The sequence below is a fragment of the Homalodisca vitripennis genome, chromosome 7 (genome assembly GCF_021130785.1).
Source record: "Homalodisca vitripennis isolate AUS2020 chromosome 7, UT_GWSS_2.1, whole genome shotgun sequence".
In the NCBI taxonomy this organism is placed as follows: domain Eukaryota; kingdom Metazoa; phylum Arthropoda; class Insecta; order Hemiptera; family Cicadellidae; genus Homalodisca; species Homalodisca vitripennis.
In genome coordinates, this window is record NC_060213.1 from 137,228,095 (window position 1) to 137,715,681 (window position 487,587).

Below are 487,587 nucleotides of genomic sequence, written 5' to 3' on the forward strand. Positions count from 1 at the left end.
GGCCTGTAATTTATTCCACTCGCCCAACTCAGGGCCCAGTAATGACACGGCGAGTGCTGCAGTATCCGCCACTTACAAGTGCTAATTCCACCCTTGCCTTTTACAGTTTTAAACGAAAACTGTATGTATGTTTTTAAAATATAGCCAAAATAAAACTCAGTCAAAATAAGAAAAAGTTAGTTCCAATATACGTAAAATATCTTATGTTGTGACTTTTAACCAGTTACTAAACTATCAAAAATAGATGTAATTTTACTCCTCAATCGTATAAAAATTGTATTTTTTACAAAATGTATATGAAACTAAAATTTATTATTATCTTACTTAAACAGGAGATCTACAATTTATATTCCTTTTTATTTTTCGTCCGATTCTAACAAGAGGTGTCTGATAGTCAACTAGCCAATGCTAAACTGTCCAACTTATCATAAATTAATTTCTACATTTTTTTCTTATTTAAATGGCAGAAAATGGACTAAAGATTTATAAAAATAAAAAAAAACATTTTTTGAAACTTCTAAAACATATAATAATAATAATAAATTTATTTTTCAAATAACATAAATAATTGCAACAAATTTAACAGTAATACAATAATTCGAAATAAAGACAATAAATAAATATAAAAATTATAATAATTATTTAAATAATAATTTAATATAAACCAACATTAAACATTTTTTTAATGGTTTTTCATTTTTGTATTTAAGTAAACAAAATTTAAATCACATGATTTTATCCTACCAACCATCCAACTCCCCTTAAAGCTTTTAGGGATACAGGTCTTGAATTCATTCCTTATCATATCGGTTTTAGTAAAGTTGGCAAACACCTAAGGTTTAAAACTTAATAAAAATGTAAAAACAACGAGGGAATTTTCTTACTTTTTCGATGTTAGATCCTAATAATACGACTATGAATAGACATTCGTACGTATAACTGGTGCTGTACGAAAAGAGCCAGGACATGTTCGTTTTTGCACAAATTACATAATTACCTTCGGTAGTATACGTGATAAAATTTTAATTCACTTTCAAAATGTTAGGCAACGTATACGCCAGACTATGTGTCACTTTGGAGGCTTGGCTAAAGATAGAATGAGGGACGTGTACCTTCATCGAACACAATTTTACTAATATAAAAAATAAGCTTGTAAAACTTCAAGTCTTGTCAAATCCTAGCACCCTTAGTAATACGCTTCTGTAACGCCAGAGTAATAAGATTGTGTAACGCTCGGCCAAATGACAGCCGCCAGAGTAATAAGCTTCTGTAACGCTCAGCCAAATTACAGCCGCCAGAGTAATAAGCTTCTGAAACGCTCAGCCCAAATTACAGCCGCCAGAGTAATAAGCTTCTGTAACGCTCAGCCAAATTACAGCCGCCAGAGTAATAAGCTTCTGTAACGCTCAGCCAAATTACAGCCGCCAGAGTAATAAGTTTCTGTAACGCTCAGCCAAATTACAGCCTCCGGAGTAATAAGCTTCTGTAACGCTCAGCCAAATTACAGCCGCCAGAGTAATAAGCTTCTGTAACGCTCAGCCAAATTACAGCCCCCTGAGTAATAAGTTTCTGTAACGCTCAGCCAAATTACAGCCGCCAGAGTAATAAGCTTCTGTAACGCTCAGCCAAATCCCAGTCCCCAAAGTAATAAGCTTCTGTAACGCTCAGCCAAATTACAGCCGCCAGAGTAATAAGCTGCTGTAACGCTCAACCAAATCCCAGTCCCCAAAGTAATAAGCTTCTGTAACGCTCAGCCAAATCCCAGTACCCAAAGTAATAAGCTTCTGTAACGCTCAACCAAATCCCAGTCCCCAAAGTAATAAGCTTCTGTAACGCTCAGCCAAATTACAGCCGCCAGAGTAATAAGCTGCTGTAACGCTCAGTCAAATTCCAGCCCCCAGAGTAATAAGCTTCTGTAACGCTCAACCAAATCCCAGCCTCCGGAGTAATAATTTTCTGTAACGCTCAACCAAATCCCAAGCTATGGAGTAATAACCTTCTCTAACGCTCAGCCAAATCCCATGGATGTATATGCACCATCATTGGACTCGATTTTGACCATGTAAAAATGAAAGGTTATATTATACTAGATTTCAATTTAGGTTTAAATATGATAAATGATATAGTTCTATACCTTTTGGACACAGAAAGTTTGCCGGTCTTTTGAGTACTTGGCTTTGCTAACGCTCAGCCAATAAAAATCAAAAAGATCCGCCCGGAATGATTAGTTAAACAAAGCGTAATACAATGAATTAAATATTAAAAACCGCTGATAAATTACAAAACTGATCTTTACTATTAATTTTGGAAATCGGAATAATAATATTTAACAATATAATGAGATTGTCGTAAAAGCAATTACTAAATAAATGAAGGTATTAATTAGTTGGCTTGCATACATATGTAATTGAAATTATTTTCCATGTGACAAAAGCAAATCATGAAAACTTCGCGCAAAATTAATGAGGAAATCTGCACATAGTTGCATTTAATATGTGTAAATTAAATACCGTACTTTGATTATACAGTTACTGACTTGTAATCAGAAAACGCGAAGGTTGTAGTTATTGTCAAAAGCTGTAAAATTTATAATCAATATGCTATAGCACTATTGATTACAAATTTGTATTCCTGTAGGAATAGAATTTTTAGGAACTAATTTTTGTGCCCCGGCGGAGGAGGAAATTACAGTTCCGCCAAAGATATCAATACGTACATAATTTCGTTTCATGCAATCTCCTTGTTCTGATTCGAACCGTAGAAAAAGCCATACAACATAATCGGTTGATCGTAAAATATTCATAAATAAGTATTGATTCCTTTACTATATGATATAACATTTGAATGTAGGTAGTATCGTATAATACGAGACATTTTAAGTACAAATACAATAGAGAATGTGTTTAAAGATATGGCTGATAAATCAAGGATACATATATCTTTAACCTACAAAGGATATATCCATGTATAAATGATCTCGCCATAGAATTTAAATCTTGCTATCAAATAAGGGAGTAGAGGTGGTGAGAGGAGAAAAATTAGTCCAAGAACAAGAGGGTTGGCCTAATACTGTTAGACAATTGTTTAGTTTTTAACCGTGTGGGGGTAATTTACCGTGATAGTTTTCCCTACAGGTGGCAACACTGAGAGAATGTTGAGTGAGACCTGGCGGCGCACAGCTGGCACACAGTGGCATTTTTGGTCTAATAAACCTATTTAACTTATTTGAAAATGTGGTATGGATCTGTTTAATGGATAAAATGTCACGGTTTTCTATCCATTGTTTATCATTTGTGGCATATTGTACTTTTCACGTTATGTATCCACCAAGTTTCATAATATTGGTGTTATTATATATTAATCATAATAAATACATTTATGGAATAAATTACTTTAAATTAGTAACAAGGGTACAAAGGTTACTAGTCACTAACTCGTCACACATTTTTCTATGACTTGGCGTCCAGTCGGATAGATAAATAAATGTATAATTGTTGGCTGAGCGCTAGCAAAGTCGAGGGACTGGAAAAATTAATTTCAGTCCTGTCTGTCCGCACGATATATTGAGAAAGAACTTACCTGTAGCCTTGTAATTTTGTAAGAAGCTTCATTTCTATATGAAGAACCCTGAGTTTAATGATGGTGCATGTCACTCAATTGAATCTGGGTGAGCGTTAGCAAACGTTTTTGCATGAACAATTATGGCAACGAGAAACTCGCAGAGTAAATAATTGTCTTAAAAAAACTTAATAAAACCATTTTCCAATGGCACAGTGTAGCGGGTACGGCAGTTATCGCAAGATAACCAGATCAAGCAACGTCGAGCGTGGCTGCTGCTTGGATGGGTGACCGCTGAGCGATCCTGTCCTTGCAAGCAGCCCGCCTGCCCGGCCATTGGTGGTTCTTCGGAAGTCACCTTTTAAGCCGTTGGTCCCCAGGTTAAGTGTTAGAGAGGGCTTCTTAGCCCTAACTTCGCCTGGTAAAATTAAACATCTTTACTTAACTTTTACTTTACAATCATACGGTATTTTAACATGTTACCAGTAAAACATCCAAAATACTGAAATGAGCTATACTTTTGAATGCAACCTCAGCGAAGACTGTTACGCGATACTTGGTGTGGGATATCTCTGCCTTATTTAAAAAGTAATGTAACAAAGCTATTTATACACCTATTATTTTAATGTGTGCAAGACAAATTTCAAATTTGTTTCCCAAAAACATTTCAATGGCATAATGTTAAATGCTTGGAAATATTTCACTACCACTCATTACGTGTTCAATGAGCGTTATTGTTAATTCTCTTTGGTTAGCATATTATATCCATGTGTAAGTTCATGATATAAAACTAAATATAATTTTACTAGTAGTCAAGAAATGAATGCGATGAATTTAAAACTAAGTTATTGTTAAAAACTTTTAATCCTTGGGGCCAGAGAAGGTATTGCAGTGTATGTACAACATACACGTGTAATTTTACAATTCTAAATAAAGCTTTAATGACAGAAATGTATGTAAATAAGTGTTAAAAGCTCCGACAAAGACGAGCTTTATTAAAACTCACTGTTATTGATTCAGCATTTGAATACCTTTGTATTATTTATTGCCCTCGGCGACATCCGACGTAGCTACATTCGGTTTGACATTTAACAGTCGAAATAAAGAGGAAAACAAACCCGTCAATGCTTTGAGATGGTAATTTTTCTCGCCCTGGCCCATTAAAGGGTTACGAGCCCTTCTGGTTTATTCAATGTGATGTCCCCTTCCCTCCGTCCCCTGTCGATCGAGTGAGTGAGTTCGGTGACAGTTGGAACGCTGGAACATGGCGATGTCGATATATCTATAGTCCGGTGGAACAAGGGTCTGTGACAGGAGGTTAGATGGGAAGGTTGTATGGACCTGCACAAAGCGAGTTTTAGTGAAGCTTTGTACTAACTGACGCAGTTCAGTGTAGTGAAAATAATACAATGGTTAATTCCAAATGCGAAATATTATGTTTTATGTTTGTATGGTTAGTGAGACAAAGTAATTGAAATTCCAATTATTATATATCCAAAAACTCTGTTTTTAAGCCAAATATCGGGAAAAACCGGTTCAAATAAAAATCTAATTACAAAAAAGAAAGAAAAGTGCTTTATTTATACGATAAAAATACAAAATATTACCCTTATTAACCTTAATAGGAACTAGCTTTAGCTCCCTAAAAGTAAATTAGTATTTGTTCCTTACATTTATTCCAAAGTAAGTACTAAATACAATTGTCAAAAATGTAATTAAAACAAACTTAGCTATACAATTTTGAGTGGGAACTAGAAATTATTTGTTTACTTAAAAGCTTATATGTATTTGTAAACGTAGAACACAAAAACACATATTTTGTTTTGTTCAAATTCATATCCTGTATGAATGGACACTATCCTAGAATTTTATATTTACCAAAATCTATGTTAAAACTATAAATTAGATTATAACTATCTTTGCAAAGTATACATAAACCATGATTACATAAGTACTTACGGGTATAATTCAATACAAACGATATTTAGTTTTAAAACTAAATATAATTACAAAATTAATTGTATAAGCTTGGATCGAGTCATATTAAACTTTAACACAGTGGTTTTAACTATAGTGATTATGGAATATTTTGGTAACAGTGGACTAATGATGTAGAGATAAAACAGATATATTAGCCGGCATTATAATTTGTGGTAAGCTATTGGTTCAGTGATGGTCAAATAAGCAGGGAAATGCTCTAACCAACACTCAGTCAATTCGGTAACCGTTACGCAGTCCTTATACAGTTAATTTATAGTCAATATTAACTCACTGCATTAGTCAATACACAGAACTGTCATCAATACACTAGTCAATGCAGTAGTCAATACACAGTGAAAGTATTAGTCAATATGTACTGAGTACATTAGTAAATTGTCAGTACAGTAATCAATACGCCAGTTTATCCACAATTAATGTATTAGTCAATACCCATTCAATGCATTATTCAATGCAAATTCAATTCAATTATAAATACGCAGTCAATATGCAGCTACTGTACATATTCAATACTCACTGCATTAGTCAATACAAAGTCAATTCAATTATCAACACGCAGTCAATATACAGCTAATGTTTACATTCAATACTCACTGCATTAAGTCAATACAAAGTCAATTCAATTATCAACACGCAGTCAATATACAGCTAATGTTTACATTCAATACTCACTGCATTAGTCAATAAAGTCAATTCAATTATCAATACGCGGTCAATATACAGCTAATGTATATATTCAATAATCACTGCATTAGTCAGTATAAAGTCAATTCAATTATCAATAAGCGGTCAATATACAGCTAATGTATATATTCAATAATCACTGCATTAGTCAACAAAGTCAATAAAATTATCAATACGCGGTCAATATACAGCTAATGTATATATTCAATAATCACTGCATTAGTCAACAAAGTCAATTAAATTATCAATACGCAGTCAATATACAGCTAATGCATATATTCAATAATCACTGCATTATTCAATATACAGTCAATGTAATAATCAAGATGTCAGTCAATGTAATCATCAAGATGCCAGTCAATCCAGTGGCCAATCCGCATTTATGCGTTAGTCAGTAAACATTCAATGTATTAGTCAATATGCAATTGATGCAAGAGTCAATGCGCAGTAAATACATAGGGAATGGAGTAGTCATTTATTAGTCAATATAATAGACAACACGCAAGAGGTTCCGAATCTATGTGATAAAAACGTCACGATGCTTGATCTGAGAGGGCAGTGTTTATAGCAAGATCAGGATGTCAGCCAACACCGAGTTTAAAGACTTCTAAGATGGCCGACCTTCTGAAACATCCTCATCATCGTTGCAGGTAGTCTTGTCTCTTGGTGTTAGTTTGTGATTTTGTTAGCTTTTGTTCCACAAATTTGAGCGAACAGAGTACTTTGTAACTGAAATGTCCGCGTATTAAAATAAGGTTTCTTTATTTTTTTAATTTTACTTTTATCAATCCGTTTATTTATTGGTTGTTACTTACAATATAAATGTATTTATTGCAGGATTGCTGAAATTTAGTATGTGCCTAGAGTTTACGACTGTACTCTTTCAATTTAGAATAAAAATTAATAAATTTAAATGTGTGTTGGTGGAAATTTACGCTTGTAAAAATAACATCATATATCATCACTATTTATAGATTATGGTTATTAAAAAAAATAAGTCGACAAATTATGTAGCGAGTCATTTTTTATTTATTTGTACTTCTTGATAAACTAACAATTTCGTTTTTCACCGTGGAGTTTTCGTAACACAACTTGATTTATAAATGTAACACACTATCTGATGATTAATCCAAGTTTATTTCCAAGTACTGTAGTTTTGAGGCAGATTTTTTACAATTTTAGAAACTTGTAATTGCCATACCCGAACAATAACATTTCATACCAGAATGTTTGCTGATGGAAATCAGCATCTAAATGAATGTACAATCAAAATACCTTATTAAAAAAAAAGATTTAATCAACTTGTGAACATTTTATTTAATTAGATTATTATTTTAAAGTTCTCTACGTTGTAAATCATTTCTACTATTTCCAATATAATTGTACATAATTATAAGACACCGACACAACTTTCGTTTGCCTTTCCAGAAAAAGTTACCTTCAACCTTAATCAGTAGATAGAAGCATAAAGAATGTATGATCTCAAGAAAATTATCAATTGGTCACAAATAACTAAATAAATGACGAAGCAGATCAAATAATTTATTTTTACTAATCTTGAATTTATCAGCCTTACGTTGGGCACCAATGCTGCCAACCTTCTGTTGTTCCTTTTGCCCCTAGTAAGGGCGCATTCAATGAGTTATTAATAAGCAGGTTTACATGCTCAGGTATTGCAATTCAAACCCTTGTTTTCCAGGTGAAGTATAAATAAGAAGTTCACCATTCAGCAGCCATATAGTCCACATAGAGAGAAGATTGACCCTAATTTATAAACTGAAATTGTTCAAAGTCAGGATCTCAAGTAAGATTTAACGATCCGATGAGGACATCAGCAGAAAGAGTGTCAAACCAAGGCCAAGCGTGAGGCTGTTGCGCCATCTTGTCCCATGAAGCCTGCAATCTTCCAATCTAGACTTCCTGCCGCGTGGTCGTGGATACCCATACATCTCTCAGAGCATTAGTGATGTTCAAAAGTGGAATTTGAGATGCTTGACGAGAACTGACTCCATAGTGGACACCGCAGTTTCTCACCTTGGGTATCCGGTGGTGTCAAAAATTTGTGAGGACCATTTTAAATGCCTTGCTACATTATGATGTTAATTGTGATTAATTATGATGCCTTGCAGTGAATTTTAAACGGGGGATGGCGCTTCTGGCAAAGAAACTAAAATAACTGTCTGTCTGGCTAAGAAACTGTAAAACAACTGTCGGTCTGGCCAAGAAACTGTATAACTACAATCTTTCTGGCCAAGAAACTGTAAAATAACTGTCTGTCTGGCCAAAAAAACTGTAAAATAACTGTCTATCTGGCCAATAAACTGTAAAATAACTGTCTGTCTGGGCAAAAAAAAACTGTAAAATAACTGTCTGGCCAAGAAACTGTAAAATAACTGTCTGTCTGGCCAAGAAGCTGTAAAACTACTGTCTTTCTGGCCAAGAAACTGTAAAATATCTGTCTTTCTGGCCAATAAACTGTAAAATAACTGTCTGTCTGGCTAAAAAAACTGTAAAATAACTGTCTGGCCAAGAAACTGTAAAATAACTGTCTGTCTGGCCAATAAACTGTAAAATAACTGTCTGTTTGGCTAAAAAAACTGTAAAATAACTGTCTGGCCAAGAAACTGTAAAATATCTATCTGTCTGGCCAAGAAACTGTAAAATAACTGTCTATCTGGCCAATAAACTGTAAAATAACTGTCTATCTGGCCAATAAACTGTAAAATAACTGTCTGTCTGGCTAAAAAACTGTAAAATAACTGTCTGGTCAAGAAACTGTAAAATAACTGTCTGCCTGGCCAAGAAGCTTTAAAACGACTGTCTTTCTGGCCAAGAAACTGTAAAATATCTGTCTGTCTGGCCAAGAAACTGTAAAATAACTGTCTGTCTGGCTAAAAAACTGTAAAATAACTGTCTGGCCAAGAAACTGTAAAATAACTGTCTGTCTGGCCAAGAAGCTGTAAAACGACTGTCTTTCTGGCCAAGAAACTGTAAAATATCTGTCTGTCTGGCCAAGAAACTGTAAAATAACTGTCTATCTGGCCAATAAACTGTAAAATAACTGTCTGTCTGGCCAAAAAAACTGTAAGATAACTGTCTGTCTGGTCAAGAAACTGTAAAATGTCTGCCTAGCTGTTATACGTTTAACATTGAAATGTCTATAAAAGATGTAAATGCACATAAAATCACATAGGTACTGAGATATTATAAACTATTCGGTTATAGGAGACGATCAGTTCAAATTACACTGAAGAATGAAGAATCTTGTAGCATTGGGAAAAAGTTAAATTTACTATCACTGGTTAATAAGTACAAATTTTCCAATATTTATTTTATTATTGCAAGGCCTTTCAGATTCAATGATTCCATCATCAGTCATTTCACAAATGACACTGGTTTCAAAAATAGTTTAATGAACATACGTCACACGTATGTTATCTCTGAATGCCAAATTTTCACCAGAATTGGGATATTCATTGGCACTTTAAGACTGAAATTTAATTTTTAAAAGCATTTCAGATTGTATCATAAACAGAGTTTTATGGCTAAATAGCCAAACTCAATATAGCAATTTATAGAAAAGATTTATTTAATTATATAAATACCATGAGAGATTTTAGAGGTTAGATTCTATATGGTGTCCCCAAAACTGAAACTTTTTTTAAAACGTTATGAATACTTGCATTCGTGATCAGATTTCTGGATTTTAGATCTGTCACGACATCGGTACTATCGCAAATGATGTCTATTGCTCGTATTAGGATGGTCCAGCATGTAAAGAACTAAACCATTTAAGGCTAAAAACGCTTTAAAAAGTGATGAAAAGCTGATGAAAGCATTTTATCTGTTTCTCTTGATTCATATAAAAAAACTTTCACGACAAAAAATTGCAACCGTCGGTCAGATGTGATGCGGTTCAAGGCTAAGTGACAGACAGGAGGGAAAATAAACTTCGCTTGTTGAAAATGTTAACTACCATATTAAGTTTCTGCCAAGTACAATGAAGGGCCTGCCTAAGGGTAGAACTATACGTTATAAGGACCATAACAGGCTTCGCTGGGGTTTCATGCAAATTTTCAAATCAACAACTGGAAAACGACTAGTTTTAAATAACGAAACGTTATCCACTGAATACGTACATTCAGACTACGAATGTTATGACTTTTCTTAGAACTGACTGCGAGTTAGTCACGTTCAACTTCCTTAACTGCCAAGAACTCGGGTGCTTCTCTCCCTCCACCACTCCCCCTCCCCGCGCCCATTACTCCCCTGTTCAGCCCTTCCTCCCTTCATTTTGTCAATATTGATTAGCACCCGCAAGTCCAAACCTGGCTCACGCCAAGGGAGGAAAAACGGGGGAAATTCTCAAAAACTGACCATTTTCTTCGGTGTCAACTCAGTAATTCACGAGTGACCAGTAAATCAAGCATAGTAGAAGAAAATTCTAAGTTTATTGCAATTAACCTAAAAATGTTTATCAATATGGTAGCTTTAATTGGTCTGCATTGGTTTTTAAAGTTACTTTTTGCTAACTTAATAGATCTTGACTTCTTTGTCCAACTGACAAAAGAACTTTCTTCCATGACATGAGGCTTCCGATGGTGTTGAGGTACCTTAAGGGTAATTTGGGGTTGAATTTGGCATTTGAAATTGGCAGTCTCACCATGCAGTCAAGTCCACTCGTGGGGTGGGAAAATTTTATTTCTGTCTGTCTTTTCGCACTATATCTCGAAAACGAACTGATATAAACTTGAAATGGTGCACGAATCTTCATATCTATCTATAAGAGTACCTTTTGTCTGTGATACAAGGAACCATTTTCTTCACCATTGGAAAATGGTCAACTGAGTTCGATGATGATGATGTCACGCCATTTGATTTGGCTGAGTGTTCACGAAAACTTTTACATTTACCTTATTGTTAACCATGATGGCAAAGAAAAAATAGCACAATTAAATAAATGTGTAAATAAAGTAGCACATTTCTGTCTGTCTGTCTTTTTGCACTTAATGTTGTACAAATCTTCATTTCCATACAGGCAATGCTGAGTTCTATGATGGTGAATGTCACTCCATGGGATTTGCTAAGCGTTAGGGAACATCTTTACATTGGTTTTACGGGAAACTATGATTGTACGTAGAAACTAGCATAATAAATAAATGCATATACTTTTAAAAATAATCATATGAGATTTTAAAGTGTGACGTATTTTATGTAGCTAAACCTCCCCAACACTTTAGAAGCAATATTTAAATAATAAAATATCTCTGTTTATAATAACGCAAGCGTACGCTGAAATCAAATTACCGATTTTCAACAAGAACTTGCCACTCTATTTTTTTCCTTTAACACTATGAATAAAAGTCTACACACAAGATATTGGAATAGGTGCTTCGAGTAGCTTCGCTAACGCCCAGCCCAATAATCACTATAAGTTAATATTTCCAGACGAATCGCTGTTTCTTAAAATGAAAAAATAGCACTAGTGTGATTAGTATCAATAAGTTAACACTTATAAAAGTTGCATACGTAAGAAAAAATCAGTTTAAATACTGATCACAAAACTAAGTAATCCATTAAATCCCTTTTCATGGTACAGTAACTAATCTTTAGCGAACACAACGGACAAACAATCTAATACTCAGTTAATAAATTACTGTATCTGGTATTGATTCCGTAAAGCCACCCCAAACCCCAGATCTCCCTTACCCCAAAACCAATTAGATCTACCTATCACACTAACACCGCGATACGTCAATGTCTGAGTCAGCCTACACAATTATCTTACTTTACTGGGGACTCCAATAGCTGATGTTATATCTCTAGATAATTGATTGTGTAAGATGATTATCTATCTATCTCACTGTCATCTATATCCGTCGATGACTCAGTCAGCTAATAGTATTGTGTTAATTTACTGAAAACTTCAATAACTGATAATATATCTCTAGATAATGGATTGTGTAAGATAATAATCTATATATCTCACTATCGTCGCTATCCTTGAATGTCTCAGTCACCTTATATGGTTATATCAATTTACTGGTACCTTCAATAGCTGATGTTATATCTCTAGATAATTGATTGTGTAAGATGATTATCTATCTATCTCACTGTCATCTATATCCGTCGATGACTCAGTCAGCTAATATTATTGTGTTAATTTACTGAAAACTTCAATAACTGATAATATATCTCTAGATAATGGATTGTGTAAGATAATAATCTATATATCTCACTATCGTCGCTATCCTTGAATGTCTCAGTCACCTTATATGGTTATATCAATTTACTGGTACCTTCAATAGCTGATGTTATATCTCTAGATAATTGATTGTGTAAGATGATTATCTATCTATCTCACTGTCATCTATATCCGTCGATGACTCAGTCAGCTAATATTATTGTGTTAATTTACTGAAAACTTCAATAACTGATAATATATCTCTATATAATGGATTGTGTAAGATAATGATCTATCTATCTCACTATCGTCGCTATTCGTGAATGTCTCAGTCACCTTATATGGTTATATCAATTTACTGGTACCTTCAATAGCTGATGTTATATCTCTAGATAATTGATTGTGTAAGATAATGATCTATCTATCTCACTGTCATCTATATCCGTTGATGATTCAGTCAGCTTGTATTATTATATAAATGTACTGAGAACTTCAATAGCTGATAATATATCTCTTGATAATGGAATGTGTAAGATAATGATCTATCTATCTCACTATCATCGCTATCCGTCAATGTTTCAGTCAGCTTATATTATTATCCTCATTTACCGGGAATTTCAATGGCTGATAATGTATCTCTAGATAATTGATTGTGAAAGATAATGATCTATCTATCTCATCGTCGCTATCTGTTAATTTTTCAGTCAGATTATATGACTATCTTAATTTACTGGGAACTTCAATAGCTGTTATTATACCGCTAGAATGAATTGTGTAAGATTATGAATTACCTATCTATATAGTGGTGATAGCACTATCCGACAATGTATGAGTCCGCCCAGATGGTAGTATATATTTAATGCACACTTCTACACTTATATTAGTTCTCTATGTATTAGATATTTTAGGCTCTTCAGAATTGACTGCTAGGAACTTCTACACCTTATTTTATATCGCCTGCTCTACATAACATAGTTCTTTGTACCTTACATTGTGTAGTCTCAAAGTTAAGGGCAGGGAACTTCTACACCTTATATTAGTTCTCTATGTATTAGATATTTTAGGCTCTTCAGAATTGACTGCTAGGAACTTCTACACCTTATTTTATATCGCCTGCTCTACATAACATAGTTCTTTATACCTTACATTGTGTAGTCTCAAAGTTAAGGGCAGGGAACTTCTACACCTTATATTAGTTCTCTATGTATTAGATATTTTAGGCTCTTCAGAATTGACTGCTAGGAACTTCTACACCTTATTTTATATCGCCTGCTCTACATAACATAGTTCTTTGTACCTTACATTGTGTAGTCTCAAAGTTAAGGGCAGGGAACTTCTACACCTTATATTAGTTCTCTATGTATTAGATATATTTTAGGCTCTTCAGAATTGACTGCTAGGAACTTCTACACCTTATTTTATATCGCCTGCTCTACATAACATAGTTCTTTGTACCTTACATTGTGTAGTCCTCAAAGTTAAGGGCAGGGAACTTTCTACACCTTATATTAGTTCTCTATGTATTAGATATTTTAGGCTCTTTCAGAATTGACTGCTATGAACTTCTACACTTATTTTATATCGCCTGCTCTACATAACATAGTTCTTTGTACCTCATATTGTGTAGTCTCTCAAAGTTAAGGGCAGGGAACTTCTACACCTTATATTAGTTCTCTATGTATTAGATATTTTAGGCTCTTTCAGAAATTGACTGCTAGGAACTTCTACACCTTATTTTATATCGCCTGCTCTACATAACATAGTTTTCTTTGTACCTTACATTGGTGTAGTCCTCAAAGTTAAGGGCAGGGAACTTCTACACCTTATATTAGTTCTCTATGTATTAGATATTTTAGGCTCTTCAGAAATTGACTGCTAGGAACTTCTACACCTTATTTTTATATCGCCACTGCTCTACATAACATAGTTCTTGTACCTTACATAGAATTGTAGTCTGCAAAGTTAAGGGCAGGAACTTCTACACCTTATATTAGTTCTCTATGTATTAGATATTTTAGGCTCTTCAGAATTGACTGCTAGGAAACTTCTACACCTTATTTTATATCGCCTGCTCTACATAACATAGTTCTTTGTACCTTACATTGTGTAGTCTCAAAGTTAAGGGCAGGGAACTTCTACACTTATATTAGTTCTCTATGTATTAGATATTTTAGGCTCTTCAGAATTGACTGCTAGAACTTCTACACCTTATTTTAATATCGCCTGCTCTACATAACATAGTTCTTTGTACCTTACATTGTGTAGTCTCAAAGTTAAGGGCAGGGAACTTCTACACCTTATATTAGTTTCTCTATGTATTAGATATTTTAGGCTCTTCAGAATTGACTGCTAGGAACTTCTCAGTCTACATAACATATGTACCTTACATATCGAACTTCTACACCTGCTCTATCTACCTGCTAGGGAACTTCTACACCTTATTTTTAAATAGTTTTTGTAACCTTACATTGTGTAGTCTCAAAGTTAAGGGCAGGGAACTTCTACACCTTATATTAGTTCTCTATGTATTAGATATTTTAGGCTCTTCAGAATTGACTGCTAGGAACTTCTACACCTTATTTTATATCGCCTGCTCTACATAACATAGTTCTTTGTACCTTACATTGTGTAGTCTCAAAGTTAAGGGCAGGGAACTTCTACACCTTATATTAGTTCTCTATGTATTAGATATTTTAGGCTCTTCAGAATTGACTGCTAGGAACTTCTACACCTTATTTTATATCGCCTGCTCTACATAACATAGTTCTTTGTACCTTACATTGTGTAGTCTCAAAGTTAAGGGCAGGGAACTTCTACACCTTATATTAGTTCTCTATGTATTAGATATTTTAGGCTCTTCAGAATTGACTGCTAGGAACTTCTACACCTTATTTTATATCGCCTGCTCTACATAACATAGTTCTTTGTACCTTACATTGTGTAGTCTCAAAGTTAAGGGCAGGGAACTTCTACACCTTATATTAGTTCTCTATGTATTAGATATTTTAGGCTCTTCAGAATTGACTGCTAGGAACTTCTACACCTTATTTTATATCGCCTGCTCTACATAACATAGTTCTTTGTACCTTACATTGTGTAGTCTCAAAGTTAAGGGCAGGGAACTTCTACACCTTATATTAGTTCTCTATGTATTAGATATTTTAGGCTCTTCAGAATTGACTGCTAGGAACTTCTACACCTTATTTTATATCGCCTGCTCTACATAACATAGTTCTTTGTACCTTACATTGTGTAGTCTCAAAGTTAAGGGCAGGGAACTTCTACACCTTATATTAGTTCTCTATGTATTAGATATTTTAGGCTCTTCAGAATTGACTGCTAGGAACTTCTACACCTTATTTTATATCGCCTGCTCTACATAACATAGTTCTTTGTACCTTACATTGTGTAGTCTCAAAGTTAAGGGCAGGGAACTTCTACACCTTATATTAGTTCTCTATGTATTAGATATTTTAGGCTCTTCAGAATTGACTGCTAGGAACTTCTACACCTTATTTTATATCGCCTGCTCTACATAACATAGTTCTTTGTACCTTACATTGTGTAGTCTCAAAGTTAAGGGCAGGGAACTTCTACACCTTATATTAGTTCTCTATGTATTAGATATTTTAGGCTCTTCAGAATTGACTGCTAGGAACTTCTACACCTTATTTTATATCGCCTGCTCTACATAACATAGTTCTTTGTACCTTACATTGTGTAGTCTCAAAGTTAAGGGCAGGGAACTTCTACACCTTATATTAGTTCTCTATGTATTAGATATTTTAGGCTCTTCAGAATTGACTGCTAGGAACTTCTACACCTTATTTTATATCGCCTGCTCTACATAACATAGTTCTTTGTACCTTACATTGTGTAGTCTCAAAGTTAAGGGCAGGGAACTTCTACACCTTATATTAGTTCTCTATGTATTAGATATTTTAGGCTCTTCAGAATTGACTGCTAGGAACTTCTACACCTTATTTTATATCGCCTGCTCTACATAACATAGTTCTTTATACCTTACATTGTGTAGTCTCAAAGTTAAGGGTCAGGGAACTTCAATATCTGATATTAGTTTTATTTTATTTAATAAGTTCTGGGTATGGGTCGCTTTCTGTCGAGATCCCATGTTACATCCACCATGAGGGGAGATAATGGCCACTGTCATGTCACCTTGGAAAAAAGGGTGGCAGCTCGGTTCCAGATTCTTCGCGTGTCAAAGCGTGTAGGAGACGGTATTCTCTAATTTTTAGGTTTACAAAAACCTTTATGTCTAAGGTGGCTTCACCCGCTCCAACCATCATTTCCCGCATTAAACCAAACCTTGCGATCAATCCTTTTACCCAATATATCGAAATTTGCTAACAATGCCCCTGAACATCTCTACTCGTATCGGATCTCTCTCGTTCTCGTGTTTTGATGAATCCAATGTAGATTCTACTAAAACCCGACAAGATGTGAACCCTCCTTGGACTCTGTGTATATTAGTGTGTAGGGGGTTAGTAAAATTGACGAAGAACTTCAGCACCTGATATTAACCCACATTCTTCTACTGGACACACACACACGCACATCTCAGAGCAAGTCAATGAGAAGGTGTTCAGCAGTTCACTGCCCACACACATTCTAAAGAGCGGATCCTCCCGAAGAATGCCGACTCTTTGAAGATGCTTCCTCTGGTGACAATGCCCCTGAATTAGGTCCACAAAAGACGCCGATTTACTTAAGGAGAGAAGGTCAGACGCCACTCTGGGAAGAATGCAACTGTAGGGCCATTCTGCTGATCTTCAGACCCGGAATCACACTCCACCTTCTCTCATGTTCAGCGTGAACCCTCATCGAGACAGCCCCAAAGGGTTTACCACCTATAAATACCACAGAACTGCTGAGGCCCCGTCGTGCTCTTTCAGAGTCCAAGTTGACCAGAGGATCAGCTCTTTCATTCACAGAGACATTGTTGATTCTGGCAAGGGAAGAAACGACTTGATAGCAATCCCAGACAAATTTGGAGATAAACACACGACACAGAACCGGTTTACGATACTCATAACACAGCATACTCAGTGTAGTGATATGTGTACAGCAAGACAAAGAACTCAGCAATACTGTACTAGCAGATGTAATTTAATTAATTGTCTGGTTATTTCTGTAACAGATTTAGTACACATGTGAAATCGATAGAGTTTGATATGCCAAAAGAGACGTCATACATGTATCGTGCGTGCCTCTGCAGCGAGTATAGGAATTAGTTGTCGATTTTATTTGCCTTGGTGTAGATATTGTTCAAGGATCATACTCAGGAACGCGGGCATTTCTCTTAATCCGGCAGGAAACGTACAATGCTTTTTTATCCTTAGAAGTTCTTAGATACGTGCTTCTAAAAGTGTGATGTTAATTTATTGGGAATTTATAGATGTTGTTGTGAAGTTTTGTAGAAATTCGATAATACGACGAAAACATACTCTTAGAACAGGGATATTATATAAAAAGGATTTTCTTTATAAAGAAACCATGTTTTTATCTTTAGCATACGAAACAGGTATTCTGATGCTTCAAGTGGTTGATTTTATAAAAACCTTTTCATAAAGTATATGTTTCTTTATGTGCCAAAATTTTTACGTTAAACCATGTGTTTTAAATTTTCTACCGCTAGACTTCCGAATTTATTCGTATCTAAATAAAATTCAAGACAAATTTTTGTCATATTGCTCTTTTGGTCTTTTGAGTTTGTTTTATTTTGGTGGTTTCTATTCCCAAGATTCGCATGCGGATAAATGAACTATCGATAACTCTTGATTTTACAATTTCTAAACATTTGTTATGGTTTTATGGAGGTTACAATAGAATGGTTATTTATTAAGTTAGAGTAATTTTTATAATGAGACTAAATAAACACTGTAATACACATTACAGTAGTTTGAACTGTTTTTAACCATAATAACTAAGAAATACTTACATATCTTCTTCATAATCTTCTAATACAGTAATGGTAATCAACCATTTTTCATCAACTTTCAAAGTCAACATTGATATAAAAATTGTTCGATGTTGAATCACTTAGGGTTCATATCAACCTGACCTCAAGGTGTACCTGCACTGCTATTCTGTATAGCTAGGAACTGCGATAAACCTACTCTAAGGTGTTTCAGCTTATTGACAAGAGACATAAGGTTGACGCAGAAGGTTGACTCTGCACTTGTCATGCGTCCCTCAAGGCTCCCTTTGAGGGATTTCGGATCCCTCCCTAGGCTATTCTCCCAAATTCATCCCTGCCTGATCCTTGTCATGTTCCTATGGTCCCCAATATCCTTCTGTTCCCGAATGAGACTGAGTGTACATCCGTGGGGAAAAAGATCCAGTCGAGGTAAGTGCAAAGCTTCGCTCCCAAAAGTGATATAATCATTTATGGAATAAAGTAAAAAGTAAAAAATGTCTTATTTCCCCTGGATGATTCCGTTTAATTTGGGAGATAGTTATTACTCAGGAAAGGATTCGGCTCCTTAACTCAAATAGTTCCTAAACTGACTCTTAATGCAATCAGGAACGGCAACGTAGAGCTCGTTAGTCCGTTATGGAGCTCACGTAGAAGCAGCAGCCCATTAGATCTGCTGCGGCGGTTTGGGGTGGGCCATGTCCTGTAGAAAGTAGGAGCGGATATTCTCTTCATCCACTCCAAACGTTCCAGACCACAGAGAAAACAGGACACAGAAGTTTCACTGGAACACTGTTTCCAGCGCCGTCCAGCGGCCAGATCTAGAAACTATTGTCGGGATATAACGCAACACTAGTTGACAGGTACTAGTTACTAATCTTAATGAGAGGTTAAGATTTGGATTTTCTTAAGCCCGTACAAAGGTAATCTCTACCGATGTCATCCTGTGGAGTGGAGATTGTTTGATCTTTTATCATGGATTTTACCGGTACAGAAGCTACAAGTTTTGGTAAACAAGCTGCTTGTGTAAACTAGAAAAAGATTCCTTACAACCCTTGGTCCATCGTGTAGTATTTAACACTATATAGCGTCAATGAAACTACAAACAAAAAGTCCAAAAGCTTCATAGAAAAGACACGTGAGAAGGGACTCAAGAAACTACCAAATAGAATGCCAGAGCCATATAAATTCATTCTATAACTGTAATAGCAGAGCATTTCGACCTATTTGTCACCCAACCACGCCCTTTTCCAATACCTATCGCGTCTCTAAAGTTTGTGATTTGTCCTTCCTTTGAAATTTGACAGTCCATGAAGGAATTCTAGTTGATAAGAAATTCTAGTTGATAAGATCTCTTTCTTATCTACAACAGGGCTTGATAACATGGCGGTAACCCTAGTCACAGAAACTTGGTTCCTAGAAAATCTGTTGTCCATTAGGGTTATTTTTATCACTGGAATGTAGGCCTAGATTAAGTTCCGGCAGTCATCTTTCAACACATTAACTTCACTTCTGATCGTCAGGTTTTTCACAAGATCTTGATCCAACGCCTTCAGGAGGCGGACGTGTTCGATATGTAAGAGCTTAACGACTTTTGTGGAGCTGAGAACGTTATATTCTTAAATATTAACTTATATTTTCAGAAACACATACGATATTAGGTTAGCTCTACGTTTGTTATCGTGGGTAAACATACGCATAGCCCTCAGCGAGGGGAAATGACAATATATGTGAATGTATGGTCATGAGGAGTAAAAGTTAAGTATGGGGATTCTATAAATACGGCAGAGCATTTGACAACATAAAACTCATAATTTCAAAAGCGGTGTTTGAAGTGGCTGATTTACCGTGTGCGCCCTGAGCATAAGTACATGGCTTTTGTTTTGAGGCTTATACTTAGAGAAATAAGCTTTGACATTCAGAAAGAATTCTTAAAAAAGAAACAAATGCCTTGTTTTGTACCTTGTCTAGAACTTCCTTTTCCACTTGCGGGAATTTTATTCGATAAGAAGATACGAATATTTGCTTCTTGAAGTGGTCTTATCTTGGCAAGGATGTCAAGATCCAGTCGAGGCAAGTATAAGGGGTTTGATGTTACTTAAGTTTGAACAATAATAATGTATTACATAATTTTTTCACTTTTTTAAAGTAAATTGCCTTTTGAACATAAGTCTGAAATTCATTTGCCATTTACCACTTTAGACGATATGACATCAAAACACGTGAAAAAATATCTATGAACAAAAAAAATTAATTAATACAAGACAAGTGATAGCTGTAAAAAATATGAGTACATGATCCATTTTGAATCAATAGCTACAGAATTTGATACAATACAATCGATCCTTGAATTTAGAGAGAAATTCCGATTACCACCTTCAATTTAAAGGTATCTACAATGAAAGTTAAAACTGGTTTAATCTTAAAAATTGATTACTGAAACATTACGCAAGTATTATATAACTGTACATACACATCCTACAACTCTAGACAATAATCTTCAACTACATCCAATATTTGTCAGAATTATATTATGGTATCAAACGCATAAACCTATGTGGACAAACAGACCACCATACACGATTTCCAAAATTTTGCCAAAATGAACGTTTTCGACAAAGACATTGAGGTTTAACCCAACCAAGTAAACAAGCTACATTTAACCATCGATATATTACATCGATGCATTTAACCCAGGACTTAACTGCCAGTAAAACAAAGGAGACTGAAGTTCTAATAATTGTGGTTTTATATCATTTCGGCACCTAGAAAAAATTACAAGTAGGGAAAAACCTTGGAGGAGTCACATAAACCTTGGAGGAGTCACATAAACCTTGGAGGAGTCACATAAATCTTGTAGGAGTCACATAAACCTTGGAGGAGTCACATAAACCTTGGAGGAGTCACAAAAACCTTGGAGGAGTCACATAAACCTTGGAGGAGTCACATAAATCTAGAATGAGTAAGTTGAATGCCAGATCTACAGGGTCTGTGTGGTGCTAAATAGAATTGATTGATCAATGTGAATGCTGAGTCCAGTTCCAGTTCTTCCTCTTAGTGCAGCGTCTGGAAACTGACGCTGTCCCAGACGTGACTCCTGGAATCTGGAGTCACGTTCGTCTGAAGAACAACAAACCAAACCTTCACTTTTTTATTTCGTGTCAACACCAGAGATTCAGTGCACTAACAAGTGCACAATTCCAGACTCTCCACTAAGAAGAAGGTGAATTGGAGCTGGACAACATTCACATTGATCAATCAATTTCACTTATTACGAGTTTAGAAAAAATTTTAAAAGAAATAGTGAATAAACTGCAAAAATAACAACACGTTTTGTACAACCAATTTGAGGACAGACAGCTGAAAGGTTATCTCGTAAATTTAATATTTTAGGAAGAACAAAACTGATTATGATCGAGATGGCGGTCGGCCAAGCCAGCTGTGTTCAGCGCCACATTAATTTAGTCTCCGCGTAGGCTGCGTGTGCATGTGCCACCTAGATAAATAAACAGAGCCCTTTTGTTCGCTGTTATTCCACGTTCTGATGGACACTTTATACAAACCTTGACAAACTGTGTGGCAAATACACATGTTACTGTGATACCTTTACACAACTTAGTATTTAATCATCAATGTATAATACAATGATATAAGTCTTTATACTTATACGAAATACATCAAATTAAGTTAACTAGACTCTAAAAACATTCGCCGACCAACCACCTACGACCTACCACAGTCGAAATTATTTATTTTAACCTAGTTTGTAACTATGTGTTAGGTTAATTATTTTACCTGAAGAAGATATGAGAATGCAGATCTCGAACGTAGTGCTACTGATTGCTTGTATCACTGAACGATGGCAAATGCCCTGAAAAATCCTGCTTCCTTCACAATCCTTCCATTGTCAAAAACAAATGTCAAACAAAGTACTCACACAACCTATTTTATTGAAATCTATGGAGGAATTTGTCTAAAAAGAAATCGATCGTCAGGTCAAAATCGGATGGTACCAAAAGGGCTAAAAGTAGTATCCTAAAAATATTTTTTTCCTAGATTGTACTTTTCTAACACAAGTTAGTTAAGTGAACAATACACTTAAATTTGACCGACACACATCACTGTCAAGCACGTACTCAAACTGGTTTTTCGGATAATTTTACCGAGCTCGGGCCTCGCCACACTTATATTTGAAGGAACTGCGTCGACGCTCAGCGCGGTGGCTGCACATGAATATCTTTTCTACACCCCCCTCCCCAAAGCTGAGTACGGCCCTGATCACTGTTCAAATAGATAAGGACACTGAAATTCATCACTTTAAGGGTCTGTATACAATTAGCTGTTGCTGATTTTACAATTATTTGCGTGTCTAGTGTCGATTTTAAACGCGTCAATGTAAGAAAATTATGATCCAAGAAAAATTATCATTTAACATTTTTAACTCTTTTTGTATCATTATACTTAGACTATCGCCAAAATAATGTGGCTAACGATCAATTTTATTCATTGGAGATTGTTCTCTACTGATTAAAAAAGCCAGGATTTGTATTTATATAACTCAAATCGCCCACCTGCTTCTTGACCATTACACTACAAAATATGGCGATTTAAATTAACTTCATTTAAGGTATTTAATTTTCATAGAAAATATAGTAACACGTCAGATTTAAAATAAATGTGATTAAAGAAAATTCCATAGAGCATTTACCATAGATGGTGTCAAAATGTGGGATAATTTTTCTCGCTTAGCAGAGTGCTAGAAATTGCCGTCTCTCTGATATTTAGGTCGAAAGTGCAATAATGTGTTTTAAATATCATAGTTACGTTTGATTGTTTAACAAAAACAATGTTCATAGCAATTTGTATGTAGAAAATGTAAAAATATGTGGGATTTTACAGAAAGTAAGTTATCATAATATGTAAGAATAAAAACTCGTTACAAAAATATGAATAAGTTGATCTGTATTTCATTTAAATTACATTATGCTTATGGGATGGTTAATACACGGTTCAAATTAATCATTTTTACGTTTTTATAAAACATGACAAGTTTTTAAAAATTTACAATATTTAAAAATGTGTTGCAAGAAAAGACGACTGACTAAGTTTGTTATTTTTTAAATGTGTTATTTGACAATGTTTTTAATTTTGCACAACACAGTATTCACAAAATATAATGTATATAAAAATAAATTATACCTCGTGTTTATTAGTTAGAAACACTCAATATTCCCCTTTGAAAATAACCACGATTTCAGCTCTCTAGAAATTTTACAAACAACCAGACGATGTAACATTGAGTATAGATAATTATAAAATATCAATTAACAAAAAGTAAAAAGGAAACTTCTAGAAGCTTCAACATTTACTTTTAGTAATACAACCCGATTTGCGATCTTAATCGGCTTTAATAAATATTGCTGTTCACTCTTATGTCTTGTGCTGACATAAGTCCGTCTACTAGAGTAATCAAAAGTAAGAGGATTACATTATTGTAATTACTTCACGACTAAAGCTTTTGTAATAAGATGAGTTCACGTCAAATTCAACAAGATTCCAACGCTACGCGTTACATTCTTTGAGTATTTGATTTGTTTCGTGTAAACAAAATACCCACCGCACAACTTACAGCTCGCGTGACTGACTCACGCACTTTGTTAAGTTGGCAAAACTGTTTGTGGGCTCAGCTGGTCGGGCTGGGTAATCTGGCGCTGAGTAATTTGTTCAGAACTCCATTACAACTGTGTTACAATTACAACACAGCTGTAATTGTAACACAGTTGGATTATTCAACTTTTCTTGTTACGTTTATCAGTATTTGCTTCTAAAACGACGTTATCTTCCATTGGTTTGATTAGGTAAGCTTATCATTATGTAGTATTTGTTTATCTAGCGATTTCTTTGCGTTTAAAAAAACACTGTAAATGACATTTAAATTTATTGAAACTGTTTGATTTTCGTCAGCGTTAAATTATACCTTCGCCATTTTATAATGTATAATTCAATTACATTATAATACAATTTAAAAGCAATCAGTTTTATTTTTAATATTCGAAATAATTAATTACAGTGTCTTCTCTACGACAGGCTTACATCGTGAATTAAAAATTTGGTATTTGACCATTTTTATTTAATTTTACACACACAATTCAACAAAAGAGTAATTACACATTTATGAAAATGAAACACGACGTTTAAATGACTAGTTAATGAGCTCTTCTTCATGCTAGAATTGGATTTCATTGATTAAATGCCATCATTGGTACAATTTGTATATTACGAGTATTGTTATCTTTTTTTTTTCATTTTACAGAACAAAGTTTCCACAACAATCAACAATAGAGTAATTTCGTAATTAAATTAGGTCTATATTAATAATTTCGTGACTAATAAAACAAAAACAAGACATTTCGGGTATTAATTGTCCCTTATTGTGAAAAGGTGATTTGAAATACTCGCGTAACATGGTTAGGGAATTCTGCCAACGCTCAATTTTTATAAAATTGTAACACGACGTTTCAATGAATTGTTCATGACCTCTTCTTCTCATTATTGATACCATTTGTATATTACTGTTACAATTTTTTTTTTATTTTACAGAACAACATTTGCACAGCAGTCAACTATAGAGTAATTTCGTTGTTAGATTTGGTCTATATTAATAATTTCAAGACAAATATAACGTTTCGCTTATAATTAAGTTTAAAAGATGTAATGGCCGCTATTTTGAAAACACTAAAGATTATTTCAAGATATAATTTTCAGTAACTGGCCTTGTTATAATAAACATTTGAACCAAACTTGGTATAATTTAATTTATTAGTTTTTAAGATATTATTTTTTTTAACACACATATAGACAGACAGATGGGAAACTAAGCATCGGAGACCCATGTTCAAATGGTGAAATATGTTTGTCTTGACCTGAGCAATAACGTGGTATACCTTTGTCCAGAGAGTTACGGGACACCCTGTATTTTTTACGATTGTTATATGAAACCCGTACAATATATCTTAACAAAATTTGCTCTACAGATTAATGGAACTAATACCTAGTTCCCATCACGGGGATTTGTTTATATATACTAAAATTAAAAAAAAATAACACGCTTTTAAAAATTAATCTTTATCATAAGAATGTTGTATTTATTATTTTCAATAAAATCTCATGATAAGAACTAGATATAGGACCAATCTAAAAAAAATATCAGCTTAGCTTAAGTAGAACTTGTATAATGTATAATATATCTAGAATTGTGGTTAAATGTGATTCAGAATTCCCTTAAATGTTTTAAGGGAAATTGTCGAAAACCATTATCAAAATTGTATTAGCCTCCACTGAATCCAAGCGTGACCCCTAAAGCCACGGTGTAGGTCAAACATATCAAAGCGTGGCTACGTCTTATCATATTATATTAGAATGTAGCAGATGACAACTACATCTGGATGTAATTTTTGTCTCTGTATGTGCATCTTGGTCTGTACCTACGTCTACACGTACAGCTCGTCGTAAAGCTCTACCATGCAGTACTATCTGGGCTACAACTTCCAGGCAATAAACGTTTCCTGAAACTACTAGTATATCTGGCAAGTGCATACGAGGTTCTTATGGTTCTCTTCTGTAGTATTAAGTTACGTTGAACATATCCTGCTGAGATAGGAGTTATCAAAACATCTGTTATAGCTTCTTGCATCTGCATGGCCATCTATCTTATAATACAACATATGAATATAACGGTCTTTCAAGGACGTAGCCAGCGGGCGATTCTGAACGATCCAGAATCCCCCAAATTTTTAATTTTCTCAATTACTTTTTTAGTAAACGATTATTATTATTTAAATAGTTCAGTATTACTGATATATACTGCTGGAAGTTCGTTCTCAACATAGAAACGGGTCAAGAACTTTTTAAGTAACAAAATGGAGCCCTACTCTCTGTCCACTACGAGTAAAAATATCAGTTGGACACCGCCCCCCCCCCCATATTTTCCTGGCTAATTTTTTACGATATTTGTCTGTGTTTTCGTGTATATGTATTATTCAATCATGTAAAAAAATACCAAACCGATTGTACTGAAAAATGTACACGCACATTCCTACGGTCCCTGGTTAACATATAGACCTACTCTTATTTTGATAATCCTTCCTGGCTACGCCCCACTGGTATCAGAGTTGCGAAAAATCCCATTGTGGTCTCTAAAGTTGCATTACAGCAAATAAATATTATGTATGTTACATTATTCAACTGTTTTATGACAGCACAACCATGTGTTTAGTTAATTTAAGCACTATATTCAATTTTTAGACTTGAAACCATAGTTTCATATTATCAAAACTTCTCATTTCAACATTTTCTGCAACCGCTGTTGAGTACAGAGTACGAAAATAGCCAGTTTTGCAGTACGCCTGCAGTTTCAAAATACTGAGTGAACTGCTCTTGCTAGTTTAATAAATCAATGTGAGCATACCAGATATGTTTTGGCAAATTCGCAGAAGTTTTTATTTTCCTTCAATACTTAACTGATGTGATGGTCGACTTTGAAGAATTCATTGCTGTGTTTCTTTGTTTGTTTTAACATTTCTGTCCGCCGTGTTTTAGATGATTACGCTTAAAATAGTAACACACAACATATCAAAACAACTCTTTGTTGTTTGCTTCACGTAAAGTAATAAAAGTTTGAAACGTTCTTGAAAACCATTTTGTAACGTACATGTCAGAACCACACAGCAAGTTATGTGCCATTAGTATAGCGAATGTGTAAACAATTTGGATGGTTTTATTTTAAAACTTGATATCAGCCAAAGCCATAATGATAAAGATGGCGGGCAGCCAAAACAGCTGCGTTTTATTCCTCATTAATTTCGTCCCTTGGCTACTAATGCCTATGCTCGTATAAATAACCACAATGTTTCCGCTTACTGTTTCCAGCATATTTAAAAACGTTACATTCTTTTAATATGTGGTTGTTCTATTACTGTACAGTTAAATAAAGCAACATGCTTTTATGAAGTTTCACGCAAAGATTTCAAATCTAGGTAATTTTATTCGGCTAGATGTGATATTAGTTAAAACGTTTACAAATATATTATTCTGTGATTTCCTCTTTGCCAACTTGGTTACCCATAAGACAAATATAAAATGTTTGCTAACGCTCAGCCAAATTTCATTGAGTGACAAGCACCATCATTGAACTTGAAGATGCTTGTATAATGAAACTTCATGCAAAATGTTGTCCATAGGTCAGTTTGTGCTTGAGATATTGTACGGACACTCAAATTATAGTGTTTCCTAACGCTCAGCCAACATACATATATATACTGAAAAAATAGGAAAAGGTATGAACTATCAAACTATTTTTAGTATTTTTATTGGAATCTTTGCGTGATACGTTACAATTATTGAATGTATGACAAAGTATCCATATTGAGGTTTTTATACAAAAATGACTTATTTTCGACAGTTTTGAAGTACCCAAGGGACCAATTTGATTGTAGGACTGTAGGTCCACGCCTAGTTTTGACGAGGGTGGCTGACGTCACCTTTCTGCAGGGTAGGACAGTTAGTCCACAGGTATCGGCGTGGACTAACTGTCCTACTTTTCAAAACTGACCTGGCCGTGCATTAGTTTTTATACCTGCGCTCATTCTTCATTGTGATCAGTGATGATTCCACTACACTCGCACAGCGTAGACTGCTAAGGCAGTACATATTAACAACAGTTTACTCAAACCAAAACTCAAGCTATCACATATGAAGTAGATTGCTAATTTGAATTATATTTAAACAAATTCCACACATCACTATATTACTATCTGAGTAATTCGGCATTATCCTAATGAATCATAAACATCTAAAGTAATTAAGTATTAATTATTCCTTCTTTTGGTCCATAGTTAGTATAGGCCCTAATAATGTATCTACGAGTAGACACTTCACGTAGTACAAGTTAATATAAATAGAAAGTTTATTTATTGTTTTATTAACACTTGATAATTAAAACAACCAATAGGTTATATCTAATATATCACATTTATAGTCGTTTAAAATTACTTTAAATAGGTAACGATACGAAAACAAAATATTTTATTACTTTAAATAGTGGCTCTTGCCTATAAATCAAAAATAAATAATAACGAAACGTATTTCCTAAAGAGATATACTAGCTTACATAATGCCGCTAACGATAGGTTTTAAATGAACAATATTTAGCAGATATAGAGTATAGATCTGGAACACTCGTTCAAGTGCTGCAGAGTGATTACGACGATCCCCTGTCAACCCCTCGTCAAAAGAAACCCGTGAGTCGGACAGTGGGTCCACGATCTCGGCCTGGGACCCACTGTCCACACCTTAAGAAGCAGGTAGGAAATGCTTCCGGCAGTTTTACGACGTGGACCTACAGTCCGTTTACCGACCAATTTAATGTGTGGTTGAAAATGTGTTTCTTACTTTATTGGCCGAATAATTCAGTTTTACCAATTAATTTAACGCTTTTTCAATACTTAAAGAAAACGCTTTCTTCAAGAAAATACTGTTCGGGCTAACTGTAATATCCTTATTTCCTAATCCAGATTTTGATAAATAAAACCACTTCAGATTTATAGAGTTAACAATAATGCCTTCATGAGATAACAAAGGAGAACATAAGTATAATATGCACTGTAGACCACATTGTACCAATGGCAGTCAGTATACCTTATGTAAAAATATTAAACATAATAGCTTCAAGAACACTCCCTTGTGGAACTCCTAATTATGTAATATACACAGATTCATACAATGCACTCCCAAAGTTTGACAAAGACAGTTTTATATGTGACAGTATTCTTACAATATTACGTTGATAACTGGCAAACTAAAATGTAGAACGGTCGGAAAAGTTTATTGCATTATGTCACCCACAAACTCGAAATTGATTTAGCTTCGTAGTTAGATTAAAGTGACTTATTGCTATTCCTGCATTCATATGGACCTATTTATAGTATAATTTAATTTTCCTATTCCTACATTAAATCCTTATCAGAGCTTAGAATGTATACAAGAAATGGAATTAAGAGTATGGACTTTTAATTTTAACATATGTTTGTAATACTACTATTCACATAAAAGTTAAATTTATTACACAACACACGATCCTCTTGAGCTTTCTACTTTGACGTTTGCTAAATTTTTAACCCATATTTGAAACGTGTTTGGAGAAAAATATAAAATTATGCAAAGCCATATTTTATGTACGATGTCAGTTCCAATCTCAGCGGGAAAGTTTTAATTAATTTTTCCCCGGAAAGGGTGCGGGGGGGGGAAATTTACCCAGTGACAGCTAAGTAACGCGTGATTGTATCCGTGGTCACAACAGACCGTTCATTTTGATGTTCGCAGAGTTTTGATATTTCTGAAAACTGCAATCTGAACTTATTTTAAACAAAATTACTAAAAATCCGTTTAACCCTTTCAGGACGTTCAGGTGAGCGGACGCTTTAAAACATCCAAAAAATGTCAATTTTTGCTTCCTGGGTGTATAAAAGAAATGTGCTACAAACTGTAAAATTCCATATTTTTACTCGTATCTAAGATGAATGAATATTCAAAACAAAACATTTTTTCTGGAAAACGTGTTATACGGGTGAATTTTATAAGCACAGCTGATTAACCTGTAGTGATGGAATTTGGAGTAATTTTTGTTCATGAAAAAGAGCTATAACATCACCATTTTTGGAAATAATTTGATAAAATTTATTAATACCAAAATTTATTAGAAATAAAGTGTTATTTTACTGTGCTTTATTTCAATGAACGTGAGGATTTTAGGTACTTCTTTGAGTATTAATACTGAAAATTCACTATTTTAAAACGTTTTTGGGTATGAAATGTCAATATACACATTCTTATTAAACAAATTATAAAAATTGGCCTATACTAATAAACGTATGGCACAATTTACGCAAATTGCTTAAATGGTGGCACTTTTAACTAACAATCCTGGAAAATATTTCGGTTGTCTACGGATTTTGCTAGTTTTATCTTCAAGTTCGTTCAGTTGAACCTTTCTTAGAAGTTCGCAGTCAGTTTTTAATTGTCCAGGATATATTTGTACCAGATGTTACAAAATTAGAATATCTCGTATAAAATGCTTACTACGTAGAATTTAAATGACACTGTATGATGTTCGGCTCACCCATGTTTCACAAAATGTTTCCAAAGGGAAATATCAACAACGCGAGTCTCACGTACTTTGCGTGAGCTGTTCGCGTGATCTCCAGACACACAAAATTACAATGTCGTGTTGGTGAATACTGCTTGCGTCCCGAACTGGATGAACTGTTTGGGTGAACAGGTGCAAAGTAATGTGTTCCGAACTCCATTACAAACTGTGTGACAACTATTACATTATTCAACCCCATGTTTCGCTAGGAAAACAAGTTTTTCGTACTTCTCCCATCATTTATACTAGTCACACTTAGCAATTTCAAGGAGTAGAGTACGATAAGCGGACCCGGTTTTTTATATCGAAGAATGTAATCATCGATACCTAATACCGCATCTCAAATCCTAGACTATCAATCGATATAAATGTATCTATAGTCCTCAATAACAGTCATATGTTTTAAATTAAAATATGAATTCAATAATATTAAATATTATTTACAGTGGTCAAACAAATTATTACAACCAAAATTAGGAAAACTGAAGACGACCATATTTGCTCCTCTCACAGTTACAGTTGTTTCTTTCCCACAAATTTCACATAATGGGTTTTCGGTACGAGTCCAACATGTTGAAACCACGAAAAACATGTCTTATCATCTTTCAAAGTAATGTCTTGTAGTTTTCTAAATTTGACTGCCATTTTCAATAATCAAATGTTACTTATGTAAAATTGAAATATTAAATTACGTGTATTATTTGAAAGTGTTTACAGTTGTTGATATAGATTATTTAAGTGAATTTTTCAAATTAATTAATCAGTATCGATTGATTATATCGATGGTTATGATTAAGTAATATCGTTTGCCAATTTCGTTATAAAAAACCGGGTCCGCTTATCGTACCCTACCCATTTCAAGTTACGTTCTGATTTCTGACGATACTTACAATTGTGAAAATTCTTAGTTGTAGGATTATTGGTTGAGAATTACTTACTTATCCTTTTATCATCCAAAAGGATGAAAAAATCTGTCCGTTTATGCGATATCGTGAGAATGAACTTTAAATTTTGCATGAAGTTCTATGTAGGCAACACTGAGTTCCATGGAGGTACATGTCACTCCAGGGGATTTGGCTGAGCGTTAGTGAACATCTGTTACATTGCTATTACGAGTAACCATGGTAGTAACGTGAAAATTTTTAATTTACCACTTTGTTACGCTTCGTCTTGGCCTTCAGCCCTCTGCTGTATCGATTTAGTTGTATATAGAAGTTCGGTTATTGCAAATTTCTTCTTCTGTCAGCCTACCTTGTCTGTGTGCCTATTTTCCACTGGCTGTCTCAAGAGCGAATTGAGATATGGAATTGAAATTTGGAATGTAACTTCATTTCTGCATATGCAACATTGTGTTAGATGATGGGCATGTGAATGGTATGGTATTTGGCTGAGCATTGACTTAGCCTAACTTTTCGAGGATATCTCAAGGACGACATCATCTGTAAACTTTTAAATTGTTTTAAATTCTGGACTCACACTGGGACAAAAACAGATAAATTAACTTTTTTTTTATTTTCTTCTTTCCTGGACATTTCTCGACATAAAAACATTCATTTTTCATGCATTACTCACTTTATTTTATTTAAGGAAAATTAATTCTTTTATTACTAAGTATTAGATGGACACGGGCGACAAAAAGTGACCTATTCGATACGCAGTGATTTATTTATAAGGAGAAGCCGATCCCCTTTTTAAGCCTTATTCTGACCATCCTCATGGGCCACTGGCCTGTGCGAGGATCTTATCAGATAGAATAAGGGGGGGAGTCGATACAGTACAAGGTCGATGGTACTTATAAAAAGTGCAAAGGTCACAGACAGGGTCGAACCTACGCTATCTCTAACTCAGATCCAAAGTCCAACGTCTTAGACCGCTCGGCCATCGGCTCTCCAAAGAAGATGAAGTCCTATGTTCACATTATAGTACGTCTAGTATTTATACTGTTTGTTTTACATGTCTTTGAAATTTGTATTACATATATGTCATAATACAATTTCGACAAATCCCATCTTCGCCAATCCAGAAAAAAAGAGAAAAAACGTAGCCTACAGGAACGAATTGAAGCAAGCTCAGATGGAAGAAGAGGAGAGGTGGAAAGCAAATTGTCCTTGTAATTTATGTCTATAAATGATAATATTCAGTTTTATTAGGCCGATGGTAACACATTGTTTACTGAATAAAAACATGTATAGTTCGTGTTTAATCTTGAGTTTTTTTTTCTTCAAAAAAAACGATAGATGCCGTTTTCCGTGTTATGTTTTATCGTGTTTTGGAAAGAATCAATTTGAATAACTCAGTTAATAACAGAGTAGGAGTTTGAACTTTTTCTGTATAATTAACGGTCATTGATGGATTTAAAAAAATGTTATGAAGGATAATTGGGAATTTTTAGTAAAAAATGTTTCTAACATTGGCTGGGAAAAAATATATATAATATGAGCAAAAAGTACCCAACAATATAGATAGTATCCATAGCAACAACATGACACCAATTTTAAAGTTATTGGACATATATTGATCAAGTTATATCAATATGAACAGAGTTACACTTTGCTTACAACGATTAAAAAAATGGTACATATACTCCTTTTGTTTGCACTACGAGCATAAAAGTAAATTGAGGTAGATAAGGATATCAATAGAAGGTTGACAGACTAGATTACCACGCGCAGCACTTGCAGCTCTGGCGGTAGAGTTTATACCATCGACTGAAGTTAAGGAGGCATGAATAATCCAATCAACCGAAATGTTTAGACCCACACCCATCAAGAACTTCCACTATATGAAATGAAAAAATGTTGCACCAAACGATTACACACTGGCAAACTTGGAATTATATAGGTCTCCTCAATGGTTTATTTTTGGTGCTCAAATCTTACAATCGACATATTCCCAAGAAAATAATATACCAAAACATAATTCACATGAATTTAGTCTTAAACTAATTTAGGACAAGAAATAAACCAACAGATTTTATCTCACAACTCTGATTGAGTAATAGATAACAACTGATAATAATCAAGATGGCGGTCAGCCAAGCCAGCTGTGTCCATGCCACATTAATTTCGTCTCAGAGTTGGCTGCAAGTGCTGTACCACATCAATAAATAAACATACCTTGTTTGTTCACAAGTCATTTCACTTCTGTATCTTCTATATGCGGGAGTGCCGATGGTCGAGCGGTCTAAATCGTCGAACATTAGATAGTGCAGGTTCAAATCCTGTCTGTGACCGTTGCACTTTTTATCAGTACCATCGACCTTTGATAAGATCCTCGCACAGGCCAGTGGCCCATGGGGACGGAAAGAGTAATGCTTAAAAGGGGATCGGTCTCTCCTTTTTATTAAAAAAAGACCAGTTATTTTTATACAGCATCATTGAAAAAAGGATGGCCCTATCTCATAAAACAACGAAGGTAATACGAAATTTCTGTATCGCAGAACGAGACAATCAATATTGTTTTCCAACCTCTGCATTTTTCAGTTATAGAACCTTTGGATGCTCTTCACACGTCGCTTCGTTCCAAGTTCGATTGGTAATATTGAGTGAGACTAAAACAATTGCAGAAGTAATTCGTCAGCAAAAAATCTACATCTTATGGTACGACGTACTCCAATGTAATAACGATGTTATACTAACTGTTGCCAAATTACAAGCAAGTAATTTTCCAGTTTAGTTTTATTCAAATGATTATGAATGTATCAATTTGTATAATATCATATTTTGTAAGATATCCAAGTAATCACAAACTATAATAAGTAGTATGCTCAACAAAAGTGGTGCAATCACTAGACCTTGCAGTAGTCCAAACCTAACGGTCACGTTTGTGAATATCGAGCATTCACTTCTCTTCTGGTTGCTGAGATCCCCATGTCCTATATTAATATTTATTTGACAATTTAGATCAATTTCATTCAAATGATCATAAATACGTATCAATTTATATAATACCAAACTTTCTGAGATATCCAAGTAATTACAACGCAGCAGTACGTTTAACAAAAGTGGTGCAATCACTAAACCTTGCAGTAGTCCGCACCTTACTGTCACTTTTGTGAATATCGAGTATTCTCAAAGATTTCATCTGGTTGCTGAGATTCCGAAATCCTACATTAATATTTTTTTCAATTTAGGTCAATTATATTAAAATAATCATGAATGTATCAATTAGTATATTATCATACTTTCTAAGATATCAAAGTAATCGAAACCCATCAGTACGCTTAACAAAAGTGGTGCAATCAGTAGACCTTGCAGTAGTCCAAACCTAACCGCCACTTTTGGGAATATCGAGCATTCTCAAAGCTTTCATCTGGTTTTGCTGAGATCCCCATATCCTAATTAATATTTTTTTATCTAGGTCGATTTTCTCATATATATTTTATACCCATGGAGACGTAAAAGTTGTTATGGAACTTTTTTCCTTTGTACTGGAATTTCTAACGCTGTAAACCGCGAACCAAATTATTGTTTTATATTCAGATTATCCGTTCATTAGACATATGTCCAACCACAATTTTATGTTGCTCACAGAAAGAGAGCCTTTGTGAAAAACGCGCTAAAAATTCCATTGAACCTGGTCACGAATTTGTGATCTACTATTCAGTCAGAACACGCAATGTATGCGCCACCAGTGCATTACAGACTGACACAGGGCGCTCTGTAATTGCAACGTATCGATCCTGAACATACCTGGTCACGGCAGATGGGCATTTTATAAGTTTGTTAAATTTGCAGTTTGTTCATTTACTTGACTACTTTGGTAGTTATGATCTTTTTAATCTCCAATCTTTTCAATTATCATGTATGAGTATTATTGCAGTATACACAGTTAAATACAGATAAAATACTTTGAACTAACCACCATATTTTAACCAAAGGACCATGGAAAAGTTCAAATTATCCAAGATTTACAATTACAAAGCTTTTATATATCCATGTTCCACGTTATTGCCTTGACTTTCAACAAGTACTGTGGCATTGAAGAAACTGGCCACAAATGAAAGGCGGATGGTCAATACGTTCGATTTTGTGGCCATAAGAAAATCCCAAACTCCATCCGAAAACTCTTAAAAGCCAGGTTATAATAAAGAAGATTCGAATTTTAACTAGGGTTAGAAACATTTCCTAGCTCTAGTTTATTATTTGACTTGAATTTCTCGGACTTTTAGCAGTTTTGTGTAAGAAGATGACTGACTTTCTCAACAAACTCTTTGGTGTTTTCAATGATGCTCGATCTAAAGATCGCTACTATCTTCAGGATTCCTTCGATGGAATTATCGTAAGAACTATTAACAAACTACGGTATAACCAAGTTAGTGAGGAATGTGCCTTTTGTAGAACTGCAGCAGCTTGACATTTTAATAGTAGACCTTGTGGACTTTCGTGATGCACTTCTTTTGGCACTTTTGTGTTGTAGTACCCTCCCTACCTCACTAGAACGTTTATTATTTAACCACTGCTATGAACCCTATCTTAATGAACAAAAATTTGAATGTATCGTATGGCACGATAACCCAAGAAAGATCATCTGCAGACATTAATTTTTGCATGAAACTTCATTTCTACATACACAAGAATGAGAGATGGTGCCTGTTCAACCATGGAATTTTGTTGAGCGTTGCTTTAGTGTATCACTAGAAGGCTGACACAACGTTTTCTGTCGGAGGGATGTAAACATGTATTTTCTGTACATCTGTCTATCTGACCGCAGACATCTCGAGAATGTAATGAGCTACAGATTTGAAATTTTGCATGCAACCTCAGCGAAGCCTGTTGCATGACACGTGGTGTGGCGTACTCCTGCCTTGTCAACATAAGTATTAATTTTTTTCCTACCAAACTCCTATAACAGTTTATCTAATTTTACTGGTATGTTACTGACAGACTTTTATATCAATCTTTTCTTAATCAGTGTTAAAGTTGTTTTTATAAAACGCCTCACCAGTTGCTAATATTGAGGTCCAAACGACGTTTCATCAGTCACTTAGGGTTTCTTACCACAGTAAAACAAACTAAAAAGGTTAAATGTTCCTCAGTTATAAATTTCACAAGAACAGCAGATCGTGTATTTTGACCGAGATAGGAAACACTAATTAATTTACATTTAAATCCAAAATAAGTATTATCTAACGCATTTTTGTACATTATCTCAATATCTATCAAAATCAGCATTTTGATCAATTGTTTATTTTTCCCATTTTTATATTTTTTAGTTTTAGAAGTAGTTTTTTTCCTCCAACGTTTTAGAGACTAGAAAACATTTTTTCGTTCTATTTAGAATAATTTTAAAATATAACCATGTGTTGGGAAAATATTTTCTTGTCGTGAGCGAAGCCCGACCCCACACGTTATCCTCCTTCAGAATACCATCTATTTAGCATAAATAAAACATCAACCACCCAGATTGAAGCGGTTCTCAACGTGCGCTTCTCATAAACTTATACAATATCTTCACCCTCCTCGGTGTATTTTCACCCCCAAAGTTCCATCATAAGCTCCGGTCTCCTTCAACAATAGTTCTTTACTTACTCGTATATACTGTGAACTATTGCAATACAGTATCCTCTTCAGGTTGTTAAAGGTAAGAATAGCAATGTGCCAAAGCGTATTTTTAGGAAAAAGACTCAAATGTCATGTTTTTTTAAGATTTTTATTTTTATATTGTGAACATGCGAAAGGATCTTTGTAACAAGGTGTATTGTTGGCAGTGGGACTAAAATGTTCACTTTTCTCAATTTTCAATTTATCTACAGTGCTTCCGTCATTTATTTGGTGCTTCCTCGCTATAATGGCAACGAACGAAAAGTATTTCACGGGATAAATCTGTCAGCAAAATATCACAATATACTTTCATATCATTGTGTTTGTATAAAATGTTTTGAGAAAGCGGTTGTACAATAAACGACCATTACTGTTTCAATGTTGACTTTGAATGATTGGATAAAACAATTTCAGATAAATATTTAATCTTGTTCGTTGTGTGAATGTTGAATTTATCTCCAGTCCACCTTCCTCTCAGTGCAGCGTCTGGAATCTGACGCTGTCCCAGACGACTCCTGGAATCTGGAGTCATGCTCGTCTGAAGAGGTCGTCAAAAAAGTCGGCAACGAAGAAGCTCAAAAAATTCTTTACATTGTCCAACATCAGAGACACAGACTACAAGATACAGTGTAATCTAGGTTAAAGGGGTATACTCATTGTCTCATCAGGTACACAATTGATTGCACTGCGATGTTTTAGACACGATCTTCTAAGATGGTGGAGGAACCGAGTTTTATTACACATAACGGTAGGAAGGCTTGATTCAGTGTAAGTGTAGAGTTTATATACTAACACATTTAATATTTATTTCTCGTACACAATATGACGGGGGATGTCCTCCATGTTAAGAAGTCTAGTGGATTACACACTGGTAGCTTCGAATTTCTTTAGTTCTTGACGAAATTCTTGCCGATATACTATGTCTATTACTGTCTACTATAAAATTATATACATTTATCTTGCATTTCGTTCCCATTAAAATCGTAACAGAAAGCTCACATCGCCGGGTTTCATCAGAAACGATTTCAAACCGTTTAAAGCGCTCCTTTTGTGGAACTAACAGATTCAAAGGATGCAGAAGACTAATCCCTGTCGTGTACCGCGGCGGCGGGGGGCAGGGGGAGGGGGCGCGGTTCAAAATTACTTTTCCGGATGAAACGGTTTTATGAGTTCCATGCTGAGGGCCTCCCAAACAAACCAGACTTGATTAAGGGTTCCCTTTCTATCAAACTTTGTCCGCACAAAGAAAAGTATAAAAATGTGGAGTTCATAACAACTTAGTGTTTCACTATTTAATTTACATATCTGTCCGTTGATTTTATTTCAATTTCTCATAGATTAGTTGGTATTTCAACACAGAAAATGAATTATACAACTAACAACTAAATTATCGATTGTTTTAAACATTTTGTAGACAAAAATTCTGAGATTACTTAGGTGATAATTTAGCAAAACATAAAATAGAATGTTTTCAAATAACTGTATTAATTTCCATATTTATTAAAATTATTATTTATTTCACTAACAATACGAGTTCAGCACGCTACACAACACACAATAAGTTATCACATGACTCTATTTTGCAATAAATCAGTGGTAAAAGAGATTAGTAACACTACGTTTCGAGATCTGCAATCTGATCTCTTCTTCAGGTGATTAACTAACCTAACAGGTAATTACAATCTGGATAGCCATGATGAATTGTGTTGCCGTTTATATTGTGTCCAGTTATCGTCCCGTTTAATTAAAGATGCAAATTCTAGTCATATATAGAAACTTTGGCATTCAAACACTGTTAAATCTGTTAACCCGTTCGAATGTGAATAAATAAATAAATAGTAATCATTATTTGGATAATTTATAATCTCAGAGCTTCCTAAAGTATATAAAGCGTACGCAATCATTGTAACACTTGTATGTATCAACAAAATACATTAAAGGTATTGATTTATCTTCTTCAATGTGGTACATTTTCTTCAAGTATACCTGACAAGATTTATTATTCGTGCCTTGGTTATACTTTCGTAACATTGTTTTACATTGCATCAAGGGTGTTATAGCATATTCCGTTAGTATATTCATAACTTACTTCAGTATTTCATGAAAGTCAATCAGAATTTTCACAAACGGTATTATTAAATTTATGTTAGCTTATTGCATTTGTCCAAATAACCCTTTGGATCCGTTGTGGAAATGAAACAGATGTTTGTGCGTGTGCGTGTCTGTGCGTGTGCGTGTGCGTGGAACAGTTTCATGACCAACCACAGTATATGTGAATTAAAACGTCTTGTTGGTAAATACAGTTTGAGGACGCGTAGCTCCGCTTGGGTGAATAACAGCGAAGCAATTTGTTCTAAACTTTATGACAGCACTTTTGTTATAAAATTAAACCGTACGGTTTTAGTAATTACGATATTACATCCCCTTCTATACCTCCTTCCTTCACGCATTGCCCATCAATGCCTTTGCTAGGAGACAAATGCTTCTACTTCAGAGTCGGCTATTTTCTTTCACCCTTGTAACTGATACGTTACATTATAATAAATAGTAACAAGATAGGTTTTGTGAAAAATATATTAGCTTTAGACTCTTTGTCTTTACAGGGTCGTTTTACAATGGGTGCGGCGTAGGGCAGCTATGTGTGGTAAATGAAAATAAAATTTTGATAGAAACAAATTTTAGATTTATTGAATAAAAACTAATACTAATGAAACATAATTTTGATGAAATGAAATTATGGCTATGCTTAAAATAACATCCTACAACACAAAATCCAATTAGCTTGAAATAATTAATTAGAAAATACCCCTACTCCCTAGCAGTTAAAATTTAGAGTCTGATTAGTTAAAAATGTTGATCAAAAAGGTTTAAATACTCTTAAACATATTCACCAAATCCCATGATGGCGACACGGCGGTCCTCACAGATAATTGAAAAATTTAAATTTGGATCACATTGAAAAAAGACTGATTAATAATTGAAAAAATTTTGAAAACTGTTTCACAACGTACTACATCATCAAGAGGTCGAGGAAGAAGACTCTCTCTTTCCCAAACTCCGCGTCAGTAGCGCAGAGAGGGAAAAGTGATACCCTTAAAAACGGAAATTTTCCGTTTTTCTGGTCGAAAAATGATCCGCTTTTACCTCTGGCTAACAACCCACTCGAATTCGGTGCGCAGAGAACGAGTTTGCGTTCCCGCGGGGTCGCTACCCTCCAATGAGAGTAATCCTTACGTTAGCCAATCGTGGCACGCGTTTTGCCGTGTTTACCTTTGTTCTTTGATGTTGATGAGGAACTATCGAGTTTTATTAAATATGGCCGCTTTACCATTTGAGATTTATGTTTGAGGTTACAAAACTGTCAGTGACGGACTATGTCACCATGCACAACTAACCTTCATAATAAATTGAAATTTGATTATTCTCAAATATGAGAATGATAAAATTAACTAAGCAATTAAATTGTCGGTTTGGATTCCTATTCATTTAGATTTATTATTAATAGAAAAATATTGTTTATTGTATTATATTATTCTCGAATTTATTATTAATTGTAAAAGTTGATTTAGGTTACAGGCTAGGCCTATACCCGTTACACCCTCGTAGGAGCAATATTGTAAACATCAAATTCTTTTACGATTTACATTTTTGTTTTTAAATTAAGAGATATGTATCTTGTTTAATATGCATACCAACTCTTTTATCTTTCCCGATATTTTTATTGGTTATACAGAAAATATCTCAAACTTGTTTGCACCTAATTTGATTAAATATCTATAGAGCATAAACCTTCCAAAAAGAAAACAAACACGTTTAGATTATATTAATTGGCTGAGCGTTAGAGAATAGATATTCAGAGTCTGGGGAGCTGAGAAATTTAAATAGCTTTGCCAATGGTGCAGTGTAGCGCGTACAACGCTTATCGCAAGATAACCGGATCATGCACGTCGAGCGAGGCTGCTGCTTGGATGGGTGACCGCTGAGTGATCCTGTCCTTGAAAGCAGCCCGCCTGCCCGGCCATTGGTGGTGGTTCGGAAGTCACCTTTAAGCCGTTGGTCCCCAGGTTAAGTGTTACAGAGGGCTTCTTAGCCCTAACTTCGCCTTGTAAATTAAGACATCTTTACTTTATATTAATACCTCTATTTAATATCTGTTAAGACAGAAGTCCGCCTTTTTGTCCACACGATATCTTGAAAACAAAAAATATTTTTATTTGTTATAATGAAAAAAAATCTCAAACTTAGTTTGATTAAATATCCAAGAAGTATGCGCTCTGCAATAAAAACTAAAAAGCATTTGGATACGTATTAATTGGCTGAGCGTTAGTAAATATTTATCACTCGTGGGGTTGCAAGATTTTAATGTCTGTCTGTCTGTCTGTCCGCACGATACCCCGAGAACACAATGACTTATAAACTTGGAATTCTGCATGATAGATCTCTTTCTAAAATATATTCCTCTAACGCTTTCAAGCAAAATTAAGCGGTGTGCTAAAACAATCCAAATTAGCTTTCGGTTTCTGGACTGTAGCACTGTAGCATACACTCAAGCTTGTATGGACGAACAAGATGCATTAAAACTACTGATTTACTTTAAGTATATGTGACAGCTGAAAATGAAAAATACATTTATTATTCGTAACTTACTCTTGTATTATTGAACTATTATTGTACACTAACAGTTACACGCGGCATCGCACGCAATTTACAGGCTTTGCACCTGTATGAGCAATTCTGATTCGAGTGAATTATATTTCCGACACCAATTTTGAGTTTGAATTGTTGCCACGATCAAGAAAATAAGTCAAAAAGTTTATAACAATGGCCATTGTAGTTTACTTCGTTCTTAGTACGTTTTGTTCCACAGTTGATTTTGTTTTGTTTCTCGATAAAAACAAATATGTATCACAGATCAGAGAAGCCTTCTTCTGTCAAAAAAAGAACAAAGAATAGGTTTCATAACAGTCTTCAAAATTACAGTAACAGTTTATTAATATGTAGAACATATTGAACTAAAATTGGTACATTAGTTCAAAAGAACAGTCCAGCGAAATTTCATATACCATAGTTCTTGTTGACTGCTTCACAGGGAGTCTTCTGAGTCTTTTTCTTTTTATGTTTTATTTTAATAATTCCTAATTCTTTTTATGTTTTAGGAAATTTTCTAAAGTACATGTTTTTAAAGTAATTAATAATTACTTACCTAATCGCTGAAATCCAAATCGGCGTTAAAATTAAGGTTACTTATTAAAAAAATTGACTCACTACAAATGTAAACAAATAAAAAGTAATAAACAATGTTTACACAGAACAATGTTTACATTTGACAGGCTCATTCAATTAATGTTACACAACTTTAGATACCAAAATGGGATTTTTTCGAGTCCAGTGGGGCGTAGCCCGGGGGGATTTTCTAAATAAACCGCAAAAATGTCCATGTAAAATCGATTGAATAGTTTACACGTGAAAACAAAATAAACAAACAAAGGCACTTTCGCGATTATAATATTATTAAGATGGCATCGAAGCGGTTCGTTCATATCTGTACGTGACTTATTTCATTATTTCATGACATTAAATTAGAATGTTTACAAATTAACTTATTAAATGTATGTTAACTGATAGCAAAATAAATAATCGTTTAGACCCACTGTGGAAATGAAGCAGATGTGCGTGTGCGTGTGCGTGTGTGTGTGCGTGCGTGTGCCCATCGCGTGATTCCCCAGTATCTCTGAATTATAACGTCTTGTGGGTGAATACAGTTTGTGGGCAGGACGTAGGGCCACTTAGGTAAATAAGAGCGAAGTAATTTGTTCTAAACTTTATGCCGGTACTGATGACGTTGTAAAATTATACTTTACGATTTTCGTAATTAACGATAATACACCCCCTTTCCTTCTTCGCCTAGCTACGTACGTGAATTGTCGTTGCATAGGTACAAGTATTAATACTTATGTACTGGCTGCTCCTTAATGAACACTTTTAAACTTCGAATACTATTAAAATCTTATTTTTAGTTCTATGGGTATGTCTAATTTTTAAAAAATCCTTAATACTCACCAAAGGTTTTTGGTACTTCGATACTTTTACTGGCTATTCAGAAGTTTTTTTTTTAACTTAATTTGTTTAAATATTAAAAAGAGTTACTGTATATTTTTTTCAATAAAACTAAACAGCGTTTAGATACATATTAACTAGCTGAGCGTTACCAAAGCCTATCCACTCGAGGGGCTAGAGAATTTTCATTTCTGTCCGTCCGTCTACACGATACTCCAGAACAACTGACCTATAAGCTTCATTTTTGTAGGCTATCGGGAAAATCCAGTTCGATGATGGTGCATGTCACTCCATTCTGGCAATTGCATTTTGAACAAAATAATAGAATTATAGAACGTTTTTATATGGAACGTAATTATCCGCAAGATGTTTCAAGAAAGATTTCAACTGCAGACTAAATTTTGTATGAAGCTTCATGTGTGTAGGCTATCGACAACACCAAGTTCGATGATAGTGCATGTCACTCCATTCTAACAATTGCATTTGTGAACAATAAAATATAATTTAATGACGTTTTCATATGTATCAAAACATAGCAATACTATCCACAAGATGTTTAAAAAAGATTTTTACTGCAGGTGAAATCGTGCATGAAGCTTAATTTCTAAATAGATAAGAATGAGTGCATCATTGTCTTCTATCAATGAGATGTGCCTGTCTGTCTTTCTGTCAGTCTGTTCGTGGAACATCTCAATAGTTAAGTTTTTTTAAAGGAGAGGCCGATCCCTTTTAAACCTTATTCTGTCCCCCCTCATGGGCCACTGGCCTGTGCGAGGATCTTATCAAACAGAATAAGGGGGAGAGTCGATACAGTACAAGGTCGACATCCTTGGTACAAGGTGCTGATAAAAAGTGCAACGGTCACAGACAGGATTTGAACCTGCGTTATCTCTAACTCAGACCCAAAGTCCAACGACTTAGACCGTTCGGCCAAAATATAGTTAGTTATAGATTTGAAATTTTGTATTAAACCTCCAGAAGCCTGTTACGCAACACGGGGTATGTTCGTGTGCACTACGTAATAAGACATATTTCTAAGACCAAAAATAAAGGCGTTAACGTGTTTGATGTTTAAAAATATTATTACGCTGTAAAACTAAAGCTCGTCTAACTACAGCCTGTTCGTAAGAGGCAATTAAACTGGCAGCCATCTTGGAGTTAACACTGCAAAAACAAAATTTAATTATCAAACCCTTTTACACTCTCAATAATCGTTGAATTGAGGACGGGTATCGTTTTAAAGATAAGTATCGATAAACATCCAAACTCTTTTTAGATTTTTCAATATTGGTACAGGTTATTCAAAAAACTTGACATTTATTTCATTATTTAAATTTCATTTACCACAATTCCACGTACTAACATAAGGACTAACAATTTTTAAGTTTAAATATTCTTTTGGTTTGAAACTGAGGGTTGTTGTTTTTCACTACTATCACCTGTATTCTGTCTCTTAATGAATATGCAATTTTAATTTGTATTTTAAGACAGTGGAATTACAATTCAATCTATTTGTTTCATACATAAATATTTGACTAAAAGAGAATCTAAAGCCTGACCAAATTAATAAGGTTTCAGTTGATAAAACACACTTACCGAACGTCAGCCAGTAATATAAATGTTAAATAAGAGTCAGCTAACCATTTACAAGGTCGCCTTAAAGTGGTAACTTTCAGTTAATATTCGCAGTCACTATGTGGTTTTAAGTGTATGAAGCTAGGACAAATATAGAGAAAAATATCTTATCACATATTTAACCCTTTTGATGCCTTCTCATTTCGACCTATAAAAAGTAGCATGGCTGACAACCGATTTCTTTCTTAGGAAAAAATATCTTATCATATATTTCACCCTTCTGATACCTTCTCGTTTCTACCTCTATAAAAGTAGCATGGCTGACAACCGATTTCTTTCTTAGGAAAAAGTATCTTATCATATATTTCACCCTTCTGATACCTTCTCGTTTCGACCTCTATAAAAGTAGCATGGCTGACAAACGATTTCTTTCTTAGGAAAAAATATCTTATCATATATTTCACCCTTCTGATACCTTCTCATTTCGACCTCTATAAAACGTAGCGTGACTGACAACTGATTTCTCTCTTAGGAAAAAGTATCTTATATTTCACCCTTTTAGTACCTTCTCATTTCGACCTGTATAAAAGGTAGCATGGCTGACAATCGATGTCTTTCTTAGGAAAAAGTATCTTATCATATATTTCACCCTTCTGATACCTTCTCATTTCGACCTCTATAAAACGTAGCGTGACTGACAACTGATTTCTCTCTTAGGAAAAAGTATCTTATCATATATTTCACCCTTTTAGTACCTTCTCATTTCGACCTGTATAAAAGGTAGCATGGCTGACAATCGATGTCTTTCTTAGGAAAAAGTATCTTATCATATATTTCACCCTTCTGATACCTTCTCATTTCGACCTCTATAAAACGTAGCGTGACTGACAACTGATTTCTCTCTTAGGAAAAAGTATCTTATCATATATTTCACCCTTTTAGTACCTTCTCATTTCGACCTGTATAAAAAGTAGCATGGCTGAAAACCGATTTCTTTCTTAGGAAAAAATATCTTATCATATATTTCACCCTTTTAGTACCTTCTCATTTCGACCTGTATAAAAGGTAGCATGGCTGACAATCGATGTCTTTCTTAGGAAAAAGTATCTTATCATATATTTCACCCTTCTGATACCTTCTCATTTCGACCTCTATAAAACGTAGCGTGACTGACAACTGATTTCTCTCTTAGGAAAAAGTATCTTATCATATATTTCACCCTTTTAGTACCTTCTCATTTCGACCTGTATAAAAAGTAGCGTGACTGACAACTGATTTCTCTCTTAGGAAAAAGTATCTTATCATATATTTCACCCTTTTAGTACCTTCTCATTTCGACCTGTATAAAAAGTAGCATGGCTGACAACCGATTTCTTTCTTAGGAAAAAATATCTTATCACATATTTCACCCTTTTAGTACCTTCTCATTTCGACCTGTATAAAAAGTAGCATGGCTGACAACCGATTTCTTTCTTAGGAAAAAATATCTTATCATATATTTCACCCTTTTAGTACCTTCTCATTTCGACCTGTATAAAAGGTAGCATGGCTGACAATCGATGTCTTTCTTAGGAAAAAGTATCTTATCATATATTTCACCCTTCTGATACCTTCTCATTTCGACCTCTATAAAACGTAGCGTGACTGACAACTGATTTCTCTCTTCGGAAAAAGTATCTTATCATATATTTCACCCTTTTAGTACCTTCTTATTTCGACCTGTATAAAAAGTAGCGTGACTGACAACTGATTTCTCTCTTAGGAAAAAGTATCTTATCATATATTTCACCCTTTTAGTACCTTCTCATTTCGACCTGTATAAAAAGTAGCATGGCTGACAACCGATTTCTTTCTTAGGAAAAAATATCTTATCATATATTTCACCCTTTTAGTACCTTCTCATTTCGACCTGTATAAAAAGTAGCATGGCTGACAACCGATTTCTCTCATAGGAAAATAAGCCTCAATTTCTTTCAATAGAAATGGGGTTGTGTACTTATAAAGTGAAAATTAACTGTTGTCACCTAGTCTATAAGCAGTACATATCTATTAAATCAAAATCGATTAGTCAGTAAACTCTCCAATCATGAAATTAATTATTTGCGGGATCAGGATTAATGACGCTGATTGACTACGTCAATTAGTCTGGCCGTCACTTCAACAACCAGTCATTGCACTTTTGTATTTGAAGACCGTTTCATTCACTTCACGTGCAATTTTTTAAGTTTACTAAGAAAAAAAACCCATGTTTATAGAGTAATAGAGAATGGAGAGAGAGTTCATCCCCAATCTCGTGCAATCTGTGTTATAGCCGTCACACTGACTCTAATTAGCGCAAATATATAACATTGGTCACGAATAGAACAGTTGTTACAGTTTATAATGACTTCCAACATGTGCCATGCCAAACTTTACCCATTTTTAACATAGACACTGTAAATATATGCAGTTAGATTTTTATTTTTCGAATCAATTTTTAATTATAGATACCCGAAATCGGTCAAATTTTTATGTTTATGTAACTGGAAACTTGTTTGAAATATGAAAATGTTGGTTAACAAATCATTTGACATAACAGGAACCGCTTCCACTCCCACATAGTAAAAACTACAGGACACGTACAGGAACCTTTTCCACTCCCAACATCGTAAAACCTACAGGAGACGTACCGGAACCGCTTCCACTCCCAACATCGTAAAACCTACACGCCACGTACCGGAACCGCTTCCACTCCCAACATCGTAAAACCTACACGCCACGTACCGGAACCGCTTCCACTCCCAACATCGTAAAACCTACAAGCCACGTACCGGAACCGCTTCCACTCCCAACATCGTAAAACCTACAGGACACGTGCAGAAACCGCTTCCACTCCCAACATCGTAAAACCTACACGCCACGTACCGGATCCGCTTCCACTCCCAACAACGTAAAACCTACAGGACACGTACCGGAACCGCTTCCACTCCCAACATCGTAAAACCTACAGAACACGTGCAGAAACCGCTTCCACTCCCAACATCGTAAAACCTATAGGACACGTACAGGAACCGCTTCCACTCCCAACATTGTAAAACCTACAGGACACGTACAGGAACCGCTTCCACTCCCAACATCGTAAGACCTACAGGATACTTACATGAATCTCTTCCACTCCTAACATCGTAAAACCTACAGGATACGTACATGAATCTCTTCCACTCCTAACATTGTAAAACCTACAGGATACATACAGGGACCGCTTCCACTCCCACATAGTAAAACCTACAGGACACGTACAGGAACCGTTTCCACTCCCAACATCGTAAAACCTACAGGAGACGTACCGGAACCGCTTCCACTCCCAACATCGTAAAACCTACAGGACACGTGCAGAAACCGCTTCCACTCCCAACATCGTAAAACCTACACGCCACGTACCGGAACCGCTTCCACTCCCAACACCGTAAAACCTACAGGACATGTACAGGAACCGCTTCCACTCCCACATAGTAAAACCTACACGCCACGTACCGGAACCGCTTCCACTCCCAACATCGTAAAACCTACACGCCACGTACCGAAACCGCTTCCACTCCCAACATAGTAAAACCTACAAGCCACGTACCGGAACCGCTTCCACTCCCAACATCGTAAAACCTACAGGACACGTGCAGAAACCGCTTCCACTCCCAACATCGTAAAACCTATAGGACACGTACAGGAACCGCTTCCACTCCCAACATCGTAAAACCTACACGCCACGTACCGGATCCGCTTCCACTCCCAACAACGTAAAACCTACAGGACACGTACCGGAACCGCTTCCACTCCCAACATCGTAAAACCTACAGGACACGTGCAGAAACCGCTTCCACTCCCAACATCGTAAAACCTATAGGAAACGTACAGGAACCGCTTCCACTCCCAACATCGTAAAACCTACACGCCACGTACAGGAACCGCTTCCACTCCCAACATCGTAAAACCTACAGGACACGTACAGGAACCGCTTCCACTCCCAACATAGTAAAACCTACACGCCACGTACCGGAACCGCTTCCACTCCCAACATCGTAAAACCTACAGGACACGTACAGGAACCGCTTCCACTCCCAACATCGTAAGACCTACAGGATACTTACATGAATCTCTTCCACTCCTAACATCGTAAAACCTACAGGATACATACATGAATCTCTTCCACTCCTAACATTGTAAAACCTACAGAATACATACATAGACCGCTTCCACTCCCAACATAGTAAAACCTACACGCCACGTACCGGAACCGCTTCCACTCCCAACATCGTAAAACCTACAGGACACGTGCAGAAACCGCTTCCACTCCCAACATCGTAAAACCTACAGGACACGTACCGGATCCGCTTCCACTCCCACATAGTAAAACCTACACGCCACGTACCGGAACCGCTTCCACTTCCAACATCGTAAAACCTACACGCCACGTACCGGAACCTCTTCCACTCCCAACATCGTAAAACCTACAAGCCACGTACCGGAACCGCTTCCACTCCCAACATCGTAAAACCTATAGGACACGTACAGGAACCGCTTCCACTCCCAACATCGTAAAACCTACACGCCACGTACAGGAACCGCTTCCACTCCCAACATCGTAAAACCTACACGCCACGTACCGGAACCGCTTCCACTCCCAACCTCGTAAAACCTACAGGACACGTGCAGAAACCGCTTCCACTCCCAACATCGTAAAACCTATAGGAAACGTACAGGAACCGCTTCCACTCCCAACATCGTAAAACCTACACGCCACGTACAGGAACCGCTTCCACTCCCAACATCGTAAAACCTACAGGACACGTACCGGATCCGCTTCCACTCCCACATAGTAAAACCTACACGCCACGTACCGGAACCGCTTCCACTCCCAACATCGTAAAACCTACAGGACACGTGCAGAAACCGCTTCCACTCCCAACATCGTAAAACCTATAGGAAACGTACAGGAACCGCTTCCACTCCCAACATCGTAAAACCTACACGCCACGTACAGGAACCGCTTCCACTCCCAACATCGTAAAACCTACAGGACACGTACAGGAACCGCTTCCACTCCCAACATAGTAAAACCTACACGCCACGTACCGGAACCGCTTCCACTCCCAACATCGTAAAACCTACAGGACACATACAGGAACCGCTTCCACTCCCAACATCGTAAGACCTACAGGATACTTACATGAATCTCTTCCACTCCTAACATCGTAAAACCTACAGGATACATACATGAATCTCTTCCACTCCTAACATTGTAAAACCTACAGGATACATACAGGGACCGCTTCCACTCCCAACATAGTAAAACCTACACGCCACGTACCGGAACCACTTCCACTCCCAACATCGTAAAACCTACAGGACACGTGCAGAAACCGCTTCCACTCCCAACATCGTAAAACCTACAGGACACGTACCGGATCCGCTTCCACTCCCACATAGTAAAACCTACACGCCACGTACCGGAACCGCTTCCACTTCCAACATCGTAAAACCTACACGCCACGTACCGGAACCTCTTCCACTCCCAACATCGTAAAACCTACAAGCCACGTACCGGAACCGCTTCCACTCCCAACATCGTAAAACCTATAGGACACGTACAGGAACCGCTTCCACTCCCAACATCGTAAAACCTACACGCCACGTACAGGAACCGCTTCCACTCCCAACATCGTAAAACCTACACGCCACGTACCGGAACCGCTTCCACTCCCAACCTCGTAAAACCTACAAGCCACGTACCGGATCCGCTTCCACTCCCACATAGTAAAACCTACACGCCACGTACCGGAACCGCTTCCACTCCCAACATCGTAAAACCTACACGCCACGTACCGGAACCGCTTCCACTCCCAACACCGTAAAACCTACAGGACATGTACAGGAACCGCTTCCACTCCCACATAGTAAAACCTACACGCCACGTACCGGAACCGCTTCCACTCCCAACATCGTAAAACCTACAGGACACGTACAGGAACCGCTTCCACTCCCAACATAGTAAAACCTACACGCCACGTACCGGAACCGCTTCCACTCCCAACATCGTAAAACCTACAGGACACGTACAGGAACCGCTTCCACTCCCAACATCGTAAAACCAACAGGACACGTACAGGAACCGCTTCCACTCCCAACATCGTAAGACCTACAGGATACTTACATGAATCTCTTCCACTCCTAACATCGTAAAACCTACAGGATACATACAGGGACCGCTTCCACTCCCAATATCGTAAACCTACAGGATACGCACGGGAACCGCTTCCAAACCCGTTACGTAAAGAGTATTTCTGTAGCCCTTTTTCTTAAAAAATTTTCTATTTCAAGAAGTTTTTCTATATAAATGTACACTTATTATAAATGATTTACTGCTGTTTTTTTAATTTCTGAATGAAGCAAACCTACCAATATAGATGAAACGTTTGCTGTTATAAGAATGAATTTTCAGTATAATTTGTTCACAGTAGCAAGCATAAATACACTACATTTTTCCACAGCATTAATATAATAATAAATCATAGATAAATTTAAGATATCAATAAAAATATATTTTTCACCACATTATAACTTGATATCAATTTCAGACAGGAACAGATAATCATCAAGATGGCGGTAAGCCAAGCCAGCCATGTTCTATGCAACATTAATTTCGTCTCCACGTAGCGCGTTGGCTGTATTGGCCACCTAAATTTGTCGTAAACAAACAAGGCTGTTGTTTGCTGTCTTTCCTGCATTAGAAGACCGCTTAAAGATTTATTTCATTATTTAGAGATTCTGTAAAATTAATATTAATACTTTAAGTACACTATCACTTTTTATATAACGTCTTCAAATATTCTATATTACCAAAAGAATTTATTGATTTTGTTACGGCGATTTAGGTATCTAAAACAGAAAACATATTCTACACTTGTCATTTGTTTTAGCTCAATGAATACACATTAAAATAAATAACCAAACTCGTTAACTGATTATTTTGTGAATAGTTAAGGGTTGCCGCAAGGAAGTCATTTTTTAAGTCTTATTGTATTATTCTGTTATTGTTATACTATAACAGAGGTAGGTATCTAGCATGTGATAGCTTTGTCGTGGCTTTATCATCGTTTAACATACGATCGTTACTAGTCTAGAAAATGTAGAATGTTTTAGTAATGCAATGCGAAAGGCGTTGGCCATAATTTTTCATTAAACAGATAATAATTTATTTTTTCAGGGAAGCCTTTTTTCTAAATTGAGAAATACGAAAAAGTTTTATATCTCTCAATACCAATGGCGTAGTGTAACGGGTAAGTCGATTATCACAAGATAACAGAATCAAGCAACGTCGAGCATGGCTGCTGCTTGGATGGGTGACCGCTGAGCGATCCTGTCCTTGCAAGCAGCCCGTCTGCCCGGCCATTGGTAGTGGTTAGGAAGTCACCTTTAAGCCGTAGGTCCCCAGGTTAAGTGTTAAAGAGGGCCTCTTAGTCCTATCTCCGCGTGACAAAATAAGACATTCCTTATCTTTTAACTTAGAAAAAGAGCTAGGGTGCATACCAATCATATAAATCTGAATGCTCGGTTTTTGTAGTACAACTTTGCCAAACTGAACCAAAAATCAATAGGTTTTTTCATTGTGCCATAAGACTTGTGCCTTTTCTATCAACATTTATCGAACAGACGTACAGGCAAATAATGAAACAATTTTGAGAACGCTCCGCCGGGTCTTTAATAATTCATAATAGCTCAAAAAGCAAAATATTTGGCTATTCATGTTCAAATTTAATATTTGCTAACAACATACAAATGTCTGTGACATAGAGCGATACCCAAATCCTGACTCGTTTTTTACTACTGTATTTTTCACTTTTCATCTAACACTTTAACAGGTTTTACATTGTTGTAATTCTGCATAGTTAGTGATTTTCTTAAGGAGAGGCCGCTCCCCTTTTAACCCTTATTCTACTATCCTCATTGTCCACTGGCCTGTGCGAGGATCTTATCAAACAGAATAAGGGGGAGAGTCGATACAGTACAAGGTCGATGGTACTGATAAAAAGTGCAACGGTCACAGACAGGATTTGAACCTGCGCTTTCTCTAACTCAGACACAAAGTCCAACATCTTAGACCACTCGCTATTGGTACTCCCAAAAGATTAGTAGTAGGGCTGAAAATATGTAGTCGTAGAATGAAAACAAAACAAGTATTTTTACTGTTTCACATTGATGTTGGATATGGTGACATTCTGACCATTAAAACCGTTTTTAGACAATATATACTGTTCTGAATATGGTGTACCATATCTTGTACTGTTCTAAAATCAGGCAATAAAATCAAAATTTATCATTCTTGTGTAATCAATGTAAATAATTTGTCATGAGTTGAATAGTAAAATTCATGTTCATGGGCAAGTTTATTCGATCCTGATTAATTATAATTCGAACGTTCTCCCTTTACAGAGCTATTGAGTGTTTCTTGGCATTTTTCACGTTTATTAGCCGCAAATTAAAAACGTTTAGAGCCGTTTTCGGCACTGGGTTTGAAACTAAGTTAAAACCCAGTAAAGTACGTATAAATATAAAATAAAAACAGTATAAATCTCAACTAATTAAAAGTCATTAATTTGTATGTGAAATACAGACGACGACAAGACAAACGAAGTGTAATTTGGTTGGATTTCACGGGACCTTTGAAACAATTACATGAAAACAGAATAGCAAATAACGACGGGAATCCTGTTATCCTTCAAATCAGCCATTGATGAGCTTTAAACAAACCGTGATGTGGCCCAGTGGCGTAACTAGGACTTAGTTTAGAGGGAGGATAAATGTGAGTGAAGGGCACAATACGAGTATATCAGAGGTTACGGAATACATATAAATTTGAATACATTAAAAAGGCCTAAGTCTAAAAACAATTAAAAACAATTTGGAACTGTTGTATATTCGTATAATATTGTTTAATGTTTTCAACTCTAGAGGGGGGTTCTATCCCTTCACCCCCTCCTCTTAGTTACGCCACTGACATTACCTTGAATGTATGACAGTTTGAAGTTCCAATAAACTGGCCAGAGTTTGCTTTTCCTTTCTATCACGCATTGGCAATGTAGCGGGTACGGCGGTTATCGCAAGGTAACCGAATCAAGCAACGTCAAACGTGGTTGCTGCTTGGATAAGTGACCGCTGAGCGATCCTGTCCTTGCAAGCAGCCCGCCTGCCCGGCCATTGGTGGTGGTTCGGAAGTTACCTCCTCTCTTTGGCGACTACATGCAAATTTTCATTTTCCAATTTTAAATTAAAATTCCGCACTATAATTTTGTTATTATAAATTAATTTGTTCTTTGTTTTTTTTATATACGTCATATTCTACTGTTATATCTAGCTTACACATTAGTATTCTGCAATAAAATCTGATGAAAATGAAAGGAAAAACAGAAAACATTGCCCACAAAGGTGTTGCTATCCATCGTATACATTTCGTAATTTTTCCGGGATATTTAGTCTTAAGTCGTTGGTCCCAAAGTTCGGTGTTAGAGAGGGATTCTTAGGCCTAATTTCGCCTGGTAAAATACTCCACCTTTACTTTTTTTACAAATGGAAGAGGGCCAATATAGGATAACCATATGGTTGCCTCCGATACCTCTAGTTGTGGTTCCGAAAAGGAGCCGAGACCTTAGGCAGTAACTCACCAAGGTCCTGAACCTGTAACATACCACACTATCAACTGACTCAGCACTCGAATAATAATTGACTAATTATAAAGCGAGACATCGAAGTACCAACAGATCCGATAGCAGGTAACAAAAGAGTTATCACAGTCAGACTGCCTTTTGACTCCAAAACCAATATAGTTCTTCCTTGGAGTAAGAGAACCTTGTACTACGTAAGTGTCAGGTCTCTAAGACCTTTCTATGAATAGTTATCATACAGACAGATGGACAGCCCTTTGGTCTTTTTAAATCAATAAGGTTCTTCCTTGGATCATCAGAAACCTCTACACGATGATTCAAGAATATGGAGCTTGCTATAAAGAGTTATCATACAGACGGATAAACTACCCTCTAGTCTTTTTAAATCAAAAGGGTTCTTCCTTGGACCATCGGAAACCTCTACACAGTGTTTCAAGACTGTGCAGGTTGCTTTGAAGAGTTATTATACAGACGGATAAACTACCCTCTGGTCTTTTTAAATTAATAGGGTTCTTCCTTGGACCATCAGAAACCTCTACACAATGTTTCAAGACTGTGCAGGTTGCTTTGAAGAGTTATTATACAGACGGATAAACTACCCTCTGGTCTTTTTAAATTAATAGGATTCTTCCTTGGACCAACAGAAACCTCTACACAAAGATTCAAGACTGTGGAGGTTGATTTGAAGAGTTATCATACAGACGGATGAACTACCGTCTGGTCTTTTTTAAATCAATAGGATTCTTCCTTGGACCAACAGAAACGTCTACACAAAGTTTCAAGACTGTGCAGGTTGCTTTGAAGTGTTATCATACAGACGGATAAACTACCCTCTGGTCTTTTTAAATTAATAGGGTTCTTCCTTGGACCATCAGAAACCTCTACACAAAGTTTCAAGACTGTGGAGGTTGATTTGAAGAGTTATCATACAGACGGATAAACTACCCTCTGGCCTTTTTAAATTAATAGGGTTCTTCCTTGGACCATCAGAAACCTCTACACAAAGTTTCAAGACTGTGGAGGTTGATTTGAAGAGTTATCATACAGACGGATGAACTACCCTCTGGCCTTTTTAAATTAATAGGGTTCTTCCTTGGACCATCAGAAACCTCTACACGAAGTTTCAAGACTGTGGAGGTTGATTTGAAGAGTTATCATACAGACGGATGAACTACCCTCTGGCCTTTTTAAATTAATAGGGTTCTTCCTTGGACCATCAGAAACCTCTACACAAAGTTTCAAGACTGTGGAGGTTGATTTGAAGAGTTATCATACAGACGGATAAACTACCGTCTGGTCTTTTTAAATTAATAGGATTCTTCCTTGGACCAACAGAAACCTCTACACAAAGATTCAAGACTGTGGAGGTTGATTTGAAGAGTTATCATACAGACGGATGAACTACCGTCTGGTCTTTTTAAATCAATAGGATTCTTCCTTGGACCAACAGAAACCTCTACACAAAGTTTCAAGACTCTGGAGCTTGCTATGACGAGTTATCCCAAAGACGGGTAGAAAGACAGACAGATAGAATAAAGACTGCCCTTTAGCATTTTAAACCCTCAATCAAAGGGTTGTCCCTTGGATCAAAGTGAATGTATGTTCCAAGTTGGAAGTCCCTTGGAACTTTCTATCAAGAGTTATCATACACACGGATGGACTGCACTCTTGTCTTTTTAAATCAACAGGGGTCTTCCTTAGACCTCTACAAAAAGTTCCAAGACTCTGAAACTTGCTTTGAAGAGTTATCGCACAGACGGAAAGACACAGAATAAAGACTGCCCTTTGGCATTTTAAACCCTCAATCAAAGGGTTCTCCCTTGGATCAAGATGAATTTATGTCCCAAGTTGGAAGTCCCTTGGAACTTTCTATCAAGAGTTATCGAACAGTCAACGAACAAACGGACTCTAACTCGATTTTAAGGAGGATCTGACGGGTCCTGTATATTATGCTGCTATCGACAGCCATCATCTGAGCACCTGTCTCGGGCGGTCTATCTGTGTGGTAGGGAAGGTAAATTATTCTCTGCTAAGGAGTAGAGAGAGGTATTGATCACAGTGTTGCATGTCACACTCAAGTGGTAAACGTCGACTGCTCTGCCAACTTTAGAACTTGTCAAACCAAACCCATTGCTAAGTTATCTCCAGGGAGGCGAAGAATATCTTGTAAAACTTTTGGAAAGTTATAAGAGATTTGCATGGGATGTTCCTTATAGTCCAAGGATCCCGACAGAATATTGTTTTTAATTCTCCAGTGGACATTTAAATGTTAATTGCTATATGACTGAGAAACAGCAAATATACAACTTGTTCCACTACAACTAAGAAATTCGTTGCGTTTTTAAAGAAGATATGCGTCATCATGAGGACGTTCCATGGCATTCAGTCTCAACTGAGGACAGTGTTGTCAATTTTAGCTTTAGTTCAATCTGTCACCCTAACCCAACCCTGATCTATAAGATGATTGTGCTGTCCATAAACATATTAAAGCTGTTCTTATTAGCGATTCAGGAAACAGAGACCAAAGCAAAAAAAACATTTTAGTCTCTAAATTTTGACAAACGTGGCATCTCAGAATCATGGCTAAATCCAAGTATTCAACCCAAACTAGGGGCTCTTCTTGGTCATGTGCTTTTGAGTAATAACAAAACATTAAAAGAAGGAGTCTGAAAAGTGAAATTGTAATAAAGAGTTATCCTTGATTAGTCATTACCCCCACATGCGTAGCTTTTTTCATGCTGTGCAAACTATTCGACCATGGAAACCTCTACCTTAGGAACTTTTCGTAATTTGAGTATTTGAGTACAAGAGGTTGTCATCTCTTTCCAGACAATATCAAGATTATGGTGCCTCTCATCGGTGCTGCTTTGTAGTTCAATCCCTCTGAAAAACTGTAGCAATTGAGGTATCTACCGAGAGGTCACGAGTTCGATACCTGAGGAGATAAATACAAATTTAAAGATGGGTTTGATGCCATTGATGTAGAGTGAATCTTCTTTGAAAAAAAAACATTGTAATCTTAGCAACTAAATTAACTTAACGTTGTTGCTCAAGAGAAGGGATGATTTTTCTATTATCCCTTCCCATTCTCTCTTTAAAAAAGGTAAGAAATTCCTTAAGCTCCTGTGAAACAAATTCAAGTTAACTGAACCTACCCTTGAAATAAACCATTTTTTCGAAATTCAAACAGTAATTCTTATCATCTAGGGTGTTGAGTAACAGATTGAAAAAGAAAATACGAAGTACTCAAGTGAATACAGTTGTTGCTAAAAGTATACAGTCCAGAGTAATAAGAATAATGAATAACGTGATCTTTTGGTATCAGCATAAAGAGATAATTTTAGAACGATTCACGTCTCCATCCAGTCCATTTGATTATTCAAGGCTGATCAAACGGTAATGACATAAATACTGATCGTGTACTGGATTATCATTCAGATTATCTTTCTCAATACTGACAATAAGATTTCTCTTTCAGAGGCCAGCGATTTGTTTGTTTAAAATTTAGAATGAATTGAATAAAACAGATTAGTAAATTGTATATTTAGTGTAAGTAAATTTAACCCTAACTTTCACGTGGAGGTCTTATCATTTTGGTATAAGAGGTTACGGGTTCAAATACAATGCACAAAACAATAGGCAACAAAAAAATTATTAGTTAATCAAAGCGTGATCGCTAAGACATCTGTCGAATATAGAGTACGCTGAAATGCACTCGGTAATTGCTGATAACATTGTTCCCGCGTTTTAGTAGCTACATGATTTGCGTCATTTTAAATATTGTTACTTTACAGTGCACTTTGGAATGGTAACATTCAGCAAAGGCTTTTAGTGAAAAATAAAGCATTGCCAAATAACCCAGCGCTAAAGTTAAGAATGTTCCAGCGCATCAGTACAAAACAATAATTATGAACGACTCACAAACACTTGGGAATCAATAGCGTCGTTAATCAAGTCGTTGGAAACACAATTACGAACATTACAGCAGCTGAAGTAGAGTAACTCCACCCCTCCCACTGCCAACATCAGCTGGGTTATTGATTGTCAGCTGTGAGGTGAAAGGCGCGCCTTGGCGGGAAACTGACTGAGCCACTGCCTCCATCATTGCTTCCACTCGGAGCGCCAAAAGTACTATATGACATGCCATCTGTTTCCTTCTTTAACTCGAGAATCACTTCAAGCAAAGTTCTTCTTAACTTTAATGTTCTTTTAATAGATTAACGTGTATGATATGCTAACATAAATTGAAATGCTTTTATTTTATTTTATCTAAAACTGAATATAACTGTTGATTTCATACGTTTGCATGAAAACACTGATACCTAGGTATTTACAGGCTTATTTGAAGAAAATAAGTACAACTAAAGAATGAAACTATACTGTTGTTTATTATAATAATAAAGCTAACATTAAGGAAACACATCTTGGGTTAAGATTTAATTTTAACCACAATTAGTTAATAATTAAGAGTCGCGATAACCGAGCGATCTAAGGCGTTGGACTTTGGATCTGAGTTAGAGATAGCGCAGGTTCAAATCCTGTCTGTGACCGTAGCACTTTTTATCACCCTTAATGTACTGTATCGACTCTCCTTATTCTGTTTGATAAGATCCTCGCACAGGCCAGTGGCCCATGAGGACGGACAGAATAAGGCAAGGGAATAGTCCTCTCCTTAAAAAGATAACAGTCAAGTTTCTAAGGATAACACAATTTCCCAGCATTTTCATAGTGGCCTAGTATAAATAACTAAAACTGACTTTTTGAGATTTGTTACGTGCTATTCTAGTATATAAATACAAATTATCTCATTTTTTAAATATTATTCACTTGATCTTTCGACATCTAGACGCCCCATGATCATGTGCGAATCCAACAACACAATATAAAATACTGATATATTTATATATTATCAAGATGTGAGGCAATAATATCAACTTGATATTATAGGCAAATAAGAGACCCGGGTTTCCAGGAGGAAAGGAAAATATATTAACAGGTGATTGTAAACTTAAAAACGAGACAAAAGTTCATAAAATAAATATGTCTGGAAATGCTTCGTTAGTGAGATAAGGCTAGCGAAAAATTTCGTCCACTTAAGGATGAACCCGGACTGAAATCATTGTAACGGTAATTACAACAAATATTTGATCGTTTCATGTGAATTTTGACCTGAAAAATGTAATAAACTAGGTCTCAGAACTGTAAGTACCTTGGATTTGCAAAACTTGCCTAAAAAACAAAAAAGTACTGTCAAATACACGTTTTTTACATTTGAGACTTTATATATTAAATGGGTAACAAATGCATAAAATCCACCCATCAGAAAAGTACAATAAGATGACAAATTTATGAGTCGGAAAATAAAAAAAATATACTAACTAATTTAATTATCGGTGCAACATAAAACGATACAACGAAATATGTTTTAAACTGTCTACCTGCAGAAAACGATATGGTGTGCAATGTAAGGATGGAACTGTGGTGTGCAGTGACCTCCTTATTTGATTCATCCTTTATTGGGGTTTGGTATCAGAAGATGGATTAGTCTGGGTATTTCAAAAGGTAACCATTTCATCCAAGCTCTATCTACCAACGTGTTCGTGGATTTAAAATGGATTTTGCACTATTTTATCCTTTTAGTCTATGTAAAGGATTTTAAACATAGTTTTTATTTTTTGGCATTTATCTTTAACGTTAGCAAATCCGATTTGCTTACCTTTGGTGACAGTACAGGTTTAATCCTTCTTTGCCAACGAGTACCAGTTGGATAACAAATTCAAAGGGCGTTTGTCAACGAGTCTCGTTTATTGATTGGCTCAGGTTTAAACTATGAATGTGCGTATCAGTTTTGTCTTTGATGTTTCAGCTGAAGTTCGTCAGGGAGGCTGAAACATTTATTTACATTGAAATTTTTGAACTTATTAAGTATACAAAGCTTGATCAGTAATGTAATGCAGATAGCAAAGACAAAGTTACCGTCTAACTTTTATTTCAGATTGCTCCAGTGACGAGTTAAAAACATCTAAACGCATCTAAACTTTCTCTAGATTTTTTTTTGAAACATCATTAAAAACTTTAATAAACCTACCTTAATGAACAAAAAGTTTTGAATTCTTGCAAATAAGGTACTTAAAAACTGGTTGCTTCCTTGGACTTTTCTAATACTTATGTTTATGTCGATGATTCTGTTACCATATTATTAGTCACTGGCTGTCTTGTTGCAGTATTGTATTGTTATAGTTAAGGTGCATTTGTTATTTTTAGTTATTAAGTGGTTTTGTTCGCATTATATGTACCTGTGCAACTTCATATTACCTAATTTATAGCTGACAAACATGATAGCTTAGTTTTATTTTTTTTATTTTAGTACAGTTTTGTTCCAAAATCAGCACCATAATGCAAGTTAAGACTGACTGTATGTATTTACAATTTCTATAGTTCTCTATGACTCGGCTGATAGTGACAGCAGTACTGGCTGCTCTGTATATTTCCTATTCTGTCACTCGCACCTTGCATATGCACGTCATATTCTATATATAAATGGTGCATGTAACCGTAAGTGTTAAATAGATAATTAAATAATAAAATTGTACAGATTCGTTAATTATGATTTATCATTTACTTACTAATCAATGGTTGGTTGACATTACTAACTATTGGGTAATACCATGATTTGAACCTATTGTCATTTTTATTTGGTAATTATTTAATACTACTACAATTCGACCAAATACAATATTAATATATTTAAATTTCATGTGGTATTGGTGCCTGACAATAGACCAACTTCTGTGAGCTAGAGAACCACGCGAAAGGGCGTGCAGTCCCATTCCAACATGGACTTCCACTTTGCTTTATCATTTACTCTATAATGTTTAATTATGTTTCTTCGTTTGTTAGTTTTAGGGCATAATGCTCGAAGAAGTGATTAGATATAAGTATCCAAAACGTCGTTTTTCATTTTTGTTTATCAGAGGGATCTGGGGGAAGAGATGAAGAGGAAGAGGGGAGGGAGGAGGATGGAGAGAGAGAGAGAGAGAGGGAGTGGAAGAGGGAGGGAGAAGGGGAGGGAGGAGGGGGAGAGTGAGAGAGAAAGAGTGGGAGGGGAGGGATGAGGATGGGGAAAGAGGGAGGGGGAGAAGAGAGAGCTATTTTAATAATTTTTTTTCTTGCAACTGCACACAAACCACGGGTAAGTTTGATTCCTAGGGTAAATTGCCGATTAACCACAGCTGAAAATCCGTCTTAATAAATCACAAAGACAGGAAGTCAACTCATGGAGAAACGCCGCCGGCCTTTAATTTCTGCCAAGGGTTGTGCGGAGATTAAACCAACCCTCATTTTAAAGTTCCCGAACCGCCTTTAAAACTTCGACCCTCCGAAACAACTTTCAACTGCCCTCCCCTCTGCGACAGGAATCGGTTTATCGGAGGCTAGACCAGAATAAAAGACGAGACGGTTTGTTAAAATCGCCGCGACCAAGGTAAAATGCTTTTATGTTTTGTCAAAAAGGGTTGCACGATTTGGCTTCTTAAAAACGCAGGGATGCATTAACAGAAAGGCAAAGAGCCGTCGAACATGTATCACGCGAATGTTTTGCGTACTTCGTGATTAAGCTATTCATTTTCCAGGTTAAATTCGTGATTTCGATTTTTTTGTGTTCTGTTTACGGAATGCTCCATTTGTACAAGATAATTTCATTGACAAAAATAATAGCAACAGCGAAAGATTAGAATAACAACCCCAAAAATGGTTATATACGTAATAATCAACAATCATCAATTGAGCAAGTTATAACTAAAATAATATATGAAATAATAATAATAATATCACTGATCAACAATACTTGTATTAATATCAAAATAAACAAATAATGTAGAAATATGACCAAATAAAGGAAACTTAAAAATGCAAGAATGAATCATGACACCCAACACACTTAATAAATGTTGTGAATTTAACAAATAGAAAAATAATCTGTTAAATGACTCCGAATACTAAGAAATTTATTACCACATTATTAAACATAATTATTTTTATCTTAAATTTTATTGTTAATCTAATGTGCACCACGTATAAATGCAATTATTAAAATATTATAAATACATTAAAAATCGAAAATTGTGAAAATTAAGTTAACATTAATAACTATATCCCTTTTTAGTAAGGGGTTTCGAATTGTGTAGCAATGTTTCTTAGCAGAGATATCAACATCTTTTTACATCAACAAACTTGTATTTTTAATTATGTTTAGTAAATTTAAAACGATGAAAAGCCAGGACATCTCATACACATTGCTTAACATACAACCCTATCCTATGGCTACAGAATACATACTGGATCTACTGGTTTCCTTCAAATTTTATTTCTCACTGACCGCTAAACCCGATCCAAAAAATCTGTAAGTAACCTTTTTAACACTGTGAGAATAATGTTTCTAAATACTTGAAGTGCAGTACTCCATATTTGGACGCTTCATTTCCAAGCAGCAAACTCTCGACAACGATATCAGTCGTTACCATCACTGAAAACTCAATTCATGACTATGTATGGTTGGAAGTAGCGGTAATTCGGGCGAGAGCTGTTAAAGTGTAAATTACCACAACTGTGTGCCCCCCCCCCACCCACCACCACCACCAACGGTCGTACCTCTCCACCAAACATGACACACGGTTTATCAGATCCGTTCTCCGCAAACACTCTCTCTTTCGCTTCGCTCACTACAATTGATGGAATACATACATGTACGTGCCAAAATTCCTTTGCAGGAGGCAATATTATTTTTATCATTACCAAGAAACTTCCTCGTGTCATAGAGTTTTATGACTCTGGGGGCTGAAAGATGTCTCTTATGTCTGTCTGTCTGTCTGTCCGTAAAATATTTCGAGAACGAGTAGACTGGAATGTTGCTTGAAGCTTCATGTCTACACAAGCAAAGTCGAGTCGATGATAATACTTCGTGGAATTTAGTTGTGCGTTAGCAAAGTCTAACGAGAGCAATATATTTCGAGGAAAAATTGAACTGTAAACTTTGCATGAAACTCCTGGAATTCATGTTATGCGACATGTGGTGTAGTGTACTCTATCTCCAATGGAAAAAAACCAAAATAATGCATTAAATTATACATGTTTGTTCAAAGTCTTGTTCAACTGAAGTTTTTCACGTCTTTATTTAAAAAAGTGATTTCTTGATATCAATACAGGACTTTAAAACTACTTTTTTAGCCTTGAGGGACTTTTCACGTCCTCAGGTCCGTGGAGTTCGAGACAACCTTTGGTTTACACATTAGTCAAGTCGGGTGTGTATCATTTCTACATCTTATATCCGTAAAAAATGGAGGTCATTTAAACAAAAAAGTAAAAGTGATCTTTAAAATCAAATTTGGATAAAGATAACTAAATAAAAGAGCAAGTTTTATTACAGAGAATCAATGACCCATTAATATAACCTTTGCCTTCATACAGCTTCCCTTCTAAAAGAATAAAAACGCATTAAAGTCGAACAACCCAGACCTGAATTTAGGTAACCGTCTTTCTTTAGCATATACGTTGCTACATTTTTAATAATTAAATCTTAAAGGCTTGTGACACAGTTTAAAAACTTAAATATCTTTCCCTCTCAATTCACAAGTTAATGAAATACAAGTATTATTTCAGTAAATAGCCAGAACTGAATACCATCTTTGAAATCAAGGTTGAAACCATAGGCACTAGCTTTCCTTTCTGGTATGAAAGTACGAAATACGACCAATGGCGTAGTGTAGTGGGTACAACGGTTATCGCAAAATAACCAGATCGAGCATGGCTGCTGCTTGGATAGGTGACCGCTGAGCGATCCTGTCCTTGCAAGCAGCTCGCCTGCCCGGCCATTGGTGGTGGGTCAGAAGTCACCTTTGAGTCGTTGGTCCCCAGGTTGTGTTAGAGAGGGATTCTTAGCCCTAACCTCACCTGGTAATATAAGACATCTTTACTTTTTACTTTACTTTCTAGTGTGAAAGTCCATTAAATCCAGTAAATATCCAAATCTGAATATCTTTCAAAATCACTAACTTCAAAACAATTATTCATTGCAATACACAATTAAATTTCAGTGAATAGTCCCAATATCTATGATGAAACTTAGACTATTGTCCGGAAGAAATTTCCTATCCAGTTTAAAACGGTAGTACTTTGTTAACTTATACGGGTATACGTTTGTTTTTTAGCATCTCTTTGAAAGATCCGATCTCCAATTCTACAACAAAAAGCCAAATGTGTCACAGTGTTTTACTAATCATACAAACAAACTGTTACATATACTGTTATAGGGATTTTCAACATACCAAATATCAATCATATACCGGATGAAATCTTATGTAACGGATGCCAGCGCATAATTTCCGACCATCATAAATGCAACTAGTATCGCACTCCTACCTGGTAATGGCTCCTGATTGAATAACACCGCCGCGCCGCGGCGATCCACACATTAACTGCTGCTTCTATATGACTGCAATGTTCACATGCTCTGTGTGGTGCGGTACTAACAGTGTATCACTGTTGTGAGTATGGGGCCGTATCACAAGGTCACAATGTCACCATTCCGTACCGGGTTTATGTCACATCACACTAATATCGTTGTAAAGGTGTGATACACTGTTATGAGTTGAACGTAAAGCTTAACTGCTTTATTGTTGTAGCCGAATGAATATTCTCACCAAATAGGCTACCGCCCTTTATAGCTTAAGCGGTCCTTAATTAGTTAATAGAGTTAGATCTGCAACAATGGCATTATGATTGATTTTATGGAAGTTTTGCAGGAAAACAGTAAAACGTTTTTGCTTAAATTAGTATTGGACTTCCCGAGAATCGAACCCGTGACCTCTGGTTTAAAGGTTAGAGGATCGCAGCCTTACGCCTACGCTACGGTAAACGAGGGGTTTGTAGATTTATTCGGTTTAAACCACTGTATAATATAATAAGGAACTTTCACCTACTACTCGACCACACTCACTGATGTATTTCCAATCAAATACTCGAGATGACTGCTAGTACAGCCTGTTCTTTAGAAATGCTATTTAAAAGGGTCTAATGTATATTTTTGGATTACAAATTTAGCAAATGTGCAACAAAAAAGCAACAGTGTTCGTTGATTTTGTGTAAGAAAAATTAAACTAAATCAGGTACTATATGATACTCTTCTTCTGATCTAATCATACCAGTAACAGTCTGATAATAACAATGATAAGAATCGATTTGTTGTTTTTAATTCAAACACATCACATTTAATACGCTCTTAGTTTTATTATTTTCTAGAAACTACAAATTTGCAGTGTTTTAAACTGTTAGAAATATTTTTGGGAAATAATGGAATAATTTTGTCTGTTGACCATTTTAAAAGTAGATCGTTCAAAACCGAAGTATAGACAATTGAATTGATTAGAAATCTCGTCAATCGATATAATATGTAAGAATCGTTCCTATTCTTGTAGTACCTTTTGTAAACTAAATACTGCAATTTAAAGGTGTATTACGAAGTTAACCAGACGAAATTGTAATAAACTCAGAGTGTTTCAAAAAAATAAAAAACACTGCGAAATGACCGAAATGGAGCATTATACCGTATATTAAAAATCCATTTTGATACAATACAGTAATGGAAGATGAACATGTTTAGGGCCCATTTACTTTAATCTAGATTTATACACATTCTTTACAAATTTATTATTGGTACCTTAAAAATCTGCATTACAAACTCTTCTACACAAATATTTGCAAAAAATTACTAATATCAGAAATCTACTGTTGTGAAAAATTCAACTGCGTGCTGGGATAAAGTTTTAGAAATCAAATGTTTGCACAAAAACGTATTTAGAATTTGCCATGCTCCCTCTGTCTTCTATTGCCAAAACTGTGTTACACTATACGTCATCACACTTGTCAGAATGGAGTATGACGTCACCTCCCTCCACCCTCCCCCAGACCTCCCCCCAGAGTCCGTGGCCATCCCTATCGATTATATCAGGTCGGGTTGGGGCCAAGCAGGGGTCGAACTACATTGATCATCGGATGGGAGATAGGGAGAGTGGCCATGGCTCGAGGCCACAGTAGGGAGACACTCGATGTACACTTGGAACTAGCGCGGAAATTGGGAGTTGGGAGACTAATTTAATTACAAACTTTAATGAACAAGACTACATAAAGGGGGGGGACTAGTTAGAACACGTACATTATTGTGCAACTTTAAATGAGACTACGTATTTACCATATGAAAGAGTCGAAAATAAAATAAATACCAAGAATTACACAACTCGTAAAAGCCCAATTTTAAGGTGAAAGTGCCACACTTTGTGTAAATACTAGTTTGTTCAAATGGCTACACTAGGTTGTTACAGGTTAAACCATTGATACATCAGCTAGTTTTACACGTAACATCCCAGATTGTTAAAGTACCACACTTTGTACAATTACTGCAAGTATTACTGTGTTATATTATTACAACAGGTTATTTTGCACGTAACATCCCAGATTGTTAAACTACCACACTTTGTACAATTACTGTAAGTACTACTGTGTTATATAATTGCAACAGGTTATTTTGCACGTAACATCCCAGATTGTTAAAGTACCACAATTTGTACAATTACTGTAAGTACTACTGTGTTATATAATTGCAACAGGTTATTTTGCACGTAACATCCCAGATTGTTAAAGTACCACAATTTGTACAATTACTGTAAGTACTACTGTGTTATATAATTGCAACAGGTTATTTTGCACGTAACATCCCAGATTGTTAAACTACCACACTTTGTACAATTACTGTAAGTACTACTGTGTTATATAATTGCAACAGGTTATTTTGCACGTAACATCCCAAATTGTTAAACTACCACACTTTGTACAATTACTGTAAGTACTACTGTGTTATATAATTGCAACAGGTTATTTTGCACGTAACATCCCAGATTATTAAAGTACCACACTTTGTACAATTACTGTACCGGTAAGTACTACTGTGTTATATAATTGCAACAGGTTATTTTGCACGTAACATCCCAGATTGTTAAACTACCACACTTTGTACAATTACTGTACCGGTAAGTACTACTGTGTTATATAATTGCAACAGGTTATTTTGCACGTAACATCCCAGATTGTTAAACTACCACACTTTGTACAATTACTGTAAGTACTACTGTGTTATATAATTGCAACAGGTTATTTTGCACGTAACATCCCAGATTGTTAAACTACCACACTTTGTACAATTACTGTAAGTACTACTGTGTTATATAATTGCAACAGGTTGTTTTACACGTAACATCCCAGATTGTTAAAGTACCACAATTTGTACAATTACTGTAAGTACTACTGTGTTATATAATTGCAACAGGTTGTTTTACACGAACATCCCAGATTGTTAAAGTACCACAATTTGTACAATTACTGTAAGTACTACTGTGTTATATTATTACAACTTGGGTTAACAGAAAACGTCAGAACTATTGGTGCCACTGTATTGATAATTTTGAACTAAATTGAGCCCTATTTTTTATCAATGCCCTTGTATTTTTAATTTTGAACTAATTTAAGCTCTATTTTTTATCAACGGTACAACCATTTTGATAAAATAAACATATTAAATGCAACAAGAATAATGTCAAGTACTATAAGCTCAAATAGCAGACATAACAACAAATTTAACAAAAAAATACCCAGTCAAAATGATGAAGGAGTCTTCACTCACGTGTAACTGAAACTAGAGAACCTTCCTCTTAAAAGTGACGAAACTCGTTTCTTCAAAGAAGTCCAATTCAGGGGAAACTTCATTGCCAAGGAGTTGGAGTCGAGGCAGAGTAACATAGTACTCATAGTTTCTGTCATGTTGCCTGCGACCAAAGATGTCTCTAGGGCGAGTTCCAGTAGGGATCCAGAAATCGATCCTACTGTGATGAGGAGAGTCAATAAAATGGTTAAGAAACTTGAACACAAATGTGGTGTCCTGAAGTCTTCTTCTATTGTGTAGGTACACGAGTCTAAGATGATTAGCTAGGTCTTCAAAACGCACTTCACGATAGGGAAACCAATTCTCATTCCAAAAAAAAAACAAGAATTTTCCGAATTAAGGTGACGTATAGCATTGTGAGAGTCTGTATACTGAGTGCATTTGCAGGAAGTCTGTTAAGGAAGGTGAGCTTCTTGCTGGCTCTCGTATACACTTCCTCAATGTGGATATGTCGACAGAGAAAGGTATCAAAGACTTTACCTAGATCACTAACTTCAGAGCATCGAGTAACGAGGTCACCTCCTACGGAATAACTGTGAAGAATATGCTCTCTACATGGCAAAAAGACATAAGGCAACATTTATTTCTGTTCAAGATCGTAGAGTTGAGACCTGCTACCACTCTTACTACTGTGATAAATAGTAATAGTAAACTGGAACGCCGTATCTATACTGAATACAAGCCATGGAATCGTTAAACAATCTGAAGTGGGAATTTAAAACTTAACGAAAGTAGGAATAAAAGGTTCTCAAACATCTCCAGCATCCAATGCGACCTAACTAACTCGCTGTCGTTGATTGAAAAAGGTAATTCACAAAGCTTTCCAGCTAACAGCTCTACATATAATTGATTGTTGTGTATCTGACACACGCTCAGTACATTCCGACAGGCGAACGCCAAATGAAGGGAAAGGTGGAAAGTATTTTAGGAAAAATTGTATCATCAATTGTACCTTTTCTTAAATACCGCATAACTTACACGGGTTGTAACTTATCCTATATAGTAGTTTCATAGCAGAATATTTAAAATTGTAATGTAATAAGATTCACTTATTTCCCGTTTGAGGTTTCTTATCAAAAGTGGTATCAGACAAGAGGATAACACTTGGAAGGATAACATTTCGGACATTTGCCATCGTTATAGGTTATAAAAGGTATAATACAACGTTTCGAGGGTTGGAATTTATCCTCTTCGTCAAGTGGGAGAGTTATTAATACATACAAAAATAACGAACAGAAAGTAGTAAAGAAGGGAAAGAAAAGTACAGTATCCTACTGTAGCCTGTGCTAGTGTGATGTGTGATTGTTATCCTCGATTTGTGTTCGGGACTTGCATCATGTGCAGTGACCACGCCTGGACTGGACTACAAGCAGTCTTTGGGTATGTTTGAAACCTTTTCTTTCCCTTCTTTACTTCTTTCTGTTCGTTATTTTTGTATGTATTAATACCTCCCCCACCTGACGAAGAGGATAGATTTCAATCCTCGAAACGTTGTGTTATACATTTTATAACCAATAACAATGGCAAATGTCCGAAATTCTGTTATCCTTTCAACCTTTCCATCTTCAATAACAAACTTGAAACAAGTGGATCCCTTTATCAGCACTAGCGTGGACCTGCTTATCTGAAGCAGTGAGGTTTGAAGAATAGGAAATATTGATAAGTGGCTCCTCGTGCTTACCAATTTAACATTCGAGCACAGAAAGGGTTACGTTCATTGATCTTTGCTTCTTATAAAATACTCCACCATTCAGAAAGACTTGATGTGCTCTAAAACTCGTATCAGTCACGTCTTAGAATACGTGTCACATTTAAGTTAGTCTAGCTAATGATTAAACCAGAATAAAAGTTTTAAAAAATTGTATTACAGTACAATACCAATATTTTGTAAAATTGTATCAAACCTGGTTAATTACTTTTGGAACAGTGTTCGTCAAAACACAACAATTTTGGTCTATTAATTTCCCCTACAATTAGTTTCGGTTGTAAAGTTAGTTTCACATGATTCTGCTTTAATATTGTTATGTGCAAACATGTGACGTAACTCAAGCCTCATTTTGTCTTTAAATACGATAAACTTGTAAATGCAAAATATTTTTTAATCCGATGTTGTTATTTTATAAATCGACTACCCCAAATTAAAACCCCATTATCATTCTGATGGGAGAGTTCCGAAGGAAATCTCGGTAATTTGCATCTACCAACATTTCAATAACTCACTTATCACCTCCATATTCATGGGCAATTAACTCGGAAACTTGTCTTTCTGAGGCCGCTACATTTTCGCCCTCGATAAAGCAGATTTATCCCCCGACCAAAGCCCCGTTGTCGGAGCCGAACTCCGCGATGTCAAAGTTTAGGCGTAAATTAACTCCACGCCGTTCTGAACCGACTGAAGAGGGAGTGGCGGAAATCGATGAGGCGTTGGTTTGTGTGTTGGGTAAACGGCGACGTGGCGTTTGACTCCGCGAGTTGGAACGTTCCAGATGTCACCGTGATTCTGACGATGACTCCAAATCGTCTGACCTGAACCGTATGTAAAAAAAAGGGCGGGAACTAATCCAAAGTTACAAAAACATTTAGCACATTGGAATTCTCTGAGGTGGTATATTTAAAAACGTTTTAAGAGGAAGGTTCTCCAGTTTTTGAATCACACGTGAATGAAGACTCCTTCCTCATTATGACTGGATTTTTTTTATTAAAATTTTTGTAATGTCTGCTACTTGAGCTTATTTTGTTTTACATCATTTTCGTATTTAATATGTTTATTGTTAGTTATGTATTGTTGCAAAATGGATGTACCGTTGATAAATAACGTTGTAAAAACTTAAAATTTAATTACTATCATATATGACATCGATGGGTGGGAAACACCCGGCGAAGTTATCAATGTCTTTCTTTGTGATAATGTGCAACCATTAAGTACGAAATTCAGTTCCAAAATTTGATTACGTGGCAGGTGAACAGAAATGTGATGGAAGAAGTGGGACTGTGATTGACCAATACACCAATGGACTATGAACGAATATCACCCACATATCAAACCCAGTCGTGCATTTAATAAGATCATCTATCTATACAGAGTGCCCCGTAACTCTCTGGACAAAGGTATACCACGTTATTGCTCAGGTCAAGACAAACATATTTCACCATATGAACGTGGGTCTCCGATGCTTAGTTTCCCATCTGTCTGTCTGTATGTGTATTTTATAAAAATATTAATATCTTTAAAAATATTTAACAAAACTATTCAAAATTCGGCTCAAATGTTTATGATATAAAGGCCAGTTACTGAAAAATATATCATGAAATTATATTTGGCATTGGCCCACATTTAGGTTCTCAGTGAATAGCCAACAATACAAATAATGAATAAACGACAGCTCTCAATATGGGTCATGTCTTGTGGCAGTAAATCTGCTCAAAGTCAGCTATTTATTATTCTATTTAAATAATTTTGCTGCCATTAGATTTTGTGTTAGAATCTTATAAAACTGTTATTCTTGTAATATTGAAGAAACATTTAAAGTTTTAATGGCCGCTAATTTGAAAATCATAAAGCTAAAGATAATTTCATTATATCTTTCAGTAACTGTCCTTGATATTATAAACATTTCAGTCACATTTAATATAATTTACTTAATTTGTTTTTAAGATATTAATGTTTTCATAAAGAACACTACAGACATACAGATGGGAAACTAAGCATCGGAGACCAATGTTCATATGGGGAAATATGTCTCTCATGACCTGAACAATAACGTGGAGCAATTTTGTAGAGAGAGTTACGGGACACTCTATATATTTGCAACTCCCAGCATACTAAAAAAACAAGACTAACTAAACAGATTGCCAAGCAAACTGTTAAATTGATTGTAAAGCTATTCATAAAATGTTATAAATCTCTTGGAAGTTTCAACTAGGTATATCTGCGGATTCTCTGAGAACCAACAAGTAGAACTAAGGGTCTGCACCTACTCCGTTATGCATGCAGTATTTCAACTAAGTTTGTCAATTGATTGCCCTGCCAAACAGTAATTTGACAGTAATATGAGGTGTCAATCAAATCCCACTAGCCTGGCATGCCCATTTAGACATTGGAGAGCTCAATAATATGATGTCAATCAAATCATAACCATCAGCTCGAAATGTTCTGCCAGACAGACAAGAGCTCAAAAACATGACGGTAGTATAACATGCCAGTCAAATCCAAATTACCAGTTTGTAATACCTTCCAGACAGACAAGAGCTCAATAACATGACGGTAGTATAACGTGCCAGTCAAATCTAAATTACCAGTTTGTAATACCTTCCAGACAGACAAGAGCTCAATAATACGACGGTAGTATAACGTGCCAGTCAAATCTAAATTACCAGTTTGTAGTACCTTCCAGACAGACAAGAGCTCAAAAACATGACGGTAGTATAACATGCCAGTCAAATCCAAATTACCAGTTTGTAATACCTTCCAGACAGACAAGAGCTCAATAACATGACGGTAGTATAACATGACAGTCAAATCTAAATTACCAGTTTGTAATACCTTCCAGACAGACAAGAGCTCAATAATACGACGGTAGTATAACGTGCCAGTCAAATCTAAATTACCAGTTTGTAGTACCTTCCAGACAGACAAGAGCTCAAAAACATGACGGTAGTATAACATGCCAGTCAAATCCAAATTACCAGTTTGTAATACCTTCCAGACAGACAAGAGCTCAATAACATGACGGTAGTATAACGTGCCAGTCAAATCTAAATTACCAGTTTGTAATACCTTCCAGACAGACAAGAGCTCAATAATACGACGGTAGTATAACGTGCCAGTCAAATCTAAATTACCAGTTTGTAGTACCTTCCAGACAGACAAGAGCTCAAAAACATGACGGTAGTATAACATGCCAGTCAAATCCAAATTACCAGTTTGTAATACCTTCCAGACAGACAAGAGCTCAATAACATGACGGTAGTATAACATGACAGTCAAATCTAAATTACCAGTTTGTAATACCTTCCAGACAGACAAGAGCTCAATAATACGACGGTAGTATAACGTGCCAGTCAAATCTAAATTACCAGTTTGTAGTACCTTCCAGACAGACAAGAGCTCAAAAACATGACGGTAGTATAACATGCCAGTCAAATCCAAATTACCAGTTTGTAATACCTTCCAGACAGACAAGAGCTCAATAACATGACGGTAGTATAACGTGCCAGTCAAATCTAAATTACCAGTTTGTAATACCTTCCAGACAGACAAGAGCTCAAAAACATGACGGTAGTATAACGTGCCAGTCAAATCCAAATTACCAGCTTGTAATACCTTCCGACAGACAAGAGCTCAATAATATGACGGTAGTATAGCGTGCTAGTCAAATCCAAATTACCAGCTTTTAATAACTTCCAGGCAGACAAGAGCTAAATAATACAATCATATACAATCTAAATCATTACACATTTTATCAGTTTTAAAGACGCCAGCTGGTGATTCCGGATCAAATTCTTAAGATTGTGATGGGTTTAAATTGCGAGTACACTCATTGAGAACTGTTCCAATATTCAGTGGGTAATACGAGCATATTCCTCGACCTATCCAAAGCTTTTGACTGCGTGCATCATGAGACACTGTTGCACCAGTTGGAGAAATGCGGCGTGCGGGGGCTCTCGCACTTGTGGCTCGCTTCTTACCTCAAGGATCGAGACCAGTGCGTGGAGATCTCGAACGTTGTTTCAAACAAAATTAAAATGACCCACGGTGTCCCTCAGGGCTCCATCCTTGGGCCTCTCTTGTTTCTAGTTTACGTCTGTAGATTGAAATCAGTGATCCAGCATGGAACGCTGGTTCAGTATGCTGACGACACTACTCTCTGTCTCAAAAACAAATCAACCCAAGATCTGGAAATCAATTCTTTCATAGAATTGAATGCATGCATTCAGTATTTTGCTGAAATAAACCTGAAAACAAATCAGTCTAAAACAAATGTCATACATTTTAGCCTTCGACAAAATGATCACACAGCGCACCCTGCTGTGTTTGTGGATGATGTTCGTTTAGAGGAAACTGATTCCACAAAGTTTTTGGGAATGTTCCTAGATAGAGGACTGACCTGGGCTGATCATGTGGACAATGTATGTGCTAGAGTAGCCTCAGGCATATATGCCTTGCGGCATTTAGCAAAGTTTTGTTCCCTCAGAGTTTTAAAAATGGCCTATTTCGGCTTAATCCACCCACACTTTGCGTATGGAGTGAGACTCTGGGGAGGTTGTGCCAGAAACAAAATGGAAAGAGTTTTCAAGCTCCAAAAAAAAGCAATCAGAATCATTGCAAAGTTGAATTATAGAGAGTCGTGTAGGGAATCTTTCAGGGAGCTGGGGTTGCTGACTTTGCCCTGCCTCTACATTCTTGAGGTGATCACGTACTGCAAATCAAAGTGTGATTTGGTTCGTGGCGGTGACGTTCACCAATATGGGACAAGAGACAGGGACAATTTTCGAACTAGTCAATACAGATTGACGTTATCACAACACCTCCCGCAACAAGTTGGTGTCAGACTCATCAACAAGCTCCCTGAGAGTATAAAAAATTCCATCAATCAAAATCAATTAAAAACTCGTCTCAAATGCCTTTTGGTGTCAAAAGCGTTTTATTCTGTCGATGAATTCATGATGAGCCGCTGGGAGGTCTAAATTTGCACAGTATTTAAATAATCAGTTTGTATGTGTTTGCTCTGGATCTGGAGTCGGTATGTATATGTTTGCTTTGTATCTGGAGTCAGTTTGAATGTGCCTGAGCGAATGTATGAACTGTAAGTGTGAATGTGTATGAAGGTATAGTTGGGACTATTTATTTTTGTTTATGACGATTGCGATACAATGTTAAATTGTTTTAAAATGCAATAAAGAGATTATTATTATTATTATTATTACGTTGACTGTGGTGGACGCACGTTCCTAGTATCCCCGCTTGCTCTAAAGTCAGTACATGACTCTTGTCGCAGTGAAAGTGCAATAACGTATTTCGGAGCTGGAAATGCATTATAGTTTAAACATGTGATCTAAACCCTCGTCTACTAGCATCATAAGTTTAAAAATACCAAACAGATTTAATGGCATGACTTTAAAACTAGAAAAATACTAATAACCATCAACGTTTGTTCCTTCAAACTGCAATAGATCGTACATCAGATCGGACTTGGTTAATGTACTCGTATGTGTTACACGCGTCTTCACCAATGGGATACGGTGCAACAACAATAGCACCTCTGGTTGTCATGTTCACACATCAGGCTTTCAGTAGGCTCTAAAGCCCCGATTCTAGAGATAGGATGAAGGATTCTTTCAACACTTCAACAGACTCAGTTTTGAAACAAACTCATCGAAATTAAACGTGTTGAATTTCACACTGCGACCAGTGGACTCCCAATGTTCGGCCGTCATGATGGCAGATTCCATATTGGAGGAAGCCCCGACCTCAAAATTCCTTGGAAAATACTTCGATCGAGGGTTGACTTGGAATAATCACATCGAACCATGTATGCGCCAAACTGTCCTCATGAATGTACGTCTTGAGATCCTTGTATATTATGGGTTGATTTAGCCCCACATTTCTTACGGGGTGATTTTGAGGGGAGCCTGAGCAGGCAGTCATTGCCTGAGAGTGTTCAGATTGCCAAAAAGACGAATCGCGTTGCCGCCAAGTTGAACTTCAGAGAGTCGTGCAGGACAGCATTCAACAATTTATAACTGTTGACTCTAATCAGTCTGAAAATTGTTGAAACTACTTTATTTTATACGTCTAAATGTCAGGGGCCGAGACATACATGGGTGTGAGACAAGAGGGAGAGACAACTACCGTACTGGAAGACACAGAACGGTAGTTTTTGAGCACTTGCCAGGCAGTTGTTCAATTCATCCTACACCCAAGTGCCCCTATACACCCAAGACATAAAAAAACTCGTCTGAAGCGCTTCCTAGCGTCAAACGCGTTTTACAGCGTTGACGAGTTTTTTGCATTTAACTGGGAGTCCGCCCAATTCAATTACTAACTCCGGCGCTGGAAGTGAGTTGATTGGAGATGGACAAATGAGAATTGAGTGTATGAATTTCATGTAAAATTGAATGTAGTAGGATTGTGGTGTACATGTTCCAACTCTTAGAATAAAAATTATATTTTCCATGCAATTTCAATTGTAACGAGCAAATAAACTATTTGATTGGATTTGATTTGACAAAGAGAAGTGGTGCTCAAAATTTCAATTTTCACTGACAATAGGCATAAACCCCAAGCCATAGTCTTTGACATGCTTAAAATTAATCCAGAATGTTTTAGCTGATTATGCTAACAAATCCATGAGTTTCGTCTATAAATACCTTATCTATACTTACTGTTATATGTAGACCTGTAGAATTGAAACCCTACAACCCAACATTAAAATACTGTACCTACTACGGCCTTCGCACACCATAAAATTTTCAACAATTGTCATTATCTCTAAACTGAAATTTTTAAAATAACGCAGCCTCAGTTACATTCGCATAACTTTGACTTGAGACCTTGAAAATTATGATTACAACATATGTTAATAACCGCATTGATAAACCATTTCCACATCTTCCTTAGATGTCTCCCTCGCCAAGCGCGTTAGGTCAAAGTTTACGATTGTCCAAAGGGTGCTTCCCCCATAGCAGTTTTTAACGATCCAAGTCGTTATTCCTGCGAGACTTCTTGCACAAAAGAGTTTCGTCGTTGGCGTTGCTGCAAATCGAGCAGCCATCGATTTGGCAGTTGAATACACAAAAGTCCTTAACTTTTGGAGTGATCCCAACAGGGCATGAGCCTGCCAGTATTGAATGATTTCTTTAAATATTTATTATTCCTACAATTATTTACTTCTCTTTCAGGACACAATAGCGGACTTTTGTTCAGTTTAAGGCGGTTATTGATAACTTAACCATTAACGTAATCCTTTCTGCATTTGATTTGAACTTTTCGAGACAAACTATATCTATCTATAATCAGTATGTTAAGAAAGAACCAAGATTGAGTTATAAATGTTCACAAAATTACCATAAAGTTTCAATCACTTCTTATTCTTGACATTTAAACGTGTAAAACACTTGAATTACGTTCTTAAAAATGGAAAATAAAAAATTGTTAAAACTCCATGACTACACTATCATAAACTGTTGCTGCTTTTCCGTCTTCCATATAGTCCTTCCGACTCAGTCGGAAGAAGTGTGTAGAATTCGTGGCAGCTGAAATATTTATAATTTATTCCTTATGTGTAGTCCATATTTGGAAAAGGTTTCGGAATATAAAATAATGGTTTATTACAAAAAGTTTAGGAAATGTTATAAGCAACCCAGAACACTTTCTTCTTTAGGTTCATACATAACGGAGTCGTGAAGCTATAAACGTTTAAACGGCCGTCACATTTAAACGTGATGGCGTAACGATCTATCCAGCAAACAGGACCGAAAAAGAGTCGCAAAACTTGAACCTATCAAGAGAATTGGGCAAAAGTTTTGTTTTAAAATATTAATCATAAAATTAATGGAGTAACTCATGTAGTACAGTTCTTGATTCTTTTGAACCTTTAATATATTTTTATACGCTCCAGCTTGGTGCTGATTTCATATTGTATTGCTACATATGTCATTACAAAAAGACTGAATTACGGAATACTCCAGGGATCAATAGTCAGTTTGATTTTATTCCTGATCTGCGTTCGCATATGTGCGGGAGGCTCGTTCAGTAAGCAGATATAGTTCTTTGTTTTAACACGCATTCAAACGAAGTACTGAAAAGGTTGACATTCACAGAGCTCAATAGCTCTAATCAACATTTTCTCGGAATGGATATGAAAACAAACCAGACAGAATCGAATTTTAATAGATCCGCTATGCGACCGTTTGACTTTAAAATTGTTCAAAATGCAATGTTAGACGATGCCGAAATTGCAGTGTAGCCTAATCGACAAAACTCTTCGAAATTCACCTCGATCAAAAGTTGACATGAATGATCACATTATCTATGTCATGTGAAATTTCCGCGAGCATTTTTATTTTCAGGAAATACTGCATGTAACGTTAGGTTTTGGCGTACTACAGTGAAATCTATCCTCATTTCACCGTGGGTCGATCCTTTGAGGAGAAAGCTCTTGTTCAAAGTTCTTGAGAGTTCTTATACTTCAAGAGGAAGCAATTATAATTGTTGCCAACTGCAGTTTGGAGAATCGTTCAACCTAGCGTGTAGGAGTTTCAAACTGATAACTGAATTATGAGCTTTGCTCTATTTTTACATTTTGAAATAGTTGATTACTGCAAGCTTCAATGTGTCGTCAGAAGATTTCGGGATTTGCTCGTACGCGGTTATGAAAACTGCAGGAAAACTGCCGATCTGGGCATCACACCTTCCTCCACAAGAAGACTCGCACAGTCAATACGAATGTACTAGAATACACCAGAAGTGCTCAAATACCTTAGGATTTACGGATAGGCGTCATATTTAAGGATAGGCTCATTGCAGGTTTGGTTAGCAAAATCTCCATGTTGCTGTTCGCTGGATAGGTCTTTACGCCATGACGTTTCAATGTGACGACCGAGATTTTTTAATTATCAATTTTGTACCAAATTTCAACTGTTTTGGCTGTTCGAACAGACTGCTGAAGTCCAATTTCCTGTACCTCACCCCATCCTTCGAACATTCAATGGTGATTTGTCACTCTTATCCTTCGTGACATCGAATGGTTTAGTCCATGCACCAGTTGACAAAGGAAACCCAAGTCTGTTTCAAATCATCCCAAAATCTGATCCGTGGACTGTAAAACCATGCACAAGTTACAATGAGCAGAAGAAGAAGAATACCTAGCAGAAAGAAGTGCAGGTTACAGCCCATACAGGAACTACAGGCGCGCAACCAAGCGGACAATAGCCGAGTTGTCAAATGAAGTGGCTCACTTCCTGTTTACTTCTGCCGTCAGAGCCTTTGAGTATCGAACGCTCATCTTTCTTCATCTACACTCTGTCCGGGCGGTGGCAACAACAAGATGAGACGACTCCGTAATGTTCACACTCTGTTGACTGGTCTTCCTTTGGTTCTTGAAGAAGGTATACTTAAATCAATTTTGGTTGCATCTAGACAATACCAAAATGCGTCACAATGATCCAAGTATACATATAAATTTGCAAAATGTACAGATAGAGCAATGCTCATAATTCACTTACCAGTTTGAAACTCCTACACGCTAGGTTGAACGATTCTCCAAACTGCAGTTGGCAACAATTATAATTGCTTCTTGAAGTATAAGAACTCTCAAGAACTTTGAACAAGAGCGTTCTCCTCAAAGGATCGACCCACTGTGAAATGAGGATAGATTTCACTGTAGTACGCCAAAACCTGACGTAACTGGCAGTATTTCCTGAAAATAAAAATGCTCGCGGAAATTTCACACATATCACACAGCCAAAATTCATGTAAGCTTTTAATCGTGGTGGATTTCGAAGAATTTTGACGAGTAGGCTTCACTTCGATTTTGGCATCGTCTAACATTGCATTTGGAACAATTTCGAAGTCAAACGATCTCATAGCATATTTACAAAAATTCGATTCGGTCTGGTTTGTTTTCATATCCATTCCGAGAAAATGTTGAATAGAGCTATTGAACTCTGTGAATGTCAACCTTTTCAGTACTTCGTTTGAATGCGTGTTAAAACAAAAAGCCGTGCCTGCTTACCGAACGAGCCTCCCGTACATATGCGAACGTAGATTAGAAATAAAACTGGAATCAGTATTGATCCCTGGAGTATTCCGTAAATCAGTCTTTTTGCAACGACACATGTTGCTGCATTACAGTATGAAAGCAGCACCAAGCTGAAGCGTATGAAAATGTATTATAAGTTCAAAAGAATCGAGAACTACAATACGTGAGTTACTGGCTCCAAAAATGTTACGCTTGATATTATATTTTAAAATAAACAATTCGCCGAATTCTCTTGATAGGTTAATCCTTCAAGTTTCACGACCCTTTTTTGATCCTTACATCTAACAGAGTGGTTCTGTTCGTCTGCATATACTTTTAAAAGTATTTTTTTACCAAATTGAATAACTTTAATCCATACAATGTGTATTTAAAATCTTGAATAAAACTGATAAAAAATAAATTTATAAAACATGGTACTTTGGTATAATCTGGAGCCCACTCTGTCCCTATTTTCTACTTGTTATTACCTTATATAAGTAGATTAGGTTATTATACACACTCGTAGTACCACTCTAGCTCGCACTGATGGCCAGGGGCATTTCCGATCGGTACTTTCCCGACCAGAGGAGTCAGATCATTCAACGATCTGACGTTGGAAAAGTTGGATGGTCTAGGACGTGATCTAACGTCAGGAAATTGGAATGAAGATCGTTATTGTTAAGTTTTTAAATGTCAATTTTCGTAATAAGAGGCGGATCACAGTAAATCGTTTTCCTTACTTTAATGTAAGGAATACAAACCAATTTGATGAGTTATCTGTTGATTTTAATAACAACGAAAGTGAGCACTTGGACTGCCATCTGTAGAGTGAGGGGTTAGGTAACAATCAACAGTGGCGCAGCCCTAGCCTCAGACCACAGAACTAACCCAAATGATCCCCCGAACCTCAACACATCTAGACTGTATGAATGATTTATCCCCCGTGTAACTACACAATCAAAATCTGCAGGTTTAGTCTCACAATTCGAATAAAATCAATACCTTGAACTTTACGTCTTACTCTTACATTTGTGAGATTTTAAAATCAAAATTGTCAACCACAATAATTTTATTAATGTACTAACCACTAAGTAATGCCGAAGATGAGGTAACAATTGAGCGCAGCGAACCGGTATGGTGTTGCCCCTCCCCCCACCACAGTTCAAATCAAATCAAATCAAAATCAAATTTATTTCAAAATTTGCAAACAAGCACAGTACACATAATATAAATGAAATTAGTCCCACATGGGCCATAGAGGCTTGTGCGTGGTGACGAGTCAGTTTCTAGTTGCTGTGCACAGCGGTATCATACATATAATAGTTATCCTTAATAACAATGAATTATTTTACATCTATTTTCAAAACAATTATTAAGTATGAAATCTAAAATAATCTGTGTAATTTGTAGGCCACAGACAACATTAATTATGCCACAATACCCAATAGTCTAATTATTTGATATAAAAGATCATATAAAAATAAGGTAGGCCTATGTTATTTGCTATAGTGCAAATAATTAAAATGGAACAAAAATTAATTACTAACGATACTTAGGTTAAATTTGGTTTATTAGAGGTGTTCCAATCCATCGGAGAGGCGAAAAGGCGCAAGACGGCCATCGCAACAATAGTGAAAAACAGTTTGTTACGTGTAGTAAAGTAAGTTAGTCCAGTTAATAAATTCATCACAATATAGAAGGCAAGTACTCTGCGCAATGGCATTTTTTTATATTTGCATACTTACTGTTTTACAGATTGCACGCTTATAAATATTTTATCGGTCATCATTTCTGTTTATGTAAGTCTATTTTAATTTTTAGTGCAATAATCCTAGCCTTATTTTTAATTAAACTTGTTGAGAAGAGTTCTAAATAAATAGCCTGTTTTCCACATAAACTGAGAAGAATAACTGTCCTGCATAAAGGACTAACATTTTCATATGGAGCAAGCGATAATTTATTGAATAATAAAATGTAACGCCATCTGAATCATCACAAATGTTGAAGTTGACTGACCACTGTGTTCGAAGTAGTGACCCTGAATTGAAGCGGTCAATCATTAAACTGCCTAACAAAATTTCTGGGCCGTACCTGGGTGAAAATTGTATCGTACTGTTTCCTCAATATCAAATTAACACTATAACGTTGCACTTGCACACTTCCAACCACAAAATAATAAATATTCTTACACATCACGTCAAATGAGGTGTTTTTTTACTCAAACTATAATAACTTTGAATAGCTTAAGGAAATGTGTGTATCTAAATCTGCAACATATCTACCTATACATGTAGGTCTAGTCAGGCAACTGACTTAATTTTAATTAATTTAAGCTTGATTTTAAATAAAAGAACATGGATGTATTATATTGTACTAATTTAAGGTTAGTCGAATAATAAATACTCGTCAAGTTTAAAAAATCAAATTGGTACGAATGTGCGTTTCTAACCTATTAAAAATTTCTCTGATACTTAACAGCTTCAAAATGAACCCTCTCAACTGGGCAGAATTAAAATTAAAATGCTCGGCATTTAAAAGTAAGAGACTAACTACGATGCTCACCCTTATTGCGTCAAACACTCCCTCTGACTCCTTGCACTACGGAGCATCACCAACACTCAATCGGACCCAACAGCGGAAACACAAACACTGCACTGAGGTACATTGCGTCAGAGAACTACCAACAACTAACAGCAACACTGACCGAACCACACGCGAACCTCGGACCTAGCGCACGCTACGGGGTCGAAACTGGACTGAGGGACCAGCAACTTTCCGGACAGGACAGCGCATGTCAGATAACGCTGGGCGCAATCACTGGTCGCGCGTGGGCAAACCGTACAGCTAGCGCTACCTTGCGGAGACGCACGGAACTGCTATCAGGTCACTACTAACAACAGTACTTATTTATCCAATAAAACGATCTTGTTCTTTTTATCATTTCTTTGCAGAATTTGTAACCATATTTGAGGGCATGGAGTAGAGATGGTAATACCCTTTGAGCACTGTCAACTTATGTATTTCTAAAAATCCTACTGAAGAGAACTAAAATTAATGTTTCATCAAAGCTATTCCAAAACTTCTTCCATTACTGCATAACTTGATACCGTATTCGTAAAACTACTAATTTTTTAGTACTAAAGAAATGAAAATAATAAACGAATAAATAATAATTTTACTAAAATATACAAAAATTAGGTAGGCACATTTTTTTTAAACAGCCAGCATGATTGTTTTATAGTGTTTAATATTTTTTAATTTTTAGTACGTACAAGAAAAAAAATAGAAAATGATTTTGTTGAATTTAAATGGTTAAAATCTTAATAATTTAACCAAAATCCACAATAAGTCAAATTTCTTCATATTCCATTAAACTCCTAAAAAAACAATAAAAACAGTTCTCCTGTTTTTAATATAAGTATAACGTTTTTTTCTAAGAAAGAAAACAAATAAATGGTTGCCTTTTTTAAAACATTTAAAATAATACAACAAGGTAAGGGTACTCCACACCATGTATCGTGTAACAGGCTTCACTGGGGTTGTTTGCAAAATTTCATAGCTAAAAAAATCTAACTCATTTCACTCTCTAGATATGGTACACCACGTGGTACATTCACATCATTGTTCAATACATTAAGTTTCATCGCAGTGTTCAAATAATAAAAGTTTATGTGACTTAGAATGAATACTACAACACAAGTGTCCGCTAAAATCAAATGTCACCAAGCATTAAAAGTCTTTCCATTCTATTATTTTTCTTTTTACTCTATAAATAAAAATTTCACATTTTAATACCTCATATGATTGGACTCAGTTTGTTTCCTCATTTATTTATTTGTTAAATTCCATTCATTTATTTTTCTGAATAGGTATGCATTTTATACAATACATACATGAGTTTGTTGCAAAGCTGGGAAATGCAAGGCAACCATGTTAAGTTATTATCGACTGTCAACCCCAAGAATTTTACTGAAAAGCTCTCAGTAATACCAAAGTCCATTGGATTTTTATTACTAGTCAAAAATTGAATAAAATAAGTTTTATTTGTATTTAACAACAGATTTGTTCGTCAACCATGGTTGAAATGTTGAGATCTATTAGAGACTGGATTGTAAATCATGCTCCGAACCACCAAAAATTAAGGTGGTCATTTGCAAACATTACGGGTTTTGACAGGGGTAAACTCTGGATTACATTATTAATATACACGATGAAGAGCAGAGGCCCTCTAAAAGCTTACTGAAAAGAATACTGTGATCCACCCGATCAAACGCCTTGCTGAGATCACAGAAGACTCCCAGAGCAGGCTCACAATGCTCAAGATCGCAAACTATTTCCTGCAAGAAATCAGAGATTGCATGAATTGTTGATCGCCCGGCTCTGAAACCATATTAGTTTGGAACGAGGATGTTAAACTTGTTTAAGTGGGCTAGAAGTCATTCATACATTATTTTTTTCAATACTTTCGATATGGTGCAGAAAATAGATATTGGGCAGTAATTATTTATGTCACTTTTATCATATTTTTTGAAGATAGGACAATCTTTGACTCCTTGAAAATATTAGGAAATATTTCCAAACCTATTGAGTCGTTGAAAAGAGCTGTTAGTGGTGTGAGAATAGTTTTATTTGAGAAAAACCGCTTCAGGACTGAGCTAGACATTTCATCAGTAGTGTTATTTCATGTTCCATCAGTAGTTTCAGTGTTATTTTCTTGTTGCCATCATGGATACCTATAAGACATGGCGTAATGTGCACCATTATCGAACTGTGTTGCCTATATAGAAATGAAGCTTCATGCAAATTGAAAAGTCTACAAGCCAATTTTTTTTAGATATCATGCAGACGGACAGGATTGAAATTTTTCCAGCCACTCCAGTGACAGTCTTCACTACCGCTCAGCCAATAATTTTAAAATTGATTGTTAATGATGGTGACAGATCCTGTCCTTATTTAAAAACACAATCTAAGTATACAACTAGGATTACTAAGGTATTCTTTACAACCTTTGCCTACAGTAATATGGATGGGAACATTTCATGAACCATGCCGATCATACAATTCTACTGTACTCTGGAGCATAGCTTTGCAGGAATCTATAACGACTAACATAGAACCAGTTCATTTCCTCTCCGATAAGGCATAACTCAAAGAAACACGATGAGAAAATCACATTTGGATTATGAAACAAGCCAAAATTGTCCTATTTTCAAGGTTAGGTGTAGTACTGTATCTAGAAATGAGGCATAAACAGAAAAAAATTAATTTTACCTTACTTGAATTCAAACTATACTTATTTTGTATTCCTTTGCAGGTATTGGATTAGGATGTTTTAGAATACTTCCAAAGCAATTACTGCGTGGTATAAGAGGTGACCTGCCAATGAGGGCAGAAATTTTTCATTCTGGATCTTTATCAGCAAAGTTATTTTTCTGTGGTTACGTTTGTACTCTTCTCATTCAAATCCTCTTAGTACCTGACCCATATTCACAAAAATTACTAAGTATAAAAGAGAGGGAAATAATACTCTCCTCATCACTCATCCATTTTTCCTAATAAGATAAATTGCACCAGTTTAGGGTCTAAAATTCTAATATGTCATCAAATTTATAACACATCATGAGACCAAATTATACATTCATCTTCAAATTTATAACTCAATATCATCAACTTCACTGTATTTTTTACAAATAGGAGAATTACATTTAAACCTTTCTACTTACTTGGCTGAGCTGATGCGAAGCCTGTCACTCGGGGGCTGGACAAATTTAATTTCTGCCCATCGGTCCAGACGATATCTCCAAAATGAACTGACTAATAAACTTGAAATTTGGCACAAAGGCATAGGTTGAGTAGTACATCAAAATAAAGGTCTGTATTAGTAGGGTACAATGCCGCAAATATAATTTCAAAAGGTTCACTCTTTAAAAAATTACGCTGGTTTAAAGTTTGAAACAATTACAATGTAGGTCCTGTTCTAGGTGGTTTAATATTTTTGTCTTGGCTCTATTTGTGAAAGTTAACCTTAGTAAAAGAGTACTGGACTTCAGAAATAGTTTTTAAGGTAGTCATTGACTCTTCGTATAAAATATTGTTCATTTTAAATAAAGTACATCTTTGGCTATGCTTACGTTAACATTTTTTGCCAAACCCCTGTATACCATCCTCCATTGGATTTATAGGTGCAATAATAATATACCAAGTGTTATTGCTTTACCTGTAATCGTTCGGGAATTATTAAGCCCGTGCAGGACTTTTTTACCCTCTGTATATCAGCAACACTCAGTTTGAAGATGGTGCATGTCACTCCATGGGATTTAGCTGAGGGTTAGAAAATATTTTTACTTCGATTTTATGGGTAACAATGATGGCAACAAGGAAAAGTAATTATGTATTCTATTTGTAAAGAAACTGAATACTGTTTAAGATTTCAACATGTGACTTTTATTCATAGAGTAAAAAGAAAAAGATTAGAAATTTGATGTTAAAAGTTGGTAAAATGATTTGATTTCTTGCCTTGCAGTACCCTTCTTGGCTCACCTGGCTTCTTGAAACCCAATTTAATGAACAAAAATGAGGATACATTACGTGGCAAGATGTTTCGAGAATGGTTCGCATCAAACACATGAGTGTTCTATGATGGTGCATGTCCAACCATGGAATTTGGCTAAGCATCATTAAAGACTGACACAGTTTCTCTTTCTCTTTGGTCTGCTGGAGGTGTTGTAAAAATCTCTTTATGATTGATCGTCTTTCTATCTGTCAGCAGGACATCTCGAGAATGAAATGTGCTAGCGTGATTTGTGACACATGGTGTGGTGTACTCTATCTCACAGCACAAATTGAAAGAAAAACATATTTTTTCACATCAAAGCTCATATGCGGAGATTTGGACTGTGGAAATTATAAACAAAACTGGACTGAACTCTGATCTTCGTGGGACACCATACTACAAGCGGTTTTTTTATGACGACAGATTTTATATTCAATTATTCAAAGAGATTGTATTATAGGAGAATATGTGTGGAAGTTATAGGATAAATATTTTCAACTTCAAAGGAAATGAAATGGTGATTTATATTAAACACAATTCTTGTTAAAAATATTTAATTTTAACATTACTAGTTAAAACATAAAAACATAATACCAAACAACATAGTGTTAAGAGACAATATAGCATAGATTGAAATTTAATTTAAAATATTTGGTCAGTGAATAAGCAATAAAAATAAAACTTATATAATGTCTAAAATAATCTTAATTCCAAGAAAAAACACCATCCTGACATTCACTTACTGGAAGAAAGTTGTTATATTGAGATTTATGATATAATAATCTATTTTGATCAATAAAAACACCTACCAATGAGAAGCTAGCTCCAAAATTAATTAGAAATGTTAAAAATACTCAATGAATGTTGACCTTTTTTCAACTATCAAAACATGTCTTAAGAAAAATGTAAAATTGTTTTTGTACTTTGTGCGATTTGAACACAGCTGTCAATTTCCTGTTATTAAATTTTTGGGATCTAATTATTGACAGTTTGAAATTTAAAGTCAATAATTTGTTTTAGAACAAATATTTCTTGTGTGTAAAATACTCATAAAAACATGATGCAAATTAGTTATGATGTAATAAGACCTAGTAAATTAGTTGCAAAACTAAAGAAATCTCTAATTAAGGCACTACTACTATTATAATTATAAAATTAAGAGCTAGCAACAATAAAAATTCACTGGGTAGTAACTAAATTATTTACATAGATTCAGAACTAGCACCAAAAATCGCAATAAAAGAATGCAGGAATGACACGAAATAAAAGCAAAACATTTGTGCGTCTCAAATTGTATCTGTTATGAAACATTTGTACATACAATCTGATAACAAATAATATGAAACTGAAAATTACAATAAATTATCCAATATTCAATAGTAGTTTTTTTTTAATATTACTTTGATTTAATTATTAACTGTTCATTTAATGTTTGAGTACTTAATAAATGTTTAAAGTTAAGAGTTACATCAGTGTACTATAGAAAGTTTAATAGTTGTAGCCACAAACAGCATCATTGACAAAATTTATAAACAAAACTGGGCTGAACCCTGATCTCTGTGGGACACCGGTTTTTTATGAGAACAAATTTTTTACTCATTAAAAAACCCATTTAAATTTACCCATTTTAATTTTTTATCCATTTTCTGTTCCAAAGGAATGAGTCAAGTTTTTCTATCCTTAATGTTAACACTACATTTAGAATTACATTTTATAAAAAATAAAGTTTTATATAAACATTAACTTAGTGTAAATTAATAAACTTTGAAAGAATTACTCTAAGCCTAAGGTACTACTATAATTGCTTTTTCTAGCTAAAAGAACATTGTATGTATTATTTCAATTGCAATCAAAAATAATTGTGACTCAGAAAAAGGAATCTTTGGAGAAACAATAAAAGTGTAGTACGGTACAACAATTTATAAAGGTAAATATCATTAATATTTTGTCTTAGTTATTATCGTTTACTTTGCCCTTTGCCTTGAAAGTGATATGAATCCACAAAATATTAATATTTTATTCAATGTAAGTCTGTAATAACTCGAACAAAAAAAATATTTCCTGACTCTTGTTTTCGTCTTAGTCAGTCCCTGTAATCTGTTAATCATTAAGATTAATTATCTCTTTACATTGGTTAGATTACAGTAATTTACAAATTACTTGAATTATATTACATCATTAACAACTTACAACCTAAATTAAATTTAAATATTGAATAATTTAAACTGTATATTAACATAAACTGTTAAACATCAAAAATAGTAACACATTTTGTCAAGGCACTTTCAAATGCAATACTATTATAACCATGCTTCTTGGGTTTCAAAATGTCTTTTTTTAATAATATAACAAAGGATTATTTTGTTGAAAATTAGATGGAATGTTTAAGTAATATCGTAAGTGACTTCAAGACCTAGAAAATTATTTTCGAGGAAATTAATAATTCCTTCTCTTAACAAGAATTTTCCGGGTTGATACTTTGAAGCTACCACTTCCTACTTCCACTTGAGAAGGAAGAGAGCAAACAGACCCATAAGGTGGGTATTTATGAGCCACCGTCATGAAGAAAAGGTCTGGTAGTCCATTTTACTTTTTCACAAGTATGACTTTATCCTCGAAAATATTGGACTGAGCAAGAAGAAAACTGAATTAATATCTACATTGTTAACATTGTCGCTACTCTGTGACATGTAAATTTTCTGCTTGACGAATTTGGGTTAGGATGTTTACACTTTCCGTTGCCTTTGCAGTTATTACAGTACTGCTGATACAGACTTCAAAATTGTTTATTTAAGATTAAATATGATTGGTAGGATTGATTGTACATGACAGGGATGTTGTAACTTGCCAAAAATTCCGACATGCAAAGCACTATGAACTGTAGCTGTATAATCATTTTATAAACTTATATAAAGTTCTCATCATCAAATGTTGATCTTCCCAAGTAATTTCATTTTCTTAATTAGAGTTTCATGAAATCTTGGTGGGTTATTATTTCCAGAGCATATGTAATTCATCCTTACCGAGTCTATGCATGAATAAAAGTCATGGATACAAAGGTTAAGAGCAATAATTATAAGATGGTTGAAAAATAGATTCAAAATTACAGTATTTAATATTTCATTTGAAAACCCTATATATACCGTCAATGCTAAGAGAATTGTAAATTACAATGTTATAAATCTGTAAAGAGGCCTCTTCCATTTTTGAGGGGGGAGGGGTGGAAAAAGCAGTTGGCTTTCATTCACCGTCTTTAGAAAACATGACACACTAGTGTCTCAGTCTGCCCAAGATCACACATGATCGTGCAAGAATTTTCGTGAGCTTCTATGAGAAAATAAAGTAGTAAAGAGTTTGTATTTTATACTAGGCTAACTATTCAACAGTAACCCTGAATTGTGTACTTAATATAACAAACAATAGAGTAAATAACATCAAGTAAATTATATGGGAATAAAAACTAAGTTTTTATAGTACGGAAATCATTTGTTTTTTTAATGTTTTCACAGTTTTGTTTTTTTTCATTCATGAGCTTAGGAGTTCTTTACCTCTTACTTATGTGATCTGTCTGAATATGATAGCCTTGCTTTGGAAAGGCATTCCTCATATGAATTTAGTGACCGAATCAAGAAAGCCAATATAAGCTCAATTTCAAATATTTTATACAGCTGTGCTTATCTTAAACATCTACCATAATGTGTGAAGCCAAAATTGCTCCTTGCCAGACAAATGGCCTGTTAAATTCGACGATATGACTCTGGTACAGCTTTTATTGGCTACTACATTAGCCGTTTCACGATACCAAAACACCCTAGACTTAGTTTTAACCGGTCCTTGCTTTTTATGAATATACCAAACTTTCCTCTCAAAGTATGGGAGTATTGATTTTCCATCTCTTGGATTGGATATCCAATCTATCCAACCAGGAAACCAGGCGTCCGAGTCTCCACTAGACACAGTTTCCCTATTGTCATAGATATAATATTTCCCTCCGATAACAGAGAATCTCTGCGTGTTCAGCCGGGTAAGGAACAGATCTTTATCAGGAGCTGAGGGATCGCAAGCAAATAGCATATTGAATGAGCGAAAATCTATCAAATTTGGACTTTCAATGAAGACAAACAAGTCATTCAAAACTTGAGGATCAGCAACCACTTTTTTAAAAGTTTTGATTAACTCACACGTTTTATAGTTATAAATGTACAAGTTAAAGTTGAGCCTGATCGCGATGTAATGACCATGTATACAACATTTTTTTGATATAATACCATATAACTTGTGCCTTGATCTGAACGGAAGGAACTCTAATCGATTTAGGTTGTACACATGAAAATTGTAAAAGAATCCATTTTCCTCACAAGCATCAACTAGAATGTCCTGTGATGTTTTGGAATGGTACAATTCCTTAATACTACAATTGACATTGGTTGGCAGTATTTCCTCCTTCAACTTAAGTCCCGTTTCCAAATTCCAAACGTGCATAATCTGTCCATTTTTTTGACAACCGACAAAAACATTCCCGACTACGGCAAATCTTATGGAATAACTCTCGTCTTCCTTCAACACTGGCATTGCCATATCCTCTACATATTTTTCTGGCCTTTTTTCAGGTTCATTGAAGATAAATACAAAATCTAAAGGCCACTTTGTCGAGTGAACTTCATAACTAAATACAAGAACTGCAATGTTTTGGACAACCACGACTTTATCCTTGCCGAACATTTGGCACAAATCCACATCCCACTGCGGAAACAAACACATCGGCTCACACAAGTCGCTGGGATCTTTGTAAACATCCCAGACTCCCACACTATTCCCGTAGATTCTCAAGACAAGGTCGTCAGTCAGGAATGTGCACTGAGGGTGTGCAGACTTGCTGCTATCAAATTGTTGACGAATGCACCTCCCGAGACGCCAGTTTTCCCACAGATGAATCTACAGGAAAGATTAATTAGATACACTTGATTACTTTAAACTTAAATTCTATTTTAATTTTGAATAATTTTATTAACAAACGTTTCCCTATGCCAGTTCATAAGTAACACCAATAAGTAATTGGATTAATATAAAAATGGGCAGCATTTTTAGGGTTTAGTATAAAATTGGAAATAATATGTCTTATTGTCAGAATTATTACAAAATGATTAATACTTAGATTCATTTAAATTGTTCAATAAAAATACAGTATAAAAGCTGTACAAATGAATAGCATCAAGTTCATAAACTAACAGCAAACTACATTTATTTCCATCAAAATTAATACAACATTAATAAACTAATTAAGTTGAAACATTTATTCTTAACCCAAAATAAAGAAATCATCAAAAGACCACAATTTCTTCTTTAATAAAATATTGTTATACTATGTTCAAATTATTATAGTGATTGCAATTTGATTAGATAATTATAAAATTTAATTCTAGTATACAAAGGTTTTTCATAGATATTTAATTTGAGTTTTTCACGGGCAAGAGCATTTTGATTCCAGTTATGGGTATTATCTACTTTTATTAGTTTGCCACATCTTGGGGACAAATGGAATAATCAGATTTCCCATTATATTATAATCTACAGTGTGGATTTACCCAAAGCCTTTAACAGTGTAAAACATTCTGTATTAATCATGAAATGTTCTGAATTAGTTTATATCATATGTACTTGAAATGCAGTAAAACATAAAGTCAGTTGTGTTACTTACTAACAAATTTTCGTGAAGACAGCTTGTAAAGTTTGGCATACAGGGTAAGGTCCAATCTTACGTCAATTGTTTTTTTATATGCATTCAAAATGCAATTTAGCAATACTGCATGTTAATTTCGTTGCTACACACCACATAGTACCTAACTTAAAAAATCTGTACCTCAGAAGCTAAGAAAAAAACAATTTGAAAAATTGAAATTTGTTTTATTGACTTGGCAGTATAGAATAAGTTACAAAGTGTATGGAATTTTATTCATGATTCGAAATTCACTGTGTTGAGAACACAGTCGTCAATTTTCTGTTATTAAATCTTTGTGATCTAATTACTGATAGTTTGAAATATAAAGTCAATCATTTGTTATAGACCAAATATTTCATGTGCGCAATATACGTGTATAATAAAAAGTTGCAAATTAGTTATGATGAAATAAGACATAGTAAATTAGTTGCCAAACTGAAGAAATCTCAAATGAAGGCACTACTACTATTAATACTATAAAATTAACAGCTAGTAACAATAAACATTATCACTGAGTAGCAACTAAATTATTTACATAGATACAGAATTAGCACCAAAAATCACAATAAAATAGTGGACAAATGACACGAAATAAAAAAATGTGCGCATCTCAAATTGCATCTGTTATGAAACAATTGCACACACAATCTGATATAAAAAATATTAAACTGAAAATTACAGTAAAATATCCAATATTTTGTTGTACAATTGCAGTTTTATTATCACATCAGTTTATTAAAATTTTTCTTTGATTTAATTAATAACTATTCTTTTAATGTTTTTGACCCTAATAAAGTTTTAAAACTAAATCTCAACAGAGAGTCATCAGTGCAATATACAAAGTTTCATAGTTGTAGCCATGACCAGCATCATTGACAAACATTATAAACAAAACTGGACTGAACTCTGATCTCTGTGGGACACCATACTACAAGCGGATTTTTATAAGAGCAGATTGTAAATTCACTTATCCATTTTCTGTTCCAAAGGAATAAGTTATGTTTTTATATCCTTAGTATTTACCCTAAATTGAATTATATTTCATAAAAAGTTGCAACAATTCCTAATTTAGCGTAAATTAATAAACTTTGAAAGAATTACTCTATATAAACTAAGGCACTATTGTGATTGGTTGTTTTAACTAAAAGAATATTGCATTTATAATGTCAATAATAAAACAAATAATTGTGACACTGAAAAAGGTGTCATTGGTGAAACAATAAAAGTTTAGTACAACAATTTATAAAGTTAAAAGTAATTACTAATATTTTGTTCTTAATTAATTATTATAGTTTAATTTGCCTTTTTCAAGCTTATACTGAAAGTGACATGAATCCAAAAAAAAAACCCCCACACAAAAATACTAATATTTGATTCAGTATAAGTCTGAAGTAGTAACCTGCTAGGCAAAAACATATTTTCTACCTCTTGTTTTTATTTTAATCAGTCCATGTATTCCGTTAATCATTAAGTATAATTATCTAATTACATTGGTTAGATTACAATAATTTGAAATTTACATGAATTATATTACATCATTAACTAATTACAACCTAAATTAAATTTAAATATTGAATAATTTTAACTGTACATTCACATAAACTGTTAAAACTTCGAAAATAATTACAAGTTTTTGCCAAGGCACTTGTAAATGCAATACTACCATAATTATGGGTTTCAAAACGTCTGCTTTGGTAGCTTGGAATTGGTTGGGACACAAGAAACTATCATATATGATATCTTATTTATTTCGCTTACTCTCTCTAAACAATTTTAATCAGGAAAAGCCTCTGCGTGCACATTACTGCAAAATGTAGTGTTACTGATTTCCTATTAATCCAATTAATCTCATTACTTTCACAAAAAAAACTTTAGATAAGTGATGTATAAAGAGTTGTATTGAGTCACTAAGAAATACAGAATACAAATACACTGAAAAATAATAAAGGATTCAAATGGTTATTTTGTTGAAAATGAGATAGAAAGTTTAAGTAATATCGTAAGTGACTTGAAGACCTAGAAAATGATTTTCGAGGAAATTAATAATTCCTTCTCTCAACAAGAATTTGCTGGGTTGATACTTTGAAGCTACAACTTCCTACTTCCACTTGAGAAGGAAGAGAGAAAACAGACCCATAGATGACAGTATTCTTAAACCACCATCATGAAAAAAAACGGCTGGTAGTCCATTTTAATTTTTCAAGAGTACGACTTAATCCCCGAAAATTTTGGACTGAGCATGAAGAAAATTGAATTTATTGATATCTACGTTGGTAACATTGTTGCTACTCTGTTTCATGTAAATTTTCCAATTTGCAATATATTCCTGGGAGTAATTTTTAGGTTAGGATGTTTACACTTTCCGTTGCCTTTGCTATTACAGTACTGCTGATACAGACTTCAAAATTGTTTATTTAAGATTAAATATGATTGGTAGAATTGATTGTACATGACAGGGATGTTGTAATTTGCCAAAAATTCCGACATTCAAAGCACTATGAACTGTAGCTGTATAATCATTTTATAAACTTATATAAAGTTCTCATGATCAAATGTTGATCTTCCCAAGTAATTTCATTTTGTCAATTAGAGTTTCATGAAATCTTGGTGGGTTATTATTTCCAGAGCATATGTAATTCATCCTTACCGAGCCTATGCATGAATAAAAGTTATGGATACAAAGGTTAAGAGCAATAATTATAAGATGGTTGAAAAATAGATTCAAAATTACAGTATTTAATATTTCATTTGAAAACCCTATATATACCGTCAACGCTAAGAGAATTGTAAATTACAATGTTATAAATCGGTAAAGAGGCCTCATCCATTTTTGAGGGGGGAGGGGTGGAAAAAGCCGTCAGCTTTAATTCACCGTGTTTAGAACACATGACACACTAGTGTCTCAGTCTGCCCAAGATCACACCTGATCGTGCAAGAATTTTCCAGAGCTTCTATGAGAAAATAAAGTAAAGAGTTTGTATTTTATACTAGGCTAACTGTTCAACAGCAACCCTGAATTGTGTAATTAATATAACAGACAATAGAGTAAATAGTATCAAGTAAATTATACGGAAATAATAACTAAATTTGTATACTACGGAAATCATTTCAGTTTTTTGAACGTTTTCACAATATTTCCTTCATTCTTCAGCTTAGGAGTTTTTTACCTCTTACTTATGTGATCTGTCTGAATATGATAGCCTAGCTTAGGAAAGACATTCCTCATATAAATTTTGTGACCGAATCACGCTCCATTTCAAATATTTTTTACAGCTGTACTTATCTTAAACATCTACCAAAATGTGTGAAGCCAAAATTGCTCCTCGCCAGACAAATGGACTGTAAAATTCGACGATATGACTCTGGTACAGCTTTTATTGGCTACTACATTATCCATTTCACGATACCAAAACACCCTCGACTTAGTTTTAACCGGTCCTCGCTTTTTATGAATATGCCAAACTTTCCTCTCAAAGTATTGGAGTATTGATTTTCCAGCTCTTCTGGACCTCAAATCTCTCCAACCAGCAGACCCCATGTCCGAGTCTCCACTAGACACAGTGTCCCTAAAGTTCTTGTCATAGATATAAAACTTCCCTCCGATAACAGAGAATCTCTGCGTGTTCTGCCGGGTAAGGAGCAGATCTTTATCAGGAGCTGAGGGATCGCAAGCAGACAGCTTATTGAATGGGGGAACATCTATCAAATTTGGATTTTCAATAAAGACAAACAAGTCATTCAAAACTTGAGGATCAGCAGCCACTTTTTCAACAGTTTTGATTAAGTCACACGTTTTATAGTTATAAATGTACAAGTGAAAGTAGATCCTGATCGCGAGGTAATCACCATGTATACAACATTTTTTTGACATATTACCATAAAACATGTGGCTTGATCTGAACGGAAGAAACTCTAATCGATTTAGGTTGTACACATGAAAATTGTTAAAGGGTCCATTTTCCTCACGAGCAGCAACTAGAATGTCCTGTGATGTTTTGGAATGGTACAATTCCTTAATACTACAATTGAAATTGGTTAGCAGTATTTCCTCCTTCAACTTAAGTCCCGTTTCCAAATTCCAAACGTGCATAATCTGTCCATTTTTTTGACAACCGACAAAAACATTCCCGACTACGGCAAATCTTATGGAATAACTCTCGTCTTCCTTCAACACTGGCATTGCCATATCCTCTACATATTTTTCTGGCCTTTTTTCAGGTTCATTGAAGATAAATACAAAATCTAAAGGCCACTTTGTCGAGTGAACTTCATAACTGAAAACAAGAACGGCAATGTTTTGGACTACCACGACTTTATCCTTGCCGAACATTTGGCACAAATCCACATCCCACTGCGGAAACAAACACATCGGCTCACACAAGTCGCTGGGATCTTTGCAAACATCCCAGACTCCCACACTATTCCCGTAGATTCTCAAGACAAGGTCGTCAGTCAGGAATGTGCACTGAGGGTGTGCAGACTTGCTGCTATCAAATTGTTGACGAACGCACCTCCCGAGACGCCAGTTTTCCCACAGATGAATCTACAGGAAAGATTAATTAGATACATTTGATTACTTTAAACTTAAATTCTATTTTAATTTTGAATAATTTTATTAACAAACGTTTCCCTATGCCAGTTCATAAGTAACACCAATGTAGTGTTAAGTAATTGGATTAATATAAAAATGGGCAGCATTTTTAGGGTTAAGTACAAAATTTGAATACTTAGATTTATTTAAATTGTTCAATAAAAATATGGTAGAAAAGCTGTACAAATGAATAGCATCAAGTTCATAAACTAACAGTAAACTACATTTATTTCCATCAAAATTAATACAACATTAATAAACTGATTAAGTTGAAACATCCATTCTTAACCCAAAATAAAGAAATCATCAAAAGACCACAATTTCTTCTTTAATAAAATATTGTTATACTATGTTCAAATTATTATAGTGATTGCAATTTGATTAGATAATTATAAAATTTAATTCTAGTATACAAAGGTTTTTCATAGATATTTAATTTGAGTTTTTTACTGGCAAGAGCATTTTGATCCCAGTTATGGGTATTATCTACTTTTATTAGTTTGCCACAGCTTGGGGACAAATTGGAATAATCACATTTCCCATAATATTATAATCTACAGTGTGGATTTACCCAAAGCCTTTAACAGTGTAAAACATTCTGTATTAATCATGAACTGTTCTGAATTAGTTTATATCATATGTACTTGAAATGCAGTAAAACATAAAGTCAGTTGTGTTACTTACTAACAAATTTTCATGAAGACAGCTTGTAAAGTTTGGCATATAAGGTAAGGTCCAATCTTACGTCAATTGCTTTTTTATATGCATTCAAAATGCAATTTAGCAATACTGCATGTTAATTTTGTTGCTATTCACCACGTAGTACCTAACTTAAAAAATCTGTACCTCAGAAGCTAAGAAAAAAACAATTTGAAAAATTGAAATTTGTTTTATTGACTTGGTAGTATAGAATAGGTAACAAAATGTATGGAATTTTATTCATGATTCGAAATTCACTGTGTTGAGAACACAGTCGTCAATATCCTGTTATTAAATCTTTGGGATCTAATTATTGATATTTTGAAATGTAAAGTCAATTACTTGTTTTAGACCAAATCTTTCATGTGCACAATATACGTGTATAATAAAAAGATTGAAATTAGTTATGATGAAATAAGATATAGTAAATTAATTACCAAACTGAAGAAATCTCAAATGAAGGCACTACTACTATTAATACTATAAAATTAACAGCTAGTAACAATAAACATTATCACTGAGTAGCAACTAAATGATTTACATAGATACAGAATTAGCACCAAAAATCACAATAAAATAGTAGACGAATGACACGAAATAAAAAAATGTGCGCATCTCAAATTGCCTCTGTTATGAAACATTTGTACACACAATCTGATATAAAATAATATTAAACTGAGAATTACAGTAAAATAACCAATATTTTGTTGTACAATTGCAGTTTTATGTTTTTGACCCTAATAAAGTTTTAAACTTAAATCTCAACAGAGAGTCATCAGTGCAATATACAAAGTTTCATAGTTGTAGCCATAACCATCATCATTCACAAACATTATAAACAAAACTGGACTGAACTCTGATCTCTGTGGGACACCATACTACAAGCGGATTTTTATGAGAAAAGATTGTATATTCAATTATCCGTTTTCTGTTCCAAAGGAATAAGTTAATTTTATATATCCTTAGTATTTACACTAAATTAAATTAAATTTCATAAAAAGTTACAACAATTCCTAATTTATTGTAAATTAATAAACTTTTAAAGAATTACTCTATATAAACTAAGGCACTATTGTGATTGGTTGTTCTAACTAAAGAATATTGTATATATAATGTCAATAATAAAACAAATAATTGTGACACTGAAAAAGGCATCATTGGTGAAACAATAAAAGTTTAGTACAACAATTTATAAAGTTAAAAGTAATTATTAATATTTTATTCCTAATTAATTATTATAGTTTACTTTGCCCTTTTCAAGCTTATACTGAAAGTGAAACGAATCCAAAAAAAAAACACACACAAAAATACTAATATTTGATTCAGTATAAGTCTGAAGTAGTAACCTGCTAGGCAAAAACATACTTTATACCTCTTGTTTTTATCTTAGTCAGTCCCTGTATTCCGTTAATCATTAAGTATAATTATATAATTACATTGGTTAGATTACAATAATTTGAAATTTACATGAATTATATTACATCATTAACTAATTACAACCTAAATTAAATTTAAACATTGCATAATTTAAACTGTATATTCACATAGTTATTCACAACTGTTAAAACTTCAAAAATAGTTACATGTTTGTGTCAAGGCACTTTCAAATACAATACTATTATAACCATGCTTCTTGGGTTTCAAAATGTCTGCTTTGGCTGGTTGGAATTGGTTGGGGCACAAGAAACTATCATAGTAAAACTTGGAGATCAAAGATCGGACCTGAGGATGGTGACGAGGGGGGTTCCACAGGGCTCTGTCCTTGGTCCCTTTCTTTTCATAATTTTTGTTAATGACTTACCTAATTTTCTTCTAGAAAAGTGCCTTCTTTATGCCGATGACACCACACTTTATACATCTAGTCCTGATCGAGAACGTAATGAATTGGTAATTAATTATATGAAGGAGCGTTGTGATCTTTGGTTTTCATCCAATAAGCTTATCTTAAATAATGATAAAACTGAAGAAATCATCTTTAGCTTAAGTAAATCTCAATTGGATCTATTGGATGTAAGATATGATAGACTGAGTAAAACCCAAAAGTCTTTCAGCTTTGTTTGCATAAGACAGTTAAACTTCTTGGAATTAATTTGGGTTCTAAATTGATGTGGGACATTCATGTACTTGCCTTTCTAGAGTTTTATTTCTGATCCGTAAATTAAAAATGTGTACTCATTTAGATTTAGTGACCCAAGCTTATTATGCATTTTTTCATTCACGTTTACTTTATGGTATTACTCTTTGGGGTAATTCCAGTGGAGCTCAAGAAGTTTTCATGTGGCAAAAAAAAGTGGTCAGGTGTATAAAAGGTCTGGGGGATAGAGATTCATGTCGAACTATATTTCCTGAGCTTAAAATACTCACATTACCTAGTCTATTTATCTTCTACAGTCTCACCCATGTCAAGGAAAACTTAAATAGTTTTATTTCAAGAAGTTCAATCCACTGTTACAATACCAGAGGTCAAGATCTATTGGATGTAAGATATGCTAGACTGAGTAAAACCCAAATGTCTTTTAGCTTTGTTTGCATAAAACTTTTTAATAAATTGCCCTTGAACATTAGAAACCTTCCAATTAACGCTTTTAAAACAAAAATTAAAAATTGGCTGATTAGTCAGGCATTTTATAGTGTAGCTGAATTTGAAAATGGGAATTTCTATTCTGTAAAATTGTAATCCAAGATATTATGTAAATATGTGTTTTTTACTTGAATATTTACATTTATTTGTGTATTTAATTTATTTATAGGTTTTATTCATTTATATGTTTTTAACTTATTACACTTATTGTTATACATTTTAAATGTAGATTTACCATATCTTATTCACTTTTGTTGACTATAGATGTATTCTATTTGACCCATTTAATTTGACATGTAACGTTTAATATCTAAGATTAAGGCTACACTAAGGCTGTGTAAGTTTGACTATGTCTATTGCAACTAATGTTGATTAATGACAATAAACATATTTCATTTCATTTCATTTTATATATGGTATCTTATTTATTTCGCTTACTCTCTAAACAATTTTAATCTACTAAGAATATATCAACCACAAACACCCATTCTCTTTACAAGTACTTTAAAACACAAATAACTGCAATACTCTTTCTGGATGTAACAGCTTTGTAACTAGAACAATTATAACAATGAAAATATAGAGTTAACTCCAGATGTATTATCAGTACTAGATCAAATCAACAAGTGAATGATTGTGCAAGCGAACATATTAGTTAAATCTATTGAATAGAACACATGACACACTAGTGTCTCAGTCTGCCCAAGATCACACCTGATCGTGCAAGAATTTTCCAGAGCTTGTATGAGAAAATAAAGTAGTTAAAGAGTTTGTATTTTATACTAGGCTAACTGTTCAACAGTAACCCTGAATTGTGTACTTAATATAACAGACAATAGAGTAAATAACATCAAGTAAATTATATGGGAATAAAAACTAAATTTGTATACTACGGATATCATTTCAATTCTTTAAACATATTCACAATTTTTTTTTCATTCTTGAGCTTAGAAGTTTTTTACCTCTTACTTATGTGATCTGTCTGAATAAGATAGCCTAGCTTTGGAAATGCATTCCTCATATGAATTTTGTGACCATATCAAGAAACCCAATATAAGCTCCATCTCAAATATTTTATACAGCTGTGCTTATCTTAAACATCTACCAGAATGTGTGAAGCCAAAATTGCTCCTCGCCAGACAAATGGCCTGTTACATTCGACGATATGACTCTGGTACAGCTTTTATTGGCTACTACATTAGCTGTTTCACGATACCAAAACACCCTCGACTTAGTTTTAACCGGTCCTCGCTTTTTATGAATATGCCAAACTTTTCTCTCAAAGTATTCCAGTACCGATTTTCCACCTCTTTTGGACCTCAAATCTCTCCAACCAGTACACCCCGCGTCCGAGTCTCCACTAGACACAGTTTCTCTAATGTTCTTGTCATAGATATAAAACTTCCCTCCGATAACAGAGAATCTCTGCGTGTTCTGCCGGGTAAGGAACAGATCTTTATAAGGAGCTGAGGGATCGCAAGCAGATAGCATATTGAATGGGCGAAAATCAAAAAAATTTGGATTTTCAATGAAGACAAACAAGTCATTCAAAACTTGAGGATCAGCAACCACTTTTTCGACAGTTTTGATTAACTCACACGTTTTATAGTTATAAATGTACAAGTTTAAGTCGAGCCTGATCGCAAGGTAATCACCATGTATACAAAATTTTTTGTTGGTCAAATTGCCATAAAACTTGTGCCTTGATCTGAACGGTAGGAACTCTAATTGATTTACATTGTACACATGAAAATTGTAAAAGGATTCATTTTCCTCACGAGCAGCAACTAGAATGTCCTGTGATGTTTTAGAATGGTCCAATTCCTTAACACTACACTTGACATTGGTTGGAAGTATTTCCTCCTTCAACTTATGTCCCGTTTCCAAATTCCAAACGTGCATAATCTGTTCATTTTTTTGACAACCGACAAAAACATTCCCGACTACAGCAAATCTTATGGAATAACTCTCGTCTTCCTTCAACACTGGCATTGCCATATCCTCTACATATTTTTCTGGCCTTTTTTCAGGTTCGTTGAAGAAAAATACAAAATCTAAAGGCCACGTTGTGGAGTGAACTTCATAACTGAAAACAAGAACGGCAATGTTTTGGACAACCACGACTTTATCCTTGCCGAACATTTGGCATAAATCCACATCCCACTGCGGAAACAAACACATCGGCTCACTCAAGTCGCTGGGATCTTTGTAAACATCCCAGACTCCCACACTATTCCCGTAGATTCTCAAGACAAGGTCGTCAGTCAGGAATGTGCGCTGAGGGTGTGCAGACTCGCTGCTATCAAATTGTTGACGAACGCACCTCCCGAGACGCCAGTTTTCCCACAGATGAATCTGCGGGAAAGATTTAATAGATACACTTGATTACTTTAAACTTAAATTCTATTATAATTTTTAATAATTTTATTAATTAAATTCAACCTACTCCAATTCATAGACAGTATCAGTGTAGTGTTAGCTCCTGTATTAGAATATTTTTTACAGCTGTTTTTAAAGTTTTCATGTTACTATATGAAACAAAGAAAACTCCACCAAGTATAAATCATTGTCTTCAGAAAATGTTATAACATACAATTATAAGTTTGTAACTGGCAACATTTGCGTCACATTTATTTTTAACAGTGAATATCAATTGACCAATTTATGATTGATCGCACTTAAGTAATTGAATCAATAGAAATATGGGCAGCACTTTTAGGGTTAAGTACTGCATTTTGAAACAATAAGACATATTTTCAGTATTATTACAAAATGATTAATACTTAGATTCAAATTAATTTTGCAATAAAAATACGGTATAAAAACTGTACAAATGAATAGCATCAAGATTGAAAAATTAACAAAAAACTACATTTATTTCCATCTAACTTAATACAAAATTAATAAAATAATTGAGTTGAAACATTAATTCTTAATGTAGGATAAACAAGTCATTAAAAGAATATAATTTCTTCCCTTATAAAATATTTTTATACTATGTTTAAATTATTATAGTCATTTCATTTTGTAGATTATTATAAAATTTAATTCTAGCATACAAAGGTTTTTCATGAAACATATGTTTTTCAAAGGCAAAAGCATTTTGATTCCATGTGGTGTAGTTATGGGTATTCTAATTTTTTTTTAATTTGATACGTTATAAAAAAATTGGATTAATCAGATTTCCCATTACATTTTAATCTTCAGTATGGATTCACCCAAAGTCTTTAACAGTATAAAACATTCTGTCCTAATCAAAAAGTGTTGGACCATCAAAAACTGTTCTGAATTGGTTTATATCATATGAACTTGAAATACAGTAAAACATAAAAGTAAATTGTGTGACTTGCTAACACAATTTCATAAAGACAACTTGTAAAGTTTGGCGTACTACCAGGTTATGTTAATTTTGTTGTAAAAATCATAAGGGCTTGTAACAGTAAGGCTTTCGATTGCCTCTCTCTGAAACAAGTCCTTGAGAAACTGTCAACACTTGGCATACAAGGTACTTCAGAAACATGGTTCACCAGCTACCTGACAGGATGAAGCCAAGTGGTTGAAATAAATCACACAAGCAGAGGGAGTATAAAAAAGAAGATCAGTACCTAAATTTATCTCACGCGGAGTCCCACAGGGATCAGTATTGGGTCCAGTTTTATTCATCCTCTTCACAAATGACTTTCCTAACTATATACAAGACTACAGTAAAGGACTTATGTATGCTGATTACACAGTTTTATTACTAGGAGAAAAATTACCAAAAGATCTCGAAGTAAACACATTTATAGCACTCAACATGGCCATTTAATATTGCCATAGAAATGAATTGGTTGTCAATGAAAGGAAAAAAAACAGTTAGTACTAGGAAAATACAAAGAGGATACAGGGAGGCTGACTGAATTAGAAGAAGTTACTTCCACTAAATACTTAGGTATAACCATAGACGATGACCTCTCATGGACTCCACATATTGATTCTGTGTGCAAACAAATCAGCACAGCACTGTATGTAATACGGCGAGTGAAAAGCATAGGTGACTTAGTTACAGTAAAAGTTGCCTACTATGAGCTGCTTGAGATACACCTCCGATATGGAACCATCGTATGGGGAGGCACCACAGCAGGAAACATACTAAGGTTACTGGTGCTTCAAAAATGAGCTGTAAGAATTCTGGGAAGTCTTCAATACAGGGAAACATGCAGGTATTCCTTCAAATAACTTAGAATACTAACTGTTGTAAATTTATACATCCTAGAAGCTGTGATGCACGTTCACATCAAAGCACCAGAGGCAGCAAGGATCTATGCACAAATGCATCAATATAATACAAGACATGCATCTGATAACTGCCTGCCTCGCCATAGGCTCACAGCAACTGAAGAGTCCAAGCTATGCTAGTGCCAAGATGTGGAACGCACTTTCTGAAGACTTGAAAATGACGGACTGGAAACACTTCAGACAAACCCTCACTCAAGAACTGGCTACTGGATCGACCATTTTACTCGCTAAACGAATTCTACCGAAGGAGGACTTAAGACCAACAAGACAACTAGACCTAAACCTTTATTTGTTGACGCAATCACTAAACTTAAAGTTTATGTAAATAAAGATGATTTAACTTTGCTATACACCACATAGTATCTCAACTTAAAAAATCTATACCTCACAAGCTAAGGAAGAAATAATTCTTAAAATTCAAATTTGTTTTATTGACTTGGCAGTTACAAAATTTATGAAATTTCATTGATTATTCAAACTTTACATAACAATTTCAAAAATACATTATTTTTGTAAGAATAAAAAAAAAATACTAATGAATTACAGGCTACTAAGCTACTAGTATAGACATCTAAAAAGTGATCTATCGAGGATCTAAAAGACTGTACGCTCTAGATAATCTAACAGTAAAAATATATCCATATGACCATTAATTTACTGATTCAAGTATTTGGTAGAACTGTTATTGAAAAGTTTCTACCAATAACCACCTTAGCGTAGCTATGGTAGGTAGAGTTGATTCAATTGAATTTTAAGTTTAGCTCCAGTTCACCTTCCTTTTATTCTGGTATCTGATGCTGTCTCAGACTTGACTCCTGGTATCTGGAGTCATGTTCGTCTGAAGAGATCCAAAGATGAAATCGACGACAAAGAAACTCAAAACAAAACATTTACATCGTTTCAACTCCGCAGACACCTATAAATAGGAAAAAAGGTAGTCTCATTATCTCATCAGGTACACAATTGAGTGCACTAATATGTGATAGACACGATCTCTCAGCATTGTGGAGTAACCGAGTTTTCTACACATTAAGTAGCTATGGTAGGAGGCGTCAGATACCAGACTCTGCAATAAACGGAAGGTGAACTGGAGCTAAACTAAAACTTCAATTGAATTAACCCTTCACATAAATTTCCATGGCAAAAGTCTAATTTAAGATCAATAAAGAACAACATTTTGTTCATGAAACTTACAAACCTTACTTCAGCCGTTGCAGGTAAAAGACAAAGGGCCTTGTTGGTCTCAAAAAAATGTAAGTAAATATGGTGTGTCACAGGGCTCTGAGCTCAACCCCCAGTTGTTTTTAATCAGTATAATAATAATAATAATAATAATAAATTCGTTTATTTGTCGTAAAACATGTATAATGATTTCCCTAATTCAGTTTAATAGTTGCTTTTGATTTAAAACAAGGCAAGAGAATTTAAATTATGCATGTTTACACAAAGAGCACAAGGCGAGTTTTATATACTTATAGCGTGTAACAATAAGGGCTTGCCATGTGAAATGTATGTGCAGCAGTTAAATGGTTAACAAATCCTCTTTTCTTTCAATTACTGTCATCAACCATCTAACAAATGTTTTCTTTGTTCCTAGTTTTAATACCTAGTCATTACTTTCATACTGTGGTGAATAAACTTATTTTCATACTGCTTTATGACATAGTTAATGACATATTTTATGAAAAAGAAAGTATATTTTCAAAGACTGAAGTTTGATTAACAAGCGAGCAAGTGTTCTAGGTTTTGCCTGCAAAGCAAAGTGGACAGGATTGTGAGCAGCAAACATTTGGTCTTTTGATAGCTATCAGCTGTTTTACATTGGTTATAAAAATTTTAATAGATACCAACTATTTTACAATTTTTATAACAACTCCAACAGTATTTTTTTCATCAAAATTCATCAACGCATAAGCAAGCATGACCACCTTACACATACGCTTGAACAAGCTGGGAGCACTAAACATATCATTTTTAGCACGGCATTTGCCGTTTGGTCCCATATGAGGGAGCACGGCATTTTCCGTTGCAGACTAATGACTGTTAGTTCGTTCTCACTGACTTACTGTAACGTCTAGCAGAGATTTTTGGAACTTTTCAGTTGTTCCTAATAGTGTCGCTGTACAGTGTTGCCAGTCCTGTATCGTGGTGGCACCTGGTGATAACTTTTAAAACTATTTTATATTTTCATTCAGGTTAAGAACTTTGGCGCGCTTTTAGCCTGCTTGTTATAGGTTACTGTACAGTCACCACCATTGTGCTATTCGTAAGAGTAAATGTTACTTGTTTTTTTAAATACTGTGTTCGCCTAAAGTTGCATCATGGAATTTATTGACAGAAGTGATGAAATTAGATGTGAACTGTATAGAGACATAAGTGAAGGTGATGTGTTGGAGTCGGATGAAGAGTATACTGACAGTGACTCTGAAAATGAAGCTACAGACTTATTTGAGAACATTTCACCTTCTACTGAAAACTTAACCGTAAGTACAGAAGGCCAATTTGACAATTATAACAATGATAGCCTTCCTACGAGCCCTTTACAAACTGACCAGTCACAGCCATGCCCTATTTGTAAATGGGAGCATAATGGCGAATATCATCCTCGAAATTTGCAATTTTACTCTTCAAAATCAGGAATTATTATTACAGATGAGATTGTAGGCAATGAATGGAAAGAGGTTGACGCTTTCTATGAATTTTTTTATTATGATCTGGTGAATCATATTGCTACAGAAACTAATAAATTCTACAAAGAATCTGTTATTGATGTCCGTTCTCAGTTTTCTAAGCTAAACCAGTGGGTTGACACAACAACTGATGAACTATTTTGTTTTATTGCAGCTTCACTGCTTATGCCTCACACGAAGAAAAATTGTCTGAAACAGTACTGGTCTACAGATCCACTCATAGAAACACCAATTTTCTCTAAAATATTTTCCCAGGACAGATATCTAAATTTAAGGAGAATGCTCCATTTTGACGACAACTGTCACAATACGGATGGTGACAAGCTGTATAAAATTCGGACACTGATCGAAACATTGAGAAAGAGATCTTCATCTGTACTAAATCCCTTTCAAAATTTAGTTGTAGATGAAAGCTTGATGTTGTGGAAGGGTCGACTGTCTTTCCGGCAATACCTTCCCAACAAAAGAAAGAGATTTGGGATAAAATTGTTTGTGCTCTGTGACTGTAAAACTGGTATGGTGTTAGATTTTATAGTTTACACAGGAAAAGGCACTAATGTTGACATTAATCAAACAAATGAGAGTGGGTTGTCTTCAAAGGTAATTAGGACTCTAATACAACCATACCTGGGTAAAAGTCATGTATTATACATGGATAATTGGTACTCAAGCCCAGATTTTTTTCTTGGTTGTATGACAGAGATACTGGAGCATGTGGAACACTGAATGCCACAAGAAAAAATGTACCATGTCTACCCAAAAAAATGAAGAAAGGTGAAGTGGTAGCTCTGCATAACGAAAAAATGCTAGTAGTAAGATGGTGTGACAGGATGCCAGTGACAATGTTGTCTACAGTTGACACAAGTGAGATGACTAATATGAACACCAGGTCATTTGAAAACAAGCTAAAGCCAAAATGTGTCACAAATTACAATGCAAATATGGGAGCTGTAGACAAATCCGACATGATGATTTCATTTAACGATACGACAAGAAAAACCATCAAGTAGTAAACTAAAGTGTTTTACCATTTACTTGACATCTGTGTTTTGAACTCTTTTTTCATGTTCAAGGAATACCAGAAGAAAAAAAACCCTTCTGTAAGATTGCATATAATGGACTTTAGGATAAATCTGATCCGACAACTATTAGAAAATCATTTCACAGCAAAAAACAACGGAAAGAACATGGCACGCCCGATCGCAGGCGGGACACAAGACCCGCTACGGCTCCAAGGTCGCCATTTTATAAGGCCACTCCCCCAGAATGATTCAAAGAAGCGTAAACTACTGAGGCAGTGCTATGTGTGCAAACACACCACTCGAACTGGACAAAGAAGAAAAGAAACCAGCTATGAATGTTCAACATGTGAGGTCGCCCTTTGTATATATCCTTGTTTTGACCAGTATCACACACTAGCAAAGTTTTAAAACGAAATTATTGCTTTTAACAATCTGCAATGTATTTTTATATAAACTTAAACTATTATAAATAAGTTTATTAACATTTAAAAGTTTTTTTATTTTACTCCCCAAAGGTCTGTCACTGGTCAATGAGGCACTCACTATGGACCGTCATAGCGGCACAGCAAATGCCGTGCGCACTCGTCAACAGGTTAAAGTGGTTGTCCTCGCTTATGCCTTGACGGATTTCGTTGAAGCTATTACTGTTGGAATTGCAATAAAATTCTCCAAATAATTGGTGTCTAGTACATTTTTATAACTATATTTTGTTATTTGACTTTAAAAATTTTCAACAGACGCCATTTTGTTAATATTAAAAAAAATAACACACTTTATTTTCCTCTTACCTATTCAAATGTATGACGTAAATTGTTTCTTCAGCATGACTAGTTTTAGAAATAATAATTTGTTAATAAAAAATAAACAATCGCAGCTAAACAAAGTAGGAATTGGAAAAAGTTATTCTTTATTTTTAGCTTAGAATCACACATAAAATATGAAAATGAATGGCCAGCCCAACATTATTGTTACACCCTGTATACATCTAAACAAAACACACCTGTCGCATGTAGTTGAGCCTCCATTCCCCAAGAGGGCTAAGGGTACTGGAGTCTGGCAGGGGAGAGACAAAATGAGGTTCCACAATGCTATCAGTTTTCCTCAAATACTCCGCTAAAGATTGGTCACATCGTGACCTCCAGAGGAGATCGTAACCAAAGATCTCTCTCCAACTTTTGCAGATAGAACAACAAGTTACCAACTCGTCAATACTCAAATATTGGGCGATAGATGCAACAATTTCCACTGGTAATATCTCCATTGCTTATTTCTGAAACAAATTATTTCATAACATATAAATAAATTGTATATATATATAGTAAATAAATTATATTTTTGTAATATTTATTTATTGTATTTTGTGCTGTGTTTGTAAATTTTCAACTATGATTATGCCAAATGGATAATCCTCGCTTTTAATACTTATTGATGTCAGAGGTTGCCTTACTAGAAGTCGGAACTGTAGTAGCTTTATGACTACTGTTTGATCTGTTTAAGGAATTGATGTTTGATGTGTTAATATTAATTGTCTATTTGTAGTTTTAACAATATGGAAAATAATATGCTTCCATTGTTTGCCCAACCTATATCCAGTGGGATTACACATCCAACGATAACAATCGTACAGGTCTTGCCAGTTGGGGTGAAGATAACAAATTATCTCTTATCATTGATTCTAAAGACGCAAGTACTTTCTACTCAGCTCTGTGGCAAAGAGCTTACTCCCCTGACTTGTGCTTTTGTTTACGTGAGTGATCTTTGAAGTCACGTATCAATGTTTGAAGTGAGTGATTGTGAATAAGAAACTGTATGTTACTTTTACACACTTCCAGCCAGCCATGTTATGATTTCAGTTGGGATCTAAATTCCTCTGATCCGATCATTTCTGAGGCTTAAGATTTCCATCAGCAAGGCGGACTGAGAAACTCTTTCCTAAAGTCTCAAGCGTAGTATCAGGTTCATTCCTCCTACTGCATCATTTTACAAAGTTAATATTGTTAACAGCTAAAAGGTAAATTCCAAGGGAGTTTAGAAAAGAATATATTCAAGTGTACAGTCCAGAATGTGAAAATATTTACAATGAGTATAATGATAGAATCCTGTCACTGCTGATCTCCTGCTCCACAACCTGGCTAAAGCGAGAAGCATGGAATGGATAAAAACCGTAGAAACTTTCTTTTACTCACAGGAGCCGGAAAGCTTGGCTTCTATTAAAAATCTCTCTACTGGCAAACCTGTGACTAAAACTGCACTAATACAACAGAAACCTGGCGACACAGTGAAGCGTACTTTTGCTCTGTACAAAACAAATCGCCAACCCCCTGATAAATACGTTTGCTACAAGCTTTATGGTGTAAAGAGTAGTTAGCAAGCTTCCTTGGAGGTTTTCCAGAAACTTAACTTTGGAAGAGCTAGAGGTGGCAATCACAACTCTGTCAGGAGGAAAGGCGACTGGAGCATTTTCCCAGAATTAATGAAGAACTGTGGCCGAAAAGTAAGAACATAGCTTTTGACTGTTCACAATTAGATCATAGCAATTGGAAGGCTACCTACATCTTTTGAAGTATCTAAGGTAACCACAGTATTGCCAGGCAAAGAGGAGTAAACTACTCAAAGCAAATAACCAGTCTCATCTACAAGTTTTGAGCGGGTTGTTTGACTACAAACTCGACCCCCGGGCAGGATGCTCGGTTGGCTGTATGAATTATGACAATTCATATATATGAAATATGATTTGCATCCTGCTCTCATTATCATGGATCAAAAATATTACATTACATATCTCCAATACAGTAGGTCTACAATCATATATTTTATTTAATTAATTACCTTTAATCCTATTAAAGGTAATGAAACATATGAAGACTTCTTAAACAAGCACTTAAAAGAAATGTCAACACTACAATGGACCCCAAGCAACACTGCCAGCACATCATCCTCTCCACCAATTACCTCTTTAGGGATGAACAAAACCTCAACATCAGCTGCATTGGCCAGGACTTTACCCTTTCAACCACTACACCTACTACAACTCCAAATATATCTTTTTTAGAATCAGTTACTCTGAATAAAGGCAGACAAAAGCTTCAACCACAGGAAGACTAACCATCCCTCACCAAGAAAAAACAACATCAAAAATCTCAATTTTCCACCAAACGATAAGAGGACTGTCTAAGAAAGTTGAAAGACTGAACCATTTTCTTGATCAACTACATCCTTCATTGCTTATATTAACCGAACATGGACTTGATCAAGATAATTTAAGCTCAACATTAATTTCTGGTTACAAACTCATCACCAATTTCAGCAGAGAAAACCATAAACTTGGGGGAGTTGCGATATATCTTGACGAAATGACCGACATAGAGGCAAAGGCAGTGGATATTACCAACCACTGTGTAGAATCTGTATGTGAAGCAGCCCTGGTGGAAAGATCACAAAAAGTCGCTCTATGTACTGGGAGTATACAGATCACCAGGAGGTCAGAGCAAACACGCAATTGAGATGATAGCTGAAATCCTGGATAAAATCCAAACAGAGGCAAAGCAAATTAGTCTTAATGGGGGATGTCAACTTTGACAGGCTTACAGACAACACAGAAAATAGACAGTTGAAGATGAACTACTAACGTATCGAGTAATCCGCCTCCCACTTCCAGCAACCCGGATCACAAGCACTTCCCAATCATCCATAGACTGCATATGTACCAATATACCTGATACACCAATTGAATTCAATATTCACCAAGCTGGCTTATCAGATTACACAGGCCAAACCTGCCTTTTAAACTTGATAAAAGCGAGCCCGGCAACTTCAGTGAGTACACTAAGAAGAAACTTCAATAAACAAAATCTAGAAAGCTTAAGAAATTAATTGACAAAAGAAGACTGGAATACTGTGTACAAGATGCCTGATGCTGAGGGAATGTATAATGCTTTCTATCGAATTGTAAGGTTGAATCTTGATCACACTTGTCCCAATAAAAAAGCCCTAAGCTCAATGTCAAACACAATGAAGAGGCAAAACTCCTAAAAATGGACTATCTCAATGCTTTTCAGAGATATGGAATGACTGGCAATGCTGCTGATAAAGAAGTAATGGACAGCAAGAATAAAACCTACGATCTTAAATTAAGAAATCTAAAACGCACAGCAGCAGCAGAACACATAAACAAATCAGACAATAAATCAAAAGCAATATGGTCCATAATAAATTTAGAGAGACAATCTAAACGCACATATGATACTCCCTTCAAACTGGAAATAAATAATAAAATAGAAAACAACCCCTCTCTTATAGCTGAGCATATGAACAAGTTTTTGCAGAAACAACAGAAGAAACACTAAACACAAACAGGACAGATCTAAACTGTGTTGCACCCCCTATTAGCTCCATCGAACAGTTCTCAGCAACTTTACAATTTTCCCCAACCACTGAAAAAGAAGTCATAGATGTCATAAGCTCTCTTAAATCCAAACTATAATGTGGTTTAGATGAGGTCCCATCCAAAGCTATCAAGTTTTGTGCTAAGCAACTAGCTGCCCCTCTAGCAGCGGTGATAAACAAGTCATTTGAACATGGACACTTTCCCTCATTACTAAAACTATCCAAAATTTACCCTAAACATAAAAAAGGAAGTAATACAAAAATCTAAAATTACCGACCAATTTCTCTTTAATCCTCATTTTCGAAAATAATAGAAAAAATTGCTATAAGAATGATTGAACATCTTAAAAAACAAGACCTGTTATCAAAACACCAGCACGGCTTCCTGAAAGGAAGGTCCACAGTTAGTGCACTAGCCTAGGCCTAGTTGAGTTTAATCACAGATAAACTAGAAGACAACAAATTCGTAGCTGCCGTCTTTGTTGAATACAGCAAGGCATTTGACTGCCTCGGACATAACAAAATTTTGATTAGACTGGAAACCCTGGGCATCAGAGGGAAATTAAGGGACTGGATAGCAAGCTATCTTGAAGGGCGCAAACAGTTTGTAGGAATACAAAATACAGCCAATGGAAAAAACCTCCTTCAGATCCAGTGCTCGACCATCATCAAGAGGAGTGCCACAGGGCTCAGTCCCCTGTATCTATTCTCTTTGTCCTATTTACAAATGACTTCCCATCTCCTATAAATGATACCAATGCAGAGACGATAATGTATGCAGATGACACCACACTCATACAACATACAAAAACCCCACAAGACCTTCAGTCAGAAATCATCTCATCGACAAATAAAACTCTTCAGTATTGTCTCCAAAATGACCTGGCAATAAACCTACAAAAAACAATCTGCATCAACTTTAGTCGACCACAAGATGAGATCCCAGAAATTCCTGATCTCCGAGTTGAAAGTGAAACCAAACTACTGGGAATCACTATAAAATCAGATCTATCCTGGACCAACCACACTAATAACCTAAGTAAGAAGATAGGGTCAGGCAAGACTGGTGTGGATTGGAGGACTAGATATGGCAAAAATAGCCTACTATGCACTTGTGGAATCTCACATCAGATACGGATTGTCAGTATGAGGTGGTACAACCAAGCAAAACTTGGACAGAATTAAAATCCTGCAAAAGAAAGCTATCAGAACACTTGCACATCTCACACCAAGAGAGAGTTGCAGAGAATCTTTCAAAATTTTGGGAATCCTAACAGTGGTCTGTCTATACATACACACTGTGATTATCTACACATACCAACAGGATTACAACCGAGAAGAAAATGTTCACCGATATAATACAAGACGAGCCAAAGACTACATCCTTCCAATTCACCACTCCACACAATACAGGAAGAAGCCATCATTCATGGGACGCAAACTATATAATGCACTACCTGAATCCATGAAGAACCTCAGCTCTACGAAACTCAAGAAACAACTGCATGACTGGCTGATGGAACGACCACTTTACACACTGGAAGAATTCTTCACTACAACGAAAAACTCATAAGCAATGTAAAGCAAGACCAAGAAAAATACCTACTATGCAATTTTGACACCATTAGATTTCTTAACAAAATTGTAAATAAACAATTTTGGGCTTTGACTTTGACTATTTCATGATGTTTTTACATTAAAATGTCCATCGTTCATATAATTTGCAGTTCAAGCTTGCGTACAGGACATGACCCATATAGGCTCATTTCTCTAACCAATACTCATACTTAATATTTTATAATTATATATAAAATATATTAAAATTTTTATAACAAATTTTGGTAAATCTTAAGATCAGCGACTACCGCTACGATCGCCATAATTTTTTTCATACTAACACAGGTTAACGTAATTTCACAAAAAAAAAATAGTCCCGATTATCGCTATAGCCATTTACTCCCCCCCCCCAAATAAAAAAAAACCTGACTGACAGTACATTTATTCGTTTTTTTTGTGTTATTAGTTTGTAGGGCAGTAGTCCAGGTACTACTTCTAGTATAAACTCGTCTTATCTTATCAGTGATAAAACACGCGCCACTTATCTTTTGCCTGTAATGAAACCTGCGTTAGTTCTGTCTGAGTTTTGTGTGTGTAAGCAGTCATGGCGTGATCTGGGCTTGGACTTTGCAAGCTCGAGTTAATTTTTTTTCTAAAAGAGCAAGCACAGCGGGCAAGCATCGCGTGATCTGGGCTTGGACTTTGCAAGCTCGAGTTAATTTTTTTTCTAAAAGAGCAAGCACAGCGGGCAAGCATCGCGTGATCTGGGCTTGGACTTTGCAAGCTCGAGTTAATTTTTTTTCTAAAAGAGCAAGCACAGCGGGCAAGCATCGCGTGATCTGAGTTTTGAATAGGCAAGCTAGGGTCTTTTTAGCGTGTGACAAGAACCATCTAACGCCATGTCAATAACTTCACTAATTATTCCTTGTCCATGTGGGTTTGTTTGTTTACGTCTGGCGGTCAATCGAAGCCGTCCTATAGGTCACATGATCCACCCAGCCAATCGGAAACTTTCCTGTTTGTCACGTGACTACTGTCGACTCATCAAAACGACCATGGTCGGCCATTATTTTTAGTTTGATAGTCGAAAATCTTGTTATTTATGTGTTTTGTATTGCCAACATTGTAATGCCGAAAAACTGATTTTTATATGTACCTATGTATAAATTAACCTGTGTTATTATGCAAAAAAATTACGGCGATTGGAGCGGTAGTCGCTGATTTTAAGATTTACCCAAATTTTATATGTGTTGTAAACTTTGCATGAAGAGACAAACATAACATTCATTCAGCTGAAATTTATACCGCTCAATAAGTTTGTCTTTTAAGCAAGCACTGCTGTTCAGCTCCCAAAAAGATATTTCTCTTTCAGATGAAAATTTTTTGATCGATAGTCCACCGTATAGACCTGCCTGGCCCCGTGCAATTATTACCGTTTTCATCACTTGAAGCACCGTCAAGACGAAAATCTCTTCAACAACGATAAAGAAGAAGTGAGAATAGCTAAACTCTTCCCGCCAGAGGAGGTGACAAATTTCATTGAAGGAATTCAAACTTTAGTTTGGAAAATGATGAAACATGTAAAATCTGAAAATGCATTTTTGTTATAACTCTAGTGTTAGTATTATTGTTTGGGCTTATATATGAGTGTGTGTGTGTGTGTGTTTTTGTTTCTCTTTTTTTCAAGAATTGAGGAGTCTATCTACAACCTAAAAATGTCCACTCTTATGAAAAATCCGCAGTTAAGTGTGCTGGCCTATAAAAAGTTGTAAAATAACATTTGACATACAGTTCCTTAAAAGTTATTACAAATTCTGATAGGGTAGTATGAAACGTCAACATATAAACGTAACATAAAGCTAATTTTATAAAAATATGAAAAATTAAACAGTGATAAATGACCTAACCACACACAATGTTATACGAACCGTTTGTGGTTGTGAGCACTTCATGGGAAAAGAAACAATATTCTGAATAGACTAACTACTTATATACAGTTAATTCAGACTTGTGACAAAACTTCGAACGACAATATATAAGTTACAAATTGATAAAGACGGCTTCACATTGATAAGAATTGTTTGTTGGAGATAGAATAGTGCAAAGAACACTACAGACACGAGCTCCTCAAGCGGCAGCAATATGGGGTGATCGCAACCTGTGGAGAGAATGAGTGGGGGCAGAACCGAGCAAAGCCAAGCAGTACCGATAAATCCCGAAAATTCGTCGACTGGTCAGAGCCAAGCAGTTCGGACAAACCTGAACATAACTCCAAAAACACTTTACAAAATGTGAGATATAGGCTAAGACATAATATAGGCTTAAAACGACGGTAAATATATTTTTTGTGCTATTGGAAAGCTATTCAAATTAATAGGGCAAAAGCAACATATTATAATGTGGAGTCCTTAATTGGTAGTAAATAAATTAATAATAACGCTACAAAAGCTGTAATAAGAGTTATGTAATAGCTGTAATAAACTAAGGGGATTAAAAAAGAAACTTGCAAGTAAATATTCAACCAAAAACATAATTATAGAAATATGACAAATTCAATGACAACTACCTGACTTAAATACCTAACACAGCACGTGACATCATTAATAAATACAAAATTTTCCTAATTATATTATAGTAATGTAACTGACAAATTCAGTTTAAGATCATATATTGGTATATGTTTGGTTTACGATTTTAAACACTTATATTTATGTAAGAAATATTACACTTATATTACAGAAATATTTATGTAATACATATGATGAAAATAATTTAGTCCTACATTTATCCTACTGATCTCTAATGCTACGAATATACAAGATTTGTGATACAATTACAATTACACTAATTTATATAATTTATTGAAGTCTGCCATTGTCAATCAGAATGCTTAAGTCTAGATAAATTTCTAACTTTTTCTCCTCTGTGAGGCTTCTCTGCGAGGGTTTTTTTGTTCTTTTTGGTGGAAAGAAAACGTCTCTGTGTAGTAACATTGGTATTGCCTGGTTGCCTTCTGTTACACTCTTCTTCTTAAAACATAAAGTCGATAAATTTGATAGAATTTTGCGTGGCATACTTTTGAGCTGCTATTACTTGTTTTAAATTTAATTCAATTTAAGTTTTACTACTAAACAATAAATACCGGTAGTTGTTTAATTAAAACTGGTCATTAAGTTATTGGATTACCTTAACTGGTATCTGCGCAGTAGTGGCCATTGCATCTAATGTAGTTAACATTTGTGTGAAATGTTTATCAATATAATCTTTTTGGTCTGAAGTAGCTGTTTTTCTTTTCATGTATTCCATCAGGATTTCATTTTTTTCGTAAATTCTCTTTGTGCGAGCCTCGTCATTAGGAGTGTTGTTTTTGTCACACGAAATTTCTTTTAGTACTTGCTCTTTTAAGTTCGTATCATCATCAATGCCAATTATCAAAACCCCATTCTCATACATTTCCAAAGGTGATTTATCAGTTTTGCTACAGAGTAAGCGAGCCTCCAAATGGATATGCTTGCACATGTTGTTTTTATACTATTGTCCATACACGAACATATGTGTTCATGAAATCAGGAATTACAATGTAAGCACAAAAGTACACAGCAGTTGCATTCTTTAACTTTTTTACTGAATAAAATTCTTGTTCTTTAGAAGATAACACTTGCCATTCATTTTCCAATGTAATGATGTTATAGTCGGCAATATCATAGCTTTCTTTATAGCGTCTACGTAGAATTTTTAGTTTTGTAACTACTTTACCTTTTTCCAATTTTATTAAGCTGTCAAAAAGTTTGTCCTTAATTAGGTGTAGTTAAGCACATAAGGTTTTATCTAGTCTTTGCACATTGTTTTCCTTCCAAATAAAAATATTTCAACACTTTATTGAAGCTCTCTGTAGACATATTAGTGTTATAATAATACGCAATTATAATGCTGACCTGATCTATAGTATATGGCAATATTATAGAATAATTTCTAACTAATAGTAATGTAACCTACAAATTATATTTATTTGATTAAGGCAGTTGGAAAATGAAATGAACCAAATGTAATGTTAACAAACAATTTTATTGGTTTACATTTTAATACAAAAGATTCAATTAAAAAACTCAACTTAGTTGTTGATTTTGTTTTTGGAGACCCTGAAGATCATTATTTAACTACTATGCTAAGAACACAAGTCTCGAATATTTTGAAAAGTTTAAATGTTTGCAAGCATGAATGCTTACTATCACATTTGAGTGACTAAGAAAATTAAAAAAGTACATTAGATTGAGAATTCACTTGTAAACAAACAAATTTCTAAATTTTGCGAGTAGGGCTCTTTTTAATCCTCCTGGACGTTTAATCCACCCTCGAATGTTTTCTAGCTACGCCACTGTAAATAACGAGGTTACTTTGTTACATTAGACTTCCTTACGTCTTTTTGGGTCTTTCGATACTCCGTTGTATTGGTTTATTTGTATGTAGACAAGATTAATTGCCTGTCATTAATTACGTTGTAAAATCAAGGTTTAATGAAATAAAGTTAATTATACTGCATCCTGCAACATCCAGCTTTAAAAATGTAATTTAAATATATGTATGCTGTACTAAACTATGGAAAGGTGTTTGAAAATACAGTGATACATGTTAATAGGTTTGCCAGGTACTGAACTAAATTAAATTCAGAAGAGTACGGAGCGAGAACACGCGGACTGCTCATTCCACTATTCCAATACACGGGCTATCTGTACTTGGCAGGAGGGGCCCCTCCATCCCCACTCTTTCTCTCCGCCGGTTTCGATCACCCCATTTTGCTGTTGCGTGAGGAGCTCGTCTCTACATACTATCTCATTTCTAAAATTAGAAACAGCTGAGTGTGACTGACATCTCGGTGACGTCACATCTAACGATGTTGATACCATAGATAAAAATCATTGTTACACGTCACTACCAGTGATGTATAATAATTTTACTTTCGTTCAAAAATTAAACCCAATTGTTTGTTACAAGTAATGTTTCTTTCAGCACGCTGCAAATTACTTGCTCGTGTAAATCCTTTGAAAGACAACACTTACACATTTTTACTTATATCGAATTATTTTCATTCATAATCCAGAATTTACATTTCTTTACTAAGTTAAAACATAATAACGAAGTTCAACAAAAATGTCATATTAGATCGTCTATTTACCAACCGGGCATAAACCCTGTCATAATTAAAAGGGTAACACTTCGGATAATTGAAGCTTTGTAGAATTTTTTTATCTTGATAATAGGAATATTATTTTTAAACATTAGTGTAAGAAATCAGCACACTCAGGCGCCGTGGCACGTTCCATTGGTTTTTAAACACCAATCATCTGATTCTGAATCATCGTTCATCGATCAAGTTCACTGAACTAGCAGAAGTCGTTGACGCTTTTGAGGTTATTTCCCTATAGACATCTGATCAAGGTAAATTTTATTGCCATTATGAAATTATTTTGACAACATGAACAAAGAATTCAGAGTTACGTTTAATTTACTTACCAAACAACTACAATTTAATTATTTTGATCCTTTAACTATGATGATGTAAAAGAAGCATCAGTACAATGATTCATTATGTAGTTAGTCAATAAGGGGTGGACAAGGAAGCATGTTTTCTAAATGAGAAATTAATGGCCAGAGTGGCAAAATATAAGTTTGGCATTATTAACATTTTTATATAACCCTCTTCTGAATATGACTGCAGTATAATAAGCAGCCACCACCACAATCAATTATAGATATTCATGATTATCTAAGCTACCAATATAAAATTTTAACCAAATTACATTATAGGTATTTAAAATTACCATATAGTTCGGCTCTATATTTTTAAAAGTAATAATTTAATGATGAATAAAAACTATCAAGGAATGTGCATATATAAATTGTAACAAACAAATTTAAAACTTAGGCTAGTTACTTTTTACTATTTTTGAGGAGAAATGTGTCTGACAGCTTGTAACATATGTAGATCGCTATTGTGGCCATCACTCAAATACCATCCAAATGACTCTCCTTGAACGAATTTGGACCAATATTGTTATTCAATACATTAAAAAGAGGTGAAAATTTTAAAAAATCTAATTAGAATGTTACTGTATTGATAGTTTAGGTATTTCTAATTGATAATTGGTACCCTGATTCCATTGTGAATCATTGTGGTGGTGACCGCTTACTATACAACTGCCAACAATAAAGTTACTCGGAGTAAAAATAACAAGTATTAAGTTGACGGAACATTAATTCTTCGAGTGCCATGCTTTGTTACCACTACCTCAAATTGCCTGCCTGATTTTTCTACAACTGTAAGCTTTTCTGAAAAAAAGTCATTTTAAGTAATTTGTATAATATTTATGATGAATGAGACAAAAATGATTTATAAAATGTCACAAAAGATTAAATATGCAATTTATGACTGTTGAAACGGGAGAGTATAAGGATTAAAAATATGAAATGATAATTTTTTATAAGATTATGTTTTATTAGCTTTATACATTTAAAACCAACCGTCAGACAAAGAAATAATCGTTATCGTCATAGAAAGTTACATATTTAAGAGTCTGTGGATACAAAAAAAATTAATTTAAGTGAATATTAAAAAAATAATGAAGTTAAAACTTCAACAAATATAAATACAAATAGATAGAGTGACAATCACGAGGTGAAAAAAATGAGAAGTGAAACCGGTCACTAAGTGTAAGGCATGTTTTGCAGAATACCGTGAACTAAAAAAATCTAGCATTGTTTTCTAAAAAGTATATTATATGGAGGTTTATATTTTATAATAACTGTAAGTGCGATCAAAAATCTTTGTTGATTTTGTAAAATTAATGGTGTTTTACAAAATACAAATGTGGAATAAACTGTTTTATTTATATTCTAATCAAAATAGGCCTTTGCATTTTCAAAAACTTTTTACAGGGATGAAATCAAAATACACAAGAAAATAATTAACAGATCCAACAAAATAGACTAGTTATATAGAACATATGGTTAGGTACTTTTAGTAGCCAAAGATGAATAAAACAATCCCAGCGCTGTGCCATCTGAGTGAGTTCATCGGAAAAAACTCAGTACCACTGACTCGGACAGCCACACAATACTTTGTAGTCAAAGATTTAATTCAGATTAATGGAATGTAAAAGAATTATTATTTTTAATTATAGTGGTAAAGTAATATGTGATACTCGTTACAAAAGTTACCTAGTCAGCTGTATTAAAACATTTAACCTTGAGTATATCCCATAAGAACAATGTTAACCCATTGGCTACCAATGAAGTATATTGCCTGTCATCAGTTAGCGTCTGCGTAAATACTGATGACGGGCACTGCCCGTCATGCTAAGTTTGTAATTTTCAAGTCAAAATATATTCCCAATATTGATTATTTTTTCATTTGTCTATATTATTATATCAGTGGTTATAACATGTTTAATTTTGAAGCTGGTCAGCATTCTAAAAATCGATTGTTTACCATTTCATCTGTTGATTGTTTATTTTGATTAGTTGCCGTCTGAAATGACGTCACGGTAAAATGAAATCGTTCTTTTCTGAGTAACTTTGTAGAGAACATACTCAATGAAAGTAAAAATGAAGTGAGTGATGGTAATCTTGATGACAAAATTATGTGTGAAACTTGTAATGAATTCATTTTTTTAAATTATGTTACAAGGCTGAACTTTCAAACTGGGAGTGGCCAAGGCAAGCTAATGATCCACATAATTTTATTTTTAGTGGTAGATATGGTATAAATCTAATTATTGCTAGGGCAACTATATACTTAAAATATAAGATAGTAAAATGCAGTTTTAAAATTGAATCTGAATACCCACACAATGATTTTCATTGCAAAATGAAAAATTAATTCGGCACCGGAGATTTGAAATATTTGAATTTTATTTGGTAGTCAATGGGTTAAACTGAAACATTTTACACTCTTGTTTTTGGTTTTAGGATTATAGAAAATTTCTTTGTATTAAATCTTATTAATATGCATCCAAATACTTTGTAGCTTTTCGTGTAAAGTGTAAGTGTAAAATATATACTTTATTGAATATACAATGAATATGAAGTATAAAAAAGTTCAAGATTTGTTTAATGAATAACAAATAAAAATATCAGAAACTATGAAGTGTTTGAATGTGTGTGTGTTTTTTTTTTAATGAGACACCTATATTTACGATTAAAAATAAGAGAATAAAAGTATTAACTATGAAGAAGGTGAAAAACAAAAGATCGACAGGATGGGATGAAATTCCAATGTTCTCAATAAAATAAATACATAGCACAATTAACTGTCCCTCATTTAACATACATTTTCAACCGTTTTCTTGTTGCAGGAAACTTTTCAGATTAAATATAAATATTCAGTTATAAAACCAATAAAAAAAATCAAACCGTAATGATATAGACAATTTTTGTCCAATCTCTTTACAATCAGTATTCTCAAACTTATATGAAAGAATAATTTGTAATAGACTTTTCCATTTTTTCATATACATAAAGTATAAATAAATATGGAACAATTTTGTTTCAGAAAAAGCTTATAAACAATAGATGCCATAGCAAATTTTACAAACACAATTTTTTAAAGTGTTAATTCTAAATTATGGATAGTTTTAATATTATGTGATCTGTCAAAGGCTTTTGACTCAATGGATTGGAAGTTATTACTAAAAAAATTTTTAAATTGTGGAATTGGAGGTATAGGACTCAACCTCATACAAAACTGTTTTAATTACAGACCTCAAAAAGTGCTACTATCAAATTCAGGAAAGGTATTTGAGTCTGATTGTCAAGTAAGCCATACAGGATGCCAACAAGGTTCAATACTAGGCCCCTTAATGTTTCTTGTGTTTGTGGCAAACTTACCTAAAAGTATTAAGGCTGATAACATAAGAACCATTCAATATGCGTTAACACATCAGTGATTGTCAGGGAGAGGGGTTCTCATTGCTGGATACCAATATTACCAACTGTATCAAAAACCTGAAAACCTGGCTTTCTGCAAATGCATTGAAGCTAAATGAAAATAAAATAAACATAATAAAATGTTGAAGATTAACCATAAATAGCACTGATGCCCACTTTGTTGAGTCCACTAATGCTAAATTTCAACCATAAATAGCACTGATGCCAACTTTGTTGAGTCCACTAATGCTAAATTTCGGAGTACTCATATTGACACTAATTTGAACTTTTCATGCTTAAGTTAAAACAAGTCAACGTAGTCAATTTTCTCTTGACTAAGTTGAAAAAATTTCAAAAAAATTAATTCAATTATTTTTTGTTAAACAAATATTATCAAACACTGTTAGTTTTGAAGTATTGAGAAAAGTGTATTTTGCTTTGTTTCAAAGTTTGGTATGGGGAGGAACAACTTTTGTAAGTTTTAACAGAATATTCATAATACAAAAAAGAGCTGTAAGAATTATTAATAAAACAAAACCCACTGATCCCTGCAGGAAGCTTTTTCAGGATTCAAAAATGATAACTTTATTGAGTTTATACCTGTATGAGTTATGCAAATATTACACACAACATAAAAATCATTTTCACATGATACAAACGCCAATAAACATAATTTTATATTTATAAAACAATATTCTGTAGCTCTTTCAAATAAAAAAAATCCATACAGTATATGGTTTTTAAAGTAATAAATAAAATATTAAAATGCAACAAAGAATTGATGTCCAGCAGAAGGTTTTTAAAGGAAATAAAAAATGCTTTGTTAATGAAACCATACTATTTGGTAAATGAATTTTTGGTATCAATTTACAATAACGTGACCATGGAAAGGTATGTTCATTTTTTTTCCCCTGAAAACTACAATTTTTCCTGAAAACAATAGTGAAAAAAAAATTCGTCGGCAACGAAAATCAAAGGAGTTACGATTTTTTGAAAACTCTGTTTTTGACAGTATCTCTGGCAATTTTACTGAAATGAGGCTGACAAGTACGTTAATTCTGTCAACGATGCCTGCCCGCTGTGCTTGCTCTTTTAGAAAAAAAATTAACTCGAGCTTGCAAAAGTCGAATCCCAGATCACGTGATGCCCCTGATCCTTAACCCTCCAAGTGTTGTTCGACAAAATTTTGTCGGTTATTTTCCATTTTTAACGCATTAATGCCCGAAAGGCATCAATATAATACAATAATATACTTTCCCCCCAGTTTATATGCACCTGTGATAATAATACTTGGCTATAAATGCCCAACCCATGAAAAAAAGTCCATTTTTCATGGTCACGGTATTGTAAATAAATACCGAATTTTTTATGACCCTTTCATATAAAATAGGGTTTTTTAAAATTTAAAATTATAATAGTAGTTTTAGTTTCTGGTAGTTTATAGTCAACTTCTTACTGAATCTTTATATTAAGAACTGGTTAAAATTATTGTATTATTTAAACACATTTTTAGTGATATTAATAAATTGTGGAACTGGGCGGATGAAAACCATATGACTTTATATTATATCTATGACAATTCTCTATGTACACAATGTATTCACTGAGAAATAAAAATCTATTGTCTATTGATATGTTAAATATTTTCCACAATATTGTCGGATATTTTGATCCAATCAAAGTGTAATTTTAAATAAAATAAGCAAAGATCCGTCTCTATTGCTCAGGAAACTGCCATGGCGAGTGAGACAAAGTCGGTCAACATTACGTGCTCCATCTTCGATGAAGAGAAGTTCAACAATGTAATTAGAGATATTCAAGTCTCACAGTATATGAACATGAAGCAAATATTGCCTCCAACAAGTTAGTATGTTATGTTTAAGTAATGTAGAAAATATATATTAAGCCTGCATATACATTTAATTAATTATTGTTCTCTCAATTAATGTACAATAGAGTGCATTTTTAACTAGTTTTTGAATTGAATCATAATTTATTTCAAAAAAAATATTTACATGCGTGCAAATTTACTATTAAATTTATATTATCTTGATACTATACTAGTTAAATGTTTACATAACAACATTATACATAAAAATATTATACATATCAATTTAAAGTGGCCTAGGAATGAGCCTACATGGGCAGAAAAGCCTGTGCGTAGGCTCGAGTTGCTTCCCCGGAGATTTTGGACGAATTGAATCTGGTGATTAATTATCATATAACATCAATACACGTATACACACACACACACGCACACATGCATATTTACATAATACGGTATTGAAATTTATTAGCGTAAATACTACAAATAGTTTAAAGGAAAGATTTTAAAGAGAAGAAAAAAAATAAGGAATGATGTATTTTAAGGATCAAAAAGTCAACCTGCAGAACAACCTACACATTACTAGCAGATTTCTTTATGAACTGTTATGAAAAAAAAAAAAAATGTATAAAATAGGAAAAGTCTATCTAGAGGCATCAGTGCTGGTGAAGGGGCAATAAGAGGGGGAGGCAAGGTCAAAAGTCAGGTCCTTCTGTAGTCAGCCGTGATAATTTCCTCGGCCTCCTCTGCACTGATAAAATACAGCCATTCATTCAAGCGTTTCTTACATGTATATATTGAAGGTGAGGTAAATATTTGGTTGTCTGGAAAGTATTTACAGATATTTCTATACACAAGATGGGATATATAAAGAGAATTCGTAGATGAGAAGGATTTACTGATTTGCATTGATGAGACACCAATATTCCGTGAGTATCGTGTGTTATGAGAATGTGAAGTTGTAGAGAAAATTGTATAAAAATTTACAATGTACAATTGTATGTAATGTTGTTATTGATTCATAATACAACAGTCTCTACCACAAGGGTAATTCAACTCTAAATTTCCCACCCAATCATTCTGTTTGAACCAAACGGTCTAGTTTTGAGTTTCAAAACCGCAGTACCAATAATAATAACTACAAACAAACCTATTTCAGTTTTTTATCAAGCCATAGAAGTTTGATTAATTAAGAAGGATCAAAGGAATGAATCAGATCATTTTGCTGTGCAGCTGTATCAGCAACTCCAACTGCAATTCTTCTGCAATGTGAAGCATCCTGCATCGTACTTTTGATTGTATCACAAAAGAGATAACTCATACATTACCAACTACATACATCAGTCTATCTTAACCTCCAAATTTCATCATAATTATTGTTTTCTCCAAAGAGTGCCATGTCTGAAATCAAAATTATGTGGACTACAAGGTAGGTTGAAACTAAAGAAGATGACCGAATACATCAGTTGAATTTTGACCAGATAACAAAACAAAGGCTTCTTTGAAATCCCAGTAATGTTTGAAAATTTTTTGCTTATTTCTCAACCTCAGTTACATGCTTCAGTTCGGTGACGATTTTACAGTAGCTGCTTAAGTGTAGTAGGGATTCGGATGCTTGGCATCGTTATATGTTACAAAGTGCTATAATTCTAAAATCCTATAATCCTTTCAAACCATCCATTGTCAATAACAAATTTTAAGCAAAGATGTTAAAGGTTATGATTGCGGTCTTTTACCTTACTACCATGCACAGCGAGGGATTGACCCTTAATAGTCCAGACTTTGTGAGAGCACTGAATATTACTGTGTATTCCTACACCGGGTTCAACGTTCACTCTTTAGCTTTCACCATTCCTGATTTGATGCTTCCCATATTATCAGACTTGTTCAAGATAACATCCTAATAACTTAGACACATGAAGTTTTCACTTGTAACGGTAGACAATAAATTTTTACAGAATACCTATGGAAGAATTAGTAACTTATTTGAGAAATTCTCTATTTTTCTAATCATCGACAGCTAATGTTAAAATTCACTGTTAAACATGATCTGTTTTAGATGAGGAAGTGAATCAGTTGATCCAGGAATTGAACGTGTCTGACCGGCTGTTCTGCTCCTTCTGCAATGTCAGTTTCCCCGATCAGGTGTGCCAACGGCGCCATTATAAGGAAGACTGGCACCGGTACAATCTCAAGCAACATCTTGCCAACCGTAAACTCGTCTCTGAGGAGAGGTTCTGCCAGATTGCAGGTGTGATAAGGACATCAGTAGACACTATTTACAATTTAAAGCAGTGGTCCTTATAAGGCTGGCATTAAATATCATAGTATTTTATTCATTTTAGACCTTTACTGTAACTAAGTTCGTAAAAATTAAATTGTTGTTAATTACGGACATACTGAATTCACAAAATAAGTAGAATGATTTTGAACTTGCTTTTTATGTTATCAATCTCTCAGTCAGTTTGTTAAATTCCAGTAGTTTAATTTTTTTGCTGTTTTCACAACAATTTTGAGATATTTTAGTTTATTCAACCAGTTCAGAGTTATACATCTGCGTCTGTATTTGGCCGAAAACAGACCACTGGAAAGTATATTGAAGCAAAGTGTTACACGTAAAATAAATGTACACGTTGCCACCATAAAAAATTAGGAGTTTCACATGAACACTACTGAAATAAGTGAATGAATGAATACAAAAATTTGTTAGATGTTGTGATAGGTCAGCAATACATTAGATCTCTATGATAATTGGCATGCTCCAAACAGCAAATGCCATGCTAACTAATTTGACTATCCTTTGTTGCATTCCTTAAAGGTCAAGAGTTGTCCTTGAGCAACCAAATTTTAAACAAGGTTTCTGGTATAAAAAATATTGTACAATCTTGATCTTTCCTTATGAACAAAAATATTAGATTTTTTCCTTTAAGAGACCAAATTCTATACATAACCTTATATGGCAGGAAGATATTTTACTCGATTTATTACTTAGTTGTAGGATACACTGTAGATTGGATTAATGTGTATGGTTTGTTGAGATAATTGATGTACACCCACTTCTTTGCTGGTGGTGTAAACCCTCCAAAGGCTGTCTATAGACACCTGTAGTACTATTCGCTTTTAGGAGTTTTGCCAGCCTATGTTGAAAGTAAATATCAGTTCCTAAAATTTTATAAAGTGTTAAAGAAGAAACAAAGTTTATTTACTTTTTTCACATTTAGTGCAGCATAGCACTTTCCTAACTCACTTAAATAAAAATCAAAAGTATACAAAATTAAGTCAAACTAAATACAAATGAAAAAATATATATAACTTGCACATTTTTTACTTTTTGAAAAAAAGGGCAGGAACAAAAATGTGCTGTTCGCTCTAAAGGCCTAAAAATCTTGCAAAGTCAAACAATTACATCAACAAGTGAGTTTTATAGTACTCACAAACAGTCCATGTTTGTGTTTTACATATTTTTCACCTGTATAATTCAAAATAAAGCTACAAATCTGAAATAAAACACTGAAGGAAAGTCGAAACTACTTTTTATATCAATAACAACAAAATAACTCGTGTAAAGACAAGAGGTAATGATGATTCCAATACACATAGCTAAATTCATGTAGAAGATAAATTGATAATGCTGTTTTCCAGATTATTACTATATAAATACATAGTGAAATATTATCATTTAGAGATGTTACATCATTAGCACTATGTCGCTTAGCGCAATGTTAGCACTACGTTGCATAGCACAATTTTGGCACTACGTTCCACAGAAAAATTTTGGCACGATGTTGCATAGTGCAATGTTAGCGCTATGTTGTATAGTGCAATGTTAGCACTGCATCGCATAGTGCAATGTTAGCACTGCATCGCATAGTGCAATGGTAGCTCTGCATCGCATAGTGCAATGGTAGCACTGCATCACATAGTGCAATGGTAGCACTGCATCGCATAGTGCAATGGTAGCTCTGCATCGCATAGTGCAATGGTAGCACTGCATCGCATAGTGCAATGGTAGCACTGCATCGCATAGTGCAATGGTAGCACTGCATCGCATAGTGCAATGTTAGCACTGCATCGCATAGTGCAATGTTAGCACTGCATCGCATAGTGCAATGGTAGCTCTGCATCGCATAGTGCAATGGTAGCACTGCATCGCATAGTGCAATGTTAGCGCTATGTTGTATAGTGCAATGTTAGCACTGCATCGCATAGTGCAATGTTAGCACTGCATCGCATAGTGCAATGGTAGCTCTGCATCGCATAGTGCAATGGTAGCACTGCATCGCATAGTGCAATGGTAGCACTGCATCGCATAGTGCAATGGTAGCACTGCATCGCATAGTGCAATGTTAGCACTGCATCGCATAGTGCAATGTTAGCACTGCATCGCATAGTGCAATGGTAGCTCTGCATCGCATAGTGCAATGGTAGCACTGCATCGCATAGTGCAATGGTAGCACTGCATCGCATAGTGCAATGGTAGCTCTGCGTTGCATAGTGCCAGGTTAGCACTGCATCGCATAGTGCAATGTTAGCACTGCATCGCATAGTGCAATGGTAGCTCTGCGTCGCATAGTGCCAGGTTAGCACTGCATCGCATAGTGCAATGGTAGCACTGTATCGCATAGTGCAATGGTAGCACTGCATCGCATAGTGCAATGGTAGCACTGCATAGCATAGTGCAATGTTAGCACTGAATCGCATAGTGCAATGGTAGCACTGCATCGCATAGTGCCAGGTTAGCACTGCATCGCATAGTGCAATGGTAGCACTGCATCGCATAGTGCCAGGTTAGCACTGCATTGCATAGTGCAATGTTAGCACTGCATAGCAAAGTGCAATGTTAGCACTGCATCGCATAGTGCAATGGTAGCACTGCATCGCATAGTGCCAGATTAGCACTACGTTCCACAGGAATATTTTTGCACTATTTTGCATAGTGCAATGTAGGCACTCGACTCGTAGCACAATGTTAGCACTACGTCGCATAGCGCAATGTTAACACTACATTGCATAGCGCAATGTTAGTACTATAGTGTGATGTGAACGCTACATTAAACTCGTGAAGTATTTTATTTATTCATGTTCCAGAAAATGACGACATGTCTAGCATCTCAGGGTCAGAGTCAGACTCGGAGACCGACCTGAGCTCCGTGACAGAGACGGAAGGGCTAACAGATGAGAGAGTGAGCCACCTGCTGGCGAGACGGGCTAAGATATTGTTTGAGAATCAAGAAGGTCACATGGTGTCGTTGTACCAATGTCTGCTACACAACAAAAAGGTATTCTTCTCAGTTACTGCAATACCACCAGAGACAGGAGTTGATATTCTAGTAGTTAAGTGTCTGGTATAGAAACTCTATATTGAATATTAATGACAAACCGTTAGTATTAACGGATATTTGTATTTTTTACAATATATTAACATTGAGGCACTAAAATCTTCTGTAATGAAATGATAATGGATTTGAGACGAATTCCTACTTATAAGGCTTTGATCTTCAGCTTATGTTAAAAGCGGAGCCTCAGATACGCGACCGATATCTGTATCATTCTCTCTTAAATATTAAGTTTTCCAGAAATCTCAAATATTTCACATCTCAATGTCACACAGGTCAATACAATGTAAAAGGTTTCAGAAATAAACTAAAGGAATACTTATGAAGTGATACTCTTTAATCTTTTCAGGAATATTTTGAAAAAGATTATTAGTTTAACTCCAAAATGTACAATTCATTTGAAATATATGAAATTATATTAAATAAAATGGGATATTCTTAGAACTGTATAGATTTGAATATAGCTCATCCTAAATATTTGGTTTAATGTGATTTTATATTATGTTGTATAAATTTATTACAGTGACTTGATTTTGATTTATTCTTGATATTTCGTGGTTTTTATTTGATTGTTTGATCTGATTATATTTTTTGACTCTATTCAATGTACAACTTCTGCATATTTTTTTAATAAAGAATTTATGAAAATGAAAGTCTCTGTTGGGCTCTGTATTAACCAGGAATTTTAAAATTTATTTCAAGTAACCTCCCCCTCTCCCTCTTCCCCAAAAGGGAGAAGGAGGCAACTCAAGAATTTTAAATTTGTTTGATCTATTTGTTGATATCCCAAATTAAAGTTTTTGATGAGACAAAATGGATGATGCTGAGAATCAAAATTCTGACTATTCTGTCCGAAACAGGTATAATTTGAATGAGTAGAAAATTCTAACATAAATTGAATGCTTTGGTTGATGGAATCAATTTATTCAACCTCTAATTTTACCATTCTTACATCATGGCCTTCATACAATCTTTTATTTATCACTACAAATCCTCACTTTTTGGTAGGAATAAGAATTTTATATCAGTAACTCCATCAAGTAAAATCTTTATTTTGAAGATCTAAATAAAAGAAGAACAATGGTGAAAAGGTACTTACATATTAACACCACCGCATCAGAAATTTAATGGCTATCAAGTACAGACAATCTAAACCTAAATTTTTGGCGAAAATATATATAATAAAACACTTTGTTTAAAATCAAAACCCTTTAGAAGTCCAAAAAACTTTATTTGAAAGCGAAGTATTCATTGGGATTCAGATTAAAAATGTCTTAAAATTAAAAATTTTTAAGTTATTCCCCTCCTTTTAGAATTATGTAAGAAACGATAGTTGAATGGAAAAAATCTATTTTAAGACCATAATCCTTCATCTTGTAAAATCATTTGGAGGTGAGGAGGGTAATTTAAAAATCCATCGTAAATATCCTCAGGTAATATCATTAGATATTTACACAAGAAATTTTAAAACTATCAAGCATTCAAAAATTAAGACATGGGCTGGGTGGGACTTTTAAAACATCCCATAGGTGTAGATCAAAACCTTGGGCTAAAAATATCATAACATACTACATGTTTGTTATGCCATTCATTGAAATAAATGGGGGAATTAAGTACGTAGTATGTCCAGTAATGTAATTTAATCTTCAGTGAGTAGAAACTTAACAATCCTAATGGTTTCTTGTAGAGTGAGCCTACGTCCGAACATCAGCTGGTGTCTCTGACTAAACAGCTACCAGCCATGAAGAACTGGCTCATCATAATGCTCGGAGGAGGACATATGGCAGCTGCTGTGTTTAACGGTAGTTAAATGTTTTTCTCATATAGGTAATTTGGTATTATTAGCAGGCCACTCTGTGCCTACCTACTACTTGTTACTACGCGATGTAAGTAGGTTTAGATTAAGGTATCGAAAATATATTACTAGTAAAGTAATTCCTCCATATCCGCGAAGGTTACATTTTGGGGGTTTGTCGCAGATTGTGAAACAGCGGATAGCTTTACCTTATATAAATGAAAGTTTGGGGGTTAGGTATTTAGGGATGATTTTAGAGTTTTAATACTGTATAGCCCACCATCCTTAGAAGCCTTGAGCCCAGTGCTGTTTTTTTTTTCAACAGAAATTTTCTCGGAAGTCACCTTTTTCCGATACAGCCCACTTTCATCGGCATTGAACACTTTTCTTGTTCAGCACAGAACTCTCCCTCTTCTTGAACTGTTTTGTGCTTTGCTGGGAATTCTGCGGCTTTGTGGTCTGCCTCACCTACGAGCTTCGCATTATGAAGAATGAAGCGAAGCTTGAACCTTTCAAACCATCCCTTACTAGCCAGTAATTGTGGGTCCCCTAACGACTCCAAAAACGGTTGTGCAGTTGTTTAGCTTTTTCTCTGATGGTATGAGAGCTTAGGGAAACTCTTCCTGGTTTGATCCTCTATCCATATGCTCAATGTCTTTTCAGCTTTTTCAACTCTCACGTCTTGAGAAACAGAAGCAGTTTTAGCACAGAGAAGTCCACTTTGATTCACTCTACCTCTGATTCTTTCCTCGTTTTTTCGAATCTCACGAATGCTTGATTCATTCAATACATACCTTCCTAGCGACTGAAGCAACCTTATCAACTTTTAGCGCATCAAGAATTTTTAAATTTCAACTAAAGACAGCACTACACATTTCCTCTTCTCGGTCTGAGACATCTTAGTTGATTAATGCTGAGAAAGCTATCTTTTAAATAACTCGCACTCTTAATAAAACAAAAAATCACGTCAAGCGAAGAACTGTATGTACGTTCTGATCAATGATCTAAACAGACTGATCATTCTAGGGAGGATTGCGTGCTATGTGTGGAGTGACCATGGCACATGGCATCGTAGGGCACGGGTAGAGTGGAAGCAGGAGTGAGTCATTCGGCAGTGGCACTTTCAAGCAGTTCATGGAAATAGCTGTAATAATATAACGTCTTCTGTGCAGTGACAAACATAAGTCAACTTGTTGATTTTACAATGTCAAAGACAAAAGTTGAAAGACAAAAGTCAAAGACGGTAAGGCATGTGGTATTAGTTTAGGTAAAAGGTATTTTCTTACCATCCACATCCTGTCCTAAGGTGTGTGTGTTTCAGCAAAAATCTGCTGATTCTACGCATGAACTCCTTAGCTGAAGAGACGAATCGAAGTCGAAACAGAATATCCGCAAATATGTCAAGAGCGTTAGCTCAAAGAATAAGTTTGCATTGACACAAAATCCAAAAGCGTTTTGGCCGTCACGGAGTAACGGATCCCAAAAGGGTGACCGGGCTCTGCGAGCTTTCGGATCCCAAAAGGGTAATCGATCTCTTTGTGACAAAGCCTTGTTGTCTGGACAAAGTGTCTTGCAAAATGGGAAAAGTTTTATGACCCAGTTTACGTGTTATCCTGTTTTCGTTCTATTTTCGGAACTCATCAGCATGGCGAAGTAGCCATGGAACTTAGAAAGCCTTGAACAGCTGGTACTGCAAAGTGTTTTACAAAGTCAAAGACAAAAGTCGAAAGACAAAAGTCAAAGACGGTAAGGCATGTGGTATTAGTTTAGGTAAAAGGTATTTTCTTACCATCCACATCCTGTCCTAAGGTGTGTGTGTTTCAGTGAAAATCTGCTGATTCTACGCACGAACTCCTTCGCTGAAGAGACGAATCGAAGTCGAAACAGAATATCCACAATGACATATTTGCGGATATTCTGTTTCGACTTCGATTCGTCTCTTCAGCTAAGGAGTTCAGGGTAGAATCAGCAGATTTTCGCTGAAACACACACACCTTAGGACAGGATGTGGATGGTAAGAAAATACCTTTTACCTCAACTTGTTGAGTTAGCTGTTAGGCTATCGGAAAAAGTTTGTGGACAACCGAAACCTGCGGATACGGAGGGATTACTGTAGTACCAAAGTTAAAGTTATCCTTTACTAGTGCTCAAGTGATCTGAGCTAGAATTTGAGTTCTATCTTGAGAGATATTTTCCTTTTTTCACCAATTGTGGGGAGCCACTGATGACCAGGGACGTTGGATCATGACCAGTACCAGACATGATCAGTGCTTTCTCAACGTCAGATCACGTTGGACGAGTTGGCATGTGATATGAGGCCAAGAAAGTACCGATCGGAAATGCCCCTGGCTATTAGTGCAGGCTTCAGTTGTGCCTTTGTGGCCACTCCGCTCTTCTGGCAAAAGAAGAAAAACACGCTTTGAGATAGTACATAAATTCAAGCTTAGATTACTTAGTAGATTGAGACAGAGTTCCCTCTGGCCTCCGTATAATATTAAAAACCATCATATTTTACATAGCATCAATTACGTTGTATCTCAGTTGTACTGTAACTCTCTTCAGAACTGTAACAGACTCAAATAATCTACCGACCTTATTGTAATAGAATTCTGAGAACTAATATCTCCGTTATTGTCCAGGCCCAGAAGTCGTACGTCACAAGACGTTCCACAGTTACACCGTGCGAGCCAAGCAAGGTGGCTCCCAGAGTGGACGGGACAACACCGGTAAACACGCGAAAAGTGCCGGGGCCAGTCTCCGACGGTACAACGAGCAAACCCTCACTCAGGTGTTATCTTCACATACGTACTGTAAGATCGTGGCATGTGTGGTTGTGGTGGTATTAGAGACGAGTGAATTTACCTCGTAAAGTTAGATTATGTGTACCGATTGTATTAAATAATAATTCTGGGGTAACTGGATTACCGGTGGAAGGAGTAGGCCCAGAACAATGATAAGGACTGGACAGTACAAAAGAGGCTGCTATCAGCGAGGCGCGCATCGCAGATGGCAGTGTTTGATAACGAAATTGAGAGGTGGGGTGAGGTAGACGTGCCTCCTGTCTCAGTTGATCGGAAGTAATAGTAACGAGTAGACTTTGAAAGTGCTTAGAGTTATCTTTTTGCTAATCATCATCGAACCTGCGGGTAAGTAAACCTTTTAACTGGAGTCCAGTCAATATTCATTCTTAGTTATTTTGAATAAATTTTGGGGAAAGAAATATTGTAAAAATTAAATTTAATGGAAATTTAGGAACTTGTCCTTTTGATGTGTGCAATATAAAACTTGTTGGTGCAGTGAGCACATGTATATAAAATTTTATGTAAAAATACTAAAAGAGTTTTATGGTTGTTACAGATGCTTTCAGCAATATTTAAATCTCTAACACTGAAGAATTTAAAATATAAAAATTCTAACACTGAAAAGAAGTAATATTTAAAGTAAAGTAAAGAAAATTAGTAACTAAATGAAATTGAATTTTGAAGATAAATTAAAGTGAAGAATTGCCAGATCAGATTAGAGTGTGAAAGTTTTGAATTTTGAAAATTGAATAAAAGACAAGCTGTAAAAACTTTGTACATTTTTGGAGTGACGAATATATTACAAGTTTGAATTTAAAAGTTATCTAGAAGTTTTTATTTTAATTTTAATTCCAGTAATTATTTTCAAGAAGAAGTTTTATTTTAGTTTGAACTTTATTTATTTCAGAAGAATTTCGTTTTCCTTTTTTGAACCTTCACAAAAATTCCAATTTCAAAGCTAACCCCTCATGTGCCAGTAAAACGGTACATATGAATCATATACATCTCTGCTTGGCTATAGTGTGATAGGTTTATTAGTAGGTTCGATCGGCAATCAAACACACTCACAAGAAGTAACACATATGTTTATTTTATTTCAAACTCTAATTTCTTTCTAATAGTTCTTAACATTATTTAATATCAGAAGTATCTTATTACACATAACAATTTATTATTGATCTTGAACTAATGTTAATAATCGTTTCTAATAACAAGTTAGATTCCATTGGTTCTAATGACAAAATTTGTACTTGAATACTATGTTTCAATTGTTTTGTTATATTTCAGATAAATCCCATATACATATTAAGCATGAAGAAATTTCTCTTTTTTAATTTTACAAACTACTGCAGGAGAGATCTTTCTCTTTAAACAGTTACACTTAGTCTTATCGTAATTAACTGGAATAAATTTCGTGTGCAATTTAAGAACAATTTACATGTCTTGTATGGAATTTTAAATTTTTTTAGTTTTTTTTCGATAACAAACTATTAATTTGATTTGTGTAAATAACCTTTAAATTAACTGCTTTTAAATATAAGTACTTTAAAAATTTAAATAAAACGTATTAATATTAATTGATTAAACTCTGATATTATCTAATGTTATTTTCTTAATATTTAGATACAGAACTCTTAACTTACATAATTACTGGGCACTAGCACAAAACACTTTTATGCCTAAAGTATTTTTCCCGAACACAAATCACACGCCCGCATACACGCCCGTCTTTTCATTTACTCGCGCATCCTGTACAAAGTATAGAGGACTATGGCTGACTAGGGGTCCCGTCTCCACCCCGGGGTTTGTGTTTGGAGCATTCCCTTCCGTTTCCTGGACCCACGCTTATTGCGAATCCCGCTGGTGATTGGTGAGTACCAATATTTTGGTAGTCAGCGTGTTTGGTGGGAACTGTTAAAATGATGATCACATCCTGGTGTCTAGCAGCTGCATGGGAGCGGAAGTCGGTATGCTCTCACCGGATACCACTGTGTGACCAGACAGTTGTTATGCTTCGTAGTATGGTTTGTATTACTATACTTCCTTTCCTATAGTTGAAAGGTGGTTTCTCTTTAGTCATAAATTTTGATTTTCTGATAATTTCATATCCCTTGCAGTACAGAGTTGACATTGCGTAGTGCCATAAGCCTACTTTTTGATATTTTTCAGTTTTGTGAATATTTTAATAATTTTCTCCAGTGAGCCTGAGGTGACAGTACTGTTGAAAGAAACAATTTTAAATGGTTAGCACTAAGTGTTTGTTTGTGTTACTTACCCACTACTGTTGGCAGCAATTTCCATTAGTTATAATTTGTTTTCATTTATTTGGAACAACAGTATTTAAATGAAAATGCATGGATTTTCATGTTTAGTATGGGTTCTCATCCAGAAGTTCTTTAAATAACTTAATCAATTGCAAAATAAAGAAATGTATTATTTAAACGTAAGTTAAAAATCTTATTTATAAGAACTTTATTGCTGGTTTAATAAAAATGTTATAAATTGATAATTACACCACAAATATACAATAAACTGCCAAACCTTCTACATTTTTGCTATCTCTACATAATTGTAGGAATAATTCATTCAATTTTAGTAATTGAATAATTGCAATCAACAGCATGTCCAAGACATCCTGTCAGCTTGGGCACCAGAGGTGGCTGCTTGCCAGCTGATCTTCTACCGCGCAGTGGGACCTTTCAACCGCAGCATGCTGTTTGGCGGCAAAAGCCCTCCTCTAAACAAGGGGGATCCTCGGCTGCGCACCGTACCTTTCCCCACGCGACGCGCGACCTTCAGCGAAGTGCAAAGAGTTCATGGGCTACTAGCCACTGCCACTGTGTACGGTAAGAAACGCAATAACAGATATTACGTTTGTCGGAAGCGACTGCGTTGTAACTAAAATAGTTTTGAATAAAGTACCCAAATCACATGAAATCTCTTATAAGGTCTATTCCTTAAAGGGAGATTTAAGGGTTTTTTAAGTACGTTTTTGCCAGCATTAAATTTTTTTATGATCTCCTTCTCTTTCCTTTCTCTGTCCCTTCTTCCTTTTTCTTCTCTCCCTGAGAATAGAATTCTCTACCACAACCTATTGGGACTCAGAAGGGATAGTTGCTGTTCCCGTCAGCAGTGAAAACATTATATAGAGCAAATGGCCATCACAGCTTAATCTGATGACTAAAGATAAAATACTCGCAGAGACGCATGGTTAGCAGTTGTCCCATCATAGTTACATTGTGTGTACATTAAATAAGTTTTACGTAATATACTATAAATTGTGATGTACAGCAAATACTGTAGTATTGTGTATATATGCAGAATTACCCCTAATAACCAGTTTTAATTGTTGTAGAGTCGAGTGACCTGTTCAAGTCGTGTTTGGTATCCCCACGAAGATGGCGCAAAGAGGAAGGTGAGGGTGGGACCTCAACAGAGAAGCCAGCTTCCCCACGGAGATCCATCGACCGAGCTAAGCCCCGTCCATCCCCTGACCGAGCCCTGCCTGACATTGTATGTGCCCTGGCAGCCTTGGAGACCTCTGACAGTGAATCAGGTGGGAAATTTGTCCATTGTACATTTTTGTTTTTTTTATACCTCTTCAACTATGATGAATTTGACACCTTTATTATATTTATTTATCTCAAAATGTGATCTATCTAGGCACATACTTGTCATCCAATAAAATTATTACACAACAAATGTTTTATTTATAATAAAAAATTTTAAAACGCCCATATAAAAATTAAAAAATATCAAAAATTTATAAAAACTAAACGGTATTTTGCTTTCCAGATGAAGAACCGCATTCCATGTTACACAATAACCAGGAAATTTCGTTCAACAATTCGCTGAAAGAGTATGAGGACACTGTGCCCAAAAAGGTGAAGAGAAGAAAAAAGAAGAAAGAGCAGCCACCAGAAAAAGGTTTGCTATAATTTTTAGGCTGTTGTTATATTACTTTGAATTCTAAGTCAGTCTGAGAATGCAGACAGATACCAGCATATCTCTTTCAACATCAGCATTATACAGTATCATATCTCAGACCCTAAAGGTGTCTTGGAATGCAGACTGGAATTAGCATATCTACGTCTAGCATCTAGATCTAAACAGATTTATTTTTGGGTTCACAGGTGTTCAGGTTCTTACAAGAAAAGCATTAACGATACTATAAAAGAATCTGGCAAATGCATCATTGTGGATATTGGCTTGCCTCTAATAAAAAGCAATACTCCTGTGGGAAACAAATTCCGTCCTGATTGGTCGCTCTCTGTGAATCAGAATGGATAAACCTCATGTGCAAAGGAAGCCTCTCACAGGCTGAGACCTGTAGCATATGAGAGAACCAGTGTCACGGTAGGAGAGGCTCTGCCTCCTCTGTAAAGGGAAGAATCAACCTCAATGTATAACCAGAAAATAGTCAAAACCCTGAATGTTGTCTCATACTGGTCAGTTTTGTCCTGGTGTTGGTTCTGTACTTGCTCATGCGCTTGGTCAAGTTTTTGCCCAAGTCTTGTAGTCTTGAAGTTAGAGTCTTGATCATGACACTGTTAGGTTTATTGGTGTTGGCGTTGTGTAAATGACGCTATCCCTCAGCTCTAGTAGTCTCCTTTGTTTGTTCTCTTAGGACAAGAAGCTTACAAATTGCACTTAGTCCTATAAGGACCTTAGCGCTGCTTGCGGAATGACAGGATGGATAAGGTTAGAAGGTAGGGGCTGCCTCCTATAGAGATCCGTGAGGAAGAATTTAGGGCATTAATCTCAAAGTCATGTCCCCCCGGAAGAAGGGGAGGCACGCTCTGAACCACCCTCTACAGTCAAAGCAAGCAGGAGGTGACACACCCTTGTTGAGGCTAGCAAAAACCTCTGATACTTGGGGAACGAACCCCACAAACTCCAACAGTCAGCAGTAGATTAGACCTACCAAATTACCCTTGTACCCCAGAATCTCAAATTTGTGGTTAGTGATGTGCCGCTCCTGGACATTCATAAGGTTGCCCAGATTTAAGTGACACATCGGTTTTTGCTGTGCCCAGTGGTGGGTTCAACCAGAAGGTATAAACCAACCAGAAGTGAACCCTGTTTGGTGTAGTAGTCTCCTTAGTTTTGCCTTTGTAACGGTAAAAAGTATCTAATAATTCTCAAACGGAATCAGGTTTGTGGGCTTTTCAATAATAAATTATTCTCTCGAGCAAATCCACTCACCCCATTTATGCCATCCTGACTAGGTAGTATACCCTAATGCTACATAAGTGTTGTTATTACATATCTTCTGAAGTTAGCCATGAAATTTATATGTATTACAAATTAGTTAAGTAATAGTTTATTCTAATTTAGTAGCTAAAAATAAAATTGAAATGGTGATGTACTTTAAAACTAGAAGTTACTAAAAGTTCACTTTTGAAAGTAAGTAACGAATGAATGTTGACAGAATTGAGTGCAGAGGTGCGAAGTTTCCGACGGAAAGTAGCAACAGCGTGTGAGTCCGGCGACAAGACGCTGTTGGTGTTATCGCTGCAGCAGGAGGGCTCTGTTATTGATGACAAGGAGAGGACGGATGCGCTTAATCAACAAACTCCGGACGGTGTAACACTGCTTCAACTTGCAGCACAAAACTCGTGGAAGGATATTGTCTGGTAAGTGCTGAACTATTTGGTGCGTTTGAAAGTTTCTACTGACTGCAGACAGATTTGTCTCTATTGTAATGTTTATACAAACTGTACATTTTCTCTGAAAGTACTCCATGATTTCTAAACTTAGACTACACATAACGTAATTGTAATTACGTTGTTGTATTATGTACGTATTATGTATTGTATTATGAACGTTATAATTACGTTGTTGACAGAAGAATGTCGACGACAAAAAGGCTCAAAACAAAACATTTAAAACATTTACATTGTTTCACATCAGAGACACTCATATATAGGTGAAGTGGTAGTCTCATTGTCTCATCAGGTACACAACTGAGTGTACTACGATGTGATAGACACGATCTCTAAGCACGGTGGAGCAACCGAGTTTTCTACACGTAAAGTAGGTATGGTAGAAAGGGTTGATTTAATTGAATTTTGAGTTTAGCTCCAGTTTACCTTTCTTTCCAGTATCTGACACTGTCTCAGACTTGACTCCTGGAATCTGGAGTCATGTTTTCCTGAAGAGATCCTGAGAAAGTCGTAGACGAAAAGGCTCAAAACTAAACATTTACAATTTCAATTAGATAGAATGATTACTGAGCATTACCAATTTTATTAAGAAAAGGTGTCAATTTTAAAATATTTAATATTTTTCATGTACCAATTTAGTAATAATAAATTGCTATTAGTTTGGTTTTAGTATTAACAGAAAAATTGTATAGACCTCTGTGACAGCAGTATAAAAAACATCTAAGTGTATAAGTGTAATGGAAAATGTTATATGCAGAAATAAAAAAAACGTATTTATGATATTTTTGTTTTTTGAAAAAGGTGCAGTAAATCCATTTTTAGCCTTATCTTCATGGGTTACTAGCCTCTGTGAGGCTCTTATCAAACAGGGAGAGAGTTGATAAAGAACACTGATAAAAAGTGCTTATGTCAAAGAGAAAAATTGAACATGCACTATATATCTAACTCAGGTCCAGAGTCCGACGCCTTAGACCACTCGGCTATCGGTTTTCCACCATTTTACTGCATTGTATTTTGTTACATTATAGTCTGACTTACTGTTACAATTAAATAATTTTATTAGTATAAATTAAGAAATTACCATAAAACATGCGTCTCTAACTAACATGGAAGCAGACAGTCTAAATCCTTATTTACCTTATACAATACAATATGTTATATACGGTTGCACATGAGACTAACTAGGATAACACTGTAAAAAACTATTCAAATGGTTTTTAATTTAATTGTATTTGTTAAAACTGTTCTGCCACATTGTGTTGGTTTTAACTATAAATGTAAAAATCATTTGATTAATTGTTATAATATAACTGCATTTACAAAGAAAGAATTTCTGAACATGAGGAAATTCCTTAAAAAGGTAATTTCTAAATATCTTTACAAGTATCCAGAATTTTTCTGGACATTGCCATCGTTCAGTGGTACAAAAAAATCACTGAACAATGGCAAATGTCCAGAAAAATCCTTTTTCCTTCACAATCCTTCCATTGTCAAAAACAAACTTCAAAGAATCCAGCATTTATTTGCTTTCAGGAGATAATAATGTTGCAAAAACCTCAGAATCCACTTCATCTTCACCTTTTACTCTATGCTACTCCTGTTAGATTTTTCTACTTGGTTCATAAATTATTTTATCTGAATCCTTTTTTCTTCAAAGTCGGCTGGATGCAAGGCTTCTCTATATGCCAAACTCCGGATTTCAAATCCTCTTTGGTCACTTTGTCCAGAATATTGTAAATAAGGTTCTCAACGACGTTTAGTTTAAGATTAGAAAGTATTAGAAAATAATAAGAAAACTCTTCCCACACCACACAATTGTAACTTTTGCACGATGTAATTCCTATTTAAAATCAATCATGCAATGCAGGATCTTGTTGGAGAACGGAGCGGACCCTTCTGTGAAGGACAAGAAAGCGATGACAGCTTACGATTTTGCATCTGACAAGGAGACTCGTAATACTTTCCGTCGGTTCATGGGAGAGTTTCCGGATAAGTACGACTACACGAGGTCGCACATTCCAAGTGCGCTGACGTCTGAGAGCGAGCAGCAGCAGGCTGAGAAGCGGAGAGAGATGCGGAAAGCCAAACGACTAAAGGAACGGGAGAAACGGATCGCTGATGAGCCGCGAAGGCAGGAAGAGGCAGAGAAGAAACGCTTTTTGGAACTGAATGACCGAGAGAAGGTGAATATTGTGACAGTTTCTTAGAATCTTTAGTATATATGTTGAGTTTTAAATAAGTTATAAACTTAATTCACATGATAAATCGGCCTCCCCATTTATCAATTTTTTATCTTATTGACTTTACTAGTGCAGTAATGGGTCCATAAGTGATTATTTTGTAACACTTTGATCAGCCTGTTTAAGGAAACTGGACGAAGGTTATGCAATATTCATAACCTTTTCAATAATGATTTTAATCGAAGATTACACAGAATGAGGCACGTAATGGGAGAGAACGTTTTCACGTTTTTGTCTATTTATGTCGCATTTTAATAACTCTATTCGAACAAAACTGTGATGTATTATAAATTGTATACAGATAATTAAATTCTTTATAATATGGTGGTGTTCAAAAATTATTAAACTTGTGGTAAACTAAATTCAAACGAACTCATTTGTACAAGAAATGTTTGTTTTAACAATTTAGGTATACAGTTATGAATATCAAAATTTCTTGATAGTTTCCAATTCAGACAGTTTCCTCTTCTTGTTGTTACCGCTTATAAGCCGAAACCTTTTTCAGCGTCAGTGCAAGTACATGAGATGTTTTATGAATGTTTATCCGATTGCCTCCACAAAATTATAAATCCAGCAGTTAGAACTGTTGTTGTGGGTGATTTCAATGTTAATTTCTCTGTTGCTGACATAAAAGTAGATAGTCTTTTATACATGATGGCATCTCACGATTTAAGCAATAAAGTAACTTCATTTACGAGGGAATTTAAAAACTCCCGGTCCCTAATCGATCACTTATATACTGATTTTTCTGAAGACATTTTCAGTTGCTCTGTCGTGATAAATGCTCTGTTCGATCACCATGCACAAATTTCACATGTCAGGTATTTATCTGGTCCTGATTGCCCTAAGTTTATGCTTAAGCGATCATTTGTAGAGGATAATGTTCGTATTTTTAGACATCTTCTGGGTGGGGAAACATGGCATGATGTTTATGCAGCTAGAACAATGGATGATAAAATGAGCTTGTTTATGTCCTCTATAGAGTTTTATTTCATTCAGGCTTTTCCTGAGAAAAGAGTTCGGATTCGTGGGCGTTCTCCAAATGCCAAAGTGTCTTTAACCCAGGAGCAAATTGAACTACGTGATTTGGTTGCGCATTGGTATTATAAAACTAAAGACCTGAGTTCTTCTGATGAGAGAAGAAAACAATACCTTTCTTTGAAGAGGCAATATAGGGCTAGTGTCAGGGAAGCTAAGTCATCTAAAGTTAAACATTTACTGCAGACTTTCTCAAATAAAGTTAAGACTGTTTGGGACATAGTGAACGAGCATAAAGAAAAGAAAGAAAGAAAGAAAGAAACACTTCTTTATTGAGGCGAAATTAGGACCACATGGTCCTTTCTTACATTTAACCTCTTAAAAAATTAATCTTAATAATGTAAATTAAGGCTAATTAACTATAGCTTACACTTATAGAGCATAGAGGTAAGGCAAGAGTTTTGGCAGATATCCCTCGAACCATCAAGGATAGTAATGGAGTTATTGTTAGGGATCCGAAAGACGTTTCCAACTTGTTCAATGATTTCTTCATTAATGTGTCGAATGCAAGTTCATCTTCCATATCGTTGTCTCTTCTTCAACAACAATCGTGTGCAGGGGTGTCTTCATTTTTCTTTTTGCCTGTTTCTGAAGTGGAAGTATCTGACATCATCAGATCTATAAAAGCAAAGGCTTCTTCTGGCTTCGACAATATATCATCGAAGCTTCTTAAATCATGTACGGAGTATTTTGTTAGGTCACTTGCCCATTTGATAAATTTTTCATTTGAAAATGGCGTGTTTCCTGACATTTTAAAGTTGTCTATAGTGAAGCCGTTACAAAAAAGGGGACTGGTTGAGGAACTTGATAATTTCAGGCCTATTTCGATTGGATCGACATTTTCTAAGGTGTTTGAGAAGGCAGGTTTTGATAAGGTTAATGGCTGTCCTGGAGAGTAATAACGTTTTGTTTGACAAACAGTTTGGCTTTGTCAAGGGAGGCTCAAAACTGTGAAGGCAATGTTTGCTCTCTTGGATAAAGTTGTTAAAGCTCTTGATGAAGGAAAGTTTTCTGCTGGTATCTTTTTTGATTTGAGAAAAGCATTTGACATGGTTTCGCATGAACTTCTTTTGCAAAAGCTTGACAGAGTGGGTGTGCGTGGCTTGGCAAATCAATGGCTGTCATCTTTCTTGAGTCAGCGTAGACAAGTGGAAATTCCATACGTTGACGTAAATACTAGGAAAAGATGCTTTTCTGACTAGCAGATTGTCAAGACGGGTGTGCCACAGGGCTCCATACTTGGACCCTTCATCTTTATTTTGTATGTAAATGACCTCAGCAGTTGTGTTTCGAGGGGCTTGTTGTGTTTGTTTGCTGACGACACATCACTTGTAATTGATGAGTCTTGTCGTTTCAATATGGAGATAAATACGTTTGTTCAGTGTAATTCAATAGTCCAGTGGTTTCAGAGTAATGGTTTGGCCGTAATACTGATAAAACAACATTGCTAGACTTTTCAATTTCATCAAGATGCAATGACTCTTTGAGTGTTTGGGTTGGCGATGCAGAGGTTTGTTCTGAGCAAATGGTCAAGTTTTTAGGCCTAATTGTCGATAGGAATCTTAGCTTCTCCTTCCATGTAAATCATGTCACACATAAAGTCTGTGCTGGTATTTTTGTTCTTCGTAGACTTTCATCTTTCACGGGCACCGATGTGCTTCTGACTTCATATTTTGCATTAGTTTATCCCTACCTTTCATACGCTGTTGAAATTTGGGGTTTTGAAAATTGCAGAACAAACCATGTTTTTCTTTTGCAGAAGAAAGCGGTGAGAGCTATTGCTGGTATCCGTCAATCAGAATCCTGCAAATCACACTTTAAGAAGTTCAATCTGCTTACTTTTCCAAGTATCTATATTTACCACACATTGGTCTTTTTTAAGCAAAACCAGGGCATTTTCGAGTCACTAATTCCACAGTCCGGACACTATCTCAAGAATAGCAACAAATTAAATATTCCCCCCATGCAACCTCTTTTTTAAAACATCACTGTTTTTATAATGGCGTATTTTTTTATAATTCTCTTCCTGTGGACCTAAAGAATGTAAATGATGGTCTTTAAGAGAACACTGAAGGCTTTTTTAATAGAAAAATGTTTCTACACCCTCAGTGAATTTATTGGAAATAAATAGTCTGTATGTATAGATATAAAAACTGTACATGTATTTTTGTAATATTTATGACGCAATCCAATGCATGTTATATGTCTGATGGAAATAAAGGATATTTGATTTGATTTAGTAAAAAAATCATTTTTGTTCATCTCTCTCATCTAATAATAATAAATATTAGATTAATTCGTGCTCTATATCTAATGTAACGTTTTATGAAGCATATGTTTCTTGTTGTTACACCGTTATTGTTTTTATTATTTTAATTTAAAATAGTTTCATTGTGTTGAACTGGAGGTGGAAAACTTACATAATAGTGAAATATGGCATCTTAAAGAAGGTATTTTTTTAAGGCTTGTTTGTCAGTATCTTCTATTTAAATGTCATTCAACATTCTGGTTTAAAAAGATTATTTGATAAATTTTTGAATTAGAAAAATTGAAGTTACTTTCTAATGTTTTTTATTGTAAATGACCATGGGTAAATGAAGGAAGCACTGAGTATGACCCTGAACTGTTGTAGAGGGCGCTGGCGGCAGAGCGAAGGATGCTGGCGGCTGCTGGCAAGACAGGACTTGTGCTTACACGTTGTTACCTGTGTGCAGCTGACATCACGGGCAAAGTTCCATTCACTTACGAGAACTTCCTGTTCTGCAGTATGCCCTGTCTCAAAGCCCACCGGAAAAAGTCCAGCCATGTTCAGTAAAGAGCAAAGAATGTTGGCAGCTACGGGCAAGACAGGACTTGTTGTTACCTGTTTGAAGCTGACATTTCGGGTGAAGTTCCTTTCACTTATGGCAGCAAAAAACAGAGGGTGGAAAGTTTGGTTGAAGAGTTTTTTTGTGAAATAAATAAATTTAAGTTTGATACTTTTAGTTTTTTCACTGTATAGATTTCTCGCTCAGTACTTCTATTCTATTTCATGTTTTGCTGTGTTAAGTGGCAAATTATATGTGCTAATCTCGTTGTCAAAGAGACAACTGATTGATTGTAGCTGGTATAGGTCGACCATGTGACACAATACAGCTAGAAGAAGGAGATCTTGGTTTCCTTTACCTTTTTCAAGTTTAAGTAAATGATGAAACTAATAAAAACTAGTATCAACATAAAAATGTAATAAAGGTGCAATATTTTATAACAAAACTATTGATAAGAAAAATTTTAAACTTAAAATCATTATAAATGGAGAGTTAGTACACAAAGCAGTTTAACATAATTAACTGCTTGGTTTACTCATGTAGCAAAATGGGCTGAACCAAAAACTATGTAACCATAAGGGAAAAATTACATCGTCTTTGGTAATAATCTAAATTAAAAGTTTTTTGTACTAACAGTTTCGTCATAGGCTGTAGCATCTGTGTGTGTTCTTGGCAAATTTTATTTGTTTCATTGTTTTTAAGTTAATTAAATTGCATTTGAATAGCGTTTATAACCGCCATTTTTAAAAGGTTGGGCAACATTTTTTTACCCTTTGAGTGCTAAGGAATATGGCAAGCTGAGCACCACCAGCACTACTCTCGTGTTTACATGTTCCAACACGTCGTGCCCCCATTGTTACTCTCGTGTTAAAATGTTTTAGACAAGGCTAGTTATTTTTTATTTATTCCTGTCTGCGGAGCATCGCTACTCTCTGGTGGTTATTTTAGGTACTAAGATGACTGTAGCTCTGCTTGACAAGTGTCTCAGCCTGGTTTAAAACTTTAGTACTATGTCAAGAGCACATGCTTACAACAAAATATTAGTTTGTGTCTAACTAAAAAATTTTTTAGTACGTGTTTTTCATTTTGAGACGGTTTTTATGATTTGTTAATTTTACTAGACTGTGAGGTTGCAAAATATATCAGCTAATTTGGTTATTAATTGTTTTGGGTAATTTGCTTGAGTAATAAAATTTAATTATGGCTGAATAACGAAATTGAAATAAGACGAATTTTTTGAAGAACCCAGTTTACAGCTAGAGAACAAAAATGCCACCATAGTATTATAGTTTTGAAACTTAAATGAATGCCACTTGAATAACTGTCAAACATTTTCTCTAAGCACTCTCTGCAGATGTAACCTGGATAATATTGAGTTTAACTGGCTGAAAAGCTATTGTTAGTTATTAAGGCTCCAGTAAGTTTCTTAGCATATTTTATACATTCAGATATTTACAAACAGTAAAAAGTTAAAATTTCCATTTCTGAAAAAAAATTTTTTGATTAAATCTGTTTAAAAAATGTTATAATCTTTATTGCCTTTTTTTGCTGCAGAAGTATTTTGTCCAAATTCTTTTTTGTAGTAGCTCCGTATATTTATATTCCGTATATCACGCGTGAGTGAATTAAGGAAAAGTAAATGGTTTTAATAGTTTTGGTACTGCACAATTTTGACATCTGTTTTAAGAGCATACACACCAGTACACATTATATGAATAACAAGGGCCACATGATAGTACTAAAGGAGACAATTCAGAAGACTAATTTGTTACATATATTTGCCTTTATTTGCTAGATTATTTATAACAGACAGATTTAGCCATGTCTTGCGCCCCATCTACGACTTTGGTTGCGGTGCCCACGCACGCACCGGCTACGTTACTTGCAACTCCAACGAACCCACCGGCATAGTCATCTGCACAAGCAATGTTCACCTGAAACAAGGGAAGAAAAGTTGAAATGCCACCTTTTAAGTTCATAAAGCAGTTACGATATTTTGTATAATATTCACTTTTACTCTATAAATCATATTAACCCTATAACCGCGAGAGAGTTAGATGAGGCGCAGAGATTGCTAAGTCTAGCTCTGAGGTGAATACTCTGCTGGATGGGTGAGCATGGACTGTCTTTAGCCACCGAGAAGACAGAGGTCGTGCTTCTCACCAGGAGGAGGATAGATCCCGTCGTGCAGCTAAACGTCAACACGGAGCTCATCGATACCAAACGCTGCGTCAAGTATCTAGGAGTGAGGATGGATTCCCGTATGACATTCTGAGACCACATCGCCTGTGCGGCCGAGAAAGCTGAAAGGATTGTTGGCCAATCTGAGTGGGCTCATGACCAACGTCGGTGGATCCGCAGAGACTAAGCGCCGAGTCCTCATGTCCGTGACGAACTCGGTTATCCTCTACGGTTGCGAGATATGGGCGGATGCCTTGCGGCAGAAGCGTTACAGGAAGAAGGTCGTGGCGGTGCAGAGGAGAGGAGCTCTCCGGATTTCATCTGCCTATCGTACCGTTTCGGAGCCGGCCGTCTTTGTGATTGCAGGGGTAATTCACATCGATCTTCTTGCTCTTGAGCGGAAGCGTGTATACGATGGGAATGACACTGTCAGCCGTGCTACTGCCCGTTCGCACACAATGGATGAGTGGCAAACTCGATGGGAGACGGAGAGTCGAGGACGTTGGTCTTTTAGGCTCATAGGTGATCTGAGGGGATGGGCCGAAAGAGAGCATGGAGAGGTAGACTTCTACCTTACCCAGCTTCTCACTGGGCACGGTTGTTTCGGCTTCTACCTTAAGAGAATGGGGAAGATCCCGAGTCCGGAATGCCAGTACGGGGATTCGGATGCGGACGATGCCTTGCACACCTTCTTCAAATGTAGAAGGTGGGAAACGGAGAGAAGGGAGCTGGAGGCGGCTATCGGGCGTGTTTCGCCGGAGACTCTTATAGAAGAGATGTTGTCCAGTCCCGAATTGTGGAGCACTGTCGCTGCGTTCTGCAAGAGGGTGCTAAGGCAAAAAAGAAGAGAGCAGCTATAAAGCACCAGAATAGCTCATGCTGGTGGATTTTTGAATGAAGTAATGCCCATGGGCGAACGAAGGCACCCTCTTGAAGTAGTTGCAGAGATGCGTTCCCGAGAGGGTTTCCAATGCCTGGACCGGTAGGTTTTTAGTGGGTGAGAGTCCCACACACCAGGGCGAACACCTGTCCCTGACAGTGCATAATGCATTTTCCTATCGTAAAAAAGAAAAAGAAAAAAAAACCCTATAAGTGACACGAATCGTGCTGTGACGCACTAACGACATCGTCATAGCACTATAATTAGCATCAATTGATATTAATGTAAATTTTCTCGCTAGGCAATATAAATTATTATTATATGTTTAGCTTCCTAAATTAAAGAAAAAAGAGTTGTTTTATACTTATAATTAAAAACTTTTGTCCTAATTTTCTTTTATGTTGTCAATCCTGCAAAATCGTACCTCATTCAACAATCACATTGGGAGTGCCGATGCCCGAGTGGTCTAAGACGTTAGACTTTGAGTCTGAGTTAGAGATAACGCAGGTTCGAAACCTGTCTGTGACGTTGCACTTTTTATCAGTACCATCGACCTTGTACTGTATCGACTCTCCCCCTTTTTCTGTTTGATAAGATCCTCGCACAGGCCAGTGGCCCATGAGGACGGACAGAATAAGGCATAAAAGGAGATCGGCTTCTCCTTTTTAAAAAAAAAAATCAACTACAGTCAGAAAAAACCATATATAAATATATATATATTTAATTAAATATATATAAATATACATAGTGTAAGTACATATTTTTTTATATTTGACCCAAGTATTGTTTTTAATTTTGTTCAGTATGAATTGTGCATATTTTGTACATAATGAATGTTGTACTGATTTCTGACAGAAGTATTCATGCACTGAAACAAAAAAAATCATTGAACATTTTCATTTCTTCAAGATGTTTAAGACTAAATGTTAAGGAAATTAGGGTAAGTGTTTATACTATTGTTTAAAACCATTTAGTTCTTTATAAAAAAATACATAAAACTTCATATTTTATTAAATATTAATACGAGGTATGTTTTTAATAAGTACAGTTTTCAAATTCTGCCACTGTAGTTCTACGGTTACTTCTTAAAATCATGTCATTGTCTGATGTGATAGCTATTGATGGAAAGCTCTTAGAGATTTGAAACTTTGTATAAGGTTCCTCCAGGTCCAAGGCAGAACTACATTAATTTTGAGGTCAAAATTAAAGGTAAAAGTAATATTTTAATACTGCTAGATTGATCTTATGGGTAACCACAATGCAAAGAGAAAGTACAGAATAAAAAAAATTGTAGACTGTCTTTGTTTTATTGGTTTCTTTAATTTAATAAGATATCAGTTTGTATGTATCCCAAGATGTGTGCAAAATAAATAAAAATGACTCACCACTATCAGTATTATCACGGCCAGTAGAACCACAAGTTTAAATGCCATTGTCGGTCAGAAGTATTCGTACTCAATACTACAGTTTATATATACGAAATCAAGAGTAATAATTAATGCACCCAGGTGTGTTCTTAGTATGCTGCGATTTGCACAGTTGGTACAATGCACGATGCAATTGCTTCTTTCATTTCGCAATGTTGACTCTTGTCGATAAAAACACAATAAATCATTCGCAATGCAGTGAGTCACAATTCTTGTGAAACTACAAGAGTTCTGCTCCAACCGATGGCAAGTTAGTTCTATATTTTTAGGTTTAAGAAGTAACTCGTCTAAATTACCTGCTTTTTCCCATTACTTTGCATAAAATAAGCCGTATCTTTGAATAGATCAGTGAGGATTTACTCTATTATAAATATTCTTCACTAACTGTGACAGAATCATCTGCATCATTCTGTTTGTTGGGCAGATATTCTGCGGAAGTTGCTTCTGTCTTAGTAAGCTGTTGAGTTATAAATTCGTACTTTGAGAACCCCCATTTTAATAAGGCATTACTTTCACGTTTTCCATGATATCAACACATCTGTGAGAAATATTTTTGAATTTAGAACCACAGGATAGCACCACTTTGACTTCAAAAGAGCTCTACAATGATATTTGTTCCATTGAACATCCATAGTACGTTCGGTTCAAATCAATGCTTTCGTAAGTTATGTAGGGTAAGACTCAAAAGTGTGTAGAAAAACCATAAGTTAACATTTATTCTATACAATGTTCATGTCAATTTCATTTACAATCTAACAAATCACAATGTATCTTTGAGTAGTGGAAACAATGGTTCTGATCCTAGGACTCCATCCCTGTTAAGAATGATGAACTTGACGTTATCATTTATTCGTACAACATCCATGTGAATTTTGGTTGAAATCCAAGGATAACTAGAACAGCCAGAGTTGCTAACTATAAAGTGGTTTTGACTCTGTAGCTCTGTCTTTTTGACTCTCAAGCTTTTCTCAATTAAAACTTGATCCATAGATCATTCATGTCAGTTTTGGTTAAAATTCACTCAGATTAATATCACATACTTTTATCAGTACCACCAACCTTGCACTGTATCAACCTTCCCCTTTATACTGTTTCATAGAATCTCCACAGAAGCCATGGGGATGGGCAGAATAAGGCTTAAATGAAATCAGCCTCTCCCTGAACGATACCAACTGATAAAATCCAAGATTTTCTATGCTACTTTTTGGAAACACAATTCTAATTTTGAAGTTATTTCTATTACAATTTTATTATTTGAACTAACTTTCTTTGATTGCTAGCAAAAACTATTATCCCCTAAAAACTCATTGCTCTACTGAAATTAAAAATTTACTTATCAAACTTTTTAACACCTTGTTGTGATTGAGCTCATGTCCACATTTTTAATACATTGTAAAGTAATACTTCAAACAATCATTTTCAGAAGTTTTCATTTATATGTAGGTATTGAGCCTTCATGTTTTCCCTTTATCACTAATAACGATATCTATCTAAATAAAAATGAATGTTTGTCTGTATGTCCTTTATAGAATTAGAAACTATGTGACCGACCATTGTCATAATTTGTTTGTACATGTATTTTTCCACGGAGAAGGTTTAGATGCTATGCCCATTGGTGTAACTCGCCACCAGGCAGCACTGAAAAATATAAAAGTTATCAAAGCGCCTGCACATTATAAACTGCAATTACAAGACAGCTACGTATATTAAATAGCCAAACATTATTTGAAGACGCTAAGTTTTTATGTATATTTGTCTTTAAAATAAATTTCTGTTTGAACTTAAAGCTTAGACCACTTTAAAATAAAGTACATGTACGTGTACAATGCCTATAAACATACACTTTTGACAGACATTCTTGACTTCCTTGACAACAAGGTAAACTCTACATCGGCGTTGGAAATATAATTCACTTTAACCAGAAGTGCTCATATGCAGGGAAAGCTTACGAAAAGTGTACGAAGCCACGGGAAACAGCTAGATACACTTAAAAATAACTGACATTTGAAGGTTATTTTTGACGATGGAAGGATTGTGAAGGAAACAGGATTTTTCCGGACATTTGCCATCGTTCAGTGGAACAAGAAATCAGTAACACTACGTTTCGAGGTCTGCAATCTGATCTCTTCTTCAGGTAAATAACTAACATAGTGTTACTGATTTCTTGTTTCACTGAACGATGGCAAATGTCCGGAAAAATCCTGTTTCCCTTCACAATAACTGCCAGTTATGATAATATGGTGTATTATGTGTAATCATTGTAATAACATTTTTGTTCTCGTAGGAGGAAAAGTTGAGAAAATCTCTCACTGCACTTGATCCTATAAGGTCTGCACTGCTTGTGAAGTAACAGGGTACTCAAGAATGGTAAGGATAGCGGATTGAATCCATGTCCTGTCGAGATACTGTATCCTGGAAGATACGGCATCTCTGCTGTAGCCTCTTCCAGTCAAAGCCGGCAGGAAAAATTTCTCCCTTACATTCGGGCTTTCTAAAGGCTTTAACTCTTAGGAACCCATTCAATAATCATTCTCCATCATACACTAGACCTGTCAACCAATTTACATCTCGTCTCTAATCTCTAGACATTTGGTTAGTTCTGTGTCGCTCCTGAACATCCATTAGGTTGTCCAGATATAAGTGGTATCAAATTTTGTATACTGAGTGTAGGTTCTACTGCAGGTATAAACCGACCAGAAGCTAATTGAACTGATACAGTTTAACAATAATACAAAACTACAGTATGTCAATAGAACATGTGACTACTTTTTTATAGTAATATTAAAAACTGTGCGAAGTGTAACAACAAGGAGTATAAGAGTTTAAGATTATGATTGTTGGTGTTTTATAAGTTGTTTCTTAAATGTAGTATAACATTCTTATACAGCGAAAAAGTCAGGCCACTTGTAGCTTTCATGATGTAGTTGAAGGTACCTGTGACCTAGTAAACTTTCCTGAGATCTAGTGCATCTGATTGTATTGAAATAAAACCCCGACAAGAACAGGGAAATCTGGAACTGCAAACCTTTACTGGAATCAGGTCAAATTAAATCTAGCCAGAGCAACACGGAACCATCAAGATTTTCAGAAGAACACTGAAATATAATTAACATTTATTATTCCTTTCATTACTTCATTATGAAATTTAATTATGGTTGGCAAAGTGGATTTTACCTTTAGAAATCCATGTGTATTCACAAAAAGTATGCTCTTAGCTTTTAAAAAAATCAATTAACGTATTACAAATAGTTTTCTCAAAAACTTTTGTAACAGGAAGAAGTATAAAATTGGTTTGTAATTAATAATTTCTTGGCATTTTCCCTATTTTGAAAAATATGCACAATTTTATAAAGTTTTAATATTTTTCAGGAAAAATTCCTGATTAAAAATTTGTAATAATTACTTATATATAACAGAAGTTTTGCTATAGCGTATGAAATATTCTTTAATAAATTAGCACACATAGAATCCCAACCAACTGCAAAACTGTTCAAGTTTATTATTATTTTAACAATCTCTTTTTCAGGGGTTTGGTAAAGAACAGAGCTGCTCTCAATTCTTTGCCCCTTGAAAGAATAACTCAGATTACTAAAATTAATAGACAATTGTTCAAGGATACTTTTAGAATATTGATTAAAACTTATCGTCAATAACACTGGGATCAGTTATCAAATTAGCATCGTTTCAAAGTGAAATGTTAGCATTATTTTTGGTATTTCTTCCTAAATCTCTGTTTATGATTTTCCATGTATCTACATTTAAGTTTTTTTAATTCAAAATTATATTTGTCATGTATTCTTTTTTTATTTCCCTTAACAGATTTTCATAAATTGCTGTTGAATTTTTAAGACATGCTTAATTGCAAAATTACTATGATTTCTAACAAAGTGATTCAAAGAAAATTAAAGTATCTTTTGTGTCAGTAATGACTTTAGTTATCTCAGGGGTTTATCATTAACTTGTTGCTTACTATTTTTATTTATTATCAGACAACAAATATCAATATTATAATTTAAAATGTCTACAAAACTAACATATTGCTTGTTGACATCATAAATGTATCCTATCTTTCTTCTTGTTATTTGTATGCTTTAAGGAAGATTCTTTTGCTTTATTAATAGGAATATTTAAGTAATACCAAAATGATCTGCTAATCCTGTAGTTATGACTTTTGAAGTTACTTTTTTAACTCGATTTGTTATTGATTAATATGTTAACCAAAGCTGACTGTGTATTGTGAGTTACTCTGGTTGGTTGGTTTACATATTATACCTAAAATTGAATTCATCAAGAAAAGTCATTAGCTTAAACTCATTGTTAGAGTACACTAAAATATCTTTATTGAAATCTCCCATGAAAATACAATTAGAACTAGAATCAAGTAAATCAACTATTCTGAATAATCTTTATATTATATAGATTTCTTGTGTTCGTGTGTATGTGACTGAACTCCTAAACGACTAAACCGATTTTGATGAAAATTTTTGTGTGTTTTCAATGGAATTCGAGAATGGTTTAGATTCACAATTTGGTTCAATTTAAGTAGTTTATTTAATTAATTTTTTAATTATAAATTGTTTTTGATGTTGGAGTTTTTTATATTGGAGCTGACAGACTGCGCTACGGCACGTAATAGAAAGCGAACTGATATTAACAGCTGTTAATACTTACAGCTGAAGTTCATTAAAGAGGCAGAAACATTTATTTACATTTAAAATTTAGAAAATTGTTATTGTAAAGTGCTTGATCAGTAGTGTAATGCAGGTTGCATAGAAGACGTCATTGCCTAATTTTAAATTTAGAGTGCATCAAATGATCAATAAACTATCTAATGCAATAAAAATACTATTAAACAAACGTGAAAACAACCTCATTGTACAAATCCGTGAATGTTTGCACATAAGGTAATCGAATTTGGTTAGATCGAAGGTAAATGAAAAGAGCCAAAAGAAGACGCTTTATGATCGAAATTGGTTTTCGTTGATACATTTTCTTGAAGGCACACTCCTCAATAATACTGGAAATATCTTAGACAGAAAATTAATTTTAACAGACCGAATTTGATTCTTTATAACCTAATTAGTTTATCGAGATTAATCCATATAAATTAATTGTTCTGAATAACTTATCAACACCTAGCAAAAACCACGAAAGATAGAGGCAGGAAATATGGTACATACCTTCATAATGCGCCCAAGAGGCTCACGAAGGAATGACTATCAATTATCTCAGCAATGTTTAGAATGTGATAGAAAAAGAATACGTGAATATAGTGTACTGTTTTGCAATGGGAAGTTGCGTGCGAAGCAGCGGGCAACTGCTAGTTTACATATCAAACTGCCAATATCAAAGTCGGGCAGCCTGTAAACACAAATAGTTGTGTAATTCTCATTATCTATTTTAGTTATCATTCCTGTAGCTTCCAGATCCTTTAGATAAAGTGTTGTCAATTGTTTTAAGTGACATAGAATTCTTAGTGAAAATTGCAGTTCCAAATTTTACCTTTAATTGAGGTTTTAGAAAAAGAATTAGCCAATTGATACATCCCTTTATTAAATTTGAACCATTAAAGAATGCTATCACTCAACCAATGTTCAGTTATCATGTCTGTATAACGTCTGAGTTTACATTATACTGACTCAGTTAAAATTTCAGATATAATGTCAGGATGTTCATGATTCTGTAGCTGCACAGAGATGGTATGTCGCAGATGTTGAACAAACTCAGTTGTTTTTTTTCCTTCTAACTCTTGTGTGGTAAGTTTATAACAATATACCTGTTTCATGGAAAAATCTAACAGACAAAACATTTGAGAAATTGTTCATAACTGGCTATCTAGAATCCGTTTTAACAATTGGATGAATATTATAGATATGAAATTCCATTTTATAAAGACAATTTTTAATCTGAAAAGAGTTGTCCCTAAAATATAATTATATATGTACCTCTTTACATGTCATGTAATATTGAAACTGACTAAAGCACTAAATAACCAGTGGCGTGCGCAAAGTTCATGGGTTGGAGGTACCTGACACATCGGGGGGAGGGGTTGAGGGGTTATGGTGTACCATTTTAACAATTACTTTTAAACATAGAACTACTACAAACCACAGCACTATTTTGCAGTGGGCTATAGGTTCCATAAACAAGTTAATAAATATCCATCTTATATAGTAAACAAACATTTTTTATTGAAGAAAAATAAATTTAAGATATGAGAACTAAATAAAAATATTTATTTAAAATGTAGAAAAAACACTTGTTGAAAAATTACAATAAAATTCAGCTTTCTACAGGAATGAATACTTTAAATTCCTCAACAAGATCTAAATAACTTTCACAGCAAGACAAAAACTCCAAACTCTGTTGGTTAATTGTTGTTCTAAGCTTTGTTTTAGTAATGCTTAGCTTAGAAAAGTTTTCTCTGATGAAGCATTTGTCACTAGTATTACCATAAACAGTTTTAATGCTGCGTAAAGATCGGAGACAGGTTAGCACGATTTCCAATACTAAATCTCTCAAACTATTTCTTCAAGGCTTTCCTTGTCTATCAAATAAAAATAAAAAATACATTACATACTGCTATGATGTTAGAATTAGTAAATGACGGACAAGTCATATCCATTGAAAAGCCTAAACACATAATTTTATTTAAGTTATTAATAAATTAAAGTTCAATTTTTTAGTCATACTTGATAACAAAATCATCTTCTAAATTACAAAAACTGGACAGTTTTTTTACATTATTATATTTCGCTTTTCTTACCGAACCCTTTATCTGATGAGAGCTTCAATGAGAAGCCAAAATAAAATAATTTACAAAAAAACTCCAGTTTTATATTTTATAAGATGAGTATATGTATAAATAATTGTGGACCACATCTTTCAACATTTTGTTTAAAAAAAATTAAGAATTGTAATTATTTCTAGGCCTACCTGTGGGAGGAACTTCACTATCACATGTCGTGTAACTCTGCATTAGTTGTTGTTCTGCTTGGATGCCATGCAGATCAACATGAAGTTTTTTTGAAACTGTTATCAAGTCGTCCTTATCTGCTTCCAATTTGAGAAGTTTCCCTACTGCTATTATCGTCACATGTTTCTTGGTCAAATCGTTCGTTTAAACCATTATTATTGAGTCTACGAACAGGTAAAATGTCAAACATCTGTCCTGGTCTTCTTTAGTTTCAAAATAGTGCGAGTTTTTTTTCAGTTCATCAATACCTGAAGACACTTTTCCTTTTTTCAAAGCAGGAACCTCTACTTTTTTCACAAACTTCAATAGAAATTTTTAAAAACACACAAAAAAATAAAAAAGGTTTGCTATTGCAAAGATTAAACACATCTAGGGTAATGTACTCCCCTACACTTAGGGTAGTTACACATCTTACACTTAGCTTAAACTCCGTTATTGCATCCAGACATTGTTGACACACTATCAAAACACAGAAATTACAGACCAATCAGTTTTTAAATAATTTACAAGGACCTCGCTTAGTTTCTTGAAAATCTACTCTGAATTTTGTTTGGTTAATTTCTGCAAGGAGACAAATCTTTCAGCAGGACAGTCATTGACTTCATCAAAATACCTTACAACTATTGACATTTTATCATTGTGCAATATTCCTCAATATTATGTTATGCAAGAATTTTATCATGTTGTTTTCCATGAGGTTACTTGTGTATAAGGCGTTTCGAAGTGATTCCTCTAAATGCTATCTCATTACAGAATCACACTTCTTCAGGATTTTGACCAAACTTGAAAACAATCCTTTATTAATATTACCCTCATTTTCTCTATGCCCTCTAAAAGAGTATCCAGATTTAATTATACACACCACAATATTGATCGGTCTTTCCATTATACTAACGTTGTTATTTTTTCAGCCCTCTTTTTGGATAAGACCTCTTCCTTTTGTTTGTTGAACAAAACAGCAATTGATGAGTTTTCTTCATTAGAGGAAAAACAAGCAAACGATTTTGAACTTTGAATGTGGCACATTGAGGCCTGATGTACTTTGAAAATTAATTAGCCTTGTTCCAACTTTTACGTTCTTGTAACTAAAGCTTGATCTGTGTGACTCTTTTTTTGCCTGAATCGTTGGTAGAGAAAAATGGTAATGAAAACAAAAGATTGAATTTGCCATGGGACTGTACTCAATCCCATTGTAATTTGCATATCAACTTGGTTGAAGACTTCTAGTTTTTTGTCCAAATTTACTAAAAGGGTACACATTGAGGTTAGGTTGATAAGAGCTGTGAGAACCTATCACCCTCTCGATTTAATTTGAAGGAATTCCTTGAATAGGGTTGCCAGAGTGAGGAAATAATTTTGGTCCCAACAGAGTTATTATCAAGAATAAAACTTTTCACTTTTGAAACAGCAGATCTATTACTACAAGATTTGTCAGTTACTGGCACTTTTCTTATTACAAATCTGTCCATAAAACTATTTTTCTTCAACTTTGTATCTTGTAATAAGTAATAATGTCACTTGTATTGTACGCCGATCAGGCAAATGACATAATTCTTTTATTTCACCAAATATATACTTTTATAAGTCAACTTATTAGCAGGGGCTTTGCTATTTACAAAATCCGTTGTAAATAACATATCGATAAAAAGAATATTAAAAATGTCTTACTATCTTTTGAGAATATTTTTGGTTAATTTAAAACAGCTGATTATCAAAACATGTGTTGCTCATGCAGCTATCTTCATCCACTAACCAACCTAATATCAGCTGATGTTTATACGGTGGTTTACACTTACTTGTAGTAATTAATCTTTATTATTGCTGGAAGTGCTGCTTCGGCATTGTGCCTGACCTTGTTTACTTAAATTATTTTCCAGGAAGTTTTACAAAATATTAGATTCAAACCAAACAATGCCCCACAATTCTGCATGATTTCCCAACTTAACTGGTGCTCTTTAATTAACTACCTTACCTACCAGGAAATTATCAATTACCCATCAATGTCCTGAACTCCCAAAGGTAGAAAAGGAAGCTACTCGGCTATTTAAGGACAAAGGAGCATTAACAACATAGAAAACAAAAATTAATTTAATTTAGTAAAGCACAGATATGGATTATTGTTGTATACTTATTTAAGTTGTTTTATTTAAAGATAAATATCTTCATGTTTACTGAATCGACTTGACGAGACCGGACAAACCCGAGGTACAAGTATTCACGCCAGTGGAGACAGCTTCGGTTGCAGTGCCCACTACTGACTGGACTGCTCCCTGTACACCACCAGTTGACGCAGAAACTGTTGTGTCATCAGCATAGCTGGTGCTCAACTACAATCAGAATTAAGAAAATATACACATTGGAAAAGTGTAATTGTTTATGGTGATTTGTAGCAAATTTTCAAATCAAATCATGTTTATTGCCGTAAGACTTCTACGAGTATTGACAGTGTCTATTTGCCGCCAGATGGCCAAGTCAAAGTACATGAAACAATGTACTATTCCAAAAACTAAATAAAATAAAAATCGTACAGAGGTCCAACAGTAGCATTTACAGCAACATTGTATAAGCTTAGTGGTTTGAGACAGTTTTTCCAGTATTTCTTGTATTTTTAAGCAGGCTGCATTAAAACAGGTCAGAATAAGCATTAACAATTAATTGTAAAAAGCAACAAGATTGTAACGAAATTTATACAATTTTACAAAAGTCCCCAACAAATATAAAAAACAACAATAGGTATAAAATTTCAACAACAAATATAAAATTGAACAATCAATATATAAAATTATAGAAATACAATTATATACAATAACCTACAAAAAATTAAAAACAAATGATTTGTATTGAGAAATTCCTCAACTGAAGAAAATGGAGATTTTAACAACCAATGGTAAAATTTGTGTTTAAATGTTTTTACAGGGTATTTAAGATTGAGACACTCCAATTTATTGTAAATCTTAAGTGAAAGGACTGATTGACTTACCCATCTGTGAAAGTTAATTATTGTTATAGAAGTATTCCTAATCCCACATTACTTGAGGGTATTTTACACTTCCTAAACCACCCCCAGTGCCCCAGTGTGTTAGCCCCTTTTAATAATTTTCGATATACGCCACTGATACAGGTGGCTGGTGGTGGTGTCATATTGTTGATGACACAAACACTTGCTTGATTTACATGTTGTCTGCCAAACAGCTAAATGAAAGAAAATGTTTGTTTACAGTAAGAGTTGATTATGTTTGCTTATTCCAACATATGTTGAGGCGAATCAGTAATTTGCTATGGCATTAAATCTGGCAACAATGTAGGGAGTTCGAAATTCAGACGCAACTGTCAGAATCAGACTATATTCACACGGCCTGCTCTAGAAACATCAACTTCGTAATAATAATACTTCAGATACAAATCTAAGTATATATTTGTCTTAATTTGTGAATAATAAATATAATTATATCCATTTCTCCTTTTTGTTGATAACCTTTTGAAGGCTGTAATACAATATTGTTGACGAATTGTGTAATTAAAAATATTAAATCGTTAACAGTTCGATTATTACTAAATTTTTTAAGTTTTAATATCTATTTATAATTTCCTAATTATTGTTTTCTATTTCAAAAGGTACTTGTATTGTTCTTTGAAGTAAGCACGATTGTGTGAATAAATCATTTGCTTATGTGAAGTATGGATGTATATCAGTGGTGTAACTGAGGGGGGATAGAACCCCCCACCAAAAAAATATTCACATAACAACCATCTCCTTAAAATAGAGTAGTTAAACTATTACGTTTGAATGAAGTTTATATAATACATTCAACTTGATATGTATTCCATACTCCTTAATGGGGTGTATTCTTTAATCAGATTCATCTCCACCCTCCCCCCCCCCCCAAAAAAGTACTACTTACGCCACTGATGTATTTTTCAACCTCGTTCTTATATTCATTTCTGGATAAAAAAGAATTGCTAATTTGATCATTATTAAGTTTTTTGTATTTTTGTGAAATAAACACTTTAATTATTTTTTATTTTGAAGAGTTTTACAACAGTAGTATTTTATATTTCCAGATTAAACTGAGCTTCTTATACAGCTGCAACATAAAAATTTGTGTTTCTTTGTTTGTATATTTATTTATCTACATTTTTTTGTGTATTTATTTAAATTTGTATTGTTACTGACTTATTCTTGATTACTGAAATATGTCTTAGTTCCAGAGATTAAAATTGTTACTTTTTAATTTGATTTATAATGTCGTTAACTTGCTCTGTATTTTAATTATCTCTGTAGTTGTATACTAAATACAGTATTAATCTGTATTATAATGCCTCAACATGAGCTGCAATTATTGGGGCATTTGCGATAATGATGACTTTTGATGGACTTAGGGTATTTTATTACAATTCATCTCTTCTAATTTACAAGTATATTATTTAAGTAATTTTTATGATTTTAATGTAATGATTTATATTTAGTGAACTATTGCAGATTTTATTTATTTCTCCCTCTAGTAATTCGCATAAACAATTTTTAATCAGAATAGTAATAAATTAGAAGTTTTTTTGGTTTATTCGATACTTAAATTGATTGTTTTTATTTTTAATTCATCTTATTTATTGTAGTTACTACACAATGTTGTTTTACTTTTTTTTATAACAAATAATTTTAAATACATTAATTTATAAACTATAAATTCTCAGTAAATCTACATACCAAACTGCAAACAATGAGCGAAACGAAAATAAAAATAATCCTGAAGAATGCCATTGTACTTAAATGAAGATATCGCTTTGTTTTCAACTTATATACTAAACTGTGTGTTGTTCTTCAGTAATGGCTGAAAGACAATTAGAAGGAAGAACATTCAGGGACAGCTTGTACAGCTGGAGCTAAGTAAAGTTCAAGAGCTTGCTTGAAACTTGCTCTAATGATGACTTACATTTCGAAATCATTTCCTTGATCAAATCAACAAGTAAAACCAAACATTGTCATGGTTCATTTTGGATTCATTAATCTTCAGCTGACATTAATCGATGCTGTCTACATTACATAGACAACTCCCAATATAGGTAGGCCTACAGCATTTCCAGTTCACTCAATATGTAGTTTTCAGTTTGGAAAATCTTTAACCTTTTTCATGTATTTAATTTAAAGTTTTAAACAAAATTTAGCCTTACATAAACGTGTAACCGAAGGCTTTTCAGTAAACCTTTGGATGAAAAGCATGTTCTTATTCTGAGCAATAGTCGTACTTTTTAGAAAACTACAAATAAAAATAACTACCGTAATGATTATATACAAGTAATGACGGAAATGCCACAATCGCCAGAAGTGCGGGGTGGTGCAGTGTTACAATTTGATATGACGTCGGAAAAGTTGGACGATCTTGCACTTGATCTGAGGTCGAGAAAGTACCGATCAAAAACGCCCTGGCCAGCAGTGCGGGCTTTGGTGGTTCGAGGTAGTACCCAAGTTCACATCACTTGAGGGTAACTTTAACTTTGGTACCACTATTAGTGTATTTATGATAATCTAATCTAAAACTACTTATATCGCGTAATAATAAGTAGTAGATAGGGACTGAGTGGTCCAAAGTACCTTAATTTTAAAGTATGACTATTTATCGATATAGGACATGTCTTGGAGAAGGAGAATACATAGAAATACAAACTATATAGTTTATTTATATAAATACAAGGTAACTTATTTCACACTTTTCTATAAACTGCTAAATTGCACTCCTTTCTTAGAGAAGTAACATTTAAATTATGTTGATTATTTCAACATAAGTTGTACGAGTATTACGTAATGTAAAGAGTTGAAAACAATTATGTGTTGCAAATTGTCCTAAATAATCTTAGTATGTCTTTGTTTGCAAAATGAAGAATCATAATTTCAATAACGATTTTAGTACAATTACGGCATTGCTGTACTCCAGATTTACATAACGGTATGTGGCCATTTAAAACAAGTTAACTACTCAACACAGTTTCTAGTTTATTTAACGATGTTGGCCTCAAATTTTCAATCGTCTTTTAACAGTCTTAAATGAGATGTCATTGAGTCACATCGTTACGTTTCAAAGTCTCTTAACTAATTCTCCGAATCCTTTTCATCTCCAGTTGTATAGAAAGCATTGTTATCTGAGCAAGTCCAAAAGCCCTTATATGAATAACAAGCAGATAAAATGTGGAATTTTTACTTTTCCATAGTGATGAATATGTTTCAAGTGCAATAAATTTGTATGCAGTTCCACTTTATTTTAAGATAGTGCGTGTTTGTTTGCTGTTAAGGCTGTTGTGTGTAAAGCTGTGTGAACATTCGTATTTCATATACTATTCGATAACTAAATGAAACGTCGATCATTCAGGCATGTGCTAGCAGACAGACAGCGCCCGTTCTGTTTACCTCCAATCGATCGTTCTGTCAAAAGTAGGCGCAGGAAGTGTTCGTTTGTTTTCTCCAAGCAAATGTTAATTAATAATTCCCTCAGCGTTTCACTACTAGCTTTTTTGTTAAGGTATTTTGCAATGAAGTTCGATACCTTATGAGGATGAACTATAATAGTTTAGCTTTAATTGGATTTACATATACTTTGACAACCAAAGGTAAGGCTGTTAATTATTATGGTATGAAATATATGTCAGAGATCCAGTTTCCTGGTGAATATTTCATATACATTCTTAGAGTAGATATTAGAAAATATGCTGAGTATGCCTATTTCTAACCATAAGGTTATTTTAAAATGCATTTGATTTGAATTTAGTTGTGAGAAAACAAATTGTGAATGGTTAGAGGTTAATAGTTATACACTGAGATTGTTTAGACTATTTAAGACAGTTATAAAAAGGTTTCTTATCAGATTATGTCATGTTTGATAGAGTTAGTGTTTCTTTTTTTTAAACAAATTTTGAATAGCATTAAACTACATTATTATGCATTTTTTAAAGATATCATGTATTTAAACACAACCAGGGTAAAAGTTAGGCCTGTACACAATACTGATACCCAACAGACCTACAAATGAAAAAGTCAGATAATATAGTATAACCTGATATGCATTACTATCTAAAAAAGTATCAATATAAGAAGTATTCTTAATTACCTTAAATTGCTGCCTGGCCTAAGAGCATGAACTGTATTGCCATATGGGTGCGCCCAGCACATTAACACAATAACTTGAGTGAGGCTATTATTTTGCTTCTCATTCTAAACTTTTTTGTGTAAGTAAGAAAACTTCTAAAGTCATTGGATTTTTTAAATGTATAGCCTAAGTTAATCTATTGATGTTATTAACTTTGGTTTCAAGTTTTCCACTGTGAATTATAATCAATCACGTTTCTTCTATTTTCTCCTACTGATTGAGTTTGATAAGAAACATTCTTGATTGTATGAGTATTTTTTTATATAATTCATTAGTATCTAAGGGCATTCATTTGTTAAAGGGTATGTTTCAATACTAAATTTTTATCTACTGTGTAGGTATGTTTTTGTGCTTGTGATTTTGATATTTAGTCTTATTCTTGACATTAGGATTGTTGGTATATATTCTTTTTGTTATCAAGTATGACATTGGTGTATTCATCACCATGCTTCGTTGATTTATTAATTTTTCTGCATGCTTAGGCTTAACCTTGTATGTCTTGTAGGGGGTATGGTACGATAAGCGGGCCCGGTTTTTTATATCAAAATTGGCAAACGATATTACTTAATCATAACCATCGATATAATCAATCGATACTGATTAATTATTTTTAACCATTAACTTAAATAATCTACATCAACAGCTGTAAACTTTTTCAAATAATACTCGTAATGTAATATTTCAATTATTTATAAGTACATAACATTTTATTATTAAAAATGACAGTCAATTTTAGAAAACTAAACAACATTGCTTTGAAAGATGATAAGACATGTTTTTTGTGACTTCAACATGTTGGACTCGTACCTAAAACCCCATTATGTGAAATTTGTGGGAAAGAAACAACTGTAACTGTGAGAGGAGCAAATATGGTCGTCTTCAGTTTTTCTAATTTTGGTTATAATAATTTGTTTGATCACTGTAAATATTAAATTCATATTTTAATTTAAAACATACGATTGTTATTGAGGACTATAGATACTTTTATATCGATTGATAGTGTAGGATTAGAGATGCGAATATTAGGTATCATTGATTACATTCTTCAATATAAAAAACCGGGTCCGCTTATCTTACCCTATCCCTTGTAGGTTTTGATATCTGAAGAAGATGCCAGTTCTCGAACCATACTATTTAAGTTTTTGTAACATTTAACAATGGGATATGTTGAAATTATGTTGACAGTGTCTGGATAAGGAACCTAACTCTAGTGTACTTCAAAAATATAAAAGCTTCTATATTTCGTGAAAAATAAGAACCCCATTAAATATTTTAGACAATAAAATAGTAATGAGAGTTCACTAATTTTTTTTAAATGTTCTTGTGAAACGTTATAGTTGGATATGGTAAAGTACACAATATAGTACTATATCTAAATACAACCAATAAGCCAATAACACAAAAATGTAATGTATTATTATTCAAGATGAAAATGTAGGCCTAACTCAAGTAAAATGTTAGTTTATAGTTGGTAGGTTACAAACTAATGAATATCAAGATAAATAATGATAATGCAAGTTGCCCTTTTTTGTTCTAATTATCCTCTTACTAATATTCATGATAGCTTAATGAAACTTTTAGCACTATCCCTCGTAAATACCCTAAAATATTTATGATAAGAACTACATTGAATAATTGAATATCAATATTTAAATAAATAAGAAACAGTTAGATATTTACATAACATTTCTTTACTGTTGAACATATACCACCAGTGTCAGGATTTTCAATATCTATAATTAAACTGAAGCTTTTGTTAAAGTATTTGAAAGTTATTATTATAAATGGAAAAATAGTGCCTAGTAGGAACAGTCGTTGGTGTGGATTATGTCCAAAATATGTTACAAATAAGACTGTTGGTATTCAGTGCCAAGGAATTTGTAAATTGTGGTTTTATTTTGAGTGTGCCGGCAAATCTAGTAGTGGATATTCCTTTACTGCTGGCAAAGAATCGAACTTCAATTGTGTTAAGTGTGCTAAGGATTCTGAACAGGTTATGTCGGTAGCCGTGAGTAAAAACTGCAAGAATCCTATAGAAAATAATGATTGTAGGCAATGTAGTTTTCACATCAATATTTGACAGACCAAATTTTTGAGCTTTCTAAAAACCAGTCAGAAATGAGAAAACAATTAACTCAACTACAGAACAAAAATGTGAGCTTAATTGCGAAGCTAAATGGGATAGGAATATTGGTGGATACGTCTTTAATAGAAAAAAAGCAGGATTCAAGTCCCAACATAGCTTTGTCTACATTGGTACAAATCTTTTCAATAAGTTACCTCATAATGCCAAAACAGTGTGCATTAAGAACTTTAAGAATGTTTTGGTTAAGTGGCTGAAAATGAAAGCTTTTTATTCAGTTGAAGAGGTGTACCTAAATGATTTTAATGATATTGATTTTAAACTAATTTTAAAGAAATTGTAAACTAATTTTAAAGAAATTGTAAACTAATTTTAAAGAAATTGTAAACTAATTTTAAAGAAATTGTAAACTAATTTTAAAGAAATTGTAAACTAGTTATAAGGAAATTCAAATCTAGTTATAAGGAAATTTTAATCTAGGTGAATTAAACTAGTTATAATGAAATATGACAAACGATGTAGCCTAATTCATGTCAATCCTGTGACATTGTTAATGCTCAATGCAGGACAACAATAAAAATTCTTGATTCTTGAAATAGAAACCAGCTATAGTACCTAGCTGACTCAGTGTTTTAGCAAAGCCTACGTTAAGAAGCTGGAGAAGTTTCATTTTTCTGTCTGCCTACATGATATGTTGTGAACGAATTCACCTTTAGTCTTGAAATTTAGCACAAATCTAAATATGCTCCTTTGAGTTCAATGATGGTGCATGTCACTCCATGGGATTTGGCTGAGCATGAACTGAACATTTTTACATAAAGTGGTCTAATGGGTAGCTGTGGGAGCAACGAGAAAATCGTGGAATAAATTAAGTTGTAAATATACTGAGTACAGTAATTTTACATCCTAACAGTGATATTATGAAGTCACTTTGTTGGATTGGTCAGTAAGATGTTTATCCGTTCTGTTGGGTCGTTTCAATACGTATTTTTGTCAATTGTTTGTTATTTTTTGTGTCAAAAGTGTCTGTACATAATTACAGTACAAATACACAAATATTTGTATAAAAGTAGTAACATACAGAATAAATCATATATGAAGACATGTACATAGCAAAATCAAGACACATTAGAGTCTTAAACCATCACAAACAGCAGAAAATGTATAACTAATAAATTTTACCAGACCAGGATTGAAATAATTATTTGTGTACAGACAAGGTAAGAGTTTGATTATGTACATGCTTCTTTATGTGATTCAATTGAGTGTTGGCTATCTATCACAAAGGGTCCTGAGAAAATTTATATATGTCTGTCTGTATATCTGTCTATGTATGTATGTGTTCAACTGGATATCTGAAGAAGAAGTTGGCTATTTGCAGGCTACTTCTACCATGTAACAAATTACATTATAGTTTAATTATTCTGGTATTTTGCTATGTAAAAAAACAATAGCACTTATGCGAAATGGTAACAACCCCTATACAATACTCTAGCGTATATTAAAACCATAAACAAGTTTTCTCTAACTTTTTATTTCAGTTTAAGAAAAAAAAAGTTATAAAGCATTTATACAGGGTGATTCAAAACTAAACGGCAATCTCTCGGGAGCTTATTCTATAGCTAAAAACAAGTAAAAAAGTTCATATAACCATATGCCCGGAAACGCTTCGTTAGCGAGTTACGCCTAGCGAAAGATTTCGCCCGGATTTTCAGAACCCTTGGTGAAGTCAGGCAGTATAAAAATGGTAAAGGTAGTTACAAAGATACAAATACGATTGTTTTTTTATGTTTTTTATATCTGAAAAATTTATTAAAATTCGTCCCAGAGCTGTAAATGCAATACTTTTCAGAGATATCTTACGTAAAACACAAGAATTGGTGCAAAGAAATAACACATTTTTGTGTTTAACGTAAGATTACTTCCATAAATGTTAAATAAAAGGTCATTTTTTTCTTAAACAGATTTGTAGAAGATTTAATTCTGAAAAGATTCATGTGAATTACTTAGGAAAAAAAAATTAATAATAGGTATTGAAATTTAGCTTTATTTAAAAATAAAACAGACGCACAAAAATACATATTCTTATCTGCATAAAATATTAACTAATGTTTAGGTTGTGAGTAACAGCTGATCATTTATTCTAGACTGAACCATTAACATAAAATGTATTTACCTTTATAAAAACTGTAATAATCACCTATAATAGTTGCTCAAAGTGTCCTCCGTTGTTAGCAATGCACGTTTTCGCACGACGAATCCACTCTTTTCTAGCGCGTTTTCATAACGTTTGGAGCATTCTTGATAGTTTCTGTCTGCCGCCTCTGTAATGCGATTACGTAACTCCTCTATGGTGTTAACCGTTTTGAATAAACAATTGACTTCATCCAACCCCATAAAGAAAAAGTCTGCTGGCGTGAGGTCAGGAGAACGTGGTGGCCATTTTTACTGGTCCATTTCGACCAATCCATTGTCTACCGTATGTAACATTTAAATAGTTTTTCACATCATTAGAAAAATGTGGAGGTGCTCCGTCGTGCATAAACCATGCATTTATTCTGTTTTGAACAGGAATATCTTCCAAGAGGGTAGGCAGGTTTGTTCTTAAAAAATTTAAGTACGCTACTCCATTAAGTCGATTAGGGAGGAAAAATGGACCAATCACATTATCACCCAGAACACCAAGCCATACATTGACTGAAAATGTATGTTGAAAATGCCTCGTCGCAGTTTCATGTGGGTTGTCGTACGCCCAAGTATGGGTATTACGAAAATTTACAATTCCATTTCTAGTAAAAACAGGAATTCATCAGTAACGAGAATACGCCGAAGAAAATACTGATGTCGTAAACAATTTTTTCTTAAACCAGCGGCAGAACATATTCCGTTTATTAAGATCTTGCGGTAATAAGTCTTGAACACGTGTTATATGGAATGGGTACAACTGTGCTTCATGAAGTGTCCGCCATAACGCTTGACTGGCAAATATTTAACTGACGTGATAATCGTCTGGTGCTTGTGGTTTGGTGATAATTCTACAGCATTTATTATTGCTTGTTCATTATTATAGTTTCCTTGCGCTAACGTTGACGACCCAGTATCTATTCGCTTCGGTTTAAAGCTACCAGTTTTCTCTAAGTCGTCTCTCCACAGCTTCAAAATGTTTTGCGATCAGGTGTTTCTTCGATGTGGAAAAGGTATCACGATATTCCTGAACTGCAGCTAAACCATTCTTGTTAACTTTTGCCGTAAATCAGTATCATGTCCGTATACTCTTCAAACGAATACATACCATTTACATTATCTGCCATTATTTACTAAGATAATTACATACACTTTTATAAAAATATTTAATAAAAAATTTTAAAAATAAATATTTAATAAAAAATATTTTATAAACTTGTATAAAATATTTCCAAATAATCACAGGATCTCACAAAATACAATCTTCACACGCCACAATACAAAAACCTCCATAAAGGTTATTCAAATATTACTTCATGAACTTAATTGTTGATCAGCTGATATTGCCAACCTTTGCAAAGAAAATATGACGATAAAAAAGTGTTGAATAAATGATCAGCTGTCACTCACAACCTAAACATTAGTTAATATTTTATGCAGATAAGAATATGCATTTTTTGTGCGTCTGTTTTATTTTTTAAATAAAGCTAAATTTCAATACCTATTATTAATTTTTTTCCTAAGTAATTCACATGAATCTTTTCAGAATTAAATCTTCTACAAATCTGTTTAAGAAAAAAATGACCTTTATTTAACATTTATGGAAGTAATCTTACGTTAAACACAAAAATGTGTTATTTCTTTGCACCAATTCTTGTGTTTTACGTAAGATATCTCTGAAAGTATTGCATTTACAGCTCTGGGACGAATTTTAATAAATTTTTTCAGATATAAAAACATAAAAAACAATCGTATTTGTATCTTTGTAACTACCTTTACCATTTTTATACTGCCTGACTTCACCAAGGGTTCTGAAATCCGGGCGAAATCTTTCGCGCTAGGCGTAAACTCGCTAACGAAGCGTTTCCGGGCATATGGTTATATGAACTTTTTTACTTGTTTTAGCTATAGAATAAGCTCCCGAGAGATTGCCGTTTAGTTTTGAATCACCCTGTATAACTAAGATAAATAATGTCGGTGCAAAATGTTGTAAATACCCAAAAATATCTGAACCTATTTTTTTTACTTACTTTATTTTTTAAGGAATACCATTGTTGCTAGTTTTAATTAAATACATAAAATAAATGTATTTCAATCCTTATTTGCTCATCAGCACTTCATTAATAAAATAAAAAGTGTTGTATGAAGCTCAAAAACTAAAAATACCCTCATTGTGGGTATTTAAATAACCATTGGGTGAATACCCAATTTATATTTACCTTCCCACTGGGTATTTACTGGGCACACATGAGGACAAAGGTTAAAAAGTATGTAATTCTCTTAAGGTCAAAGTTATGGCAGGTGAATATAAGCTAAATTATCTTATAAGTCCTTGACTCCTATTGGAATGTTTGAACGTAAATCATTCATTTAGGTAGACAAATAAAGCTGTTTTTGTATTTATATGATTTTCTTTTGTTTGGGGGAGGGAAGATTACAGTTAATATTTTATCTGAGGCAACATCTATTTCAGGTCTAATATTCCATGCCCCTGATACTACAGCATCCATATGATAATAATTTGAACTTACAAACAACTGTTAACTTAAATATATAATATCTTGTATTCGTGGCATAACATTTAAAGTCTAAAATTAATTTCATTGTAGACTGTTTAAGAATCGGTCATTAATGAAATGTAACCTGTTAGGTTAATGTTTAGATATCACAAAATATTATTAAATAACATTTACTCAATAACAAAATACCTTTTTATAATTGTATAAATAATATTTCACAGAATACTGTATTTTACATAAATCAAACTGCATATTTATCGTTCTTAAGTCACAAATAAATTGATTGGTAAATCCACAAAAATACTGTTCTTACGATTAAAATGTTTAATGGTAGGAATGTACTTACCCTAACACATGGCTTTACAAGAAAGTTTTTTTGGCACAATATTTAATGCACAGCAAATATTTTGTTGGAGTTTAACAACATTGAGTTGTTAAAAAAATGTTATATTCAAGAAACCATCAAAATTTATTTGCACATAAATATTATTTTACACTGATCAGAACTTTTTACGGTGAACACTTTTAAAATGCTCACTCAAGATTCATGTCAATTTAATGTAGAGCAATTATAACACTAGAATGTCCAATGCACAGCTCAGAGTGTGGCAATTTCATAGTTTTTGGACTGAAAATGCCCATCATTCTGAGCTTCTGGTTGCAGGAATGGGCAAGAATAGTTCTGCAAGGAATGTACAGGCAGAGAGACAATTCTGTGAGAAAGGTTGAGTACAAAGTTCATTGCCACCACGATTTATGACTCACTATTGACATTCTCCCTAATTCATTCCCTGTTATTGTAATGATTTCAATTGCATTTTACCCTACATAAAAATTTAGTCATTTTGTAACTTTTGAAACAATTATTTTACAGATTCAGTTTAGTACCATTTTGTTAGTAATTTAATAAAACTGTAAAAATAGTACAAATTTATTGAATTGAGGCTGTTATCAATTTTTAGTAGCTGTTTTGTAAAACGTGTTTTCCAGCTAGTTGTGAATTAATAGGGCTGAAAACCAGGGAATGTCACTAGTAGATAGGAAAATCAACAGACTTACCTTTCAAAACTAGCTTTTAGGGTCCACTGATTGAAAGAACGCATAAAAGCACACATATTTTACTCATAATTAGACATTTTATATTACTGCAATCTGTAGAACAGTCTAGTTGTCTGTTCACTAGAACTAGACTGCACTAGAACTGGTTGTGCAAGATTGCAGAGTGGTTGCGGGAAATGTTTACTAAAACATTTCTAATTATGTATAAAACATGTGTTCTTTAAATCACTGGACCCTAGAAGATAGTTTTCAAGGTAAGTATGCTGATTTTCCTATGAAATTATGAAAAAAGCGTCTTTCAGTCAAAAATTTTAAAAATCTGGGGTGAAATTTAAATTCCAGCAGGGATTTAACCAGAGGCGAATTTGAAGATTTGCCGTCCGTGGGCTATCCACAATTTGCTGCCCTCCCCCCATCCCCCACCAACCATGTAGGCTTACCTTGGTACCGCGGTGGGTCGACGCGGCGGCGAGGCGGCCACCCTAAGCTTGTAATAAAACTCAAATAAAATAGGTTGAATTTTCAACATTGAAGTTATGCTTCTTATGGTTGCAGTTATTGGTTTTACCATATAATATGAAATGTTACAACATTTATCAACTGGTAAATTACTAAAAAATCATTGAAAGAAAGTCGAAAAATTTCTGTTGGAGGCGAACGCATAAAAACATTGATTAAGGACAATCAAATTAAAGAAGATATATTTAGGAATTACAATACAATAACTTGACTCTGACTTTAATAATACTTATATTTCGTATTTAGGCCATCCGAAATTACAAATTGTTATGTTTACAAATTTATTACAAGTAATTTTTTCACATGTTTTTAACTTTTGGAATAATCTTTACTTTTTACTAAAATTTGTCGCCCCCTGAATTCTACTGCCCTGGGCTATAGGCCATTCATTCACCCCATATGTAAATCCAGCCCTGGATTTAACCATCAAACATTGTTGGTGATGTGATCAAACATTTATTTTTTCATTTTATTGAACATAACCAGTGCTTACGGACAGACATTTTTGCTCAAACTACCATTTCATTCTAGCCATCCCAAATGCACATTCTCCTTAAATCAATATTCAATTTCCTGAATTATCACATTTTTTTGTACATTATTTATGGGCTTAAAATAAACAATAAACTTATAATTCTTTGTAAACAAACATTTTTTCCAAGTGGATCTGAAATTTTATATAGATACTCAATGTCAGTAGCTGAAATTATGCAATTCTTGACGAATTTTCTAAAAGATTTTGGGAATGATAGGTTTAAGTGCATTATAAATCTGGAATAAAATTCTTCGAAAGACATTAATGTAATTGATTGGAGTATGTTTCAATGGTACTTGTAATTAAGTTTTACATATATGTGTGTGTGTGTGTGTGTGTACTGTGCGTGTATGTATGTCAAAGTTAAGTGCCGTACATTAGTCTCAAATAAATCAGTAACAGAAGCATTTGAATTGTATGAACTTCATATTTATACTTGCAATCTATTATTACAGTAATATGTGAGTAGGGTACATCCACCAATTGAGGCAATAAATTCAAAAATGTATGACTTCAAATCTGTAAATAATAGAATTGGGTTTAGATGTCTTTCTCGTGAAAACGTTTAAAGTAATCAATTTTTAAAATGCCATCGCTGTTTAAAAAATTGCCCCTAAAACAAATTTTTTCAGGCTTCAATACTTAAATGAAATAATTGTCTGAATCCAAGGACGTAGCCAATCAGGAGTTTAATGGGTTTGGACTCCCCCAAATTTTAAATTTTGTTCAATAACTTTTTAGCAAACGATTATTATTTTTTAAATAATTCAGTATCACAGACATGTACTGCTGAAAGATCGTCTCAACATTGAAACAGGTCAAGAACTTTTTAAGGAACAAATGGGGAATGAGCGGTTGACTGCACTTGCCCTACTTTCTGTCCACTACGGGAAAATATCAGTCTTGACCCCACCAAAGAATTTTCCTGTCTACGTTCTTGATGAATCAGAATTGGAATTTACAACAATGAATTGTATAAATAATAAGGGTTTTATTGAATTTAGCTATTGCAAGAAATAAACATACATACATACATGCATACATGCATAACTTCAGCCCCAAAGCAGATTGTTATCTTTAGACCTTCTTCTTTGGTACTACATCACCTGGATTTAATTTTGTTCATTTTAGTAAAAAATTTAAAATATCGTATTTAAACTATAATTAAAGTTTTGTTAAATAAACATTTATTTGTTAAACTATATGAACAATGTTCTATAATTAATTTATTAATGAATTTCTTCCTTTTACTAATCAGTTAGTGTACCAGAATTGTCATTCTAATGTTTATTTTTATGTTTCCTTAGGGTAAAGTTGTAATGTCAGTCATATAAACATAACTATGTGCAGTTGACATATTATTCTGTGTTTTGTGTGCGTGGTGGATATTTTAGTTACAAAAGTTGGTAGCGCATATCAATCTGGAGTATATCATTTCTTCTTCTGTAAAACTTTGGAACGTGTAAGTTACTTGTACAAGTATTTCAGTGACACAAAATGACGGTAATCACAAGTGTGTCTCTGATATCGTTAATATAAACTTTTTTGACATCAGATCACGTTGGACAATCTTGTGAATTGAGGTCGGTAAAGTAACGATAGGAAATGCTCCTGGCCATCATTGCGGGCTTCGGTGGAAAAAAAACATCCCTCGAGATAGTACCTAATTTCAAGCTCAGGTGACGTGAGGGTCGTAAATGTCAACTTTTTCGATTTATAAGACGTACCTATTTATTAACCATGTTGCCCTGTAACAAATAATACATGGAGACAGAGTGGCCTCTGGATAACCCTCTAAGTACCCAAATTTCAAACTAATAATAAAAAAGATTTTTGTTCCAACATTAAGTTCGATGCAGGAAGGAATATTGTGAGAGGTAACGGTTTCCAAAATTTATCCGTTGACTTTTGATTCAGCAAGAATTGCATCTTTTAATATATAATTTTTAACCAGTATAAGATTAGACCTGAAAGCAAACTATGAGAATCCTTTGACATATTAGGATATTAACTTAAATTAACAAAATTTTAGCCAAGAAGTCAATTGTCTTGAAGAATACAACAGTCCACTTTCTTGTACTACTTGTCAGCGTAAAAGCATGTCTTTCCGACAGCTAATTTCAATAATAGGTTAACATTTAAATGCTAGAAACAAATATTTAATTATCAAGAGAGTTTTAATACAAAAGGAAGACTAGGATTACCATTACCAGTTTGGAAAAATAACCCTCATCTTACCATAAGAGACATTAGAAAGAACACTAATGGATTAGAGTTCTGTGTAATGTATCTATGTTAAGAAAAAGAGGATCATCCTTCTAAATCTGGTTAATCTGTCAATTTGTTTTACTGCCCGGAACCTAATACAACTTCGTTGCTTCCAGTTTACATTACACTGGTTCGATTTATAAAGAATTATAACATATTATAAACAATTGTAACATATTCAAACCCAGCCTAATAGAGGTGTTACTCCGATATGTACTGACAAAAATTGTTTTTGTGAATTGTATTTATGTGGCTCGTAATAAGTAAATGTAATAAATTTTATGAGTAAACCAATGTACATCAAAAGCACTAAGATGCCTCTGTGGGGTCATCGGTACTAACAGTGTTGTCAGGTGACTTCATGCCTCTTACTGACCCAATATTTGTGATGAATCAGTTAATATAGTGAATACTATAATGTGTACAGTGTTATCATTGCTAAAGATATCATCTTTTATGTATAAACCGATTTTACATTTAAATTCTTATGATGTTATCGATACCGGGCTCAGTTTTGGCAGGTCCCAGAAAAGATATTTGGTCAGGTCGTGTCATGTCCTGTAACCGTGCCCTCCGTTGACACGGTCCCTTCAAATAGACGTGTTGTGAGGCACAACAAGGGCTTGAGGGTTTGGGCCCTGGTAAAACTGTCAGAAAAAACCGATCTGAGTATGAGCCTGTTGGTTGAAATGTACTGTTTTATCAAGATACGCTGACATATAAACATATTGACTGGAGGACGCATATAACTACTCTTCTACGTGTTCTAAAGTTGCTAGGTGACTAATGTCGCAGTGAAGGTGTTGGTTAATCTCTCACTTAACAATGTGTGAACATCAATAAGAAATCAGCATACTCCGGCACCAAGTTTTACAACCAGATGAGTTGAAGAGTCTGAATAAGCACGATCTCAGACTCCATTTGAAAAAGTGGCTGTCTTTCTCCCTTCCCTCTCTCCCTCTCGCTCCCTCTCTCTCTCTCTCCCTCCCTCCCTCTCTCCCTCTCCCTCCCCATCACCCTCTATCTCTCTTTCTCCCTCCCTCCCTCCAGTTTGGTGAAGAACATTTTACCAACAAAGAGTAAGATATAACATTAAAAATTAGGAAAGATTTGACCACATGAACAAAGATATTCATGTGACCCCACTGTCGTATCATCAGTACTGGTGACGTAGAAAGAACATGATGCAACACTGTGGTGTCGCCAGATGTTAAAAATGTTAAAAATTCTTGGAGAAAATACCAGTTAATGCACAGTTTGAATTATATACTAGTGTAAAGTAACCTTAACCTCCTTATTAATTCAGGTTATTGTAATAAGTTATAGGTTTATTATTTAATTTAACATCGACTATGTATCTTTCTTAAGTACCATACCTGTACTCTGCATTAATTAATATAATAGCATGAGATGTGTGGGATAAGTAAGTAAATGATCGTAAACATGTTACCAATAAAGGAGTAAATGATTATTTTTAAAACTATAACAAGAGAGATCTGCACGACCGAGTCATTATGTCTGGTCTTCACTACGTCCCAGGCCCTGACACTTAAACCCATGTGTCTGTTGAATGCACTTATGCCAACAGTATTTATAGATGGGGTGGTTACAGGAAGTGATGGTGCGTCAGGAGAATGTAGGCCTCTGCACGACCGAGTCATTATGTCTGGTCTTCACTACGTCCCAGGGCCTGACACTTGTACCCTGTGTGTCTGTTGAATGCACTTATGCCAATAGTATTTATAGATGGGGTGGTTACAGGAAGTGGTGGTGCGTCAGGAGAATGTAGGCCTCTGCACGACCAAATCATTATGTCTGGTCTTCACTACGTCCCAGGGCCTGACACTTGTACCCTGTGTGTCTGTTGAATGCACTTATGCCAACAGTATTTATAGATGGGGTGGTTACAGGAAGTGATGGTGCGTCAGGAGAATGTAGGCCTCTGCACGACCGAGTCATTATGTCTGGTCTTCACTACGTCCCAGGGCCTGACACTTGTACCCTGTGTGTCTGTTGAATGCACTTATGCCAACAGTATTTATAGATGGGGTGGTTACAGGAAGTGATGGTGCGTCAGGAGAATGTAGGCCTCTGCACGACCGAGTCATTATGTCTGGTCTTCACTACGTCCCAGGGCCTGACACTTGTACCCTGTGTGTCTGTTGAATGCACTTATGCCAACAGTATTTATAGATGGGGTGGTTACAGGAAGTGATGGTGCGTCAGGAGAATGTAGGCCTCTGCACGACCGAGTCATTATGTCTGGTCTTCACTACGTCCCAGGGCCTGACACTTGTACCCTGTGTGTCTGTTGAATGCACTTATGCCAACAGTATTTATAGATGGGGTGGTTACAGGAAGTGATGGTGCGTCAGGAGAATGTAGGCCTCTGCACGACCGAGTCATTATGTCTGGTCTTCACTACGTCCCAGGGCCTGACACTTGTACCCTGTGTGTCTGTTGAATGCACTTATGCCAACAGTATTTATAGATGGGGTGGTTACAGGAAGTGATGGTGCGTCAGGAGAATGTAGGCCTCTGCACGACCGAGTCATTATGTCTGGTCTTCACTACGTCCCAGGGCCTGACACTTGTACCCTGTGTGTCTGTTGAATGCACTTATGCCAACAGTATTTATAGATGGGGTGGTTACAGGAAGTGATGGTGCGTCAGGAGAATGTAGGCCTCTGCACGACCGAGTCATTATGTCTGGTCTTCACTACGTCCCAGGGCCTGACACTTGTACCCTGTGTGTCTGTTGAATGCACTTATGCCAATAGTATTTATAGATGGGTGTGGTTACAGGAAGTGATGGTGCGTCAGGAGAATGTAGGCCTCTGCACGACCGAGTCATTATGTCTGGTCTTCACTACGTCCCAGGGCCTGACACTTGTACCCTGTGTGTCTGTTGAATGCACTTATGCCAATAGTATTTATAGATGGGGTGGTTACAGGAAGTGGTGGTGCGTCAGGAGAATGTAGGCCTCTGCACGACCGAGTCATTATGTCTGGTCTTCACTACGTCCCAGGGCCTGACACTTGTACCCTGTGTGTCTGTTGAATGCACTTATGCCAATAGTATTTATAGATGGTGTGGTTACAGGAAGTGGTGGTGCGTCAGGAGAATGTAGGCCTCTGCACGACCGAGTCATTATGTCTGGTCTTCACTACGTCCCAGGGCCTGACACTTGTACCCTGTGTGTCTGTTGAATGCACTTATGCCAATAGTATTTATAGATGGGGTGGTTACAGGAAGTGATGGTGCGTCAGGAGAATGTAGGGATCTGCACGACCGAGTCATTACGCCTGGTCTTCACTACGTCCCAGGGCCTGACACTTGTACCCTGTGTGTCTGTTGAATACACTTTTGCCAATAGTATTTATAGATGGGGTGGTTACAGGAAGTGATGGTGCGTCAGGAGAATGTAGGGATCTGCACGACCGAGTCATTATGTCTGGTCTTCACTACGTCCCAGGGCCTGACACTTGTACCCTGTGTGTCTGTTGAATGCACTTATGCCAATAGTATTTATAGATGGGGTGGTTACAGGAAGTGATGGTGCGTCAGGAGAATGTAGGGATCTGCACGACCGAGTCATTACGCCTGGTCTTCACTACGTCCCAGGGCCTGACACTTGTACCCTGTGTGTCTGTTGAATACACTTTTGCCAATAGTATTTATAGATGGGGTGGTTACAGGAAGTGATGGTGCGTCAGGAGAATGTAGGGATCTGCACGACCGAGTCATTATGTCTGCTCTTCACTACGTCCCAGGGCCTGACACTTGTACCCTGTGTGTCCTGTTGAATGCACTTATGCCAATAGTATTTATAGATGGGGTGGTTACAGGAAGTGATGGTGCGTCAGGAGAATGTAGGGATCTGCACGACCGAGTCATTATGTCTGGTCTTCACTACGTCCCAGGGCCTGACACTTGTACCCTGTGTGTCTGTTGAATGCACTTTTGCCAATAGTATTTATAGATGGGGTGGTCACAGGAAGTGGTGGTGCGTCAGGAGAATGTAGGGCCTCTGCACGACCGAGTCATTACGTCTGGTCTTCACTACGTCCCAGGGCCTGACACTTGTACCCTGTGTGTCTGTTGAATACACTTTTGCCAATAGTATTTATAGATGGGGTGGTTACAGGAAGTGATGGTGCGTCAGGAGAATGTAGGGATCTGCACGACCGAGTCATTATGTCTGGTCTTCACTACGTCCCAGGGCCTGACACTTGTACCCTGTGTGTCTGTTGAATACACTTTTGCCAATAGTATTTATAGATGGGGTGGTTACAGGAAGTGATGGTGCGTCAGGAGAATGTAGGGATCTGCACGACCGAGTCATTACGCCTGGTCTTCACTACGTCCCAGGGCCTGACACTTGTATCCATGTGTCCATTGAATACACTTTTGCCAATAGTATTTATAGATGGGGTGGTTACAGGAAGTGATGGTGCGTCAGGAGAATGTAGGGATCTGCACGACCGAGTCATTATGTCTGGTCTTCACTACGTCCCAGGGCCTGACACTTGTACCCTGTGTGTCTTTCAATTCAATTCAATTCAAAACAATCTTTATTTACAATTTGTACATTATACAATATACAAATACAAAATGGCTGTCAAAAATTACAATTGAGAAGCTTATTAAAATAATGGTATCTAAATGATCACTAAATAATAATGGTATGAAGCATAATATACACTTAAATATACTTAATAAATTACATCGTATTGTCATTCAGAAAAAAAAAAAACTCATCAAAAGAATAAATTGTTCTATGTAATAAATAATTTTTAAGTTTGAGTTTAAAACTTTTAATGTCATTAATATTTCTAATATTTTGTGGAAGACTATTGAAAAATTTTTATACCTGCTACTTAATGGGTTTTTTTTTTCTAAATTCTAAGTTTTACTTTTGGAATTGCAAATGGTTTCGATTTCGGGTCAAGTAGCTATGAGACGAACCCAAAACAGGTAATCTGTCTCCAGCTTCCTTAACTGCAACTGCCGTTTCTAAAATATACATACTGTACACCGTTAAGATACCCCAATTCAGAAAAATATTGTTTTACTGACTGACGTAGTAGATCTAAATTGAGAATGATCCGTATAGCTTTTTTTTGAAGAAGAAGAATACTTTGCAAATTTTGATCGCTAGTTGCACCATATAGTACAATACCAAAATTTATATGGGAGTGTATGTGAGCAAAATACACTACTTTCAAAAACGTCCAATGTACAGAATTTGGATATACTCCTCAAACGCATATAAACCAGAAGCTATTTTATTCAAAATTTTATTTACATGTTCGTTCCAAGTTAAATTTTTGTCTAATGTCATTCCTAAAAATTTTACATTGTCTAATTGAGTCAGTTTTACTTGAGAAATTTCTATATCAAGATCGCTTGAGCATCTGTTTTGCCTTGTATTAAATAAAATATAATTGGTTTTTTCAAGATTAAGTAGCAAATTTTTTTTTGAAAAGTAGTTTTTAACTGATGTTAAATTACTTTTGGATTGGGTTTCTATTTCTTTTAGAGACTTATTTGAAAATTATAAGATTCGAAGTCATCCGCATATAGGCACATTTTACCAGCAAACAGTCTTCGGTAATCCAGTAATATAACATAAGAATAATATAGGCCCAAGAATAGATCCTTGGGGGACACCGTTTAATTACAGTTCTTAGATTTGAGTTTACACTTATTAATTGATTGAATTCATTTTTAAAAGCTGTTTCTACAAAAGCTGTTTCTACAAATTGTTTTCGATTGTTTAGGTAAGGACTGTATCCAATTTAGCGGAGTTCCAACAATACCCAAATCACTAAGGGTACTAATGAGATTATCATGAGAAACACTGTCAAACGCCTTGCACAGATCCATGAAAATACCTGTGACATATTCTCCTCTGTCCACTGCATCAACAATTGCTTCAATAAAAATCAATACCAGCAGTAATAACGGATTTATTTTGTCTAAAAACCATGTTGTTCACTATCAAATAAATTATTAGATTCAAGGAACTCCATTAGTCTTATATACATAGCTTTTTCATAGATTTTTGAAAATATAGGCAAAATAGATAAAGGTCTATAGTTATTTGGATCAGTGGTATTTCCTTTCTTAAAAACAGATTTTTACTCTTGAAATTTTTAATTTATCGGGGAAATATACCAGTTATAAATGAGGAGTTAATAAGGTGAGTTAACGGTTTAATTAGATTAGTTTTTAGCTCTTTTAATGATTGGCATGGGAACGTCATCGAAACCAGTTGAATACTTGTTTTTAAAAAGAAGTAATAATTTTATCTAGTTCCAATTCTTTTATTGGTTTGATACGAAATTTAATTGGGGTTCTATTTTGATTTTCTGTAGTATTTAAAGTAGGTAAGACATAAGCTTCATTGGTAATATAATAGTCTGTTGAATGCACTTATGCCAACAGTATTTATAGATGGGGTGGTTACAGGAAGTGATGGTGCGTCAGGAGAATGTAGGGATCTGCACGACCGAGTCATTATGTCTGGTCTTCACTACGTCCCAGGGCCTGACACTTGTACCCTGTGTGTCTGTTGAATGCACTTATGCCAATAGTATTTATAGATGGGGGTGGTTACAGGAAGTGATGGTGCGTCAGGAGAATGTAGGGATCTGCACGACCGAGTCATTACACCTGGTCTTCACTACGTCCCAGGGCCTGACACTTGTATCCATGTGTCCATTGAATACACTTTTGCCAATAGTATTTATAGATGGGGTGGTTACAGGAAGTGATGGTGCGTCAGGAGAATGTAGGGATCTGCATGACCGAGTCATTACGCCTGGTCTTCACTGCGTCCCAGGGCCTGACACGTGTACCCTGTGTGTCTGTTGAATGCACTTATGCCAATAGTATTTATAGATGGGGTGGTTACAGGAAGTGATGGTGCGTCAGGAGAATGTAGGGATCTGCATGACCGAGTCATTACGCCTGGTCTTCACTACGTCCCAGGGCCTGACACTTGTACCCTGTGTGTCTGTTGAATGCACTTATGCCAATAGTATTTATAGATGGGGTGGTTACAGGAAGTGATGGTGCGTCAGGAGAATGTAGGGATCTGCATGACCGAGTCATTACGCCTGGTCTTCACTGCGTCCCAGGGCCTGACACGTGTACCCTGTGTGTCTGTTGAATGCACTTATGTCAATAGTATTTATAGATGGGGTGGTTACAGGAAGTGATGGTGCGTCAGGAGAATGTAGGCCTCTGCACGACCGAGTCATTATGTCTGGTCTTTACTACGTCCCAGGGCCTGACACGTGTACCCTGTGTGTCTGTTGAATGCACTTATGTCAATAGTATTTATAGATGGGGTGGTTACAGGAAGTGATGGTGCGTCAGGAGAATGTAGGGATCTGCATGACCGAGTCATTACGCCTGGTCTTCACTACGTCCCAGGGCCTGACACGTGTACCCTGTGTGTCTGCGACAATGGACAGCCCAAGTGGTGCAAGGCTGTGCTCTGTTCCCCTCCACAGGTGACTAAGCTAAATATTGCCCAATGTGGTTCACTTCTGGCTGGTTTATACCTTCAACTTGATCCTATACTGGGTAACGAAAAAACTGATGTGTCACTTAAATCTGGGCAACCTTATGAACGTCCAGGAGCGGCACATTGCTACTGTAAATGTCGAAATATTGGAGCGCAAGCGTAGATCGATAGGTCTAGTCTTCTGCGAGAGATGACTGTGGAGTAAGTGGGGCTCCCTATGTGTTAACGGCTGTTGCTAGCCTAGACATAAGGGCATGCCACCCCTTGCCTGGTTTGACTGGAGAGGCTTGATCAGAGCTGGTCTCCACTTCTTCTAAGGAGTCATGACTGAAAATTAATGCCCAAGGAATTTCCTCATAGATCTCAATAGGAGGCAGCCCCTACCTCCAACCTTCCTCATCCAAAATATACTATCACTCCGGAAGAGCAACTTCTCAGCTTCTTGTCCTAAGAGAACAAAAAAAGCAAAATATTCTGAAAGAAATTTGTACACGATTATCTTGAAAATGGAAAATTAAATTACTTTAAAAATATTTATTGTGATTGTTTACATCCTTAATCCCAGGCTTATCGTGGTTAAAAAAGGCAAATAGTCATAATTTAAATTTGATGTACTACTTGATGATTTTATATGCATGGTATAATTATAAAATTTCAAGATACATAAGTTTTATTTTTCATCATAAACAGTTTCTTTGTATCATGATTTATTTCAAATGTATGTTGAAAATAAAGCACCAGTAATACAGTGTGTTTGCAAAAATTGTAATAATCAATTTACAGTACATTTGGATCATCATCACAAGATTTGAATATAAAATTATGTGGTAAAGTAATCCGTAAATATAATCACTCAATTGTTACTGTGATGAAATGAATTAACAGTGTTAATCCGGTGAATCACATGTATATAACTACTTACAGTATTATTATTATCGACCTCAACTGATTAGCAATTCAGTGGTCTATGAATGACAGAAAATGCTTACATTACAAGTGATGATATAATTTAATTATAGGTTTTATAGTAAAGCAAATTTAATAAATATAATTAATTAAGTTTAATAGGTTACAATTAGTATAGAATATGAATAAACAATTATGGCACTATAGATGAGAGATCTGAAATCAATATTTACAGTGGTATAAATTGGAACAATTTAGTTAAGCTACATCTACAATTTCCAGATTTTAAATTTGGTGTATACTAAATGAAATGATGTGAATGGACTCGTTATTTAATTGTTTTTTTTTATGTAGAGTACAGTAAATTGTTTGAAATAAAAGAAGAAGCCAACATAACTTTCAGTTTGATAGAGCAGCTTACCGATTAAAGATAATGCCTTATTGATGCAGAATTAAATTTTAATTTATTTTCTGCTTTTCTTATACTGAGGACCCAAAAGGCTAACAGTTCCAGAAAATGCCTACATCGAAAATAAGTGATTATGTAATTTTGTTATAGGCCGGGTAATAAAATGAATTTAATAAAGATGATTAATTATGTTGGTTAGGTTACAATAATTAGTATAATTTAATATAAAGAAACAATTAGGTCACTATAGGTGAGAGACATTTAGTCAAAATGTAAAGCAGAGTGAATGTGAAATATTTAGTTAAGTTACATTTACAATTTTCTAAGTTTTATTTATACCCAGCAATATAATTTGCAAATAAACTAATTGTTTCTTAAAATAATGTAATTTTTGTAATATAGCATACATTTTTAAAATTAAAAAAAGAAATAAACCAACATTACTTCCAGTTTAATAGTGCAGTTTACTGGTTTAAGTTAAAGATACAGGATTTAATGCTCAGGAAGTAATCATCTTTCATTTTCTGCTTCTACTACACAGGATTGCAAATCGTTCCGAGTGGGCAACTCGTGTTGTGAGTTCATCTGTCTGGACGACACGATACTGAACAGAGACGGAGGCCATGACATCAACGCTGACCTCGGTCTGCGTCTCATCGCCAGTGCCATCACGGCCATCCTCTCCCTGTCCCTACTGTTCTTCCTCATCCACAGGCTGAGACAACGGAAGATCAGGGGTGAGTAGAACCAGTGGTCTGAAGTTTATCATGCAACTGTGACTACATTGTAAACACACTGTGGGTTCCAAACGTCCTTCAGGAATCGCATGTTCTCTTTGTGTGTCTTGTGGTTTATATATAAATTGTGTATGCGTTGTGAAAAATAAAAGATAAAAGTAAAGAAAGTTTTATTTCACTGGATATTTGGATTCAACAAATAGGCTAAAATGCACGCTCTTGCACTTAACCTGGGGACCAGCGGCTTAGAGGTGACTTCCGAACCACCACCAACGGCCGGGCAGGCGGACTGCTTGCAAGGACAGGATCGCTCAGTGGTCACCCATATATATTCTAAAGTAAAATTTAGATGTGTAAAATATAAAACCGTGTGTTTTTTTACTTAACTAGTGTTGTTTTAAATAAAATTAAGATCAGTTTGCGTCATTTGAGATTTTTTCATTTAAAAGCAAATGTACTGATTACAACAATAACCATTTTATTGATATCACAACACTAAATTGTGTAATAATAATTAGTAGACGTAGGTATAAACTGGTATCATTGTGGAAGTTCCACTGAATCAGTGCCTCCAATGTTGCAGGTCGTCAGAGCCGACAACTGAGTGAGGACTCGCGCAGTCTGGGCAGTATCGGCTACATCGCTGGTAGCCTCGGCTACTTGCCACCCACACTGGGTTGTCAGGACTACCATTACGAAGAAGCCGGCTCGCATTTCCCACTTTGGAAGCCTCCAGGGAACTACTTCCCGCGGGGGGAGGCGCCTCCACCGTATGAGGAGGCTGTGGCAGCAGCGAGAGCCGAGGCAGCATTGGCAGCTAGGACTACACCTGGTCAGTACAGTCAAAATATTTTAAGGTTACGTTCTAAGACCAATTTCTGAAATATGAAAACGACATTGAATATATTGCATTAGATCCATTTTTAAATCCTCATTAATAACCCTTCATTGTTGTCACAGTGTAACTTCTGTGTTAATATTTATGTTTCTTTATTGTTGTATCAAAAAAATCAGAAGTAAATTGTCAATTTTGAATAATATTTATCAATAAATTGTTTGCCACAAAACAATGTTCTCTATTAATTGTATGACTCACCTGTGTTTTCTAATTGCTGCAATACTCTCTTTATAACAGTAGATTCACTCCATTGTATTGGTTGAGTTTCACCTAATTTATTTCATTCACTGTGACCACATTCCAAATTAATTTATTACATTGAGTTCACTGTTACCAATGTCTTATAAAATTCTCTATTAAATGTACATACACTCAGCACGCAGTCACCAAATTTAGATTCTGGAGTCTCATTTAAATTAAGTGAAATTTTGGAATTCCAATTGTTACTTCGTCATACCAGATATATCGCAACACAGTCAATCACCATTATACAAGATTCCACAAATCAGATCTCGATATCACATGTAGAGTAATAGAAAGAATTTTCACACGTGCTTCCCTTTCAATGTCCGAATCAAGAAGAAGGAATCAGGCCAAGATTTTTCTCATAATGGGGTCCACAAACCGAATATGAAGGAAAACCGGCAGCTCTTTAGCCTCCAACCCAACCGATATGTTCGACTTGAATGACAAACATCCTTCTTGAATTTGTTTTCAATTTCCACTTACCGTTCTCGGCACGAACCGTTCAAATTTAAATTTAACCAATATTGATCTGTACAGCATAAATGTAATGTGTATCCAGAAAACATTGATTTTTTATGCAGCAAGATAAATAATTGGAGAGATTCCAAAAATATACAGTCTTCAGCTACACTTACATTGGAGTGAGCAAGTTTTCCAGGCCCTGCAACGTTACTGCCTCCATGTGGTGTTGGAGTTGTACCTCGTCAGGGAGCTGAGAGCCTGCCTTGCCATATCTGTATACGCTACTTGATATGTTCCACAACGATAGAGTATGTTCATCAGTTTTGATCAATGTACTGAATTGCACAAGATAATCTGGATTCGGAAAAAACAACCCAGAAGTGTTCGATAGAATAATTTCTGTTATATAGAACAAAGACTATGTTGAATAATTTCATGATGCAAAATTTGAGACCGCCTTGGCCACTACAGACCGATCGTTACAGTAAGTTGACGTTGTGTTAAAGCAGTCACGGATGTGTCTATCGATCTCAAATCATCATCACATGTATGTCTAAAATTTGAAGGGGCAAGTAAAGATTTGCTCGAAGTAGGAATTATGAAGTCATACAAGTTTATATACAGTTGGTTTGATCAAAAGTAAACATTTGAAGTTTTCTGCAAATATATTAAAAATACTAAAAAACTCTCTGGAAAAACATTGGTACAAACCAACATCCATAATTATGTATGGATTATTTTCTCATTATAATTATATACTCTCCAGGAATGTTTGTTTAATAAAGTGTATTTATTTCTATAGAGATGGATGAAATAAACAGTAAAATTGTCACGACAGGTCCGAGTCTCAGTGTCCATTCGCACCTGCACCACCAGCACCGCACCATCCCCCTGACTCTGGCCACCAGTGGACCACTGTCACCCCCGCCACCCGAGGCCCGCCTCGCCACCATCCGGCCCGACCTGTTCTTCCAGGAGGTGGTACGGGACCCGGCCGCTCCACCCACCACTGACTCTCGTAAGTCTTGTTGTCTCTATATTATTGTTAGTCATCGATTGACTTTTCACTAGTAAGGTATCCACGGGTAACAAACTTTTGCTATCGTAACGCACTAGTAAAGTAACAATGACAATATTTCAGTGGCGTACCTAAGAAGAAAATGAGGGGGAGCAAACCCCCTCTCCTCCATCCAAACACCTTAAATGTTGCACCTTGAATTAGGCCTATTTAATTAGCAAAAAATTTAGATGTTTCCAGATTTATTCCATAATCCTTGGTGTGGTGTCCTTTTTAATTTAAATTATTTCACCCCCAAAGCCAAGTCCTAGTTACGCTACTGTGAAAATCTCATGTAAGTAGGACTCAGTAAGATTCAATATTCTTGTATAAAATCAATTCTTTAGAGGTAACTTCAAAAACGTTCATATAATTAATTGTGAGGAGAAATTAAATTTCACTTATTTTAAAAGAAAAGTGTCGTGTATACTGTTTAATTATTATTAACGTAAAACTTTAAAATAATGTGAATTATATTGAAGTCAGTAATAATAAATACAATTGAATGTGTTGTAAATTAATAAATAAAAAGGTATCAGGGTGTGTTTAAGATCTGACAAATCGTTAGGCTCAGTGTGTTTCATAAATCATTTAGATTTGAAAAATTTAAATGTTTTATGAGAATTTGAAATTTTGTGTAAATGTACCTCTTGTTTTTCACTACTGTACGAGGCATGTTTTAAAAAAATGAAATTCCACTTTTTTGTACGTAGGAGTGGTTTGCAACAACCAATTAAATCAGTTTTATTTCAGTTGCATTTTAAAACAGCTGTTCATTCAGTAATATACTATAGCTAAATAATTATCTTATCCTGACATTGTAATAAATATATAAACAAGGTAAAGTCAGAACTTTTGATTCAATTATAAATTTTAAACATTTTTTTATCTTTGGTTATTTAAATATCTACAAGGTTATACTCATTTAAATTTAATTTATTAATAGTAATATATTAGTAGAAAACCCTTATTAAACCTTTATTGTATTCAATATAAACATTGATGACACAACTTAATGTGTATATCAATAAAATGTTTGTTATTGTTATTACTATCCTTTCTGTAGCATTATGTAATAAAGAGTGAAATATTTTTGTACCAAGATTTTCTACAATTTAAATTTGTAACCAGGATTTTATGATTAAGAATTTTAAGTATGACTAGAAATACGATATAGAAAAGTGAGAAAATAAGTTTGTACACATTCCTGTTGTGTTATTAAACCTCGAGATTACAACTTTTATAGTAGTCTTTTAATCCTTTTAATCTTTTAATCCCAGGGGTCTATCCTGGGTCCTCTATTGTTTTTATGTTATATAGGAGGTTTGCCAGGGGTGATGGAGGGGTTGGATGGTGGCGTGTGTCTGTATGCTGATGATTCAAATGTTTTGTTTTCTGGTCAGAAGCTTGAGAATATTGAAATTTCATCATATATTGGTCTAACTAGGACTAAGGATTTTTTTGACAAAAATAATCTTTTATTAAATTCAGATAAATCTAATTATATTTCTTTTTCTACAAAGCAATCCAGATCAAATTTAAACTGTGACATTTTTCTAGACAATGACAGACTTAAACAAGTAGACCACACAAAGTTTTTAGGACTTATAATAGATAAAAATTTAGCTTGGGATAAACATGTAGATCATGTTACTAAGAAGATGTCTACTGGTCTATATGCATTGCGACAAATGGCAAAAATTAGTAATTTACATACACTTAAATTAATATACTTCTCTTTGATCCATTCACATTTAGCTTACGGAATAAGCATTTATGGAGCAACAACAATAAGTAATTTAGATAGGCTTTTGGTCCTACAAAAAAAATCTGTGAGAATAATGAAAAATTTAAGATATACAGATTCTGTTAAACATATTTTTTCTGAACTTGGAATTCTGACAGTATATGGTTTATACATATTTGAATCAATAATTTATGTAAAACAAATTTTTGATCCGATACTACAAACCAATAAACATACATATAATACCCGTTTTAATAGACATGTCGATCAACACAATCTTGAATTTTACAATAAAGAAAACATATTACAGAGGTGTTAGATATCTACATAATTTACCAACAAAATTTATAATGGAAACAAATCTGTTAAAATTTAAAAAAGAAGTCAAAGATTATTTAACTAATTTGTCTCTATATTCTTTTTGAGGAATATTTCAATACAAAAACCAATTAATTCATTTAAAGAAGAATTGAAGATAAATTGTTGAGATGTTACGATTGTATTTTTTTTTTTACTTATATTTTAAAATTAATATTAGTATTTAGTTTCATTGTAGTGACGCTATTCTTTGTACCTTGTACGTATTACAGAATAAAGTAGTTTGACTATGACTATGACTATAATCGTACAAACTGGAAGAAATTATGAAAGTAATAACTTAGAATATGATTATTAAATTTCAATTATGATAAGAAATCTATTGGAGTATACAGGTTACTGCCTGCTAGCACGATAAAACATTTTAATTGCTATTTTCTATCAAAAGAGTTTATCAAAATGTTAATAATTGGAAATGACTCACTTGAAAAAGTGCCTGTGACAATATATTAGGTTGAGTACAATATGTATACCTTATACATATGTGGATAAAACTGAGTTCACCACAAAATATCAACTCTAAATGTTGATGCCGTCTTTGCTGCTTGTCAAAATTCACTTGCTGCTTGACCTAGAAAATCAAATCAAGTTTTGTTAAAAAAAGAAATATTGAAATTTTTTACCCGAACTGTATGACACAATTGTGTAGCTTATTAAAGCAGATTAATCAATACTCAAAATTATGAGTATCTTACATGCATATATTCACAAAATTGAATTTCATAGAAATGTTGAAATAATATCCATAATGCACTAAATGGTAAAAGTTAAATAATACTGTACATTTTCATTGCTGTTTACAGTACACTACTATATCTTGAAATGCTTCAAATTCCACGTTTCATTGAAAACTCTGGGATTTATACATATTTTCCAATTTTTTCTCCATAAAAAGATTAATTTGGACTATTGCGTGCATTTTAAAACTAAAATAGCCATGTCAATCCAGCCGTTCTTACCGACGAACCACATTAAAAAAAATATTTATACAGATAAAATCGCAGATAAATTATTATTAGCTTATTCAAATAGCTGCATTGACTTAAGAAGTATATTTTTTACATCTATGTGACTATGTGTTAAATGATTGTACAGCTAGCAACAATGTAAGTGTAAACCAAGCATATTATGTTTTTCCACTACAATAAATAAATAAATAAATAAATAAATAAATCTTTATTTGTCGTTCGAATTCTTACAATCATTGACAATGTCATATTGCAGCCTAGGGCATGGTCAAAATAAAACAATTTTATCAAAATAATTTAAACTTAAACTAACATACAAAAAAGAAAAAAACAGTGCTTTAGTAGCATAAGTTAGTCAGTGAAGGTTAATTTAAAATAAACTAGGCCTAGATATATAAATTAAATAGTAAATAAACAATTGTCAAAATTTACATATAAAAATTATTATATATCTAAAATGTAATGTTTTTTTAATTCTAAAAACTCGTCTAAACTATAGAAAGGGTGTTTCAAAAGCCAACTATAAAAGAGCTTAGTGAAGGTTTTATGTGGATTTTATTTACCAGAGTGTTCCAAAAAATTATAGATTTTCAGCGATGTTACCATGTGACTATTTAAGGGTTTACTGAGGCGGTGATAACCAATTGCAGCATTGTTTTTAGTTCTAGTATTGTATGAATGAATTTCGTTATTAAATTTTAAAAATTTTTGATTTTTTAGAATATAGTTAATTAAATCAAATATATATAGATTGATAACCGGTTTGAATCTCTAACAGAATAAAAAGTGGTTTACAATGTTCCAGCGGTTGAGAATTAGTCATTAGTCTAATAGCTTTTTTTTGAAGAATTAAGATGTCTTCAGTTTCCTGAGCAGTTGCCCACCAAAATATCAAACCATATCGAAAAACTGCTTGGAAATACGCAAAATAGGCGGTCCTCACATAGTTTTTTAGGAACAGCACTCTTAAGGCGACTTAACAGGTAAATAACTCTAGAAAGCCTTTTTGCTTATATATTTCTGTATGTTGGTTCCAGTTTAGTTGGTTATCTATATACATTCCTAAAAAATTTTATATTGGAGCTAAAACTGTTATCAAGAGGGGCCAAATAAGGTTTTCAAGCTAAAATTATATGTTTGTGTCTTTTCTTCATTTAATAGAAATCCATTAGATCGAAACCACTGGGAAAGCACCTATTAAGGTTTCATCTGAAAATTTTGAGAGTTCTCCAATGTTATTTGCAATGTTAATAAAAGTTGTATCATCAGCGTAAAGTATTGTTTTTAGCTGTCACTGAGAAAGGTAGATCATTTATACTGATTAAAAATAGAAGTGGTCCAAGGACAGAGCCCTGTGGGACAACCATATTTTACTGTTATGTCCTTGGACCTTAACCCCATTGATGGTAACTATCTGTTGTCGATCATGTAAATAAGACTTGAAAAATTTCAATGTAGGATCTGAAAACCCGTAATAATTTAGCTTTGTGATAAGATCACAATGGTTAACACAATCAAAGGCTTTGCTAAGGTCACAGAAGGTGACCTGAGCAAAAAGCCTTATTTCAAATACCTGATTAATTAGTCTAATCAAATCATCTATTGCATCAACAGTAGATTTTAGTCTTTCTAAAACCAAATTGAGATGCATTTAAAAGATAATTGCTCTCCAAGAAATCAACAATCTGTTCGTAGACCAGCGTTTCAATTAGTTTTTGATAGGACTGGAACAACAGAAATGGGACGATAGCTCCCAGGCTCATCCTTCGGACCCTTTTTATATATTGGGCAAATTCTGGAAACTTTAAGTTGTCTAGGAAACACCCCCTCTTTTAGTAATTGGTTGATACAGGTTGCTAGAGGATTTACCAAACTTAAAGCTATTTTTTTTAATAAGTTATTTGACATATCGTAAAAATCAAGGCTGTCAGAATTTTTCATTTTTTTAATGGCTTTCAAAACGTTCTCTGGAGTTATATTTTTTCCAAGAAAAGTACTGGTTGGACACAATAGCTGGCAGCAACTCATGACTTTGAACATTATTTACAGATGATTCTATGTTTCGTTTAACTTCATTTACAGAATTTACAAAATAATTATTGAAAGTATCAGGATCAATGTTGGTTTTTGAAATTATTAACTTGAACATTATTATTTTTTTATAATATGCCAAAGCCGATTTGCATTTATTACTACTTTGCTCTATATAATTTACATTACTAGCTAGTTTTTGCTTCTTTGATGGACTTTTTATACTGATATTTTAATTCGTTTATACCTATCTCTTAAGGAAACATTTTGATTATGATTGCCCTTTTATCAAGTCACTAAGAAACAATAATTTTTCTTTCATTTTCCTTAAATTGTCAGTATACCACATTTTATTCTTTTTTTTGGATAATTGTTCGGTTTTAATTTTTTAATACTTTAAAAAAATTTATATTGTTTAATGATAACAGTGAACAGAGACTCAAACATGTATTCCGCACCATTGAATTTAGTTAGATATATTAAATTTTTCCAGTCATAAGTAGCTAGCTTTGAAGATAGATTTTCAAAATCACATTGAGGGATAAACAATTTAATGGGATAGTCAGTTCTAGAATTATTGTAATCGTTTTTAGTAAATGTTCTATTTTTCATCCTAATGTTGACAGTGATGCCATCATGATCAGAGAATGGGAATTTGAAACGTACTGACTGAGGCTGTCTTGAGAGAATGTGTTCTTATAAAGACATTATCTAGACAGTTTTTTTCCTCTAGTTGGTGTATTATTTAAGTAGTAAAAATCATACTGTCTTAAGATATTAAGCAGTTTGCTAACTGTTGCAGTGTTTTTTGTAACATCAAAGCAAATATTAACATCGCCTCCCAATATAATATCACAATTAGTCTTTTGCGTAATATATGACAGCAATGTGTCAAGAGTGCATAAAAAATATATTGGGTCACCATTTGGAGAATGATACAAAGATACTACCAATATTTTAAGATCATCAATAAAAATAGCAGAGGCTTCAAAGTTTAATTCATCACAAAATCCACTAATGTCCCACTCCCTAGATTGAAATTTACCATTTACAAATATGGATGTCCCCCCTCTAATGTGGTTTCTGTCTGCAATATGCAGCTGCACAGTAATAATTATCCGGAAATGATAATTTAATTTCATCATATCCAAGCCAATGTTCTGACAGGCAGATACATGCACATTAGGCATACTAATAAAAAAAACTTGCTAAGACATCAATTTTATTTTTTAAACCCTGTATATTTAAAAATATTATGTTAAAACTCTATGAAATGCTGGTTAGATGGATTTCCAGAAAGAGTGCGGAGTTCAGTGATTGAGCTAGTTCCTGTTTTACATTGGCTAAATTGGCAACTTATTAATAGTTGGGTTAGGTGAAAAGACATGATTACTTAAATGTATTAAACTATTATCTACAGAAGAAATGTTCCGAAACGTGTCCTTTGCAGTGAAGAGTAGTAGTAGTATCTTGCAGTGTAGTATCAGCCACATTGACTTCTAGCACATCATTTTGATATAGAAGTATTTAGAGCATTAGAGTCTTTAGTAGTGGGTTTGAGTCCAAGTGTAAAGAAATTTCACACTTCCAATTTTGCAACAAAATATAGTCAATAACACCCTGACGATGACAAAATTTTTCTCTAATGCCACTGGTTGTATCAGTTGAGGATCTCATCAAAGTACATTTGCCAGTTATCATAGTTTATGGGTAACATGGAAGAATTGGCGCTTATGGCATATTATTAATTTTTGTGGGAACAATTTTTAATGTAAGAGTACTTTGTTTTCATAGCGAAATAATAGCGGAGTTTTATTTCATGAATTGAATCTTCAAAAAACAACTACAAATTGTTTGTCACTAATTTTTATTTCCATTAGATGAAAGGCTATTTTTCCTTAAAGAATTACTTTCATATCCACCAAATTTTCCATTTTTTGATTTTTTTATACTTTCCAATATTATAAACACATACACTAAACGTTATTGTGCTAATTAACTTATTTTATTATATATACTATCCATACAGATAAATAATAAAACTATCCATACAGATAAATAATAAAATATAATATTTTAATATGGTATTAATATTTTAAATACCCTAGTAAAATAATAAATTAATTGTAATTATACAACTTAAATCAGAATGTGACATAAAAAGATGTAATTTTGGGGTAGTTGCAAAATTAAAAAATATAATTTCTTTTATTCATCTAATTTTTTACATCTAATTCCAGAAATAGAATACAAACTTGTTTAAAGTTCATAAAAACTCTAACCTGTGAACATACACACACAAACATTGATTCATTGTTTAAGTTTATTACTGAGGAATACTCCAATCTTTGAAACGCAATGTTTTATTTTTGTAACTTAACAATGGAAAATATATGAAAACCAGTTGATCTTTGTAACACTGGTTGCTCTATTCGAACAATAATAATCAGGCAGGATGCTATTCCAAAGGGTGCTAAGGCAGCGTTCCAGAGATGTTGAGCTGGAGGGATGCTATTCCAAAGGGTGGTCATCAAACAGCATTCCAGAGATGTTGAACTGGGGGGATGCTTATTCTGAAGGGTGGTAAGGCAGCGTTCCAGAGATGTTGAGCTGGGGGGATGCTATTCCAAAGGGTGGTCATCAAACAGCATTCCAGAGATGTTGAACTGGGGGGATGCTATTCCAAAGGGTGGTAAGGCAGCATTCCAGAGATGTTGAGCTGGGGGATGCTATTCCAAAGGGTGGTCGTAAGGCAGCATTCCAGAGATGTTGAGCTGGAGGGATGCTATTCCAAAGGGTGGTCATCAAACAGCATTCCAGAGATGTTGAACTGGGGGGATGCTATTCCAAAGGGTGGTAAGGCAGCGTTCCAGAGATGTTGAGCTGAGGGGATGCTATTCCAAAGGGTGGTCGTAAGGCAGCATTCCAGAGATGTTGAGCTAGGGGATACCTATTCCAAAGGGTGCTAAGGCAGCGTTCCAGAGATGTTGAGCTGGGGGGATGGTCATTCCAAAGGGTACTGTCAGTATTCCAGAGATGTTGAGCTGTGAATCACTTTGTCCACAGTGCCAAGCAGGGTGGGTCCACTGGAAGCACAGTGTGTCCGACCCTCGGTCCACACCACTCTGCCGACTGTGATGGAAGACGACGATTACCGCAGCGAGTGTGAGAACTGCAACATGGCCGAGCAGGGGGGAGAGTTTGACACGGAGATGGAGACCATGACGTTGCACCGCAGGCCCCATGAGGAGACAGCCGATCCCTTCCCACCGTACAGAACATCGCTGACGCTGCCCACCAACTGTAGGCGCCAGAGGTAATTTTCGAGTCGATTGTGCACGAAAACAGTGTTTATGTATAGGAACGTATGAGTAAAAATGGTGGGAAATTACTTAAAAAAAGAATGTACTGTTATAGTTAACTCGGATACTTCTTAATTCTCTTGCACCAATACGTGGGATGGGTAAGACATCTCCTTCATTCATATCACTATGTGTTTCAGAACGAAAATCCCGTTCTCACCGACTACAAACATCCGCTATTTCATATTACACTTAAAAATCTTCTGAGAATAAATCTTGCAAATAATGCACTTCTCATAGACTTCAAATAATCTTCCACTCTGGACTATTCGGTTTTGCAGACTTAATTTCCTTGTACATTATCCTTCATCTTACAAAGCATTATAATATTGTTGGAATTTCACCACCTTCATATTGATGAGTTATATAAAAATACTGTGATCAATTCCTTTCTTTAAAGAAATTTCTCTGTAAATTTCAATAAAAACCATGTTATGTGTTTATAAAATGCAAGTTGGCTCTTGACTCCTGGTTTATAAGTGAGGTAGACCATCAGTCAATATTTGCAAAGCACATTTGTTCAAAGTGGTCTAAGAATTGCTGGAGCAAAATTTATCTGCATCCTACCACAAGAGATCAAAAACACTACAGGACAACAGCAGTTCACAATAAAACAGTCTTCTACTCCATAGAGGATTTTTTAACTGGATTGATCAATCTACATCTCTTTAACCACACTGAACCATCTCGCACTGACACCATTCTAACCTCTAAGATTATAAATAAAGAATATCGTCCATTGCAGTGTCCTACCTTATGGCTTCTCTTGCAGCTATTTTGAAACAGCTGATCTCTACCATCGCAAATAAAGGCGTCTAAAAACTGAGGTATTCACTCCTTGATCTGCTTGGAGTAGTTCTTGTAAGAGCAATGATGTGTAAAAGCTTTGCGATCCACCAATCATCAAAAGCATGAGGATGAAAGTTAGAGAGAAAATATAATCACTTCCCTGACCAGTCAGAACCTTTTACGCAAACTTTTGTTCTGTTCTGCTTCACTTAGATAAGAAACGGAGGAAACTTCTCGTTGCACTTAGTACTAAAAGAACTTTTGTGCTGCTTCTGGAGTGTCAGAATTTTCAGGAAGGGTAGGGTCAACCTCCTGTCAAGATCCTGTGGTACATTTACAATGGAGAAGGAATAGCAGGCTATATCTCATTTATGTCACCTTGGAAGAAGGGGAGGCTACTTCTGTCTGCCTCTTCCAGTCAAAGATTATGGTATTCCTCATGTTTAGGCTTGTAAAAGTCCCACCACTCTAATAGTAATCTTTTCTAGTAGGCTAAACCTATCGATCAACCCTCTTACCCCAATATCTCGACATTTGCTGTTAGTGCAGAGCCGCTCCTGGAAATTTGTGGATGTCTAGATGTAAGTGACACATCAGTAAGCTAGAAATGAATGCTTATGGGATAAAACTTGTACTTGTGACCAAGCTATTGTATAACCCAGCAGGGATCACTTCTGGCTGGTTTACACCTTCCGGTTGAACCTACCACTGAGTACAGCAAAAACCCATGTGTCACTTAAATCTGGGCAACCTCATGGATGTCCAGGAGCGGCACATCATTAACCGTGAATGTTGAGATTCTGGGGTGCAAGGGTAATTCGATAGGTCTAGTCTACTGCGGGAGATGATTGGTGGGGTTCGTTCCCTAACTATCAGAGGTTCTTGCTAGCCTCAAAAGGCTGTGCCACCCTCTGCCTGCTTTGACGGCTGGTTCAGCGCTGGCTCCCCCTTCTTCCGGGGGGGGGGGGGGGGACATGACTTTGAGATTTAGTGCCCTAATTCTTCCTCATGGATCTCAATAGTAGGCGGCCCGTACCCCCTAACCTTACCCATCCTGAATTTCCTGTCACTCTGGAAGCAGCACAAAAAAATGTGTAAAAAATAAAAAAATTATTGTATGTGAATTATATTAGTAATTCTAATTAGAAATATTGTTGTGATACATGAATTCTAACACCTCTATGTTTCCATAAAAAATCTTTTGCAGGTCCACCCCGATGGGAACTCCTGCTCAGTCTGGAGCCCGAGAGAACTGGTTCAGCAGCATGCCCTCGTCCACGTCCTCCTCTGAAGAAGAGTAATCAGGATTGCCAATCGACAAAACCGGTCTAACGACTCAAGTTGCCTCATCGTGCTAGCTCACTACCACAACAGGAGCCCTCCCAAACGATTTTTATACAGATTTTGTTCAACTGTCTCGACGACTTTCCGTTGAACATCGATGTGTTAAACGGGTTTGCTAATAGGCTATTTTATATTTTTAATTTAAGAATGTTTCTGTTGTTGATTGTGACGTGTACACATACAGGAAATATTTAAACCAGTGGTCGAGATGGCCGCATGGTCTAAAACGTAGGACTTGGATCTGCGTTAGATATCACAGTTTCAAATCCTGTCTCTGACCGTTGCACTGACTTTTCTCCTTATTCTGTTTGATATCCTCCCACAGGCCATTAGCCCATGAGATGAGCTGAATATGGCTAAAAAAATGAAATAGGTTGTTGACAACAGTGGGCTTTTCTTGTTTTAGCCCTGATGACATAGACGATTTTTGGTAATTTTTATTTTTTTATTTTTTTTAAGTTTTGTTATTCAATGGAACTAAAATGATATTATCAGTTTTGTAATTTCAGGAAAAGAAACCAAAGTAATCATCATATTTCTAATATATCTGAAACAGTAAAAAGATACAGTACTTTATCAGTTATCAGAATTTTGTTTCCTTGTATAATTTCTCAGAATTAATACTGCTTTAAAAACGTATGTGTACACAAAATTCGGAGTGGTCAACAAAAATATTCTTAAGGGTTTTAAAGGCTCTATTGGATAAGGTATTATTTTCTGTACCTTATTTGAATTGTTTATTCAGAATTTCCTATGTGCCATTGTACAATTTTGCGTATATTGCAGACGTAAATTATGAGCTGGTTGTAGAAAAATAGAGATTTGCAACCGTAAAATGGTTGTACATGCTTACGTAACGTTTATGTAAAGTTCTTCAGTTAAATGAGAGAAACAATTTATATAAATTTTTTCCAAACAAATTTAAAACATTTAGTAACTAAATAGATTGTTAATTTTATTGGCAAAATCACTGTATTTGTCCTCTTGATATTAAAATCAACTTAAAAATAAGAATAATATGGATTTAGAAAAAATAGATACCTAAAGTGATGACTTTAATCACAATCTATTCAAAAATGGTTTTACTCATTTAACTCATTACTACCAATTAAAATTCAAATATTTCTACCCTCAGGTACTGAATTAATTTTTTATTTTGCAATAGAAATCCTTGTTTGGGTGTTTAGGGTCAATTAAACATATTAAACAACCATATAAAACGTTAGAATTTTATTCTATTATCTTATAAAATTTAAGTATTTAGTTGCCTAGTAACATTTGGATTTATGCCAGATCTAACATTAAAAATAAAATTATGTGAATCATTAGCTTGCCTTGGCCATTGTTTTAAGGTTAGGCTTTGTCACATATTTAAAAAAAAAATTCTTTATCATCACTTAGTTTCACTCAAAATTATTGTTGTAAATTTACCATCACTCACTTCATTTTTACTTTCATTGAGTATGTGCTCCACAAAGTAACTGAAACTCTCGGAAAAGAATGGCTTCATTTCATACAGCAAAATCAAAACAATTAACTGATGAAATGGTAAACAACAATTAATTTTGAGAGTCGACCAGCTTCAAAATCAAACATGTTATGACAGTCTGTATAATAGTACGGACAAATGCAAAAATAATCGGTATAAGGAATATTTGTAGACTCAAAAATTACAAACTTAAGTCATTGGTAGCCAGGGGGTTAAATAAAAAATTGTTGTATCTTGATGTAAACTGAGAGCAAGCGTGTTCTTACAAATTTGGAACTCGTGCTGAGATCTACCCTACTAGATCAGAATTCACAGCTGATGAATGATCAACAGTAAATCTTCACTGTCTTTAAGGATGACTGTAGATGTCTAAAGATATGATTTTTTCATTCACTAAAAGATGCTACAAAGCAAATCTTTCTTTTGAATAAGGTGGTTAGTTTTATTCTGATAATGCTTTTAACATTGAGTGGAAAATCATTTCCAAATAAATATTAAATGCACAAACTAAACTGTGCATACTTTTGATAAATATTTCTTAAATAGTTGCATATATTATTAGAATCATCTTTGAGCCAGTTATCTAAAAGAGTGTACAAAGTTAACACTAGGAATGGCCAAAGCTTCTAAAAATTTTTGAACTTTTGAAGTTGATTTTGAAAATTAGGAGGACTATATAGATTTTAACAACAATTTAAAAAAAATCTATTTTATGCTGGAAAATATGAATAATTAAAATTTGTGCATGAATATTTGACCCTAACACACCATATTAGTGAAAGAACAGTTTTGAGTTTGTTTGAATTAGATATTTTAAAATCTTTGGATTTCAAAATTTTCTCCGTCCAATCATAAAATCATGATTTTATAGTTTTATGAAAAGGAATTGACATAAATTTATGATACAAACTTAATATATACACTGTACACAACATTCAGCATTGTGAATAAAAAAAATTATTGTGTACTACGAGGGGTATTAGAAAAATAAGGTTCCCGTGATTTTTTTTAAATAGGCAGCTCTATATTTCTACTTAGTGTTATACATCAATTTAAAACTTAAAAGTTAAGCTATTTTTCCACATAATCACCGTTTCTGTCCAAACACTTTTGTAGACGATGCTCAAAAATTTCTATCCCCATGTTGTAGAATTCTGCCGCCAATCCTTTGAGGAATTGACTAAACTCTTCCTTGACTTCATCATCGGTAATGAAGCGTTGGCCACCCATGTTCCTTTAATTTTGGGAATAAATGAACATGGGGCTAGGTCTGGGCTGTTGGAGGGATGGGGCACAGTAGTCCAGCCAAAATTTTTCAGCAGTTCTTGAGTTTGACGTGAGACATGAGGTCGAGCATTGTCATGGAGAAGTCTCACACCACTGGACAAGCTTCCTCTACGGCGGTTCTGGATCGCGCGTCTCAGTTTTCTTAATGTGTCTTAATATTTCCCCATAAACTTCGATTCACTGACGATGAATTGCAATAGGTGAAATCTGTTTTGCATTTAAAAAACGTATCACAGCACGAATTTTGCATCTGGCGGTAACAACGGTAGGGAGCTCCATCTTCGAAGGCAGCTAGGCCGGCACTGTTGGACGTAGCGAGGCGCGAATGGTATGGGTAGAGAGAGGGACAGCTGATGAGTAAGACAGTGTTACCAGATTTCTCCCAACATATCGCATTCTGTCTCGGCGGCATAGGGAACCTTACTTTTCTAATACCCCTCGTAGTTACTGACCTGTAAAAAACATAATTAGAAGAAATGTTTTTTCTCTCAAGCATAACAACAATTGCCATATAACTCTGATTTCTACTCATGCTGTATGAACTAGGTACTTTTGTGTGCAACGCTCACGTCAGCTTTTGAAATATGTTCCTCCGACGTGCAAAAGTAGAATTTTGCACAAATCGGGAGAAAATTGTAGAATTAATTAAGGAATAAAAAGTAAGCTTCTCAATTTTCAACCTGCATTATGTCCAATACAAGACGGTTGAAGTAGTCTTATATTTGTTTTATAAAATAATAAAAATATTGTTAAAATAATAAAAGTGGCAGATGGGATATTTCTGAAAGGCAATGATTTAAACGCTCAAGAAAAGGTAAAGAAAACTAATTATTTCATTACTAGTGTGTTTTTATAGTAAATTTCAACGACGTTTATGGAACACAATGAATACAGGACTGTTTGTGGATAACTTTTGTTGACACAATGACAAGTGAATTGACGTGAAAAATGAAATACTCGAACTTATCAAATAAGTAGATTTATTTTAAGAGTTTAAATCCTCATAGCTGTATTATGTGTGTTTTTTATTGTCGTTTCTTGTGCATTTCGACATCTTTAACAAACCAGAGACTATTACGCTCTTATATAATAATAGAATGTTGAAGCTGTGTTCAAGCGTATAGCGTATGGTGCGGTGTGCATGTACGTTAAGTGTATGTAAATGCTCAACTGTGCGAGATCGCCCCATCGAGACATTAACAATGTAGAGTATGCTTGGTGTTGTTGTGATATGGATAATTGGTCTGTTATTCTTGATCTGTGTTAATAATGTATTTATACAAAGGCATGGGATATCTTCGAAATATTGCTCTTTTCTATCGGTTTCAGTAGATTTCATTTACGATTGTGTCTTACGATAAAGTAAATGCAATTAAATTCTTTTTAGTTGAGAACATTTTAATATTCAAAATAATATTAGTGTGTTCTTAATTGGTTAACCCTGTAACTGGCAATCATCTTTTTTAGATCATTAAACCACCCGTTTCTCAAATCTGTCTAAACCGTACCTAAAAATGTGAAAATAAAAAAAAAATGTTCTCTAAAAAGCTAAGAAGTATAACTTTCTATATTACATTTTTATATTTTGTATAGTGCTAAATTTAGGTTAATGTTTATTGCAGATTTGCGGAAATTAATCGTTACCTTAGTTTTATCAACTTTTCATTGTTTATTGAAAAAATATTTCACAAAATAAAGTATACAAACTTTATATATTTTTTGTTTAGTTACTAAATTTGGAAGAGAAGTGATATTTTGAATTTTGGAAATCTAGGGGTTTTCAGTGTGTATATTGGTTACTAAAAATATATTTTTGAAAAACGTAACATTACAAATAAATATAAAAAACAGTATATAATTATCTTTTACCATGCAATCCGCAATCTACATCTAATATATACAGTGTGAGTTAAAAGTATGGATACACAAATTAGTTTTTGATGGATAAAGGATAAAGGATGGATGAGGAATGAAACTCGGGACACCTTTCTAGGAATAGAAGTAAACTTTTTAGTAACTGATACAACTTTCCTCATTTCCCCAAAATGGGATTTTGGGGGGTCGGCTCAAAATGTTTAAATGCAAAGACACATTAAGTGACACCTCATTTGAAAGGTTTTGAAAAAAGAAGGAGGACAGTGGAAACTAGAGCTTTCTATATAAACCCAGTACAAAATGACAGCTCATTGAAATTAATTAAAAATTAATAGAGGCAAAACATGAACATCCATATTTAGGAGGTAAATAACTTTAATAGACAACCACTTTCCTTACAAATTCAAACCTGTTTTCCCTTATCTTATCAGTTTTGAGGAATGACAGGCCTCCCTTATCTTATCAGTTTTGAGGAATTCCAGTATTATGTTCAGTTTCTGGTTGGAATTAATGAAGTTAAGAGTGTTTTTGTGATACTTTACATTGAAATGGAGTGTTTAAGTGAACAAGAGTGTATTATGATCCTGATGAGGCAAGGCTACAGAGGCAGTGAGATCTTATGATGAAGTAAGGAATTTATTTAGATAGAAAGCTCTAGTTTCTACTGTTTTTCTTCTATTATCAAGACCTTTCAAATGAGGTGTCACTTAATAGGTCTTTACTTTTAAAAACTTTGAGCCGCCCCCCAAAATCCCATTTTGGGGAAATGGGCAAAGTTGTAACAGTGACTAGGAAGTTCACTTCTTTTTCTCAGAAAGGTGTCCCGAGTTTCATCCCTCCATCTTTATCCATCAAAAACTAATTAAAGTGTACCCATACTTTTAATTCACACTGTATATAAAACACTAATCATTTTGCAGTGTGTAAATATTTTTTACCAATTTTTATAAAGAAGGTTGTAAACGGGCCAAAAGAGCTTTTCATTGCTTGGAATTTCAACTGCCGTTACAGGGTTAATGTTAGGACTGATTAACTTTAAACTACGATAGTCCATATTAAAATGTGCCAAATTTACTGAGTTTTTTAATTTTATTTTTTTACTTCTTGTTTCTGTCAATTAAGTAATATCAGTTACCTAGTTTAATCACAAGATGCTAGAGACATCGCTTGTAAAATTTTGTTTTTTTAGCAGAAATCGCAATTGATTCAGACCTATTTTTATAATCTGTTTCGTCGACGTGTGCTTGTAATTTGCCGATGTTAAGCGAAGAATCCATGCCTCTGGTTACCACGGTACTGTGATCAGTAATCTAGTCTTGTTGTTGAACATTTTATTAACGTTGTCACAATGTCAAAGCATTGTTTTTGTTCTGCGCCATGAAACTCGGTATAAATATTTAATTTTAAGTGGTCATACCAGTTATTAAGGACTTTCCGTTGATTATTACGAGATATAAAATATCTGGTCCTTCCATGACATTCAAACCAATTAAATCTATAGTGCCATTGAAGCTCTCTATAGCGCTGTAATCAAGAGTTATATGCTGGTATTAGAAGCATTGTAATGGAGGTGAAATAAAATTAGGGTTAACTAAAGATACTTGTCTAGCTTTATTAATTTACTATGATGTATTCGTACAGTGCTTGATTTGTGCAATGAAAGACAAGGGTGTTGTGGTCCTTCAGGCATTGTGGTATGTGCCCCTTCCCCTCCCCCTGGAATGATGAGAAATCAAGGGTTCCCTCAGCATTATTTTAATTATTTTTGCCAAAAATTTGTTTTAAAGTTCCTGGCCCTGTGTTAAAATTAAGATTTAAACATTTGTGTCCATTTAAGACATAATTTAATTGTGCCTTTTATGGATATTTAGTCTTTCCAAAACTTTAACCCCTTAACGGTTTAATTTATGCACAAAAAATGATGATGTTTTTTTACAGAGACAGGTTTGTAGAGTTCAAATATATACTTTATTATTAAAAAACATTGTTTAATAATAAAGTGTCTTTATTCAATTTTTTGTATATTGTCCAATAAGTAATTATCACTATATATGTCCATGTTGTCATCATGCAAACGAACCAATCGGCTATTTTTGGATATTTCCATGGTACAATAAACGCTAGAAATAAAACCAAAAAATATTCCAGGATAGATGACATATAAGTAAAGCTGTCTGCAAGTAAAGCGGTGTCGGGTTGTTGGTCTAATTACGGGACATGGTCACTTGAAGAAGTATCTTCACAGAGAAGATTATCCGAGAAGATCTGCTCTGTAATATTTGTGACGAGCAGGAGGAAACTGCTGAACTCCTGTTCTTCGATTGTCCTGTAATAGCAAGCGGTATGCCATCCGGTATATGTTCTGTGGGAGCGGTATGACATCTTTGGTAATCTGGACAAAGGTGGTGGATTTCCTCAGGAGGACCTGATCGGTTGTTTTCTGTGGTTTGTAGAACTGCTGAAACCGTAAATTTGTGGGCTCATTGTATACTTCCGGGGTGAGCAAACGGCCTTGAAGGATAAAAAAAAGCACTAAGAATCATCAGTGAAGCTGAATACAATTCACATTGTAAACCTTTATTTATTAAATCTGAAATTTTAACAGTTATATATATATATATATATATATATATATATATATATATATAACTGTTTTTTATATATATTTAAGTTTTTATTATTTATTTATAGGACAAAAGAATCTTAAAAAGTAAAGTCCAGCCACATCAAAATGGGCTTAAGTCTCTATAAGAGATTACCTGCAAGAATAAAAGACCTCAACTTTAAGAGTAACATTTATAAGTGGTTGGTTCTAAATTCTTTTTACAGTATACACAAATTTTTAAATGTACCTGTGTCAGACTTGTTTCTTTGTTAGTTTTAAGCGTTCTTGTTGCGTATTGTGTTGATTTATTTATTTTGGTACGCGTTATTTTTCACCTATTTAATCTCTCCTACAAATTAAGTTATGAAATTGTTGATTTTAACTAAGTTTTAATGTACCTATCTTATTTAGTATTAACCTTTTTGTTAACTTTACATCGTAATTGATTATGACATATTAACACATAATTCAGTGTATTATTTATATATTATAAATTTTTGACAACATCTATTTCATGTTTAATGCGTAATGATGAATAAAGATGATGAATGATGATGATGATGAAAGATGAGTAATATTACATCATTAGCACTCTTTTACGCAATCGTTGTGAACGTAAAATGTTACTTTAACCCTCCAACTGTTGTTCATCAAAATTTTGATGAACACAACCCAATTATGATTGTTGTTCATCAAAATTTTGATGAACAAACATTCTCTTGCATAATCACTCATTACAGTATATTCCGGCAACGTATCGATTCGATTCATGCACCATTGGATTCGGGAAAAAAAGCCTAAGGAATACTATAGTTTTATTCCTGTTTGTATTGTAGTTGCAATGTACGAAGTTCGTAGTTTGGAACGTAAAAGATGTGACCGCCATGTTGTCGATGCCGTCTGAGTTGTTGATGTGACGAGTCGTGTTTATTAGTAAGTTTTAGTAGGTTTATTTGTGTTTAGTGTGTGGTGAATTGTTAAATATTGCAGTAGTGCAAATAAATATATTTTAGAATAAATACATTTTTCGAAAATTTTTCGCAAAAGTTTTGAGTAATGACAAAATGAAACTTTTTTCGACTCTTCAAAAAAAAGTTATGGAATTTATTTTACTACTGCTGTATAGTTTACTTCATTCTGAGTAATAAAATATGCAATATAACATGTATTGAAGTAAAACTGTATTAGTAAAACTTTTATTAGCAAACTCTTACATATACACCCTATTTTCACAATTTATGCGCATCGCTGCTTTTTGTTATATAGTGTTATTATAGTTTCATAAATTTGTAAAATGCTTATGTGTTTCTGAAACTAGAATAAATTTGACATAAAATGGATATCTCACTTTTATAGTTTTCTTACTATAACTTGGTTTGCTAGGTATGGTCCCCCCCCAAATAAAAAAAAAAAAAATGTAAATTTTGAATTTCATGGAAACAATTTTTTAGTCAGCATTTTTTTAAGGCCAAATTTAAATACTAATATTATTATATGTTTAATTCTGAACACAAAAATATATACTTCTATATATATTACTTTTAATTTATATTTTTAATAAATTTTTTAAAAAACCCTTGCACGAGGCTCGAAAACATGCTGCCACTACAGGAAAAAATGACTGCCAGTTGGAGGGTTAAAAACCATGAAGGGGTTAAATACTCAACATTAAAGAAATTAATTAGCCCATTTCATTTGTAGCCTAATTGGTTTCTCTGTTTTTGTGGGTAAGGGAGGGGATAGTTCAATAAAACCTATACAACTTTGTATGTAAACCTCCAAGCCAATAATCTATGATTTGCCACTAGCCAAAGTCTTACGTCATTCATGTTTTAGTAAACATGAAAAAAGAGTTGAAATTTATATTCCACTTGAAAGCGTATACAAATGTTCATTGCAATCGATGTAGGTGCTTCATAAGTGCAGACCATAAAATTGTTGTACTATTTAATATTTTCTTTGCTAACTCTTAGCGAGTCAAATTAACGTAAACAAGATATATTTTGTAGTAGCTTACAACTAAAAATCGTTTAATCACATTTATTAATGTCAAATTCAAAACGGTTTAATTGATTAAAAGGCTTGAAGAGTAAATGTATTTTACAAATAGTACAGTTTTATACAATTTAAAAAACTTTTAAAAGTGAAATAACATTGAAAGTTAAAAATAACATGAAAAATAATAAAATAAAAATAACTGATGAAGAAACAATTAGAATTATTATTTGTTATTGTGAGCCAAATCTTCATAGTACGATAATTATGTAAATTTATAGAACTACATGAAAACAAATTCCAATCTTAAAAGCGGTTGCATTTAAATAGACCAATAAAGTGCGATACGTTTTTTTAGTTGTGTTGACTATTTTATAGTCACAGCCCTGTAAAATACTTTTCATAAAGATAAGAAAAATAAAAAAATTCTTGATTAGTCCATGAGAATTATATGCATTTTTAGTGGTGATTGCAAACAATTGTGTAATCAGACTCAATGAAGATCAAAATTTTTTTAAAGTCTACAGTTTTTACATGAATTATGAGTTGGTTTGGTGAATTATGAAAGATATGTTTTTTAAAATAAAAAACGTGTCACTTTATTCAGATTTCATATACGTATACTAGAAAAAATTCATATCTTTACATTTAGCCATTTTGTCCATGGACCTGATTAATCCAAGGTAGTCCAAATAATCACTGTAAATGTCTAAAATTTTTCATGAAATGAACATTAACTCCTTAAAGGGCTGTAAAAAAAATTTCAAATATTAAAAATGTATTTAAAAAAATAAGCTACCATTTTTATATTTTTTATAAAATTAACGAAACCAAAATTATTTGATAGCTTTTTAAAGAGTCAGCTATATAAAACGACCTGGAATTTTTCAGAAACAATGCACTTTTATGCTCTAGTTTTATCATAGCGTTGTTGGATATGTCTCATTTTAAATGCATAATTAATACACATAAGCGCTTCTTTGTTTCATTTATAAAGTGTATACTTTTTTAATATTCCTTCAAACGATGAAGTACAAAAATGTTTTGAGTTTTTTTTCAATAGCGTATGAAAATATTTAAAAACACAAGGAGTGTTTAAGTGCGTATTTATTAATTGTATCTTTAATATGAGTTATCTCTCATAATTTTACGACTAAAACCGAGATTGCCTCTAATACGGCCGGCTCTCAAGACTCTTCAATCAAAACGAATCAATAAAAGAGTAGCGATCAAATACGGTACAGTAAATTACGGTACTAATTTTTGTAACAATATAAAGTTGGAAAGCATAAGCGTATAGGTATAGGAGTTGGCTCAAGCCCCCCCCCCCCCACCCCCGAAATTATCAAAAACAACTGTTAAAATTACACCCAATAGTTTCAAGCTAGAACACATTTATGAGGTCGTAAAGTTTAACAATTTCTTAGGTGAACTCTATGTTTTTGGAAGATATTCTATACTTCCTAAACCACTCAGTGTGGTAGCCTACTCCGAAATAATTGTCTAAATAGGCTACTGATAGGGGCAATTATCAACATTTTTGACTCGCTAAGGTATGTAGCTGGATAAATAATAGAGGCTTATATTGTGACACAGATAGTGGTGAAAACATAACAAAATCTTTAGTGAAAACATGAAAATGTCATGGATGAATTATATACTAGTATAATTTCCATCAGTTCATCATAACTAATGCTAATTATCGAGTAATTAATAATAATGTTTTCAAAACAAGTAAGTTATTGTTTGGATTTAATATCGTTTGTAAATAAGGTATCGATTTGGATTTCATGCTATTGTCGTCTAAATAATGCTCAATTAATCGTTTACTTGTGTTACATTATAAGTACCTGTATTCAGTATTATTGAATAACTATCGTTTTCTTATTACGAATTAGGCCTAAAGAGTTGATCATTTGATTTTCCAAATGACCACAGTTGTTAGTTTTTAATTTAATTCTACCAGAGTAATATATTAATAACCAGAATAATAATATTGATTTATCTGATAACTTTATGAGTTAATTATGTCATGACAATATTTTATTGCATTCCTTTGTATTTGACCATGTTTACTTATATCGAACTGATTATACAATAAGGTGTATACATTTCATTTAGAAAAACAATTAAAAATAGTATTATAATAATGGAGGTTTTTATTGCACATTTCCCCTAAAATCTTCTTCCTCTTTGTTTGTTTTTATATAAAATAATTGTTGCGTTTAAGAAGAAAAACTGTTGTGTATTATTGCAGAAATTTACAGAGTATTTTTTATGACTAAAAAGTATTTAAACTCACAATCAATACAAGGGAATTTTTAGACTTTTAAGGTGAATCTTGTTAATTTCTTTCATCTACAATGGTTTTGTTACAGTCTTGGAATAGTGTCTGATACGATGAGATGCAGGGGTGTATTTAGCTTGAAGTTTTGTGGGTCACAACTAGGGGATCTAGGGATTATTGAATACCCTTTATAGAATGGGGTTGTCCAGGAGCCCTATCCCGGAAATTAAAAAATACCCATCTAAAAACACATTTTTACGCATTAGGGAGTCTAAAATTTACTTTTGTATGAAACTAAAACTATAGGTATATATTTTTTCTATTATTTTATAAAAGAAAACTCACAATTTATCCAATAATTTTAATATTTTCACATGAGGCCTTTCGACATCAAAGATGCCATTGTCAGGTGTGAATCAACAATTCGAAATAGTATAAATATTTGACAATTTAAAACAAATATCAGCTGAGTAAAGCTTAATAAAAGATTTGTATAGTTAAAAATAAAATAAAATAAATAATATTAATATATATATAAAAGTTTGGGTCAAAAATAATTTAGTTATATTTTAAAGGAATAGTGAATTTTGTATTAGTCTAAAATCATTGTTTAATATTTTATCTTTATGTTTTTATATGTATAATGTTTCTTAAGCTTCGAGTTCTACTTGTTTATGGACTTGTTTTAATAATGTGAAGGTTTTAAAGGTGTGGTTTATTTCAAATGCATGTTTGGCAATACCTGATTTTTCAGCTTGTCCGTATTTATAATATCTTTTGTGTTCCTTAATATATATAAAAAATATATATATTTTTTTAATATTTGGGGAGGGTTATGATCCCTTTGATCTATTCCCTTTGATCTGCCACTACAGTACATGGCTGTTCTACAAAAACAGTTCTTCGGTGTTGGTTAACCTAAAATAAGTAAATATGGTAGATTTTGCTGCATTAAATATATTACTGACCACTAACATAATAATTAAATCACTAACATAACGCGGACCATGCAGATCGCGTTTTTCACTTAGGACAAGGGACTAAGGAAACCCCTCATTGTGTTTAATCCTAAAAGGACATTTACGCTTGCTTCCAAAGTGATAGGATTTTTATGATGCCTAAGATTGGAGGTAGGAGCTGCCTCCTATCAATATCCCATGAGGAAGGATAGCAGGTTCTGTACCTCAGCCATGTCTTCTTGGAAGAAAGGGAGGCCAGCTCTTTTCCAGCCTCTTCAGCAAAGCAAGTAGAGGAAGGTACTTCCTCGTGTTCATGTCTCTGACACAAAGGGAACTCCAACAGCCATCCTCTACAGTAGACTAGACCTATCAATCCACCCTTGCACCTCAGAATCTCGAGATTTGTGATTAGTGATGTTCCGCTCTTGGACATCCATTGCGTTTCCCAAAACATTTGACTTTCACTTTCAGTCTATGAACAACTGAACATTATAGCCAGAACATTTGGTAATCAGCAGTGATATGGCTGGCTACACTGCCTTAAAGGCGTGGGTGTATATAAGGGGGGGTCAAGCACCCCCCTCCTAAATTTCGAAAGACAAACATCAAAGTTACAAATAGTAGTTTGTTTAATTTAAAACACATTTATGAGATCAAAAAAATCAAAAATTTCCTGGGGTATGATTCCTGAGCCCCAGATTTTTAAGACTATTTCGTACCTTCAAAATTACCCAGTGTTTTAGCCTCCTCTGAATTAATTTACTATGTACACCGTTGTTTAAAGGTCATCAGACTATTTTGGTTGGCTGCTTTAATAGAAAAGTATGAGTTATTCAGATAGAATAGCCAACTGTTTATTGGTGATTTTCGCAAATATGTGGAACGAGTACACATTTGGAAAAAATATTCTAGTTTCAATATTGTCAAAATAATAAGCTACTTCCGTATACAGTGTAAACATATATTTTATAGTACTACAATATTAATAATAAATGTTATAGTTCTCTATTATTATTTAGGTTAGGCATTGACAGACCTATCACTCCTTTTAATATAAAATTGTTGAGTTGTGGCAAGAACGTAGCCAGGAAAAAATAAATTTTGGGGGGTCCAGACAACTGATATTTTTTCGTAGTGGACAGAGTAAGGCTCCATTTTGTTCCTTAAAAAGTTCTTGACCCGTTCTTTGTTGTGTTGATCTGTCAGCAGTACATGTCAGTAATACTGAATTATTTAAATAATAATCAAAAAACTAAAAAAGTAATTGAAAGAATTGGTAATTTGGGGGATCTGGACCCCTTCGCTGGTTACGTCCTTGATTTGTGGGATACGCTGTATAACAAATTATAAAGTCCTTGCACTGCAGATGACCCGTGAGTCTACACTCATTACTTACTTGTGTACAAGTGGTATCGAACTGTTTGAAGGCACCTTTACACCACTATTAAAACCAAGAATTCTGGAGAAATGTCACCACATTTTGGATGGAATTTGAGATATAATAAACTGAATCTATAATATTTATAACATTAAGAAGTGGTTATGACAAGCAGTAAATCTTTTTTTGTATCAAATTTTATTTAAGAGGGAAGGCACTCTAGTTAACTATGACACATCTGAGCTGCACTTCTCTAGTGTGGGGATAAAGTTTAAAATTGTGTTGTAAACAGAAACTCATCTCAAATCCACAATGTTTCACTTAATTAAGAAACTTGGATTTTAGTGTCTTAATTATGTACAACTGTTAAAAACAAGATTATATGTTACTACTAATAGTTTATAATTTATATTCGAAATAAAATCTATACTGAAAATACACTATAAATAATTTGTATTAACAAATAATTGTTTTATTAACATTATTGCACAAAAATATAAATTTCTTAAGTGAAACATTTATGCATTTGAGACTACTGTAGTAAGAGCCGGCTGTATTGTCGGCCATCTTACTTTTAGCCCAAAAAGAACAACGTTACCTTACAACACACTTTTACTACTTATATTTTGTGTAAAATAATGGAAGATATCTCATTTCAAAGATACAATTAATACGTTTTTTAAGTATTTTGATATATTTTGGCTTTTTTTTAAATCTCCAACTTTTTTTACTTTACCGTTTGTAATACTCACTTAAGTTATAAAAAACTAAAAAGTGTTCAGATGGGATGTAATCTATCTTTTAAATGAGATATGTCTCTTACAGCCCACTATCGAAAATAAGAGTATAAAAGTATTAGAAGTTTAACATTGTTCTTAGCCCTCGAACTGGCTGGGGTTTTTTTAACTACAAAATGTATGTGTAATACATTATCTTTTTTAGGAAAATATGGAGATAATAATGGTATAAAAACATTATGCATAAACCTTACAAAAATGACTACACTATTTTTCATTAAGTCCTGGGACTGCCCCTAGTAAAATGTGATAATATTATAAATATTAGAATCTGAGAAATGCTAATTTTATCTAGTTCCAGAAAATATATATAGTATTTACGTTCTGTTGAAGAAAAATTAGATATTGTAAAAACCATTAATAGTACATGAAAGGCTAAATTTGTTACTATGGTTACGATTATTTTTAAAATTTACAAAATATTCTTATACCAATTGTTTCCAAAATATACTAAAGTTTAGTATGCACTATAAAAATATAAATAAATGTATAGCCAATTTCTAAATTTTTTGTTTGTTGTAACTAAATTTGTTACTTTGGATAAAATTAGTTAAAAAACAAAAAATCTAATTTTTACATTAAATATTTCCAAAATGTAGCATAGTATAGCCTAAAACAAAGCTATAACAAACTATAAACCATATCCATTATAATATATCACCAATAACATTGCCACTTGTAAAACAATTTAGATTGACAGTACAGTGTTGATTGCCAATTTGAGAGTTAAGGGATAAAATTCAAAGTTGTTTCACTAAGGCTGGCTCTTAAATGCAGATTCTGACTAGTGTTCCCTCTTGAGTTTTTCTACTTTATTAATTTTGTTTGGACTGATAGAGCAATTCTATTATATGCCAGAGCAGTACACATAACCTTAGTTTCCAATCCAGACCATAATGTCTAATATATCCATAAAGATAAAATAAACTATGTGTTTTTAAGAAAACACTGTAAAAAAACAAAAATTTGTTTAAAAAGTACGGTTTTGTAAAGAAAACTATTGCATTGTGAACGGTTTTCAATAATACGTATTTTATACAGTATATTTTTTTTTTTTTTAATTGGGTAGTATTTTACCCGTAACGCATAAATTAATACATTGTTTCGAAGAGTCCACCACGTGTTTTTAATGAACCATTAGGTTTTCATAATAGTATGCCATTACACATTGGGGGGCAACATAATTATTATGATTATGAAAAAGGGCTTAAAGGTGTTAATAAGTTCTTGAAGTTGGTTTGTAGCGTGACATAAGTTTAATTTTGTTTTAATATTGTCTTTGTATTGTAATTTGACAATTTTTACCTACATGTCATATGTCTCACATGGTAATTTGATATAGTTTGAATTATGTTGTTCACATTGTAATTTTCAGTAATTTTAATTTTGTTTTAGGATTTTCATATTAATGCAATAATGTTTTGTACGATAAAAGACAATACAATAAAAGCTATAAAATGCTTTGTGTCTTTAACGTCAGAAATAGCTAATATTGGGTTTATATAACTGATCAACAACTTCCTTATTCTAATCTCGTTGATGCTCGAAAGGAGCTGAAGAGATTTTGGTTTCAATTGAAACTATTTGATCATGTCGGAAAATACGACCCACTGAGCTCTAAATAACGTATGTAGGTCAAAAGTAACACACTCATAAAAATGACGTCATGGGTCAAAATTGAGTAACAGGTGGAAGGAGAAATGCTCCCAACACTAATTGTTTTTCGCTATGTAGAAAAAGGTTGTCAACATCGTTAACAACAGATTCTCTATGACTTTTGCAAAAGTCGTAAACTTGAGCAAAGTCAGTTAGTTGTTGATTACTGAGTAAAAGTTTTTATGTCAATAAATATTATGTAATTTTGTAAGAATAAAGTACAAGAGTGTTTTTATGTAAAGATAAGGATATTATTTTAAATTTAACTATTGTAAATTTACTGCATACAACATGAGGTTGAGTGGTAGAGAGGGCTTGATAGCCCTAACTCCACCTCTTTGATAAAGGCATTTTTCATTCATTCATTTATTATTTAATGTAGGACATTCTCTCAAAGGAAATTGAATATTACTAGTTAAATTTGTAAAAAATTAAAAGTTCAACAACACACAAACACTAAAAATAGTTTTGTGCGTTTTTTATGTAAACTTGAATATTGATTAATTCAAAGTCTGACTTAGGATTAGCCCTTTTCAATTTTCTAAATTTAAATGATACCAACAAAAGAATAAAACCAGATCCAAATGCTTTTCAACTGAATTTTATTACAGAAAATACAATACCACATTCCGTAAATAACATGTATTAAAAATGTTCTCATTTGTTTTTCCCGAGGGTCCGCTGTTTCTCTGCGAACTGGACGATCTTCTGCTGCACGAGAAGTCCCTTTCTGCGCCGGACTTGGTCCATGTACTTGCGCGCTCTGTTCTCGCTATCGGCCTTCTCACCGTAGTGGAGATACTCCTCCTCGGTCCTCGGCGACCAGAAGGGGTCCACATCTATCACCTGGACATCGAGAACAAACAGTAGAAAGTTAGCTTTTTGGAACAGAACTGTTGTTTCTCCATTTGCCTCAGAACAAGTTCTTGAGCCGGGTTACTTAGGCTTATTTGAGTCAAAGCTCAGGTACGGAATAATATTTTGGGGATTCTCTAGTGTCATCAACTTTAATAGAGTATTCACTCTTCAAAAGAGAGCGTTGAGTGTCTGGGGAATGAGAGCTGTAGAGAGCGTTTCCGATCCTAACCTTGGCCTCCCTTCTCATTTTTCATTCGACAATGTTTGTTTCTCAAAATAAAAATGTTTTTTCCAAATTTATATCATGATCATAACCGACAGCACAGAAATTACCTAATTTTAAACCTCTTCAGACTCAACCTTTTCAAAAACTCAATTTTTTATTTTGGTCCTAAACTCTACAATTTACTTCCAAATGTAATCAAAATTCAAAAACTTTAAACAGTTTCAAAAATGTAAAGGCTGTTTGATCGGAAAGGCTTTCTACAGTCCCCACGAGGCTCTCGATGTCTAAATTAGACCGATTGTTTTTGTGGTAGGAATAATTTTTAAATTGTTACAAGAATTTATTGTGTTTTACCTTTAGATTGTATGCTCTATTGTAAACGGTTCTGTTCTGTTGATTTTCTATTATTACTTTTTATACTGATGTTTTGACTTGCACAGAAAACCTTTGTGTTCTATTGTGGGAATAAATTATTCTTCTGTGATTCATTTAAAGTACAGCTTAAGGATACTTTGTATTTGCATAAAGCGCCTTAACAAAAAGGATTTACCATCACTGATCACTCACTGATCACCAGTGATCACTGTTCAAGATAAATCATCACTTTCGTGGCAAAAAGCCTCCTACAACTCCTTCTATCTCTTCATTCTCTCAAGACTTAAGCTGTCCTCTCCTCTTCTCCCAACACCTTTCTTACATGCATTTTAGAACCTGTCCATTTCCTTTCTCTTTGCCTATTCTCTTTAATTCTCGTCTGATGCACCTTAATTTGTAATCTCCTCACTTACACAAAAATAGTTGTGAACAAAATATATAAAATAATAAAAAACGGATGACATTTGTTTAGTACGTATTTACGACATGTTTTATATATATATATATATATATATATATATATATATATATTTAAACAATATGGTTATGCAAACCAAAAATATCTTATACCAACTCTACTTTGACTGACTTTATTGTGAAGGTTCAAATTCACTGATGAAGATTCCAATATTGACATTAGGCATTAGCCTGTGTTACGCATAGTGACTGCTTATACTTCAAGATTACAATGTGTTGCTTAATGAAAAACAATTCCATATATGATTCTCATGCATCAATGCCGAGTTGAAATGCAAGCATTGACAGGGGATGAAGGTGCTTCGCACATGCAACAGAAAATAAGATGGAGATGATAGAGATAAATAAAGGAGGGTATAATATTATCACTGTCTGTAAATAACTTCACACACTGTGACAGACTGTGGCCTTGGGGTTAGTTAAGTTGACTCATGCTCTGCAACTCTCCACCAAGGTAGATGTTAATGAATCCTGAAACTCCTTAAAAAGGGTAAAGAACTACGAAAATAATAAGCTGACCTGGCCTAACCATAGCTTTTAATAGTAGATTACAAGCACAACGGTACATTTATAGATAAGTGCTCAAAGGGTTGGAGGTAAGGAAGAAAGCTACCCCAACCATTACACTATACATTCAATTAACTCAACTCGATTAATTAATTGTTGAGAACAAAACAAAATGTATGGACAATCGTCAAGGTATATGTATATACGATGTGAGATATAAAACTAATAAATCCAAACAGAATTACCCATGTAACCTAAATAAGGGAAAAACGTAAAAGTAAAGATGTCTTATTTTACCAGGCGAAGTTAGGGCTAAGAAGCCGTCTCTAACACTTAACCTGGGGACAAACGGCTTAAAGGTGACTTTCGAACCACCACAAATGGCCGGGCAGGCGGGCTGCTTGCAAGGACAGGATCGCTCAGCGGTCACCCATCCAAGCAGCAGCCAAGCTCGATGTTGCTTGAATAGGTTATCTAGAGATAACCGTTGTACCCGCTACACTACGCCATTGGCAAACTAATTATGGAGATTTACATTTCTTCTCTTCTAGGTATTCTCGAACACTACAGTATTCTTTTAAAATAAGGAACTTCTAAAGTTTATCCAGGAATTCCCTGTCACCAGCAACACTTCTCAAGTAAAGAGGCAAAGAGTTAAAAAGACGCGTGCAGGCATTTCAAATCTGATTTTCAAATAATTTTGTTTTGTGCAGATGGAGAAATGTATTGTACTAAAAATACTAAAAAACGTGGTTAATTTCAGGAAAGGTGGCAATAATATTTTTGGTTTATAAGATATTTTAATGTTTTCAATGTTGATTTTCTTAAACATAGGGTTAATTTGTTCGAAACATTTTTGGTATTGGATTAAATCAACCTGTACAAAGAGGTTATGGTACTTTTAAATTCAAAGACCTACGGACTTTGAAAGGCTGGAGATTCAAACGAAATGTATTTCTCCATACATTTCGGGGCGCCGCCAACACGGCACGAAGGTCCGGCCGCCATGAATGGCTAGAGCCTCAGGGCTCGCGAAACGGGCCATCAGTCAAAAATGTTGATCTACTCCCCTCCCCCTCTTGCCCCTCGCAGAGTTGACACCCAAATTGTAGTCCTGGCCGCCGTATTTCTCCAGGACTGACGGAGACGGAGCCTGCCCGGCCGAGTTTAATTGGAAAACAATCCTAGACCAGACTCGACTGGCCGCCACGCTGCATGACGTCGCGTCTCCGACGGTCTCGTTGGCAGACGCTGTACCTGCACTACAGACGAAACCCACTCCCGGTCCTTTAGAGAAGGTACATCCATCACTTCTATTTAACATCATCTAAGATGAGAAAGATCGCAATACACCCATTACCTTCTCAGATATTCCTCTTGAAGCCCCTATTTCTGACTTCACTGTAATCACAACCATCTTCCAGCCACCTAACAAAGGTTGGCCTCTCTTACTTTTCACAAATGGGTTATTTAGAAACCCTTTCTTACATGTCAATAACGCTCCAAATAGCTTGTCCATATAAACCTGTTTGCTGTGATAATTACATCAACGGCTGGCTCATTAAATAACGCATTAAATCTCTTTATTTCGTCTTATTATCCATACCTTTACATCCTTCATTCATTAGTTCATAAACCTTTACCATCATCTTCTTCTTCTATATTCATTGAAAGCCTTAGCTCCCCTCCATATATCGAAATTAAAATATCTTATTCTTCGTCCACCACAAATATCTCTCATTAAAATCTTCTCGAAGACCCAAAAAGCTGTTGAAGTAGTAGTTGGCGTACAACTATCTGAGACAGTATTTACTCCTTACAGGTTTCAGAGTAAAGACAACCTGCCTTAATCGTAAATAAAAACAAGAGCGAACCCTTGGAAAGAATCAGATTCTCCGTTTATAATTGAGGGAAAAGGAAGGTATAATTTTATTGCTTTGTTAGGGCTGCGGGTACCGTTCATTTCTGGATGTAAGACGTGGGCCCAGAATTGATCACCCGGCCATTACACCTGTCAGGGGAAAATTGAAGAAGGCGCAATATCAGACAAGTTTTCAGGTAATTTGTTCTGACTCCAAGTCTCATTTAATATAATCTACAACAAATTACAGGCGCACGCGTTGTAGAGCCATCAGCGGCGGGCCGGGCTACCGACTGGGCCTAGCCCAAACCCACGCCGGGGCCGGACAATTTCAACTTTCTACGCCGTGTCCGCGGCGGGGCCCAGCCCTGCGTGGCGTGGGGGGACGTGATTTTGGGCCGGGAAATGTCATAATAACCAGTTTCTCCGGCGACTATACCGAGTGATTTATAAAATCAGACTATACCGGCAATCGCGAAGCTATTTATCGCTGAGCTCGGCTCTATAAATAACATCGGGTCTAGTGCGCCACCCTGAGGGACACCAGAAGGGCAATTAATGGCCGCTTCGTTAGATTTCCAACAGGATTTATTGATAAATAAAAGTAAACTATTAGTCCGTTTTGGGTTATTTATTGGTCTCGGTCGAAACTATTCTTTATCGAATTCGGTAACAAGGAATCGTAGCACTGTAGAATTTCCCTAGTCAGCGCGTCTCTGATAAGATGACGTTGATGCATTGCTAGTGCTACGGAAAGGCAGCACAAAACTTTTGCATATCACTACCTTCGAGACTGGACCTTTCATAATGCGTTAAGAGTTAGCATGACTAGTAGCTGGGTCCAGATTCGTTGCGCATACAAGTTTTTGAGCGAATACACTGTAAACAGGGGTTTTCAAAACTCCAGAAGTGATTCAAATGAACCTAAACTGACTTCGGTTTAATGAGTAGCGTGTACATTCTAAAAACAATATCACTGACAGAAAGAAAAGAAAATGTGTTTTTTGAAAATTATGGGAAAAGCAATGGAAATTTATGAGAGAAAAACATATGCAGCTGGACAAACAAATAACTGCTTGATGAGTAAATATTATTGTACAGTTACAAGAAACATTATTTTATAAAAGAAAAAGAAACTGAGTTAATAAAAACAAGGACACACTGTAGGAGTACGCCACACCCCATGTCTTGTCGCGAAACAGCTTTCGCGTGTCGTTACATGCAAAATTTCTAATCCATCTCATTTAATTTTCGGTATGCTCTGCAAATTTCATGGTTGAACATGTAGGGTTGGAAGTTTCACGGTTAAAAGTTTTGTTCATTAAATTAAGTTTCATAGTAATGTTCAAATAATAAAAGTTGAAAAGATAACAGGATTTCGGACATTTCCCATCGTTATAGGTTATGAAAGGTATAGCACAACGTTTCGAGGATTGTAATCTATCCTCTTCATCAGGTGGGGGAGTTATAATAGCCTACATACAAAAATAACGAACACAAAGAAGTAAAGAAGGGAAAGAAAAGGGTACAAACATACCAAAAAGGTGCTTGGAGTCCAGTCCAGCCGTTGTCATTGCACAGGATGCAAGTCCCGAGCACAAATCACAAGTACGAGGATCACAATCACACATCACACTACATCAGGCTACAGTGGGATACTAACAAGAATGGCGATGTCCTGACACCCATCAACTTGCATGGATGATGCATTATTTATGTAATGAATGCATTCTGATTATAATTTAAACTTACATTGTTGGATTTTAAATCATATTTCTACAGTATAAATGATTCCAAACTGTGATTTATGTTGTGCATAACTGACAGAGGTTGTACGATTTCAAGTAGATATAGTACTGTACAGTTTATATGATATGAAAACGATTGATATTTGATATGATAATTTAGATGATATGATAACAATTTATATTTGATATGATAATGTATATGATATGACAACGATTGATATGTTATATGTCAATTTATATGATATGGCAACGAGTGACATTTGATATGATAATTTAGATGATATGATAACGATTTATATTTGATATGATAATGTACATTATATGGCAACGATTGATATGTTATATGTCAATTTATATGATATGGCAACGAGTGACATTTGATATGATAATTTAGATGATATGATAACGATTTGTATTTGATATGATAATGTACATTATATGGCAACGATTGATATGTTATATGTCAATTTATATGATATGGCAACGAGTGACATTTGATATGACAATTTATATTATATTGCAACGATTGTTATTTGATATGATAACGATTGATACTTGATATGAAAATTCATATGATATGACAACTATTTGTGTTTGATATGACAATTTATATGATATAATACAGTTTGATGTTTAATACAAAAATTTATATGACATGACACCGATTGATATTTGATTTGACCGCGTAATACAAAATGTAGGATTTCGCCACACTACGTGCAGCGTGACAGGCTTCTCTGAGGTTGCATGCAAAATTTCAAGTATATACCCAATTTCATTCTCGAGATAGACAGGCAGACAATCACACAGAAAGATTTTATACCCCTTCCCTCCTCGGCAGACAAAAGACTTTTGTTAGCCTACTGAGTCATGAGCTTCAATGACGCTCAGCCAAATGGTTACACATGCAAAGATAGAATTTAATACAAAACAGATTATCTTTCTCTGGATATCTTGCCACGATAAATTAACATGTTTTTCATAGCAGTGTTTAAATAATAAGGTGCGGTGAGGCAAGAGTGCGTCAAAATCAAATCTTGTACCCGACCTTTAACGTTAACTTTCCACTCTATTTTTTCATTGTATAAATAATCTATATACTTATTAATATGTCACATACTAAAACCTCGCATGACTGTACTCAGCTAGTTTGCAAATGTATTTATTCTGCTATTTTCGCGTTGGTTGGTTACCCATAAGACCAATATAAATAATATTAGCTAACGCTCAGCCAAATCTCACTACACCATCATAGAAACTCAGTGTTCCCCATAGAAAAATGAAGCTTTATTCAAAATTTCAAGCCTTTGGGTTATCTAGTTCCAGCCCTACGAGTGATTCCGCTAACGCTCAGCCAACAAATTGTATTATTGCGTTATAACATCGAAGGAACAATCGTTATTTATGTTATATTATAAAAATCATTGAAAAAGGTAAAACCTATACATATGCAGAGAATGTCTGAATTTCTATGATAACGATAAAGTCCATTCTTTACATGGAAGCGAACGCAACTACGCGAGTGGCGTAGTTCTTGGCAAGCGACACCTGTGCGCTACGCCCGCTACGTCAGTCACAAAGGCACGGGGGCGGCTACGCTCGGTCTCGCGAATCTGAATAGCGTGGGCGGGGGGAAGGGTGAAGAGATTTAATAGTCAGCCTAAGTAGTCCACTTCCGTACCAACACCTGAAGTAGAGGGCGAGCACCTGCCCAAGATTCCCACGGAGCAGCGCATCTGCCGTGGCCCGCCCCGCCTCGCTCGCTCGGTTACAGCCTCGCGCGCGGACCGTGCCGGCCACGTGACGCGGCCACAAAAACTGACAACTACAGGCATGCCGCTTTTTTACCCCCGTTTTCGAAAGAAACTCGAAACGTGAAGGGGAGCGGGTTTGTCGCCGCCACGTACTCTGGTGAGAGATAATAGTAAATTGTCAATACGATCTGTACTGTCGTAAGTCGAAAAAAGTGTAGCTGGAGAGGTGGCTACACGAACAGGGAACTGAAATACGGTTTAATTGAAGACTGGATGGAAAAGATAAAGGTTATCTTATCTTAGCCCATGTTCTCCAGATCAACAGCAGGTGCAGAAACCTTGAAAAAGAAATGGAGCAACCTGAGCCTAAAAATCATTGCCGATTAATTACATTGTACAATATCACCTTCAACAGTGTCAGGTACTTTTTAACACGGTGAGTGAGTCTATGGAAAGCCGCCTGGGAAATTAAAATCGAACCACGTTTTAACAGGATCTAATATAGGAATTGCGTGTTTGTCTGGATGAGTAACCTTTTGTACGTATAATTGTGTGTGAGTGAGTAGATAGGCTAATGACTGTTGCTATACAATATTGTATGGTGTTCAAAGGCAATAAAGACTGATTTGATTTGATGTAAGTTGGAGTATGACATAGTCAATTTCAAAGCTACGGCTGAATAATACAGGGTCACAGTGCTACAAGAAAACATGGCAAGTAACTAGTCAGAGGCGTATTAAGAGAACACCAAAACTAATAAAATTAGTGCTGGAATTGAATTTATTCCTTAAGTTAGTGCAGAGTTAAATTAAATTTTTGTTTATCCAAAATTAGATTCCAAACAAGTCAATTCATTGGTAACTTAAATTGCCGAATCCTGAACGTGTAATTGCTTACAGAGCGCAAACGCATGCAGTACCAAAAACAAAACATGAACACGCCACATGTCATTTAACAGCCTTCGCTGAAGGTGTATGCAAAATCTAAAGCTATAGCTAATTGCACTCTCGAAACAGACACTCAGTATATGTACATGCCCCACTCATTCTTACTGATATTACCATTCTCAGCGGCGGTTGCGTCAGTCTATTGCTTGTGCGTCACCTCACAACGGGTATGCGATAAACTCACCAGTATTATAAAATATTTGGACCTCTTACGTCATTTAGACATACACTGACTCCAAAATATACCACTAAGTAGACTCAAAAGTTGTAGACTTTTTGAAAGCTTTCGTGCAATATTTTCTGAACATCAGTTGTGCAATTAGCTGAATCGCTTGCACTTTAAAAGGTCTTGACCATTTGCGCTGGCTCCCAATAATACTAAACCGTATGTAAGGAGGGGGGGGGGTTAAATCAAGCCGTAATATGTCGTGATCAAAACCTGAATAGGGTAGTATTTGGCCAAAGACCTATAAAAGAGTGCCCGAGGACAGTCTAGAGCAAACAACCAACTCCATAGTATCATCCAATAAGATGCCTGGCTCGTCATTGAAACATCGTGATCGCATTGCAAAAATCAGGAAATTTGATTTTGCGGAGTTTACTGTGTCATAAAATTCTGGACCAATTATTGTTAATGTCAACAAAATTTGTTGTTCCAGGATTGATTTTGATATTTGATCAAGATCCACAGTTACACGCGTCCTTGTCAATCTCAATCTGTGCACAAACAGTCAGACACATATTTCCTCCCATGCCTTGTCAATCTCAGCCTTGTCAGATAGTGACTTGACACCTGCGAGCCCGGAGTTGATGTTCAGCACACGCTCGGACAGATGATAAGTTCAGTTGACATGACACCCACTCCACCACAGAACATCGTCTACTACAGACAGGTGTTATCTGTGCACAAACAGTCAGACAGATACTTCCTCCCATGTCCTTTCTTTCTCTTATCTCACTCTCTGACACCTCCTTCCTTGCTTCCGTTTGATTATAGAATTCTCGATCCTTAAATATTGACACTTAAGATTCTTAAACAAAGAAAAAGCTGTTCGAAGTTATAGTACAATCTAATTTGCATATAAGTACATAACTGGGTCTTCTTGAAATTAATACAAGAATATCTCATAAGCGATGATTTTTGTAAAGGTCGAAGTACTACAATACGTCAATCGCATTGCAAAATCTATTTACATGTAACAGTATGATTCAATGGAGTTGTTCACAGAAATGTCAAACAAGCCTTACGAGGGCGATTAGATAAATGTTGAGATGTGGCTATATTTAAAACTCTTAGCACTATATGTGTCCAAGCCGTGGAAATGGAAAGAAGATATTTTAATTCCCCTCCTCCCTTGATCGGTTGTCAGAGGGTTTTAGGATATTGCTCCTTTACGTGTTAACATGTTTAATTTATTTCGTAAGTTTAAAAATGCTACAGCATGTTTTTTCTCTTGAAGATGAAGAGCGTAATGAAAGACCACCAACTGCTGCAATAGAAGAAAAATCCCTTAATTTTCATTTGTTAAACAATTCTAAAGGAATATGCACGATCTACATACCAGATATTGAGGCCAGATATGGATTATAGTTCTTCTTTAGGGATTAATTCTTCTCTAGGAATTAGTTCTTGTCTATGGATTAATTCTTCTATAGAGATTGGTTTTCTCCAGGGATTGGTTCTTCTCTAGTGATAAGGTCTTCTCTAGGGATTAATTCTTCCCTAGGGGTTGGTTCTTCTCTAGAGATTGGTTCTTCTCTAGGGATTGGTTCTTCTCTAGTGATTGATTCTTCTCTAGGGATTGATTCGTTCTCTAAGGATTGGTTCCTTCTCTAGGGATTGGTTATTCTCTAGGGATTAATTCTTCCCTAGGGATTATTTCTTGCCTAGGGGTTGGTTCTTCTCTAGAGATTGGTTCTTTTCTAGTGATGAAGTCTCTTCTAGGGATTAATTCTTCCCTAGGGGTTGGTTCTTCTCTGGAGATTGGTTCTTTTCTAGGGATAAGTTCTTTAAGTGTCCACTCATGAACGCCATGATGTAAGCATCTTCTTCTTAGCGAGTGCCACAACGAACTGACTGAAGCACAGAATAAAGCGCGAGTCAAATGGTGTCAGAAAATGTTGAATCATTTAGCGACGATGACTCTTTTCAGGCGGGAAATTAATATGGTACGGATCATAAGTCTTGGATCTATCATTTGGTTGTTGCCTGGTTACCCCTCTCGAAGTGATGTGAAGAGAATGATCGCAGACGTGTTGTCATTATTGATCTTGGAACCAGCGTACCTTTATTTTTATATGATCTTTTATATCAAATAATTGGACTATTGGGTATTGTGGCATAATTAATGTTGTCTGTGGCCTACAAATTACACAGATTATTTTAGATTTCATACTTAATAATTGTTTTAAAAATAGATATAAAATAGTTTATTGTTATTAAGGATAACTATTATGATACCGCTGTGCACAGCAACTAGAAACTGACTCGTCACCACGCACAAGCCTCTATGGCCCATGTGGGACTAATTTCATTCATATTATGTGTACTGTGCTTGTTTGCAAATTTTGAAATAAATTTGATTTTGATTTGATTTGATTTGATTACTGCTGAATGGCACACTAATACATGCTTACCTCAGCAAAATTGAAGAACGACGAGGTACAATGCATCGTTCCGCATAGCGCACAAACTAGGTGTCGTTCAGCAGTATCAGATTCATTAAGTACTTACCCACCTGCAATAATGCATTCCAGATTCGGTACCTTCATGTGACGCTTTCCTCTTTCCGTTAGAGCCAGCTCGACTTCGTGGGAAGCGATTTCCAACGCCTCTTGTGAAGAAGAGCTACAAATACTGGAAGAACACAGTGGTGCCAATTTGTCAAATACTTCAGGAGAATCTTCAGGTTGTCGGTGGTTGGAGTTGGCACTCTCCTTGAGGGGAGAGCATTTGATGAATGTAACAGCCAAACTTAGTTTAAGAGGTTTCAAACCATGTGCACCTTAACACTTCTCCAGTGACACTCTATCAGCTCTCCATGAAATCTTCGACAGCTGAATCATTGTAAGACTGAAGATTCAGAGAAATCTCGAATATTCTGAATATTGTTTGCTGTCTGATTCAAGGTTCTGTTTGTAATCTGGTACTAACTTAACATAATACTGCAGTTAACCGAATGCTTATCTCGATCTTCTCATTTTTGCACGTGTTACCAAACCGTTGTATCTGTAAAAATTTCCTGTTCCCTATTGTGTTTCACTCTGTAGACGTAATTTTTCTGTCTGAGGCCATAATTCATTATCAAAATGGACTTTGATCTGGTATGTTATGTAATCTTTGAAATCAGGATCTTATTGCACAGGAATAATGTATCTTATTCTTGACGTCAATTTGTTCACCATTTCGATTGGTATTGTTATCTCAAGTTTTTAAGCTATTCGAAGTTTTCAAATTGTGGCCTTTTCTATAGATTGAGTTCGCTTGCAGTCGATTATGTCCAGGGAAATGAATGAATTTGATCTTTGGGTTTGCTCTACTTTTTTTTGTTTCGTCAATATAAATGTTATTGTAACAGCGTGTTTCGTCAATATTTCTAACTCTTCTTTTATAAGTGTAGGCAGAGTGAAATGTAAGTAAGTTACATTAATCTTTAATGTAGATATAAATCTCCCGAACTTCGTGGATTCCGTCTCTCCTAGAGAATTATCATTTACTATTTAACTACCATCTCACAGGAGATTGTTTGGTTGAACTTCCCTGCTAAAGTTACTCCATATAGAGATTGGAGATAACATTAGGTACTTACAAAGGAGTTACACATCAGACACTGCATTATAATTAGAATAACAAAGGGTTAGATGTAATAAGTAAGTTTATTTATTTTTATTATTAGTTTTTGATAATAAGTGCATGTGTAATGATCACAGTGGGGTACTGCAGTTCAGCGAAATAGAATACAACTTTCAATAAAAAGGCGAAATTAAAAATTAGATAATACTCTGCATTACTTGACCTATACAGCTCAATGGTTCTTAATTTATAACTCATTGACTATTGCATAATATAATTTTAAATAACTAACTGAAGTTATTTAACCCTCCGAGCGTCCATCATATTTCCCTAAACGTCCACCTGTTTTTGTAACTTTTGTAGTCTTTTTTGCACAATTCATAAAATATCTTAAGAATGGTTTAAATATAGTGTATTATACATCATCTTTCTTGGAAAGAATCACAGAATATGCTTATATAAGAATTAAAATCTTTAAAAAAACTTTCTTTTTGCAACAGCCTGAGAAAGGGGAAAAAATATTTTAGAAAATATTTTTTTAAATATAAAAGTATCCACATGTTATTGTTATATTACCTCTACAACAATTTCATAATAGGCAAATTATAACAAATTTAGTCATAAACACATAAATATACAGGGTTATAGGGTTCTGTGAATATATTCATAATGTTATATCATAATATATTTACAACAACACACTGAACAATCGCGCGAGCAGCGTCCCGCCCGAAATAACAGCTGGTATAAACTACTTACACTAGCATCTGGTACAGACCAAGAGGTATGCAAAGACCACTAAATGTAAAGAACAATTCACAGGCTTTCAATATATGTAATTTATAACAATATTACGCGAATAATAGCGCGGGTCGAATTAATTTGATCGGCAAGTGCCCGCCGTCTTAAAATAAGACGGCGACGTTTAGCGAAAGGTGCCGTCGACTTAAAACAAGTCGGCCGACGCTCGGAGGGTTAATTCCCAAATAAATATACCGTGGGCAATAAAAACACTGGAAAGGAAAATCCATAAAAGGAACGATTAGGGTGACAAGATGCAACCTTGTGGCAGTCCACCTACTGGGGCACGATCATTTCCGCATTTACAAAGCTGACTCTCGGAGGCCCAAGGGGCAGTACGGGCAAGGCCCGGGGGCGGAGATACGATCTCAGAGCTGCGGACACGGACGTCCGTCCGTCCGTCCGGAGATCGCCGGCAGATGGACCGACCCCGACCAGGTGTTGCTCGCGTGGGAATGCCTTCCTTCACTCATACAGTCCTACCTGTCCTCTGCTGCAGCATCCTGCCATGTTCACTGTCTGCGTATCATTGTTCAGCCCCTTCCTTCTGCCTTTGCAACACCCATCGTGGACTTCTGGACAGGTGGCACCCGAATGAGTCATTATCGACTAGCGTAACGCTGGTGCAACAATGGAATTCTCAAGGAAAATTATGTAGAACCATTCCGAAAAATCGAGATACCCTAAAAGCAGTAGACTAATGAAGATTTTGACCCCACCTCTTCACAATTTCACGGAAAAACAAAGAGACGCATCAGATAGGATCTGGACACAGGGTTCAATTATTAGAGTCCATTCCAAGTGAACACAAAGGATTGCATTAAAATTCTTTTAATGGCTTTGATGAGCTTCGGATGCAAAACTATGAAGCAGTGTACCCACATCAGTATTAAACGCTGCATTTCAAAATGCTATTTGAAAACTGCCCTAATCGGTGTGTTGCATCTCACAAAGTAAAACGTATTGTACGGTCCTAAAGGCCACATTTTGAGACAACATTTTGTACACTTACAAAACTATCAAAAATAACTAAATCAAACCTTCTCTATCCTCCTCCAAAACAGTACCCTCTAAATCAAGGATTTACTCGTTGTTCAATAAATAATAGACCACTACTTAAAATTCTTCGTCGTCTACAATCAATCCGAGAATTAAATACAGACAGGTTCGAACACAAACATGGACGAACTACCCGGCTGGAACATCCTGAGTGCGTGAGTGTAAACTATCACGAGGAAATAATAGTAGAAGCCTCAGTCGGGCCACAACGGCGAGGAATAACAGTAGTAATTTCATTATGCTGATTAGAGCATGTAAATTGTACTGGGAGCGGTTGTAAACAGTCAGCGATTCAATAAGCGGACCAGCACGGCCACTAGCGATCGCAGCATGTAAATAAGCGTACGTCCTACCCGAACCTGGCACAGCGCTCATCTGAGTTTTTTATCGTATTTCAGAAACAGACAGTCGAAATAACCCCCCTCCCACCACCACGGGAGGAGTCAAACAGGTACAAACCCACCTGTACGGCAGGACATCAATCTACGGCCGGCTTCTGGAATTACTTGGCGGTGAGGAGAGCCGACTGTGTCTGTCCTCACCACAACACCGGTGTTTCTTGTACTGTATATCCTACTCTTGTGATACACACAGACACAATCAGGTACAAACCCACCTGTACGGCAGGACATCAATCTACGGCCGGCTTCTGGAATTACTTGGCGGTGAGGAGAGCCGACTGTGTCTGTCCTCACCACAACACCGGTGTTTCTTGTACTGTATATCCTACTCTTGTGATACACACAGACACAATCAGGTACAAACCCACCTGTACGGCAGGACATCAATCTACGGCCGGCTTCTGGAATTACTTGGCGGTGAGGAGAGCCGACTGTGTCTGTCCTCACCACAACACCGGTGTTTCTTGTACTGTATATCCTACTCTTGTGATACACACAGACACAAACAGGTACAAACCCACCTGTACGGCAGGACATCAATCTACGGCCGGCTTCTGGAATTACTTGGCGGTGAGGAGAGCCGGCTGTGTCTGTCCTCACCACAACACCGGTGTACTGTATATCATACTCTTTTGATACACAGACACTAACAGTTACTAATTTTACTTAAAAAGTTTTACGTTTTTATCTTTTTTAATTTGTCAAAAATATTAAAACTAGTCATGTTTTCTATTATCTCCGTACCCAATGAGGGTTTTTAAAGTATCATTGCAAATTAATTAGAAATAATGGTATTGGTAAAAATTACTACCAATAATTAAGTCAACAATTTACATACTGGCAGGATCATAAATCCAATCATAGCAGCCCTCCTATCCACGAGTCAAAACCATTATCTTTGTTGACAACTGTATGCTGTGTACAACAACCACAAATTTTGGGTTGCTACACGCGAAGCCACCCGTAGTGTTCACTCTTAAGACCATGAAGTCAATCAATCTCCCTCCAGTCCGCGCAGTAACAACATTCGTCAGGTAACACCACTATTTGTGATGATAACAGCAATATCAATGAAACCCACAATTTTCCATTTGCAGGAGCTTGAAGTCAATCAGTGTTTCTGCTGTTTGTGTGGTAACTAAAACACTATCGTGTTGATAACGGTACTCTTAAAGCTAAAAAACACTTTTCTCAGATTGCTACTGGCAAAGCATCCATCAGTTTTCCGCTCGCAGGAGTATAAACCACTTTCCACCTTCCATCCGTGAGGCAACAACCCTATTAATATGTGGAAAACAGCACCATCTGCCATCCAGCTCAGTTCTCGGGTTACTACAGACAACTCCTACCGGAGTTTTAGGCTCGCAGGAGCATGAAGTCAGTCAACGTGCCACATTTCGTCGAGGTAACACAACAATTTGTGTTTTCAACAACACTCTCAATACCACCACCTCATTTCTCGTGTTGCTACTACCGACGCCTCCTTTACTTTTCCGTTCGCAGGATAAGAACGGGCGTCTATCCGTGAAGCAGCAACTGCATTTGTTTTCACAACAGCACTCTCAATGTCAACGACCACCTTCACAGGTTGATACTGGTAAAGCCTCTCTGGGTGTACGTTTGCAGGAGAATGAAGTACCTTTCCATCTGTTAGATGACAACACTATTTGTGTTGTCAACTGCAATCTCAATGCCGTCTTCCATAATTAACAGATTGCTACTGGAAATACCTAATAACGTTGTACTTGCAGGAACGTGAAGCTAATACACGGGACTTTTGTCTATGACGCAACACCAATATACGTTGGCATGCTATTGAAGGAACATACTGTGTTCAAATTCAAATTAATTATAGATATTCACTTTATCATTGTGGTATATATAAACAGTATAGTAATGTATAGTTATATATTGTACCAGCAGTTATGTAGCGGCTTCGCATGCAATTTTTAGGTTTTGCACTTTTATGAGCACTTCTGGTTCGAGTGAATTATATTTCCGACGCCAACGTTAAGTTTTCCTTCTGGTCACGATCAAGAACATATGTTAAAATAATAAATAAAATATGTTAGAATTTTTTTCCATAGCTGATTTTGCTCTGAATTTTGCTCCACTCTGATGTCATAGATTAGGAAAGCATAATTCTGTCAAAAGACAAGTAAGATGGATTTTAACCAGTCTTTAAAAAGTATAGTAAAAGTTGGATACTAACTTTGTCTTTTATGTCTAATACTTGATATTTGCTCAAATGTAAAGTTGAAAGTACATTGAAATGTCACTATTTACGTGTTTATATAAAATGAAAAATATTTCAACAAAACAGACAAACTGAGGCACTGTTGCATTTATAATATTATCCGGGTTAGGATGAGATCATAACCGTTAATTTCCCTCCTGAGGGAAGTATTATGCAAAGAAGGGTCTCAAGTCTAGAATCATGCCTTTTCATTTAAAGCATGTGCTATATTAAAAATTAAGAACATGTTTTTCTTATTAATAATTCAAATGTGTCAAAATTCCAAAAACTGGGCTGTATGTAATTACCATTAATGATCTTTAAACAGCATACATAAACACTCTTGTTACACTTGAGCAATTGCCTGATAGTCTTCCATCTCGGCAGTGGCGTAACTAAGATTTGACTTTAGGGGGTGGGGGGAGGTTGAATCAGATTGAAAAGTACAACGTACCGGGGAGTATAGAATTAATTTAAATTTAAATGAACGTTACAGGTCAATCCAAAGTAAAAACATTGAACTGCTGTTATACGTATATTTTCCACAACTAGGTTTTTATCGGGGGGGGGGGTTAATCCCCTCGACGCCCCTTTAGTTACGCCTCTGCGATCCCGTTTTTAGGGGACTCTAAGAGTACAGTTTCTTGTCAAAGAGGCATGACTTAAACATTCAGGAAAGAGCACTTGTTTCTCAGTAGATTTGCAAAATGGTACGGTCTATTGTTTCGGAAAACACGCAGATTCTGACTGGAGTTCTGGAGACCAGCGGATACCCCGCCTCGCCTCAACCGCGCTCGCTGGAGCCCCGGGCGCTACTATTAAATCATTCATTAGGCCGCAGAAAAATCGTTTCCTGCGCTCCCGTCCATTCATGGGCCTCCGCGCCGTTTTAATTCTCTCCGCGAAATTCGACAAGTCCGTTTTTTGCGACGCGGTTTTTGCTCGACCGCTTTCATGAATGAAACCGGTCGGCCTCCGTCCTACGTGCGCGTACTTTTAATACCCCCCCCCACACCTCCTCCCCCCGGGGGGTGATAAGAGAGAAGCAAGGTGGAAGAGTATACACAGGTCTAAGTACAATATTGAAGTTTAGTTCTGTAAACAACAGATTGAAGGTGTTTTTATATATACGGTAACCATTTCTGCCATAAAAATGAGTATTTATTAAATACAAACAATATATCATCGGAAAAAAGGAGTTCAGGAAAAAAAAAAAAAAAAAAAAAAAAAAAAAAAAAAAAAAAAAAAAAACCTAAGCATAGCTCACGATGTACATTGTTTTAAAGTGCAATATAAGATGTACATGAAGTAAAGATCAAAGCCCAACCTACAGATAAGAGTTTTCTATTATAATAACTGATGCCAGTTTTTCCCTTTAGCATTCATCTCTGCTAAACAACCCCTTTATAATGGTGTACATTTTGAGCTAAGCTTACGGTAAAAACTCCACGTAGACCATTTTTCATTGGAACTCTATTGCCTTAAAAATGATTTATTAAGTCCAGCATTAAATTTACTAAGTTTAACTTTCACGACTAAGAATATTAAACCATCTAGAACAAGACCTATATTGTACATTTTTCAAACTTTAAACCACCATGTTTTAAAGAGTGAAACCTTTCAGGGCAGATTTGAGGCATTGTACTTTATTATTAAAGGCCTTTAATTTGATGTACTACTCGACCTATGCTCTCATTTAAGATTTTCTTCCGACTCCTCACGGGCCATCCCCTTGAAATTACCAAAAATAGTAGTTACTTCAAAAAGTAGACTTATAGGTGCAGTAATGATGTACCAAGTTTTATTGCTTTACCTGTAATCGTTCAGGAGTTATCAAACTTTTTGCACTCTTTTTGTATATATATATATGGAAGTAAAAAAAGTTGATTTACCATCTTCAGACGTCTCTAAATCAACTTCATAATCACATTAAACCCATTAATAGCATATGCACATCATAAAACCGTGTCAAAATTTCGTAGCCCACAAAAATAAAACTGTGTCGTCTAACAGTCAAAGGAAATGTTATCAATGGTCAATACCTTTCTGCCAGGACTCCAAAAATGTGTAATGGCCGATCCACAGCAAATTTAATTTATTCCCAGCTCAACCGTTGTTTTGTAGCGCAAAACTACAAATTTGTGTGATGCCGAAAAGTGCATAAATACGCTATTTATTTTAAGCACGGACCAAACATAACCAACAATTTCACCGTCATATGATAAACATTGTTCGGGAAGCGACATGGTAGTTTTCCTTGGAATTCTTATTACACTGAAACAAGTGCTGTAAATTTCAAATCGCTGATAACCTCCTCCCTGCTGTTGTCTCTGACACTGGATTTGATCTTTGTAATACAGATTTCGTCACTAAACCGCTACCGTTTCGGCCTTTCTATGCTAACAGGTTTTTACAGGCGATCAGCTGATTGTGATTTTGTCACGGCGGGTTCTGACCGGTCGGATCATGCGGTGAGTGTAAACTGTAGTCGTATAGGTTATGTCAGGCCTCGCACAGAAGTATGGGAGCCGGGGCAAGATGGCGGCTTGGTCTTGTTCCTCCCACTGGCGCGTGTTCCAGCTTTCTGCTCTATATAGACTTATCTTTACATTACCCTTATTACAGCTACTTGCTTGCTTTATGGACTGGTTGTCCGGCATGCCTCTGGTCTCCGCTCCCCGCATCCGCAAGTCGGCCTTCGCCGGTGCCTCTCTCCCCGCTCAGGGCTTCGTCGTCGAAGGGCATTTTCGCAATTTCAAACGAAACCTCGAAACTAGTAAGAATTGAATGGGTTAACCGAGCCTAACCGACGAAGGCGGACTAGTAAAATAGGATTTAACGTTCCGATAAGTGTCCGGGATATTACTGCAACCTTGGACCTATCAGATTCTTGTCTTGCAGTTGTTGAAGATGCTGAAGTAAATGTACAGATTAAAGTGTCCAATAACCAATTGAATGGATTAACCGAGCCTAACTGTTGAATGCGGGCTATTTATATAGGATTTAACGTTCCGATAAGTGGCCGGGATATTACTGCAACCTTGGACCTATCAGATTCTTGTCTTGCAGTTGTTGAAGATGCTGAAGTAAATGTACAGATTAAAGTGTCCAATAACCAATTGAATGGGTTAACCGAACCTAACTGTTGAATGCGGGCTATTTATATAGGATTTAACGTTCCGATAAGTGGCCGGGATACTACTGCAACCTTGGACTTATCATAGTATTTGGCTTGAAGTTCTTGAAAATGCTAAAGTAGATGTCAAATAACGTTCCATTGGTACCCATTATTATTGTAGTCCTGAAGGACTATCTTAGACTACAGGAACCGCTAAGAAAAAGTGCTATTATTGACATTCATCCCAAAACTATCTTCAGGTTTTGGAATAAACCATCTATTCGCTATGATGAATACCTCGACTTCTTTATAGCTACCGAGGAGTCTCTAAAATTTAATTTTAGAGTTGGAAATAGTTTGGAAACGATTTATATTAACAATACTATGTGTAATAAGCCAATACACGGATGATTTACTTTTGAAAGAGATTAATTTTGAGAGAAAAAGAGACACTTCTGATTATCTGAGATCTTCTCCTTCTGATTATTCTTCACCCGGCGTAACCCTACGGAACATAATCCTTGCAAGAGTGAAGTATTGAATGTTCAGTTTATCTCCAGTTCACCTTCCTCTTACTGCAAAATCTGGAATCTGATGCTGTCCCAGACTTGACTCCTGGAATCTGGAGTCATGTCCGTCTGGAGAGATCCAAACATGTCAGTGACGAAGAAGTTCTAAATGAACTCCTTATATCGTTTCGAAATCAGGGACACCTAGTCTACAACATAATAATGTATCGCAATGGAGGTGTAACAAATCTTGATTTGGAGGGATTCGCCTCACAATATTTTAAATATCCCAAAAGATAGGACACCAGTGGAAGTTTTCGATAGAAATTTCAAATAGGAGTATTTCTATAGTTTTTTAAATAGGAACCTGTACCCGCATATGAGAATAACTGAAGCAAAAACACGCACACTTCTCCAGTACTCAAAGATTTGGAGTAAGCATGTTGAACACCCAAAAGCATCCTCTCCACGACTCCTTATATCCTAAGTTCATTAAAAATTGAACTTACTTTGTCTATATCAGACAAGCTGAATAAAGGTAGCCCTTACATAGTTTAAAACCGTGCTTGCACCATTTACGTACAGTGGACTTTCCATCGTAAGTAGAGAAAATATATCAGCTCATAAAAGGCCATTTAGCTCAACTAAAGAACTTTAGAAAAGTATCTGACAAAATATATGTTTCTAGACACTTTCATTACAAAACCGAATTTAATAGAAAATTCCAGTTTCATACGTCATCCAATACAGACGAATATAGAACTATCCCATTAAAAAGCAGATTTATAATCAAATGCTGAGGCTTCAAAGAAAGAGGGACTGTAATACTTTTACAACCACGCCGAAATACTCTCGATGAAGGAAGCAATTTCGTCGACAGTCCCAGGGAATAACGTCTTGATGGTGATGAATGGTTCATGTCAGAATGAGAAGATCATTAGAGAAATGTTTAAAAAACGTTTACCACTTCAACAGGTTTCCGGACGTGTTTTACATTAAACAATTGAATAGTTATGGAGTTTATAGCTCAGATTATTAATAACATGTTAAATTAAATTTGGTCAACTATTATCCATGACGTATGTTTGCAGCTCTCTGCACATTTTTATATCTTTTTAGAATTTTCAATTCTTGTAGTTTACATTTTGTTTGTCAACATTAATCGCGTCTACAATATAGAATATAAAACTAGAATATTGGTCTGGTTTGCTGAAAATGTATTTTTGTGCCTATAGAGTCGGGACACTTCCAAATAAGAAGAAAGGTTAAGTTAAATTAAAGAAAAATGTGCTTCTACATTCAAATATTCGATTACAAATTCCTACGTTGTTGTTTTAGAATAGCTATGGTCTTAGACCAAATTTATTAACACAAATCTGCTTTAGCCTTTTAAATATTTGACTGCCCTTGTCTGTAATATACGTCAACAAAACGGAAATCGATAAGCCGGAAATAATTGACTGTCAGATAATTGGCGAAGTGTACATTTTTAACTACTTGCATAAGAAATGAACAGAAGACCTAACCACCCACTTGTTGATCTTTACCCAAAACCCACACATTATTTCTCAGGTAATATTGACGTCAGTTTTATGATCAACGAGGACATTAATTTTATCATAACGCACACTTGATTCCGATATGGATTTGATATTGGTTGAACCTCATCAACCAACTAAGTCTTCTCATTGGACTGTGAACAGCAAAATTTAACCAAAGATGCAATTGTCGTCTTAAAGGAAAGGCAGTCTCTCCTGAAGCGAGCTTTGCAACTGGATGGGCAACTTTTTAAAAAAAATTTGGTAAAAATTGTATTTACCTGCATTGTCAGAAAGAGTGGCAGAATGAGACTGACTAGGATAACCAGGTCGATAAGTAGATGAATACTGAGATGAGAATTTCCATTCTTCTAGATGAACACTTCAGAATCAGTAGTATCATCTGTAGTAGTTGTAGTAATCTGTGTAACGGCTTGTGTAGCTCATAAGTCATAGCAACAGTCAGCAGCCCTTGTAATGAAGGGTTGGTCAATTGTAAACTCTTAGTGCGAACACATTAATAGTGAGGAGTGGAAGCAAATCTATCCATATATTGTCTACTACCGATGATTGTTTACAACCCCAACCCGTTTTTGAACAAACTCACAATTACGAGGAACCCCAAGTAACTCTGTTACCCGTATGAGGATTTTTGATCAGGTTTCATGGACAACGTTAAACCTAGATGCTAGAAAATGAATAAGAGATAATGGTCAAAGAATTTGTAACCAAATACTCAAATTGTTGATTGTCAACGTCAAACAGCTTCTGAAGTGAATCGGAGATCTCAGGACCAAGCCATGACAAAAAGAAAGCACGGTTTTGGTTTCCATAACATTATAAACAATATTGTTTCAAACAAAAACAGCGAGATCCTTATCTGTTAACCTACCTATTGATGAATTGTTGAAATGGAGGAATTAATATGGTTGCAATTAACCTCTATAAAATCTGAACCCATTTAATCCTCATCGTTATTTGTTAGTTTGTAATTAATGAAATAGGAAGTGAATAGAAGACACAGCCATTGACTTGTATTTTAACAATAAAAAAGTAGAACATTTTTCAGGTTGAAAGATTGACAACAAAAAGAAAATATACGTGATATTAAAGGATTTTAAATCACCACAGGTCAATTTAGTCTTTGGACATAGCAGATTATATGAAAACAGATCATCTCACAGAAAATTAATTTCGTGGAGATAAGGATAAATTCACTGTGTGCCACAAGAAAAACAACCTAGAATATTACAATTCTTAGCGGATGGAGTCATATTTCCCGACCACTAACGAGAATCAAAATTACGATTCTACGAAGTAGTCGCATGAACCTAGTGGTACATGCTGAATAAAGTGACCACTAGAACAACACAGGTCATGCAATGGTCAGGTAATCCGTTCACCACCGACACGAATGGAATTCGACTAAATTTAACTACTGTAAAACCATTTCTCTTTCCCCATTTGTATTCTTCCCCTTCTCCACCTATTCCTGTAGATAATGTCTAAAAATATCACCTCTAACTAATAACATTGGGTTCCAAAGGCATTCAGTTAAAATATCATACTCAGCAAATCTAGTGGACACTGAGCAATTCAGATGCTCGTGGAATTCCTTGATGATGTTGACCAGAGAAAAGGACGATTGAATAGTTCTGGATCTTTTCTAGTGATCAGTACCGCTTCTAGGATACAACCTTTCTGAAGATACTTTACATCCCAGGAAGATTTTGTTGAAATCATCATTTAAGACCCTTCCAGAGTGGTTTTCGGAGGGTTCTGGGTCCAGAAGGTCAACGATCCTCCGCTATATCCCTGGCTGGATCGCAGGCACGAGCACGCGCGTGGTCCGGTAGTGACCGCAACGTCTCGAGTGTCTCGTTCCACTGGTCTGGGGCGACACCTCACCAAGGTACCCGCTATCGAATGTCCGGTAAACATCAACCTAACCTCACTTTCTCTAATAAACTCGTTTCGTCTGGTGGAAACCTATCCACCACATTTAACTGGCTTTTGAAGAACGGGTTGTGGCACCCGGCAGATGTTCGAGCACACTTATTCCCGGCGCGACTCCATGGTCAGTAGAAGAATTTGGAACCAGACGAAGAACTGACGTCACGAGCAAAGCCATCGAGTTCACCTATGGTAGGGTTGACCATAAAGTTTTTGGAAGACGAAGAAAAGGCACCCCGTCAAACTGAAGCGCACACAGCCTTGTTGAGATTCTATTTTAGTTGGGCTCAACGGAAAATGGACGAAGTCCACTCTTTAACACATCTGTTAGACCTTGTACAATCTCGACACATGGCATATTAATCATCACAGTCTACATTTACGTACCATTATCAACATCCAGTTCCCCAAGTTCATACCGCGTCGAAACATTGTAACACAACAAAAATCTTGAGATCCTTCGGCTTTACTGTAGAGAGCCAAATTTAGTAACTACACAAACTACCTAAATTTGAAGTTCCAGGTCACAACACCAAAGCAACAGCCATCTATCAAGTACACCTTAGGCAGTTCGTTAAAATTACTTTTATAAAATAGTATTTTGATTGTAATAACGTTTATTCCAAAAATGGATGTGCCATTCTTGATCTGAGATGTACTATTCATCGTCTTCTTTTACTGTTTTAATATCGCAACCCAGCTTTACTCGGCATCAAAATCAGTGTTCTTCCAAAAAAAATTTCTCGAACACTAAACGTCAAAGGAAGAATCCAAAATCTTTCTGGGTTGTGTTACCCACACACGACTATGTTCTGTCTAGTACCTACCTCCCAGTGGCTGAAGATCAACTGGGGACTGGCGAGGCCGGAGGTCTGCTTGCGCATCTCTGGGGCGAACAGGAAGCTCTCGACGACCGGCAGCACCGCCTGCACGCTGAACGTGGATGATCCCTGAGTCATGTCTCCATGCAGCACACGGCCATGCCGTCTGTTTAACACACCGTACATCTTCCCTGCAACAAGAGTCAAAGTCAAGAGAATGTCCAAGAGTCAATCAGGAGGTTTATCTGGCGTTGATGGTGTTGTGCCCCCCTATGGTGTCTCCATAGAGTTTCAGGCAATGGTGGATTTTCATATGATGTCATAATCCTTGGAAATCATCTACCGCAAAGGAAACCCCGAAGAAGGTGAAAAGAATGGCGTCATTTAGTTATACTCGTTCTCTAGAATGAAATTGAGAATGGCGGACGTTTGAAATTTGGCAACCTACTAAATTGGCCAAACCTGAGATATCCATGGCTCGTATTCAAGGAGATTGCGCAATGTTGGCATTGGAGCAATACTTGGCTGAGCTTTAGCGAAGCCTATAACTTGTGAAGCTGGAAAATTGAACTGTTGCATGAACTTCATTTCTACATGAGGAACACTGAGTTCGATTATGGTGCATGTCACTACATGGGATTTCGCTGAGCGTTAGCGAATATTTTTACATTGGTCTTATGGACCTAACTTGTGAATGTATCACGTGGCAAGGTATCTTACGAAAGATTTCATCTGTACAACTTGAATTTTGCATAAAACTTCATTTCTACATAGACAAGGATGAGTTATATGGTGGTGCATATCCTATCATGGAATTTGGTTGAGCGGCATCCATACAAACCACTCAGTAAGTTAACAAAATGTCTCTTTTGCCTGCCGGGGGGATGTAAACATTTCCCTTTCTGTAAAATTGTACGTCTGTCTATCAGTTTGCAGGGCATCTAGAGAACGAAATAGGCTGTATAGATTTGAAATTGTGCATGCAGCCTTAGCGAATACGTGACACGTGGTGTGGCGTACTCATACATTGTATACAGAACGATATGGAGTTCTAAAGTATTTTCTCAATGCAAAGTTGCATGTGACTCATCATTTGCAGTTTTTATGAAACCTTAATTTACTTCTGGCATCGAGCATTCTGGTATTCGATTTGTGTGACGTTCTCGGTTGTATTCCTTGTACCAAATAGGAAATTATCTTCTTGAAGGCGCCTTGGAGAAATTCCTTTTACTACGAAAGGTCATTTGGAAGGTTACAAAACTCGAGTAACGCTTCTATTGTCAGTATTGTGCACTAACATCGTGTATCGTGTAGAGTGTACGTCTCTTTCTAGAGTTCCTGATGATTAGTTTTGGTAAGTAAATTTATTTTGGAGGGATAAACAGCTTAACGGCTTTCAGAACTTAAAATGCTCTGTCGTAAATACCCGTAGATCCTACCATTACATATTACTGAAATGTATATTTCACAATTATCATTACTTCATATCGTTTCACCACTTGGAATGACAAACTCAAAAGGAAACTCTCTCAGGAAAATCTAAGATGAATCAAACAGTTATGAGCGTTGTTTGCTTGATTCGAATCAAGCACAATGATACTCAAAAATAAACGTTTTACAAGCCTAGAATACAATTTATCTGTGTTCCTCATGCATTACGAGCACCCATCTCTCTTTCTCAGGTAGATTAGGAATAAGGTGTAGGAATACTGTTTTTGACCTGAACACACTAAATCACCCGTGCTGATTCTTTCTACCTTATTTGTTATTTATTTTACTTGTGTTTACTTGATTTATTCATGTTATTTTTTACAACTTTCTTACATGATATTTGAAGGCTTAAAAGTAGAATTGTTCTTTAAAGTGCTAGAGGAGATTGGTTTACAAACGGATTAAGTACAAAATACAAAATCTCACCACAAGTCAGTGTAAGGTTATGTGAGAATTAAACATCGATATTTAAATTTTTATACGGGTGTACTGCATCCACAAACATCTACACTTGAATTCTACACTTTGGGAACCAGTAAGCGATGAAGGTGGAATAGGGTCGACCTACTTTTGAATATATTTCTATACGGGTGTACTGCATCCACGAACATCTACACTTGAATTCTACACTTTGGGAACCAGTAAGCGATGAAGGTGGAATAGGGTCGACCTACTTTTGAATATATTTCTATACGGGTGTACTGCATCCACGAACATCTACACTTGAATTCTACACTTTGGGAACCAGTAAGCGATGAAGGTGGAATAGGGTCGACCTACTTTTGAATATATTTCTATACGGGTGTACTGCATCCACGAACATCTACACTTGAATTCTACACTTTGGGAACCAGTAAGCGATGAAGGTGGAATAGGGTCGACCTACCTTTGAATATATTTCTATACGGGTGTACTGCATCCACGAACATCTACACTTGAATTCTACACTTTGGGAACCAGTAATCGATGAAGTTGGAATAGGGTCGACCTACCTTTGAATATATTTCTATACGGGTGTACTGCATCCACGAACATCTACACTTGAATTCTACACTTTGGGAACCAGTAAGCGATGAAGGTGGAATAGGGTCGACCTACCTTTGAATATATTTCTATACGGGTGTACTGCATCCACGAACATCTACACTTGAATTCTACACTTTGGGAACCAGTAATCGATGAAGTTGGAATAGGGTCGACCTACCTTTGAATATATTTCTATACGGGTGTACTGCATCCACGAACATCTACACTTGAATTCTACACTTTGGGAACCAGTAAGCGATGAAGGTGGAATAGGGTCGACCTACCTTTTGAATATATTTCTATACGGGTGTACTGCATCCACGAACATCTACACTTGAATTCTACACTTTGGGAACCAGTAAGCGATGAAGGTGGAATAGGGTCGACCTACCTTTGAATATATTTCTATACGGGTGTACTGCATCCACGAACATCTACACTTGAATTCTACACTTTGGGAACCAGTAAGCGATGAAGGTGGAATAGGGTCGACCTACCTTTGAATATATTTCTATACGGGTGTACTGCATCCACGAACATCTACACTTGAATTCTACACTTTGGGAACCAGTAAGCGATGAAGGTGGAATAGGGTCGACCTACTTTTGAATATATTTCTATATGGGTGAACTACATCCACGATCATCAAAACCTGAATTCTATATTTGGAGAATCAGTAACCGATAAAGGTGGAACAATAGCGGCCTATTTTTGTATATTTGTTTCTACGAATATATGATGGAAATGAAGAATCCTCCACCCCCATAATCTTCTTTAATAAGGAAATATAACACTTTTTAAGAGGATTTTGACTGAGAATGGTTAAAAACTTGTTTTGAATTTCTTTTAAATTTTATTTCGTAATTTCCCGCCCCTCACCCCAAAAAAAGACTTAAAGAATTGGAGAGGATTAGGGGACAAAACCACATTTGTATATGGTCCCATGTTGTGATCATAAAATAGAAGAACTCAACAAAAGTAGTTTTTATCCCGTTTACAAACAACCTGTGATCTTGTTCCTAAACAAAATGGTGGTTTTTAAAGCACTGGTAAGCACTAATAGCCTGTAAAGTAAATAATTAATTTGGAAGGCAGGAAATTGTTGACTCTCAAGATCTTCTGCCCTGTAATAAAAAAGGCTTTTCTGTTTTACAACACTGTTGACATCCAGACGTCCTGTCACCGACTGGACTCCATGGAGGAAGGACGAGACCGGAGTGCACGTCTGGATAAAAACTCTCCTCTATTACCTAGTTTTACAGGCTCCAGCGCTCCAGCACTCCAGTCTGAGTCATGCGCGGAGCCGAGTTTCCAGGTAAAGTGGTTCTGGTTGTTGTGGACACTGAATGGGTTGCGTCACGACCAACCGATGAGGCACGCCATTGGCCGGCCGGCCCAACAATGGTCACGTGACCACGTACCTCGTGACCCTCGGCAACGCGCCTTTCCGCGAATCGGCCGGCTGTAATTGCGCGCAATTCATTCTGTGACGCCGAATCTGTTTACTACGCCGGCGCACTAGTGTAGAGCGCGCTCTGCGCAATTACCTTGAGCTTGTAGTAATTCTAGGGGAGCTACCGTTTTGCAAAAAAAAATGTAACCACTCTATTTTTCACAATTTTATCCATGTTGTCGCCAAAAAGATTTTGGAGCGCAGTGATATGGTTTTGCAAATGTCAGGACCAGAATAAAGTTATTTCATAAAAAACTTCTCAAACTTGTTTGCAGGTATTATTTACGAATCAGCTGTACTGGCTGCCATCTTGATTTTAGGCCCATAAGAACAATGCTAAACCTCATGCAAGTTTAAGACCTTATCTTTTGGAAGAGTTATGGGAGATGTTACATTTTAATTAAATAACTAATACGCATACTACCCATTCTGTAATAATAATAGTAATAATTAGTTACTGCAATAGGACAATATACACTGTATTGCAAGCGTCATTATATATGGATATACAATATCAGGTATTAGTTTTACGGATGTAGCTCTGTATTGCCGATTCCGATGTGAGTTAGTGCGTGGCAGGGACGTCCACAGGTATGATACTAGAGGTGGGGACAGCTACAGGATGCAACAACATAGAACACTGGCATCTGAACAACTTCCTTCACAAGCTGGTGTCAGATTAATTAATAACCTCCCTGAGAGCATAAAAATGTCAACAACCCAACCCTGTTTAAAGCTCGATTAAAGGACCTTTTAGTGTCTGAAGTGTTTTACTCTGTAAATCAGTTCATGTTACGCCGCTGGGACCACTAATTTTTCGTACCTTAGTACCGATACTGAAGCCATGTATGAATGAGAGGGAGAATGTAATTTAATGTATGTATGAGAGCAGTGAATGAATCTTAGAATAGCAAACTGCAGGATTTTTAGCTTTATTTATTGACGTTTGCAAATGCAATGTAAAATTGTTTGAAAGCAATAAAAATACGATTGATTGATTGAGTGTATACAAATAAACAATCCCCCATATCGTTCAGGCATAAATAATAATTATCGGATCCAGATTGCGTGTAAATCTTTAGTGTGAGATTCTAATTTTACCAGCGGCGCGTCAGGAACTCATCAACAGAATAAAACACCTGACACCAAAAGGTGTTTTTAGACAAATTTTAAATTGTTTTAAGCTGTTCAGGAAGCCCGTTGAGTTGTCGTATTCGATAGTTGCTCCTACCGCTTGACTCGTAATTTATTGTGAACTTCCATACCCCTCACCAAAGTACATTTTGAGAAGAAATACAGAATCACTTCGCGGATATAGAAGCTGGGTAAAGTAAGCAACCCGAGCTCCCTGAGGAAGTTCTAAAAGACTCTCTGAGTTTATCTTGAAATGATTCTAATGGCTTTCTTAAGATCTAAATAATTGTTGTTGGGAACAGCTTCTCCAAAGCGCGAACTCCGTATGACCAGTAAGTGTTAATAAGGCCAAAATCGGACATTCTCAAGACTTCAGAAGAGCATGTTTTTGATAGATTGAATAACCCAATGTTACTTTCTAGCCACTTTGCCAATACGGTAATTCCAGACCAGATCTTGATCAAGGCGCATTCCCAAGAATGTAGTGAAGTCTTTCACAAGCGTCCAGTACTATGAAGAAGCCAATTTCCAATCTTGATCGCCTTTAGAAGGAAAACAGAGTCATATTATCCGCGTACTGAATCACGCACCCTAAGGATCACTGAGAGACGCCACAGGGCATATTGACTTTATCTTACATTGCATCAGCAATCTGGACACTCTGGTCTTTATCTTTTAGGTAATATGAGAGCCAACTATGTGGCAGACCACGTACACCATGTGAATTTAACTTGCACAACAGTGTTTCGTGATGCACACAGTCAAAAGCTGTAGACAGATCAGGATGTGCTTAGCACATGTTCACGCTTATCTACTCCATCGACAACAGAATCCACAAGTTGCGTAATCGCATCTATTGTGGATTTGTTCTTCCTAAATCCAAACTGTCCTTGACATACTTGTAGGATTTTTAAGTTTTATAAAAATTGCATCAGACTTTCCAGAATACGTTTTCCTAGAATATACAGAAAACTGGAAGTATTGAAATAGGCCGGTAATTGTTCTTTTCAAAAATTTAAATGACCAGTGACGGAAATTTTTCTCCAAAAAAAGAGTTAATTACTGTTGCTAGAGATGTTAAAAGGTACTTGCAGCAGCGTTTAAGCAACCATATGAACATAGATATTGATTTCACAGGATTTTTTCCACATTCAGTCCATATACAACACGAGCCATCTACACTTCGTTAACAGGAATGAATGAGACCGGGTCATGCCCAAAGGGATGGTCATCTTTAAATTGCGGATGAGGCAAATCGAGCAAAGCAACCGAGGAAAGAATTCATTAATTTCATGGACCACTTCTTTTGGCTGTCGAAAAGTTTTGGAAATAATTTTTTTACCCTTTTTGAAAATACTTTTTGGTTTATTGAGTATTCCATTGGTTATCAAAATAAAATGTCTAACTTGTTTGTCCTTTACTATCTAAATATAACAATACATTTTACAAGAAAAACTAAAAACACTTATTAAGCCTATCTTTAAAATAAGGCACAACCATGATTCTTCGACCTGAGAGTTCAATGTTGAAAAATAAAAAGTTCTGAAACCCATCGAAATTACAATGGGGGCCTGTACAAGATATTTAAAATAATTGTTATCGATTTAATTTTATTTCTTTGGGGTTTCTGTTTTTTTTGGGGGGGGGGCGGCGGAGCGGCCTTCCTTAAAAGTGGGCTGTAATTCTTTTCAGATAAAATTGGTCTTACAGGGTAAAATTCAAACTCCTTTTATTACAACTGACTCCTAATTTATTTTGTTAGCAACACAAAATCAAGATATTTTTCGCAAAAATTTTGGAGTTGATAATTAGAAATTTCACATGGGGAAAGGTCCTCTTTTGAAGCCAGTGGCGGCCTTTTACGGGCGACACATCCGGTGAAAGGCGGGTAGGTGGGTTTTCATTCATTCATTCATTCACATACTCACGGTAGTAAAAATTCCTAGATTTTCGCCAAGCAGTGCGAGCGGACGAGGCGTGGCGGTCCGTTCATTCATGAAACAAGGCGGGAGTGTCCCATTCATCCACTTACGGTTGTAAACACGTGAGGAGGGGTGGGGCCGACGTCTAACAGCCGCTAAAACACGAGGTTGCCGACGTACATCAGATACAGGACGTCGCCCACTTCCGGTCGTCTCGGGAAGTCTGGAGGCGAGTGCAATTTCCACCTTCCAGCCGAGGTTCCCAAAGACGGCTCACGGCGATCTTGGAAAAGTAACCTGTGTTCTATTTTTTATAAAATTTACGAAATCACATTACCGACCTATTCCATAAAACTGTACATGGCTATTTTCACGGCTACGGTAGAGGACATTATTTGCTTCAATGACAAACGCATTCTTTGGTTTGTTCTTCAAATAAAAGAACGCCTGCTCAGTGGTATTTATCTTACGCCCTGATCTGTAGAACAAAATGTCTAAAAATACAAACAGTCATTATATGGTTCCGGTGAGTCCTTCAGTAGATGCTATCTTACCCTCGACTAGAGCAGAATAGAACTATAATCCACCGTATTCTGCGCCTGAAAAAACATTCTTCCAAATTGGACTTCTTTGACGAGCTGCAAAACTTCCAAAAGAAGCGTACAATGTCTTTTTAAAACAATTTGTTATTTTTCGTCATTTACTTTCCAAATAGTCGAATGTATGTTATCACATTTACTCACTTTAAAATAATACGTACACTTTTAGTAAAATAAAAGCGATTGTTATGTTTCATTTGAGCTCTTAGTGTTCGAATAGTTGTTTAGTTCTTATATTGCAATACTTTCTTGCAGGTATTAATATTCTTCGATTATTAATTTACATTTCCTAACAAATTAACTGATATGTTTATAATTGATTATGATTTAATGGATCACTCTAATAATATTACTAATGTAAGCTTTTATAGTCATATTATTAGTTGTCTAAGGAATATTTGAGTGGACATTTTAAGCATCTTCTATTACCTATAATCTTTTCCATATTCTTGGATATTCCTGAATTATTAGGTTAAATTTCCTATAGATTAATTGATATTTTTTATAATCGCTTACAACTTAATGGATCACTGTAATAATATTACTAACGTAAGTTTCTATAGTCATATTATTAGCTGTCTAAGAAAGAAAGAGTAGACATTTTAAGCATTTTCTTTTACCTATAGTTTTCTTCAACTCGTGTAATGGAATCAAAATGAATCTATTAATAAATACCCAAATTAGAAATATTTTACACTGCAAACACTGGCAAAATGTTGTCAAATTAAAGGCAGTGTTTATTGGGATAAGCGATAAAATCACCATTGACTAATTTGCTGTAAATGAATAGACCACTACACCACAAGTGTGTAAATCTTGCGAGGAAAAGCATGTTATCTTCGGATTAAGGAACCTAGAGAATGTACTTTGATAAGAAGCATTACCAATGAGAGATATAACATTGATAATCTTTATTCGGAACAAAGTATACCACTGAATTCCAGCCTTATTGATAACGTTCTAAAACTGGTTCAACGACCGACCGCAGGCTAAAAGTTATCGGGATTCCGATCCCGCTACAGATAAGAGGCCGACCGTAGTAAAAGTTGCTAAAACAGAGGTAGCGATTAAACATCACAATCAGATAGAGCGCATCAGACATGAGGTGCCTACTTGCGTTGCATCAGTTTGGACGTAAGGCCTCTAAAACGCCAACTGTTGAAGGCCAATGTAGACTACAGCTACGATTCAACTTCCGCTAGGTGCAACGTTTAAAATCTGACACTGCCACAGACTTGACTCATGGAATCTGGAGTCCACGTTCATCTGAAGAGATCCAAAAATCTGACATAGTCCACTAAATTGTGCACCTGATGAGACAATTAGAACACTTCTTCATCTTGATTGCTCTTGATTTCGTAGTCCAGTGTCTCTGATGTCGAAATGATGCAGGGAGTTTGTTTTTATATACTACGCCAACTGTTTATGGATCCATTCAGATAGACGAGGACTCCAGATTTTAGGAGTGTATCTGTACCAGTGCCAGATTGCAGCACTAAGCAGAAGGTTAAGCGTGGAAATTTTTACTGACGGTTTATGATTTTCGTAAGGCTGTTGTAATTGAAATGTCAAACTTGGGTGTATAACTGGATGAAGTCAAAGACAGAGAAAATACAGAGTCAATGTGTATTGTCATGCAAATTCTATTAGAAAGAACATGATATTAAAACACAACAATAGCAAATTTAGATTTCAAGTTTCATTACGAGTAGGCTACACTAAAACGACCTTGAGATATGTCCATCCAGAACAATATTTAATCTAATAATATGCACTCGATAATTTCGGCCACAGAATTTTTTGAGGTCAAAATTTAAATGGGCGACATACAAAGATTTTAAGAGTTTCTCACATATAGTGAACAGATTTAAAATCTCTTTAGCAGGATAACCATATCAGAAAAAACTGATTGGTCCAAGCAGTTTCATGAGTATATAAAACATACGTCTAAAGTCTTGATTCCAAAAATCTACAAGTAAAACAAATGAAATTTGAAACTGTTCCAGGATCACCAGTAATCTTTTGCAACTTAAATGATATTACCGGATCTGAATCTGGTTTTTAACACAACCACGAGGATGACAAAAGTTCAGATCGTCTCAGAACTAATGGCCAGTGGGCAAATCTTAGAAAAGACTAATCAAAGTCGTACAAGCACTGAGGAAGATCCAAAAGCATCCATCATCCATCCTACTGAAGATTAATTTTTCTCTAAACCAAACCTAACTAAATGGTGGAGAAGCGATTGCTCATTGAGGGTAAATATAATTTTAAATTTCAACCCAGTAACTCTGAGTGCTTCTCTAACGTTCACTGTGTTCCCCTCTGGCTGCAACAATGACAACATTGCCGACTCTCTAGAGCACCTGTGCCGTCTTTGGCAAGAAGGGGGAGGGGGTGTGTCAGACTAGTGATGGGAATTGGAATAAATTTAGGAGGGTGAAATAGAGAGGGATTAGGATATCCCTGCGATCATCCAAAGTACCGTACATCCCAGGGATAAACTTAGAACGGCCCTAGTGTAGAAAGTGCACTCCGACTCCGAGAACAGAATCGCGGCGCCGCTCGGTACTTTCTAGGGAGTTGCTCTTCCGGAGAAACTGCGCAAACCGCTTCCACTACTCCTCTGATAACACATTCCTGAACATTTCGATTGTATGGGAGCACTTTTGAAAATCCTTGGATTTTGCAGGTCAACAGAATTTGACGAGGATTAGAAAACGATGGTCTGTCACGCGGTGTGGCTGAGCATCGTAATCCATATCCAGGAATACGGTTGGGGTGTCATCAAAATAAAAAGAGGCGGAGCTAAGGATGTAAATAAGAGAAAAGGAACTACTCCAAAGGTAACTGGGATGGGAGCTTGTACTCACAACACTGAGCTCTGCGCAATTAACCGGACACCCATCCGTGGAAGATATGGGTGGCCAAACACATCATCAGAAGCTTTTGCGATATGTGAATCTACCCACTGAAGTTCACATGGCAGCTACAGACAACTCCCGGAAATGCTAAAGTCACACACTTCAAAATTTCCAAGTATGTTATGATTTCATATTTTTTAATTCTTTCAATATCCTTCCAATTCGACATCCACCAAAACTAGCAGGGCTGATGATCGATTTTTAACTTGGGAAAAATTTATCAACCTATTATAAGTAAAGACAGGTTTTTTGTTTACACAGTGGAAATTAGTTCTCAGCCCATAGACTATCCTAGACTCTCTTCACCTTTTCGGGAACAGACTAACACCTCCGATGGTCCACCAGAAACAGAGAGTCGCAGCGGTGTGGAGAAAGAAGATGCACGGCTCGTACAAGACGCTTGCTCTGTTCGTGTTGTGGCATTCAATCGTGCTGTTCCTGTCCGCCGTAACTCAGCGACAACAATGTTTACAGAGAAAGAGAGAGGACGTCCTTGCTCTATAGACCTTGGAGGCAACAAGACCATCAACGCCCACTCACCATCAACCGAGCGTGATATCAAACAGATCATGCTTACATACCGCTGTGCACTTGCACCATGCTGATCCTGTTGGCAGTAATTCAGCGAGAACAATATCCACAGAAAGAGAGAGAGAGGGCGTCCTTGCTCCATAGACCTTAGAAGCAACAAGACCATCAACGCCCACTCACCATCAACCGACCGTGATAACAAACAGATCATGCTCACATACCGCTGTGCACTAGCATCGTGCTGTTCCTGTTGGCAGTAATTCAGCGACAACAATATCCACATAAAGAGAGAGAGAGGGCGTCCTTGCTCCATAGACCTTGGAGGGAACAAGACCATCAACCGACGGCCATAACACACAGATCATGCTCACATACCGCTGAGCACTTGCATCGTGCTGTTCCTGTTGGCAGTAATTCAGCGACAATATCCACAGAAAGAGAGAGGGTGTCCTTGCTCCATAGACCTTGGAGGGAACAAGACCATCAACGCCCACTCACCATCATCCGACCGTGATAACAAACAGATCATGCTCACATACCGCTGTGCACTAGCATCGTGCTGTTCCTGTTGGCAGTAATTCAGCGAAACAATATCCACAGAAAGAGAGAGAGAGGGCGTCCTTGCTCCATAGACCTTGGAAGCAACAAGACCATCAACGCCCACTCACCATCAACCGACCATGATAACAAACAGATCATGCTCACATACCGCTGTGCACTAGCATCGTGCTGTTCCTGTTGGCAGTAATTCAGCGACAACAATATCCACATAAAGAGAGAGAGAGGGCGTCCTTGCTCCATAGACCTTGGAGGGAACAAGACCATCAACCGACGGCCATAACACACAGATCATGCTCACATACCGCTGAGCACTTGCATCGTGCTGTTCCTGTTGGCAGTAATTCAGCGACAATATCCACAGAAAGAGAGAGAGGGTGTCCTTGCTCCATAGACCTTGGAGGGAACAAGACCATCAACGCCCACTCACCATCATCCGACCGTGATAACAAACAGATCATGCTCACATACCGCTGTGCACTTGCATCGTGCTGTTCCTGTTGGCAGTAATTCAGCGAAACAATATCCACAGAAAGAGAGAGAGGGCGTCCTTGCTCCATAGACTTGGAAGCATCAAGACCATCAACGCCCACTCACCATCATCCGACCGTGATAACAAACAGATCATGCTCACATACCGCTGTGCACTTGCACCGTGCTGATCCTAGTGGCAGTAATTCAGCGAAACAATATCCACAGAAAGAGAGAGAGGGCGTCCTTGCTCCATAGACTTGGAAGCATCAAGACCATCAACGCCTACTCACCATCAACCGACCGTGATAACAAACAGATCATGCTCACATACTGCTAACAACTTCCATCGTGCTGTTCCTGTTCGCAGTAATTCATCGACAAAAATATCCACATAAAGAGAGAGGGGGTGCTTGCTCTATAGACCTTGAAGAAACAAGACCATCAACGCCCACTCACCATCATCCGACCGTGATAACAAACAGATCATGCTCACATACCGCTGTGCACTTGCATCGTGCTGTTCCTGTTGGCAGTAATTCAGCGAAACAATATCCACAGAAAGAGAGAGAGGGCGTCCTTGCTCCATAGACCTTGGAGGGAACAAGACCATCAACGCCCACTCACCATCAACCGACCGTGATAACAAACAGATCACGCTCACATACCGCTGTGCACTTGCATCGTGCTGTTCCTGTTGGCAGTAATTCAGCGACAACAATATCCACAGAAAGAGAGAGAGGGCATCCTTGCTCCATACACCTTGGAGGGAACAAGACCATCAACGCCCACTCATCGTCAACCGACCGTGATAACAAACAGATTATACTCACATACCGCTTAGCTCTTATACTTCTCTTGATTGAAATGAAACATAAAAACGCTTTATATGAAGGATGGTGATCTTACACCCTTTATAAGCATTATATGATCAGTTGAAAAAGCAAATACGTAAAACTAAGAGAGAGGAAGGAGTGAGATAGGGATGTGGAAATTTTAAAATTTCTATATATTTTTCTCGAAGCGAAGATTTTTTGTTCCACCTCGAAGCTTTCATCGAGTTGATGCTCCATTGCATTTATATTTTGGAGACCATAATGCTCTGTAGGAACAAATGTACCAACGTGGCAAGGAAAATACTAAACTAGAAGCAAGGGCAAATTTGTACGACGGCATACGAGAGCCTGCCTTCATTAAGTGCTGTATTTGTCAACGGCATTTTATACCATTTTCCAAGTGGTATAAAAAAGAGCTCAGCCTCGTTAAAGATTCTATTAAGACGTCGATTTGCGATCGGATTTGGACGACGTGTGAGACTATGAATGAATCCAGCGTGAATGGATGAATCGCGTTTTATGTTGCACTGACGCATAGTGTGCAACAATTGTTGTCTCATGCCATAAAAGAATATTATTATTATTTTATGACATGAAATACACTTCGTGGAGGGGAAGATTATACTGAAGGTACGCAGCGGCTAAATGAACCGAAACGATGTTGAAACGAAAGGCAAACTAGTCAACTACTGAGTTCCATGCTCGCTTCTGAAGGACATTTTGAGGAAGCGTGCCAGTGGATGTGCTGAGGGTGATAATGTTGCCATTGAACTTTGCGCAAATGGTACCGCGCACATGTCTAAATGGTTGCCCTTCCCCATACCAACCTTGAGGTTAGGTTAGGTTAGGATTATACCACATTGTAAAATCGATCGTGCATAAGCGTAATATATAGTTTAATTTTTGGGATTTAATATTTCAGTTAGATGAAATATGTAAATCATCCCCCTTAGTTTAGATTTTAACCTGTGAATGTGTAGTTCCCATTTTAATTTCGATCCATGATGACTGAAAGGTAGACTCCGAAATATGCTACCAGTAATATCGGGTTTTTCAATATTATTTATATAAATTAAGAATAAAAGTGGTCCAAGAGTGCTACCTAAATACACAGTAATCAACACTCATTGTGTCACTTAAATGATTGTTTATTCAGTAAGTTTGCGTACGTCCAGTCTAGTAGTTTCTGAACCAGATTAGCTCTAATCCGCGAACTCTAACGCATTCTAGTTTTCGAAAAAGCAGGTTTTTTGAAAGGAAGTAGCACTTTATTATCATTATCTAAGGCATCAGTTATAGATTTATTAATTGTGAATAAAGAGTCTGAAGTATTTTTGTTTTTCGAAAGCCGTATTGAGACTCAGACAAAATATTATCTTCAAGGTATTTCTGTATTATTACCTCAAGACGATGTGTGACTGTTACGAAGAAGAAAATGGTAAGGATGTCACGGCATAAGCGTAGAGAGTCTGTGATGTGAACGTGAAGACTCCTACACACCAAAGGTAAGGTATTCTATCTTGTCGGCAATTGTTATTGGCACTTTTCTTCGTTTTCTAGCCGTACCAAACCTAAAGCCAACTAAAGCCGAGACTCTTCCGGGATATTACTGCGCTAGAAAGCCAACGGCCTTGTTTGTCTAGTGGGCATAGCGGTTATGGCAATAGAGCCGAGTCAAGCAATGTCGAGCGTGGTTACTCCTTGGACGGGTGACCGTTGAGCAATCCTTGCTAGTAATCCACCCACCTGCTCGTCCATTGGTGGTGGTTACAAGTTCCTCTTAAGCCGTTGCTTCACCTTGCTTACAAAACAGATAAGGCGCAACACTGAAAACATACAGATGACTCTTTTATAAAAAAGCTTACCATTACGAAAGGCCACAAGATAACAATCTTGACAAACCAGAATGACGCTACTCGTAATATTTCAACAGGACCAGTCAGATATGTCTTTTTATACCTTAACAGTGTAATGATTTCTGATTTTAATGAGGTAACATAATATTTATGCCTTCTGACTCCCAACTGCATAAATTGTAAATTTTTCAAAGAGAACATATATAATGATTTTCCAATTATTTATCACATTGAGCTCTAACAGGGAAACTTTATGCCCAACTGTACAACAAAAAATACTCGCAGAAAATGTATGGCACATTTGTTGGTTCTTATAAAAATAATCATTACATAACTACCCAAGAGTTTTTTATATTGTGCTTTGGGATCTATTCAGGAAAGACCAATTCTGTCAGAAAACGTGTCTCCATACAGGATGGTAAGGATTCTAGGGCACACTTTTGGTGCCTGTCCATCTTGCACGAAAGGTTATACTCCTTGTTCAATGCAATACTCTCCACTGCCTGTAGGTTACGATGGCACATCCTGTGAAGGACGGCGCGCACGAGACTTTGGGCACGGAGCCTGGACCTCTAGAGATGGAAATGTCGATGACCCAATGGTCCCAACAATGTATTGAGCTGCAAGGGCTGGACGGCCGGAAGCCGCATTCATATGTAGATATGAGATGGACATTCCGGTGTGCAATCGACCCGGGGTCGTGTCCATACTGTGCCCACAGGATCCTGCCCACCGCCAAAAGCTCTTGGATTAAGTTGGGGGACTCCAGTCTGTCTGGGTCTGGAGCCGCAAATACCCCAGTGCATCCCCTCCAGTTCTAATGCTTTTCGGCTCTTAGTTCATCATCGTTATGAACCCTTCACAAAGGGAGCACGTCTAAAAGACTTCTATTACATTGAACCTGCAATTGTATTTGGCATTGGCATTGTAATTGCATCTAATTCGGTTACTTCAAGTTCAAATTTATGGACTGGAACTTGACATGCATTTCAACACTAGACAGTCTCTACTCCCAACTTCAAAATTTGGCACTTAGAATCAGTATCAAAGCGGTTTGTTTAATTTATAATGTCATCATTTCACTGCTTGTATTTAATTGATTACTTTTGTTTAACCCATACCACGTATCATCATTTTATTAATGATTTGCAGCAAATATATTTTTGTAAACAACACGACAATAATAACTAAACAGAATTTTAAATATCCCTTAGACTGAGAGTGAAGGAATGATTAATGATTCATAAGAAACCAAAACATTGGAAAATTTCAATTCCTCCGACTCTCACACACGGACTATTTGAATCCAATAAACTTCTGCAAATCTGGGACGTCGACGGTCTTCTTGTTAGCTGAGCGTTAGCGAAGCCTATCTTTAAAGACTGAAAATTCTATCTTAAGTTTTTTTTATCTGTCTCTATCTGTCCGCACGTTATCTTGATAACAATCTGAATTATAGACTTGAAGAATTGAACGAAACGTAAATCCATGGGATTTGGCTGAGCATTACAGACCATTTATATATTGGTTTTATGGGTAAATATGATGGCAACGAGAAAATCGCAGAGCTCATAAATTTGTAAACGAACGTTGGAGACTCTTGGTAGTTCCTTAACGTAAGCACCCAAGATTTTAAGCCTAAAGTAGCCAAGAACTCAGCACTTTGAGAGCTCCAAAAGTTTAGTCTAGTCACCGTGTAGAACCAGACGATGTTCTTAGCTATTGTAATTTTGAGACAAAGACAGACTTAATGACCTTCTATCTCGATATCTGTGGCAACGTTCGCAGAATACTAAACACAGACACTCTGTCTGACACCCGAATGTCAATGACACACAAGTCTCGTCTGTTTTAAGATCATGACAAACTTACAGGTCTCTCGTCAGTATTGACCACGTCCCTGTCAGAGTCCACTCAGCATTGTCAAAGTCGCGGGGTCGCGTTTGATGCTATCACCACAAGCCATTGGTTTGGAGAGGCAGATGCCACACCGTCTATAACCTATCATAGTTTGAATTTGCGTTAAAGAAAGAACATCTTAAAATCTATTTACAACCGTGGAAAGTTTCATCAGTACTTTCGATCTCGAACTGTACCGATTTTCCCTCTTCTTCAACCTTATCAACTCCTCGCAAGGGTTTGCAGTCCATGGGAACTGGCCAAGAAGGATACTGGCAAATTTGAAAAAAACATCCAAAGAGTCGAGGTCTAAAGGAAGCAAAACCCACCCCAGTAATTGATCCCAAACCCTAATCCGTCCTTCCTACCGTGAAGGACTCTTGGCCATAACTTCTCCCGAATACGTTTTCCAATATCCTCCACTGTTACCAGTAAGACAATTTCGCAACCAAGAGATTTTCTTCTCGCCCCACTCATAACGGGCTATGCCGTAACGTGACCGGACTGATGGCTTATACAACCTTTGCAACCTACTGACAATTTCCAGACAGGGGTCGACACGGAATGTGTATAAAATGCCCATTTACATATCATTGGGTAATCGCAGCGATTGGTAAACTTTGCTCGCAAAAACATTCTGCACGTTACTTTACCAAACAAAAACTATTATGGAAGCCAAGGGAATGTATAGAAGCGCTAATATTTCCAGGTCGCATTACTAATCTAAACACATACCGACCCATGTCTTTAATATCCATTTTTTCAAAGAGGTCAGAAATACGTGTTGACAAGTAAACAGTTTCGACTTAGGCTGAAAGGCCAACGCTAAGAAAATGTAATATACCTAAAAAGAAAATTCTTGAACTTTCTTAGCACATACAGTGTTTCCGAATTCCCTTCGTGCGTTTCTAGATGGGCCCACACGAATCAAAGTGGTTGATTTTTTGTTGCAATCGAGGAGTAAGAAATCTGATTGTTTCAATCTTAACTCTTGTATCGCTAACGCAACTTCGCTTTATTATCTTATCTTGTACCTTCTCGTATCTTATCGCTATAAGATAATTCAACAAAATCTTCCCTATTCTAGATTACAATGATGCAGTTTATACTATTCGAATTTGTGAGCACTACGTTTATCTGGGGTTTTCTTGGAATATTCGGTGACGTCAACTTTACGCACCAAACACTGTCTGTGTTCAAACAAAAGATATTTTACGTTTTTGGTCACTCAATGGCACGAAAGTTAGTGTAAAATATTTACAACGTAAAGTCGGTTAAAAACCGGATGATGAGAAGCAAGTGGAACGTCTCACCATTATTTAGCATTGCAAATAGCCCACTTTACAATTCAACGCGCGTGTAAATGAAGACGTCCGAGACCGTTTTACAATAGCAGGACGTCTTTAATGGGTTGTCATTTGATTTTGGCGCCTCGAATGTTTTACTTCGCGTACCGTCAGTTTGGACACTAGGGTACATCTTTCGAATGGACAGTAAAGAGTTTTTACCTTTCAATATTTAACTTCCACATATTCCAACAAGATACGGTACTTTGAATTTTTCTTTATGTTTGTTTAGCTTTTTGATAACAGCTGTTTTTATTTGAAGAGATCCTTGATGGGATGAGGTGTTTGTTGAAAGGTCTGACAATTACTGGCCTACGGTGAGCAAGAAACTTATGGGTAGACTACCTTTTTGTGTGTTTTCGTTCAATTATTAATTATGCAAAATGTGTAACGTTGAAATTAAGACAAAATGTGAGTTTCTATCTAGAAAGAGTGAAAATAGTGTCTACTAAAAGATATCTCTTCAGTTTGTCATGCCGATACAATAAGAAATCGTCAAATAAAACTACATAAATAATGTCGTTTTAATGAAAATTTTGAATCACTTTTTGATTTTGAAAAGAGAACTGGTTAAAGAAAATGTAAAAAAACCAGAAAAGGAGGTTTCAATATAGATAAAACAAGTTCCGATTGTTAAAGTTAGATTTGTTTATTATTACTAAATCTAACAATAACTATTGGATGAGTCGATCTATTACTTCCAAAACTTATTGACCAATCGATCGACAGTTATGTCATTGGTGTTACTGTTTTCGAGTACAATCTTCGGGGTAATCCCCCCTTGTATTATTAGACCGTACACCACGGTACACCTTGTGTCGATCCACCGACAAATCCCGGACTCTGACGGCCCGGGGCGGCCTGCAACTTCTATCGGCGTGGCGTGTACGCGGCTACATTCCGATCAAACCTGAGTCCAGTCGTCTTCCGGCCCTTAATTTGCCTCATTTCCGCCACCATCTATCATCAGCTCGCTCCCAACTCCCGGCATGCCCCAGCCTCCTCTGTTCTCCAGAAGGTAGCCTCCTCTGAGTCGCAGAAGGAGCCAGTGAATGAACCCTACCCTTTGATGGCCCACGAACGCCAACAGAAGAATTTAGTGATTGTTCAACAACAGGTCAGAACATAAACATTGACACCTTTCAAGTTGGAAATCTTGCGATGATATTATATTGTTAACAACATTGACAAATAGAGACATTACCGAAATTGAAGTTGGAGAGGACACAGTATTTGGCTAAGCGTTAGCGAAGCCTTTCACTCAGAACGCTACAACAATTTTTTTTTCTGCCTTCCTTCCGCAGGATGTGTAGAGAACAAATTGAGCTATAGAGATGAAATACTGTACGAAACTTCAGCAAAGCATGGCGTACTTCATTCTACACATAACACAGATATTAAGTTTAGCTCCAGTTCACCTTCCTCTTACGTGCAGTCATGTTCGTCTGAAGGGGTCAAAAAACAGTTGGCGACGAAGAACGTAGAAGCTCAAAACGAAATCCCCTGCATCGTTTCGACATCAGAGACACCCAAACCACAACAAGTTATTAGATCCCTTTACAAGAACATGACTTCAGATTTCAGGAGTCAAGTCTGCAACAACATCACATTTCAGATGCTGCACGTAAGAGGAAGGTGAACTGGAGCTAAACTCAATACTCCTTTCTGTTCTTTGTTTGAAAGTTATTTTTGACGATGGAAGGATTGTGAAGGAAGCAGGATTTTTCCGGACATTTGCCATCGTTCAGTGAAACAAGAAAACAGTAACACTACGTTTCGAGATCTGCAATCTGATCTCTTCTTCAGGTAAAGAACTAACCTAATACATAATTACAAACTAGGTTAAAATAAACAAATCTTACTAAAGCGTTGTGGCAGCGCTTGTGGAAAACGCTTTAGTAAGATTTGTTTATTTTAACCTAGTTTGTAATTATGTATTAGGTTAGTTCTTTACCTGAAGAAGAGATCAGATTGCAGATCTCGAAACGTAGTGTTACTGTTTTCTTGTTTCACTGAACGATGGCAAACGTCCGGAAAAATCCTGTTTCCTTCCTTTCTGTTGGTGTGAGAGCAATAGTACCTACATTGCTCTGAATTCATCCGAATCACATATGGAATACATGGATGACCCAAAATTCACCTGTGGCTATCCAAATAATTGTACAGAGCATACTGAAGAGCATATGGCAGCTGATGAGTATTCTATACATAATGCAGCTATGGTAGGATTGGTTGATTCAATTTAATTTTGAGTTTAGCTCCAGTTCACCTTTCTTTTATTGCAGCATCTGGTGTCTGAAACCATCTCAGACTTGACTCCTGGAATCTGGAGTCATGTTCGTCTGAAGAGTTCCAGAATTGTGTATCTCAGGAGACAATCAGACTACAACTTCACCTATTTATAGGTCTCTCTGATGTCGAAACGATGTAAATATTTCGTTTGAGCTTCGTCGACGACTTTCTTTGGATCTCTCCAGGAGTGAAGTGCTAATGATTATTGTTTGATACTGCTAAGATACTACTAGGTGAGATCCACATGTGCCCAGAACTCCACATTCTTTAGAAGACCGATTTCGCACCAAAAGACCATGCACGACAAGACGCTGTAACGAACGGTCTCAATATATTACTATTGAGACAGAACCGGCCTTAACGAATGGTCTACGTTTAACATACGAGTACATTCTTTATTGCTTCAAACGGCCACTACTTGTCACTTGTAAGTCGTAACCTCTTTAAATACCACATCGAGCGTTTTAGTGTCTTTCATCAGTGCCAAGGCTGTGCTACAGGTCAAACTCCAGTGCCATCTCAATGGTGCTTTACGCGTCTACCACCTGTTCTACAGCACATTGCTGACACGAGCCTGAGCATTTCGCTACTAAATTTGGATGTTCCTTTCGGGAACCCAAAGAAAATATATTTCACCCATGCTGTTGAGACAGACACTTCAGTGCTCTCCAAGGGTTCATAATACGAGGGTCACTCTGAAAACTTTGAGATAGAGGTAGAAAGCGCATACCGCAAAAATCTTATCATTCTTATCTCATTGTCTGAAAGCCTAGCACTACCTGACAGCAACTTGGGTTCATCAGGGTAAGTGTCTCTTCAAGATCAATTTCGTGAAGGTATGGACTTTTTAGGAGAACATTTTCGGGCTATGATTTTATACGATTTTGAAGTCAGGTAGAACGTCTAAAAACTGCATTTTGTTCTGAAGCACCACCCCGTGCTACAGTTGTAGGGTTGTATTCGGAATTTCGAAGGCGCTGTAGCGCAATTCAAGATGAAGAACGTCCGGGAAGTCCGCAATCCTCCGTCACTCAAGAAACTTTTTTGAGGCGCGCGCTATGATCCCAGAGGACAGAAACTGCTCTTATTTAATGATCGAGGATTTCCTAGGAATTGAACCCGCAGCAGTGCAAGTAAATCTTGAAAGACATTTTAAAATTCAGGAAATTTTTGTTATGGATGGGTATCTCAAAAACTTGATACACTTGAGCAGAAACCTGACAGAGCAAGAATCAACTGGTAGACCTTCCAACTGATTAAAAAGACAAACCTTCCTCCACAATGGCCAAGAAACTATGATCAGTGTAGAAAGTAATGTACTGCCCTGATTTCCTTCAGGATTACGGGAGTGGTTAAGGCTGGTGAGGGCTACAGGATTGTCACAACAAGTTGGTACACTGAACGATGTTTGTCCGAAGTTCTTCATGACTTGAACATTAAGGGTTTAGTTTTGCACCACGACAATGCCTCTTTACAGATGCAACATTTTTTAGTTTTGGGCCAAAAATGGCACGAATATGATGGAGCACCTTCCTTTTCCACCCGATTTCGCTATGTGAGATTTTCGGTTATTCTTCAAATTGCGCGGCTGTCACGTTTCTTCAGAATCTGAACTTCTTTATGAGATTCGTACAGATTTTTGCCCCATTCCAAAAATTGAGAGGTCGGGTGCATCAACGAGTCTGGAAAGTGAATTTCCATTGGAGCGGATTTCTTTGAGTTCGCCTAACATTTGGTAAGTCTAGCACAAAACTGTTTCACGTATCTCTAAAATTCCAAAGTGATCCTCGTAGTAATGAATATTCAAATATATTGAGTCTCCGTTGATTCTTAAAGACAGTATTTCAAACAAACACCCCAACCTGGTGAGACGGTACAATTCTGACCTGGTCACCTCCGGGGCTGCTGTTGAGGTTATGGAGACTGTTAGCTCCAGGGGTGCTGCTGAGGTTATGGAGACTGTTAGCTCCAGGGGTGCTGCTGAGGTTATGGAGACTGTTAGCTCCAGGGGTGCTGCTGAGGTTATGGAGACTGTTAGCTCCGGGGCTGCTGTTGAGGTTATGGAAACTGTTAGCTCCGGGGCTGCTGTTGAGTTTATGGAGACTGTTAGCTCCGGGGCTGCTGTTGAGTTTATGGAGACTGTTAGCTCCGGGGCTGCTGTTGAGGTTATGTAAACTGTTAGCTCCGAGGCTGCTGTTGAGTTTATGGAGACTGTTAGCTCCGGGGCTGCTGTTGAGGTTATGGAGACTGTCAGCTCCGGAGCTGCTGTTGAGGTTATGGAGACTGTTAGCCCCGGGCTGCTGTTGAGGTTATGGAGACTGTTAGCCCCGGGCTGCAGTTGAGGTTATGGAGACTGTTGCCGTACGGCGAGCGCGTCGTGCGGGCTCCCCGTGAAACAAGGCGGCTGGAATGTCAGGTCATAGGTCAGGCGAGGCATTCCTCACATTTCGATAATACCGCCCCCCCCTCCTACCCCTCACCCACAGGCGATCTTATCGCTTCCCAGAAGGATCGATTCGCGGCCAACTAAATATTCCAGTTTATTGTGCTCGAGTGAGGGTAAAACTGTTAATTTGTGAGGCCATTCCTTCCATCCGCGGTCCTGGTGACTCAGGACTCGACTACTGCCAGCTGCGTCCAGGTGAGTCTGTGGGAAACAATTCGGTAAATATGGTAACGGGCTGTTACCCGGGGCCCCGCAATCTGCTCGAGGATGGCCTTTATTTTGACGAGTCACTTCCCAGAGGCACGCGATGACCGGCTTTGAGCATCTCTGAGTCAGAGTCATAAATCGCGAGATCAAGAATTGTATCTCATTTCCGACAGACGCAATCTTAACCTAACCGCATTCCGAAGAACATCCACTATTTTTTAATTTCTCCCCACAGGCAGTACAACACTCTCTGTAGTATTTTTAATACCAAACCCACTTAATAATTCACAAATGTTCCGGATTTTCTGCGCTCTTAAGGACTCTTTTCATTCTAGTCAGCTTTGAAGCTTTATAACTTCCTCAAAATCGGAAAAAATCTTATACCCAATTCAAAGTTTTTCTACTCCACTACCCCTGGAGCCAGGCTTTTAACATTTAACAACAAATCATGTTCCACTATTTTAACCTATATGGTAATATTTATTTGATCTACTTTATAATTAATTTGTAGATTTCAAAATAATTAGCCACGTATTTAGTACCAGTCTGGCTCACTGCGGACTCAGGTATTGCTTCTTATCTGCTTACGGAAACCACAAGGAGGGTCTTTCGAGAAAAGTGACAGATTCAGGATCGGATTGCAGATCTCGAAACGTAGTGTTACTAATTTTTTTAATGGTCGTAGCCATAGTAACAAATTTAGGTACACCCTAACACTTTACAAATATAAAAATTGGTTATTATTTTACAATTTTTTTGTAATTAAAAAAATAACTTAACCTTAGTAACACATTTAGCCTTTCTCGTGCCCGAATAAATTGTATATCTCACATTCTAATATTTATTATATTATCATACTTTACCAGGTGCAGTCCCACCACTTATATTTTAAAATTGTTTATGCTTCATGTTCTATGCTATTATTATCTCTACATTCTACTGAAAAACTTAATGGATGAAATATATATTTATAGTAAAAATTTATTTTTTACAAACTTTTTAAAGTACGGATACAAAAATGATTAGCCACTTGTGGCAAAATGACCCTGTTAGTTCCAAGGTTATACAAGAAAGGCATACAAGAACGTCATGCGTAGTCACATTAAGACTTGCGCATTGTTACCATTGTTCCTTCCACCCAAGTTTCGCTTTTCTTGGTATCTACCCACCGCCCCCCCCCGGGCGATCATGCCTTACGGGAGACTGCCCACGTATCAAGACTTTTCTTTCATACTCTTTTCTCTTCGTTTCAACTTATGTTGATAGCAATGTAAAATATACACACACACAAAATAAAACGCCTTCACTATAAAAATCGGCACTCGGGTCACTATCTAGGACAAGAGACAACTAAATTCGTTCAATACGGTAAGGCTGCGCCTCTCTAACCGAGAGGTCACGGGTTCGATTCCGGGAAGGGCAAGAGCTATTTCCAAAAGGGTTTGAGCAGTTTTACCTTTGAATATTATATACCGCATTTACATAGAAAAGACCTTCTAACAAAACTTTATAATTTTAAAGTGACCCTTAGTTTCCCTAAAGCTTGAATTTTTATGCAAAAGGAACAACACTACTAAAGTCCAAGAAAACATCACGAAATTTATCAAAGCAATTCAATGAAGGGTAAAATTAAAAAATGTCCTTTACTAAAATGTCATAATTGGTAACATTTTGTATATACAGTAATTAAATCTGTCGTAAAATGCTTTAAACGCTCATTTTCAACGCAAGGTATTAAATAATTTTGTATATTCAAAGTTCTCTATTTCTCACAAAATCTACAGTACAGCATGAGAATACTATGAAAGATAAAAGGTAACTTAACGTTTATACATCCATGGTTTTCTGTAAGGCTAACTTATTTGGAAACAATACAAAACAAAAAAAACGAACAGCAACACACCTTGTATAGTTAAAACATGGAAAACTAGTGTATGCAATTTTAACAGATGCAATTAACTCAAAGAAAATTAATAACATATTTTACAACTTTAACAACCAATTTATCAATATATTTTACCCTATGCCCCCCCTGTAGTTTGAATTATTGTGTGAAAGATCATTCAAACAAGCCTGAAAATAATTTTATAAATATATTCAAAGTTCTCTATTTTTCAATAAATCCATAGGACAGCATACAAGCATACAACATGCCTTAACAGATAAAAGGTACATTACAGTTAATATCCATGGTATTCTGTAAAGCTAACTTTGTTGGAAACAAAACAAAACAAAACAAAAAAACTAACACACCTTGTATACTGAAGACTCTTGGAGCAATTGAAAAAAACTTATAAATACTACTAAATATAAATAATACAATATTTTTTCTAAATATTTTTGGACGTGGCCTGAAACGAAAGGTTTCATCATCAGGCGACTCTACAAATAAATAATTACATAATTTTTATTACAATTAAAATACCATATGGTGTAGATATGCAGATACAAAATTTTGGAAATATTTCAGCCAGTATAATTTTTTAATAAACTGTGAAGAAAGAAGACTAGAATTTTCAATAGGGCCTTATTCACTGTTTATGAGTTTTTCTATTTATGTTTATGTGTAGTGTTTCCCAAACATTTAAGTTCATCGGTTTTGTTACTTCTTTTATTAACTTTAGATTTTTAATTGATGTTCTGTGTCCTGATTTGATTTATTCAAACATTAATCTGTAGTCATATCTAATTTTTCATACTGGCTGAAATATTCCCAACATTTTTGTATTTGCATATTTAAATATGATATTTTAATTAATTGTAATAAAAATTATGTAAATATTTATTTGTTGAGTCGCCTGATGATGAAACCTTTGTTTTCGTAAGGCCTCATCCAAAAATAAATAATTTGGAAAAGTATTGTATTATTTACATTTAGTAGTATTTACACCTTGTACAGTAAAACATGGAAAATTAGTGTACCAAGAAATTTAATAAAATATTTTACAAATATAACAACTAATTTTTTTATTTTGATTTCTCATTTACTAATTTTTGGAATGTCCCACGATTACCATTATTGAAGAAATGTTTTTTAAAAGGATATTTTATTATTTTGGCACATTGCGTGACTTTGGACAAAACGTAAACAGATTTAGTACGGAGGCCAATCGTTACTGGGTTTCTCGGGACAGATTAATCGGGCAATAAAATGAGCGCGGTGGCGGAGCGTACGTGCAGCGTGTATGTGCCAGGTGGGTGGGAGGGGGTTATCTGTAGGTCCATCGACGGACCAGGTGTCTCTCCGAACCCCTCCGGCCACAGCCGCTTCATTCATGGGTCGGAGAGGCAAGCCGGTATAAAGCAGCGAGGCCGAGCCCACTCGGCAGTAGGCCGCGGAGCTGCGTGCGTCTTGTAGTGAGTGAGTGGAGACTTGAACGCGTGTGACGACTGGTGTCGTGCAGGACCTGCTGAAGGATGGGACAATCGTAGGGACTGTAACATGGAGACTGTACTGGTGACTGTGCTGGTGATTCTTGTGGTGACCTCCCTGGTGAACGGCTCACGCCTGCCCCTCATCGTCTTCCAGCAGCACCACCACCTCTTCCACCGGCTGGAAGACATGTTCGACGACCTCGCCCTCCAGACTACCGTGTCCCCGGAGTACCACGCATACAGGACGGTCGCCGAGAGTGACTACAGACCGCTCAGGATACTGTACCAAGTCGGGGTGAGTCTTCGGTTACAACTTTTTTTTAAAAACCGCACATTCTAAGCTGTCAAATAAAATTACTAAATTTATCACTGTTTTATATCTAAACAGGCAATAGAATTCGTACATTGTTCCTCAAATGCTTGTACTGTCAATCCAAATTTCGTCGATTATAAATCGATAACACTGACCAATTTTTATTTGATCGATTTTACCCGTTACCTTGAAAACTGTCGTAACTACACAGCATGCTTAAATCAAGCAGTAAATAACTAAGCATTTAGCATCAAGTAACTACACAATCATAATAATGCACAATAAAGAAATGTTGTTTATTACAAATATTGTTTCACGCCATTTCTTATCAGTATTAACCTTTTAATTGCGCTTGCCACTAAAATCGTAAACGGCGTTTAAGGCTAAGTACGGCCGTATTTTACCAGGGCTGACAACTGATTTCGGCATGGAAGTGAGGGGGGGCTCAAAATTCTTCGAGTGTCCAAATTCACTACCGTGTTTAGGCAAGTATAACTGAGCGGCATGTGATAAGAAGTACGTGAATGAAAATAATAAATATTTAATACTATCAAATTTATTGATTTGAACAATATTCCCTTTGCAAAAAATTCAATTTCGCTTTATTTTAGACGACTCTACCTTTTAAATTACGCGTCAAGTACGTTTACCCAACATACATAATTAAATATTTACCCACCAACATATATGGATAAATATTTACCATGGTTCATATAAAATAAATAAGTTATTATGTATAATTCAATATAAAATTCTATCACACACTTAAAGTGGAAATGTTAGGTGAAGAATCGAGCAACAAGTTACTCTTATGCAGAACGGTGATTTTGACAGTCTTCCTACGACTTAATTTCTACGCGATATCGAAAACGTTAACTTTAATTCTATAAAATTACAAACAATAAGAAATTCCTTATAGTAAGACAGTGTGTTACCACCGGCTGAATATACTGAATAGTGGCGACGCACGAAATGTAAAGCAAATTTTACTTATTAGGCTTTCTTTTCTACTATATTAGGGTTGTCTACAAATAATGAGAAAACACTAATTATTGAATGCATCAAGTTTTGATATTTTCAGTCATAAGTCGTTGCCGGGAAATACAGATCAATTTTTCTACTAATGAAATTAATACAATATTCGAATAGCAATTATGTATAAATGAGATCTATGAGACTTGATGTATTTTATATAAAAATTACATAAAATAGCATTGTTAACATTGTAAAGTTAAAATATGTCTGTCGGAAAAAGGATTTAACTATTATTTTACAATTTCGGTAAGGTCCCACCAAATGGTTTATTCACAAAACAAATCTCAAAAAAATTAAATAATCGCCACAACTCATTATCCTTAAAAGTTATTGCGACCATCTTTGTCAAAGGTAATTTTAACTTAAATCATACACGTGCATTCACATCAAATATTTGTATAACAACTCGGACAGACAATAATTATCTAAAGAAATTATAATTTAATTGCTGCTCAACTAAATACTAGACATTCAGAAAGATTACTCTTGTAAATTCTAATTTACAACATTTCAGAATTACTAGAACCACGCTTTCGCCTGTTTAAATACAGATTATTTCATTACAATTCGCTTCATTTCAACGCTGCAACTATTCTGTTTGCCTTTTCAAATTTCCAAATCGCCACAGTAAAACTACAGCGTCTCTAAGGCCGACTGCCAAATCCTCAACGTCTGCGCTAGAGTTACACCCAAATCTCCAACGTCTGCGCTAGAGTTATACCCAAATCCCCAACGTCTGCGCTAGAGTTATACCCAAATCCCCAACGTCTGTGCTAGTTATACCCAAATCCCCAACGTATGCGCTAGAGTTATACCCAAATCCCCAACGTATGTGCTAGTTATACCCAAATCCCCAACGGCTGCGCTAGAGTTATACTCAAATTCCCAATGTCTGCGCTAGAGTTATATCCAAATTCCCAGTTGATCGGCATCTCTTGACATATAATCCTCGTCTTTTGAAATATAAATAATCCCTTCGAAGAAAGACATACAAGTGTAAGTTCCATGCCTCAACCTCCCCCCCCCCCAAAAAAAAAGAGAGAACCCAGAGGATGAAGCTGCAGAATCTTACTCAGCTGTTAGAAGAGTAACTGTATATCCAGAAGGTCTACAAGACAATCGAATTTTGTAAAATAATACAGCCTGTGATGCAGGAAATGCGATCCTTATGAGAAGATCTTGGATAACTTATGATTTTCGGCGAGATCTTGAGCACAAGTTTTGAAGCAAGTTTACGACTCTAACCTCGAGAAGGTACTCTTTGTAAACTTTTCTAATTGTTTTAAAACGGCTCATAAATATTCCTAAGAAGTAGAAACTACTAGCCTAAGAGTGGAAGTCTTTCTTCAGAAGGTATGTGGGATTTGAACAATAATATTGATCGGGCCATTGGATTGTTAGGAGATATTTCTTTTTAATTTCAGGCTCTCGCGATCGTCTGTTTCTGATTACAAAATTTACAATCTGAGATTTCTGCCTCGCCGTGGAGAACCATCTTCGGACAACATACGTTAAACCAAACCAACAAATCCGTCCATGGTTTTGGTATTTGTGCAAACCATTTTGTCAGGAACACCTTTAACCTTAACGATTTTAAGCCAAAGTTTTAGCGAATTGCAAACACCAGCTTTGCTTGCAAATGCCTTCCTGACGATCTAATAGCAACGTATTTATCTGATTACAACTGCCAAACCCTAGTGGATATGTTGATGAGTCCATGCATCATCATAGATCTGTAATAATGACAGTGGTTAGTGATCATTTTGAATTTATCTTCGTTCATTGTGCGCCAAACAATTTAAATCAGATTACTACAATTTTGTATGATTTATACAGTAGCAAAAGATAATGCGGTTAAACGTAATACAGAGTTGCGGCGACTCTTCATGAATGTAAGATGTAATTAAACAAAAATTATAGAACAGTAATTGCTCTAAGATGTTATTGACGGCGGTAAATGTTAAAAATACACGATTGTTTCATACTCTTATATGGTAATAAGATCTAGGAGGTCCAGAACACCCAACCGGCTCTTGCGGACCTTAGATCAGACACACTATATGGCTACTCCGCGGCTTGCCATGGCTCTAGCTTCTTCCTACAGATGGGTATCAAAAGTTCGGCTGCGAATATGGACCTCAATCTGATTCACAGAGCGACTTCCGGCTAGCCACAATGTTCTTGGCTCCATCTCCATCATGCTGCTGGAAGTTCACTGTTGTGGGGCTTCGCTCTTGGGGCTAGATCCACCCAGCCGTTGGAAGTCCAGCGTTCGCCAGCGATGGTTGGCCTCAATCCGTTTCGAAGATCGACTTTAGGTCAGCATTGACCAGATGCCTACTCCACGGCCACTCTTCTCCAAATTTATCCAGCCGCTGGAAGTCCAGCGTTCGACAGCGATGGTTGGCCTCAATCTCTACAAAGAGTAAGTTTAGGTCGGCCAGGAACAAGATGCCTACTCCACGGCCACTCTTCTCCAAATTTATTCAGCCGCTGGAAGTCCAGCGGTCGGCAGCGACGGTTGGCCTCAATCTTTACGAACAGCGACTTTAGGACGGCCACGAATAAGATGCCTACTCCACGGCCACTCTTCTCCAAATTTATCCAGCCGCTAGAAGTCCAGCGGTCGGCAGCGACGGTTGGCCTCAATCCGTTTCGCAGAGCGACTTTAGGCCGGCCATAAACAATATGGCTGCTCCGCGGCCTTCTGGACTGTGGGCGCGCAAGGCCGTGGCGGCTGTATTTTTGGCGGGCGGTGGAACCTGTCCTTCCGCCAGCGGCTCCGCTTCCCGCTCTCCACTCTCCGCACGCCTCACCTAGCCTAGCTCTCGACCGGTGATCGCTGATCTCATCATCTTATTCCCCCATTCCATTGCATCCCACTCCGGTGCTACGAGAGAAAACAACACTTGCAGAGGATTTAGTTGTTAGACCATTCCTTTAAATCTTTGCAAATACACGCCCAACATTTCTTTGGGTGTAATAACTCCAGGCAAGTGTAATTGTTATAAAATTTCACTGCAACAAACAGAGTATGTTGGAATAGTTGTTATTTCATTACAGAATAGAACTAAATAAGAAAATAAAGATGCAGCGAGACTAAAAAATTGAGTGGAATTGTTTGTGTTATGGACAGCAAAGCGAATAGCATTTTATTATTTTGTCTTAACTTGTCATGTTTATTTTAATGCTCCTGGAAAGTAAGGGCTGCTACGGGAGGAGGTCTTGTGCACATACATTAAATGTGCACAAGACTCCGTGATATATGTTGTTACAAACTGAAAAAGTTTTCACCGTTGTTCTTTTAATGGAAAGGCTTGGATTATTTAGCTTGCAATCCAATCTAACAACGTATAGGTACGATTTACTGGGTTATCTTGTAGCATAAAGCACAACATTTTATCTTGTAGCATAAAGCACAACATTTTAAAACAAAAAGCGTTAATTTTCGATATTATTTACTGAAAAAGTTATTGTATATAGTATAGATTCTTACAGTAGTCTATTATTCGATTGTAAAAATAGTGGACTCAATATCGATCCTTGTGGTAGACCATAAATATTCTTTTGATTTTTTTTCTGGGAGCATAATAACAACCTAGGCTGTTTCTGTCCACTTAAATATCCACAGCCGAGTAAAGCACTATTATTCGATTATGAAAAGACTGGTCTCAGTATCGATCGTTGCGGTAGACCATAAATATATTATTTCTTGTTTCTGGGAGTAAAATAACAACCTCGGCTGTTTCTATCCACTCTTAAATACCCACAGCCGAAGAAAGTCCAGTATTATTCGATTATGAAAAGAAAGATCTCAGTATCGATCCTTGCGGTAGACCATATATATATTTTTCTTGTTTCTGGGAGCATAATAACAACCTAGACTGTTTCTGTCCACTCTTAAATATCCACAGCCGAGAAAAGTCCAGCGGAATGTATTTCGGACGAATGTAAGAGGCGGAATGTCACTGAAGGCCGACGGGTGGCGCTTGGCGCCTCCCCCCTCTGTTCTTGCGTATAACCTTCACTTTTTCACCGCTTAAGTCCCACTGTATGACGACACGGTGGCGCCTACTCAGTATCATTTCGAAAGACGACAGGTGTCAGTTTCAAACAGCCAGGCGCGCATGAGCGTGAGCACGCGACATGTATTTACCTGTGTCTCTAGAAAAAAAAATTAATTTTAATTAAAATACGAGAAAACTATGCAAAATAAATCCAGATACATTTTAAAAGCGCAAAATTGTACTTAAATGTAATCCTCAACGTTTCTTTGTTTAAAGTGTGTTATTCACAATGGAAGATTTCAAAGGATAACAGGATTTCGGACATTTGCCAGCGTTATAGGTTATAAAAGGTGTAACACAACGTTTCGAAAATTGGAATATATCCTCTTCGTCAGGTGGGGGAGGTCAACAGCCTGACGACCAGAAAGAGGTAGAGAAGGGAAAGAAATGGTTCAAAGGTTGCTTGGAGTCCAGTCCAGTTTTTGGGTAGAACAATCCTTTTCTTTCCCTTGTCTACCTCTCTCTGTTCGTTATTTTTGTATGTATTAATACCTCCTCCACCCAACCAAGAGGATAGATTCCAATTAATAACGATGGCAAATGTGCGAAATCCTATTATCCTCAACATTTGTTTTCATTTCTGACGTCTTCGAGGCAGTAAAAGTCATACTTTTAAGGTAACTTAACCTTTAGCGTGTAGCAATTATGTGTAGAATGAATGTGGATGCCCCTTATAGTAATATAAAAAAGTTAATAGCGCAATGGCAAATGCACTAGGTCACACTATCTCCCATATATGTTCCTCGCCACATATATGTACTGTGACATTAAGGGGAGGTCCCTCTGAAAAACGATGAAAACTTAAAATATTGAGAATGTTTTCCCCGCTTAAAATTGTTATTTAGGCCTTCCTTTATGTAAGAAATACAACCACTAAATACATATACGTATATTTCAATGAGAAAACAAATTTTGAAGTTACGCTAACACGTCCTCTTGTTTGGGACCCTTAGTGTTTTGTGTTATCCCTTGAAAAAGTTTCTAAAAGGGATGAAAGAGGAGTAGTTGTCAAATTTCCAAAAATTAGAGTATATATATATATATATATATATATATATATAGGTTGTAGTTATTATACTCCCAGAAACAAGGAGAAATATATTCTAGATTATTTATGGTCTACCGCAAGGATCGATATTTAGACCACTCTTTTTATAATCGAATAATACTGCAAGGATGGTTATAAATATTGCAAACTGAATGATTTGAAATTTTCACCGAGACCTTCCTTAAAAACTATAATGTGGACTACCTAATATTTAAACATTGGTCTGATATTCGTTACGCGAACCGTAATTATTAAACTAGCTAAAACCTGATTAATGTATCTTAACCAGGCGGGACAAAGCATTTTTATTAGAGTCCGAAAACAGAGAATGGCACGCCATCAGCAAATCACCGGTGGTAGAACAGCTTAGCGTTGTAAAAGCTCATCGCCCAAAATCTCAGCAATACCTTGGCGTACGAGCTGGATCAGAGGTCTATTCCAGGCTTTTCTTGCAAATTATAAGTGCGTTTTTTTTTGGAACTTCTCAATCGATGACAAGTTCAGTTACTGCTCTCGGTTTCAGAGTTTTTAATCTTATTTTCTTGGAGCGTCCAATGCCAGAAGCGTCAGTGTGTCCCTCAGGACCTATTGGAGATTCGATCACTAACGGCGGGCAATGATCAAATCTTCAACTTCCTAAAAGTTTTGATCCTTACAAGATGACTGAGTCTTGAATACCTCACCATTGAGCCATTAGGAGTTAGACATCCTGTAACGGCCATGCGACACAGAGACAAGACATTGGGAAACCAACTATTTTAAGTAAATAAGACAATCTATTATTATGTGCACTTCAACAGTATTACTAAAACGTAACTGGACCCAAAGGCATTATTGATTAAAAGATTATGAGGTATAAAAATAGTAGTATATGATCTTGTAGTGAGTCCTGAGGTTTAGGAGCCCCAGAGGATTAGGGCAACCCTCGTATAGACGCGCGCACACCGTCACACGCGCAGTCCGGCCTACCTGCCGTCACTTTGGTTTCGATGACGCACATACTAGGCCAGTTTTCTAATTTATATTAATATTCTTGTAATTTTTTAATTCTGCATTTTATTTCATGAAAATAAAGTCTAAAAAACAAAATACCTACGCCATTCTTGACGTATCTTAGAAATAAAGGGGTCATTCGTCAACGCAGTTTTGTAATATCAACTCCACCTGACGAAGAGGATAGATTCTAATCCTCGAAACGTTGTATTATACCTTTTGTAACATATAACGATGGCAAATGTCCGAAATCCTGTTATTCTTACAACCCTTTCATCGTCAGTAACAAACTTTAAACAAAGAATATCAGTTAGTTATATTTTTTTATTAAAACCCTGTTAGTTAGACACATAAATAATATCCTGTATAGCCAAAAATATAATATTAAAAACATATTATTAATGATAGATAAAAGTAATAATACATTTTTAATTTTATCATTTATGTTACACATTAAAGAAATAGGTTGATCATTTTCGTTATTAGATTAACAATACGCTGATCTGTAGTGCTCTCTTTACATAGTGTTTGTAGTGCTTTTTGGCTTGTTCTGCATTGAGTTACTGTATATTTATTAGTGCTACATTTCGCCTTCCACTCATTGCAGTTTCCGAAACCTGACACTGCACTGTAAATCCTTTTTCATGAACATTGTTCATGCAGTAAAAGAGCGATCATTAATCAATGCTAAGTTTGGACCAATGCAGTTTTAAGAATCCAGTGAGGATTGATCGTTATTGTGTAACATAAAGTGACGATTGATCGATCGTTATTGTATGTCACAAAACAACGAGTGATCGTTATTGTATGTCACAAAACAACGAGTGATCTTTATTGTGTAACACAAGACAACGAGTGATCGTTATTGTGTAACATACGGTGACGATTGATCGTTATTGTATGTCACAAAACAACGAGTGATCGTTATTGTGTAACATAAGGTGACGATTGATGGTTATTGTATGTCACAAAACAACGAATGGTCGTTATTGTATAACACAAGATAACTAGTGATCGTTATTGTGTAACATAAAGTGACGATTGATCGATCGTTATTGTATGTCACAAAACAACGAGTGATCGTTATTGTATGTCACAAAACAACGAGTGATCTTTATTGTGTAACACAAGACAACGAGTGATCGTTATTGTGTAACATACGGTGACGATTGATCGTTATTGTATGTCACAAAACAACGAGTGATCGTTATTGTGTAACATAAGGTGACGATTGATGGTTATTGTATGTCACAAAACAACGAATGGTCGTTATTGTATAACACAAGATAACTAGTGATCGTTATTGTGTAACATAAAGTGACGATTGATCGATCGTTATTGTATGTCACAAAACATCGAGTGATCGTTATTGTATGTCACAAAACAACGAGTGATCTTTATTGTGTAACGCAAGACAGACAACGAGTGATCGTTATTGTGTAACATACGGTGACGATTGATCGTTATTGTATGTCACAAGACAACGAGTGATCATTGTGTAACATACGGTGACGATTGATCGTTATTGTATGTCACAAAACAACGAGTGATCGTTATTGTGTAACATAAGGTGACGATTGATGGTTATTGTATGTCACAAAACAACGAATGGTCGTTATTGTATAACACAAGATAACTAGTGATCGTTATTGTGTAACATAAAGTTACGATTGATCGATCGTTATTGTATGTCACAAAACAACGAGTGATCGTTATTGTATGTCACAAAAAAGCGAGTGATCTTTATTGAGTAACACAAGACAACGAGTGATCGTTATTGTGTAACATACGGTGACGATTGATCGTTATTGTATGTCACAAAACAACGAGTGATCGTTATTGTGTAACATAAGGTGACGATTGATGGTAATTGTATGTCACAAAAACAACGAGTGATCGTTATTGTATGTCACAAAACAACGAGTGATCGTTATTGTATAACATAAAGTGACGATTAATTGTTATCGTATACCATAAAGTGCCGGTTGATCGTTACTGTATAGTAAAAGGTGATGATTGATCATTATTGTATAACACAAGACAACGAGTGATCGTTGTTGTATATCATGTAGTGACGATTAATTGTTATCGTATACCGTAAAGTGCCGGCTGATCGTTATTGTATAACACAAGACCAGCACGAGTGATCGTTATTGTGTAACACAAGACAACGAGTGATCGTTATTGTGTAACACAAGACAACGAGTGATCTTTATTGTGTAACACAAGACAACGAGTGATCGTTATTGTGTAACACAAGACAACGAGTGATCGTTATTGTGTAACACAAGACAACGAGTGATCGTTATTGTGTAACACAAGACAACGAGTGATCGTTATTGTGTAACACAAGACAACGAGTGATCGTTATTGTATACCATAATGTGCAGGTTGATCGTTATTGTATAGCATAAGGTGATGATAGATTGTTATTGCAGAACACAAGACAACGAGTGATCGATATTGTATAACATAAAGTGACTATTTATAGTCATTGTATAACATAATGTGCCGATTGATCGTTATTGTATAGCATAAGGTAACGATTGATCGTTATTATACAGCATAAGCAGACGATGATCTTTATTATATAACATAAGATGAAGTAAAACTACTTTTGGTTTTGGAACCTTTTAACCGGATGTTTTGTACCGGATCATTTTACGTCTTTGTGCCGGATTAAATGATTCTAGATCACTACTACCTCGTTACTCCGCTAAATCTCCATTCTGGCGCAAAATTCGCCAATTTGTCCCGTTAATAAGGAGGTGCATGTGGACATCCTCGCGGGCTTTCCCGGACGGACATAACGGGCACCGGACGTCGAGGACAGACGGGCCGGACACAGTTAGTGGCTAGCATGTCCTAGAGTGACCCGTCCGGTCCGCATGTACAGAGTCGTGGAAGGTTTACGTCATACCACTTACATATGGGATAAATGTGCGTGTAATACAGGTCCGTAATGGAGACACAAGTGTTCCTTTCATGCTGACCTATTGGAAAGGACACATTACGCAGAAAATTAGACTACCTCATGAAATATAAATTAATGAACGTTACTGAGAAAATTTTGATAAAGATGTTGAGAAATGCATCTCAAAGATAGCATTAAAAATAGTTAACGAAAACAAACATTTCACTTTCAGTTTTCAATTTTAACTTCTTACTCTACCCTCAAACACATTATGGAAAAATGAAAAAATCCAAAACTTTATAATACTTAAGAAAAATATACAAACATGTGGGGAGTATCACGTTACTTCAGCAAATTTCGTCAAACAAGTCGTTGATCCATTCTGCATTTTAACCACCACTTAGGCCTATAACAAATGTATGAGTTTTATAATCTCGTGTGACGGCTTGTTCTAGAAACTAATTATAGTGGGTTTTTACATTGCCAAAAACCAGAAAACATCATAGGCACTAGATTATGTCCTCATAGTACGCCAAACGTAAGCCAATCCTCTAATACTACTAGAGAAGTTACGTAAATAGTTGACCTAGCTTTGAACATTCAACTAGAAGATGGAAGTTGTTAGGCCTAGTAGGTTTTCATAAAGGCCAGTGAGACTGTACCATGATTTAATTAATTAAGAAGCAAAGCTCCCGTTTACGCGGGAAGCTCACCTACGGAGGTAAAAGTGGTCAATCCTAGAGCAGCGAAACCGTGACATCGGTGAATGAATGCAGAAGTAAAGCTCAGTTTACGCGGGAAGCTCACCTAGGGAGGTGAAAGTGGTCAAGCCTAGAGCAGCGAAACTGTGGCACCGGTGAATGAATGCAGAAGTAAAGCTCAGTTTACGCGGGAAGCTCACCTAGGGAGGTGAAAGTGGTCAATCCTAGAGCAGCGAAACTGTGGCACCGGTGAATGAATGCAGAAGTAAAGCTCAGTTTACGGGGGAAGCTCACCTAGGGAGGTGAAAGTGGTCAATCCTAGAGCAGTGACACCGTCGCACCGGTGAATGAATGCAGAAGTAAAGCTCAGTTTACGCGGGAAGCTCACCTAGGGAGGTGAAAGTGGTCAATCCTAGAGCAGTGAAACCGTCGCACCGGTGAATGAATGCAGAAGTAAAGCTCAGTTTACGCGGGAAGCTCACCTAGGGAGGTGAAAGTGGTCAAGCCTAGAGCAGCGAAACTGTGGCACCGGTGAATGAATGCAGAAGTAAAGCTCAGTTTACGCGGGAAGCTCACCTAGGGAGGTGAAAGTGGTCAATCCTAGAGCAGTGACACCGTCGCACCGGTGAATGAATGCAGAAGTAAAGCTCAGTTTACGCGGGAAGCTCACCTAGGGAGGTGAAAGTGGTCAAGCCTAGAGCAGCGAAACTGTGGCACCGGTGAATGAATGCAGAAGTAAAGCTCAGTTTACGCGGGAAGCTCACCTAGGGAGGTGAAAGTGGTCAATCCTAGAGCAGTGAAACCGTCGCACCGGTGAATGAATGCAGAAGTAAAGCTCGGTTTACGCGGGAAGCTCACTGGCCATTGAGTGGCTGAGCCGGCTGGTCTATTTATACAGCAGGCCTGGCCGGGAAGGCAAGACGACCTATGCTGCAGTCCTCAATGAACTTGTGCCCATTGAGCGAGCGAGAGGAAGAGAGAGGGAGAGAGACCTATCAATGAATTGAGAGTAACTGGCCGGCGTCCGCCACACCACGCACGACCTCGCAGTTTTGGCGGAGGTTTAAGTTCGCGGTTCCGACCCGCGTTCCGACGTTCCGCGTGCCCATTCCAACCTTCCCCACCGTCGATTGACCGTTTCGCAACCGGCCTGTCCTTCCTTTTCCCCGTCGGATGCTTTTGTCTCCTTTCGCCCGTAGGAGGATCTGTGTCGGTGAGGCAACAGGACTTGGGCTGTGATGGTTCGTTGGTTCTACGATTTCGCAACCACGATAGGAACGGTACAGTTAAAGAACTGGATCCGTGATATTTTCGTTCTTGTACGACACTAATACCTACAATATTGATCTGACTGAACCATATGTGATAAGTGGATACGTTATCTGAATGGTTGCTGACAATACGGTTTTGGAATTCGTCTTATTCTTCTAAAAGAGGTTATACTTTGAAATGACCATCTTAGAGTATTTTTAAATGAAAGGTTCAGACTGGAATGATTCATTGCTATTACTTGCACACCAGCCTCTTGGTTGTCTTGAATTATTCCGAATATACTTCATTTGGAATATAATCAATGAACGGTGCATATCGATCAACCTTATATAATAACCGAACAGCGCCCAAACATCATCGAGATCATTGATTCTGCTCATGAAGGACTTCCGTTATCAATATATTACACAGCTTGTTCATTTTGATTTTGGCGAGAAATGGTATTCTGAAAATATGAAAATAGGATCTAGATCAATATTTCGCTAACTATTTCAGTTATTCTTAACTAAAGCTATTGTCAGTGAAACAACCGAATGCTCTGTTTTAGAGTATTGCAAAATTTCAATGTCTTAGTACAGCCACTACAAAATCAAAAAGGATCGTTTAAATTCAAATTTGGAAATTGAAGAATACATTCTGCTTCCGCTTCCAGCGGAAGCCACTTAAAGTTAAACTCAAAAATTTGTTTATATAAAGATTTGTGTCTCTTGTAAAGACAAGAAATGCTGCTGTTGATCTATTTCCTGAGTATGAAATAAAATGTTGTATATTAACTTTAGTTACACTATAAACGACTGAGATGTTGTTTTAAATTTGGATTCCTTCGAACCCGCTGAAGGAGAACCCTATCAGATTTTGACTTCCATAACCTTGTCCTGTCAATTACAACACACCGGTAGCGACCGCGAAGGGGCCGGTAATCGCGGGAAATCCGCAACCATAAATCTGCAATGCGCACTTCCCTCGAGACCGGTGAAGTCTGGAGCGGGCAGGCCCGAGGAGCACGACGCGATGGTGAATGAATGCTAGATAAAGAGAGCGGAGCGAGAGAGATAGGGCTAGAAGTGACGCAAGTGTGGTTGAATGGTCAACGGCGCAGGTGTGCGTACAGTCGGCTCCTCTCGGTATAGACCTCGGACTGTACGGGACTGTACCGCTCACTCTTCCGCGTCCGGGGACTTGGACACTTCCAAGAACAGATCTACGGTAACGGGGCTGTCAAGAGATAACAACGCAGAGTCGGGGAGCAGATATCGGGAGTAGGGGGCAGTCAACCGGGGATAGCTCTGTCTGAAGGGAAAGTGAGGTTAGGTCCGAAAGTGAATGTAGCTCATTGAGTAATCCTTGGCTCAGAGAACAAATAAAGAATGTCAAATGGCTTAAATGGCGAGTTTATGTTGTTTAATAAACAAATCATAGGTCAATAGATAAGTCGTAGGTGGTTGGTCGGCGAATGCAGACCTATTGTGACCTGTATTTTGTAGTTCCGTTTTTATTAAGTGCATGTTTTAGAGTTAGTGAAGTTGACAAATAGCATGGTGGTTGTGATTCCTGACTTACACGAGTCACAACGCTCTGGTATGATTTGTTTATTTTAATCCGGTTTATAATTATGTGTTAGATTAGTTATTTACCCGAAGAAGAGATCAGACTGCAGATCTTGTAACGTAGTGTTACTGATTTTTTGTTTCACTTAACGATGGCAAATCCAATGTATGAATTAAATGTCGCTAATCTTGGGGTTAGTTCGAAAATTTGGGGAACAGAACGTTTTAAGGGTATCACTTAGCGTTGTTGAAAACTACGCGATCATAGCCAATAAAAAGTAAAAGTAATTCCTCTGATGCACGGCATAAGGAAGCAAAAGATAAACAAATAAGGTCTTAGTGGGCTAAAAATGACAGGGATTATGAAAGAATTTGGAGTTTTAGCTCTTACGTTTCAGATAAGAGACAGGAAGTGCTCTGTAAGGTCGAAGCTGTTGCAGTAGACCTCACGTAAATGCTAACAAGACAAGTTTTCCACCGAGCTCTTATGGAATCTCCACGACAAACCGCTGCGGTGGGCCCCGCTAAGCCGAGTGTTGGGCCAATCCCGCGCCTCTCGTAATTAAATTTGGTACCGGATCCTAACTCACAACTATTACATTTAGTTTCCGGCAGTCCCGGGCCAGGTCTACACCTGACCCAACGGCATCTCAGCCTCCCACATGTTCAAGTCCTCCATAAAACATTTGAAGTATCACCTTTTCTCATCATCCGTGATGGGAGATTCGCCTTGGCCATCAGAATTGTTGTGGCCAACCACTGGCCACCTGTTTCCTCCTTCATCCTTGGAAGGTTTGGTAATTCTGGGAATACGAGTATAAAGAGGTCTCGGTCAATATTTATGGTCGGCTATTTTAAAATTCTCTAACCCATCCAGTGAATAAATCAAAATAGCTTTCCATGCCTACTTCTTGAACGAGAAGGAAAAGTAGGATTGTCACATCTGAAAATGAAATTATTGGAAATTGATATTTTTTCTATAAAAAGCTATTTGTGTTGTATTACGCCATATCAAGGAAAATAGAAGTAGATCTCCAAGAAAAGGGATTTGATTTACTCTGACGAAGCACCCACAAAATTATATCAAATCTGGACTAAATGCATCCTTTGCTGTGCTGAAATCCATACTTTCCACTCTTTGATGATTTTGAGCACCACAAACCGGGAACTGAAGTTAGTAATTTGAGCGGATTTTCCTCTAACCCTTGCAATAAAATTGCAAGTGTACAGTAACCCGAAGCTCAGTGGTTGAAACAATGCACCTTGTTCACTGATCTGCCCTCACCCTATGATGCAGGGGATGTAGGCCTACGAACTACAATGTTGACATCCATCACCCCTTTGTTCGCCTCAATAAGTGATTGGATACCGCGTTATTTGTCAACAAGCGACATTGTGGTATCCCAGCTGCGGTCATGCGGGCCCAACCCCTCTACAGGGTATTGGTTACCGTAATTCGATTACTCTGCGGCAACAAGGGCGCAAGCTACTTGAGGCCCTCTTCAGGGTCGAGGCAGCTGAAGTTCCTCCAGACATTCGAGGCTCATCTTCATCCAAAATTTTGGATTTGTATATAGTACCCATCTGGATTCCAAAAATAATCAGTCGGCAAATTTGTTTCAGTTTGCTCACTCAAAATGATGAAATAGACGAAACGTCACGGTAGAATATTGGCTAACGTTTTCTACCGTAACATGCAATCCATTCTAGAATTACAGATGTTCTAGATTATCCTGGCTAGAGCTATAATTCTAAAAGTACCCCAATCCAAGTTTCGAGGTGACACTTCTGCATTAAAATTTTAACGGGATGAACATTTTTTTGAGGAAGAATTAAATTTGCATTTCGAAGGTTTGGCACAATTTAATGCAAATCATACCTAATTTGTCCACAAATGGACAACCCATCATAAAACTTCCTTGCAAAATCCTAAGAACACCTAAATTATTCATATACCACTCCTCCAATGCTACACTAGACCAATAAAATTCCGCTGGGGTTGGATCCCATCTCGCCTCGGTTCCCTATCTATTTCCTAGTGTCGGCGGAATGCTCTCTGGCTCGCGCGCTTTTTCCCTGATTGATGACGTCACCGCCGCTTTGCCGCCGAGCCGCGCGCATACCTTCCCCCAGTTTACGGCCATTTTACAAATAATTACCCGGTCACAATTCTCTTTTTACGTTCACATATAATTGTGCTATTCGTTTCATTCGGGCCGTTGCAATGCGACAGGACATTTCTATTTCCTGGCCGGCCGTGAGCGGTCAACGGCTCCTCGGCTTCCTCTCGACCGACAACGGCGTTCCTCAAGGATAGGTTCTCGGTCCGAAAGTGTTTTATTTAACTACTTTTGAACACCATCCTGGACTTGTTTAAAGAAATTTAAATTATTTTAAAGAATCAACACAAGAAGACTTTACATGTTTAAAGAAATTTGTTTTAGCAACCGTAGAAAATATAAGACTTTTGAAAACTACATAAAGCCTAAAGAGCAACAAAATTTGGAGTTCCGCATTGACTTGTTTTAGAACTTATGATGTTTCCTTGAACATTTATGTTACGACATGTGTATTTCCCGTGCTAATGTCTTCAATGTATTGCAGGAATCTGAGGAGGAGTTACCGGTCTGCAGGCCATGGAGTGTCTGCAGTAAAGTCGACATGTACGAGTCCCCTTGGATAGAGAGGCAATGTCGTTGCCCAGGAGCTAACAAGTGTTCCAGCAGTTTATCGTCCAACGACGGACACACGCTGTCGGACAAAACGAGGCACTTTAAGGTACTTATCGATATATTAAAACCATTTAGTAGGATAACATATTTTTCTTAGTTCTCAACCACAATTTTCCTAAGAAGACTGGAAAGAAGGCAAGCATCTTGAATTTGGTTGTGACACAAGGGGAGAATAATTCTAAGGTCGTTAAAAAGTATGTAGTTCTCAGTATTCCACCCATTCAAATATTTCACAATTGCATGAAGGTCTGGAGAAGATTAAAGAAATTCTTCAAATCCTTGAGAGGAGTTTACAATCCTTCAACTAGCTCTCAATAATTCCAAGGCAAAGGCATTTCATGGTAGATTCTACAAAGCTTCATCAGACAGAGTTACATCTTTTCAGGCTAAAACATCTTTTCATTGTTAACACACATCACCGTGTGCAACTGAAATTACATCTGATATTCCGAGATTGGTTGTTGAAGGGTTCATGACCGATGTTCCTTCTGCACATTTCTCTACAGCTGTAAATAGCGCACGCCAAAGCCATCTGCGAGATCCACCCACAACCAGAAGATCGATGGCCAAAGACCGCGGTCACAAAGGTGTTTTGGCTCCAGGTACAGCCAGGAGTCAATAGATGCCTCTCTTTCTTTCGCTCTACCTTCAAAACGTTCTTTTGTGCGGCTCGAGTGGTTTGCACCCCATCCTTTCATCTGGGCTTTCTTCAGAGCTATCTCCCAGCAACAATGGTCAAAGGTCGTTCCTGGAACATGTTTGGTGTAAAATACTATTGTAATATTGTACATATCTGTCACTTAATCGAATTTCTCGTCTTTTAAATCGTCTCTTATGTACTACCATTATGTACTATTTTATTTAACCACTTTCTTTCTAGAAAATAGAACAAAACAAATTCAAAGCAAGACACCTTTTACTTTGATCGTTTACTGTCTTCAAGATCTTATTTTGTGATAATAAAATGCAATTTTTCTTATCTAGATCGTCTTCCATCAGGATTTTCCATGGGTTCGTTCTTTCCATAGTGACTTTAATTTGTGTTGAACCTCGCCACTCTAGCCTTCTCAAATTATCTTTCGTCCTATTCTTTCAGACCCAATTCTTCATCTTTTCCTTATCTCATCTTCCACACCCACAAAAATCTAATATATATATATATATACACTGCCCAGTATATATATATATATATATATATATATATATACTGCCCAATCTCTCTTCTGATCTCCATTCCTCTCCTCCAAACTCCTCTCATGGTGCCATGATACCCGATGTGACTTTAATTTGTGTTGAACATCGTCACTCTTTCCCTCTCAAATTATCTTTGGTCTTATCACTTCTTTCAGGACCAGTCCTTCATCTTTTCCTCAGCTCATCTTCCAGATCCACAAAAAATAGTATCTTTTATGCTATTCCTCAAGCTCCAACTGTCCACTCTCTCTTCTAATCTCCATGCCTCTGCTCCACACTCCTCTCCCCACACCATCATACCCGATGTCTCACCACTCTGACTTGTGTTGCAGCTGTGTGAGCCTGTCAAGAAGCTCTCCAAGTGCCGATATTTCCGCGACATCACCTGGACGTTGACCAGCGGCCCTGACAACGTCACTCAGCAGTTGGTCCACTGCCACTGTCCTCGGGGCGCCGTAGCCTACCTCATCAAGCAGCAAGCCTTCCAGAACAGGGACGGCCAGATAGGCTACCAGTATAGTTTCGCCTGCAGCCCTCAGAGTGTGAGTAGAACAGTCTCGTATCAGTTTATCATTTATTGAGTAGGAGAAGTACCTGCAATTCAAAGGATACCGCCATCTGGACGCAGAGGCGTGGGTATTACAGCCTCGTGTAGGCGTTGCTGAAAGTACTGGAATAGCACACCTTCAAAGATTTCTCTGATAATTTTCTAAGTATATGATGACTGATAATAGAGTTTCATTTAGTAACAAAACAATTATGACCACACTATCCATTGGAGCAGATCAATTATTGGAGCATGAAACTTATCAAAATAGTATCTTTGCACCATGGCTCATTTTGTCAACAACTAAGACTTCTTTAGCCATTCTATCCAAAATTTCATGTTCATCTCAGTTTGTTTATAAAACTATCATTTACTCTGAAGACTATAAAATTGTACAATATTAACTTCTTTGCCAAAGTCTTTTACATACATCACTTAAAAGTCTTACAAGAATAACATCACTACAAGAGGAAACCTTACTCATTGATACTTTAAAATTACCACCAAGGAATAACCTTCCAAAGATTTTTTCAGTAGCTTTGATCCAGGAGAAAAGTCTTGGGTGATTTTTCTTCCAGGTGCTGGAAGTCTTGCCCACTAATAAAATTCAAAATTCTGCAGAAGTTGCATTCATAAAAATTAATTCCTTGGGTTTACCGATAAGGAAATGCTCTTGAAAGAAATGTGTAGTTTACTGTTCTTGTCTTATAAGTGATGAAAGTCCTTCTTGTGAATGTAACCTTCTAAAAATCTAGAAATTTGTCTTGTGTTTCTTTTCATACCAAGTGCTGAAGGTCTAACCTTGCATCTTCTACCCCAGAGTTTGTATTTCCAGGCCATCAACAAAATTATCCACCAGATGAAAGTCCTTCTTGCAAATCTAACCTTCAAAAATTTAGAAATCTTTCTTGAGTTGCCTTCCATTCCAAATGTTCAAGGTCTAACCTTGCACCTTCTGCCACAGAGGCTGCGCTGCCAGAGGAAGGAGCCGTGCAGACTGTTCACTGTGCGAAAGCGGCTGGAGCTGCTGGACGAAGTCAACACCAACACTCTGTGTCAGTGTCCGCACAATCACTACTGTCCGACACACCACACGGACCCAGGGACGGTCCAGGGCAAGAGCTATGTGGAGGAGAACATCCGCACGTATTCAGGCTACTGCTTCCCCAAGTGACTCCAGGTTACCGAGGTGACACCGTGACAGAAGCGATGGTGTCACAGACTTTTTGGTAATCGTTGAAAACGTGTAAACAATTTTTATTGTGATAACTAATTATTTTAAGTGCAGCTCGGTTTATATTTTCCAAATAGAGAGGAAGTCCCTTATATTGTTTTACAATTATTAGACATTTGTATGAAGAATTTAAAACTAATTACTAATACATAACTGTTAATTTGTAAACATTTTTTAATTCAAATGGGCAAACCTAGTACAGTTAACAACTTTCGAATGTATTTTCTCTATGGTTCTTGAGTGATAAAATCAAATGGAAAGAGCTGGTCACGCAACATCAAAATAATTTGTAAGTTTTATTTATTACAAAAGTGCAACTGTAAGCTAATAATATTGTTATTGTAAGGTGGAAGGTTTAAAAAGATCTCTTGATTGAACGGTAAAATATTTACTAGCATACAGATGGTAAAAATGAGCATTTCTAAATTTTAACTGGTTTTTATGGTTAATTTACCCTGTGCGACTAATATTAATAAGGAAACAATGTTACTTAGTTCATAATAGGGGCCGTAAATCATTTTGAAATTTGAAAATACAATTGAAATAGTCAGGATGAGACTGATAAAGATTTTTTTTTTTCATTTTCTTCAAATACGTCTTTTGAAATATTTGAATCCTCATAACTTAAATTTAGAGATAAAAATTATAACTCTAAATAGGGTTTTATTCATTTACTTGTTCATATAAATAATTTAATGAGGTTACATAATCATAATGACTGAAATTGCGGAAATTTTTACAAGAGGTTTTACCTTTCACTCACATGTCTTCAGCAGGGGTATTTTTTTTATCAAAAATACAGTAAGAAAAATCATAATTCTAAAATCTGAAAAAATTATTAATTTTTGTATAATTTACTTTTCCATCACTCTTATAACTATCACATAACTTTTTTTATTTAAATACTATTAATATATGGTTTCCTGTAATTAAATAAATATCACCTTGCTTGTTAATTTTACAGTTATACCTTGTATTTTGCTAGAGTTTAATTTCAAGTAAATATTTAATAAGTTTATTTTCTATTACTAAGAACAGCTATGAAGTAGTATATCATAAATAACTGAGTATTGTAATATAAAAATGGTACAAACGAAGCTAAATACTAATTCTTAGGCCAACAAAAATACAAGGCCAGTTTAAAATTGTAAAACACCATTAATCTTGGAAATAACGTTAATATTAGGTTTAAGTTGTTAAATAAAAAGTTATTTATTTTTAAAGTTTTATTTCTGTAGATATTCTTGTAAAGTTATGTACCTACCGAAAAAATTATGATGTATTGTTGCATTTTTAAATATTTTAAGGACAAAATGACTTGGGGATTGTATTTATTGTTAGATGTACAGTGTAGATACATGTTGTGGGCTATGTTGCCGTGTCAGGAGCTGTATACTTGCCGTATTGTTATGTTATGCTTTACTACTTGTAGGTTATTTAGTTGTAGGTAGTGAGGCTTTTTGTACCTGATATAGAGGCTATAATTGTTTGGTCGATGTTAGAGTGCCTTGAAACATGTCTGTTTCACGATCAATCACGAAATTTGTATTTTTATATGCTTAGTATTTAATTAAGCACTAGCCTGTTGTAAGTCTAACCTCATAAAATAATTGAACAGGAATTAGCAGGTGTGGGGTGAGTGAAGAAACTGATATAGAAATGTGTAAAGCTAATGCACATACAAGGCTGAGGCAGTAATACGACATCCACATCCTCAGCGGTTAGTTCAGTGCAATGAAATATCCAGAATTTAGATTCGTGGTGAGTCTAATGGATAATCCAGAATTTAGATTCGTGGTGAGTCTAATGGAATATCCAGAATTTAGATTCGTGGTGAGTCCAGTGGAATGTCAAAAATTTAGATTCGTGGTGAGTCCAGTGGAATGTCCAAAATTTAGATTCGTGGTGAGTCCAATGGATTTCCAGAATATAGATTCATGGTGTGTCCAATGGAATATCCAGAATTTTGATTCGTGGTGAATCCAATGGAATATCAAGAATTTTGATTCGTGGTGAATCCAATGGAATATCCAGAATTTAGATTCGTTGTGAGTCTAATGGAATATCCAGAATTTAGATTCGTTGTGAGTCTAATGGATTATCCAGAATTTAGATTCGTGGTAGGTCCAAAGGAATATCAAGAATTCATGGTTAGTCCAATGAATTATCCAGAATTTAGGTTTGTGGTGAAAGGACAGCTTGATTATTTTCCTTTTGTTTTAAAAAAATATTATGTTGTAAAGATAGCATGGTGTGAAAAATTAAAACTAAAATTTCAAGACATTGTAAAATGAATTTGAATGAAAAAGTTGATCTGACATGCAGGCCATGTGCAGGATCATGCCTGCAAACAAACTGATCAAATGACCTCAATGGTTTTTGTCCTGATCTTGCGTTTCGGTGGTTGTACCCAATGCAATTTCATCACTTCTATATAAGTTAGATATTTCTTTTTGAATTTCCAAACTAAAAATGTACACAATCTGATTTATTACTGAAGTTACTACTGTAAAATTATATCCTTGTAAGATACTTGTATTATATTTGTAGATGTTTAAGGGGAGGTGTGGATCATTAGGGTACCTCTTTAAATGCTGCTGAATTGGTCTAAAAAAATACAGTTTCATTCAGTGTCTCTTGCTGTAAAGAACCAAATGCTGTAAATGCTTGTCAGAGAGGTGCAAAATTATTGTGATTGAAAGTAGAAGCTTTACGCTTTGACGTTCCGTGTACGCGTGGTACATATTTGGTGGAATGCTACGAGGCACAATTTACGCGCAATTTCAGTTCTTCACTCATCTTAGTGCTTAATACGAGAATAAAAATAAGGTCTTAGAAAATATTGTTCATGCTGTACAAACAGTTCACTCCTTTAGAGTGAATTTCAATAAAGCAATGTAAAGGATTTGTAAAAATCAAGCTATTTTATTTAAAACAGTTACGCAGAAAAGTGGTCTTCAATAAATTTTATTGCCTATTTTAATGTCGGTGATTGAAAATGTTTTACATAATTTGTTCGGAATATATCGAACATTTTAAAAACCGATATACTTATGCAGTTCAGTAAATGAGTACACGATTTAAAAGACATCCCTTGAACTTTCCTTCTGTAGCAAAACTGGTTTTATATTAAATCATATATTTACAGACATTGATGTTCAAGACCACACGTTGTTATATGAGGAATTTTGAAACATAATTAACTACTCATTCAACTATTAATAATTCATCCATAATAAGATTTGTAATTGAAGACTTTTAAATTGATCATAAATAAGGGTTTTAAAATTTGTGTACGTTTGGTAATGTTGTGTTCATATTTTACTTTGTGTAATATTCAATGACATATCAGAGGATATTGTACACATACAATATTATTACTTCATTTTTATATAGACATAACCTCCTGTAAACAGTGCAGTATTTAAGGTTGGATTTTAGTTATATAAATGAATTTTTTACCTGCATTGTTATTATAAAATATATAAGTTTATCAGAACTTGCGCTATTGTCAAGTTAATATTATTAAACGTTATTAAACATTTTCATTTCTGACAATAATATTGTACGTGAATCGTACTTTATAACTTTTTTAAATAATAGTCATAAAACAATTACTCAGTATTATTTTAACGATTGCCCATATTTCTTTTAAGTTTGTTAAGTTAAAACTTTTTAGGAGGTCTATACGGTTAATCAAACCGAATTTAAATGTCAAAAAACATATTTTGATACTCTTTGCAAATAGTTAAAGAAAATGTAAATTTATACTCAAACAGTTCATTTATATATATATTTTTTTTGAAGCAGACATGTTTCGAGACTGTGTAGGAGCTCTGCCCTTGTACAAAATAAGAGTTTACAATAGTTCACAGATCCATGTTAAGGCGTTATCAAAGTTTGTTTTTCAATATTACACAGTTTCTGTATTATATTGCTGTGAAATAAACATAGACATTTCTATAATAGAATACTGTTGACGTTTTTTATGTTCCTCTTCCGCTCTGAAAGAAATATTCATTCCTATAGCGTATCAGAGGTACAGAATACACACATGTGACAGCAGTGGTGTATGTAGAAAATTATTTCAAAGGGGGTTGACACACTCAGTTGTTTAGGAGGTATAAAATACCATCCAAAAACAGGGGCTCAGGAATGTTCCTACGAGAATTTGTTGACTTGTAAGACCTCATAAATGGCTTAAAACAAAATTCCGAATGCAATTTTAATGCTTGTCTTTCAACATTTTAGGATGGGGGCTCGAGCCCCACCCTACCTCTCCTATATACGCCGATGTGTGACATTAAAAGCCTAATACAAAACGTTCATGGAGAAAAAGTAAAGGATCTGTTGTGTAATGGGCAGCCTTCTTACTCGGCAAGTGAGAGATCCGGGTTCAAGTCCTAGTGGAGCGAGTTTTTTTTGTTCATTAATCTTTCTCGAAGTTAAATTTTCCTGACACTGGATAATCTAAACAATGAATTATTCATTAAAGGTTCTGACTATTTTAATATTGGAAATCTCAGAATCAGTACTCTTGTGTACCGTTTCACATCTTCATTGCCAGAAATTAATTTGAAATTTATAAATTAAAATATAAATACAAATTATTGAGCTTTCATTAAAAATTTAAATTAAAGATAGAGCTCTTACTTAAAATTTTCCAAACTGAATAGTTTCCGCGTTTCTTCAAGAATACCCTTATCCAGTGGAATTGTTTTCCAGTGTTTTTTACAATATATTCAAAGGGAGAAAAAGAATACCTAGGAGAGTGTGTGATACATTATTATACAGCTCTGTCTTTTTGTGGAATGTATATCTTTCCAATTTTTTATTCGATGCCTTAAAGGGCATCATAATGTCTTGGACTTTATGCCTAGTCTCCAGTGGTTCAAGATCCATTTTCTTAGAGCCATGTTAAACAAATTTACAGTAAGGAATTCCAAATCGGCACTATTTGGAGTGATGGACTCGTAGATTTCAAGTACCCCCTATTTCCAGCGAGGACCTCTGCCTGACCATTTTGAAAGTTAGTTGGTATTTACAACACACTCATTAGTTCAATTCCACAGCTCTTATACTCACAATATAATTTTACCTAGAAAAAGCCAATTGATTGACCATTAGTAACACCTGATTGTCCATTTCCCCTATATAGGTGATTTATCAACTTGTAGGAAAAATTATAGCACCCACATCAAACATCTGATGTGTCATACACCCTATACTGCAGTTGAGATACTTAAATTCAATCTACCCCCTATAACATTAAAAAAAATATTAACCCTCCTTTTGTTGGTATCCTTGGGAAAAAATAAAAAAATACTTAAATAAATTAATTTCCAAACCCAAAATTGATGGCACCTCCATAAAAATACAGAGATTATATGGTTTTAACTATTGTGTTTGCTTTGTTTAAACACTGTAAAAAAGTCGAAATAAATTTTTAAACATTAATTGAACAAAGGTTAATGTATCTTCTTTTACACAATATACTAATCATAACTATATTTAATACAGGCTGCCTTAAAACTATTAGTGTTTATCATTTCAATGTCTATGTTAGTTACATCATTTATACGGTTGGGCCGATTTTTATGATTTTTGTGTTTATGGATTTGTCTTCGTCGGGAATAGGATAATAAGTATTAAAATATTATAAACGTTCACAGGATTCCGCCCCGCAGGCCTCTAAAAGTTGCGGAAATACCCATAAGAAACGCATTGCATGTTTACGTCATTTAATCACCATTTAAAATTTCTTTACATTTATAGTTTGAAAGCATAGAGCAAGTTTAAAAGTGACAACACATTTTATTTCAACTATTTCTGCAATCACTGTTGAGCACAGACTTTACTATCCAGATAATACAATTCAAATTTTAAGTAAAAATACACCTTTAACTATAAAATTTAGCTAATATAAACCATGCTCGTGCTTGATCAGTAGAGATATCAAAATCACTATCTTACGTTGGCTACAAATATAAAGAATGTTACAAAATCCACCTTAGTTGTTTTTTGATCAAAGTATGGTTCTCAGATCTGCGCGCGTACATATTTTCTTGATCGGGACAACAAAGCAAGCTCAACCACGGCATCGGAAATATAATCAATTCGATCCAGAAGTGCCCATACACGCGCAAAGCCTACAATAAAAACCACACGCAATTTCGCTTAACATCTGAAGCTCTTAACCGTGAACACTGTAACAATATGTACCTAAAATATGCCTACTTCCGTTTCAAAATTACATTGAGCGCCATCATTTATGACATCATAACTTAAAGCTAATGACTTCGACTTAATGACTCCTGTCCACGCTGAGCTAATATAGTTCAACTGTATACAAACAAATCATAGAATATTGGAGCGAAATTCGAGTTATTACTCAGGTGCGTATAAAGATTGTTTTAAAATTTAAATCTTAAGAGGATCATGAGCTTGGAATATCTTTCAGTGACTATCTAATTTTAGGGGAGTAATAACTACATTCAAAAGAACTATGAGTATGCCTCTTATGTCCTAGTTTTTCAGTAGGAAATTGTGTGTGAAACAGTGGGTAACATCTAGTAATGGTATAAAGGTTCTAATTATAATTTAATGTGAAAATCGAATTTTAAAACCCTTTATACGATATTGGGTGAATAATTTCCCACCACGTTTTTACTTTTATTTATGTTACTACGCTTGAGATTCTTTGGGATAATAATTTCCCACATGCACAGTACATACCATGAAGACTTACTGTAAAACATAAATTTAGTTTTCAGCAGTTGGCAACACCAGCTGGATTTCTATCCAGCTGATAGTCTGAAAGTGGGAATATACTATCCCACTGTCACTCAGAGATATCAATGTTTTTGTTCTTGTCCATACCTCAGAATTAGGATCAAGATAATTTCACTAATATACATCAAGAAATAATTTAAAGATAAGTAGTTTATTCCTTAGTTATCTGTAATAATTTTTATATAAAATTTTACTTGTATTTTGCAATGTAAAAATTTCTATTAATGAAAATGTAGCATTGTGAACTACAAGCTGAAAATGTAATGCTTTTTTCAAAAAATAAAAAAAATAGAAATTTTATATTTGCTTGAGAGATTTATATTTATAAATAACAACAAAAACTTACTCTTTTTTATTAGGAATAAACTATTTTGTCCATGTTCTGGCAAAGCAGTTATTTGGATGTTACTCTGGCAGTCTTGTAAAAGTTAGGTTACTGTTTGAGCTATTGTGTTATTCAACACGAATAAGGCATGATTGAAAATATTATGAAACAGGAAGGTTATACAACAGGAAGTGATATATAATAAAACAATAAAGATATAATAAACAATATCACTCAGAGTGGTGATATAAGTGTTGTGAAATGGGTGTATAGGGAAAAAAGTATGTGTCAGTAATATCCACAATGTCCAATTCCTCAAAAAAGTCACAGTCATGCAGTCAAATGGTAAAGGAGATCGAGAAGTCACTTGCCCAGAAGCAGTAGCCGAGTACAACAAGTACATGGGTGGAGTAGATCGCTTTGATCAACACATGTCTAGCTCCAATCTAGCACAAAAGTCTACACGCTGGTGGATGAAGCATTTTTATTTCTTTTTTGGATCAGCTATTGTCAATAGTTTCATATTGTACAGTAAAGATTTGTAAGGACGCTGCATCAAAACCAATGTCGCATTTGACTTTTAGGTCAAAGTTGGTCAATCAGTTGATAGGCACTTTTGCATCAAGAAAAAAAAGTTGGCTACACTTCAGGAAAGTCCAGAGGCAGGAAACGAAACAGTCCGTTTAGAAAACCAACTGTGGAAAACAGTCTACGCCTTACTAATGTTGAAGATCACCTTCCACAAAAGATAGACACATACAGAAGATGTGCGCACTGCTCCACCAAAACCAAAGAAAAGCGAAACAATATGATTTGTAGTGGCTGTAAAGTCGCACTATGCAAGGGCTGCTTTTCCTTATTCCACAAGACCATGTAACCTTTGACCATTTTTCAACCACATACGTGTAAAACTGAGTGTTTTGTATGTTTTGTTTCATGTGAATAAGTAAAGTGAGTGTTATTGTTTTCAGTTGTATTAGTATTAGGTCAGTATCTACAATGTTGTTTCATATTGATTTGACAAGAATTGTTATCCCAACCATGCTATTCTAGGAATACTGATATTTTCCATAGTATTTATACTGTATGTAATAAACATTCACTATGATCCTTTTACATTTATGTGTGTTTATTTACAAACCCTTTGAAGTGGGAATATATTATCCCAGTGAATACAAGGCAAGACAAAAAAATACTCATTGCCCAGAGATACATTGGGATAATAATTTCCCACCCTAAAAATCCCAAAAAACGTAAAAATATTTTTAAAACTATAATGTATTAGTGGTAACATAAGGTATCACATTAATATTACACTTAAAATTATAACATTTTATGAACCTCGGTTTCTTGCCACTTAAAATCCTTTCATCGCAAAAGTACAGTATTACACGACTGCGGGAGCGCCTGCAGAATAATTGTAGGCAATATGTCTTACTCATCAGAACTGCAAATAGAAGCACACAAAAGCAAGGCGGAGATAGATGGGCACATACCAAGGCGCGTGGAATAGTGGAATACCTATTCCACGCGCCTTGGGCACATACCACCTTTACTAAAGTTTCAATATTTCAGTAATTTTTCACTCAATTTACATAAACTATGTGTTGTTGTACTTCTAATAAAATTTTCTAAAAGACGTTATTCTTGTAGAATACTACAAGAATACAATACAAGTACAAGTACAAGTGTATTGTGTGTGTAGTAATATTGTACAAGTGTACAATACTAGCGCTTTGAATTATTTTAAATAAAACAATCTCAAATGGGCGACATCTTGAAATGGAATTCTGCGAAATTTTCATTATAAATGTTTTTGTAGAAAATACGAATGTTCATATCCTCGAAAAATCTGGTTATGGTATTTATAAGGATTTTAAAGAAAAATATGTCTTAGTAAAAACACATACAGACAGAATACCAAAAACTTAAAATTCCACTATGGTTAAAACAATGAGTTTACTACTCGTATAACCACACGAACGGTCCACTAAACTATCCAACAAAAGTTCTGATATACCCTGTTCATATGAAGCTTCATGCACGCAACATTTCAGGTCTTAGGTCAGTTCGTTTCCGGGATATCGTGCGGACAGACAGACAGACAGACAGACAGAAATTCAATTTTAGGCCCTCCAGTGACAGGCTACGGTAACGGTCAACCAATTAACAAACATTAAAATTCATTTTAAAACGGTAAAGCATTCGATTAATAATTTTATACCGGCATTCCCTTTTAAGTCTTTTATCAGGCGATCCTTTGTACCGCGATAGGAGCGATTATAATACATGGTTCCATTGTAACAGGTACTCTTAAGTAACTTCGGTGTCTCTAACCGTTACAATTAAAGATTAGTTGAAACGACGTGTTATAGCTCAGTATTACACCCACTATTGGCATAGAACTTGTACTGAATGGACGAAACACATGGAGTTGGATGCCGCTGAGGTCGTAGTAATGAATACTCGATTTGCAAAGTTTACTTACATGTTTAATTGTGGCAATAAACATAAAAGCACCGCTTATAGATGTTAAAAAAAAGGTATTGCCACGTTGCTGCCAAATAGAGTGATAATGAACTAAATGATATCATGGGGGCGGGCTTAATGGTTCCAATGTTATATGGAAATTTTGCATACGAACTTAATAATACTTAAAAAAACACAGTAGCAGTCGTGGGACTGCCGATAGAAGTGAAAACGGAACTATTAAGTTGAGAGTAATTAACAATACGTTATAGTAGCAGTACATCTGTAATTGTAAATGTGACGCGTTTTTAATTTTCCAATTTTAAAATCCACGAAAAAATATTATCAAATAACTAAAAATCTATTTTACCACGCTAGTAAGATAAATCTTATACCGTAATAATACTCATTTCATGATGAAGAGGTTAAATATTAAAAACATAATTAAAATGAATAATGCTAAATTTTAAATACAAATATTCGTACAAATATTAAAAATGTTTAAAAATATATTCGTTGTTTTCATTATTCATTTATCTGTATAAAAATATTAATATGTTTCATACTCACTTTTGAACTTCCCACGTGGTCAATTTAACTTTACTTACGGATAAAGTATATAATTGCAATAACAATTAAACCCACAATATTTTTAAAACTAATAAATTAGTTAAATTAACTTGGTTCTTTCGTAAAGGTATTTTTATTGCACAATAAACTAATTTATTGAGTTAATACGGTATCAGTGAGCCAATGCGCCAACTACAGTTCTGGCAGAAACGTTCACTCATCACTTCATACGCTACTACAGGCTAAACTAAACATCCAATAAAAAAATGATAAATTACAAAAAAAATATTCATCTATTTTCACACAACTTTCTCGCTGACAAATTTTGTCTGACCAAAAAATAAAAAAAATCCTCGCTTATTACTTTTTTCTTGCCATTGTAAACGCTATGTAAAATGTAAACAATAATCAAAATTATTTCGAAATTTTTTTTTAATATTTAAAAATGTAACCAATAGATTGCCAATATTAAGAGCTTTAATTTGACGCATCTTACAGAATTGTACGACATTGGCTTCACTTTTAAATCGCGAGAGGAAGCCGTAAAGGTCACTGATTTTCGCAGTCTGTTTTCATACTCCGCCGGGACAGTTTTAACACAGCGAGACTGACTTTTTCATGCAGGTTAGTAGTCCGCGGCCAAGTCTACGGTTAAAAAACACAGCGAGACCTGACTTTTTCATGCAGGTTAGTATCATTAGCATGTCGGTGACGCGAACCGAGGATTTTACCCTCTACCAAAACGCTCAACGCGCCTAAAGAAGTTTTCACTTCAATATAATTAAAACTTTAAAATTGGCTTCCTTTCACGTTGATGTCGACTCACAAGCGCAAGCGTCAGCAACTTGGCTCGACATTGCAGCTGTAGTTGGAGATGTAAACGTGAAAAAAAGTGAAGATTAGTAAACTAGAAGTCTAAAACATGAATGCTGGAAGCACTCCAAGTTGTACTAATAGTTAAAATCTAACTCAGAGACTCGAAGTTAAACTCGCGGACAAGGCGCGCGAGATGTTAGTCGGCAGCAGGAACGGCAGCTACAAAGTTCACGAGAGAAAAATTAATACGCGTGCCAATTAGATTATTAATCTGACAAGAATTTTGTTCCAAGAACATCGGATGTAACTTATATTAACCAGTAACGAGTAACAGGGTTGCAAAAATATGTATTGTATAAAATAAAATTAAATAACGGTACAAACTTCTATGTCAACGCTTTGTGCAATTGTGCGTACAGGAGTTCTTTATTAAAGAAATACTGAGATTATGGAACCGCGTCGTTCTAAAACGCACATTCAGATCCACGTGATAACATTGCCATTCTAAATATGACTTTTACAAGCACGTGACCAGAAATCGAATTTTTATATACTAAATTGGAAAAAATTAAATTTACTCAAATTCAAGAACAGGAAAACAAGTCTTACGGAGCGGTTGGAAGAAAGAGATTTCAAAGTGCAACAGTCAACTTGAAAATCACTCATTAAAGATTAAACATTAACAATATTAATTTGTAAATAATTGTCTTTAGAACGCCTCTTTAATAGATTAAGTTTAGAATTTGGGATGCACATAACTTTGAAATATTAACAAGACCTACAGGGTTACCCAAGAGCCAAAGAGGGGATCCAAGGGATCGGGACCCCCCACAATTTTTCAATTTTTTCAGTTACTTTTTTATAAACCATTATTATTATTTAAATAATTCAGTATTACTGACATGTACTGCTGAAAGATCGTTCTCAACAAAGAAACGGGCTAAAACCTTTTTCAGGAACAAAATGGAGCCTTACTCTTTGTCCATTACGGAAAATATCAGTTGTCTAGCCCCCCTCCCGCACATTTTTTTCTGGCTACGTTCTTCTAAATTTTAATTATTCAACAATTCAATTTTGCTCGTTTAAGGGTGATAGACAAAAATATGGTACGTGTATGAAAAGTGTAATATTTTAGATTGTTTTAACTAATCAGTCTAAATTTTGAAAAAACCCAGATTTATAAACGGGTGGCAACTTTTAATTCAACATATTGCTTTAGAGTCGTCGTACAGAAAAAATAGTTCAATTTAAGCATTTTTTTTTTCAACCGTATTGCTGACACCTCATTGTATATAAGGTTAAAAGATAAATGATGTTTTATTTCACCAGGCGAAGTTATGGCTAAGAAGCCCTCTCTAACACTTAACCTGGGGACCAGGTGACTTCCAAACCACCACCAATGGCCGGGCAGCCGGGCTGCTTGCAAGGACAGGATCGCTCAGCGGTCATCCATCCAAGCAGCAGACGCTTGACGTTGCTTGATCCGGTTATCTTGCGGTATTTGCAGATTTTTATTTGATCTGTTTAGGGCATGCTTTGTATAAATAACACTTCTAGTTTTATTGATTTTTTGATGTTTGACTCGGCGCATACTTCTATTTATATTTCTTTATGATACTTTATTGTAACTTCGCTAACGCTCAGCCTATCACTCAGGGACTGGAGAAATTTATGTTGTATATCCATAGGATATCCCGAGAATTTTACTTAAAGAACAGAACTTTTGCGTACCTATTCATTTCTTCAAGAGGAGTTCGATGATGGTGCATGACCCTCAATGGGATTTCTTTAATCCATTCTTAAGCCAACCAGCCAAGTCTTTTACGTGATCGTTGCTTGCCCTTTTCCTACCTTGCATTTCATATATAACTGATCCCTTCGAAAATTTTAACAGCCACAATCTCGAAACCGTACGGTTCATCGAAACATAACTATGGGTGATTACAGTTATTTCAATGTTTTATGTTCAAACAGTTCCCGTGCACTTATATCGTGTAATAGCTGAGATAAAAACTTTGCTAAACTATGAACGCCCGCCATCTTGTAACGGTTTGTGTGGGGATATTGGCTATCGAAGTTGACGAACAACTATGATTAGCTTTTTAAGGACTTTGAATTATACATCTATAATTGCTGAATGACTTAATCTATAAAACGCCTGCAATCTCCGGACTGCAATACGCGATGCAGCCTTGAAAAGATCATTGCATTACTACAAAAGCAGGCGAAAACACAACAGTAATTCATAATGTTTATTTTTGAAGTCGAACAAATATAAAAGCGGAGAAAAAAATGTTTAAAGTACACAAATCTTAAGTATAGTCTGCAATAGTATGGTTAATTTAAATCTGAGTTTAATAATTAACTTAAATCAAGTCCAAATGGTAATATTGATTTTAACACCAACTAGTGTGCTTGTTCCAAGTGGTTAAGATACATTTTGGAGGATCTTCTGGTACTTTGAAAATCCCTTTAAAGGAATAAAATTTAATAATCATCTTTGATATGGATAAATGCATGTTTATAAACCAATTTATCGTCTTGCCGATTCAAAAAAGTCTCTTACCTGATGTGCTTCAGTGCTCCTTTTCTGAGTAGTGACATGATAGCTATTATCACCTTGTAGGTACAGAGTAAATGCTTGAGCGTAAATGTACACACACGCGCACGCGCGCGCACGCACGCACACACACACACACACACACACACACACACACACACACACACACACACACACACACACACACACACACACATGTAATCTATGACGTGGGCGACTTCGTAGCGAAGTATTGATTAGTTTTTTTTATATGCCTGAGAGTTGATGATACCTATAACATCTGAAGAAGAAGATGGATTCCAAACCTCGAAACGTTAGATATACGAGCATTTTTACATTGAATAACGATGGAAAATGTCTTAAGACTCGTAATCCACACAACAAACAATCACGCATAACCTACATCGAATTAAAATACACACAAACAGTTGTATTCTTAATCAGTGAAGCTTCCAATGTTTTTCTAGGGTGGTGACATAAGCAAAAGAACTGAAGAGAAACTACAGTTATGTCCAGTCCAATTGGCGGGAAAGACAAAACAGACAAGATGCAAAAAAACAGCAGTAGGACGCGACCGTGGCGCGGCGATGCGGCGCGGATCTGAACCGGAACTAGAACCTAGCGAAACGAACTCATCTACAACTACTGTTAGCAGAAACAGAGGGAGTGAAACACTAGGAACATGAATTATTAGTACAGGCGAGTAAGTTATTGATAAAAATACGATCATCTGTTCACACTGATTACGTATGATTAGTATTCAATATAAATTTTGTCAAATATTTATTTTTAATGTAAATTATAACCATCCGCTTTTATAAAGTATAGTATTGGGAACAATTCTATCATTGTAACGCAAAAATTTACGTTTCTGAAGTGAAACATTTATGGATTTCAGGCAAGTTTCTGTTTATAACAATTTCAAACTTTACTCCGCTATGTTGCCTCATAGGAACATTGTTAAACGTCTTACACTTTTACGGCTTAATTTAAGTCAGAGTTATAGATGGGAGATGTCTCATTTTCAAAGGCATAATTAATACACATCCAAACGATTTTAATTTTTTTTTTTTTTTCAAAAAATTTAAAGATTATTTGGAAAAAAATCTCGAACTATGTTAAACTTCACCATTTAAACGTTCAAAAGCATACACTTTAAAATAAAAAAGTATAGGCATTTTGGTGTGTATTATATTAGATCTTAAAATGTTACACGCTTAAATCTACGATTAAAAATTAAAAAAAAACAGTACGTAAAACAGTACTGTTCTTATGGGGAGCTCAAGGTCGTTTCAAAGCCGGCTCTTGAATAGCGAGTCGCTGACGCACATGTACCAAGAAAGATTGATTTCACACACAAAGACCTCTCTATTTATTTTACGTATTTGTAGGTTCCAAGTTTCATCATCAAGCGAGCATTGTGTGTGTGACACAGCGACCATTTCAGCAATATGTCGCATTCCTTTTGTGAGTATTGTTGCTTAAGAGGAACTGACTCGAGTTTGATAGAATTAAAATAGTTCCAAGCCGGAACATAAAACATCTAAGAACATCACTTAAGTCCATAATGATTCCAGTGGCATAGGACAGGACCTCACCTAACAAAACATAACCTAACCTAAGCTAACCTAACCGAATACAACAAAACATAATCTAAACTAACATAACCTAACCAAATATATACTAACATAACATATCAGATAGGCCATATTGATTCCATTGAGAGCAGACAGAGGAAGTTTCTTCGAGTTCTAGGAATGAAACTTGGCTTTCATTATGCTGAGGTTCCTTTGGATGACATCAGCCATCAGTTTGGTCTTCAATCTCTGAGCACCAGGCGGAAGATCAATGATTTACTTCTTCTCCGAAAGATTATTACATCTTCAGTGGATTCCCCTGATCTACTTGGGAGAATAGATTTTCGCTGCTCAAGATTGGCCAGAACAAATCATATGTTTGAGAGGAAATATTGTCAGACTCTGTATTCTTACCACAGCTCAGTGCCACGTCTTCACCGCCTGGGAAATAGCTTACCAGATCATATTGATTTCTTTACTATGTCTGAGGTAACTTTTAAAAAGGAACTCTCTAAGTTTTATTTTTGAATGGTGATCTGTTTATTCTGGAATATGTAGAGTGTATACATATTTTGAACTTGCCTGTTGTTTTAGAACCATTTCTGTATATAATTATAATATAATAATAAGGTTTCTTAATACTTATAATGATTTAGCACAAGTTGTACGTCTTTTTAATTATTTATTTAAATCAATTGCATGGTCTGTTAATTTGTGTTTTGTCTATAAGAGTGTATCTTATGTATTTAATAGTAATAAGGGCGGAGGTAACCTCATATAAACATGACTATTAGTGCCTGTTGTAATGTTTGCAGTTACGGATATTATAACTGCAGGTTGTCTGTGTATTATATATTGGAACTATACATAGAATTAGATGCCTGTATTGTTAGCCATCTAAATCCAAACTGTAAATTTATCATGTAATTTAAAATGGTGTTAACCGTATACAATAAATAAATAACATAACCTGACATAACATAACGTAACCAAACATAAAGTAACCTAACCAAACACAACACAACATAACATAACATAAACTAAACAAATATAACACAACATAACCTGATATATAACATAACCTAACCATACATAACCTAACGGGAATGCAGAACGTGACTGCGTTGTAACTCACCGCCTATTTTACATGAACTTCGTATATAATTGAACTATTCTTCGTCGTCACATTAAGGTGGTGCAACTAATTTAGGGTTTAGAACATTTTTTTTAAAATTCATAACTTCAATAAATAACTTCTCTAAATACAAAAATAGTAGAAAAATAAAATATCTGATTACTTCTCGTGAAATTACAGCCACTTAAATTAGACAACTAACGTGTTACCTGTTTTATGTTTATAACGAAATTTTATTAAGAGAAATAAAAAAAATCATGTCAATTCTTGAAACTATAACGCTTATACAAACTGTAAATATTTCGCATTTGTATCCTCGGCCGTTTTTATTTGGGCCTAATTACAAAAATACCTTAATTGATGTGGTGCAAATTACCTTTGGTTATGCTAATTATATGGTTGTCATAACTCTTTAAGCTAATTTTCTTTTAAGACAAAAATATAAAAACATTTTTAATGAATTTACGAGAAACAATAGGAAGGTTTGGTCAATTAGATCCAAATTAAAATACCTGGCGATAATTATTTGTACACTATGTATATGACTAATATTTCAAGGAACAGCAGGTTTGTTTTTTTAATTAATTTAGGTTGTTATAAATATATTATTTTAAATTACATGTTTCATAAAATATTATTTCAGGAATTTCTTTATAAATAAAAATGTTTAAATCTCTTCAGTAACTTTATTAAATAATACCAAAAATCACCTTCAATTGTATTTTTTTGTTTAATTGTGAGATACTCCTAGATTATGTTTCACACGCCTACAACTATTTATGGGGTTATTATGTTTGTTTTTTCTGGGTTAGGAATCTTTCCCCAGGAAAATTTTAAGCTTTAAGATCTTATGAATGTGTTCTAGCTTTAAACAAACTACTAGGTGCAATTTTAATATTTGTTTTTGAAAAAATTCGAGGGAAGGGGCTAATTTGAGTCCCCTGAATTCCCCTTATATACGCACATGTGAGAACAATATATACCAAAGGGGTAACGGGAAGCACGTGTGAACATTTTCAGTAATAAGGAATGATATATTGTATTGATGGTTCATTACAAGTCCATAACAGCTAAAATGGCTAACGGTTTTAAATCCAATTTGACAGTCAATTGAACACCTCTAATCATACAGTGTGTAGCCCTATGTTGCGATACAGCATTCATCAGGAACCCTAAATGTGTTGCTTCTATCACAATTCTATTATTTTTACTATCGGTTTAGACCGATCATCCAATTTCCAATTTTTTTACAAGATAAAACCGGAGGAAATAATCATATATTTGTAGATAGCCGAATAAACAGTACAGGATTGGTAAGAAAGAGAAAAAACAATGTTATAACGGGACTTTTCAGTCCGGAGGAACGAATCGTAGTTGCAGTCCTCTTACGAATTAGTAAAAGTACAGTAAAGATGCCTCATTTTACTAGGCGAAGTTAGGGCAAAGAAGCCCTCTCTAACATTTAACCTGGGGACCAACGGCTTAAAGGTGACTTCCGAACCACCACCAATGGCCGGGCAGGCGGGCTGCTTGCAAGGACAGGATCGCTCAGCGGTCACCCATCCAAGCAGCAGCCACGCTCGACGTTGCTTGATCCGGTTATCTTGCGATAACCGCTGTACCCGCTACACTGCGCCATTGACTATTGGGTATAATAGCCTTTTCACGTATAAATACGAATGCACTAAACGGTTACCAATGTTCACACTTCTATTTGCACTATATATCGGACAGGGAACATTTTTACCAGAATTATGAGTAGAAACACAGCGATATAAGGACAACAACTGTAAAGAATATTGTGCATTTTTTAGTCCACCCACTCTGGTGGCAGGGTGCTGACCAACCTGGTCATCCTTGACGTCTAACCTCTTTACCATCATCTTCCCGGCAGTCCTCCGCGGTCCGTGGAGCATACATAATCAATAATGCACTGTAAGGTTGGTTGCTCACAGAAATTTGGTTCTTCTGCCAATATCAATGTAATGCGACTTCCTTCCTGGGTAACCTATTGCTCTCGGTGATTTGTCCAGGAAAATGTCACCACTGGTAAACCATAACTGTCAGCGCATTCGCCGGGCGCTGGAAATCGATTCAAAGTTCTCACCTCACAAATCGCAAATGTTATATTCCGGTTGCATGTATGTCCTTACAGTATACCGACTATAATGAATACGGTAAATCAGTCATAACCAAAGTTTCCGGGATTTTAGTTAAACACCCACTTCCGGTTTACGTGTGGTGAATTTCGTATTACAGGCTGGGTTGTCTAGCCACGAGAACGAAACCCCGGGAGCTCTGTCCATAAATATTTAATTTTACGTATTAAAATAGTTTTGTTGTTCTCTTAGGACAAAAAGCTGATTGAACTTAGTCCTATAAGACCCATTGCGCTGCTTGCGGAGTGACAGAATATTCTGGATTAGTAAGGTTGGGAATAGGGACTTTTGGGCATTAATCTCACTCATGTCCCCTTGGAAGAGAGGGAAACCAGCTCTGAACCACCGTCTCCAGTCAAAGCAGGCAGGGGTGGCACGCCATTATGTCTAGGCTAGCCGACAACCCTTAACGCATGGAGCCCCACTGACTCCAACAGTCATCTTTTTTCTTCTTCTTTTTTAACCCTCAGCTTTAAGCTATGCTGGCTTCGATGTACACGGATATTTTTTATTATTTTTATTACACTGGTATTTATTTGCGAAGTACACTATCAATCGTGTCTATGCCTGAGTGGACCTCCCTGCTATTTGAACCCTTGGACATCCATAGGATTGCCCAGATTTAAGTGACATCGGTTTCTAGGTGTAAACCAGCAGGGAAGTGGACCCTCCTGGGAATATCTTGTAGTAGTTGCCAAGCCAAGAATTCATTTTAAATAGTAACTAATGTATTATACAGCAGAATATAAAAGCTTTGCAGTTTTTAATTTTCATTTTTTAAGATTAAAACCTGTAGTAAAGTTGCACGCGCGTAACCCTTCTGGTGAAGCAGTTTTCATTTTATTAATTAATATTTCGCTTAATTTTATTAAGCTGATGATTTTGGGGTTGTTTTAGGCGGTATCGGGGTGACAACTTTCGTGGATCCAAAGTTAGACGTCAGTCAGTTAAAGAGGAGTATTTTTATTAGGACAACTAGGAGAGATTGCGATGTCAGAAAGGAGGAGTTCAGGATTAATCCCTAAGGATATGTTTCTATGTTTATGAGACATTCAGCTATATTCGCCCCGAATAAAGTATCGGTAACATACATCACAGTGTAATAAGAAAGAAATTATTACCACCCCTGAAAAGGCCAAGATTTAGAATTAGTGCACGTTCCATCGTACTGTGGTATTAATAATCCTACATGAGCAATTGCACATCACGGTCTTTTCTATGGACTTAACTATGAAAGAGAGAACAATTCCAGCCCTTTTATGTGTGTATAATCTAAACAAACACAGTTACGTCTAGAAAAAAATCCCTAGATGTCTCGTAATTGGGCCAATAAATACGACGACACTGCAATGTGTAGACGGAACATTTCAGAAATATTAAATCAGATGTAAGTGTGATTATTATTACTGAATAGAAAATAAAGTCTAAGGAGTAAAATTACAAAGACTGTAAATATCAAATTTAAGAATAATTGTTACGAGTTATTGTAGTAACAACAAGTACATCACAGAACAGATATTTAAAAAAAAATTAGAAACCTTGTACAAATTTAAATTTTGCCTTGATTTTCTTGATGAGAAACTCTATAAGGATCACACGTAGTTTTAGTCTTAGAACTACAATTGAAGGTCACGTCTCAAGAATGACTTGCTGACAAGGCTTCCACGGACCAGACACAAGTGTGAATACTAGATCTGTCTTCTCTACTGTCGACCAAATATGGATGTTGGATATAAGTGATATACCTCAGCTAGTCCTCATTGTCATGTAAAGACAGTGAGTCTACAGATAGCTCAGACCAGTGTAGGACGGGAAGATTAGTGCATGGATTGAAGATCAGCAGTAGAGACCAGTTAATTCTCATTTTCACGTGAAGACAATGACTCTACAGATAGTTCAGACCAGTGTAGGACGGAAAGATTAGTGCATGCATTGAACATCAGCAGTATAGATCAGCTAGTTCTCATTGTCATGTAAAGATAGTGGCTGAACAGATAGTTCAGACCAGGTGTAGAACGGGAAGATTAGTGCATGGATTGAAGATCATCAGTAGAGATCAGCTAGTTCTCATTGTCAGGTGAAGACACTGACTGAACAAATAGCTCAGACCAGGTGTTAGAGGGGAAGAATAGTGCATGGATTGCAGATCAGCAATAGAGACCAGCTAGTCTTCATTGTCACGTGAAGATAGTGACTGAAGAGATAGCTTATAACATGTGTAGGAGGGGAAGGTTTGTGCATGGATTAAAGATCAGCAGTAGAAACCAGCTAGTTCTCGTTGTAACGTGAAGATAGGGACTCTACAGATAGCTCAGACCAGGTGTAGGAGTGGAAGATTAGTGCAAGGATTTAAAATACATCAGAAGTAGAGGCCATCTAGTTCCCATTGCCATGTGAAGACTCTACAGATAGCTCAGACCATGTGTAGGAGTGGAAGATTAGTGCAAGGATTGAAGATAGATCAGAAGTAGAGGCCATCTAGTTCCCATTGCCATGTGAAGACTCTACAGATAGCTCAGACCATGTGTAGGAGTGGAAGATTAGTGCAAGGATTGAAGATAGATCAGAAGTAGAGGCCATCTAGTTCCCATTGCCATGTGAAGACTCTACAGATAGCTCAGACCAGGTGTAGGAGTGGAAGATTTGTGCCAGGATTGAAGATAGATCAGAAGTAGAGGCCATCTAGTTCCCATTGTCATGTGAAGACTCTACAGATAGCTCAGACCAGGTGTAGGAGTGTAAGATTAGTGCAAGGATTGAAGATAGATCAGAAGTAGAGGCCATCTAGTTACCATTGCCATGTGAAGACTCTACAGATAGCTCAGACCAGGTGTAGGAGTGGAAGATTAGTGCAAGGATTGAAGATAGATCAGAAGTAGAGGCCATCTAGTTACCATTGCCATGTGAAGACTCTACAGATAGCTCAGACCAGGTGTAGGAGTGGAAGATTTGTGCCAGGATTGAAGATAGATCAGAAGTAGAGGCCATCTAGTTCCCATTGTCATGTGAAGACTCTACAGATAGCTCAGACCAGGTGTAGGAGTGTAAGATTAGTGCAAGGATTGAAGATAGATCAGAAGTAGAGGCCATCTAGTTACCATTGCCATGTGAAGACTCTACAGATAGCTCAGACCAGGTGTAGGAGTGGAAGATTAGTGGAAGGATTGAAGATAGATCAGAAGTAGAGGCCATCTAGTTCCCATTGCCATGCGAAGACTCTACAGTTAGCTCAGGCCATGTGTAGGAGTGGAAGATTAATGCAAGGATTGAAGATAGATCAGAAGTAGAGGCCATCTAGTTCCCATTGCCATGTGAAGACTCTACAGATAGCTCAGACCAGGTGTAGGAGTGGAAGATTATTGCATGGATTGAAGAGCGGCTCGATGCAAAGTGAAGACAGGTCCGCTACATGTAGTCTAGATAGGGCGGAGCGGTCGTGGTCGTGGTCGTGGCCAGTTGCCGTGCATGACTGGCACAATGTCGCGAATACCGAAGCATCCGTGTCCATGCTGGGCAGCCTTGCACTGTAAACAACTGAGAACTGGATCAGACCCTACCTAATTTCCATATTGCTCCAAATGTTCACGGAATCTTTGTGGAAGAACGTTAACCAAACAGCACAACAAATATCGAATCTCGTTAGAGGCTAGTTTGTGTTTGTAAAGACATTTCTTTTATGAATTTAAAAGAAATCCACTGGCAGCACGGTAAATTACGTAGCGTACTTGGCTGAGCGTTAGCGAAGCATTTCACTCGAGGAGCTGATAAAATCCCATTACTATGTGTGTCTACACGAAATCTCGAGAACAAACTGACCTTCATACTTGAAATTTTCTAATGAAACTTCACGTCTACAAAGACAAGAACGAGATCCTATGATGGTGCATGTCCATACATGGGATTTGATTGAGCGTCATTAAAGCCTATCACTCATTAGTTACTCTTCTGCCTGCTATTCTTTTTGTCAATCTGCAGAATGGCCAGAAAGACCCTGAAAGCAGCCGTTAATCGTCTCCATTTTTACACAACTATAAATGTTCAAAAAGACACAGCAAGGATACTTTTCTTCTGGAGAAGAAAATTTAAACATTACTGTAACTTGAAGAGTTTACTTGCCACTATAATTAACCATAATATTTCAGTTGTCACAAAATCCACCTATTTCTCCGACTGAGCAGAAAGACTATTCCAAACTTACGCCCGTTAACAAAGTGAAACCACCAAAGGTAATAAAATCATGGACCATCAAAATCGTAAAATTAATGTCGGCTGGGCAAATTCAATTACGGGAGTGGGAATTGATTTTCACTGAACCGTGTGATTTGATTGATCGGCTCCTGATCACGACCGCGTTAACAGCTCGGATTTCATGGGCCGTTGCATGCGATACGCCCGTTTCCACCGTGAAAACAACCAGTTCGGCCCTAACATAAGTTAACCGAGCGACGCGACGCGACGCGTCTGTGACAAGCTGACGCTCTGATAAGCACTCCGCAACCCGCCTCGGCTCGCCGCAAAACAGCGCTCTACACTCGCGAAAAATCTGGAGTGAAATCGGTCTCGGTGTCAGTTATGGGTTGGCCGACCAGCGCGGCGGTCGCTTCGTGACATTTTGGAATCTTCGGTGAAATTGAGACGAACGAAATCGGTCTGTAGTTTACTGGTTTACTTTCGCTTCGTCGCGGAAAATGACTTCGACACAACTAACAGTTTTGACCAACTTCTCCACACTGGCTTGTAGAAAGAGAACCCGAACCAATCACTACCATAATATTGGAATTAACTCCAATAAAGTGAAAATTAAATTCTACATACGATGTAATTACAAAATATAATATTATAACTTAATTGAGTATAATTTTATTCGTCAAAATAGTGGGATAATAAACACGTCACTAATATAAAAACAACCGTATAGGAAACGATAATTCACGAAGAATAAAATTATTATCTTCAACAAAAACATTTATGACTGATCAAATATTAATACAAAATCATACAACTGCAAATAGCTTAACACATATCCAATTCGGTATATTACTAAATTTTGGGAATCTTAAGTAAAATCGGGATGAATGAAATTTGTCTGTAGTTCACAGGTAATATTTCGTTTCGATGCAGAATATACTAGGCAAAATCGCTTTAAACCAGCAGAAATTAAAGCAATTAACGTACATATAAAATTATATTGTTTAATCTTGTTCGTAAGATACAACAAAGGCTAGATTGTTAAACAAATTGTGATTATTTTTACTTTATTCCTATACGTAATATAGAATAATTTTGATAGTAAAAATACGATTTTGGGTTTCAGTGGAATACTCTGTTTGGAGTTTACGAATCAATATATCCGTTTAGAAATGTCTGTCTGTCCATGCGCGTGCGAGAGTCCGTGTATCGCCCATGATGAAACGAATACTCAGACACCTCTGATATTATTTTTAAATTTTATACATTTTTAATTCTTAAACTTTAATATACTCTTAGCCGAAAATTGAAACTTTTTAGGAAGTCTTTCTATTTAAATTATACTTACATTTACTATTTCTAGATACTTAACCAAATAGCACCGGATGCGTTATTCCAAAAATTGACGTTAAAAAGGATGAGAGAACGATTTATAATTTCTCCTCAAAATCATTGGAAAAGCTTTCGTGTTTTTACCAAATTCCTTTTTGACTTGTGTGATTCTCAAGCAATTTTGATCACATTTGCTTTTAAAAGAATTAATTTTTCATTTTTGTATAAAAGTAGATGTAAATTTTCCTTGTGGATAACATCCCAACTTACTAGATCCTTTAGAATAGGGCTATGTTTTGTCAAGAAAGAAAAAAGTCTTTGACATTATATTAAAGAATTATTTTTTTTAATTTTCTCTAACAAACTACAAAACAGAGAGAATGCTGACGGGTTAAACACAATCGAGGTAAATAACACAAATGTCTGAATACGTTTTACATAATTTTACACATCCTAAACGCTCAACCAATTTCGGAACGTTTCTCTGGGCAGCGGCTTTGTTTACTTCCAGCAGAGATTCACCTCTGGAGTGACACTTCGTGTGTGGTCAATGGCGTTGCTAAACTACTCCATTAGAAAGCATTTACATTTTAACAAGCTGGGTGTAATCTTATCAGCGGGGGCTTTCAGCAGAACATCTCCAAGCTTCCAGTCTCACTTCTATCAGCAGTCTAACCAGCTATCAGCAGCAATGGAGTTTTAATACGCTCTGAAACAAATGTGTAAAACCCCTATATTCACACAAAAGTAATTCTAACAATTATTTGCTACAATTACTTTTTTGTTATGTTTTAAAGCGATTTCCCAGTCCAACTATGAAAACCTATGAGATTAGTAAAAATAAATATAAAATGGTACACTTTTAATTAAAGATACATCAGCATGTACATTCAACGTAAAAATTAAATAATTTAAAAATAGTAACATTTTCGCTCATAATCAATAATCGATATAATGAATATGCATTATATTGCAATTTAAAATTACTGAAATATACACACAAACGCCCGCACGCTCACAAAAATACACACACTAACACACTTTTTAATTTGGCTTCAAAAAACTATCAAATAAAAATGTAAAAGTAAAGAATGTCTCATTTTACTAGACGAAGTTAGAGCTAAGAAGCCCTCTCTAACACTTAAACTGGGGACCAACGGCTTAAAGGTGACTTCCGAACCACCAGCAATGGCCGTGCAGTTGGGCTGCTTGCAAGGACAGAATCGCTCAGCGGTCACCCATCCAAGCAGCAGCCAAGCTCGACGTTGCTTGATTCGGTTATCTCGCGATAACCGCCGTACCCGCTACACTGAGCCATTGAATACGTCAGAATATACGTTGATATTCTATACAAACTTTCGTTCGAATGAATATTGTTAATATTTTTGTTAATATTAATATTTCCTTCATACCTTGGAATAGCTTTCAAAATTTTACGCCGTAAAGAAGATAATATCTTATATGAGCATTAGATATATTGTGGTATAGAAACATGTGCGTGAGCGATAATTGGCACTGAACATTCTTAAATAACAAACAACGTAATTACAAATTATCCAAAAACCATACAAATCTGAAAATTACGGGTTTCAGATAAACATGACTAATTTTTCAAGTCAGATCCTGAACTTATGGAACACCCTGTAGAAAGTGCGATCGAGTTGTGACTAAACACTTACTAATCGCGAAAGCAAACGACTGTCCGCCACGGGTTAACACGATCGTGTGAACAATCAATCGATTGGGTCGATTTTGGCCGAAATTCGGGCACAACGCGGCATGACAATGAAGTACGTGGCGTTAACACGGTCCTCGCTAGACGAGAGTCTCCATTGATGAGCTGCTTATTCATGCTGGCAGTAAGCTTTGAGGGGGGGGGGAGCCGAAATTAGAAAATCTTCAATGACACTTAAAAGTATGGAAAACACCGAGTTATCCTTCACCGATCCATACTCTTCTTCTGAGAAGGGATTAAAGTCTTGGAAGTAAACGACTATTGGGTTTGTTCAAGCACACAACCTGATAGTTTTGAAATCGATAGAGAGGCAGAAATCGATCTTTAGCTGCTCTAGGTGTGGTGAAGGTCGAAATGGGAGGGTAAAGATGGTTAAAAATATCAAACTATAATTATTCCCCAGATCATTCTGTCAGACATATAAATAATCGCTATGACCACAATACAAATTTTGGGTCTTTTCTAGTATGTCCCCGCATTCTCTATTTTAATTTCTATAAGTTAGATTACGTTACTAGAGCTACAAATGTAATTTCTAAAGGTAATTGAGGTTAGGTTAAGCTAGGTTTTTGACAATAATTTGCAAAAACAATTGAAAAACGAGTTTATTAATTTGTACGAAAAAACACAAATTAGTAATGAAAGATGTTTAAAATAATATACTATTCTGGTGGCCAGAACGCTTTAATGTCCTCCAGGATTTCTTCGAACAAATCTATGTTTTGGTGGCGATGTTTCCACAGAAACTCACACAAGTATGAGTCTAGCTAGTTGCGACTTGTACCGCATTCGTTCCTATTACGCCGTTTTGCCGACGCCCAGAGCGATTCGATTCTCTGTGTGTGTGCTCCTGTTGTAGGATCAACAAAATTTTCAGAATGGGTTAGATCACGCGATGCTTGCTCTTTTAGAAAATAAATTAACTCGAGCTTGCAAAGTCCAAGCCCAGATCAAGCGACGCGCGTTATCATTGTTAAGATAAGACAAGTGGAAAACGCACCTTATATAGGTAGGAGGTGACCAAACTTGTGATTCGTCGGTTAAAAGTGACCAACCAGAGTTTCAGGATTTCCCGCTTTTCAATTGACAATGAATTAACCGCTTTAATTACGATCTTTGTGAATGCGGGTACATATTAGAAAAGACCCCAAATTTTATATGTAAAGAGATTACAACATTCCGGCAATAATCAGAAAATATTTCGTTTATATTTTAAACCCTTTAGTTGTCCTCTTCTATACCACTACTATCGTGGCTGACTTATATATCTTTCCCCACGGGATATACTATCGATTTAAAGATAAATTAGGTTGTGTTTTACAGTGCCAACTGGCTCATGGACTATGACTGCAGCAATTTAATGTGAAACCGAACCACTTGGTTATCGGTTCATTCTTATTAACTATTCAACAAAAACCGATTCCGACACTTGTTACCATCTTAACCCGAGAGTCGATCCAAACAAACTTATCCATATCTCTCTTATCAGAGATAAGATAAAAAAGGTATGTTCCCTATACGGCGTATAAAAGGTAGGTTAAAAAAGCAACGGGGAATATGTACGCGTATTGATGTAAATAAAACGTTTACGAAAATACCAAAGTCGTCTCCTTGAATTAAGTGCACAAAACACTAAAAATGATGTACTGTAGTTTAATTTTACTAATTAATCAAAAATTTCAAATTTTATTTGAGTGCATGCAACGGTAGAAAATCGACATCTAGAATTAAGTATGACTACATTAATCTGTTTCGATACTAAAAGTAGCGTTAATAATACTGCACATTAACAGCTGTTTTTGATACTTTACTTGGCCGAGAAAGTGATTGGTTTTTTATTATTTTATAACAGAAATCTAAAAAATTAGCTGGTGATCGATTAAAAATTTTTACTGCTTTAACCTCAAACCTTGTTTTCAAGGACACCCGGTGTGTTTGACTTTGCGAATTGGCTCTGAATCCCGAACTACATTTATCTCTTGTCCTTATCAGTTAGATAAGGCTTCTAATCTTTTATGTAGCAACACGATTGAGTTTTTAACAATATTAAACATTTCTCCGTATTCCAAGGCCAAATTTGTTACTAAAACTGGTGAATTTGTTTCGTGGTAAGGCTCTGATACAGCTATTATTTATAAGCCTGAAAGACAAGAAAGCAGTGATAACAAAAAACTCTACTGTGTGCTTTTGCAATGCAAATTGTCTCTAGGTTCCTGAAAATGATCGAGATCACAATCTGATCTCAGACTATCCCTGGAACTATCGGAGCCGGCCGACTATTGAGCCGTCACAGTAACAGACTCTGCCATCGCCTCCGCTCCAGCGGATTCCCGCAGTCCAGGAAACGTGCAGTCCGAGTCGTTCACCTCCGGGGAAACGGTACGGCGCGTGGTTTTTCCGCAAAATTGAATCACATACGGGAGCGAGCCAGAGCAGCGGACAGCATCCATTGGGCACGCCTCCCTGGGAGACTTTCCGGAACCTACATCCCAGCCGAGTAATGTGGATGGCAACGGAAACCGTGATTCTGTACTAAATAGGCTTGCAGTAATCACCACTACTCAGCATCCCTCATCATTTCGATGAAATGGAACTGTATTTGTGATTGTCAAACGCTTCTACCTCAAGGTCAAAAGTGTCAAATGTGGGGTCCTACAACAAACTTCTTGAAATTCCTTGGAATTTACCTTGATCAAGGTTTGACATGGAATGTACACATCGATCACGTTTGCTCAAAATTCTAAGGTCTCTAGCCAAATACTGCCCAAGTAAAGTTCTGATAACGGCGTAATATGGCTTGAATTATCCCCCACTTCACTTACGGATTGGTATTGTGCAAGTAATCAATTTTCAAGAGTGTTCAAATTACAGAAGCAAGTGATCCACACCATTGCGAAATTGAAGTTTAATTGAAGTCGTGCAGGTCAACTTTCAAAAGGTTGCAACTGTTAACTCTGCCTAGCCTCTACATTTTGGAAACAACGTTGGGGTCTTTTTCGTTTAAAGGCCAGCACAAAAGACCCTAGCTTGCCTATTCAAAACTCAGATCACGCGATGCTTGCCCGCTGCGCAGCGCTTTGCGCTGTTTGCTCTTTTAGAAAAAAATTAACTCGAACTTGCAAAGTCCAAGCCCTGATCAACTCACCACGCTTTATTGAACACAAAACTCAGACAGAAACTGACGCAGGTTTCATTACAGGCAAAAGATAAGCGGCGCGCGTTTATCACTGATAAGATAAGACGAGTTTATACTAGAAGTAGTATAACAAAAAAAAAAAACATTAAATGCACTGTCAGTCAGGTATAGTATGTTTGTAAGGTGCTGGCCCTTAAACGAAAAAACCCCAACGTTGTATTGTATGTATAAATGTGCCTTGACTACGGGCCGAGACATTCATTCGTACGAGACTAGAGGCAGAGACAATCGAACTGGGAGACACAGGGCGTAGGTTTATGAACGCTTGTCTTCATAGGCAGGGGTTTATTTTATTAACAGATTGCCTCTACGCTCGAGGCGTTAAAAACTCGTTTGAAACGCTTTTTAGCGTCAAATGCATTTTACAATGTAAAATAGTTTCTGGAGTATGACTGGGAGACCTCACAATAACAAAGACTCACTCTCGAACGAAGTGGGCAGTATTGGTGATGGATGAATGTGAAATGAGTGATCAAAAGTATGTCGAGGTATGTTATAATGTGATGTATGTGATAATGAGAGCTCAATGTGGTATGTACTCGTATGTCCAAATTTTAACATGTTTTGACGTCTCCTATACAAAAGTATTTTGTCTCCGCAATAAATTATTGACTATTGACTATTCTCAAGAGAACCGATAAATATAACTAGACCGTCCTTGTTACATTTTGAACTTGGATAATTTCAAAGATTTTGGAGGCAATTAAAATAATCTTACTCCCTTGATAGATGCGAACTTAATGAACTGTGCTGGAACACTAACACCCCCCCCCCCCCCCCGGGGGGCTTAATCTGTAACAACACTACACCATCTCATGAACTTACTATACTGTTTCAGTTTCCTGCAGAAAATGATAGATCACAAGTAGCTCACAAATGAACATAATTTTATTAATTACGAGTTTTGTGATGAATTGCTCAAGGCAAAGACTGTTCTCTATGATCCGTCATGAAATAATGGAGATAAAAGGGATGACTTAACCTCTGCAAATGGAACATAAAATTACAATATTGATAACTCATTAGCAATGCAAGAAAGGTCATTTAAATTCTTTGTTTGAAGTTTGTTTTGACGATGGAAAGATCGTTTATTTGTTTCTTTTAACCCAATTTGTAATTATGTGTTAGGTTAGTTATTTACCTGAAGGAGAGATCAGATTGCAGATCTCGAAACGTAGTGTTACTGTGTTTTACCACTGAACGATGGCAAATTTCCGGAAAAAATCTTGTTTCCTTCATTTAAATTGCTCTGGCTCGGTCGGAAGAAGTTAACAGATTTTATGACATATTAAATACTAATAGTTTATTTATTATGAGATTCATATCGATTAATATTTTTTTTTAACTGCTCAACAAACACAAAAATCGTTTAGTGTAAAAAGTAAGGAGATATTATAAGCAGTCCAGAACACTTTTGATTTTTCCCTAGGTCTGTAAATAATAGAATAAAATTATGTACCAAGGTAGCCGATAAACGTACATACATAAAATTCAGAACTGGGAGTCGTTTTGTGCTCTGGAAGTCATGTTCGGCAAAGTTATATAGAACATTTTCTTAACTGCTACCATGTGGGCAACTACAGTAGACTGATTTTGTATACAGAATCTACCTAAAACAGTTTTGGATCGAACCAGAGCAATAATTAATCATTTAGTAACTTCACTAATCTAGATATTCGATTTAAAATAGTTACGCTAGTATGAGTATTAGACTCTGTTTACAGCGCGATCCTATGGCCAGGCCTAGTACTACCATTTACAAGCAAATCCTGTTAATGGGACCTACTTATTAACCTCAATGAAAAGTCGGAGTCTGAATCGTCTTTGATGAATAGTAATAGTGAGAATTCTAATTGCTGTCACAAGTGTGTTAACGTCTAATGAGTGAGCGAATATTGTACATTTGGGAATTTGACGGCGGAGAGTTGGTAGTCATGAGTACCAATGTTAATTTGATTTAGCTGAAATTAGAGATGGCACACATACTCCAAAGAAGAACACGGATCTGTTTAGACCACTCTGTTTGAAATTAAGGAAACCAAAAAGGTGCATGTTTTCGTATCCAAAATCTCAGTGTGCGGTGAAAACCCCTAAAACATTACTTATTGTCAGCAAATACAGATTTCTCAAATAAACAAAAACGAAAAGTTTAACAGGAGCTCCCACATTTGTATTTATAGACCAAAACATTGTTATACATAAATTGTTATGCGTACACAATAAGTCAATTTAGTTAGTCTCCTAATCGTAAAGAAACAATAATTTTTTACACTTCCGGAATAATTGACATCTTATATATATATATATATATATATATATATATATATATATATATACATATAATGTAGCGTAATTTAACATCGGAACAGCTTATAAAAAATAAGGAAATATTACAAGACAAATAAGTAAGTATTAAAACCTCTACTGTAAACCATATTTATTTATCTTGTAATGGATTGTTCTGGATTGAACAACAATAAATCAAATATAAAATGCGTACAGCAGAATAAAGATAATTTTGTATTTAACACTATTGTTGATCTAAGCAACACATTATTAACAACGATGACTCATTGATGATTATTATTCAGTAGACGTCGTCGTTGCACGTGACAAAGTATTGTGCTGGCGCTCCCCCAAGCCTCCGTAGCGCAGTAGGCAGCGCGTAAGTCTCATAATCTTAAGGTCGTGAGTTCGATCCTCACCGGGGGCATAAACTTTTTGCCACTACCTAGTGTAAAGAATAACAAAAGGCTTGCATTTGAAAGGCTTTATGATCGAAAAACTATTAATTTTAATTTGTTATAATGAAATTAAATGAATTTTATGATGTGAATTGAATTTTTTTTAATAATTATACCGGCGATATATTTACTACACCCTTGGGCACACATGGTAATTGTTAACCTGAAATTTGAATAAATATGTAAAAAATATACTTACGATAAGAATAATAATTTTCTTATTTTCTAAAGAAAAATTCGGAATTAATATCGCATATTTAATCAGCTTATTATTAAGAGTATTATTGTAATTGTGCAGCTGATTAGATTTTATTCTGTGTTTTAGTTATGATAATTTTATTTTTATGCCGTTTGCTATTAGTTATTTATGAATGACACTCTTAACAGAGTGCTCTCACATTTTATGACTTAAAATATATTCTTATATTGTTGCAGTGATTATAGTTTCTGGGAATAATACTGTAAAGATTTTAAAAATTTAACAATAGAAAATCATTTACAGCCTCCCATTCAAAAAATGTTAGGATGTAGATTTTAAATATATTTTATTTTCTAACGCATTTAAACTGTTGTACAGATGACATACTCCCCCCCCCCACCAGTAACTTGAGTTAAGACTGTTCTTACAATTAATTGAAAAGTATTTAATTTTAAAGGATGAGCACATCTTAATTAATATGGGCACATTACACAGATTCTTAGCAGATTCAGACTTTAATGCTTTGCCATTATATTTGTTTTAGGGCAAAAATTGTCAAATTCATGGTAAAACCCCAGTATCGTTGTGTTATGATCCGCCATTTTGAAATGGTTAATTTCATCCACATTTCTCGAATGTTACATTAATTGAACAGAATGCTGTCAATACACTGCATAACAGGCTTTGCTGAGGGTGAAAATTTTGAAATCTTGTGTTATCTTCAAAACACAAGATTTTATATTTTGAAAGCTCGTGTGTTATTGTCATGTCATGTCACATGTTGAAATGTCATAATTATGGTTAGTTTATTTACAAAAATTAATAATTTGTTACTTTCTAGTTGCCATCATGGTTACCCATAAGGCCAAAGTAAAAATGTTCGCAAACGCTCAGCCAAATTCCGTGGCATAGGTCAGTTTGTTTTCGAGAGATATCGTGTGGATAGACGGGTAGATAGACAGATAAACAGAAATGAAATATTCCAGCCCCTCGGGTGTGACATACTTTGCTAACGCTCAGCCAATAACGTATTGTTATTAAATACAAATGGACTTGTTTACTCTCTCACTGTTATTTAAATAAGACAGTTCAACTGTAATAATTATTCGTTACTATTATAATTCAAGATTTCACAATATTTGTGTAACAAAACAAGTGTTACCAGAACCATCTACTATAAAACATAACATAACATACATTTGTTGAAAATGTTGTGTTTTTCATAATACACAAATCCATTTTAATGACATTTTATATACGTACACGACAGATATGAGATTGGTGTAAACAACAAAAAAAGTAATTAATATTACTTATTTGTACGTCTTGAACTAAACTACCTAAACTTTCTTACACATACAGCCACGATTGTTAATGTCTTAATGCAAATACAGAACATAATTTATTATTACTGTCAAAAATTCAAAATTTAAATTATCACACTAAACGGGGTTCATATAATTACATTGTACCATACCTCTTTGAGTATTATATTTCATTTACTAATCACTGTTTGGGTCATAAATCTATTGCTTCATAGTAAACGTAGGAGTATAAGTAAAACGAAAAGTAAAATTACAACTATTATCTTAAAATTACAGTAAAATATACTATAACGTATTGGCTGAACGTTAGCGAAACTTATATCACTCGAGTGGTAAGGAAATATTCATTTCAGGTTTTTTGCACGATTTCTCGAAAATTAAATGACCTGAAGGTTTAAAATGTATAAATTTCACTTCTATATAAACAACATCGAGTTCGACGATGGTGCATGTCCCTCCATGGTATATTGCTGAGCGTTAGCAAACATTTCAAACACACTGAGCACAACATATGAAATTTTACAGTGAATTAGTTAACAATATTAATTAACAGTGAAACTCAAAAATCGCTATATGAAGCCAGTACAAAATGGCGATTAATTATAATTTAATATGATTAATTAATATGCAGTATTAATTCTTTTATTCACCCCGTAAAACAAAACTCGATATACCAAAAAGTATACAATACCGCATTTCTCTAATACAAACTACAAAAGTACGTCAAAAACTTATTTAAGGGTATCCAGTTACTTTAACAATTCATAATCAATATATAATATAATAAGTCACTATTAACTAGCTAGGTAATAGTGCCCATACAGTTGTTTCTATAATTAAATTTGAACATAATTATTAGAAAATATTAATATTAAATACGCTGAAAGTATGCAATGTTTTAACATTTTATGAACTATGTCATGCAATTTTGAAATGTACGTTATTTTTAAAATTAGGCACTCAACAACTGATTATAATAATTGTTTGAATGACGTATTTATATAATCCAAACAATGTGTATTACAAATAAACGATTTTGGAGTTACATTTGTTAACCCATGCAAATTCTATAACACTTTCTCATCCATATATAGCATGGAAGTATCGTGATTATTAAAAAACCCAAGTGTCCATTTGGGGACTTCTAAAGACAAAAGTTGAAATTTGCCACAATTAATTTAAATTTTCGAAATGCAAGGTTAAATTTTAAACGTTTCATTGCCTCTTCATTGTTAATATTCCAATCAATGTTAATAAACGAGCACAAAATTCATTATTGTTAAAAATATAAAAAAGGGTAATACGATAATACCGTATAAACAATATTGATTTTGATGAAAATTCGTTTGTTAAGTATAATTTGTCAATATTACAAAAAACTATTTGTGTTTAACATTTTAACTCCAATAACTGATTACATATACTTGAATTATGTTTATAGCCTAAAAGCTATTTTTTTCAAATGGATCCAAAAATCTTATTTATACATTTACTACGCATCCAAATAAATTATTTACAAAATAGCATAAACCACAACTCTATAACGTTCTTATAACATATTTAGTTCACTACGATTTTAATCGTATACTTACCAAATCGGCGGCTAACCTTTTATAAACAAACATCAATGCATCTTATCGGAAAACGTTCTGAGAACGCTATCTTATCTTATCAGAAAAGAGCAAGTTGCTGTGTTCTAATCGCTGTTGTTTTATCTCGATGCAATCGGGACCACCTTTATCCGACCTCAAGAGATAAATTTGAGACAACTCCATTACACAAATACAAATTGGGCCAACGACGAATAATAAATTATTTGTACATCAGTGGCGTATATATAGTCATTTCGAGGGTGGGGGGGGAGCTGACATGCATGACGGTTTAGTAGGTATAAAATGTCCTCCACAAGTAGGGGACCGAGAATATTCCCGAGAAATTTGTGAACTTTTGTGCCTCAAAAATGTGGTCCAGCTTAAAACAAATACAATACAATAATTTTAATGTTTGTCTTTCAAAATTTCAGAGGGGGTTGGGCTTGAGCCTCCTTTATACACGCCCATGTTGCGTATTATTAGAAAACTGCACTATAACTGTATGTGTCGATAAATGAAAATTAGCGGAATCAAACCCATCCCAGAATCTTCTGGTAGAGTGAAGAAAAGTGCTAAATGCAACGTGTGATATACAAGGGGGTACAGTCCTGCTCCTGTCATATCATACAACTATTTATGAATTAGATGCAGTCCGTGGATTGTTACATTCACACAGAGCCTGTAGTAAGCAGACTGTTGATGGCTCTGCTCTAGATTATTTGCAGACAGCACTTTACCGGTGATGGTCGACCATCAGTAACTGTCCTCAGGAGACGGATCGCGCATCTCACATTCGCCTCGCCCGCTGGGAGCGCGCCCAGGACCCACATCTCACTGCGCGGCCCGGGCCTGTCCTGCGCGGCAGACCGCTAGGCGCTAACACGTCGTGAACATTCCCGCACTGCAGCCTCGACCACGCCTTCCTCCAGCCGCATCCTGCATAATGTCCTGGATTGTCATCCACACATACAGGACGAAAACGTGATGGTTTGGGGAAACTGAGGTCGAAATTGACTTGACACGACTTGACTACGCCAATGGCGCAGTGCAGTGGGTACAACGGTTAACGGAATATGGGTATAACTGGATCAAGCAGTCCGCCTACCCGGCCATTGGTGGTGGTTCGGAAGTCACCTTTAAGTCTTTGGTCCCCAGGATAAGTGTTAGAGAGGGGGCTTCTTAGCCCTAAGTTCGTCTGGTAAAATACGACTACTTTACTTTACTTTACGAGGTTTGACACCCATAACGATCACACTTTGATCGATTACCCCGTATCCACATTTGGATGGATGGACAGCCTTCCTGGACTCATTCTTCTCCTGCAATCTTTGGCGGAGATGTCACCTTAAAGCATGTGCATTAGTTACTTACTTACAACAATTTTGCTATTTTTGGACCTAGAAGAACGTAACATTAGTAAATTACCACAAGCCTGGCGATAGGGTATTCAACAATGTACCGCATTATATTCAGAAGCGGATGTTCTTGCACCAAATTGGAGCACCACAGAGAATACATAAGTATAAACCTCAATTGCCAAAAGTAAATTAAGACCATAAATAAATTGTGTACACAAAACGCATCATGCTTAATTCTAATGTGTGATGTTTAAAGGCCAACGAAATTAATATAAGTTTGTCAAAAGGACTCGTTTATCACTTCGATGGCAATGTTTATACGAAAATGTATCATACAAACTTGGACAATTCATAATCGACACAGAATTTATTATGCAGTCAGACCATCAGGATAGTCCAGTTTCAAATAGAGTACTTCTAGGTAGGATTTTGGCACTTTTAATACAAACCTTTTGAGAGGCTCAATATTCTGCCCATCCCCCGCACATTACTGATATGTGTGGATGTCTTAAGAAAGAGGGCCAGGGGAAGAGTTAGTGGAGCTTAAGGCGGACAGTACTAAAATTTTAAGGTTATATCCAACCCAGCAGGGATCACTTCTGGCTAGTTTATACCTTCCAGTTGAACCTACCACTGGACACAGCAAAAACCGATGTCTCACTTAAATCTGGGCAACCCTATGGATGTCCAGGAGCGGCACATCACTAACCGCAAATATCGAGATTCTGGGGTGCAAGGTTAATTCGATAGGTCTGGTTTAATACGGGGGATGACTGTTGGAGTTGGTGGGGTTCGTTCCCTAAGTATCCAGAGGTTCTTGCTAGCCTCAACAAAGGTGTGCCACCCACTGCCCGCTTTGACTGGAGAGGCTGATTCCGAGCTAGCCTCCCCTTCTTTGGAGGGACTTTGAGATTAGTGCCCTATTCTTCTTCATGGATCTCGAAGGCGGCACCTACTCCCAAGCTTACCCATCCTGAATATCTTGTCACTCCGGAAGCAGAGCGAAGGTCCTTATGGGACTAAGTGCACTTTATAAGCTTTTTGACCTAAGAGAGAACAAAAGTTACATCCAGAATTTTAAATTATCCTCGATTCTTCTGAGTTCCAAGAAAATGTTGGACATCTGAGAGAGACGAAGCCTGTTGGACAGTGACCGCACGCCTTTGCCCTGTCACTGTCGCCCTCAACTCGCTGTTTAATGTGGGAATGTCACTCGCTCACACAGCTCTGGAGCCACGTCCGCTGGGAGGCGATGTGAGGAGCGTGATCTCCACATAATAGTCTCGCCGGGTATTGTCGCTTGCCGCCCGAGCAGACCGCGGGATCCGCAGGACACGATCACACGCTGAGGACGTGCATAGCGCCCCGACCAACCGTGTGTTGCGTATACTCTACCGAGTACGGAAAGTCAGTCTAGTCGTAAAAGATATATAATTTGCCTTAAACCTCAAGGTTTGCCTTAAAAGCGACGCCGTGATAAGAGCGCAATCACAAATATATGAAAACTAGCCGTTACCCTCGGCTCCGCACGAATTTCCAACGGTAAAGACGCACAGACAGTAACCCAAATTCTACGAAATTTGGTTGAATAGTTCCTATGATTTCGTAGTTGGTACTATAACACCAGAGGTGGACCGCATCTCCTTAGTGGATTTATCCGAGTAGCAACAATATATGTGTAAAATATGATGCTACTGGCAAATCCTTTTCATTCCGGATGGTTGAAATTTCCACATCTCCGGAACCACTTCCGTACCATTAAAGTTTAAGTGTGTAGGCTTAAAAATCGGAGGCCAGAAGTCGGGAAGCGAAACAGTGTCATAGGCAGCATCCATGGGGTAAGTTGAAGGTCACCACGAAGTTCTACGGAATTCGGTTGAATAGTTCCTTCGATTTCATTAGTTGCTGTCTTGGGCAGAGTTTGCCATCAAAGGTGGAGCGCAGCTTTGAAGTTAATCCGACGGATTCATGGTAGCAAGAATAATTGTGAAATATTCTACAGTATTTTATTACATTTCAGTAATCCCAAACTCTAAACAATCGAAAACGGATTAAGGAAATAGTAAGGTACAACCATTCTAAGAGATCACTTGTGTAACATGAACTGTTCGAAAATGTTACGAAGCGTTCGTTTTTACATGAAACTGAAACCAAAAGAACAGAATAACGTATAATCTTCTAAGACTTCCTAGGCTTGTTTGGTGGTACGGACACGTTAAAAATCAACATTTAGAAAGAACATGGATAAGGTATGTGCCTACTTTCTTACTATTCATTAAACTCAAGATGAAAAGTTAACTGATTTTGTTGGATACCGCTAGGCGTGAACGAATTTTTAGAAGAGAATGTTAATAATCAATTAGTGTAACCCTTTAAAGAAATGTTCACCTACAGACACGACAAAAGAAAATTAAAGTAGTCTTATTTTACCAGGCGACGTTAGGGCTAAGAAGCCCTCTCTAACACAACCTCGCAACCAACGGTTTGAAGGTGACATCCGAACAACCACCAAAGGCCGAGCAGGCGGGCTGCTTGCAAGGACAGGATCGCTCAGCGGTCACCCATCCAAGCAGCAGCCACGCTCGACGTTGCTTGATCCGGTTATCTTGCGATAACCGTTGTACCCACTACACTACGCCATTGGCACGATATCACTGGAATAATTAAATCTAGAGTAGGGCTTACATATTCTTGTTAAACAATTTGTAATGACGGACATTTCCGGGTTTGGCTTAAGAATGATTATTTACAACGGCGTTTCTAATTCGCATTATCGTATCAAGGTAACGGTTCCCGGCTCTGGGAAGAGTCCCTGCGATAAAGAGTGACTGGTAACCGCGATACTATCGAGTCTCAGACGCTCCGCGCGCCGTGCCAAGAGAGCGGAGGATGACGGAGCAAATCGCCCGCCAGCATGCCACCGAAATGTGGGAGGATTTCCGAGCGTAGATCGTCAGATACTGTACATATCTTGGGTCACGGGCAACTCACTTCCGGTATCCCGTGGAGACTTGTGCTAGAGAGCTTCAGAGTCCGCCAACGCACTGGACAATTCGGTTCGGAGTGCCCCAGGGTTCTGCTCTTCGCCCCTTACTGTTTATTTATATCAGTATAGTCAGCGTGTCTCCGCGACTTTCGCCACGTAGTAGATGAGCGTTCACGGACGAGTTTAAAATATAATTATTTAAAAAAAGTCATTTAATTACAATTCTCGAATTAGTAACCTCAAAGAAAAATAACATATATGTAGAAATATTTTCATTTCCAAACAACATTGTTACGCATTTTTGTGCACCTAAGATAACCCCACAAACATTATCTGAAGTAACGTGAATTGTATACAGGCATTTTTCTCAGGAATTGTAATAGATAAAATCACATAGCCTATTTTACTGTTTATAACAAATATGATCAATCGATTTCAACACGTTTTAAAACTCTGTGCTCAGCGTATGTGGTTTTAAATTAAAAACAACGCAAGTGTTGGGGTTTGTCCATAACGGATACAAACGCACCACATTGTGATCACAATTAACATGGCTATATATTTGGCAAAATTTGAACTCAAACTTACAGAAACGTAGACTATTTATGAAATTCCAAAAAAGTTTAATGAGAAAGGAGCTTCCTACAAAAAATGTGAACGAGCACTAAATTTTATTATATTTTAATTTGTTGTTATATCACAGTTAATATGGTTATTACACAAAAACATGTTAATTTTCGGATTATGGCGGTTTTGGGTTTCTGGGGGATCGGAGAATCCAAAAATCCTCAGAGAATTCCGTCCTGATAGGCAGATTTCTACGAAATCTACCCAACAGCGGTGATTGGATCTATATTTTGGGTGGGACTACAAAATATAGTCTGTGACAGGGATTTCAGCAGGTTTCAGACGCTGTTCTAAGAGGAAGGTGAACTGGAGCTACCTCAACTTTCACATTGGATCAACCCTTCCCACCATAGCTACTTTATATGTAGAAATCTCGGTTGCTCCACAGTGCTTTGGGATCATGTGAGGAACATCGTAGTGCACTCAATTGTGCAGCTGATGAGACAATGAGAATGCCTCTTCACCTAGATTACCCTATCATGTTGTATGTTCAATGATGTCCAAACGATCCAAAGGGGTCGTTTTGAGCTTCTTCGTCATCGAATTTTTTGGGATCCCCTCAGACAAACATGACTCCAACTTCCAGGAGTCACGTCTGTGACAGCGTCAGATTTCCCTTGCTGCACCAAGAGGAAGGAGAACTGAAGGTATACTCAACTTTCAAGTAGAAGCATTGTCCACCGACAATGGCAGAGCAGGGACCCTGAGTCTTCCTCTCCGGCGAGGAACAAGGAACATAATTCTCTTGACCGTATCTGTACTCGCGTGAGACCGTGATACCGGGCGTGCACATTCTCCAATCGACTGCAAGCATCATAACCTTTACCGCAGGTTTCCTATTACATCGCTAAATTTGATCGTTCCAGCTCGGCACGTCGCGTCGCCTTCCACTAAGTAATTAAAGTAGAAAGAGAAACCTCCACTCGGGGTTTTATGTGAATACGGGATATTGCTTTGTGTTTTACGGTACAGTATATTGTACAGCACATGCGAGGCCGCTGGAGCCACACGCCGATCTGCAGTGCGGCTTTCGGCGAATCTCCGCGGTAGAACCGGTTATTGAAACCGCCCATAAACAATCTACAGTTGATTGTTTACTAACTGAGATGTGATAGCAGATTTTGTACAATTACCTAAATCGACCCAAAACAATTTTAGCACATTTTTGCCAACTGTCGATTAAATACGTTGTATCTATCAATATACAGCTATGGTGGGAAGGGTTGATCTTCAGGTTCACCTTCCTGGAGCCTAACACTCTCACAGACTTGACTCCAAGAATCTGAAATTATGAAAATCCAGTATCACCTGATGATACAATGAGAATACCTCTTCCTCTAAATTACAATATATTTTGTAGTCTGGTCTTCTCTAATGTCGTAACGATGTATCGAGTTCATTTCGAGCTTCTTCGTCGTCGACCCTTTTTTGGATTTATTCAGACAAAACATGACTCCAGAAGTCAAATCTTTGACAGCGTCAGATTCCAGGGAGGTAAACTTTAGCTAAACTCAACATTCATATTGCATCTTCCCACCATACCTACCATATTTAATAAAAGGGTTACCTTCCTCCTAGTGCAGCGTCTAGAATCTGTCGCTGTCACAGAGGTTACTCCTGGAATCTCGAGTCATATTCGTCTCAAGAACTCCAAAAATTGGCGACGAAGAATCTCAAAATTAAATCTTTACATCGTTTTGATATCAGAAACACCTAGACTGCGAAGTATAGTTTCATATATGCGAAGAGATATTCTCATTGTCTCATTAGGTAAACAATTGGATCACCACCATTGTTAGGACAATTTACACTACTTATTTATGTATATATATATATATATATATATATATATATAATCTTATATATATATATAATCTTATATATATATATAATCTTATATATATATATATAAGATTAACTTCCATGAAATTATGCATTATATACACATTTATTCTCCCTTACCAAAGTTAACTACTCAACTCAGCGACCATATTTTTTAATTGTATTCACTTCATTATTTTCACGATTAAAACACATTTTGTGTCGGCTTTGAAAAATACGTTCGCCCAGCAATGTTACCGTGTTGTTTGATTTTGTTATAGGTTTTATTGAGTTTTACTTGTTTATACTTAGAGTTTTATATTGAATAATCAAGAATGCAGATGGTAACCAATAGCACCTGAAATGATTAATAGATACATCATTTTCGGGGATCTAATCAACTTTTCAACCATCATTTTTGGAAACCAATGACAGGTTTGTTGTCTTGGAACTCACTAATATTAATGTATCTATTCTAATATGAAATTTTTACATGAAACGCAGAATGTGTTTTGCATCACTGAAGATGCTATGTAAGAATTGTATCCCATTTTGCTGTTTTGGATTTCAAAAGGCTTTCACCAGATACGTCACCCGGAAGTAAGACATGCGAAGGGAAATTTCCCTCAATATCCTTTGTCGCTTTGACTTGTCACTTGTTGGTCATTGCTGGACAAATCCAATTCTGCAACCTAATTTATATATTCCATGTTCCACACGTCTTGTTCCACTGCCTTCCCAGTGCAACAAAACTTGCATGAAACCCTGACATAAGGAGAAAAGGTCCTTGCCATCTCTAAGGCTAGTGATAGTTTGAAGAAATAGCATTAGTTGCACTCAACCCTGTCCTGCTGCTCCAGGGCATATATTCCACGTGTAGGCCTACCCCAAATTTGACTTCAATCTGAAGCCACATAAAAACAATGAAGCTCTCCTTAGCAAAAAGTTAGCAAGTTGTGGACAACGACTAGAGACTAGTTGCCAAAACAGCAGATAGACGACTTTGTTTCATTCCTCCTAATTCGGTTTATGCAACTAAAACTTTGACAACAATTGTGTAATCCCCTGCCACCAGTAAAGGCCGACATTTTAATTTTGAGTGACACTGTGTTACTGAGTTTTTGTATCACTGAACGATGGCAAATGGCCGAAGAAATCTTGTTTCCTTCACAATCCCCCATCGTCACAAACGAACTTTAAAGAAAGAACTTTAATTTAATAAAATCTCAATGCCTGGACTGTATCCTATCTCGTGATCCAAGACGAGATCTTCATTGCCCTCAACAGAGACGCCATGGGGAATCTCGATATTAACAGCGAATATTCCCTAGCATACCTAAATTAAGAAAGTTTAATTGCAAGAGAACTTAAATTCAGTCAACTATTCTGTTCATATTCCGTCTAGTTGGTCTTGTCACTCTTGTCCTCCTAGAGAAGCATAATTTTAAATACTTAGGTCAAATATACGACACGTGAATTTTGGATTCACACTTTGCTCAAAAATGTATAGCCCACTTGCGAAAATTCATTATGGACAATGTTGTGGGAATATCTTTTAAATCAATGACAGGGGGTGAATGTTCATCAAATAAGTGCGTCAGCCAAAAACAAAGCTAATCACCAGCCAAAGATATTTGGAAAAATATTGAAGCGAAGACAACTTGACTCTGGACACAACGGAACACACAATTTCAGCCAGTGACCACTACAACTAGCAGTGATCCTTACACCACTTATGGATCTGTCTCACGCGCAGCCCGCTGTTACACAATGCGCCGTAACAATGGCTCTCGTTAACTGCACAGTGGTTCATTGTCCTCCTTCAGGTCTATTTGGTCTAATCCACTAGTGGTCTAGAGGTGGCGAACTCTCCAGAATAACAGTTATCGTAAGGCCATCCAAGGTCACGGCTCACCTCCAGCTTTCTGTTACGAGGCGCTGTAACAATGGTCCGTACAAAGGCAGTTCGGAAGATCAAAAGTGAAGAAAATATACCAAACTAAACCTTTTATGAGAGTCTCTATTGTTTAATTGAATACATTTCATTATGTCTTTGTTGTAACAACCATAATCTTCACGTATTGGAGAGGTCAAGATCCACACTACAGTCATCCACATCTTTAACTTTAACTTTACTGTTTATCTTCCTAAACTTAAACTTTTGTGTTAATACAACGCATTCTCAAATCCAAATTAGAAAATTATTCAAAGTAATTCTGTGTTTGCCATCGTGGTGGAAGTATTTTTTCCATCTTCCTTCTGGCAGAGTCCATATTCTTTAATACTATATATTCGGAATGCTTTTAATTTAAACTGTTGAAAGAACGGGGCACAACGTTGTTCTCTCCACAACGAGGCAGAAATATTTAAAGAATATATGTTAATAATGTTTGAGGCGGTTGTAAATAGAGATGATAGTAATAAAACCGAGTGTGTAAGCTTAAGAACTATGCTGTAGAATATCCTTCCGTGATTATCTAGTCGTCTTGATTTCCATTTATAAAGCCTGCGGATAAGTGTAGCAAGATGTGTGCAGGAGTGTCTAGTGGTCTGAAATATACGAGTGATATGTATCAAACATTTAATAAATCATTGTTTTTATATATTCAAAGAAAACAATAACACAAAACCAGAACATAAGACAACTTAACATTAAGATAAATAATTTCAAATATGAATACACATAACGTAGCTATGATAGGAAGGGTTGATTCAATTTTAATGTTGAATTTTGCTCCACTTCACCTTCCTTTAATTGCAACGTCGGGTATCTGACGCTGTCTCAGACTTGACTCCAGGAAAACTCGGTTGCTTCGCCATGCTTAGAAGTCGTGTCAAAAACATCGTAGAGCACCCAACTGTGCACCTGTTGTAAAAACGAGACTTCCACGTCACCTATTTATAGGTATCTCTGATGTCGAAACGATGTAAAAAGGTTCATTTTGAGCTTCTTCGTGGCCGACTTTCTTTGAATCTCTTCAGACTAACATGACTCCAGATTCCAGGAGTCAAGTCTGAGACAGTGACAGATACAAGACACGCTAAAATAACAGGAAAGTGAACTAGAGCAATTTGTTCATTTTCATCTCTTAGTATATTTTCACCTTTTTTATTATTATTATAATTATATTAGATTTTATTGCTATTTCTCGTATTGGTTCAATAAAAATTAAATTATCATTTATAATAATAGTCTATCACGAATAATTATATTAATTATTGTTTTGTTTACTTATGTTTGAAAATCAACTAGACGTTTTCTCGTTTCTGGAAAGTCCACATGACGATAGTCAAGGAGTAGGTCATGAGTTAAGTCATCCAAAGAGAATGAAAGCAAGTAAGTGGAAAGAGTACATGATTAACCGTTTACCACGTTACAATCGTAAACTTTCCTTTTCTTTGTTATCGGACAATCGTACACTTTCGCTTTCTCTATTATCTAGCAATACGGATTAACTTAATCAGTACTTGATTCACCCTTTTAACTTACTCACTGCATGGTTTCTGGAACTGCCCAGTGATTTAGATCCACCCATGGTTTCTGGAACTACCCAGTGATTTAGATCCACCCATGGTTTCTGGAACTACTCAGTGATTTAGATCCACCCATGGTTTCTGGAACTACCCAGTGATTTAGATCCACCTCTTGAAGTTAATACTTCAGTATCTGCCACTAGTGTCGATTTTATTCCACCTTCCGAAGTTCATAATGCAAAAATTCTAAAACTAGCGGATGATTTTGTTCCACATACACGTACTGAAGTTCATACTGCAAGGTTTCTACAACTAGCGGGTGATTTGTTCATTTTCCTGAAGTTTTTATTGCAAGATCCCTACAGCTAGAGGGTGATTTTGTTCCACCACCTGAAGTTCATATTCCAAGATTCCTGCAGCTAGAGGGTGATTTTGTTCCACCTCCTACAGACACTATTCCTTTTTTGAGAATCCTAGTCGTGATCTTTCTAAGGAGGCTAGACCTGAGACTAACCAACATTTCGCGCTCTGTCACGATCATATTTCGCGCTAAATGATCGTGCACGACGGAAATTTGATTTTTTCCCCACAACTTTTCACCAACACTGATTAAGCAAGCCTCAATAACTTTCGTTGCTCCTGGTTGGAGGCGAATTATATCTCCTTAACCAGGATCAGGCAAAACCGCAAATCGTGTCTCTTTCAGCGCTCACTTAGAAATTGTCCTTCTTTGTGGTTAATAATGCTGGTACTAGACGTTACCCTTTGAGAAAAAGAAACAGTCAATTAAATTTGTTCCCAATTTCTAAACGTTCCCAAATTTGCATCAATTACAAGTTTGGGTTTATTTTATATTCCCTATTTTCACCTCATGTTTCGAATCTTCCTTATAAAATATTTACGCTTCTGTGTCATCTATTTCTCTCTCCACGCGTGAAATCTATATGCTCTTGATCATTGAGAACGTGTCTTTACACGTGACTAATCTAGACGACCATTGCAACATAAATATTTTTAACTTTCAACATTGCTTCCTTAAGCAAATCAACTAAATTTGTTCATACTACGCCAATTAAATTTACCAATACCTTTCAATAAAATGGTTATACTAATTTCTTAGTCCTTACTAATCATGATTCAAAATGAATAAATTCAAAATTTAAATTTTCTCGACAATGGCATGATAAAACCGAAAAAGCTTTTAAACTTCTTAATTAACACGGTTCACACTTTAGAGTGTTTTGTGCAAGTCATAATATTAATAACATATCAATAACTATTAAAATAGATGTACATTCAAACAATATGTATTGTATTAGTTTTATTGATAATACGAATCACATAAATTACAAGCAACCTGCAGACGTCAGGTCGACTGTTTCTCAAATTCCTCTTGAAGGCTATAAAAAGCTCTCTCAAACAAGTGGTTTTTTTTTAAATTTGCTTTAAATATTTTAAATTATTAACATATCTTAAAGAATGGAGTGGAAGGGCATTAAAACTTTAGGTCCAAAAAAGGAAACAACATTTTGAGACGAGAAAAGACGGGATCCGTCAACCAAGAGACTTTTACTGTGTTATAATTATGACTGAGGATTGTAAACCTGTGTTTGTTTTTGAACACAAAAACTAGCCTAATGTGTGATAAATAAGGATGCAGGGTGAGATTACCACTTTATCGGAAGAACCAATTTACTGTTATCACCATTTTACTGTAAATTGTATCATGGAAATTATAATAGATTTCAATAATATTTTCTTATCTTTAAGGGAATTCAACAGAAACACTCGGATCAATTTTCTAACAAAATTAAAGCCATCTTAACGAAAGCGTTATTGGTCGGCGCGAGGCGATATGGCAACAGCGACGAAGCACAGCACCACTATTGGCCACACCCCAATCGTCTTCTTCGCTGCTTTCGGGTGTAGAGTAGGTATAATACGGGATGACTTTGCTTCTACAACGTGCTGCAACATGCTTCAATTAGCCGAGGATTATTTAAAAAGAAGGGAGCATGGGTGGTTTCATCTCGTGTTGAAGATCTGAAGACCGGATGTAGTCCTTGGCCCGTGTAGCCAGTAGCCGAAACCCAGCCACATAAAACGACCACCGGTGAAGAATGCTTTACGACCCTGTTGAGACGTACTTAATGAAGCATTTTACAGGACCAATAAAAAGGTAACATGTGGGGTTAATTGTCTGAGAAAGTTATAAAGACCAGAGTGGATGTGCCCTGGCACGCTGTGCCACCACCGCCACTCCCCGAACACTTTGTCGCTAAACCGTACACTTTCTCTCAGCAAACAGGAATGTGCGCTAATTAAAAGCGCTTGTTTATTGCCGAAGCGCGTGTTTTTTCGCGAAGACCATCAGATACCAGACGCTGCAATATAAGGAAGGTGAACTGGAGCTAAACTCAACATTCAAATTGAGTCAACCCTTCCTACCTTAGCTACGCCACGGTGGTTTCTTACCACCAACAAACACTAGGTAGATTATCTGAAGCTACAATTGCGGCAGCTTCAAAGTTGTTACCTGGGTCAGAGAAGGAGCGTCCTTGTCCGAGGAGTGTAATGGCGAAATGCAGTACGGTCATGGGTCTAAATATTATAGGATCTGTTAAGGGATCCATAGGCATAAGAAATGTTAGTCGTCCATTGGTAAAGCTATTGCCAAACATGTTACAGCTCCGCCCTCTTCAACGCATCTGCGTAAGTAGATATGAATTATTGGCAGTATCAGTTTATAGTAATGCAGTAAATTTTAGGTTTGGAAAATACTTTTTTATAGCTGTTTCAAATCACTTAGAATAAAAAGTATAATTTTTCGTATGTTTCCACGTGAAATTACAGGGATTTACAGTAGGAAAATGAGGCAATTTAAAATTTGACCAAAATGAAAACACCAGAAGATGGTTTTATAGTTTGTACATGAGTTATAGCTCCAGGGAGTGTGTAAGCAGATATGTTTTATTGGTAGTATCAGTTTATAGTGATGCAATAGACTCGTCACCAGTAAATAGACAATTACATCTAATTTGGTAAAACGATACAGTCAGTTCGGGCAGAGGTGTAATTTGGCTCACACTGTGGCTTCAGAAAATTTTAAACTATGCGGAACGAAATTAGATTTTATCTCTGACATAACTTACACAGTCGGGCATCTCCGTATCACTATTCTAAATTCAAGCATTATACGGCGGTTTCTCAGGATTGATGAAATATCCCATTATACCTCTAGTGGAAACACCTCAAAATTGACCGTTTTGGAATCTTCATTTTCGATCCTTACGAAACCGCCTGCATGCAAACTTGCCTGCACTGAATTGAAAAACATGAACTTCAAATTGACCATTCAATTGATGTTCTGTAATTATGATTTCTGTCATCGCTTCGATTGGTTTTCCTAATGTGGTACTTTTCAGTCTCGACTACTCTACAACTATTCCGTGCATCTCCTTCTTCTGCAATGGGACTCTATTCCTCCGTTCTGTTTTTGTTCCCCAACCAATCCACTGTGAAATTGACCGCCTAGGTTCACTGCACCTTCCCTCCATTTCATCTCTCCTTCTTCTTCTTCTACTTCTCCTCCTCCTTGAGCACAATTCCCATAATAGTCGAGCCGCCTCTAAACTTCCGTCGATGGCATTTCGCCGTCTACATTTAATTACCATAAGGAACTACTGTTCTGCTCCAGAGCTGAAATGTCATCATCTGTGCTGAAGACCTTCAACAAAGACCCGATCATTCTTACCGACTGGTGCTTTCTGTCAGTGGATTGCACATACGATAAGTACTACTAAATGAAGAATGATCAGAATTTCGAGAAGACAACAAAAGAATTCTGTGACGGTTCGCTATTGTAAAGTTGAACTGCATGAATGGCGTCACACATATCACAACAGTTTCTAGTCATATTTGAACGGGTTAAAATTCTAAAATAATTTTTAATGTCTGAAAAATAACCTAAAATAACGTAAAGTAAAGATTATAATGAGTTTTGTTACGGTTAGCTAGTGTGAAGTTGGCCTGCAATTATGACCTCATACATATATCACTTAAGTTTCTAGTTATATTTGAACGCGTACAAATTATAAACTATTGTTAAATCTCTGCATAATAACCTAAAATAACGTAAAGCTTACAAAGAATTTTGTGACGGTTCGCTATTGTAAAGTTGACCTGCAAGAATCGCGTCATACATATATCACAAAGTTTCTAGTCAAAATTGATATAGTTAAAATCGTAACTAATTTTAAGTATCTGAAATCAGAAATTTGACAAAAAAAAACATTGCCATAAATTTTATAAAGCTCCCCCCCCCCACCGGATTCTCTAACTATATGAAGACTTGATTTTTACATAGTTCGCACAGTACTCAGGATTATAAATAATAAATAGAAACCGTTTCATCCCTGAGTACGACTCCAGATCCTTGTTGAACTGCAGACTATTCATTTACTTCAAGATTTATGGAAACAGTCTGACGCCTGCCATTGGTTGGTATGAGGTTAATGGAGTGTAGAATGAGTGAGAGTGTCCTGTGTAGTGTGAATTAATCACTAATTAATGCTCTAAGACTAGGAGAAATTGAGATACCTCCAGTTTGACATGGAAATCGGACTGCGTACTAGAAATTTTCACTAATGATACCCGAGTTGAATTATGGGTAAAGGCAGACGAAAATGTATGAACAGACAACGTAAGAGACTTTTGTTGTAAAAACAAATACCTGCTCACTAAGCAAATAACACAAACAAATTAAATGTTTCTCAACACATTACCGAGGACTTTATAAAATTGTAGATAAGTAACTAAATTTTTACAAATAAATTTGAACATGGGATCGATTTTGAAGATTCTTTAGTTTCTGATACACATATTTTAGGTAAACAATAACACAGTATTTCGATTTCCATTCATAGCGGTGACGCCCTACCAACGTATTAATACTTAATTTATCAATAACATACGCAACTAAAATACTTAAATAAATAATGGTAGAGGTAAAAAAAAAACAATTTGTTCACTTTTATGTCCTCATTAATTTTGTACACTATCGCAGTACAGGGATTCTGGGGCATAATGTGAGATATAACAGTAAACCATTGTGTTCAAAATTAATATTGTCTCCTTACAATATTGTTTCACGATGAATTTACACTGTATTCGTATCTATGCTATGAATGATAATACAAATTTATTACAAAAATATTGTTAATAACTCTCTCTTGGGCGAATATTTTACATATGGATAAAAGACTAACGTTATAAACTGCTATAGTGTATGAAAGGTTTATATAGCAGAAATATTTTGTTCTATAAGGTGTACGTACAATGGCTTTCCTCCGGAATTTCTATTTGATCCTAATTAATAATTAAATAGTCACTTTAAATACACGTACTTCAACATAAATCCATAAAAACACACTTTTATTATTCCTGCCTTCGGGAAGATATATTAAGAGGTAATGAAAGGGTCTTTAATTTTGGGAAACCAACTAGTTTTAATAATCGTTATAAATTGTATTAATTTTAAATATTTAAACGATAAGGTACAATAAACATGAGTATATTGAAAAAAACTTTAAAGCGATTAGATTCGTATTGGGTATACCTTTAAAGCAACGCATTTTTCACAATTTTGCGAAAAAATAAGACTATAAAATTTTTGAGATTTAACATCATTTTAGTACGGATAAAATGAAAATAGCCTGTTCTTTAAGACCTGAAATTTCCAAAAAAATACTCACGAAGATTGCACCAACATTGATTGCACCTATCACGAGAGCTAAAAGAATGATTGTCAGTCACAATCACAATATACCTAAAACAATCCATAGTATTTCACGAACCTGTAGTATTTCGCAGAGAGGTCAAATAACCTACTGTAGGTCAAAATGTAAATATGTCACAGATTATCACTGTCATTCGGCATCAGGCGGTCCAGGGACCAAAAATTTCCAGGACACGTCAGTCACATCATAACTGGTATCCTCATTATTGGAAACGCGATGTGAAAGGAAAGTGAAATCAACTACAAAAGCTTCAATTATACGGGCGAGTTGATAAGTTCGTACACTGTCAGAGAGATGGCAGCACTGGAGTATGTCATTGTTTTCACCCACGTGTTACTGACCTATTGGCTAACATGGTTTCCTTTAAATCAATAAAAGATTTTTTCAAGGAAAGAATCGATCATCAGCCACATTAGTTTTGGTGGAGGCCGAAATTGGAGCGTACTGAAAGGGTTAAGAATATGAAATAACAATTTTTGTCATTTGATTTCTTAAATCGACCGCTAGAAACACAAATATTGATTATATCCCCGTCAGACAACTAGATTAACTGGAAGTCAACGGTGTACTGTTAACTGATACTTTGGTTTAAAGTGTGTCAAATTTAAACAAATTTAGTGTGAGAAATAATTCATATTTTAAACTTTCTTATTTCAATCTCCACCAAAAGAAGGGCGTCTAACGATCAAATTCAGTATTGATTTTAAGAAAACCCTGTATGTTTCCTAAGTACAATGTAGGTTTTTTTTGATAATTTCACTTTGTATTGTATAAACCAGATATTAAAATTTACAGTTTATCACTTTTTATCGAACATATTCCTGATCACACAATTATTTTTCTGAAAAATTAAGAAACTCTTATCCGTACAGTCATAGCGTCTTTTTTATATAAATTTAGTACAAGTAATAAATGCCGAAATGATGTAAATGGTTCATTTCGGCTTCTTCGTTGCCGAATTTTTTTGGATCTCTTCAGACGAACATGACTACAGAGTCTGTAACAGTGTCAGCTTCTAGACGCTGCACTAAGAGGAAAGTGAACTGGTATTAAACTCAATATTTACAAGCAATCAATGTTTACAAATCATGCGGATCACTTTGAATCAATTAGGGCTACAAGGAAGTCTTGTTTCCCATCTCTCCCTGATTCGTGGGCGGTTTCTTGATGCGACCTTAGAAAATATGTATCAAGTTATTTAATTACAAAGTTGGTTATTATTACGTTTCTTACTGAAAGGAAACACAAAAAAGTGTCTAAAACTGCAGAATCCATATAGACAGAGAACAGAACATATCCTTGTTAAGGAGCAGTTTTAGAATTAACCCGTCCACCTAGTAAGGGTAGGATGAGTTATAAAGAATGTCCCTTTCTTTCTCACTTATACTCTTTTTCGCGCAATTATTATTTTCCAATAAAATGTGTGATCTGTCGAACAAACATTCATTTTTAATACCATGTTCTTTAATTCAACAGATATAATTAATAAGAAAGTTTTGTACTCAAACATTTCTACTTACGTAATGAAGATTTCACCTACCTGTAACAAAATAAATTATTAATAAATACATTAATTTGTAAAATTCTATGTTTAAAGGAAGACTTACACTACTTCAGCGTTTAAAGGAGCTTTGAAAATACATCTTCTTGAATTTAAAAACATTAATTGAATTCGTGAATGTGTAGAGTATTGTGTTTGTTACGCGATCATTTCACGAAAGTGACACGACACATTTTAACTAATAACTGATCTTCAGAAAATAATTTAATACTTGTTAAGATCCACGTTATTTTAAGAGAGTACTGAAACGCGTTTTGTCCATTTTAAAAACAGATATTGAAAGTAAATTCATTTTTTGTGGTTCTTGCCTCAGTGCGATGTTAAAAGTGGTGAATGCTAATTTATGAATACTCAATAGAATATTATCCAGCACACCTTCATATGACTTACGCCTTTAGGGACGAAAACCCGAGAAAGGTTCACCTACACTGGGTACAACGATGTGCCACTTAAACCCGGGCAATCCTATGGATATTCAAGAGCTGCACATTACTAACCACAAATTTCTAGATATTGGGGTCCAAGGGTATTGCGGGAGATGACTGTTGTAGTTGGTAGGACCTCCTAAGTGTTAAGGGCTGTTGCTAGCCTAGACATAACTATGTGCCACCCTCTACCTGCTCTGACTGGAGAGGCTGGTACAGAGCTGGCTTTCCTTTCTTCCAAAGACACATGACTGACATAATTTCCAAAATCCTAGGGCGGCCTTTACCCTCAACCCCACCCATCCAGAATATCATTTCACTCCGGAAGCATCGTAAAGGTCTATTAGAACTAAGTGTAATTTCTAAGCTTCTTGTCCTAAGAAAACAAAAAAGAGGGACGTAGTCTAAAAAAATTGTAGGGAATAGTACAAAATGTATGCAGGATGTCACACGTAAAAATAAAAACTCACAAATAAAAATAATACGTAAGTCCAAGATTTGGTGTACATTTAGGATAAAAATCTTTATCCAGCTTATCTTTTTTACAAAAAGGAGAAGCCGATCCTCTCTTAATCCTTATTCTGTCCGTCCTCATGGACCACTGGCCTGTGCGAGGATCTTATCAAACAGAATAAGGTAGAGTCGATACAGTACAAGATCGATGGTACTGATAAAAAGTGCAGGGGCCACAGACAAGATTCGAACCTGCGCTATCTCTAGCTCGGACTCAAAAAGTTCAACGTTTTAGACCGCTCGGCCATCGGCACTCCCAGCAATCTGAAGCAATCGTGTTTTAAAGATAAGACCATAAATATTGTTCTCCCTGAAGATACTTCCGTTACAGGTATTGGTGCAAAGCTGTTTACAATAATGTAAAAGTATGCTGTATCGAAAGACTGCCGCACTCTTTGGCAGGCGCATCTTCCAGAACCTAGGTTGGGGACGGGCGGAGGATGTTGCTGCAGAACGGAACGGCACCTGTGCCGGTAGCGTTATCAGCTAACCCAGTTACTCCCCCCACCTGGGCGAGGGCCGCCGGCACAGGCTCAGCCGTCAGTCGTCGCGCGTACTCAGTGCGAACCGTGCAGGATACAACCCTCTCTCAGGTAGGGAGGAGTACCACAAGTCTCAGTGCTTGGACCACTTCTATTTCCGCTATTTTACATTAGTGTTAGAATCCAGCCTCAGCTTGTACTATAAAAACTGTTGTTACTCATTTGTTTAACAATTCACTACCTTTTACGAGCATTAATTAATTTTTATTTAACTCCAATTTGCCTATAAAGTTTTAATGTTGTATTTCGAATAATGAAAAATAATGTCACAAATTTTTACCAAAATGTGAATATGTGTTTCAAGCAATTTTTAGCTTATTTCAACTCAAATAACACTTTGTGAATTTAAACACCAATAAGTCATTTTTATATTTTACTATCGTGATTTACCTAGTACATTTCTACAATATGCCATCCACACGTAAATCTTATATAAATAATTTATATCAGAAATGTAGGCTCGAAAAGTGTTTATAATATACAATAATAAACCTTTTACCACTTTTTATATGTTTTATTGTACAATTTACATTTCGAATTCAATGAATTCATCATCAGATATTTGTAGGTTAAGGTAAACGAAGTAAATAAATAATTAAAACCAAATTGTCACATGTTTTTAACTATTTTGGTGGCTAAATTTTTTTTTATGTGATAAATTTATATCGTTTGAAAGTCTATCGAATAATAGAGTTTTTTTAGAAAATCATTGTTATTTATTAGTGCATTAGGATTAATTTTGGCACTTTTGTAAATTTCAAAATGTTCTTAAAGTCGACAATAGGTGACTTTTTTGCGTGTGTGTAAAATTTCAAGATTGCTTTCGATGTTTGTGTATGTATGGCCGGTGCCAATTATTTATTTACTTCTTTCGCCTTAACCTATAAGTACCTGATGATGAATTCATTGAATTCGAAATGTACATTGTACAATAAAATATATAAAACGTGTTAAAAGGTTTATTATTGTATATTAAAAATAATTTATTTATTTCCTTGTTTGTTACAAAAAAATATTTCCTGTATATTTCTGTTGAAATTCTGCAATACTAAGTTCATTTATGTCATTTCTACATCAGTGACATTTTAAATTTGCCGTTCTTAAACACTTTTAAGAGGAAACTTTCGAATCCATTTTGAAAATTCTCGGGATTCGAACCTAGGTCGAAAAGACAAGACACACAGCTCTCCCAGAAATCCCTAAGGTCAGGAAAAAGCGTATTAAGTCAGTCATATGGTTTGTGAGAATTAAACTCAGCTAAACGATTTCAAAGAACTGTTATAATTTAAATGCTTTTCACTACAATATGTGGGCATAATTTAGTTTTTTAACCAGCTTATACATTAATACTTAAAATCTGTGTTTTGAAACTGTTAGTTGTTTAAAACATAATTAAATAGTACTTTGCAAAGATTTGTTTTTTGATATTTCTATAAAAATATAAATTGTACAGTTATTATCGCAAACAACTTTACTACGGAATTAATAAAAGAAGAAATCAGAAATGTTTAATTACATGATTTTGTACATTATTTTATTTTAATTTTACACATTTTATTTAAATTGACCATATTATATCCTATAAAACCAACGTTTTGAATATCGTAGAGAAAAACAGCAGGATTATTATTAATTTTTGTATAAACTTGCAAGTTAATTGTTGCAGAAGGAAGATAATTATTTCCCACAAAAATCCAGTTTAAATTGAACTACAAAACTGTTACAGTCCCACCAAAGTTGATCTATAAATTATTTGCTAATTAATCACCCGTTCATTTCACTTCCTGTATCCCTTAGAGAGCGTTCCAGTGATTAATTTCTTAATTAATGGGAATATTTAATTACGAGGTCTAACGGGAATTGATTTAAAATCACGTATAGAATATTTATTACCGGTTTTTTTTAACTTAAAAAATGTTTGTGTTGAAAATGAGCCCTTTTTTACTAAAATCGTCTCCACATAAAAACTGAAAACCGTGATTTGTAATCGATTTTGAACGTTTAACTATAAAAAAAAAAAAAAAAAAAAAAAAAAAAAAACATTAACAGGTTATGTTATAGAACCCACTTAACATAAAAGGGTTAAAAGGGCTTTTAGTTTATTGGTGACTAGCTCAGAACTAAAAGTAAAAGTAATAATTGTCAATTTTTAAAATGCGACTATTTCGAAATTGAACTATCAGTTTGATAACACGACTTGTAGATAAAAAGTTAAAAAATATTACGAACCGTGTTCGAAAACGATGTTTGTAGATTTTTTAGGATCTAATGAGAAGTAATTTAGGAAAGATAATTTTTAGCTCTTACGAGTAATCAAATTAAGTTTGTAAATATAAAAGTATTTTCTGTATTTCTTGATTGCTTTTATATGGAAGGAAGTGGCAATTTTTTATATTTTAGTAAGGTAATTTTCCGTCTTATTTTTATCTGCAGTTTCAAGACATCTGATGCTTAAATTTTATTCCTGGTACCTTTTTTGTGTTTTCCATAATTTTCCTTATATACAGTAGGTTAGATAATAAGACTCATAGCCTTAGGTAATAAGAGGTATTATCAGATTTAAATTGGCGGCCATACACGATAAAAATTATAAAAATTTTGGTACCAAGAGTATTTCACTACGACGAAAGTGTAGGGTATTTAGCGCTGTTCCTTACTTGCCAGACACCCGTGTTGGAGGTCAAAAGCCACAAAAGGGAATTTTATTCGTAAATGGCGATTTCACCCAATCATGTGTCTCCATCGTCGATTCTTTGGCTTTCCTCGGTGTGCTTCCAGCTCTGTAGAAGCTTCCAGGACTAAGTTAGGAATAAACAAGGACAAAATTAAATTCTACCAATGTCCATCATTGATGTCAAGGATATTTGAGGACAAGTAGTCATCTAGGTCGAAGATCCCAAACGTCCTTGCTAGAGGTCATATACCTCTGGCCTAATGGAGTGAGGCAGGATGGTCTGCAGGGACAGGAATTTTAATCAGCATCTTTATTAAATTCATGATATCGCGTGGAATTCCATTAAATACCCCGTCTTGCCAAAAACCCTGAAGATTCTGTAAAAGACTATAAGGGCTTCCAGAACTAACTCAGCAAGACAACGTTTGATGGAATCGCCCCAGGCTATTTACAATGATCTTGCAATTCCCTACCCCTCCAAGGCTTCTTGGAGGCAAGATGCTGTCTCTAGATAAGGTCCAGATAAAGTTATTAAAAACTATAACCACATATCGCTACTTATAAATGATTGCACAATGGATTTATTAATGCCTCTGTTAATTCGAAGCCTGTTGTTACCTTTCTCGCTTTAATTTACTTGTTATTCAGTTCACATGAAACAAAAACATTTTTGGAACCCTATTTTTGTTGGTGATTGATTACTGTTACGTGGCCTTGTTATTTATAATATACTTCCTTATACTGATCTACATTGATGTCATCTTATTTTAGTATAATTGTAAACTCGCTGCTTTCCATTCAAATAAATAAGGGATCACCGCATACAGGAGAAGTACTAATGGAACCAAGGAAGCTAGCAAATAATGAAACAAAATACTTGAAATTCCGTTATTGGTAATTGTATTATAAATTTTTATTATGAGAGCACAGCACGTACAAATTAGTTTATATAACATGGAATTAAAGTAATTCTCAAGTCGTTCTATTTATCAGGTATCTTTTTTTTTTTTTTAAGAAAAAACTTTAAACAAAAGAAGCAAAGCAGTAAACCTTGCAGTTTAACGTAGAAACCGTAACCCCTTAAAAAGTCTTACAAAACTTGACGCTCTAGTCTCAACCCAAACCTAGAAGGATTCTATTAGCATAAGTAAATAGACCTTCCGAAATTTCTAAAAATAATTTATAAATAAAAGTAAAAAATTTAATTGCAGAAAAACATTTAATATTTTTGTTAGTCCATATATACAAATTGGTATACATATTTTTTACCAAAATATGATTTTGACTGCACAAAGACAGTTTAGGAGTTTAATATAAAAATACCACTTAAGATAACTTTTAGATATTTTGAAACACAATTCATTGAACACCTACATGGTCAAGAATCAAGACACATACATATACAAATATACATAAAAACTGTATTTTGGTCCTTTTTAGCTCTTTATTATATGGGGCATAAGGTTAAGATCGCCATTTGAAAAAAAATAGTAAATATTTTACTAAATGCATGAAAAGGAACAAAATAAATATTCTAAACAAACAACAATAAATCCAATAAATAGTGTTATTTAAACAATATGTCACTGTCATAAACCGCAAAAGAACAAGTAAGTCGGTTTTTGAGTAGATCAGTGAATGTCATGGCAATCACTGTTGATTTTTTATTTATTTTTTTATTTTTACTTTACTGTCGTACTGACACATAATTGTGTATGACAAAGTCAATTGTACAAATATCTATAAACTAATCTATTTTACTTACAACAATGTTGTACTAAAACTAAACTTAAACTTTATAAATTTTAAAATTCCTAAAATATCCAAACCATTTAAAAATAATCAGATTTGAAACATCTTAAGTCAAATATAAAATCACAATTACACACAGTTAAAACAAGATAAAATAGATCAATAAATTAATCCAGACAGCAACAAAAACGCGCTATAACTCTAAACTAGCGTCAAAGAACTTCCCAACCGAGTAAAACTCCCCCCTGATCAAGAATTCTTTCAGCTGACTTTTAAATCTTGTTTCTATGGGTTCGTTTTTTATACGAGTATTTCGGGGCAAACAAGAGAAGAACCTCGCTCCAGCATTGTGCGGTAAATTGCCAGCTAAAGCTGACCGATGGGGATGATAAGCTGAGTTGATGGTAAAGGTTAACTTCCTATTTTGTAATGATTGGCTGAGCTTTAGTGAAGGCTGAAAAATTCTAATTCTGTCTGTCTATCTGTCTGTCTGTCCACTTAAAACGAACTAACCTATACACGTGAAATAGTGCTTGAGGCTGCATTTCTATAGGAGGAACACCGAGTTCAATTATAGCGCATATCACTCCAAGTGGTTTGGCTGAGCGCTAGCGAATATTTTTACATCGGTCTGAATAACCATGATGGCAACGAGACAATAGCAGAATAAATAAATGTGTAAACAAACTCAACACTCACACGATTAGAGATTCAAAGATGAGACATATTAACACATATAGCATAACTATCCCAACACATAACATAATTTTATAGTGACTTGTTGTGTAGACATTTACTATCTAACCACTATATGAAAACTCATTTAATTAACAACAATGTGAATGTGTCATGTAGTAATATATGTCGAGTCAGATTTCAAATGTAAATTTTGCATTTCTACAAGAATGAGTTTTACGAAGAGTCATTTTATGTCAACTTCTCTTTTGTATGGTGTACGAGCCTCGTACATCTGCCTATCTATCCACAGGACCTCTCGAGAATGAAAAGAGCTGTAGATTGGAAACTTTGCATGCAACCTCGGTGAAGCCTGTTGCCACCACGTAGTGAGGTGTACTATCACCTTCGTCCTGTTAGTGAATAGGGTTTTCTAACCTTTACTTATTGTGATCATATCTCCTTCATTCTACGGTTTCCATTCTGTAGTCTTAGGAGATGTACATACTTTCTGATGTACATGAGATTGAGTGATGAAGAGGGCATCATAGCCCTAACCCCGCCTCTTTAATAAAGGCATTTTTCATTCAAATTCCATTACTCTTTGTGTTCAGGCAGAATAAAAAGAGGCTTAGACTCTACATTATGATTATATTTTAGCAAAGGAAAGGGTATTACTGGTTATGAATGGACAGAAACGTATTCGAATTTACAACAGCTTTTATACATAAGTAATAGAAATAAAAAGATGGGTTTCAACAGTAAATTAGAAATGTACTGTCTTCTATTACATTGGTATGGTTTATTGTTATAATAAAAAAAATGCTCCATTACACAATTTATTCTTTGTATTTATCTATCCGTATAAGTGTTTTTATTAAATGGAAATCATCAGGTGTTAAAAACCTTAACGCATTAGGTTAAGAAGGAAAAACAATTATCTAACGATTTGGCACATGTTGCGACAATGTTTCGAAAGATTGTAATCCACCCTCTTCATCAGGTGTTAAAAACCTTAAGACATTAGGTTAAAAAGAAAAAAAACAATTACATCTAAAATTTTGGCGATGTTACGACAACGTTTCGAAAATTGTAATCCACCCTCTTCATCAGGTGTTAAAACCCTTAAGACATACGGTTGAGAAAAAAAAAACCATTAAAAATAAACAACTAAATCTAAAATTGCGCCCGTGTCTAACTAGACAACGGAATAAGTAGTATGACAACAGACCTAATAGAAAAAGGTGCTATTTTCTCAGTTTCAAATTATCGCCCAATAATGTTGCTGCCGTAATTTACAATCCCGCCGTTATCAGGGTCCCGTGAACCCTCACGTACACAACAATACGGGAGTGCGGTGACTAATGTCACAGCTGGCGCCAGTCACATATCGTACGTCTGAGTGACCGCTACACTGGGGTCGTTCACACCTCATTTCGCGTTATGTCTTCCTGTGCGATACAGTGAGAGTACAGAGTGGAAACTTCAGGAGGAATATAGTTCTAGTTTCCAAGAATGATGTTCCACTTTAATCAGGAGAATTTTTCACTTAATAGGTCAACCAATTTTTTAACTTTTGTAATATATATTATATTTTTTAGCACTAATCAAAAGGTTTTAAAATGATAAATCAGTGAATTTTCTGTGCGAGGATCTGATAAAAGATAATTAGGGAGGTCGGCATGGTAAAACTAGAAATCTTCAATTAATCGGGACACAAAACGCTTCATTTTAAATTTCCTAATCCATAATTTGGTTAGCAATGATCAAGGATTTTTTTATAGAGAGGGGATCAGTATGTATTTATCTTATTATACCTGTCCCCACAGGTCTCAGACATGTGCGAGGGTCTCATCAAACAGAATTAGGGAAGTTGGCTTAGTAAAACATTTCCGTATCCATATTTTGCTTAGCAACGATCGAGGACTTTTCTATAGGGAGTGATCAGTATATGTTTATCTTATTTTAACTGTCTCCATAGGTCTCAGGCGTGTACGAGGATCTCATCATACAGAATTAGAGAGGTCAGCTTGCTAAAACCAAAAATCTTCAATTAATCGGGACACAAAACGCTTGATTTTATATTTCCGTAACAATATTATCCTTAGCAACGATCAAGGACTTTTTATAAAGAGAGATCAACATATATTTATCTTATTATACCTGTCCTTATAGGCCACAGACATCTTATCAAACAGAATTAAGGAAGTTGGCTTAGTAAAACATTTCCGTATCCATATTTTTCTTAGCAACGATCAAGGACCTTATTGAGAGAGAGATCAGTATATATTTATTTATCTTGTTATAACTGTCCTTATAGATCTCAGGCGTGTGTGAGAACCTCATCGAACAGAATTAGGGAAGTCGGTTTATTAAAACAAGACATTTTCAATTAATCGGTACACAAAACGCTTCATTTTACATTTCCTAATCCATAATTTGCTTAGCAACGATCAAGGACTTTTTTATACAGAGTGATCAGTATATATTTATCTTATTATAATTATCTCCGTAGGTCACAGGCGTGTGTGAGGATCTTATCTGACAGAATAACAGGAGTTGGTAAAGTTCACTGTCGTCATTACTAATGAAAAGTGCTGCTGTCAGAGACTGGACTGAAACGTGGCCTACGCTATGTCTAACTTACGGCCTAGGAAACTCTTAGGTCTTGCGGCAATCGTATCTTTTATCGTTTTTGTTAAAATTAAATTAACAATTTTCCTACAGTTGTTTTTGGAATTATACATTTTTAAGGGACAGTGCCAGGTTTATTCAGTAACCAACATTCGATGTCTTATACACATTTTATTGTCACTTATTTGAAATAGGACGTTCTATTATTGATTTAAATACTTAGATCTTTCTCAGATGCTTCATACTATTTCCGTTAGCAATTTTGATATTGCATTTACACAAAATGAGGTGGTACACATTTTTGTGTAAATGCAATATCAAAATTTCTAACGGAAATATTGAAAAAAAGTTGGAAGTTCTGAAAATAATACTAACTGTTTTAAACTTATATTTTCTAAAAGGGATGTTGTTTATTGTTTGAGATTAGAATATAGTAAAAGTTAATTACTTACGTTTTCGATATATTGTTATTCAATATAAAATCATTTATAAAGGCAATAATTATTTTTGGAACGGTTTAGATTCAGATTTGAATGATTCTTCATCTGGTGAGTCACAAGGTGAACGCTGGTATCTCGAAATGTTGAACACCCTTTATCGATCACCCTTTTTTTAGAAAGTACAAAATAACATTGTGTTAACCAAAATTCAATTGTCTAATAAAGGAAAATGTAATTTGACATAGAAAACCTGCAAAATCAGACAATTTATAGTGAAAAAACCATTTTCTCTAAACAGAATTAGAGCTTACATTTTTCTTTTTGACTTCTGAATCACAAGATTTTGTTTGTCATTTTTGAAATTACCTCTAATTTTAGAAACAAAAAAGTAAATATCTCCATAAACTTCGAGGGCTGGAACCAGCACTACTTAACCTTGATTCTATTGTTTTATTTCATAAAGTAGTTCAAAGAGCGAGAGGATTAGATTACATGCACCTTATATGAATGGCCAGTAGGAGTGCCTATAGTATTAACAAATTAAGAATGCGGCCGTGCCCAGGTAGTTCCACACCCACCCAAACACGCGGAGTGGATTAGGACTGACCCCAATTTGCACCTAATGCACTTCCTCGATAAAAACAGATTATTGTCCTTTGCTGTTTTTGACGATGGAAAGATTGTAAAGAAAACAGGATTTATCAGGACTTTTGACGTCGTTCAATGAGGAAAAAATCAGTAACACTACGTTTCGAGAACTGCGATCTGGCCTCTTCTTCAGGTAAATAACTAACCTAACACATAATTACAAACTAGGTTAAAATAAATAAATCACACCAGAGCGTTGTGACACGCCTGTCAGGAATCACAACCACCATGTTGTGTGTCAACTTCACACTAAACACAACACTAATTATTAAAACTGAACTACAGAATACAGGTCACAATAGGTCTGCAATAGCCGACCTACCACTTTCAGTTAGGTAGGTAGTAAGGAGAACAATAATCTGTAAAAACCTCAAAAACGCAATACAAATTTTTGGCCGATTTAGGGTGCCCTTAAAACAATGAAACGCAACAATTGCACATCTTCAAAGACCGAACAATGCACCGAGGTGCCACAGATTTACCGTATCTCGAGAAGCGGAACAATCCTGGTGCGGAACTAACCGAACCAAACTCAATCATCGAAACAGCAGCCAATTACGGAACCCATTCGGTTCCTAATTGTTCACTAAATTCCACCGTTCCTAGTCTAATGGTTCATAGATTTCTGTTCACCGCTTGGGAGAAAGTCCGTCGGATCTATCCAATTTGCTGGCACTCAGAATCAATCGCATTCCTTAATCCGGTGTCCAAAAACTGGTCTGGAACTATAACTGGCGCTAAATGTTTAGAACATACCTCAAAAACTATCGTAATCTAATTAAAATTACGTGACAGTTTAATTTAATCGTTTATCTAAGCCGATTTACTGAAGTTACAACGTTTCCAGATGATGATATATTATTCCATGTTACATTTCGAGAGACAAAGTCAAAGTGAGCTGTGAAGTATATTTTATTTCCTAGAAATAAACATTTAAATCTCCTTAAAAGTTAATACGTCAATATTTCCTTTCTTAACTTCTCAATTTAATAGTTTTGTAATTACAGTAAACTTCAAACCTAAATATAAATAACTAAATTAAATTAACAGTATTATGGAGATCGGATGATTAACAACTAATATTACGTGAGGAATATTATTACTTTATAATAAGGCCTATTACGACTCCTTGGCAGTTTTGTGTCGTGTAGGTTGATAACTATTCCTATTCCTGATTATTATTACTTTAAAGCCAGGTCTTCTTACAAGCCTGAACAGTATTGCATCTCTGTAGGCTAATGCTTATTCCCATTCCTGAGTTGTATTATTTCTTTATTTCTGCTCCTGAATAGTTTTGTTCGTCTATTGTCGTTCTTATTCACAATAGGGAGCGGGCTCATTAAAAAATTATTAATTTCAACACATTGCGTGAAACCAAAACTAGTTTGTATACAATACTGCTTCAGGAATAAAGTGATAAACGGAATGTAACTAGTTACATTCGGTCCAGACCATCGCCGTTGAAATCTCACCTCTTGAGAAAGGTGTCATTTAAAGGTCTTTTGATTGAAAATTTAGGTATTTTGTTTACATCGCGAGCACAAGAGCGGACAGATAGAAGGGAGATGCCCAGCTCGCGTGTCCATCGTCCCGCTAGCCCAGCGTATTCTAATTAGCCTAACGACCGGAGCTCGTTCTCATCACGTGCGGAAGTTTGCGCTACGCTCGCCGGTATCGGGTCCGGACGGTCCGATATCGTCAACGGCACGCCTCAGCCTTCATCCTCGACCCCGCAGATTGCGGATCTCCCCTGCGCCGCGGCGGTGTGGCGTACCGGCAAAATGCGTGTCTGTAGTTCGCTTGAGATCGGTCTGAGCGAAAAACACTCATCTCGATTAGCAAACTTTCAGGTCGCCTTGATTTAGGTTTTACCGTTAGCAAAATCGTATGGAGTTCCCTGATCGGGCCGCGATGTAAAAATCGTACTGAATTGCCAATAAAACTTACCACTCTGTGTTTAATAAACGTTGATTTATTAATTTTAATTAAACTAATAAAATTTAGTCCTACGGTTGGAGCATTGGAATCTATCCTATTCTCCAATCGGTGAAAAACAAAAAGTTATAAGGTTAAAGCATGCGGAAAACATATTTGTAAAGAGTGGCGTTGAAAATTCAAAAGTCGTAGTTAACATCTGAGGATCCAGAGTGACCAACATTACCCCTGCACTTAACAACACGCCCGCACTCACTAGACACGGTGAGAGACCGACGATTCTTTAAATTATGCGAACACTTTAAATTTAGCGTGGAATTTCTCGCGAGCATTCAAGGAATCTCTATTCTGTAATCTCTTTGAATTACTAGCAAAATAAGCACGGAAACGAAGGGGTTAAGTGGAAATAAGTGGGGGAAATAGTTATCATCGAGAGGGCTCTTATAGTCTTGTAGTTATAGTAGTGTCGACCTTTGTTTGCTATTCCAACTACTGCACGTGAGTATATGGACGTAAACAGTTCTGATGGATATCTCATTCCATATATACGGAAAGTTCACGTGACTGATTTGAAAAGCTCTAGTGCTTTCCGTGCACTATATGCATGCGACCCAACCCACTCCAAGGCGGGTAAATTCCGCTCCATTTACATCCGAACATCTCTAAAGCTGCATCCTTTCATTTTATTGGATTTTTGGACCAAGAGATATCTTAAGTAGAATGTGATGTTAAATCCAAATGTTGAAAGAGTGCTATCCTTGTGCTCGGTCATGACCATGATGGAATGGCCAGTTCCAAAATTTGTGCCCTTTTTAATACGTAGAGTATGTTAACTGACAAAACTGTATCCATGGTTATTTCATCCACTTGTGAAATTGTACACGATCTCTTTACACAAAAAAAACACAGCTCTTAACAAATCCGTCACCTTGCTGTGAATTACCAACCTTTTCGGTAAATTATTTTACATACTTATTTATGGTTAACTTCCGCCAATCGTCAATGTTTTCATCACTTCTAACAGTCTTTGATACCGATTCTCTCTTTCAATGCTTGTACGACCTTCTTGAAAACGTTTAAGCCACTAAAAAACCTTAGCAAGGCTAGTACACTCTTTACGTATTCGTCCTTAAAAGTTTCTCTGATTTTTTAAAAGCGATTCCTCGAAGACACGCTGAAAATCTTTGTTGTCCTTAAAGCAACGTAGGCTGGATAGAAAACTACTGAAAATAAACTAATCAATGAAATGCCATGGGGGATTTAAGTACGGGAGAGAACAAAATCGGGCCGACATCGAAGGGAATCGTTAACTCCAACGTTTTAAAACAATTTCGAAATGTTGACTAGAATGTGGTTAACATGCTATGATCGATGGCAACACTGAGGACACGTTGAATGTTGAATTCCGGTGTACTGTTTTTTATAAGGTGACATGCTGATTTGTAGTTTGAGTCATTTTGACTGGGAAACAGGTGTTTCATTACTTTTGTCAGGACACCTAAAAATGTGGTATAGCAATGTTTCAGAATAGGTTTAAACACGAAAATTGAGTAAACCATTGATTGTATAAGTTCCACAATAGATAACTCGTCCAGTGCTATAAATTGAGACCAAAAAGGTGAGCGCTTGGACTGACATCTGTGGAGTGAAAGGTGAAGTACATCAGATAATAAATAACCAGGTGCAGCCCTAGCTTCGGATATTAGAACTAATTGCAATAATAGTCCTTACCTCAACATACCTCATTCGGCTTTGAATTGTCTGCGTATAATCAAACTATTGTTATAATACCTTAAATAATTTATCTAAAAATCGATTTTTTTTTCACTGACGGTACTGGTTATATCCACGGAAACTATTGAAGAAAGCATGTACGCACACTCGAAGATTTTCGAGAACAAAATTAAATTACCGGAATGAAACACTCGTTACTCGCTGCCTACACCGTATCATCAGATAATGTGGGCGACCAACTTTCTTAGCCCGAGGTACATCTGCACCAGAACGTTCGTGTCGCTTGTTATCGGGAGACACTCGGTAGTCGTGAGCTTCGGTTTACTGGTAATCACAAGTAGTCCAATACATGGCTGGGACTGCTTACTGACCTTACTTACTACCAGGAGGTACATCTGAACCAGAACGTTCGTGTCGCTTGTTATCGGGAGACACTCGGTAGTCGTGAGCTTCGGTTTACTGGTAATCACAAGTAGTCCAATACATGGCTGGGACTGCTTACTGACCTTACTTACTACCAGGAGGTACATCTGCACCAGAACGTTCGTGTCGCTTGTTATCGGGAGACACTCGGTAGTCGTGAGCTTCGGTTTACTGGTAATCACAAGTAGTCCAATACATGGCTGGGACTGCTTACTGACCTTACTTACTACCAGGAGGTACATCTGCACCAGAACGTTCGTGTCGCTTGTTATCGGGAGACACTCGGTAGTCGTGAGCTTCGGTTTACTGGTAATCACAAGTAGTCCAATACATGGCTGGGACTGCTTACTGACCTTACTTACTACCAGGAGGTACATCTGCACCAGAACGTTCGTGTCGCTTGTTATCGGGAGACACTCGGTAGTCGTGAGCTTCGGTTTACTGGTAATCACAAGTAGTCCAATACATGGCTGGGACTGCTTACTGACCTTACTTACTACCAGGAGGTACATCTGCACCAGAACGTTCGTGTCGCTTGTTATCGGGAGACACTCGGTAGTCGTGAGCTTCGGTTTACTGGTAATCACAAGTAGTCCAATACATGGCTGGGACTGCTTACTGACCTTACTTACTACCAGGAGGTACATCTGCACCAGAACGTTCGTGTCGCTTGTTATCGGGAGACACTCGGTAGTCGTGAGCTTCGGTTTACTGGTAATCACAAGTAGTCCAATACATGGCTGGGACTGCTTACTGACCTTACTTACTACCAGGAGGTACATCTGCACCAGAACGTTCGTGTCGCTTGTTATCGGGAGACACTCGGTAGTCGTGAGCTTCGGTTTACTGGTAATCACAAGTAGTCCAATACATGGCTGGGACTGCTTACTGACCTTACTTACTACCAGGAGGTACATCTGCACCAGAACGTTCGTGTCGCTTGTTATCGGGAGACACTCGGAAGTCGTGAGCTTCGGTTTACTGGTAATCACAAGTAGTCCAATACATGGCTGGGACTGCTTACTGACCTTACTTACTACCAGGAGGTACATCTGCACCAGAACGTTCGTGTCGCTTGTTATCGGGAGACACTCGGAAGTCGTGAGCTTCGGTTTACTGGTAATCACAAGTAGTCCAATACATGGCTGGGACTGCTTACTGACCTTACTTACTACCAGGAGGTACATCTGCACCAGAACGTTCGTGTCGCTTGTTATCGGGAGACACTCGGTAGTCGTGAGCTTCGGTTTACTGGTAATCACAAGTAGTCCAATACATGGCTGGGACTGCTTACTGACCTTACTTACTACCAGGAGGTACATCTGCACCAGAACGTTCGTGTCGCTTATTATCGGGAGACACTCGGTAGTCGTGAGCTTCGGTTTACTGGTAATCACAAGTAGTCCAATACATTGCTGGGACTGCTTACTGACCTTACTTACTACCTAGGAGGTGCAACTGCACCAGAACGTTCGTGTCGCTTATTATCGGGAGACACTCGGTAGTCGTGAGCTTCGGTTTACTGGTAATCACAAGTAGTCCAATACATGGCTGGGACTGCTTACTGACCTTACTTACTACCAGGAGGTACATCTGCACCAGAACGTTCGTGTCGCTTGTTATCGGGAGACACTCGGTAGTCGTGAGCTTCGGTTTACTGTTAATCACAAGTAGTCCAATACATGGCTGGGACTGCTTACTGACCTTACTTACTACCAGGAGGTACATCTGCACCAGAACGTTCGTGTCGCTTGTTATCGGGAGACACTCGGTAGTCGTGAGCTTCGGTTTACTGGTAATCACAAGTAGTCTAATACATGGCTGAGACTAAACTTAGTCCCCAGGTTAAGTGTAAAAGAGGGCTTCTTAGCTCTAACTTCGCCTGTTAAAATTATACGTCTTTACTTTTTTGATTACATTTTATACAGTTACTTTTCTCCTCAAGCTCCACTTCCCGAGCGGTCAGACTTCTTAGAGACCACGGGGGTTATGAATCTGTGTATTATTCAGACGAAGGCGGATCTAATAACTTAAATAATTGCACCGCTGCACCAGCGTACTTTATGATGACCGACCTGACTTGGGAAGCGATTGCACATAATGGGCTGTCAGGGAGGTAGCCTAGAGCCGGCGGCGCTGTGCAGGACGTTGTACCGCGGAGTGTTACAGCGCTGTACAGGTACGCTATAATTGCCGCTGTAATTAAGCAACAACGCCTTACGATTATTAAAAAGCCCTTCGGGTTCAGCACATGTGAGATTTGCTGATACTGATGGTAGGTACTTAAAATAATTATTCCAATCCAGAATAAAAAAAAGTTCACGGTACTAATAATTGCACTATTTTTGAAAAGCCCACGAAAGTATTGAAAGGACTATTAATAATATTAAATAGTTCATTACACATCTCCAAAAAAATATTTTCTTAGTTTTAATCAAAAGAAATCTAGGTCAGATTCCGTTATATAACCCCAACGCTTAAACGTTTTTCAATGAAATTAGAACGTTATAAAACGATGTACGCACAGGTAGTTGAGTAACAGAACTAACATTATACCGCCAACGCTAATTTTTCATTTACGGATGATTATAATGAATTACAATTGGTTACTAGCTAAGAAAAAATGGTACTTGCGTATTATATCGACCGCACCCCTACATTTATCCAAACACAAAAATTCAACAAAAACAAACACTACCAAACAAAAACTAAACCCTTTATTGAAAGAAACACACAAAAGTTGTTTTTATTCTTGATCACACTCCGCCACCCAAAATGCTAGTGCCTCCGGCCAACGAAAGAAAAACATCCCTCGAGATAGTACCTATCAGTAAAATATCAAATTCTAGAGGGGCTGATCAGAAATATAATTTGAATTGTAGTGGAAAGACAATTAATTATGTACCGTGTAAAAAATGCAAATAATCATGTGATGCCGCGCGGCCTGCCGTAATCGGGATTCTCGAGAAAGATAAGATAACAGCGACAACAATACCGATCGCAATACCTGGAAATGCTTGTTGATTGATGGAATGTTAGTTCTGTTACTCAACTACATCATATAACGTTCTAAGTTTATTGAAAAAAGTTTAAGCTTTGGGGGCATATAACGGAATCTGACCGAAATCTAAGTGCTGCAATCAGTAAGGATATTATTCAACAACGTAACATTATAATCAGCTGATTAGAACAGCTAAAATTAAAACAGCTGATTGTTGTAGCTCACAAACAACAATCAGTGTTGTCACATCATGACAGTGAATATTGTTTAGTACTTCGTTTTTTAAATGTATCCCCCTTATTTATCAACCGATTTTCTTACACTTGGTACCGTTGGATTTGTAATTAAGTTGTTTCACTTTATCATATGTAGTTTGTAACATATTTAAGTTTAAAGAATTTAGGAAACCACCATTTTGAAAATAAAACTTAAAATGTTTAATTATTATTATTATTAACTTATTATAACAAGCAGTTTTCAAATTAAAAACAGTTAAGTGAAAAAGTCAATAGGGCGGCTATTCGGGTTGAGTTTTAGAAAGTTTTATAATTATATTTTGATTTGTCTTTGGTCCTTGGAGACTTCTGGGACACCCTGTATAATAAAATAAAAACTATTGGTTTTAATAGCTAATTTTATTCAAATTTTTATATTGTAATGATAATTTAATTTTTTTATTGAAATATTTCATTCAGCAAACACTACTCAGCTTCTTGACGTCAAAATTGTTGTTCTCACGAATTCATAAAAAAATTGTAATTTTGTTCACGTTCCTTGAAGAACTCCATAAACATTTTTTAAATAAATTTAATGGCATTTCAATCACTTCAACACGGAACTAGTATTCCCTTACGCAGACTAAATATGGGACTAAAGCCTGACCCACGGGTCTGTGGAGGGAAGACTTTGTCGCAATGAGTCGCTAAATGGTATATTTAACCGTCAGACTTGCACACTTTCGAATTACCAGTACACGTGCCATAAGCTGAGGCTCGCCTTCAGTACATGGGTGTGTTGACTGTCGACGTTCCAGTAGCTCTGTTAGTAAGTTTTGTCTACTCGAAATTGTCCTGGGATCCCTACTTTCATTACTATATCATAATACTTGACTCTGGTAAGGATTGATTTTGGATCGATCTGCCAAAACCAACATACTAATTTCTCATATTGGAATTTAGAACTCAAAAAGTGGGAAGTATTAAAACACGTTCAAGACGACGGCTTATTTCCGGACTTTTTTACTTGGCGAATAATAACAGATACACCCGTGATAATTTTTTTTACGTTAAACGTCTAAGTATTAACGAAAAAGGTATGTAAGCTCTGCAATTAAAAAAAAATCTTATTTCAATATGTCTTTCTGTGTAGGTACCCCAAGGGGTACCTAAAAAATTAATTTAACTTAAAAATTAAGTCGTACGCCCGATGGGGTACATGATAGTCTAAGGTATGTATTTAAGAGCGGGATTACATTTAACAAACCACCAAGTCAGGTAAACAATAAAAACGCATTAAGGTAATGCATAGAAACGTGTACCCCATCGGGCGCTTTACGAAAGCCCTGTATGTACCTGATCGGGTACACGACGGCAGTTGTGAAAAAGCCGCATTTCTGGTGAAATAAGAAAACATCCCTCGAGATAGTACCCAAATTCAAGCTGAGACCACGTGAGCGGTTAACTTTAGCTTTGGTACTACTAATAACATATTTATGTTAACCTACATATAGAGTGTCCCACGAAGAGGTTTAAACGTTTGATTTTACATTACTTGCCCATTTATGCACCGAACATTTTAAAACTCTACACAATTCATTAAATAGGGTTTAAAAATATTCTCTGAAAATTTCAACTCTCTAGTAATTGTTAAAAAAACGGTGGCATTTGGAAAAACTATAATTTACAAACAGTAAAAAAACAGTATTTTTGGTTCTGTACAATTTTTTATTGCCATATTCTAGAGAAATAAAGTATTTCTATCAGAAATTTAGAACATAGCCTATTGAAAAATCTACAATTACAGTCCACAATTATTCGAACCGTAATCCACCGACAGGTACACACTGTAAACAGCGCTTAAACAAATAAATCGTAACCTCTTACAAAGAAATTCTGAGGTGTCCGGAGAAGTTCCTCTTCAATTGATTGTTTTAATTCCTCATCATTATTGAACCTACGAGTATAAACTTGTTCCTTTAAATAACCCCATGGAAAAAATCACACACAGTTAAGTCTGGGGATAGGTGTGGCCAATCTAAAAAAATCACTTCCACGACCAATCCAACTACAATGAAGGTTATCATTTAGTAATCGCTTGACAGGATTTGTATACTTTTTCAAAATGCTACCATTTCGTTTCAACAACTGCTAGACAGCTGAAATTTTCACAGAATATTTTTAAGACATAATTATTTAATGAATTGTGTAGAGTTTGAAAATGTTCTGTGCATAAATGGGCAAGTAATATAAAATCAAACGTTGGAACTTTTTCGTGGGACTCACTGTATATAGCTTATCTCTTTTAGAAAATGAGATCAGTCATCAATGGTGTTTGGCTTTTATAGATACACAGACACACAACATGTGCGATACAAATAACGTTTCTAGTGAGAAACACACATTAACATACGAGGGCCGGGCGTGTATTCAATTGTCAACTGAAGCCGCGAAGCGAGTCACGCCAGCAGCATCGCTTGCTGTGTTCTAGCTGCGGCGAATTAGCGGAGAAATTCGCGAAGCAAAGTATTTCCCTCGCCATTATGGGTGCTAATGGGCACTTCGAGTATGCACATTCCAGTTATTCATATGTGTGACAGTATTCTCTTAGCCACTCTACGCTCCTTGTTGGAACGGCGAAGAAATAACCCTTAAAGAATACCCAGCAGGGTTTATAACTTCCATTTGAACCTACCACTGGGCACAGCAAAAACCGATGTGTCACTTCAATCGGCAACCTTATACATGTCCAGGAGCGTTTAGATCACTTAGGAATTCTAAATTCTAGAACTTTAAGGTAAAAAATAAAATAAAAATAAGTTTTGTCATTTATGATTCATCAATCATCTTCCTAATGATTCATCAACAACCATCATAGCGATTCTTCAATTATCATTTTAACGATGCATAAATAATCATACTAATGATTCATCAATCATCGTCTTATAAATAAAAGCAATATTTCAACTGACCTAATAACATTTCTTGGAAAAATAAATAACTTGTATTGCTCTTGTAAATGTTTACGCAGTCATCTTTCCTGTAGAACTACGATCTTTAATTTATTTTCTCCGTGGTCCAGATTCAGTTGTAGAGAAAGAACTAAGTGGTTTTATTCGATTTCTCTCGGACAAGAAGGACTGGAATTTTATTTTTGGCGACGGAAGGATTGCGAAGGAAACAGGATTTTCCCGGACCTTTGCCATCGTTCAGAGATACAAAAAAATCAGTAACACTACGTATCGAGATCTGCAATCAGATATCTTCTTCAGGCAAATAACTAACCTAACGCATAATTAACCTAGTTTGTAATTATGTGTTAGGTCAGTTATTTACCTGAAGAAGAGATCAGATTGCATATCTCGAAACGACATTTTACTGATTTTTTGTGTCACTGAACGATTAAATATGTACGGAAAAATCCTGTTTCCTTTACAAGGACTGGAACTTAGAACATTCGGAACCACTGTTTACATTCGCATAATGCGAATTTCCATGTCATTTTTTACGTCCCCACGCAAAAAAGTAAATAAAAAACGTCCTAAATTGCCTGTGTTAACTGGTTAAGTAGGGAGTAGTGATGACCACGTTTCTTCCTAGTTTCCATAATGGTACATAACCTCTAAAACGACAAGCGGTAAAACCGGCACGACCTTAAGGAGACCAGGAACACAGAAAGTGAGGAAAGTTTATGGGAATTTCACTTTAAAATGAAGTACAACGAATGGGCCACGGGGAAGTGGCCATTCTCCCGGGCCGACGACGGTAAAACACGCATATCTGCCGGTACACTTGGCCATGACGGTCACGCTCCACATACCTCCACCTCTGCTGGGAGGTGTAGAGGGGGCATTACCGACTATTGTGCGCCTAGTACGAAGCTGTTTAATGTGGTCGGATGCGGCCTTTCCGTGTCGTTAAACTGATCGATTACTGCCATCGTCAACGAAGGCGCCACATGGTGCCCAACATTCGTGTTACTCATCGTTGGCGTGTAAAAAAACGATGTGTAAACACGATAATGCCCAACTATGAATTTCTCAATTCTTCCTGAAAAATGCTGATTGTTATCCATTTTTTATGGCCGAAACTCCACGGTTAACCCTTGGGCAGTAAGATTCGTCATTTCTTTCTAATGTAGTCAATGTCCATCAATATTATACCAGAGGTACTGATTTTTGTCTCATCAAAACCTTTTAAAATTATGTTGGATAATTTTTTGTGAATTAAGTTTTGTCACTTTAAGAGGTTTTACGGGAAATCCAGACAGAAAGAAACAAGTTTTCACTTCTGAGATGTCAATATTACAGAAAAACAGTCATTGGAGATGGTTCCGTTTTAAAAGTGAAGAGCTCTTGCAACGTCTTTTATGGTGCACGATCACGTAATATAGAATCAGATTGTTACAAAGCACGGAGTTCTGGGAACTGATTAGACACATAGTCCGATCATCTTAACGCGAGGGGATTTAGAAGTTAATTAGATTTTCAGTTTGACTATCTCAGGGCACGGGGTTCCTGAAGCTGATTATAAATAAAGTCTGATTATGTCAGAGCGAGAGGTTCTAGGAGACGATTAGGCATTCAGTCTGATTATCTCAGAGGAAGGGGTTCTAAAGCTGATTAGACTTACAGCCTGATTATCTCAGGGAGAGGGGTTGTAGGAGTTGATTATATATAAAGTCTGATTATCTCAGAGGAAGGGGTTCTAAAAGCTGATTAGAATTACAGCCTGATTATCTCAGAGCAAAGGGTTCTATAAGCTGATTAGACTTACAGTCTGATTATGTCAGAGCTAGGGGTTCTAGAAGCTGATTAGACTTACAGTCCGATTATGTCAGAGCGAGGGGGTCTAGAAGCTGATTAGACTTACAGCATGATTATCTCAGAGCAAGGGGTTCTAGAAGCTGATTAGACTTACAGCCTGATTATCTCAGAGCAAGGGGTTCTAGAAGCTGATTATACACAAAGTCTGATTATCTCAGAGCGGGGAGTTCTAGATGTTGATTAGACTTACAGTCTGATTATGTCAGAGCGAGGGATTCTAGAAGTTGATTAATCACGAAGTCTATTCATCCCAGAGGAAGGGGGTCTAGAAATCGATTAGACATCAAGTCTGATTATCTCAGGGCGAGGGGTTGTATTCCATTAATCATACAGACTGATTATCTTAGACCGCGGAGTTCTAGGAATTGATTAGGACACCTTTACAAGTTGGAGGTTCAAAAGTTAGTTGGAACCAGATTGTGCCTATGCATGATCAACTCTTCTTTACATCTTCTCTAAACGTAGAAACCGAACAATTCAAAACACCTTTAAAGGGACTGGGCTTTCCCGTATTCCAATCACAATTTACCAATTTCCCCATATTTTTTCACTTTTTCTGCAATCTAAATCTCGAACATAACCACAACTGGACCGGACTAACGGGTTTTCAGATGGCAACATTTCGGCCAATCACGTGGAGGCACGGCCGCCGTACCCAGTCACCTGTCCCCGGCGCCGGACAGTTCCCACAGAGAGAGCGCTCAGAGGACGGTCACCGTCGCGTCGTAGATTGCGGACATCTGCTGGGATGAAGCGATCGGCCGCCTGCGGACCGTGACGTTTACGACGTCCCGAGAATAGGACGTTTACGTTTACGATAACGCCGTTAAGAGCCACTACAACGGTCAGTAGATTAAGCCCGCACGACGATATCGCCTGGCTCGATTCTGCAGTTACCCGTGTTTTATAGTTACGCTACTTCTACACCTGCCCAGCTGGCGTAACATTTCAGCTCCATCGGCTATCTTATAGCATTAGTCATAATTTGTCCAACAGCAGTACCGTGACAACTAGTACATTCTGTAACTGTGTACTGAGTACTGAAGTTAATTTACTAGATTAAACTGATGGAACATACGACATTATTTTAATTTAATATTCATGTATTATTTTTTAGATTTATTTCAACAATATTGTACACATTAATTATGATTTTTCGGAATTGGTAAATCTTGTTCGGTTTACATTAAAAATAAATAAATCTAACAATTATTTAAAGTGCCTAACTAAAGCCAATTAGGCTTAAGATTCAAATTTATCGCCCAATTACATAATAAATGCATTAAGACACAATTCAATTTTTCTAATTTGGTACGTTAGAATTCTTAGGATACGGTTATATTTGTTGGCGACAATGTTGAACTTCTAAAGAGAGCGGCGGACACCAATTTGTGGAACGGTCAGAAATTGACGAATAACTCGGATGTAACGAGTTCAACTTTTTACCGACAGAAAAAAAATAATGACAGCACAAATTAGCACTGTTCCAAGCAGAATTGTGCCATTCTTAAACTAGAGGCTGGGCGCTGAAACGCGACATGACATGCAGCGTATCCTGACCTGAAACGTCTTATCTATACACAGATTTCCCTACACAGATCAAATAAACATGATCCAATCGTGCAGTGTAGCGGGTACAACGGTTATCGCAAGATAACCGGATCAAGCAACGTCGAGCGTGGCTGCTGCTAGGATGGGTGACCGTTGAGCGATCCTGTCCTTGCAAGCAGACCGCCTGCCCGGCCATTGGTGGTGGTTCGGAAGTCACCTGAAAACCGTTGGTCCCCAGGTTAAGTGTTAGAGAGAGCTTCTTAGCTCTAACTTCGCCTGGTAAAATGAGACTACTTTACTTTACTTTATTAACACGATCAACCTCTTCAGGGAGGACTAACCTACTCAGACAGCCTTCTCCATTGAGCTTCTCCTACGTCGGATGGACCATTAATGGAACACAACAGGGTATCCTTTCACAAGGGGAGAACTCTCATGAATGGGCCCACCGGAGATAGCAATCAGCTTTGCCCACGAGGTAAGGTCCTCCGCCGTTTATCTGTCCTCCGCCTCCTGCTCCTGGCTGACGGGAACCCCGAAGGTCGTGCGTTCGTGTCCCTCCCTCGTGACTCCTCCTCGCTCCTCCACAGTCGGCGACTTTCTAATGTTTGTTCGTCCCGGGCCGCGGAATCTGGCGCCGGAGCCCCGGCAAACGTTCCCAAAACTGCTTTCGACGTTCGTGACGACGCCCGTGACCCGGTCGCAGGTGAGACTCGGGTATCCACGGATATCTGTGGATATCGGTGATCATTAGTATAATGATGCCATTATCCGCTCTTCAATCGGGGAGACAACTGTTTTCTTCCGACAGCTCAGCTTCTTCCCTAGCCCACTTGCCTAAATCGCACCATTTCACCGTATCCTTCATCGTGATACCGATTTCCAAAAGAGAATTTGCCAAAAGGATCCTAAACAACTGCACTTACCATGATAAACGTACTGCGTTTACACACCACTTCACAACTCTTAGGTTTGTTTATAACTTTTTAGTTTTTATGTTTCCAACACCTAACGTAGCTATGGTGGGAAGGGTCGGTTCAATTTGAATGTTGAGTTTAGCTCCAGTTCACCTTCCGCTTATTGCAGCGTCTGGTGTCTGACGCAGTCGCAGACTTAACTCCTGAAATCTGGAGTCATGTATGTCAGAAGAGAGACCTATGAAACGTCGGCCATGAAGAAACTCAAAACGAACTTTTTGCATCGTTTCGACACCAGAGACACCTAGGGTACAAAATACAATGTGATCTAGGTGAAGAGGTGGTCTAATTGTCTCATCAGGTGCACAATTGTCATGCACCATCATCAAACTGTTGCCTTTATCAAAGTCAAGCTGCATACAAAGTTACAAATGTTCGTTCTCGAGACATCGTGTAGACAGACAGACAGGCATACATGACATTTTTCCAATCCCTAGAGCAATAGGCTTCACTAATGCTCAGCCATTAACGCACAGAGATCATGGTATAATGTCCGACCTTGTTCGGAAAAAAATTTCAACTTTGTTTGTTAGACGTCAATAATTTAAAAGAACAACAGAATTACGGATATTTGACAATAACATATATTATATAAAACAGACTAAAACCGACGTTTCAATAACTGGTATCCACTCTCATCTTTGTGTACGAAATCCTAAAACATGGGTTAGGCCCTTAAGTTTGCAAATCAATATAGAAGCTCAGATAGCAAGCATAACAATCTAAAAGTATTTCACTCACAAACAACAAATAAAGTTATAATAATCGACATAGAACAACGATGCGTCCATTTCTGCACCCCTCGAGTAACACTTATTAGGTATGGTTACAAATAGTGGGTATAATTTACAACTGTTTCATTGTGATATCTGACCGAATAGCATTTAATACTAGGTTTTAACCACCATTACCACGCATTTGTTAATGCTTCTGTCTTGCACATGAAAAAATGCTCAAGATTATTCTTGAAACGCCATGTTTCAGTGTTTGTAACACTTGACGATGTCCGTAATTATGTTATGCTGTGCGGAACTGTTCGTAAATCATGTTCAAAATCCAGAGCTGAAATGAAATGACCCAGTATTGAAGATAAATGGCTTACAATCACCGACCAGAAGGCGTGAACAATTTAGCAAAAGGTGAACCCGCGGGAAAAGGTGTCGAAAGAACAATTCCTGGACAGAAAACAGGGTAATCCGCCACCAACCGTATAGTTAGCGAGCGTCTACTTACAGTCTTCCCGTATTAGATCGGTTTCACGGCACCCTTATTGCTGTACTTCCACTTCTGGCAACAAAGGCTCCATATCCGCTGACAACCCGCCCTGGATTCCAGCAGACGTAACTGGAGCTGGAATAATTTACCGCGTATCACGCCGGGCGTTAAACTGTCGTCCGCAGCGTAACTGTTGCTTTGTGGGCCATTTGCCACGCCGCCGCCGGAGACATGTGGAACGCCGCAGATGTGATGTGGATTCTGCCGGATTGAGATGTCATGGCCGACCAAGGCCCGAGCCGCTGACCACGATCTTCACTCTATTAAAGCAGGATTTGCTGTCACTTCTTTGTTGCGCCACCAGAATGTTATCTTCATCATGAAGAATCTCGGGCAGTCTAGAGTGCAGACAAAGCAAGCACATCTTTAATACTTCAAGGTCTGTCCAACAGGCTATGGACGTTATCTCCATCATGAAGAAACTCATTAAGAGGTGTGATCTGTTATCATAACCAAATTTTGTTCATGCTTTTACGTGCTTTATTTTACATTGCTTTGTTTTCCTATATGAACTATTTAATATTTTCCCTTATACCAAATCGTTATTAGTTTCCGGCTATAACGTGTTTGTTACAGTGATATAAAACCGGTGCCACGCTTGAGAACCTAGTAAGTGACCCCACGTACAGACCACCGAGAGGCCATCAGCGTCTGGTGCGCCGAAGACAGTGCAGGTGATCATCAACACAGTGGAAACAATGCCGCTACCCTGCGATCCTCTCCAGGGCTACACCATGCGTGACAATGACGTGAAAATTGACCGGTTGGGGATAAAAATGAAGCGCTACCAGCGCCGGAACGGTCGGCGTCGGCGTAGATCATCTGGGGAACGGTAACGGTGCCCGATTACTTCCTACCAGCGGAAATTAATATTTGCCTTCCCAGGCTCCGATCACCGCTTGATTCACGAGCTCTTTTTTCTAACGAGATCTCGCTCGTATGCTTCATCATCCTCGAGTCGCGTTGCAACAATCAGCGGTTTTTTAACAACCGTAGCACACGCGATCTGCACCGCAGGAAGTTGCATGGCGTATGCAAATTCCTCGTACATGTGGATGATGACTGAACAACTTTACCTTTCCCAAATTTTCACAAAGTACGTGCGTTAGTGAACATAAAATTTGATGAAAACGCTAGACACCCCTCAAAAGCTCTAGCAATTTCAGTTGAATCAGACCCATAACTCAACCTGGTTTTGAAGTCACGATGCCCTTCATATCCAGCCGTTCAAAGGATTCATCTACCAGAATACGGATTTTCAAAACCATGAAATCTTCTAAATTACATACTATGTTTTAAATGCCTTTATTTTTAACATTATAAGCGTGTTAACTGAAAAGCTAAGGACTTCAATTTTAGGCTCCCTTTAGACTTAGGATGCCTCCACGCTGGCCTAAAACAATTCAACTGCTAATGAAACCGTTATTCACCGAGCTATTCAATTCAAAATATGAAATATTTGAGGAATTCCAAAGGCACTTATATGAAACAGTTTCACTCTTCGACTTCAGGACCCCATCTTTAAATCTAAAGCTAAAATGGATCAGGAGATTGGAATATCTTTCAGTGACTATCAGAATTGTTTGGAGTGCCATTTATAAAAAATACGCTCGTGAATATTACGATTTAGAACATTTGCCATCGTTATATGTTACAAATTTTGTAACACTACGTTTCGAGGATTGAAATCTACCCTCTTCGTCAGTTATTGGATGCTTGTAGTTTTCCTGTTTTTCAAAATGAAGTTGCTTGCGGAGCCGCGGAAGTGCACTATAATCCAAGTAGATTAGTGCGATGAGTGAAATTAACACGATTCAGAAAGCTTTCAATAACTGACATTTACGCGCTTCGTACTATTTAATAAACTATTATTCTAGGATCATTACAGAAGAGGGTCGGACAGATCAAGGGGACTAAAACCTGTCAATAGAGCCAAATTGTATAGAATTTGCTCCAAAGTAAGATCGCCAACTGCGATAGTTCTGGTGCGCCTCAGGCATGCTGAACAGTTTCGTGTACTTACATATGGAGCCTGCATCGATACACTGTGGTGTTGACGTATCTTTATCCTTTGTTTAACATTTGTTAATGACCACGGAAAGTTTGAAAGGATAACAAGATTTCGGACATTTGCCATCGTTATACGTTCCAAAAAGTGTAAGACAACGTTTCGAGGATTAGAATCTATCCTCTTCGCCTATTCTATCCTCAGAATTCTGTGCAGTGATAACGTCTAGACTGGACTCCATGTAGCTTTTGGGTATATTTGAACCCTTTTCTTACTCTTCTTTTAGTTATTTATTTTTGTATATATTAAAACCTCCCCCACCTGACGAAGAGGATATATTCCAATCTTCGAAACGTTATGTTATACGTTTGTGGCCATGGCAAATGTTCGAATGAAATTATATTGATTAGTTTATTTTGAGTAAACATTCTTTCTATGCTACGTTCCTTTTAAGGTCAACACAGATTTTCAGCGTACCTTCAAGGAATTGGTTTAAAACTCTCAAAGAAACAGATTTAAGGTTGAATACGTAAAGTTGTAATAGTCTTACCAAGATTTTTAGTGACAGGTCCTCACCTGACGAAGAGGATAAATTCCAATCCTCGAAACGTTGAGTTATACTTTTTGTAACATTTAACAATGGAAAATGTTCGAAAACTGTAGGACGATAGAGTGGGTTAGACTTGTTTATTTTAAAGGGATTTTGCAAGCCTAATAGATGGAATACAATCAATTGTCTGGCTGCCTTGATTGAGAAGTTGAAACAGAGAGAACCTTCCAAGAAAGCATGACCGGCAGTATCATCATGTAAAAACTGATGAAAAGTATTTTGCTCTGGGAATAAATTGTTTTCATTTTATTTATTGTTTTTAAACCAGAACTAAACAGCCGTCTGAACATTGGCGAGGTTACGGAATTTTAAATCTTGTGTGTCCTGTGCTTCAATCAAAATTCTTCGTAAACAACTACTGATCGTGAGTGACCCCTGGCACCAAGTTCGATCCTCTAAGCCAAAGTACTACGAGGCAACTGTGTCGGACTTACTGCCCACTGCATGTACTAACATTGATTAAGTAGGAGGTTTAGTTGATTCTGGGCAAATTGTAATGCAAGGCATCAATTTGTGGGAGACGGTGGCCGTGCCTGACAACTTCGAGAGCATAACCTCAACTTCTAACCGGGGTGTGCCACACCCTACTGCGTAGTCTTCTCCTTCCAATGGTCAAAATTGTACACTCCATTTCGTATACGAGGGTCGTTCAATAAATCCTTTGGAAATAATTGAAAAACTAGTTTTCCGGTATATTTTTTTAGTTCTCAACATAATCTCCTTTCAGCTCTATACGTTTTCCTATCTTTTTTTCCAAAATTTTTAAGCCGTCAAAAAAATACGTATTACCGTATTTTGGTTGGCGATGAAAACTCTACGTTTTTACTTTTTTCACAGCATTGATAAATTGCTAAACAGAATAAAAATCTTGAGATATTTTGGGCTCGTTAAGGAGAGGCTGTACATATCAGCTTATACAGTAAAGGAGGCGAAGCTCTAATGTGGTTGGATATATCTTTGCCAATTAACGATAAATGGTAATCAATATGGCTTATCTTTACAGAAGCTGCCAGCTTTTTGATAATTTTACGCTGGAACTTGATAACTACCAATACTGCAGTGGCTGCGTGTGTGTTACTATCCTTGCACCTATCCTACATTTTAGAATAACGGATCAGTATTGCGGATCCAATGGTTTTTCCCTTTATTCCTTTACTATTTTCCCCATAGTGGACGAATTTAAGAAGAACCCTTGCACTTTATAATTGATTTTAAAATGATTCTTCAATTTCACCCAAGAGTATTTGCACGTTTGTAAAGGTGAATTGATCCAGCAGTATAACACCTGACTCACCGAGGCCTCCCCAATGTTGCAGGTAGTGCTGATGTGTATCTGCTAGTGAACTACCAGCATGTCGTCTACTGTGCTGGTCTGTGTGGCTTGTCTGGTGCTGGTCCAGGGGGTGCTTTCTCAGCAGCCCAGCCCCGCCTCGCCCGCCCCAGCCCAGCCGGCGACTTCGGACACCACGCCCGTCCCTCCTACCATCGACGTGGGTGCCATCAGGGACGCGATGGCCATCAGCTACTACCCAAGCCGGAGAGAGCAGCAGTCCAAGCTGGAGGACGTGAGTCACTTTTGACATCTTAATTTTTTCTTTCAATTCTGTTGCTTTAATTCGATCATCCAACTCTAAGGATATTCCAGAATTGCCCTTGATGAAGTTGACATTTCCGGAGATCTCACTCAGTAAATCCTTATCATAACGAGACTAGTTTTTACCTAAGCTAAAGCATTATTTTTAAGAGATCAAAGAATCTGACTAAACTTCATAAAGTTTTGGCTTCGTCTGAGTCCAAACGAAAGTTGCATCTAACACGTTACCATTTGCAATACCAATTAGTTTCATGTATACCATCACTAAAACACTCTTAGTGGTTAGTCTGAAAATTATCGACAAGTTCCGAAACTAATGATTATGGAACACCCTAAAGATTAGAATTTATAAAATTGCGATGTCTTGCTGTTCTTAGTAGGTACATACAAAGCCTGTCATCGTAGAATTTTAGACGTTCTTCGGCAAATATCCCAACACCGTGGGAAAATATGACTCCTGTATTTCGCAAATCAAAAACAATCAATCCACCCAATCCTCACCAATACACCGATTAGCAATCAGTAGCGTAACCATTGGGGCGATGAGGGGCATTGAATCCGCTAGAGCCTTAAAATAAAGACATATTCTTATAATAGAGATCATATTTATTTTAAATAAAGTAAATTTATTCACATTTAGATCTATTTAGATTTATTCCATACCAAACCCGCAATGGCCCAGTGTAGTGGGGGTACAGCGGTTATCGCAAGATAACCAGATCAAGCAACATCGATTGTGGCTGCTGCTTGGATGGGTGGCCGCTGAGCGATCCTGTCCTTGCAAGCAGCCCTTGCCTGCCCGGCTATTGGTGGTGGTTAGGAAGTCACCTTTAAGCCGTTGGTCCCAGGGTTAGGTGTTAGAGAGGCTTCTTAGCCCCAACTTCGCCTGGTAAAATAAGACATCTTTACTTTTTTAAACCCCACCCTCTTAAATCACATCCCCCCCTCACAGTCCTAGTTGCGCCACTGCCAGCAGACGGAGATGAAGGTCGGGTTGCCGAGTGTGTGTTGTCTGCAGTGTAATGTCGCGGTGAAAGCTGTCAAGTACGGTGCACTGTTGACAGCACTGGTGAGCAGGTAAGTGTGTAGACACGTGCGACATGAGAGAACCGTTATGGCGATATGGTGACGTCACTGGGGCCTCATCGCGACTCAGTGCACGGCATAGCGAGCGTGCTGAAAGCGCTGCTAAGGCAACAGACTGTAAATATCGTTTTCTAACGATATCTACCTTTCGGAAAGTTGGCACAACTGTCATTATTCCCCGTCAAGGTTTCACGACCTGGGAAGGACGGACGTTGTAGTGTGAAACCCCGACATCGACGCAGCTGAAAGACAACGACGGTTGAAGTGTTCGTCAGGAGGCCAAGTTAATTTCCCACAGGATTGCCAACGTTGCAATTCGTGAGACAACAAATAAAAATACTCTCTCCTCCGACACGCGTTCGGGCGGCGTCAAACTGACGAGCCCCCGGGGGCGGAGACGGCCTGACGCTGTGCGTGACAATAATTAAGCGCCATCGTCACGTCCGGGGAAACTCGCGGAGGCTGCAAGGTCGCGACCTGGTGCCTTGATAACGGCCATTGATACAGGCTCCGAAACGTCATCGGTCCGACATACGTGCCGGCATCCCTTGCATACGGAACGGAGAAATCTGAAATTATAGGTGTCACTCGGGAAGAAAGCGTGGGCGTTGTGGAGGATTGTTGGTCGGTAATGCTCAAATCGCACAGATCGGCAGAAGGGATTCCATTTTTGATTCTGAACGTTTCGTAACACTTCCTGGTATTGTATCGCAACAAATGATAGATTCTCAAAAGATAAAACGATCTACAATAATTATTTTTCTAACGTGGTCCTCACTTTACCAAACTTTTGACAAATAAATATACATTTTTACGACCACGTCAAATGATATTCCCAAACAAATAGTAGTGCAAACTACTTTTAACGCTATAAAGCACAAAAACAGATAAAAGTAAATTATTTGTGTTTAATTTTATTATATTATAGTTTACGTGTCAAACCGTCAGTATGCATAACCAAAGTGTAATAGTATTCTTGATCTTTGTACTATCAAGCTTTATACGTTGGATATTCGTGGTTCTTGGTGATCAAGAAAATGATCAGGAAATTCCTCTCAATCGACCTTACTGTGCAGCAATCAAACCTTCTCTCCCCTCACCATTACTCATAACTCTTCCCGATCCATTCTTGATCGAATCAAGGAAACGCTAAGGAAACGCCATCTCAACCAAAGTTCCTGTGCAGCAGACAAATCTTCCCTTTCCTCACCATCAAACATAACTTTTACTAATACACTCTACTCTTTTCTAAATCTAGTCTCTACTAGACGTGATCAATTTCGTCATTCACCTAGACCGGAAGTGCTCTTCAAGAAGTCCGATAATGGTTGTGAAGGTTCTTTGCAAGATCAGGCACTCGAAATCGTCACGAACTAGAGAACATGAGCAAGTCATAGTGAATTTGGAGGAGAAGCAGTCCATGGAGGGGTCCAGATACGCAGACAAATTTAATGTGAGCTCAAATGTGATGATCTGATAGTCTTTTTTACTTTTGGTTTCAAAACACTTCTTCTTGAAGGCTGATCTTATGCGTCACTGTTACGATAGTCAATACAGTTCAACGATATTTATGTACCATTCTCTCTTGGCATACAATTTGGCTTTTATCAGTCACCGGAAAGTTACTCGCTAATGCCGTAAAACTAGAATTCTCTTAGCTGTATTCGCCGATCCTTAATACGAAGAATCTTTAGTATCAATTGTGAGATGAAACAATTCTAATGAAGACTCTTTGGACAGTAGTTCTACAGTCCTAAAAGTCTTTTGTTGAGTAATCGTGCACCAAAGACATAGCTTCATCATCTCTGATTTACTGAGACTGAAGAAAAATGTTAAAAGGATACCTCATGAAAAGCCATAGCGCAACACCAGAAGAACTGGAAGAATCTAGAACATAACCGGTGGATTAGCACAAAGGATTACTCTAAGACAACTCGACATGTGGAACGTGTATCACTTATCGGATTTCAAGGGATGATCGGATTTGCGTCGATGCTAAGACTCTTGTTGGCACTTTTATCGGGCTAAATGTTCAAGGAATAGAATAAACAAACACCTTCGTGACAAAGATGTCCCCGTTGGGTCTGTTAACGGCCACCGAGTGTGACCGCGCCACTTGTGGCCGTCCAACAAGCGCGAGTCTGACGTCATCGGTGTCACCGGTTCCCGGTCTTTCTGGCCAAATTACGCAGCCCATCAACAACGTTCCGCCCCGCGGCATCGCGGCGTCGCAGCGTGGGCTAGACCTCGAAGAAGACCGATAGCCCCGAATGTGATCTACTAATGTCATCGCTGGAATTCTTGAAACAGTAATGATCTATAATTGACGCAGCTATGGTGGAAAGGGTTGATTCAATATGACCGTTTAGTTTAGTTAGTTTAGACAGGTTCAGATTCCAGACGCTGCACTAAGAGGAAGGTGAACTGGAGCTAAATTCACAATAATGATCTGTCTTCAGTAAGAAAAATCAGTTGCATCAAGGGATTGGTGATTTGATTCCAACTTCCCAAAATCTTTAGCATCGCCCGAAGAATATCAATCAAAAATTCAGTTGCATTGAGAGATTGGTGATTTAATGCAAAATTTCCTAAATCTTCAGCACCACCCGAAGAATACCAATCAAAAATCAGTTGCATTGAGGGATTGGTGATTTAATGCAAATTTTCCTAACTCTTCAGCACCACCCGAGGAATACGAATCGAAAAATCAGTTGCATTGAGGGATTGGTGATTTAATGCAAATTTTCCTAAATCTTCAGCACCACCCGAAGAATACCAATCGAAAAATCAGTTGCATTGAGGGATTTAGTGATTTTATTAAAATTCCCCAAAATTTTCAGCATCACCCGAAGATTGCCAATTTAAAAATCAGTTGCATTGAGGGATTGGTGATTTCATTCCAAGTTCCAAAAATCTTCAGCATCACGCGAAGAATGCCAGTCGAAAATTCAGTTGCATTGAGGGATTGGTGATTTAATGCAAAATTTCCTAAATCTTCAGCACCACCCGAAGAATACCAATCGAAAAATCAGTTGCATTGAGGGATTGGTGATTTAATGCAAATTTTCCTAAATCTTCAGCACCACCCGAAGAATACCAATCGAAAAATCAGTTGCATTGAGGGATTGGTGATTTAATGCAAATTTTCCTAAATCTTCAGCACCACCCGAAGAATACCAATCGAAAAATCAGTTGCATTGAGGGATTTAGTGATTTTATTAAAATTCCCCAAAATTTTCAGCATCACCCGAAGATTGCCAATTGAAAAATCAGTTGCATTGAGGGATTGGTGATTTCATTCCAAGTTCCAAAAATCTTCAGCATCACGCGAAGAATGCCAGTCGAAAAGATCTTTGTTATGTAAAATAAATGTTCCTCCTGGTGAAATGAATTACTTTAGTATATAGGTTAACACTGACGTGCGTTACAAATTCCTTGGCGACTCTAAAACATCACACCTTCTTCGATACCCACCAATAAGATCCCAACTTTCTTAACCAAAGCAACGACCAATACCATTAGAACCAACGTTTGCCTCTGTCAAACTTCCGTTGGAACGTTTTCACACAGGCTTCCTCCTATAATTCAGAGTTAACGCTTTGAACTTGTGGTCACTTTTCAATGCAACAATAAAACAGCCATTAGACCTACGTTACCGGAACTATGCCATCTCTGATCAGCGAACTAACGGGAGTGTGAGGGAAACGGGGCACTGTGTTCTTCTCCTGGATTGCCTGTAACACTGATTGAGAATCGTACTTAAACTAACGGACCGGAGAAACTGAGAAAGGATGGTAGTAGAGGAAAAACTATCGTAATCACAATTCTGGCAAGGCTTCCCTTCACTCTTCGCGCTTACTTACCAAGTGAATTTATAAACTAAAATCTTATTTAAAATTATAACTCTTTGGAAAATCTGTAGCCCAATTCTTACTACCACTCGTTTACTCTCACAACACAATCTCGTTTCGTTTTTATCGTACCCAGCTCGTTACTATGCATAACTAATGGCGTCAAGAGCCTAAAATGTGCGTGAAGCCTAAATTATTAATATGGATCCAAGTTATTTTTAGTGTATCGATATATTTATATTGGTTATACAGAAAAAACACCTCAAACTTGCTTTTGCTTCATCGTTTAAATCTTTAAAACAGTATACACTTTGCAAGAAAAATACAATAGCATTTTCATTTAAATGAGACAGCTCCCATGATTCAAAGACCAAAATCTAGGACGTACAAGTGTTAACATTCAAGGTCGTTTCACTAAAGTGTAAAAGAGTGCTGGGAAATGTAACTGAAGTTAGGACTATACGAATCATAGAAAACGTTAACCAATTCTAATAGTCTGAACAATAATGTACTTGTTCGAGATGTACGCAAAGATATCCTACAGATGCCTACTTAAGACGTTTGTGTGAAACACATTGTCACTAATCAACCATACACTTTCAACCAAGACGTATGATTTGTGCGTTTGCATTAATTATATCTTTAATATGAGACATCTTCCATAATTCTAAGATTGGAAATAAGGGCAAAAATTGTTTGGAGTTAAAATTGTTTTACGCGGAAAAAACTCAGAAGCAAGTTTCGGTACAGTACTTGCACTTTAATAACAAAAATACAACACTACTATTTTGAGAGCTAGAATCTGACCTAATGGTAAATCGTTAAGGCATCATTCTTCAAATAGTAAAGCATAAAGTGAAGCATGAACACCAAATTAACAAAACGTGATAATGAACTCATTAAAGTAAACCTTACCACAAGTTTTTTTCTCGTGTTTAACACCATCTTTTGTAAAGTAAAAAAAAGTAAAGGATGTCATATTTTACCAGGCGATGTTAGGGCTAAGAAGCCCTACCTAACACTTAACCTGGGGACCAACGGCTTCAAGGTGACTTCCGAACCAGGCGGGCTGCTTTGCAAGGACAGGATCGCATAGCGGTCACCCATCCAAGCAGCAGCCACGCTCGACATTGTTTGATTCTGTTCTGTTTGATCTCGCGATAACCGCCGCCGTACCCACTACACTGCGCCATTTGCATTTTGTCTCTAATTTGGATGGGTTAGTTGGCGCGCCTTCTGTTCAACCGGGCGTTTGAGTCACCAGGTTTATTGACCGAGGTGGGTGCTCCCATGCCCGAGTTACTACTGCACCTCTGCAGACACATCATCGCTCTGATCTACTTTCCGATGACGTCACTGACTGAGCGGTAGGCGATTCGGATCGCCCAAACACTCAGCCGTATTCTGTTTTTCTCTACTCATAACAATAGAGATATTAAAATAAGATTGAACATGATTTGCTCATTATATTTTTAAATAAATGAAATATAATGAAATATATTAGATTAATCTAATCTAATATACTTGTTTGAAACTCGCTTTTCGTCAACTCTATTCTGTAATTTTTTGAGTATAGTGAATATTCAACTAGAACAGTTTTTTAAATTATTTTATTTGCAAAAAACAAATAAAAGCAACATAATACAACATAATCCTAATTTTTATTCAGAAATATATATGTATATATTTTTAATACTAAATTAAACAAAGGTGTTCAAAAAACCTTTCAAAATTTTCCATCAGTTACTAAACAACAAATAAAACCTTTAAACTAATTGAAAACAAAGTGAACCAAAATGAAGACACTCAAGAATTATACAAACAATTTGGAGTATACAAAATTAACTGTAGTGACTCAAAGCTATTATATTGCAAAAACTCAATTTTTGAACATATTAATATATTAAATACAGAATACTAATAAAAATTACAACACTCATATAAATTTAACACCTGTTTAAATGGTCCCCATGTGTAAATGTAGTTGTTTGTTATTTATCTAGAGGTTAATTACACTGATGATGGTTGAATAGTGAAACACATTTTTGCGTATGGTGTATGGCAATTAAATAATTTTAAAAATGGTTTTAGTTGACAATTCATTATACTAATACAAAGATAACCATGCAATGTGGAGTTACTACCATAATAGTGAATTTTTAAATTTTGGACACTGTAACGGTAACCCGGATAGGCCAAATTAGTTTTTTTCCTAATTTAAGTTGTTTAAGTTAAAAAAAAATTCAACCAGAAATTCTGTGAAATCTACCTAAAAGTGCTCTTGGGATAAAACTAAGCTAGTTTCATTACATCCAGCTTCAATGTAAGAAATGACTGGTTAAATAAAAATTAGTGTCCTGTTTAATTTGGAAATGAAGATCTCATTTTGAAGGCACACGAAACCTTTTACAGATGAATGATCTTATCAATTACTTGAAAACTGATCATTTTGTTGATCGGGGCCATGAGAATTTGTTCTGCTGTGTAAGCCCGTTTTATGGCAATCGTTGCCGTAAAATCGGCCGTTGCTTGGATGGTTTACTGGTGAGTAATGCCTGCTTACTATTTCCTCCCAGGGTTTATGGCCCATGAAGGCTCTCGACCTTGCCGACCTTGATCTTTGTTCCTAACTCCGTTGACCTTCCGCATGAATACGTTTTGTGAAAGACTCTTGCAATTATGTGAGGATTCTCTTCGATACGTATCGGCTTTCTACCGGAAGACTACTGGAATTTGGTAAATAGCCATTGACTGTATTTGTCCACCATCTTCTTTGGAGTCTGGAATTTATAATACTACGTAAGAGCTGGAATTATCCATTGACTGCGTGTGAGCCTTTCGCTTCGCTGAGGAGTATCCTAGGAATAGTTAGAATTCAAATATTACGGAAAGTACCAAGGGACTAGTCTTGTTTTCCACACCATGAATTAGTATCTTGTCAAACTGCCACGTCTGTTACGCTTCTAAAACACATTTTGTGTAACTCATTTTGTTATTGTCTTCTGTAACCTGTAGTAACCTAAGTGTTACTTACTTCATTAATGTACTATCTTTTTACAAATAATATAGTTTATTCTTGTTACAGTTTTCTGAAAGGGTCTTACATCTTTAATTGTAAAAAATGACAAACATATTTGTATTGCTTTCCCAAATACTATAACGCTAATGTCGCAGTGTAGCGGGTACAATTGTTATCGCAAGATAACCAGATCAAGCAACGTCGAGCGTGGCTGCTGCTTGGATGAGTGCCCGCTGAGCGATCCTGTCCTTGCAAGCAGCCCGCCTGCTCGGCCGAAGGTGGTGGTTCGGAAGTCACTTTTTAAGTCGTTGGTTCCAAGGTTAAGTGGTAGAGAGGGTGATTGACACAATACGATTGTAGAAAACAATTTTGAGCTGCATAGTTATAGCACAAGGTATAGCAAGATACATATCTTTAAGTCGTTGGTTCCAAGTGGTAGAGAGGGTGATTGACACAATACGATTGTAGAAAACAATTTTGAGCTGCATAGTTATAGCACAAGGTATAGCAAGATACATATCTTTAAGTCGTTGGTTCCAAGTGGTAGAGAGGGTGATTGACACAATACGATTGTAGAAAACAATTTTGAGCTGCATAGTTATAGCACAAGGTATAGCAAGATACATATCTTTAAGTCGTTGGTTCCAAGTGGTAGAGAGGGTGATTGACACAATACGATTGTAGAAAACAATTTTGAGCTGCATAGTTATAGCACAAGGTATAGCAAGATACATATCTTTAAGTCGTTGGTTCCAAGTGGTAGAGAGGGTGATTGACACAATACGATTGTAGAAAACAATTTTGAGCTGCATAGTTATAGCACAAGGTATAGCAAGATACATATCTTTAAGTATTCGTTTCAAGAAAACTGAGTTACTTTATCTAACCGATTGTAAGCTATTACGATCTTCACTAACACATAAAGTAATTAATGTTACAAAAGGAAATCTTCTACATACGACTATATTTACATTTTTATGAGACATATATTTTTTATATACGTTTCCACTGTAATACCATTTTGATGATGTTAACAACAAAGATGACCAGACCAGACCCAAAGATGATTAAAACATGCAGTGAGCGTACAAATATAAATGTAACAACGAATAAATTCAATGTCTTAAAGTATGAAATGTATATTGTGCCAGATAATTTTACGACATACTTATAGGACAGAAAAGTACACAATAAGTGCTTAGGCAAGAAATAATGTTTAAATAGAGTTTCTTCAGGCACCATAAATACCCCAATCTTACCGTAGAAAATTCCGAAATACAAAACTCTCAATTGAACAATTGTTCGCATCGCGATCCGGCGGCCAGGCCTAGTACTATAATTTACGTGACACACCGGAAAACTGACAAATTATCTTGGCACGTTCTATATAGAAACATCTAATCTAAATTATCTTGGGGAAACATCTAGGTTTAGGTCGTCTTAGGTCGTTGCGATATGAAGATGAAATAATTTCCTTCAAACACCAAGGTTGCTGTTTATGTGGGTTCAAAGAAAGTCTTTATGCTTAGATGAGGTTAGTCATAGTTTCAAAGGTGTAAATGTGTAAAAGGTGTATGAGATAAAAAAATATTGTGAGTTCTTGAGTGTATTAACACCTTGCGTTTTTCAGAGGAACCTTTAAACAAGTGGATTTCCAAAAATTCTTTGGGATGCATGATGGAATTTCAGCCCAACCTAAGAGATAAAACGCGAAAGGCGATGGCAACAAAGCTTTATAGACACTAGATAACGGGTAGAACCAAAGTGGGCAGCCAGCTGGATAGCCGTGCGGACATGGGTATGGGTGACTCTGACGCTGAGCAGCAGGATGATATGTTGTTATATTAGGACCCATTAACCCATTATCTTTGCCTCTCACCAGGGCTCTAACAGGTGTCCAGACGGCTGTTCGACAAGCGATGCCCGTAAATATCGATGATTAGGTGTCGGTTAATAGGTATCGCTATCGTTACAACCGACAAACTTAATTTGGCCTATCCGTTATCGTTGCCGTAACGGTGTCCAAAAATTTTAAAAAGGTGTAGTCTTGTAGACTAGTTTAATAATGTTAATTTGTTCAAGAAAATACTAAGCAAATCATGTTCAGTCTTTTTTAATATCTTTATTGCTACGGATAGAGATAGAGAGGATGTATTTGACACGTCTTTTTGTATTGATTTCTTTGATTCTATGAGGTTTATTCTCTGAACGTGACGGGTGTACGCAATATAACGCGATCTTTTGGACGCGATAACCGACGTAGTTTTTAAAATATCCAGACTAAACTTGGTACAAAGGCAGTAGTCATATATTGCTTGGATGAGTTAGTTAATCGATTTTAACCAACAAACAGTTTCAAGATGGCGGCCATTTTCAAATTCGCATTTACATGCGAGCGAAAATTTTAACTTAACTAATTTCCAACATATAACTGTACTGGGCTAGATTTAATACTCAATAAATATAATATCAAAATAAATGGTCAAACACTTATTAGTGCGCACTTATTAGTAACTTAAAAATTATGTTTCTAGAATTATTCTACCAGAAATAAGGGCGTAAAAGTATCATAAGGGTCATAAGCGGACATATACATGACCTATTTGTCAATTGGGCTTTTATTATCATTGTAAACGTCAAAAAAGTAAAACTTACGTTTCGAAAAAAGATCTTAAATTTGTCTAAATTAGTTTCGAAGTACATTCAAGCTCTGCTGGATGATATATGTTTGTTTCTATTATGCGTGCGACGAACGGAGGCCGTGAATAGATGAACAGACGTCTGTAAATCAAATTGATAGTTTGGTTTGTATTTGACGATGGAAGGATTATGAAGGAAACAGGATTTTCCGGACATTTTCCATCGTTCGTTATAATAAACAAATCATACCAGAACGCTGTGACATACGTGTCAACCCAATTTGTAATTGTGTTAGGTTAGTTATTTACCTGAAGAAGAGATCAGATTGCAGATCTCGAAACGTAGCGTTACTGATTGCTTTTTACTGAGCGATGGCAAATATCCGGAAAGTCCTGTTTCCTTCATATTGACTTAACCAATAGTCATGTTCCGACAACTGAAATGCATCTACATGGTATCTTCAAGAAGACGGAATGGTCAGCCAGCATTAATGCTGTAAATGAACCGCTTAGGCCAGAGGTGGTATTTAGGAGATTCGAGAAGATGAGTTTCGACCGCAGCTTTCTGACGCTACGCTAAACGCGCGCGAGCGCGTGCGCGCACACCATTTACGGTTAATTTGGACTCAAATAGAAGAACCTGATATTCCTGTTTGGCTAGGAACCATCAATTAAGGATCAACTAACGTGAGAACGGATATCCATCACAGTTAATTAAGTCAATACGAGCATATCGATAACGGGGTGGTTCGGATCCCGCATTAAACCCGGGTCATTGGGTTACTAACTTATTAAAAATTGCTTTTTGATATCAGTATATTTAAAACACTTTTTGTCTGTATAAATAATAAGGAAAAAATGGGATAAGGATTCCGTGAGAAGTTGTAGACATTTAAGGTGGGATTAAGGATAGTTTGTCAGGCCTCGTTAAAGAAAAGGATATGATACGAGGGCGGTTTGATAAGTCAGTGACTTTTTGAATAAAACAAATTTTTTCATGTTCAAATATTCGTGTAAAATGTGATGTACCCGTTTAGTTGAGATACCTACAGCATGAGGCAAGTCACGCACTTTTATTCTCCGATCGTTCAATATCATTCCATGGATTTTATCGACGATTTCCGGCATGATCACTTCTTTGGGCGACCTGAACGTTCGGCATCACTATTGCTGGTACGACCACAACAGGACTCTGTAAACCACTTCGTAACCATCCAAATTGAAAGTGCCGAGTCTCCGTAGTATTTATCAAATCTTTCCTTAGTCTCAGAGATGGATTTTTACGTAAAGAGTAAAAAGAAAAGTGTGCTTAATCAGCACAAGAAATTCACTTTTTCCATTTTCGTGAAAATCCACGAAGTTGTCTGCTTTGAACGGCTATCAAACACCAACTTCACGACGCAGCTTGCTCAAAGTCAGAAAGTTGTCCACTGATAGATCACAGTTGACTGCAGCTAGCACTGTTGCATTTAAAGTTATTGCGCGGGAAATTCAAAAAGTCACTGACCTCGTATTTTACACCGTGTATATGGAAGATTACTAAATATCATGACGTGATTTTTATTAATAACCACATCATTTCTTTAGGTAAAATAATTGTACTAAGCATGTGAATTATGTATATTTAAAAATTGTATTTCCATAAAAGTGTCATTTAACTGAAGCTTCAATTTATGTACATACGTAAATTTAACACTTTTATATTCAGCAGTTTCCATTTCAATCTGGTTGCACAGTTGACTAAATGTCCTACATTAGTATCTGCAACTTCTCCTATAGTGACCAAAATAGATTTCTATCCTTTCTACCTTCAGGGAAGTTGTCTTCCTGCTCGTCATTGATTGATTGATTGCCTTAAAAGGAACTAAAACTCGACTGCGCCACCGTAAGTTCGATCTAACCGCACACAAATTGTCACAGACTACACGTAGCGCAACAGCGTTCCACACGGTTCTGACCATTTCGCCGAAGACCGGCTGGATGTGCCGAAAGAGACTGGAGCTTAACCGGCGTAAACAACCGGACGGAACCGTGTAACGAACGCGGTCGTGGGAGGAGCGGGCAGCGGCAGCCGCACAACGGTACCCGGGGTAGATTAAACTGTATCGAAATCAAGAGGTTACTCGGACGGCGCTAATTTGGCGAGAGCGCGCGCATTGCGGCTGATTAAGGACAATGGGCAACGGGCAGCGAGCCAGTGATTGGACCCCCGCCCGGACCTCAACAACGGTGACCTCTGCCACTGGCAGTACTGAGGAGGTCTTGATCCGTGGTTGGTCATTAAGAAGTCAATTTTTTTCAAAAACTGTAAATTAAGGTCTCTGTCTTGATAATGATTCAAGAAGATGCATTCTGTTTTAGGTTCACTAAAACATTTTTAAATGGAGGAATTAGCCTTAAAAGAAAATACGTTACATTTTTAGTCACAATTTAACACTGTTTCATATTAGTCAAATGATGATAGCAATCTACCCAATAGACAAATCATATCAGATTGAAAATCCCTCAATCTACCCACTAGTCAAATCTTCTCAGATTGCAAATCCCTCAATCTACCTACTAGTCAAATCGTCTCAGATTGCAAATCCCTCAATCTACCCACTAGTCAAATCTTCTCAGATTGCAAATCCCTCAATCTACCCACTAGTCAAATCGTCTCAAGATTGCAAATCCCTCAATCTACCCACTAGTCAAATCGTCTCAGATTGCAAATTCCTCAATCTACCCACTAGTCAAATCGTCTCAGATTGCAAATCCCTCAATCTACCCAAACTCACGCACGGTCAAACTTACATTGAATACAATCTCTCCCGCCAGTCACACTGATCCCTGAAGGATAGGTCTAGAAACTGGTCCCCTCGAGGTGAAAAGAAGAAGTATTTGTATAGAAAGATTATCTTATAATAAACAGACCTGTTAAATATCACCAAAACTCTTTGGATAACTCCAACTAGCCAGTCATGCGGAATCGTAAATGTTTCACAACTTAAAATTTACAACCAGACATGATCCAGCAAAAGGTCGTGGAACGGCTCCATTGCTATTCATTGGGATTTAAAGAAAAAGAAATAAATAAATTGTAAGACAAAGATGATTTTATCAATGATAGATGCATCTGAAGTACTTCTGACGATTTCGCAATTTGCTGGGGTCAAAAAGGATACAAGAAATTTGCAAGTATTAATTAGAATTCAAAGTCAGAAATTCTCCACAGGCCTCAGCCTTCTCGTGGTTGATTCTGCTATCTCAACAACTGTCGCAACCAAGCCCATTATGATTTATTGAGATGTATAAAAAAGCTAAGAGGTCAATCGTAGAATTGGTAGACATCCGAACTAGAAAGTGATGATCTTGACAGTTTCTTTCGTTCAACATCTTTTTCTTTTCGCAAGTAATCAATCGGATTCACGACCGGAGATGATGCTGAGGCCACAATCTCCTGCGGTTGACCTATTACTCCAGCAACGGTCGCAGGCCATGTCCGGGATGATTTAATGGTCGCAGCGCAGGCACCGAGGTCTTGTAATCAATTAGCATCTCATCCGGACCGGCGCGGCGGCTGCGCACAACATCCTCTCTCGTAGTACACCCTGTACAGTTCAGACCTACCAGGAACTGTCCAGTGTCAAGTACTGAACAAGTCCGGCCGAACCTTATCCGGCCGAGGTACCGCTAAGACCAGTACACAACACCGGCATGAATATTAATTATTTGTCTTGACTAGGGCATGTGTTCCCGTCCCCTGAGGCATGTATTTGATACTCCGTGAATTCTTTGCATGATGCTGGTTGATTTTAAAGAAGCGTTGCAAGAAGCATTGCGGGAACACAAGTTGATTGGTTCAACCTTTACAACTAGCACCTGTCCTCCTAAAAGTACGTTTGAAGATTTTTACCATTGAAGAAAGGGAAATGGATTTAAACTGTCGTGTTCATCCTCCCGTGAAAATTCTAAATACCTAACCTTTTCCTGGCGCGATCATGGAAAAAATGAAGTTCAACTAGTTTAAAAGTTTGTTTTTGGCGATGGAAGTATTGTGAATTAAACAGGACTTTTCCGGACATTTCACGTCGTTCAGTGATACAAAAAAATCAGTAACCTTAAGTTTCGAGAACTGCAATCTGATCTCTTCTTCAGGTCAATGACTAACCTAACACATAATTACAAACTACATAGATTAAAGTGAAACATTCCAGAGCGTTGTGACACGCGTAAGTCAGGAATCACAACCACCATGTTGTGTATCAACTCCACTAACTATAAAACATGCATTTTAGAAAATGATGAAATGAGATCGGGAACAACATGATATGACGGATACGATGAACGGCTTGGCGTCAACTGTTCTTGGAACGGATCGGGAACAACAACCCACTCTGACACGATTCCAGAACTACTAGGCAGCCACATTCGCACCTCCTACCCGGCATTACTCCCTACCTTGTTGAGGAACCCAGCACTTACCCACTGTCTCGGACCCTCCCAAACCCATCGCCAACCGTGAATCCGATGCCCCAGGTGCCATTAACAGCCTGCCCCGCTCGTTCCCCGGCGTTATAGCCCCTAATGTCTTCACTATCTCGGTTTCAGATTTCGTCTGACCTCCCCGACATCCGCCTTAACCACAGGGCCGGCACAGATAATTGGGCGGGCACGTAGCGTAGGTTTGTTGTTGTAATGGTAGCAGTGACTGTTCTCCGAAATATAAATATAAGCAGAACCGAATAATGAGGCTACGGTAGGAAACGCTGATTCAATATGTATGTTGAATTTAGATCCAGTTCACCTTACTTTTATTGCAGCGTTTGGTATCTATGGCTGTCTCAGATTTGACTCCTGGAAGTCAGTTCGTCTGAAGAGATCCAAAGAGAGTCGACGACGAAGAAGCTCAAAACTAACGTGGCCTTGATTGTGCACCTGATGAAACAATCTCACTTCACCTGCAGTACACTATATATTGTATCTTGGAGTATAGTTATCTCTGATGTCAAAATGATGTACAAGTTCGTTTTGAGCTCCTTCGTCGTCGACTCTCTTTGAATCTCTTCCAGACGAACACGACTCCAGATTCCAAGAACTCAGATAGCGTCAGACAGCAGATGCTGCAATAAAAGGAAGATGGAGCTAAGTTCAACCTTTTAAAAAATGAGGCCTTTAAAAATATATTGTCTGAAAAAGTGAGTCGTCCACCTTGAAATTTTGAAATCTTCGACCAAGGCAACCATAGCCTAACAGGAACATGGGATTCAACAATAGTCGTTACTTTTTTAGTCGAATCATTCATTTCCTTTAAAGAACAGTTGCTAACAGTACTCACTGCGTAAGAATTCATAGACAATAATTTGCAATATCAAATTAAAATAAAATACTTTACACATCCATAAATAGAAGGAGCAGCAACAAATTATTTACTGTACAGTTATTCGACACAAAAAATGGAAATACATTTTCTAGAAGTATAAGTATAGTATAGTATTTTTTAATTATGCATATAATTAAAAACCATGTTTTTTTTATTTATTATTACTGAATAGTCTCAAAAAGTTATTAGGTCATTCCCAAACCCTCTTATGTGTAAAGAAATTATCATCCAATGCAACTCACATTTTTAAGAATATTTTGCTTACTTTCAACAATTTTATTAATATTGTAGATTTGTTCAGCTTTTACACTAACTTCTTTAAATAAATCATCTATATATATTTTCACTTTTGTTATAGTGTGTAATACCGTTTATTGCGGTGCGGATTCCATATTATAAAATACTAACTTTAATAACTTGATATCATGTGTGTTTTTTTTTAATTTTCATTTGGTGCTGTTGTATCGAACTACAGTATTTCCATGCAAAATTGGCGTAAGATGGATTTCTACCTGGGTGCGTGCACGGCCTGAGGACATAAGCATACTAGAGCTAACTAGCCAACTACAAGAGCTAATTTTGCAATACCGTTATCGTTATTAAATAAGTTAGACTATCGATACATGTATTTAAATAGCAATTTTAGTGACATGCCTTCGTTATAAGCCCTCCTATAATTAATCGATTATTGAGTTGTTTTCGGTTACGCCTCTCTCGTGTAGACACGGCCTCCAATATTTGTACGCCTGCTGAAAATCTTTCTTTCTCTCTCTCTATACCGGATATATACCTATCATGTGGAAACGTGGTTTGCATAATAGATTCATTAGGTAAATTAATTTGTTTGTTGGAAGAAAATAAATAACAATTGTAAAATAATATTCCCTTTTTAATTTTTGTTTCGATCGAATATACGTTTATTTTTTTTTTACTTTTTGGTTATTGTAGTATAATATTGTAAAGAACACATTTTGCTTCAACATTATAATATTATATATTATCAAATTCAGAAGGCGATTCTTGTAGAGTAAATCAAGATGAGTCATCCGTTTTAGTTCCTAACAGCTCTGTGAAATAATTCGGTGTTCCGCAGGGTGTAATCTTCATACACACACTATTAGATTGGTGCCAATTTTGGGATTCATTATCAATAGATAAGTCTTACGAAATTCAATCTACGAAGAATTCATTAAGAACTACAACTATTATTTTTACTATTGTTTTTATTTAACTTTTGCTCCACACTTCGTGGCTAAGCTTTCTGGGACAAGTTCTACTTCGTGGTAATTTCACTTAAAATTTAATCCTTAGTATGAACTAGATATTACTCTTTGATCATACATTTACTCAGGATATTTAAATGTAAAACTTTTTGTGCTTAATTCTTTAACTACTATAATAGTCGTCGAATGAGCGTAAGCCAATCCAAAGGCTGAAAATTCGTGTAACCTCATGATATCTCGAGAAGCGTCTGATTGACAAAATTCCAATTTATTAAACATGTACTTTTAACGTTTTAAAAACCCACTCGATTTTCAGTGTTCTACATCAATAAGAGCGGATCACTAGAAACTCGAAAAAAGTTAAAACCGCCAAAGGAAAGCGAAACTGTTAGAAATGTATGTACGCGTATGTTAACAGTGAAGTCTACTAATGCAGTTCAGCTAATGGCAATAATACAACCTGACATTGAAATCGCCAATGTACTTAATGCCCTCAAAAATGAGGTTAACGTAATGAGATACTGATATTATGAGAGTAGAGATAACTTTATAGACCTAACTTTGCTTCTAATAAAGACAGTTTTCATTTCATGTCAAATGAGGCTCTAAGTATTCAACTCGAAATTTAAACTAGTATAATTCTTTAGCAGACCAAGCAAAGTAGACCCAAAAACCATAGGGTGGATAAAAAAGATTTTACAAAAACATGAATATCGTAAAACAGTTTCAATGCTTTCCACTAGGCCAACAAAACAATAAAATGTAGTATTGGGTTACATTAGAATCATTAAAAATTCTGCATACACAAATAATTTGTCAAAATAATCAAAACAATATCTCAAATTGATTTCCGGTTGTTTCACATTTCCTCTTATTCAATCTAGAAACATATAAGATATTATCCATCACACGATATGTTATATATCCCACAAGGAAACTTTTGTCGAACTGCAACACATTCTATTCAGTCCTAAGTGGACAACTGGGGAACTTCACCCAGAAAAACAGTCAGCCTTTAAAACATTAGTGCACTCTTAAATTTTTGGTAAAAACTGATGGATAATTTAAAATCAAACAAATTATGTGTTATTAAGTGTGGCTAAAATTGGCGTAGTGTAGCGGGAACAACGGTTATCTCAAGATAACAGAATCAAGCAACGTCGAGCGTGGCCGCTGCTTGGATGGGTGACCGTTGAGCGATCCTGTCCTTGCAAGCAGCACGCCTGCCCGGCAATTGGTGGTGGTTCGGAAGTCACCTTTAAGCGTTGGTCCCCAAGTTAAGTGTTAGAGAGGGCTTCTTAGCCCTACCTTCAACTGGGAATATAAGACATATTATTTACGTTACTTTGTACATTGAGTTGTAATGCCCGAAGACTTTTGCAGGCCCAACTAAAGCAGTGGTCACTATAAAACCGAGGTCAATGGCCATCATCAGCATATTTTTTGAATGTATGGAACATCCTCCAGGATGACGTTACTAGCAGAGAACGAAGCTAGAGGTAGACTGGTATCTATCTCTATGACAGTAGAGCAGTAGCTGGGCGCGTCACCAGCCGCCTAGCCTACATCAGTCACCTGGGAGAAAGCGGAAACCGCAGCAGTGTTCGTTCTTCCGCTTGGCGAACCGCATGACACTTCTTCCACTTCCACTCAGTCAGTCAAGGTCGACGGCATCTGCCCCGGTGGCTTCCCGGTCACCTCTCCCAGACTGTGCGCCACCTCGGTCGTGAACTAACCACGGAAACTGTCACCGACGATTTATCTCCCAAGTTTCCGGACCTTGTCGGGTTCAATTTAGATATGCATCGATAAATTTAATGCTCGTTCAGGACTTTTTCCGTATTAGTTATGGCACATCTCTCTATCATTCAAGAAATCCAATCGTTCAGTCATTTTCCGTTAGTTTATTCGAACAAGACGCCTGCGCCTCTTTTGTTTGTAGCACTAACCGTCGTAACACAAACATTACAAATGTATTGCGTGTTTTGTAACACCGTGTTATACATTGAAATAAATTATTAATGGACACGCTCACTGCGTGTAAATGTAAATAGCGTGTAGGCTTCGTTTTTTCAACTCAGATTGTACGATACATCTAACACGAATATTTGTTTTTATCTTTATATAATCTTTTTGTTATTATCTCACCAGCAATTTGTACTTTTATCACCACAATGTAAATCATCACCAAAACTTCAATGATATTTTTACTGCAATTATAACTTCATGATACGTTTACTATCAACAATTCTTTCGTCCCTATTACAACTTTACTGGAGTTGTAGCAGATTTTTACTGGATTATAACCATCCGGTTTCACGGAGCCAATTATGAATGCTCGATATAAACATTTCGTCATAAAAAATACTAAAACACAAAATATAGAACATGCCAAAACAATAATACTAGTGTGCAAATGATATTACTTACGACCAAACAACTGAACCTCGTGTATTACTGTACCTGCAACAAAAAACCAACTTAATGTTACAATCGCCAAATAGCAAATGCTTTAATAGTATTTATGATCATTGTTACTTTCATTTCCTCCAGTAGCCACCTGCCTTTTATTCGTCAATCATTGTAATTATAACCACGACCGAGATAGGAAAGCCACATAAGTGAGTTTTCAGATCCCCTAATACTCAAGTTGTCTAGCGTAGAGCCAATGGCGTACGTAGTGTAGCGGGTACAACGGTTATCGCAAGATAACCGAATCAAGCAACGTCGAGCGTGGCTGCTGCTTAAATGTGTGACCGCTGAACGATCCTGTCCTTGCAAGCAGCCCGCCTGCCCGGCCATTGGTGGTGTTTCGGAAGTCACTTTTAAGCCGTTGGTCCCCAGGTTAAGTGTTACAGAGTGCTTCTTAGCCCTAATGTCAGCTGGTAAAATAAAACATTATTTACTTGTTTAACGTCGTTTCAAGCGATCAACGTCCAGTCAAGTAGCACCATCGAACTCAATCTTCCTTGTAAAGAATTGAAGCTTCATACAAAATTTTAAATCTAAGGTCTCTTCGTTTTCGAGATATTGTGCGAACAGAAATTAAATTTTCCACCTTCTCGATTGATGGGCTTCGCTAACGCTCACCCAATAATTTCTGCAGAACAGTAAAAGACAGCAAAAAAATTTATTTTGTGACTAGTCAGTGCCATCGAAGAACCAAGGACGTAGGCAGCGAGGGGCCCGAGGAGCCCAGCCCCCTATTTTTTTTCAATTATTTTTTTAGTAAACTATTGTATTTAAATAATTCAGTATTACTGACAAGTACTGCTGAAAGATCGTTCTCAACGAAGAAACGGGTCAAGAACTTTTTAAGGAACAAAATGGAGCCTTACTCTCTGTCCACTACGGGAAAATATCTGTTGTCTGGACTCCTCCCCTCCCAAAACAAATGTTTTCATGGCTACGTTCTTGAGAACGCACTATCCGAGGTCGTTACAATTTCTAAAATCAGCCAGCTCATACAAAAAAAGTCATAACACTACGCTATCATCAATTTAATCATCATTGCACTGATCACATCAATAATTCAATATACCCAGAGATCCAACACTTTCCTGGAACGCAGGTCCCCATTCTACGATCCCACGTGCACTGTTATTCTATTTATAGCATCTCTGGAAAACGGCTATTTGCCGGGAGAAATCCACACAATGACCGTTCCTATGCAGGACTGGGGATGATTGCGGGTAATCTCGGACCGCCCGGCCCGGACTCTACGGCCCGACGTTTACCATTGCTTTCCGAACCAATTCCTATCGTTCCGGTCCACAAGGTACGGTACGGTAGAGCGCCTTTATCACAATTTTCTTGTTCATGGCAGTGTCATCGCGTGGATCGAACAGGATGCAGTTTTATTGCTGAGGATGCAATCAAAACAGGACCTATTGGAGGATTAAATCGTTCAAACTGTTATTTCCTACCAGTCCAGAATTTCATAAAAAAGACACGCACTGATAAACAAAGCTGTAAAGATATAATGAAAAGTCCACCAACGAGATGAGCGAATCGAACCTGTGACCTCCCGACCTGTATACAAAAACTGTACCACTCATACATTTAGTTTTAATAGTTATTTGCACTGTATATACCTCAATTGATTTGCCTTTCCACCATACATTATGGGGCTAAGGCTGTTGAGATACGATTTTTTAGAATCGGTGTGATTTTAGTTATTAATCTAGTTTTTACTTTTTCCATTCGGTTATAAATTCAGTTTTTAAATTTGATCGAAAATGGAAATTTCATGATTTTTTAAACTGGTTTGTACAGAAAGGCAAAGTTACGGGATGTTTTATTTCAACAGGCAAAGTTAGGATTAAGAAGCCCTCTCTAACACTTAATTTGTGAAATATTCTACAGTATTTTATTACATTTCAGTAATCCCAAAGTAGTGTTATTTTACCAGGCGAAGTTAGGGCTAAGAAGCCCTCTCTAACACAACCTCGCAAACAACGGCTTGAAGGTGACTTCCGAACCACCACCAATGGCCGGGCAGGCGGGCTGCTTGCAAGGACAGGATCGCTCAGCGGCCACCCATCCAAGCAGCAGCCACGCTCGACGTTGCTTGACTCGGTTATCTCGCGATAACCGCTGTATCCGCTACACTACGCCAATGGCCACTGGATCGCTAGTACGACCAATGATTATCACACATACGGAAGACACCTCCAGTGGGTCTTGATACAGGAACGTATCGTACCACAAAACCTGTAGCTGGTTGAAGTACACCGTTCTGGTATGTTGGCGGGGTGTCCCGCAGCAGCGGACTCGCGGACCGTGACGTCTCTGGGACGATTCCCTATAATCCGATTGTGCCGGATACCCGCCGGACCGTTCCCCGTCCCAGTCGTTGGCACCTTTAATTGCGATCACTCCCGGCCTTCAGCACCAGCGTGCGGCTCCGCCTTCTTTGTCCCGATGGAATCGGAATTGGGCTAATGATCAACGGGAGTCGCTCAAGTAAGGGAGTCGATCGTCCGTGACTGGGGCAGACCGTCTTCACAACGCTGCTTCGGATAGATCCTAAGTTGTGGCCCAACTATTTCGTATCAAAATGGATAACAGCTCCTCAAATTATCTGACCGTGCAATTCTACTCATGATGTAAACTTGGTTTGAGTCATTTCAAAATTGTATTTGTCAAACATGTAGATCAGCACTGTGTAAACACAGAATCTAGAATTACTTGAAATCAATATAAGAATTTTTGCTTAGAAATAAATCTATCGTCAATAGCGCTAATATTGGTCGAGGTCGAAATATGAAGGTATCGAAAGGTTTAAGAATAACAAATACCTTTTCAGCTTGGTACGCCTAAAAAGGGCTGCCATACACTTAAATATTAGTTACATCACAATCAGACGAATAGATAAAGGGAGTTAGTCCCTAATTTCGACTATTCAACCTGTTTGTGGTAGGGGGACGCTGTTTTAAGTGTCTGACCGTTGGTTTTAAGTATGTAAAGCTAAACAAATGTCATTAAATTTTTTAACCTTTTCGGTGCCTTCTAATTTCGACACCCCTCCAAATTCAGAACGGTTGATGATCGATTACTTTCTTAAGGGAAATTCCTCTATTAATAAATAAAAAGTGCTGTGTGCCTATAGAATTCAAATTGACTTTCTGCTACTATACTACGTATCACGCCTGCTTAATTCTCCGACCCCATTTATGTCAAGCTGTTCCTACTATGCCGTGAATGGCATTCTACGTAAATTTGCGCAGAGGTTATTATGGAAGTTGGACTACTGGGTTGCGGGTTATAAACTATGCTTTCACGTTATAAAATATATTGTAGGACATCATCTAGTTGCCTAAAAAAAGTACATGGCACCTTTACTTTATTGCTACTCAACGAAATATAGAGACTAGTTGCATGTACAGTTCATTGATGTAAAAAGAGGTAAAATGAACAACTATAAATTAAAATCACTTATGTGAATTGTTAAGTAATTAAAGAATGCTTTAGCTGGTGGTGAACTATAACATACATATAAAAACAAAAGCCTGTTATTCGCTAATCAACAATTGTTTAATACGAGGACAAGACTTCTTTAAACACGAACAGAAGCCAATCTTAAAACATTTACATGGTATGTCGCAATTTTGAAGCACCATCTTCAGTAGAGGTACGCGGACGGCTAAAACGTTTAAACGGCAAGTAATTTCGTAATTTTAAGAAATATTTCTCATTTACATCCAATGTTTCCAATTGTTTACTCTTACTTCTCGTTAATGCCCAACCAAATGCTACTAAGTAATAAGATGGTTTGTACCTATAACATAATTTCGAATCTCAATCGTATGCTTAACAAACTAGATAATTGTATGTAGTTGGGAAATTTAAATAAATTATTGGTTTTTATGGAAATATAATAACATTTATGAGCATAACTGTGCACCTCATCAAAAATGTTGCAAAAATTAATTTAATGAGTACCTTATGAGTAAATATCAAACAATGGATTCCATCATATTGCAAATACAGTTCATGCACAGTGGCTGTCTGTAAACACCAATTTTCCACAGAAAAAGCAACACTTTCACACCTCACGTCTGACCCCGGGATAACATCAAGGCGTTCGGGAAAGCCATCGTCACGTACTCTAATAAAAAGAGTCTTTAACAAGATCGGCTCCAGTAACGATCCTTGGGGCACTCCGTACGAGAGCCGGTAACAAGATTGGCTCCAGTAACGATCCTTGGGGCACTCCGTACGAGAGCCGGTAACAAGATCGGCTCCAGTAACGACCCTTGGAGTACTCCGTACTGGTAACAAGATCGGGCCCAGCAGCGACCCCTGAGGTAGTCCAGCGTAAGTAGAAGCGATGTCGCAATCATCCCACGCAATGATCCGGAGACAGGGACCGGCGGACCGCACGTGGTCCGGAGTTCCTCGACCCGTCCGTCTCGCGTGCAACGTGCAGCACGTCCCTCTGCTATTAATCCATCTCGGGACGCTGGAACAGGTTCTGCGACATCTCGCTGCCTCTTTTTACCGCTCGCTCCGGGCGAGAACAAATTGTAAATCGAAAGTGCGAGTGATGCCGCAACAACTCCCGCATCCGTATTTTGGTTCTGTTTTCCGTCATCGAGTCCGTCCTTTGATGACAATCGAAGTGGATATCATCATTAATATGCTACTTCTAGTCTAGCGTACGCTTTTCAGTGCAGCTCCACAAAGTACCAATCAGGCTTTCACTGGAACTAGTAAAACCTACACACATGTTGTTATAAAGATTCTGCATTATGCTTTATTTCATTTTTCTCGAGCCAAAAAACCTATTCTGTACCTTTTACTCTAATTATATCAGTTCAGGATGCTAACACTAAAACATGGATAGATTAGGGTGACAGACGAGTCCAACTCTACTCACGATCTTCTCACTTCGACTTCGATTTTTTGGGACTCTGATGAATAAAGTCAATTTCAAGCCAATCTTTCGACATAGAACCTTGTCAGTCAGGGAAGTCAATTATAGTGTTTTGTTAATAACTAAGTTTCGTAGTCAATATTCTAAAAAACATTGGAACCACTAGGCCCACCCCAGATAACATGTGAGTTCATTCCTATTCTATTTTTGCAGCAAGGTGGCGAACTTTTATTTTTTTTACTATCTAGAACTGGTGTGTGTAAGTTCCCTTACCACAGTCAAACTTGCATGAAAACGTTTTATACCTAATTTCTATTACTACCTCAGACATATCCACCCCATGTGTTTCGTCCATTCGGTACAGGCTCAATGGAGAAAACTAATGCACTAATGGTTTTGAGAAGCCATCAGGTGAATAGTTGGAAACAAGCGTTAAAACCAGATCATTGAAAATAACACCATTCATTTTTTTAAGTGAAACACACTTCTTAATCATAATCCCTTAACTAGCGAGTTAATATTTCTCACTTCAAACCAAGTCGCATATACTGTATTCCCAATTTAAGTTGTAAAAGCGGGAGTTTACAGTCCTCGATCTCAATTTACTCTAGCGTATATTTAATTTATTAACTTTTACTTTTGTGGGAAAAATATGAATGTAAACAAAGTGAGAGGGGTTTATTGGGTTACGAGGCGTAGGATGCAATTCGGTACAACAATGGCGGTTCGATGACCGTTGTCATAGATTATACATGCTGTAGCGGCGAGCGCGCATTTACAAGCCAAATAATCGCCTGTATGTACCCCACTTACATGTATTAGCCACAGGTTCGCGTACGGTGGTCTGTGATCTGCACTGGCCTTCACTTGCGTCCATGTAAGTGACCTACCGCAAATCTCAAGCAGCGCAAAACATCAAGGAAATCAAACGATGAAACACTTAAATAAGTAACTGTTGGACCTCTTAATATTTGTGTGTGTTCTTTTTTCTTTCATGCCAAAGTTAACGAAATAACATAATGTCAAAAAGGAAATTCAAAAGTTTTAGTTTGAAAGCCAACAAATGAACAAAACGCAAAAATAAATTAAATTCAAACCATGCCATTCACCATTATGTTTATCTCGGATCTGTGAACCATAATCTTAGCATTTAGACTTTAACATTTCGTACAAAAAAAACTACTACACGTAACGTAGCTGTGGTGGGAAGTGTTGATTCAATTTGAATGTTGAGTTTAGCTCCAGTTCACCTTTCTTTTATTGCAGCGTCTGGTATCTGACGCTGACTTGGACTTGATTCTTGGAATTTGGAGTCATGTTCGTCTGAAGAAATCCAAAGACTGTCAGTAACGAAGAACATCGTTTCGACATCAGAGACACCTATAAAGGTGAAGTGACAGTCTCATTGTCCCATCAGGTGCACAATTGAGTGCACTACGATGTGATAGATACGATCTCTAAGCACGGTGGATCAACCGAGTTCTCTACAGATAACGTAGCTATGGTATAAAGGGTTGATTCAATCTGAATGTGAGTTTAGCTCCTCTCACCTCTTATTTTATTAAAAAAACTACTTTTAAAATTTTAATAAATGATTCTGTACATGACGACTCTGCCTATAAAGATAGCTTTTCAATACAAGTTTAATTACGAACGAAGAAAACGCACAGCAAATAAACAGTACAATCATACAACATTTTCACGCGTGACACATGCAGTCTAACAATGTGTAAGATATCACTTTACCTGAAGACTTTACGTTGTGCATTTTACGGATATTACCCACAGACTTGAACGTGTTGGATAATAAAAATGTCGATATATTTGTGAAACCTACATTTATAGGTAGTTTTAAACTATATGGAACCATAATTTTAGTAACAAAAACTTATTATCAAGTCCGTTAATTTCCTCAGGAAATCACTTCGACCACCCATGCGTGGATTTTATAATTCCACTATCGCAGGCGTCCATTATTTCCCACACTATACCCCAAAGCATCCTCCTGACGTACGCGTAAGTGGACCAAGATCGTTGGACGCGTCCGGTTTACGGTGGAAAGTCCCTGGAGGGAAAGGAGACATTACAATTATGGCAGATCTAACGCTCGTCCTCTAGCTTTACGCGCGGCTCTGGATGTCTGGCAGACCGTCGATAACAGTTTACTGCAGGTGTTGGCGAGTCATGGAACTTTCACTTTTTGGATCTTGCGATCCCTCAATTGGTGCAGACCGTCGTCTCCAAATCATAAAGTTGTTGGTCGTTTAGGCCTATTTTCGGACACATGTGGCAAGCAAACTCATCACCAAAGCCACAGAAGTTTCATCTTTCCACACCAAATCAGTTTTTGTGAGGAACAAAACGTGTGACGAGATTTGACGAAGGAATTGCACTTTATCTACCACTTGTTTGACGATTTCACCTATTCATCCATTTCCAATATCAGCTCTCTGTCGTGGAAGGATCACCGATGGAGAGTTGGTTTAGGGGCGGAGTCCCTTAAAACATTTAATGTGGTTACTCTTTGCTCTCTTTCACTTTCAATTGCTACAATGCAAAATACAATGAAAGATCTCCAAGAAAATTGTCCCTTCCCACCTCAATGTATCACTCTTACTACTGTTCCTCCCTTACTTTTCAAATCAATTCTTTGTATTGCATAAGGTACATAGAATTACATCGCAATCGTCAATATAGAATAAATCTAAACATAAACATAAAAGTGCTATCAACAAAATCAAATTTCATAGTACTCAAAAGAAAGAAATAAGCACACAAAAACAATTATTTACATTAATATTTAAAATTCACTGTCAGAGAGGAATTCATTTACATTATAAAATTCCTTTACTATTAAATACCTCATAAAGTTCCTTTTAAAAATTGCCTCCACACAAACATCTTACAAATTTTGGGAGAGAGCATTATAAAAAATTACACCCGCGTGCATCACCCTAGTCTCGTGCAGGGACAAACGATGTGAGGGAGTACGAAGTAAAGTGATTTGATGATCACATTTCCCCATGGTCGTTGTAATGTCAACAATTATTTTGGAATACCCAGCCAAGGAAGAGACGTTGCAGGTTCCTCCATCAAGAGTAAGAAGCCTCAAACTTCAATTTTCCAAAAGGCTGCAAAGTACAAGAGTGGAGGTCTTCATGAAAGTCCAACTATTCCAAGTGCTTTCAAATGAGGGTCGGTCCATCAAGATTAGAAAAAGAGGCCTTAAACTTTAATTTTCCAAAAAGCTGCAAAGTACAAGAGTGAAAGTCCAACTCTTCCAACTGCTTTCAAATGAGGATCGGTTAATCTGGGTTTAGTCAGAAGGGACATTTAAGGGACCATACGAATAGGAATCTTCCCTGTTCAAATTCCACCTACAAAGCAAAGTAGAAATCTACATGCTCTGTCTCTACACTTTGCAGCTACTGCAGCGCAAAGTGAAGGCCACCGGACGACCTCTGTCGTACAGCGATCCAGCGGTCGTAGCAATGTAGCAATGACGTCACTGCCGTCGCACGGTTCGTTTGTCATTGCCGCTGCACCGACAATCATCTCCGGCGTTAACGCGCAAAAAGCGGAATGAGTGGTTCGTCGACCGCCGCTGAAGATGGACTGACCATAACTCTTTCTCGGAAGAGAACAATGCAATGTCAGTACGAATGCTTAACAGCTTATTCAAATTGAAAATGATACGTTATGAAGTATGATCTTGCGTTTATGACTGGTCGCTTGCAATATATGTTTTGGAACGCGACAATTAACATCTGCAGCATAATACAACATGTAGCTAACTACCAACCTATTAGAGCACTAATATAGGATAAATGCACGTAAAGATGCAACATATACGGAGATGAAACCCACTCAAGGCTTTTGACACTTTCTCGGCATACAGTCCGTCTCAGAACATCACCATACATTGGTCTTCTGAAATGATCTTTTAAAATTGGTCCGGAGCCCAACTCAACTTTTTTCAACATCTTTTAAGGTTGGAAAACGAAATAAAGTAAAGTAAAGATGTCTTATTTTGCCAGGCGAAGTTAAGGCTAAAAAGCCCTCTCTAACACCAACGATTTAAAGTTGACTTCCGAACCACCAGCAACGGCCGGGCAGGCGGGCTGCTTGCAAGGACAGGATCGCTCAGCGGTCACCCATCCAAGCAGCAGCCACGCTCGACCGCTTGATCCGGTTATCTTGCGATAACGGTTGTACCCGCTACACTACGCTATTGGCAAAAACCTTTGAAAATAAAAAAAAAAACGTTAAAACAAATTAAATTACTGCAAGTACAGTTTTACAACTCTATGAAGAAATAACAAATGTAACAAACCCATTCCAACGAATCTGTATGGGGCTACAGACACTCCGGACCATTTTATTGAATCCATATTAACACCGAGTAACTTCAAAATGTACAAATGCAACCACAGCCATGGAAGAGAACAATTAAATGGACGAAATTGTAATAGAGTATTATGAATATAATTAGTGTAAAATCTAAAGTTAGTGTGAATAATATCCTTATTATTCACACTAACTTTCCTCATATTAACTACTATCCTCATCATCATAAGGATATAGTAGTTTTGCAAGAGCATTAGCGATTAGATTCGGTAGAAGAGTGAAATATACAATAAAATTATATTTACTGACCGCACCAAGATGGCGGTTAGTAAGGAGTGGCGCATGACGGGAAAAAGTAAAGATAAACTATTGACCGATCACGATAACATCCTCAGATAACGACGCCGGGTGAAGACCCACGTGAAGATACCGCGGTTATCTTCAATCTGAGAGCTTTCTATCAATTGTATGCTCTTCTCGTGCGCTGTCATTGTGGGGAAAGTGCGCATGACAATAGCGCATTACCGTGATACAAGTTGGGCTCCAAGTGGAATAACATAAACAACTCTGTCCACTTTATATGAATATACTCAATCGTAGATACCCTATCATGGTTGGTTTTACAGTCTATGAACGGTATTTTATAGTAATGGTAATAGGGAAATGTTCACCAATACCTTCCTACCTGCTAGACCAGTCTAGAAGCTCTTAGCTTCCTACCTGCTAGACCAGTCTAGAAGCTCTTAGCTTCCTACCTGCTAGACCAGTCTAGAAGCTCTTAGCTTCCAACTGAGCTTCCACTGGGAATGATAAAATACAAAAATCCCGTAATGATAAAGTCAGCAAGTATAGGCTACTAAATTAGGGGGAGACTTTGTAACTCCTCTATTGTACAGCATTGAAGACACAAATCTCCGATGTCTTGCAGATCTCAAAGGCTGAGTGCTCCGGAAGCTGCTAGAACTTTGAGAGTTCTCAGGCGCCTGAAGCTTTAAATGGCAGAGAGCTGCGGGAGTACAGAAATTCCTTGGGGTAAGGAGCCCCTACAGGCTAAGAGCTCTCTGGGTTTAGGACCTTTCAAAAACAGGGACCAGAGGCCAGAGCTCTACGAGTCCGGGAAGTCTGCGTTTCTGAACTTGAGTAATTTAGATTAGAGGCTTTTAGAAACTACGAAGCATGATGTTCGAACGTTTTAATCTACCTGAATATTGTAGCCGGTTAAACAAATTACCTTTTTTGAGATATACAAGATCTAAGGCCCCACAGGCCGCCAAAAATTTAAAATTCGTGCCCAACCACTCACAGCAAGCGTTATGCTTCCAGCAATTTGGATGTGTACATGTATTTTTACCATCACAACTCCTTAACAGCTTAGACGGTTTAGATCTACCCATGCTGATTGGGTTTCTTACATTACCGGAAAAGTCATCGAATATATATTACCGGAAGTGAATATGAGAGATGGCTGAATCTAAATATTCGACAAAAGGACTTACCGCTGAAGAATATCCATTTACGGTCGCTTCTTTCAAAAACTTTCACTGCCATAAAAATTAATTAAAACATTCACCGAGTAATTTCTGATGCGGCTATGCTATGGCAAAACTGCTAATTCGCCAACAACCATAGTATCACTTGGATCAGTAAAATCCTGCAAGCATACAGTCTGGGAAACATGCCGGCAATAACGACGCTGCCCAATAATAAACAATTGTGCAAACTCGCCGTAATAGCATGTTTACTTCCATCGTCAATCATTGCCTCTTTTCACTTCACAGTTTGGGAGATCCGGTTCCCAGCATTCGATGAATTTCCGAGTTGGCGTTGAGTAGACTTCCACAAGCGGCCCTGACACATAAATTTTCCTCCCATACGGAACACTTTGATAGTTCACTTCTATTTGGAAAAGGCACGATTCCTTGTGCACATCTATCATGGTCCAAAAGTTTTTAGAAAAAGACACTGAATTGGAGGTATCTGAAAAGACTTCGAGTGGAAGTCTAATAATTCGACAATTCCAACAAACCTGTCACCCCCCACACCAATAACCCATCAGCCAATCCTGTCAGACAATTCGGCGATCACAAGAGCCAGTAACGATCCCATCCCGGCTCGTTAGGAACGATCAGGTCTGACACATTCGGAGCAGAGCCCTCATTTGTGCAGTGGGCCGTTCCGTATGCCACCTGCTGCGGACCCACTTTCTGTTTACGGCTCCACAACACAACACATTTACGACTCACTGTCTCGGTCCCGCTGCTCTCACACCAATCAATTACCATATCCTTCCTTCTGTTCGGGCGCATGCAAACCGTTTACGACCACCGCGCCGCGGCAGATCTCCACTTACGACGAACCGCGGAAAAAGAGGGTCTTGAATTTTACATTGTTTATTTCAGAAAACCGAACCGTAAATCAGTAGAATCAGCGAGAGCTTTCCGCCAGCGTGACCTGAATCCGTCACGTATGATAAGTCGTAAAAGGTAAAAGTGAGCGCATCCTTCATAGCCGGATTTCACACGTCGGCAGAGCCGCTAGTGAAACTTACCTTGTCGTAAACGGTGACGGGCGGGGATGTGCGCGATTAAGGCTGCTTTTAACTGTCCGTCGTAACCCAACGTGTTTACACGGACTTTCGGAGCGCTGTAGTGGCGCAATTAGGCGGTGGAGAAAGGAAAATACTGGGCCCAGGACGGATCCCAGAGGTACTCCCATGAGGTTCTTACAGATGTCCCGCCTTTTTTGCACAGGTTCGCCGCATAATTAATCCGGTCGAGTTGAGCTCAATTGTTGCACAGAGTCCGTCATTAAGTCAATTTCCGCGGAAGTTCCCATAGCCTGTCCCGAGTCAATGTTCGCGCACACCGTCGCGGTTACATCGTCCTCCACTTGTAATTGGCCCGAAGGCGAAAGCCCCCGGTAATCCGAGCGGTTTTCACTGCCGATCCGACTAACGGTCGATGGGAAACCGCCTGGAAAGATCCCGCCACCCATCAACGCCTCCATTACGCATTCCAGGAACACAGTTCCATACAAAACTACTCCATAAAGTGGTCGACGAACCGCCACCACTAATCATTGCACCTGTAAAGAAATTCATAAATAACTCTGAGATTCTCCACATTTTTACACTAAAAGGACAAGCCTGCATTAGAAGTATCGCAATGTCCTTAATCTCCCGGAAGACCAACCACTGACCAACCCGCCCAGTCGGTGAAAGGCTCCGAGTCCTGGGTCAATCCGGGACCTGTTAAGACGCACGTGATACTGATATAGACGCACGTGTGATAGCTACACCCACCCGACCTCAGCGGTATTCCATTAATCACTGGGTTAAATTGAGTCTACACCCACTCTTGGCTTGCAACAGTTAGCAGATCTGCTCACTATCAACATGCGGAGTTCCTGGAACACGGTCTGCTGAGGCAAAAGAACGATTTGCGTTTCAGATAACTGTACAAAAGGTAATAAAGCACAAATATTTGAGCAACAGTGAAAGTTTGTGAATACCTACTAAGAGAAATGCTTCTGTTTTAAGAGTACTCAGACTGCAAATCGGGACTATTCGAATTGTATTTGGAGCAATGAAATGAGAAAGCTACAGAAAAGTATGTTGACACAATCTACGTTTTCCGGTCCACGTTGAAACAATTAAAACACAACACAATAAACAACAATTGATTATCGTGATGGCCGATGGGTGAGCGGTCTAAGACGTCGGACTTTGGATCAGTGACTGTTGCACTTTTCATCAGTACCATCGACCTTTTACTGTATCAACTCTCCCTTTAATTCTGTTTGATAAGAGCCTTGCACAGGGCAGTGGTCCATAATGACAGGCAGAACATGGCTTAAATCAGAAAGACCTCTCATTTTTATTTTAAAAATCTTGAAATATATCGGCTTCACTGTGACGCACCTTTACAGATCTTCAGTCAAAAAGAATGTTGAGGCGAAACTGCCAATAACACAATCTGCTATGCAGGGACGGAGATGTAACCTAATTGGCTATCGCTTAACCAATGCCAATGCACGGAAACAGGATCAATATAGCTTCTATATCCCGGGCTGCCAGTTTTTTTTTAAATTTGTACCAGTTTCTACATTGTAAAATGTGATTTTCTCTCTTAATTCTTAATAAAGTGAACAAATCTAATTCAAATTACAGGTCCATCTGATAAAAATTCATACAGAATGAATCAAGTTAAACTAGTCATCCTAAAACGTATTTCACCATCTTCACCTGACCAGCGTGGTTATTATAAGAAAAACATTGGACGACGAAATGTAAAACAGATTTTTTTCTGTCATCTAAGCCTCAGCGTCAGCTATGCCGGCTTCAAAGTGCACTGGTTTTTTATTTATTATTATTACATTTTTTGGACCTCCCCGGGATTTGAACCCGTGATCTCTCGGTTAGAGAAAGCCGAGACTATAACCACTAGTCTACGGAGGAGGACTAATAAAAAAAAGAAAGATGTATCGTTTTAATACATACATTTACACATATATACATATATATATATATATATATATATATATATATATATATATATATATATATTTATCAAGTTTCTCAGTGAAACTTAATAACTAAAAAAAGTATTAAAAATACGGACACTACCTACGTAATAAAAAATAATTATGTGAAAAAAGGTGGGTTTTCCTTTTAGCTCATAAACAAACTCGAGTGTAGTAAAACATAGTACAACATATACAAGTAATAGTGATTTAATTATTTTTTAGGTATATAGGGCGCAAAGTTTTTAAATTTTTAGGTAACGCCAGTCTTACGTTTTACACAAATTTTAAAAAGTATTTTCAATGTTTTAAGTAGGATTTCTAAGTTTGATATTTTTAAAGAAACAATTAATGTCTCGCAAATATCTAATTTTGCGTTTTAGGGTGCCATTTAAAACGTATATTTGAATTGAACCTTTTCAAGCAAAATTGTTTAATGCGGTTTAAAATTATGTGCAGTTCGATCCATCAACCTCTATTCGATAGTTTTCAACCATAAAACAGTTTAGAATATTTGTTAAACAATTATTCAGGTTAGGTTTTATATCAGCTTTTCTGTCAACTGTTGTAAACAGGCTACCGATAAACAGCTTTTGTGACAATTCAATCTCAATGTATGCGGGCATTTCAAAACTATCTTTAAGAGCACTCAAAGGACAAGAGGCAATAAGAGATAGCATTGCAGCTCTGTTCCATTCATACAAACCCGCTATAGCTGAGCGGAAGTGGCGGAACGGGGTTATTTGTATATCTCCATCTGAGAGCACATTCCTCGCCGTACTAATGCACTGATATTTCCATAAACTAAGTGAAAGAGTGCGGCGCCGCGTGGGTATGGGTGCATGACCAGATAATCTAGTAGAAAGCCGGGCACAACCGTACCTATGCTGGCCTCACGCGGTTCTAAGCGATGCTATTGCTCGATAGATCGCGCCTTCAAGCTCAAATTGGCAATACGGAGGCACATTCCAGACGGTATTAATAATATGAAGGGTCGAGCCGGATGTCGTGGTGATTTTAGAAAAATGTTAAAATAAAAAATCTTTATTGCAGTTGATAATAATAACATGTTTTGAATTGCAAAAGTCAGTGATAATTTTGTTATGCTCATCATCAATCTACTTTCACTCGTAAGTGTTCAATTTAAAACACTATTGCACCCTTATTTTTGGTCGTAAGGTTGTGGGAAACGTCTCATTTTAACAATAAAAATGATACTCTTCCAACCTCTTATGGGTTTGCTTGTGACGTTTAATATTGGAAACGAGAAAGTACATACAATTTTTATATCTTCTTTCTGAAAACCCTAAAAAGTGTATGGGTGAGCATTGATTATATCTGTACGATGAGACATCTACCGTCGCAATAGGGCGTGAAGCGTTTGAGGTTAATTTTGTTGTCATGGGGTCAAAACCAAGATTTCAGCCAGTACACCCGTTTATTTTTAATTGTGACAGATACCATATTTTGAAGATAATGACTATAAGTGCCAGAAATGGCTTTTTAGCCCTAAATTCACCCGGTGCAATAAGATCTTCACCTGTTATAATACCTTGGATTATAATAGTTACACAAAACAACATAATCAAAGCTAATAAGCACAAAAAGCAAACGCTCCTTAGTTTTGTTTTTGTTTTTTTAAGCGTATATTTTTCTCCCTTTTAACGGTAAGTGATATAAATTTAAGAAAAAAGTCAGATTTTCTAAATAACCAATAAAAATATTTAAAGATTTAAATTACAGTGGTATTAATTGGCTGAGTATTCAACAAAGGAGGTTCGGGAAATAGGAAACTTTTCATTTCTGTTTGTTTGTCCGGACGACATCTCGAGAACAAACTGATTTTTTTTATACAGACTTAAATTTTTTGCGTGGAGCTTCACTTCTATATATAAAAAGGCAACATCGAATTCGATAATAGTGTTTGTCACATCACGGGATCTGACTGAGCGTTAGTGAACGTTTTTACACTGACCTAATGGGTACACTGACCTAATGGGTACAATGGTGGCAATGATAAAACGCAGAGTAAATAAATTTATCTGCAACCAAAAATGTAATAAGGAGTGCTCAGGTTAAATTATCTAGCAATCTTAAACGGCTTCTATTACAAACTGTTATTAATTCTTTGTTTGAAGTTTGTTTTTGACGATGGAAGGATTGTGAAGGAAACATGATTTTCCGGACATTTGCCATCGTTCAGTGATACAAAAAAATCAGTAACACTACGTTTCGAGATCTGATCACTTCTTCAGTTAAATAACTGGCCTACACAGTGTTGTGTTTAAGTTTTATTAAGTGCACGTTTTAGAGGTAGTGAAGTTGACACACAACACTGTGGTTGTGATTCCTGACTTAAGCGTGTCACAACGCTCCGTTATGATTTGTTTATTTTAACCTAGTTTGTAATTATGTGTCAGGTTAGTTATTTACCTGAAGAAGAGATCAGATTGCAAATCTCGAAACGTTCTGTTACTGATGTTTTTGTATCACTAAACGATGGAAAATGTCCGGAAAAATCCTGTCTCCTTCACAGTCTTTAATCTTGAAATTTCCTATCCAACGTTTTCAATGTTTACGTTTCTAATACAGCAATATTGTAGTCATGATTCGACAACAACACGTATTCTGGTACGTTCAAGGTGACCTTTAGTCAGCAACAGCGTCCGGTCGCGTGAGTGATAAAACTAACCCTTTTACTGCCGGTACCGTTTTGAGTGGAGAAAGCAAACAGTGGATGGCGCACATAATACTCGAATGGCGTGCGGCGTTGTGCCGCATGATTACCTCAGATGCGGTCCACCACAGCAGCCTGTGTGTGCTGCACATCATCGGTGAGGTGAGTCACAACAGTGCGTCATACATCGCTTCAACGACCGCAGTGTTACAACAAGTGTCGACACTTCTACACGTACTTGACAGCCGCAAGTACCTGCTTTACAAACCCAGTGACGGCGAGAAAAGTACGGGCTCTCAAGTACGGGATGAGAATCGCGTAGCGGTCCGTACGCCGGAGCTTAACCGTAGAAAGTCACAACATTGAGAACACACACGACCGCACCAAGAATTCGAATTTATCCGACATTCGCCAAGTAACGCAACGTTTCGAGATATACGATCTGATCTCTTCCTCAGGTGAATTACAAACCTTTGGCCGAACAGGGCAAGACTTTGGTTCTTAGTTAGATCACAACATAGAGAATTCGAATTTATCCGACATTCACCAAGTAACGCAACGTTTCTAGATATACAATCTGATCTCTTCCTCAAGTGAATGACAAACCTATTGCCGAACAAGGATCTTAGTTAGATCTTTGGATCTTAGTTAGATCACAAACATTAGAGAACACACACGACCGCACCAAGAATTCGATTCTTCGACATTCGCCAAGTAACGCAACGTTTCTAGGTATCAAATCTGATATCTTCATCAGGTGCATGACAAACCTAAGGCAGAGCGAGGTAAAACTTTAGTTAGAGATGGCGAAGATTCAGATCCTGTCTGTGACTAAAGCAATTTTTATCAGTACCATCAACCTTATAATCTCCGTCTTATTCTATATGATAAGATCCTCGTACAGCCCAGTGGCCCATAAGAACAGTCAAAGTAAGGCTTAAAATGGGATCGGCGTCTCCTTTAGAAAAGAACTACATATCTACAAATCATACAAAACGCTGGACACGCATAGGACAGGTATCACAGCAAAATAGTTGTCAACTCTATGTACACTATATGTAAAAGGTGTCCTTAATGAAAAGAACACTAATTATTTATAAACTGAACAAAATGACACACGTCACAATATAATGGTGGTAGTTCGGAAGTCACCTTTAAGACGTTGGTCTCCAGATTACGTGTTAGAAAGGGCTTCTTAGCCCTAACTTAAAATAGGTCAAAATAGGTCATCTTCACTATACTTTACGTACTTTCGTGAGGGTTGAATGGGATGAAAGCAAAAACGTTCAATATACCAAATGATTGTAACAATTTGCTATAATAGGACATATTTTTAGGTTGATAAACTTAAAACCATCCGTCATAAATAAACAATATCCAGCACGTTCTATAAAATATAGATAGAGATTAACAGTAGCAATTTCGGAATCTCTGTCTCTTTATCGATTGTAGGACTGTAGGTCCACGCCTAGTTTGACGAGGGTGGCTGACGTCACTTTTCTGCAGGGTAGGACAGTTAGTCCACGCCGACACCTGTGGACTAACTGTCCTACTTTTCGAAATTGACCTGGCCGTGCATTAGTTTTTTTACCTGCACTTATTCTTTATTTTGGTCAGTGATGCTTAACAATATTAACAACAGTTTACTCAAGCTATCACATATGAAGTGGATTACTAATAGGGATTATATCTTAACGAATTCCATATAGCATTATATTACTATCTGATTAATTTGGTTGGCATTGTCCTAATGAATCATAAACATCTACAGTAAGTTTGTATTAGTTATTCTTTATATTGGACCATCGTTTGTATAATACTGTATATACCAGAAGACACTATAATCGTTACAGACATTCTTAAGTTAGAAATGGCGTAACTAACCTGACTTTATTTTATGTATATAATATCGTGTCATTCTTTTTGCAGCTCTCTTATGTAGTGTACTGAAAATTATTTAGCAGATATAGAGTTTAGATCTCGAAACATCCATTCAAGTGCTGCAGTGTGAGTACGACGATCCCTTATCAACCCCTCGTCAAAAGAAACCCGTGAGTCGGACAGTGGGTCCCAGGCCGGGACCGTGGACCTACTGTCCACCCCTTAAGAAGTAGGTAAGAAATGCTTCCGGCAGTTTTATGACGTGGACCTACAGTCCGTTTACCCTCTTTATCAGAGTAGCTGGTGAAGATGTATCTATCACTAATTTTTGTGATGGTTGGATTGAAGAGTGTTATTTTCAAAAAAATACAACCTGTGAAATGTTCATAATTTGATATTTATAATCCTTGTGACTCCCTCTTATTTCGGCCCCGAGCAAAACACTACCACAGCTGATGATCCTTCTCCGAAGGAAAGTGCCTCTATCAGTTGTGTGAAACCGATTTGTGTTCTCATGCAATGCAAATATTCTCTCGGATCCGAGTAACCGACTGCGGGCTCGCGAGAAGCGGCAGCAGAGGCCACCGTGCGGGCAAGGCCACCGGACGACCTTCCACTTGCACACGCACGCTCACGCACCCACGAGCGCTGACCGCCAATCACTGTGATTCCCGCAGTCGCGGGTTTTTCTATTTCGGCATTTACCGAGCGTCCAGTCCCACTGCCCGCGGTCACCTACACATTCCCGGACTAAACGATCCTGAGTAGTGATTTTCTTGAAGATCAATATCCGTTGAAAAAGATCAGTTGGCTTTTTTTTAATTCCCTTCCAATCAATATCCGTTGAAAAATATCATTTGGTGTTGGACATTTTAAATTTCTTTTCAACCAATATCCGTTGAAAAAGATCCGTTGGTGTTGGGTTATTAAAATCCCCTTGCAATCAATATCCGTTGAAGAAGATGAGTTGGTGTTAGGTTTTTTAATTTCCTTTCAATCAATATCGGTTCAAAAAGATCAGTGTTTGTTGGATTTTTAAAATCCCCTTCCAATCAATACCCGATGAAAAAGATCCGTCGGTGTTGAGTTTTTTTTGTTGTACTCCCTTCCATTCAACATTCGTTGAAGAAGATCAGTGTTGTTGGGTTTTAAAAATTCCCTTCCAATCAATATCCGTAGTAGAATATCGGTTGGTGTTGGGTTTTTTTTTTTAAATTCTATTGCAATCAACATCCACTGAGGAAGATCAGATGGTGTTGGTTTTTAAAATTCCCTTCAAATCAATATCCGTAGAAAAAGATCAGTTGGTGTTGGTATTTTAATTCCCTCCCACTTAATTTCCTTTGAAAAAGATCAGTTGGTGTCGGGTTTCTTAAATTCCCTTCCAATCAATATCCGTTGAGAAAGATCAGTTGGAGTTCGTTTTTTTTTCCAATCAACATTTGTTGAAGAAGTTTAGTTGGTGTTGGGTTTTTAAATTCCTTTCCAATCAATATCCGTTGAAGATCAGTTGTTGTTGTGTTTTTAAATTCCCTTCCTATCAATACCCGTTGAAAAAGATTAGTTGCTGTTGGGTTTATAACATTCCCTTCCGATCAATATCTGTTATAAAGAATAGTTGGTGTTGGGTTTTTTAATGCCCTTCCGATCAATATCCATTCAAAAAGAACAGTTTGTTCGAAAGAACAAAGAAACTTTGATTTAAAGCAGCGTTTGGGTATGTTTGAACCCTTTTCTTTCCCTTCTTTCTGTTATTTTTGTATGTATTAGTACCTTCCCTACCTGACGAAGAGAATAGATTCTAATCCTCGAAACGTTGTGTAGTACCTTTTGTAACCTATAACAATGGTAAATGTCCGAAATCCTGTTATACTTATCAGAGATATTTATAAGATCAATTTTTGTACAAACTTTCAACTTGTTTAGGCTATTTGAGACAGTTACCGTATACATAAACGGGAGTGGTTTTGGGCTCTACAGACCAAGTTTGGTTAGTACTAACACGAGAAAAATTGCAATAGGTTGATTTTGTATAAAATCTTTAAAACACTCAAAGTGCAACGTCTCTTTGAATAACCTTGCGAGTTCTTCCTTGCAAAAAAGTTGGCATAACAGCTAATTATACAGAACGGGTCGGCTCCGCGAAGAAGTCTGCGAGAAAAGCGTTACTTCACGACTGTGGGGCCCTCGACCGTGGATAAGCCAGGAGCGATGTAACGGGAATTTCCTTTCTTTAACAATCGTTATTGAGTAATTATTTCGTAACGCTACTTAGCTCTCCGGCCCTGTCCGGATAGCGGGCGGGAAGAAACGAGCGTACAAAATACGCGAGCGTCTCAACATTTTAAACGCACGAGCGCAAACTGATTGTTAAGAGTCGGCTGCAGTAGGATGACCTTGGGTTTACCCTATAAGAACAATGCTAAACTCCGTGCACATTTACGTCTTTATTTTCAATCGTAGTATTACGGGATATGTCATTTTGAAGATCTTAGTAAAATGCTTCCAATCGCTTTTTTAGATTTTCTTATCAAATGCAAATGAAAAAACTAAAAAAAAACAAAAAAATAAAAAATTTTAGTTTTTGGTGAATAATAAATAAAATTATATAAAGAAAGATCGTTTAGAAGACCGGCTTTTACTCTAGTAACCACAATTCCAGGAATAAAATCACGTGATTTTGTTGAATTTAACCACAAGTCGGCGCTGTAACACTAATTAGAACAGTGTTACCAAATATGCTGCTTCCACGTGTTTAAGTCAGCACAGCTGTAAAAATGTTTTTTACATAGCTATTTTAATTGTTTATATGTTAACCTATACCGTACAAAGGAATATAGATCAAGTCATGATAGAATTTAAGCAATGTATATCGACTACGCATTTTACTCTGCAAAGACATTCAATGCGAGAATGTTCTTGGTACCAACAAAACCAGCTGGACCTTTTTTTTAAATTTGATAAGCCTTTGGTCCAATACAATACAAAATAGTGATAACTATACCCACAAATTAAAAAATGTTAGTTTTAGTCTTGCACAGAACATATATGTAGATTGGCTAATGTAAAAGTCTGCACATCACTGTTTACAACGATTCATCAACAACTGTGCATGATAGTACGTTACATGCCGCACTGGCCGAGATAAACTATCACGATATGAGATAAGGCTGCAAGCCGCCATTTTCAGCCTCTTTATCTCGTTGACTGACTCAGATAAACAATCATTTACGCGTCATTATGGTTGGAATTACGCATGTCAACAAACAAAAGTAATTTTATCATTTCGTATCGTTAACCCTTTTGTTACTCTTCTATTTCGACCCAGACCAATATTAGCGATTGAATAAAAGGGCTTATTGCATCTCTCCTCATAGACCTCCTTCCATTCGAATAGTTTATCTCCATTTAGGTATCGGAGGGGGAGAGGTTTATAACTTGTTTTGTTTAATTTTGTTTGGTTTTTCAACTATGTCATGCGTGCAGTTACTTTTTGCGTTATTTTGGATACAAAGGAATAACTAGATACCGTTATATATTTCGATCATTGCAATTACGAAATTGAAATTATTAGAGACATAAAACGAGTGTAATTAACAAATTCCATTAAATTGTAATGGAAAATTTACTCTAATGGGAAATTACCAGACAACATTGAATTGCAACTGAAAGCGCCACCCTTACAGTTATTTCAAGTATAAACTTAATACAAGTGAATGAATGAATACAACAACTAATGAATACATTATTCTGGAAAGCAGAATCGGTTATGAAAAATCCAGCAATTTCCAGCAAGCCTTTATATTAAATGATACTTATACTCTTAGACAGATGAGTATTTGTACCAGCTTGCGATACTTTTTGGGCACATACTCTGTTTTAAGAAATGCAGCATCATTCGAATTACCGAAAAAAGAACAACCATCCCAGTTTCCCATGACTATCCAGATTCGATACCACATTTCGGTTGTTTCTGGTTGACAAACGTTTACCGTCCGTCCATGATTTTGCAAGATCTTAGTCTATGCGGACGTCTACTTCCTCAAAGGATCCTTTAGCAAATAAAAACCTTTACGGTGGTCATCAGATTTTTCCGAGTGCGTAGACAATCGATCCCAAGTCTAAGGTTTAACCGAATCAACTATCGACTAGAAAGCAATAATTTCCTGTAGAAAGTCACCCACATGGCACAATAACCGAGAAGACCAGAGACGCCTAGTCATAATTCGAGGTAGGAGTGCAGCAAACAAGGTCTGGACCGCAGCCAACTAGGTTCATACTGACAATATCTTACCCACACCCACTTGACGGACATCTTTTATTCATCGTATTGGCTCATAAAATCACGGCTCATTTCTTGTTCTTGATGGACGTTTCGGTGATGTTTGTATTGCCGTTTTCAGGTCACACCCTACTGAACTGGCCATTTAGAAAACAACATGACTGAGGGATTTATATTTGAATATACTTCACGGACAGTATATTTACGAGACGATGTTTCCTTTTCATCTGTATTAACTTTTCGAGTTCCTTTTTTTATCTTTTTCGCCTTACAGTCACTAAAATGAAATAAAAAACTCTTTATTTATATAGGCAAAGTTAGGGTCGCATGGCCTTTTCTCACACCTAACCTGCGACAGCGTAAAATTGTAAATATTAATTAAATATTACATAAAGAATAAAAAAAATAAAGAAATAATTTACATTTAAATAATGTGGTGAAATTAATATAATATTTTAACATGTTAAAATGAAAATTTAACAAATTAATAAATTAACTACTCCTGTAATTCTTGAAACATATAAAATAAAATTATACTTGTAATATACAAATTAAACTAAAGTAGTTATTGCTGATAAATCCTAACTTTTGTTAGCTAACCGCTTAAGATACATATTTCAGTTTCGCTACAAACCGGGAACGGCTATCAATGGAGGTAATCGTTTGGGGAAGGGCATTCCACAACCTACAAGCCATTACATGGAATGACATCAAAAAGTACAGTCCTGTGCTGAGGCATTCTCAAAATGTACGAGCCAGAGCGAGTGCTTCTTACACTTACATGAGACACAGATTTAAAATATTCAGAAAAATACCTTGGAAAACCACATTTCAATATTGAAGGAACTAGTTTTCGAATTTGTATGGATCTTTGATCTTTTAATTTTAGAATATTTGACTGGATATAATACGGTGTGATGTGCTGCTCCCGTCTCACATCGTAAACGTAACGTATACAATAGTTTGGAGTTCTTTGCAGCTTCTCACTAAGTACTACGGTCATATCGTTGATCACAGATTCACAGTGATTGAAATGTGGAAGCACAAGTGATTTAGTCAAGAGCAGCTTGATATGTTCCGGTAGAAAACGTTGTAAACATTTGAGTGAGTGAATAGATGCGAAACCCCGTTTACAAATCTCCGCAACAACGTCAGTCCAAGTCAAAGTCGATATAGTCAATCATCTTTAATCATCTTCCTGTTACTAATTAGAGCCTCATTATCCAGCCATAAACACTCATCATCCGTAGCAGTAGTGTTAAGCGGTTCGCAGGCGTACACGCAAATCACGAAGAACAAATGTAGGAAGAACAGCGGTCCCAAAACGAAACCCTGCGAACGCCCACGCTGTTCCCACGCGCCAGAACCGATCGCCAGTGCCGCAATCGGTTTTTGCGCCGGCGGCCGTGGTTTTGTTTGGGCCCGTATTAAGGCCGACATTCTATCGACAAATGACACCGGGCCCGTTAGATCGGAAACTGTTAACGCGCGGTCATCACGACACGACCACTGCGACTACGGCACGTTCCATTCTTCCGCGCAGTCCGCGTCTGTCGGTACAGTTACAATGCTGGAGTCGCTGGAGCCGGCTCATCCACAGTTTTTGGACGAACGTACAACAATACTTTCACTGATCTCGTTCTCATAAAATTTCAAACCTCTCTCAAATGGGAACACTTAGACTGCATCAAATCGCAAGGGCAGTTCCCGAAACAAACAATCCTTCAAATGTGAACACTTAGACTGCATCAAATCGTAAAGGCAGTTCCCAAAAACAAAAAAGTCACCAAATGGGAATACTTATACTCCATCGAGTCGCAAGGGAAGTTCCCAGACAATTATCTGGGTCACCACTTAACTAATTTTAAATTCCACGAAAGAATTAAACCTTCACGCCAAGAAATCAAGCACCTCACCTGTTTTGGAAGTATAGATAGATTCTGAGAGCTCCAGTGCTTTAATCCAAGATCAACAATGTGCATGAAAGTACGTTACATGCCGCACTAGCCGAGATAAACTATCACGATAAGAGGCTGCAAGTCAGCATGTTCATCCTCTTTATCTCGTTGACTAACGGTGATAAACAATACGAATTCTTACAGCCCGAGCGTAAGGTTGTTTATTGTGTCTAAGAGGTTATAATAATTTCAGAACTCATAGGAACTTGGAATAATACTGTGTTTCTTTGATATTGTGTGCAAACTTCTAAAATTGAATTATTTTAATTTACAGTACGTTAAGTGAGGTATTTAGCTGCTTTATGGCATCGTGTTTGTTAAGCAGTTTGATGCTGATAAAATTGACCTATCGATTCCTAAAGCACATACTAAAGTTCCCCCCTTAAAGGAACCCTAACCCTAGGGGATTAGGTTCCTTGGTTCCTAAGGGTTTAGGAGGGTTTTTTCCTTCCTAAAGTTGATCGTGCATGAGGTAATAAAATAAATCTACACACAACGAAGCTTATGATGTAAAACTTAGATAGTTTTAGTGGTTTCAGAAAAACAATTCATTCCATTCAAAGTGTAGACCTATATACCGTCTTAAAGCTACATTGAGCGATTCAATTAAAGCTACACAATTCATCAACTTATACAATCCCGCGCATAATTTGCTAATGAGGTCTCACTGAATAGAAAGTAATAATCAATTAGAAGCTATCAATTAACTGCACAATTGAGCTCTTGTGTGGCTTTACAATGGCTGATTAGAAGTACGCTCTTAATCAATTTGAAAACTGTTCCACATATAAAAATTAAACTTTGGGAATGTTTTCCACACAATAGTAGGAAGGGTTGATTCAATTGAATTTTGAGTTTAACTCCAGTTCACCTTTCTTTTATTGCAGCGTCTGCTACGTGACGCTGTCACAGACTTGACTCGTGGAATCTGGAGTCAATGTTCGTCTGAAGAGATAAAAAAAAGCCGACGACGAATAAGCTCAAAACGAAGCATTTACATTGCTTCGACATCAGAGACACCTATAAATAGGTGAAGTGGTAGTTTCATTGTCTCATCAGGTACACAATTGATTTAACTCAGATACCAGACGCCGCAATAAAAGGAAGGTGAACTGGAGCTAAACTCATAATTCAATTCGGGAATGTTCTTTGTCAAGAGAAGCAAACAAAGTTTTGGTGATTCAAAAGCTCGGGAAATTGTCGCCAAGGAAATGGTCCCTCACCAATTGAACACTTTCAAAAAGCAATTCCTCCTTTCTTGTATGACTCTCGAAAAGAGCGTAAATCTGTTATTGCATATTTTAAAATTTCTTTGTCAGGTATAAATTTTATCAAAGTGAGCTGGAACATCCAAGTAAATTCATAGCTTCAGTGGGTGGGTGAGGGGATCTTGAACAAGAAGAGAGCATTTTAACGAATATTAAGGATGTTTTTAGAGAAGAACCTACTCGACTGGTAATACTGTTTAATTTACAAAAGCATTTTCTCTGACAAGACCCTAGGAAATCCGCATCAGCAGAGACCATGAGCATGAGCGTGGAAGTAACACGCGGGCTCTCCTTGGCCCTAGGAGTCCACGAACAACGCACAAACTCCCGTGTGAACGCATGCTACACAGACGGAGGCCTGAGCTTCAGCCATGCGCCGTGCCCGTCTTGGCTAATTGCAGGGCCTGCGCAGCGGAGATCGAGTTGACAGCCGTTTAGCGCATGCGCCTCGCCTCGCGCTATGGAGCACCTCAATTACATTCTCCGGGCTCGGGGGAGGAGAACGTAATCAAGAATGTAATAAAGTTGGCTCGCAGCCTCTGAACTAGAGGGCATGCTAGTGAAGAACATCAAATCTAGAGACTATCCTAAGTGCGGCAAATTGCTCGCAATTCAAGAATGACCTCCTGGCTCTAAGTTACTACTTAATTCCGTTGTATAGTAATGGATTGTGGAAACGGATTGTTACGAAAAAAACTCTGTTGCGTACTCAATTGTTAAAAATTATGATGTCCTTTATCGTGCATCCACGAGCAGCGCGGCAGGAAGCAGACTGAAAATCCGAAAGTGCGCTCGCTGTCTTTTTAAGAATCAGTACAGATCCTATATGAATCCGTTTTACAGTTTAAAAACTCCAAATTTTAGATATCATTCTCCCATAGGGAATAACATATTTTTTAATTCAAAACATAAAAATCAATATTTGTTCCGTAAAATTTTAAACATAGTGGAAAAAATTACTCATGTTTAAAAAAAAAAAAATAAAAAACATGTCACTCCCTCCGATCAAATTTCACATTGTTGCTGTATAAATTTTAAGCCCTTATCATCAGATGTTTTCCATTGGGCCTGATTATAAAAAGACCCAAAATTACTACTTCAAATGGCCACAATTTCTCGTGAAGTGACCCAAAAACTATGTTGTTTTTTGTCTTCTGGAAGAGTATCTTGAAGTATTGTGAATATTATATTTTTTTTAATTTACTAAACCCAAAAATCGATTGCACCACCTCAATAACTTTTTGCGCAAAGCCGTAGGCAATTCGGCTAAAGGTGTAATAACTTTGGATAGACACGAAATTCAAATCTCGACTTTACTTGAACATTGTAACGCTATCTGTATTACCTCGTACTATCAACATTCCTTAACATGCACCCTCATAAGAGTAGTGGGCTAAAGAAGACCACTCCTAAGATGGTCGGTTTTGAACTGAAGGGATGTCCGAATACTACTCGCACAAAGAGCATTGACGATGATCTGCTCCTCTTGGGCTTTGAAGTTCCAGACTGGATGTATGTTCGGTTCAGTTCGTTCACATTCGAATAACTGAGTTGTTCAATCAAGAGTAGTTACTATAAGACAAAGACGGAAGAATAGGATGTTAACGTCTGTACCGAACTTGGCATTTAATCGATTGCCAAGTATCGCTGAACAAATTTGGGATCACAATGATCTGCGGCTTGCTTTGTACAATACTGTTTGGATTGTAGAACAAACATTTTTTGATATTGATGATCATGCATCAGGTAGCCATCAGTAGCCACTAGGTATATGATTTTGTCATTCAGATGGGTGGAATGACTGTGTACAGTGTTTTACATGTTGTAAAAATGGACAAATATTCAGGTAATGAGTCCTCGGGTTTGGGTTTGTCTCAAATGTTAAGTCCAACATTGCCTTCACATCGTGTACACTCACTAGGTGCGAGTTTTTTCACATCATACCACGAAGTTCTTGGTATGTTTCAACTATGTGGCTAGAGTTCAACTGGGCAGTGATCTATACTAATTTGAAAAGATGCAACAGGACAACCAGAAGAACCAAAGTGCCGCGTGAAACCTAAAATTGGGTTCAAATTCACCTTTGTCACGTGTGCAGTTAGGTGATTTACAAGGTGTTTATTTTTTCTTTACCATTTAATCCTTTTTGACAGCAAATCCGAAGAGCATGTCAGTATTCAGTACAAGGATCGCAGCATTAATGCAAAAAGAAGAGAGACATCTTAAATTCGTCTAAACTATGTCAAACTTTAGAATAATTTTAATCTTTATAATCACTTATAGTCTAGAAAATGCTAGTTAACTTGCATTGGATAAGCACAAAACCTGGGATTTACTGAAATTGAAAGAAGAATTTCCTCGAAATAAATAGATCGTAAGCCGCGCTGTTCGAAATGGAGGGCTATATAAATGGATAATTTTTTTTTTATTGTTATAATGTAATTTAAACTAACCGTCATACACGTAAATACGTGTTAATCAGCATCCTCTAACCATATACAGACCCGTGAAGTGACAACTTTCAGTCTTTTGATCTATTTGTCAGACGATGACATATCTATTATTTATCTGCCTGTCGGTCGGTTTTAAACAAATCAGCCTAAAAAACAAAATCTGGGAAAATAAATCATTGTTATAATTTTTAACCCTTTTGGTACCATCATATTTCGACCTCAATCAAAATTAGCGCAGCTGACAATAGATTTGTTTATTAGGAATAACTCCTCTTTCGATTTTGAGAAAAATACATTGTGGTCTTATACAGTACAAATTGGCTCTCGCCACCTAGACTATTAACACAAATCGTAAATTGAAGTTGGACTTCATTGGAGATTTAAAAAGTGACTCAATAAAAAATAAAAAAATGAATTACTTTGTCAATAATGCGAATGCAGTATGCTCTCCAATGGAGATGCAAGCAGGCATAAATTACTAGCGTAGCGTATCCTGCTGATGCGCAGGGAAATGGGCCAAATCACTGACAGCACAAGCGGTTACATTCTGGGCAACTTCCCGTCTCACGATCGACGGTAGCCGCGACTACGGTAGGCGATTTATTCGCCACAGCCTCTTATCAGGGGCGCATAACTCACCCGCGCAACTACACGAGCCGCGGGTCAACTGTCGGAGAGTCACGCGCGGCATAATTCCGCGGGCCGCGGGCGGTCGGCGCGAGGCATGGTCCGGCATGAATGATGCATGAGAGCGGTGTAAACAATGCCCGCACCGGTGCAGCAGTGATAGTGGTCGATAGTTCCCTGGGTGCCTGTCAGCCTCCACGAGTTGTGGCCCGAGGACTTTATTACTGAGTTAATAACACTCCAGACCGAGTTCAGCTGACTTGCACGGCCAGAATTGTGTACACCGTTTTACAGCGAAAGGAGATCTTTTTATGAATCACGGGGGAAATCGATGGCTCGATTTTAAAGAAGGTTCTCAGAATTCCCCCAATTCCCCCAATATACTGAGGTTTTGAGTAATGTTGTACGATCGATCATCAAGATCATTACAGTTATTTTTCAGGATTCAGTTATTTTGTTGGCTACTTTAACTCTTGGGAGTTCTACATAATTGTGTATTACACTACTGAGGATATATAGTCAGGGTGATGTATGGAAATTGATGCTTGCTATACAGTATTAAAACGTTCTTAACACACTTTTGTAATACAGAAACTTGTATTACTGAAAAATCAGTATAAACATTAAAGTCAACTCGTATGTTTACGTATAAAAATACAATTAAGACCGAAAAAAAAACAAAAAACTAGATTGATTAGTAGCCTATCTTTTTCATCAAACTCGCCTGTTCTATGGTGTTCTCGAATCTCACCATTTTTGCGCAACTTTATAAATTAAACATTTTCAATCTGTACAATGGTTATAAATCATAATATGCTGAACGACTCAAAATCAGTAATCCGGAAAGATTAAAAATAAAAATATTTACCACTAGAAATTCTTTGAAAAACAACACACTAGTGAAATGGGTCGATAATTACTCGGTATGTTTTGTTGCCATTTCCTCGCGGCCAGAGAGAAGGGGCACGACGATGATGAAGTGGAGGGAAATGTAGCATAATACAGTTCATTACAGAAATGCTGGAATTGTGCGAGGACTATACATCACGCAGGGCCGTATCGTCGAATTCACTATTGGGGGGGCGATGAGGGGGATTAAACTATTATCCTAAACTAAGATGAGAAGGAGGGTGAGAAAAACTGGTCTAAACGTTTCTGCGAAAACAGAAAATTCATTAATTTATCAAAAATGTTTACACCGCAAAATGCGTGAATATTTTCACCTCGCCTCCCTAGCGCCCTAGAGTCTACATATATGTACGGCACTGAATCTCTGTGCAGAACGTGCCTTGATGACCGCATTATCTATCATCGGAAGTGCGGCCGCAGAGCGGCGTCATCGGACGTGGGTCCGTTCATTCCCGGTTGACCACTGGAGTATAAATAGTGTATCGTGTCGTGTACACAACACTATCGTTAGTATACACTAGTTAGTTTAAGTATAGGGAAGTTTCTTCAGTAGTTTCCGTATTACAATCAATTCTTGCAAGAGTAATTTTGGAATTGGAGACGAATTATGGTAGTTTCTCTATTGAAATCACTCCATTTCTTCTATTTCTTTCCAATTTGATAAGTATCTTGTTTAAACATACACTAAGTACAAACTTTAAAGAAACATGGAGAAGAATCGACAGCATTCGCCTTTTCTCAGATCTTCACTCTAATTATGATTTAGATATAATCGCCATGGGATGAAAATGTAACCATAATGAAATCGTTATCCTTTTCCTGCATCGTTAGTTTACAAACTCACCCAAATGACAATCCTGGTAGGCAACTAAAATTTTCAATATTTATAAGCAAAAGCACAAGATAGTGCTTCTTTTCTCTCTTGGTAATATTGATCTCTTCCGTTCCATATAGTTCCATTTCGCAAGAGCTCCCACCGCAAGCTAATTTTCAAGTTCACTAAACCAACTATTAGACCAGAAAATCCAATTATAAGCAGATAGTACTTGTACCAATTTCAGCTGTGCACGCGGAAATATAATCGTTTTTAAACTTCTTTTTTCAGAAAATATGCTCACTGATTAAAGTGGTATAATCGCGTATCGGTTGAATAGATATTTTGAATTTTTAAAGAATGTTTTATTCGTAGTCTCAAGACACCATTTCTAAAGACAAAGCATAGAAAAATGTTTGCTTATTCCAAGAGAAGTGGTAGGAATTAGAATATTATTAAAAAAATAATATCTCAAAACTGATAAATTAAATTATACCAAATTTTGCTCAAATGTTCATGATAACGAAGCCAGCTACAAAAAATATATCATGATATTATCTTTAGTATTTTCAAAATGGCGGCCATTAAAACTTTTAAACCTTGAATATTTTAAGACCATGCAATTTTTTTGAAGAATTACAAGAATAACAGTTTTTAAAGGATTTTATCACAAATCTAATGCCACTAAAATTATTTAAATGAAATAATAAATAACTGAATCAGAGCAGGTTTACTGTGACAAGACATATTTAGAGTGTTTGTATTGTTGGATATTCGCTGAGAACCTCAATTCGGAGACAAACTTTGTCCAGAGAGTTACAGAACGCCCTGTATATTGCTTCTTAAAAAATAAAATTGATATTTACGAAATCGTACAAGACTAAATCACTTCATTAACAGTAAAGTTAATGAATACATAAAGACCATTGCAAGTATTAAAGGTTAATACATAACGAGTACGGTAGGTATCTGTTTATATCTGTCATAACGCAAGATTTATAACTGCCCACGGCATTGGTTAGTTTGATGAATGTACGGCACCAACAATAACGAGGGAAAAGACATTTTAAACTGTTTTAGTTTAAACTGACCTGAGTACAGTCGGTGCACATAAAAGTTGACGATGTTTGGCCACTAGCCCATTTTGCAAACTGTTTTATCATTAAATCAACGTTTATCGATCACCATATAAATGTTTGCACAGTTCAAATTAATTCTGCCGTGGAGTATTTTGATCTAATGCCACTGAATGGTTCAAATTATCAGAATCGGCGCTAATATGTGAAATCAGACCACGTGTAACAAACATGTTTCGCCAAGGGTAAAATGATAGACATGAAAAATCATCCAGCGCCATGAAAGTCAATCTTGTCCGAGTAGAAATAGAGTATTGTAGAGAATTTAAAGTATTAGCTACATTCAATCTCGAGTTTTTCTACTTCGATAACACTCAGCCAAATCACATGGAGACACAAAGTTATGTGTTTAATTATCTATCTTTTGAGGCGCAGGCCGATCGCTTAAAAAAAAAATGAATGGTTCGACTACAATGATGAAAATGAGATTTCCAAAATGGACTCTCGCAGAGAAATGATTTTTTATTATTCCATACCCCCGGTAGCAAAAGATAAATTGTCAGCCTACTAAGGGATAAGTTTCCATGACTGTCAGCCTACTGAGAGATAAGCTTCAATGACTATCAGCCTACTGAGAGATAAGCTCCAATGACGGTCAGCCTACTGAGAGATAAGCTTCAATGACTGTCAGCCTACTGAGAGATAAGCTTCAATGACTGTCAGCCTACTGAGGGATAAGCTTCAATGACTGTCAGCCTACTGAGAGATAAGCTTCAATGACTGTCAGCCTAATGAGTGATAAGCTTCAATGACTGTCAGCCTACTGAGAGATAAGCTTCAATGACTGTCAGCCTACTGAGAGATAAGCTTCAATGACTCTCAACCAAATGCCATGGTTGGACTTACACCATTATAGGACTTCATTTACGTTCTTGCCTATTTAGAAACGAATTTTCCTGTAAAATTTGATATCTACAGATGCAATCTTTCTCCAGATATTTCGTTGCATAACACATTTACAATTTTGTTCATTAACGTATGTTCTATAACAGTGCTCAAATAATAATCAGATCATTGATTTTTTAACTCTAAAAACAAAAATTTCACATCTATGATTGTACTCAGTATGTTCACAAAATTATTTATTCTGATAATTTCTCGTTGCCATCACGATAAAAATATTCACTAACGCTCAGCCAAATCCCACGGAGTGACACACATCATTGAAATCAATGTTTCCTAGACAGGAATGAAGCTCCATGCAACTTCCAAGTCTATAGGTCAGTTCGATTCAAATAACGTGCGGACAGACAGACAGAAATGAAAAGTTTCCAACCACTCACAACCAATAACAAATCAAACAAATAAATATTTTCAGGCCAAAGTTTCAGTAATCCAATCAGATACCTGTAAAGCTAAGATGACTTTAGAGCTACTCGCGCTAGAAGCACAAGGCTAGTAGCTGCAAGGCGTTCAGTTCCTCCTGCAGGTCCACAGTGAGGCGCACGCGACTCTCTTCCGGTAGCGGGCGAGCGGACCATCGAGGAAATTGTGGGCCGAAATTCCAGGCCGTATAATTGCATAATGGTCGGTAACGCACCGGTCCAGACCGAGTCGTGCTGAAGACCTCGTCCAAAATAGAGCTCGGGTCCCGCTACACCATCAGCCGAAGACAAGTACAAACAACTCTGACATGGCAGTGGCCGAGTAGGAACAACAGACAGCAGAGCTCAGATAAGGCTGATGTTTTGACATGTGCTGTCAGCCGGGGTGGCTTCCTAGAAGACTATTTTCTCTCCCGGAATGCATCCGTGTAGTGGAAGGCTTTCGTGGGTGACCCAACGCAGTTATGAAACGTTATTGTAAAAGGTAACCTTAAACCTAAAAGAACAAATTTCTCGCATCCGAATCTAGAATTGTGCCATCGTTGCCCAAGAGCACATCTCTGTCAACACTTCAGCCAATCATGTTACAGTCCTACCTCCCCCATTAGCATTTTTAAGAAGATGCGTATTACTGATTGTGGCAGTTTTGTTTCGATCGCTGAATGGGGTGGCTTCAGCCAATCACGATACAGATCCGCCCATTCACTCATCTTTGTGCATTACTGGCTGGCTCTGTCAGTTCTGGTTGGACACCGCACGAATGAAGGTAGCTCTCGAACAGAGCAGCCGAATTATGTTAATATTTGTATTGTTTGTCATCTAAATTTTCAAAAATATTTGAAGATTTCTATTAGCCATCCCCTATTCTACGGATAAAATACGAGATTATGGATCTGTTCAAAATACTGTCCAACACATCAGAATTGTATTTTCGGTATGAATGACGCTCAAACAGAAGCAACAGCCTCTTTTAGCCAGTATCCAATAGTTTCACAAATCAGCTAATTTGAAGATCTGGAGGAAATTAGCAGTTATTCTGCACTGACGGACAACGTAAACCCAACATGGTAGGTTAAACAAGGAACCTCTGTTTCATTCACACTCCATGGCGAGTGAAGTTGAGGAATTTGCATACCGCGAAGTGGCAAAGTATAGACATAAACAATAATTACGGCTAGCTCTGTCCAATCACTTTACAGTTCAGACCTTCCACTCACCTTTATAAGCGAACGGGCATTACTGGCTCTGCCAGTTTTTGTTTAACATCTTGACTACTGACCATTTTGTCACGCACGACCACGGGCAACAGTTGATAACCTCGTAAGAGCGAAATTCTTTGAATTTAGGGTCCTAGCAGTATCATGTCTAGAGACCTCTGAAGGAACTATATGAGCTTCACTAGTTGGAGTAAAAGAGTCCACCATGGTTGCAGAAGCTAGTTTTGTTTATCTAGAAGATTAAATAGGTAGATTAAGCGAATTTCAAAACCTAACTTGGCCTCTTTAATAGACATTTTTCATTTAATTTATTCCAGGCGTCGAAGCCGGATAAGGGAACGAGACCGTTTTGAAGGTCTCGGCTCAAATCCTGTTTATCCTGTATAATTCTACCGCTAAACTTGTTCTGTTACGTTCCTGTCATGTTATTGGTAACGTACGAAAAGTCTAATACTACAGACTGAAGTGTATGTGATGCCAAATTGTTCTCTTTACTCGAAACCACAGTTGCCGCAGTCGCACCACTCGGACAGGCAACAGTAACTGCAGCTGTAAACAATCGCGGCGATTGCTGACCCCACAAAGTCCCCGAGTCGTGGTGGCCAATCTGAACGGGATAGTATTGTTGTAATGGCAAGATCGAGACATTGACAGCCGTTAGCCGTCCCACGTGACCAATACCGTGCAAATGGCTGATGAACGGACAGTGGGTGTGAGGTACGTCCAAGGATCGCTTCGATTGGATTAGCCCGCAATCACTACGCTGACCTTCAGAAGCTGTACAGTTACGGTGAATGCTCAGGACAACAAATCGATTTTGCCGAAGTGATGAGTTTCTTGGTTTGTCCTAATGGATCAAATATTGTCCTTAATTAACCATCTATTGGTTTGGCTGAGGTAAAGGAGGCTTCTTTTACCTACAAGAATCCGACCGGTGCGAGGCTTCCTCCAGAAGTTGTGATGGCGCAAGGTGGATATTATTGGTAAATGTGATTCCAAAGGCAGGATTCGATATCATTCAACAGCAAACCCCAAATCCAAAATTCTATCGTCTTCTACCTTTTGCAAAAAAAGGAATTTGGACTCGCTCGTTTTAAATTAAGAATGAACTAGGTCGACGTGGACTGTTGTGGCATTTGGAAAGTTGAAATTTGCCGACTCTTTGCCATATTGGACATTTATTTCTCAAATCTTGTTTTTATATTTCAAGTGAAACGGAGTCCTAAAATTTGGTTTTAAAGAAAAGAGAGTTCGCTCCCTTTTTAGGCCTTATTCTGCCCCTCCTGGTCGACTACTGGCTTGTGCAGAGTGATCGTTATCCCTAATATTATTCAATAACATTGCTAAAGTAGAGAGAGTGTTGCTAGTCATAACATCAGTGAAATCAGCAAAGACCTCACCGAGGAGTGAAAGATCCAACTACTTTCCCTCACATTGAGGCACCCCCTATCATGACGTATCCAACAATAACACAGATTATCTGGTTGAAGTATTCATTAAGCGGAGTCCCAGCTGGTGAAGGAGAAAGTTGTCAAGTGATTCAAGCTGCCCGCTGGGACTGCCGACAGTAACAAAGGGACCGCCCGAAGACGCAGGACGGGGGAGGAGGTCAGTGTTCTGGTCACTACAAAGGAAAGTGGCTCGCTGTGGTTATCAGAGCGATAAGGCATCCATGTCACCATCACCGCGATGTCGAGGACACTTTCCCACCAAACTGTTGGTAAACCTCGCCTCACGCGTGCGTCACGGCAGCACGGCACATCTCTGCCCAAATAGAAGAACCACTTTTGATGAACCACCAGATCTTGATCTTCGCTATCAAAACATCAAAGTTTGTTTCCTTGTGTTGTTTCAAGTTTCCTTCCACTGTCCAGGAAAGTTACTGGCGGCCAGAACTTGAAACCTCTACTTTCCACCAGTACTGTCCTTGTGCTTTTGTCCAGTAAATAACCCTTCTAACGAGAGAAATAATCTATGGAACTAAAAATTCACACAAATCAATTCACACATCTTACTGCAATGCTACAACTCTTTGGCTTGAACTAATTTTAATCGTGGATTGTTTGTTGCGACAGTAGCAATTTTCCATACATTCCACTCTTCAGTTCTAAAGTCAACAAGTCAAAATCATCAGCGTCAATCGTAAGATCATAAGAACAAACTGTAAAATTTACAAAGCACAAATTGTAAAATGATACTGCTAAATTTATAATGTCCTCGGTAAGAATTTGCAATTCTACAAAAGGGGTGATGATCAATCCAGGAATGCACTGTTGTCAACAGTCTTAACCCTATCTTGGATCTCAAGTCAGGGGTGAGGAAGTGGGATATTTTCTTTCCCACGTATGTTTTTCATACAATGTGAGATGATGCGTCGAAAGTGAGTACATTAATGCATTTCTGGTGTTTTGCTTATTTAGTTTCTAGTGATATCAGCATTTTTGAGGATATAGGACAGTAAATCATATTGATGATTTGATATAGCCAAATATCTCCAACATCCCCAGGAATGATATTAGATAATATACTAGATAACTAATGTGATCATACAAAAGAGGGGCCGAATCAGAGATAGCATAATCTTCTATGTGATATCAGCACTTTTTATCAGCATCCTATAGAGTTGATAAGATCCTCAAACGCGCTTAGTGTCCGTTAAGCCTAGAAATTACGTCAACACAAATCATACTGCAATGTAATTACTTTTTCCAACAACATGGTTTACCAAATACTTCTGCGTACAATAAACCAAATGAATCATTAACAACAGTTCCACCGCATCTTTCCTGTTTATAACTCGTACTTTCGCCTAAATACCAACCGGTACAGCATCGTAAAAGTGAAATACCGGACGGTACAGCATCGTAAAAAATAAAAAGCCCGGTCATACAGCATCGTAAAAAGCAGGGCTTTACCATATTTCAGTGTTCGTTTCAGACCAAGGCTATTAAGTCCAGTTTTTCAGCGCATGTCTGACAATCTTTGTTACATTAGTTGTTATTTGGAGTTCATTTCTGTATGATTTAGATTCTTATTGTGATGCAAAAAAAGTTATTTAGGTTTTGGTTTTTGCAAATATTGTTAGCTTGGAAGGTACCATATACAATTGGATGGTACAACATCTAAACTCGCGGTATTAAATGTTGCCAATGGGACAGTGAGGCGGGTACGACGGTTATCGCGAGATAACAGAATCAAGCAACGTCGAGCGTGGCTGCTGCTTGGATGGGTGACCGCTGAGCGATCCTGTCCTTGCAAGCAGCCCGCCTGCCCGGCCATTGGTGGTGGTTCGGAAGTCACCTTTAAGCCGTTGGTCCCCAGGTTGTGTTAGAGAGGGCTTCTTTGCTCTAATTTCGCCTGGTAAAATAAGACATATTTACTTTAAGTAAGTTATGCCATGCAACAATGAATGAACTAGCTTAGATGTTCCTTGGAGGGTCACCGCGAGGAAATCTCGGCCTTGGAAACAATACGTTTGCCCGGCCATTGAAGATGGTTGCGGAAGTCACCTCTATAATCCACGGCAGGTCAACACTCAGGGCAGAAACAAGAGAACCCGTACCCTTGTTCCCTCGGCCATTGACTTCAGAATTACTCCGCCAAGTATTCAAATTTCAAATTGATTACTGTAAAATGTTCATCAAAATTGAGATCAAGTTATAATTCTTATACATTCCACACCTCCCTAGGACAAACCTGTCACTCTATTTCCACATTCATTTTAACGTAATGCGTAAGGGATGCCGCTTTATTTCATGTTTTACCAGAAGTGTGACTTTTAAAGTGTCAATTTTGATAACTTTGATCAGCCGAAACGTGACAAAAGATCACATATAACCGATTTAACGCAAGCCCTTAACCTACAGCACCACCCAGGCCGTAAGACCCTTTTAAAGTTTTATGCCCAACAACATTTATATAGCAGACAAATCGCGAACTCTTTTACAAAATCTTGTACTAAATATCGTTTAGAGACCCATGACCATAATTTTGTTCCATTTAAGATCTTGGCTTTCTTTACAGAGCGGTGGTAATATAAAAAAACTAAAATAACCAGACCGAATACATTTGTAGCCGTAGTAGATTTTCAATTAATAATAAGCACTAGTCTGGCTCCGTATGATCCGTAAAAACTGGAATTCTAAATATGTCAAGCCTTTCGCTGACTTTCGAGATCCATTTTGTAGAATCAGCTCTTTCCCGGTTGACACACACACCTGTACTATAACACCAGGACTTTCTGAGGTGAAAGAGATACGCCATTTAATATCCGAGATCCCAAATCCTAATTCTCAATTATATTGTACAAATAAGAAATGCCCAGTGAACGAGCTTAGCTGTGAGTCTTCCTTTTATCCGTTTATAGATCGTCTAAGCCGCCTGTTCAACTAAACTTTTCTTTCGTCCGGATGTCCCCGGATGTATTCGGCCCTAAACCGTTCTGTCGGTTTAGTAGAGTCCGTGTCAAGAGCTAAGGACGGACTGTATAACGTGTTTAGTTACACAGAACCGCCCGCCGTAACTATTCTAAGTAGGCCGAAACCTCACGGTACGTGATCGAGTGTTCGACACGAAAGTGAAATTAACCGAGTGCGAACGATCACGACACGCGTAAAGCAAGATCACGCCGCGCCGCGCAGGGTCGTTGTGTCAATGGGCGCCACGCGCGTGCGTGCGTGTGCGCGCCGCCAGAGTGATGGGCGTTTGAATAAAAGCCAATTTACCTCCACAGTGAGAAATTTCCGAGGCCTATTCCACCAGTCACAACATCTTTACTTCAAGAGACAACTACAATGTTTATACTTAACAGAGCCGATCCATAGTGTATTCACATTTAGCTTATGGTCTGAGATTGTGGGGTGGCTGTTCTAGATACAAATTTAATAGAGTGTTTAGAATGCAAAAGAAAACTGTCAGAATCATTTACAAATTAAATAAAAGAAAGTCTTGTAAAGTGGCCTTCGGGGAGCTTGGATTGCTGACTTTGCCTAGCCTCTACATTCTCGACGTCGTGCTATACTGCCGATTCAAGTGCGTCTCACTTCGGGGTAGCGACGTACACCAATACGGAGTTAGAGGCCGGGACAACTTTCGTATGGCACAGCACAGAACTACTGTTTTTGAATGCTTGCCATCTCAGGTTGGTGTAAGGCTAATCAATAGGCTCCTTGAAGAGATCAAACGCGTCAATAACCACAAAGAATTTAAATCTCGATTAAAACACTTTCTAGTGTCTAGGGCATTTTACTCAGTTGACGAGTTTGCGCCGCTGGCTGGGATGGTCTTCAGTAACATTTAAAAAATAATTGTTCTAACTCCCCTACTGATATCCGACGACAGGTGTCACGTACCCAAAAAGTAATTTTAATTTGATATTTATCTATTATTTTTACTTATAATTAAATTGTGTTAGTTATTAGATTATTACTTTTAATGTTATGTGACGCTTGCAATACAATAATTATTGTTAATTGTTTCCTGCAATAAAGAATATTATTATTATTATTATTCGATCTTTTCGGAGGGTTGTGCTAACAACTGCATCACTGACTCTGATTGTACCTCTCTTCCACAAAAAACTGCAGAACAGAATTCGTCTCTTTCAAAAATAACTAACTACACATCGGACTTTCCACTATTATTCCTGGCTTGTCTATCTGCCGAAAACTTACTTCGAGGCGCCCTGTATCCTCGGTACGTTTGCAAGGCAAATTGTAACTGTTCAACCGCAAATTTAAATCTTTTTTTGACGATAATGCATCTTGTTCACTGGATCTCTCTAGTATTTTATATCAATAAAACCCTTTTACTGTCACAACACTTTAAAATGCATCTCGAAAATCATCATACGTCTTTGGATAAAATGTTGACCCACATGACCAGAAATCTCACTCAGACGTACACGTCCACATGTACACGTCTATCCATTAGGCAATCTTCCCACTTCCAGCGACAGTGTCAGTCTTATTGGGCGGTCTCCCAGTCGAATGCATGAAACTTGTGAACATTATAAAAGGTCTGTGACTAAAAAGTGCTTTAAACGGGTTTGAGCGTTTGGTCATTTTTATTGGACCTGGCAGTTTGTCGATAAAAGTGTCCTACCTGCGAGGACAAGTGTTTATAAACTACCATTCTATTTCTCACAGATTTCGGTAATTATATTTGCCTACATTCTCATAGGTAAGTATATTTTGACCACATACCCCGGCACATTTATTACACAAAACAACGTTGTGTCCAAGATTCAGTAGGGCAGCAGAGTTAATAGGTTCCAACTTTTTGAAGGTTTCCTTTAAGACTACCTGTGTTAATATATTGCGTGATATGACTTCTTGTTTATAGCAATGAAAGTAAATATCAGTTATACATATTTTAATATTTGTACTAACATCATTACTGTGGAGTAGGTTTGATGCAGTTGAACTGATATTTGTAATACTCTGTGGACCAGGTATTAGTAGAACTGATATTTGTAATACTCTGTGGACCAGGTATTAGTAGAACTGATATTTGTAATACTCTGTGGACCAGGTATTAGTAGTACGTGTATTAAGCAAAACTTAAAACACGACATGTCAGTGAATTGGATGTAGAAAGTTAAAATGGGAGTACAGAAACAGTGATGGATAGATTACTACACCTAGAGACATTGAACGGAAATGTTTTTACAACGGCTAATACAAATGGCCGATTGTCTTTAGAACGAACGGATGAAACTGATAACAGCTTAGGGGGCACAATCTAATTGCCACGACTGCTCATGCGCATTCAGTCCTTCCTGCGCATCTCTTCATAGCTTCTTCACTCACCTTACAACCAGTTTCATAACACATACTTTCATAGTCGTAATTAAACAGTCGTAGACAAACTTTATGGTGATCTTGCCAATGGCGTGGTGTAGCGGGTACGACGGTTATCGCAAGATAACTGGATCAAGCAACGTCGAGCGTGGCTGCTGCTTGGATGGGTGACCGCTGAGCGACCCTGTCCTTGCAAGCAGCCCGCCTGCCCGGCCATTGGAGGTGGTTCGGAAATCACCTTTAAGCCGTTGGCACCCAGGTTAAGTGTTAGAGAGGGCTTCTTAGCCCTAACTTCGCCTGGTAAAATAAGACATCTTTACTTTACTTTACTTTACGAAGGTCACGTGACCGTCACTTACAGCCATGTTGTGTTGCAGGACACGATACGATTGCCGGGATCGGACGGGGTGGCCAGCAAACCCACGAAGTACCACTACTACCCACACAACCAGCACATATACTTGCTGCCCGAGTGCGCCGTACAACAGGTAAGCAATTAATTTACACAATTCCTTTAATCTTAAGCTGTATTCAGCAACTATGTTGCTTTTTACCAAACAAACTCCGTTAACTTTAATGTTATCCCCAGGAGGGTGCATGCATTTTGAATTATCCAACTTTTTAATACTCTTACAACTAGCTATCTTTATTAGATTTCCGATATTTGATGTTTGATTACAATATTACGGTACATTTATTACCAGGGTAAGCTATCATGAGCTGCGAGTCGTCTACACAAGAGCGTAAACTGTACAAAGAGATTATCTTTTTAAACCCCACTACATAAAAAATAAACATAATTGGTCAAAGACAAGTTCCTTGGGGGACACCCATCATTTTGGACACCTTCAAATATTAACTTTGTAACCTACCATCTGTAAAATAGAAAAATGCCAAATCTTTTTTGGAAACTTTTTGATTTAAGACGACCTAAATATTTATGTGGAAAAATAAAAATTGTATTAAGGTGCTCACCAATTAAATTTGGAGTTTTCTCTAAAATGCATTACTGACGATGGATAATTTTAAAGGATAACAGGGTTACGGACATGCCACATACTATGTTTTGGTATTTGACAGTTCTTTAAACTTCGCGCTTCTGTTATTGTAATACATCACGATAAAAAACATCCTAAAATTCTTGGATGTCTGTAAGCCAAATTTGATGAAAAATTGCCATTTGCTTGACCATGATCTAATTTATACGACAACTCAACAATGTTTGACAAGTGTGTAGTCCCACAACTGACATTTTTACGAAAGCCAAAAATTGTTTTTTGGACCATTACAACACAATCTATTCTCTTTACGAAGAAGAAAGTAAGCCTTTAACATATTCCACAAAGGTTTGCTAGAGTTTCCTTGGCGTTCTTCACAGGGCGTTGACTGTAATCGCGTCAGCTAAGGTCGAGTGAACGCGAGAACGCCAGAGCGGGATACCCTGCTGCAGCCCAGGAACGCGCCCCACAGTTTAGTTGCGATTAATTGACAAGTCGTGCGCTTGCATCAAGATGGCGCCACAGATCATTCTGCACGAAACTGTGTAGGAGTCACTTGTCGCTTGTTTCAGGGGAACGTCATTTTCCGCTTCGCCGTCACCTGACCTCTAGCTCACCTGAGACTGGGAGTTCTTGGGATCGCGTATTTGTGTCTCCAAATCATGTAATTTGGGGAAATTCAATTTGTCATAACTCTGTGGAAATCGCTAACACACAATATTTATATATATGTGGTTTAAATAGTAAATTGAAATTTTGCAGAGGCTTAAAAATTAAGTATTCATTAACATGTCACTTATAGAATTGTCCAATTCCTATGTTTGGAGGATTTTCTCCGCTAAGGGGTTGGACGTGCCTTTTCTCAATTGTAACATATCTTAATGGCGGTAATATTGCAAAACACAAGGACATTTCCGAAATGCTCCTTTTGGCGGGAGTTAATGGCAAAAGGTGTCACAATAACTGGATTATATTTGATTGTATGGATATTATTGCATGTCATCTTGATTTAAACATGCAAAATGTAATTGGGTGTGTAACCTGTATTGTTGCATGTAAATAAAATAAATAAATAACGACAGGATTGGAGTGGGCTAAAGACTTTACGTAGGTTACCTAACCTACCTGAAGAACGAATTTTGTATTCGAAATTACTCATCCGACTTGCCTTGGGAACCTACTAGCAAGCAGGATTCGTCTTAAAATTGAATTGTAACACAATTTCTTAAATCGTAAAGAAATAGCAAATAAATTACGCTAATCAAAAAGTGAAGATTCTTGGTTCAATTTTCTCCAAAATCACCGCTCGAACATTCATCGGGGAGTACCAACCCTCGCCTATGATGTCCATATCTTATTATTTAGCCCCATTGCACATTAAGCATGACGGTAGTCCCACACAACTAAATGAGAATTGTGAATGAACTCTAAATGCATGAAGGTAAATAGACAACCACGACTATAGTATCCCAATAGCCATTACTTATGAGATTTGCATTTAACTTTATCGTGTAGGTTCATAATAGATTTTATCAGGACACTAGATATGTCGACTGACCTTTCTACACTACCAGTCCCGTACATAGAAATTATATCGGGGGGGGACTCACTGGATGATTTAGGAAGAGTAAAATACCCTCAAAAATAGAGACTCAGGAATCATTCCACTAGACATTTTTGAGCTTTGAGACCTCATAAATGTGTTCTAGCTAAAAACAAACAACTGAGTGCAATTTTAATAAATGTTTTCAACATTTCGGAGAGGGGGGGCTTTAGCCCCTGAGGCTCCCTAATAAATACGTCCATGTAAGCAACAGATACAAATTATCATTCCACACTGACTCGGACCCATGATTTGGATGTCAAACAAATCAAATTTATGAAAAGGTGGTAAACAGCATCAAAGTCAATGACAATTAACTTCACATAATGCTCGTATTGGACAAATATAATATGGAAAAAGTTGAGAAACCCGCACATCATTGGGTTTTCTGGCAATTACTGAACTTCATGGTTCAAAATAAAAGTCCCAGTCTTCTCATGCTTCAAAACCAATAGACGCCTTGCTATGCAGCAAAAAGTCTGTACTACTGTATATTGTGTAATTACAGGTGTGTAACGCCGTCTACGTCCGCCTCAACTTCACCCAGCCGCTGTGTGCGTGTCCCTCAAGATACCGCGAGCCTTGCTATGCAGCAAAAAGTCTGTACTACTGTATATTGTGTAATTACAGGTGTGTAACGCCGTCTACGTCCGCCTCAACTTCACCCAGCCGCTGTGCGCATGTCCCTCAAGATACCGCGAGCCTTGCTATGCAGCAAAACGTCTGTACTACTGTATATTGTGTAATTACAGGTGTGTAACGCCGTCTACGTCCGCCTCAACTTCACCCAGCCGCTGTGTGCATGTCCCTCAAGATACCGCGAGCCTTGCTATGCAGCAAAACGTCTGTACTACTGTATATTGTGTAATTACAGGTGTGTAACGCCGTCTACGTCCGCCTCAACTTCACCCAGCCGCTGTGTGCATGTCCCTCAAGATACCGCGAGCCTTGCTATGCAGCAAAAAGTCTGTACTACTGTATATTGTGTAATTACAGGTGTGTAACGCCGTCTACGTCCGCCTCAACTTCACCCAGCCGCTGTGTGCATGTCCCTCAAGATACCGCGAGCCTTGCTATGCAGCAAAAAGTCTGTACTACTGTATGTTGTGTAATTACAGGTGTGTAACGCCGTCTACGTCCGCCTCAACTTCACCCAGCCGCTGTGTGCATGTCCCTCAAGATACCGCGAGCCTTGCTATGCAGCAAAAAGTCTGTACTACTGTATGTTGTGTAATTACAGGTGTGTAACGCCGTCTACGTCCGCCTCAACTTCACCCAGCCGCTGTGTGCATGTCCCTCAAGATACCGCGAGCCTTGCTATGCAGCAAAAAGTCTGTACTACTGTATGTTGTGTAATTACAGGTGTGTAACGCCGTCTACGTCCGCCTCAACTTCACCCAGCCGCTGTGTGCATGTCCCTCAAGATACCGCGAGCCTTGCTCTGCTAGCCTCAACTCCGACGATCTCCACACCACCGAGCTGACCATGGACCCCAAGGGCAAGGTGAGTTCAACTTTATAAGCGAGTTCCGGTAGAGTAACTAAAAAAAGACACTTACTCCAGACAGCCGTGGGTTTGTAATACTTGGTAGTTGGGAAAAGGTCCGTCCGAATACATTCAAGAACCAATGGTGCAGTGTAGTGGGTGATAACCGAGATATGATCGCGAGATAACCGTATCAAGCAAGTCGAGCGTGGCTGCTGCTTGGATAGATGACCGCTGAGTGATCCTGTCCTTTCAAGTAGCCCGCCTGCCCGGCCATTGGTGGTGGTTCGGAAGTCACCTTTAAGCCGTTGGCCCCCAGGTTAAGTGTTAGAGAGGGTTTCTCAGTCTTAAAATAATGGCTTCTTTTAATTTTAGAATTTCTTCAGTTCAGTATATTACAGCTATAGTACACCAATAATATAGTTCCTCTTAGTTGAATTCTAACATAGACATAGAAAACGTTATCTGTCGGTAATGAACTATACAAGTAAGCGTACACCGATGTTGCATGTAAAACTTCAAGTTTAATCTCGGTATGTCCTGTGGACAGACCCTTTACATTCCCCGTCAAACAAAACAATCCTGTCCGTATAAATGGGTGATAGAGTTCAATACCGCTCAGCCAAATTCCATGGTTGGACATGCACCATTGTAGAACTTATTCTATGCCTATGTAGAAATGAAGTTTCATGCAAAATTGAAAGTCTACAGATAAAATCTTTCTGAAGGTATCTTGCATTTATATTTTTGTCGATGAATGACACATTTCATAGCAGTGTTTAAATATAAAAGTAGAGACAGTACTACAACGCAAGATTTCGCTGAAATCAAATCTTATCATCGACTTTTAACATTTACTAATTTATATTTACTACTTTTAACACTCTATTTTTGCCGTATGAATAAGCTACACGTGTGAATATGTCCAGGGCCGTACCCAGATTTGGCTGGGCCCCAACCTATCCCGCCACCACGTATAAAGTACATGATTCCTTTAAATAAACGAGTGGCGAGACCCCGATAAGATTGTCCGTAAAAAAGGTCTGAATATGGGTCTGAATATTACATGTTAAAATCGATATGTTCGTACTCAGTTGTACAAATTTATTTATTGTGATATTATCTCGTTACCATAATGAGGACTGTTCTCCATTACGATCCTGACTAACAATCTCGCAATTCGAAGCTGTGAGACGCTGGATGTCCGTTAGAGCCGAAAATGCCACAGTTCCTTAGCTCCAAATGAATTCGTCACTCGCGAACAAAACTCCGGCAATACGTTGACGAATGTAACCCGTCCTAGAGAATCGAATTCAGCCCATTCAGAGAGGTCGAGTTTCAGTACCGTACTGATAATCAAACCGCGATATTAATCTAGTTTATAACAAAGACAATAATCTCGTGTAAGTGGCTGGCACGTTGCTGAGATGCTCTAACATGATACAGTCTGAGACTTTTATGACTAGTTTACAGCTGTTTCAGTTGCACTTGTTTATGTAGCAATGCCGCATTTGACTCCAGTTGTATACAAAAACAATGTGGGCGAAACTATGATTACATAGATTCCAAGCAATTACATTTAGCCAGTCGTGGTAATTTTGTTGGGTGCAGTGAATCTAACCACTCAGTAATGTATTACTTAGGTATGGGAATGTAAATGGAAATTACGAGATGATATCATCAAGAAAGTTTGAGTTGATTTTACTTGAGTAATTTACCTGTAAAACTCTTTCTAAATTCTTAATAGCTGTAGTTATGAGCAAAATTATTAGCGAAACCCTTTAGTACTCTAATCAAGAACAACACATGAATGTTCAAAAACCGAATACACTCCTACCAAAACATCTGTGCCAATGAGTGTGACATTTTAAAAGTAACACACCGTCCATGTTTGTAAACATGACCTCAATTTGACAGAGTGATAGATCTGTACCGCACCAGAGACGAACATAACCTAAAACGAACCGGGACTCAGGACCGGCTCGCTGTCCTTTCCGAGGCAATCATTCAAAGAGACAGGACATTGACTTCCGCCATTCAAGAGCTAATCAACATATTTACACTGGAAACGACGAACAATTTCCTCCCGAGACAAACGTAGTCGTGCTGCCGCAAATCATCAATCTCTCAGGGCTGCCATTTTGTGTCGTACACTCGAAATGGAACGCTATCATCATTGACTGTAACATGATTGCCACTTCCCTTTCACCCAGGCTGCTCTTGTCGTACATCAAGTATAATATAATAAATAGTCTATGGATTACCATTATATAGTAATACGCTTATCTTTAATCATAGTAGTCTTTTACGTTGCTAAGTTAATACCCGTTTTATGTAGCTATTAATTAATCCATTATAACTAATTAACTAAATGTATCCACATGAAAATCTCCCTCAGGTATGATTAAACTTGAATACATCCTTGATGTCAGTCTATTATCTTAATAAGTTGCCTTGATTAACCCGATTTAGTTTTGCAATTCGATTTAATATTTTGAGTTTAGGATCTCTCAGACGACATGACTCCAGATTCCAGGAGTCAAATCTGAGACAGCTGACGCTGCAATTAAAAGGAAGGTGAACTAGAGCTAACCTCAAAATTCAATTGAATCGACCCTTCCCGTCATAGCTACGTTATGTGGTGATTTAATACTTGGTCAGGTTAAATATGTGAATGTCATATTGCGCTGTCAAACTTTTATCAAAATTGGACAGTTCTTTGATCAAAATTTGTTTTTAAGTTTTCATAATGAATAATATCTGTAGAGCTTTCTCTAATGACACATATTTCTTCTGTGGGAAAAAAATGTTATGGAAAAATTAGTGTAATTACTGTGAGGAGGTCAGGAAGTTTAAAGAATATGTTACAAACTGTGCTTTTAGGATATAGCTATAGTGAAATCGAATAAATAAAACCCAGTCAAGGACTTAATTTCAAATGGTTCTCCTATTAAGAAGTACTGGAGGACTTTAACCTTATATGTGTAGGCCTTAGCCTTCCAACACACTGAAAATAAGATAATATTTTTAAACCCACCAAATGTTCACTATTTTCATTTAAGAAGAAATTATTTATTTTCTCTTCTCCAGCTCTGGTTCACCAGCAGTTTACACCAATCACAATGAATCAGTTGGAGTGATTAATACATAAAAAATTAATCTAAAGGTTTTGTTTAGCTTCGCTATAGCACAATGAAAAAGCTGTTAACTCATTGATCGCTACAAAATCAAAACTTTTTTAGCATTTCTTCAACAAAATTTAGAAATGGATGGAGTTTTTAACGCAATTATCTCTTTATTATTATTTACATGCAGTTTGGAAAGCTCAGATGTGACGATCCCTTTAATCCTTCTATCTTTAATTTATGTGGTGATGAAGACATCATTTCAATTCATACAAATTTGTTTATATATTATACCCTGAGATCTTCCTTTCTCTGATTATGCCTCTGTAAAATACTTCTTTTTGAAATATACAATGTCAGAGCCATTCTATGTAAAAAATACAAGTTTTTAGTTTTTTTACTTATACAGTGGCATTTTAGACAGTACGGTATATAAAAGTTTTTATTTCATACATAAATTAAATTTGTGGATAAACTAGTCTAAAAGGCTTAAGTTTAAAGAATGATGGCTTAAGGTAAATAATCCAATCTAAGCCTCACAAGATTTTACATTCAACTTCCTTGGATTTTCAACACAAAACCTTTAGCGATGAATGTTCCGAGGTTGAATAGTCAAACAGTTCACTGTTCACCTACTTAAATTGATTTGATATTACTATTTGAGAACACAACATTGAATAGCAGTTGAGGTTAAACACTAATTGAAATATCACCAAGAGAATTTCTCTTCTTCTCGGAGTGGTGCTGGAAGCTAGCAGATAAACCGCAATGAACATTCATCAATGGTAAATTCACTCTTTAATCATTACATCCGGTTGGCCGATAACGAGAGAATACGCCATAGCCCAAAGCAGTATTGAGACTAGTTAATCAAACATTAAACTGTTTCATTGGTCTAAATAGACAGATGGTGCGTTTAGAAACTGATGACTTCTAATCAAAGTGAAATTTACTTGGACAGTGATGGGTTACGATTTTCAGGACCAACCGTTTTGGTTGACTCGAATTTATCCCTCTGGCCAGGTTTTCACACAAAAATTTCAGTTTATACTACTGAAACTAATAGAACTTTAAAGACCAATGAATGAGAAAATATGTGACCAATTCTCGAAATTCTACACGAATGTGTCGAATAATACTAATAAATTACTAAGATAACTGTTTATAAAAATATGACAGAGGAAAATAAAATGTGAAAAATATGATTCTAACAACGTATAAATTGTTTTATTTAAAAAAAAACATTTATTTAGACACAAATTTGACCAAATAGAAATGATACACAAAATTGTTCTTATCAGAGCAAAAACGAACGTTGAACATGAAATGTATTTGCAGATGCATGACATTACATTGAAGATACTACAATGTCTTTTATAATACATAAAAAAGTATCTCTCAGAATCAATTTCTTTTACTTGGAAATTTATTTAATTGGATTTCAGTTAATCGAGACTAATGTAAACGAATATTTGAAATTGAATGACTTTATCCTTAAAAAGCCAAAGCACAGTACATATGAATGAATAAAATTACAACCTATTACAACAAACAAAAAGCAACATCAAGATTTTAATTTTCCGCAGTGCAAAGAACCACCGATCATCTTGCTTGCCGTGCAGTATATTATTACATCACAAGATTACCCACATTAGACTACAGCTGTTGTGTTAATGTGTGTTCACATTGCCCCACCACTCCGACGTTGATGAGATGCATTTGATTACTATAATTATTTAACAGCTGGGTACTGAAATAACAACTTCTTCTAATTGACGTTGACAATGTGGCATTACGGAAAGCACAGCATTGTAATGCCACTTCAAAGTACTAAACTTTCTCAGAGTGGTTGTAAAATTATACTGCAAATGCTGTTTGTGATGTGGCTCGTAAAACTTTCACTACTCGCGATCTTAAGTAAAACACAGATTTCTTCGGATTGTGACAATCACTTTATCTACTTCAATGTCATGATAAAACATAGTAATATTTAATATTTATAAATAATTTTATAAATTTCAATTTGTAATTAATTGATTCTTAGTAATAATATTTTATCTACGCAAACAATTCATTGCCTTGTTAATTTTTATTGTTTTATAACTCAAAAGGTAATAACAATTTAAATAAAATCTTGACACAGAATTCTTTTTCCATTCAAAAATATCCAACTTGGAGGGTAAGAGACAACAAAAAGAACTATTACTCCTTGTGCTCTAAACAATGATCAACCACAACTCATTAAATATTCCAGATCCTGAGGATAAGAGACCGCAAAAAGAACTATTACTCATTGTGCTCTAAACAATGATGAACCACAACTCATTAAATATTCCAGATCCTGAGGATAAGAGACAACAACAAGAGTTATTACTCCTTGTGCTCTAAAACAATGATCAATAAAAACTCATTAAATATTCCAGATCCTGAGGATAAGAGACAACAAAAAGAACTATTACTCCTTGTGCCCTAAAACAATGATCAACCAGAACTCATCAAATTTTCCAGATCCTGACGCTGGTGAAGACTTGTGAGCCTGTCGCTGACATGAGGATGTGCAGGGTTCCGAGGGACTGGAGCCTCCTTGCTCTCCAGAATATCCGTACCGGCAAATCCCACTACCTCGTCATCTGTCGATGTCCGGATACCAGTGTACTAGGTAAGTAACTTTTGAACATTCATGGATATTGAAATACTCTGTTAGAATTTAATTTGTGACTACCCATGGATATTAGTGTATTGGGCGAGTATTCGATTTAGTATAACTGTTAATTCTTGGATTCAGTATCCATTGATATAAGGGTACTGATTCAGGACCTTCAAAAATGTTAGGCATGACGTATTGCTCAATCAACCATCCTTCCTGAAATCTTAATCATCACTGGCCCTTCGATAGCAAAAGAAGAGTGTTTCAGAGCAGATTAGTTGTAACATTCTTTTGTTTTGCAACAATTTTAAGAATATCTCATTCCTTTCAACACATTCATCCTGAATTTAAAAATACTTGGTAGTAGTATTACATCAGAGATGATTAGGACTGGCTCATAATTATATTTGGTAGCAATATGACATTTTTTTAGTAAGTAGGTACTGTTTTGATTCATAAGAAAATCAAGTAAGCCTTTTGTAATAATTTTATTTTTAGATGAAAGCCCACTCTTTTATATAGGTACTTCTACACAATTACCAACAATATTAAGGCACTTATGATATCAAAAACAACCTTTTGTATACTGTTGTCATACAAGATTGTTACCTGATGTAACAATGAGTGCAACACGATCATTTTGATGCTATCGTCATTACGAATGTCACTAATAATCAAAACCTAAGCTACCTTATTTACTTACCACCAAATGCTTCAACTATGACACTAAGTATTTTTCACAGAAGGCCCCATGAGCCACGACCAGCCGACCTATGCCAGTGTGCCTGGTATCCGGGTTTATGGCATGATGTGCGTCAACAAGGCCAACAACAGCACCAAGCGAAGGGGCCGGCCAATGCGGTACACAAGGAGTTTAAGGATTAGAGGTTGGTTTACGACTCCCTTACAATATTAAAATTAAGAACACAAACAATATTAAATTCCAAGGATTTAACCGATATGATTTAAAGTTTTTGTTTAAAATATCCGGATAAAGTTTGTATTTATATGGGAAGTGTTCAATATAGAGTGAGTAATCTTTATTTTTCTTGAATTTCACTAGGCGTTTCATAAATAGAAAAACAAAAAAATGGTATTTAATTCAATAACAGACTAAAAGATTTGCGTGTTAAGCCTTTAAATTAACTTCCTTCGCATAAGTTATAACCAGATTAATGGGTATCTCACAAGTCTCAGTCCTTGGACCACTGTAATTTTTATTTATTTTTTTTTACATAAAGCAATTTGACAATATATTTTTCTTTTCAAAAATAACGATTTTCAAATCAAGTTTTGACATCTATTTCCACCTTAAAAAAAAACTCACAGTCGTTTATAAAACTTAAATGATTGAAGTGCTCAATAAAGAGTGAGTAATTTCCATTTAGCACAACTTGAATTTGACTTGGTGGTTCATAAATATAAAAACAAAAAAATGGCACTTTAATTCAAATAAATTGAGCTGAATGCCAGTCTAGTAATAAATTTACTTTTTAATCCTTTAAATTTACTTTCCTTGCAAAAGTTATAAAGAGATTAATGGGGTATCTCACAAGTATCAGTTTTAGGACCACTGTTTTTTTTTCTTTTTTTACATAAAGCAATTTTACGGTAGATTTTTTTCTTCTAAAATAATTATTTTCAAATAAAGTTTCAACAACTATTTTCACCTTAAACAACTCATAGTTTTTTTATCAAATTTAAGTGATTGAGGAAAAAATCGGGTTGCATTGTAATGAACTACAAATTGTTGACACAATTTCTCAAACCGATGGAAGAAAGCGACTGAACTGACAAAGAGACCGGAGACCGACAAGGCCCAGCAGTCAATGTTCCCAGGAAGTCAATAGCATGCATCTAATCACCCAGTTCCTGTGCAATCTGCTGCAATGCCATTGCTACCTTGGGTCAAAACACCCGACGTGGCCTCACCGCTTGCATGCAATTACCTCCTTAACCACCCCCTTTTACAACAAATGCTTTCAATTTTACTTTTGTACTTGGTAATTTATGAATGTGGCTAGAATACAAAATAGATACACTGAATGTAACTTTGCAATAAAAACTGGACCCAATAATGTTTTCAACACTTCCCTAGAGAAATTCATAGTAAGATGGACACAGCATCACCGATATAATTGTTTTATAACAAATACATCTTACAAATCAAATCAGAGTTTTTTTTCTCATAATGCACAAATATTACCTGTTTTTTTATATATTCACTTGGTCTCTGAAATGTTTTTTTTTTAGTTTCACTTAATCCTAGAACTGACATGCATTTTATTTTAGCCTTAACTGTCAGATCTTTTTGACCCCTTCTGCAGAGGTAAAAAATTAACTACCAAATCAGTTTGTTACCAAGCATAACATGAAATATTATATATCATTTTATTCAGAATAAAAAAAAATATAAATAAAGATTGGGTTTATCTTTACATCCATGGTTGAATATTTTATTTTCTATAAGCAGTTTTTTACTTTCTGCATGAATACCACAATCTGAAATTTCGGAAGACAAATATAACTACATAGGTTCTCTATTTTATATTGTTACTCCTTTATCACACTTCCTAATTGATTAATAACACAAAATATAATGTTTACTCTTAACATTGTTATTTATATCATTTCTATTAAATATATAGCTTTTGCACATTAATTATTAAGTTATAACTTTAAAACTTTTATATTTTTATATATTTATAAATGCTATACTGTATTTATAATGGAAGAAAACAATAAAGTTATAACTATGTATGCTATAGTTATTATAATATGCAATAAAAACAGTAAGAAATAGTTTTATTTGTAGATTATACTTATTAAACTATGGTATTAAAAATTATATTTGTAAAATATATTATTATATTAATTTTGTAATTAGAAAATACAAGAAGAAAGAGTTCTTTTTTCTACACTATCATAACAAAACTTTTTAGTAAATAAAATTAAAAAACCCACATTTTTTAAGTTTAAAAACAATATCAGCTATTATATTTTCAGCTATTAACTTGTTTGCAAATTTAAATCCGAGCTGTAGAGGAAACATGGGTGATTAGTGATTATTATTACAAGTGGAGAGGGATTCTGCTATGTACAATAGTACTAGAAAGGAGAGCGCAAAAGGTTAAGTGTACTTTCACTAAGAAACAATTTCAGACAGTTGTTACATTTCTTGGAATCATCATTGTTGCAGGTCCGAAACCACCATTCCCCTGGGACAAAGTGACAGAGATGCTAGGAACCATGGATTTGGACTGAACAAGTGAATGTCTGTGATAGAATCCAGAACTAGAATTTTAAAGCCACCCGGAACTATTCATGCTCTACAACTCATTTGATTCAAAGCTATCAGGAAGTTAAGTTCGTAGGAAAATTTGTTTCACTTCTCAAACAAAATCATCTAATTACAAAAAAAGTGCTTAGATAATTTTTGTAATTTATTTAATGGATCTCTCAGGATACAAACACTTTGAGAAGGATAATTGAAGTTGGAATCAGTGAAAAATAAATTCTGATGCAAAATTGACGTAACCGTACACTACTGCACCTTGATCAAAGTTTATAATGTTCCTGGAAGCATGTATCAGTTCCTGGGAAACTGAAGAACCAAATGAAGACACGGGTACAACCGCTCAGCGCGTGTAACTAACTTAGCTTTAAGGACTCTGTGTTTTATCATTAATTTTAAAGGACATTACTATTATTTATTGTACTGTAGTTAAGTTTGTATTTAGGTGAATATTTATCGTGGCTATGAAACTTAACCGTTTTCCAGTTTTCAATAAGTGAGCATGCTTTTTGATAAACTACAGAAAAGAAAAATTATTTTGGTGATACTTTCAGTAACTGAAAACAAAAATGTTCACTTTATGAGATTCTTTATGTGAAAAATTTTGCACCTCCAACAAAATTGCAACAACAGCTATTACATTGTTTTGAGAGTACCTAGAAATTAAGAACATTTTGAATATCAATTTTATTTAACTCATTTTACAAAGTATTGAAGACTTGAAATAAATACATACAATACTTCAGAATTGTTTATTTTTCTTGGTAGAAATTCACAAAATTTAAACTGTGTTTTAATTTTGTGAACTAAACTTAAACTAAATTTAAATTTAGTTTTACAATTTTGGTTCTTTATTAAAGTGATATCAAGAACAGAAAAAGTACTAAAATTATAAATTATCATTGTATTAAAATATTATCATTATTGCACTAAATATTTGAAATATTATTTTTATTTGCTCAGTTTTAATTATATTATTTATTTAAAATATTAACCTTAAATATAAATTCACAAGTTACATTTTTTTAATGTACCATAAAATTCCATTAAAAAATGCTATGTGTATATTTTACAGTTTACGTTAAAATTAAACCAAAGCACAAATATTTATATTCTTTAAAACTTAATTAATTTAATGTCAAAAATGGTTTACCTACTCTAAGATAATTTATTGAAATTGTGATACTGTACTGAGAATAAGACATTTTTATTGTTACAATGCATGATATATTCATATATATTTACACAAAGTTGAAACTATATCAATCAACATAAAATTTAATAAAAAATTGGACTCACCCTATTTTATGAGTATATCACTCAAATAAGTAGTTCACATTGTACAAAACTATCAAGAACATGCTACATTGTACACCTATTTTAATCTAGTACATAGATGTTAAGCAATCGTATATATATATTATTTATTTAAGTGTAGTTTTTATGTATTTATTGCTAACGATCTGTATATCGTTCCCGGTTTACGACTCCCCTGATTTTGGGCCAACGGTTGACCAAGTTTAGCGGGACTTGTAAACACTTGTATTAAACTGCGCTTTGTGTTAATAGTTTTATAACTGTTTCTTCTTTATTACCCTAAAAAAATATCCGCAGGATGGTTCACTTCTGGCTGGTTTATACCTTCCAGTTGAACTTACACTGGGTACAACAAAAACTGATGTGTCACTTAAATCTGGGCAACCCTATGGATGTCCAGGAGCGGCACATCACTAACCGTGAATGTCGAAATTTTGGGGTGCAAGGGTAATTTGATAGGTCTAGTCTACTCTGGAAGATGACTGTTGGAGTTGGTGGGGTTTGTTCCCTAACCTCAGAGGTTCTTGTTAACCTCAACATATAGGGTGTGCCACCCCCTGCCTACTTTGACTGGAGAGGCTGGTTCAGAGCTGTTTTCTCATTCTTCCAAGGAGACTTTGAGATGTAGTGCCCAAAATCCTTCCTCATGGATCCTGATAGGAGGTGGCCCCTACTCCCTAACCTTACCCATCCTGAATATCCTGTCACTCTGAAAGCAGCACAAAGGTCCTTATAGGACTAAGTGCCATTTTTTAACTCTTGTCCTAAGAGAACGAAAAAACTAAAAAAATAATTGTTTTAAAATGTTCTACAACTTAGGCAAAAAAATGTCTAAATCTGGTGGTGGCTCAGAAAAATCGAACAATTCCTGTTTCTATGAAGATGTCTGGAGATACAGTTTTTGTCATAATCCAAGTTCTAAAATCAGTGAATAAGCATTCCCCCTCCCCAATCTACTCTCCTTGCGCCCTTGTCAGACATTTGACCGAGCCATTTCTCGGTTGTAACACTAAGACTCGGTGAGTTGTTCAGAGGAAAAATACTTCCTTGCTTGTAAAATCAAGGCACTCAAGGAAGTTTACAGCTTCCTCCTCGTTCCTTACACCTTTTTCTGGAACAACCAAGAGCATCAACAGAGTCCCGAGTGTCATCTCAATGTTGGTCGAAGTACACACAGTGGTGTAACTAATGAGGGGAGGGGGATGGAACCCCCCCAAATAGAACCCCCTCAAAAAAAATAACGTAACAACAAACTAACACATTTAAAATAAACAAGCTAAATGTTGTGGTGTGTGCTCTTCAATCGGTTTCACCCTCCCCCCAAACTTAAGTCCTAGTTACGGCACTGGCACAGAATATCTCTGGTTACGACACATTTCACAGTTATGACAGTGTTTCAGTTCTACCAGTCTGTAGTCAGTACTATCATAAGTCAGTTGGGAACTTATCTCCCTTACCTAAATACGTAAAATGCTTGTGTAAGGAAAGAAGGAGCAGCTAAAGAAATATCTAGATTGTTTCAGATCGGGTAGAAGACTTTCTACTATCCTATGATTTTACATCAACTGTAAAACATGGTTAACCGTAGAAGCGCTATGTGTAGTAATCGCAACGCATTAGCAAGAAACCGTCTTGGCACCGTTATTGAAGCATCAATTGATATGATTACCAAACCAAATGAAAGAAAAAGAGTCAATATTTATATAAACATAGCAAAACCATTCGACATACAGCTAAAAAATTATGTGTATTATAAATTTTGTTTCATTTTTATTTTGAAGTAATTATATAACTTTCTGTATATACTTGTGTTCAGTATTAAATTGTGCATCTTTTGCATATAATACATATTCAATTCTTTGAAATATGTGTTAACGGATGGAAACAAAAGAAGGTTTTTCAAAGGCTCCTTAATATTTTTGCACCTGATACTGAATGAATAAAAATATCAATATGCAATGGTTTTACACAAATTTATCAAAAGCATTTTTTACACATTATAATTTAAATGGCGAAAGTTAAACTTTTAGTTCATAAAACAGGCTATGGATGACACGAAATTTGAGTACTTTATGTATTTTATGGGGGGGGGGAAGGGGGGAGATCGAGACTCAGGTTTAAGAACAGTTCTTTTTTCTGTTGCAACATTGTTATGCCAATAATAGCAATTAAATCCTTACAGAAGATGTTTTTGAACCCATACAAAAACCTTTAGAGAGCTCAGGACATTGGGTCAAAGCAAGACTTTTTTCAAATGAACAAAGTCCCATGAATGCCTCCCTTCAGAGCTATGAAGCCCCAAAGTTAGTTGACCAAAATTACCTTTCTGTTACTGCAACTAAATTAATGTTCTACTTGTACACTTCAATATTCCATTAAAAATAATTATAATTCATTTTATTATTGCCTTATTGTGTGTTTAGTCTACAGTGCATTTGTCGAAGCAGCGATATAACTGGTGAGATAGGACTTTCAACTTCAAAATTATTTCTTTAAGAATGGTTTTTCATAACAATGTTAATTAATAAAATTTGTTTGCTTTTCCGCATTTATTATGAATATAACAATTTTATCTTCCATCCTTATTTCAACATAAATTCTCCTCTAATAAAGTTTTAAATAAACTTTGGGGTCCTGATTTCCTAAATAAATTATTTGGTGAATTCCATTCATTGGGAACAAAAGTCTTAGTTTTACCTTCACAATAAGCTCTTATGATTTTTTTATACGTTCAGTAACACCCTGTATCAGTCCTGGCATTTACAAAAGTATCTTAAGTGATTGTTGCCAAAATGAATAGTCTTCCCAAATTAAAAAATATTAACTGTGTATAAAGCATCAATTTAAAATGTAAAAATCAAACTGGTATCAGCATTTTGTAACAATAGTCCTGTTGAAGAATATATAAGACTGTTATAAGACCAGTTCTTCTCTATGGAGCAGAGACATGGATTATAGATAAACAGGCAGAAAAGAGATTGGTTACATTCGAGAATAAAATTTTGAGGAAAATTTTCGGACCTATTAGAGATGGAGATGGATGGAGAATCAGGCACAACCAAGAAATCAGAGAGATGTTTCAATCTCCAGACGTTGTAGGAGAAGCAAAGAGCAAGAGACTTCGGTGGGCAGGCCATGTGATGAGGAGGGAGGATGATAAATTGATTAAAGAGGTTTGGAAACACAATCCAGTTGGAAGAAGACCTCGAGGTAGACCCAAAAATCGCTGGAAGGACCAGGTGGAGAAGGACTTGCGGAAATTGAGAGCGGGTCAGGGGGATTGTGAAGACAGGGAGAGATGGAGGCAGCTGGTTGGCGAGGCCAAATACCACCTAGGGTATCCATGGCCATGGGAGTAAGTAAGTCTTGTTGACAGCTGTTACTTGATCAATTAACCAGTCGAACAAATTTTCAACTGAGGTTGAAAAATTACCTAAATTTAGAAATTTTTCCATCGTTTTGTGAAACAAAGAAAGAATGATGGCAAATGTCCGAAATGCCATTATCCTTTCAAATTATCCATAGTCAATAACAAACTTTAAACAAAGTACCTCAAATCAGATATAAAATTGTTGTATTCTTCTCGTGTACGTGCATGGGGGGAGACAATGAGTAATCAAACAAAGACGTTGAACTTTATCGACTCTACTCCTCATTCTGTTTGATAAGATCCTCGCACAAGTCGCTGGTCCATGAGGACAAGCAGAATGAGGCTTAAAAGAGGATCAGCGTCTTCTTAAAAAAAATTAAGATAAAAGTCTCATACCACTTCCACAATTATTTCCACAAATCAACCATAAATAGCTTTACAAATAATAGAATTTTCAAACTGACAGTGAACAAACAGATTAAATCGTAACAGATGGAATCTGTTAAACCGAATTCAAACGGAACAAACTACAGATGCAACACAATAATATAAGGCAAAATGAGACTTACCTAGAATCTCGGCATTGGCCTGTATTTGGCAGCTATACATGGCAGCCATGAGTCTCTGAGGTTGAGCCTGGAAGGCCTTACGGCAGCCTTCCTTCACTGCCGACATTATCTGCCCGGAAAGGGGACCAAACGCACTGCTGGGAAAATAAAATACATTTTTTAAACAAGATATTACAAATAAATAAAAGAAGTGAAATCATTATTGGCTGAGCACTAGCAAAGATTTCACTCATGGAGTAGCAAACGTTTTATTTCTGTTTCTCTGTATGTATATCTGTCTGTCCGCACCATATCTCGAAAACAAACTGACCTACAGACTTGAAATATGGCATGAAGCTTCATACACATATTGGCAACACTGAGTTCGAAGATGGTGCATGTCACTCGCTGGGCATTTTCTGAGCATTAGCAAATACTTTTACAATGATCTAACGGGTAAACATATAGCAACGTCAAATTATCAGAATAAATAAAATAGAGTTGTAAACAACCTGAGTACAGTCATATGGCATTTTAACAATGTAAATTATTCATACAGTATAATAAAACTTAATGGAAAGCCAATGTTAAAAGTTGGCGAGAAGAATTTATGTCAGTGCACTCTTCATCGTAGTAACCCTCCCTATCTCACCGAAACTTTTATTATACACGGAGCGGCAAAATGATCTGACGATTTTAAAATGTAAACAACTCAAACGTTTAAAGTGGTACAAAGTGTTTTATTGCAGATTTCAGATTGGTGTTTATGAACATTTATAAAAATAACCAAAAAATGGCGAGTTGATCCGTTTAAGATTTGAATATAACGTCTTTCAAATGATGTCCGTCTTTGGCAATGCATTCTTCCAATCTTGCACTGAAATTGTCAAACACTTTCCCTAACATTTCAGGAGAGAGGTTGGCTATTTCTTGGCGTATGGTTTCCTTCAGTTCATCCAATGTGCGGGGTTTGTTTGTGTATACTCTAGATTTCAGCAGTCCCCACAAGAAGAAGTCACAGATGCTGAGATCCGGGGAGCGAGGTGGCCACGCAATGTCCCCGAAACGCGAGATGACTCGGCCACGAAACTTGCTTCTTAAGAAGTTTATTACCACATTGGCTGTGTGGGCAGTTGCTCCATCCTGCTGGAACCAAATTCTGTGGCGGTTGAAGCGATTTATGCGTATTTCGGGGATCAGGAAGTTTTTCAACATAGTCAGGTATCGTTGTGAATTGACGGTTACAGTTAGACCGTTCTCTTCAAAAAAGTATGGGCCTATAACACAATTTTTTGTTACGCCACACCACACAGTGACCTTGGTACTGTGAAGTGGTCGTTCATGCAGTTCTTCTGGATTGTTTTCTGACCAATATCGGAAATTCTGCTTATTAACATAACCATTCAAATGAAAATGAGCTTTGTCGCTCATAATGAGAATTTGTTCATCTGTAAGCAAATCAATCATTTGCTCTGAAAATTCAATGCGTTTTGCATAATCACTGGGCTTCAACTGTTGCACGATAGCCATTTTGTACGGATGAAAGTGCAGGTCGTACCTTAATATTCTTCTTACCGAGCGGTCAGACATCTGCAGAGCTGCAGCTTGTTTACGTGCAGGCCGCCGAGGACTGGCTTCCACAGCTCCTCTCACTCTCTCGACGTTCTCTGGCGTCCGGGCTGACCTTGGACAGCCTGTTGATTTTCGTTTTAAAGCTGAACCGGTAGCTCTAAAGTTACCCACCCACAGCAAAATGGTGTTTCGAGTTGGCACTTTCCCTCTTGGAGCCACATTAAAACATCTGTGGAACTGCCGCTGAACAGCAACAACACTATCGCCACTGTTTAAAAATGCTTCCACAACGAACGCAAGGTGCTCAGCCGTCCACCGCTCCATGGCTACTAAAATGTCCGCACGTAGGCTCTGCCACGCTCCTATTCCCACCACTCACTCGCTTGACAGCGCGGCAGCGAAAACCGTCAGATCATTTTGCCGCTCCCTGTATAACCCTGCTATGAAACTTAACTCAATGTATGAGGGCTATTTAGAAAGTAGATTACATTTTGCTCTGTAGCCGCTAGAGGCGGGACTATTACTGCCATTTTGATGTCAGGGCATTTCTCTGTTCAGTGGCTATCCAGCCATGCTAGTGAGAGGTTACTGTTACTCCTTGTTGTTTTACAATGGCAGTTTAAAATTTAATGCAATTTAAAATCCTGCGAGTTGTGAAGTGCGGTTGGTAAAACAATTTTTGTTGGCATAATAAACCACAAGCACAATAAACCAATCAAGACTTATCGCCAACTCTGTGAAGATTATGGGAACGAAATTAGATTACCATAAATGTTGTGCAAAATGGGTACCGTTAATCTTAACCCATAAAAATCAAATCATTACAGGAGATTTGGGTAAAACTCGTGAAATGGGAAACCAAATACAGTCTATGGAGTGGGGGCTTTGATGACGGCGTGGAACTGCAGGAGGGTGTGACAACCTGGTTGAAGTCTTAAACAGAAGAATTTTATAATGCTTGAATTTCCAAACTAGTTCACCGCTATGAAATATCTAAATTTGTATGGTGGCTATGTTGAAAATAGTATTTAATGTCACTTTCAAATGTATACAATGCAATTTTTTTTCTTCTATTTTGTTTTTAGTTTACATCAAAACATAATTTACTTTCTGGATGGATAGCGCTCGTACAAAAATGTATCATTTGGCTAGATATCTCAATAAAGATCATTTGCAGACTTTAAATTTTGCATGAAACTTTATTTCTACATAGACAAGAATGAGTTCTAAAAGTCTATCTCTTAGTAGGCTGACAAAAGAGGGAATGTAAAAGTTTCTTTTCTGAATGACGTCTGTTTGTCTATCTGACCACAAGACATCTTCAGAATGAAATGAGGTATAAGCATGTGACCTTTGTGTAGCCTGTTACATGACATATGGTGTGGTGTATTCCAATAATACCACACCAAATACCTTATCCAATAATATATATATACAGTAGACGCCCTCTTAACCGGCCATTACAGGACCGAACCCCCGGCCGGAAAGCGGTTTGGCCGGTTAATCCGACGAACATCTTAATTGGTATACTGTATACGTACCAACTACGTAATACTGTACCGGTAAAAAAAATATGTATTTAATTCAAAAGGTTATTTTACTGAAAACATAATTACTTTTAATATTTTAAAGAACAGTGGCATATAGAATACATAATAACAATAGAGTAATACATCGTACTACATTGTATAAGAAAAAAATAAAAGTAAAACTTACATTTTGTTTCCGAAGTATGGTAATTTTTGACACCGAAACAGAAAAGTACATTAAATATCTGGTAAATGCTAAAAGAAATCTGTTATTTTCTTTTGTGTTTTCTTCTCCATCGTCTTTATGAAGTAGTCTCTTCATAGTCTCTCCACTTTTTAATGAACATCACATCTACAGCTGTCGACAGGTCTTGCTGCTAAATATACATTGCGGCCAACTGAAGTGCTTTTTTTCCCCTCTTCGTGACTGATTTTTTTCTGCTTGATCGTCTTCGTCAGAGTCCTCTGGAATGCCTTGTTCACTTGCCTCCTCAACCACTTTTTCTACGATTTGATCGTCACTAAAAAATCTTTTTCAAGGTCGTCGTCACCCATTCAATTACATTTTTCTCTTCAAGATGATCATCACTAGTACTCAATTTTCTTAAGTCGTTAAATAGAGCTGTGTTGTTATCTTCTTCAATTATTAAAATGGGCTGTTCATTTTCATCTTCAGCTGGGTTTTTAAACGCTCATGGTTTCTGGGATTTCCCAATGACCAAAAGTGGGAGCTCGTGTGATTCTACAGCATTTGTGCATAAGGTGAGTGTAACCAGTTCTTTGTTAACCCTTTCAGGGCCGGGACCAAATATGAGATGTTGCAAAATTTTTTCACATATCTATCCCCTTGTGACTAGTCAAAAGTGCCAGGCTAAAATTGGCGATTTTGCAGTCTCTTAGATTAAAATTTATAACTTTTCATAAACATTAGAGAATGACCTAAAAGTTGCACCAAATTACTCGTATAGATATATACTATCAACAAAAAAATATAAAGATGTAGCTTTAAGTAATTTAAAATTTAAAAAAAATAATGTTTTAATGGATTACATAAAAAAAAATTTAATTTTTTAATTTTTTTCGTAAATAACTAAAAAAGGAAAAATAATTTTACTGTAGAAAGCTATGTTATTATATTGTACATTTATAAAGGAACAACCATACAAAATTTTGTGTTATTTCTCTCATAAATAAATTTTTTATGACACATTTTGTATAAATACGCATAATTGTACTTCGCAACAAGTGATAAAGCAACTGACTCTTAACTGCAAGAAACTTAAAATAAATATTCACATTACGGATGTACCGGTAAACAGATGATTGTAGGATCCATAAGCAGTTTCAATACAGTTAAAAACACTATTTACCAAGAAATATTTACACAATTTTATTTGAAATTTATTTACACTTTTTCTATTTACAAATATGCTACTTACAATTTCACTCCCGTGAGATCGCAAATTGTCAGTCATTGTAACTACTACACACAATAGCTAAGCAGGTAACACTACTAATATTTACAACCACAAAATAAAATAATGAAGAAGAATCCAGCATACAATGGTACGATTGCACTAAAGCATAAAGAATTAACAACAATAGATCGAGTCACCTGATAATGTCACGTGACAATTACGAAATAAAAATGCATAGACCTCCAAAATAAAAATTATATTCATATTAAATATCTACAAATATACCAGGGAATAAAAAAACATAAAACTTTAATCATTTGATGTCGTATTTTTTAAAGAAAATTACGAATATCAAGGCGGCAATATATTGCCGCCTGGCACTTTTCAGACACGATCTATGGCGGCAATATATTGCCGCCTGGCCCGGAAAGGGTTAAGTTTAAATCCAGGAGCTGAACTTTCATTCCAAACAGAGAATGTTTTTTGTGGTAGACGTTTAAAGTCAGACCAGTCTCGTCAACGTTGTAAACCTGTTCTGGTGAAAGATTTTCTTCGTAAATTATGTTTCCTAGTTTGATTACAAACTCGTTTGCTGCTAAGATATCTGCGGACGCTTTTCCCCCACAAATGTTTACAAAATTTACTCCATGTCGCCTCTCCCATCTTCCTAACCATCCATCACTGGCTAAAAACTCTGCGTTATTTTGTTTTTCTAGTTTCTAATGAAAAAACATTGCCTTTTCTTGTAACAGTGGTCCAGTTATCGGAGTTCCTCTTCGCCGCTTCTGCATAAACCAAAGCCATAACGCCATAAACCAAAGCCATAACGCATCGTCAACCATCTCATTTGTTGGTTTTTTAATGTTGGGTCGATTCGTCAACACCTTTTCTGTTTCGACACTAGTGCAAAAATCCTGTAAGGATTTGCGATTACGTCGCCAATCATTGACAGTGCTTTACACGACGTTAAGTTCGTCACATATCTTTTTCACTGATTCGCCTTTGTCAATTCGCTGGATCGCATCGAGCTTTTCTTTCACAGTTAAAACATATCTTTTACGTTTTCTTTCACTCATTTTTAAACAAAATAAATGTATATAATCATTCAAACTTTTAGTTTTATTTAATAAAAACTGCACACCTAAAAACTCTACAACACAACACTAAACTGCACAACTTAAAACTGTCAACTAACTGTACGTATCACATTCAGAACCACCTGCTCAACTGAACAGGCATTGTCTAAACCGTTAAAAAATAGCCGTTCGATTTGTAATCTCTCGATGACTCATCGTTTGCTTTGTGGCCGGTTCACCCGAGGCCGGTTAAGAGGTGTCTACTGTATGTATATATTTCCGGATAATTCATATTTTCTATTATATAACAAACACAACGATACATAGGTTTTTGTTTTATTAACTTGTAACATTTCTTTTCCAATTTTTAGAAGCCTACTCAGGCTGCTCCTTTCAAATTTATATAAAATCGTCAAACATTTAACTCATATTGATGTGTTACCGACTCACCTTCCGCTAACATCAGGCGTTTGCTCGATGCTCCAGTCCTCCACGACAAACGCAACACCCATCATTGGCTCCTCACAGAGGGGTCCGGCCAGTGTCGCCATCTGGAACCCGTTGACGAAACTGCTGTCGTACTCCAGAAGATTAGGCTGGCACCCTTCCTTGCTCAGAGGATTCCAAATGTTGCGTCCCAAATGACCTATTTATTAACTAACATGTTTTAACTGTTTTAAATTGAAAATGAAATAACACTATCTGTTTACTCATAGCAGTTTTTAAGTATTTATTTGGTTTTTAGGCATGTCAAGAACAGGGTAAATTTTATTCCTGAAACGAAGTGTTATACTTTTTGTAACATATAACAATGACAAATGCTTGAAATCATACTATCCTTTACTCTCTGTTTACATTGGAGAAAGGAACCAGAATAGAGTTTTACATTTTCCTTTCATAATATCTGTACTTTGTAAAATGCCTCTGATACTAAAAAGCGTTCTAGACGCGTTTTAAGCGCCTTGAGTGTTGCAGCATTTTTTATCCAGTTAGGCAACTTGATGGAATAAACACCTACCTAACAGGCAAATGTTCGTCAACCACTGTTTTTTGCTTCGCAGTTCGGTAATTTACCCTGCCTTTAATCTCATAAGAGATCCGTGTCTAGAACATCGCAGTGCACTCAATTATGCACCTGATGAGACAATGAGAATGCCTCTTCACCACGATTGCACTAAAGTTTTTAGTCTAGATGTCTCAGATGTGAACCATCTTTGTATGTTTGTATCTCTTCAGACGAACATGACTCCAGATTCCAGGAGTCAAGTCTGTAACAGCGTCAGATCCCACACGCTGCACGAAGAGGAAAATGAACAGAAGCTTAACTCAACTTTCACACATTGAATCAACCCTTCCCACCATAGCTACTTTATGTGTAGAATACGTAGTCGTTTCCAAAATATAGAGAGCTGGATAACAATTGTAGGTTTTTGAAAGTTTCTCTGCAAGGCAAGTCAAGTAAGTTGATCAAGCCACTAATTGTGGGATATTGGACAAAAGTCCTACCCAAGTGCCTTGATAATTGATATTGTCTTGGTCGATTTTAATAGTGTAATTCTCCATAGTGGTGGTACAGCTTCAGTAACCAATAAAAATAATCATCACCCGACAACTTGTACAAATCCTAAATTAATCCCTACATAATTACACATGAGGAAATATTGTAGAAAAAAACAAAATCTTACTGGGTATCCTGTTGATGAGAAGGTTAGGTCCACACCGTCTAGGACCAAAGCACCAGATCTCCTCCAGGGTGCTTCTACTCCAGACACCTCCTGCCTTGTCCAGCAGATCCCCCAAATTTGTCCTGAACGTTTCCATTGCCTTCTTGGTCTTCTCCCCCATCGTCACTGTTGACTCCTGTACTGTCAGCCTCTGCATGGTTTCCGACAACTCACTGCCGTGTGCGTGCAGGTGCCTGCGATCACGGAAAGTTGTTAATAGTAAAATAAATTTCACTATAACGACATTAGATTTGGAATAATCCAAATCAAGCTTGACCACCAAATACATGGTGAATTGCTTGGAAAAACTAAACAAAGCACTCACTCGACTACAAGCACTAAAACATTTCAGATCAGTTTCCCCCGCCCCTCTCAATTTAGGTTCCGACAACTCTCTCACACATTCTGTGGTTTATTTCTTCCGGATCGTGATTTCATCCATATTTCATGTGACAAAGATGTCTGCCTTCAACTATCACCATGCTTTATGAAAGGAAGTGTGAATTTCTTGGCAAGATGTTTACAATCAAGTTGATTAACTATTACATTTATCTTCATCAGGAATCAACAGGTAACACAGCAATAATGACAAAAATATATGCGCACTAAGACATATCGTTGTAATGCATCTTTGCGCTAAAAGAATGCAAAATTTTTATACATAATATTTTTATTAGGGACTCCTGACTAGAACTAATAAATCATTGTAACTGCTTTCAAGAACATAAAATGCTCAGCTAATAAACCAGTGTCTGCTAGAACTTCCGTACAAATAATCACAATTTACCTGTCCATGGTCCGTATCAACTCCTGGTGGTTCTCCAGGAAGGTGGTGACATCCTGGGGCAGAGGCACAGCTCGTAACTTGACCACTGACTGTTTATTGGCAGTGTACATTGTTACAACCCCATCCTCTCCCACGGCTTCATCTCCCGTCTCCTGGTGGGAAATCCAAATTTGTAAACATTTTCAGTTACTATTGCATGTCTTTTAAATTAAAAATGGCTCAAAATGGTTGCATAAATGCATCTCGATACCCATATATAGAGCAAGGATGCAAGAAAAATATTGTAAAAATATCTAACGTTAATGGAAAGTAAGATTAGGATTTACAATTTTAAGTTGGTAACATCAAATCAAATCAAATCAAATCTGTTTTATTGCTGAGACAATAATACATCGTATGGCAAACGTCAATTAATAATAATATCCTAAAATTTCGGTCATTCATACTATAATACACATACAGACATACAATGTTTAAAGTCACACCTCTTTCATTCATCGCCAATGCAACCCACTTCGAACAGCGGTGTCATTCTTCAAATTGGGCGGCCTCCCAGTTGAAAGCCAAAAACTCACCTGCATTATAAAACGCTTGAGACACCAAGAAGCGTTTTAGGCGAGTCTTAAACGCCTTTGGCGTTGGAGCATCTTTGATTGGATTGGGCAGTCTGTTGAGGAATTGAACACCCGCTTGTGAAGGCAGGCGTTCATAAACCACCGTTCTGTGTCTACCAGTTCGGTAGTTTTCTCTGCCACGTGTCTCATACATGTGTATGTCTTGTCCTCTGGTTAAGGTACATTTATTCACAACATTGTTTTCTTATGAACAAAAATTATTTAATATTTTTAATTAGATAAAATCTGTACCACTGCAGAAATTACGGTGGGCAATACAGAAAAAGCGATGGGAAAAGCTAAAACATTTAGTTTCTTCACCAAAGAGCCATTCAAACACAGCCAATTGTACCCGATAGCTCTTTGATGATTTTAAATTGTAGATGTGCGATCATTCTTCATCCAGTCCAGATTTAGCGCCAAACGACTATCAACTGTTTCCAGTGACAAAGATCTGCCTTACAATGCGGTTCGATAGTGGCACCAAACTTCACGCCGGCGTTAACCAGTAGTTAAGATGGCAGATTTGTTCAAAGTTGGGATCAAAAACTTATGTAGCACTGTGATAAATGCCACAATTTGAATAGAGATTATAACGAAAAATAGTCTAAAAATTTATCTTTTAAATTTAAATAACAAAAGTTGTTCTTTTATTTAATTTTTTATTTCAGAACGTCTATTACTTTCTGAAGCCCTTGTAATTTGTTCAATTCAAAATTTTTAGGTTATTTAAAAATGACTTTTCAAGTTTATACTTACTTTTTTCACAACAATTTGCTGATCCTGAATGGCTTCATTAACCATGTCTACCGTTGGAGGAGGAACTATCGTCTCTCGAAAAGGCACTATAGGCTCAGACACGTTGACTGGTACTTTGGCATACCTGAAAAGATGAGTTTAAAACTTAGCAGTTATTCTGTTACTACCAAATGATCACTAAGTTACTCTATTTATAATCGGTACCATATAAATAGTATTAGTATATAGGTTAGTATGAGTTGTAGGTTAGGTTATGTTAAGTAGGTTAGACAAATAAAATTATATTCCAGTAGGTTGTTAGAGTGTATGGACTTTGATCTAGTGATTCCAGATTAAGCTTGGAAAGCAGCATCAGTATTTCTAGTGTAATGTAATGGCCATTTATCTTCAGACAGTTTTTGTTAGGTTGGAACTAACACAGCTCTGGAGATTTACAAAATGAACACAAGCATAAACCAATATCACAATGGGCGATTTGCATGTGGAGAAAGTATCATTTCAGTAAAACAGTTCTCCACCTCACTACAAGAGTCGTGTAAGTCAAGAATTGGCTGCTTCTTTTCCTAGAAGGCAAGTCCTGTAAGAACCTTTGCGCTGCTTCAGGAGTGACAGGATATTCAGCATGGGTAAGGTTAGAGCGTAGGGGCTGTCTCCTATCGAGATCCATGAGGAAGAATTAGGGCACTACATTTCAAAGTCATGTCTCTCCGGAAGAAGGGGAGGCCAGCTCTGAACCAGCCTCTTCAGTCAAAGCACGCATGCGGTGGCACACCCTTGTTAAGGCTAGCAAGAACCTTTGACTCTTAGGGAACAAACCCCACCAACTCCAACAGTCATCTCCCACAGTAGACTAGACCTATCAAATTGCCCATGAACCCCAGAATCTCAACATTTGCGGTTAGTGATGTGCCGCTCCTGGACACCCATAAGGTTGCCAAGATTTAAATGACACACCAGTTTTTGCTGTGCCCAGTGGTAGGTTCAACTGAAAGGAATAAACCAGCCAGAAGTGATTTCTGCTGGGTATTTGACGTGATTGCATAGCTACTAAACACTTCTGGCTACTAACATGTTTAGAATGACATATCCTGAAAAAGGTTGTCAGCTTCAGCCTCATAGGACTATTCCAGCTGCGGTAGCAACAAAACCCTCATCTCATTAACATATGAAGAGAACTGAAATTTAGGTTGTACTCTTTAGCACAATGGGTGGATTCGATACTGAGAAGTACCAGTACCAGTATTCACAAAATATTTCTCATATTAACTTTTATGACAAAAATATTAACTGTGGTACATATGTTTAAGTTCCATGAAAAAAAGCTTTGAGAATTGTGTCTTCTCTTTGCAGACAATAGACCTTTAAGTCATTTCTTTTAAAGTTTATCAGGTCATTTTAAAAAATGCTTACCTATGCTGTAGGTCCTCGACACAGCGTTCCAAGTGAACTTCTCCGGCTGTCACTATGACATGCTCTCCTGTCTCTTGTACCATCACCTTCAACAATACACTGCATTGTTAAATTAAAAAGATGCCACCTCAAATTTTTGGGTTATTTTTAATACCAATAAAATTAGCTGTCCTCATTACAAACTTCCAAATATTTGAAAGACTATTATAAGAAAATGAAGTTTAAAATTATAACTATTATAAATCAGTATTTTATTAAAATTAAAATACCATAGATGTAATTGCCGATGTTGACTTACCTGTACGCATGCATCAGCTTGGTTGAGCAGCCTCAGGCCCCGAACAAGTGCCAGCAAGTCAGCCGGTCTTGTCGGTTCCACTGCCACCCGCAGTATTGGTACAGCCAGCAGTTGCAACTCTCGAAACGCAGGACATGCCAAGTCGGTGCTCAGTGTTGCGGTTTTCAAAACGTGATCCTCCAAACCTCCGATTCCTGTCAACATTCCTTACTTCAAACATCCACATTCAACAAAGAGAACAAAAGCCTTTTCAATATTATGGACATACCAGGGCCTTCTTAATTGTGTAATTGTTTGTCCGCCTGTGTAATAAGTCTTGATAGAAACGTCCTAGAGACTTAGTACATAAGTATCTCTTGGTCCTATTGATTTTGAGGTCAAAAGGGCAGTCTATCCGTTTGTGACTCCTCTTGATAGGAACGTCTTTGACTTCAGACTTGGTACATAGACTCCCCTTGGTCCAAGGAAAAGTTCTATTGCTTTTGGGGTAAAAAGTAAAAGGGCGGTCTATCCGTTTGCCTCTCCATCCTATGTGCTAACTTTTCTGTTACATTCTGTCGAGTCCTTCCACACTTCGTTGTATCGATTAATTGAGGTTAACTGTTAACAGTTTTGACTTTTTACTAAATTTTTTATAGAATGTACTACACTGTTACTGGCCATTAACAGTGCAATGCATTTTTACTTATTTAATTTGATGAAAAAAATGTATTACAAATTCTATAATTAGAAAAGCGCAATAAATATTAACACAGATTTATTCATCTCAGCCAAAATGTTACATCATTCTTTAATACAGATAAATAATATAGTGCATGGTTTGAGAGACAACATCTTAACTGTTAACAACAAATAAAACTAGTTTTGTGCTTATATAAATAGAAATTGTAAATGATTGGGCAATTTGTGGTCCACCATCTGAGGACCTTAAGGTACTGTACAGGTTTGATTGTAAATTGTTAGTTGAGGTAAGGCTATCCTACAAATATAATCAAGATCTTAAGACAAGAAATAAGAAATCATTAAACAAATATCTATACAATTCCTGTTCTCTCCCTCTACAAATCATACATTTTCTCTCTGTTGCTTTTACATTACCAGCAACATGAATAAAAAAAAGTGAGTAAGGAAGTAACAGAATAAAAGTAACATTTTTATCCTTCCCATGCTCTCACAAACTGAAGTTTGCCATAGAGTAATATATTTTTAACATTCAGATTTCCATCCATCTTTTTAGTCCTTGTGCTTATTTACAGATGGCACAAGATTGGGAACTTGGCCACTTCTTGATAAGTTAGGGCTTTTACTGAATCAATATAGTTCTCATTATTTGTTGGTTACGAATATAATTTCTCCCTATAAGTATAATTTAGAGTAAAGTTGAATTAATATTATATTTTTTCCTTGTTCACATTTAATCACGGCTGAAGTTGCACAATGTTCAAAGATTTCTTACCATTTAGTATACTTTAGTATTATAGCCTAAGTGGAATTAGTTTTGGTTTTAATAATATTTTTGTACTAATTTATGTATGTGCACATAATGTAACTAAAAGACCTTTTTTATTATGACTTAATTTTGTCTTAAACAATTAAATTTTGTTTCTTTTCATTGATTAGATTTCTGTTTAGATTGACACAGAAAATATTCATAATACATTAAAGATATAATTTTAGTTTTAGTCATATGGCACGAGTAGCACTTCATTTAAATATCATTGTTGTACTGGGCAGGCAGAATGATGTGAGGCTGTGATGACACCGCTCATGCTGGATGACGTTTTTGATGACAATATTCCTTTCAATTGCCTTGAACTGGAAAGTTATGATAGCTGTTTAGATTTTTTTCATGATAACGGCAGTGATTGTTTAAGAATTTTTCATACAAACATAAGAAGTTTTTCAAAAAATTTTGATGAATTAATGGTATACTTAAACGAGTTTTGTCATACACTTGATTTGGTAATTATGTCGGAGTGTTGGCTGAGGGGAGGAGAAGAGCACGTACACATTCAGGGATTTGATACGTTAATTACTAACACACAACGGAACCAAAACGATGGACTTATTATATTAGTAAACAAACGGTTATCAGTAAAGGCTGCTCAGATAGCGTTAGGTGATGTTTATGGTATCGGATTGGACTTTACTTACTCAAATAAAATGTTTAACTTACTTGCTTTATACAGAACCCACGACAGTAATCTTGATTTATTTTTGGATGGACTAGAAAACTACTATGACAGTACTGGACTAAATAAAACATGCATATTTGTTGGAGATATTAATATAGACTTATTGAAGACTAATTCAATGACTAATAGATATTTAAGTTGTCTGCATGGCGCTTGGCTCATACAGTGTATTTCTAAACCTACTAGAGTGTCAAACAACCTTCAATCTTGTCTGGATCATATATTTGTGAGGATCAGCGATATAAATAGAGTAAAATCAGCTGTGATCCAGACAAATATAACTGACCACTACAGCACTGGACTCACTATCTCTGCAGCGGCTCCGCCTTGCCCTGATATTCACGCCGACAACTATACACCCCACACTTATACCGACCACGCACTGCTGACTAACAATTTGTCACTTGTCGACTGGACCCCCGTCTTAACATGTTTTGATGTTAATCAATGTGCTAATATATTTAAGGAGAGAGTTCAAAATTCAATATCAACTGCTAAAAAAACCAATAAAAATTAACTCTGCTAGAAACAAAAAACTAAAACCATGGATTACTTCTGATCTCGTTCGTTGTATTCGTACTCGGGATGGGTTGAGTAGAAGAATAAAAAAACAGCCATTTAATGTTATTTTACGCAATCAATATCAAAACTATAGAAGATTTTTAAGTTCTTCGCTGAAAAAAGCTAAAAGGGACTATTATAGAACCAAAATCATTCATTCCAACGGCAATCCCAAATTATTTTGGGGAATAGTCAATGAATTAGCAGGGAGAACTAAAAGTCGAGAATCATTTCCCATTAATAAATATTTGTCTACGACATCTGTTGTCACACCGAACTTATTAAAACAAATAACTAACGAATTCAATTTTTTCTTTGCGGCCGTGGGACAGAATCTAGCAAATGAAATCAATACGGGAGGTCATCCAGTTATAAATGATGCTGACTATAGACAGAACACTGACTTTATATTTCACACTGTGACAGAATTGGACATCATTCATCAGGTGGCTGGACTGCGGGGAGGGTCTGCGCCGGGCCTCGATGATGTTTCGGCTAATATTCTAAAACTAAATATCAATTTTTTTCTTCCACCCTTACTTCATTTAATCAATTTAAGTATCTTAAATGGCGTTTTTTCCAAATTTCTTCAAATTGGCAAAAGTCTTCCCTCTACATAAGTTCAACGAGTTCAATGATAAAAACAACTTCCGCCCAATTTCCCTGTTGAGTGTATTTTCAAAAGTGTTAGAGCGCATAGTAAAAGATCAACTAGTTACATATCTCCAAGAAAACGAAATACTGTGTGACTCTCAGTACGGGTTTAGGAATGACAAAAACATCACAAATGTTCTTTTTGACATCAATAGAGAGATAAATGATAGCATTTCGGATGGAACGCGTTCAATGTTAATTTTTCTGGATTTAAAAAAGGCTTTTGATTCCGTAGACAGAAGCAAATTACTATTGAAGCTTGAAAATGTTGGGGTTCGCGGCACTGCTCTCTTATGGTTTCGGAGCTATCTCACCGATAGGTTACAATGTGTGTCTATTGGTGGTATAAACAGTGATCCACTACCTGTGGAATACGGTGTGGTCTAGGGCAGTACTCTTGGTCCAATTTTATTTTTAATTTATATCAACAATATATCAAAATTGAATTTAAATGGTAAATTATTCTTATTTGCTGATGACACCCTTATTTTTTAAAAAGGAAAGTCTTGGCCAGAAGCACAGGCAAAAGCATCAAGTGATCTTACTCTTTTAAAAACTTGGTTTGACCAAAATGTCCTTTCTCTTAATATAACAAAAACAAAGTTTATGCCGATTTCCCTAAGAAATAGTACAGATTATAATTTACAAAACTTGGTTATTCATAGTTGTGGTAACAACTACTATCTGATTAATACGTGCACTTGCGAGGAAGTAGAGAAGGTGGATTACTATAAATACCTTGGAGTAATTTTTGATTTTCGGATGACCTGGACCCACCATATAGATATGTTAGTACAAAATATTAAAAAATATGCTTTTGCTTTCAGACAAATTAGTGAAATTTTGATGGAAAAAGAAATTAAGTTAGCTTACTATTCTTACATTCAATCACTTCTTTCTTTCGGAATAATTGCTTGGGGAGGGGCAAGACCATCTATTCTATATCCCCTCTTTGTTTCTCAAAAACGCATACTAAAAATAGGGTTTAACAAAAGTCAACGTTATTCTACTGACACTCTATTTAGAGAATCTGCTATTCTTACTATTCGCCAACTTTTTTTAAAGACTCTCCTGACGTACATTTACCTTAATTTAAACACAATCTTTTCAGAAATTACCCACCATCATGATACTAGATATGCGCATAATGTTAGGACTGTTACTTTACAGTTACGTAAAGAGTATTCTACAACAAACCCCTTTTATATATCTAACATTCTATATAGAAATATTCGTGTTCATCATAATAGCTGCACTCTCTTTGAATCACCCTCCTTGCCTGTTTTCAAAAATAGAGTGAAACAATGGCTACTCCAATTAGGTATCACACAAGCAGAGTCCATTATATCTGCAGATTACCGAGCGGCCTGACCTGCAACACCCATCCTCAGGCACTTTATAATATTACACCCGACCACTAGACCACTATACTACTAAACCATACTACTACTAAACCATACTACTACTGCTACTACACTACACTACACTACCATTCATACTAGACGCTACATTAGTACACACCACACTACTACACTATTATTACATAGAACCATGCTGACTTGATCTCCCCTGGGCCAACACAATGATATGACGCCGTTGCATTATCATAGATAAACTAACACTGAATTACTTTTTTACTAAACGTAACAAGCCAGTTCTCATATTAAATCGTGTTCTTTTATTTTATTTTAAATTATAAATTTTATGTTAAAAATTCTAGCACATTCTATTTATTAAATGCTATTAAAGATATCAAGTTAAGATTCATGTTAAGTTATCGTGGCGGACGATCAACTGAAGCCTGCGCACAGGCTGAATGCCCATGCAGGCTTTATTCCTTATTAATTATTTAAGTAATATCTTAGCTAGATAACTAGTAAACTATTGTTTTCAAAACAATTCTGTTTAGTTCTTTACTATTGTCATTTGTGTATTTCATGTACAGTTGATGGAATAAACATTCATTCATTCATTCATTCAATATAAACGGGAGAATCAGTAGAGCATATTTAGCTAAACTGTTCTGCCATATCTACAGTTTGGAAAAGATTCCTAGGGCCTATCTCCTCAGCCCCAAGGATATCAGAGAACAGGAGCCCTCAAATCTAATCGGCTTCTGTAAAAGTCTCAGATTCTGAGGACACAAATATATTAAGGGAGGTGCAAAGGTCCTTTTTAGGACTAAGTGCCGGGAACAAGTCTCTATCCCTCGGAAAAAAAAAATTGTAGCACATAATAGTAAGCGCTCGGACATGCTGTGACATGTCCGTCTCTCTCACTCGCTCCATTGATGGGGTAACAAGTGGGTCAGCTCACTAGAATTTTACAATACTCTGCTTGTTTTTTTTGAAAGCTTGTGAATATCATAGAAAGAGCCCTAGTATCGGCCCTCAGAACTAACTAAGCCAATCTTCCGGACCACAGCACACCTTGTCCGTAAGAACTATTCATCACTTGTGTAACAGCTCAATTCAATTCAATCTCTCTTTATTCAATAATATACATGTAAATATACAGAAATTGTGTTACAGCAATATATTTATAAGTACAATTTCTGCTCACTGAACAATCTAGAGGTGTCTTTCTTACCTAAGACATTTCCGGCTGGAACTTCCTCCAGGGTCTCCAGTTCCCGACCCATCATGAGATACAACTCGTTGACAGTCACCCGAGTGATATGCTGACCAGCCTTCAGGTCTTTCAAGGTCAAATTTAGGTCAATCTCTTCACCTTGCTTCATCTACAGAACACACAATCATGTCAAACCGTTATCAGTACTTATGCAAGAAACTGATTACATTTCAAGATTTAGGATGACAAAAGTTATGATGAAAGATCTGAATAAGATGGATACGTTAGCAGTGACATTAAGGATTTGGCTTTGGAGGGATGAATCTGACTGAAGAGCTCATAACACCGGAGTTTATATCTGAATGACTCTAAATTTGAACAAATTAGATAAGCTTAATTCAAATTTAAACATTTAAAGACTGTATATAAAACATGTTAGATAGCATCTATATAAATATTATTTTACATTTTTGGGACTTGGGGGAAGGGGAATTGTACCCCCTTTATCCCCCACTTAGTTACGCTACTGTACTTCGTACTTATACAACACTACACTTATACTTTTGTGTATTTTCAAAAATTATTTATTTATTCGTGAATATCTATTTTGTCCCCTTCAAAGTAATCCCCCTGGGATATTATACACTTGTGCCAACGTTTTTTCCAATCTTCGAAGCACTTCGAAAAATCATTTTTTTGTATCTTGTTCAGCTCCTCCTTTGATGCCGTCTCTATCTCGTCAATCATGGCGTAGCGTCATCCTTTCATGGGCCTCTTCAGTTTCGGGAACAAGAAAAAGTCAAAGGGGGCCAAATCTCAGAAATACAGTGGCTGCGGTATCATTAGTGTGTTGTTTTTGGCCAAGAAGTCGCGTACAAGCAGTGATGTGTGAGCAGGGGCGTTATCGTGGTGCAAAAGCCAATTTTTGTTTTTCCACAAATTCGGGTGTTTCTGGCGGATTCCTTCGCGCCACAAAAAAAATCAAAATTCGAATATACGTGCACCGCGAAAATTCAAAATTCACGATACTTTTTGAACACACCTCGTATAACTAAAATCTGAAAGAATAGGCATAGTTTTGCTCCATCGTTACCTCTCAAATTAATCCTGTTCTTACAGTGGTGCCAACACAACACGTATTTTCATCAATCCTGTGTTACTTTCTTGGTACAAGATCTTTAATACAAATACTGCAACTGATCAAAACCAATTTAGACAGTTTACTGGATATAGAAAAAAGATCATGATAAGAGTAAATTGATTGAATTCAATTACACTACCTTTTGTAGAGCTACGGCAGGGTCGTGTTTGGGCCCCAACACGTAGACAGAAGTACCTTTCCGCAGACGTCCACTGAAGACACGAGCGAAGGCGATGAACACGTCATCGTCCTCAGGATGGTATGGGGGGACTAACCGACCTTTCTCCTTCACCTCCACCTCCTTCTAACAAACCTGCAAAAAAACTAGTTCGTACAGGTATTGGTGTGAACTGTAAACAACCTGCCAAATAAAGGAAACAAGATTTTTCTGGACATCGTTCAGTGATACAAAAAAATCAGTAACACTACGTTTCGAGATCTGTAACTACCAAAAATTGGACACCATTGTTGGTCCGAAGACCATCATACGATTTGGGATAAAGCCTTCATAATACATCAGGAACCTCATTTCTTCAAAAGGAAATTTAATGGAGGCAACATACATTAAATTGGCAGACCAACCAATCAGTCAACTATCAGTCGAGATTAGGCCGCTTTGGTTGCCAATTCTGAAAAATTAACTAAAAAGAAAACCAAAAGTATCAAACAGATTAGATATTTGTAATAAACCAATGCGGAGTCACAGTATGGTTTTGAGAAGTTCATCTAACATGAATCAATATAAAAAGGACCCACTCCTGTTCCCTTTCTTTTGCGCCACCATCTTGTTTCTGCCATGGCGATCGCCACCTTGCTATCGGCATCTGGTCAGTCGTAGGCGGTTGGTCGATGAATGCAGACGTATTGTGACCTGTATTCTGTAGTTCTGTTTTAATCATTAGTGTTGTGTTTAGTTTTTTATTTAGTGCATGTTTTAGAGTTAGTGAAGTTGACAAACAACATGGTGGTTGTGATTCCTGACTTAGGCGTGTTACAACGTTCTGGTATGATTTGTTTATTTTAACCTATTATGTTTGAGGTTAGTTATTTACCTGAAGAAGATTTCAGATTGTAGATCTCGAAACATAGTGTTACTGATTTTTTTTTATCACTGAACGATGGCAAATGTTTGGAAAAATCCTGTTTCTTTCACAATCCCCCATTGTCAAAAACAAACTTCGAACAAAGAGTTAATTTGTAGATTTGTTCATTTTAACCTAGTTTGTAATTATGTTTTAGGTTAGTTATTTACCTGAAGAAGAGATCATATTGCACATCTTAAAATGTAGTGTTACTGATTTTTTGTATCACTGAACGATGGCAAATGTTCGGAATAATCCTGTTTCCTTCACAATCCCCCATCGTCAAAAACAAACTTCGAACAAAGAGTTAATTTATACCGTGAAAATCTAACAAACTGGCCAAGATAAAGGTTACATTTACAAATTAGAACATTTAACTCTCTCAAAAATGTTGTTATTCATCAGGCTAAGAGGCAAAAGACGTCAATAGTGAATAACTATGTTTTATTTATCCCTCTTAAATCCTTATAAATTACATTTCAGTGACAAAAGGTTAGACCAATTGCGAAGGCGACATCACTTACGAGGGCATAAAAGACGTTTCACTTATCACAGACTCTATGATTTCTACTGATGTCCGGTCTTTCATCATTTTAAAGTTTCAGACCTTCGAGTCCGAGTCAGATATAGCACAGGTCAAATTCAAATCCTGTCAGTTACCACTGTACTTTATACAGTATAATCTTATACTATACTGACTCTCCTCCTTGTTCTCCCTGATACAATCCTCACACAGGCCAGTGGGCCATTAGGACAGGTAGAATAAGGCTAAAAGAGGATCGGACTCTACTTAAAAAAAGTACCTTGTACAATGCATATTTTGTAAGCTTGCTGTATTAATAAATTTCTTAAATGCAATTTTACTAAATTGTAATGTTGGATTAATTTGATCTAAAGTAAAGATAAAAAATAATTTAATATGATCAAAAACATTTTGCAGATTCAGCCTTTATTGTTTTATGTAACGTATTTAAAGGTGTTGCATTTTTCTACAAAATAACACTATTAATGTACTGTAATGAAAATAACTAAAACCCTTTAAATTAAAACTTTTTATTACATACACGTGTTTCGGTTTGTAACCATCATCAGTGTACATTAACCTCTAAATAAATAATAAACAATTAGATATACACATGTGGACCTTTTAAACTATGTTAAATTTAAATGACACAGTTGTAATTTTCCTATTAGTAATCTGTATTTAATATTTTAATTTTTTCAAAAATTGGATTTGTCTTATTTTTCAGATTACTATTTAAAATGTTATGAGGATCTTTATTATAATTTAGATAAATATGTAATTCTTCTTTTGTGTTTAATTTCTCTCCTTTCCTTTCGATATCTAAAATTTCCATGTTCTTTTCAATATTTGTGTAGTTATGGTCAGTCTCCAATAAGTGTTCAGCAAATTGATTTTATTGTAGACATGTTATTTGTTTTTAAAGCTTGTATGTGTTCTTTAAACCTTTTATTAAAATTTCTTCCAGTTTGCCCAATATAATAGCTTTCACAGTCACTACAGTTTATTTAATTTTGTATACTCCAGATTGTTTGTATAATTCCTGTTTGTCATCATTTTGGTTCACTTTGTTTTCAATAAGTTTAAATGTATTATTTCTTGTTTGGTGACTGATGGAGAATTTTGAATTTTGAAAGGTTTTTCGAACAGCTTTGTTTAATTTAGTATTGAATGGTACACATATATATTTCTGAATTTCTGTAGTATTATGATTAGGTAGTATTTTGTTGGTTTTATTAATTTTTCTTGTTTTCTTCTTAATCATTTTGTCTACAATTTCCCTATAAGTGGAGTTAATAACATAAAAAATAACACTAATTTTGTTTTGGAATGCATGTTGATCAAAAAAGTAAAAATATTGTTAAAAAATTCTTATAATATTAGAAATTTTGCAAAATGTAGTCTTTACAAGTCTGGAATATTTTGTATTCCTTCACAAAAGTTGGCTCTACAGTAAAATAAATCATTTGACATTCACAAACGCATAATTAACAGCTTAGATACCCACATCAAGAATCAAGAAAAATTAAAATCAAGATCAAACAAAAATGTTTAAACTAAAATCATTACTAATTTAAAAACCCTACATTATGAAATTTAATAAATAGGTCTACTATGAGACTTTCCAATTTGAAAGCTAACATTTGGAGTTTGTAATAAGAGATGGTGAAAAACAATTTTGTATCACTGACTTATAAATCGTTAGTACAAATTATAAACGATTCCTACCTAGGCCTGCGATCTGATTGGCATGACGAAGTCTGGCTTGTTCCCTCCGCTGCGCAATCTCTTCCGGAGTGAGAACCCTCGGTCGATTCTGGGGCAAACATTTTCTCTCCAACTGAAACGTAAGAATCACCGTTCAACTTACAAACAACATTATATATGAGGTTATTCCGAAAACGTTTTAATCTAAATGCAACATGTTACGTGGAAAGAACTTGATCTGAAAGAGTAGTCAGAAAGTGTTATTCGTTTAAGAAAAAGTGAAGAGACGAATTTGTAAATAACATAATTAGTGAAATACCTTTAGTTTTCGAACTAAGAGATTTCATCCTCAATATTACTGACAAATCAGAACCTGTACTCAGCAAGGAGAAAAGGGTAGATTTATTCTGGGGCTAGGCCCCAAGGGGGCCCTGATTAGGGTCTTGTTCAGCATATTTGTGGAATACTATGTACTATCTTTTTTTATATCCTATCTTGCTGATCGCCACCAGTCTGTCTTCCTAAACAGATGTATTTCTTAAAACTCTTCCAGTGTCACAAGGTGTACCTCAAGGTTCCATCCTGGGGCCTACTCTTTTCATACTGCACATTAATGACCTACCGAACAACCTCATTGGCCAGGGGTCAGCAGTTATATGTTTGCCGATGATCTAGGTCTAAATGTTTGTAATGACTTGGAAATTGATAGTCAGAGATTAATGAATAAAAAAAATGGTGAGATTGTTGATTGGTGTGCTGCCAACAAACTTTGTTTAAATCAAGATAAAATTGTTGATCTTATATTTATTATTTGTAATAACGTAGATAATTTTAAATCCACCAAGTTTCTGGGTATCAGTATTCAAGATAATTTAAGATGGGTTAATCATACTGATCATGTTGCTACTCGAGTGGCCAAGGGTTTGTTTATTTTTGTTAAGTGTTGAAAATAGTGTATCTGTTGATGTGTTGTTAAGTATGTACTGTGCTCATATGTTTAGCCATTTAAGTTATGGAATTTCTTTATGGGGAAATTCACCATCTGCCAAAAGACTCTTTATTTAAAAAAAAACAGGCTCTCAGAACAATTTGTAATATTCCTTCCCGTGGACATTGTAAACCACATTTTATCAAATTTGGAGTTCTAACACTGCCATTTATGTATATTTTATCTGTTTTGTTGTTTGTGAAAAGTAATAAAGGTAGTTTTCAGGATCATACTGCTGTACATTATCATACACTAGGAACAAACATAAGCTAAACAATGATAGGTGTACATACAGCTTGACTCAGAAGAGCTTTCAGTATCTGGGTATAAAATGTTATAATGGTTTACCATGTAATATTCACGTTCTACCTTTGAATTTATTCAATCAATGTATTAAAAAAAAATGTTATTAAAGAAATGTATCTATAGTGTAGAATTTTTTAGGCTTAAATGACTATGTCTAAAAATAATGTAGGCTAATGTAAAATCTTTTGACCTTTGTCATACATTGTTAAAATGATGTGACCGACAAATAAAGCTTGATTGATTGATACAAATTTGTAACCTATATATATTTAGGCTTAGTTATTAATATAAACAGACTTAACCATTACAGTTTAGTATCTGCTACCGCAGTTACAATGAGGGAGATTGTTTAATTTGAATTAACTTTAATTGAAAATCAAAACCTACGTAGCACACAAAATTGAATCATATGGCTATAAAATAACTGGTCTCCTACTGCTTAACATTACAAACAAAAACAGACCGGAAACATCTTGGAGATGAAGACGATGATGGGAGCCTCGGGGTCACTGCTGCAGGTGAGAAAAGCCTTCTTGAGGGCTTGAGACTCGGGCGGGAGACTGTCCCATGACTGGTTGGAGGGACACATAAGTCGCTCCACCTTCTCCTCCAAGATCTCACAGGGTGACGGCAGCTTGGCGCAAACCATGTCTGAAACCGTCATAAGTCATCACAAAGATTTAAATCTTTAAATTCACTGTTACTAATCTAGCACAAAAAAAAACCAATGTGCCACTTTCAATCCAAGAAAACAAAAATGAATCTTCCCAATAACAGGAAATGGCAAGCCCCATGAAAGGACAGTTAGGGTTTAGCTGAAATTATTTTTCTGTTCAAAACAAGTAACCATTAACCTTTTTTCTTAATTCAGCACCCATCCTTTTTTCACTTTCTGTTCAATCGCCATCACTCAGTGGATATTTAATCGCCACAACTTAATAGATGTTAAAACGCCACCACTCAATGGATGTTTAATCCCCACCGCTCAATGGATGTTTAACCTGTTGAGTCCCGGGTTATGGCAGCACAGGGGCATCTGCTGGTCCGGGTTGTTTCTGGCACTTGGTTACTACTTTGCATTATAGTTATTTTTTGCATCTGCATAATCATATACTCATAAGTTTTATTTTTATGTTTATTTATTTCATATTATTGATATTTCTAAATTCAAATATACATATTTAAATTTTTTATATATATATATATATATATATATTTTGATTCCAAGTGTAAGTTTATTTTTTATAAATCAATAAGACTAGGATAAACAATGTGTGATACTAATTCCATTGGAAACAACGACAAGAAAAAATCTAGGTTTGTAGATTCCTTACTTATTCCAGAATCAGCATTTATTCCAGATTTTGAGCTGTCAAATGGAAATATGTGCGGAATAAAGTTGGTATCATTCACCCAGGGATAGGTAATTGGAGGTAGCTTTCTACGTTTGGGGTTAGGCCTACATTCAGTTCCTTCATTACCAGTAAAGTCATTTCTGGGATTATAATTTTGAACTACCTCGTTTATTACCAAGTCAACACTATCCAAAGTAGGCTTATTTGGACGATTATTAGAATAAACAGTATCACCTGATGGTCCTGGTACTGGTTCATCGAGATAACCTAAATCGTGGTTGAAGTCTGCATCACTAACTAGTTCACTAAAAATAAAATCACCACTTCTTACACGACTGAAAATATCCACATCACTTTCGTCGTCACTATCAGATAGTTCACTAAACTCACTGCCCAATAATTCATTAATATCTTGATCAAACAACTCATGCTTACGCGAAGCCATAATTATTGTGTACAAACAACAGCAACCGGCTGAAACGCCTCGACGTTTAGAGTAAAAACAGGCTGCCAAGTATCGTAGCGCGAAACAAAATATACCTCACGAGAAAGCCAGTGTTCTCCCGAGTAACCCGGTATATTGAACGTCATTTAATTTAGCAAATTGAGTTGAAGAAAACGCAAAAATAAAACGCTCTGCGCGCGGCCGCAACAGTACGGCAACGGGCCACGACTGCACACTTGCCTCAGTCGCAACTGTGCGGCTACGGGATCCAACAGGTTAATCACCACCATTTAATGGATGTTAAATCACCACCGCTCAATGGATGTTTAATCACTACCACTCAATGGATGTTTGATCACCACCATTCAATAGATGTTTAATCGCCATCACTCAATGGATGTTTAATCACCACCACTCAATGGATGTTTAATCACCACCATTCAATAGATGTTTAATCGCCATCACTCAATGGATGTTTAATCACCACCACTCAATGGATGTTTAATCACCACCATTCAATGGATGTTTAATCATCACCACTCAATGGATGTTTAATCGCCATCACTCAATGGATGTTTAATCACCACCACTCAATGGATGTTTAATCATCACCACTCAATGGATGTTAAATCACCACCACTCAATGGATGTTTAATCGCCACCACTCAATGGATGTTTAATCACCACCACTCAATGGATGTTTAATCACCACCACTCAATGGATGTTTAATCACCACCACTCAATATTTTACTGATCAGTACTATCTTGAGGGATATTTCTGTTTGTTGCCACTAGCACGTGGCTGCACTGTGATGGCAGGAGGCATTACTTACTGTAAAACCCATTTTATGACATTAAAAAAGAAATACCGGAAAGCGGAAAATGTACTGGTAGTGAAGTAACAAAATGTTCAATATTTGATAAACCTTGATTACTTCAAAATGTTTCACCAGTACAAAAAGATTAAGTGCATCCACTTGGAAGAGTGCAAAATTAGAGGGAAAACTAGTAATAAGTAAGTAACCAAAATATTTGGTTTCAATGTTTTAGTATTTGCATTTCTCTAGCATTCATATCATGCACCAACAGCTACATTTATATTTTATTTTTAATTATAATGAAAAATATTTGACAAAAATAAAACCTAATCCAATTATTATAACTAATCAATCTCACATTGCTATTATATTATTGATTTTCTGGTGTATCTTTTCTTTTATATTCAATTCAGCATTATTAGTTTATACACTCTATGTTAAATGATTAATTATTATTTCAAACAGAATTCAATAAACTATGCAAATAAAAAAATACATTACAGATAGCAAAAAGAAATCATATAATTGTAGTAATTAAAAAATAAATAGTAATGACTGGAAATAAAATGAAATTTTTATTCTCAATTTCTATTTATAGTATAATTTGATTGGTGAGGAACTCTTATAATGTGTTTCAATTTAGAAAAAAATGTACTAACTTTATTAACTTATTGTTATTTTTAGCTTGTGTGCTATATAGGCCTGAACTTATTCACATAACTTCATACGCAAAGAGACAGTTACATTTCTTACCTAATACTGTGGAGGCTAAAGGAAGCCACTGACTACAAAACGCTTGCAGCTGAACTTTGGAGTCAGTATGGCGCAAGTCCCGAGCTGTCATTTTCACATTGAGGCTTTCGACCATCTTCATTAGTTTTTCTTTGTCCTGGGTACAAATTCAAAAAACCAAATTAACAGTTAGGTTTATAAAAATTTGTTTGTGAACTGAAGCCTATCACAATCCGATTTTGCCTTTCTTTTTTAAAAAAAAGAAAGGTACTGGCTTGTGCGAGGATCTTATCAAATAGAATAATGAGGAGACTCGATACAGTACAAGGTTGATTATACTGATAAAATTACAACAGTTAAAGATATTATCTGTACCTGCACTATCACTAAATCAGATCTAAATGACAGCGCACAATACACAAAATTTGAAAAAAAACACTAAAAATAACTTTTTTTCATTAAAAAGTATACATTTAAGCTCTACAAACCTGTCACTGCAAAATAAAACAGTACAAAATTTTCCAAAACAATATAATTTTAGGTACAAAAAACCATTATGAGCTAAAAATACTAAATTAAAAATATTTTTTAGCTCATGAAGTTCTATTTTCCCAAGTACTACACTAGCTGCCAAAGTCTTAGTGCTATGGAAGCCTTCTATTCATGTTATGCTACAAAATGTAAAGGCCTAACACTATGTTTCAAGGATTAAAATCAATCCTCTTCATCAGTGTCTCATTTTCATCTGTGTTGGTGTGACGTGTTTGTACTCTACACTTGCATCCTGTGCGGTGACAACGCCTGGGTTCATTTTCTCCTGTCTGGGCCCCAAAGAGTTTTCTGGTATATTTAATCCATTTCCTACTCTTTTTTCTTTATTTTTTAGTGACAGTTAATTGCCACACGTTCTAACTTTTATGTACTAATTGTGTTCTTACCTGATGAAGATTCCAATCCTTGAAACGTTCTGTGATACATTTTGTAACCTAACGGTGGCAAAAGTTTAAGATCTTATTATTTATTCTAACCTTCCTAAAAAAACTTTAAACACATTAAGGACATTCTATTCAGTTGTAGAAGCATACTTAAATGACATTGAATTTTAATCTAATTACACAGAAATTTTAAACTAGCCATGAAAGAGGAAATTTTAAACTAATCTTACAGATATTTTAAGATAATTTTAAAACGGTTTTAAGGAATCTTTAAGTAGTTATAAGAACACTGTTAATTAGTTAATAAGAAATGCTTCAAAATGATGTAGCCTAAATAGTGCAACTAGCCCAACAATGACATTGTTAATATCTTTTAAAGTGGGATAATAATAAATGATTCTTGATTCTAGACACTGAGTTTTTGTGAAGTAAACATTAAACTAATTGTTGCAACATGAGTTAGTAGATGTGAATGATTGTTGTGTTTCAAAACAACTCTAGAGCGTTGGATTTTTTTGTTACTGCATGGTTAGAATCGTCACAGAATGACATTGCATTCCACTAAATAATTTTACATAATTATATTTAAAAAATGTTAGAAAGATTTGTAGTGACCTTGCGCACAACAATGTTCTCATAGACGGACCACAGATTTTCCAGGACCAGCTGCACGAAGAGGGGTTTCTTCGCCTTCTCCTGAGCACCCTTGGTCACCTTCCGTGTCTTGGAGTGGAGGTAGTAGTCTCCCCAGAGCGTGAGAGACAGCTCCTCCACGGACACCCCGAGCTTGGTGGCGTACATGGCGGCAAAGTCCTTTACACTGTAGTGTACAAGAGTGTCAGTGTTGAAACATATGGATAACAACTTGTGTATAAAGACAAAGGATTACAGTAAATGTGGGGTGGAGAAAACACATGCTGTTTTCTTCTTCTTCTTCTAGAGGGAAAGAGACAATAGTCTCCGCATGTAGTCCTAAAAGGACCTTTGCACCTCCCTCACTTTATGTTTAGGCCCTCAGAATCTGAGACTTTAACAGAAGCCAATCAAATTTGGGGGCTCCTGTTCTCTGATATCCTTCGAGCTGAGAAAATAGGAATTCTTTCCTTATTTTACAGATGGCAGGATAGTTTAACAAGATATATGTTCCACTGATTTCTTCTGCTTCTCCACAGAGTCTGCATTCATCAATGTTTCCTAAAGGGGCTATGTCCTATCATCATCCCTAATACCATTTGTATATCCTCCTTACTTTGTTCTGGAAGAGCTAACCACCCTTTAGCATTTGGAGGAATAAACATTTACAACTGTTTTAGACCAGACGCGCATCTCCAGATAGTGTTTACAATCAGCTGTTTGAGTCACATACTGAGTCAATGATGCAGTCATTTGTTATTGTATTTTAATGTTACACGCTTGACTGTTTTACTTAGATATCCGGCCTATCTAAGTTATTTTTATTTATTCGGATTTTTTTCATAGTCTCTCCCCCCCCCCCCAGTGTGGTGTGCCTTTCAATCAGATTCTCCCCTTTGCCAAGTCCCAGTTAAACCACTGGTGCTCATTTTCTATGTTGTTCATCCATTAGATGTGTATAGTAGTTTACATAATGGAATTGGCACACTAGTAAAACTGTCCACAATAATTATACAAAGCACAAACAATATACTAAATATACTTACTATACATATATAAAATATTGATAAATCACTCAGACAAACTTATGAAAAAAAGATAAGACTGGACGCAGTTGATTCAATGGTTTTTTTTATGTCAAACGTGATCATAGCTTTTACACTAATTTAATCTTTGCACTATATCCTATTATGTATGAATTGAAAAATAAACAATGGTCTGTTTCTTTATAAACAAAATTATATTAAACAGAAATACGAATTTTATATAATATGTTTCCGCTATTAGACACATGTTTATTAAAAGTGGACGTACATAGGCACGTTTCACTCATTTTCAAACTTTTGGTATAAACAAAAGTTGGAATTTTTACCCTTTTTTCAACTTCCGATAAAACAAATGTTGGCATTAAAAGGATTAATACATTTTTCTAATGATAAAGGAGAGGACGATTCCCCTTTATGGCACATACCAGAAGCCCCAACCATCGGCAGCGCTAGCGAAGACGACGTTGCCCTGATCCGGTGAGAAGTAGAGCTGGGAGTCATCTGCATTTTCCAGCCCAGCCGACCAGTCCTGTAGCGTGTTCCCGGAGCTGGGTAACATGTCCTGACGACTCAACACGTCTGTCGTGAACAGCGAGGCTGTCACCGCATTCACCTAGGTACAATGTTAGATCATCACTCCTGAACATTACTGGAAATTGTATGTCCGTTTATTTCTTAAATTCTAGACAGGTTTTTACCAAAAAAAGGTACTACGCATTTCTTAACCCTTTGCCATTGGCATTAAACTTATATGACTGCTCTCTCAGATCGCCGGGCCACTACGGATGGCCATGGCTGTTCTCTGCATCAGGTCATTGATTTATGACCACGTCCTGTCCCTCAGCTTGGCAGTCCACAATGTATGGCTCATTGAATTACACAGTTATAAAATTCAATCCTTATCCACTTGTGGGTGGAAAGTGCCGCAATCTATCAGCAAAAGAAGTAACTAAATTTATATTTCCCTATTTGGAGCACATACAATAGTAAACAATGCTTAGAATTATTTTTATCTAAGTGTCAGCATCACTGTAGCTGCTATAGTGTATCCTATCAATTTATTAAAATACTAGTGCACTTGGTGGAGATGAAGCTCAAAATATGGAAACGCATTTATATTCTGCTGATACTATAGACCTTTCTACTTTAGACTGATTGTATTTTTATCCCGCAAATAAAAATACTTTTAAAACAGATCAACCTATATCTTAAATTACATATTATTTGGTTCACTTAACCCTCCAACTGTCTATCATATTTTCCACAGTGTCGCCTATATTTGGTGGTTTTGCAGGGGCATTTATAAAAATTCATAAAAAATTCAATAATTATGGTAAATATGTTGTTAAATATATCATTTTGTTTGGAAAGATCTGTAGAAAAATGTTAAATACATTTTAAAATCAAAAAAATGTTTTTTTTTTTTTTAAAAAAAAAAGGTCAAAACTTTTTTGTTTTTTTTTTATTTAATTTTTTTTACTTTCATTGTATATAACATAATTTAATTGATATCTTTCTAAAAAAATGAGATTGCTATAAAATCTGTAATTTTATTGTGAATACAAAAATATATAACTTTATAATGATATACTAAAAAAAGGAATTACTATGCTCTTATTATGCAAGCAGTTACCTAGCAACGACAAAATAAGAATTTGCATGCTCACACAATTATTTATTTTACTTACATTTTGTTAGTACATAGTAGCCTGTGTTGGTTGAAATTACATTTTTTACTGTTCAAAAACTTACTGTACACTAAATAAACATAATCTAAATAATAAATATAGCCTGAGTAAAAAACAAACTGAAATACTCTAGTGGTGAACTATTTTTTGGAGGACAATTTTTTTTTGCCAGGATTTCTTACTCGAAATTTAGAAGCAGTATCCAGTTCTGGTTCAGGTGGATAAACGTTGACCCATATTGGTCTAGATGGATTAACATCACGAGGAATATGTGGTCCAGGCACAGAATCATTGTCAGAATCACTTACAGTGTCACTAAGGCCTAGGCCTGTCACTAGGTCCGGGTAAAACTTCATCCCTTTCACTTGGTTCAAGTTCGGACAAATCTGGAATGTAATCATCATCTGAACCTGATGAAAAATCAGTTAATTCGTTCAAATCAACCAAATTTAAATCAATGTCATCATTATTTGAAGCCAAAGACTCAAAAGAACCATGAAAAGTCTCACGAAGTAATCCAGCGTCGTTATCTTCGTTTTCCGTTTCGGTCAATTCACTAAGATTTTGGTCCGCAAGAATTTCCCTAATGTCACTTGACCGACAAGGCTCACCCATTGTTACTCTAACACAGTAAAACAACAATACTAGCGCAATAAAACATACCAAATATCGCCACGAGAAACAACAACACCGCTCGTTCACAATCTCGCGAACACTCGACGTATTTCAACTGCGAGAAATCATCATCACGTCAATTGGTTGTATCGATACTGTCTGGAAACAGACAATAAAGAATTCAAAGGTATACAAAACGATTGCCTACTTCATTAGCTTTGCAATGATATATCATTTATGTGTCTTTGAACGGCATTTGGATTTATAAAACCTATAAAGCCAGTACATGTCGGTCGGCGAAAATATCACCGGTGACACTACAGAAACGACCGAGTCGGTGCAAAAATCGCCGACCGACAGTTGGAGGGTTAAAAGCAAGTTACAAACAACCAATCAATTAAGTTTTAGCCTTGAAACTAATAAACGTTGTTAACTATTCGAGAATTTCATTTAAATCTCAAAGTGACATACATTGTTACCTAAGCGTCGAGTGGTGACACAGAACTCAGCTGACCACTATGTGTCACTTGACAATTGAGAGAACAACCACCCGAGTCTCCATCCTAATTGAGTGAGAGCTAAGTTTTGGTCACACTTAGTGGCCTACCCATTTCAAACAGTGAAGCATTTCCAATCAGATTTCCTTCACCTGTAGGCCCCTCAGAGTATTTATTTTAGTATATTTTCAGTGAAAAAACCCAATTTTTTGTCGTTAACGAGGATGACTTCTCTTTCTAACTTATCACTAAGAGGTCTCGGGCAGTTTATCGACTACTGTACCTAAGTACCTGTACCGAGTACGTAAACTGTTATCGCTAACAGTTTCAGCAGCATTTTTACCGAGTAGAAAACAAAATTTCACAGGTGCACGTTTTTCACTTAAACTTGCCATCATAAAAAACTAAACAAGAACAAAACAGCACTAGCAAAAACAATCACTGTAGATAAATGGAACAAGCCAGATTGACAATACAGGTGGCACTGAACTGGCTATGAGTTGTACTATACACACCTAATGGCAGAAATGTGTACTACACAAGCTCCCCCAACGGCAATGCTATTCCGGTTTCTTTAGGGTACCCCTTGTAAAATGAAAACACACATTAAATTTGGGATTAAATTTTAATTGAGAGTATCAATGGCTGAGTAGTCTAAGACGTCGAACTTTGGACCGGAGTTAGAGATAGCGTAGGTTCAAATCCTGTCTGTAACCGTCGCACCTTTTATCAGTACCATCGACCTTGTATTGTATTGATTTTCCCCTTTATTCTGTTTGGCAAGATCCTTGCACAGGTCAGTGACCCATAAGGACAGACAGAATAAGGCTTAGAAGGGTATCGCGGGAGCTTTAATTATTAAAAAATAAGATGAAATTTACAAGTTATATTCCTATTACGCGCAGTACGGTACAACGATAGACTTATCATGTTACCATTAATGAATTTAAGGAATTCAGACATACTTATTTTATTTAAAATATAAAATTCATTCAACTGTTCAGATTTCTGCTGCTGATTAAATAACATTTTTGAGATGTTTTTGATTCACCAGAAATCCCACCTGGTTTTAGCTTCAACTGTACACAAAGCAGAGATTCAATACAAATTTTACCAACCTGTTCGAGAACTTGGGTCAGATGAATGTAGGCATCCAGCGGAGACAGTTTCATCTCCAGGATCAGCCGATCTATCTTGTTTAACAGCAATACAGGCCTTATGTTCTCCAACCAGGCTTGCTTTAGAGCCACCTGTACACAACATTCAATGTTTTAATCAACTTTAGTTACAAAATTTTAATGCACGATACCAGTTTTATTGGCTGAGCGTCAGCGCCAGTTCCTGGCCTTAGGGCAGGAATTTCATTTCTCTCTGTCTGTCTATTCCTATATCTCGAAAATGAACTTGATTATCAAAGTCTTAAAATTTTTAATGAAACTTCAATTCTATAAAGGCAACACTGAGTTTGATAATGGTGCATATCACTTCATGCAAGTTGACATGAGTGTTAGCAAAAAGTTTTACATTTGTCTAAAGGGTACTACATTGGCCTTAAGACAACTAGAAAATAGCAGAATAAATAAACTTGCAAAAAAGCTGAGTGCAATCATATGAGATTTTAACACGTGCATTTTTGCATTGTAGTACTCTCCCTACCTCACCGGAACTTTTATTATTTATATACCGTTATGAAACCTAACTTAATACAACAAAAATGTGACTGTATCACGTGGCAAGATATCTTGAGAAATGTTCCATCTGTAGACTTCGAATTTTGCATGAAACTTAATTTCTGCGTAGAGGAGAATGAGTTCTATGATGGTGCATATGAACCATGGAATTTAGCTCAGTGTCACTGAAGCCTACAAGATACAAGTACTCGACATGTGATGTGGTTCAACGCAAAATTTCAAATCTACAGCTCATTTCATTACTTACAGTTAGAATTACAGACAACCATATGGAATAGATTTTTAGATTTCTCAGCAAACAGAAGAGAAATTAAGTGAGCCTACACGAAAATCAGTACATTTCTTACAATCATTTTTTTGTGTTCTTCATTTAGAATTGAACTGCAATCAGTCACATATTTATCACATAAATTGAAGAAAGAAGATCGACCGAACCTTACGAAATTTCTAGCACGTTTACGTTACGCTTGTAAAAATGTCACTCAGGACACAGCCACTAGGCAGACAACTCTTGTGGCACTCACCTGCGTCTGAGGGCACACTCCCTCAACGACATCCACCACCACGATCGCCCCGTCACACAGGCGCATGGCCGTGCACACCTCGGAGGAGAAATCCACATGGCCCGGCGAGTCTATCAGATTCACCAGGTACTCCTCACTGTCTCCTGCATGAACATGAAAACACTCAAATACATTTATCATGGTAATATCACTGGATAAATATTCTTTGTTACCTTTTCATGAGGGTGAATAAATCACCAAGTGTTTCTTCATCGGGTTTTTGCTGAACCTCCCGATCTCAAAATTACAGTTAATAGACCCCTGATTAAATGGCCTACTGTAGTGAATTACAGGGCAGATGATAAAAAGGCTGGATAATCTAAAAGATATCTTCATCTTGAGTTGGTACATGTTAAATTCCTTTGTAATGTAAAGACATCACCCTGCCCACTTGGCAAAAGACAACAGCGCCAAAAAAAACTATTCACCAAGTTGTCACTCCGTTACTGTTAAAATTTTGTATGCTGTACTTAACTCTTGTACAGTTAATTCTCGAGTTGGTAAAAACTCAGGAAAGTTTCGAGATACAACATATTAATTCATTAATTCAGTGAAGAAACTTCCGTGATAGTGAAGGAATCATCTAAGCCTCCTTTCCCCAGTGTTATTATTAACCCTTTCCGGGCCAGGCGGCAATATATTGCCGCCATAGATCGCGTCTGACAAGTGCCAGGCGGCAATATATAGTCGCCTTGATATTCGTCGTTTTCTTAAATAAATACGACGTCAAATGATTAAAGTTTTATGTTTTTTTATTCCCTGGTAATTTGTAGATAATTAATATGAATATCATTTTTATTTTGGAGGTCTATGCATTTTTATTTCGTAATTGTCACGTGACATTATCAGCTGACTCGATCTATTGTTGTTAATTCTTTATGCTTTAGTGTAATAGTACTATTGTATGCTGGATTCTTCTTCATTATTTTATTTTGTGGTTGTAAATATTAGTAGTGTTAGTAGTTACGTGCTTAGCTATTGTGTGTAGTAGTTACAATGACTGACAATTTGCGATCTCACGGGAGTGAAATTGTAAGTAGCATATTTGTAAATAGAAAAAGTGTAAATAAATTTCAAATAAAATTGTGTAAATAGTGTTTTTAACTGTATTGAAACTGTTTATGGATCCTACAATCATCTGTTTACCGGTACATCCATAATGTGAATATTTATTTTAAGTTTCTTGCAGTGTAAGAGTCAGTTGCTTTATCACTTGTTGCGAAGTACAATTATGCGTATTCATACAAAATGTGTCATAAAAATGTATTTATGAGAGAAATAACACAAAAATTTGTGTGGTTGTTCCTTTCTAAATGTACAATATAATAAAATAGCTTCCCACGGTAAAATTATTTTTCCTTTTTTAGTTATTTACAAAAAAAATAAAAATTGTTCTATCTAATCTATTAAAAAATAATTGTTTTTAATTTTAAATTACTTAAAACTACATCTATATATTTTTTGTTGATAGTATATATCTATACGAGTAATTTGGTGCAACTTTTAGGTCATTCTCTAATTTTTATGAAAAGTTACAAATTTTAATCTAAGAGACTGCAAAATCGCCAATTTTAGCCTGGCACTTTTGACTAGTCACAAGCGGATATGATATGTGAAAAAATTTTGCAACACCTCATATTTGGTCCTGGCCCTGAAAGGGTTAAAGTCAAAATTTAGTTTAAGACTTTATTTCTAAATAGAGTAGAAACTTTCAAATTTTGTAAAAAGCTAGAACATAATCATTTTTTATTCTTTTTCAGCTTGACAATGTACACGATCAACAGTGTTTAATTTTTTAAAGCAAAAGTGGTGTAAAATTTATCTCTGCTCTGAATACTGAAAATGAATATTCTTAGTTGAAATTCAATCATTTATTTGATAAAACAATTTCAAGATAATCTAATTCTATAATTAATTTGAACTAATATTTACTAAATATAATTTACAACAATATCGTAACTTTTTAGGAGAAAACCCCTTTATTTATCACTGGTTTAATAATCAATAATATTATTGAAAAGAATCCTTTGGTTCAGTATACAAAAGTGAATATCCAAACCTTTTTTATAGTACAGAGCAATTGAGCTGCTTTTCATTGTAATTCCTCGCTCCTGTTCATCTTTACGACTATCCATATACCTGAAAAAATTACATTGATTAGTTCTTAAATGCACATGCATGCACATTGATAAAACTAGTGGTTATTTAAGTGTTGTTTAAAAGCACAACTTTTGAGTAGTCAGGTTTATTAGAGAAATGTTAGCATAAATTACAAATATCCAAATTTATTTGTATTTAAAAATGTGTTTTATTTGGCAACAACTTAGATCAAACATATCATAGTGAAAATCGTAAAATATTACCAAATGTGTCTAAAATGCAAATCAAATATCGGCTGGTATCGTAAGAAACAAATTCTAATTACTAATACCTTTGAAAAGATTAATGTCTTTCTCTGAAAAATAAATGAATCAAGAATGATTATATGACAATTAATTTTGCACACAGATAATGGACATAATTTGGCGTTTGAAGACTTTAACCACAAAAAAGGTCTTACCTCAACTTCCCCGCCATCTTCTGTGATATAATACCGTTGCTTGCCACCAAAGAGTCGGCCAATGTCGTTTTCCCGTGGTCTACATGTGCCATAATACAGATGTTCCTTATGTTTTTTGGGCTATTTTGCAGCTCACTGAGCTTTTCCAAACTGAACTGCCGCATTGTTGTGAGTTAAGTCTAGCAACAAAAGAAAAATATGAAGTGATTGTTACGATTGCTGTCCAGTTCATTTAAGAACCTAAAATTAACAACAATTCTTAATTTAGCTCATATCTCAACAATCATAAGATGTGATTGGATTCATGTCAGAAGTCAGAAATTCTTTACTCGGTTACATACAACACATGCCAAAAATAACCCAGACACCACAAATGGCGTGTGTGGGCATTACAGTTACTCTATAACTTAACTATTTCAAGTTTTTGTATGCCTACTTTAAAGTGCAGTCCTTTAGTTATTTCATTCATTTTGCAGCATCCGCATTACATACCATTATCCATAAAATTCCAAATACAACAAGCTATACACATTCTCCCTATCCTACAATTTGTTTTTTATTTATAAATATATAGAGAAACAGTATAAATAAACAGAGTATACAACAATAATAAACAGCAATAACAATAAATATAATATTACTCCTCACAACAATACTAATAAACAAAACACAAAAAGTAACAAAGTGTAATGAAGTCATTATGCAAAAAAATGTTATAACTGACCAATAAATATTTATAAAAAAAATAAAAAACAAGAATATTACCACTAGAGCGCATAACAGCTCTATGCTTATCACTCAATCAAGACCATACACCCCTTTATCCCCCAGTTATTTTATTTTTTTATTTTTTTCGAAAGCAAGAATACTTTTGGCAGAACTCTACTAAACTTGGAATTCAATAAATATATTATATTATAATTAGAATATATTAACTATATATATATATATATATATATAATTTTATTTTACAAAATAATGGACGGTTTCCATTACCTAACACGCCAGATAACTCAATGTTTATACCATAATGATCAGTTATTATCTAATTCTAAAACAGAACATTTTACATTAAAACCCCAGGAGTTGCGAATCAGTACATGGTCCAAACATGAGGCTGAATTATGCACAACTCTAGTAGGAATATTGATACGATTTTCAAAACCATAAGAAAATACTTTGTTTAATTACTCATTACAAGAAATATACTTTTTTATAGTACATATACTCACGTCTTCTACAGTAATTGTGGGGTCACTCTTTAAAGCTAAAATATTTTCAAAATCATAATTATATATGTTACATTACATTCCAAATAATGACAGATTAAAAGTAAGATTGTTGTGAGTTATCTGAAAGCAGATGTTGATAAGCTCAGGGTCAGTAGTAAGATAAGTCTGTGGGTACATTGAATATCAGAATCCATGAAGATAAGAAATTCACCTGCTTGATTATCTGGCCTCGGGTATGGAATATCTGTCCTCTTCTCCATTCTTAATCCATACTTAAGTCAATACTAAAATTCTGTAATGTTTTGTTTAGAAATTTAAATAAGCAATAAGTTCATTATAATGTTTTCTGACACTCCTAATGTTTAGACAAAAAAACCGTTTGGAATGAAAATATTGTGTAACAAACCAGTTTTTCTTCTAAAACCATTTTTCTTTCATTTAATCCAGGCAACCAACAATTTTTGACAAGGCCTATATAAGATATGAAAATTTCTTTTAAAATTATTAAACCTTTTCCTGTGGATACCCAGCTCCCGCGTTTTTGGAGATCTCCTCCCACCCATCCCTTTACACCATCCCATTTGTCTGTATTAGTTTGGTTTTAAAAATTATGGCAACCCTAAATATGGCTGAAAATAGAAGGGTTTTAAAGGTTAATACTTGAAATTTATAATTTATACTCAGTCCATAAATGTTAACTCATAGTACTTGTAGATACGAGTTAAAATGATACAAACTGACATATACATAACCTTACTTCCTAGAAACTTCAGAAGATAAACGTTGAAATACTTACATAATGGATAATGTTTTGAAACGGAATCTTCTTGCGTCTTAATTGTTAAACTCTAGTGAAAAAGAGTCGTTTAGTTTCGAATTAAATTAAAAAATGATATTTAATTTACAAAACTCACTGCTAACCTATAAAACAAGCGTTGTTACCACACTGAGTTGAGTAATAGTAAGCAATCGGTCAGGTCGAGTCGATTCAGTCGATTGAGTAATGAATAGTGAGTGATGGGATAATCAAAAGTAAAATAATCGAAAACTGTTCTCAACTATTTCAAATTTTTCGATATTTTCCGTTCAAAATAATCAAAACCTAGATATGATTCACTGCTTTCAAAATAACCTATCCAGTGATTATACATCACAATAATAATAACTATTACCGTTTATATCTTGTTTAAATAGTAACCAAGGTTTGGTTATATTAATATAGTTACAATGAGGTTTTTATTTTGCTTCCAGTGGAATAATTTAGCACTGTTTTAAAGGTTGCTCTAAGGAAATAATATATTTACTATTTTAGCCTTGACTGCAGAATTGAGAGAGCGCTTCCTAAGGCTAGTTTGTCTTTTATAAGTAGAGTTTCCTTCCAATATACTTTCTACTTTTATTTATAATAAACTAATAACCTATTATTATAAACAATAGGAGAGTGAATAGAATATCCCTTACTAAATTTGACACGTACCTAAATTTTGTACATACATTTACTTGCTATTGTGTATTAAAATTTTTTTTATAAGTACAATAGCACGAAGTAGAG

At 36.3% G+C, this 487,587-nt stretch overlaps 6 protein-coding genes and 1 non-coding gene across 9 annotated transcripts; 5 read left to right on the forward strand and 2 right to left on the reverse strand.

The window, feature by feature from the left end:
• Positions 1 to 87,029: 87,029 nt before the first annotated feature.
• On the reverse strand, positions 87,030 to 116,209 carry LOC124366397. Of its 3 annotated transcripts, none has more exons than XM_046822919.1 (3): positions 115,944 to 116,209; positions 109,073 to 109,342; positions 87,030 to 96,754 (listed from the first exon to the last, which is right to left on the reverse strand). In XM_046822919.1, the coding sequence occupies exons 2-3, from the start codon at positions 109,331 to 109,333 to the stop codon at positions 95,504 to 95,506; spliced, it is 1,512 nt and encodes a 503-aa protein (XP_046678875.1). In that variant the 5' UTR covers positions 109,334 to 109,342; positions 115,944 to 116,209; the 3' UTR covers positions 87,030 to 95,503. The 3 variants fall into 3 exon arrangements, with proteins under 3 accessions (XP_046678875.1, XP_046678876.1, XP_046678874.1); XM_046822920.1 differs by having other exon boundaries at positions 87,030 to 91,427; positions 115,944 to 116,200; XM_046822918.1 differs by lacking the exon at positions 87,030 to 96,754 and adding an exon at positions 97,004 to 102,437 and having other exon boundaries at positions 115,944 to 116,189.
• A 3,087-nt stretch (positions 116,210 to 119,296) lies between these two features.
• LOC124366398 (ankyrin repeat and zinc finger domain-containing protein 1-like) lies at positions 119,297 to 146,616 on the forward strand. Its single transcript, XM_046822921.1, has 12 exons — positions 119,297 to 119,451; positions 124,665 to 124,800; positions 126,822 to 127,013; positions 129,851 to 130,041; positions 131,786 to 131,900; positions 134,533 to 134,681; positions 137,315 to 137,540; positions 138,050 to 138,250; positions 138,490 to 138,621; positions 140,126 to 140,330; positions 142,228 to 142,543; positions 146,271 to 146,616. The coding sequence occupies exons 2-12, from the start codon at positions 124,674 to 124,676 to the stop codon at positions 146,451 to 146,453; spliced, it is 2,037 nt and encodes a 678-aa protein (XP_046678877.1). The 5' UTR covers positions 119,297 to 119,451; positions 124,665 to 124,673; the 3' UTR covers positions 146,454 to 146,616.
• A 36,283-nt stretch (positions 146,617 to 182,899) lies between these two features.
• Positions 182,900 to 201,607, forward strand: LOC124366399 (integral membrane protein DGCR2/IDD-like). The gene is made up of 6 exons (XM_046822924.1): positions 182,900 to 183,736; positions 185,607 to 185,802; positions 186,386 to 186,634; positions 188,247 to 188,426; positions 196,656 to 196,905; positions 198,948 to 201,607. The coding sequence occupies exons 1-6, from the start codon at positions 183,548 to 183,550 to the stop codon at positions 199,039 to 199,041; spliced, it is 1,158 nt and encodes a 385-aa protein (XP_046678880.1). The 5' UTR covers positions 182,900 to 183,547; the 3' UTR covers positions 199,042 to 201,607.
• Positions 201,608 to 215,997: 14,390 nt separating this feature from the next.
• On the reverse strand, positions 215,998 to 487,010 carry LOC124366401 (elongation factor-like GTPase 1). Its single transcript, XM_046822926.1, is given in 22 exon segments — positions 215,998 to 216,258; positions 240,401 to 240,585; positions 448,331 to 448,467; positions 454,355 to 454,550; positions 455,590 to 455,822; positions 456,416 to 456,567; positions 457,789 to 457,912; positions 459,199 to 459,284; positions 459,497 to 459,690; positions 465,496 to 465,646; positions 466,758 to 466,895; positions 466,897 to 466,931; positions 469,952 to 470,063; positions 471,688 to 471,875; positions 474,597 to 474,732; positions 476,126 to 476,330; positions 477,615 to 477,802; positions 481,108 to 481,239; positions 482,205 to 482,347; positions 484,303 to 484,382; positions 484,804 to 484,982; positions 486,832 to 487,010. Coding segments are annotated over 21 exon segments (3,168 nt in total). The 5' UTR covers positions 484,968 to 484,982; positions 486,832 to 487,010; the 3' UTR covers positions 215,998 to 216,069.
• LOC124366400 (protein giant-lens) lies at positions 266,706 to 290,328 on the forward strand. The gene is made up of 4 exons (XM_046822925.1): positions 266,706 to 267,055; positions 283,255 to 283,428; positions 284,909 to 285,118; positions 286,088 to 290,328. The coding sequence occupies exons 1-4, from the start codon at positions 266,828 to 266,830 to the stop codon at positions 286,295 to 286,297; spliced, it is 822 nt and encodes a 273-aa protein (XP_046678881.1). The 5' UTR covers positions 266,706 to 266,827; the 3' UTR covers positions 286,298 to 290,328.
• On the forward strand, positions 317,852 to 317,924 carry Trnam-cau. The gene has a single exon. It is a non-coding gene; the product is annotated as a tRNA-Met (tRNA).
• Positions 340,173 to 444,048, forward strand: LOC124366402. Its single transcript, XM_046822927.1, has 7 exons — positions 340,173 to 340,227; positions 368,871 to 369,119; positions 430,299 to 430,409; positions 433,885 to 434,025; positions 439,641 to 439,791; positions 440,523 to 440,666; positions 442,979 to 444,048. Exons 2-7 carry the CDS (start codon positions 368,907 to 368,909, stop codon positions 443,041 to 443,043), a joined length of 825 nt encoding a protein of 274 aa, XP_046678883.1. The 5' UTR covers positions 340,173 to 340,227; positions 368,871 to 368,906; the 3' UTR covers positions 443,044 to 444,048.
• Positions 487,011 to 487,587: the final 577 nt, after the last annotated feature.

Coding starts and splice junctions, on each gene's coding strand:
- LOC124366402 (XM_046822927.1), top strand. CDS start 368,907: ATGTCGTCTACTGTGCTGGTCTGTGTGGCTTGTCTGGTGCTGGTCCAG. Junction 369,120..430,298: donor AGCAGTCCAAGCTGGAGGAC/GTGAGTCACTTT, acceptor GTTGTGTTGCAG/GACACGATACGATTGCCGGG. Junction 440,667..442,978: donor AAGGAGTTTAAGGATTAGAG/GTTGGTTTACGA, acceptor TCATTGTTGCAG/GTCCGAAACCACCATTCCCC.
- LOC124366397 (XM_046822918.1), bottom strand. CDS start 109,333: ATGGAGATATTACCAGTGGAAATTGTTGCATCTATCGCCCAATATTTG. Junction 102,438..109,072: donor GGCTCAACTACATGCGACAG/GTGTGTTTTGTT, acceptor TCTTTCCCGCAG/ATTCATCTGTGGGAAAACTG.
- LOC124366399 (XM_046822924.1), top strand. CDS start 183,548: ATGTCAATAGTATTTATAGATGGGGTGGTTACAGGAAGTGATGGTGCG. Junction 186,635..188,246: donor GGCAGCTAGGACTACACCTG/GTCAGTACAGTC, acceptor TTGTCACGACAG/GTCCGAGTCTCAGTGTCCAT. Junction 196,906..198,947: donor ACCAACTGTAGGCGCCAGAG/GTAATTTTCGAG, acceptor AATCTTTTGCAG/GTCCACCCCGATGGGAACTC.
- LOC124366398 (XM_046822921.1), top strand. CDS start 124,674: ATGGCGAGTGAGACAAAGTCGGTCAACATTACGTGCTCCATCTTCGAT. Junction 131,901..134,532: donor GGCAGCTGCTGTGTTTAACG/GTAGTTAAATGT, acceptor GTTATTGTCCAG/GCCCAGAAGTCGTACGTCAC. Junction 137,541..138,049: donor AGCCACTGCCACTGTGTACG/GTAAGAAACGCA, acceptor TAATTGTTGTAG/AGTCGAGTGACCTGTTCAAG.
- LOC124366400 (XM_046822925.1), top strand. CDS start 266,828: ATGGAGACTGTACTGGTGACTGTGCTGGTGATTCTTGTGGTGACCTCC. Junction 267,056..283,254: donor GGATACTGTACCAAGTCGGG/GTGAGTCTTCGG, acceptor AATGTATTGCAG/GAATCTGAGGAGGAGTTACC. Junction 285,119..286,087: donor TCGCCTGCAGCCCTCAGAGT/GTGAGTAGAACA, acceptor CTTCTGCCACAG/AGGCTGCGCTGCCAGAGGAA.